The 576,716-nt window shown below is 38.8% G+C and overlaps 1 protein-coding gene, 2 long non-coding RNA genes and 1 pseudogene across 3 annotated transcripts; 1 reads left to right on the top strand and 3 right to left on the bottom strand.

Moving 5' to 3' along the window:
- Positions 1 to 315,892: 315,892 nt before the first annotated feature.
- LOC134473582 (uncharacterized) lies at positions 315,893 to 478,894 on the bottom strand. Its single transcript, XR_010043880.1, has 3 exons — positions 467,144 to 478,894; positions 318,408 to 318,732; positions 315,893 to 316,450 (listed from the first exon to the last, which is right to left on the bottom strand). It is a non-coding gene; the product is annotated as an uncharacterized LOC134473582 (long non-coding RNA).
- On the bottom strand, positions 328,906 to 364,568 carry LOC134473581 (uncharacterized). Its single transcript, XR_010043879.1, has 3 exons — positions 364,281 to 364,568; positions 330,127 to 330,229; positions 328,906 to 329,261 (listed from the first exon to the last, which is right to left on the bottom strand). It is a non-coding gene; the product is annotated as an uncharacterized LOC134473581 (long non-coding RNA).
- Positions 478,895 to 483,917: 5,023 nt separating the features above from the next.
- On the top strand, positions 483,918 to 484,000 carry LOC134473640 (U4 spliceosomal RNA; annotated as a pseudogene).
- Positions 484,001 to 491,518: 7,518 nt separating this feature from the next.
- On the bottom strand, positions 491,519 to 560,209 carry Aebp2 (AE binding protein 2). The gene is made up of 9 exons (XM_005008408.4): positions 559,411 to 560,209; positions 537,572 to 537,779; positions 523,821 to 523,928; positions 514,508 to 514,694; positions 508,284 to 508,408; positions 499,492 to 499,559; positions 496,927 to 497,040; positions 494,605 to 494,631; positions 491,519 to 494,068 (listed from the first exon to the last, which is right to left on the bottom strand). Exons 1-9 carry the CDS (start codon positions 560,067 to 560,069, stop codon positions 494,023 to 494,025), a joined length of 1,542 nt encoding a protein of 513 aa, XP_005008465.2. The 5' UTR covers positions 560,070 to 560,209; the 3' UTR covers positions 491,519 to 494,022.
- Between the last annotated feature and the right edge of the window lie 16,507 nt (positions 560,210 to 576,716).

Here is a 576,716-nt window from a genome sequence, read left to right as displayed (position 1 = left end):
TCATAAACAGAAGTGATATAAAATGTTTTCCACACTAAAATAACAAAAATTACAAACAAATGCCAAACAAGACAGTAGGAAAACAGGAAGGAAAATTGAGTCATGAAGACAAAACGTGGTTTTGAACAAAATACAGCTCCAATGCCTTAAAGAACTAATCAACAACTATGATTTTCCCTCACATAATGTCGTAGCTCAGAGCATGGGCTCAGCCACTTTGTGCTTGGGTCACTGTAAGCAAATTAGTTCTCTCTCCTGGAGGTACTTATTTGTTTTTTATTCTAGCCATCTTCATCAATGTTGTTTGCATTGATACTTGTAGAGCCCCTAGAATATCGCCTCACACATAAAAACATCTTACTATATAACTGCCAAATACAGTAATACCTCCATTTACAAGCTTAATTTGTTCAATCATTTTGGAAAAGATGGCCACATTTGCATTTGCATGAGGAAGATGGCTGTGGTCATGTTTGTTACTCAATGCAAAGTTTGCAAACAAAAACAGAATTTTGCCAGATGCTTATGTTGGATAATCAAGTGGTTTACAAACAAAAGTGTTTGTAAACTGAGGTGCCGCTATAAATGGCACTACTTTATTAATTGTCATAACTTGAATTTGAAAAGAAAAGCACATTTAAAAGCTATTTAACATACTTAATGCCATATTTTCTACCCATCTCATGTAATATGTGGGAGAGAGAAAAAGTTCTATACATCTGGGTTCCTGCTCTGTTTTTAAGTATTTATTCATCTTTGACTTCTTCATTTATATCAGAAGAATATTCTCAAAGTACATAGAGGATGGCAGTGTTAAATGTATGCCTGGTATATGCAAGGACTTGGGCTCAGATTCCGCCCTACCACCAAACACACACACACAATGGTAACAGAGTTATGAGCAGCAAGTTTAATTAGATCTTACATTTTGGGTGCAGGTTCTATCATTTTTAGCACTATATTTTTTTAATGTTTTACTTATATCAAATAAGCCATTGTATCAGAAATGATATTGGCTTCTTTGATCAAGTGCATGAGGGAAATATTAACGTGAAGAAGGAAAACAGTTGACTTAGCAGTCACTAGAATAACAATATCTGTCTATTGTTCCTTCAATGTGTGATCTAGAGTAATGATTTTTAGACTTTAGCATGTGTTAGAGTCACCTGGAGGTCTTTACTGACAGACTGCTGGTTACAATTTCTAGAATCCTCAATTCAACAGATCCAGGATGAGTCTATAATTTCATATGTCTAATATTTTCTCAGATGATATTAAGTTGGGGATCTCATTTTTAGGACCTCTCCTCTAGGTCTACATATTACTGTCAGATAGAGAGATTTTTAAAAATACTGGTGCCTAGGAGATAAGAATCTGAGTGCAGGCATCTGCGTTTTTAAAACATCTTTTCAGAAATGGTGATGGTAAGAGCCAGATTTAAGGATTCTTGATTTAGAGAAATGGTTGTAGGAAGAACAGATGCCAAGTTAAATTCACTTAGAAACCTTTTCTGTTGTGTTCTTTATTCCACCCACAAGATTAGATGATTCTCTGGGAAGGAGCTGAATTCAAAGTTCATTTTAGGAATCCTTTCACTCAAAATTACCTTTTATTTCTGATAAATGAATATCTCATACATCATACAGGATCTATGCAATTTCAAATGATTTACACAGCACATCTAAGTTTGAAAATTATTGGCATAGGAGCAAGAACAAATAGAATAATTCTTTCAAGTTAGGAGAAACCTCATAATTAATATACATTTGGTGGTTCGGTGTTGCATGGCTCAGCCCTAATAGTGGAAGGATGATCTCTCACACAGGAAGGCAGGAAGATGCACAGGGCTAGAGAAAGAAGTGCTTCTATTCATATTGTCCAAGATACAGCATCAGACAACGTATCCATTGACAGATAAACAGATCAAGAAAATATTATATATATATATGATGAATATTATTCATTCATTTAAAAACAATGAAACTCCATCATTTGAAGCAACTTGGATGGTCCTTGTGGATACTACATTAAGTAAAATAAACGAGACATAAAAGGTCAAATTCTGATGTTCTCCCTCATCTATAGAAGCTAAAAAAATTATTCTCAAACTGGAAGAGAGTGAAACAATTATGACTAGAGTCTGGGAAGGATGGAGGAGGGAAGATCTCTATAACACACCCAAACACAGTTACACAAGAGGAATAAATTCAATATCCATATGTAATATGGTGACCACAATCATATCAACCCTTTATATATTTTATGAATTACTACAAAAGATAGGATTGAAGACCCCAAACATAAATGATAGAAAAAGGAAATTAGGACTAAGGAGGGGAGGATATTTCTTTTTTTTTTTTTTTTTTTTTTTTTTATTTAAGAGGAAAAAGAGAAAAACACAAAACAAACCAAAGCGGCGTAAGGGTACACGCAATACAGAACTACAAAACAAAACAAAACAAAACAAAAAACCATAACAGTAAGAAATTACCTGCTAGTAGATTACACACTATTTTCTTGAAAATAGTTCCTCAAATCACAGTATCAAAGAACACAAGGTGGACATTCAAACAGGGAGACTGCAAACAGCTGTGTTCAATGTTCCAAAAACATTGATAAAGTCAGCTATTTAACACCCCCAAACACACTTGCTGTTATATCCGTTAGAGCTGAGGATATTTCTTATAACACCCTGATTTAATTAGTACACCTTGAGTACTAATGTGCTAAATTGAAATATACCACTCTACCTCATAGATCTGCACAATTATTGGATGTTAATTAGAAAAGAAGAAACATATTGAGAAAGAAAAAAGAATGCTGATGTAAACTCCTCTATCCTTACCTAACAAGTAGCCATCCATCTGGCTTCGTTAATCTGCCTTGGCACAAGACAGCATGTGTTCTGCTGATACACATTTCTAACGCACTCTGACAGCTGAGTTGATCGCTGTCTCAGTGCAGAAAAAGTGAACGTAAAAGAATTTTGCAGAGAAACATTTTTCTTTATGTCCCTGTCTACACACAGAAAGAAAAGATGGGATGTAAACATGATTATGTAAGGTATCAAAAGCTATGCTAAGTGAAATTTTTAAGAGGAAGAGTATTAAGGAAAGAACTTTGTAAGCCTGTTCATCTCACTAAGACCTTCTATTGAAAATCTAGCATCATAATACTTGTACATATTCTCACGCTATCAACAATAATTTCCATTATTATTTTCTGGACATTTCCAAAAAGACAAAAATGATTTAAGAAGCAATGTACCACTTTGGAAAAGTAGATTACCCAGTGACATTCTCAGTCACAGTCATTCTCTCCACTGTGTGTCAGAATGTGCTGCTTTGGCCCTAGATGCTTGGGCCCTAGACCCACGGGAACTCTGGTTCTGTTAGCGGGAGTTGAAGTGAATCTCTTGGAGGAGTTGGATCCCATCAGCTCACAGTTTGATTGTGCACTGGTGACACTGGGCAATGCTAGGATCAAGAAAAGACACAGCCACTGTTTTCACCTGGCCAAATCTGCCAACAGAATTTAACACCCAGCATGGGTTTCTTTGGAGATCCTCAAAGCACTAAGGACCTTCTAAGATGTATTATCTCACTTATTAATGTTACACAGTTCCAAGCATCTTTTCTCCATGTGTACTGTAAATGCTCCCCCTCACCTCCTTAGCAGTGGTTTCAAGATTGTTTAAGGAAAATGAGTACAGAACACTGAAAAGTTATCTAGGTATGTAAAGTCAAGTCTCTCTTTCTTTTTATCTTAATCAACCAGAGGGTTTTTATTGTCATTAACATCACATTTACAAAGATTGTTCTCATTTGTTATAAACTGTTTCTGGTATGACCACATTCCCAATGTTATGCTATTGTTTAGCATCGTAGAAATGACAGCTAGCCACCAACTTTAGCAACCTGTCAGCAGTCTGGAACATTTTGCCACTGTATTCTATAAGATACAGGGACATTTTTGGAAAGTATGAACAGATTTAGTTTATATATGTAGAAGTGATAATTTAAAAAAATAAAGATAGTGAACACTCATCCTTTGTTTAGGAACATAGAGCAGTTCACACATGTGTCAAGAAATGATAACATGCGAGTGTGGAATGGAAGTATGTTTTTATTAAATGTTGCATAGAGAATTTCTTTGTTTCATTGAGACAGATCATAGATCTGGACTGCCCTTGTCAGAATGGCAAAATATTTGTTGAACCTGCTGTCCATCATAAATATAATTACATGAAAGGTATACATTTTCGTTTAGATTCAAACACATTCTACCATTTCCTGGCATTAGCTCCTGATTTTAATAAGATGAAAAGAGTTTTAGTAATAACAAAACTTTACAACTGGAATAGCCAAACATTAAACATGACAAAGTAAACCGTAACTAAAATGAAAAGCAAAAGCACTCTAATTTCCAAAGCATAGTTCACATATAAATCACATGTTGTAAGACAAGAAAGTCATCCTATACTTTTTTTAAATGATGAAGTCACAACAGATACATTCATTTACCAGTTTCTTTTATGATGATATTTTTCCTGTATATTTTAGATCATTTACTGTCATATGAGGCATGTGATATGGTATTAAATATCACTATTATTAAAAATTAAAAATCACATTGTGCAAACTTATTATTGCAAATAGAAAAAATTGTGTGATTTCTTTCAGATCAAATGATATGAATTAGTAACTTACTTGTGTTTGTTTGTTGTTTTTAAGACAAGGTCTTGCTCTGTAGTTCAAGTTGGCCTTGAAGTTATGTAGCCTGGCTGATCTCCAACTCACAGTATACCTCCTGTCTCAGCTCCCCCCAAACTGAGATTACAGGCGTGTGTAATGCCTAGCTTAGTATTTTACTCTTAAGAGAGAATTTCTAACTAGTGGGAAGAGTCGGCATGTTACTCCGGGGGGAAGGGGACATTTTTTTAAAACATGATCCATGAGACCCATGAGTGGCCCAAACAACTTTCTAAAGGTTTGAAGAGTCAACATTATTTGCTTGTACCACAGTACTTACCTGTGCATTGTCAGTGCAAAAGCAAAGGTGGGCAAAGCTTCTGGTGCCTAACATTAATTAAGGGCGTGGCTCCAACCATCAATCACACATAGCCTCAGTTTTTGGAAGAATTGGTTTCAGTGAAGAATTTGAGGAAATGGACCATTTAGTCTATGTCTCTTCAACATTCTATGGCATAACAGGCAGGACACATAAAGCACTTTCACTGCATCCTGAATTGCAATGGTTTCCTCAAATTACAGCACATGTGTAACTTTTAGAATCACAGAAGTATATGGCAGCTTTTTTCTGTGGAGCATCATTTTTTACTTGAAAGAATGTGAAGCAAACTATTATTGCATAGATTTATCCATTCAACTGATAATTTCTTCAAAATGTAAGAAGTGAGCCAATTGTCTTAAGGAAAATAATTACCAGGCTTATTGCAAATTATAAAATTCACATTTTCAAACAAAAAATAGCATTTTGGAAGGCTTATGTTTGCCACCATGAATTTGATAACTGCTTAGAATTCAACAGCTTTTTCACCGAACTCAGTGGTTATTTTAAGGAGAGGAGCTTGTATCTCGTACAATGAAACACAGCAACATTTGGAAGAACGGCACTGACTCAATGAACCAAGAGTTTTCACATGACAAATAAATCATGTGACAAAAGAAGTTTGATAAAAAGGCAAGAAACCAATGGATCATACAGAGTACCTAAAGTTGATTAATACATTTTTAGACTCTACACTGTGTTAAACGTAGGAAGTTACCTCTTGTTTTGTTTTTGATATAATATTAAAGAATAATCACAAACATTTGAAAATGTTATTAAAACACTGTCATTTGCAAACCAGGTATGGGTATAAGAATGGATTCTTCCTACTTCAATAAAAACAACATATTTGAATATATTTGAAAAGACCACATACAAATCATAGTCAATCCCAGCACTCAGGAGGCTGAGGTAGGAAGATGATTGCGAGTTTGAGGCCAGTGTGAGCTACATAGAGAAACTGTCTCAAAAAAAGGACAAAAACCAAGCAAAAAACTAGAGATCAGATGTGAGAAAAATCAACTGACTTGCCTTCTGGAAAGTAAGTATTAAAACAATTCACAAAAACTCTAAAGAACATACAATTATAAAGGTATGTTATGTTATTACTTTTAATGAACCAGGATATTTTTAATTCTCAATTTTTACTCATAACTCAGTAAGGATAAACAGTTATAATCCACACTTAAGTTTCATAGGTTCTCAAATAATTTTTAGAAGTATAAAGTATCCCTAAAAAATAATTGAGGGCCATTATCTTACCCTAGGTGTTATGGCTTTGTCTAGATGTCCCCCAAAGACTCATGCTGGGGGGGGGGGCTTTTATAGAAGTAGTTGATTAGTGTGTGTGATGCTGGGATTGATTCATAGTGCAATGCTAGGAATGAGGGCACTAGCATTAAGGGCGTGAGTGTTACCTGCCCTAAATAGGCTAGATAAAATGTAAGGGAAAGAACAGGGGTGGTCCCTCATTGCTTTACTTCCTTCTGCCCACCATGAATTGTTTCTCCACTACAATACCTATCTGCCATGCCATCTTATCTTGGAGCCAGCCAATTATGGACTGGAAACTCCTACAAACATGAACTAAATAAACTTTTCCTCCTCTAACTTGTGGGTGTTGGATATTTTGTCTCAGCAAAGAGGAAAGTAACTGGTTATCACTTTCAGTGTTATCCTGTGAAAACATATTGATGGTGGAACACTAAAAAGCAATTTTGTAAGGGTTAGTATCCCAAAAAAACATGCAATATAGATGGTTATGGGGGAGCTGGAAGATTTAGACACATTCTGAATGGTACCAGTAGCCTGAGATTTGGGGATACTATGTTCTGAGATGATCTACAATGATATCATAACAGTAACTATGGCTGTCCCTGCTTCACAAATTGTTGCAAAAATTTAGGGAATATGTCTATATTTTAAGCATTTTAAGAATTAAAAATTGTTTGCACAAGAATGAAACAACAATGTAAGGAAAAAAACTACTTCAAGAGGATCTGTGATTAAAAGTCAGTGTAATGATTTGGTGACAGAAAGACTGAACCAAGAAATAGACCAGAAATGGACAAGCATAATGGTGCATGATTTAATGTCAGCTATTCAAGAGGCTGAGGCATGAGAATTCCCAGTCCAAAGCCAATTTTACAAGTACAGAGGGCTGGGGCATACATCTGTGGTGAGAGCTTGCCTAGTATGTGTGGCTGAAATGGTAGCTGCATCAGTGGTACCCGTATCTTCCAGAATCTGACCAGAAATTTGAAGTCATCCAGTTAGATGGACAGAGAATTTAATGAAAACCAGTGTGATGTATTTGTGGGAGTAGAAATTGCATGAGACTGCTGTTATCCTCCAAGTCTGAGAAACAAAAGAAAGAGACTATCCAACTTACAAGCTTGATAGAAGGTCCCTATGGAATGGAAGCCCTACCCCAGCAGGGAAGCTTCTACTTGGCTAGTCACATGGCCTCAGACAGCCAAGAAAGGGGCTGTCAGGAAACTGGCACCCAGACTGCACTGGGGAGACATTACCCACCTGGTGCTCAAATAAGCTGACCTCTGTGAAGAAGAATTGCTTCTGCAAAAGTTAGGCAGTCCTTGGGCTTTCATGCTCATGCTATCTTGAGATTCAGAATATTCTCAATAAAAGTAAAGTATAGACAAATGAAATGTGGATAAGATTACACATATACAAAACTCCAATAAAGCTTATGATAGAAACTAAGTGATAGAAAAATTAGTAAAATTCCATCTCCAGAAACTTAAAAATAACTGCAGAACAATCTAGCAACAAACATTTGAACAACTGATACAGAAGAAAACTATCTGATGAAGGTTTATGAAAATATAAAGTGTAGAGAGAGACATATAGTAAGCAAGGATGAATATACAATGTAACACTACTGAAATTGTTTCTGTATCTTCCCAAAAGAGTGAAAGACATCATATTACAGGGACACATGCATACTCATGTTCATAGCAGCACAATTTGCAAGAGCTAAATATGGGAGATGAATGGATAAAGAAAATGTGGTATTTCCATGTCAAAGGGTACTACTCTGCCATAAAGGAAGAAAAACTTGAGTCATTTGTAGAAAAATGGATTCAACTGGAGATGATAATGTTAAGTGAAATAAACCAGACACACAAACTTAAGTATCCCATTGTTTCTCCTACATGAGAAAAACAAATTATAAATAAAGGACAAAATAAAAGATAGAGATAGGAAGCAGAAAGATAGATCTTTTTCAAATGGGCAGGGGAATCAAAAGATGGAGGAAGGAGGTGAAGAAAGAGAGGGAAAGGAGATAAAAGGAAGGAATTATGAATTATTCTTTTGAATGATAACATTTGAGATAGCAGTTAATTACATACAGAAGGTTTATGTGAATGAACAACAGAAAAGTCATTATTCTTGTATTTTGTTACCACCTTCTGAACCAAGGTGGTACCCTTCAGTTCACCAAGTGGGGAACACACATTTTAAAAAAGGAACTAAAACATGATGAGATTAAACAAGAGTCAGATAATATCTAATTTAAATAAATCTCCTTCTCTGGACCTACCCACATTTCCTCCCAGAGATATGAAATCATGCACAGATGTTGACCATAGGATCAACATCTGGAATTTTTGAAGCTGAAGGATAGAAGAAGTGTCACACGTCAAACTAAAAAAACATTTCCCTGGTTACCTAAGAACAGAAAGGATGGAGTCCAGAAACCACAGTTCAGTGAGCTTGATAAGGAGGTTTGCAATTTCAGATCTTAAAAAAGATTGTCAGATTGGGGGACATCATTTGCATAGTGTGTGCAAGGTGCTAGGTTTCATTCCCAGCACCATAAAAAATGTGATGCTCGCATACGTTCTCAAGTAAAAGTTACAATAAAGAAAACTTATCAGCTTTTAAAAAAACAAAAAAAAGCTCACTGACTTCTGGGAGAACATGGCAGACAGATAACACAGCATCCACGGAGGCTCTCTGAGATTGCCAGCTTAGAACCCAGGAATGATGCTGTATGGGGAGTCCTAAGCAAGGGGAGATAGACCCTGTTGACCCAAGAACGAACTAAGCTGAAACCAACTGGAAATGCAATCTCGATGCTATAACAGGAACAGATAAAATCTCAGCACCAAAGCTGGAACCCGTGCTTCTGGAAGCAGCGATTTGAATTTCCTGTGGCCACTGCTGCATCCGAATTGGCACAGCAGGGAGAGAGACGCAAAACCTCTGAGAGTGGGAATCGGCCAACAGAGTTGAGAGCGGGACTGGCAGGAAGCCCTGCATCAACCTGCAGTGAGTGAGAGGAACGGGGACCCTTTAATAGGCTAGGAGGCTCCAACAGAGGACATTCTGGGACCGGGCATACTAGCCGGAACAAGACACTGAAGTGACTTTAGTCGCATATTCCCCTCTCAAGTAGGATTGGTGGGGAGCAGTTGGCCTGGTGACACTGTGGACTAAGATCCAGTAGGCTAGACCAAACCAAGTCCCAGCACCTGGCAGTGAACCCTAGCAGTGAAGTCTTCAGTAGGTTGACTTGGAGGGGCGGGCCCAGCAGAGGCTGCCCAGGTCTGTGTCTCCCTAGTACACTGCAGTGGGTGGGAACACCTAGCCCGCGGATTCAAACAAACTGTAACAGACAAAGAGAAAAAAAAAAAAAAAACTGGGTCTCCTATATATACTTGTATGGAAGGAACAAAAAGTATAGGAAGAGGGAGCAATAAGAAAGGGTCCTCAGTCCCCAATCCTGAGAACACTGATCCAGGAAAGGTAAATGCAAAGGAGAATGACAGAAAACATGCAATATCAGACATGGCACCAATAGACATAAAGCAATATCTCTGGAGCCTCATAGAGCAGTTCAAAAATGAACTATTTAATGAAATAAAGCAAGAAATAAGTAGAATAGTGAGAGAAATGTTAAGCACCACTGAAGAAAAAACAGATGGTGGAATGGAAGAACAGAAAAAAAGGGGAGAATTGTTTGATGGAGAAAATAGAGAAAACATAGAATACGTTAAGCAGGTTCAAAGGGATTACCAGGAAACTAAAAACTCTATCAAAAACTGGCAAAACAGCTTGAAAGAAACTAACGACATATTATCTGAATTGGAGGGCAGATTTGTAATATGGGAGCATGAAATGAAAAACTTCTTAAAAATAAAGAAACAAACAGCAACAATACAAAGACTAGAAGATGATAAGAGGATCTATAACTTAAGAATTAAGAACATAAAAGAAGAAGTAGGGACACAAACAAATGAACTACAAAAGCTACTCACAGAAATAATCCAGGAGAATTTCCCTAATTTAGCAAAAGGTAAAGATACTCAGATGTATGAGGCATACAGGACTCCAGCCACCTACAACCCAAACAGAGCTACACCCAAGCATATAATAATAAAAATTTCAGAAATCCAATATAAGAACAGAATATTAAAAGCTGTCAGAGACAAGAAACAGATCACTTACAAGGGAACACCCATCAAAATTACAGCAGACTTAAAACCATCAAATCACAAAGAGTGTGGGGGGAAATAATTCAAGCTTTGAAAGATAATAACCTTCAGCCAAGATTAATATATCCAGCACAACTGTCCCTAGAAATTGATGGAAAAACAAGGTGCTTCCAGGATAAAGAGGAACTAGGGGAATTTGCAACCACCAATTCAACTCTACAGAGAATACTGCAGGACATGCTAAAAAGAAAAATACCAAGAGTCCAGAAACAGTGGCAGAGAGGCCACAATGAAGGGAGCAGAAAGCAAAATGAAGAAGACAAACTGACAACTAATGACAGAAAAAGAACTCACCAGAAATGAGGCAGAAAATGTTGGATGGTAAGAACAGCTATTTTGGAGAAAACAAGACATCATAATAGGTAGTGCTGATTTAATATCATCTTTTTTTGAAGTCCCATCAAGCTTTTGTTCTTCTGTCTCCATTGGTCTTAACATGTTGTATCTTATTGGATTTTATTATATATGATAATATAAACGAAAACTTTTCAAGGAGATTATACAGAAACCATTGTTCATTTTCTGTTAGTTGATTCTAAATACCCTGTAATATTGTCATTTTCTTGAATGATTTTACATTGTCTTGATATGTTTGATGCTACAGTATACGAAGTTATAGTCAAAGATTTCAAGGAAAGAGACAATATGGTAACTACTTTTATGTCAGGATTATCTTGTGGTGAAACACTATTTTGCTTAAATGGTTATGTTTTGACCTGTGCTATTTTGTTGTTATGCCCTCTTTTATCTCAATCTCCTTTTTTTATTATTTACTTTTTCATTTTTATCCTTTTCATTAAGGGAAAAATAAATAAAAAATAGCAAGATGTATTATAGTAACTGACTTTGATTTTCTATTAACTTGATTTGAAACCCTGTATTTCTCTCACCATCTTCTTTTAACTGATTGTCCTCTATTCTGTTTTGATTGATAGTACCAAGTTCGAAAGTATAGGCAACAACTATGAAGACATTAAGATTCACCATGATGCCCATTCTGGTTTGACTATTATCTTCTTTTGAAGACCTGTAATGTCTCCAATGTTTTGGTTTTATTGGTTTTGTTCTTTACTGTTTTGTTCAATTTTATTATAACTGATGATATAGGCAATTCTTTTTAAGATAACAAGAGGCATTATGGTAACCATTGTTGATCACCTTGTATTATGTTTTTACACTATGTATTATGTCCATCCTTTTGATTTGACTGACTCTGTCCTGTTATGTCACATTTGGTTTTACTCTCTTCAAAAAAAAGTAATAACGGTGGGAGTAATAAAACACAAAATGTGTAATTGTCATTGTACAAAAGAGAGGAAAAGAAAGTGCTCTAAAGGACATAACTGCATGTATATTTAAGTGTATAAGATAGATAACCATATTAATGAGTTTTATTGGATCATTGAACAGAACTGTTTGCAGTTTCACTGTTTGAATATCCACTCTATATGCTCTAATTTTATAAGATGACAATATGTAATCTATTAACTAGTTATTTCCTACTGTTTATTTTTTCTGAAATTCTGTATAACTTGTACCCTTTTTCTGTTTTTTTTCTCCTTAAATAAAATTTAAAAACAACAAAAGAAACTTTAATGAAAAGTAAAAAAAAAAAGCTCACTAAAAAAGGGGGTGTGGAAATGTACTTTTAATTAAAGAGAGTGTGTGATAGAAACACCTGTTTTGAAGTGAAGAAATGTCAGTGATACTGGGCAAATTTATTGTACATAGGCTGGACCCACGAGCTGTTGGCTAACGTTATGCAGGAGGACAAGGAGGAAGGTTAAGGAGCAGATGGTACCTTGCCAGAAGGAATTGTGAACATACTGCATCTGGGATCAGAAAGATCTCCAATTAATGGGATGTTGGTGATGCAACCAAGAAATGCAGTTTATCATATGCTTTTCACTTTTATACAGCAAAACATGCTTTTCACGTTTATATTCCAGAATACAGTAATCCAGACTTGAAAATATTTACTCTGAATAAAGAGACCACACAGGTCAGTGGAATACAACAAAGTGATCAGGCTGTCACGGACACTAAAATGTACTTTCAGGATATCTGAACTGCCTTGAGCGTCTGAGATGCTTGTGGAAGGAGTTCACCCGCTGTCATTTCCAAGGGTCACCTGAGTGGAGAACAGTATGGATACACAGCTTGCAGAAAGATACCGACATAAACTTTACTCTTGACAGGTCTCATGGACTAATGAATGAGTAGGGATCATGGAGGGATACCCTACACAAGAAAAGAAGAATTTTAAAAGTGTATTCTGAGATTTCAAAACACTATACGAGGACCCCTCATAAGCAAGTTCAGAGAGTACCTTAGGTGAGCACTGGAAGAGCCTATACCTGGACAATCATCTTCTGGACAGCATCCATGTAAAGACACTTCCCAGCAGAAAAAGAAGACCAAGTTCATGTCCCAGAGAAGGATCTCTTCATCTGGTCAGGAATAGACCAGCTTTTGTGCTCAATTCTCTATCGTTTTGCATTTCCTTAGTTTCACAGAGTCAACAATAGCCTACTACCAGCTGTGTAGATGGTAACTTTGTACTACTCAGAGGTTTTTCTTTCCTATGATGTCCCAAAAAATTAGGAAAATGTGAGCTGAAATGTTTGGGCAGTAGCAGCTATGGAAACTCAGAAACAAATGCAGGGGGAGAAATAATTACAAATTCATAGTTATCCAAGTTAATTATAAATCCATGAATGGATCCAGCTATTACAGTAGTAAGATAAAAATAATATAACCCTTAAGGTGGCAAAACAAATGAAACATGTAATACGGTCTGTCAAAAATCTACTGTGTTAGAACAAAATTCTATTTGTGTCTTATATATCTGAGTCTCAAAATCCTACCATAATATGCAAAGAGGGAAAGCCTAGCTAAAACAGCAACTTCATTAGACTTCTATACTACTGGAATTGACCATGAAAGGGTTAGTGGAATGATGAGAGCCTGGAATTCATTAGCCCCAGCATGAACACATACTGTGAACACCCAGTCTACTACGTGCTTTCTTAAACTTAACTTTAAATACAAATTATTGTACATGAATTGCAGAAAATACTATGCTTACCTCGCAAATTTTGCAAGTGTCTATGCCCTCTTGAATTATTATTATTTATCTTAAAGTGGCTTTTCTTGAGCTTGCTCAATTGTACAGCCCTGCTCCATAACATAGGTGTCCTTTGTTTTCCACAATAAATATTCTGGTCCCACTGGTTCTATATGTATTTTTTCTCCTGTCCATCCCTATTCTCAGAATGATATAGTCTGTTCTCCTCATGGGAAAGGAAAGCTCTCAATTCTAAGCTATGCTAGGGACAAAAGGAGGTCTCCAATAGATCAACTCAGAGACTACCTGTATTTTTTGTGTTACTCATGAATTGCCTTCCTTGTAAATGTTGTTGGCTCAGTATTTTCTCTACCTACTCCTTCCATTCTATATACCACATGACTCTAGACATAAAACAGTATGAATAGACATTCGTGATAAAAATTTAAATTTGGGTCTATTGTTACTAGGTAATAAAGTCTTAAACATCTAATATATCAATTGACTACTAAGAATTTCATGTTTCACCAAAATTTCACACTTTCTTTGGCTTGAAAAATACTTACAAAAAATTCCACCAAATTTTGTAGTCATCCATAGTTAAAAACATCTTCTGTCCTCTCGCTAAGACTATGGCAGCCACGGCATGCTCAGTGCCTTTGATGAGTTTGGTGAAAGAGATACAGATTTAAGACATCCCAGCTTTGTGAGTAGATACAGCCCTTTTGCCTCAGTATCCTGTGACCCAGGATCTGTTTTTTCATATAATAAATAAAGTCAATTCGCCACACAGAACCTTTTGAGTTAAATACAGTTGAGGACACTGTCATAACAACCGAGGTCATATTTCCAATGAAATTCCCCTGGGTCAAAGCACATTTTATATTGCCAGATTACAAATAATCTTTTAATATGCATTTATAAACTGATGGGTTTTGTTACATATGTAATTTTAAAAATAATATGTACCATAAAAATTTTATGATATGCATTTTATATTCCTATGAGAGAGAACCTGGGAGTATTTTTGTTTGAGTCTTACCAACATCAAAATCTTTTCAATAAAACTGATTTCATTTGATTTAGGATGAAAACAATAGGGTATCACATATTGTGTACATGTTGCTTTGTTTCCTCAAGCATGTCTTGACTCATAAAAACAATTTTTACTTCTTGCTGAGAGGGCCACGTGCCAAAAACTAAGATAAAAATAGGTTTGATTGATGACTGCCTAGGCTCGGGGTACAGCTAATTTCCGGCCCTTGTGGAAAGGTGGGCAGGTGACCTATGGCTTCTCTGCAATCAGCTATCTGACCCAAAACATATCTGATTGCTAAAAAGGTGGTGATTTCCCTATTTGGAATGGGAAAATCAGCAGACTAAGACTCATGTCACAAAAACTTTTTGGAGCGCATACTTTTTTCTGAGGGAAAGCTATCTAAAGAGCATAACTTTGCATAAACCTCTTCTGTTTTCAACAGAGTTTTTTTTTATTTGATGTATTCAGTATTAAAAGTTGTTTTGTATGAAGCCAGAGATACTGCAAATTGTATTTATATCTTGGTTTGGACTCTTTGAAAAGAAAACAACCTGCTCTAAACATAGTTTAAGGAGAGTAAGAGAGGAGAATATAAAAAATGTGATCTTCCTTTAATCTGAGAGGTGAGCTCACAAAGCACGGAGTGCTGAAATAACTTATGTAAACTAGTAACAACTGCTGAATAAATTGCTTTCCTTGGGCTGGAAGAAGGAGTCTCTGTCTACATAGCTCTCCTCATTGGCAAGCTTACCTCGTGCCCAGTCAAAGGAAGTTCAACAATGTTATCTAAAACATACAAAGGGCATAAACTGATATACTGTTAATCAACTGTATAAATATTCTTAAGATATTATTTAAAAGCCAAATATTTTGCTTTGTCTTAACTATGAAATATGGAATTATGTAGCTTAGCTGTTTCCTTCCAAACTGTTTAGGATTCAAACTACTTTTATTTCCTGTTTTATTTCCTTCAAACATGAACTGCAGAAATATAAGCATCATTCTAAAGAAGAAGAAAAATAGACCCTGCTCTTAGTGTGTATTGTACTTTAGCCAAAATCAGGTATACGTGCAGAAAGCCAGCAGGAGGTTTCCATCTCGGGAAGAACATGGTGTTTATCTTTTTCTTTTTTAAACTCTGAATTACTTAACATAATAAAGAACTCCTTTTGCTAACTTTTTCTTGCAATTTCCTAACCATGTTCATTAGCCAGTGTTAACTACCGTTAGTTTCTATTCTTGTTTATTAAAGTATGGATGGTATCAAGAATTTAGTATTAAACTTTAATTTAGTATTATGCTCAGATATCCCTTGACAGAATTTTGGAAATAACTTGGTATGTTAAATTAAAATCCTATGTGTTATTAAAATTTAGTGGATATCTACACAGGAAAAAGAGATCTAGTGGTGATGAATATAGTGGTGTTAAGTAGAAATTCACTAGGAAATAAAAGGCACTAGTTTTTTTAAAGCCTGCAACTTCTGGGAGGTCATCCTTCTGAAAAGATAAGCTTAATTAAACTGTCTGTGGGAACACAGTCAGCTCAGGGAAATTTGCTTCTATTCACACATCACTGGGAGAGTTCACTTACACCATGTGCCAAGCAGTGGGAACCTACAAACACTGGTCTCACCATCCACACAGTGTTAATATGACACCACATCAAACTGGCCTAAATCCCAGATTTACTAACTAAACATAGCCATACAAGGCAGGCCTTCCTGAGTGGAGCTTGCAGATGTACACTTTTGTTTTCACCTGAGAACTGTGAGATAAATGGATAAAACATCTGACCAATAAGCAATCTTAAAACCAAGCCTTATTGGCAAGACAGTGGGGTTGGATGTCTATTGTCACATAAGTCAGGTATGCTGAGATGAATTCTAGAGCAGTACAGGGTAGTACAAAGGATATACAGACCTAGACACTAATTCTAGCATTACCTCTGCATAAATCCGGCAAGATATTCAGCTTCCCTGATACAATTTGTCTCATTAAAAAAATGGAACCAGGGGGCTAGGGATTTAGCTCAGTGGCATAAGCGCCTGCCTTGCAAGCAGGCAGTTGTGAGTTCGATCCCTGGGACCGATAAAAAAGAAAAAGACAAAAAAAAAAAAAAAAAAAAAAAAAAAGGAAGCAAATGACTCTAAGGTCCTTTGTTGTTTACATATTCTGCAAACTTCAGGGTAGGACAGTGCTTGCCAAACTTCAAAACAAACCTCTTTTAACTAGTTAATTGCTACAGACTATATGTTTATGTAATCATTCATCTCCCCATATTATAAACCAGAGATATACAGGCACATAATACCATACTGACTTTAAGACAAATTTGCTATTTAAGTTAGGTCACCCAGTCTTATCTAGAGCAAACATACTCTGCTTGTTAGCTTTGTGGGGAATGTTTCAGGTATGAACTTCCTAGGAAACTAGGTGTACTTGACTGGAAAGCATTGAGCAGAGGGAAATGTGCCATCTAAACATGCTAAGAGAATTTAGTAAACACTGTTCACTTTTTGACTGAGAGACCTAGAGAGAAACATTACCCTCTGCAGATTGCTTCCAAAAGCATACCTCAATGTTTGTTCATCTGATATCATTAGTGTTTTTGTTTTCATCTGAGAACTCTCGATAAGCAGTAACAATCTAGTCAGTGAAAAATCTTAAAACTGATCAATTCCAACAGGTAGGGGGATCGGAACTGGGAAGTCTACCATCACATTACTCATTTGAGTTAGAGACATTTTAGAGACTTCCAAGATGACTCATACTTTTCATTGGTATTTGTTCTTAAATGTTTCACCTATCAACTAGTGAGAAATATCTAGTGGCATATACATGTTTATAGCTCAGCCTAAGGTGGTTCTTCTGTAGGCTGAGGAAAGGTGTTAAGATACCACTCAAGTCTTCAAGGAATATTAACTCAAGAAAATCAGACAAAAAATGAACCAAGAAGTTATGCAGTGTAGGGAAAACAGTGTTCAGATGAGTCAACTGGACGCTTGAAAAAAAATGGGACCAATTCAGTTTCCACCTCTTCAACAGATGCATAAACAATAAGGATTTTAAATATTTTTAGTTCAATGAAATATTTAATTCAAGTAAATATTAAAGCACTTAAAAGGCAACTGCTCAGGTCAAAGGTAGGTTTATCACTGAAAATAGAACTGAGCTGAGCCTAAAATATACTTGTGGTTTGGATAGGAAGTGTTATGGTTTGATAACTAGTGGTCAACTTAACACCAGCTGGATTACATCAGCATGCATTGAGAGAAGATGCTCCACCTGAGAAGGGTTGCCAGGATAAATAGGTGGAGAAGAAGAGAGGGGTTGAGAGGGATTGAGGCGTTATGGAGGCATTGCTGGTTCTCCTACGAGTTGCTGTCTGAGCTGTTGGTTCTCCTGGAGAAGCTTTGGTCTTCACATCGAGCATTGCTTCCTGGCTCCAGAGGGGAAGACATGTGCTTCCTGGTCTCCAAGATGAACTCATCACGCTGCTTCCTGGCACATACCTGACTGTGCTTATCGTCGGAGGAGCTCGGGGCCTCCATGTTGCTGAGGACAGCTGTGGTTCCTTTCAGGACAGCCCCGCTCTTTGTTGTGAGTGTGACTTCTTGGCTCCAGTGTAGAACCCTCATCCCACTAGCACAGCTCCTTCATCCTGCTGGCATAGACTTTCTGGCTTCCACCGCTGACCCTTGGGTCTTCCTGGCACGAATCTGTAAAAGAGAATGGTGTGAGTCCTTCTTGTGGGCTCTGGACTTCCAGTTGGACTCGTGGAGGCATTGTTCTGAGCTCTGGGTTTTTATCTGGACTCATTTGGGACATTGTCATGGGGTTTAGACTCTTGACTAAATAATCTATGTCGTTGGTGTTGCGGATAGATTTCCTGCATTCTCCTGTGTTAACTTCCGGTGACCATTATAAAAATATTATAAACTCCATGTCCTGATCTGAATTGTTCTCTGTGTACAACCCCAGACTACAACAGTAAGTAAAAACCAAATGAGTAAAGACAGAGAGAGTTTTATATTGGAGATCAACGCATGTTCTGATAAAAATAATAATAATGCCTAATTGAGTACATAAAGTGGAATTACACACCTTTTCAGGTAATCATCAGGTGGATTGGAGTAATAAGGGATGGGAAAATAGGCTCAGGATGTCAAGAAAGCTCTCCAAACAAGAGACTTGGATTTACTTACTAATCTCTTTAGCATATGATTATGGAACACATGTTAAATGCATTGTTCTCAGGGATATAAGGTGTAACAAAAGTAACAGTATTTACTTCTTCACAACGATGTACAGTTGAACAGAGAAGGCAAGATTATGTACAAATAACTATATTTTAGAAGAGTCATTTCGCCTTCAAAAAGTCAAGTGATGTTGAAACAAATCCTCATGAAAACTGAAAAAGAAAACTTAGGGAGTGTTCCTTGCTGGGAAATTTCCATTGTGCCTAGATACTTTTTTTTTTTTTTTTTTTTTTTTGGTACCAGGAATCAAGCTCCACCTACTATCTGCCATGTATTGAAATAAATATGCCTATGTTTCCTTTCTTTGGACTCCCAAACATAACTTGCTCCATTTGGATGTGCTTTTCTGATTATCCCTTCCAAATCCACTTTGACTCTGCAATGCTGTTTGCCCTCTACCTATTCCCCTGTAGACTAAAGCTTGGGAGTCTGAAAGAAAGGTTCTGTTCAGTGATCTGCTATGCCCATCGATTTCTAGTTGGGTTTGGCCAATGGAAGGTTCTAGAAAGATCAGACAAGAAAGTAAAGCAAAGCAATTTGTTTCTCCAGTTGCTCTCTGATGGGTTGCTGCATATTGATGACATTTGCTTAGCTGGAGTTTCTATCAAGTGACCACATTTTCCATTCAACTAGAACTATTCTCTCTGGGTTCCTCTGGTAATTGCCTCCTCTCTAGAAACTTTTAAGGTTACATATTTGTACTACCCCATTTTGGTTTTCCAAACCAACTATACAATTCCTTTAAAAACTCTCCTCCATGACCAAAATATTTCCTGCCACTACCTTAATTATTACAATGAAGAATAGATGTTTCTTAAATATTCAAGACATAATAGCGTGTGTACCCTACAGCATACCATGCAACTTGAGGGTCAGGTAACTCTGTTCTTGAAACTATTTAAATAATTATCTTCCTTCCCATTTTAATTCCATCTTCATTTCTCTGATTAGGGCTTCAACTATTTATTATATTGTTAAGCCCTTTTCACTCCTATAAAGACATTTGTCTTTCCTTCCCTCTCTTTGTGTATATTTGCTTCAAACTTCAAGTCTCTATATATAGTGAAATCTTAATGTAACTATCTCTTGCCTTATCCTTGACTTGCTCTGAGGTGTGTCTACAACTGAAATCACTTCTTGGATGTTTCACTATCCAAAAGTAATTCTCATTCTTGCCTCTAGCTAATTTCCTTTTCTCTGGACTCTCAGCTATTACAGGAGTATAAGAATTTTCTCTCTGCCATTAGAAAGGCAGACATAATGAGACATGAAAAAAGAGTAAATTGACATCAGACTGTTTCTTCAAGAGGGTGGCGTTAAACCTATGTAAGTTTTGAGAGATAAACATGATATGGTCAAGTGGAATTAGGTAGGAAGACATTCAAAGCAAAGGTAAAAGAAAAAAGCAAATACACACAGTATAGAAAGTATGATTCATATGAGTAGTTCTGTTTGACTTACATGTGATGAAAGTGGTGGTTGAGAACACTACTTTGACAGTGGTATCCTGGGTGGATTTCTCAGAACAGAAAAACTCAACACAGGAAGATCAGGCTATTGTAACAGCTTATAAAGAATTGACTAAAGTTTATCCTACAACAGCAGTATTGTATAAGAAATAAAAGCACAACTAAAGAAGAATAAAAAAGGGGTTCAAAATTTAAAAAGAGGTTCTAAATTTGAAAATAGGCATAATATACTAAGATGAAAAGGAAATTTAGAATTTTTTTGAAGTTCTATACACATGTTCCTCAACTTACAGTGGAGTTGGGTCCTGATCAATTCATCATAAATTGAAAACATAGTAAGTTAGAAATGTATTTAATGCTTCTAACACACCAAATGCTACAGAGCAGAAACACAGTGCACTGCAGGGTATTAGGTGATTGCCCTCATCATGTGGCTGACTGTCCAGTATGGGAAACAATCAAAATTTAAAGTCGAATCATTATAAATTGGGAATAGGATCTGTGTGTGTGTGTGTGTGTGTGTGTGTGTTGTAGTTATCTGTTTTATATTGCTAATAACTCACTATCACAAACTGTATAAATTATTTTTGAAAACAGGTGCATTTTGACTCACAATTCTGAAGGTACAGGTTGAAGGACCACAACCGGTCATGGCCTTGTTGATGACAGTCCTGAACTAGCACGTGGCAAGAGACGTGTGTATACAGTTGGTCTCTTCCTCTTGTGATAAAGTCACCAAGATTTAATCATGACAGCTCTATCCTAGACAACCTTTCGAATTCTATACATCTGCCCAAGACCCTACCTCTAAACACCATAATCAGACAAGTTCCTAATACCTCACAATGGGATTAAATTTCAACACATAAAGCTTTGGGAGACACCCAACCCATAGCAGTATGTATACACATTTATGCATATATAAATATACATGTGTATTTGTATATAGAATAACTGACACATACAGCACTATTTCCCTATAGCATATTGACATATTATCCTTATAATATATTGGCACATTGATTTCTTTGTCTTTTTTTTTTTTTGGTACCAGGGATCAAACTTACAACCACATGCAGCAAGGCAGGCACTTACGCCATTGAACTAAATCCTCAGCTCCCATATTGGCACATTGAGACTGACATGACTTTTTTGATCATTCTGATAATAAAGCTTTTGATCAACTGGTAATAAAGCTTAAAATCAAAAATAATAGTTAAAGTCTTTTCTGCAAAGATTTTAGTATTCACATTACATATATTGTAGTATAAGTTTGAGTTTGCTAGTAGTTGGGTTAAGTTGAGCTTACAAACTGTACAATAATCCTTTCCTTCATCATGTGGTTGTGAGGCTGAGGGAAAAAAATCTCTCTTATTGGTTTGGTGTGGGAGTGCTGCATTTTAGACCTGTAATGTCTTCCCAAAGTCTCATGTGCTCAGAAGGTGACTAGATCACGTAAGCACTACATAACCAGTCATTTGATCCATTTATTAGCTCAGTAGTTCATGTGCTGTTAGAAGTAAGGCCAAGGTAGAAGTGAGTTACTTGAGATGTGACCCAGAAGGGTATATTCTTATCGCTGGCTGCTCCCTTCACTTTCTGATTCCTGCCTGCCATGTGATGAGCAGCTGTTCTTCTGCCAGACCCCTCTGACATGCCATTTCTGCCTGGTAGCCAGCTGACCATGGACTGAACCCACTGAAAACCACAAACCAAAAATAAACCTCTCCTCCTTTGGATGTGGGTGTTTGGTATTTACCCCAGTGATAGCTAAGGTGACTAATACATACATATAATTGAAGTCAACAGTAATACTGCATCAACTGTAAGTCCAGTACCATACCCACTATCACATAACACAGTATTTGCTTAATGTTTTTATTAACTGATTAATGGCTTGATGGGCAGATTAATTAATGGAGTTTCTAACCACCAATGTAATTCTAGCAACTCGTTTCTTATCTGACTCATTTCTAGTCTATGATTTCAAATTTGAATTAGTGTCTGTCTAGAATGCATCCAGTAGTAAATTTTAAAATAGATGGTAGCATTTTAAAATGAGAGGACAGCAACTCCAATACAGACACAGAATCTATGCATTTAATCACACTGCTAACTTTTAAAGACTGTTCATTAAGTAAAAAATCCACAGATTCAAAAGCACCACTCTTTTCTTCTGTCTAATCAGTTCTAAAACACTTTTGATGTGTTTGACTCTCCTATTCTATTTAGCTCCATAGTTCTTTTTTAAATGAAAAAGGGGAACAGGAAAGAAAGACTAGAATTCCTAATTACTGAGTTACTGAGTTTCACTTTTGCTCACAAACAATTTCAACCGAATTTTTAGTCACCAGGTAAACCTGAAAAAAAGTGTAAGTGGCATTTAGAAAAATATCAACATTAATTGAATGAAAAGTTCTCACATTTCCCTATAATTGACCAAAAACTAAGAGTAAATCAAAGACTTCAATAACTGAGTACAAAGAATAGTTCAAAGGTTTGTGATTTTATCACAGTGATTACTAAAATTCTCTTCTTATAATAACATTATATAGTCCAAAGAAAGTTTTCCGAAGGAAATATAAATGATTGCATTTGTTTGTCTGTTGGGTATTATTTCTTGTATGTTATTATTTCAATAATGTACTCGTGATCATAGTTCGATAAATTAGGAAACACCTTCCTATTTTCTACATTTCCCCTTTCACTCTGCTCATTCACATTGGTAGATAAAGTTTTCACTCCAGTCAAATGAGTCCATAGAGGGAGAAACATTAATTTGGACACACACATGGCAACATCACTGTAGAAAGGGAAAAAAGAGTGCCTATGCAGCTAAAAAGATAATATTACTCACCACAAATAGGACCTTACATTTGCATAATGCTGTTTCTACAGGGAAAAAAATCTTCATCTTTTATGGAAAACAACACTGAGAAATAAATTGAGGTTTTATTATTTTGGCATTTCAGCCTTTCAGTGAAATAGTAGGTCTTTTTCTCAACTATTAGTCTCTTTATCTTGAAAAGTCTAAGGCTTTGTTAGGTTTTTTGTCTGTTATTTCTCTTTTTTGCAGTACTACAGATTGAACCCAAGCCCTTCCCACTGAACTAAAACCCCTAAATCACTAAGTTTTCCAAATTGGGCTCAACTCCTGATCCTCCCACTTCATCCACTCAGAGTGCTGGCCTTACAGTCCTGTACTTCCAGGCCCTGCTAAGTCTTACAGAGAGGTTTTAAGACTGAAAATCTGAAATGTCATGAAGCAGTGCTTTTCCACATTTGTCCCCCTCTCCCCACTACCCGCGCAGCTGGCAATCCTGGGTGCACTCCTAACACTCAGGAATCTCTTTTGGTTTGTAGTCCTGTTGATGTTTTGTACAGGGAAGAAAAAGCAGCCTCCAAGTAGAGAAAACTGAAAGGGAAACCATCTGTTCAGAACAAGGAGCAATTTATTGGCTGTCTTAGAGCGCCATGATTATAGCTGAAATCTTCGGTCTGTTTCTGCAGGTCTCAGCAGAGCCCAAGGAAAGGAAGCTGACCCTTAAGGAAGCTCCCGCTGGAACATAACCAGATTACAATATAGACTATGTTTGTCATTTAGGAGTAGGAAATTTGAGAACAAAGGCAGCATTTCATAGTAAAAAGATATAGTTAAAAAGTAAATTACAAAAAAAAAGAGGAAAGAAAAAAATATCAGAAACCTCAAATCAGTATCACCAAGATAAACCCAACTTAAAATTTCTGCTGTGCGTTTATCCACTCAACCTTTATTAACAAGCAAAGAAGGCTTTGTTTTCTGTATAGAGTAATTTTTTTATGTTTGGCCTTTTAAAACTTGTTTTCAAATTTTCGTTAGTACTTGTTTGCAGGTACTAATAATGATTACATTCTTTGTGCTGATTTCTATACATAACACATCCATACAAAGGCCATTGCCTCATCCTTTTAAATATATGTTCACTGGGGGAGATGTAAAATATGCTATGATATATGAAGATCTAAAATTAGCTGCATGTACATGAAACTACCCTAGAAAAGGAAAGCCAGTAAGGAGTTGAAACATCATTAAAACCTAAGTTAAAGGTGAAGCACATACCCATTGTCAAAGCATCATATTAGATCTTAGAAATAGACCATTACAAGTAAAGCACTTGGGACTAATCTAGTAAAATCAATCAATAAATAAATAGACACACTAACTACCATTGTGCTGCTTCCACTATGCAGCTGAGGGCTGTCAGGTGTCATACATGTCAGCATAATTAAAATTAATTGCATTTCAAGCTGGATATCACTGACCATACAGTTTCAAGCTAATTAATGATTTTTACATTTTTTCATAAAGAGTGAGAAGAAAGGAAATTAGATGTGCTATGCAATAAACACACAATTGAGTCATTTGTAATATCTGCATATCAAGATGTTAAATAAAACCTAAACTAACTACTGTCAATAAAAGTTTTACTTGAACTTACAGATTTGTGACCATATGGACTGCTATGGAATGTCATTTGAAATTATTAAAGGAGAAAAGAAAACAATCCTATCTCTTTCATCTTAAAAAAAAAAAAACTCCAAAGAAACTTAGGCATGACTGAATTTAGAGCTTCAGTTTGTCAAATGACATCTTCCAACAAATGACTACATATATTCGAGTCCAGATTCATTCTGGATCCATGACCAGCAGTGTCTTTAAATAATTTATTTTTGGTTAATGATAACTTAGCTGGTGCAACAAATCCCTACTTGCCAATAAATGCTGGTCAGGAAGCCAGACTTCTGATGGTAAAGACTAGTGTTTGTTTAATACTGTTAAGTTTACAAAGTAGGATCAGAGTGGATGTCAGAGGAAGCAAAGATGGTGGATAGATAACAGCTGGCTACAGAGGCTCCCCAAGATAGTCAACTTAGAATTCAACATAATACAGCATGGGGAGCCCCGAACAGAGGGAGATGAATTCTCTTATCCCAAAAAGAAACTAAGGTGAGAAGAACCAAACAAGCATACAGTCCCGGTGCTATTATTAGAACAGCTAAAGGTTCAGTGCTCCCACCTCAGCAGGCGACTTGCCAAACAGTCTGAGGTCCGGCTGCTTGGATTCACTGGAGGCGCAGTCACACTGAGGTTGGGTCCGCCAGCCAAATGGAAAGCTGAGCTGGTGGGGAGTCTGCATCCACCTGTGGTGAGTGATGGGAGTGGAGCCATTCCACAGAAAGGGGGTCTCTGGCAGACGACATTCTGGGACCCGGCAAGACTGTAAAGTACAGGGGCAGCAGTGACTTCAGGCAGTGGTTCTCTTCCCGAATGGGATTGGTGGAATGAGTTAGAACTGGATCACGCAACCTGGCTGAGACCCAATAAGTTATCCAAAATCAATTTCCTACAGTGCCAGCGCACACTAACCCAGTGAAGCCTCAGAAGTTTGACTGACCCAGAGGGGAGGCAGCACACAGTAATACAGTGCAGACCACAGTAGCTTGACTAATCCAGAGAAGAGGGGCCAGCATACACTGCCCCTGTCTGCAACTCAGTAGCACACTGCAATGGGAAGGGTCACCTAGCCAGCGTGCTTCAGAAGAATTGTAACCAACAAAGAAACTGGGGCCTCCTGGAAGAAACAAAAAAAGATGGAAAGAGGAAGTAACAACAAAATGTCCCCAGGTCCCAACCCTGAGAACATTGACCCAGGACAGGTAAATACAAAAGAGAATGAGAACAGCAAACATGCAGTATCAGACATGGCACCAGTGGACATAAAGAGATATATTTGGGACCTCATAGATGAGCTCAAAAGTGAAATATTTAGCTAAGTAAAGCAAGATATAAGAAGATGAATAAAAGAGATGCTAAGCACCCCTCAAGCAGACACAGATGGAAGAAGAGAGGAACTCAAACAAAGGAGAGAACCATTTGATGAAGAATATAAAGAAAATACAGCATACATTAAGCAGAATCAAACAGATTATCAGTAAATTAAAAACTTTATGGAAAGATGGCAAATATACTTGAAAGAAACTAAGGATAGATAGATTATCCAAATTGGAGGACAGTTTTGCAATGTGGGATTATGTGGGAAAACTTTTTAAAAATAACAAGGAAACAAGCAGTAACAAAACAAATGTTAGAACATAACAAGAGGATCTATAACTTGGGAATAAAGAATGTGAATGAAGAAGCAGGGGTACAAACAAAGGAACTACAAAGGCTATTCACAGATAAAATTAAGGAAAACTTCCCAAACATAGAAAAAGGAAATGATATTCTGATATATGAGGCATACAGGATTCTAGCCACCTACAACCAAAACAGAGCTACACTCAGGCGTATAATAATCAAGATCCCAGAAACTGAATATAATAACAGAATATTAAAAGCTGTTAGAATCAAAAAACAGATCACCCATAAAGGAATGCCCATCAGCGTAACGGCAGACTTCTCAACACAAACCATCAAGTCAAGAAAAGCCTGGAGTGAAATATTCCAAGCTTTGAAAGAAAATAACCTCCATCCCAGATTGATGTACCTTGAAAAACTGTCTCTAGAAATTAATGAAGAAACAAGATGCTTCCAAGACAAAGAGGAACTTGGGAAATTTGCAACCACCAGTCCAACTCTACAGAGAATACTGCAGGGCATTCTAGAGAGAGAGAGAAAAGTACTAGGATTCCAGGAAAAGTGGCATAGAGGCCTCAATAAATGGAACAGAAAACAGAATGAAGAAGATAAGCAAACAACTGATGGCAAAAATAGAGCATAATTGAAATGAGGCAGAGAAGATTTTATTCAAAACTTATATGATTGATAGTATCAAGTCTGAAAGTATAGGCAACTACACTGAAGATGACAAGACTCTATGATACACATTCTGGCTTGATAATTGCCTGTTTTTGAAGTTTTATACTATATACAAAGTTGTGTTTTTATTAATACTGTTATGTACTGATATATTCAATTATACTATGTCTGATGATATAGCCAATTCTATTGAAGATAACAAAACACAGGAACTATGGTAGAATTCCTTGTACAATAGTCTTATATGTCTTTTTTGTTTCATGTGTTTATAGAAATATGTTTTGTTTTGTCTTGCTTTGTTTTGTTTCTCCCTCTAATATATAAAGGATAGAAATACATATTAAGACTCATGCATGTGTAGAATCTATGAACAGTTGATGAGAACTGATCTTATGACACATCATGAAATGAACAGATACTTTGAAGAAAAAGAGACACCAAAGTACCCAGTGCTGGCCCTGGAGTGTCATACTGTGAAATCCAGCAATAGAATTATTCTTTGTTCAGAATGATATTAGTCTGTTTAGGTTTGTTCAGTCTCAACATAATTGAAGATATGAATAACTGCATGTATGTTTAAGTATATAGGATTGATAACCATATTTCTAAGTTTTTGTTGGATAGTTGAACAGAACTAGTTGCAGTCTCACTGTTTGACTCCCCACTTTATATGCTCCTCTTTAATATCTTGAATAACTATTTGTAAGAGGACAATCTGTAATCATCAACTAGTGGTTTCTGTTTATTTTTTTCTTTGAAAGTACATATTATTTCTACCCATTTTCTGTTTTATTTAGTCTTTCTTTAAATAAATTTTTTAAAAAGACACTACAGTACCCAGTGCTGATCCCAGAGTATCATGATGTGAAATCCAGCAATACTATTATTCTTTGTTCAGAATGATTGTAGCCTGCTTTAGTTTGTTTAATCTCAACATAAATTAAGATATGGATAACTGCATGTATGTTAACTGCAACCATATTACTAAGTTTTTGTTGGATATTTGAACAGAACTGTTTGCAGTCTCACTGTTTGAATTCCTACTTTATATGTTCCGCTTTTGTATCTTGAACAGCTATTTGTAAAAGGACCGTATGTAAACATCAACTAATGATTTCTTACTGTTTATTTTTTCTCTGGATGTATGTATTTTTTCTACCCATTTTCTGTTTTGTTTAGTCTTTGTTTAAATAAATTTTTGTAAAAAGTTTACAAAGTAGGTTTTTTCACATGCAGTATGTTATTGAACTCTCCCTGCTACCTGACAATGTATTATCACCAGTCTCCCTAGACACGGGGAAGTAAAGAACAACAAAGTTATAAAATAGAACAGCAGCAACCTCCTTCAGAACCCCGGGACAACTCCAGTTACTGTGCTTTTTCCACAAGAGAGAGCCCAAAAGACAACCTGAACTACAGAAGTTAAAATAACTGAACAGATTTTGAGTTTGTAGTATTTGCAACAAATGATGATTCTAATATCCAAGCAATTTTCAGTAATGGGTCGCAGTTAATACCTTGAGATTTTTCAAGAGGACAGAAATAATAAACAGATATAGTAAAAATAAAGCATAGTATTCTGTTCTTCCCTAGGGCACTGTATTATCCTGTATTAATATTTTCTAGGGTTGCCATAACAAGGGACCACAGATAGAGTGCTTTGAATGCAGAAATTTATTTACTTCTGGTTCTGAAGGCCAGAAGTCAAACAGCAAACGGGCTGCTATCTTTTGAGCCCTCCCTCTTTGGCACATAGATGCCCACCTTCCTGCATCTTCATATTATTCTCCTCTGAATATGTCTGTGCCCAAATTTCCTATTTTTCTAATCATATTGGAGTACCCTAGTGATCCTTAGTGTTGCCCTGGAGCCAGCTGATTATGGAATGAAACCTCCACAAACAGTAAGCTAAATAAACCCTTCCTTACTTCACTTTGGGCATGAGGTATTTTGTCCCAGTAATGAGAGAAAAGAATTAAGACAAAGTAATATTAAAAATTTATACTCATTCTCTTTGCTAAAACATTTCTGGGAATTATATGTTCAATGATATATATTTAAATTAAAAATTAAATATTATAGAAATCAGTTATCTGGCAAAACTAACAACAGACCAATAAATGTTTTAGCAATATCATGAAATATATTCAAGTTAAAAGTAATCATAGTAATTTGCTATATAATTCCCTGATTGTAAGTGCATTTGTCTGTGTGCATGTGTGTTTGTAAAATGTCTTCAGCTTTATTCTAAATGTTATTCTTGCCACTGTGTTGGCTTTTTCATCTACAGTCAAACATGGACTATTATCTTTGGAAACAGTTAACAATTATCTTTTTGTTTTGTTTGAAATGGTGGCTCAGAACACATCAGCCACTAAGACCCAATGTGGACTGTATCTCACCAGTTATCTAACTTTCCATTACCCCTATAGGTAACTAAGGTAACATACAATGATAGTAATAAAACATCTTCTATTTGAAATACATTGCATAATTCTTGCCTCCTATTACAAACAGACATTGTCTAACAGAACAAGTGCTCTTTTTTATGTATATTTACATTTAACAGGCCTGAAATGACAAAATGGTTGTTAACCATAATTATTTTATTTGCTATAAATTTTTTTAACCACAGGTAACACCATCACAATGAAACAATGGCATTACATAAAAGGGAAAAAATCAGAATCACAACTTGACCAACTATTTTTATTGGACTTGAGTTGATATACTGTCAAAAAAATTATCATCAAGTTTATGATCCCTATTAATTTTTAACCAGGTGATTAATTGGTTTTCACTCTTTGGCGTGTCTTTAAGCTGCTTATTTTGTGCATTTGCACTCTTTTCTTTGTTTGTAGCTCTTACTCTTTTTTTCATTTAAAAAAAATCAGAGTATATTCTCTTCCATTTATCCCTACTCCTTTTGTAAACTTCAGTTTTTATTTACCACAATTCAATATATTTTCCATCTTAGCAATTATCAGGAGAAATACACCTCTCATATTTACATACACCTGTGCATATAAAGTATTAAAATAAAATCGACCTTTTAATATGTCTTGATGTATTTTATAATCAATATCCTATAATTATGAAGAGCAAAAGAATTGCCCAGGTAGAGGGTGAAGTCCACTACAGGAATGGCTTTATGGTGATCACTGATCAGAATAGCACTCTTGGAAAACAGGGGCAGAGATCAAAAGAATAACTGTAACTACCAATCTACTCAGTGTCCTTGAACAAATCAGCAAATTGATGGGTTTTTTTATCTTACAATTATTTTTTCTACCTGTTGGATTGGAATACTAAATTGGAAGAATGCTTCAATAATTTAGTTCACTAGTTAAAAATTTCTATGGTATGAATTTATGCTTAACTTTATAGTCCATACAGTGTATAACTACACAAATTATAGTTTTAAGTAAGACTACAGAATTTCAGAGTGTTAAGTTACTTAAATAGACAAACTGAGATCAAGCACTTTAAGTAGCAATTTGCATGTAAACATCATGATCACTAGGAATGATCTTTCAATAGTCTCTCCTGGAGACTTGTCAGGCACCATTTGTTAGGAGTCCTATAAGAGGAATATGAACTACTGTGCATTTGAAAATCCTACATTAACCTTCACTAGAATTTCTCCATGATTTCATGATGGAGCTTGAGTTTTAGCCTCAAGCTAAATCAGCTAAAATAATAACGGTTTTTAAGGTACAATTAACAAGTCTGAGTTATTGCAAGTCCTATGCATTTAGAGAATCCAGTGATGCTGTGTGGCATGGCTTTAAAAGCATCACATTTTGTCTCCAAATAGCATATTATATTTTCATTATTCTTTTAATGAAGTACATACAATCCTTCTTTATTTAAGTGATCTATTTCTCTTTTCTGTCAACAGCCTCTCATTTAATAACTTACTAAATCAGTTATTTTTCAACTCTCCAAATCACTCTTATAACTATTCATCTTTCTCAATAATCTTTGTATAGGAACATTTTGCCTTTTCCCCTAAATGCCCTTATTTTTGCCCTTTTCAAATAGACAAAAGAATTCAAGTATTAAAATAAAATTCACCAAACTTGATTGGTGTCCTGGAAGTCCTATTTAAAATAAAATCTCATCACTATGAGGCTAGCTGAAAAGAAACTGTCAAACAACTTCACCAAAATCAGGCTGTTTTTCTGGAGACAAACTGAGTTACTGTAACCCAACCACAAGAAAAGTCTAGGATATTTAGGTACTTCAGTTGGGCAACCCAGGTCCTGCTTCTAGGCTCAGTAACTTTGGGAGCTGCTCTCTCTTACTATGAGTTAGGTGTTTTTAGAGATATGTTAAATGGTGGCTACATGCACATTTCATAATCCCTTTCTTCAGAACATAAATGAATATAACAGGCTCAGGATAATCAAATAATCATCCTGTGCATGGTCTTCATAGAATAGTTTTGATCAGATAGTACATAATAACAGCATCATCTTCTCCTACCTATCAAGGTGACCAGCAGTTTACAATCTGAAATCCAAGAAATGTCAAAGATCTGTTTAACTTTGGGGTTGCAGTGTTCTTTTAATGTCTAACATTTTGCTATAAAAAGTGTCATCATTTTCTTATATCCACAAACAAATGTTTAATTTTAGAAAATTTCTCACAAAGATAACAAGGTAGGTTCCATATGGAGATGGAATGTTTATGTTACCTTACAGAAAATCACTGATGGTTTCATTAATTAATAAGAAAGGGGGAAAAGAAACTATACTGAATCCCAAGAAGTATAATGTAATCCATACGAGAATTGTTAGTTCTAAATTTTCAGTTCTTATGGGATAAAAAACACATTGCGCTAGTTTTCTTAGCAAAAATTATGTGACACTTTATTATATACACAATAAATATACCACCCAAGACCCAATCTAAGTGCTTCTATTCATAGTGATTGCAAACAAATGCCACCAATAAATAAATAACAATTAAGCATTTAAAATGGCTAACAATTGCCCCCAAGATCTTCTAGATTTCACTGGAAAGACTTTAGCTGCATTTTCAGCTTTCCCAAGAAGACATTTAGAAAGATGTATATGCATGTGCGTGTAGTTCACTGATAGGATCATGGTGCATGAAAATCTTTTTATTTTCATTTCTTTCAAAGTCAAGAAGTAATAATACTGAATCATTCTTGGTTTAAGACAAGCATTTTAAGATCGGTCAATTGAAAGTAATAGAAATCCACTGAAACCATGAAGTGATAGACAAATTTAGAAGAGGGAAGTAAGAAAGTTCATCTCAGAATTGAAAAGTACAAAAGAGGATTTAGGCCTTGGCCAAAAAATGAAAACTTCAAAAGCAGTTTTGTCCCCCACTGGATAAATTTGCTATATTTTTAGAACATCTAAAATAAGGTTACTTTTGTTTCAGAGCTTTCAGATAAGTTTAGTTTTCTGTCTTCTACCTATAAGTAACTCTGCTTACTTATAGGTAGAATGTGTGTTGGTATCTAGCTCAGTCTGGGGTTCAGAATTTAAATTATCAAGAGATTGAATCTGATTATCTAAATTGAGATCATATTCCATCTTGGTCCAGCAGATCCTGGAGGGCTGGGAGGAGATCCCTGATATGCAAATGCAGCCCGGCTGGGTGGCCTGGGATGAATGAAGAAAATGCTTTCTTTGCTCGCAACCAAGTAATCTTTTGGACAGTAGAAATCAATAATAAGGGGCTGGGGATTTAGCTCAGTGGCATAAGCGCCTGCCTTGCAAGCAGGTAGTCGTGAGTTCGATCCCTGGTACCGATAAAAACGAAAAAGACAAAAAAAAAAAAAAAAAAAGAAATCAATAATAAAACTTTTGCATTTAGAGAAAATTAATTTCTACACATTGTATAAACGTCCTACATACTCAAGACACAAAACCAATGATAATCATATTAATTTTTATTTGAGATATACTTTCTAATAAGGAAAGGTAATAATTCACTGTTACAGCTTCATACCATTTTTAATTAAATGAATGCAGAACGTGGTTGAAACACAAGCATAGAAATAATAATTGCTTTTTTTGAAATTTAAACTCTCACAATGTTAACAAAATTTTCATTTTGAAAACAAAATTTTATAACATCCATTCATATCATATATTTTACATTTCAAATAGTAGTTATAGTCAAATAATCAATTCATATATACTTTTACTCTTTCAGTTTAAAAAGAAAAAACAATAAAAACAATGATAGAGAATTTCAAAACAAGATAATAGAACATTAACAATGGTTAATACATTGCATATTGTCATCTTCAAAGTAGTTGCTCAAATTACAAGATAGGCACATGAAAAACTGATCAGACGATATAAGCACAAATCATTCCTTCCAATGAACTAATAGAAATTAGTATCTATCTTAGCTATTTTGTGTTTCTAACACTAGGAGACAACACAATTTACACATGCAAGTCTGATTTATTTCACTTATGACTATGGTCTCAAGTTACATCCATTTGCCTATAAAGGCCTTGAGACCATCTTCATAGCTGAGTAATACTCCATTGTATAAAAATACCACATCATTTTAATCCATCCCTCTGTTGATGAGCATTTGTGTTGTTTTCAAGATTTAGCTATTATAAGTTGTGCTACTATGGTTATGTCTTAAACATGGGTACACATATATCACTGTGGTATGATGTTTTTAATTCTTCTGGGAAGCTATCCAGAGGGGAATAGCTAGATCAAACAGGACCCCTAATACTAGTTTCTGAGGGATCTCCATACTGATTTCCACAGTGGTTGTACCAGTCCACACTCCCACCAACAATAAAGAAGGGTTCCTTTTTCCCCACTAACCCATCAGCATTTGTTATTGACTGATTTCTTGATGATAGCCCTTATTTCTGGGTGTGAAGGAATCTCAGTGTTGTTTTAATTTTCATTTCTCAAATGACCACCAGTGTCTAACATTTTTTCATAGATTTGTTTGTCATTTGTATTTCTTCATCTGAGAAGTGGATACTCATCTCATATACCCATTTTTTGATTGGGTGTTTGAATTTGGGTGACCTGATTTTTTCAATTCTTTATATGTTCTGGATAAAAATCCTTTGTCTGAGGGACAGTTTGTTAAAATTTTTCCCCATCTGTAGGTTTTCTTTGCACTCTATTGATTTCTTTTAATGTGCAAAACTTAACAAGATAATATCTCAGTTGTTGATTCTTTGAAGTACTTCCCATGCAGTTTGGGTTTTATTCATGAATCTCTGTATGCTCCTATGCCTTTAAGATTTCTACCTACTTTATATTCTGGTATATTAAGTGTTTCTCTTGTAATATTTAGATCTTTAATCCATTTTGACTTTAGTTCAGTGAATGGTGATAGACTTGGGTCTAGTTTTAGTTTTCAGCATTTGGAAAGTCAGTTTTCCCAGCATCATTTATTAAAGAGGTTTTCTTCCAGTGAGCATGTTTGGCTTCTCTGTCAAAGATTAGGTGACTGGGCATGTTTGTAGTTGTTTCTGCATCTTCTGATTTGTTCCACTGATCGTCAAGCCCGTGTAATTGCCAGTACCATGCTGATTTTTATCACAATAGCTTTGTAGTATAATTCCAAATCAGGGATTGTGATGCCTTCTCCCTTGTTGTCCAGGATTTCTTTTGCTATTGTAGGTCTCTTCTGTTTCCAAATAAATTTTAGGAATGTTTTCTCTCCATCTGTGAGGTATGCTAATGTATTTTGATTGAGATTGTATTAAATCTGTATAATAGTTTTGGGAGTTTCATTAATATCACACTGTTGATTTTCCCTATCTGTGAGCAAGGCATATCTTTCTATTTTCTGATATCTTCTCCCATTTCCTTTTTCATTGTATAAATGTATACATTTTCAATGTATAGATATTTTACTTGCTTTGTTGGATTGATTTTTAAGCATTTCATTTTGGGGGTATGCTACTGTGAAGGGTATTGTTTCCCTAATTTCCCTGTCAGTGAGTTGTTGCTTTTAAAAATTTAGGAAATCATAGAAACTGTATATCAGTTTACTAGCTTAAGTCATCATAATGTAATATATAAAGAATAACACCTTCCTTTACAGTTGGTAAGCTAGGCACCTTCAATATATTATCTCATAAATACACATTTTTACATGTGGGTACATTTTTAACCATTTGATCAATAATAAATTTGAAATTCAGCACCATTGTATTTTGTCCAAAACACACGACAAGCATGTAGCAGCAGTAGTATTCTTGAATATTAATCAGACAATATTTCAACTAATCCAAAAGTGTCTTTGCAAAAATTAAAAGAATCTGACACTTTCTCAAAACAATGTGCCAACATCTGCTAGGAAATTGGCATCACAAGCATAGAAAATCCATGATGACTACAAATGTGAACAGCTCCATTCCCGCACAGCTTAAAGTGCCAGGCTATTAACAAAACAATACAGATATTATATGGCAATCTTCCTTTTTACACGAAGTGCTATGCATTAATGTCCCTGCCTGTCCCATCCTCTGCTTTGTTCCCATCTTATCAGCTACATAAATGATTAAGGTCTGAAAATGTTTTAACCCAAGTGGCCCATTGATGTCCCAATGATAAAAGACCTTGAAAGGAATGTTAGACCACATTTTCAATAAATCGTTACATAAAAGTCAGAGAATAAAATATTATGTGATCCTAAAAGTTCATAGTTCATGGCACCTATTGCTCCTCTATGATTTCTTATTTTAAGACAATCTTCGTTCAATAGCAAGCAAGGGAACCCTTCTGCATCCACAGCTCCCATCTTGTTGCTCCCAGTTGGACAGTGACATCATACAGAAGAGCTGTTTGGAAAATTTAACCACATCCATTAACTACTTGCTTATTTCTCCCATGACTGCGAGGCCAACCTTTTTGCAGAATGATGGCTTTGCCACCTAGTCTTCCATTAGACCAGTGGTGCCAAAAAAGAGAAGAATGGTAATGAGTTGGGATCTCTGGGGAAGTTATGTGTCATAAGGAATAGCATGATGAATCAATGGGATTAGATAACATTACACTCAGAGGTGGAAAAAGGAATCTCTTATTTTTATGGTAAAGTGACAGAAAGTTAAAACATATACATTTATAGCAATTGACTAGACATCTTACTCTGAATTCACAAGTATACTTGAAATGAACAGCATCTCATCTGACTCCAACATTTCATTCACAACATAAGAGAAGAAGTGGAACTACAGTTACTATCTGACCTTGGCTTTAAACTCAATTATTTGGCAATTATCAAAGGTGCCTAAAATTTTGGCTCCCACACAGTATCAGATGTGTGCCGGAATATAACAGATGACCTATGGTAGTGGCCTCAAAATATATCTTCTGTAGAGTTTTTCCCAATAGTCTTACTTATATGATATTTCTAATAGCCATATGAATATCAATTTTAAATACTGCTTCTGTGTTAGTAAGCAAGACAAAAACCTCTTGGATGTTCATGTTGTAATAACTATTTACATGCCCATTACAGCAATTCTTACTCTGAAAGGTGTCAGCAAAGTTCAGGAGCACAATCTCTAGGACAGTTTGTGTGTGTGTGTGTGTGTACATCTTTCTAGAACATTCTTAAATGGCTATGCATGTCCATCACTTACAGTAATAGACTCAAGATAATACCTGAAATATTGGTTACACAAAGGAGGAAGACAGAACTCCTAGAGGTGCAACATATTCTAACATAGAATGCCATGATTTACCATACTGTTGATAATGCCAGTCCAAAACTAAAGAAGAGCACCTGAAACAGGTCTCCATGAATCTGTAGGAAGAGGGCCCATGTAGTGATATTCCATAGCACAGTCATCTAAGGCCAAAAGACTTCATTTCCTTGTTGGCATTTGGATCTGCCAGACATCCATTTATGAGGCACAAAATAATACTACTTAGGATTTCAAATAATAAACTTTTAAGCAAATCCACTAGGAAAAAAATCTTGCAAGTGCACCTAAATAGACCATAAATGGTGTTTTTTACTCCCTGCTAACCATTGGTACAGTATTGCTTTGTGGTAAAGATAATGTAAGGAGTAAGTAGAAGAGACATCTGCCTCAATTACTTTTTAAGATATTACATAGATTGAAGTTGTTTATGTTAAAGAATTATAAGAACACTCAAAACAAACAGGAAAATGAAACCAGCAGCTCCTAACATGGTAAAAGTTTCCATCAGTATCTAATAGGAACTAGAAATATTTTAGAAAATAGCTTAAGTGGATAATTATTTTATTGCAACTATCTCTTGCCTGATGGGTGAATTATTTGTTAAAATTTCCAATCATGTCTTTAGGTCCTTTTGTCAAGCTTTGGATTAAGGGATGAATACTTTTGTTTGGCAACTAAAACAAGGATTATATTTTATAATAAATTATATTTCATCGAATGGTCAAAGCTACATTTTTTCAATGTTCTGATATTCCTAAACAAATTTATATAACTCTTGTTCCTATACTACGTTCTAGAATTTTTAAAGGGTTACTTTGCATACACAGAATCTCATTAGTTCTGTATTCCCAGAGGCCCGTTGGCAGCCCTTCAGAACCGGTAAGCAATTGCCTTAGTAGGACAGCAGATTCATTCACTGTTGTCCACATTTGTGTTTCTTCAAATCTTGATCTCACAGAAGTTTGCCTACTGGAAATGATGAGATAATTCTGAAAAATCTCTATCACTCATTTAGAAAAGATTGCCTGGTTTAAGAACCTCCTCTTTTAAAAGTTAAAAACAATGCTCAGAAAAGCTGCTCAAAAGTTTCTTACAAAATTAAGCATACACTTGTGTTGCCAGCCAGTCACTCCATGTAAGGAGAAGGAAAATATGTCCAGATGAAGACCTGCATGTCAACGTCCAAAGCAGCTGTACCCATAACAGCCACAAATGGAAAAAACCAAAAGTTCATGAAGAGGAAAACATCGATACAATACACTAGCACTCAAAAAGGAAGGAGCTACTACTGGTGTTACTAGCCAGTAGGTTCGCATGCTCAGGTTCAGCACTGACAAAATCAAAGGAAGCCATTTATCTCAGTCAAATAAAAGGCAGATTTATCTCAAGCTAACAATGAGGATATGAAGGGTCCATTTGCTTCAAACCAGCTCCTCCCTCTTACAGGTGTGTTAAGGTCGAATACAAGGAGACAATAGACGCACGCAGGCTCTTTTTTCCCCTTCCTGGGCCCAGAACTTTCTGCTTTTCCCTGTGGAAATGAAACTGGACTCTGACCTCCTGAGCCAGCTCCTGCTGCTCCGTCCATCTAGGCTGAGGAGAGGTGGGGAGAGCTATTCTCACCCTAGGTCTGAGGAAGTCTGGACCTAGGAAAAAAAGCCTGACTTTCAAAGTTCCATCTCACAGTGCTAGTAGCAGTGATACATGCAAAAATACAGCTCAGACTTAAGTGTTCTGTTAAGCGGATGGGCAGGGGACAGGCAGAAAGGCTACAGTTGATGAGTCCACTTGTATAATAACAGCCAGGAAGTGGCAACATTGTAATGGCAGAGAGCAGAGGCAGAGGTGAGGGAGGGGACTGATTGCAGAGAGACATGAAGAAACTTGTCAGTGTCGCAAAAGTTCAGCATCCTATTTTGGTGGCAGTTGCATGTCTGTACACACTTGTCAAAACTCATTGAACAACACACTTCACATGTGTGAATTTTATTACTGCCCTGGTTTCACAAAATTACCAGAAACACCGCGAAAAAGTTTTCTGGGCTCACTGAAGGCATTCATTGACCCCAGGTTGCAATGCTTTTCTTTGGGGAACAGAACAGCTGGTGAAATTTAAATACTACTCAGATTGCTTACCTCAGTATCTAATCCTACACCAGTTGTGAGAGAGAAAAAGAGGTAATGGAGACTGAGAGGTAATTATCTTACTTAAATTGATGAAATGCCTTCAGAAAAGGATTTTTAAATGTTTGTTTGCTGCACACAGTGATTGCACTCAAGCTAGAATGTTGGTACATGCTTATAATTTTCCCTAATTCTTTTTACATCTCCTGGTCCTCCCTTGCCTTCCTCCTCCTTCCATCTCTAGAGCCTCTTCCTTCTTCTAAAACATCCATCCCCACATTTTATGCTATCTTTTATTTTGCTCTTCAGATTATTTGATATTTTAGGTTTCTCACACAAGAATTATGCTTTTGCAACTGAATTGTTTCACTTAACATTATGGTCTGAAGCTGGACCCATTTTCCCCACAAAGGACTCGAAGTTATCCTTCTTGATGACTGAGTAGTATTCCATTTCCTTAACCAGTCATCAGGTGGTAGACAGACAGGCTGACTCCATGACTTGCGCTGTTAACAGCATGGGTATGTATGTATGTATCATGACATGTGTTGTTATGATTAACATGGGTATGCACATATTGCTGTGATATATTGTCACTAACTCTTTCAGGAAGATAAATAGAAGGGGAATACTTGGGTGGAAGAGAAGTTCTATTTTAGTTTTCTGAAGAATCTTCATACTTATTTCCATAGTGGTTGAGAAGCCTGTTGGTGGTGCACACCATCATCCCAGCACTCTTGAAAGCTGAAACAAGATGACTTTGAGTTCGTTCTACCCCATTCTGGACAATTTAGCCACTTCATGAGAACATGTCTCAACGTAATAAAGAGCTACCACTCTGTACAAAGGCTCTGGATTCAATCCACAGTACAAAAAAAGAAAGAAAACAAGAAGGTGGCAAATATCATCCACTTACAAAGCTTCCAAGACTGAAGTTTGGCAACCATCACCATTCCATCGAGAATCGTCTCACAAAATATCATCACAAACAGTGAAGGCCTTCAGATGCCTTTGATCCTAATGAAACATAGAAACACAATTTTCCACTGATGAAAGCTAATAGTTTTAAAGTATATGTTGTTAAACTGACACATGCTAACTGTACATATTTATGAAGTATATGGTGATATTTTAATACATATGGCATCCACTGTCATATCTGTCACCTCAGACACGGACCGCTTCTTGTGTTGGAAACGTTCAACATTCTCTCTGCTCCCTACCTTGAATATCTAATGAATTGTTTGCTGACTACAGCCTACTGGGCTGCAGAGCGTTGAAAGTTACTCCTCCTGCTCAGCTGATGAGGCTCAGCCTATCTTACCACAGCCACCCTCTCTCCATGCCTCTCACCCTGACCCGCCCCTGGCTCTGGCAACATTATTCCATTGTTCTCTGTTTCTCAATTTGTTTAAGCTCAGTCTTGCCTGCAGTTTGTATGGAACACCTCAGGCCAACATGTCCTTTTTCTATGTATCAAAAAGATCATCAACTGCAGTCCTAGTCCTTTAGAGTGTTCGGACATTATAGAGTGTATTGTAATAAACTTGCAAGCAACTTTTCCATTAAAATGTCCATTAAAATTTCCATTAAAAATTTTACATATATAGGTATTTTAATCAGTTATTAATGTTTTATGTATTGTCCTATATATTACTGTTTTACCAAGGAAATTGATTAAAATATATATATATATATATATTTTTTTTTTTTTTGGACACAAGGTTTCACTATAAAACCCCGGCTGGCCTCAAACTCATGGCCATCCTCCTGCCTCAGCCTCCAAGTGCTGGGATTACAGGTGTGCACCACCACACTTGGCCTGATTGTCCTCTCAGTTCTTCTTTTGCCTATTATTTTCTAAAATACTAGCTCTCAAAAATTGAAGTAAGTAAAATAGTTTCATGTGATTCAGTTAGTTCTGATTTCCATGACTGTTGCAAGAGACTGACCTCTTTTAATTTCATTTCTATAAATATTGCATATGCTATAGTTTGGAGATATTGTTCTTCTAAGTCAATATTGACATTTTTCATAACAAGTAAAAATATTTATTTACTATAACAATGTGCATAGCAAAGAACACAAATGTTGGCAAAATATATTTTCAGTCACCCTCGGATAAAATATAAGCTAGTGATTATTTTAACTCTTCCACTCCATCTGTTATTTCCCTTTTTTTGTTAAAGAGATCTCAGATTTTTTTCTAGTTATAAAAGAAGAAAATTTAAATTCATTTTGTAGACTTGGCATCTTTTCCTCTCTCTCAAACTGTATTAGTTTTGTAAAACTAAATCACATTTTCAAGATCTAATTTTTCCTGACACACCATCTTTGCAACAGACAACTGAAATGGTGGAAACGACACGACACAAAACCGCAGGACTTAGACAAAGCTGGCTCCAAGGTGGTTTCTACAGATTCCCTAAGCCAGTTTAAACCTGAGTTGTGACAGTATCGTTTCTAATGAGGTTCTTCACGTGTCCTCGTGTTTTTCATTGACACCTTTATTCACTTACATTTTCACTTATTCAGTAAGAATTTAAAGCAAGGCATTTTGCAAATAATATTATGAGAGAAAAATCAAAAGAAATAGAACATCATCTACAAAGTCCACAGTAATCAAACCTCTAGGCCTGCAGGTGAGGAGGCCGATGAGCGCAGGGAAGGGCCAGTGATGCTGTGTGACATAATCACTCAGCTCTGGCAAGCAGAGCAGACTTGAGCCGAATGACACCAGTGATGCTGTGAAGTGTTTCAGAATATGCATCCAGCTCTTTGCTGGGCAGGAGGACACAAAGCAAGTGAGAAGCAGCACTTTTATTGAAGACCTAAAGCGTTTCTTACTCTCACATGGCAGATTGCTTTTAATCTTATGAATTATTCCACAGCAATTTGTTACCAATTATCTATATTTAAAAATAAGATTAAAAAATCAATATTAAAAACCCACAGCACTTATAGGCTGGAGATTTAGCTTGGCAGCACAAGTGCCTGTCTGGCAATAAGGTCATAAGTTTGATCCCCAGTATCAAAAGATAGCAATTAAAATCCATAGCATTTCTATATACCAATAATCCACTAGCAGCATAGAAATCAGGAAAATAATTCCATTCACAATAGCTTAAAAAATTAGTAAATATATCTAGAAATCAACCAAAGAGGCAAAAGACCTATTTAATGAAAATTACAGACCACTGAAGAAAGAAATTGAAAAAGATATTATAAGATAGGAGGAACTCCCACGTTCATGGGTAAACAAAATTAATATCATATAATGGCAATATGACCAAAATTGATATATAGATTCAATGCAATTCTCACCAAAAATTCCAACATTCTTCACAGAACTTTAAAAAATACTAAAATTCATATGGAAACACAAGAGGCCCAAAATAGTCAAAGAAATCCCAAGAGATAAGAGCAAGGCTAGAGGCATCACAATACCTGATTTCAAATTATACTGCAAAGCTACAGTAACAAGAACAGTATGATGCAAACACAAAAAATCTACACATAAATCAATGGAATAGAATAGAGGACAAAAGCCAAGTGTGGTGGTGCACACCTGTAATCCCAGCACTCAGAGGCTGAGGAAAGAGCATCACCATGAGTTTAAGGTCAATCTGGACTACATAAGCAAGTTCAAGGTCACTCAGCACTACATAGCAAGACTCTGTCTCAAAAAAAAAAGAAAGAAAACAGAATAGAGGACACAGAAACAAATCCACACCATCTGATGTGTGTGGAAAAAACCATCTGATTTTAGATAAAGAAAAGACATGTGCTTTAACAAATAGTACTGAAAACCTGGATATCCATTGGTAGAAGTTTTAAATTATCTCTCATCTTGTACAAAAGTCAAATCGAAATGGATGACAGACTTCAACTTTTAAGACATAAAACTTAAAAACTACTAGAAGAAAACATAAGGGAAACACTTGAAGCCATAAGCCTGGATAAAGACTTTCTGAATAGGACTCCAGTAGCATAGAAAATAATAGCGATAACACACAGATAGGGTTATAGTAAGTTAAAAAGTTTCTGTAAAGCAAGAAAAACAACCAACAGAGTGAAGAGATAACCTATAGAATGGGGGAAAATCTTTGCCAGCTACTCATCCAACAGAGGGTTAATACCTGGAATATGTAAAGAAATCAGAAACTCAGTCAATAAATGAACAAATGAATTGAAAAGACACTTCTCAAAACAAAAAGTGCAAATGGCCAATATACATATTAAAAAATGTTCAGTATCCTTAGCCATTAGGTAAATACAAGTTGAAAGCATGTTAAGATTCCATCTCAGCTCATTTAGAAGAGATATCATCAAGAATATGAAAGCTAGCTGGTGTAGTGGTGCACGTGTCTAATCTCAGCACTCGGGAGACTGAGGCAGGAGGGTTGCCATGAATTCAAGACCAGCCTGGACTACACACCAATACCTTGTCCTGAAAAACTAAACCAAAAGAAAACATACTAAAGTAACTAAATGCTTAAGATGACTCAGGAATTGCTGATAGAATTATAAATTAGTACCACCACTATGAAAATCATTCTGCCAAAAACCACAATTAGATATACCATATGACCCAATACTCACACTTATGAGTCTGGCTTATTTTACCTAACACATTACTTTCCAGTTACATCCATTTTCCTGCAAATGACACTTCATTCTTTACAGCTGAGTAATACTCCCCTGTGTATTTATACCACATTTTAAAATTCAGTTATCTACTGATGAGCACCTAGGCTGGTTCCCTATCTTGGCTATTGTGAGGTATAACACAATAAGTGTGGTGACTCAGACATCCCTGGAGCATGCTGATTTTCATTGCTTTAGGTGCATACTAAGGAAAAGCCCAGTTGCTCATCAGTAGATAACTAAATTTTACAATGTGATCTAAATACATGGTGGAGTATTTTATCCCTTCTTTTCCTTTTGATAAACGCATGCAATGAAACACGTGTTCACATAGCACCTAACAGAGAGTGGAAGCACATTTTGAGAGCAGCGTCAAGTGTTTGAACTGTTGAGTTAGATTTCAGGACTCACAAAGCCCAACCAGCTAACAATTTGAGTAAGAGCTCCTTTCATTTTGAAAGTAAGAACGGAAAACTGCCACATCTTCCCAAGGGATCTGTTGACTACTTGGTAATCAGAGTCCTCTGCTTTCCAGGAAAGTAGCCTCAGGAAATCTGACCTCTCTTTGTGGGTCAGTAGAATGGGATGCCCTGGGTCAGCAGGCCAAGTCAAGGGTGAGAGAGATGCCTTTGCCAGGGAGAAAAAGGACACTGTATAGGGAGAGGGCGAAGGCGAATGCTGGTCCTCAGGCACGGGAGTCTCAGATGTCTCATTAACTACAGCAGAATTGATTACTAACAGTTGAGAATCAGGGCGTTAACCCCCAGGTTCTCAGGTTGGTATAGACACTGGAAACATCAGCAGCCTTCTAGATGTATGGATATTCATATGAGAATTCCTCTTCCCCAGATGCTATGATGCATGCAGAAGCTCACAGGTAAAGGAGGACCGTGGCTAAGAAAGATTATGTTTCATAATTTTAGAAAACTGCATTCTATTGTTAATAATGTAAAGCCTGCAATACATACTTTATATACTTCTTATAATTCTGTTTCTATCAAAGTTTGTTATTAACTAGATGACGACTTCTTCTCCTCCTCTGCTTCTCCTCCTCCTCCTCCTCTTCATTCTTCTTCTTCTTCTTTTTGAAGACAAATTAGACAAGGTTAAACTTAATTCAGGCTGGTTTTGAACTTACTTTATAGCCCAGGCTGGCATCAGTCTCACAGTGATTCTCCTGCCTCAGCTTCCTGAGTGCTGGTATTGCAGGCATACACCTCTATGCTTAGCTAACCATACTTCCTAAAAGAATTTTGATAACCATATTTTATCAGTAAGAGGTAATCATACTTTGCAAAGAGTGAACTATTTCACATCTCAAATTTACAGAATTTAGCAGTTTTTAATGGGAGCATTCCAATCTTTGGAAAATATCTTTATCCTTTCAATGAAGCTTTCCAAGTTGATCCTGAGTGTAAAGAATTACATAAACTGGTATTCAATAAGCCAGTGTTAAGGTTCTATACTTGGTGACATGGGGGAAAAACAAAAGTAGGTCCTTCAGTGAGTGTAGGAGAGGAAAACATTCTTGAACCCACTAGGAACCACAAAAGGAATTAAGAATATCCCTGTGTACACACAAAGGCTTTCTCAGGAACAGGACACTACTAATTCAAGGAAAAATCAATGTCAAAAAATGCATAAAATCTTAATGACAATTTTCATTACTAATTGATTAACTTTCATCATTCCTATTAAATCCATCATTCACTTAGCAGAGATCCCTTGAGGGCTGCTATGTACCTAGCATAATACCACAGAACAACACTTACGCGTGTTGTGGTCGAGTGAAAGTCCAGCTACCACACTCAACATGCTCACAAGTCATTTAAACAAATATCTACAGTGCAAAGTTATAAACTTTATAAACACAATGGAATGTGTGTGTGTGTGTGTGTGTGTGTGTGTGTGTGTGTCTCACAGGACAAGATTTGTTTCTGGTTCACAACATGATCCGATTTAGAATTTATTTTGAAAGAAGAGTTGGCAGACTTTACTAAGAGTTTTCCCATTAAATATGAACAAAGGAAAACAGGTAAAGGTAACTCTAGACCCTAAAGGAATAAAGAACTGGAAAAGTAAAGGCCAAATTTAGTGACACGGTATATCAGTTAATAATTGCTACGTAGCGACGCACTCTAAAACTTGGTAGCTTAAAAGTGATTTATTCTACAGAAAGGTGGTTTCATTTACGTTAAGCTAGACGGCTCTTCTTGCTTTCACTTAGAGCCATCCAAGGCCGCTGACAGCTTGGGTGGGGCTGCATGGTGTAGGGCAGCCTCCCTGAAAGGTCTACCAGCTGGCCGGCTGGAGGCTGGAGCGTGTTAGTTCACTGTGCCTTCCCCAGGAAGCCAGGTCGGGCTGATTCATACAGAGGTTCCCAGATAGCAACCTTGGAAGCCTTGGGGCCTCCTGGGGTCTATATGAAGAACTCACACAAGGTCATTTCTGACTCAGTCAGTAATTAAAATGGGGATCAGGCAACTCTAGGTTCAAGATCAGGAAATAGCAAATGGACACGAGCATGCATTCTGCCTCTCCCTCTCTTACTGGGGAAGAAGTCAACTTTGCCTTCATTTGCACATTGATTGAAATATTTCTAACATGTCTGTTCTTTGGGTTCTTATTTTTCTCAGCATTTTAAAATGTACTTCGATTTTTGATAAAATACTGAAAATACAAAATCTACCAATTTTACACATTTACGTCAATATTAGATATTTTCTCAATGCTACACAATGATCACCATGATTCATATATAAATTCTTTTTATCTTGTAAAACTGAAACTCTGAACCCATTAAAAATAAATCTCTATTCCTCTCCCTCGAGCTGTGGCCTCTGATAGACATCATTCTCCTAGCTATCACTATGAATTTCGCTTAAGTACCTTATATATAAAATCGTCAAGTATTCATTCTTTTGTGAATTGATTGTGTTACTTAGCATATCTTCAGTATTCATCCATTTTCTAGCACATTACAGAATTTCCTTCTTTTAAGGCTAAATAATACTCCATCTCTATCTATCCATCTATCTACATACATACAGATACACAGCTATAGATAGATATAATGTTTTATTTATCCATTCACCCATTGTTAAACACTTCTACCTTCTGGCTATTTTGAATAATGTCATCCTGAACATAAGTATACAAATATCATTCAAGACTCTGATTTCAATTATCTTGTGTATAAACCCAGAAATAAAATTGATAAATAAGATACTAAATTTAATTTTGTGTATAAGTGTCAGACTGTTTTCCATTGCTACTTAATAAGTATTTCTTATAGCAAAATAATCCTATATTACAAGAAAAAACAGTAGTAAAGTCTCACTATGTCTTAATATTCACCTCCTTCAAGTGACTGTCTTTGTTAAAAGGTTCTTAAAGTGCTTTTATATTAATTGTGTAAGTACAATAAAACTTTGGATTGTGAGCAATTTGTTCTACAAGTATTCAGTAAGATGAACAAACATACCTAACAAATTTTAATTTGGAAATGAGAAATATCTAGCAATACAAGTAGTACAGGATGTTAAATGTCGCATGATCCCAACTGAGTCAATGGCTCTTCTCTATCTCACTGTGGGATTGTGGGAGATCATCTCCCTACAGCAAGAGGTTATGTAGGAGATATGGTCTAAGAAGAAGAGAGAAAAAGACAGACTTCAAATGAGATTAGGCAGGTAGGTAAATTGTGGTAAACAGTGCAAAATTTTGCAGAAAATCACCACCCAAATAAGGCTGTAGCAGTGTGAGTAATGAACCTGTTTAAGGACAATGCAAGGTCACATTTCTGTGAAATCCTTAAAAGAAAGGAAAAGCAAATGACATTGGATAGGTTCCTTGTTAAGGGTGCATGAAAAGAAAAAGATTCCATTGAGCCAATAGATAGCTGTGATTCTGTTCGTGATAATGAAATTGTCCTACACAATAACCTTCCTGTCTCATTTCCCTCACACCAGCCAGGAAGGTTTTCGGAAGTTGATTTTTTTTATTATTTAAAGAGAAAAACAAAACAAAACAAAGCAAGACAGTAAAAGGCTACAAGTGATACAGAATTTCAAGAGAAAAAATATACAGTAAGAATTAACTAGTTAATAGATTACATATTGTCATCTCAGAAACAGTTGTCCAGGTTACAAAATTGAAGCATACAAAGTAGACATTAATACAGTGAGATTGCAGACAGTTCTGTCCAATGATCCAACAAAAACTCAGTAATATGGTTCTCTACCCTACACACTTAAATACACTTGCAGTTATATCCTTTAGATCACTTTCTTTCCTCCCTTTTTTTACACTAACAATCACACATTGTGTGTTCCATTATTCCCACAGTTCTTATAAGTTTTTCTTTGAAGAGGAAAAGAAAAAAAAACATAAAACAAGAAACAAGACAAAACAAAAAACAAAACAAAACAAAAAAAACCCCAATGTGACAAAGCAAAACAGAGTCAGAACAGGAGGATGGACATAGTATATAATGCAAAAAGAGATTACTAGGAGATCAACAGTGGTTACTGTTAGGTCTGAGAAGGGGAGGAAGGGAAGGAGTGGAAGGAGTGGAGTGGACAGCGTGGCTGCAAAGATAAGAAATATAAAATATAAGTAACCTTTATTTCGGGAATGCAGGGAGAGACCCCCCGGCCCCCGGGGCGCAGCATCTCCACCCCGGGGCCGGCGAACTCTCTCTGAAACACACTCTTGAACACGTGGAGTGAGGCCCACAAGTAGCCTCTGTCTGGGGTGGACCCTAAGGGGTATTAGGTATTCACAGGTAGCCCATTGGCACACGTTTGGCGCCAGAGGTAGGTTACTAAGCGCAGGGGTATAGGGTTACAGGTAAATCTCTAAGGGGCAGGGGAGGCAGGAGCTCCTTAATTTGGCTGAGGCTTTTCCTGGTTAAAATGTCCAGTCTGGGCCAGCAACCCTTTCAGTTACCACTATGCCTCTTGTTATCCTAAAAAGAGGTGCCTATATCAGCTGGTATAAAAGAATTGAACAAAACAGTACAGAACAAGACCAATAAAACCCACATTCAAGACCTTACAGGGCTTCCAAAGAAGATAATAGTCAAACCATAATGGGCATCATAGACTATCTGGTTGCCTTCAAAGTGGTTGCTTATACCTTCAAATTTGATACTATTAAACAAAACAGAATATAATAAAATCAATCAGAACAAGATGTGGAGAACAATACAAGGGTTCAAGTCAGGTTAATAGGAAAACAAAAAAGTTACTATAATACATCCTGCTATTTTTAATTTAGTTTTCCCTTAATTAAAAGATACTAAGAAATAAATTAATTTTTTTAGAAAAAGGAGAGAGATTGAGATAAAAAAGAGTGTATCAACAGAATAACACAGGTCAGAACCGAACAATTTAAGCATTATTGTGTTTCACCACCAGATAGCCTGACATTAATAGTAGTTACCATAGTGTCTCTTTCCTTGAAATATTTGAGTCTAACTTCGTATACTATAGCATCAAATTTATCAAGACAGTGTGAAACCATTCAAGATAATGAAAGTATTGCAGGGTATTTAGAACCAGCTAACAGAAACCGAACAATGGTTTCTATGTTATCTCTTTGCCTATAAAAAATTTTGCTTATACTATTGCATACATTAAAGTATAATAAGATACAACATATTAAAACTAATGGAAACAGACAAACAACAACTTGATGGGGCTTCAAAACAGGATGATATTAGATCAGCACTAGCTATTATGCTGTCTTATTTTCTTCAAAATAGCTATTCGTAGTATCACAGACAATAATATAAAACAACCCAGATTAAAACCATTCCACTTAATGAGTGAAAATATTATATGGCTTCAAACCAGTGTGATTGGAAAACATGATTACCATGTACTTTTACCACATACCACGTACTTTTATGTACATAAAGGTATCATTACTTAAACTAGGGAAACAATTTGGTATTTATACATATGAGTTTGATTTATTTCACTTATGAGTATGGTCTCAAGCTGCGTCCATTTATTTATAAAGGTCTCAATGTGATCATTCTTTATAGCTGAGTAGTACTCCATTGTATAAAAATACCACAACTTTTTTATCCATTCCTCAGTTGATGGACACTTGGGTTGTTTCCAAGATCTGGCAATTACAAATTGTGCTGCTATAAACATGGGTGCACATATATCACTGTGGTATGATGCTTTCAGCTCTTCTGGGAATATGCCTAGAAGTGGAATAGCTGGGTCAAATGGGGCTTCCAGTCCCAGCTCTCTGAGAAATCTCCAGACTGACCTCCACAATGGCCGCACTAGTCTACACTCCCACCAACAGAAGCGCAGGTTGATTTAGTTCTCTTTATACTTTGTGTTTTCGTTACAATTTTGTACATTGCTGTATTATATTCATTTTATATGAACATTTTTGCGTTATGGAGTGAATCATCTGAATTTCCATTATTTCTCATAGGAAATTCACTTCAATATACAAGTACTTTGGATGACAAGCATGTTTATGGAATGAATTATGCTTACGAACCAAGTTTTTACTATCATTTTAAAAAGACTTTGCTGAATTTTCCTATTCTTGAAATTAAAGGTAAAATAAAAAATCTATGGTAGCAATGTCCATCTGTCTGCAACACAGTAGCTCTTTGACTGATAGAAAACAGCCAGACTAAGGAAAGGAGGCTACATAGGACTATTATTTATTGGGCTCTGATAACTTATTGTTGGTAAGCAGGTGAACCCTAGCTAAGCGATACAGAATTTAAAAAGAATTATGTTTGGTCTTCAATAAGTAAAATGAGGGGATGAGAGGAAGATGGTATAAAACAAAAAACAAATGTAATTAATTCATGGTCAGAACTCAGCAGTCCTGTAGAGAGCTCAGATTGTGTCCTGAGACTTTACATACATAAAAGCAGGCCTGGGACCAGCACTAATTACTAATGGGGGTTGAGTGACCATCTCACTGTGGGAGAGCAGATGACTATGTGTGCATTAGCATAAACAGCGCATTCCAGGGGTCAAAACTATGTAGCTTCCCACGAGGAATATCTGACCCTGCTGACCCTGAGGCTGAGTGAGCTGGTCCACAGAGCTTGCACAGACGCTAAAGGTGCAAAGAGCATAGTAACATTTCCTTCAGTGTAGTTCAGCTCAGCAAACACAAATTGAATACTTAATACTAAAAAATCACCACCACAGAAAAAGTTCACTGAGAATAATAAACTGGGTATTCTTCTGTCTCCCTATTTCTCTTTGTAATTATTGTACTTAGACTGGATTTTAAACTCAGAAAAAGGACTTGCTCACTACTATTTATGTACATAGGATGGGGAGAAATACAATATATGAATTTACTGAACATTTCAATCAAACATTATAACGACTTCTGAGTCTCTTCCAGTAATTGTGACTTTAACTATAACCACTGCCAGCCCCTCAAAGCACACCTGAGATCACTTTTTAATCTCAGGTGGCTAAATTTGAATGTCAGTCTGTTCCTGGCCCTCTCCTTTCCCATCTGTTCCCCTTGTCTCTCTCTGCTCTGTTCCTATTAGAATGTGCTTGCCAGAGATATTCCTCTGCTTGGCTGCGATGTAACATTATTCTCCTTTTACGATGACACTGCCAATTGTATGTATCCTTCCCTGTGTCCCTGTTCTCCTGAACTTGTTGGTTCTTACTCTGTGGGCTCCCTCTCTCTTGCTTCATGCTTTTCTTCTCTGTCTCTCTGTCTCTCTGTATGTCTCTCTGTCCCTCTGTGTCTCTTCCTCTATCTCTCCAGGCCTCCCTACCTCTCTCCCTCCTTTCTCTCCTTTTCTGTGTCTTCTCCTCTTTCTCTCCTCTCTCCTTCTTCTCTTCTTCCTGTCTCACTCCACTCTTCTTCCTCCCTCTCCCCTGGCTCCCTGCTCTCTTTCATTCTCCTTCTCCCTCCTCTTCTACATGAACTTCCTGGAGATACACAGATAGTACAGGATGTTAAATGTCACATGATCCCAACTGAGCCAATGGCTCTTCTCTATCTCACTGTGGGATTGTGGGTAATCATCTCCCATAATCCAGGCTCCCGTATCATGGAGCCTGGTGGATTTCTTCAAGACTGCCTTTTCACCACTGCTTGCTTCTCTGCTCCTCTCCTTCCAGAAGTCTGACAGTTAGGTCTGAAACAGACTGCCTCCATGAAACCTGTAGGAGGACAATCTCCCCGGGATGTGGGCTACTCTCTTCACTTTGCCTTCCAAAAAATACCACGTGAAACATCCCATTTCCAACTAGAACTATTAGCAACAGTTGTCACAAAAGTTTGGGGGCTTCTCACAAGACCTTATGATGTTAAGCAAGAAATTAAAACTTACACAGGCCCCAGGGACAAAGCAAGTCCAAAATAGCAGGCACACAACATACATGGTTACCAAGTTACGTGGCCCCATGATGGCAGAAAAGGAGACATTCCTTACAGATCTTTCCACCTTGAGCTGAAATCAAATTTACATTAGGACTTTTTCTTTTGTAAGCTTCTGAAATGATTGAGTTCCCCATCTAAAAAGACGGGGAGGACGTATTTCAAGCCCAAAGTAACCTTCAAGGAAGAAGTCAATATGCATTATAATCTCTGTAGTTCCCTCAACCTTAACATAACTCTTCCGTGTGTTAACTCCTGTGTGCCTGCCTGGCATCACCTGCCTTCTCACTTGAAAGTAGAAATCCCTACATCTGCTTCACAATAAACGCTCCCTTTACTTCTGTATGGTTGCCTATGCATTGTGACTGAATTCTTTCATCGCAAGCATAAGGAACAGAGCTAGTCCAAGGGCTGGTTCCTCAGGACCCGGTTTCCCGATGACATGAGGACTCATTTTGTAAGGGAGACATATGAGACTGTCAGACTGATTCTAATGCTGACCTCTATGCCTCTTTCCCACCCTGTCATTGTTACACTAATGACTGTTAAAATGTCCCCAAAGACTGGGGAATAGGCAAACAAAGACGAGAGCCAGAGGATCACAAATGTCCAGTGAGCAAATAGTGCACATACTTGAGAAAAACTGTATTGGGTTAGTTTATAAATATTTGAGCATTATGAAAATCTCCAGAGGAGGAAAAAGAGATAACCTTTGACCATAAGAATGAGATACTCCACTTATGACGTCATTTGCCACATATTACAACTCTTAAGATTAACACCTTCCTCTCTAGGTTAATTTTACTCAGCAGTAAACACAAATGTGTTTACTTATGAATGGAACAGAGGTCAGAAACATCAGATAGCATGAAGTTTAAAATCTAAACAAGTAAAACATTGTCAAACTCATTTTTAAAGAAGACAAAACATTCTGTCCATAGTTTTGTTCATTTTAAAAGTTGTCCTTGTTAACAAAGACGTGAATATATTCACTCATTTATAGGCATTCATATAAAAATCTAACCACTCACTAGCTTTATGATAACTAATGGTTATCATAACTACCAACTCCTAAGACACTAATTATCTCCACTTCTGCCCATTAAGCTGTTCATACTGGCTCGAATGGATGCAAGGTCTGGGTCAGGGGTCAGGAGTCAGATGCCTGCTTTTAGTGTATTTCCATCACCATCATCCTGAAACAAACACTCACTGATTTCTGCTGGGTGCTATAAAAATCTATCTCACTTAATTCTCCTAAGAATCTTATCAGCGAGGTACTATTATCTTTGACCCAAGGAACACTAGGTTTAACAAGATGAAGAAACTGGCCTAAAGGCTTCTATATAATAAGTTATAGAGCCAAGATTTAAAACTGGATGTTCCTGATCACAAATCAGATGACACTCTGTTGCCTTCATGATGGAAGAATGACAGCAAAACACTTTAAATGGGTCAAAATTAATAGCCTATAGGAAATCTTGAATGTAGGTTGAAAATGTGTGAATTTTATCAAGGATGTGGAAATACTGCCCATGTTTATATTGATGATCAGTGAACAAGGAAAAATATATTCCTCTTCATTTGAAGCTGTGATACTAAAGCTTTTAGAGTTTACAAAGACCTTCTCCATTTGAACTTAACCTAAGAAAGCAAGCCAAGCATTGCTATTCTCATTTTTCAAGAAAAGAAGTTGAGTCTCCAAAGGGATAGGTGGTTTGGCCAATGGCACCCAGTTAGGACACATGAAGCAAGAGCTGGACCTTGGGTCCTTCCAGTTCTGGTTATAGGCTCTTTCCAGTCCATGTTAAGGAAGTTCACGTTTATGAATAATGAAAGTATTTTGCTCCATGACTGCTTGGGAAAAAAAACACTATTAATCAACTTGAAATATCCACTGGGGGCTATTTCAGCAAGTTTAGCACAATGGTACTATCAGAAAGTGCCAGAAAATTATTCTTCTTCATGCAATGTGACACAACGTGACTATAAAAAGCATGAAACAAGAAGAGGAATTCAGAAGTAGTAAAAAAAATCCGTTTATAGGCAAAAGAACTTGATCAAAATTTGAACATGAACTTGTCTAAGCATTCTCAGGAGTCCCCTCTCATATGCCAACTTCTTTAGCATAAATTAGCTTCTATAATAATCTGTTTGTATCGCAAACATTTTTGTTACAAATCATAGATCAAATTCACTGAAACTCTTATGTATATTGTTGAGGTTTTGCAAATTCCAATTCATTTTTTAAATGGTTGAAGTAATCTATATAATTTAGGATATGGTTGATGTGAAACAAAATTTAAACAAAGGAAATAAGAATGTGAATCCATACATAAAAGAAAGATAACTAGTCTTACAAAGACAATGCACACCTACAATTAGTAGTTTTTCTTTTATTTTGCATGGATACTGGTTTAAAATCTCAATTATTAGGTCATAATCTTTTGTAAGCCAAGTCAATAAATGAAGGTGAGGAGATTTTATTTATTTATTTATTATATATTTTATACCCAACTCTTGGTTAAATACAGGAAGTACTGAAATAGAATGGAAAGAAAAAATTAAGGAAAATTATAAAAAGAGTGATAATTTTCAAAAAAACCAGATTGATTTGTTCTTCACACAAAGGAAGCTCTCTCAGGTTAGAAAGATATAATGAAGTATCTAATTGTTGAAATAAAAGCAAAAAGATATTCTGGGAGAAGTACTTTTGATGAGCATACTAGTGAAATCCTGTCTGCTTTATGACAGATACACTTCTGGTGACCCAATAAATCCTTACTAAAACTAAAAACATTACAACAGGCTTAACATGAACATTCTTTTCTGAATGCCACTGGAAGTTCCTCCAAAGCTGAAAAAGAATCAGCCCAGGAGGGAAAAGAAACAGCATACATGAAGATCATATTAAAAGTCTCTTAGTAACATGATAAATTTTGGAAGCAAGTGGATCCCAGTTGGAGAATCACGGCTTCCTGAGCAGCTTCGTGCACAGACAAAAACTGAAACTGGAGAAAAATAAAATGCTCCAGCTACAACCCCATGTGAGGTGTTATGAATGTGTCACCCTGCAAGCATCATCTATAGGTCTCAGCCAGACCCAGTATCAGAGGATATTCTGGAAATCTCATAGGCTTAATCTCAGACACTACATCAAGGTCAGTTGAAGAGCAATATTGAGAGCTGTGCATAGACAGTTTTGCTGTGTTTGGGGATTGAAAAAGTGTCAGAGCACCTACCAAAGAGAAGAATGGAGGACAAGTAAAAACATTAACTGAAAAATTAAATGACTGCAGTTGGGTTGAATAGGTTCAGAATTTTTCAAATGACTTACTTAGATTTTCACCAGCATTCAAGAAAACAATTATTCATCTTGTCATTAGATTAAAAATATGCCTATTAAAGAAGGAACCAAGACAATATAAAAATGAAAACAATTCGTCAACTGGCTTTAATAAAAAAAAATTATGAGTTACTTCATACCAGGAATCTGCCTCTGGTATTTGTACTTCATCAATAATTTTATATTATTTTTTCCAACTCTTGCATACTGATGTCTTTTTCTACATGTCTAACTTCTGGCACTTTCCCTTCAATATTGCTCTGTGTCAAGAATAGTTATAATTTTTATAAGATATTTAAATTTTTATGAGAAAAAAGAGAGAAGTATCAGCCAAACAGCCAATATTTTCATCTGATCATTGATTTCAAGGATAAAGAATCCTGACTAGGGGTGACTGGTTTCTAAATTGTAAAGTGAAAATTACACCAGGCATCACTAGATATCATATAGCCTCTAAATATCATTTGTGTCTAAAGCATGGATTTCCATATTGTTTATGATGTCTTAAATATAGCTAATTTTAAAGCTATTAAATAGTAAAGGAATCTTTTTCTAGCATTGCTAGAAAATCCATCTTTTGTTTCTTTCTGTGGACCTTGCACATGGTAGGCAAGTAGTCTACCATTGAGCTACATCCTCAGTCCTGAATTTATTTTAGGTTCTTTTTCCTTTCTTTATATCTGAAGCACTTTATTATTTTTACTCTACTCAAAATCAGTTGCATGAAACTCCCTTAAGAGAACTCAATTCCAATCATTTCCACAGTCTTTAACTTACCCAAATATTTGCTTATCCCAGATATAGCTATTAGGATACTATAGGGTATTATGAAAATATAGAATCAAAGTTGGGATTTAATAACTACACATGCCATCTACCTCTATTGGATGGAACTAAAAAATCAGCATTTGTGCCGACAGTGGTGTTTAAATAGTCAAATAACTTTGAGATATGGTCATTTAATTTTACATCTTACTTTCATTCTAATTTTGTCATGGAAGAAAAATGACACAAGTTATCAATTTAACTAACTTCGCTGCAAAATTGCTTTCTTCCATCCTGTACTGAGTGTGGCATATAAATTAACAGTAATTTCTTTCAAATTTTACTTATCAGACTAACTAGAATTATTCAAACCAAGGTTAAGGTAGAATTGTTTTAATAATTTGGAAGAATTGAAACTACTACAGGAAAAAAAAAGACCATTACTTCAAAGTCTTCATTTAGTCAAATTTTGAACAAGGAAGTTAGGTCCAGATATTCAGATATAGCCCTTCATGTCTTAAGAGATATGAATAATCTAGTAGAGGCTTTTGCATTAAATGATTCAAAAAGATCAATCAAAATAGAATTTATTCCTTCATGTGGTAAAATGTAGAACCAAAGTGTATATTCAACCCATGAAACGGACCTAAGAATCTGTAAGATGTTAGTTCATTAGCCTCTATTAGCTTCCATCTCCTGATATTTAAAATAGAGGTAATTATCAACACTTATTAGAGTTATTTGTAGGATTAAAAAATATAATGTATGAAAGTGCCTAGCAAAAAAGAAATCCTTAATAATTATGTTAGCTATTTTTACATAACACTAAACATGACCTTAAGGAAGTTACTAAAGATAAATTTTAATTATGGGGGTCAATGAAACAATGTATTTAAAGGTAAACTTTCATATCAGTAACTTAAGTAAAATGATTGGGACAATTATATGCTTGTCTTTCAGTCTGCTCCTTAATAACCAAAACTGACACTAAAACCTAAAATCTTGGGCAGATGAAGACTGAAAGGGTCTGAAGAGGACTGTAGATACTGTTTTTCATAATCTCTGTTTTGCTACCTATTAGAAAACCAATACTTTGAAGGGTGAAGGGACCATTAATAGTCACATGGCTAAGATCCAGCAAAAAATGTAACAGAACGTGGCTAAAAAGCCGAGGGCTCCAAATCGTAGTTTAGTACCGTTTCAAACCTCATGCTTTCTTCTGACATCAGAAGAGTTTCACGTCATTGTCTCTTGGTCAATTTGTGTGACAAATACATGTACACAAGATACACTGGAAATTATGATGGGAACAAAAGGTGTGTATGAACTAGTACATTTAGGATCTAGGAAACAGACTCAAAACAAATTGTGTGGTTCAAATAATGTGGGACATGCCACACTATGTCTCTTCAAATTACTTCCATATTATTATATTCTTAAACCCTACAATGTAGGAAAGGTACATCTTTTTTACCCCATTTGAGGAAGAAGCTGAGATACAGAGTACAATTCCTATGATCTGAGGAACAAGACAAAGCCCTCGTCTTAAGACTTGTGTTCAAAAGTTTTTCCCATTCCTCTTGTATTACGACAATGTCTTATGCCATGAAATTGATTCCCTTCACCCTCTATTAATAAATGTTAAATGCCCTAAAAGTAGAACCATCCAACTGAACTTATATTTTGATGTCCATAAAATTAAACATGCATCCTTAAATGGATATTATCCAATCTGACCTCAGAAAAAATTTCATCATTATTATTAGCCTTATGTTAACTGAGAATATAAATTGGTAAAACTTCTACTTCCTACAAAGCATGCTTCAAAGTGATTTTAAGGTTACCATCAAGTAGGGATAGAACGATTAAAAATCTGTTATTTAATACAGCATCGAATATTCAGCAATCGTCTTTTGAAACCTAAAACAGTCCTTCATATTGAAATGTAAGTTACAGAAGATACCTTACAAATAAATCATAAGATTTTGAGTCAAATTTTAATAAAGTCTTTGCTTTGAAGTGTCTCTTTAAAGATACACTGAAGTGTTGCTAAGTAGAGCAAAAAGACTCCTCCTGCCTGTACTTTAGCACTAGGATAGTGCCCTATTGATGTAAAAACATTATCTCTACCCACCCCGGGCAGATAATGCCTTTCCCAAGGTTCTAGGGCAATAAAGATTTACTTAAGCCCTGTTTCAAGACCATAAATCCTCTCTGAAAAGCAATTTACCACTTTTCCACCCATATTTCTAGGATTAGGCGTAAGCAAGGGACCTGAAGCACAGGGCAACTTCAGGGTTGGTGTTCAGGTCACTTTGAGCCATGGACAGTAGCACAGTGGGTTTCTCAAACTCCCACAGGAAGCTGGTTTGAGCTGCGCCAGGTATCTATTAAAAGGCAGGTGACATGATCACAGCAGGGAAAGGGAAGAGTGACAGAGGTTATGAGATCGATTAGATTAATTAGACTCCAGCTCAAGGCGTTAGGAGACAACTGGCACGATAAACGACATGTCATCTTAAAATTGGCACGTCAGAAGCTTCAATCTTCTCCCTCAATTTATTTACCACTGCCTGACTTTAAGCAAGTTATCTTCTCCACTTAAGCCTATTAAACACAACTTTAAGAAAGGTTATATTTTTGTCTCAATTTCCTCATCTCTGAAATGAGATAGCACCCTCAGGGTTGCTTTAAGTCAAAGGATTTAATATATAGAAAGCCTAGAGAATAGCACTGGCAGATAATAAGCCCTATTTAATGTTGTTTGGATATAGTAATATCTTTCTGAGCTTCAGTTTCTTCATCTGGGAGATGTGAATAACAGAACTTAGTTTTCTGGAGTTCTATGTAAAAACTGATACTTGCTCGGTGAACTCTGACTTTTTTGTTATAGTTATTACTCTGGTGGTTGTTTTCTCTGTGCATGTTAGTCATTTGTGTCTGAAAACAATGACCTTGGTTATTTCCCACATATACAATGGCAACCTATGAACTAAGCCTGGAGTTTAACCTCAAAGTTGCCTAAGTAACAAAAGACAGTCTTCCCAGATGAAGTAATCATTGGTATTAATTTAGGTTGAAAGGGTCCTTCACACAGGCAATAAAGTAAAATTATTAAATTGAATATAAAAAATACACTTCAGCACCAGGTATGATGGCACATGCCTGCAACCCTAGCACTGGGAAGGCTGAGAGGGAAGGAACACAGTTAGTTTAAGGCCAATCTTGGTTACACAGTGAGTTCAAAATCAGCCTGAACTGCATTTTGAGACACAGTCTCAAAAATTTGAATTATTCAGTTTAAGATCTCTAAGTATAAAATGAATTATGGAACACCTCTGGGTATTATACCTTCCTGCAGCATGCATTCATGATGAGCAGCTTGCCAGAGTCAAGGTTATACCCTCACTGCAGTTCCAGTTAAGGCGTGAAGATGTTCTTTGAGTTGGATAAAAGGAGGTGAAGAGTGACAGGTCTACAAATTTTGCTGCCCATGGTTCTACATGAGGCAGCTCAGCAGTCACTAACTCTTTTCTCATTGTCTTCTGACAGGTTCTTTTCCTTAATCCAGCCAGTGAGCCACAGCACCCCAGGTTAATCCCTGAACACAGTCCCCAGGAAAGTAGCTCTATGCAAACAGAAATTCCCACTCCCTCCGCACCCCATAAAGGATTGTGGGGACCTGTGTCTATCAGAGGAAAATGAGGCAGGAGATTAGGTAGGTAGTGGAAGGCCGACTGGGGAAGTTGTAGTGAACTATTAATTACAAAATCCCAGGACACACACACAGAACAGTTACCAAAGCCCTGCGCATGGACATCTCATGAGAACTCGAGCCATTTTGGATAGGGTGACCCAGACGCAACATCAGCCTGAGGCATGGGTGATACAAAAGGACAGTACTGGTCACTGAGCTCTGGGCTACAGTACTGCTCTCTCATGCTGTAAGGTGTACTCCTTTTCCTAATGTTACTTGGCATTATTTGCTCTGCAAAGCCTGTTTCTTTTCCTACCTTTAATAAATGTGAAATCTCGCTACATTTTGCACATAACTTGACCAATTCTTAGCTCAGGACAGAAGAAACCTGGAAACTACCTCCAGAAAGAGACTTCAGCACCCCAAAACCCAGTAACACCAATGTTACCAGCACTGGCGGTAATGATGTAGTCTGGTGGCAGAACTGAGCCAGCATTGGAGGACCAACACTGGGAGAGACAAATCAGATACTTTCTTTCCATGGGTTTGTGAGTTCCCGGGTGCCAGGATGATTGTATTTATCATTTGGCACAAGATATAAGTCAGATATCTTTGGAAATGTGATATTGTTAAATTAATTCAAAGTAACTCAAAGAATGATGTACAAGTACCATCTCCTTTTCTGGTATTCCATACAGAGAAAGTGACTTGCCTGAAGTTACCCAAGATAGAAGCACAGCTCTGTCACGTTCTAAGACCCCTTCCCTTTCCATCTACTTCTTCAACAGCTTCGCTATTGGGAGGATCACTAAGCATGTGGTTGTCCAAATACAAACTTAAATCAGGAGAAATTTTTATAGGTTCCAAAACATTGGTCTTTTTAAAGAGAATAAGAAAAACACTGTTCAGGACACAAAACATCGAAATTCCTTTCCACGAAAACTGTGGCAAGCGTTAAAAGTACCTTAGACAACTGAGCAACACAATTCCTGAAGACATATTAACTACACGATTTCTGATCAAAGGAAAAAATTTCACTTGCTATCAAAGCATTTAGGGAAGCTGCAAGACATCTGCTTCATTAATAATATCCTTGCCAGTAGAGCCAATTAAATTAAGACAGTCTCCTCTTTCTTGATAGATTTGGTTCCAAAAACATTATGCAAGTTATACTCAGAAAAGTTACTGCTAGGAAACCATTTATACTCATTAATTTTGGGTTGTTTTGTTGTTGTTGTTGTTGTTGTTGTTTGTGGGGGTTTTTGCACTTTGGTTCCTACAAAAGAAATTCCCCTTGTTGCCCTAAGTTAAGGGACACATTTGTTTGTACACCAAAAAACAAATTTTTCCTATTCATGCCTCTAGCCAAGGCAGCCAGTGCCAGCAACAGAATGAACAGGTGCAACTTCCAGCTCCTCTCAGTGCTGGCTGCAACATCAAGGGAAAAGCCTGCATAATCTCCAGGATGAACATCCCAGGCTTTCCCTGTGTGGCAATTGCCAACAGCCTAAAACTGCAATGTAGAGTTCAGGGAGAGATCCAGCATCCTGAGAGTCCATGCAAGGGTGCACATTATTCCTTAGGGTGTGTGAGGTTCCAGGAGAAAGTTTTCAGCTATTTCACCCAGTGGCCAACCCTCTTTTCTCCTAAGCCTCAACATTCCTCCTCTAATTGTTCCCTTCCTGGCTTAGACGCTGAGAACAACCAGGTCAAATGCCATCATGGCACAACTCCATGTCATTAATAAGAGGAACAAAATAAAATGAAACAACGTTTGTTCTAGGGAACTTCGTAGTAAAGATGTTAATGAACAATAGCATTCTATTTATCTATATGCAGCTCACTAAAATAAATTAACACATGATGGACCTAGACTTTCTAAAAATTTCTGCTTTTCAAAGAGTAATCAAGGTATGTAAATAATTTTTGTTCCAGTGAGCTGGCATTTCTCAATTTTGTTAATTACCAGCAATTTTAAAAAAAAACTTTTAAAGATAGAAGACCTGGGCTTTGGGATCGGGGATTTAGCTCAGTGGTGCAAGCGCCTGCCTGGCAAACATGAAGTCGTGAGTTCGATCTCCAGTGCAAAAAAAAAAAAAAAAAAAAGAATTCCTGGGTTTCCACTTGAATCTAATAAATCAGAATGTCTTAGAGAAGTGACTGAGAATGTGAGTTTTTACCAGGATGATGATGCTAGTTGGGTCAGTATAGGTGTAACTGAATTAGGCAAATCTGTGTTTGTGTTCCATTGCATGCATAGCTTTGTGTCGGATCCACGTCCAGTTGGATCAGCAATGAGCAGATAAAATGACACATGGCTTACATTCTGGAAGGATCTGAAATTTAGCAAGAAAAATCAGATAATAAAGAAGTTATACAACAAGCAAACTATAATGAATGTCAGAAGAGTTGGTTCATTAAAGTAGATGTTTGAGTTTAAAGAAAGGAGACATCAGAACTTGGAGGGAAGTAATGAAAAGCTCTTGAGATTATTTTTCTTCTGTGATGCACTTTCTAAAAGTGTAGCCTTGAAGAGAATCAGAAAAGGCAAAAGCACAGAGAGAAAAACCCACTGTAAGAATGAAAACCAATGAGTGACAGTGTTTGGCTACAGGACAAGGAACAGGCAAACCAAAGGCTGGAAACTCAGGCCAGTGCCCAATTCGTAGACCATTGAATGTTTGGCAGGGCAGTGTGTGTTCAAATTCATAAGAGATGAGATCAATGAACTGAGACATGGAGTCAGCTGGTGATTAGATGCTCAGAAACATTTGAGAAATCTGGCAGCGCTGCTCACAGCGGACTAAAGCAGCAAAGGAGTTTGGAGGTGTTTGCAATGTTCCGTGTGAAAAAGAATGAGCTCTTGTGTCTTGCAGTAGAAATGGAAAGGGAACTGTAAATGGAATAGACACTGCAAAAGTCACTTCCAAGGAACCTGGAACCTGGCCCCTGATATCACATGAATTGATAGAGTCAATCCAAAAGCAGAGGAGAGGCTTTGTGCACAGCAGGAAGTAGAGCTTTTAGGCTCATCCAATACTACATTTAACAAGCAGGAAAATGGTCTCCATTTAAACTCACAGCTGAAAAGGTACTGAGAAGCGAATATCTTCTGATTTTTTTCATCTGGTGAATTTTTAAAAATAAAACTAGAGACTTCTCAATAAGCATCATAAAAGGATTTTTAAACAAAATAAATTGCTTTTCTACCATGCCATTTTGGGAGAAAGGATTAGAAGATGTAAAAATTTTCCTCTGTGACCTCATCTCCTGTCCTGTTCCTCTGTGGCCACTCCAGTCACACTGGTTTGCTAGCTGTTTTCCCCAGGCCGGGCCCAATTCTGCCTCCTGGCCCAGTGTTAGTTCGGTCAGCCTAGAAATCTTTTCAGCCAGACAGTCATATGGACAGTATCTCCTATTCTTCAAGGATTTGCCCCAGTGTGGCTGTCTCAGGGAGGCATATCCAAACCATGCTATTGAAAACCACAACTCACCCTCTCACCCTGGCATTTTTACTTTGCATTATTTTGCACCTCACATTTATCATTCTCAAAAACATTAATGTTGTGTATTGGCCCTTATTTATTGCTTATCTCCCAGAACTGAGAGTGAAGTACTACAGGGTACAGATTTGGTCAGTTACAGTTCTGTTCACATATGCATTCTTTACCTACAACAGTGCCCAGCATGTAGGAAGTACTCTAAAAGACTGACCCAGGACTCCAGGGCAAAGAATCTGAGGGGAACATGGGGAACAAAGGGTCTAAGTAGAAAACACCAGGGAGACTTAGACCACAATGAAATGATTCTGTAATAAGGGAAAGAAGAACAAATCTAATGCAGAGAAATCACTGTGAATGGTTTTCTAATGTTGCTCCTTTTAAATATTTTTGAACTTTTTTTATTACTATGTGTTTGCAATATATAATGATTATATCCACTTGGAGATTAGATAAATGCACATATGGCCTCTTGATCATTTTTAATCCTTCTGCATCCCTTTTAGCTCTCTCTTTCCTACCCAGATGCCTTTCCCATCTCTCCTGAGACTTTAAATATTTTCATTTATATTTGGATAAGCTACAGTTTTTCTAATTTTGAGAAATAAAAGCTAATTTTAGAAGGAGATCTAGTCTTAATTTTGAATTTCAGCAACCATTTAATGGAAATACAGACTGAAAATGACTCAAATTCAATAGGAACTAAGAATAATGTCAGACAAGGTATTTTTTCCTTTGTGGGGCAGGGATTTTTAACATGGAAAATATTCATTTCATATTGTGCCTTTTTCATATTTCAAGAAAAAGTTAAAAGAATTTTTAATGCTAAATTATAATACCACAGCCATTCTCCACGTGAACAGAAAACATTCTGAAAGCGGTCAGGCTAGGAAACAGGTGATGTAAGGGAGACACAGCCTCTATGCAAAAGTTAACAAGCATCAAAATTACTCAGCTATTAAGATGAATAACACTTTAATTCAACATTTTGAGAAATCAGACTTATACAGAAAGTGTCCATGCTAACCAAACTATCAAAATTTCAAGAGAAGCTTTTGTTTATTTTAAAATCCTGCATTATTCTGGACAAAATTAGGCAATATAGAGTTTTAGATATAGTTGTTTTATTATAGAGTGTCTTCGTCACTTTTCTCATCACTGAGATAAAATACCTGACACCCACAACTTAAAGACGGAAGGATTTTTGTGTCTCACATTTCAGAGAAATGGCAGAGAGGCACACAGGAAAAGTTGCTCATATCATGGCAGCCAGGAAACAGAAAAAGGGAAGAAACAGGGAGGAAAATGTACCCTTTCAGGTCACATCCCAGGGACCAGCCTCTAACAACCCCACCTCCTAACAGCAAGTCACCCACAATGCCCCATAATCTAATCACCTTCCAAAAGCCCTGCCTGTGAGCTCTAAAGTTCTGAGAGACATTTACACGTAAACCATAGCATAGAGCTTTTATTAACTTCATTTTCTTACTTCAAAATCCTGGAAAATATACTAGTAAGCATAGACAGGTTCACATGATTTCTTTTATCTCCAGTTTCAATGTGAGACCCACAGCACTTGTAGCTACAGGCTTCTCAGAAAAAATAAAAGGAGCCCTCAGACACTTAATAAAACTAATTCTGATGTCTGACCCCTGAAAAATATCAGATACTCACCCTTAAAAGCAAACTCTTTATATTACTTAATTGATTTATTTCTTTGCTCTGATCTTGCTAATTTGCAATTTATTCACAAACAATAAAACTGCATGCAATTTTTAGTTATTGAGAAAGCTCAAGTACTGATCCAACTATTTGAGATTTGGTGCCTTAAACAACATAAACTCAATCTAAATAGCACCTCAAAGGAGGCTGTCGTGTTCACAAACAGATGCATCTAAATCCTTAGAAGTCAAACAAATAGATTTTGCCTTCCTTTGCTCACAGTAACATGCTTGAATAGAAATAAAACAACCTTTTCCAGGCATATCTGCAGCACAGAAAAATGACTGATCTTTTTTGCATGATATGTTTATGTAAATATTAATCAACAGCTTTTGATAAAGAAAAATATAGCATATGCTTAAGCAAACACAACACATATGTTTTTGAAAAAAATTTTAAATACAAGCAGCTTTGCGGAAATTCTCAAGAATTATTCCAAACGTTAGCAATTATATTCTCAAAGGGAAGATTGGCCTCTATAAATGAAATGAATGCAGGGATTTTTTTTAGTACTTGTGATTGTGCAACACAGATGTCAAGATATGTTTATACGAAGAGTTTGGAAAATAAGCACAACGCTGTGAACACAAGAGCTAAAGGAAATCAGAAAAAAAGAGGTTGGGGGAATCTTGTAGATTATTTTCTCTTCTCCTTTCTATGCCCATTCAATGTTATTTTTATCAAGGCATTGCATCCATTACAGCTTAAGGTTTGGACAGTTCTATACTGAAAGGCTGGGATGGGACCAAAGCAATAATATTTACCATTCGTTAATCATCTATTTTGTTCTGGAACATCTATAAGACACTTCACTCTTTTTTATCCCGAAGAGTTCTTAATATCTACAGACAGATCAAAGAAGTTATCTGAGTTTATAGAACTATTAGTAATAGTATCTATTTAATTGGACTACACTGAAGATTAAAAAGGCTAAAACATGAAAAGCATTAAAAGCAGTGCATCTCAAAGAGTAAATAAGTATACATCATGTTATCTTATGCTGCAACCAAGATGCATCTCACTTGCTTTAAAATATAATTTAATACACTAAAATGTGTCACTTTTCTATGTACTTGTCATTTTCCCGGTGACACTGAATCACAGAAGCACTGTTTCCTATATTGGCATTTCTCTGTAATTTTGTATTGATAAGCACCAAAATCTAAAGTTCAGTTGAAAGTCATTAAAGCAAAAGTAGGTGGAAGGAAGTCAGGCCTTGCTGAACTTTATTAATAAGCTAATTAAGTCACACAATAACACTTAAAAATTCAATCTGCTTTATTTGCACAGGGTACAGCATATGCCTGCCCGATCATACTGGTACACCTGTGATATTTCCATCTATACCTTTTTTTGTTTTTGTTTTTGTTTTTGTTTTTTTTGAGTAGCACCTTCACACTCAACTACATCTCTAGACAATTTTTGAATCTTATGTTCTATTTTGAAACAGGTCCTCACTGTCATGGTTTATGTCTGTGGCCTCCAGGCCTCATGTGCTTGCATTGTGCATTTATGATTGGTTCATTGTCTAGAGCTTGGAGTGACAGTGTCAGTGCTACACCCACCTAGGGGTGGAGCCAGCATACAATGTAATGGCAGAAAGAAGGCATATCTCTCTCTCTCTCTCTCTCTCTCTCTCTCTCTCTCTCTCTCTCTCTCCTCTCTCTGTCTCTCTGGTTTCTGCCTTGCTATTTGCAGCCACCATGAAATGTGGCCCCACCATGCCACCCTCCCTTGGAGCCAATTGAGTATGGACTGAAACCTCAAAAAAACTATAAGAAATAAACCTTTCCTTTCCCAACTTTGGGCATCAGGTATTTTGTCTCAGTGACGAGTAAAAAAATAACTAAGACACTCACTAACACACTAAGTTGACTAGGCTGAGCTCAAATTTGCCATTCTCCTGCCTCAGCCTCCCAGAGTGCTAGGCTTAAAGGTAAGGGCCACCACACTTGGCTTCCATGCCTGTTTAAATGTGTCACAGGCACAAAAGACTACACTATCTCCTCCCACATCAGAGGAAAACTCAGGTTTTAGAAAGCTTTAGCAAAATGGCCTCACTAAGTTTATCTGTATATTTTCAGAAAATATAATTGTCTTTAAAAATTTTCCATGTTAACATGCAGTGAGTTTATTATTATTATTTTGAAATAAATATGCATTCAAAGTTTTCTAATTTATTTCTAATATTTAATATCTCATATCAGTAGATATAGCCCATAGGAACAAGAGTAATCTCCAGAAATTCCAACGTAGTAAGTCTGAGAAACAACAATGTGGACACTTCTGTTATATTGTTTGTAGGTGAACTGAGGTTTGCCTTCATCCAGCCATGGGTGCTCCAGAGGTAATTAGTGTGGGAATAAGAGATATAGAAACAGCGACACAGAGAAAAAGAATGTGTTACATGTTCCACGCATGTCCATATGTGCATAGGTGTGAAGCATAGGCAGAAATCAGTCAAAGGACTTTTACTTTACATCCCCATTTGACACTCTCCTTACTTAAAGTACTATTGTTTTCTGCAGTTAGAAGATGAGGAAATTGAAACATAATGAAGAAAGGGGTATTCAGTAAGAAAAATATGAACAAAGAAACAATACAAAGTCTAATTTTAGAAGAGGAATCTTCCTATCTGAATGGAAAAATTAAGAAAAGGTAAAATGTTTGAAATAGACCAAAGCTCAGAGTAAACAATCAAACAAGCAACCATAACAACTCTGTTGATCTGATCTTGAGAAATGGCTTATCTCAGTCTGCCCATAGAAATGTTAATATTTCATCTACTTCATGTTTCTAAGAATCAAAACAAACACAGCACATACAAACTAGGAGGTTCAGAAGAAAAAATAACATCAGGCTGTACAGAGACAAAAAGCACTTTGCCTGGATATTTACCAGTCTCTTCAAGATGATGCAGCTTGGAAAGTCCTCTTGCTTATTAGTGTGAACATCTCTTATCATCAATGCAATCTTTTTGAGTAGTTTCCTTTTATTTACATTGAATTCATTGTCCAATGTCTGTAGTCTATGCATCTATAACAAAATATCTTAGCTGTTTAATGTATAAAGAATAGAGTTTTATTGTTCATAGTTCTGGAGACTAAAAAGTCCAAGATCAAAGGTATCAATAGGTTTGGTGTTTGATAAGGGATTTCTGCTTCATAAATGGTACCTGCAAAATATTGTCACAAGGTCAAAAGGCCAAACAAGCTTCCTTCAGCCTCCTTTATAAGAACACTATTCACATTCATGAGAACACCCTCTTGATCCAACTACTTCCTAAAGGCTTTAGCATCCCTTAATATTAGCATACTGAGTATTAGATTCCAACATCTGGAATTTGGAGAAACACCAAACTAATATCCAGTCAGTTTGTAATTTTGGTATATGTCAAGCTAATCATTGGCAGTGTTTTTGACGTTGCTCATTATTGGCACTTCCATGATTTTTTTTTTAACACAGCAAAACTTACATTCCATCATCCAGGAAATAATAAAGCTTTTTAGAAATAGTTTACAATCAGACAATTTGTAAGTGACTAGAGAAAATTTCAATCATAGAGCTTTTTTTTTCAGAAAAGTTGATTGTGATGAAACACTCTTATTGAGGTACCATAAAAGGAAGGCCAGGAAAAAACAAAAAGAATACTTCCAAATTTTCCTTGTAGTTTGTCGACTTGAGGATATTTTGAAGTAGAATTGGCTACAGTTTACTTTTCTTCTTACCACTGTGTGTGTGATGTATTTATCAAGCCAAGCACCAGCAATCTATTTGTAGACAGAATGTCACCAAGCCAACCTCGAGCCTTTACCAGAGCATTCATCATTATCATGTCTGATAACAACCACAGCCAAGGTGTCTGTGTTTACCAATCATGGCAGGGAACTGGCAGCAGAGTTAGTTTGAGACCTGCTCAAGTGAACTCCTGTTCTCTTTTAAGGCTGATACAAGTTTGGTTTAGCTTGAAAAGTCAAGAAGATTGAAGCCTTTTACATTTTTATTACTAGCTGGATAATCACAGGCAAATAATTGCTCTCTGTTCTTCTCCAAGATGTGATTAATAATAAAGTTTACTGACAAAAATGTCTATATGGGTCAGTGTCATCATAATAGAGAATTTTAATATGGGACACTTCCTTAAATACAGAATTTTCTTTCTCTGTAATAAGATCTCATGGTTTCCTTCCTCTGAAGGTTTTAGGAACATAGTCTCTGTATTAGTTACTTTTCTCTCATTGTTGAAACAAAATACCTGATGCCCAGCATGAGGCAAGGAAAGATTTATTTCTTACAATTCTTGGAGGTTTCAGTCCATACTCAGCTGGCCCCAAGACAAGGTGGCATGGAGGGGCAGCCATTCATGGTCACCACAAACAGTAAGCGCAAACAAAGCCAAAAAAAGGGAAAACTCACCTTCTTTCTGCCCTTACACTATATGCCAGCTCAGGATGGATGTAGCACTTAACACCACCAATCCCAGTGCTGGACAATGAACCTATCACAAATGCTAGATTCAGCTGTGTACATGATTGCACGAGGTTTGGCAGGGCCACCTAGACACAAACCATAATAGTCTCTTACTGTGAACTCTGAAACTCTAGATCCATTATTCTCTCATTTGAATTCATGCAGATTTTCATTCCTTAAATGAAAACACAAAAGTAATTTCTTGAACTAAAACAACATAAATAATGGCATTCAAAATAAATATTTTAAGGGAAATTATAAAAATTTCTATTTTAAAAAGAAAAAAAAAACATAAAATTTCCTCCAAAATAAGAAAGGTAAAAATACTTCAAAGTTATAACTGACATGGAAGACTTACTGAATAATTCTGGACACTGTTTCTTTAAGATTGTAAGAAATAACTATGCTTTAAAAAAAAAAAAAAAAATATATATATATATATATATATATATATATATAATAAATACCTAATGAAAACCTAATGCTTTTTACTTTAAGTTGGAGAAATGAATTGTGAAATTTCTACCCATTTTTGCTGCCTCACTTCAGAACTCCTGCCAGAAAACACTGATGTGGATTTCTGTAGGCACCAATGATAATAATACCAGACTGCATTCCACATGTCCCCACATGACTACTGTAGATTCTAAATACTGTATCTAACACTCTTAAACACACTCTGGAGAGAGCTTGACAAGAAGATGGCGGCTTGATAGGTAGCTGGGTGGAGAGCCTCTCCAGGAAAAACAGCTCAAACGCTGGAATTTCATAACATGGAGAGGGCCGGACAAAGGGAGAGTGATTCTCGTGACCCAAGAGGAAACTGAGGAAGAAGAAAAAGGGGAAGAGGAAGGGAAAATGCGGGTGGAGGGCTGGAGCTGGACACAGTCACTAGGATAGGTCCCACACGTGCTGGAGTCAGAGGATTCACAGTCATGCTAAAGCTGCCAAAAATGGGAGTTGGTGAGTCCTGTGCCCTTGGAGGGAGAACGTGGCACAGTGTGGAGTGGAGCCAAGGTGGAGAACTACATTAATTCGCGTTGAGTGCTGGAAATTGGGTCCCATGGTGGGTGTGGCTGGCTGGAAGACATATTGGAGTTAGGCAGGATAGGCCTTAGTCTGGTGCCACGGTGACTTCAGTCAGCCACCCCTGGCCCAAAGAGGACTGGTGGGACCTGCTTGGCTGAGTCACACCCCTGGTCAGGACCCAATAGCCAGGGATGGAACTGTCCCAAACTTGTGATATCTGCTGAAGGCACTCAGCAGTTGATTGGTTGAGAGGAGAGGGGCCAGCCCACATCATGCCTGAGTGTACCTCAGATAACAACAAACTGGAGAGAGTAGCAAGCCCCCAGCCAGCACGCTTCGGAAAAACCATAAACAATATGAAGAGGGCCTGAGACTCCCCACACACCTGTCTGAAATAAACCAGAAACATGACAAGAGAAAGAAACAAGAAATAACCTCAAGCCACTGACCCTGGGAAAATAAGTTCAGGAGAGGTAAATATAGAATCTTTTCTGTGCAACAACCATGCAATATTGGCCACAACATTAGCAAACATAAAAAAATACCTTTGTGACCTCATAGACGAACTTAAAACTGAAATTCTAATCTAAATGAGGCAAGATATAAAAAGATTAATAAAAGAAATGCTAAGACCCTCTGAAGAAGACACAGATAGAAGAATGGAGGAACCCAGAAAAGGAAGAGAAACATTTGGTAAAGAATGTAAACAAATCTAGAATACATGAAACAGATCCAAAGAGATTACCAGGAAATTAAAAACTCCATTGAAAGTTGGCAAAATGCCTTGACAAAAACTAAAGTTAGCCTTTTAATTTCAAGATAGATTTGCAATGTATGATCATGAAACAAAAGATCTTTTAAAAATAACAAGGAACCAGGAAGTAACAATTCAAAGGCTAGAAGATGACAAGAGGATGTATAACTTAAGAATAAAAACATGAAGAATAAAAACAAGCAGAGGTAACCACAAATGAATTTCAAAGGCTATTCACAGAAATAATAAAGGCAAACTTCCCAAGTATAGGAAAAAGAAATGATATCCAGATAAATGAGGCATACAGAACTCCAACCAACTACAACCAAAACAGATCTACACCCAGACATATAATAATCAAGATCCCAGAAATCCACCACGAGAACACAATATTAAAAGTGGTCAGAGAAAAGAAGCAGATCACCTAAAAGGAAAATCCATCAAAATAATGGTAGACTTCTTAACACAAACTATCAAATCATGAAGAGCCTAGATAGAAGTAGTCTAAGCCCTGAAAGAAAATAACCTCTGACCCAGATTGATGTACCCTGCAGAACTCTCTCTCAATTAATGGAGAAATAAGGTGTTTACAAGACAAGGAGGAACTGTGGGAGGTCATGGCCACCAATCCAACCCTACAAAAAATCCTGAAGGACATTCTAGAGAGACAGAGAACAAAAACACCAGGATTCCAGCAACAGTGGCAGAAAGGCCTCAATGAATGGGGCAGACAGTGAAATGAAGGAAAAAAGTGGACAAATAATAGCAGAAAAGCAGAACAGCAGAGATGAGGCAGAGACAGTGGGCTATAATCTCTAATATAGATAGTCTTGATACACTAATAAAAAGAAACACAGGCAGAGTAGATTAGGAGGCAGGACCCATCGAGATGTTCTGAACAGGAAATATACTCAATCTGAAAGAGGGTTAATAAACTGAAAGTCAAAATAAGAAAACGATGCTCTATGTGACAGGGAACCAGAGAGACATAAGGACAACTCATCCAGCCGCTGCAGACAGGTCGTAAAGTCATGACACTTTTGTGCAGTGGAGAGCTACTCAGCTATAAGGAAGGAAAAACCTTGTGGCTTTAGTAAGTAAAGGAATATAGCTCAAGATCAAGCTCAGGGGTAAAAAGGCTCAATACCAGATAGATAAATTATGGGTTGCCCCCTAATCTAAAAACTAAAGGAGTTAATGGGACCCAAAATATACAAAGCACCCTGAGAAAGGGAAAGGGGAGGAATTATCTAAAAAAAGAAGGCAGAGGACATTGTTAATAGTGTATCAGGATTTAAAAGCCACAATAGTCTTATCACTTATTTTAGTTTGATTTTATTTTGTTCCGATCTGTCTACTCATACTAAATTTGAGGGCACAGATAGCTATCTCAAAAATAGCAGGATATACTGCAATAAATATCCTTAATTTCCTGTAAACTTAAACTGAAGCCCTGTATTGCTTACATTATCTTACTATGACTGATCTTATTTGAAGCTGATTTGTTAGACTGTTGTTTTGTGTTGACTGATTTTATTCGAATTTGGTATGCTTGATAGTATCAAGTCTAAGAGTAGCGGTAACTACTCTGAAGATGACAAGATATAATAAGATACCCATTCTGGTTTGATTATTAACTGCTTTTGAAGTCCTAAAATGTCTCCAATGTTGTGTTTTTATTAATATTGCCATGTAATGCTATGTTCAATTATATTATGCTTGATGATGTAGACAATTCTATTGAAAACAAGAGACAGCATTGTAACTTCTGTAGATCACCTAGTATTGTGGTTTTATATATCTTTTTCATTTCATATTTTTCTAGGAATTTGTTTTGTAGTCTTATTGATCTGTTTTTCCCTAAAATACAGAAAGGGTGTAGAGATTCACACATGTGGAGAATTTCTAATCAGTTTACGGGAACAGATTATATAATGCATGATATAATAAACAGATACTCTGAAGAAGAAAAGACTCTAAGATACCCAGTGCTAAGTCTGTAGCATTATAATATAAAATCTAGCAATATTATTATTCACTGTTTAGAGTGATATTGGTCTAGTCTCTTATGTTTAATTTTAGCATATGTAAAGATATGGGACAACTACTTCAAAGAGAATGAGAGACATTATGGCAGCCATTGTTGACTTCCCTGATATCAGGTTGAAGACCGTTAGGTCTTTTTAAAGCCTTCATCATCCTATTCTGATTAGATTACTACTATAATGTTCAGTATGAATTCACTGTGTGTGAAGATGGGAACAACTAATTGGGAGAAAACTAGAGACAATATAATAGACACTGAAGCTCTCCAGTGGACTTGCTTTAAAATCTGTGTTTCTTAAAATTGTTTCCTTAGAATCTGTTTTGTTCTGTTTTGTTATATTTAATCTTACCCTCTTTAAAATTAAAAAAAATCATACTCTGGAGAAAAGATTAGTGAATAGATCTTGTAAATTTTACACGGTACCACACAAGATGGTTTCCCTATTGAAAAAAATTATACTAAGGCACATTATAATGATTTCACAAAACACATTCACGGAGAGTATTTATGTAGATTTATTCTGACCTTACTGATGTGCATCGTTTGATTCAGTCCCTTATCTGAGGGCTTACCTTTTATCAGGTACTGAATTAATCATGTGAATAAGACATCGGTAAATCAAATGTAGCTCTTTTTGTACTCATGGTATTATTAGGAGTGACAAACAGCTTCAAGACAAATGAAGAAAATCTTTATAGATTCAAGTCAAAAACACTATTGGGAGACAGAGATAGCAATTGCCATGTGACCTCTTCTTGGTGACAATGACCCCTTTTTACAACCTTGTAAAAATAGTACTTATTTTGGTACTTAATAAGAGATAACTAACACAACCCAATGAAGTAGCATATGCATTTGCATGGAACCGTGTGACAATATTTGGGATTTTCAGCATTACATGTGATTCAGAAAGCCTGGTGCACACAGCATGTGAAAGCAAGTGACAGGAAACAGACTCCAAAGGGAAGCAAAGTCAAATCATGTCATGTTAAAGAAATTCAGATTGTTTCCTGAAGGCACTGGGAAGGACCCAGTTGAATCTGTGATTTAAGTTGACAATTTATGGAAGCACCAAGTACAATACAGTTGAGTAAAGAAATCATTGCAATTTGATACTATATATGCTACAACTTGCTGGAAAAATAAGCAAGAAAGTTCTAAGGCTGACTCTGCTTAACTGTAACAGAAGCAGCCAGGTGCCTACACAATATCTCGCTTCCCTTTCATCCCTGCTTATAGGATCACAATTTTTCATGGGGTGGAAATGTGCCAAATTAAAACTTCACATGTGTCCCACAGATTCATTTAAAGCCAAAGACACATGACCAGAATTCTTTCCAATAAGAGGCAAAAGAAAGTCCACTAGGAAGACTTCTTGCAAAAGCTGGTCAGTTTTCCAATTAAAAAGGTAGATACAGAGTTAATGCATGCCTTTCTGTTCAACCCCCTTGATTTTGCCTGAAGCATGACAGAATGTCTAAAAGTAGAATTACTATGTCCTGAACCTCAGGACTAAGTTAATACATGAGAAATGAATTCTATTTGATAAGGCTCTGTAGTCTGATTTCTAAGACACAAAGCCAAAACTACAGGCTAGCTGACTCAGAAACAAAGTAAGTTTTACAGGTAAGAGTAAGGCAAATAAAATTTAACATTAAGGTTTAAATTTATATTTAATTTTTTAAAAAGACTAAGTAGTGAATTAGCAGAGAAAAAGAATCTAGTTCAAGATAGGGAATAAAGAAGAAAAATTACTAGACTTTTTATTATGGTTGATAGCTCTGAAAGCCCCACTTTGCTTTATCCAGCTCATCACATACTGGCTTTGTAGGAATTTAAACCCATGACCTAACCACTCCATTTCTCCCTTCCCCAACTCTGCTCTCCTCTTATTTCATTTCCCTGGATCTCTGCATGATTACAAGTCTTCTAAATACTAGCAAATAAACACTCAGTGTTTAGAGGTCCCCTGTGGAACCCTAAGCAAGAAGCATCCTCTTCTGTTGCTTGCTAAAAGAACACATCTCCCAGCAAATCATGCCAAAATATCTTTCTGTGCAAAGTTGGTTTTGATAAAAGATCCATTTGGAGCCATATTCACAAGATTTTGTTGTTTCTGCAGTTTGGGGATGAAACCCAGAGCCCACTACATGCCACGCAAGCACTCTAACACTGAGCTACACCCCCAGGTCCACAAGTTTGTTTTAAATGAAAGAAAGAATTGCTTATATGTCAGCATCATTCCAGATTGAGAAAAACAGAAATTACCATCAATACTTGAGTTACACTTGAGAGCGTGCTGGACACACCAAGTGAGACTTGGGAACCTGAATACAGAGGACAAGTCACATCTTTTTCAGTCGCTGTGTTCCCATTGGCATTTCTGGGAGCCTGGCCATTCATGGAGGCTAACATGTGGTTCCCAGTCATTCAGTTTCCCTGCACATAACAGGAACTGCTCTGATTATATGTGGGCTAATGCTGACACATTGTGTTGTTCCAATTAAGTAATTCCAAACATTCACATCTAAGCTGACCTACATTACCACTCTGGCTGCCAGATGTTCGTGTGAGGAATTGTCTCCTCCATAGCGTCATGATCCTTGATTAAAGTAGATGAAGGGCATATTTACTTCATTGCCCTTATGCGGAACAGTGTTCTGGCTATTGATTACAACTAGTCTGGTGTTGGAAAGAATAACCACTACTATATGAAACGTTCTAAAAGTTCAGTTGAGCAAATTTATAATACAATTTAACTGATTAATTTTAACTAATGGCCAGTCAGACTGACCTAAATGGACAAATTTCTTATGACAGTACCTGCTTTTATTATGGTCCAAGAGTCAGTAAAATCACTTCTGAGAAACTGGCTCTCTCTTGGACCAGCATGACAAATAACGAGTCATTTCTATATTATTGCAAAAGACGAGACTTAATGCATAACCGACTTTTACCTCTACCCAGTTGCAAGCTGGTCTGATTGGTTCCAGATGTTAGAAAAGGGAAAAGCAAAAAGCGAGCCACATAATATGTTTAAATAATCTTTTTATCTGTACCTCTGTAACCAACACCATGGTCAGAATACACATTGAAAAAGAAGATTCAGTATAAAAATTATTGGTCAAGATCTATCACAGTGCAACCTCTGGAGTGATTATAAAAAGCCTCAAGCTGAATCAGGATGGCATAATTTTCATGGATAGCATAAGAAGAAAAATGGAGAAAGAATAAAACCTAACAGTATTGATATCAAAAGCTGTGCAATCTAGAACTTTATAAACCGAAGCCTTATAAAATCAGACAGTTGACATCAGTATGGCCTTGACAACTGGAAAAATCAAATGTTCCTTTGGAAAACAGAGGTTTTTAGTGTACTCATTCTAGATCTGGTGGAGAAGAAAAAACCTGGAGCTCTAAAGTTCCATGACAAGCACACCTAGAGCTTTCAAGTATCAACTGCAACCAATGCTCAGTATTTAGAGGATCCACTGATGTTCTCAGTTCTCTTTGGGAACTGAGTCCAAAATCAGAAGGGAATGATGCTGTCACTGATAGGTAACAATGTCCCCAGATAAGAATGGGTGATCGTGTGCCAAGTGTGCGTTCTACCTGCAACATGAGTCCTGACAACCATACTAGCATATAAATATCATAGTTCTTTGTTTCTTGCCTAAAGTCACACAAAGTTTTAAGAGAATTCAAGTATTCTAGATTTTATTTTTATCATCTACTCTACCACAGATCCTACAGTTTTTCTTTTTCTTTTTTTTTTTTTTTTTTTTTTTTTTTTTTTTTTTTTTTTGGTTGTTTTGTTTTGTTTTTCACACCATCACATTTTTTTTTTTTTTTTTTTTTTTTTGTCTTTTTGAGACAGGGTCTCGCTATGCAGTTCAGACTGCCCTTGAGCTCACTTTGTAGCCCAGGCTGGTCTCGAACTCACAATGATCCCCCTGCCTCAGTCTCCCAAGTGCTAGGATTACAGGCATGAGCCAACCCACCCGCCTCAACACCATCACTTTCTATAGCATAGGAAGAAGCTATTTTTTGACAGTGATCCATGCTATATTTTCTAACTCTCTTGTTCTACTTAAAGTAAGAACCATAGGTTCTTTTATGGATTAATTAGGACATAAATCCCTAGAATGTCTGACAGATGAGGTAGAGGATAAGTATTAAAGAATACATAGGTATTCCTTTACTTATGATGGGGATATGCCCTGATAAGCCCATGGTAACTTGAAAATACAGTAAGTCAGCAAAGCATGTAATATACTTTCGATGAATATCACAGTCTAGCAGCACAAAACACATAGACTGTGGGCTTTGTGCTGCTCTGATCACATGGCTGAAGGGCAGCTGCACCGTGCTACCAGTGCTGAGCGTTCAGAGTATTGTGTCTAATACACCAACTTAAGGAAAACATCAAAATTCAAAAACCTAAAGTTTATTGCTTTTGTAACATCAAAAAATTGAAAAGCGAATGTAGGCAAATTACAGACCTCCTATAACTGAAATCCAGTAGCCAGTTAATTTCTTAAATGTTAACCTAAATTGTATCTAACATTACCTAATTTTCCATAGTGAGACAGATGAAAAGCAGCAATACTCTAGAACATATATCTGAGGTTTATTTCAATAAATACTGACCATTTATTGCTTTTCCATTAAGTGGTATTCTAGGCTTTACACAAGGTAAGAAAGTTATTGTATACAATGAATATGATTTTGTTTCTGTCTTCAAAAGGTTATGATCTGGTAGAAAAGATCAAATATTAAACAAATAGATTATACCACACAAAATTTGATAGACATAAACCAATAGTGTATATAGTTTGTGGCTAAAATAGAAAGTATAAAATTTCAGAAAACTATTTGTTTTTAACTTAAGCATATAACAGGAACATTCCAACTCCTTCAGCAAAATCAGTGAATCAAAAAAAGACTATCTTAAAACTGTTATCCCCTTAAAGCTGTTATCGTTTGCAGTTATTTATCCTTCATTAGGACACTCAAAAGAATTCTAAACCTTTTTCTCATCAAAAGAAAAATATCTGTGTGAGCAGCTTGGAGATTATATGAAATGTTCTTTTTCCATTCTGGTGTCATGATCTTCTCAGCTGCTCCAAGCAGCTAAATACTTAAGGTCTGTTTAGCAACTCAACATTGAATAAAAGAAAACAGAATCATTAGAAAAGTCTTCCAGATGACTATCATGACCGGGAATTATGGAAAAGTCCAAACTGAGTCAAGAGGATAACTCTAGAGGGAAACCAATTCACTGTTTCATCCACAGTTTACTGATACCTACTGCCTACGGGTCAATCTGTAGAAACTCTGAGTGAAAAATGGATGTAATTCCAGCTTGCATCCTCAGTCTCAACAGTCTTGCATCTGGCAAGAGAGAAAACAATTTGTAAGACAATAATTATAATGATTTGGAACTTTTTCCTTCCCGCTTTCTCTCTGCCTGTAATGCAGACCAATGTAACTGTCTTGTTTGGGTTCCTCCTTCCCCACATCTCATTTGTCAGGTACCTTGGGCACACTCCACCATCTTCCTCTGTGTTCCCTTCCCTCTGCACTGTAAAGGTATCATCCTGCTGCCATGTCCAAGAAGTAGGGCAGGCTCAGGAGAAGCTGCATGTAGGTGGAGACGGCAAGAGGGGCTGAGAAATTGGTTGTACCTCAACAGAGCAAACTGCTGAGGAAATGAGGGTCAAGTTGGCTTTACTGTTGAAAAATGCACTCACATGCACAGAAAAAAAGGAAATCTAGAAAGAACTCTGAAGTGCTCCTGAAACTACAGCAAGATTCTCTATTTATCCATTCAAAGGGATATAACAATTTCGTGTGTGTGTGTGTGTGTGTGTGTGTGTGTGAGTGTGTGTGTGTGTTTCCCAGCTACATGTGGAGCAGACTGAGAAGCAGTGATTTTCCACTAACAGTGACCACACTGAGAACCCACGTCTTGGATGAAAACTTCCTCCTGATTCCAGCATCCCTTCAAAGCAGGAAAAGTATCACCCAAGGAGTCACTTTGAAGAGAGCTTCTGCTGACCATATCTGGGACATATCTGAGTGTCAAACTGACAGTGATATAACGGATTTAAAAACCGATAACTGAAAATGAGAATCTGTGAGAGCATGCTGATTAAATTAAAAATAAATAAAGGAGAAGAGGAAGTTCTTTGCCAATGACTAAACGTAGCAGGTAAGAGAAAAATCAACATTTAGCAATCGTGATACTGGTGGTTAATGCAGGTAGGAGTTGGCAGTCAGAGGCAATCAAAGCTGAATGATAAGAAGATCCAGGCATAATCTTGGGCCAACTCCCAGCAAAATATGATGAAGAGTATTAGCACACAAAGAGAGAGGCAGAGGCTTCCCACAGTGGAGAAACCTAGCAGGCACCAAGAGGAGCAGGTTAATGTCACCCAGGAATGCACTTGAGTGTGAAGAGAACATCATTTCTGTAAGTGTTCTGGCCCAGAAAGTATATGCTGAGCCCATGCATCAGGAAACACTGGACAGATTCAGGCTAAGTGTCATCCTATAAACAGAATGTCAAGCCTATGTTATTTAAAATGATAACATGAGTGATGGGGGAGGGGAAATGCCTGGTCTTCAAACTGAAAGTAACTAAAGAGACACAAGGCAGGGCCGGGAAGGAAAGAGATTTGTTGAACTGCTGGAGAAATGTGATTAGAATCGGTGGATTAGATGCAAGTATTGCATCAGTAATTTCCTGATTTTGAGACTTGGCTAAGCATTGCACAAGACAGTGACCTTATTTAGGCAAACAAACTCTGTAGCACTGGAGAGGTTATAGAGATCATGTCTCAAACTTGCTTTCATATAGTTAAAAAAAAAGACTAATGATCATGGAGATATATTTAGGAAAAGTAGTGACAGGGAAAATGTGGTTAAATGTTGCCAGAAATTTCAATAAAGGGATACACAGGGGCGTCTTTGTAATGTATTTTTGATTTTTGTATAAATTTGAAATTATTTCAAAATAAACCCTTGAACTTTAAATAAAGGAATATGATAAAAGCTGTTATACAGAGAGGTAGCAGGAACAAACTTCAGATCACAAGCCCAGGTAATATAACTTTCTTCACTCTCCCCTTACTTAAATGAATCTCCAATCCAAGCTCTAGAGTTTGACAAGAATCACAGAAATTTAATATACATCCATCAAAGGACTCTCCATACACCAGTTTTCAGAGAATTGCACCTAAATTCTGAACTCTTAATTTCCAATATTGAAAAGTAAGGAGAAAAGAAGCCCTCAGTTTCACCAACCTTGAAGGGCTCCAGCCAGGACATCGTCTCCACCCCACCACACGCCAGCAGTATGTGCTGTTGTCCAAGGAAACTTTCCTCCTACGTTTCCACAAATCAACTTCAGGTCTGCCAGTCTTGCTGCCCCAAGGCACCGTGGTATTACTTAAACCTACCTTCTACCATAAACTACATTCATACAACCCAGGGTTAAGCATGCAGGGATTCCTGGGTAAACTCACGGAGATTAACTTTCTACCACCACAAGGAAGTAGGGCACGAATTTTAGAATTTAACTGAAATACAGAAAAGCTCATTTTCTTGCACACTGAAGTCTGATGTGTGGCAGAAAGGAGAGGAAGGAAGGAGTGGAAAGTTGCTGCCTGGCTTTTGAATCGCAAAATCCTAAGTCCTTGCAGTAAAGAAAGGAAGGGCTCAAGGCTGTGTTAAAATATTTTCGAGAAAAACATCATAAATAGTAGGGATCCTCCCTCTCCTCACCACCCCCTCCCTAAGATAAGAAACAGTCTCTTCAGAAGGAGGAGACAGAAAACAGCCAGAAGAGAAGGAGATTGCTAGGATTTACAGAAATGTGTCCTGTATTGTGAGCTGATCCGTAGTGATAGCAAAACCCCACATACCTCTATGGGCTCTGCGTCAAATCGAATCTCTACCTTGAGTCCCCAGCATGGTCTTGCGCAGGTGACCAAATGCCCCAAAAGCAATGGTTGCTTGGTATGTCTGGGCCAGGACTCTCATGGAAATCTTGTGAAACTGCATTAATCCTCAGGCCCTTACCCAAGCCAGGGCTCTGACTTCAGCAAATATCATAATTACCTGGCAGCTTTCTTTTAAAAACAGATTTCTGGATCCCAGCCACAGCATTTCTGACTCAGTACATCCAGAGTGTGACAAGGACTAGAGATTCAGATTCTCACTAGTCTGTTCCCTTTTCAATACCTCTCCCTCATGAGGCTGAACACTGGTTTTAGAACCCTACTCAGAGAGGTACTGCCCCAGTGTCAGTAGGTTTAGAGTTCCTCCAGTGGTGATTCTGTAAGCCAGGGTTGAGAAAGGCAACAGGTATAAGTGTAGAGAGTCTCAGGTGATCATCTCACCCTAACCCTGCAGGCAGAAACACAAAGAAACCCTACCCTTGGGACCATGAATCCTATAGTAGTAATGAGGATATTCTGTGACTCTAAAGCTACCATCACAGAAACAAGCATTTCCACCAAAGCCCAGGGCAATGACTGATCAAGAACTAGAAGAGAGACAGAAGGCTCACAAGGTGTCTCCATGGCTGGAGAACACCAAAGAGGAGAAAGCCCTTTCTTTGGGCTCAGTTCACTCCATCATTCCAACCCAGCCAACATAAGTCATGACCCAGAAAGAAAGAAAAGAGTGCATAGGAATCACCAATGGAGAGAACAGAGCTTTCATTTCTTAGGAAAGTGGGGATTCAAAATAGAAATTACAATGAAGTACAGAAAAATTTAAAAGCTAAGAACTATGGACTAATAACTTTTTTTAAAGTAAGAGACAAAGTTATTTTTCATGGCTGGGATTGAGGGAGTGGAAAGCAGAAAAGAAGAGAGAAGAGAGGTGTAGGTTTGAATGCTGGCTGAGGGGAAAGGCATAGGAATTGACCAGTGATCAGTTAAAGGATTACCCACCTGAGCTGCAGGGCCAGCCAAAACTGGAAGCCATAAACTTGCAATGGCATCAACGCACACAGTTGTGTGGTTTTTCTCACTATAGGGCAGCCTCCCCATGGAAACAGAAGGGATTATATATATATTGATCCAAAGGTGGAGGTTTGTAGCCAGGTATAACTAAAGGGCAATCAATGAAATAAACTAAAGATCTTGAAGGTTATTTGAGAAGGTTAACTATTAACTCACATTGAAAAAGACTGCCAGTCAATTAGGTTTGAAAACAGTAGAAAATGAGTAGCAGAGGACATAATAAAAATGTACTGCAAAAATGGGAAGCATATTCCAAGTCAGTTATCACTGTGCATCAAGTGTGGAAATAGGTGATGGGTGCAGAAAAGGAGAAACAGAAGATCACAGTTGGAGAACCTAATAATCAGACAGAGAACAAATTACTTAATTTGACTTGAAGGCAAATAATGAACTAATGTTGTATGAGAAAGATAATTTCTGTGTTAGTCAGCTTTTCCTTTGCTGGACACAATAAGTGACATCCACAAATTAAAAAGAAGTTTAGTTTGGCTCATGGTTTCAGGGGATTCCATCCAAGGCAGAATCATCACAGCAGAATCTGTGGTTCGTGACAGACAGGAAGCAGAGCAGAGAAATAGTGCCAGAGAGAAAAGGGTTAGGGACCAGGCATAGACCCCAAGACCACACCACCACCACCCAGCAGACACACCCAAGACTGTGGATCTCAAAGCCAATCAAGTTGATATTTCACCCTAACCACCACCAATTCCTTTCTGTAAGAGCAAAATGCAACCCACGTACAAGCATTATTTTTGCCAATTTTTAATAAGACTAAAAGATGAATGATTCTTGCATTATAAGAAAACCCTAAAAATTGACCAGGTGTGATATTACATGCCTCTAGACCCAGTACTCAGGAGGCTGAGGCAGGAGGATTACCAGGTGCCTGGGCTGCACAGTGAGTTCAAGGCCGGCCCAATTAGAGTGAGACCCTATCTCAAAAAAAAAAAAAAAAAAAAAAACCCAGTAAACTAAAAATCAATGTTTTTTAAATTATAATTTGAAAATTCAAATTATTTAAATTTATCCAAATTACTTAATATCATCTACTTAGTATATAAGGCATTTCCAGGATTATTATTTGGTGAAATTTTTTAGCTGCTTTTCAGTGATAAATAATTTTAGTGTACAAAATTAATGGGTCCAATTGCAAATGTTTTAAAATAACATTTTAAATTGCAAATATTTATGAGGTACCATGTAATGTTTTAATAGATGTATACATTGTATAATATTTAAATCAGGGTAAGTTTATGTGCCTCCTCAAATATTTATCATTTCTTTGTGGTGAAAACATTCACAATCTTTTCTTCTAACTCTTCTGAAATATAGAGAACATTATCATTATTTATATCATCAGGCTTCATTTTAATAATCTTTTTCTTAAAATGGAAAAAAAAATCCACTACACTGGAATTAAACCAAGAGTTCCTTGTTGTGAGTCTGAGAACACAGCACACATGTCTGCCAAAGGAGTTACATGACGATGCCAAATTACATAGAGTATTTATCATGAATTCTAGGAAAAATGGCACAAAAGTTTCTCTAGTTTGACCAGAGAAAATTCCTTTAAAAGGACCTAGTAATAAGATTCTGCAATTTATCTTAAATTAGGATTGCAGAAATGAGTGAGCATCCACCAAAATGCCTGCAAATCCTAAATGAAATCCCAAGGAGCTTGAGAATCTGGATCCAGATGGTGATCAGATAGTGCTTGAAATCCCACTGTCAGCATCACTGCGTGCATGACAGAGCTCGGAGGGGCTGCAGGTTTAAATCAGCCAAGCATCCATGACAGGGGGATTCTTTCAAACCTTGTCTGAATATGACTTGGGTGGGTGGTTATTTATCTTTTTTTTTAAATTGGTTTCAATTTCATATATTTTTATTTACAAGAAGATACTCAAGAAGTTGTATTCAATGGCTCTTTAAGTTATCTTTAAATCTATAAATGATTCCATCAATACATTTTTAAAACTCAGTGGATTGGACATATTGGTAAACAAATGTAGCCAATTATTTATTCATCAAATATTTCAAGTAGGCTCCTCCTCCCTCTGCTTGCTACTTTCCCTTTCACCATTTTCTTCTCCTTTTCCTGAATGTTTCCTTAATAAGGCTGCACAGGCCCTAAAGATCTTACAGTTTAATTGGAGGTAAAAAACAAACATGAATAAAGCAATACAAAATGATGGAAGAGCTGAATCACTAGGAACTGTGAATGGCAATGGGATGATGGAGGAGATGCTTCCATCTGTTTCTGAAACCGTGGTCATGGAAGGCTGATTGAAGAAGGTGATATCCAAAACAAACTGGTTCTAGGAATGATGGCCAAACAAAGGAACGAGTCTATTCGTGGAGCGTCACATATAAAAAAGATGGGTGTATCTGCAAAGTGAAGTTGGGGAGCTCAGTCAGAAGAGGAGGAATGGTACAGAAGGTGGAGTAGCAGGTTAAGGGCTGTCCAGTGAGGGCGCCTGCCAGCCATGGAAAGAGTTGAAACTCATTGTCAGTACAGCAGGTAGTCATGGCAGAAGGGGGGAACACACGATCAGAGCAGATTCCCAATTTGTGAAGCATCACTGGCTTTTGGTAGAGATTAGATGGGAGAAAGACAGAAGAAGCAAGGAGAATTAATGAGGAAACAAGTACTGTATTCTAAGCAAGAGGTCAAAGTGGCCTGAACTAAGACAGAGGTAATGCAGGCATCCCGCTCCATCTCCATCTTTGGAGATCCAATTCTGTTTTCATATTAGTAAAACAGCCCTGGAGTTTGTCCATCTTGTATCCATAGTTCTCAGTCTATATAAAAACACACAAAGTGCCTGTTGGGATGATTGCATATTGTTTTCATTTCATGCTAAGTGAATTTTTTAACCTTTCCCCAAAATGACATCTTTATTAAGAAGTGGATATGAGGGATTTAAAAGAATGATAAGGCACAGCCAACATTTATCTTCCCTTAATTGAAAGTAGTCAAATTGTTTCTTAAAGGGAGAGAATAATTGTCAGTTAGCTCATAAGAAAATACCCATGATATATTTATGCACTCTCTTGTCGTGTACTCTGGGAACTAGATATCCTTTTATACAAACAGACAAATGGCTCTAAGTCAACAGTATCAACTTGATCCAAATTTAAAAGTTAAACTGAAAACTGAAGTTGCTTCTCAAACAAATTTAAAGTTTGCTGAGTGCCATCTCTTTATCTTAAGGAAAATACCAGTGTTGATCTGCCCAAGTGGTTTGGAACTATGATAAAGTTCCCTGATATTTGCAAACAATCAGTTAAAGAAGCAAAACTGCCATTTGATGATTCCTTGAATATATAATTATAAGTGAAATTAATGTTCACGGTATGATACCATTCATTTTAGAATAATGTCCCTTGTTAGTGGATATGGTTGTCAATTTATGAAGGGTACTGTCTCATGGTTAGAATATTTTTCTTACTAGAAAATAAATTTTTATCCTAAAGTATCTGTTGTCAGATGTTCAGTAATTTTTTTGTTATCATAGTTGAGCATTTGCTGTTTACCTTGAGTCTACCTCTGGGAGAACCTTACTCCATAGTTAGCAACTTATAATGTGAACTCATGGATATATCAGTAAAAGAAAAAGATATAGGCCATAACCATAGTTAGCTGACTTTTTAATGAAGAAAAAAACAATCATTTTTCTATGGTGAAAAAAAATAAATTTTCTTTGGCTTTCCTGAGTAGCAGTGGGGCCGAGCTGAAATCAATTTGGGCTAAAGGCCAATCAATAACACTCCAGCACTCTAAACATGGCTCAAATCCATTCTATTAATCACCCTAGGGAGAAAGTCTCTAATTCCAAATTAGGTCTCTAAATCCCTTTTAATTCTTCAGTTTATCCCATCTGGTCTGGGGAGCTGTTCATGGTCAGCTCCTCCTTCCATTTTTGTTTTCTCTTGTGCTTCATGAGGCCATTCTCGTGATGAATATTTGAACATCTCTGCACTACTTACATAACCTTAAGTGCCAAACTTCTCAGGGGGAGTTGAGTCAGCCAGGCAGAACATGTCACGGGAGGGGGAGGAAGAAGTGGTACCATGGTGATTTGCCCAGGGGACTCACCCTACATGAATGTTGCATAAATTAAATTCCATTCATCATCCTGGTTGTCTTTGTCGAAGTTATGTCTCCTTTTCATAAAGAGCAGCAGGGTGAGTGGAGTACTAGAATATTAAGGAAATAAGAAACGGGGCACTTGTGTAGGGCATTCAGAAAATCACTTCCCTGTAGCATTTGTGGGGATAAAATATTGTACCAGATAGACCTGATCCATGGTATAAAAAAAAGATTTGCAACAGGGAGGATGGAAGGTGTAATGAAATTAACACAGATGGCATTAGCAAATGATGATTCCTGTAATAAATACCCTACTAAATGCTGTGTTCCTCTAGGTTTTATGAGGTGATGATATTACCTTCTCACTGTTTCCATTGGTCCATTTTATTCAGTACACTCTAAACAGTGTCCTGTGTAGCACCCTAATAACTAGTCAATAACAATGTACACTTTTGCCATTACATCAGTCAGCAGGTAGCTATCCAGAAGTCAGGTGACTAACTGTTGGCAACAAACATGAGGCTGTCCATGCTGTTTGCCAGGTAGGAGATACCGCTGTCCAATTGATTTCCTGGAGTTAGTATGGCTTTATCTGTGTATCTGCAAACTGCGTCACTAAAATCTGTGGGCTCCAGATCCATAAAAGATTAGCATTCCTGACAGAGAGCCAATCAATAACAATGAGAAACTTGTGCTGTTCTGCTTTCAATGGACACTATTTTCTTGTTTAGCCAATATTATTTATGTGTCACATTTATTGAATTTGTGCCATGCTTCACACAGGAGATTCAAAATAGTAGGAGGAAAACAACCTCTAAATTAAATACCTAATTAGTGTGCTCCAACTTGTAAAGGTTCTCTTTCCTTCACTAATTAAACTTCATTAAATCACAATCTTGGATTAACCTTTATGAAACTTTTTAGTTGCTCATTTTCTTACTTTTACCATTCAAATGGAAGACAAGGGCTACATTCAAAAGAAAATTCCCTTTGTGTACCTATATTTTTATAATGAAGCTAAAGCATTCTGAATAATTCCAGAACCATAAAAATGCAAAGCAGAATAAACGTAATTCAGCACCACCTCAAAGAAAAATTCCCTCCTTGCAAAACAGAAAAAAAAAACATATAGACAGAGGAACTCATATTCTGAACACCTAGTCTCTGGGTATAAAATAGTGATGACTCCACAAGAAATAGACAAATAAAAAAACAAAAATTCAAAATACAGTGTAAATACGTAAGTCTTGCCCTCAAGGCGTTTGCTACCTAGTAAAGAATGCATGCCCAACATAGAACTCATAAGATTCCTTGAAGCAATTCCTTCCCTGATGTGCTTCAATCTCAAAGGCAGCATCATCATCAATCCAGATCCATAAGCCACTTTAGTTATTTCCCTCGTACTTAATTTTCACATCTTACACAACACCAGTCCTGCCAGTTTTATCCTTTAAATGCATTTGCCATGGTTTCACCTTAGCCTAATACCTCCCAAATAAATAACACAAAACCTTGGTACCGTTCATTAGTTCATTCCAGAACTCATGATGAGCACCAAACCTGTTGAGATTTCTCATAAGAGTCTCATAATGAGACTTCTCATAAAAAATAATGCCATTGGGACTAATTCATGAAAACTTTAACAGCTTACTGAACCGATCTCAGTATCCACAATATAGGCAATCAGATTATTTCAAAAATATAAAATTTATACCTTCCTTAAAATTGTGTGCCACTGTTATCTGGGGTCACAAGGTGAGAATGACAGAGGCAACTAACTCAAAAATCAGAATTCATGGTCAGGGAGGCCATGTCTGTCAAGAAGGCATTTTCGATAAATCCTGTGATGTATTACCCCAAGCTCCAGCTATGCTTTTCCCAGAATATAATGCAGTGAGTCTTTGCTTCTCAAATAAGCTTTTCACACTTTATCTGATGAATTCAGATGTTTCCTTTAAAACTCTGTTGAATCCCCTTCCTTCTCTTACCCTTTTCCAGCTGTGCCAAGGTGGGAGTACCTGATCCTTCCTCCTGCTGTGTTTTTATGTGCCTTCTTTCTAACCAGACATGATGGGAAATAAGTCACGTTTGCCATGTTTCTCCTAGCTTCAATTCATACTTCATTTCTTTCGGGAACATTTCTCAAACACTTTCTTCAGCCCTTTCTTTGTCATTCCAAGGCAAACGCAGGTAACTTCTCCATAGCTGCATAACATTCAGTTGCAATTTAAAACCTTTCCAGAAAACTGTTTTTTCACTACCTTATAAGCTTTTGATGTTGTACATCTAGGTGACCCTGCCTGAAGAATGAATGAATGAGTGAAGAGCTTCAATGAAACGCAGTATCTGAAGGTGCATATGCCAATTAATTTTGAATTGAAGGAAATGGAAATGGTACTGGAGTTGAAAAATGAATAAAATGAAATGTCAAGAGTCCCAATAGGGACAGAGTCAAGAACCAGCAGGGCAGACAAAGGGCAACAGGACACAGCAGAGATGACAGTGCACATGCAGTGGTGAGGGGAGCATTTTCCACGAGGAAAACAGGGCACTTAGAGATGCTGCAAGAAAGTACCAGAAGGGAGTGTGGAGCCCCGTTTTGCAGGCTAACTAAGGCTGTCTGGGAAACTCTCATCATGGGGAGGATTTGAATGAGGTTTCAGGATGCAGCCTCTTAGGGAACATTAGCATCTGAGAAAGGCAAAATGCTCACACTGAACTTGATGGATAGATGGTGTGATCTTGATACTGAGCTGGTGACGTTATTCCAGGGACACAGGAGGCCCTGCAGGAGGATGGCCTGATCCCAGGAGTTTAAGGCCAAACACAGTGAGATTCTCTCTCAAAATAAAAAAGTGGAGCAGGGAGCTTTTAGGGGAATGTTTTACTGAATATTGAAGAAGACCAAGAATGCAGCATTTTACAATAGAACACAGGCAAAAGGAACAGCTCATTCTGAAAATTTAAAAAAGAAAAATATAAGGACAAGAAGTCAGTCAGTGAGAGGACTTGTAAGCAAGTTTAAGAAAAAGAGGTTAATCAATGGAAGCACTATCAAGAAACATGCAAAGGGTTAGCACAAAGGGAAAGGTACATATTCAAAAGAAAGACAATGGTTATTTTTTTCCTTTAAGGATAAAATTTGCAGCCTTCAAAGGGGCAATATGTTATCCCTCTTAAGGATTACCATAATATAGTGTATAAGGCATAGGTAAACATTAGCCTTTAAGTAGTACTTTAATTGTATTTTATGTATTGCTTAAGGCGATATTAGCTGACCAAAGTTCTCCAAATATTCCTGAAATCATAAATTTCTTTATCTAGAGCTCTTTTCAAAGTACAATTCCTATAGCTTTCAGGTCAGCAATATAAAAAAGGTTGCTCATTAGGCTAGTAGATGAATTTGGATTAACAACTCTAAAAAAGCCTTCCACAGAGATAAAAACACCACAGTTAAAAATTGTTTATTTTTCATTGCCCAAACCTCAATCAATGGCCAGCACACCACACAGGAAAGGTATTTAATGAACTTGCCACACAATTAAAACTTGATTTCGTCACTGTATACTTTTTATTCCTGAGAGAAATCAGCACAAAGATTATCCAGTACTCAAGGCATCATCATGAACAAAAGAAAAATCCTAATAAAATTTACCACAAAACATTAAGCTAATTGAGTATTTCTTAACATACTGACAATTTCTTAAAAAAATAATTCTTAGGAAACTAGAACAGTTACATGGTCTTCTAAATAATTTCTGCATACAGTAATATCTTAAACTAAAATCAAACTGCAATAAATCCTCATAACTACACCGTGATGATCACTGAGTAATTTTTACTCTCCAAAGTAGACCAACACAGTTACTTTCTGCTATGATTTGAATCTTAAGAGTCTGGGAAAGATCCATGTAGTAAAGATTTTCTTGCCAGTGTGGAGCACTACCAGGAAGCTGTGGAACCTTTAGGAGGTGGAACGTAGTGGGAGGAAGTTAGTATAGCGAGCACTTCCTTTGTAAGGAATCTTGAGATCCTGGGCTCTTCCTCTTTCTCTCTTTGCTTCCAGGATGCTGTAAGATGAATGACCTTCCCTACAGCAGTCTCCCCACCATGACATTCTGCCTTGTCACAAGTCAAAAGCAAAGGAATCAACCAACCATGGACTGAAACCTGGAGCTAAAATAACCCTTTCCTCTTTATAAGTTGCTTATCTTGGGCATTTCCTCACAGTGCTGGAAAGCACACTGACACATTGTCTATTATAAAAACTATCTAAAACTAGGCACAGTGAATTTTTAAAATATGATAAACCTAATTTTAATTATCTTCAGTTTCAGCTATTCCTCATCTGAAAATATCTAGCTTCTCTACTTCAAAACCCCCAGGTCATTTTTTTTTTTATTTATAGATACAGATACAGCACGAGCAGACCCAGCCTCATCATATGTGTTCTTTCAGATGTCTTCATGCACCCTTTAGAAGAAATATTTTTAACCTAGATCATGCCAAAAAAGAAAAGAAAAGATGGGAGAAAAGAAGAGGAGGAGGGAGGGAAAAACAGTCTGACCTAATGTTTTACAAAGCACGTGGTCTTCATTATCATAGTAGCGATGCCTCCTTTTAAAATGCTGCTTTTCTCTCTTCTCTTTCTTAAAGTATTTTATGGGAGACACACTCGAGAAATGGTGAAAAACCACTTAGTGCTGTGTAACTAGCCTTGCCAGCTTTCAAAGACCACAGTCCTGGGCCTGTCTTTCCATCTTGGCCAATTAGGGCTCGATGATGTAGTATCAGCTTTTGGCACCACTACAGGATTGCTACTGCTTCTTCTTCACGTCATTCCAAAGTTTACAGTGGTGATCTACTAGCCCTCCTACTCCACCAGCTTTACTGTTATTTGCAGAAGTCATTGATCAGGTTGACGTCAAGAAATCCTAGTAGTCTCTTGAGCAATGGGATAGGAGGTGGAAGGCTGATGGCCCAATAAAGGCAGCATCCAAATCATTCTTAGGGGCAACTATGAAATCCACTTTCTAACAACCATAAAATAAGTGGCTCTGAGTAAAATGAAAGGGAATGCCTTTTTTCTTCCTTTGCAAAATTGTGGAAAGAAATCCAATTACAAGCATAAAAGTATTTTTTCAAATTGCAACTGATTTATAGCACATTTAAAAGATAATAAATACTGTACCTTCAACAGAATGGAAAAGTATTTGAAGTAGCTCAAGAATTACATGCCTATGTGATAGGACAAGGAGTCTATTGGATATTTTTTAGGTGGGGATTGAATTGAGGGCCTTATACATGCTAGGCAAGTGCTCTACCCCTGAGTTATATCCTCAGCCCCAAGGAGCCTATTTTAGAAAATGAATCTAATGGTGTATTAAAGCAGTATCTCTAGTAGTTATGCCTGAAAACATAGGAATAATATAGAATGAACCTAATTGCCACCTAATGTCCTAAGAAGGTAATAATTCTATCTATTTTTATAAGTAAATTTAATATGAATGTGTAAATGTATGAAACTGTGAAAGAGAAACACAAGAGAGATACAAAATAGCTAAACTAAGAGACAGACAGGAACTATAATAAATTCTGTGATAGATTAGTCCCTGGCAAGTACATTTACATTCATTCAATGATTTAGAAACAAATGTTACAATACGTCTTCAATTTCAGGTTATATACTTCTTCAGGTAAGATTTGATTCAAATATCTTATTGAGTATTTTTAACAGAATTACAGTATGAATAATTTCATTTTTTAATAATTATATTAGTCTGAAAACATGTTTTCCTTTTTAAAAGTATATTAGATGGATAGTTTCAAGATAAAGAGTTAAAAATTTTTTAAGGTTTCTCTACTCTCAAAGAGGCACCTCAAAATATAACAGAAATAGAACTCTACTTTCAGTAAAAGGAGACATATGTAACATAAAGTACAAAAGTAAGTGTGGTGGGGGCTGGGGATTTAGCTCAGCGGCATAAACGCCTGCCTTGCAAGCAGGCAGTCATGAGTTCAATCCCCGGTACCGATAAAAAGGAAAAAGACAAAAAAAAAAAGTAAGTGTGGAAAAACATAAAAGAATGGTCAATGACTAAGTACCTACAAAGGTGGAAACCATTAAAAGCCACAACCTCAGAATAAGCATTATAGGTGAAAATACAGAATAGCTGAACAATCAGACACACAGAAAGTAAGAATAAGCAAATTATTCACAGAATATTTTTTCAAAACTATGTACAAGAAGCATTCAGCTCTGCCGCCAAAAATACAAAACTTCTAGAACAAAAGCAAGACATGTAAGATTTATTCTATGGACAACCAAACAACCTAATTCTCTTGCCTCAGGCACCTCACCCCTGAGAGATACATTGTAATGAAAGCAGGACTTTTGTTTGTTAAATGAAATAAACCAGACATAGAAAGGCAAATATCACATGTTCCCTCTTATATGCAGAAGTTTAAAAAATGTCTGAGAGTAGAATAGTGATTACTGGAGGATAGGAAGCATAGGGAGGAAAGGGGATAGCGGGAGAGTGGATTACGGGGACCAAGTCACAGTTAGGTAGAAGGATGGTTATAAAATTCCACAGCACAGTAGGGCAACTACAGTTCAGTTACCTGTTATGCATTTATGAAGCACTAGGAGAGGAGCTCCAAACACAAGGAGATGACAATGACATGGAAATGCTAATTACTCTGATGCAACTAATAGGCTGTATACACATATTGAAATATCACCCTGTACCCCATAAAGATGTAAAACTTTAAAAGAAAATAAAAGAAGGCCTTTGAATAAACTTGGTAACACACAGCAATACTTACTAGAAGCAGCCATGTCAGCAATCATAGGAACTATCCGTATAATTAAAGTTCCAGCCTTCTGTTCTCTTTGGCACTTTAACAACAAGCATTTTGCGTAAAAGTTTAATTAGCAGCAGAGATCTCAGTGGGAGGAGTCAGCTAATGTTGCACTTAGAGCCAGTAACAAAACCCATCTACATAAGGTAGATGACATTTTTAAACCAGGACAGAGGTGGCTCAGATCATGAGAATTTTAGGTGGCTATCTGGCAGTTCTAGCTAATCTACATGTCTTAAACACCATACATTTTTATCAACAAAAATCACTTATAACTTCATTTATGTTAATTTATACTCTCCAGCTGAACTTTGTTCAATCATCAGTGACTTAGCAACTATGTGAGTGTTGGAGACTGAATCACTTGGAGAAAGATTTTAAATTCCAACACTCAGGTCACACCCGAGACCAAAAGAATCAGAATTTCTGTGAGTGGGATCCTATCATCAATATTACACAACCTTTCTAAGTGATTCCAATTTGTAGGCCAAGTTGAGGACTGCTGGCATAGTTACAGCAAGGGCAAGACAGCATACATTATTATCACTCTGTTGTTTAAATACTTTTAAGTTAAAACAGTACTACAGTATGAAACATCCCATTTCCTGCGTGAGAGATCAGACAACAGGACAAGAGAAAGAGCAACCAAGACTATAATAACTGTAATGACCTCCCGGAAGGGAATTTGACCATTTCTGAGTAATGGATGTATTTAAAGATAGATGATAAAGACCTTAGAAATCGGGTCTCTAAGCAATTACATGCTGACAATTGTCTATGAGTAATGCTATGCACTGTAATCCAAGCAAGTGACTGTTCTCAGCTGGTCCATGTTGAAGAAAGATCAGCAAGAATAAACACAAGGAAAGAATAAACAAAATCTAGGTGACAAAAGAAGAAAACCTGAAACAGACCAGAGAGAACTCCCTAAACCCAGCTGCTGCTTAAGATTTTACAAGTTCCTAGTGATGAAAAATAACCATTTCATGTTATTTATTTGTGGTTTATAAATAACCACATGTGCACTGCTAAATAATATGCTTTCATATGTGGTGAGAATGTAGACATTTTCTTTTTATCTTTCTATTTTATTTAAAGTATAGGATAGCACAAACTTTGTGCAATCCCAGTCAGCTTTTTGCCTTGAAAGAGTCTCTCCCTTAAATAATTTAAGCCCAGACCTCAAGCCCTAAAAGTGTTTGCCTCTTGTGACTCCTCACTCAGGGATACAGCCACACTTGCCAGGATTGTGTTCAATTTTACTGCAGCAATTTATAATCATTTTACTTTTTCTTTGTTACGTAGTTAGCTGGGGAGATTTTAGTGATCTCAACAGCAACAACATAAAGAATGCCCCAACAAGACTGATTCTTTTTTTAATTTTTTATTAGCTTATGTTCACAGTACGGGATGTTTACATCCCTTGTGTGGGGTTGGCGCATGTAAACATCAAAATTTCCTCCCTGTTTTCATCCCCTGTCCTCCTGTCCTTCCCTTTCCTCTATCTCTTGACCCCTTTTCCATTTGAGAAAAATCTCTCCCTCTCTAAAACATAATAAAATATTACATTTTATTTTGTTCTTTATTTATAATTTGAGTTTCACATAAAAGAAAGCATGCAATATTTAATCTAGTCTGACATGTCACTTAACACTATGGTCTCAAGGTACAGCCCATTTCCTACAAATGACACAAATGTATCTTTCTTTGCGGCAGGATAGTACTCCATTGCGTGTAAATACCGCATTTTTAAAATGCATTCATCTGCTGATGGACATACAGGCTGCTTTCAAGATTTAGTTATTATGAATTGTGCTGGTATAAACAAAGCTATGAATATATCACTATATGTCTTTGACTTTTTGAGTAATGGCTAGGTGGAATAGAACTTCTGTTTTTAGTTTTTTGAGGAATCTCCTTACTGATTTCCACTATGGTATACTAGTTTACATCCCCACCAACAATGTAGAAGACTTTCTTTTCCCCACCACCTCACCACTAATTGTAATTTCTATTTTGTAAATGTCCTATAATATATGAACTCAGGGGAGAATAAAAAGAATTAAGCTGTGCTATGTACATGCACGAACTCCCCATGATGAATACACTCATTATACATAGCACACATGTGCTAATAAAGATAGAGAAATATTTAAATAATAAGCAGTGTACTAAAAAATATGTGGATTCAGTATATGTGTATTGATGGTAATTAAATAGAGACATTTATCAGTATAAAACTTCGATTTAAAAGTGTTGCAAAATATATTGTACCATCTTATTGGTTGGTCAGGAAGAGTCTGGAAGGCCCTTGAGGGAAAGTAAACACCTATCCAATCCAAATACAAGGTACTTCACAAGTGCAAAGCTCCCTAAAAGTTAATACGGGTAAATTCCTTTAGGTTTTACCTCCAAATGCTGTATTCACTCTCAGTGCCACTGACTATTATTGCTCTCCATCTGCTATCTCTTCTTGGAATCATCTTTCAAAATAGAGTTTAAATGAAATTTCCATGATGCTTTTGATGAGCTCTAACAATGTTTTCTTTTTAAATTATTATTCCCTCCTCTCGGCTACCTCTTTTGTGTTCGTCTTACAGTCTTTGTTTTGATTTCTTTCTTCACCCATTCTACATTAACATACTTGAGAATAGGAAACTGTATGTGGGTGTGTGTACACACATAATATACACATACACACATAATTTGCTCTACATATGGGTGTTTCAAAATCCACACTTTATATATAAATTTATTCATATAGATGTTCTATATACACAGTTGTTTTGAAATCCATGATTATATAAAAGTTCATTCAAACTTTAATTATATATATATATATATATATATATATATATATATATATTTGAGAGCATAATAATACACACATGGAATAAATGGTTGCACCAGAGCCTAAATATTTTTAACTATTTAACCAGAACTTTAAGTTCTGTGATTATTTTAATTACTAATCCTGTTTGCAAGCAGAAACCAATGATGTCCAAATGGCATGTTACTTTTTTTTACTTTTTTTTTTTTTTTTTTTTTTGGTACCAGGGATTGAACTCATGATGTCTCACTTGCTAGGTAGGCGTTTATGCCACTGGACTAAATGCCCAGCTGCTATGTTACTTTTGCACAAGAAAAAGACCATCTAAGATAGATACATGATAATCAAATGGTTGAGACATTAGCTGGAATACAGTAGTTGGAATAGGGTCAGCCAAAGAAAATCTAGAAAAATGCTAAAGCAAATGTCAACTATTTCAGGAACATTCTGAATTTTGTAGAGACCGTGTAGCTTTTGCATGTATTTTAGTGAAACCTGATATGCTATGTATACTATTCTAGAAATTTTACCTTGTTATGCTAAAGCACTTTCAATTTGAAAAAATATGAGTTAAGATTCTATCAGGTTAAAAAGTTGTATTTGCATAAGTATGCAAATGTGTGTGCATGTGTTTCTTATAGAAAAGAAAGTTATGGTGATTAGTCATGATTTTTTTTTTCAAGGATATGTTCTAGTCGTTTTATTCCCTCTTTTTAAAATGTGTGCATTCAGCAAGGAAGGAAGCAACTTTTCTCTCTTTACAGAGGGTCTGCGAAGTAAAATGACATATTTGGGTCACTAATAAAATCAATGTTAGAGTTGACATGAGTCGTGATCTCCTTAGCAATGCCCTTACCCTGTGAGAAGACAGTAGCTTTAGGATTCAAAATTCTGAGACTCAGCCAGAAATCCACAACTCATCAGTACAAAAATGGGCCATCATTTCATGGACCATTTCTGGACATTAGTTTACATCAGTTTCTCCTGCAATTAAATGGAGATAATGGTACCCACTTTCCAGAATTTACCCTGAGTGATATGTAAAAGTGAGAGAGGAGGTAGAGGACACAGCAAAACTTGGTCTGCTGTTATCAGATCATTTGATATTCAGCCACTGCTTAAAATGTGTACAGAGTACTCACCTTTAATGTATTTTGTTACTATAAGTACAGGTGGTGCACCGTTAAGAATATTCACAGATAAAACACTTCCACGACTCCCTTCTGTCTTAAGCTTGTTACCCGTGGAACTATTCCAAACAAAATAAGCTGTAAGATCTTCAAGGCACCTCTGTGTGGCTCTCACCTACCATTCATATGATTGAGCTCTCATCTCATTGCCATTTGGCTGCCCAGGGTATTTCTAACACTTCATTTGCTTACACCATTGCATTGTGCATATAACATTACAGTAAATGGTATGTATACTTCCTAGCTGTCCCACTGGACAGTAAGAAATGGTGTGTATTTTTACCCTTGCCCCAGACTATAAGCTCTTAGAAAGTTGGGAAAATGTAGTACCTAGGTAATTGTTATATTTCTAAGGCTTAAAAAAGGATTTGGCATCTAGTTGACTTTCAATAAATATTTATTGACTGCTTTATGATACTCATACTGTAGGAATACTTGCATACCTACGTTTATTGTGATATAATTCACAATAGCCCAGCTATGAAACCAGCCTACATGCCCATACACAGATTGATGGATTAAAAATAAAGTATATGTAAATAAGGAATTACTATTCAGAAATAAATAAAAACAAAATTATGTCATCAGCTGGGGAATGGATGGAACCAGAGATCATCTGGTGGGTTAAGTGAATTAAATTGGGCCTAGAAAGACAAGTATCCTATGTTTTCCCTAATATGTGGTAACTAAAAAAAAACTACAGATAAGTAGAAAAGATACTATTTATTACTAGATAAGAGGAAGAGAATATGAGGGTAGGAGTCTGGACGCATAAGGGAGGATAACAGGGTAATGGTTGGATAAACAAATGTTATAGACATTGTGGTGGCTTATTCCTAGGTGTCCCCCAAGCCTTTCATGGTCATAAATGAGGTTTTTTGGAGGTGGCTGGACCTAGGGTGTGTGAATGTGGATTAAGGATGTAACACTGGGACTTCTGGGAGAACATGGCGGACAGATAGCAGCAGCTACAGAGGCACTCTGAAAGACCCAGCTTAGAACTCAGGAATGGTGCAGAGTAAGGAGTCATAAGCAAGTGGAAATATGCCCTGCTGACCCAAGAACTAACTGGGCTGAGAGAAACCAACTGGGAATGCAATCCTGGTGCTATAACAGGAACAGAAAAACCTCAGTGTGGAAGCTGGAGCCAACGCCATTGGAAGCCGTGATTTGGGTTTCCCGCCACTGCTGCTGCGTCTACATCCACTCAGCAGGGAGAGAGACCAGCAAAAGCTCTGAGAACGGGAATCGGTGAATGGAGTTGAAAGCAGGACGGGCAGGGAGCCGTGCATTGACCGGCAGAGAGTGAGAGAAACTGGGACTCTTCCACGGTCTAGGAGAATCCCACAGAGGACATTCTGGGACCAGGCAGACTTGCGGGGAACAGGGCGCTACAGTGACTTCAGTCACGTATCCCCCTCTCAAGCAGGATTGGTGAGCAGTGCCTAGCCTACGTGACGCTGCTGGCTGAGACCCAGTAGGCTAGCACAACCCAGATCCCAGCGCCTGAAGGTGACCTGGAGGGGCGGGCCCCGCATAGGCTGCCTGGTCTGCAAATTCCTGGTTCACTGCAGTGGGCGGGAACACCTAGCCGGCACAATTCAATCAGACTGTAGCCCACAGGGAAGGAAGCTGGGTCTCCTATATACACTTGCATATACAAGGAATAAAGAATATGGGAAGAGGCAGCAATAAGAAAGGGTCCTCGGCCCCCAATCCTGAGAAAGAGGCAATAGCAGACACAGCACCAATAGATATAAAAAGCTATCTCCAGAGCCTCATAGACAAGTTCAGGAATGAAGTTATTAATGACCTGAAGCTAGATATAAGCAGAATAGTTAGAGAAATGCTAAGCACCACCCAAGAAAAAACAGATGGTGGAATGGAAAAACAGAAAAAGAGAGGAGAATTGTTTGATGGAGAAAATAGAGAAAGCATGGAATATGTGAAGCAGATTCAAAGAGATTGCCAGGAAACTGAAAACTCTATCGGAAACCGGCAAAACAGTTTGAAAGAAACTAACGACAGATTATCTGAACTGGAGGGAAGATTTGTAATATGGGAGCATGAAATGAAAAACTTCTTAAAAATAACAAAGAAACAAACAGCAACAACACAAAGACTAGAAGATGATAAGAGGATCTATAACTTAAGAATTAAGAACATAAAAGAAGAAGTAGGGACACAAACAAATGAACTACAAAAGCTACTCACAGAAATAATCCAGGAGAATTTTCCTAATTTAGCAAAAGGTAAAGATACTCACTTGTATGAAGCATTCAGGACCCCAGCCACCTACAACCCAAACAGAGCAACACCCAGGCATATAATAATTAAAATTCCAGAAATCTAATACAAGAACAGAATATTAAAAGCCATCAGAGACAAGAAACAGATCACTCACAAGGGAACACCCATCAGAATTACAGCAGATTTCTTGGCACAAACCATTGAATCACGAAGAACGTGGGGGGAAATACTTCAAGCTTTGAAAGATAATAATCTCCAGCCAAGATTGATATGTCCTTCACAACTATCCCTGGAAATTGATGGAAAAACAAGGTGCTTCCAGGATAAAGAGGAATTAGGAGAATATGTAACCACCAATTCAACTCTACAGAGAATACTGCAGGATATTCTAAAAAAGAAAAATAAGAAGAATCCAGAAATAGTGGCAGAGAGGCCACAATGAATGGAGCAGAAAACAAAATGAAGAAGACAAACTGACAACTAATGACAGAAAAAGAGCTCAGCAGAAATGAGGCAGAGAAGATTGGATGATAGGAACAGCTATTTTGGAGAAAAAGATGTCTTAATAGGTAATACTGATTTAGTATCATCTTGTTTGAAGTCTCATCAAGCTTTTGTTCTTCTGTCTCCATTGGTCTAAACAGGTTGTATCTTATTGGATTTTACTATGTATGATGGTATAAGCAAAAACTTTTATAGACAAAGAGATTATATAGAAACCATTATTCATTTTCTGTTAGTTGATTCTAAATACCCTGTAATACTGTCATTCCCTTGAATGGTTTTACATTGTTTTGATATATTTGATGCTACAGTATATGAAGTTATACTCAAAGGTTTCAAGGAAAGAGACAATATGGTAACTACTTTTATGTCGGGATTATCCTGTGGTGAAACACTATTTTGCTTAAATGGTTATGTTTTGATCTGTGCTGTTTTGCTGTTATGCCCTCTTTTATCTCAGTCTCCATTTTATTTACTTTTTTATTTTTATCCTTTTAATTAAGGGAAAAATAAATAAAAAATAGCAGGATATATTATAGTAACCCACTTTGACTTTCCATTATCTTGATTTGAAACCCTGTATTGCTCTCACCATCTTGTTTTGACTGATGTCCTTCTATTCTGTTTTGCTTGATAGTTCCAGGTTCGAAAGTTTAGGCAACAGCTGTGACGATAGTGGGATTCATTATGACGCCCATTCTGGTTGACTATTATCTACTTTTGAAGACCTGTAATGTCTCCAATGTTTTGGTTTTGCCGGTTTTGTTCTTTACTGTTTTGTTCAATTTTATTATAACTGATGATATAGGCAATTCTATTAGAGATAGCAGGAGGCATTATGGTAACCATTGTTGATCACCTTGTATTATGCTTTTACATTATCTATTATGTCCACCCTTTTGATTTGACTGACTCTGTTTTGTTATGTCACATCTGGTTCTACTCTCTTCCAAAAAAGTAATAAGAACTGTGGGAGCAACAAAACCCAAAATGTGTAATTGTCATTGTACAAAAGAGAGGAAAAGAAAGTGCTCTAAAGGATATAACTGCATGTATATTTAAATGTATAAGATAGATAATGATATTACTGAGTTTTGTTGGATCATTGAACAGAACTGTTTGCAGTCTGACTGTTTGAATGTCCACTTTATAAGCTTTAATTTTGTAACTTGAACAACTATTTCTAAGATGACAATATGTAATCCATTAACTAGTGATTTCCTACTGTTCATTTTTTTTTCTGTAAATCTGTATAACTTGTACCCTTTCTCTGCTTTTTTTCTTTTTCTCCTTAAATAAAATTTTTTAAAAAGACCAAAAAAAAAAAAAAAAAAGGATGTAACACTGGTATTAAGGGTTTGATGTGTAGGATTGGTCTACTATTCAGTTTATGTAGTTCCAGGTGTGGATAACAGGAAGACCCACCCCGAGTGTTGCTGGCACCACCCAAAAGGTTTGCAACCTAAATAGGAAAGGGAGGCTTGCTTCACTACTGCTGCTTGCTGTTCGTGCCTCCTGCCTACACTGCCATGGACTGCTTCTCCTCTGTGATGCTTCTCTGTCATGCCACCCTATCTTGGAACCAGCTGACTATAAGCTGAAATCTCTACAAACTATGAGCTGAAGTAAACCTTTTCTCCTTTAACTTTGGGTATCTAGTGTTCTGTCTCAGCAAAAGAAAGTAACTAAGACAGGTATGTATGAAAATAAAACACTGAAACACAGTATTTTGTAAAATTAATATAGATTATAAAAATCCATTTAAAAGAGTCCATTAATAATCATACTTTCTATCAGTCCCATAGCATTTGTTTTGAATAAACTTTTTGCCTCTGCCTCTCCTTGATATCTGTTTCTCAAATACCTGGCTATAAATTTAGTCAGGTCTTTGAGTCATTTATCACTCATTCGTTCACTTAATTTTACCAAGCTCCCAATCCAGTTTTTCAGTTTCAGCAAATATTTACCATCAACTTTATGAACACACCATACAGGTGTATATACATGGATAAGTTTGAAAATTACACAATCACTGCCTTCTCTATAACATACTCCAATAGAAATACGAGAGCCACAAAATGAAAGCCACATATGTAATTTTAAACTTTCTAATAGTTGTGTTAAAAAGTAAAAAAGGAATGGATAAAATTAATTTCAATGTCTATGTTAACCATGTATTTCAAAATTTTTACATTTTGACATATAATCAATGTAAAAGTTAGGAAGGAGCTATTTCACATTCCTTTTTACTTACTAAGTCTGGAGTACGTCTTGTGTTTTGGCTTACAGTGCATGCAATTTAGACTGTGTTCCAGGTGATAACTGACCACATGTAACTAGTAGCTACCATATTGTACAGCGCAGATCTATAAAATTCAACTTTCATTAAAGAAATTTATATAAAAGCCTAAAATGAAATAAGCTAGAATGAATGTGATCTTTAATAAAAACAATAAGGGAGCCAATGCAAGCTTAAGAAGTGGGATGGAACTAGACTCCTTTAGACTCTCACTTCCCTTTACCAACCCATGAGGGGGAAAGTTATTTCCTGTGCTGATTGCTGCAGATTGTGAATTAAGAGTTCTATCTTTAAACATACTTGCATCTATTTGCATACTCACTCAGAAATCATCTAGTTGAAACGACAGGGCCCAGCATAAAAGGTAACTTCGTCGTTTAAGAAAATCTATTCCATTCTTACATAATTATGACTCTATTTATTAATTTTATTAACATTTAGAAAACTGTGTGTAATAGTACAATGGCCTCCTCACATTGCACATGGTATACAAACATTCCAAGATTCCCAGTACAAGTCCAAAACCACTCACAGTACACAAATCTACACAGTATTTTTTGTACATGCATACCTATGATAGTTTCACTTATAAATTCAGCACAATAAAAGATTAACAACAGTAATAAGTAGAATAATTATAACATTATGGTTAGATATAAAGATTATGTGAAGGTGGTCCCACTCCTTCTCAAAATCATATTGTGTTTTCACTTTTCACCTAAAGGAAGCACTATAAAACTTTTTATTCTCTTTTTTGAAAGGCCATTATCACTACTTTTGTGCTTTGAGGCTATTATTTTGTGATATAAGGGCTAATTACACACAAGCACTAGACAACGCTACCATTAACCTGATAACAAAGAGGCTACCAAGTGACTAATGAGCAGGTATCGTAGACAGCCTGAATACTTTGGACGAAGGGATAATTCATGATTCAAGTGGGACAGAATAGGAAAGCGTAAGTTTCATCATGCTATTTGGGATAGCATGTAATTTAAGATTTAGGATTATTGCTGCAATTTTCATTTAATATTTTTAAATCACAGATGACTGTCAGTAAGTGAAGTCATGAAAAATAAAACAATGAATGAAGAAGGACTAATGCAGGACCCTCTACTTGCTTCCAGTTTTGTGTTCTTGGTGCACAGAACTCTCTGGTAGCCTGCTGTGGGCGGGCATATCTGTATCTAAAGAAATACAGTCTTTGAATGTAGCAGAATTATCTTGATGGCAGTCTTGTCTTTCTGTTTTAGAGTCTTTCTACTATTTTGCTGCAAATATATAATGTCCATGAGATTTGAAAGTAACTCCCAACAGTAGAATAAAATCTTTTCATCTGTCTAATTTGAATATTTTTTGAAGAAAACATTATTTTAACGATGATCCATAATGTAAATACCACCCTAGACATGTAGATAGAATTTGAATAAAACTTTAATTCATGAGTATGTGTGTCCTAACTTTCCTTCATAGCAGATATTGAGTGGTTAGAGTCATAAAAAATTCATTTGCTTTACTTAAGCAAATGATTTTTTCTCTGTCCTTCCTACCACTGACATATGAAGAACTAAAGCAACATTAGAGTAAAGAAACAAGTACAAATGGCTTTTTTGAGTTTTTCCTTCTTAGAACTGGTGAAAGAAGAGGTGACTTTTTCAAAAAATATTTTTACTCCAATTGGATATAGTAGAGTCACAGAAGTATAAAAGTTAGAGAATTAGCTAAAATGCCCTGTACCCACCAAGAGCATGTTGTCTTCCCTGTAAGAACAGCGTTCTCAATTTCCCTAGTCTGGCTACCTGCATAAGCAGGCACTCCCTCTTTTTAGAATAGGAAGCTTCTCCCTGTTAAATAAAAGCACCATCTACAAACATTTTATGTGAGCAAGAAACATACTTTGATTGTATTAAGCCATTGAGATATCACTCTTCACCTATCATAGCAACCATTAATAATTCATTGATACAGAAATTTAGTTCTGAAAAATTATGCAGGCCAGGAGGAAAACCAAGAAATCAACCCACCATCCCATGAGCCTGTGGCAGTCATAGGCTGGGAGGAGAATCAAGAAGCCAAACCACCGTCCCATGAGCCAGCAGCAGTCATAGTCCCGGAGGAGAACCAAGAAGCCACCCTCCTGTGAGCTAGCAGCAGTTACAGGCTGGGAGGAGAAACAAAAAGTGTGCGAGAAGAGAGACAAGAAGAGCACCGCTGGCACCCTCCCCTCTGGATAACCAACCCGTTGATTCAAAGAATGCAGGCTGAGATGATAGCAATCAAGGTTAAAAAGCAACTTGATGCTTGTGTTGTTTGATTGATTTTGCAGGCCTAAAGCCAGTAGTCTGAGCATCTATTCAGAAGATAATAATTTCCAATATAGTAACTATGGAAGATTTCCTACTGCCTTGTTTTTGAAATCCAATATTGTTCTCAGTTTTGTTCTCTTTTATTGTTTTGGTTTATTCCTTTTAAAATAAATTTTTTAAAAAAGAAAAAAATTCAGTACTTACCTTTAGAGAAATACCCCCAATTCTTATGCTTCCCAATTTCAGGTGAATTACACTTGTCTACCTATGACTACAAAATACTGAATTGTTGGTTCTGTTATCACGTATCTTAATGCTGCTGTGAGCTGACAGTGTTTCTCAGTTTGATTTCAAGGAAAATTCATCAAAGACTTCAGGCTTTAGTTCTAATCAGCCATGTGCTCTCCAGAATATTGCCAAGACCAGAGAAGAATCCCATGAGCCTTGGGGAAGTCCTCATGGAATTTTCAACCTAAAAAGGGAAACTGATACTCAGATTGGGGCTTACAGAACAGCCAAAGGTTAAAGGATCCCATGTTTTTGGTAACCACTGTAACAGTGGTTCCTTCTCTTTCTTTAAGTCTTATATGTGTTATTCCATAATAATCACTCCTAGAAGCTAACAGATATTAGACACGTCTTAAGTCTCAGACTCAGAGGTCAGCACTTATTCGATGGCTTTTGACTGTTTCAGGTTTTTGTTTGTTCTCTAAACAATTCTCTTAACTCTCTCTCTCTCTCTCTCTCTCTCTCTCTCTCACTCTTTCTCTCTCTCTCTCACTCTCTTTCTCTCTCTCTCTGTCTCTCTCTGTCTCTCTCTCTCTCTCTCTCTCTCTCTCTCTCTCTCTCTCTCTGTCTCTCTCTCTGTCACATGTGTGCACACATACACAGAGCTACCTACCTGGGAAGCTGCCAGCAAACTGTATATCTTTGCATGGTCCGTCTATCACATACTTCCATGTCTTCCCATATGCTGTAGTTGGGTTTCACCTATGCTATTCCATGATAATCACTCCAAAAATGACAGCAAAGAACAAGGGAGCCATAGCACCAAAGAGGTAAAAGCTAGAGTCCGGATCATATGAGCACTCCTACAGCCATGGAACCTACTGAACCGCACCAAATATGAAAATAATCCTATCCAGTTTTGCTGTTTTAAAATAGCATTTCAGCTGCAGCATGAAGAACAAGGTAAAGAGGGTTAATTAGAATGCTGTGCCGGTGATCCAGTCAAGAGATGTGTTGCCTAAATCAGAGCGTGGCAGAAGGGACAGAAAGACAACAGGCTTGTGAGAAGGACCAAAATGAGGACTGAAAAGAGATGCTCATGGAGATGCCTGGATGCCAATGGAAATTAGGTCTCTGTCTGTCTGTCTGTCTGTCTGTCTGTCTCTGTCTCTGTCTCTCTCTCTCTCTCTCTCTCTCTCTCTTTCTCTCTCTCTCTCTCTCTCTCTCTCTCTCTCTCTCTCTCTTTCTCTCTGTCTCTCTCTCTCTCTCTTTCTCTCTCTCCCTGTCATGTGTAACAGAGCTACCTACCTGAGAAGCTGGACACCTCTTACAAACTGTCTTGTGGCTAGCGCTGCTAAGCGGCTTTACTATTGCCACTTCCTCAGCAGGTAATTGTCCCCTGACATTCTCTTAGAGGCAGGGTTTCCTTTGCTTCTTTTCTTTCACATATCCTTAGGTTCCATTAACTCCCTCACTTCCACCAATTTCAGGAAGCACAGAATTTACTGTACTAACTCTCCCTCATAAGGACTGAACTATCCAAACCCACAGGCTGGCACCATCGACCCTCCTCTGTTCTTGGTCCTAAGGTAGCTTATTTCCTCCAGACTCAGGTCCTCTCAATTTCTCTCGGGAATCTCTACTACATAGCAGATGTAAACTGAGAGAGCAGAATAGCATTTTCCCCCTTGGATGTTTGCCTCAGATCAATCAATTTGCCATAGTTAACATTCAAGCTTTGTGCACATGCTAATGTATCAGTAAAATTCATGTGGCTCCTAACATCTTTGGGTTTTATTTCTTTTTCTATGCTTGGTAATTAATCTTGTAAATGATAAAACTGACAGTAATCACCAACAGAAATCTGCATTGTACACACGATTGAGAGAAAGGTAATTTCAAGTTTAAATATCTCTGTCATTTGTTGTACACTTTTTGGTCTTCAGTTGCTCAAATTTGTTTCTCTTTTTCCGTGTAGAATGCAGATGAACCTTACAATGCTTTCATATGCTATTGAGCATAATAATGAAATATGCTCCCCCAAATGCCTGAGGAGTCATGAAGAAGTTAGAGACATGGCCAGTCATGAGAGGCAAGCTCCCACATGACGCAAGACTGCCCTCTGTATATTGTTTCTGGAAGACTTGGACATTTGGTTCCTATTTGCACATTTCATATGTTCAGGGATTCACTATGAGTTAAATAATGCAGCTATTGATTCATTTTTATTTCCCAAATTTCTTTATTGAAATAATATAAATGTTTCTATCATCTCCACCTCTACGTTTACCAGAACACTGAAATAATCTCATTTCTACCTCGTGAATAATTATCTTTAATTCTTTGCACAAAATTGAGTCTCCACTAAGTCTTCTCTCCTCCAGACTGAATATGTGTAGTGACCCCAACTCTCCCTCATGGTTGGGACCTTAGCAACCTCTCCTACAGCAGTTACAACAGGTTCCCTGGGAGCCTCTCTCTTCATCTTACCTCATCTTATATCATCTCCTCCTCTTGCCTCATCCTACCTGATGTGCCCCAGATTAGAATGCTTTTGTAGTGCTCTAGCCCTACAAACGGCTAGAAGAGATGACCTGAAAGCCAGAAAGCCAAGTCCTCATAGAGTCTGCCTTGACCTGAACATAGTCTTTCAAGTGCTACCTTTTAAAAACATTATGGGCCTAGTGTTAAATTTATGGTTCACTAAAACCTAAAGGCATTTTTTCACATTTTTCTCCAAAGCTAAGATTTCTCCATCATATGCCTGTTACTTTTGGAATAAATGATGACTATGACACTTACTTTTACCATACTACATAGAATTGATTTCTGTCTAGCAAAAATTTGTATTACGTATATTTATATTTATATTTTTGCCAGTTGAAAATTCCCAGCTCTCAGCTAGCTCTTCTTTCATTTAAATCAACCATCAAAATACTAAAGAGAGGGCGCTGGGGATTTAGCTCAGCGGCATAAGCACCTTCTTTGCAAGCGTATGGTCGTGAGTTCGATCCCGGGTACCGATAAAAAAAAAAAAAGTTTGAAGAAAAATAAAATACTAAAGAGAAGAGAAAACAAAATTATCTGATGAAATTTAAACACAAGGAATGTATTTCACCCCTTACATATGAGATAGAACTTTTAATCTTAAATTGTGTAGTTCAACAATTAAAATTCCCTATGTACTTTGTGATGTAACTTTTGAGGTGAATTTGCTGCCTGCACATAAGAGGATAAAAGTATAATGAGATTAGACATATGCACTGTTGCCAACCTGAGAAAATTAATTTTAAAAGGACATTATTGGCTACAGAAGATTTGAAAGACAAGGATATGCTAACGTCCTTACAGAGAGCACTTCTATGCTCTGCAAGGGAATTGCAGATTATTATGAAAACCTTCCCAGCTAATAAGAGTACTTTGACTTCACCTGAATAGATGCCTAGACTAATGACAGTATACAACTAAATTGGGTATCAGGCTATTAACAGTCTCAATAGGTCCTGCAACTTTGAATATACGTAAGAAGATTTCTAGTCTATCTCTCAAACCTTCAAAATAATGACACAAAACTCAGGTCGGAAAATCATATCCACTTTTTTCAGCAATTTAATGTGTCTTTGGTTATGTGTTTCTCAAATCAGTGTGTGTGCATCTAATCTTGAGTTATATATAGAAAATTGCTTAACTGTTATGCCTTTAGCAGTAAATCCATGACCTAATTACTCCTATAAACTCATTACTGAAACCTCTCCTTTTCACGCACCAAGCAAAAATATAAACCTTCCACCGTTACAAATTCTAACCGCAGCCAAACACATCCAATTATAATCAGATGCAGTAAACTCTCACTTTGCCTTAGGCATAATTAACTGTGTGATAAATGATCAGTATATTAACATTTAATGTGCTGTGATAGCATTTATAAACTACTCCTGTGAGTTCCAGAAAACAGAATAAACTTCAATTCTAAACCATCAATGCTTTAACCCTTTTATGATTGAAATTTCATGCTTGTGCCTTATAAAATTTTATAACACCTACCCACAAATTGAAAATTGGATATGGCTAAGGATAACCTTATGATAATTTTTAAAAAGTTCTACTTTGATCAAAATATTATTTACTTTAATAAACTTTAATAGTTTAATACATTCCTAAAAATGTAGCCTCTTTCTCAATTTTTAAGCACTCCCGGAGTGGCTGAGCATTTTTGTGGTGTATTAGAGGGACACAGTAATTTTTAATTAATGTGTCTGCATTTTTTAAAATGTATTAAATCTGGCTCAATTTAATAATTCAATAAAATCTCAGCTATATCATTGTAAGAAATGAAATACATATTTACTCTATGGAAGAATTTTTTTATTCTAGCACATTTTTTATTAGCAACACTAGCATTGTCTATTTTATTTCTATGACATCAAGGTCAGTTAAGTATAATATGAAATAGTACTTCTAACCTTCATGCTCTTTGTTCAGCTTAGACTAATTTCACCATGTCATTAAATGATAACATAATAATAGTACCTATTAGAATTCCACACTTCTATTTTAGTAGTATGTATAAGATAATAAACCCTATTAATTGCTAAAATGAATTGATTATACTATAATTTTATTTGGAATTATAATCATGCTTAAAGATGGATTTAAGATAGGGCTTAGAATTTTTTCTTCTGGGCAGAAAGTATCATAATATTTACTCTAATGAACTTTGACCTATATTTTCATTATAAGCATAGTTATATATGTTGTATGCAATTGTTTCTCCTTTGTTTTCCCTATTTGTCCAATAAACCCTCTGAGTGACACACTCTCTGCCTCAATTTACTATTTGCATCTTAAAAAGCGACTCAAATGAAATCTTGATCAAAGTCACTAAGTGAATGCTCTCTTGTGTAATCTGTACAGTGATTTTGTGCTTAGCAACTCTAAATGGATAAAGAAGATGACAAGTGATGTTTGCAAAGTTAGAAAAGCAATCTACTGGGTGATTGGTAAACACTATTTAACCCTTTCAAAGGTTTTCCCATTGTTAACTGAATGATGAAAATTGTTACAAGAGAAATTCACAAGAGAAATTCAAGCTACCACAGCTTGGTCTATGGCGGGCTTTTGAAAAGAACTTGGAGAATAATCCATTCACATTTCCTCCCTGTTTTGCATGGGTAAGTACAAAAGTCAACAAGCCTCTCATAAAATTTCATCTGTTAATCTTGAACTCTGTCATTATACATTCTCCCACTGACTCTTCCACAGAATTAAGTAGAGCGTCATTTGAGTGATCTGTTATCCGTATTCAGAAAGGGCTACTGTGGGTCTAACTAAAAGATCCTACTTTTCTTCTTATTTTATTTGCTAGTGTTTATCAATTATGATGCTGACTTAAAAACAAAGGAAAAATAAATAAGGATACTACATAAAAAAGTACTAGTAAGAGATTTTTTTCTCTCAAAAAAAAAAAAATGAACATACGCTTCATGAATATTAGAATGAGGGTAGAAATAAAATATCCTGGAAAGGAGGCTCCATGTCTGCTATCTTTCCTGCAATCCACCTCCCTCCAAATCTTAATTTATGCCAGAAACATAAAAGCACAGGCCATTTGTTTACTGTGGACCACGCCCTGTGCCACAGGCATAAACATAAATGATGCATGGTCTCTGCTCTCACAAGACTCATATTTTAAATAGGGAAAGTGACCAAGTATATAAAAATATAACCCCAAAATGGTGACAATTGCTCTACCATGGAGGAAGCAAAGGTTAGGAGCTGAGACATTAAAACATAAAGTTCCTGAGACTGAGAGACAGCATAGGCAAACAGGGGAATGGCAGATAACTTCCTATGCCTGGTGTGGTGCAAGCCTGAGCCAATTGTGAGGACAGCAAAACTACAGGTGTTTCAGATTATAGCATCAGCGTGTCTCTGGGGCCAGAGCTGTGAAAAAAAAAAAACAAAAAATAAAAAAAATTTAACCCCCCCCCAGTTTGATCATTCCCTGCCATTTTTAAATGGGCCTTTATAACATCATCCAAACTGTTCTGTTTCCACTCCTGCCTCATCCCAAATAAACACACAGTTTATCCTCCTCTAAACTATCAGAGTAATCTCCTTAAAGGGTAAATCAATCTGTGCCATTCCTCTGCTGACAAAGTTAAACAAAGAACAAAACGCCATGATTGCTTCCTATTACAGTAGAATGAAACCGCAAACCTCCACTTCTCCATCTCTCTTTTCTCTTCACGCAAGTGGACACCAAATATCATCTCTTCAGTGAGCACTTCCCTCACTACTGCATCTAAATAGCTTCCTCTCCACCCTGCGACACTCGAGGCTTCACATGTGCTGTATTTTCCTTATGTCACCTAGTGTATTGTTTCCTGTATAGTGGTCTGATGTTATTCGAGTCTACCTCCCCATTAAAATGCAAGCTTAATGAGAGCAGACAATTTAACTTTCTCACTGCTGTAATTAAAGAACCTAGGCGAGTTCCTGGAACCTAATAAGCATTCGCCAAGTATTTACTGGATGTATTAAAGTAACTGCTTTCCAGCGTATGGTGGAATATGAATAATTACAGAGCTAAGGGAGCAGGTGAGGAGGAATTGATTACAGCGGCCACCATCAACAGCATCCTGTATGCGGTTTCCAAATTAATATCTGACTGCGATTTCTTCTTAGTATTCTAAGTGCACGCCAATGGCTAAAAGCATAGACTCTTCACATTACAGGATACATTTCAAGCCTATTTGCAAAGCATTCAAAGTTACCATCAGTCTGGTCAATCTGTGTCCTCCCCAATTTTAACTTTTTTATCTCTAATATTTAGGCTCAGTTTACAAACTTTTAGTCTCACTGTTGTATTGTGTCACCCATCTGAAATGTCCTCTTGAATCCATTGAATTCTCCCACAATGCTCTTTCTACATAGGTAATACAATTCACCCCAGTGGTTGACGATTGACTTTCTGCTGCTCCACTATGTGATCTCAGACATCCCCAGAATTCCTTCAGCCTTCTCCTTATAATCTGCATTATCCATTTAGCATTTGGCAAATTCTTTAGCCAATCATTTATGTTCCATGATATTTCTGCTCAATTAAATGTAGAACAGTTGGGGGGAGGATACATGCTTGTGGCTTTTGTCTCTTACAGTAGGTAACAAATTATTCCTCATTGACTAATAAATATGAGGGCACAAATTCTGTACATAAATTGTGCTATCTCTAGCTCTGATGGTATAATGGATAGTAAGTTCAACTACAGAGGGCTATTTCTAAGTCAAAATTATTTATATCTTAATTAACTTAGGAAGATTGGAATTTACATCTCTTGAAAGGAAGAGACTAAGACTCAAAGAATTTTTTACCCCAAATAAAGCCTTAAAATCTGTATTACGTAGAGCACATAGCAGAGGAAATAAAGAAGAGCATTTGTTCTCAGGCCTCTTTTACCAAAACACAGGAATGGAATTATAAACTTTTCTGGGAAGTTATTCACTAGGCTACAAAAACTTGCTCATTAATTCTTTTTATTTCTGTCTTTAATTTTTAGAATAAGCTCAGAACAGCAAGATGTTGATCCCGGGCCAGCAGGAAAATCTCCATTGCCGCCCTCTGCATGTCTGCTGCTTTCTGGTGAAGGCAGGGATCACTGCTTGGGTTTTGCAGGTAGAATGTCCCTACACAAGGTCTGCGGCGGCTCAAGTCCCACGCTGGGCTTTCCCAGGACAGCAAATGTGACACTCATATGTTTCCCTGATGTTCCTTCTCTTGAATTTGCTCCCATACATTCTTTTAACTCCTTTTAAAAGGAGACTAGTGCTCCTGGCTCACATTACTTTGATTTTGCATAAATTTGCATCATGCAGCATTAACTTAAAACAGGCATAAGAAAATCAAGTAAATTCATTAGCCGACCTACAGTAAGTATGTTCAAATTTAATTTGGGTGGCACTACACACAGAAAATGCCTGTAATTTTTAAGTTAGTCACAACCTCAATCAAGAGGAGGTAAGAATATTTCTGAAGAGCATTGCTTCTAACGCTGTGAGAAAGGCACAGAGCTATACTGGTTCTACCAAATTAAGCTACCAAGACTCACTAGGACCCTGTATTCCGGCCAGTGCTACTGGAAGTGAGCCTAGCTCAAACCAGACCCCTCCTGCGAAGACTTTCATTAATCTTTGTAGCCTTAGCCTTAGCATTGTTTTTACACGCAGTCAGGTGATCTTTTATTCAAAATTATTCAGTTTTTCTCTTTCTAGACCCATTTTCTAAAAGTATGATCTACTGATCTTCTTCATAGCATTTAGGATTTACAGTGAATTTTTAAGCAGGCTTCCTGGATATTTGATGAGAGATTTTGAGCACAAACACACACACATACACACACACACACACACACACACACACACACACACACACACACACACAGCAGAGAGAGACAGAGACAGAGACAGAGGTGCATGCATGCATACCAGCAAATATATTTCTAACTCTAAGAGAAAAACAGACAAAGCAGATGTCACAAAGTAGAGTTTTCTACCAGTCTTTTATATCAGTTGCTAAACAAGGATGATTATTCACATGGGCAAACCTATTTACCAGGTATATTACAAAAGAATGTTGTTCTGAAAATCAGCTTCACATTTGCCATTCACTGGGCATCAGAACCCATTGTGTTCTCTATAATCCTGCTGCATTCCCATCTGGAACTGTAACATATTTCAGCCACATGATTCTTTCAGACTTCAAGAGGATTACCATTTGGAGACGATTGAAAATACACAAAGAAGAAAATTCTGTAATGTCAAATATCTTAAGGTTGTAGAAATTAATAATGTACTAGAGCTTGCATTTTAACCAAATATGTACATTAAATGCATTAAAGGCACAGATATTTTTCTACTCCGGTCGTGGATGAATTTTTCAAGACCATCCTTCTTCTTCTGTTGCTGTTTTTCTTGTTTATAATAATCCTTCTTTTTTCTTTCTTTTATTGCTTTTCTGCACTACTAGAAATGGAACCCAGAGGCTTTGCACTGAGTTAAATCTCCAGCCCTAAAAAGCCCTTCTTGTTTTGAGAGAAGGTCTCACTAAGTCACTAAGTTGCCCAGGCTGGGTTCAAACTTGGAATCTTCCTGCCTGTGCTTATCATTCTGCTTGAGATTATAGACATGTGCCACCAGACCCAGATTACAGCCTTTCATTACAGACTTTTTTACAGTGGCGGGATGGCTGTGGGAAGCTGACCTGTGCAAGCCTGCCTCAGGTAAGTCATCTCTATGGACAGATGTCCCACCAGTCTTCTGCTTGCTTTGCCATCAGTCATTTAAGTATCTGGAATTTCTAGAAGGCTAATCAGCAATTAGTTGACAAATATCAAGCAATTAAATGATTAAAGCTCAAGCTAACTTGTAAAATAATAATAATAGTGTCCCCATTAAGTGGAACGCTATTATTACACCCACATAGACTTCGTTCTTAACAGCCCAGAAGTGTTTCTAACAATGCAAAAGCATTTACTGGGAGAAGAGCTCCAAATAATGAAATATAGACAGCTCTAATCAATGTCTTCTACCTTAGAAAGTAAAGATATCAAGTACATTCAAAGAAGTAGTCTACCTAAAGACTTCAGACCAGAAAGACGTCACCAGGTTGTATTCAATGAACTTTTTCTCAGAGAAAGAAAACTCTTTCATATTCAAAAGCAGTGCATATGTTGGCTATCCCTTTGTGCTCTCTGAGTTGTTTTTCCAGTAACTGTGATCAGTTCACACTGATTTATCCACACTCTTTCACTTGTGCCCTTCTTACTGAGGCATGGCCACATAGACTATTGCCAAGGTAACAGACAGACGGCATTGAGACTGAAGCAATGAATGCGTGTATTCCATGCCATCATCACTGTCATTGTTGTTAAATATTGAATGACAAGGAATAAGTGCATCAAGTATATCTTTTACAAGTAATTTCCAGTTGCTCAGTAATTGCAATAACAATAAGAATAATGGTTTGCATGTACTCAATACCACGAAATGCTCTAAGACTCAAAAAGTACCAATACCCATTTAATACCTATGAAAATTTTATTACTTAAATAATATTATCTTTCCATTTTAAAGAATAAAATCAAGGCCCAAAGAAGTTAAGTATTCTTTCCAAAGTCATATTGCTAGTAAGGAACAGAGTCATGATAAAAAATAGGCAGGCTAGATGCAAAGACCACACTTTTAGCTAAGTCTCACAGTGTAGCTATAAAGTAAATCCAACTAGTTCACATAAATGTGGACTCAGGACTACATTATTAGAACTCTAACTAAACAGCTGCATTTACTCATCAGAGGTAAGTCTTGCATTCATTACAGATACATGACCAAAGATCTTCAAAAAATAAAAGTGAAATCATTTTATGCAACATAAAATACGTCCCACAGAGGTGAATAAGTATAATTTATGAGACTGGTATGAAAGAAATACCACATTTGTTATCTAGTCAAAATCAGTTGCCAGGCAGTGGTAAAAGTCTATTACAGCAGTCCATGTAAATTTTAATATATATGAAAGCAAAAACAGTAGAGTGGAAGTATTAGATAAAAAAGGAATTTGAAGCCAGGCTTGGTGGTAGATGCTGGGATCTCAGCATTCTGAAAGGCTGAAGCAAAAGGATTGCAAGTTTGAGCCTAGTCCAAACAATTCAGCAATCTTGCAAGACCCTGTCTCAAAAAAAAAAAAAAAAAAAAAAAAAATATATATATATATATATATATATATATATATATATATATATATAAAAGCAGGGGACACAGCTTAGGTGCAAAGGCCCTGAGTTCAATTTCCAGTATTGTGAAAAAAAGAAAAAAGAAAATAATTTAATAGAGTACATAAATAGACCTTGTGGGTTGATTAGATATTAGGAGTAAGGGGTGCTTGGTAGTAATAATCTGTGATGTACAATGCAAAAAAGAAGATTGTTGTGTGAATCTCAGTCTAATAGGGAAACAGAATCGTGCAGTATTTAAACAGAAAAAGATGAATACATAAAACTAATGAAAAGAAAAAGAGGACTTTAAAAACCCCAGAAATAGCTGCAGATACCTTCAGATATAGCAAAAATCAAACCAAACAGAACAGAATAAAACCAGTTAAAAACAAAACAATGAATGCAGTGAAGAACTTCAAAACAAGACAATAGTAAATCCAAAATGGCTACCATAATATGTCTTATTATCTTTGAAATAGCTGCTCACGTCATCAGATACAATAACATTAAAACAAAAAATAAAACGCAACCCAACAAAACAATGAAAATGTTATGGGGGGACGTGTCTTCTTGTTTCCCAGCCCATGCACCAGAAAGGGTTGGCATCTGGCTCTCCCCTTAGCAGCCTGCACATGGTGCTGACTCACAGCGAGGGCTGGCTTCTGGTGACTTCTTGTTCTCTTCCCCCCAGTCCGCGAATCTCTTGCCACATATCATTCAAAGAAGAGTTCTGCTAAAACTTCATTTAAAATCCATGCATTAGTCCATCCTGCTCATTTTTCAGATAAAGAATATGGAGAATATAGAGGACAAGTAACTTGATCAAACTGTGAAGGTCACTGTATCACTAAGACATAAATCTTGGCTCATTACCAATAATAATCAAATTAATTTACCAATTTTCCAAAAAATGTATAGGTCTTGCCATTTCAACCCAAATAATCTTTACCACAGACCTCACCCATCTCCTGACATCGCGGTATCCATATTCCAGTGTGTGCCTGGCATGAAGGATGAAAACGATTACTTAGAGATGAGACTTAGTTCAGCCACTTCGAGAGCCAGAGGGGCTGCTCAGCAGCGAGCACCCTGAGTGAGGGAGACTTCTGGGGGGGGGGGAGCACCAAAACCAAGAGCTCTCAGGCTTTTGTTTAGAACATCAGCGTAAGAGAAACAAGCAGAGGAAAAGCAGTTTTATCAAGGCACTATCTCAGGGCTAGGCAGTTTTCTTGAGGAAAGTGAAAGGGCACCAACCAGGCACAACAGCTTAACCAACATAAACCTGTTTAACCACTCGCTCCTCACAGACTGTTGCTTTTGTCTCACAGTTTAACCATTCACTCTTTTGTCAAGTGCTACACAACATCTTACAACATAATTCAAGGAAAATCAAGAGGTCATTGGCCAGTGACATACGTTTAACAGAAATGCATTCAGAAATAACTATTCTAATGACGTTTTAGACTCATAGGCAAGAAACATCCCCCAAAGAATTAACGGTGGTCTTCTGCCACATCAATTTCTCAACTATTCTAGAAAATGAAGTAGAAATTCTTCTTGCAAGAAATAAGAAGTACATAATCTCTCTTGAGAAATAATCCTGTGTCAGCTCACTTCTACTACAAGCAAACAAAGGAAACAAAATAAAGCCTTTATAGTCTAGCCCTAGAATTTAGGAGAAACTACTGCAATTACCTCAGGGGAATTTTTTTTAATCTACTCTCTTAGTGTAGGCACAATATTCTGATAGGTTTTACAGTTGAGTAAGGAGAGCAGGAAAAGTGCCTAATAAACAGAAATTATAAACTTTAAAAATCTCTTCCAATGGCTGTTACGGTTTCCCAACAATTGAGCATCTTATTTCATAATTTTCTTCTTATTCTTCTAAAAACACAAAGAGAAGTTTTGTATATTATTGTTTGAAAGGATTCAAATTATCTAATTGAAAAATAAAAACATACAATGCACATGTTTTGCAATATAAATACACACAGTAATTGTTAATTAATGTATTGCTTCACATAGTTTCCATTTTTGTGGTAAGAACAATCAACACCTAATGTCTTAGCATTTTCAATGAATATAGTTTATCACTGCTAACTGTAGAAAACATGGTGTACAATACATGACTGAATTTATTTTTCTGAACTGTAATTTTGTATCTTTTAACAGACCTACACCTCCTTAGACTTATACCCTCTAACCACCCAGCCTTTAGTAACTACTATTCTATTTTCTGTTTTAATTAGCTCCGCTTTTCAGATTCCACATGCAGTGAGATCATGTGGTATTTGTCTTTCTGTGCCTGGCTTGTTTTATTTAACATATTTTCCAAGTTTATCTGTATTGTTACAAATGACAGGATTCCATTCTTTTAATAATATCCCATTGTGTATATACACACTACATTTTCTTTACCCATTTATCCACTAAGGCAGTTAGGTTTCATATCTTGGCTGTTTAAAATAACACTGCAATGAACACAGAGGTACGTATACCCCTCTAATATATTGATTTTGTTTCCCTTAATTATTTACCCAATGGTAGAATTACTTGATTATATGGTTATTTTATGTTTAACTTTTTTTTTTTATTTAAGAGGAAAAAGAGAAAAACACAAAACAAACCAAAGTGGTGTAAGGGTACACGTAATACAGAACTACAAAAAAAAAAAAAAAAAAAAAAAAACAAACAAACAAAAAAAAAACATAACAGTAAGAAATCACCTGTTAGTATATTACATATTATCATCTTGAAAATAGTTCCTCAAATCACAGTATCAAAGAATACAAGGTGGACATTCAAACAGGTAGACTGCAAACAGCTGTGTTCAATGATCCAAAAACATTGATACAGTCAGCTATTTAACACCCCTAAACACACTTGCTGTTATATCCGTTAGAGCTCTTTTTCTTTCTTTTTTTTTTCCCTCTCTTTTTTACAACAAAATTCACACACTTTGGATTTCATTACTCCTTAGTGCTTATTACTTTTTTTGGGGGGGGGGAGAATACAGTCAAATATGGCAAAACAAAGCTGTCAGTCAATACCAAGGATAGACATAGCACATGGTGTAGAACAGAGTACAAGTTTATCAACAATGGTTATCAACGTTGTCCCTTGTTTCCTTAAAAAGAATTGTCTATCTCATTAGATATTATAAAGTTGGACAAAACAGTAGAGAACAAGACCAATAAAACTTAGGCATTGTAAACATTACAGGACTTCCAAAGAAGACAATAGTTATGTTTAACTTTTTGAAGAGCCTCCATGCTGACTTAGATAATAGCTATATTAATTTACATTTTCATTAATAGTATACAGGGATTCTTTTTCTCCCCAATCTTACCATCACCTGTTGGCCATCTGTAGATCTTCTTGGAATAAATGTCTTCTGCCTATTTTTCCATTGACACTTTAATTTCTTAACAATTGCATGGATCCCTTGTATACTCTGAAAATTAACTCCTAATCAGAGATATGATTTGAAAATATTTTTTCCCATCCCATAGCTTGTCACTTCACTCTAATGATTAATGCCATTACCATAAACTTTCTGTTTGGCACAGTCACTTTTGTCTGTTTTAATCATCTGTGCTTTTGAGTTTATATATAAAAAGTCGTTTCTTGCACCAAAGTCATGAAGGGTTTTCTCTGTGCTTTCTTTTAGTAGGTTTATAGTTTCTGGTCATATCATTTTGAGTTGAGTTACATCTATTGTATGAAATAATGGTTCAATTTCATCCTTCTGTATGTTGATACCCAGATTTCCTAATGCCATTTATTGAAGGGACTTCCCCTTCCCTATTGTTTATCCTTGGTACTTTTGTTGAAAACCAGGTGGTTATATATGCATGGATTTATTTCTGGCCACTCTTCTTTTCTATTGGTGATGCATTTATTTTTATACCAATACCATGCTGTTTTGGTTACAATAGTTTTGTAGAATATAGATACTCTTCAATTTATGATGAGGTTTCACTCAAAGAAACTCATAAATTGAGAATATCATTTAGCCAAAAATACATTTAATACACTTAATTTACTAACCAACAAAGCGCACTGTACCCCATCGATCGTTTATCTCCAGGAGCATGTGGCTGGCTGGTGGCTCCAGTTCACTGTTGTTGCCCAGCAACATGAGAGCACATCATGGTGCATATTGATAACCTTAGAAGAGATCAAAATTGAAATCTGTACTAAGGTTTCTACTAAATATCACTTTTACATCATCATAAGACAAAAAAAAATCGTAAGTTGAACCATTATAAGTCAGGGACCATCTGTATTTTGCCTTCAGGTAGTTTCATACTATTGCTCATTATTTACTTATATGTATCACTAAGTAGTAGAACAATTTCAAAACATATTTATGATTAAAAAGGCAATGGGCTTAAAATTATCTAAGGCTGTTCTGCTCAGAACCCAGGCACCCTGGTTCTAATACGAGCAGATTTTATGAAAGTTTGGAAATACAAGTATTCTAGTTCATACTGGAATAAAAATGTTTGCTAACTGAAAGTTGTGTTGGAGGAGGAGTCGTTTTTAACTATTTTATTTTGTCAAGATCAGTATTTGCTATCGAGTGACACAGGCAGAAACACAGCTCACTAGTAAAAAGATTTCAGAGAACTGGAGAACCTTCAGACATTTCCAGAACCAATATCAAACCTGAGAATGTTCAGCTAAGTGACTTTAAATGCTGTGGATTTTGTAGTTGCTGTTTTTGTTGTTGTTGTTTTTACGTAGATATCTGCTTCTGGAGCCCTTGCCCAGGTTTGTGTTCCCAGGATACAAACTTTCTTGCTTCTTTCACGCCATTCCCATTCAATCGAACAACCTTCCTGCTAAACATGATGCCTGTACCAAAGTGAGATCAAAGAAAATGTAATACTAGCATAAGGAATCCGAGGGGTCCCAAGAGCAGTACTTAGGAAGACAGAGGCATGCTGGGATAAAGATGGTTGCTACAGAAATGCTATAATAGGAATTGGTGTGGAGTTAGCAGTCCTTGAGAAACTGATAAAGAACCTAAAGATTATTCACAGAGCTCAGAAAGACAGTATTATAAATTGTGTCTAAATTTTTAATTATTGTTTATTTTCACTTTTATATTTCCTGTATTTTTTACAGTTATCAATACATATTAATATACTGGTGCACATTAACACATACATACACACATAGGAAAGTTACAACTTTGTAAATTTGTACTAAAACTAAAACATAAAAAGAAAAATGTTTGAACACTACTGATTTAGGGCTTAAAATTCTAAATGCTTCCAGATTTCAATTTTTAATTTTCCAGAACAATATGATAATAAGCCATTTCCACAAAACATCACCATCTGTCACATAAAATTAATGCTTAAATCCATTGATATTGGTTTTGTGGACATTGTCACACTAAAATTAATAATAGTTTTGATGCCATAGTTGTATAGGAGCTATAAACTTAAGAAGTTTATATATAATGTTATCTTTCTAAATAAACACTATAATAAATATTTGTCATTATGTTTGGTCCATGAATAATTCTTTCCTGCAAAGGAGGTTGAAACTCTTTTTTTTTTTTAAATCGGTACCAGGGATCAAACTCGTGATTGCAGGCCTGGAAGGCAGGCACTTACACCACTGAGCCAAATCCCCAGCCCCTAAGGTTGAAACTTTTGCTAAATTTGAAAACAATTCTCCAACCACTTTGAAGTCAATAAGATTCAGTATGATGCCCAGTATGGTTTGACTATTATCTTCTTTTGAAATCCCGTAAGGTCTTCAGTGTAGGTTTTATTGGTCTTGTTCTGTACTGTTTTGATCAATTCTATTATCGCTGATGATATAGGCAACTCTTTTTAAAAATAGCAAGAGGCACAATGGTACCCATTTTTGATCACCTGATATTCTGTTTTTGCATCATGTACTATGCCCATCCTTCTGTTCTAACAGACTGTTTTGTTTAGTCACATTAGGTTTTATTCATTTCAAAAAAAAAAAAAAAGTAGTAAGAACTGTGGGAGTAAAAAAACCCAAAAGTGTAATTGTTATTAAAAAGAGAGGAAAGGAAGGTGGTCTAAGGGATATAACTGCATGTATGTTTGAGTGTGTAGGATGGAAATCCATATTACTGAGCTTTTGTTGGATCATTGAACGGCACTGTCTGCAATCTCATTGTATGAATGTCCACTTTATATGCTTTAATTTTACAACTTGAACAACTGTTTCTAAGATGACAATATGTAACCTATTAACTAGTGATATCTCACTGTATTTTTTTCTTGAAATTCTGTATTATTTGTACCCTTTTACTGCTTTGTTTTTTTATTTCCTTTTTTCTCTTTAAATAAAAAAAAAGAAGAAAACAATTCTCTAAATCTACACGAAGTTGATTTGGCCTTTCTAGTTTAAGAGAAAAATCAAAACTTCAATTTCAATGTAAAATTAACAGAAAGCAAACATTTTCAAAGGCATGACTTAGAAATTACAAGAACATGAATTTCACAAAAAAAAATTGAAGGCATCAAAAACAAAAAGCACGTAGACATATAAATAAGGATGGGATGCTAGGCGTGGTGGTACACTCCTGTAATGCCAGCCATTGGGAGACCTGAGGCAGGCAGATCATTGAAAATTCAAGACCAGCCTGGGCTACAAAGTGAGCCCAAGGTCCCACTACATAGTGAGACCCTGTCTCAAAAAGACAAAAGAAAAAAGAAGGATGGGAGTATGCTAAGGATACAATGTCCTAGGACCTTGGAGATTTAGCTCAGTGGCTCAAGAGCTTGCCTGGTAAGCAGGAAGTCACAAGTTTGATTCCTGGTACCCAAAACAAACATTCACTAGACAAGAATAAGCAATAACTTTTTAATATCAATAAATTTCTATTTTATACATCATACATGTAAAGTACTATGCTAGCGATATATCAGAATGGGAGAACTGGATTACTATTAAGTATATTAATTTGAATCAAAATTACCATCCTGTTTTTTCACTAAATAGTTAAAACTGTAACAAGTGCCCATTTTATACGGCAAGAATGACATTTTAATTTTTTATTTTAAAACCAAAAAAAAAAGAATAAAAGCAATGATACAGAATTCCAAAACAAAATAAGATTAACAATGGTTAATATATTACATACTGCTATCTTCAAAGTGGTTATTCAGATTATAAGATAGAAACATAAAAAATAAACAGATAATGAAAGCACAAACTGTTCTTGATGAACTAACAAAGATTAGTAGGATAGTTATCAAAAATCATATTTTAGCAGTTTTTGGAAATGCCTCTAGTATGTGGAAGAGGACCTGAGAAATGCACTTTATCAGTTCTTAGCCCAAGTATAAACAAGTCCAGTGGTTTTCAAAGTTTATTTCCTTTCTATTTTGCTGTTTCTTAACTTCTGTTCTCTGCTTAATCCTGTTTGCTCAATCTCTCTGTTTGTTTAATTGCCCTGAATCTGTATTGTTGCCTTTTCTGGCCATTTTGCAAGTTTGGCTCTGACTCTGATCTTTAGGAATACAATTTTACTCTCTATTTTGTAACACCTGTCATGTGAAGATCAAGGCTTATTCTTCTGACCGGTGAGAAATGATACTTTTTTTTTTAGTATCTTCTTTGTTATTTTTTTCTGTTTTGTTCCTTGATTGTTTCACTTTTTTTTAAATTTTATTTAAGGAGAAAAAGAAAAAAAAACAGAAAAAGGGTACAAGTTATACAGAATTTCAGAAAAAATAAACAGTGGGAAATCACTATTTAATAGATTACATATTGCCATTTTAGAAATAGTTGTTCAACTTACAAAATTAAAGCATATAAAGTGAACATTCAAACAGTGAGACTGCAAACAGTTCTGTTCAATGATCCAACAAAAACTCAGTAATATGGTTATCTATCTTATACATTTAGATATACATACAGTTATATCCTTTAGAGCACTTTCTTTTCCTCTCTTTTGTACAATGACAATTACACATTTTGGGTTTTATTACTCCCACAGTTCTTATTACTTTTTTTGAAGAGAATAAAACCAAATGTGACATAACAAAACAGAGTCAGTCAAATCAAAAGGAGGGAAATAATACATACTGTAAAAACAAAATACCAGGTGATCAACAATGGTTACCATAATGCCTCTTGCTATCTTAAAAAGAATTGCCTATATCATCAGTTATAATAAAATTGAACAAAACAGTAAAGAACAAAACCAATAAAACCAAAACATTGAAGATATTACAGGACTTCAAAAGAAGATAATAGTCAATCATAATGGGCATTATAATGAATCTTATTGTCTTCACAATTGTTGTCTATACTCTCGATCTTGGTAGTATCAAGCAAAGCAGAATAGAGGAAAATCAGTCAAAACAAGATGGTGAGAGCAATACAGGATTTCAAATCAAGTTAATAGGAAATTAAAGTGGGTTACTATAATATATCCTGCTATTTTTATTTATTTTTCCCTTAATTAAAAAGAAAAAAATTAAAAAGTAAATAATAAAAAAGGAGATTAAGATAAAAGAGGGCATAACAACAAAATAGCACAGGTCAAAACATAACCATTTAAGCAAAATAGTGTTTCACCACAAGATAATCCTGACATAAAAGTAGTTACCATAGTGTCTCTTTCCTTAAAATCTTTAAGTATAACTTCGTATACTGTAGCATCAAACATATCAAGACAATGTAAAACCATTCAAGAGAATGACAGTATTACAGGTTATTTAGAATCAACTAACAGAAAATGAACAATGGTTTCTGTATAATCTTGTCTATAAAAGTTTTTGTTTATATTATCACATATAATAAAATCCAATAAGATACAACATGTTAAGACTGATGGAGAGAGAAGAACAAAAGCTTGATGGGACTTCAAAACAAGATGATATTAAATCAGCACTAGCTATTATGATGTCTTGTTTTCTCAAAAATAGCTGTTCCTACCATCCAACCTTCTCTGCCTCATTTCTGGTGAGCTCTTTTTCTGTCATTAGTTGTCAGTTTGTCTTCTTCATTTTGCTTTCTGCTCCATTCATTGTGGCCTCTCTGCCACTGTTTCTGGAATCTTGGTATTTTTCTTTTTTAGAATATCCTGCAGTATTCTCTGTAGAGTTGAATTGGTGGTTGCAAATTCCCCTAGTTCCTCTTTATCCTGGAAGCACCTTGTTCTTCCATCAATTTCTAGGGACAGTTATACAGGATATATCAATCTTGGGTGGAGGTTATTATCTTTCAAATCTTGAATTATTTCCCCCCACGCTCTTCGTGATTTGGTGGTTTGTGCCGAGAAGTCTGCTGTAATTCTGATAGGTGTTCCCTTGTAAGTGATCTGTTTCTTGTCTCTGATGGCTCTCAATATTCTGTTCTTATATTGTATTTCTGGAATTTTGATTATTATATGCCTGGGTGTAGTTCTGTTTGGGTTGTAGGTGGCTGGGGTCCTTTATGCCTCATACATCTGAGTATCTTTACCTTTTGCTAAATTAGGGAAATTCTCCTGGATTATTTCTGTGAATAGCCTTTGTAGTTCATTTGTTTGTGTCCCTACTTCTTCTTTTACGTTCTTAATTCTTAAGTTATAGATCCTCTTATCATCTTTAAGCCTTTGTATTATTGCTGTTAGTTTCCTTGTTATTTTTAAGAAGTTTTTCATTTCATGCTCCCATATTACAAATCTGTCCTCTTATATTATATTTCTGGAATTTTCATTATTATATGCCAGATAATCTATCCTTAGTTTCTTTCAAGCTGCTATGCCAGCTTTCAATAGAGTTTTTAGTTTCCTGGTAATCTCTTTGAACCTGCTTCACATATTCTACATTTTCTCTGTTTTCTCCATCAAACAATTCTCCCCTTTTTTCTGTTCTTGCATTCCACCATCTGTTCTTTCTTGGTCAGTGCTTAGCATTTCTCTAACTATTCTACTTATATCTTGCTTTACTTCATTACATACTTCACTTTTGAACTCATGTATGAGGCTCCGGAGATATCGCTTTATGTCTATTGGTGCTGTGTCTGATATTGCATGTTTTCTGTCCTTATTCTCCTCTGCATTTACCTTTCCTGGATCAGTGTTCTCAGGATTGGGGGCTGAGGACCCCTTCTTGTTGCTCCCTCTTCCCATACTTTTTGTTCCTTCCATACAAGCATATATAAGAGGCCCAGTTTTTACTTTGTTGGTTACAGTTTGTTTGAATCTGCTGGCTAAGTGTTCCCACCCACTGCAGTGTACTAGGGAGATACAGACCTGGGCAGCCTCTGCTGGGCCCACCCCTCCAGGTCAACCTATTAAAGGCTTCACTGCAAGGGTGCACCACCAGGCACTGGGACCTGGTTTGGGCTAGCCTACTGAGTCTTAGTCCGTGGCATCACCCAGGCCAAGTGCTCCCCACCAATCCTGCTTGAGAGGGGAATATGTGACTAAAATCACTGCAGCGTCCTGTTCTGGCTAGTCTGCCTGGTCCCAGAATGTCCTCTGTTGGAGCCTCCTACTCTATGGAAGGGTCTCCGTTCCTCTCATTCACCGCAGGTCGATGCGGGGCTCCCCACCAGTCCTGCTCTCAACTCCATTCACCAATTCCCACTGTCAGAGGTTTTGCGTCTCTGTCCCTATTGTGCTGATTCTGATGCAGCAGTGGCAGCAGGAAATTCAAATCGTGGTTTCCAGAGGCACGGGTTCCAGCTTCCGCGCTGAGATTTTATCTGTTCTGGTTATAGCACTGGGATTGCATTTCCAGTTGGTTTCTCTCAGCTTAGTTCGTTCCTGGTCGGCAGGGTATATCTCCCCTTGCTTAGGACTCCCCAAACCACACTATTCCTGGATTCTAAGCTGGCTATCTCAAAGAGCTTCTGTACCTGTTGTTATCTATCCACCATGTTCTCTGGGAACGATTGTTTCACTTTTGCAGGATAAAAGATCAGGACTTTATTCTCAGTTAATGATAATAAAGGTAATGTATGTTTCTTCTCCACATTTTTTCATGAAAGTTCTACATATATTTGATTTTTTACAGAGAAGGAAGGTCCACAGCCTTGTTGGACAGTGCTGCATTAGGTGCTTCTACAAACTGGTACTTAAATAAATACACTCATAGCTACTCCATAAACAGCAGTAAAACTGATCCAAACTGACAGAAAAACCTGTATGTAGTTATTGGGGAAATTTCTAGTATAGCTTTAAATTTATAAGGTAATTACTCTCTCTTCTTGACCCAATCCTTAAATTCATGTAACACTTTGATATATTATTCTCACTAGCCCTTCAAAAGTCACAAAAAATATATTCTCTTTTTTTAAAATTAATATAGGTTTTAATAGTAATATAGGTTTCTAAAAATAGGATCAGTGAGAATATAAGAATATAACTTGATAGATCAATTATGCAAACAAATTGATTGAATTTTCTGGGGTTTCATACAGAAACTATCTTGTTATTCTGATATAATAAATCCCACCCATTTAAATGGTGGTTCATAATTTGTTTGTAGAACTACTGTCTACAAAGCTTTTCTAGGAACTTTGTCTGGCAGCTGTTCCATGGCTGAGAGGATTTCTACCAGTCAGTCGTAAGAAAAGTGAAATCCTGTCATTTGCAGGAAAATGATCAGAACTTGAGACCTGTATGTGACATGAAATGTCAGATACCAAATGTTAAATAATGCATGGCTTCTATTATATGAGAAACTTAAAACATAAATAAGAGGGTAAAATAGAGAAGAAATAGTATGAAACAAAAAGAAACCCTTTGGAGATGGGAAAGGCAGTAACAGGGCAGGTGCAGAGTACAGGGAAGGAAGAGACATTGAATATTGTCGAGCTGTCCTATACACGTGTACCAATCCCTCAAAATGAATGTAACTATGATGTGTGGTACCATACACTAATTTTTTTAAAAAGCTAGATAAATCTGGGGCTGGGGATTTAGCTCAGCGGCATAAGCGCCTGCCTTGCAAGCAGGCAGTCGTGAGTTCGATCCCTGGTACCGATAAAAAATGAAAAAGACAAAAAAAAAAAAAAAAAAAAAAAAAAAAAAGCTAGATAAATCTGTAACATGCTCACTTTTTAAATAGTCTAGAAATACCCAAGCCTGAGTTACATCAGGTATCAAAAGTCACTTTATTATTGTTAACTCAGGTAAAGTTTGAAACCCTGTGCAGAGTGCTATGAAATTGGGATTAAGGCTTCAGAGATTACTTTTCCTACGTAACCCCAAATCTAAACATTTTTTTAGGCAAGCCTAGTTCAAATGAAGAGAATAAGGCAGTCAAACTTGCCCTTTGGATCAGTTTTCCCCCACCTGGAAAAGAGAGGGGGGAAAATGGTTGCATTCATGGGTGACCTTTCAGCAAATATTCAGCTTTTGGTGAATGTGGCCTGATCAAGCATCTGAGATACACTCAATCAAATTAGCCACAAAATCCTTTCCAGTACAGTAGCAAGAAGGATTAGAGAGGGGCTAGTGAATCCCCTACATAGATAATGGTGCTGTACATTAGGGCAAGACTGACATGAACACATCTTGGGATAGGTTAGCATTTCCTTGGAGAAGCCAGACTTTGCACATTAAAAAATAACAGAAAAGATGTTCTAGGTTAAATCAAGGAAAGATCACTGGACTGGAGTATTTTCAGTGAACTTAATGGATAAAATAGACTTTGGGGATGTTGTTTGGTTGGTTGGTTTTGAGAAAAGAATGAGATGCAAGAATTTTAAAAAGGACTTTGAGGAAAACGACTATAGGACCTGTCCTGAGATACTAATTCTAATTCTTAAGAGTGGAGATATAGCAATACAGAGACTAATGTAAATAATATGCATTATGTAAGTCCAATATTTACAAGGATGGGGGAGAGGGGCCAGTTAGGGAAGCTGCCTGGAAGCCTTGAAGTGAGTTCTAATGCACACTGACAACATGCCTGCAGTACCCTGGGTCAGGGAAGGTCTGGCTCCTAGCAATCAGGACTTCACTCTCTGCAAGTGTCCCTGCCAGGCACCGGTGATGGGTGGCTCTCCAGACATGGCATTGCTTGAAGTTTAGCAAATCCGAAAGACCCTCCAGACATTGACATCGACTCCCCAAGTACTCACATGAATCTCCTAAAATATACTGGACTGGAAGAAAGAAAACAAAGAGATAAATGGGGAAAGGCACTTGTTTTTGGTCAGGGAGGAGAAAGAGTGGATGTCACAAGGTTTGAACCCCAGACTAGGCAAAGATTTCATCTTGGTCCTACGTGGGAGACACAGGAGCAGAAACAAAAAAGGCTGGTAGCCAGTCCCTGGCTATGCCACTGTCTGTGGTAAGACATTTAACTGTTATGAGTACTTTATTCCCACATGTGTAAAATGAGAGGATTCAATCAAGAGAAATGACGTCCTAGTTGCCATTCAAAAATAAGTTTTTAAACTCTAAATATTGTGAGTGCAAGAATTAAATAGAATAGGCTGAAATGATAGGAAAGAAGAGGGATTTAATTTTATATAAATAAATCAGCACCAATCAGGGATTTTTTTTACCACTCTATAATAACTTTAAGTTGTCTACTTTCTAATCAAACTATATTAGAGAATGAGACAATCACATTTGCAAGGCTGAAAGAGACAGAACAACCACAAACAAACAAAAGTGGTTTTTGTTTTATTAATGAGAGGCTGCCTCCTGCAGTACCAAGATCAACACAGCAATTGCACTGGAAAGTTCCTCATGGCAAAAACTAATATATTTTCTTTTATTATAATAGTATTGAAGGTTTTTGTTGTTAATAGCAGTGCTGTTTGTTTATTTGTTTGTTTGTTTGTTTTGAGTAGGGTAGTAAGAAGAAAGTAGGATTTTTTTTAAGGAGTGTAAGCCTTTGAAAGAAAATCTCCCAACTGTGGGAGTCTGGGAGACAGTTGCATCCCACATCCTCACATCCCTCAGAGCCTGGCTTTTTCTCTGTGCTTTGCCAGCTGGTTCGCAGCTGATGGGAGAATCACCCTCCCCACTTTGCACTGGTCCTGCTTGAAGAGTTCATAAGAAAACAGGGATACTAAATGTGGCAGGCTTTTGAGAAAGTGTAATTACACAGAAACAAACAGAGTCTGTGTTAGCCTCAATACGTCTGGAGTGATTTATTATTTTTGTTACAGTTCAATAAGTTTTGGTCTTTGATGTGGAGGTTTCAATAAGGAAATGTATGTTAGTAAATGTAAATTCTAACAGTAACATAAGCACTACAAAAACATTAACTCTGGATTCAGAGGCTGCCTGGATTGGAAACTCAGCTCAGGCTCTTATCAGTTATGTGACCTGACTTTGCTGGCTTTAGCTCTCTGCCTGCTTCCTTAGCTATGAGATAAAGATGACCATAGTACATACTTACTTTCCATGTATCAAATGGGTTAATATTTGAAAAGCCCTTAGAACAATGCCTGGCACATTGTCAAGGCTATGTAAGTAAATACTAGCATTCTACAAATGTTTGTTAAATCAATAAACTTGGGAGGGTGAAGAAAGACCTAAATCCTTGCTTTCCCATGTAATTTGCCTTTCATAACCACCACTCAAGTATCTTTTCTGTGTCTTCCTGCTCTGTAACAATTTTTGTCTTTTTTCTACCGCTCTTTCTTGAGGTCCTGAATTCTTTCTTGGGGTCCCATCAATATGAAGAAAATAAGAATCGAAGAACCATCAAGCAGGAAAGTAATTTCTAATGAAATGTAGTCCTTTACATGGTAAAGGACCTGAGATCCAGAGAGATTAGCTGACATGTTCTCTAGCTAAGAAATGGCCACTTCTTATCAAACATTTAGACACTCTTTCTCTTCCACAATACACTATTTCTGATGCAGAACTTCTGGTTATTTCCTACTCCTTGCTTCTCTCTGTTTCTTTCTGTGTATGTGTATCTCTGTCTCTGTCTCTGTCTGTGTCTCTGTCTCTGTCTCTGTCTCTGTCTCCCCTCCCCCAGCTCCTCCTTCTGTACCTCACTGTAGTATAGCATTGGGAACTTGTTCAATTAAGTTCTTGATGACTTTTCTAATCTGGTTGCTTGAACTGCCTTTTTCTGAATAACATGCACATATTTCTAAGCTAAAATGGAGGTGCAGAGCTGTTTGTTCATTTAGGGATATGTGAACTTATATACTGAATGGGTAAAGAAAGCATAAGAAATCATAGATTAATTTGTTTTTAGAGAATTAACTTCTTGAAGAACATAAGAGAATGAAATCAGCAATGCTCTAGAAGTGCGCCACCTGACATGTTCAGGAATTCATCTCACGTGACTAGAACTACACGCCCATTCAAGCCTCTGGAATCGTTCTGGTCCATATGCTGTGTTCTTTTATCATCTGGCTGCCAGACACACAGCCATTCAGGCATATAAACCTCAGGATTTAATGATAGCATTATTTATTAAATAATGACTCTTTGAAAAGAATTGGTAATACATAAAGCAAAACAAAATAAAAGCCTACTAACTGGCTTAAGAGTTTAGTGGGAAAACAGAATAGATGATTATATTAGTGCATTAGGGTTCTCTAGAGGAACAGAATTGATATAAAATACATGTACAATTATATAAGGGGATTTACTAGGTAGGCTTCCAGGGGTAGAGGCAGAAGAATCCACAATGGTCTTGTGTGGGCTGGAGACCCAGCAGATCCTCTGCTGAGCCCCAGAGGAAGGAAGCCACAGAAATAGAGAGATCAAGGATGTGGAGGCTCAAGGTAGAGCTGCTCGTGTGTGTGACTCCACCGTGGAAGACTGCAAACTAATGTCCAAAGGCCATGCTGAAGAGTAGAGCTCTTTCAAAACAAAAACATGTCCTCCCTCTCTGTTTTTACTCCACCCAGGTGACAGGCCCACATGCAGGGTGGGTCTTCCTCAGTCTGCTTGCCTACATGTCACCCACCCACAGAGGCACCCAGAATCGTGCTTTATTAATCTCCTAGCCTTTTCTTACTCAAGGCAAGGTGCTATATCACAACTAAGGATCACAATTAGTTTGTTAAGGATTCGTATGAAGGAAAATAAAAAAAGTATCCCTCAACCAGATGTCAATCAAGAGCCCAGTGTAAAACAAAGACAGCCTAGTCTCATCTACTGGGGATAGAAGTAATTAATAAAGCTAACTACCATTTAATATTACTACTACACAGGAAAAGATCAGGGTGCTATCACTGATGAGAAACAAAAAAATGACTAATTTATTTGAGGCACCTAAAAAGATTTCTCTACGAAGTCATTTGAGACTGAAAGCTGAACAAGAGCTGCAATAAAAAGAGCTCTAAGTGAGTTCTACATACAGAGCTCAGAGCTACTGCAGTAGAGGGCAAGAGAAGGCCTGTTTGGCCAGCTGGCTGTGAGTTATCAAGTGGTGCAGGATGAAGCTGGAGGGCGTGATTTTGGTTGTCAGTGGTTGGCAGGGGATAGAGAGATGTCAGAAAGGGTACAGAGTTTCAGTTGGAATGAATACGTTCTGAAGATTACTGTGTAAAAGCATAGCGATTACAGTAAATAATAATGGACCAAATTCTTGAACACTACTAAGAAACTAGAACATAAGTGTTCTTACCATAAAAAATGCTAAATGTATGAGTCAATGAATATATTAATCAGGTGATTTAATCATCTCACATTCATCAAGACATCACACACATTGTCAATACATGCAATCTTTGTCAACTATACCTTACTTTAAAAAGATAAAAAGAAGGTTTTAAAAAAAGAATATGAGGTTGAAGGAAAAAGCAGTGACTATAGCCCGCAATGTTTTGAAGGCAGTATTAAGGTTTATAGCTTACGCTGAGTACCATAAGAAACTCTGAAAGACAATAAAGAAGGAAATTACATGGTCTTATTTACCTTTTAAATAAATTTTTGTAATCATTGCTGTGAAGAATAAGTTGCAAGGGAAGAGACTAGAAGGAGGGAGATTAATTAGGAAGTTCTTCCACTGGTACAGAAGATAAATGATGATTGATTTTTAGTAAAGTAACAGGGTGGTAAAGATATGGGAGTGAAATCAATCAATTCAGATATACTTTCATTCAGTGCAATAAAGTGCAATAAACTAGAATGAGGGCAGCGCTTCTAGGTCTTCAGCCTGTTTTCTTTCTCCATATATCTCTGTAGATTCTTTCTTCAAAAACTTAAGTTTAAAAGACCTTAATTAGCTTTTATTTGCCATCCCAAAATTGGATAACACCTCATTCTGTGCAATACAGCCAGTGTGCTAGTGAGCTAAGCAGAGGAATTCAGCTTTTTCAGCAGAAAGCAGCTGAAGACAGCAGACACAGGCCACAAGCAGCAGACTGCTCACTTCAAAGTTACCTTCCACGTGAAAGTTAAGGGGAAAAGCATTCCTGTGTCATGTGAGCGAAAGCCTGCCTGTTTGGGGATTTGGGTAGTATACATTCATTAGCCTGATTTCTTAGAAAGTCAGATAAACAATTTACTTTGGTGGTGGTGGCTGTTATTGTTGTTTGTCATTGTTTGTGCTGGTTTGTGTATGGTTCTAAGGATCGGATGTAGGCTCTTATGCACTGCAAAACCAGTGCTCTATCACTGAACTACATTGCAGCCCAACAACTCTGGTTTTCTTGCAGGTGTGGAACTTCTGCCAAAGTAACGCCACTCTGGTTTGGTCAGCTGAGCCTAACGCAAGAGCTCAGTCCAAACCCACGGCCTCCTATAAATTTTATTTAACAAATGAAATAGGGTAGGTACAGAAAGACAAATACTACATGATCTCACATTTCTGTAGGCTCTCTGGAAAAAACCAAAGTCATTAAAGCAGAAGATAGAGTGGGGGTAACCAGAGGGAGGGTAACCAGAAAATCAAGTTGGAGAAGAACTGAAGAAATGTTAAAGGATATAAGATTTTAGTTAGGAAGAATACGTTTGGAACACCTACTGCACAATGTCTGACTGACTGTAGTTAATATAGATTTTTAAGTGTTTTTAACACAAATAAATAAGTATGTGGAGCATGACACATGTTTGTTAGTCTGATTTACCCATTCCACAAATACACACATTTTAAAACATTCTACATACAATATAAGTGTATACTCATACACACACAAAAAAGTTTGCAAACTTTAAGACTTCATAACGGAGAACAATAACGTGTACAAGCTCCATAGATATGTCTTCATGTAATTTCAATGTTGTGTGTGTGTGTGTGTGTGTGTGTGTGTGTGTGTGATTTCAATGTTGCAAGAAGAGTTCCATGTGCCAAGAAAATCCCTTCAATCTGTACCTTAAATTGCAGCAATAGAATCCACAGCATACAGCCTTGGCCAGCCTTTCAGTTCCCAGACACTTTCCATTGAAATGCAATTACCCAAAACCAGGTTAACAAAATCCATCCTTCATTCACCTCTAAAAGAAATATTTTAGCACATAGCTGGGAGGAAGCTGTTACCTGGGTGATCTCATAAGTTTGGGAAATGTAAATGCAAACATGACACATTGAAAGGAACAGCATTTTCAGAGTTTGGCAAGTAAGCAGGCTTGACTGTCACGGATTATAATGTGATCTTCCTGGGATTTGAGCATCGCATATTCATGTGGCTAATTCGTTGAATCAAAGTCAAATGGTACATCTAGAATAGTTTAGAATGCAGTGAACTTAAGGGTAAACCATGCTCTTATTTCAAACAAAACTGCAGCAGTATTATATGATATTCTTTTTTTTCTACACATTAGAAAAAAAGATTAAAACTATACTGGAAAAGCATGTCTAGCCAGAAATCTCTTTTAAAAAAGTGCTTGGTATAACCAAAACCAAAGCCTTCAAAGAAAGATAATAATTGTAACCTGAGTGAGAGAAGATCATAAAAGACAGAGATTTCAAAAAAAATCAGGACAAGATTAATCACAAATGTAGATCTTGACTTTTATGTGAATAAAGATGTAATTCAATAAAGGAGACTAAGAAAATGTAATTACAATCAATTATATTAAGAACATAATAAAATTCCAGTTATGTCATTTATTTGTTCATAATCCATAAAATCAATTTATTGGAAACTTGTAAGATAGATGACATATAACGTTTTTTTATTCATCTGTTTATTTCCTGATACAGTAACTAGTTATTAAGAACCAGTCAGAAGATTCTAAGCTGAGGGCCAAAAAATTTAATTCATAACTGGATATTCTGAGGTATTTTTAAAGGAATAATAGACAAAGAATAGCCTGCAAGGAGACGTTTGAAAAAATCCAGACAGCAGTTAATCAGAATCAGGATTTAGGTAGCAGTAATAGTCGTAGTAGTAATAGCAAGAATAATAACCCTAATGTATTGCACAACTGCTCTATTCCAGGCACTCCTTTAAGCAATTAACATGCATTAATTCACCCTATAAGACCCTATAAGACCTATTACTATCCCCACTTTATTAGATGAGCAAACTGATACAGAAAATAAAATAACTTTCCTGAAAGTAACACAGCAAGTAAACAATAGATGGGAGTAAGGATGGACAAAAGAAATTTGTTTAATATCTAGGAGAAAATGATCTCAAGAAACACTTAAAGAAAATTCTGGTACCATGATGCTAGTGAGAAATATTTCTTTTTCTAAAATATTGCCGACACGCTGTTGGATACTTGGCTATAGTGTTAACTGTGATTGGAACCAGCAGGTCAGTAGCCGGCAGGTCTACTGGGAGGTGGGTGAATTTGCTTTGAGATATTCAAAGCATTTGTGGAGTAACCAAAAGGAGCTAATGAACAGGACTTTGGAAAAATAAGTTTAAATTTCAACAGAGAGGTCTGGGACAGATATAAAATTCCAAGGCATTGACATATAAGCTGAAATAAAAACTAAGACGACCTTTCACATAAAAATTACACTTATTCATTGCATAAATACGAAAGGAGATTGTCAGGATTCAGTTGCCATCTGTGTGTTTCCCTAAGAGGCCAGCAGTTCTCACAGTTCTAGATGTTCTTAGGTCAGATGAAAAATTAAAAAAAAAAAAAAAAAAACTCAGAGGGCTTTATGGTCAGCTGATGAGGACAAGTTAAGTATTTTCACTGCTTGCAGTTTTTAAAGAAACTTCATCTTCAATCCAATATATAATTTAGAATGTTTCAAGTTGCAGAGTTTGCTGAAATGAATGATGCGATACTTATAGAATTATTTAAGACTAAATAGGTAGGTAAAATGTTATTTAAGGTGTAAAATATGTCAGGATCATTATTTTTTTCTAGAAACTACCAACCCTCCAGTCAAAAGCAATGAAGACTAAGTAATGATAAAAATAAAAAAAAAATAAGTAAATCTGCTTTAACTCACCATGCCACTGAAAACGTAAAATAAAGATTTTCATTGAGGGATTTTTTGCTATAACATACGACTTATTTTTTCTATAATATATGACTCAAGAAATTCTCTGCATGTTCAAAACTAATGTATAGACACATCCAGGTTAAGCAAGGGAAAAAACTAAGTCACAATAAAAAGTATCCTATTCTTGGTTGTGTTAGGACCAAACTGATCTCTCATTTTTTTTTTTTTATTTAAAGAGGAAAAAAAGAAAGGACATAAAAAAAAAAAACAAAGCAGTAAAAGGGTACAAATAATACAGTATTACAAGAAAAAAATATACAATAAGAAATCATCAGTTAATAGATTACATATTATCTTCCCAGGAACAGTTGTCCAAATTACAAAATTAAAGCGTATAAAGTGGACATTCATACAGTGAAATTGGAGACAGTTCCGTTCAGTGATCCAACCAAAGCTCAGTAATATGGTTTTCCATCCTACACACTCAAACATACATGCAGTTATATCCCTTAGACCACCTTCCTTTCCTCTCTTTTTTACAATAACAACTAGACTTTTTGGGTTTTATTACTCTCACGGTTCTTATTACTTTTTTTGAAGAGAATAAAACCAAATGTGACTAAGCAAAACAGAGTCAGTTAGAACAGAAGGGTGGGCATAGCATATAATGCAAAAATAGAATACCAGGTGATCAAAAGTGGTTACCATTGTGCCTCTTGCTATTTTTAAATTGAGTTGTCTATATCATCAGGTATAATAGAATTGGTCAAAACAGTACAGAACAAGACAATAAAACCTACACTGAAGACCTTGCAGGACTTCAAAAAAAGGATAATAGTCAAACCATAATGGGCATCTTAGTATATCTTATTGTCTTCAAAGTGGTTGCCTATACCCTCAAACTTGATACTATCAAACAAAATAGAATATAGATTAGACATCTTGTTCTGATTAGACAGAACAAGATGGGGAGAGCAATACTGGGGTTCAAATCAGGTTAATAGGAAAACCAAGAAAGTGACTATAATATGTCCCACTATTTTTAATTTAGTTTTCCCTTAATTAAAAAAATGAGAAAAAATAGATTAATTTTAAAAAGGGGGGGGGGAGATTGAGATAAGAGAGGACATTGTAACAGAATAACGCAGGGCAGAACCGAACCATTCAAGCATCATTGTGTTTCACCACCAGATAATCTAACATAATAGTTGCCATAGTGCCTCTTTCCTTGAATTATTTGAGTGTAACTTCGTATGCTATAACATCAAGCGTATCAAGACAATGTGAAGCCATTCAAGAGAATGCAAGAATTTCAGGGTATTTAGAACCAGCTAATAGAAAACGAACAATGGCTTCTTTATTATCTCTTTGCCTATAAAGAATTTTGTTTATACTATAGCATATAGTGAAATATGGTAAGATACAACATGTTAAAACCAGTGGAAACAGATGTACCACAGCTTGACGGGACTTCAAAACAAGATGATATTAAATCAGCACTAGCTTTTATGTTGTGTTGTTTTCTGAATAGTTTCCCTAGTGTAAGAAATGATAAGATTACATAAAAGTATGTGGTAATCATGATTCCCAACCATACTGGTTTGAAGCCATATAATGTTTTCACTCATTAACCGCAATGCTTTTAACCTGGGTTGTTCGATTTTAGTATCTATAATAGCACAAATAGCTATTTTGAATAAACTGATCTCTTAAATGTAATCACTACCTCTCCCCCAGAGGAAATACAAGACAAAAAAATCATAATGTCTTAGAATGCAATGAAACAAAATCTAGAAACTAATATTGAGTTTACCAAATCACTTTACAAAGGAAAATATACCTGAGGCTGCAAGATGCCTACAAATTGATATTCCATTACCAATCACCAATTATCAATACAAGAGTAAGAAGATAGATTTTCTTACTACACTATTTCTGTCCTTTTATTCAGGGCATACCTAGAGATAAGTAATGAATATGATATAGCTGCTTCCCTGGAGATACTCCTAGTCTAGTGGAAGGAACCAATTCAATTCTACTAATCTCTCATCTTGATGCCTACAACATCTCCTCTCTCCTTTTCCCTTCCTTCCTTTAAGAGAAAAAGAAAACTTTGAAGAACCTATATTGTGCCCAGCTCATTTTTATTTCGTTTTGCTTTTTTATTGTTTTGCTTTTATCTTTGTTTTGTCTTTTTGAGACAATGTTTCACTATGTAGGTCAGGCTGGACTTGAACTCATACTAATCCACTTGCTTCAACCTCCTGAGTGCTGGGATGATAGACATGTGCTATCACACCCAACATCATAGGCTTTCTTAACTTTATTTTGTTCTGTGTATTACTGTCTTGGTTACTCTTCTCTCATTGTTGAGACAAAATACTTGACACTCAGCATGAAGAAAGGAAAGGTTTTTTAGCTTGCAGTTTTTGGCAGTTTCAGTTCATAATCAGCTGACTCCAAGTTAGGGCGGCCTGGCTGAAGGGCAACGTGGCAGTGCAGCAGACACCAGAATCAACAAGAGCAAAAGGGCAAAAGGGAAAACAAGCAGCCTCCTTCCCTCCATATATTGTACACCAGTTACTCATCCATAGATAGGTAGCACTCACACCACCAAAGCGCTAGACAACAAACCAATCACAAACACTAGATTCAGCCACCTCCATGACAGCATCAGGCTTGGGGGGCCATACAAATCATAAACCATAACAATTACTAAGAATTAAGTGACATTTCCTTGATTAAATTCCCCACATTTATTGTTTAAGTAATATATGTGATTATTAAACATTCATAATACTATAATTACAGGATTGTATTACCATCTTTTTATGCCTATCAGATTTTATCACTGTAAATATGGTTTTATCTACTATACCCAATTGGTGTATAACTCTCTAAAGTCCATAATCTTGCTTTGTATTCACTCATGCACCTAGAAAATCACAATTAATTATTTACTTACTGATCAATCCAACTATTTTTTGATGGATCAACATATTGGTTTCAAGGGAAGACTCATTCATTCATTCAGTCAACCAAAACTTACTCAGTACCTATAATGTGTCAGCTGTCACACTGGAAATATATCAGTGATTCCATTCAAGACTGGCATCTCCCAGCTTTAGTAGTAAACAGGAAAGTAAATGATAACAGCAGTTAATATGCCAATAGATAGTACAATGTCAAATAGCATTACATGTTCTGCAAATTAATAAAACAAGCTAAGGAAATACAGAGTGATCAAAGTAGGGTCCCCTGAAAAGCTGGCAGATGGACAGAGGTTCACCGGCCCGGGTAAACCAAGCACTAAATACAAATACCTGGTAGTGGAATGGCCTTGCTGGGTGGAGACCAGTAAGAAGTATGAAAGGAAGTGTTTTAAGGGAAGATGGATGGGAGATTAAACTGATTCTAGAAACTCATTTCTTCAATTTGACTCTGTCCATAAGTAATCCTATGATTTAAGGTGATATTCTTCCTTATTATAACCTGTCTCTGTTTACAGGTCTGATAATTATGAAAGGAGAGAGCACATGGGAATGCATTCTGAACAATTACAAAGGCTCAACCTATCATTTTATATCCTCAACCTCTGTTTAAGATTTTCAGGAGAAGAACTGCAAAACAACTTCATTTTCTTTTCATCCCTAATTTTTCTATAATAATATGGCCTCAAATGGGACCTCAAAAATTTTAAGTGATAATTAATGAAACAAAGAAGTACAGCACAGATAAATCCACAAATGTAGTAGGAAATTTTAACATGCTTTTCTAAATAATTTACAGAACAAGCAGGCAAAAGAATAAAGATTTAAAACAATCAAACAAGGAGATTTACAAACTTGAGCTAATGGATATGTGAAATACTGCATCCACCTACTACAAAGTATACATTCTTTCCAATTCCACATGGAATACTTATTGACCATATATGGATTCATAAGGCAAGTATCAACAAATCTCAAAGAAATCATACACAAGCTTTATATACATGGGACAATTAATCTATAAATCAGTATTTTAAACACAGAACAGCACCATGGGTTAGATACATGTTTGGACTCAGAAAAGATTATATAAAGGCAATTAAAATAGACAATATCAAAATAAAACATTGGCTTATTTTAGAGAACTATAGTACATAAAATGATATATTGAAAAATTAGGAAAGCTAAAGTACAATAACTTAAACATTCATTTCAAAAATTTAGATATTAAATTAACCCCCCACAAGGAACAAGACTTAGCAGGAAAACTTGTATGAACTAGAAAGCACAAACACACCAGCGACAGTGCCTAAAGTTAGTTCTGTGAAAAAACTAATAAAACTGATAAACCACTGATGAACACATAAAAGAAAGCTCATACACAACCCATATTAGACGTGACAAAAGGAACATCTTGCAGACATTAAAGAGATTAAGAGAATATTACGAACAGCTTATGACAACAAATATAAATTTAGGACAAATGGACAAATTCCCAGAAAAATATAACTATGACTCAAGGAGAAAGAGGAAATATGAATAATCTTACAACCATGAAAGACACTGAATCAACAACGAAAAATCTTCCCATAACTGAACTTGAGGCACAAATGGCCCCATTGGCTGGTTATCCAAATATAATTTATGCTTGTTTCAAGAGGCTTGCATACATTTAATACCAAAACCCAAAGGAGCAGTAAGAGGAAGAAAGATTACGAATCAACTGAACTATAAACAAAGATGGAAAAATTCTCAACAAAACAGTAACAAGCTAAATCCAACAATATAAAAAAGAAGGATGGCACATTTTAAGTAAGTAGAGTTTATTTTAGGAATATAACTTCAAGTTACTATGAAAAAGACTGTTTAATTCACTCTATTGTTATATTAGCTGAATGTAAGAAATGAAAAAAGCCTTTGATAACGTCCAATATTTATTCATGGTTAAAAAAATATTTAGCAAAAATTAAAGAAAACATTCTAATTTGGTAAAGCAGTAGCTGGCAGGCTTTCTTGTAAAAAGCACCATCAAGACCCTCATCCTTGAAGCCATATGATCTGTACCAAGACACACAACTGTCCTACTGTGTGGTGAAACCAGCCACAAGGGAAGAATATATAAGTATGTATGTAAGGTGGGGTCCTGACAAAACTTCATTTACGAAAAAAAAAGCTAGCATACTACTTTTGGCCCATGGCAATACATAACTGCCAACTCTTGAGTGACATGGAATCTATAAAACATAACTTATTTGTGTAGTTAATGGAAAAATTATTTTTATCAATTAGAAACAAAATTTCCCACTATTACAGCTATGATTCATGATGTATGTGAGGTTCAGATCAGAACAATTAGATGAGAAGAAAATAGTTATAAGGATTAGAAGAAAAGAAATAGAATTTTCATTATTTACAAAAGAAGTAATTACTAATAGATATTCTTTGTCATTCCAAAAGAACCCACAGATAGTTTCTTAGTAAAGAGAATTTAATGTTTCATTGATATAAAAACTATATCCCAGTAAGTAGTTTAAAAATAAAATCAAAAGTGATGCTATTTGTAGTAATGCCAAAAATATAAAGTACCTAAGAATAAATTTGTAAAAATATATATAAGACAAAACTCTTTGGAAAACATACAAAAGGACTTAATAGAGAAACAGAATCCTGTGTTTATAGGTTGAAATCTCTATATTTTAGAGATGTCAAGTCTCCTATGCTGTATTCAGGATTCAACACAACTCATAGATTCAGCACAACTGCAAACAAAAATCTCAACTAGTATCTCCTAAGAATTTGCTGAGCTGATTCTAAACTATACTTTAAAATTCAAGAATCTAAAAGTAGCCAAAATACCATTAATGAGAAACAAAATAAACTGACTGACTCTAATAGATAATCCAGACTTATTTGATAGCGCAAGTAAATAATTATCTCAGTGGCAGAGAGCTCAGAATCAAGCCACAGTGGTATGGGGACCCCAAATCAGTAAATTCATGGCAGCTGTTTCATTAAATGCTTCTAGGAAAATTGAATATTCATGTGGTATAAAATAAAATCAGACCTTTATTCACAACTTATTCACAGATAAATGAAAGACTAAAATGAATAAAATTTTTTAAATTGTAAATATTTTTTAAATGAACATATTTCTGTCTTTTGGGTATAGAAAGATTTCTCAAATAAGATACAAAATTATTTATGAAGGAATTGATTGATAAATTTACATCTCCTTACTATAATGAACTGCAAAGAAAATGAATAAAACTAATCACAGAATAAATATATGTAATGCATAAAAAATAAACCAGTATAGTATCTAGAATCTAAAAGCCATTCAAAAGTAAATCTTTAAAATATACAGTAGGGAAATGAGTAAAAGTTTTCAGTAAGAAAGGTGGAAAACAATAGTCCTAATGGAAAATTATGCTCAGTTTCAACAGTAATGAGAAACATGCAAATGTCCATAACCACTGAATACCCATCAGACTAAGAGGAATTTTAAAAGTTTAACTATCATAAATGTTGGAAAGGATGTGGCAAAGGAATTTCAAAATCCTGCTTAAGAACTAGTTGATCTTATCTAGAAAGAAAATTTAAATTCCCTTCCACTCAACAATTTCTAAGTCTAGAATAATTTCTACATATTTACACCCAAAATGATGGTCATAGCTAGAAACAAGCCAGATGTCTTTTAACTCAGGACATGTAGAAATACATTAGATCCAAGGAGTATAGTACTTTACAGTCACAGAAGTGAATGTGTTTTACGCAGCTGTTGCATATAACACTATACGGACATGTCTTGGTATGCAATATTAAAACACAAAAAGCTAATAATGCCATTCAAATAGAGTTAAACTAAACTATAATTTTAGAAATGCATATGTAAGTATTAGTATCTCCTTTCATTTTTTTCATAAGAGCCATAGAATGGCTGTCTCCAAGTCAGGAAATGGGGCTTTAATTTCAGAGAACCTAGCTCCCTCAGAACTTCTGGGAACTGACTACATTCTTGATTTCTTGATCTCAGGGTGAGGGGTTTAGCTCAGTGGTACAAGTACCTGCCTGGCAAGCATGAGGTCTTAAATTCGATCCTGGGTACCAAAAAATACAAAAAACAATAAAAGATTACTGTTGGTCTGTCTTTTATTTTTTGATCTCAGTGGGGCCTACTTGGTGTTCACCATAGAACTATTTGTTCAGGTGACAAATATTTGTTTCACCAACTCTTCTATAAAGAAAAAAGCAAAAGAGTACTATATTTTCTGAAAGTGTCTAAGTTCTAGTTCATTGATATGAATTTCATTGTTTTATCAAATGGCTATTGTATACGTTTCTATGTCTTACATTTTTATGTATTTTAATATTTTATGTTATTGTATTTTCCCCACTTAAATACATTCCCCTGTATTATTAAACTTAATTCTCTGGAGAATATGAGATTTCTCACCATGTTTATCTATACTGTAGCAATACATTTATAGGTAACACAAAAATACAGTATTTCACAGTACATGCCCCTCAACATCTAAATTTCTATTTATTGAAATGAAAATCTGATCGACAATTACATGAATAGAAAAAGATATCCTCGAGCACGAGGTTGTGAGTTCAATCCCTGGTACCAAAAAAAAGGTCTTCTTTCATATTTTAACAGATAAAGATAGATAAAGGACAGTAACACACATGATTTATTCAGATATTAGGTAAATTGCAAGTAGCATTTTAAATTGCTGGTAGCATTTTAACAAAAACTGACCACTCAAAATATGTTACCCCTTTATACAGGTTTCCAAATTTACACCAAAACTATCCTTATAAAGAGAATTCTTTTAACATTTACTTTCATATTAGACATTTTAATTGACAGCTTTTTATCCATCTTTAAAATCAGCCCCACGCATCCTATAAAAAGAATACCATTCTATATTCTCCAACCTCACATGGCAGAAATTGAGAAATAAAAATGTCATTAATGGACATGTTACAAAATCACTTATACTAACACTTCTATTAGTCTGACATTCCTCTTTGCCTAGAGTCTGTTTCCTTGATTCTATTTTGAGACCGGGTCCTTTCTCTGGTGATAATACCAATAAATCTTCAGCTGCCATTAATCTCACTTCTATGAAAGAATAAATCATTCCCAAAAGCAATTACACAATAAACACATTAAAATAAGACTAATTAGAGCTAAGTCTAGACATTCACCATGTAGCTATATTATAGCCCTGTCACAATCATTTCAACTTTAACTGTAAGTTTCTCCAGTAATTCTTTCCAACAGGAGTAAGACTAAAGGCTTTTATGGGAGGACCCGGATTTAGCTGTTTAAAGTGAAATACTCCACCAGAAACTCCAGTTGTATGTCTGCAAATCTTCCCTGTACCACTAATTTGAATAACTAGGACTGGTCCTAACCTTTCATTTGCCAATAATCCATCATGCACAACATCCTCTGAGTCTTGTGACTGTGCCACCTCTCATATTTCCAAGCTTTTAATACACTGCCTTCCAAAAACAAAGAAAGCACACAGTCCATGGCCACAGGTGATATTATTTTCCTTTAACTGATTATGATTTTATAAGGATTATGATTTATGATTTCAGGGGGTTTTAATAATTTGGCCCTTTGTGGGAATTAAAAGTTCTGAATTAAAAGTTTTTGAGTTGTGCAGTGAATCTTCACAAATGCAGCAGTTACTATTTTATGTGTTACTTTGTCATACTAAGAGTCTATGAATAAATTTAGGTAAATTTCCATGAGCTGCACATAAAATCTTAAGCTAATATGTGAGAGTACTGTTGTTATTGCCCAGTTTCATATATATGTTATTTTCATTATAGCCCCCCCCCAAAAAAACACTCCCTAAGGAAATGGAGATATAATGTAGTTCCTTATTTAATGACTTATAGGCAACAGCAAATTCCAATTTCTTTCACTTGGTGACAGAGAAACAGCTTTTCTCTTTAAAGGAGGTAAAAGTTATAGACAGAACTCCAAGCCGGTTGGCTGGGAAAAGACATTAGGGTGGGGAACAGGGAGTCTGATGAGGTAAACAGAGCCCTCACAAAAAACCTAAGCAAACCCAAACAGGTCTGGGATAGTGAGGGAGTCCAGGAATTAAGAAATGTTTGTCTTGACCAACTGCCATTAATAAGTTGCTTTTCAAGAAAGGCGATTATGTTGAGGGAATCTTATGAGATTTTTCTCCTTATGCTTAGTAACAGTGAGGCAGAGAACAGAAAGAACAGTAGAGAAGAGAAACAGAAAAGAGATCCTTTAGTCAAGATTGAGACAAAATGCCAAAAAGGTGCCTAATATAAGTAAGCCCTAGTTCCATAAGAATTCATTTCCCTCTGATTACACAAGGTGTTAGTTACTTTCTCATCACTAGGACAAAACATCCAACACCCACAATTTAAGGAGGAGAGTTTACTTCATTTACAGTTTTAGTAGGTTTAGTCCATGGCTGATTGGTTTTAAGACAAAAATGGCATGAGCAAAGTATATGGCCTAGATGCTCAACTTATGTCAGTCAGGAAGGTGAGAGTGAAGGGACGAGGGACAAGAATATCCTTTCATGTCACACTCTTAGTGACCCACCTATTCTACCAGGTCCCAACATCTAGTAACATTTAGCTATGAACTCTTCAGTGGACTAATCCACTGATAAGGATACTGTCCCATGATCCAGTCACCTTCCAAAAGCTTGACATAAGACTTTAGGGATGGACATAAATTTAAAGCAATCATGTAAATAGTGAATGTATCATAAATGTCTAGATCCTTGAGTGGGCATTAGAAGGTACACAAACAACCTAACTAATAGGCGAAATATCCTGTTCGTGCACATATACAAAATACAACTTTCTAGGGAGATAATCCATTGAAATGTGTAAACATCTTAAAACATATATGAACTATCATACACAAAGTTTAACTCACATTTGAGCTCCATGTCTGGTTAGTTCCATGTCCCATTAGAATAATCCATTCCCATACAAACAGAAGAAAATATTTTTGCTAAGATTCTGTAACTAAATATTTCAAGGGCCTTTTCTTTTACTAAAAAAAGGTTGGATTTTTTTTCATCTAACTCTATCAAGCACTATAAACAGTATACTTTAAAAATAACTAAGGAAACTATGTCTTCTTAAATTGTGATTTTTGCCAACGTAAAGAAATAGCTCATATTTTCATCTATCATTACTGATGGTTACAGGAATTAGAAACAGGAATGTAATGATAGGATCATGAACTTACAACAATGGCCGAACTGTACTCTAGACCTGGTCCAAGTCTGCTGTTACCTACCCATGACAGTTTAAAATGTTCTGAGAGCAACATTTGAAGGATTAATTTAAGACAAAATTCATGTCTGTGTGTATATTTAGTAGGAAGATTGTGGGAGGTTAATAAATGTACATTTCTCATGGAATTAAAAAAAGGACAAATTATTCCAACCAAGGGAAAAACAGATAAGAAAAATGCATACATACATATATATATATATATATATATATATATATATATATATATAACATGAGTATAAATACTACTCAATCTACTCTTGAAAATCAGTTTAGTCCTGGTAAAACAAGCCCCAATAAAAATGAAGTCTGACTAACATATCTCAGCCCACAATCAGGGAGTCACTAAAATTGAAAATATAACCTGACACCCAAAGACTTTATTCCTCTCTGACTCTGGAAATGAAAATGCTGGAAAAAATGTGTGCAAAAATATTCTAAGTTCTGGGATTTTGCAACAATGTTACAAATGTACTGATGTCTGCACCTTATATTTTTTTAAATAACTAAGCCTCATTTATCATCACCAGAATTGACTAACATCTGTTTCCATCTTTTTTTTTTCTTCTTTTCTTTTGTTACTGGGGATCAAGCTCATGACCTCATGCTTGCCAGGCGTTTATGCTGCTGAGCTAAATACCAGGCCCTCCATCCATTTATAAAGATTTTTAACCCTTCTAGCTACTTATTACATAAATACTATACTTCCAACTTTGACCAACTTGCCCATGATTACTTTCTCTTACTCAGAATTAGTCATTTTTCCTGAACACTAGCGTGTGACAGTTGGTAGAGCTTACTCTTTGCAATCAGAAGCACTTGAGTTCTAGTATCATATCCACTAATTACTAATTGATCTTAAACAAGTAATTTAACTTGGTAACACAACTTTTTCTTTTTCTTTTCATGTGTGTGTGTGTGTGTGTGTGTGTGTGTGTGTGTGTTACTGGGAGTGACCCAGGACCTTCACACTAAGCAACATCCTCAGGCCATTTGTTATCTTCTACTTTGAGACAGGGTCTCCCTAAGTTGCTTCATTGCTTGGGGGAGACTCAAACTTAGGATCCTGCTGCCTGAGCCTCCCAGAGTTCTGGAATTACAGACATGTGCCACCACATCTGCCTCTCTTCTTTAGAAAAGACATAACGAGAGCTCCTTTGCAAAGAATAAGAAAGCTGCCCGATCAACACAAACACAATTTCCTAACTCATAATTATCTCTTATTTAATCTTACTCCAACTCCAATTTCAGATCATTTATGAAAAATACTTAGCAAGTGACCCACAGTGTCCCTTATTATATAGGAACAACTAACAGTTAATGTAACCAAGATCATAGTAGTTTTAACCTCCGCATAATATCTTTATGTTTCATCTTTTAAAATGTAAGTATCTTAGATATTATACCTGGAATCTTAAGAATTCAATTGAGTCTTTTCAAATGGATGAAATGACAGAATTATAGCTCAGTGTTAAACCACACCTACATTAACTTTGGATTTTATTCACTGCTTTGTATTACGATACCAATGGAAGTTTTGACTCAACATCTCTTGTTTGCAAATCACATCAACAAACATGGAAGCAATTTACAAGCAACCATGCTACATATTAAAATTTCACAACACCGTGTCATCTGTCCTTGTCAGCAAGCAGACTGCTTCCTTCACACTAACTTCTGTTTTGTGTTTAAATATTGACTACACCATCTTCTACCACATTAAGAAAAGAGCCCCTTTAAAACAGTTTGCTCTTAGTGGGATAATACAATGAAAGAGGCTTAATGTGTGGAACATTATTTCCTCTTAATTGTTGTTCTGAATGTTTTAATTGGTTTGACTACACAGTAATTATCAAAGCTTCAATCCTGTCTGTGCCAAAATTCTTTCATTATTCATGTATCCATTACAGTCACATCCTGTAAGGCCCTGCAAACAAATTATTGGAAAACTCTTAATAAAGAGCACACACACAAGAGTATTGAAAGCCTGTGTCTAAAAGGCAAATTAAAACAGTCTGGGAAAGAGATTTTATCCATTAACATTTGACATTTCCGTAGTTAATCTGATTCCTTAATACACAGAGAACTGGAAGTCATGTATGTGTTAACCTGGACTCTGAGACTGCAGAAGAAACCAGGCTAACTAATTAAAGAACAATCATCTGCTGTGGGTTACTATTTTACCTCTATCTGTTTTAATCTATGTGATCACTGGTAAGCAAGCTAAGCTTTTCCACCCTTGACCTCTATAAAAACTATCTTATGATACTGTTCAGAGTTCTGCTTTAATATAAGCAAATCACTGAGAAAATTACTTGTCATATAATAAATGTTTGATAAATGTTTTGAAAGAACAGAGATAAACCTAATTTCAGGAAAATCTAGAAAAAGAAAGATTCATCCCACCAGAATTCACTTATTTTTTTCCTTGTTTTCAGTCAACATTTTCAATGTTTCCCAACTCTAGACAGCTTAGCAACCAGGCTTAAATTTCTTTCCTCAAATCAGTATAAAAGAGTTCAAGCAGAAACTATTATTTGCCCAGTTCAGGTCTTGTATCCTTTGCAAGACTGCACGATTTTGACTACAGGCGAGGTTTCATGATTCGGATAGCCTCGGAATATCAGTGCTCCTTTCTACTCACTAAGGTTTACTGATTCCATGACATCGCCAACATCACATCCTTGCCAAAATGTTTAATCTGAAGCTAATTACAAGGAGCAATCAGAAAAATCCAGATTGTGGGACCTTATGGATGTTTCAAAAATGTCAGTGCCATAAAAGACTTTTTAAAAAACTGAAAGAGATCCAACGAAATGCATGATTTGAAGTAGGTGAGCACCCAAAAAAGAACATTTGGGGAACATTTGGGAGTAGTGGTTGTTCTGTACTATGTCTCTAAGATTTACGTGGTCAAGGATCTAGGGATAGGTGTCATCATGGCTACACTTTGCTTTCAAATAAATATTTATGGAGGAAGACAGATTCAGAGGGAATGACACAAAAAAAATGTTATATTGTTGACTATGACTAACTCAACAAATTTTATTCATTGTATCATTCTTTTGATGTTTGTGTCTGAAATATTTAAAAATAAAAAGTTGGGAGAAACTGACCTCACTGGTCTACTACAACCTTGTCTACAATTAGACCGTCTTGAATTGGTTGTCTAACCTTGAATAATTACCAATTATTACTTGGCAGAGAAGAAAAGTCACATAAAAAAGATAATCCCAGTCACAACAAGAATCTAAAAATGGGAAAGAACACCAGGCAAGAGGCACTGTACATCAGGAAGTCTCCAATTTCTGTACCATAACATGCAAATTATGTCTCATTATGAGGCCCTTATTTTGATTCCATTTATGAGAATGAATTAAGCCAAACCATTATCCTATCACCAAAGGAAATGCTTCATTTGTCTCAATTGCTTCCCTGAAATTAACATATCTTTCCCATATACCTAATGGTCAGGAAAACTTCACTAAAGAAAACAAGAATTCTTCCATTTAGGGTCCTAAAATCTGAGGCCCACTCAACCTGCAAACATATCCACAAAAATCTTGTATTGCTACTATTTCTCTACAGGCCCACTCTCAGAACCAAAGCCTCTCCGGACCTGCAGTTTCCTAAAACAAAATTGTTTCTTAATGCTCCATAAATGGTTGAAGAGTGCCCATAATTTTATATTTCATAATTTTGTGAGGCATTTGAAAGGTAAGGCCACAAAAAGAAATCTGAGTGTGAATTCCACCTCTAGCATCTAAAATGTCACTGTGATCAAGTTGCTTTACATAACTGAGCCTCAGCTCCATCATCTGTAAGAAACTAAGTTTACTACCGTTCCAGGGTTATTGGAAGGCTTGAAAACAAAGAAAGTGTATTAGAGGACTTTATAAATGGGAATGGTGACAGTCACAGTAGGAAAGCACACCTCCTGTCTTTGGAGAGCTCACAGTGTAGTAACCATCTCCTGCTCATTTTTCTGCAACCTCACTTTTCTCCAAAACAAACCAATGTCCCTTTAGATGAGCAAGTACCACACATATACGTTTCCTGATGTCAAAACAGTCTTAATTTCATAGCATCCTCTTTATTTCATTTGCATCTTTTTGTTTACTTTTTTAAACACAAATTTATGAGAAGGCATCGAGTTCTAAGTCATTTGTAGGATTTGGAGGGTAGCTCAATGGTAGAGTGTGTGCTCAGAACATACAAAGTCCAGGACTCAATTCACCAGCACCTAAACTAGCTGCCAAATAAGGCCTTGAAAGGTATTTTATACCATGATAAAGTTACTTGCCCTGTACAAAGTATCTACTCAGTTCTCCCCATCACTGGCAATATGTCAATGCTTTGGTGAACAGTAATGAGCTTGACACACAGTCATACATCATCAAGAAAACTAAAGACACCAGCCAGCACATTATTGATTGAAAATCCATTTTTGGGCACCAGAAATTTTGTGACCTAAGCCAACGTGCAAGGCTCAGAGTGGATGAAACAGGTATTTCTTTTTGTCACGTGGAAGGAAGGTAGCTATAAAAGAAGTCATTGGATAGAGAAACCCATAGTGTGTAGACCATCTTCACAGCAGGCAGAGCAATTTGAAAAATATCTAGAATCAGGAAACCAATGCCTTGAAAACTACCTGTGCCTAAGAACCTCTCAGATTGTCTTGTGAGGCTCCTTGGAGCATGTGTACCTCAGCCAGAAGACTGCTACAAGAGGCGACAATTGGCAGTTTCTGAGCAGGGATTACAATTGATAACAATGCTTTATAGAAATTAAGCTAGAAGCAGTATACAGATGGTGTTGGAAGAGGAAACTGCAAAGCCAGGAGACAAACGAAGGCCTCCTTCGAGATTTGGAGGTATTAAGGAAGGTGTGAGTTAGAATGTTAACCTGCGGGGCCAGGGATTTAGCTCAGTGGCATAAGCATCTGCCTGACAAGTGTAAGGTCATGAGTTTGATCCCCGGTACTATAAAAAAACATTAATTTTGGAGTAGAAAGGGTGAAAGATCTTACAGAATAAGAATCAAAATGGTTCTATCCTTTAGAAGGTATGTTAAACTTTTACCCTCTCATTCTTCTGACTACACACTATTCAATTACACTGCTTGTAATCTTGTTGAATCCAAACTTGGGCATGTTGTGTGACCCACAGTATGCTGCTATACAGTTCCTACTGTAGTTACAGGCCAGCATTTCAAGTTGTCCTTTTGTTTGTCACCTCGGAAAATTTTGCAACATAGTGTAATGCACAAGATTTGGGATAAGTCTTAACAGAATAATCAATCTGTGATTTTCCTACTTGAGAAATACACTGCACACTTATTGTCAAATACATGAAGGCCTAATTCTACCTCCCAGTTATTCAGTTCCCTCATAGCTTATCTCTCTTTCAATTTAATCTTTTGGCCAAGATTATTTCTCACTGACTCCTACACATCTGCACTTTCCTGAGTGTATTCCCCTTCCATGGGCCAATGATAACGAGCTTCATGCCCCCTTGCCCAGGCTTTTATCACCCCTCACACATACCCACACCTGAAGTATGAACTCCTTCCATTCAATGGTAGCTTCCCTTTGAGATCTCTTCAAGTTCCATCCACCACAGTGTTTCCTATTGTTCCTACCAGCAAATATGTCTTCTGTCTCAATTTCCACTTTATCTAATGTAATAAAATATTAACTAATAAACACTCAACTCCATCTCCACTTTGTGGATAATATAAGCATGTTGTTATTAACCATCTCTTTCAAAGGAACTTTCCTTCTCCCTCTATCAAATATTCCTTCGTTGAATATAAGGAGAAATTTTATTCTAGATATCACCTTTTAGGGACATGACACATACTCAAATTTTCCAATGCACCTCCAGAATGTAAACCATTAAAACATCATCTAGTTCACTACAGAATGGTCCTTGGTTTCTGGAACACTAGTTTGGGAAAGTCTTCCCTTCTATAGAACAAATGCAACCTCCCCCTTTTTCCCAGACCATAGATTTGAAAGAGCAGAGCATTCACAGGGAAAGAAAACAGAAAACACTGATATTTGAATCATTACAATCCTTATCAGCAAAAAGGCCCGACTTAGACTGAGATTAGAGAAAATACACACATACCATAAATAATCTACTTTGGAAAAAAATACTATTCTCAGCATTCCAAAATCATTTAAGTGAAAGAAATCATTTAAGAAAGAAAAAAAAGAAAACCCCTCTACTTATATTAACAAAACTTCTTTAAAATAGGACTTTTTTGATTTATTTGAACTAAAAATTTATACAAAATAATAAATTTTAAATAAAATTTAAATTAAATTTATATTAACTTTTTCCAATATATTGATGAAAATGAAGATTGATACTTCAAAGTCATTTTTGTATCACTTCTTGGCTGTTTGGCTGAGATCGAGTGCAAAGTTATTTCTGTGGGAGAAACTGCATGCATCAAGAAAATGGCTCTTCTATGTGACACAGTTGACCAAAGTATCATGTTTTAATAATCACGGCTGTTTTAGATTTATAATAAAAGCATAAGACAGGAGAGTCAGAAGGATAACAAAAAATCAGTCAAGCCAAACATCCAATCATTTCCTCATATAAAAAAATTTCCAACTAATTCTCACAATTAGAAACACTCTATTTTCTAAGTTAATCCGGTTTGTTAATGGTTGGCTTTGATTTTTCAAAACAGACTTCTTTAAATACAGTGAAAATCTGTCGCCTTTTTAAACTTTATTCACCAATTCTAACATTAGCATTTGGAAACATAAACAACTGGATATGTTTATTACTTCCTACTTTCCTTTAAATATTTGAAAATATTCCTATGTTTCTCCCTTATGTTTTCTCTTCTATGGTCTAAATATATCTAGTTCTTTCTACTGTACTTCAGATGACAGTTTAATTTTCTCATCTTTTTTTTTTATCTCTTGCCTACATGACTTCTTCAAGTATGAACTTTCCCAAAAATACAACTTTATACCTCTAACCTTAGCACATTCTCCTTGTCTTCCTGGGTGTCACACAACTCATTGACACTATGACAATGGAGACAAATGTCTAACAATATGACCATCTCATCAATAAAAATAATCAAAGAAAATGTCTTGATACTCTACCTTTGGCTTCCATTTTTATGTAGATTTGATACTCCGAAGTTTCTATCTTACAAAAAAGAGGAATTTTCACAATGCAGGTAGGATATTCACTATAGTACTAGAATTATCAATTTACAACTTTTATCATTCTGCTCAGAAATTGGAATCCTAAATTCTGTTACAAAGCATCATGTTCTGTTTAAAAAGCCAGCAGTTTTATTATCTGTATAGTCTGAAGCAAAAACATTTTCTTCCTTGCACAATTCATTTATTTACCTAAACTCCCAAGTGCTAATGAACATAATATGAAATTAGAGAGTGTTCCCTTCTCTGTGGGAAAACTTCAAGCAAAGAAGATAAAAGGAGAGATTATCTCCAAAACAGAAAACAAACAATGTTTTAAATCCAGACAAATGTTTACACCTTGAGGTGCGATTGGGCAATATTTCAAAAAGATGAAATGTTCAACAATAACAAAAAGTGGGGTTTTTTCTTTATTATTGGGAAACCAGTGAAACAGAAGTTGCTAAGTTCCTAGAAAAGCTGAATCATTAGTTAGAGCAGCCGTGGTGAGGTGTTAAACACTCTTGGATAGGTTTTAAAGGCATTCAACCCCAAAGCATGGGCTTAGTTTTTCTCACTGCAAAATGAAATGGTCAAGATGTTAAACATCGATGGAAGAATGCCTGGAAAAAGACTAAGAAGGGTCAAGTGTAAGTAAAGTCTGGAAGAATGATCTGGTTTCTAACATATTAAATGTTTTCATTCCTCAAATAAGTGAAATTTTCGTAAGGTTTAATATGACCTGTTTTCAGATCTTAAATAAGGGCCTTAAGTATCCATTACAAAATTTTCTCTACTCAAACCTTCTCAGTATCCAAAAATACACGGGTACTGACTTTATTAGTTCCTTGGGGGCAGGCAAAATTTGAAATCAGGATATTTCTATTATCCCTATACCTGCTATGTATTTAGAATTTGAGAAGAGTTGAAGTCCTTTCCAGTAAATAAGATAGTATTTAAGTATTTAGGCCCAACTCTTACTGCCAGCAAACTCTGTGTTGTATAATTTCAGAAGTAAATATTTTATCTGCTAATTAGATGGCATCTCCCATCGTAGTAACTGCTGCTAAATAATGCACCTTTTTAATTTTGAAGGGGAAAGGGGAAAATACAGCTGCCAAAATAATCAATGTCAATGGCCAAATAAACATACAGAAGTGGTAAATATTATTATGAGAAAATCAGAAAAGGTATTTCCATGAGCAAGCCTACTGGGTGTTGACGAACATGCTATATTTTGACATCAAAGGCATTTCCATGGAGGCGTCCTTAAGCAGAAATGGATCACATTGTACGCTTGTGCTGTGTGTACTTTGTAAGTCACATCTGAAGAGGAAAGGAAAAAATGTATCCATAAGTTGATCTCTCAGTAGCTCTAAAATTCACTTTTTGCTTATTTTGCTTTATTTGGAGTTCAGCCGTTTAGTTTTAATGGCTAAGCAGATACGGGTCTCCCGTGGCTTTATGTACCAACGGCACTGATGTTAAAACTCTAAAATGCTCTTGAGCAGAGATGCTCCTTCCTTTCTAATAAAAGCACAGAAAACCAGGGCCAACGCTTGACTCACAAGTAAGCAGAACACTCATCTTCATCGTTCTTTGGATTACACCAAATACCACTGTGCCTGGCCCAATCTCCTTTCCACTGGGCTGACGGAAGCCTAGAAATTACCACTCTTTGTCAGACTTTGGGCAAATGTATTGAAGTGTTTTGCTAAAATGCATTTTTTTCAGTTTTTTAAAGTTACCTAAAAGACCTTTGAAGTCGCACACAGAGTACATGTTTATTTTATGTGTTTAAAAATCCAGAGTACAACTAGTACTTGGGAAGGATAGGCCAAAATGCCCTATTAGGGTGCTGTTGGCCAGCAGAAGTGAGTAAAGTGTTGGGATGAGAGGGAGGACAGAAAACCATAGCTCAATTTCTTCCTGCCAATCACATGGAAGGATTGGGGGCGGGGGGGTAACCAGGAATTGAATTCAGGGCCTTGCACTTATCAGAAGGCCCTTATGCCACTGAGCTATATGCTTGGCCTATGGAGGATTTTTTAAAGCATTAACAATGTCCCCACCCATCCCTTTACTGCCATGGACACATGCTCAATTTGAGAGTACAAGAACCATGAAGAAAGGCAGGAGAAAGGGACCAAAACTAGCTTCCAAAAATCTTTCAGCCCCAATGCAGAAACCATCCCAGAAAAATGAACCAAGAAACCTGGCTTCAGTCCTAAATATGCCACAACCTAATGGTGCAGTTACTACTTCATTTGTCCCATTCACCATTTATTCATCTATAAAAGGAAGAAGTAGAGCAAAATGATATATAAGCCCAGAGATGCCAAGTGCTCCCGGTCTTGCTGAATTATAATACCTCCTACTGTCTACTGCGGGGTTCTATAATTTCTCAGTCAGAGAGAAGAAAAGTTTCCATTTGAAATAAAAGGTTCTCATTGTTTATTTTTATGTCTACCGTAGCAACATTCAAACATGTGGTATCACAGTTCTGGGTCTCTCCAGTGATCTCTCTCAGTGTCCTCCTGCGGGCACCTTTCCAAGCAAACAACCTGGGGACAATAGAGTGCAAAATCATGGGGAATTCCTTCATCTCCTCTAGGATAAAGCATTACTACAGGGATTTGAAATTGGCCACTGGGTTTTGGAAATTCTGAGTGACTCTCCCTGGGTGATATTCTTTGGATTTTACTGAAAGCATATATGCCCTTTACACTTAAAGTTATACTTTGTTCTATTTCAGAAGGCAAATCTTGCAACAGAGCTATAACTGCATAGCTGGCAAAGCCCCCAGCTTATAAAGGGGAGTTCTTTTCTGTATATTTCAAACTAATAGCTCAAGAAAAGCAACCATTAATGGGTTAGATTACCATCTGCCACATTAGAATAACATCAACGAGTCTGAGATGTATTTTATTGGTGACAGTAACATCCAATGACAGAGGATGCAGAAAGATGCAGATCTGTGGATGTGAAAGTCCCTGCCACATTATTTAGGACCTTGTGCTAGCGAGGATCAAGACTTCAGAGGCTGTAGTATCATGGACAGAATGAGCAGCACAACCCTATGTTATTTGGTAACCACTGCCCACAAGGGCCCACTGGCTATCCACTACCACCCTCACAAACACCTGTGTTGGAGTCCAGAGAGGTAGGTGAGGTAGTTATAACAGAAACAGTCTAAAATATAAAATAAGGATGCAGGTGTAGGAGCCAGGGGTAAGACTAAAGAGTGACCAGTTTCTTAATGTCCACTCTGTCATAACAAACATGTTCTGTGAAATCCTATCGGTTCCCACAGAGGGGAAAAAAAAAGAGGTACAGATATATTTCTGTTGGTGATGATTTCTGTTTAAGTTTTTATTTACCATTTTCATTTATGAATTCATAGTGAACATACAAAACCAAATTATACTACCCAGCACGCTCGCTAAAAATAAAAGCATAGCTTAATAATGAGCTTACTTTCAGCTATATATCACACTCATTTTTATAAACCCAGTACTAAACAACCCTGATTTTAAAATAAAAGTTCACTCTCCTTTTTATGTAATTTCTAAAAATAGTTTGCTTAGCTAAATATGTAGGTCCCACAGAATTGGCTAGATTTATGAAACATTCTTTAATAAACCAAACAATGACTATATAAAAAGCAGATGCAATACCTTTGTAATTCAATTTTATAGTTTAAAAATATTCTACATGGAAGTGCCAAATTCTGCCCTGCGGAGACACAGGGCTCCCGCTGACGTCAATAAGAGCCCTGCACTCACAAAGGAGGGCAAAACTATGCCCTGAGCACTTAAATTTAGTAATCCATTAGGCGCGGTGAGGAAGAAAAAGATCAGTGCAAATACCAGCTCATCAGCATTTAAATCTGCCAGTATTAAATGCTGGCTGCAGCTTGTTTAAACTTATAGAACTTCTAGAAGAGGAAGAAACACAGGAGCAGAGACAGTGCCATTTTTCTTACAGTGCAGTGGGAATGTTATGTACACTGCTATTCCCAAGGATAGCCATGCTTTCATTCTTTCTGAGACTTTCTGTTAGCCTTTTAAGATGGCTGAGGAGTCTGATTTCCTGAAATAAACTGTAAATCTTACAGTTGTATAATCCAGGGAAAACCTCTTCCTTAAATGAATAAATAGGATTTACATGTGAACGAATGACTCCCCGATGCAAGCCAGCAGATCTGAATTTGTTTGCATGGAATAAATAAACGGAAGACAGGGGAAGAGAAAACAATTGGGAGCTGCCAGTGAGGTTTCAAGGAAGCCACTGATTTCCTATGTCACTGTCACACCCACTCTTGGTATAAGTGACATATAGACAGCTGTCACCAAAACTCTATGCTCTTGAAATAAAATAGGATGCGGTCTCATACTAGGTGTAAAAACACTTTAAAAAACTAAATGTACCGTAGAAAAGTAATAATAACAGGACCATCGCCCACATTGTAGCCTTCATGTTTAAGCAATCCATTGTTCCTAATACTTCTTTGTTGGACTGTATCATTAACAGAAATTTCCACACTAGAGTTAATTCCCTGACTGCTTCATGAATTAAAAAAAAAATCTTAGCAACATACAGGTGAGTTCAATTTTAAATCTTGACAAGAGTGGACAATCTTTTCCTCTGCTAAACTTTGCCTCTTTCTAGTCTCTTCTTTTGTTCAGTGATACGTTCTGCTGTCAGAAAAAAAGACCCCGCTAAAGAATATTATTCTTGCTTTAAATGCTTTGGCTACCTGTCTATTTAACCAAAGGGAGGCCCAGCAGCCTTCTACTGACAATCCAGTTCTCTTTCACTTGGGCCTCACACCCTAGTGGCCAATGTGATTATTCACTGCGCCCAGTAGAGTACTCTATGTTCACCATTTTTGTGCTGTGCCATTTTGGTCCATCTCCCAGCAACTTGTCTCCATAGTCACCACTGAGAGACATTTCAAAGTCAAGTCTGCAAATCATTTCTTCAGCAATGTCCCTGACAATCCCCTGCTCCTGGCCAGCAGCACATATTTTGTTTACCAGCTAAACAACCTATAATAGTCTGGACCTCTGCCACCCAAATGCCTGACTTTCTCCATCCAGTAATAGTTACTGATACACGATTTATTTCTCCAATTAGCCCAAAAACACCTTATGGGCAAGTTGAATATTTCATTCATATCTTTTTATCATGAATTACCTAAACCAGCAATTCATTAGCATTGTAAGAGTCTAAAATGCTGGCTTGCACCTCAGAGAATTAATATACCTGTTATAGTTATTGGTTTGGAGACACTCATTATAGTGAAAGTCAAGATAGGTAAAATGCTGGCCCCGTCTCAAGAGTGATCTGTGAGCCAAGGAAGGCTATAAAATATTCTGGCTCAAGTGGCTTTTGTCTGGCAACTGCTTCCAGGGAAAATTTCCTCCCTAGGATCCTGTCTTTAATGTGAAAATATCATCTATTAATTGTTGGAGAAAGTCAAGAAAGAAGATGTTAAGGTGTCTTTTGTGCCCTCACCATCTAATCCTTACAACACATCTCAGTGCTGCTCTTGTTGCCTGGGAAGCTGGTAGATTTTTATAAAAAGCAGATTCATAATAATGCATTTGAAAAACTGTTCTACTTCTTTGCCCCAACATAAGCAAGTCTATCACATCTCTTGTCTCTGCTCTCTAGGTGGTTCAGAATCAAAGAATGGGTTGATAAATAAGACAAGGTGAAAAAAATGTAACAATGGCATCTTGACTAGATGGCTGCTGACTGGGCCGAAGGAAACAGTTCTGTCATGGTTTATGTCAGTGGCCCCCTAGCCTCATACAATTATGGCCTGGACAAAATCTAGCCTTTGGGATTGGCTCCTTGTCTAGTGCTTGGATTGGTGGTGTGAGTGCTATGTAGGGGTGGAGCCAGGATACAATGTAATGGCAGGAAGAAGGTGTGTCTTGCTCTTTGCTGGTTCCTGCTTGCTGTTTGCAGCCGCCATGAACTGCGGCCCAGCCATGCCCACCTGCCTTGGAGCCAACTGAATGCGGACTGAAACCTCTAAAAACTGTAAGAAATAAATCTTTCCTTTCCCAACTTTGGGCTTCAGGTATTTTGTCTCAGTCAGGAGTAAAAAGTAACTAAGACAACTTCTCAGGGAGTAAAATCAGTAAGATGAGATGCCAGTAGAGAACCCTTTGCCATTTCCAAAGGACTGATGTGGAGTGTGGTCAGCTGATTCCCCTGTGGCACTTCCAGAGCACACCAATGCTGAAAGCATCCTTACTCACTGATTTAGTGAGACTGGCAGAGAGATGGGGTATCCGTGTTCTTAAGGAGCTCCTGGGAAGAAGCACTCATCAGGGATGAAGATGAAAGTTCAGTTCAAAAGCTATTTTCCTGTTTTAATTTCAGCCCCACGATACAACAAAACTAGGTCATAATGTCAACAACTTATGTCCAGGCACTGCTAGTGGGCTCGTCAAAGCAAGGAAGTCAGGATAAACAGTAGATATACACCGGATGAGAAAACTATATTGAATGTCTTACTGACTAATTCACGATAATTGCCAGAAAAATTTGCAGTACAGGAAATGGTTATATAAATTCTGAGGAGGGCTTATTAATTCAAAATAAATCACTCTCTTTTACGCCACATAAGAGAATCACCTTTTTGGCTTTAATGCAATAGAATTTCACTACATTATCAAAAAATATTTTTAAAGACATAGTTTTCAGAAATAAAACAAGTCATAGATACTTATCAGCCCCCTTAGGGCATTTCATGCATCACATGGTTGCTAAATATGTTATTGTCTGCTTTATTTTATAGCAATGTGCAAGTAAAAGGGCATATAAATAGCTATTATTTTTCCCGGAAATTCTTTTTTTTCTCCTCTTACTCCCTCCTCCCACCTCCCTCCTCCCTCCTCCTTCCTCCCCCCCCTCCTCCTCCTCCTCTTCCTCCTCCTCCTCCTCCTCCTCCTCCTCCTCCTCCTCCTCCTCCTCCTCCTCCTCTTCTTCTTCTTCTTCTTCTTCTTCTTCTTCTTCTTCTTCTTCTTCTTCTTCTTCTATTTCTTTCTTTTCCCTGACTATTTGATGCAAGAACTAAAGTTTTTATAACTTAGATGCCGTTAGGATAAGAATTCACTCTGAGTTAGACATTTGAATCTGATCCAGCCAATCTGAAATCCCTAGGCTTCAAATGACTTGGCTGGAACTAGCATTCTCTCATGAGGTGTTCAGCAATTCCTACTGCATGTTTTCTGTCTGTCACATTATCTAAAAGTGAAGCAATGAAAGATAAGATAGTACAAGTTATTCATAATTTAGAAATTTGTCAGAGGCTAGGTTTCAGGTTTGCTAATTATCACGTTGATGATTTAGTAACTTTCTTCCCTATCCTTTGCATTGTATCACAGCTTTGCCACAGCTATAGAGAAATTTTCCACATAGAAAACTCTTTCCCCAACTATCAACAGTACTTTATGTCAAAACACAACGTTTTAAATTTACTTGAAAAACTTTCTCTACTTTGCTATATAGAGACCAGAATGATCCTAACCTTACAGTAAAAATAAGCAAAATGTAGTAATTACAGGAACATGAATACAAGTTACCCTTGCTTCAGCAAAAATAATCAATTTTCTTCTTCCTTAGTCTAAGTAAATATCAAAATATTGTGGGACAGAAACTACCATAAGCCAAAGGAAAATTAATATAAAAGAAAGAGCTAAGAAGAAAACACCACTCAGGAGACTCCAATTTGAACAGAAACTTCACTACTATGAGCCTTTCCAACTGCAGGTTCAGCCTGTCTGCACTCTCTCAGTCCATCCACAGCTCTGAGTCTGCTCTCCAAATGGCTTGGGACAGAATAAAACACTGCTTTACCAGGAGCTCTTCTAATCAACCCAAAGGCAAAACTCCTTCCTTAATTTCTCTTCCAAGTATTAACCTACCCGGAATCAAGGTCCCAAATGATGAGGCAGAAAAAGGTTACACCTAGTAAGCAAAACAGAGCACACTCAGGCCGTGAGAGGAAAGAGTCAAACAAAGGGAATGATCTTAAAAGAGTTCACGCACCGACTGAAAATGAGTAACAGGGCAAGCCAGTAGACCAGATTTATTTTACAGGCCAAGAGAAAAAAAAAACAGTTGTATCTTCATCTACTAGCTGAGCCTGACCTTTATCTGGTATTTATTTATTTCCTCTCCTTGACTTGAAGAGTAAGTATGCAAGTCAAACTCCAAGTATGCTGAGAATTTTCCATTTTCCTTTCCTTTAATACTTCCTATTGAAATGGCATAGAAAGCACATATGATTGTACATGTCTAAGCAGTCTCTTGAGGAATTTTTTATATATTTGGAGGGACAGGAAGAAGAAAAAGAAGGAATAAAATACAGTGCAATGTTTAAAAACTGGTCCTAGTATTACTAATTACATGGATTTATTATCTTACCACATTTCCATTAGACATAGGTACCCCTGTTACACATGCATTTTTGTGTCTGGGTGTGTGTGTGTCTATGTTTGTGTGTCTATGTCTACATGTTTGTTTCACAGTGTGGCTTCTCAGGACTTCTTTGACCAACTACAAAGGTGAACGTTTCCACTGATATGAAGTCACATCTAGAAGGTAAATTTTCTATAATACAAATCTCCAGTGAAATTCTTCTGTCCCTACTACCTATAGAACAGGATGCAAATATTTTTATCTGTCTATCACTTTTTTAATTTCATACTGATCTACAAGAAACAGCCTACTGGTGACTCTCTCTCAGATCTCTTTATCCTGCCCTCAGACAGACAGCCCCTTCATCTAGCCTTTTATCATTCAAGATAAGGATTTTTCCTCGAAGCCCTTCCTGGTTTTCTCTTTCCTCCACCCAGACTGGACAGCCCTTTCTTTGTGTATTCAGAATACAAGATCATTTGTTAACAAGATCTCAGTTCTGCCTGCCTACTGCTTACCAGATTTTAGCCTTCTTAATAATAGCAACTATATGGTATCATCTCTGTAGTTATAAAGCTTAATTATGCCTGGCATAAAGTAGATAATCAATAAACATTTATTAAATTACCAAATTAAATCTCATCTGATTCATTTAGAAACAACAATTTATAGGCCAAACAAAGGGCAAAAAGTACAGAAAACCAGGGAGACTGAAAACTACTTTATTATGATTACATGTGTGTTAAACTCCAAAAGTTTAACAAAATATACACACATAGATATTTCAAAATGTATTTGATAGCCTTTCTGAACATCAATACACTTTCAAATATTTCTGAAGACTATACTACCACTAAAATCATGATTTCACAGTACCCTTTTTCCAGCAAAAATTCTTTTTAAATATAAAACTATGTCTTCCTTCTTCATATGTCTATAAGTCCTAGGTCTATCCCTACTATAAAAGAACACTTGACAAATGGCTGGGAATTAATATTGCCCACTTATTCTTGATTTTTAAAATTTTTCAATATAATTTCTAAATTATCCTAAACCTCCATTAAATAGGACAGTAGCTTACAGAACAAAAATTTCTGCCCTCTTACCTGAAGAAAGGAACCAAATTGAGCATAAGCATTCTGATTTGAGACACCACCACCATCTTCTTAGTCTTTACAGTGTGTATACCTGAATATATGTTTACAATATCTTTCAAGGAGTTCCAGCTTATAACTAAAATGTTGTTAATGTCTTTAAATTTCAAAAGATACAAAGCAGATATTTCTTTAATCATTATGTAAGATAGAGATAATGTAACTTATTTTTCCACAATATATGCCAATATAAAATTTAAGCACAGTCCAGAATTTCGACTTAGAGCTAATAGCACTTTGCAATTTTGTTCCTGTCATTCTCTGTTATATCAGCAATGCTTGGGGTTGGATGATGATATTATATCTTTACACATACATTCATATATCAATCTAGATCCCATATATCCCAACTTTTTGTCCAAGTAAGCCTGAGTCAACACTGACTTCACCCAAGTATTCAATTATCTGCAACTCCAATGGCAATGTGCGAGGGCCAGGTGGCAGAGTCCTTGCATTCACTGGGTATGGGCAGGAGGAAGAGTGAGAGAAGGGGAAGAGGTACTGGACTCGAAGTCTTTTACAAGCAGCCTACCACAATTAGAACAATGATATGTTCTCTGCTTACTATGGCAGTTTCCTAAGATGGACTTCTTTTCAGAGAGTAGAATGATTGAGTACAGCTTTTCCCAATGTTAGAAACTTCTCAGAGTTTGGGTAGTTTTTCTTAAAGTCCCTATTCAGAATAAACTAAATCTCAGTTCTTACCCTGAAATTTTTCCAGAGTTTCTTTGCTAAAACCCACTTTCTCATACAGAGAAGCTTATTACCTGAAGGGGTTTGGGATGCAGCTCAGTGGTAGAGTTCTATCCTTGCATGCACAAGACCCTGGGTTCAATCCTCAAAAAAAGGAAAGAAAAAAAAATATATATATATATATGAAAATCACCACCTGATAGCTGTTATCATCACCCCATCAAATATGAAAAGATTGGTGTTCCAGAGTGTACAAAAGCAAGACCAAGAAATAAAAGGCAAACAGGCTAAAATGTAAAAAGTAAAAATGTGTCTACACAAGGATGATTATTTACAGAATCTAGAAGTAAACAAACACACATACTACAAAAAAACATGAACATAGCAAGACTGTATATACAAAATCAATAAACAAAAGTAACTTATGCTTTGATACCTTAGCAGCAAAATAGAAAAAATGAAAAATTAAATTTAAAATAAAGATGAAAATCAAACTTTGCAAAATGTATAGGAAAACCAACTGGGTGAGCCAGAGGCAGCCATGTGGGCCGAGAGGAGAACCAAAAACCCATAAGCTGCTAGCTGATTTGGAGGAACACAGGCTGTGGAGGAACACATAGTGAAAAAAATCAATGCTTGTATTGTTTGACTGACTTGCAGGACTAAAGCTGGTGGTAGTCTGAGCATCTACTTAGAGGACAACAATATGCAATATAGCAACCTTGGGGGATTTCCTTCTGTTTTGTTTTTGAAATCCACTATTGTTCTCACTGTATTGTTTTAGTTCCTTTAAAATACAAAAAGAAAACCAAATGACAGAAAGAAAAGTCTATCAATAAAACACAAAAGTCTCTAGTAAAGCTAATTATAAAAAATGAAGAAAACATACAAATTATTAATATAATATAAGTAAAAAAGTTATGATATAACCATCAATCTTATAGTCATCAAAAGGAGAATAAAGAAATTCCATGAACAATTCAATGCTCATGAATTTGGTAACTTAGATGATATGGACCAGTTCCCTGAAAGACACCAAAACTTGTACAAGAAGAAATAAATAATCATGGTAGGCTTTTATCGGTTTAAAAAATGGAATCAATATTTCATAACTTTCCAAACAGAAGGCACCAATCCTAGATGGGCTTACTAGTGAAATCTACCAGATATTTTACAAATTGTACCAATTTTCCACAATCTCTTTTATTTTTTTTTTCTGAGAAAAGGTCTCACTATGTAATTCAAGATAACTTCAAACTGACAGAAATCCTCCTACCTCAGCCCTCCAAGTGCTGTTGTCATCAGGCATGCACCACCACACGTGACTTACAATTTCTTTTAAAGGATAAAAGCGGGAGGGAGACTTCCTAACTTCCAGGAGAAAGGAGAACATTTTTCTTTTCTTTAAGAAATTTTTTTGATTTTCAAGTAGTGAATAGTTGCTAAAGAAATCACAAAAAAGTTAATTATAAAAGAAGTGTCCAATCAGTCTTTTCTATAAAGATATATTCTCCAATAGCTTTCCTTTCTCCTCAGACATTGTATGATACAATTATGCAAACTCAGAGGGACTTAATCAAATGACCTCTGTCTGCCAGAAGCTTTCTAAATCGCTAGCTAGAGGAACATTCCATTCTTTCCTACCGTCACTGTGTCACTACATGCTAGTGTGTCACACATAAGTCAGATCTAGAGCACATTTCAAAGAAAAGTAATTGAACTTTTATCACTAAACTTTAGACCACAATGACTACTTTGAGTTTTGAACAGGTTATTTTCAAGAGTAGATGACTTGTTTAGCCTGTTGCATGACGATAGTGATGCATTTGAAGAACTAATTTGAGAAGGCAGAGACACTAGAAAGGAAGCTGTGACTAAAATGATCACCAGAAGCATAACCATGCACCAACAGCTATAGACATAAAGGCAGTCACATTTAATTCCATCTCTTACATTGATGTCAGCAGCACTGCCAACACAGTATACATGCATGGCACTGGGACAGGTGCAAGAATAAGTTCACGTATCGTGTGATGGCTCTTCGGAAATGCTAGTGAACCCATTCCACACTGAAATTGTGCATCTGCTATATAACCAGCATTTCATTATGGAAAACATTTGCATTCATTTAACCCCTTAAGCAGTACATTCATTTTGCTGGGCTAAATATTTCATAAATATTCAGTAGTATACCTATTTACATAGTCCCCAAGCTATTACATTCTCCAACTGATGTTCTAAACCAGAACTCAGAATTAACCATCACCCATGAGCAATCACAGTACCATGATTGATGTTCATAATGACCTTAAAGTATTATGTGATTTTCGAGCTGCTGCTATACCAAAGGAAGTAAATTCATCTCCAAATTAAATCTCAATTGAAAATTAAAATGGTAATGGGATCACATCTCTGGTCTATTACACTGGCAATGATTAAGAGAAATGATCGAGGTATGGGGAGAGACTCCATAAATACTGCTTAAGGAAATATTAGCTAGTATAAACTTTTTTAGAGAGCAGTTTGTCAAGATATATTAAAAACTTCACAGATAATAATGGCCAATATTTACATGGTACATATTATACGTAGTATTCTAAATGTTTTGCATCTATTAACTAATTAATCTTTTAAAATTCCCCTGAAGAAATTGAATCTCTGAGAGATTAATTAGCCTGTCCAATGTCCCACAGTAGAATACTGGCAGAGTCAGGTTTTGAATACCAAAAAATCTGCCTTTTAGATTTTCACTATTTAAGAATCACATTATAATACACTATATTGCTTTCAAAATGTGCAGTTGCAAACTCCAATTCCTTTTTGGAATTCATTCTAAGTATGCAGTAAAAGATATGTATAAAAATGTATCTATAGGTATGTTCATTATAGCATTATTCATAATAATAAAGTTCCAAATGGCCTAAATACCTGTGTTCAATGATAAAAGTTTATGGCATCTCCATGGTGCAAACTGCTATTAAGCCGTTTTTACTTGTTACTTTTAACAAAACACAAAAAATTGTTTATGGTCAGAGCTTGTACTAGCATTTCACCATTTGCACTTCCCTACCCTAACCACCTGTCTTTGCCTTGCTCTGTGTTCTAAACGGCTGCTCACTTGGGTTTCCATCAAGGATGACTGGCTTCTACCAATAAGAAGACCAAGAAGAGACTAGAAGGACAGGGGGGAAATGCTGGTGATTTCTTTTTCAAGTCTTATCCTGGCTTGGCCGCAGTGGTTCAGTCCCTCTGGATCTTATATCCTGGGGAGATATCCCTCCTCCAGGATTGCAACATTCCAGAGACTCCAGTGCTGTAATTTCCCAGATTCCCTCAGGCTAGGTAAAGCACAGGTTCCCTCTGTCCTCTAAGCCCTTGGCTCATCAGCTCCTCCCTCACTGGCTCCTCCCTCACCGGTGCCTGTATCCCTTCTCACACTCAAGGGAGTTCTTTCCTTGAGACTTCTTTAGTGAACCATTGGAATGGAATTCTGTTGCATACCTAGGTTCTAACTGGGGAGATGGGAAATAAAAGTGAATATATATCATAGATTTGAAAAAAAATCTGCTAGTATATATAATAAGATTCTGTCAATGTTTATCTTTGAGTGGTGAGACTACATTTATTTTTATCTTTTCCACAGACTTTGAATGAGAGGACATTGTTCAAATCTTCATTCACAAACTTACTATGTTGATCACGTTGGACAAATGTCAAATAGTGATTCAAAAATAAAAGTAACTAGTCCATATAAAATTTTCAGTATACAAAGATGTCTGTGTGATGCCTTTTTATATAACTTTTTATCACTTGGCTATTTGTGTGGTGAAATAGCATGAAATATGATAAAAATATGTATAGGATGTATTCAAAAATGCTAAGAGTTATCGAAGGTCACGTAGGTGTATATTTTTAAAGTATACAATGAAAGAAAAAGCAATTTCCCTACCTAACAGCAGTGTTTTGAAATATTTTTAATAATTGACTGAAATGACATTCCATCTACCCCTTAAATCGTAACACAGAATATAGGGGCATAAAATAAAAAGAATAGACAGTCATTCTTAGTTTGCATAAATACCCAAGAACTAGCGCCATAGAAAAGTAAACAGAATTTTCTTCCAAGTATCCAACACATTTCTCAAAAACGAATATGCTCTTAAAGAGCATTAACTTGTAAGACTGTCACAAGGAAAGTAAAAATCACATTGCAGAACATTGCTGAGACACGAGCCCTCTTTCGCCAATAAATGCAACATTAACTTCTCTTTGGAGCAATTTACCATCTGAACTCCATTGTCTTCTTGGTCCTGGATCATGTGTGCCTTACTCATTCCAATCCTCCTTCTACTTCTCCAACCCCAGTCATTGCTGGGTGCCTTAGAGATTGGCATCATTTAACCCACAAAAGCCAACTCTGTGAATGCGTTTTCCACCAGTCTCTCCAAAAATGAGCAACTGGATCAAAAACTTGAAATTTTTTATAAGAAAAATAAAATAAAACTAAATTAATAAGAATTCCTCCAAGCTGAAGGTTTGAAAGGAACAAACCTGACAGAAGTGTCTGAAGCCAGACAGGGCCCAAGGGGTTGACAAGTCCATTATGGGAAGCTGAAGGGAATCTGGCCAGCCTGCCATTCTGTAGCTTTGCAAAACTAATGCATGTCCCCCTTGGAACATACCAAAGCTATTGAACTTCATTTCCTTTTTCAACATGTACTTTGCTATCCCCAATTGTTGATGGTTGAGGAAATGTTTTAACCCACAGGGCATTTTTGGTTTACTGACAAATACATTCACAAGCAGCAGACTCTCCCCAACAAACATGTATTGATGTGTAAGATATCAAGTAGATAGCTATTGAATAGGTCTTACTTCTGTTTATGCATTTTTCTGTTCAAGACTTCAGCCATCTTTCTATCCTATGACTTTCCTTCCTCGTTGGATAGCAATTGTGTGTGGCCTTCAATTCTAAGATTACTGTCTTGATCATCAGAATTAAGTCTCATTATTGCTCTCCTTGAAACTTTTCGTGTGATTGGTTTGATTCTGCAACCAGTGTTTTGTCCAACATCATGCAACTGGTTTGATACTGGCTTGAATTCACTCTGCAACCTTAATTCAGCATGGTAAGGACACCTGGTTCAGTACCCAAGACCTTCAAACTTGACTTAATTCACTGTCGTGGTAAAGTCCCATCTAAAAAATAAGTCATAAGTTGCTTCAGGGCTGATTCCAAGTAAATCTACAGGGAAAAAATAAAACTCAGTTCCCACTGTTATATCTGGCAATTAGAAAGGATAAACTACTTCAAAATTCCTAGGGTAAGATGGGAAACCTATACTCATTCTTCCTCTAAATTTTTAAAAATTCCCATGCATCTTGAAACATACAGCATAAGCCCCTATGAAAACACAATGATCAAGTGCATTGCAACACTTTCATTACAAGCTACTCTAGAGACAACATGTTTGAGTAGCTAGTGGTTCAACAGCCTATAAGGAAGTACTGTATCAGCTCAGTGGAACCATTCTCCAATTATCTTTTATGTGCTTTGGAAAATTAGGATAAAGAAGTTACTGGATAGAATATTAATATAATTAGATGAATTCTAATTCTTTTTCTAATGACTGATTGTTTGTCCTCAGGTCATGCAAGCTGGTTCACAGTTAGTTCCTGTTACTTCTAAACTGCATGTAGTATCATGGCCCATACTCCAACAGGAAGCCACGTATCTATCAACCAAGTGTGAGTACAAAAACACTCTAGTCCTAGGGGAAAAAATAATAAAAGGCATAGATGCTCATGCTCTGGCAGAAGTTTTTCTTTCTAAAAGTAGTAAACCGTAAAATATAAATTTAGCTTTCTTCAATTCCTAATGGAAAAGGTAATGCTAAAACTCCAAAGCACACTGATAAAAGGATTACCTTTCACCATCATTTCTCTCTCTCTCTGTAATGCTAGGCCGCAATAAGCCAAAAAGAAATATTGACTATTTGCTGCCCATTCACTCCTTCCTTTCTGTGATATTTGCTTAGATCATGCTCACATCCTGCCACCTTACTCTCCTTCTTGGCTGTTCAATCAAATACTAAATGACATGGAATTACATAGTACCATAGCCTCAGGGTGCTCACATAAGTGAGTGTGTGAACGAATGAATGAATGAATGAATGAACAAATGAATGAGTAAATTGGGTTTAAATTATTAAATATAGAAAAATTAGGGTGGCAATGATTTACTAGTTCATGTAAGTGATTCAAGCAACTGATTTCCTAGCTAAACATTGCTAGTGTCTGTGTCTGTCTGTCTCTCTCTCTCTCTCTCTCTCTCTCTCTCTCTCTCTCTCTCTCAATGGTTTGTACAATGTATGAGACCTGATCAAGTTTAGGAACATTCATCACACCACCATTTTCTATATTACATCCCTAAATTTTTTGCAACTGCTTTAGTCTAAGAGTTAAGCTGAAAAGAAGAAAAACTCTACTCAGTATTTTATCTACCTCTAATCTGCTTCTACAGGATCTTATATATTCACAGTGCTGAAAGCTTCCACCCACATAGACTTCAGGCTCACAGGGTAGCCAAGTGAGAAAGTGAATACATGAGACAGAAATTCCTGTTCTGAAAGCATTCATTGAGAAAAGCTTTCTAGAGTGCCATATGTCATTAAGGTTCTGTTTTTAACTTTAGATTGCATTTAAAGTCATCTAAAAAGGCTATCATTTTTTTCATCTTTTCTCTTACAAGCAAATATTAAATAGAGAGTCCATTGCTACAATGAAAAATGATATCAGGCTTCAAAATTTGAAACTAATCTTGAAGAACTAGTAACAAAGAACTAATAACAATCCTCCTCTCCTCTTGTGTCCTCTCCAGTAGGCTCTGCACAGACTGTTCCCTCATGTCTGACCACATTCGGTTACATATCCCAAGCATAGAGGGTAAGTGATCAGGGTCTCAAATGCCATTTATATTTACGCAAACTTCAATATAAATAGTTCCAAGTTTCAAAGCAGATCAGATCCAATTGGAGTCGAAACGAGTCCAGTCTTATGGCATTGAGAGTGTTTTTTCCCAGACCTAAAAGGTGGTATTTAGAAAGAGGTGTGTGTGTGTATGTGTGTGTGTGTGTGTGTGTGTGTGTGTGTGTGCATGAGCACATACATGCAGAAAATGCCTCATAAAAATCTATATAAGCAAAATGGTACTGATCCTGCAAAATATTTGAAAGAGATGGCATGATTAGTACCCATTTTGCAAATGACAGATAAAATGTTGAGTTTATAGAATTTTTCTTATAGATTCCTTATGAGCATGTACATTTTACCACGTGAATCAACATTCTCCCCACTCTGAAATATCCAAGGGCCCTAGAATTCTCAAAACTGACAGTTAACTTTGAGCAATGCACCTCTGCTTCTGCCAGAGGATTTACGATTATAAAGAACCTCTGTATTTATTCTCACATGTACTCTATCACAATTAAGCAATTTAAATCTATAAATGATGTGTGTAAATATGACAAACAGTCTTTTATGAAACAATGTCATCATTACTTTTCTCTCACTGCTGAGACAAAACATCCAACACCCAAAGTAAAAGGAGGAAGATTTATTTAGCTCATAGTTTGTAGAGGTTTCAGTCTGTAATTGGCTGGCTCAGGACAGGAGTGACACATGACAGACAGGCATCACAGAAAAAACAGTTTACGGCGGCAGAAGATAGCAAAGCAACAAGGGATAACCACACCTCTATCCCTTATATATTATCCAGGGTGGCTCTCGACTCTTGATCCTAGTGTCTTGCTCCTAGCATTGGACCATGAATCAATTCTAACATCCAGCCACCTCTGAAAAAGGCCCAACTACGATCACATGAGGCTTTGGGGGACATCTAGATACAAACCATAACAACTAGTGCTTTGAACCATATGAAACCTAGAAATCATTAATTATTTCTTATTGAGCTAGATATGAATACAACAATATTAAAAGTCTCAGAAGAATAAAATTTAGAAAAATCCTGAACTCATATTGCTCCAAAAAACGTCTTGAAAACCTCACTCTAAAGAAAACAGAATTAGAAACTATGGGCTATAAATAATGACCCACTCAAAAAATAGAACTCCAATCAATAGATGCTTAATGAGAAAGATGTTGAAGGTATAACAAAATATTGTGCAATAAAAAAGTACTCACACACTTGTGGATATGTGGGCGGAGTAAAATAAAATGAGAAATTTACTGTTGCTTTGGATAGATACGGTTTTTTTTCAATTAGTTCAACAACTCTGAGCTTTACTTTGATAAGAAGGAATATATATATATAATTTTTTGGTGATGGTAGTACCAGAGATTGAACCCAGTACCTTTACATTGAACTATATCCTCAGCATATTTTTTGAGACAGAGTTTCACTAAGTAACTAACTTGCCTGGGCTGGGCTCAAATTTACAATCCTCCCGTGTCAGCCTCCCCAATTTCTGGAATTACAGGTATGTGCCACAAAGTCCAACTTCTGTTGACTTTAATAGCTACTTTCTGTCCATTTCTTTCGATGAAGATTCCAGATATGTGATAAAATACTCCTCTAAAATTCTATTATGGCCCAACCCAATCCAGGATAGCCTTTTAATGATGGTTACAAGGAGCGGAGTTACCACCAAGTTACATGCCTATACTTTAATGGTACTCTTTTCTTTAAAATGCTTTCCTTCCAGAATTTTATGCATTCAAGACAAATCCCACTCTCACTCACCATCAGAGAAAGCCCTATATCTCCTACTCTCCTAACACCATGTTACCACTACATGCACAATACAAGAGAGAAAAAAAATTTTATATCTGTGAGTATCAAAGGTTGATAAGTATGACAAGCAAGTGGATTCGCATGCACAAGTGTGAGAACTTAAATTGGTACAATGATAGTGAAAAGCTGTTTGGCAGTATTTCTAAAAACACTGCTCATACATTTTATGATACAGAAATTCTACTCCTACAAAAATGTGCATGTGTGCTCACCAAAAGACAAGCACTATCTGCTATAACCCAGAACAGGAAATAACAGAAATAATACAAGGACTAAATAGGGTCAGAAATTAATGTTTCATTCATATGTATGGACTGGAAACTTGCAAAATTATGGACTGGAGACTTGCAAGAAGTAATTTGCTGACCCCTAAGCCTGGAGTATTAGAATATATTATGTGACTTCATGGATGAATATCATAACTGTAATGCTAAAAAAAAAGGCAAGAAACATGCAAAAGAAGCTTAGCCAGGGTACCGCCTATATACAGGAGCAACAGTTAAGAATGAAATGATTAAACTGGATTAATAAAACATACATCAGTTGATTGGCCAACAAATCACTGACTCTATCAAGCTATCTATCCACCCATCCATCTGTGTGATATTTTCAAGAAGAAATGTATATTTTCACTCTGTACTATCTATAACTTCTATTACCACTTGCTTCAATCTTGAATTCTTTGTTTTCAGTAAATATAAAGTAAAGAAGGCAATCTGTAGTTCTTTAGAGAAATGTCTTAGTTGCTTTCTCATTGCAAGGACAAAATACTCAACACTGACAAGATAAAGGCGGAAAGGTTTATTTTAGCTCACAGTCTGTAGAAGTTTCAGTCCATAGTCAGATGGCTCCAAGGCAAGGCAGCATTGGAGAGGAGAAAGAGTTCATAACATGGCAGGCAAGAAGCAGCAGCAAGATTCCTACTTCTTTCCCTTTTTATTTCATCCAGGCTACAAGCCTATTGGTTGATGTCACCCACACCCAAGGTGGGTCTTCCTTCTTTACTAAAACCATCATCCACACTCAGAACTATATAAAACCAATCAGTAGACTGACTTAGTATCACATAACCATGGTCCAGTCACTCCCAAAAGTCCTACATATGAGGACACAAGGCTTTGGGGCAGGGGGGCATCTAGATATAAATGATAGCAAAAAGAGTTTAGAAGGGCAACTAATTGAAAAGGGACCCAATTTGGCTTGTCTTGTAATGATATGTACTTAGCAATCCCCAGGTTTCATTTATGTAAATGTTTATTTGGGATGCTTGAAACCTATATTTGCAGATCAAGACTTGTGTTTCTGCTTAGAATGTTAGTGTTATAATTTTTATGTAGGTGTTCCCTCAAAGTCTCATGTGCTCATAAATTGGGCTTTTGGAGGTGATTTGATCATTGGGGCATGATATTCATCAGTGGATTAGTCCACTATGAGTTTATGGCTGACTGTGATTTGGGAGGTAATCCTGGTCAGAGGAGGTGATCTAGAACGGTCTATCTTCCTCCTGCCTTCTTTCATCTCCATCTGCTTCCCACTACTGTACCACGACTGTTTCTTCTTTGCCAAGACCCTTTGCTATGTCACCCTACCTTGGAACCAGCTCACTATATACTGACCTCTACAATTATGAGCAAAATAAACCTTTCTGACTTAATTTGCAAGTGTCAGGTATTGTGTCTTAGCAGCAAAAAAGTAACTAAGAAAGTGTGTTTGTTAAAGGATGGTTGGAAAAGGAATGGTAATGAATTGGGGAGGGCAAAAATCTCCCCCATCTAATAACTTTCCAGGCTCAACAGTTAAATTAATTTGTAATGTCATAATAATGTAACAGCTTTGTGAAAACAATGCCTTTATATTTTGGTTGCTAACAAAGTATCAAAGGTAGTAATAGCTATCTGCAAATATTTTGACCAATAGTTTTATTTATAAAATTATGCACATACATACACAAGTAGGTAAATAAACCATGAATTAAGCATGATATCCAGTGATTATACTTCATTTATATCCATTGTTTCTACTTGAAATATTATTATGGGGTCTGTAGCAATCTGTCAACATATCCACATGTAATCCCAGATACAATGAATGTCATTTTATACGTGTTCCAGATGTGATCAAGTTAAGGATCTTCAAAATGAGGGAATTTTGACTGCGGCCCTTCGAGGGGGAGAACCAGCAGCAGCTCCTGAGATCCAGGCCATGTTGGAACTTAGGACTCTGGGAAGCCAAGCAAGCACCTCCCCTCCCTGGTAAGAGGTGGTGGTCTGGCAGACTGTGGCCCTTCCAGGGGGAGAACCAGCAGCAGCTCCTAAGATCCATGCTGTGTTGGAACTTAGGACTCTGGGAAGCCAAGCAAGCACCTCCCCTCCCTGGTAAGAGGTGGTGGTCTGGCAGACTGCGGCCCTTCGAGGGGGAGAACCAGCAACAACTCCTGAGATCCGCACCATGTTGGAGCTTAGGACACTGTGAAACCAAACAACCAGCCTGCCTCCCTACTAAGCAAGAGTGAACCTACTGATGCACAGCCTAGAGTCAAATATCCCACTTTCCCCACCCCTCTTCTCCTGTTCCCCTCGTTAGCAAATGGGAACCAGAAATCTGAGTGTCTCCTGGGAGGCTGACATAGCAAATAAGGGGGACTTCCTTCTACCATCTCTTTGAAGGCAAATATTTTTATTACTGTTTTGCTCTTTTCTGATTAATGGTACTGATCTATTCAATATTCTTTGATAAGTTCTATAGTGTTCTATATTTCTTGTCATTTTGATATATGTGATTGAAAGAACAACCCTTATAAAGATAACAAAATATACTGTGATACCTATTACTGTTATCCCGGTAACCTGCTGTGAAGTTCTGTACCAATTTCACTGTACGATCTTAGTTGGCTTTATTCTGTCTTGTTCTGTTGTATACTTTCAAAATAAAATTTTTTAAAAATGAGGGAATTTTCCTAGGCTGTCTGGGAGGGTTTCAATGTAGGCACAGTGATCTCTATAAAACAGTCACAGAGAGTCAGAGAAGGTGCTTTGATGACAGAAGAAGAAATTATAGTGACACTCTTTGAAGATGGGAAAGGGGGACACTATTTACAGAATATAGATAGCCACAGAACACTGAATAAGACAAGGACCAGCTGCTCCTGTCAGAAAATCAAGAGGAGCTCATCCTGCTGGAACCTTGGTCTTAGCCTAATAAAACTCATTTTGAACTGCTGATCTCCAGAACAATAAGACAAAAAAAATCTGTGCTGTATTTAAGCCATTACATTTGTGGTAATTTCTTATAGCAGAAATTGGAAACTAATAGAGAAATGCAATGACAGAGCTATCAAACCTAGTACACATCATAATTTCCTGGGCAATTTAGTAGAAATACAGATCCCTGAATTCCATTCCTAACAATTCTGATTCCCTAGATCTGGGATGAGACACAGAAATCCAGTTTGTTTGTTTGTTTGTTTGTTTGTTTGTTTGTTTAATGTGCTTCTCAAATGACCATTGTGCTGCAAGCCAGAATGCACCCCAAAAGGAAGGAGTCTGGGAACAACTCTCTCCCTGACAAATTACCACAAACTTGAAACTTTTTTTTGTCTTTTTGAGACAAGGTCTTGCTATGCAGTTCAGGCTGGCCTTGAGTCACCTAGTAGCACAGGCTGGTCTTGAACTTGCAACAATCCTCCTGCCTCAGCCTCCCAATTGCTAGGGCTATAGGCATGTGCCACCATGCTTGGCACAAACTTAAAAATTTAAGACCACATAAATATACTTTATTACTGTCTTGTTTACTTTTTTCTCACTACTGGGACAAAATACCTAATACCCAAAATGAAGGAAGGAAAATTTACTTAGCTCATTGTTTTGGAACTTTCAGTCTATAGTCACCTGGCTTCAAGACAGGGTGGTGGAACGCTGGGGAAACACTTCAAGGCAGCATCCAGAGCAAAGAGCAGCATAGGAAAAGGATGAAAACAAGCCTCTTCCCCTCCCTACCCTATACCTTCAGAGAAGGTATAGCACTCACAAAATCTCCTTGCCCTCCTTTGCAAAGGTGGAGGATATTTACAAAGTAAGAACTGTGCTCCCTGCTCAGTCTCTCAGTTAAATTTCTAAACTTCTCAAGTTGACACAGTGTATCAACCATAACCATCCACCCCTTGTTAACTTGGCAACCAGATGTGTTTCTTTAAATCAGCCTCCGGATACAAAGGCATGCTTATTCTGAACATTTTGCAACTTCAACATTACAAACACAGCTTAACAATCCTTAAGAACCTGCCTTAAGGCTATCGACATCATATTACATTAGAAACATAACATTTTGTCCTTGGACCCCCAAATATTCATGCACATCCCTTTACGCTGAAGTCATTTAGTCCATCTGCAAGAATTGCCAAAGTCCTAACAGTTTCAGCATTGCTGAAAAGTTCAAGTCCCAAGTCTTCTCCAAGATTGAAGGCTAACTCTCAGCTGCCTACCTCCGTACAAATGAAAACAAAGTTAAACACTTCAAACCTGTAAGGGCACAAGATAAGCATTCCCCTTCCAAAAGTTACAAACAGGAGGGTACAAAGGATTGCACAAAAGCAAGTCCCAAATCCAGCAGGGCAAACATGAAGTCCTGTAGTTCCATGTGCACTATTTGAGGCAAAGGAAATTGTGAGCTCCAAAGGGTTTATGTGACTCCCCCCCCACACACACACACCATGGCATGTCTGGGTAATGCCATTGTTACTGATTCCATGGCTTCTGTCTTGGACTGGCTCTGTTCACTCATTGCAGCTTTCTTAGGTAATTCACATTCCTGACTTTTCCAAACTTCTGGGGTTTCCACGACACCTTTGGCTTTACACTCACAGCTTCATATATTGCCCTCTCAGGGGCACATTGCATGGCCTCCCAAGCTTTCTGAAATCTGGGGGGAATCTTTTTAAACCTCAGGATTCATGCATTCTGTATGCACCTAAAGCCAGCACCACATGGATGCTGCCAAAGTCTGTTGCCAGCTAGAGGAGTAGCCAGGCTTTCCTCCCTTTTGGCTGTGGGGATCCAGTGCCCGGTTCACTGAGCATTCTGAACCTGATTCTAAGGAACAGGTTCTCTATGCTGCTGCCATTCTGAAACCTCTTGGGGCCTCTGCCACCATTCTGGAACATGGTGCTCTGAAGCTTTCTCCTTCAAGTAAAATCTTTTACTTCTGCAGTTTTGGGGCTGCAAAGCATGGAGACCTTCTGCTTTCTGTGATCCCCACAGGCCATCTTTTTATTACTCTCTTCCTTCTCAGCAATCGAAGTCTCAGCTCTATCTTTACAATCCATAACTTTACCATAACTTCCTTTCTGGCCAGATTCACAACATTTTATATCATCCTGCTCCTCTTGATTCACAGCACAAATCTGGCTAACAGCCCTCAACAGTAGCTATGCCACAGCCTCAACATTTGACTGCCTTGAAACTTCGTCTGCCTGATACATTAGTCCATTGTCTGTAATCTTAGTCTCAGACAAAGTCTCTGGACACGAGCAAAATGCAGACAAACTTTCTGCCAAGCTGTAATACACATCATGTGGAGTCCAACCACCAATGCAGTCCTTTCCCCGAGCAGAAATCTCCACAGCCTAGTCTTTACCAGCAGGACCTCTGTCAGCCTTCTGGTCTTCTGATGTCTCACCAGAATCTCCCATACAGAACTGCCTAAGCTGTTCCAGGGCTATCTTTCAGGTGACATCTCTGAACCCTTGCAAACTCTTCCCATAAGCCACTCTCAAAGACTTTTAAACCATATGTTCAGATACAGTCAGCAACAACCCCATTCCTCTGGTACCAAATTCTGTCTTGGTTACTTTTTTCTCATTGCTGGGACAAAATACTCAACACCCAAAATGAAGAAGAAAAGATTTATTTAGCTCACTGTTGTGAAGGTTTCAGACTATAATCAGCTGGCTCCAAAGAAGGGTGATGGGGCACTGGGGCCACACTTCAAGGCAGCAGCCAGAGCAAAAGAATGAAAACAAGCCTCTTCTCCTTCATATATTGTACACTGGCCACCCACCCCACCTTCAGGGAGGGTATAGCACTCACAAAATCTCCTTGGCCTCCTTTGCACAGGAGGAGGATATTTATAAAGTATGAACCCAGGCTCCGTGATGAGTATCTCAGATTTGTAAATTCTCAAGTTGACACCCTGTATCAACCATAACCCTCAAAATTCAGAAGACCATGCACTCCAAATCAGTTTCCCTGCATCAAAGTCAAGGTTTGCTTGCACAGGGCCTCATTCCCTACAGAGTCTCTTGGAAGAATTCATTGCTATGTCGCTCCTAGTTTCTGGGGGCTGCCACATCCCTAAGTTTGTAGCCACATTGCCGTACTCTATCTACCTCGGTAGGCGTATCACCCCCTTCTCTTCCATGTGAATCAGAGCTGCCTCTCACTCTTTCATGAAGGCACCTGAGACTCGAATTAGAGAACATCCAGATAATCCAGGGAAAACCTCCCCATCTCAAAATTTTTAGGTGAGTCAAAATACTACAAAAACACTTTTCCCGATAACATAACATGTACAGGCCACAGAAATTATGGCTTCACTTCTCAGCTTGGCCATGATTCTGCCTCCTTTCCTGCCTGAGTGTCCTCAGAGATTACTTGAGGTTGAAGACCGGAGCGCTGAAACAAACTTTCCAAAACTCAAACACTAAAATCTCTTTGTATTCATATTTCTCTTGACCCTTTACAAATTACAATTATACTATTAAAAACAAGCAATCTCCCTGGACTGTTATGATTAATGAGGCTATGATAAGCAGGGAATTGGGGGATTATTGAAAGAAGCCGTTTCCTAGAATCCAGTAGTGTTTTATTATGAGGTTATATGCCCCCTTTTAAAAATTGGCTTCCCGGGAAGGTGCTACTGAACATAAAAGTATTGCCAACAAAGAAAGAACTTTATGAAAAGTTTCCATTATAGAGGCATCTGTTTCGTGTGATCACATTAACAGATTTCAAGAAATGTTGGTTAGATGGTTGCTTTTACAAAAACTTTATTTCTCATTTAAATAAATTTACCCTTACTTTTGCTTCTAGGCCATAAAGAAATTTGGATTACGTGGTTCATTTACAAAGTGTATCCTCCTCCTGTTTAGATTTTTAAGGCACTTGGGTACACAATCTAAAAAAAAAAAAGATGAGCTGGACGTCACACAGAATACACAACAGAATTCAGACAACACCCCAAGAAATGTGAATAATGTGGTGATAATTCACAGAAATACCAAGTGGATTCTAGGGTTTCTTGAATGTTCCTTTTTTTTTTAGAAAAGATAGATTTTTCTAATATCCCTTTCCAATGCAGCTTAAGTCCTTTCCCAAATATTGGTACCCTTCCCTCAAGCATACAGTTTTAGAGTCCATTCTCTATGAAAAAAAAATTTATAGTTCTACTTTCCTGTACTTCTTACTTCAAAATCTAAATAACTATTTTTTAAAATTAATCCATGGGATGGTCTCAACAATCTAATTTTCATTTAGCAGCCTATTATTCTACACATAATAACTTTACCAATAGAAGAAGGAGAAGAAAAAAAAAAGAAGAAGAAGAAGAAAAAGAAAAGCTTTCTAATTCACCCTCCCTCCCCAACCCTAGCCATACTTTTATTTCTGCCCCTTCAAAATTAAAGCATTCTACAGCAAACCTACAAAGTAGGATTCAGTCCAAATTGTGCTTGGCACTGATTTACTCTCCTAGTATGTCCTTTAAAATCCTGTCAGCAGTAGAGAATTGTATTGATTACAAACCACCTCATCAGAACCACCTAAGAAGCTTGCTAACATGCAGGCTCCATCCAGGTCCCCACATTAGACCAGTAAACATAATTTCTACAGAAATAGTTTGGAGGAACTGCACTTTTCACACACATCTCAAGCCATGGCTCTGCACACTAGACCCTAAAGTAATAATATATGACCAAAAAGGGCTGACACTTGGAAATATTCACCTCATGCATTTGCTTCTACTCATAAACACCCAGGTGTTCATGGCATATGGCACCATTCTGAAGAAATGAGGTAGTCTGGGTTAGCACAGTTAAGTACCCGCAAACCACTGCAAACATGATGCATCTGTACTGCGCCCTAAATGCTGACTTCTTTTTCAGTTACTTCAGTTCTTATTCAGTTTTATACATCCTTGTTCAAGTCTACATTTCTAAGTGAAATTCACCCTCATGCTTCATTATTTCAGTGCCCTGCCCCATTTTCTAGAGACTTCTCCATAATGTCTTTATTCTAGACTAGAAACTCCTTCCAGAAAGACCAGAGGGTAGCTCAGCACAAAAACATCAAACATTGACAGGATGTATTATTTGGAAAGTTTTTCTGACAAATGGAACTTGCAAAAGTAGCAATTTACCTGCTGTGAACATATTTTGGACCACAAAACTTACCAGCAGGACCTAATTTCCCCTTGGTTAGCATAATAGAGAAGACAAATTATAATGAGGTTATTCTTAGGGGAACAAAAATCTAGTTCTGTATTGTGTGATACAGGGAATCTCGCTCTTATCTGTGAAGATTTTTAGTCCATGTGGACAACTTGATCTTGTGTACAGAGAAAAAGCACATTTTTTCCAAGAGGAGTTTTAACTTGTCCATGACAGGCAATGACTTTACACCAAATGCCATTGACCAGACCAACTGTGATCCGTGCTCTGCACTCTGTGCCCCTTGGGCAGGATGATGAGAAAGAAAACACAGTGGTAACTGGGACAGACAACACATTTTGCCTTAACACAAAGTAAAACTCCCACATTCGGGCTGTCTTGGTAAAGTGCTTCATGGCAGAGTGTTGTTGGCCAATTTACATGGCATTTGGATTTGAAGTTATATGCCATTTGGGGAAGATTACTATAATTAGAAAAATGGCCTAATTACTTTTCTGGCAACAGTGAAGAAAGAGAACAGACTTTTCGGCTTATAGAGACAAATCCTTGAGAAACCTCAGAAGGTTTTGGGATCCTGTTTGACAGGCAAGAACATTTCATCTGAACCTCTTGGATCTGTTGAAAAACCCAGCCAGAAAGCCAAAACCACAAAAGGTGGAGAAAGAACAAGAAAGAGAAGAAAACTCCAGAAATTGGGAAAAATACTCCTTCCTGTTAAGTTTTGAAACAGAGATGACAGGAATGACCCTTCTTGTCACACACAAGCCTCATGCTCATGTCCTTATAAGCAGCACAAATAGAAAACAACAGCTTTAAGACTGGCTCATGCCCTGAGATTCGGCCATGGAGGGACTCAGGCAGCTTATTCACCCGCCCTCTTGGTTAGTGCCTGCAGCGTGGACCTGGAGGAGAACCATCACCTGTGAGCCTACTGCCATGCGGGCTGAAAATCAAGCACCCTTCCCCTGCCCACCTCTTCTCCCCATAGCTACTGGGGATAAATGTCTCAGCATCTCTTGGGAGGATGACTATATGTAGTATAGCAAATATGGGGGATTTCCTTCTATCTTCTCTTTGAAGGCATAGGTTGTTTTCACTGTTTTGTTATGTTTCTTTTGCTCTATTTAGTATTCTCAATTGGTTTTATAGTGGTCTATTTTTGGTTTGATTTTGCTATACCTAATTGACTGGACAACTATTGTGAAGTTAAAGAGATATACCATAGTACAGATTACTACTATCTCAGTATCTTACTGTGAAATCCTGTACCAATTTCACTGCATTGTCTTGATTGGCTTTGTTCTGTCTTGTGCTGTTGCATTTTTACTATTTTCAAAATAAAATTAAAAAAAAAACAAAAGACTGGTTCATGATGTCTTTTCTAATTGTACCTAACAAGACAATGCTATCATCCCAGAGAGAGAAAGAGCTGCTCCAAGTATTGAAGGTGTCCAGTTGACCTTTAAGGTCTAAGGTCATACAACGTTTTTCTTTTTCTGTGTTGATGCAAGGAGATGCTGCTGTATTGAATCAAACCCCCATCCTCCAGGCCCATCTTGCAGGACCCTTCTCTTTACCCCAAAGGACAGACAAACAGCAAGGGTTCTGCTAGAGAAAAATGACCCAGAGCTTTCACTATTTAGGTTCTATTTTCTGGACTTAGCAAGGGGAACACCTGCACTAGATCAAATCCATCGTCACAAAAACACAATTTAAAATGGTCATGAATTTTTAAAGGACAAAAGGGTAAAATGGGGATAGCATAGTGACTTCAAAATGTGCGGTGGAGTAGGGAGAAGGGTGGGAGGTGCCTGAGGAGAAGCAGAAAGAGTTATTAAATGATTGCTGCTTTCAAGTCATGAGCTGTCTAACGAAAATGTTCCTTTGGTAAATGTGGCTCTTGTTAGAATATCTCCTATCATTAGTGACTACTGAAGTATCCCCTCCCCTTCCTAGGCACTTTATCTAACCCAGAAAAGCCAAGCTGAACTTCAGGCTGTGTTAAAAGTGAAACAGAAGCCCTGTCCCTCCCCAAGCTTGGAGTCATCACACAAAGGCCCTTTTGATCTACAATCCTCACGTTTGTTTTTCATTCGACAGCTTGAATGGGAAATGTAAACACATAAAAATGATCCCCTCCAAAGAATATCCATGTGTGTATCTTCTTCCAGTTTCAATCTAGCCTTTAAAAACTTGTTTATTAAAGTATTTTCTACCTTGTACCAGCCAAGTTTGTATGACAATTCAAAAGCAGGCAAAGTGTTCCAACCAGATTTCATTAACTTTACTTCCTTTCCAGAAAAAAAAAAAAAGGTATTCAGCAGACAATATCAAAACACTGAAGCAAGTCTAATGCCCTTCTATGGCAATAATCAATTCTCTGAAAGAAAGGAGAAATCATCTACAATCTATAGACACTGGGCTAATCTTTCACATTTGTTATATCTATTAAATACTTGAAATATAGTACTTAATATAATTAAAAGACATCATGGTACATGAACTCTTTATAAACACTGTTAAGAATTATTCTCAGTGAGAAAAGTATAGGCCAATTTTATTGAGCCTCTGTCAACAGGTGAATTAAAGATGGGTTATCTTGAGTCAATAATTTTGCCAACAAATCGTTATGGTATGAATCATGTCCCCTCACAGTTTATAATTTGAAATCCCAAACCCGGCATCTCAGACTATGACTATATTTAAACATAGGACCCCGAAGGAGGAGATAAAGTTAAAGGAAGTCTGTTATACTGGGTCCTAATCCACTCCGACAGCCCTTATAAGAAGAGAAGACTCAGGCAGAGATAGCAGGTGTGATCGTGCGTAGTGTAAGACCACGTGAGACACCATAAGGAGCCCTCTGAAAGGCAAGAAGAGAGTCCTCAAGAGAAACCAACTCTGCCCACCCTGAGCCTGTCCTTCCAGCCTTCAGAACGATGAGAAAGAAAATTCATTTCTGTCATTTAAGTCAGTGGTCTGTTATCTGGAAGCAAGGCCCTCACACAAGGTTGGAGAAGATATTAGCAAGAGCATACAAGAAACCCTGCAAGGAGCGAGGTCAAGAATAGAAGACGAGAATCAGATGGTTGAGTCAAAAACAAAGATCAAAGAAATACACATCTTAACCTCTAACCTATGAAACAGCAGGGCAAAAGCCGTGGCTACTTCCTCCATCAGACCAGATTGCTGTTGAATGCGGTACTTACGTACATCAATTTCATCAGGTGAGAGAACATAAGAAAGTGGCCAGCCTGGATTTCAGGAGGTGTTTTGGGGTCAGATCTTTTGCTAATGCAAGAGACTAACAAAGGTGATATAGATTCCGTTTAAGGAGGAGAAGAAATGGCTCTATAGTTGCAGCAGAAATGGAGGCTGAGCGAACACAAGGAATAAAGAGAGAGAACAAGGGAAGAAAACCAAGAAGGTAAATGAAATAAAAACACATGTAGGCCGAGAAATGTATCCATTTCATGACCTGACTTGAAAGTTCCTACACTTCTTCCTCATCAGGAAAGAAATCATTCAGAAAGTCAGTTTGCTGTAGAAATCTGATCTAATGTTTTCTCACCCTGCAGTCTGAAACTGGGAAGTTGGTTCCTGAGTAGTCATGGGCATTACATACAGGGTTCACCTAGGAACACAAGTTGAATGAATGAAAGACTGTGGGAAGTCTAAGTCAGAAGCACAGAGCTGGCATCTTCGCCACTCCAAAACAAAGAAAAATGAACTTTTATGAGCTAACTTTATTTCTTATGTTATTTATGCATTATTTGACAAACAGTCCAATTCAATGAGAAGTGAAAGACAAAAAGTATCACAGTTAAAAATTTGATGCAGGACCTATGCACATCCCTGATACAATGGCTCTGCGAGTTGACTGCATGTGTATGTGTGGAGTAAATTAAGAATGTCTTTATGAAGACATAAAGTCATGTGGATGTCATTAGTAGCACTGAGACACATAAAACTAACCTTTGAGCTAGGTACAGTGGTGTACTTCTGTAATCCCAGCACTCAGGTTGGCTGAAGCAGGAGAATCACAAATTCAAATCCCACCTGGGCAACTTAGTGAGACTCTGTTTGAAATAAAAAACAAAAAGGGCTGGGAAAAATCTTAGTAGCAGAGGTCTCTGGATGTGAACACCAGTACCATACACAGACACACAAAAAAAATCTATGCAGAAACCCTCTCTTTCTCACATTTATCCCCATTTGGCCCCTCACCCTCAAAGAGTGAGCCCCAGTTCCTGTCATTCTAGTAGAGTCCCCTGGTGGTCTACACACCCCCTTTCAATCTTTTGGACCACCCTCCATACAGTCAGGTCTTGGGATTTTAATTGTTCTTAAATTGTGACACTTTGCATAGACTGCAGGAAAAAAAATGCCCCCAAGGATGCTATTTTATTTATCAGTTGGAAAGATTTATCATTATTCAAAGAATTGCACATTTTAAAAACATACATAAGAAAGAAGAAAAAGCATGTTAATGAAGAAAAAACAGAAAGCATTCATCACCCACATACAGCGTCAGGTGACTAATAACGCCAACTGGATTATTTAGAGTCTCTGCTTCTATGGCAGATGAAGAATTACTCCCTAACAACAGAATGCAAAATGCTGTACCGGGCAGTGGAATAGAGGAAGAGCAACAACATATGGTCTCTGACCTACAGGACTCACAACCTGGAGAGGAGACAGACGTAGATAGTGCTAATCCAATCAAAGGAAGGCAGACACTGCAGTCCAACCCAGTCAAATGCAGAGAGATTCTAAGAAGGCAGTGATGCTAAATGAAGAAGAAAAAGGAAATGGTACCCAAGTTTGAGACTTCTCCTCTGCCCCAAAGTTCAGTTCCCTGTAAAACTCTTTCCTACCAATAATCTGAAAGTCCTTTACCAGGCTGGTCAAAATCCCTTCAGCTGCAGAGAGAAAACAAAAGGGTCATATTCACTTATCTTGATGCCTAATTCATCTGAAATTAAAAACTGCAAGAGGCACATATATGAAGGTCTATTAAAAATAAAGCTTCAATGACTCATGAGAAGTTTCATTCCACTTATTTTTTGAAATCCAATGTTAACTGAAATATTACAAGATAAATATTAAGAGATTGCTTCAGGGCAGTTTGCCTCCAAAATTTGAAACTGCCACTCTCAATATATCAGATTCTGCCCACTGTAATTGCAAAGCAGCTGTTGACTCTTTCCTGTAACAATTATGCATTACACTGTCAGGTTGGTTGAGTGCGATGTGACACCTTGTGCATGTGTATAGGTATGTACATGTGTATATACCTGCATGTGTGCACATATGTATGTGTGAGTGCCTGCCCGGGCACAGATGCAAGACTGAATCTGAATGAGAAACAATGAATGAACTTTAAATAACAGTTTTAAGGAAAGATAACAAGCCTGACAGAGAATAATCTTATTTTCCTTGCTTTAGAAATATACCCTACTGTTATATTACATAGGCGTCCAGGGGAGTCAGCTCCTGAAACTAAATCCACCTATTTGGAATTGTTTTCAGTGGTCTCCATGACTACTCCTGGGGTTGCCTTGCCTGCTCGGAACCTTGTTTTCACACACATGAGTGAGACAACCACACCACCCACAGACCCAACATTTCCACCGGCTCCCCATTGTGTTATGGATCTTTCCTACATCGCCTTCTTTGTTATTTTGGATTTTCTCCCTGAACTTCTTCCAGTTCCCTGAGATGCCTCATCTCCATCAGTTCCTTGCTCATGCTGGGCCTTAAGCATCAACCCACGGGGACCTGGAGAGGCCCAGTTCCCTGTTCCACCAACAGATCCCCGTCCGTGGAGGCTGGTAAAGAGAGGCAATATTCTTTGGTGCTATTTTCCCCAGAACAGTTTTTCCCCTGTTTCTCTGCCAAATTACTTTCCTCTCAAAGGGCTTTTTATGACACCCTTGCTCCAAATCTATTCATAAGATTAAATTCAAATCCATCATGTAATAGATCCCTTTTCAAAAATCTGGCATCTAAACCTTTTCTGCTACAATTATTCTTGAGCCTTGATTCTAATGGTGTCGACGTTCTGTTCTTCACCCGACCATTAATTTCTTCATCTCTGTTCTTTGCTCACACTTTTCTTCCTTCCTGGAGTAGCCTTTCCAACTGCTTTTCATTCAAGGGTGGCTATTTCTTGTTGTTGGCAGTAATAATGTTTTATAGTTACTTTGAACACTGAATTAGTGAATGCAGAACCATGGATCTTAGATGAAATAACACGGCTTGATTCTTTCAAGTCTCTGATCACATTTGTGGTCCACTGATGAATAATATCCTGGTTTTGTGCATGTTTCCAATTAGACACACCTTACTGCTGGTTCCTCAATGCCAAACTTGCAACCAATATAACTCATGCCTGAATGAATGAAGCTTGCGTCATACATATCCTCTCCACAATGCATTTGTGCTGAGTAACTAATATTAGCCAGATCTGCAACACTATGCTTGGGGAAGGTTTTAAAATGGCAAAAGAGTCAAAAAGTGCAAGAATATGTCAATTAGCAGATTTCAAAATGGATGTTTGTTTATAGCCTCGGAGCAGACATAGAAGGCAGAGCATGGCCTTGTCCAGCTCACTGGGAATGTGCTTGTTGAGCGAAGGAACCCTTCACCCCTCAACACATGCCCACAAATGACTACAAATGTGCCACAAATGTTGATTTTAGTGTAACAAGTAGCTCTCAGCCAGTAGGTGAGTTCTCAAACATGCAGTCCTCAAATAATGAAGTCCAACTGTGCTACCCATTCATTAAGAAAGCCCTGGAGTGGCAGAACCAGTCTAGAGTTGAAGTAGAAAACAGAATGTGAGACCTCCTTACTACCTCTGTGAAAGTTAGCCAGTATTTCAGCTCTCTGGGTCACAGTTTTCTCTGGTTTAAATGGCAGTCAATCAAATTAAAAGATATTGCATGTGAAGTCTGTCTCAATAAAACTCTGCACGTGTGAGTGATGGCATGGAAGTCCCTTTCACTCCACAAAAGATGGCCCATTTCCTCCTATCCGATTTGTTACTTGTTTGAAAGCAAAGCATTTAATTAAAATGTCTGTCATCCAATGTAGTCATTGTCACGCCTCGCACATCCTCAATTCACACGGTTTGAAATTTGACTTCGCAACTGAAGGACAAGCTTCTTGAGAACAAGGAGCTGCCATTAACTTCTTTGCCTCATTCACGCACTCCTGGAGCAATTCTAGTCACAAGTGAATGCCTGGCTGCAAAGCCCTCCTCCCCCAGCCATCCCACCACTTCTCTTGGGAGCCACCACAAAGAGTCTCACACATAAACTGCATCCCTTACACTGCCAACTTAGGATTCTGGGCATCTGGCTGCCAGGCAGTCAGATCAGCCAGCTTCTGGAACCTGCTTGCTAAAACAGCTTATCACCCCCTGTAGATAAGCTATCTGGCATTAAACCAAAGCCAGTTATAGGAAAGTTAAGAAAGTTCAGTTGACTCTGATAGCTCTGTGCTTCCAGCTTTGGCGGGAGACCAGCTCAGACACATCAACAACAGAAGAGCTGAGCTTCTCAAAGCTCATGTTAGCCAGAAAAGCAAGTGAGATTCTGCCCCTCATGTAATTTCAATCCAGTTTTGTTTTTTCCTTCAGATACTCAGTGCTTATTAAACTGCTTCTGATTTAAACTAAAGTCTAAGTATTGATTAGGATCCAACGCCCAAATATTCTATGTTTCCCCTCTCCCTCATAGTTTAAGCTATTTCCATCCCTCTCTAATTCTCAGTCACAGAAACCTGGTTCATAGGACTCCATGATGGAAATAACTGGGGAGAGGAGACAGGAAAAGTGATATTCCAAGGAGAGCCACCTGTCTGGTGTTACAGGACAGACTCATGTCTCACGGATAACTTGTGATATGCTTTTGGCCGCTGGTCTCTCCTTATACTTTCTTAGTGATTTATTCAAGGGCTCTGCTTTGTTTCACTTGCAAACTATTTTAACTTTGCTGCGGGTAAACAGAGTGTCACCAGATTTCCCGTCTTTCCTGGGTCATTTTTCCTGGTTATATAAATGTTTGTCTTAATCCTACTTCTTCCTCTGCACTTTTGAAAAAAATTTTTTTATCCCTCTAGTCTGCACAGGGTCAGTGTGCTAATTACCCAGGGAGACGGAGATGAAAGTCTCCATATTCAGTGGCCAAATAGCTAGGCTGCAGTCCTCCAGCAACATCATTTTTTATAACATCTGTAGTTATCCACCCAGGCAGCCTTCACCTTTACATATTGTTTCCAATCATTAACTGACAGCTGCAGGTGGGCTCGGAGCAGAAAACTTCACGTTCAAAACTCAGTGAAGGCTTTCCACGGCAGTCAGGTATGCTGATTTATCTGTGTGTTTTCTCCAGCTTCCAATTTGCACATGAGAGGGAAAAAACCTAGGTTAAAAGTGAAGGCTGTACAGTTTTCCCACCATCCAAACTGTGTTGTGTTTGGCAAGTGGTTTTTCTGGAAAGGGAACAACACGTTAAGGTCTGGCCATGACACAGTTTGTGATAAGCTTAACTACATTCAAGAAGTAGCAATCTATGCCAACTGTTCTTACATGCTTACAATTTCTCATGCACCCAGAGAAGGAAAACAAATAAAAACATCTCAAACAAAGCTTGAGTATTTCAGTAGCCATTTGACATATAAACCATAGAAATTAATCTCGCTACTGTTAAAATCATAATAGTGTTTTTAAAACTATGAACCATCCCCTGGTCAGTTCTAGAAATATTTAGACTGAAATATTGAAATTAAAGTAGGATTAAAAGAATTTCATTAAGTTTTTTTGACATCCCAGTGAATAAAGAAATACTCTACATTTGTTATGATTCAACATAGGTAAAATCATAACAGACGTTGTTTTCTATCTTTTATAAGAGTGACTTATGTTTTTACAAGCTTTACCACCAGGACAACACATCTACTTAAAGTATTCCATTGGTAGAGACTAAAAGCTCTATAACCTAAAATCTAGCAGCTTTCAAATATTCCTCAACTAAACCCAGTATACATTTAGCTAAAGGAAAATTTTTAGCTGTTAAGGACATGATTCATTCATGAGCAACTGCCCTCCACATCCCTTTATCTATAGGATGACTGACAACTGAGCTGAAGTCTGGCATATGGTTAAAAGAAAAAATGCCCATAGAAACTTTTCAGGACTACAGCAAAAATATTTAACCACGACGACTAAAGTATCAAGAGAATAGCAGAAGTCAACCTATAAAAAACTGATTATTTCTTTTTGATTGTGCATAACAAAGAAACTTGCTTATATGTAGGCAAGCAATTACCAATTCAAGTAGGACTTAAGAAGTATGAAGAAAGTCTTCATTTTTCTTGTATCTCTTAGGATATCACAAGGGGAGGAGAAAAAGGGAAATAAATTTAAAAATGAAGATATATTCACATGCCTACTCCCTAAGATAAATGCAGATTTCATGTACAGCAAATATTTGCTAACAAAAAATATTTTTTAAAAAGAAAGAAAGCTCTTCACTTGTTCTTAGCCAACCTTAATACCCAACTAATATCTTGAGAACAATATGGACGGGGAGAGAATAAAGCAAGTCTGAGAGTGACTTTGAGAATGTGATAAAATTATGAACCTGTTGAGGGGCAGAGAAAATACATACAATTTGTCAAATATACAGGAGGATTCTGAGTTTTGTAGAACTCATCTGCAAATGCTAATAATTTATGGACTTCATAGCAAGAATTTCAGAATAAAGATATTTTCCCCTAGTAAAAAGCAAATCATGTTAAATGAAGTAATTTCAAATTTTTGAGTCATCTGCCAACACTGATTTATTCTCCATCAATAAATTCTGCCTAAGCACTTACTGCCACACAAAGCACTTTGGAAAATGCTATCTGTTCTTGGCATTCCCAGTTAGTAGAACTTCAATACTCATGAGCAGTGTTAAGCCAGGTATGCACATGAACCCTAGCACTTGAGAAGTTGAAGAAGGAGAATCTCTGTGAGTTCAAAGCCAGCCTGGGCTACACAAGGAGACCCTGTCTCAAAAAACAAACAACAACAACAAAAAAAAAAAAAAAAACATAAAGCAAACAATAAAAGAGCAGGTTTAGATAAAAGGCAGATCACTTTACACTGAAAATATTATTGAAACCACAGATTTCAGTGTTGTTTTTCTGCTTGTTTAACATGTTATACTTTTAAAATACAAATCTCTGCAAGCCCAGAATATATTAACTTTTGACTATGCAGTTGAGGGCAAGGGTTTTTTAAAAGCTCACCAAAGGAACATTATCATCAGTGGCACATTTGTATTAGGCAGGGTTCTCTAGGTAAATTGGCCTAGAACTAAATCTGTTATGAGGAACAGACTCCTATGATTGCAGAGGTTCAAATGCCCCTACAATCGGCCACCTGCAAGTGGAGGCCAGGAAAAGATGGGAGGGTAGCTTCCTTCTACCCAAACCTAAAAAGTAGAAAATGAGGACAGCCTCAGGTCTAAGTCCCAGTCTGAGTCACAAGGTCCAGGGACTAGAACTGCCAATGTCCCAGGACAAGTGGAGGACATCTCAGCTCAAGCAAAGAGCCTTTCTGTTCTGTTCTGCTTAGATTTTCAACAGAAGAGATGATTCCCACCAACGTGGACATGAGGACCATCGCCTTTACTCATCTCCTGATTCAAATGTTACTCTCACAGCCATACTCAAAAATAATGTTTTATCCACTCTCTCCATATCCCTGAGCTCAAATTCACAATAAAATGGGCTATCACACAGCAACTGCAAAAATTTCACTGACAGAGTCTGAGAAGCATCATTATCTGTTGCCCATTCCCAAGTCTAGGCTCAAATTTTACACTGTATCACCTCAAGCTGTGCAAGAATCGATGGGCATCATCAAGGAGAACTTCTAGAGTCCCTCTTGGCCCATACACCCCTCTTTTGGTGATGCAACAGAGACAGCCCCTGAAGAAGGGCCCTTAACTGAAGGGTCTGAAACAGATGTAGGATCCTACAGAGCGCAAAGCACTCTGCTAACAATCTGAAGACCTTTTAGCTGAGTACTTCCAAGACTCTTCAACTATTTACACTACCTTTGGATATTCAGTTAAAATATAACAAGTCATTTGCATGTAGGTGGGTTTGAATCCTGCCTCCACCCCCTACTTTTCGCTCTGTAACCCTGGGGAAGATAGCTTGCATGGAAGGATTTAATGTGGTCCCTGAGAAGAGAGGCTTCTACAAATGCACTTTTTTATTTCCCCCATTGATCTTCACAGCCTCTGAAAGATAGTGAATGACTCAGAAAATAATAAAACTTTCTCAAAATTACGTCCCTAATATGTCAAGGAAATAAAGTCTCCTTGTTTGCCAGCTACCTGATGAATATTACAAAGTTGCATATAAGCAAGTATTTGGGCGATAGATAGAACACAATGTTCCTGCAATAATAAGACAGGCCTTTTGTTTTCCAGATGAACAGAGTCCAGTGAAAGAAATGTTTGACAAATCCACTTTCATATAGATGAAGTGATTCTTCAGCTGGAAAATAAAGCTATGGGTTTCCAGAAATAAGTCATGCAAAGGGTTGGGTCAGTAGTGGTTTTTGACAAATATGACCCTTCATCTAGGTATCAAGATAAAAGAAAAACACTCAAAGTCAGAACACAAAGAGAGAATCGCTCTACCACTTTAAGAACAATGAATTTCGTAGGATATTCTAACTACAGTTTTTCTCATGTGGAAAATGAAAATAACAATATCTGCTTCGTAGAATTACTGTTGGGACTATTGACCCCTAAGGGAAACTGAGGCACAGATTAATTAAGAAACAGAGTGCTTATTCAGACTGATGAGATTTGCAACTTGGGAGACACAAATTTCAAGCAGGCTGAAATGTGCTCTGGGGCCTTACACATTTCAAACAAGTTTTAAAGGCAGAAACCACAAGTTGTACGGGAACAGGGGAGATTACATCAGTCTTGTGTCAAGAATTTAGATTGATGTGGGCAGGGTAGCAAGCCATCTTGCAAAAGAAGTCTGAGAAACTAAAGGAATATATAGAAAATAGATTTCAGAAAACAAATAGTGGAATAGCAAACACAAAGAAATTCTTGAAACAGGAAGGGAGCCTGGGGGTGAGATTAGCCCGGTGCTTACCTATAGAATTGAAATGTTCACTCTAATGAAAACTTAGCTAGTAGAACAGAAACTATAGATGTGGCAAGCTGCATAGGGTCAAAAGTTTACGTGGAGGAAACCGTGACTGAAGCTTGGTCTCCCGTGTTCCTGTTGGCTTAGCATTTTAGTGCACCTCTATCTGCCATTATCTATTTGATTTTAATTTTTATAGGGCCATAGTAATATTTGTAAAAGTCCTTATAATAAAATTCATCATTCAAACTGGGAGACTGTTGAGAGTATAAAAAGTACTATTAAAATTATACCAGGACTGGCCATGGAGCACACACCTGCAATCCAGTTACTTGGGAGGCTGAGATGGGGAATTGCAGGTTCAAGGGCAACCTGATAATGCAGAGAGATCCTTTCTCAAAACAAAATTTAAATGAGATCTGAAGATGGAGCTTAGTGGTAGATTGCTTGCCCAGCCTCACAAAGCCCTGAGTTCAATTCCCAAGTACCAAGGCAAGCCAGCATAAACCTACTGTTAGTCTCCTAGTACACAGTTCCCAGCACACTGACAACATTCAGTTGTGTACCAGGTCTTTTGTGGGTTCCATTGTTTTGAAGAATATATAGTAATTTCCCAGGCAGAGTAGAGAGATAAATAAAGGAACAGAGGCAACTCCAGAAATAAAAGCATATCCCTATGTAAAATGATGTAAAAAAATACATCTCACATATATGATCACATAATTATAAATGTTTTGGCTGAAAAGAACTGGCAGTCATTAAATCCAAATCCTTTATGTTATAGATGAAGAAAATTAATCTCAGCGTGGTTAAATGATAAGGATATTTAGTTTCAAAGCCAAGACCAGCACCTAGGTTTTCAGACTGCTCAGCCAGGGACCTCAATGCTACAAAATCCCTCATTTGTGAGAAAGATTTGCCCTAAATCAGATCTGTCACAGAAATGATAGGAAATCCTCCCTCCTCTCCCCTGCGAGATACTTTATCTCCCAGTTCTCACCTTCTTCCTGATTCAATCCAATCACCTGCAAATTCAACCATTAATTCCTCAGGAACTACACATACTTAGTCAAACAGGTAGAGTTGTTTCACCTGCTTAATGTTATTTATTGCTAATTTAAGATGGCACAAATAGCTTGGTCCTCATTTGCATACTCTGTATTTGAAGACATTTATAAAACAAGGAGTGAGCAAGAATATAGTGAACACTTTAATATTTATATTTGCTGAACTTTTTTTATTTGGCATTAGTACATGTTTACAGCACATAATGCTAACATTCCTTATATGGGGTTAGTCCATGTACATAACATTTGAATTCCTTTTTCTTATCCCCTTTCCCTTCCCTCTCTCCTTCTCTCCATGTCATCATTCTCTTCCAAACACATTGCCATTAATCCCACTCAAGTTACTCACTTTGAATACACTTATCCTACCATCCTTGCCATGTTCTGAAGTCCCCCTCCAACTTGGAGAAGATGCATCGCCCTATTTCTTATTATCTGTCCTTTATTTTGTTCTTTATATTTTAGGTTTCTTGCATGACAAAACTATGTGATATTTAAGTTTGTGTGCCTGATTTATTTAACATTATGTTCTTGAAGGGTATCTATTTTCCTACAAATGACTCAAGTTTATTCTTCTTTGTGGCAGAGTGGTTCTCCACTTTGTGTAACTACCACATTTTCTTCATTCAATCACCTGTTGACAGACATGTATGCCATTTCCATGACTTCCCTATTAATAATTATGCTGTTGTGTATGTGAGCATGCATGTACTACATAATATGATGTCTTTAACTCTTTTGGACAGATACCTAAAAAAGAAATATTTCAACTGAATGGAATTTCTACTTTTTAGTTTTTCGAGAAATTGCCATACTGATTTTCACAGTGGTAATACTAGCTCATATCTGACCAATAATAGAGACAGGTCCCTTTTTCCCCCACAATCTCACCAACATTTGGTATTATTTGATTTGTTGATGACAGCCATTCTTTCTAGAACCTGAAGATAGAATCTGTTTTGTTTTAATTCGCATTTCTCTGTTGACCAGGGGTGTTGAACATTTTTATGTTTATTTTTCTTTTTGTTTTTGGCAATTTGTACTTCTTCTGAGAAGTATCTATTCATTTCAGTTGCCTATTTTTTGTTTGGGTCATTTATTTGGGAAATTCTATTTATTTATTTTTTTTAGTTCTTTATATACTCTACATATTGGTTATCTGAACAAGGATTGGCAAGCAAAAAAAGTTTCCCATTCTGTAGGTTGTCCCTTCATTCTGTTGATTGTCTCTTTGGCTGTGCAGAAGCCTTTTAATTTAATATGACCTCATTAGTTGATTTGATGCTATTTCTTGTGCTATTGATGTTCTGTTTAGAAAGTCTTTTTCTAAGTGTTCATTGGGATCTGCATGTTGGTTTGGAAAGCATAGAAATTTTTATTGTATTGTTTCTGCCTATGCAGTAATAGGAGATATCTTTCCATTCTCTGTTGTCCTCTTAGAACTCCTTTGTAAAGCTCTTTCTCATCCTTGGTTAGGCTAGTTACTAATAGGTATTTTATCTTTTTCAATGCTACTATGAATGATATTGTTTTTCTAATTTCTCTCTCAGTGAGTTTATTATTGGTATATAAAAACACTGCTGATTTTTGTATGTTGACTTTATATCCTTTTCTAATTTTTCTTATTGCTAAGACAAAATAACCAACACCCAAGATTAAAAGAAGGAAGTATAATTTTAGTTGGTAATCTACAGAAGTTTCAGTCCATAGTCAACTGGATCCAAGGGAAGACAGCATGGCAGAGGCTCATGACTGAGGGGAAACAGTCCAAGGCAGGGCAAGCAGGAAACAGGAAGTCTGGCCTCTCTCTGCCCCTTTCTATTCAACCCAGGTTACAAGCCTATTAAGTGGTGTCACTCAGACCATCTTAGGATGGGGCTTCCCTTTTCAGTAAATCCATTCAGCCACACTTAGAACTATGCTAATCCAAGTAGGAGACTAATCAAGATATAACATACCCATAATCCATGTTCACACACCCTAGATCCAGTCACTTCCAAAAATCCCTACCTATCAGAGCATGAGGCCTTGGGAGGATATCTAGATACGTTATAGTAATCCTGGTACATTACTAAGTTTGATAATTAATTCTAGGAGTCTTTTCATGGAATTTTTGAGTCTTCTGCATACAGCATCTGGCCATCTACAGATAATGTAATCTAACTTTTTCTTTTCATATACATAACCCCTTTATTTCTCTTACCTGATTGCTTTGGTTAATGTTTAATTACTATCTTGAACAGGAGAAGTGATAGAGGGCATCCTTCTCTTGTTCCTAGACTTAAAGGAAAAACTTTCAGATTTTTCCCCGCTTAACATGATATTGGTAGTAGGATTATAAAAATGTATGATCTTTTTTTTTTTTTCATTTTTATTGGTACCGGGGATCGAACTCATGACTGCCTGCTTGCAAGGCAGGTGCTTATGCCGCTGAGCTAAATCCCCAGCCCCTATCTTTTTAAGTATTCATTGCATTCCATTTGCAAGTAACTTGTTGAGGATTTTTGTGTCTATATTGATTAATGACTGGCCTGTAATTCTCTTCTTTGGTTGTAAACTTGTTTGGTTTTGAAATCAGGATAAGGCAAGTAATCAGGAATGATTTTGTGAGTTCTCTTTTGTTTTCAATGTCATTATAGAGTTTGAGGAGTATTAGCATTGTATCTTCCCTGAAGTTCTCATAGAATTCCCCAGTGAATTCATTGGAAATTATACAAGTTAAATGCAATCCCAATCAAAATATCAAGAACATTTCTTATAGAATGGAAGAAAGCAATCTGAAAATTTATATATAACTTTATATAGGAGATAAGGTAAAGCAAATCTGGTTGATGACTAGCTGGTCATCAGCATCAGCCCTATCTTCTAGCTCTGGCACTTTGTCCTCACATTAGTCATTTCTGCTGCCCATACTTTTGATAGAATTTTTGGCTTCCTGAATTTCTTTTCAGTATCTTTTCATAAACTATAATTCTTTGCTAAACTGATCATTTATGTTATGGATTGTTTTGTTATGCTCAGCTAGCTTTTTATTAGTGTCTTCTGTAAACTCACTGCTTATTTTATTAGATCCATTAACTGTTTAGTTATATCTTCTTGGAACTCCCCAAGCACCATACTGATCTTCTTTAAAATCGCCTATGTTTTACTCTTAAATGATTTTGCTGTTGGCTTTTTATTCTCTCCCCTTAGTGCCTCACAGCCTTCATGCCTCAGGCATGGAGGAGTTAGGAGCTTCTGAAGGCATTTTGTTGCCCTGTCTTGTCATATTCCTGTCTTTGTTGTTGTTATTATTGTTGTTGTTTTGTGCTGAGATTTTTTCAAGTTAATATAGTATAAGACTTTTTTGCTAGTATGATGACCTCCTTACCTGGTGTCTACTTTTCAGTGATGCATTATGGGTGTGGCTAACTATAGGCTTTTGCCTCTGTCCCAAGATCCAATCACCTCTATTTATTTAGGAAGGGAAGCTATAGTTGATTGACTCAACACACATTTTTCCAGAAAGAGACTGCAGTATTATTAATGAAACAAAAGCAATCCAGATACTAGATCATACGGAGAAACTAATTATTTGTAGCAACTGTGTCACATTGGTAAGAGTAACAAAATCACCAAGAAAAATTATGTTAAAGATGAACTGGATAGTGACATAACCTAAAACATGTAATACATCATCTTTAACCATAGAAAAGAGATCTACACTTATAGTATAAACAAAAGATGAATACAATATTAATATGCAATAAACATTTACTAAATGTAACTGTAATTACACTAACAACAGAACAGTATTCAATAGTAGTAGCATAGAGTTAACTATCTAAATACTCCTAAAACTGGTAATTGTACTAGTGAATATAGAGGTAATCAGAAACCAGAGAATGAAAAAAGCAAAATTTGAAATGTCACTTAATGAAGTTGGCATGGTGGCACATGCCTATACTATCAGTACTCTGGAGACTGGGGCAGGAGGATTGCTGCAAGTCTGTGACTAGCCTGGGTTATAAAGTGAACTGCATAGTGAGACCCTATCCCAAAAAGACAGAAAAAGAGAAGGAAAGAAAGAAGATTAATGAAATATATCAGGATAGAAAATTGAGAAGTAAAAATAATAAAAGGGAATTGATAGTGTCAGACAAAAGTAACAGAAAAGAACAAGCAAGCAAAAGAAAAACAGAAGAATAAAGAAAGAAAAGAAGAAAAACAAAGACAGGAAAAACCTCAAATTCCTTCAAATAACGGATTAAGGAAGAAAACACAATTGAGTCTCATTTAAAAAACAAATTACTCTCTATTTCTGAATGAATGGTTCCTTTCCAAGATTTTTAGTTTTGGAATTCAGAGAGTCACAATTTCTTTGTCTAACTTTGCTGCCTGAAGGTTTGTTGGGGATGGAGGGACAGCCTTAGAGGCTGTCCATGCACCTCCGGACTATGGCCATGGTCCAAACCGAGGTGTGCCCTTGCTCACATTCCAGATGGGGAAAGCAATTGGACCATTGGTCTCTGCTGAAGCAGGGTAGGGTTTCAATTAGACTGCTGGACTTAATGCCAGCACTTTCAGATCCAGCTGCCTCTGACAGCCATTCTTCCTGGGCTTCTTAGTACAGAACGTGAGGCCCATGTTTTCATGGTCTGAGCTTAAACTTCCCAGAGGGTTTATGACCAACCTGTACCCTCTCAGCGGCTATCTCCTGTGGTGGTATCTCACCTACTCACCGGAGAGGGCAACACTGGAAACCCTGGAGTGGAATTTTCTGTGGTTACTCCGTGACCCAGACTTAATCATGTAGTCCCCAAAATGGTGTCTGCTGAAACACTCTCTGGTGATACAGCAGGCACTACACTGAGTTATTCCTCCAACGTTAGCTTGGGGGAAGGAGTCACTTTTGGAATAAAACCACTCACTGCTTTTGTAGTTTACAACAGTCACGAACTTGTCGTGGGGCTAGCACTGCTGGTCCAACTTGTTCTTTTTTCTGGGAGCAGCTGGTTCTCTAGGGTTTACCTTCACTCCCAAGGCACTGTCCTCATTCATAATCAGGTGATTGGTTAATCTGTACCCTGCTGCTTACAGATAAAGCAAAACACAGAGCCAGCTTGAAGTTAATGGGTAGCAGGGACCAGGGAAGGCATGGAATCCACAGGCATAGAGTTGGTCCGAGACTAAGGCATGGCTGCGTGGTCGGCACACAGTGCCCAGCTACCTCCGTTCACTGTATTCTTTATTACACTTCAAAAAACAACACTCACAAAACAGGGCTTCCAGAACTGCTTCCAAAAGTGGCAAGAAATGGGGTAGATTTATCTGAAGCAAAGGGGAATATTTTAAGTAAGGTTCATAGCAAAGTGTCTTTTACTATGATAACTTTTATTGAAACTAAACATTTACCATATATGTTGATCATACCACAAAAAGCTATTTTACAGAGTAAATAATTTAAGGATAGCATTTCATAGATAATGTATTTCATAAAAGCCACCTCTTCCATCTGACAAAATAACTCTCCAGAGCAAAAATGATCAATATTTTTCTGTACAGCATGAATGAACTGATACATATTTCATCATTAGCAGAGCTTCTCAAATTATTAAATTATTCCAGTACTTTTCTGCCATCTTCTCAACCTCTTTCCTACACACACACACACACACACACACACACACACACACACACACACAAACATATACCACCATTTTGCACAGCTTGGGAACAAGTGAAATACAAAATTCTGTAGTTTAAAAATAAGTGGGATATACAACAAGATTTTCATCTGTATTTCCTTGTATGGAAACTTTACTCAATACATTCTTCTCTAAAAGCATTAAAGCAACATACTAAATACAGAAGCTCAGTTCTCTGTGATCCTGAAGCATTTCTATTCACCCCCATCATCACCTTTAGTAACATTCTTTTACAGTAATTGCTCAGTTCTCTAAATAGACTGCTACCCACAGATATGAATTAGTTTGCTTTGCTGCTCTGTAAACAGGGTGGCACATAGTAGGAGCTCAAATAATCCCCCAATGAATGACTATTTGAGGTATCTATGGAACATACTAATGCAAAATAGTATCTAGAAAAGGTTTTAGGACAAAGGAGATGGCCCATGTAAAAACACTCTACGTTTGTTGGAAGAAAGGTATTGTAAACTACCAGGTACTGACTGTCCTTCTTCATTGCATGGAAAAATCTCTACAGAGCCTTCCTTAACTGGTACTTACTGGCCTGGAAACTTAATGTGTCTGCTTAAATGTCTGATGCCCAGAAAGTCACTTATATAACCAGGAGGACTTGAGCTATTTTATTAAGTGAAGTCATTTTGTAATTTAGAGTGCTTCACACAAGAATTTCTTATCATGCCTAGTTGATGATTTTTAACCTTAGAAAAATGATTTTTAAAAGGGACTAATGAAAGGGAGAGAGACAGAGACATAGAGAGAGAGAAGAAAGAAAGAGGAAGAGGGAGAGAGAGAGAGAGAGGGAGAGAGAGAACTAAAATCAGGAAAACAAAATGCTTCCGAGGCAGACTAGGAGTGGGGAACTCACAAATCAAGCCTTTTAAATGAACTATGTGTTTGTCAGATCATGTGAGAGTCCATGTTTTTGAAGAAAAATGTACCTAAATATACATATTGTCTTTCATAAGCATGTTTTCATGCTCTGGGACACATATTTGCAAGAAAACATGGGCAAATAAAGGAGTGTGATGCAGCCATAGAGTTTAAATTTCACCTCATGATTTTTCACAAAGTATAAAAGTTGTCAAAGTCAGTAAAACGATGCTAAAAGATTTTAAGCCCTTCAGCTATTTCACTTCTTTTATAGTCAAGTTACATGGAAATATTAATTCATCCCTTGGTCTACTGATGATTTTCTAAAATCTTTTGTAACTACTTTATGCAAAAGTAAAGAAAAATTGCTTCACAATATCAGTGGAGATTGAAACCCAATAATCTACTATTCAGAATACCTAAATGTGGTCCCTGACCTCACAAATCAATAAAAATATTTTAATGTACTTCTGTAACACGCCTAAACTCGCTAAAAGTTAAATATAAATAAAATAATTTTTAATCTGTTGGCTTTTCATTCACAAACATGTTAGTTGATCATCAAATGTGTTTCAATTTTTCAGTTTTAAGATTTGCAAAATGTATGTTTTAGAATGTTGACTGAATTATAAACACTTAAACCCTATAGCCATGTATTATTAATTAATTATTAAAGAGATATCTGGGTAGCTTTCCCATGCTGTCAATGGTTTCTTACCGCAGATATGGCCAGCAAGCATTTATTGAGCCCCCAAGGTCATTCCAATGACCTTGTATCTAATGTAGCTACCAGCTGCAGTAAGTAGCAGTAAAACTTGACTTTTGCTTCAAGGAGTTTTCATTGTGTTACACCATAAATAAAGAGCCAGATGCAGTGGTACACGCCTGTAATTCCAGCACTTGGGAGGCTGAGGCAGGATTGCCATGAGCTCCAAGCCAGCTTTGGCTACATAGTGGGTTCAAGGCCAGTCTGAACTACATAGTGACATTCTGTCTCAAAAACAGAAGCAGAAGCAAAAGCAGGAGCAGAGGCAGAGGCAGAGAGAGAGAGAGAGAGAGAGAGAGAGAGAGAGAGAGACGGAGAGAGAGAGAGAGAGAGAGAGAGAGAGAGAGAGAGAGAACAGACAAGGGATCAAAAGAGATAGCACATCCTAACCAGAATGAATCTTTTATTTTTTGTTAACGTATTTAAACATATAGTCAGCAACCCCACTAAAGACACTGACTTTGTTTCCCTGTTTTTGAAACTGTTAGTGAGCATCATATGACATTCCAATGACGTTTTACATCCATATTTCTGCTACACACAATGATGGACAGTGCAGGGAGCTCAGTATTGATATGAACATCTTCGGGCTGAAGCACATGGGTCATTTGTTCTGTTCTTTGGTGAGGTATTCTGCCATTCAAACTCTGAATCTTTATTTTTATTTTTTTTTTGCTTTTTTTTAAATTTTATTTAAGGAGAAAAAGAAAAAAAAAGCAGAGAAAGGGTACAAGTTATACAGATTTACAGAAAAAAATAAACAGTAGGAAATCACTAGTTAATGATTACATTTTGTCATCTTAGAAATAATTGCTCAAGTTACAAAATTAAAGCTTATAAAGTGGACATTCCAACAGTGAGACTGCAAACAGTTCTGTTCAATTATCCAACAAAACTCAGTAATATCATTATCTATCTTATACACTTAAATATACATGCAGTTATATCGTTTAGAGCACTTTCTTTTCCTCTCTTTTGTACAATGACAGTTACACATTTTGGGTTTTGTTGCTCCCACGGTTCTTAATACTTTTTTGGAAGAGAGCAGAACCAAAAGTGACATAACAGAACAGTCAGTCAAATCAAAAGGGTGGACATAATAGATAATGTAAAAGCATAATACTAGGTGATCAACAATGGTTACCATAATGCCTCCCACTATCTCTAATAGAATTGCCTATACCATTAGTTATAATAAAATTTGAACAAAACAGTAAAGAACAAAACCAACAAAACCAAAACATTGGAGACATTATAGGTCTTCAAAAGTAGATAATAGTCAACCAGAATGGACGTCATAATAAATCCCACTATCTTCACAGCTGTTGCCTAAACTTTCGAACCTGATAGTATCAAGCAAAACAGAATAGAGGAACATCAGTCAAAACAAGATGGTGAGAGCAATACAGGGCTTTAAATCAAGATAATGGAAAGTCAAAGTGGGTTACTATAATATATCCTGCTATTTTTTAATTTATTTTTCCCTTAATTAAAAGGATAAAAAAAGTAAATAATAAAATGGAGATCGAGATAAAAGAGGGCATAACAGCAAATCAGCGCAGATCAAAACATAACCATTTAAGCAAAATAGCGTTTCACCACAAGATTCTCCCAACATAAAAGTAGATACCATATTGTCTCTTTCCCTGAAATATTTGAACATAACTTCATATACTGTAGCACCAAATATATCAAAACAATGTAAAACCATTTAAGAGAATGACAGTATTACAGGGTATTTAGAATCAACTAACAGAAAATGAACAATGGTTTCTGTATAATCTCCTTGTCTATAAAAGGTTTTGCTTATACTATCATATATAATAAAATCCAGTAAGATACCACCTGTTTAGACCAATGGAGACAGAAGAACAAAAGCTTGATGAGACTTCAAAACAAGATGATACTAAATCAGTATTACCTCTTAAGACATCATTTTCTCCAAAATAGCTGTTCCTATCATCCAATCTTCTCTGCCTCATTTCTGCTGAGCTCTTTTTCTGTCATTAGTTGTCAGTTTGTCTTCTTCATTTTGTTTTCTGCTCCATCATTGTGGCCTCTCTGCTGCTACTTCTGGATTTTTCGTATTTTTCTTTTTTAGAATATCTTGCAGTATTCTCTGTAGAGTTGAATTGGTGGTTGCATATTCCCCTAGTTCCTCTTTATCCTGGAAGCACCTTGTTTTTCCATCAATTTCCAGGGACAATTGTGCAGGATATATCAATCTTGGCTGGAGATTATTATCTTTCAAAGCTTGAATTATTTCCCCCCACCCTCTTCGTGATTTGATGGTTTGTGCCGAGAAGTCTGCTGTAATTCTGATGGGTGTTCCCTTGTAAGTGATCTGTTTCTTGTCTCTGACGGCTTTTAGTATTCTGTTCTTGTACTGGATTTCTGGAATTTTAATTATTATATGCCTGGGTGTTGCTCTGTTTGGGTTGTAGGTGGCTGGGGTCCTGTATGCTTCATACAACTGAGTATCTTTACCTTTTGCTAAATTAGGAAAATTCTCCTGGATTATTTCTGTGAGTAGCTTTTGTAGTTCATTTGTTTGTGTCCCTACTTCTTCTATGTTCTTAATTCTTAAGTTATAGATCCTCTTATCATCTTCTAGTCTTTGTATTATTGCTGTTGGTTTCTTTGTTATTTTTAAGAAGTTTTTCATTTCATGCTCCCATATTACAAATCTGCCCTCCAGTTCAGATAATCTGTTGTTAGTTTCTTTCAAGCTGTTATGCCAGTTTTCGATAGACTTTTTAGTTTCCTGGTAGTCTCTTTGAACCTGCTTCACGTATTCTATGCTTTCCCTATTTTCTCCATTAAACAATTCTCCCCTCTTTTTCTGTTTTTCCATTCCACCATCTGTTTTTTCTTGTGTGGTGCTTAGCATTTCTCTAACTATTCTGCTTATGTCTAGCTTCAGGTCATTAATAACTTCATTTCTGAACTTGTCTATGAGGCTCTCGAGATAGCGCTTTATGTCTATTGGTGCTGTGTCTGCTGTTGTCTGTTTCTCAGGATTGGGGGCCGAGGAGCCTTTCTTGTTGCTGCCTCTTCCCATATTTTTTGTTCCTTATATATGCAAGCATATATAGGAGGCCCAGCTTCCTTCCCTGTCAGCCACAGTCTGATTGAATTGTGCAGGCTAGGTGTTCCCACCCACCCCAGTGCACCAGGAATTTGCAGACCAGGCAGCCTATGCGGGGCCCGCCATGCCAGGTCAATCTACCTTCAGGAGCTGGGACCTGGGCTGTGCTAGCCTACTGGGTCTCTGTCAGCAGTGTCACGTGGGCTAGGCACTGCTCACCAATCCCGCTTGAGAGGGGGATATATGACTGGAGTCACTGCAGCGCCCTGTTCCCGCAAGTCTGCCCGGTCCCAGAATGTCCTCTGTTGGAGTCTCCTGGACCATAGAAGAGTCCCAGTTTCCCTCACTCACTGGAGGTGGATGCACGACTCCCCGCCCATCCCGCTCTCAACTCCGTTCACTGATTCCCATTCTCAGAGCTTTCGCACTCGCATGTCTCTCTCCCTGCCAAGCCAATGCAGACGCAGTGGCGGCGGGAAACCCAAATCGCGGCTTCCAATGGCACGGGCTCCAGCTTCCACACTGAGGCTTTATCTGTTCCTGTTATAGCACCAGGATTGCATTCCCAGTTTGTTTCTCTCAGCCCAGTTCATTCTTGGGTCACTGGGACATATCTCCTCTTGCTTATGATTCCTTACTCTGCACCATTCCCTGAATTCTAAGCTGGGTGTTTCAGAGAGCCTCCATAGCTGCTGCTATCTGTCTGCCATGTTCTCCCAGAAGTCTGAATCTTTATTTTTAATGGAATGAATATTGCTGGGGGCCTCTGGTAGGCTCAGGTGTTAGTCATATTTCTCAGTCAGTGCTATTGGAAGGTGGAGGAAACTTGAAGAGGTGGGATATGGTAGACGGACTTCCACTCACTGGGATGCCCTTGAGATGGCCAGTGGGAGCCAAGCTTCTCTTGTCTCTCTTTTGTTCCTAGGTGAAAGGCTTTGGTCTGCCATGATGTATTACCACAGGCCCAGACCAACATGGTCAAATATTCATGGACTAAAACCTCCAAAATTAGGAATTAAAATAAGATTTTTCTTTCTAGATTGATTTATCTCAGGTGTTCATTGCATACCCATTATGCGACCAATATATTGTAGCAAGTACTACAGACTTTTAAAAATGGAGCAGGGGCATAGCTCGGTGGTAACAGATGTGCCTAACTATACCAGAAGCCTTGGGTTGTGTTTTCAGGGGAAAAAATGAGGGTGGGGGAAGGAGAGCAAAATGGCAGGGAAGGAATGGATGGAGGAGGGAATAAAGTGTGTTCTCTGTACTCAAGAAATGAAGTCTTCAGGAGGCTTATAAGTAATATCAGTTCTACAAGATTTTGCAAAGACTAAATTCCAGGAATTTCTATACTCTCTGTTTCTCAGAGAATACTCATTCACCTACCTAGTCATCTCAGGAGCCATTAGGAACCCATTCCCCTCCTTTAACATTACATGAGTGATAGTTGTACTGACTCCATCTTTTAAAGTCCTCTCATACCAATATCTTGTCTCCACATTGCTAATTCCTGTTCATCCTATGAAACTGCATTCAAGCATCATCTACTTCTCTGCACATCACTGCAGCTTCCTCATCTACAACACAAGAGCTGCCATCACCAACTTTCAGGAGAGTTGCTCCCAACCTCCATGTGCATCATGGCTGCTGAAAGCCTGTGTCTCTGATTTCAGGGGCCAACAAGGCTGACCAAAACCACAGACATGTGTCTCATGTCTTCTAGTCAGTTCTCTCTAATGATAAAATGTTACTTCTAAAATCTTAGCTTTACTATAACTTGAAAGTTCAGAAACTAAGACTTCCGGGAGAACATGGCGGACAGATAACAACAACTACCGGAGGCTCTCTGAAAGACTCGGCTCAGAAGCCAGGAATGGTGCAGATTAAGGAGACATAAGCAGGAGGAGATATGCTCTGCTGACTCAGGAACGAACTGGGCTGAGAGAAACCAACTTGGAATGCACTCCTGGTGCTAAAACAGGAACAGAAAAGCCTCGGTGTGGAGGCTGGAACCGCGCCATTGTAAGCCGCGATTTGGGTTTCCCGCCGCGCGGCGGCTGGCTGCCTCTACACTGGCTCGGCAAGGAGAGAGACGCGCAGAAGCTCTGAGAACGGCAATCTGCGAACGGCAGGGAGGCGTGCACTGACTTGTGGTGAGGTGAGTGAGAGAAACTGACATTCTACCACAGTTTGACTCCAGCGGAGGACTTTCTGGGCCCAAGCAATCCTGCGGGAGCAGGGCGCAGTGGCGACTCCAGCCACACATCCCCCTCTCGGGCGGGATTGGTGAAAAGTGCCTGGCCTGCGTGACGCTGCCGGAGGACCTGGTAGGCTGTCCCAACCCGGATCCCAGAGCCTGACGGTGGCCGGGAGGGGAGACGCGTAGGCTGCCTGGTCCGCAACTCCCTGGTGCGCAGCGGTGAACGGGAACACCTAACTGGCGCAATTCGATCAGGCTGTGGCTGACTGGGAGAGAAGCTGGGCCTCTTATATAAGCTTGCATATATAAGGAACAGACAAGAAGAGGCAGCATGGGAAGAGGCAGCAACAAGAAAGGCTCCTCGGCCCCCAATTCTGAGAAACAGGCAATAGCAGACACCACACCAATATACATAAGGCACCATATAGAGAGCCTCATAGACCAATTCAGGAATGAAGTTATCAACAACCTGAAGCTAGAAGTAGGCAGAATAGTTAGAGAAATGCTAAGTACCACCCAAGAAAAAACAGGTGGTGGAATGGAAGAACAGAAAAAAAGGGGAGAATTGTTTGATGGAGAAAACAGAGAAAGCATAGAATACGTGAAGCAGGTTCAAAGGGACTACCAAGATACTAAGAAGTCTATAGAAGACTGGCATAACAGCTTGAAAGAAACTAAGGACAGACTATCTGAACTGGAGGGCAGACTTGTAATATGGGAGAATGAAATGAAAAACTTCTTAAAAATAACAAAGAAACAAACAGCAATAATACAAAGACAAGAAGATGATAAGAGGATCCATAACTTAAGGATTAAGAACATAAAAGAAGAAGTAGGGACACAAACAAGTGAACTACAAAAGCTACTCACAGAAATAATCCAGGAGAATTTTCCTAATTTAGCAAAAGGTAAAGATACTCAGATGTATGAGGCATACAGGACCCCAGCTACCTACAACCCAAACAGAGCAACACCCAGGCATATAATAATAAAAATTCCAGAAATTCAATACAAGAACAGAATATTAAAAGCTGTAAGAGACAAGAAACAGACTACTTACAAGGGAACACCCATCAGAATTACAGCAGATTTCTCTGCACAAACCATCAAATCACGAAGAGCGTGGGGGGAAATAATTCAAGCTTTGAAAGATAATAATCTCCAGCCAAGATTGAGATATCCTGCACAATTGTCCCTGGAAATTGATGGAAAAACAAGGTGCTTCCAGGATAAAGAGGAACTGGGGGAATTTGCAACCACCAATTCAACTCTACAGAGAGTATTGCAGGATATTCTAAAAAAAGAAAAATACAAAGAATCCAGAAATAATGGCAGAGAGGCCACAACGAATGGAGCAGAGAACAAAATGAAGAAGACAAACTGACAGCTACTGACAGAAAAAGAGCTCAACAGAAATGAGGCAGAGAAGATTGGATGATAGGAACAGCTATGTTGGAGAAAATGACATCTTAATAGGTAATACTGATTTAGTATCATCTTGTTTTGAAGTCTCATCTAGCTTTTGTCCTTCTGTCTCCAATGGTCTAAATAGGCTGTATCTTATTGGATTTTATTATGTACGATAGTATAAGCAAAAACCTTTTAAAGACAAGGAGATTATACAGAAACCATTGTTCATTTTCTGTTAGTCGATTCTAAATACTCTGTAATGCTGTCATTCTCTTAAATGGTTTTACATTGTTTTGATATACTTAATGCTACAGTATACGAAGTTGTACTCAAGGATTTCAAAGAAAGAGACAATATGGTAACTACTTTTAGGTTAGGATTATCTGGTGGTGAAACACTATTCTGCTTAAATGGTTATGTTTTGATCTGCGCTGTTTCGTTGTTATGCCCTCTTTTATCTCAATCTCCACTCCATCATTTACTTTTTTATCTTTATCCTTTTAATTAAGGGAAAAAATAGCAGGATATATTATAGTAACCCACTATGACTTTTCATTACCTTGATTTAAAGCCCTGTGTTACTCTCACCATCTGGTTTTTAACTGATGTTCCCCTATTCTGTTTTGCTGGATAGTATCAGGTTCGAAAGTTTAGGCATCAGCTGTGAAGATAATGAGATTCATTATGACGCCCATTCTTGTTGACTTTTATCTACTTTTGAAGACCTACAATGTCTCCAATGTTTTGGTTTTGTCGGTTTTATTCTTTACTGTTTTGTTCAATTGTAATATAACTAACGATATAGGCAATTCTATTAGAGATAGCGGGAGGCATTATGGTAACCATTGTTGATCACCTTGTATTATGTTTTTACATTATCTATTATGTCCACCCTTTTGACTTGACCGATTCTGTTCTGTTATGTCACATTTGGTTTTGCTCTCTTCCAAAAAAGTAATAAGAACCGTGGGAGCAATGAAACCCAAAATGTGTAATAGTCGTGGTACAAAAGAGAGGAAAAGAAAGTGCTCCAAACTATATAACTGCATGTATATTTAAGTGTATAAGATAGAAAATGATATCACAGAGTTTTATTGGATCAATGAACAGAACTGTTTGCAGTATCATTGATGGAATGTCCACTTTACAAGCTTTAATTTTGTGACTTGAACAATTATTTCTAAGATGACAATATGTAATCCATTAACTAGTGATTTTCTACTGTTCATTTTTTTCTGTAAATCTGTATAACTTGTACCCTTTCCCTGCTTTTTTTTTCTTTTCTCCTTAAATAAAATTTAAAAAAAAAAAAAGCAAAAAAAAAAAAAAAGAAAGTTCAGAAACTAGGAAAAATTATGCATAAGATGAAGGAGAGAGTACAATAAATCAAATATTTAAATAATGGAAAGAGAAAAGGAAGCTGCAACCTGCTCAGAGTGAAAGATGATTGTGACAGCCCAAGCATCTCCATGACACCTTCTCCTGATCATATTCTAGCATCTGGAAATTCCCAAAAACCATTCGCTAGGCATCACCCTAAATTTCAGGTGTGATGGGAGAGGAGAGGCTAAACTAGGGTCATTCACTTACACCACAGCCCTGATTGTAATGTTTATTTAATACAATAATATATTTATAATAATATAAAATCTAGGTTCATGTTCATTTGATTCAAATCCCTGGCAGTATAATATATGGCCTTGGGTAGCTCACTTAAACTCCTAATATTTATCCATTAAGTTGTGGTAACAATTGTATCTCTCTCATAATGTTGACAGGAGAATTTAATAGCCTCAGACACAGAGAGGACTTAGAACAATCCTTAACCTGTAGAAAGTATTCAGTAAATGCTTTGACATGTCTTCTCCAGCCTTTTAATAGGACCACAAAGCAATAAAGGAAATTTTAGGAAGAAACAGAAGATTAGGAGGAAGACCCCATGCAAGAGTGGGCTGGTGAGCTGGCTGGTGGAGAAGGATAAACAATCCACACCAGGGTGCTCGGGTGCCCTCCCTGCAGCTGGAGTTGGCACTAATTGGAGCAAGCCGAAAAACAGAAGTCTGTATTATTTGTTTAGGTAAAACATTTCACTTTTGTGGTCTCTCTCAAGCAGGAAGTTCCTCTGGCCAACTCTGAAAGCAGGTTCTCATCACTACGTGTTCTACTGGTTTTCTGTGCTAGTGTCTGGCAGGTAAAGGAAGATTTTGGTGATATAACTTATAGGTGTTTTCTAATCTAGTGAAGGGAAAAAAATCTCTCCTGTTGCATGTGGTACCCTACTTAGAGGCCCTGCACAGAGGTGGAAGCATCATTTGAAGATGTCAAACGTTCTCAGTGACAGTTGGGAAAATAAAACCACTCAAGCTAGTGCGGGGCAAGGGGTCCTAAGGAGTTGGCTCATGAAACTGTGGGCCTATCAAGTCCAAAATTTATGGGATAAAAAATATCTACATGACAAACCACGAGCCTAGAACCTAGGGAAGAGTTGATACCACAAATAGAATACAAAGCTGTCTGCTGGCACATTCCCTTTTCCGTGAGGGATGTCAATCTTTTTCCTCTTAAGACCTTCAAATGATTGGATGAAGTTCATCTATACTATGAAGGGCAATGTGCTTTACTCAAAGTTATTGACTTACATTTTAATCATCATAGCAGTCCCAGAATAGTGTTTGACCAGATATCTGGGGACTAGCCAAGCCAACTTGCCATATAAAATTAATCATCAGTTATCAATTAGTCTTTTCCTTTCCCAGTTCCCCAGGAAAATCATCACTTTAACCAACCGTATACTACTTAGAGTCTCTCTCACACAATCAATTAATTAATAAATTAATTAGTGGCATTATAAATTTGGGGAATTTTTAAATTTCCTTGTTAAAAACAAGAACCTCAGCCTGAGATTCTAAGAAGTTCCACCATGTGGCCCAGAAAGAAGACAATCCATGCCGTCCTACAGGACAGCTAGAGCGCATGCTGAGAAATCAGAAGAGCATCCCACCACCACCTCCATGCTAAGGAACTGGCTGATTTGGAGGACACTGGGTGATTTAACAGCAACTGAGGTGAAAGGAATAGCTTGATGCTTGCATTCTTTGGTTGACTTTGCAGACCTGGGACTAGTGGGCTCGGCATCTATTTGGAGGATGGCAGTGTGCATTATGGCAGCTGTGGGGGATTTCCTCCTGTGTTATTTTTGAAATCCAACATTTTGTTCCATTTTCCTATTTTGTTTTATTCCTGTATCTAGTGGCCTGAGAAACTACTTTGAAGATAGCAATGTGCAGTATTACAACCATTGTTAAATTCCTATCATCTTGTTTTGAAAACCTATATACACGGTTTTGTTTTGTTTTGTTTTGTTTCGTTTTGCTTTTGTTGTTGTTTTTTAGGTTTATTTGACTCTTGATTTATGTTTTTCTTTTTTCTCTTTATAATAAGTAGATAAAGTCATAGTCAAGATATTAATATCAAAGTGAGCAATGCATTATATTTGCTTATCATTTATAGAGTCTTAGATGCCACCAAGACAAATTTAAAAATCACCTTTTCACAAACTCAGTTTTTATACTCATAGAACATTTGTTGTCAGTATCACCATAATAAGCCAAGTCTCTCAGCAGTGAAATTGCTTTTTACTGTGTGATGCATATGTGCCCTTTTACATGGAGTTTTAATCACCTTACAAATACAGGAAAAAAAACGTAGTTTATCATTCCAAGAAGTTAATAAACTGTTTATTCATCCACACATCTATGCATCTATTCATTCAACAAGCAATTATTGGATCATACTCTGCTGGGTACTATAACACTGATGGATACCATGCATTCTATAACCTCTTTTAGGGATAAAAGAGTCTTCTGGAGCTTTGGACTAACACAGAAAAAAAAGAAAGTAATTATAATTTAGTGTGCATTTATGGAAAAACTAAAGAAGAGCCATGATAGGAAGGTGAAGTGGAGAATCAGGCAATGTTCCCGTAAGAAAGTAGTGCATAGGCTGATAGAGAAGTTTGAGAAGTCTATAGGAACAACAAAAGGAAAAGAAGGAGCATTCTCAGGATAATGAATAGCAGAGCAAAGCCTTTACCTTGGAAGTAACAGGACAAGTGTGAGAGTAGCACAGAAACACAGCACATGTGTAGAGACAGACAAGGCTCACCACGCCTAACCTCACTGGCCCATGATAGCCAAGGCCCAAAAGAGCGGGGACATTTAACAAAGAGTTTTCACTTCATTAGTTTAGGTTATTGAAGTTACACAGGAAAAAACTATCTTGAAACATCAACAAATGGTATGCAACTTCTCTCCATTTATGTTAACATCTACAGATGCAGTCTGTTCCTATTTTTAATTTATTGAAAACATTATTTTTAAACTAAGTATTCTCTATAAACTAGATGTATAATGTATGCTTGTGGCTAGTGGCCCTAGCAAACCTTGGAGTAAGTAGAAGAAAAATAACTAGGAGTTAGGAGAAAAAGGAGGGAGAGGAGGAGGAGGAGGAAGAAGAAGAAGAAAATGAGGAGGAGAAGAAAGAGGAGGAGGAGGAGAAGAAGGAAGAGGAAGAAGAAATGCATTTTAACAAAATTCTAAATGTAGGCTAAAACAGAAGTAGAATACAAGATAGAAAAAATTATATAATGTCAGTCAGTTTACAGTGGATTTATTTTTTCCAGGATTCCTAAAAGCACATGTAAATTTAATGTAAAACAAAGAGCATCAATTTGTCTACTTACTACAGTTTATTAGTACAAAGAAGTGAATCTGCAGAGATAATCAAGTATAAAATATAAGTAAAATACTGAAAGAGTCACAAACCCCAGTATGAGTGAGAAAATGTGAGGAATGTTAGGGTCACCAAATGCCTGTATATCCAAGTATCTGAGTACAGCGCTTAAATCATAACCATTCTGAAGCACGTCAGTGCTGGAATAATTGTGAACTTAGTGATAAATCCTGAGAAGAAATATGATGCTCAACCCCTAAGTTGTCTCTCTAATTTTAAGTTTTAGTTTCTTCTTTCTTCCCTCTATCTTTTGGAATCCTGGAACCAGAGCACTATGTCTGAATATAAAAAATTAGTTGTTATTTATTCCTTTCTGTTGACTTGGATCTAAATATCTTCACTTTTCTGTGCCAGGACTGAGAATAAAAACTACAAGATGCACTGACATCCAGAAACTAGGAATGCAGTGAGGGTCAATTTCTCACCAAAAAATGACCTCTAAACTCTCTCTGAATTCTCAGATGCTTTGACATCCATTTGTGGAACATCTATCACAACCAAGGGCCAAGGTCAAGGCCCTTGCAATAGCAGAAGGCCCTGGTCTAGGTCAGACACCAAAATGATGAGAAAAGAATGTGCTCTCAACATTTTAACAGTTAGTAAAATTCAACATATGTCTTACAAGCAGATAAAAATGGAAAAAATACATTTTAAAACACAAAATGGAATAGGACAGAGCAGGGAGACTAAGAACCATAAATTAGTGTGGGGGGTTCCTTTATCATGAAAGGAAATTAGTCACATTTCCTTCAGAGAAGGAACAGATTTGAGCAGCCATAATTTGCCAGGATGAGGGGGGCACCTAAATTACCTAATAGGAACAGGGTCATTCTATGGGAGTAGTTGATATTGCACTAACTCAACATAATTCTCCAGCCAAAACAAATCAACTCCCAGAAACTTTCAATGGTCTTTATTCATAACAGTATTATTTGCCTTTAACATATGATTTCTTTAACACTGTAAAGTGTTGCTGAAGATTTTCTTCTTTTTTAAGTCTTTTTCCCAACATGCAAAAAGTAAACCAAACAACATAAGATATTCCATAAAAAAGATGTCTTCTGCAGCATTTTTTTTAAATGGGAGATATTTTAAAGACCTTGGGTAGTCTAAATTAAATTAATAGCAACAGTTTTGGAGAGGAAAAAATCAGCAAAATTCAGAGCAATAACTAATAAGAATCAAAAAATGTTTTAAATACTTGCTAAAACTAACCAAAAAAAAAACTGCACAGAGTTGCAGGGAACAAGATCAGCACTCAAAAACCAGTTATGCTTCAACAATGATAATGAACAATCCACAGCAAATATAAAAAATACACCCTCACTGACAAAGTAAAGATTAGTTCAAGATTCACAAACTACTTGATTTCAAATCCCAACCTTCACTATTAATTGTTTGATTTTCTGTAAATGCTCTAATAACTCTCTGTTTCAGTTGCCTTATCTGTAAAATTGGAGAAAAGCGACCACTTATTCCACAGGACTGTGAGTAAAATAAATAATGAACATAAATGGCTAAGAATAGTGATACATACGTTCTAGATGCATTCACCATATTAAAGAAATTTCAGAATGATCAAATACAGAGAGCAGTGATTAGAAAATCCCAAAGCCAACATTGTTCATCAATGCTTTTGGTGTTGGCTTTGTATGTTGGAGGATTTGTTTTGCTTTTGTTGTTTAACTATACTGCTAAATTCTTTACAGAGTGCACTGCTTTTTCTGAAATGTGCCTTTGTCTCAATCACTTACACATCTAATATTCTTCAAGTCCCTATGATTCTACCATCCAAACAGTTCTCCAGTATCCCTTTTCTAATTTTTCCCTGCATTGTCTACTCTGGTTCACACTCTGTCTCTCCTACAAGACAGCCACAGCCTTCAAATCCATCTCCTCTCCTCCACTCTTCCCCCTACATATTCAGCTTGGATGACGCATGGAACTACATCATTTCCTTGGCTACGAGTGTCAAGTCTCTTTACCATGGCGCCCCAAGCATTCTGTGCTAGACCTCTACCTTTACCTCCAGCTCCATCACAAAAGTGTTTCCAAGAAGCTATTTTCGCTACACTGCTCTCTTTTTCATCACTTTTGTCCTGTCTTCTCTTCCAAAGAATGTCCTCTCTCATACACTCACCCACTTTCACTGGCTAATACCTAATCGTTCTTTACAAGTTACATCTGGAACCACCTTCTCTAGAATAACTGACTTGAACCCACACCCCTCCATAATGTTATCTTAAATTTTATATAACTTCCAAATATCTCCAGCATTTCACTCTCACCTTACAATTTTCTTTTGTATTGTCTCTTCCACAGTGTTCTTCACTAGAAATAGAACTCATTTATATTTATACCCTCCATGCAGTGCATAGGACCTTCTACACAGTTGAAAGCAAAGACCCAACTATTCTGAATCATCATAGTATTTGCACTATAGGGATTATCACTCAATAAATATTGAAAAGGAGGCACCCATGAAAGGGAAACAGGGAGGAAAGAATTGCAGATCTGAGAAAATTTCCTGAAGAAATGCTTCTTCAATGGTCAGAAAACACTGAGTTAAATGTATCCAGATAATCCAAGAAACTCCATGAAATGCTGCAAATCCAAAATCATGGAGGTCAGCAACAGTGATTAATTTGAAAAACTGCAAATAGTCTGTCAGAGCTGGACACAATAGAAGTGTCACACAATAGAAGGTGACAAGTCTAGCTGGGTAGCCTAATATCCTATTATATCCCACATTGCACTTCAGTGTAATTATTTGATTAATACGGTCTTGTCCATAAGGCTATAAACTTTAAGACTAAGTACAGAGGTTATTTTATGTATCCTTAAATACAACTGGCATTCAAAAAATTCTGTTTTTACTTTTAGTTGGCATTTGTGGTCACATCGTTCTGACATGTTGCCAGTTGAGCGTCACTGAACTATTCCTACAAGAGATTGACAAGATCATGTTTAAAAAAGATCACACTGGGAGAATAGAAAAAGGATCAGACTGGCAGCAGTATCAAAAATAAAGAGGAGAGGGGCTGGACTGGAAGTTAGGATGACAATGAACTGTACCCACCCAAACATTTTCATTCTAGTAGTAATATTTCTTTTACCAAGTATTATAGATCTATAAATAATCTCAAAGAATGGAACATTTTTTAAAAGAAACCCTGTCTTCATTACTCCCTATCGTAACTAACATGTACAGCATCCAGGAAAATCACCTATTGCTTTCCTTAGCCTGACCTGTCTTCTTTTAGACACACAAAGAGAACTTCCTGAATAGTTACTTATTACCTATTAATCATAAGCAGTGTGGTAGGCTCCTATAACTTTTTAATTGTTTAAGAAGTCATAAGAAAATAAGTATGATATTAAAGGGTTACCAGTAGACAAAAAAGCAGTGGAACAGAATAAGTCTAAAAATAGTTACAAATACATACAGCATCCCACATCAGTGAAAAAGAGATAGTTTTTGATATACACAGTATTGTGACGATGAGTCACCCTCTGAAAGAAGATATAATTAGACCCAAGAGAATAACAAAACAAAATATTTTAGAAATAAAACCATAAAATTACTAGAAGAAAAGGGGGACAAATTCCTCTGACTTTGGGCAGGGGAAGGCCTTTGCAACAAGCTATCAAAATTTAGAAGCCATTAAAGAGAAAGCTGACAAATGTATTACATAAAATTTTTTTTATTTTAAAATGAAAAAAGAATAAAAATGGTGATGCAGAATTTCAAAACAAAATAATAGGAGATTAACAATGGTTAATGGATTGCATACTGTTATCTTCAAAGTAGTATATATACATGATAGATAATTATACTATTAATCTCTACTAGTTCATCAAAAAGAATAATTTGTGCTTTCACTGATCATTTTTTCATTTCATTTCATGAAAAATAATCAGACATCTACTTTGCAGATGAATTTTTTTAAAAACTTCTGGTAGATACTTTAAGTGGAGCCAAAAACATAAGAAACAAATTGGAAAAACACGTGATACATTATAAACAAAAAACTAATTCGCCCATTATATAGATATTCCTTTTAACTATCTGCTGGTTAATGACTGTTCAGATGTATGACCAAGGCACACTGTGCGGACTTGCAACCTACAACTTGGACTTGCAACCTGAATTTGGACTTAAAACACAGGAAAGTGAGCAGCAGAACTTCCTGCTCCTAATTTTAACTTAATAAAAATTGATCAACCTTCCCAATCCCCCACTACTCTCCATATCTCTGGAAATCCCCATTCTACTCTCAACTTTTATAAGGCCAGCTGTCAGACTCTACATTAGGGGTGAGATCACATGGTACTATTATTTCAGTGCCTGACTGATGTCACTTATAATTTTATATTTCCACTTCCACCCACGTTGCCACAAAGGATAAGATCTCCTTCTTTTTATGGATGAATAGTATTCCATTATGTAAATATATACATTTTCTTTATCCATTCATCCTGCATATATATACATATATATATATATATATATATATATATATATATATATATATATATATGGCAACTCTATTTTTAATTTTTTAAGGAACTTCCATACTGTTTTCATAATGGCTTAACTAATTTACATTCCCACAACAGTGTATAAAAGCTCCCTTTTTTCTACATCCTGCTCAGCACTTGTCTGTAGTCTTTTCTGATAATAGCTTTTCTTACTGAAGTGAGGTAATAGCTCTTAGTGATTTTGATTTGCACTTTCCTGATCATTAGTGATGCTGAGCACTTTTTACTGTACCTGCTGGTCATTTGGGTGTCTTCCTTTTTGGAATACATATTTAGAACTACTACCCAATTTTAATTGTGTTAGTTGGAATTTTTACTATTGAGTTGTGGGGATTTCTTATGTGCATCCTGCGTATCAACCATTTATCAGATGTTGCATATATCTTTCAAATTTTCGTTCCCATTCTGTAAGGTGTCTTCATACTCTACTGTTTCTTTTGCTGTGCAGAAGCACTTTAGTTTGTCTATTTTTGCTTTCATTCTCTTTGCTTTTGGGGTCTTTCCCAAAAATCTCTGCCCATTCCATGGCCTGAGGCATCTCTTGTATATGATCTTCTAGAAGTTTCAAAAGTCTTATGTTTTGGTCTTTAATCCATTCTTAATTGATTTTTGTATCTGAAAAAACATGATAAAAGTCTAATTTCATTCTTTTGTATATGAATATCCAATATTTACAGCTTCATTTATTGAAAAGACTGACTTCTGTTCAATGTTTTTTCTTAGCAACTATGTCAAATATAAGTTGGCTATAAGCATGTGGGTTTATTTTAGATTCTCTAGCCGTTTTCTGTTTCACTGGTCATCATTTTGTATTCTAGTACCATGCCATTTTTATCACAGATGCTTTTAGTATGTTTTGAAATCAGGTAGTATAATGCCACCTGCTTTTCAATATTGTTTCGACTATTTTAAGGGTTTTTTTGTTTGTTTGTTTGTGTGGTTCCATATAAATTTTAGAATTCTGTCTTCTACTTTTATGAAGAATGTCATTAGTATTTTGATAGGGATCCTATACATATGTAAATCCAGTATTTTCCTTCTAATATATGCATCATTATTATTTTTATCTAATTATTTATAGACCAACAATATACCTTATGCAAAAAAACACAAAATTTGTTGAATCAAGAAATTAAGAGCAGTCAGGAAAGTAGAGAGTAAAACTGTAACTATTTTAAGAAATGACGCATGCAGTAAATTTCAACAATATTAATGTGTCACGACTAATAGTTAAACCAAAGTTCATTTCCCCACAAAAGCCTTGGAAAGGTAGGAATTCTTTCTCCTTTAGAAAAATCTTTCCCACCAAACCACTCCAACAATGGCAATGAATACACCAAATCTGTCATGCTCAGAAATGAAAGACTAATATGGGAGACATTTAAAAGCAATCGAGCATTTGGGAAAAATAAAAAGTAATAAATGAATTGACCAACTTTAAAAGTAAAAAGTAGACAAATTTGAAAGTGAAATAAGAGAATAATATCACATATTGGGAAGGTTTTTATTGAGGGCATCTTAAGATACAAAATATTTTTCCAAAAGTATTATTCATATTCCAAAGGGATAATGGTGTATTGTCAAATATGTAGACCTGTTTGAATAAGGAAATAGATACCACCCATTTTAAAGAAAAATTGTGGCTTAGAAAAGTGACGTGCTTTGCCCACAATCACATAAATCAGTAAATGGTAAGGCCAAGATTCCCAGCATCTGTATTTTTGATCACTAAACACCACTAAAAAGTGACAGAAGTAGGCAACCAATAACGAGGAATAAAACCATAATGGGCACATGAAAAAAAATTTTTAACAACTAGGACCATTTTTAGGAGTGCAAAGTTTGCTATGTCACAGAGCACATGTAGAGTCTTATCCTTTTATATAACAACAGTAATTATAAAGCAACAAAAATTGCTGTGATCTAAAATGTACCCCCAAAAGTGTTTGGAAGGGGGTTGGATCATGGGGAGCTAGACTCATCAGTGGATGAATCTACTGATTAATTATTCTTTTAGGAAGAAACAAGCAGTAGGTGTGACCTGGAAGACTGTATCTCCCTCCTTCAAAATTCTCTTTACTCTTCACTTCCTGGCCGCCATGATATGAGGAGCTCCCCTCCGCCAGCCCCTTCCACCATACTCTTCCTGCCTTGAGGTCAGCCAACCATAGACCTGAAACATGAGCAAAATAAAACTCTCCTTCTCTAAATTGTAGGTGCCAAATGTTTTGTCCCAGTGATGAGAAAGTGACTAAGGCATTAATAGTGTAAGCCAAAAAGCTCCTTGCCTATACACTATTGCAAAACACAGGAGGATGAGAGACATTCTCATCCTCATTTTAAGATAAGGAAATTGGAACTAAGAAAAGTTAAATGACTTACCCATCGTTCACTTTCCAGGGGTAAAGCACAAACTGAGACTTGACTTCAACCTCATGCTTCTCTTAGAGACTATAAAGAGTAAAATCTGAGAAGATAGGCTGTGGCAATAAACTGCCAGAAACTGAATCCGCATATTCTCCTCTGAGTTGAACAACTCGAGACCAATTACTAAATTTTCTGCACTGATACCTCAGTTGCTTCATCTGTACCATAAAGAATGATTCTAGTACTTGTTCATAATGGTTTTATATGAATTAAATCAGTTAAGAGAAATAATTCCTAAAAGTATGTCTGCACACAATACAACATACATTCAGGAATATAAGTGATGTCAAGATGATGATGATTATGATGGTGATGACAATGATGGCTGTTTTTATTACTCCATGCTGTAGGCAATCATTCAATACCACAAAATAATGAAAGCTTATAAGATTTTCCTGAAGCATTACAAAAACTTTCATTTATTTTCAGTAAGCTTAACAATAAAAAAAGATTGCAGCATATTTTATAAAAGTTTCTACAAAAACATTTATGTGCCGCTGAATGATGTGTGCCTTAATTATTCCAAAGTCATTACAGGGAACAATGAAGTTAGATAAATAAGGTACCACTGTTTGTGAGAACATGATTTGACTCACAATAGCAAAGGCCACGCACCAACCTTTGATTACATTTTTCTAAAAGTTTGCAATTAATATTAGTTTTTTTTAAAAACTATAGTACCCAGGAGTGGAACATCTAAATTCTTTTAGAGTTTATCTTTGTTATTAAAGAAACCTTTCATGCTGATTTGAAAAATAAAACACTGTAATCATTGAATTTAGATGCAAAAGAAATTACTGTTGTGACCATCCATATGTATTATTTCCAACCCATAGCACAGTCTTATGCAAATTCTAAGCAAAACGGTAAATTCTTATCTTGAAAGTGGCACTATTTTTAAAGAAATATCCTATCATACCTTTACATAATCATTCAATGAAGAAAATTTTCTCTAATGTTAGATGAATATTAGAAATAAGATTTGCCTGTACCCAGATTGGCCTAATTTCTCAGCAGGACCATTTCTTCATATTTACATAGATCAATGTTTTTTAATTTAACTGTTTGCCTGACCTCAGATGGCACTTACATCTTCTGCACATAAAAATATTTTCTCTTTTCTTGGTGAATACGTGTCAAACACACTTGTCTGTTTCACCACGCTGGAAAATTAAATCAGAACACACATATTTCTAGAAACATGTAGAGACCACAAAGAAATATGAGAGGAAATCAATCTTATTGTCAATGAATGGTTAAGAAACACTCATCTGCAAAAAAACATACTCCCCTCAGGGAAAAAAACTAAGGCTTATTATTTGCCCATTGATTTTGTTATATTTGGGCAGAAAAATATAGTTTGGAGTCTCTGTTACGAATCTCTTTGTGACAATGCCTTTACGTTTGGCAACATAAGTCAATGTATGAGAAAGTTCTGGGAGAGCAGCAGTACATCTTACCCTTGCCTTGGGTTGTACTGTAGGCATCTCATCCATTCTGCGACTTCTGACCCCTGCTGTTCCTTGTGATGAAGCAACAGTGCCAAACGCACAGTAGCCGAGCTACTTAATATATAACATAAGGTGATACCCACCACCTTGAAAGGCTTCCTCATTCAATTGGTAAACTACAAAATTCAAAAACAAACAAAAATGAGGGCTGGCATACGTCCTGATCATTTTCTCATTGATGAGACAGTACCCCATACCCACAACTCTTAAAGGAGGAGAGATTTATTTCGGCTCACAGTTCCAGAAGTTTCAGTCCACAGTTGGCAAGCTTAAATGCAGGAACAGCATGGTAGAGGGGACTCACATTATGGCAGCCAAAAAGCAGAGAGAAAGAGATAGAGAGATAGGCAGAGAGAGACAAAGAGAGACAGACACAGAGAGAGAAGCTGATAAGGGAGACATACCCTTATCATCCAGATCATCCCCACACCTCTTCTGGCCAGGCCCCACCTCCTACTGGCACATTCAGCTACAACTCAACAGTGGACTAATGCAGTGATGAGCACAGCATCCTCATGATACCGTCACCTTCCAAAAATGCAGTCTCTGAACACAGGAAACTTTAGGAGGACCTTCTACAACTAACCCATAACACATAAAATGTGAAAAATATCGAAAAGAAAATAAAATATAACTAAATTTTATAACATACTAAATGACTAAAAGTATGTATAAAATAATATTGTGTTTTGTTCAAGAAGACTCAGCAAATAATTTATGACTACTATGTGCTTTGCTCTGTGCTACATAAGCAATAGAATATTTTTTTGTAAATTCGCAAAGCCATATTCTTCCCAGTTGCAAATTCATGTGAGAATTTAATGATTAAAGGAAAGAAACTGATGTATCTATAAAATGGTTGGGAACCGGAGAGGACAATGACAAATCATGTCAGACAGAAAAGATAGTGCAGTGGGCCAGACGCTGAGAAACAAAGCTTGTCCTAGGAGAAATGAGATTACAATCAGCATGTGTTGAAGCCTCAGACTGGTGAATATTGGGGGAAATACTAGAATTTCAGTAGATTTGTGTTTCAAGTATCACCTCTGGGGGCCGGGGATTTAGCTCAGTGGCATAAGCACCTGCCTTGCAAGCAGGCGGTTGTGAGTTTGATCCCCAGTATCAATAAAAAAAAAGTATTACCTCTAATATTTATATTATTAGAAACAAATCCTATAATAATTCCAGATGTAAATATGGCTTAAATGTGGGCAACAGGACTGGGAGTGTAGCTCAGTGGTAAAGAGCTTGCCCAGCATGCAGGAGGTATCACAAAAAGAGAGAAATGAACTGGCAATAATATCTCTCATCCTAATATTGATCTCATTATATTTTTGTTAGAGTTACATTAGGTAACATATATGAAAGATGCAAGGTTCTTCCCAGCACATGGTATATTCAACCAAACACATTGTTAAACTGGAGAATAATGGCATAAAAGAGAGAATTGTTGGAAAAGCAGGTTAGGATTAGGTAACAATTTACTCTAGCTACTTAGAAAGAAGAGCTAAAAAGAAATGTGTGAACATGTTCAGTTTCGCCAGTAATCACAGAAATGTATATTACAATCATAGTGAGGCACATACCATACCTTGATGGCCTAACGTAACGAACCTTTAATGCCTCTCATGATACACATGCATGGAACATCTGCTTCCTGGCTCTTTGTCCATACTTGCCCTTCCAGGATCCAGCCTGGAAGAGGACCCCTTGTCTGCTATTCTCCTAACAGAAAACAGAACCAAGAGGCAAGCTAAACCAAGCAATCAGATTTCGGACTCCTCAGGAGACACATCTGCACACATTCCACTGAGTGAGCCAGTTATATGCTCCCTGCTTGGAAGCAGGTGGGTGGGTGGGATGGCAGGATAATCCTCCTACAGTGTTACCCTACCACAAGGCAGCTAGAGTGAGTCAGTGAAAACTAAAGTCTGTCACTCTCCTACTCAAAACATTCCAACAGCTACCAAATATCATTCAGAGGGAAGCATCATCATAGTTTAAAAGCCTCTATATGGTTTGACTGCCTGCCACATTTAACTACCTCTGTGGTCACTCTTTCCTGCAGAGCTGCTCTTTTCCCTCACTTGCTTCTCACTTGTCTCAGGGACTTTGCACACACTGGACCCCCTTCCTGAAGTGCTTGACATATAGATATACCCTGCCCTAGGTTCTAATTCCTTTAGGTTTTATGCAAATGGTCGTTTAAAAGAATATAATTGGTAGTTACATGCATCTATACATGTGATAAAATTGCACAGATCTATATACACATAGTCAAGTGACTGCATCACCACTGGTGAAATCTACCCAGGTGTGAGGGTGTACACTTGTAAGAGGCTAAGGCAGAAAGATCATGAGTCCAGCCTGAGCAGCACAGCAACTAGCAAGACCTTGTATCAAATCTCAAAATAAAAAATGGCTGAGGATTCAGCTCAGAGTGGAGGTGCTAGATTCAACTCCCTGCACTATAAATAAGGAGAGAGACAGAAAGGAAGACAGACAGACAAGGACAGACAGAAAGTTCTGGTGACAGGTGAATTTCTTGGTTTCGTTACATACTATAATCATGTAAGATGCTACTATCAGGGGAGCAAGGTAAATTGCATGTGAAGCTCTGCTATTCTATGACTTTTGGTGAATCTATAATTATGTCAAAAGTTTTTTAAAAATTGAAATGGAACCCTTCCTACCGTCTATCCCTATATTCTGCCATGTTTGCATTCAACAAACCTTATCATGAACTGACAGATACAATATTTTTGAGATAGGCAATGCATTCACTTTATTACTGTCGATTTTCACAAGTTGGACAGCAGGGTTTGGTCTGTTTTGTTCATTGTTGATTTCTCAACACCAACACAATGACTGGTACATAGTAGACATTCATTAAAGATCCACTAAAGAAACTGAATGCAACCAATCCAGGTAAAACTTTAAGCTATCTAAACATCCATAAATAAAGAAATAATTAAATAAAATGTAATAGATAACCTAATACTATCATCTTAGTCACTTTCCTATCATTGAGACAAAATACTTAACATCCATACTTAAAGGAGGAGAGATTTATTTTGGCTCACAGTTTCAGTCCATGATTGGCTGACAGAGAAAAGCTGTTCAATCCATGGTGGGCAGGAAAGAGAGATCGATGAGAGGAGCCAGGGACAAGAATACACCCTTCCAGATCATTCACCCCACAACCCACCTCCAATCAGGCTCCGCCTCCTAACAATCATGTTCAGCTACTGAACTTGGCATTGGATGAATCCACTGGTGAGCACAGTACTCTTGTGACCTGAACATCTTCCACACACATGAGAATTGGAGGAGAGACGACTTCAACACTAAGCAATTTAAAGAATGAAGGAGATCATATATACTCACATGGGAGAGTATGTTGAGGGAAATTAATGACAAGAGGTCTTTTACTCTAACAATTTTTAAAAATCTAACCATTCATTTTATTTTAAATCAGTTTATTGGTACAATTTAGATATATTTAAAGATTATATTCATTAGAGAGAATTTGTACCTGTGTACACTATAGTTTGATTTCTTCATGTCCAATCCCCTCTTCAATATGTCCATGTCTCCCTGATGTAAGAAACTAGAAGAGTATATCATTTTATTTTTTGATCATACCTTTCTTTTCAAAGCAAAACTACACAGCCAGAATCTAAGTATAGATTATTTTAAATTGAATATACTAATGCTTGTGGATATTTAAGGGTTAATTACGTCTGCTTTACCTAAATTTATGGTGGAGTTCGCAAGGCCCTTGAGTCCACCTACAGCCCCAGCCATCTGCCTCAGGGCCCAGGGGCCTGTGATCCTAATTACTGAAGAATCTCCTGATGGGCTCTGCCGCCCAAGGTGTGCTGACAAGCAGGAGTCTAAGACATATACTTCTTTCTCTCTCTCTGATTTCTCCCCATTAGGGGCTCTATTAATTTGGGCCTTACAGTATGGAAAACTGTTTTCAATCCATAGAACTCTCCTAAGGACGCTTGTGCATGCTGGCTTCCAGCTGGCTGGTCAGAGGACCTCTTATTCTCTTCAGGTTATATTTTATCTTTCAAAAAACATCTCTATATATAAGCATCAGTTTAGCTAACTGCTCGGGCTCATGCCAGTTTACTTTTTCATTTTGTTAGTTTCTCATCCATTTCATTTTCAAGTTTCTTGCTTCTACTTGTTTTTCTTTATCATTTATTTTAAATTACACATTTTTAAGTTTAATCATCTTTGTTCCTTTTATCAGCCTTTTTCTTCTTTTTTTCCTATGAGGTTTACTTACCTTTATTTGTTTAAATATCAGGATATGGTAATTCCTTTTATCTTTATCTGATAATTTTAAAGTCTTTTATATGTTTTCTTTTCAAATTTCATAACATTTTTAGCTTTAGCTTTTATAAATTTTCTTTGACTTTTTAAAATTCTTATTTGTTTTCCATTTTTAAGGAGGATTTAATTATTTTCTTGTCTTCTCCTAAATTTTAATTAATCTCTGTGTCATGACTTGTCTGCATGCTATCAGGAAGCATGGACAAAGTGACAGTGACAGGGGACATCCATGCCAGCAGCAAAGTCCAGACACTTCATATATTTTAGCTAGTGCCCTATTCTACTACACTTACCCACTTAAGTAAAAGGTCTACTTTTATAATCGTTGTTTCCTAAATATCTTATTCTGGAGCAGTCATGACAGGGTATGCAGTGTCTTATCTCCTTATGAACAGATACAGACTTTTCTTAGTTAATAACCAATAAAAATGATAAACCCCTCCCCAATCTTATCAAAAAAGGAAAGAAAAACTCAAATTCATGTATTGAGGAATGAATGAATGAAATCACCACAGATCCTGGGGAAATTCAGATCATCAGTGCCTACTTATAAAATCTTTACACTGATAGGATAGAAAACACAGAAAAAAATGGACAGACTCCTAGATATGCATGAACTATCAAAGCTGAATCAAGATAATATAAAAATTCTGAATAACTCATTATGAGTTAATGAAATTAAAAACTTACCAACAAAGAAAAGCCCAGGTCCTGATGGATTTATGGCTGAATTCTATAAGAAATTTAGAAAAGATTTAACACCAATACTCCTCAAAGTTTTTAATGGATTTGAAAGAGAAGCAATTCTTCTGAACACATTCCTTGAGGCAAGAAATACCCTGAGATCAAAGACCCTGAGAAAGACTCGACCAAAAAAGAGAGCTACACTCCAGTCTCCCCTAATAAACATAGATTCCAAAATCCTCAAAAAGATACTAGCAAACAGAATACAGAAAATCATCAAGAAGATTATAAACCAAGTGGGATTCATCCTAGGCATATAGGGAAAGTTCAACATATGCAAATCAATAAATGTAATACACTATATCAACAGAGTCAAAGACAAAAATCACAGGATTATCTCAATAGATGCAGAAAAAGCTTTTGACAAAGCCCAACACTCATTCATGATTTTTAAAAAACCTACAGAAAATTGGAATAGATGGCCTTTACCTTAATCTCATAAAAGCAGTCTATGCCAAACCAATAGCCAACATACTGAATAGAAAAAAACTCCAAAATCAAGAACAAGACATAGATGTCCACTATCACCACTCCTACCCAATATAGTTCTGGAAACATTAGCCAGGACAACTAGAAAAGGGAGAGAAATAAAAGGAATAAGGATAGGGAAGGAAGAAGTTAAATCATCATTATTTGCAGATGACATGATACTCTATATAGAAGACCCTAGAGCCCCACCAAAAACTTCTAGATATAACAGCCAAATTCAGTAGTATAGCTGGATACAAAGTCAACACTCAAAATTCAATAGCATTCCTATACTCAAACAAACTCACTGAGAGAGAAATGAGGAAAACAATACTCTTCACAATAGCATCCAAAAAATGAAATACTTATGAATCAATCCGATAAAGGAATTAAAAGATCTATACATTAGAACCAGCAGTGTCTCCTGAGATCCACGCCATGTTGGAACTTAGGACTCTGGGAAGCCATGCAAGCACCTCCCCTCCCTGGTAATCAGTGGTGGTCTGGCTGACTGCAGCCCTTCCAGGGGGAGAACCAGCAGTGTCTCCTGAGATCCACGCCACGTTGGAACTTAGGACCCTGGGAAACCGAGCAAGCACCTCCCTCCCTGATAAGTGGTGGTGGTCTGGCAGACTGCAGCCCTTCCAGGGGGAGAACCAGCAGCAGCTCCTAAGATCCACGCCATGTTGGAACTGAGGACGCTGTGAAAACAAATGACCTCCTGCCTCCCTGCTTAGCAATAGTGAACGTACTGCTACATGGCCTAGAGTCAAATATCCCACTTCCCCTATCCTCCTTCTCCCCTCCCCCCCCCACCCATTAGCAAATGGGAACCAGAAATCTGAGCATCTCCTGGGAGGTTGACCAAAGCAAATAAGGGGGACTTCCTTCTACCATTTCTTTAAAGGCAAATATTTTTATTACTGTTTTGCTCTTTTCTGATTAATGGTACTGCTCTATTCAATATTCTATTTTGATAAATTCTATAGTATTCTATATTTCATCTCATTTTGATATATATGATTGAAAGAACAACTATTATAAAGATAACAAAATATACTGTGATACCTATTACTGTTATCCCAGTAACCTGCTGTGAAGTTCTGTACCAATTTCACTGTATGATCTTAGTTGGCTTTATTCTGACTTGTTCTGTTGTATACTTTCAAAATTTAAAAAAAAATCTATAGATTTAATGTTTCAGTACTCTGAAAAAGATTTTAAAAGATATCATAAAGCAGAAAGATATCCCTTAATCATGGATAGAAAGAAACAACATGAAAATGGCCATATTTCCAAAACTTTTATACAGATTTAATGAAATCCCAATCCCATTAGCATATCTCACAGAACCAGAGAAAACATACCTAAAATTCATTGGAAATGGAAGAGATGTATAATAGTAAAGGCAGTTCTGGGCAACAAAGGCAAAGCAGGAGGATTCACAATTCCTGACTTGAACTTATACTACAAAGCTACTGTGATAAAATCAGCATTGTATAGGCAAAAAAAAAAAACAGGTCTGAGGATCAGTAGGACAGATTAGAAGATGCAGACATATTCAGCCACCTTATTTTTAACAAAGTGGTCAAACATGTTCACTGGAAGAAGTTAACCTCGTTAATAAGTTGGGGCTGGAAAAATTGGCTATCTACATGCCAAAGACTAAAACTAGACACATGTTTATCACCATGCATTAAACTAGAGTCAAAATGAATCAAAGATCTAAATATTAAAACAGAAACACTATTATTTACTGTAAGACAAAGTTGGTAGAAATCTTGAAGGCCTAGGTGTAGGCAGAGACTTCGTAAACAAAACCTAAACTGCATGGGAAATACTTCAAAGAATCAACAACTGAGATCTGATTGTATAAAAAAACTTTTTCACATCAAAAGAAATCACCAACAGAGTGAAAAGACAACCCATACAATGGGAAAAATTTTTTAGCCAACTGTCCCTCAAGCAAATGAATTCATCTAGAATATATAAAAAACTGAAAAACATCAGATCCCCCAAATTCAAATATCCAATCCAAAACTGAGTATCTGAGATGAATATGCACTTCTCAGATGAATAAATACAAAGAGCAAATATATATATATATATATATATATATATATATATATATATGAAAACATTCAATATCATTGTTCATTTGGGAGATGACAATTAAAATAACACTGAGATCCCATCTTACTCCAGGAAAAAAATGGCTATCATCAAGAAATCAACCAATAACAAATGCTGACTGGGCTGTGGGTGAAAAGGAGCCCTTCTCCACAACTGGTGGGAATACAGACTGATGCAACCTCTGCTGAGATCATTTTGGAGAGTCCTCAAAAAAACTAGGATTAAAGGCCTTATTTGACCTAGCTATTCTCTTGCTGGTTATTTTCCCTTAAGTATGAGAAATATCATACCACAATGATACATGAGCACCCATGTTTATAGCAGCACAATTTATAGTAGCCAATTTGAAAACAATCCAAATGCCCATCACCTAAGGAACAGATAAAAAGGATGTGGTCTTTTTACACACTGTAGTACAACTGAGCCATAAAGAAGGATAAACTGAAGACTTTTATAGGTAAATGGATGCAACTAGAGACCATACTCACAAGTGAAATAAGTCAGACTGACATGTGTAAACATCATATTATCTCCCTGGGGTAAAAAGCTGAAAGACCAAATAAGATCCAAAATACACAATATAGATATAGGGAAACAGGAAGAAATTGTTCAAAAAGAAAGAATAACTGGGATCTGGGAAACGAGAAAAGAAAGAAGGAAAAAATAATTAAATAAATGATAGTTAAGATAGTTATACTATTATCTTTATTGGTTCATTGAAGATTTGTACTTATATTTTTTATCAATTTTTCATACTTATATCTTGCAATCTGAGCAACTACTTTGAAGATAATATGAAATGTATTAACCATTGGTACTCTCCTATTATCTTGTTTTGAAATTTTGTATCACTGTTTTTAATTTTTTCTCTTTAAAATTAAATAAATAAACTGAATTGATCTTCAATGGATAGGGGAGTAGACAAGTTCTTTTTTTGTCGTGTTGGCTCTGCTTCAACTAGATTCCATCATAAATGTATAGTAAAATCATAACTCATATGATTTATTTAGCTTATTAAAAATCAAATGAAAGGATAATGTTCCTTCAGCTGAAGTGATGTATATATTCCTCAGTGTTCTCAAGATAAAGGAAGATGGCTGAGTTGAGGTTTCTCGTTTCCCATTTCATTTCCCCAAAGAGAAACATAAAATTACCCTGAAAAAATAACCTAATTAGTTTTCTGGGCTTTTGCTAGACTGCTGATTATTCTAATTTCCTGCACTTTCTGCCTTTTTATTCTTTTTGGATACTCTCCTCCCTCTGGAACCAGCTGCTGTTGCACAATCCCTATTATTTTAATCCCTCAAGCTTACATTAGCCAAGTTTCCTAGGTAAAGGTCCTGTATTAGTCAGTTTCCTCCTCAATGGGACAAAATACCTGACACTTGCATTTTAAAGGAGGAAGGGACTCACAGTTTCAGAGGGTTCAGTCCATAGTCTGCTGGATCCAAAACAGAAATGGTGTGGTGATGGGCTGTGTCAGAGGAAGATTGCTCACACCATCAGCAGGAAGCAGAAAGAGGGGAGGAGCTGGAAATAACAATATACCCTTCTATGTCACATCTCCAGTGACCTACCCGCTCTGACCAGCCTCTATCTTCTAAGCACATTCAACTATAAATTCATCAGTGGACAACTCCCCTGATCATGATGTAATACTCTCACAATTAAAACACACTATACCTTTAGGGGATATTTTAAATCTAAACTATACCAGATTCCAATCTCAGCCCATTCCTATACACTACGCACACTCATCCCTGACAGCCCCCCTCATTCAGGAACCTCACCAACAAAGGTCCCTCAGAACTTGCGTCCTGTAAGTTCTGTCCATCTGTGCTACAACTGAATGATTTGTGTTTGATCTGTTTAATCAGCAACTGCAATTCTTGTTGATGCTAAATTACATAAAGGAGCCTGTGTGGTGTACATTTCATTATCATCAGGAATATCCCACTCCATGATTTTGAATTCCCAGGAAGGTAGTGACTGCAAAGAAACTCAACAGTAAAGACCTTTGACAGTGAGTTTTTCTATTCTCTTTTAACACTAGATATATGCTGTAAGACACCTGTGTATTATAAATTTGCTCATATTCAGTGCTGAGGACTTTCCCTCTTTTCCCTTCCTCTATAGAGAGAGGTTGGCAAAACCAAGGCTCCTCTGAAGTGGTCCACTTTAGAGGTCAACAGATGTGCAATTCCCTCTCCACAGATATGTTCATTCTCTTCATTGTCTCAGCTACCTGATCAGCTGCACACCACTGACTCATCTTATGACCGTAAAGACCACAGACTATGCCATTATCTTTCCCAGTATTTGTTTCACTTCATTTTAAACTATAAGAAGAAAGTACGTATTAAATAAAAGGCCTAGACTTATAGCAAAAAAGTATAAACATTCAACTAGGCTGTTAGACAAACTTCATTAAAAGAAAAAAGTCTAATCAGGTTTTCCGGAACAGACATTCATGAAGCCCCAAAATTTACCAAGTTGTTGAAATTCAGGGAAGTGATCGTGGTCTTGGATGACAAGGAGTGAAAATTGGTTAGCATGATTCTATGAGCCTCAGAAAGCTTTTTCCAAGATCCCAGAGTAGAAATAAATATATCTCTTGCTGCCAAACCTTGAAAATAAAACACTAAATGATAAATGTATTCCACTGAAAATAAGCTTAGACACCGAAACTAGCTATAATCAAAAGGATGAATTTGAAGATCTCTTCCAGGGTCAGAATAAATGCCACTTATGCTGTATGACCAATATGAAATAACATCTGCATGTAATACAAAAATTTTATTTCTGGGAAAGAGAATCAGTAACTCCTACTGTTGTTCATGAAGTAATTACTACTTCTCAAGCAAATACAATATCTAATGTATAAGGGAAGAAATATACATGCCTACAGATATCCTTTTCAGCATTAATTATAATATTTTCATCTTAAACCCCTGAATGACCCAAAATTATGAAATGTTTAATTCTTTTTTTAAATGATTAATTCCAAAGTGAAATGCTAAATATCAAATCCACAATGCAAGGATTTTCTGTGATTTTTTTTGGCAATACAGGGGATTGAACCCAGGACCTTCACACTGAGCTACATTCCCAGGCCTTTTAATTTTTTACTTTAAGAGAGGTTCTTGCTAAATCACAAAGTTTCCCAGGCTAGTCTCAAATTTGCATTGCTCCTACATCAATCTCCCAAAGTGCTGGGATTATAGGTCAGTACCTAGAAGTCCAGCATGAAAATCCTTTCATAAATAGTTTGTATTAGCATGAGAAAATGTTTTTTTTACAATAATTTTAATTTAAAAGGAGAGGATAAAAAGTTGAACAAAATGACATATGAAATTACAAAGATTTTAAAAGAAGGTTTTAAATTAAAAATATCCACAGCCAGGTGTGAAAACAAGTGACATTTCATGTCTTCTCAATGAAATATGATGTGCCGTGCCGTTGTTTCCCATTGCCTGTAAATTAACAAAAGAACCTAAAATGGAGGAAAAACATGCTAAATAAGTAAGGAAAATAACCAAAGGAAGTCAAAAATAATGAAAACCAAATACCACCTCAGGGTTGAGGAAATAGCCACTAAGCTGGTTCTGCCACACAGTTCTTCACCCACCACTACCTAATTTGACCAAATTAGCAAACAATGAAAAGAAAGGGAAAGGAATGGAAGAGGTGGCCTGATTAGAAGGAGGGAATTGCTCAAAGTCAGTGAGGTTTCTGCTGCCTGAAGACACGGAAGGCAGAACTCCTGAGAATCACTTGTCTGTGGGACAGGATGTTACCATCTCATGCCCTGCTGAGTGCTTTGTGTGGCTACAGAACCTGGGGCCCCACATTGATCCTACCATTGCACACATGGTATGTGTTTAAGGACATAGGTGAATTTACCTTTGGTCCTGTTCTGGATGAGATATTTCCAAAGAAAAAAGGCATTTTGGAACACTATGCCCACAAAGCAAAAAGGGATATGGTCCAGTGTGTCTGATTCAGGACAGACAGCAACTTTACACCCAGTCTTTCCCACCCCCGATGGCAGCAGAGACTTCCACGAGACCCTGTGAAGAAGGACAGAGGTAAAGACAAGAGCTGGGGCCCTATCACCTTCTCCACTGAGAAAAGTGGCTGGCACCACAATTCACCACAGAACCCAAAGATTCCTCAAATTTAAAAACCAAATATTCACTAAGAAAATCAAACTTATCATCACTGCAGAGTGGAAGCCACTGTCAGAATCAGACTGAACCAAGACTGAGCCAAGGCAAGCAACAGGCTGGTCCTCCCAACACCAAACAGGCAACCAGTTACATAAAACAAGGATGCAATTTCTCCTGTTTTTCCTTTCAGCTCACGCCACACATCTGCGGCCCTGGCCAGAAACCCAAAAAAGGGGTGGTGACCCAGTGCTAGTGATGGTGACCTGGTGACAAACCACAGCCCTGCATACCCTGCCATCTCTAATCTCAACTGAGAAAAAGGAAAAGCATTCTGGAGCCTCAGCCTTGCTAGAGCTGGAGAAAAGAGAAAGCTATCTGTGGAATTGGATATAATATTGATGCTTCACACTGAGCCAAGCCAAGTATTTAAAAATTAAAAGTGACTGGAAAATATGGAGTAGGTACAAGGTAATTATTTCAACAGCTTGATGAAGAAATGCACCATGACACAGAAGTCAATGAAGTCACAACAACCAATCAACTACTCATGTATTTCTAACATGTTTTCTACCATAGGTATGGGGAGATTTTTGTATTTCTTTCTGATTTGTTGTTTTTTCAAACTTTATGCCTAATCACTTTTAACTTGGTCATATCAAATGTTTTTGAAAAATTCAGCATACAAATTACTAAGCCTCAGGAACTTTTATCTAGTCTCTTTTAGGGCCTCAAGTATTTTGTGAATACATCAAATTTTTCCTGTTGAATCATAAGCTCTAGAGCACAGTTTTTAATTTGATGAATCTTTTTATCCCTAAGGACCAAGGCTATACCTTGCATACATACAGTGCTCAATAAATATTAATAGAATGCATTAATTTATTCATTGATTTTACTGTTTTTAAAAGTCAGTGCAAAAATGCTGCTCACTCATGTGTTAACGAAGAGTGTTCAGAGTAATGGATCATTTAGTTCAGAAAGTATAATATGGAGATCTATACACAGTCTGCCAATGTGATACACCAGTGGTGGTCTGGTTTGGTTGTGTTAAATAGCTGCTATTCATTCTAGAACTTACGCCTTCTAACTCACTCTGAGTTGAGAAAAATACCCTCAATTTATTTTAAATCAGGAAAACCTTGGAGTTCAAGGCAATTTTCCATCAAGTTCTCTAAAATCTAATTTACTTGATTCTAGAATTTGAGTCATTCATCCTCAGTTATTCCTTAATTCCTAATGATCAGCAAGAGAAAGTGTCCCACTTTATAGATTGTCATTCTTATTACATTTGTCAAAATTAAATAAAAACTTAAGGGAAACAAGGTTCACTCCCTAATCTGTTAGGTAGCAAATCACATTTACTCACTGTGATCAGGAAGAGTTAGCCAGGTAGCCATGGGGAATGGGAGGAGAACCAAGAAGCTAAAACATGCCTTCCTGTGAGCCAGCCAGTACAGGGGCTGGGACACAAGAAGAGCAAATCTCGCAACCCTTCCCCTCACCCATAACCAACTAGCTGACTTGGAGGAACTCAGGGCTGAGATGACAGCAACTGAAGTAAAAATAAATAACTTAATGTGTGTATTGTTTGATTGACTGCAGGCCTAAAGCTGGTAGTTTGAGCATCTATTTGAAGGATAATAATATGAATTACAGCAACTGTGGGGAATTTTTTTCTGTCTTGATTTTGAACTCCAATGTTTTGTATCATTTTATTATTTTGTTTTATTCCTGTATCTGGTAACCTAAGTAACTATTTTGAACATAACAATATGCAATATAACAACCATTATTAAGTTTCTATCATCTTGCTTTGAAAACTTGAATCACTTTTGTTGTTATTGTTGTGGTTTGTTTGCTTCTTGATTTTTCTGGGTATTTTTCCCTTTATAATAAAAAAGAAGAAGAGTTAGCCAAGTATAGTCAGCCTAAAGATCATATTATATAATCTTTCATTGCTTTTTATGAAGGAAAATTATACAAGTACTGGAACTAAGATCAAATTGGCATCTTAAATGCTTAAGTAGCTATTTTGAAATTCCATTATTTTAACAAGAAAAGCTATTCAAGGTTAGAGTCAGAGAAAATTTTTGTGCAAAAAAAAAACTCTGTAAGGAAAATTACTATACAAAGGATTCATTTTTTCCTCACAATTATGTTTTCTCTTAATTGAACTTTAAATATTAACTTTTTTATCAGTTTTCTCCTCAAAACATATTACTAGCTCCCTCTCAAAGACATATAAAGTATCTTATATGGTTTAAAATGTTATTATATGTATGAAGAGATAAACGACGTAAAGGAATATGCTTTGGTAGTTAGTTATTTATACTGTTTGTTTTCAAAAATATACATTTGATCATCAAATAAGTGATGACTAAAACATGTTAATAATGAAAAGTTTATAGAAAAATAATATATGAAAATTTCATTGATATGTATTAGCTGACTTTGAGATAGTCTACCAGAATGCTAAAGAATTCTGATTATAGTATAGCCTAAAATAAAAATAAATGCTTTTACTACTTTTTTTAAAAAAAGATAATTCGGTGGCTAATTTGGGTTAAAAATTTTGCTGTAAGCTTCCTGCTACCTAAGAGACAGTGGAAAATTCAAGCGTCTATTACCTAATCTCACCAATAGAATGATCACAGTACTTCCTTCAAAGGGACATCATCAGAATGCCCTGAGAAAATGTAGATGAAGTGTGTGGCATATCCTCTGACACACAGGAGGTGTTTAAGGATATTATCCAGTGCTACCACATAAAAGAAAAAAACAAGTGATGTTGCTCAAGGAAGTCGTGATTAATGCTAATACCAAATTCTAAGAAAAATTTCCCACATGGATCCCTGTACTAGAGTCATTTTATTAAACTTGACTGCAATAAGTATAAACTACAAAGATCATTTTCTCTTTTACTGCTTTGTATTATGTTGGTGCCAGGCACAGTGCCTTCCTTGCACATAATAAATCATAATGTTTAATTGATCTTTTTACAAAGTAATCCTCTTTAGTAAGTGTTCCTGGTTTGTAATACATGATAATTACATTTCTTTTAGAAAATACATATTGCACCTGGATCATTTTTTACTCCCCTTTCTCCCTTAGTCTTCCCTCTCGTCCATGTCCAGATCCACTCCCTTCTACCTTCTTTAAGCCACTATTTATTGGAACTATCTACAGCTTAAGGTAACATCTAGTCCTGACCAACCCCAGGATATGAAATGGAGAATCTCTTGCATGAGCAGTTCAATAGATAGATGGTAATTCTGTCAGTAAGACAAGAAACAGAAAGTATGATGGAGGCTTCAATTGTGGAAATATGGAGCATAAGTCTAAATATGGCAAAGATAGTTATAGGTAAGGTTGAGAGTGTAAGCCACAAGCTACAATTTAAAGGAAACTCCCTAGGAGTACAGACAAGAGGAAAAAATTCTGGATATATACAACATCCAAATGGTATACAATCTCAATTATGATAAGTTCATCCAGAGAACACACACACAGTAGATGGGCAGCCATGGTAGGAATTTAAAACACTATATCAAGCCTAAATATTTTTGTCATTTCGCATATTATGGCTTTCATTCTCAAAGTCAATGAGTATATACAGTATGCTCACTGAGCCAATCTCATATCAGATGTGACCCTGCCCTTCAGGAATAACCAGTGGAAAACATTGTTCTACAAAGTCAGTGGAAACTTCCAAGATTGGTCCAAGTCTTATCCCTACTATGTATAGTCCAAGAACCAGAACTAGAACATTTAGAGTAAAGTGGGCTTTTCTGGATAACTCCTATCATTTTGTCATTTAAAAAAAGGTATAAAGTCTCAGGATAGAAAAGGCCTTCAGAGTCTTCTAAAGTGACAAATGTCACTACTCAAGATTACACATCATGAATTTAACAAGAATCCCAAATGGATAAAGTTAAGGTCTATTCCTACAGTGCATTTGGAAAGAACAAGAAAAAATGCTGTCAGAAATCACAGCAAATGCAAAAGTGTTGTTGCAAGTTATTTCTCATGTAGTCTTAGCATGAATCCTTCCCATCTTAAATATGCATAGAAACACACTCACCGGTGATATTCTGACATCAGTAAGCAGGTTTAATTATTAGGAACCACCTTTCAACTACGAGGTCACTCAAACATTGCTAGAGTTTACCAAAGGAGTTTATGGAATCTCCCTCAGTGGTTTTTAAGAAGCAGACATTCATTTAAAGGAATTAGTTTAAGATAACTTGAATGTACTTCTTTGGCAGCAGGGAGTCTAACCACAAGATTGTTTTTCTATGACACTATTTCCTGGCTGGAAATTGAAGGTGGGAAAAGAAAATAACAGTGAGTTTGAAGTTTGGGGTTTTATTATTTAAATCATTTCCTCATATTTAATGAGCTGCAAATTTCACCATTTATGGCATTTAAATATATTCAAGACTCTGGGATATTTGTTACGCTCTTGCCAAATGGGATTTGTTTAATTTCTGACTATACTTCTGGTTTCTCTGAAGCAGGCATAAGGTCTTGGTTCTGGCTCCAGCTTTATAACTTCCAGTCAAGTCAGAGAACCACAAGATTGAGCTACCACATAAACTGACCTCTATTGTTCAAGGACATCTTGCCTAGCCTTTGATCTCTGAAACTAGTATTTGAAGTCATATGGAGAAGCTACCTCTATGGTTTGGAAGCAGTTAATTTTTCCAACAAAAATAATTACAGTCAGTTCTTGATTAATGCACTAATGAGGTAGAGAAAAGCAATGATTGAATTCCAAATCGCAGATGAATCAGAACTGCAATTTAGCAAAGTTACTCCACCTGAAAGTCATGGCCTCAACATTCAAAGGTAAAAGAATATAAAGCTTTAAGGGGAAACTGAGTCAAAGAAGATTCAGGATGTAGCTTTAGCCATCAGCACTATCCAGCACAGATGTTACAGGAAAGTGTTGGACTATGTGTTTCACAGCCTATTTTTTGTTCCTTAGAAAAAATGTAGATATAGAATTTGCTTTTTTTTTTTTTCTTTTTGGGGGCAGGGTCTCACTATGCAGTTCAGCCTGACCTTAGGCTCACTTTGTAGCACAGCCTGGTTTCAAACTTGCAATGATCTTCCTGCCTCAGCCTCTCAAGTACTGGGATTATAAGACTGCACCACCAACCCAGCTCTAGAATTTGTTCTTAATGAGTACAGGGAAACAAAGTCACATTAAATCTCTCATTTTTCAAAAATACTACAATTAATCAATAAAGACTTCATTAAAAAGTTATTAAATGGCTGGAACAGCACATTATTAATGACCACTATAAATAACATTTTAAAATTCACAAAATGCTAGATGAGTGATTTATCTATCTCTGAATTTCTCTTCTAGAATCAGAAGTTTTGAATAGCTATCAATTTCATCTCCAGGGCTTTTCTCAAACACTGCAGTCCAACACTACAGGACCTGGGAAAGGTCGGGGTCCTTTGAATAGAGATGCCCAGCTGCTGCTTGGGGTAAAGTAGAGGGGCAATATGGCCAGCGTATTGTTGCCCTCAGTGCTTTCTGAAAAGTTCTTGCCCTAGTATAAATTACTGTACAATTATGGCAGTGGTCTAACACAGCAGAACATGAAAGCAGGAACACTTACAACTTCCTCCTTCCTTTCCCCATGTGCATGAAGAAAATTCTAATCAGGTCCTTGAAAATCATAATTGCTCATCTAAGCGCCACATCCAGCCAAAGACCACATATACCCCACCACCACCCCTCTATATCCAGTCAAAGGAGACACCCAACCACCACAGATTATGTGCTCCTCCTTCCCACGTCAATAAACCATTCTTTTCTTTTTTTACTTTTTGCTTCTCTATTGCACCAGAAAACTCTAATACTTTCCATCTGAAAATATCTCAGAAGTAAATGCAAAGATGAAAAGAGAAAAGAACTACACACAGTCCTCTTTCCTGAAGAAGGCATTCAAGAAATTCCTTTGGACACAACCAGCAGTGGATACATTGGCCTTGATATCTGTATACCTATAATCAAGTCTGCAGGTGTTCTGTCCCCTGATTGGATGCCCCTGGGCAACTCTTTTATTAACCCTAAGGCTCAATTTTCTCAATGAAAAGAAAAAGGAAATAGGAGAGAAAAAAGAGAAAGGGAGAAGAAAAAAAGAGAAGTCTGTATGCTATTCACTGTGACAGACTGTTGGGAGGGTAAAAAAAGGTGTGTCACAGTTCCTTGCAAAGTACATAATTTTACAGAAGACAAAGAATCCCCATGCTTATCATTTGATAGTCTTAACTTAATCAATTTGATGTCTTCTTAAGAATCAGCTTTGTCCCAAAATTCACTTGGAAGTTGGGAGTAGTTGAGTGCTTTATCATGCACAGTAAAGATGCACTACTTAAAAGATAAAATGAGCTGCATGTTCACAATGAAGAGGGACTTATGGGTGTAGTGGTCCATTTCCTGAGGTATGAAGGAGCCAGAGAAAATAATTTAGAAAAAAAAATTATTTATTAAAGCACAGGCCTGGCGACACAGCCTCCAGTAGCCAATATGGAAGACTGCGCACCTAACAGCTAAAGGGCAGGTTTTTATCCTGTAAAACCACAAACAGCTGCTGGTCTCACAATGCAGGGGGTTTTCACAGCACACTACAGAACAGGAACACTGCGGTTACATTTCTCAAAAAGAGCAAGGATCAGGTAAGGATTGGGCTAACAAGCAAGTTTAGATTAGGCAAACATCCTCTGGGGAAGGCACATCCGGCAAACAAGCAAGTTATCTATCCTGCAAACAAGCAAATTTAGATTAGGAAGACATCCTGTTCTAATCTTAGAGTTACCTTTGATCTTTCTCTTGCCTCCAGAGAGACTTATGAGGGTTTTTTTTTTTATAGGTTACAGCATTCCCCACTGATTTTATGTCTTCTTCTCCAAATGTTTGGGGAAGTCTTGAGAACTAATCTTGATGGTGAACCGGTAACATTTATAACCTTGGTGGCATAACATTATCAGCCTCACATCTTGTACTGCTGCCTAATAAAGGTAGTTAGCCTATTGACTATACAGGGGCCTATTAAAACCAAGAGTAGCAATCCTAGCAACGGTCCAAGCAAGGGCAGAAGATAAGGCAGGATTCCATTCCAGACACTCCAAAGGGGGGTTTCAAACAGCTCTCTTCTTCTTTTTACCAGGTCTTCCTGCAATCTCTTGATTTTATCTCAAACAGTGCCAGACTTGTTTACATAAAAGCAGCATCATTCTTGCAATGCCACACAGATCCCTCCTTGTTCTGTGGTCAGGAGGTCTAGCCCTCTTGTATTTTGAAGGACCACTTCAGCTAACGAATCTACCTGATCCTGAATGTCCTGAATGGTACTAGATAATTCCTGTACATCTTTAATGATCTGGTTGGAAAGCTGAACAGAGACCCTCACTCCTGCTCCCCCTATACTCAGGGCTCCTGATATTCCCAGACCTACCAATAAAGGAATAAATTGAACTGCCCTTTTGGAGTGGCCTGTAATGTAATCTAGTCTAGGAATGGGACAGGCTCATCGCTGGGTAAAACTCCTATGTCAGGCAACAGGACAGCTGTAACACATATTCCTGACCAGTTAGTTGGGAGGAAAGTATGGGCCAGATTGCCTCCACAATCTGTCTGATGAGTATATGTCCATAATTTGGTATTCATTGTCTGTGTAGCCTGAGAATTTTTTGTGTTTCCCACGATATGTACAAACAAGTCACTGTTGGTGTTAGTAGTACTACGAGTATAGCCTCCTGCACAATCACCAGGGCTACCATTACAAAGATTTTAACAGCTGTTCTTTGCTTACAGGAGGTCCAAACCTGCTGTGTGAGGTCGGTAACAGCACTATTAAAGTCCCTAGTAGTGGGATAGAAGGGGCAAAATCAAGCAAGCTAAAGCAGCACATGCCTGATACAATTTAACTATGCTTAGTTAATTTTATCTTTAAGGGGTTACCACCTGGCTGCACAGTCCATTTGTCCTGGGAAGGTTGATCTCCTTGGGTGTCCAGAATCTTCACGTGAGAGTGGTGGATCCAAGGCATTTTTCCAGCCACCTTTACTGCAATGGGAGAGCTGAGCGCCACGGTGTAGGGTCCCTCCCAGCGCGGCTCAAGGGTATCTCATTGGTGACGCTTGACTAGGACCAGAGTACCGAGTCCCACCAGCGGGCTGGACTCAGAGTGAGAGTCTACCAGAGGATGCTTCAGCCTGAATAACCAATGTATAGAGGTCAAGATGGGCTGAAGAGCCTGCAGGGACTTAACGAGATCTTGGCTAGTCAATTCTGCCAATTTTTCCTCAGAGAGTTTTGGAATGAGAGGAGGGGGCCTCTAGTACATTGCTTCAAAAGGGGATATACCAGAAACATAAGGAGTACATTGGGTCTGCAGGAGGGCAAAAGGAAGGAGACTTACCCAATTATCGCCAGTTTCCAGAAACAGCTTTGTAATCATATTTTTTAATGTCTGATTTATCCTCTCTGCTTGCCCTGAGCTTTGAGGGTGATATGCGCAATGAAGTTTCCAATCAATCTGTAAGGCCTGGGTTAGTTTTTGAGTTATCTGGGCTATGAAAGCTGGCCATTGTCAGACCCCATAGATAAGGGTAGGCCAAAATGAGGAATGATCTCGTATAATAACTTTTTAACCACTGTGAGAGCTGATTCTGACCTGGTGGGAAATGCCTCTAATGAAGGTATCGACCATCACTAGCAGGTATTTGTGTCCCTGGAGATCCGGCTTCTTCATTTCAGTAAAGTCTATTTCTCAGTGTTCTCCTGGAGAAGTTCCCCAAAAATGAGTAGTTTCCATGTGGAGCTGTCGTTTTGGATTAACCAATTGACACTGAGGACATCTTGAACTGGCAGCTGCTGTCAATTTGGACAGCTGGGGTATAAAGAATCAGTCCTGAAAGAACTTGACTAGTTTTGATCCTCCCAAATGAGTGGGCTGATGAGCTTGCTGAATGAGCTCCCATCCGAGGACTACGGGCAGGAAGATTCTCTTATCTGGTAACTGATACCAGCCTCCTGGAATGTCAGGCTTCACCTGGAGCTGGGTGACCAAGTGGAGGTCCTTTTGTGTGCACACAGGTTCTGATAATGTTGGAGGCATCAGCAAGAGGGTAGGAGTGGTTTCCTCTATGTCTCCTTCTTCAGACCCCACTGATTCTATGGCAGCTTCTTTGACTGCCATATCAGCCAAATTGTTTCCCCTGATAATGGGATCATCTTCTTTTTGGTGGGCTTTGCAATGTATGATGGCCACTTTCTCAGGTAACCAAATCACTGCCAGCATGTCTAATATTTGGGGGACATTTTTTATTTTATCTCCTGCTGAGATCAATAGTCCTCTCTCCTGATAAACTGCCCCATGTACATGAGCGGTAGCAAAAGCATATCTGCTATCGGTGTAGATGTTAATCTGCTTACCTTCAGTTTCAAGGCTTTTGTCAAAGCAATGAGTTCAGCTCACTGAGCAGAAGTGCCAGAGTCCAGCCTCTGTGCCCACAAAATCTGGGTCTCAGAGGTCACAGCCGCCCCTGCAACTCGTTTACCTTGGTACATGTAGCTGCTACCGTCTGAGAAGTATGATAGTTCCCCTTCTAGGGTTTGTTGGTCAGGTCAGATCGAAGGCTCTGGTAGCTGTCAATCAAGGTGGAGCATTTATGGTTTGGGGCTGATGGATCCTCATCAGGCAGCAGTGTGGCTGGATTCAGGGCTGCCGAGGACTTGAAAACAACAGAGTCAGGATCTAAAAGCAGTGCTTGGTAATGCATTATCCTTGCATTCGATAGCCACTGATCTGGAGGGGCCCAGATAAGAGTCTCAAGCGAGTGAGAGGTTATCACAGTGACCTTCTGGCCAAAAGCGAGCTTTTTAGTTTCCTTTATCAACATAGCCACCGCAGCAATGATCCTTAAGCATGGTGGCCAACTGATGGCCACTGCATCCAGCTTCTTAGAGAGATAGGCTATTGGTCTCTCCCAGGGCCCCAGTTACTGGGTTATTACTCACTTTTCAATCCCTCTCAGCTCGTCCACATACAAGAAAAATGGCTTGTTTATGTTAGGAAGTCCTAGGGTAGGGGCATCCACTAGGGCCTGCCTCAACTATTGGTAGGCTGTCTCTTGTATGTCTGTCCATTCCAGTGGGCCCTGCATTTGCCCTTTTAAAGAGTTATATAGTGGCTGGATATTTCAGGAAAGTTTAATATCCAGAGTCTACAATATCCAACTGTACCAAGAAACTCACGGACTTACTTTTTGGTTTTTGGTGCCAGTATCTGTAGGATGGCTTGAACCCTTTTATTTCAAAGGGTCCTTTTTCCACCTTGTAATTGATATCCCAGGTAAGACAATGTCTGCTGGCATATCTGTGCCTTTTTTGCTGAAATCTTGTATCCCAAATCATTTAAAGTCATTAACAGGGCCTTGGTTGCGTCCTTGCAATCCTCAAAGGTTATAGCAGCCACTAATAGGTCATCAACATATTGCAAAAGTATGAGCTCTGGGTGATCTTCTCAATACCTCATCAGGTCCCTAGCTAAGCCCTCATCAAATAAAGTGAGAGCATTTTTAAAACCTTGTGGTAAATGCGTCCAAGTCAACTGTTCAGTTGACTATTAAACTACTCCAGTCTCTGGATCAGTCCATTCAATAGCAAAAATGGGTTGACTTACCAGAGCCAGTAGGAGGGTGCAGAAAGCATCTTTTAGGTCCACAACTGAGTACTAGACATACTCTGGGCTCAAAAGGCTCAGCAGGGTGTAGGGATTAGGAACAGTAGGATGCAAAGTAACCACTCACCTGTTGACTTCCCAGAGGTCTTGCACTGGCCAGTAATCTTGGGTCCCTGGCTTCTGGACTGGGAGCAATGGTGTATTCCAGGGAGAGATGCAAGGTACAAGAATCTTATTATCTTTTAATCTAGTGATATGTTTTGCAATTCCTTGATGGGACTGTAAATTTATTGGATATTGTCTAAGGCGGGTGGCAGACACCTGGAGCAATAACTCTATTACCAGAGGAACTTGATTTATCACCAGACCAGGGGGTTATTTTCAGCCCATACTCCTGGCATCTCTGCTTGCCAAGCCTGCAGGAGATCTCTGTCAGTCTCAGGAGTAAGATCATCTCCCAGCAGGAGATGATTTTCCCCTTCAGGAAAGAAGGCAAGTACCTTGATTTGTTCCCCAGGTGTTGTTCCCAGAATCAGTTGTGGGGTCTCCACCTGAAAACTCAATTGGACTTTTAACTTATGAAGAAGGTCTCTTCCTAGCAGTGGATTGGGGCATTCTGGAGCCCATAGAAATTCATGCATAGTGGTCTTTGGCCCAGGGCAAGTTAACTGGGCCACCACCTTCGGGTATGATTTTCACCCTCTGGTGGCACTGACTTTGTTATCAGTCAGAGTTCCCAATGGTTGAGTTAGAACAGAATAAGTTGCACCTGTGTCCACCAGGAAATTTACTGGTTTTCCCCCAAATTGCAAGGTTATCCGGGGCTGGCCGGTGGAAGATCTGAGGCCTGACACTCTCATTGTTGGCTCAACAGTCTTAGCTTCCCTTTCCATTTTGTCTTTAACTTGGGGCAGTCCTTTCGCCAGTGCCCTATTTCTTTACAATAGGTGCATTGGTTCTTTTTGAGTGGGGGCCACTTTTTGTCTTTCTCATTCGTCTTTTCTTTCTGTTTCTGCTTAGCTTGTTTTTTGCATAACAGCTCTAACACCTTTGCAACCTTCTTATTGTTTGCCTCTTGCCAGCTCTCTCTATTGTCGAACACTCTATGTGCTATCTCTATTAACTGACTTAGGGGCATCCCCTCAAATCCCTCCAGTTTCTGTAATTTTTTTCTAATATCTGGGGCTGACTGAGATACAAAGGCACTATTAATAGCCCTTGCATTCTCATGTGCGACTGGATCAATTGGAGTATAGAGTACTATAGGCCTCTAGGAGGTGCTCCAGGAATGCAGAAGGGGACTTATCAGCTAATTGTCTTACCTCTAACACCTTGGAAAGATTTGTGGGCTTCTCAGCTGCTCTGCGGGAAACAGTTGGTGATATTGGGTCAGAGCCTCCCTACCTCCAGATGTGTTGGGATTCCAGTTGGGACGGGATAAAGGAAACGAGCGCTCTAGTCATTCTGGATCAGCCGTGGGGGTTCCATCCAGGTCCAAGATGCCGTTTCACCCTAGAGCGTGGATGCCAGTTTGCTCTTCAGAGGTGAAGAGAACTGCTGACAGTTAAAATCTACTGACAGTCGTCTCAGGTGGGACAATGGGTAAAAAAAATAGATTCAATTAGACTAATAAGGTTTTCAGGATCCTTGGAGAATGGGGGGTTTGGGCCCTTCCAATTATATAGGTCAGAAGTGGCAAAGGGAGTGTAGACAAATATCGAGTCCTCTGGTTCCCGGGGATTGGGAACCTCCTGAAGGGAGCAGAGTGCTGACACCTCCATGGTGGAGTCAGGCGAATTTGGCCACGGTCTGCTTTGGGTCCGGATCAGACTGGGAGGGCAGGGGAGGTGTCAGGTGAGGAGTCTCTAGGAGGGGTATATGGGGCAGGGAGGAGAACATCTTTCAGGGGGTCCCCCACTGATGGTAAAACTGGTATGGAGGGTTGGGAGTTGGGCGCAGGCGATTTTGGTTTCGTTTTCAATGGTGCCACCCTCTCCACCCACAGAACAATGAATACATGGTGGAGAATCATGGATGAGATCTATCCAAATCTAAATGTAAACAATTTGGTCTGGGTGAGAAGGGGGCCCAAACACATACCAGCAGACAGCCTGGGCAGTGCCCATGTCAAAGGATCCAGTCGGGGGCCAGACACCATTTGTCCCTATCGGCCACTCCTGAGAAGCAAAAACCATTAGTCTTCCTTTGAAAACAGGCTCCCCGTAACCCTCAGCCCACCTCTCAAATTCTTTAAAGTGATATAAGACAAGACTAAGGGGCGTGGGAGCAGTTTTCACACCTGGCTGACCCATTGTTGCTTGCTGTGGTTCTCTGTGAGAGGAGGAAGTCAAGAGAATAGAAGTCAAGAAATACAAGAGACAGAACAATATGGAGAGAATCACAAAACCTAGGATTTTCTTTGTCTGGTCCAAGGGTCACCTGGGGTTTAAAAGAAAACCATCAGCACGCTCAGAGTGACCCAAATAGATGGCAGTTGGTCCAAGGGCACATGTGACCTCTCAGGGCCAAGTGTCCTGGAGGGAAAAGTTAGAACAAAAGACACGAAACAAGGCAGGACTACACGAAAACACAAAACAAAACAAAACCACCAGTACTGGTAAAAATTAAAACAATCTTTCTCTGGCAAAATAAATGAATTTAGGCTGGAGGCTTCCCTTCAAATTCTAATATCAAATTGGAGGGCAGCACTGCTGGGGTCCAAGATCCAGATGAGTCAAGAGACTCCAAAACAAATGATCTAGGATTCCCAACAAGGATCCGACCTCCCAAGGAAGAGGACGTCCCCTCATAAATAAATTAAGACTTCATGGTACAACTTTAAATCAAACAGGAGCCTCTAGTACTTACTCTTAGCAAATCAGTCCTCAGGAATTGAGTTGGTGGGCTGTTACTCCATGCTAGATGAGCCCCCAGATATGGTGGTCCGTTTCCTGAGGTATGAAGGAGCCAGAGAAAATAATTTGGAAAGAATAAATTATTTATTAAAGCACAGGCCTGGCGACACAGCCTCTAGTAGCCAATATGGAAGACTACGCACCTAACAGCTAAAGGGCAGGGTTTTTATCCTGTAAAACCGCAAACATCTGCTGGTCTCACAGTGCAGGGGGGTTTTCACAGCACACTACAGAACAGGAACACGGCAGTTACATTTCTCGAAAAGAGCAAGGTTCAGGTAAGGGTTGGGCTAACAAGCAAGTTTAGATTAGGCACACATCCTCTGGGGAAGGCACATCCTACAAACAAGCAAGTTATCCTGCAAACAAGCAAGTTTAGATTAGGAAGACAACCTGTTCTGCTCTTAGGGTTACCTTTGATCTTTCTTTTGCCTCCAGGGACACTTATAAGAATTTTTTTAATAGGTTACAACAATGGGTATGAATGAAATATACAATGAATGCTTAAATTAAAATTAAATGACAGAAACACAGCACTATTAACCTCCCTCAGAATATTTCCCCTTGCTTCAGAAACACTGCTCTTGTCTCTTTCTGAAGCAGATCTGGAAGTCCTCTTTCTTAAGTGTCTCTCCAAGGTATGATCAAAATATGATGAATGCTGGTTATCTTGAGAGATGTGGGGAATGCTGAGAATTTTAGATGCAGCTCTGGGTTTATGGCATGCTTTGCTTGTCATGTTTTATTTATTTCTACATTAAAAGTATAAGCTTAACAGGTAATACTTTTGTGAAATTGAACCAAATACATATCTGGGGAAATGTCTCCTCTTTTGGTATACTCTGTGCAGTCTGTTTCTGATTCTATGCTAGTGTTTTATCACTTTGTTGGCTGGTTCCCATGCTCCACCCTCCAGTACTAAAGACCAGATCCTACATGGAATGACAGGCCCTGTCCTTCTTTTTATTTCTATTTTTAAAATTTGACACAGGATCTTGCTAAATTGCCCACAATCCTTTCACCTCAGCCTTTCTTGTAGCTGCGATTACAGGTGTGTGCCACTGAACCCAGCTTTGTGATTGTTCATTTGACTGACTGAATGATTTTTTGGTTTCTTGAAACAGGGTCTTGCTATGGTTTGTGTGTGTGTTTTTGTTTGTTGATACTGGGAATCGAACTCAGGAGCAGTATAACTGAAGAAGTTTATATAATATTACCTGTTAACTGATGGCTTGCTTCCTTATAACACATTTTGCTTAGTGTCAGGCTGTCAGTTTTCACAATTAACCATGGTTTAATAGGCATGTTTGGGGTCAGGGATATAGCTGGCAGCACAATGCCTGTCTGGCAAGTGTGAGGCTGTGAGTTCGATTCCTAGTACCAGAAAAAAGAAAAATTGGCATTTTTCTGAAATTTGTTTGAAATAAATACTATTTTTACAATATAATAAAAATAATATGATGACTGCTGCTGCTGAATACTATTCAACAGAAATGCAATAATAAAAATATTATTGTGTGTCCTTCTCCACCCTACTCACCAGAGGTGACACTGTATGACTCCTGCGCCTGCCCGAAAGTTAAAACACCAGTTTGAATCAATTCAGGACATCAAGACAGTCAGACCAGCACAACTAAAAATGCTCATGAAAGAGAATTTCCAGAACTGCTTCCAAAAATGGCATAAACAATAGGATAAGGGTGTTTGAAGCCGAGTATTTTTCAGTGGGACTAATAGCAATGCATCTTTTACTATAAGAAATTTAATTAAACATTTACAGTAGTTTTGAGTCACACCCCATACCTGCAATATGTGCTAAATATCAAGCCAAGCATGAAACACACTATCTAGTATATATATACATTATCACATGCCTCATCTAGAATTTGCTCAATGCTTTCTATGTAAAAGTGAAATTTTGCATGTAAACGAGACACCCATTGGTTATATGTTAATATCTCCTAAAATATCTTCTTTTAGGATATGAATCAACTGTTTTTCCTTTCCTACACTATAAAGCATAGGTGTTCAAACTTTTGGCTTGCACAAGCCTCACTGAGTGAAGAATTCTTTTGGGCTTCATATAAAGTGATCATTTAGTTAATGTATATAAAAAACAAAGCTTTTTTTTTTTTTTTTGAGATACGGTCTAGCTATATAGTTCAGGCTGGTCTTGAACTCACTAGGAAGCCCAGGCTGGCTTTGAACTCATAGCAATATTTCTGTCTCACTCTTGAGTGCTAGGATTACAGGCATGAGCCACCATGCCCAGCCAGATTTCTTTATTTTTTATATTTTAACTTATTAAGGTATCTTATGATTAGAAATTAAATACAAAACCAGTTTAAGATTAGAAATTAAATACAAAACTCACATGTCTGCTTACTAACAAAAAGCACCTGTCTTCACAGGTACAAACATATGTAAGGAGGCTGGAATTTTATTATTGGTAATTGTTGTGATTCACTTGCCCAATTGCATTAGCACAAGGAACATCTGGTACACATGGTGTGTCAATAAAGGACTGACATGGATCAGCAGACTGAGCAGGAAAGATTCCCCAGATGTAGATGGCACCACCAATAGGCTTGTAACACCGACAGAATAAAAGGGGTAGGAAGAAGGATGTGGCTCCCGTTGTGGAGGCACTCTGGCCTTCACCATTGCCTTGGGACATCAGTCTCCAGGTTTTTCAAGTTTCCAGTGTAGACTCTGCAGTCTCCCAGGGCAGACTTTCATCAGTAACTCCACAGTGAGCTTCCAAGGCTGCAGCCTTCAACTGATTCCGGTTCCTCCAGCTCTCCTTCAAGCAGGTGGCCATTTTGGATTCTTCTGCCCCAACCCCACAGGCAACCATTGCGACTCTCCTGCTTCCAATCCTAGAAGTCTACCAAATAATTATATTTTATAAGCCTACCTACTACATATATTTTATGTTGATTCTATTTCTTTCAAGAGCCCTAATACACCTAATAATGCAAAAAAAGAGTATTTGTATAACATATAAACTATATTCTTGACCCTCAGTAAAACATCACTTCCAAGAGAACACTAGCTACCCCCTTTTACTTAATTGCATGCCATACTTTTAATTTGTAGCTGTCTTCCTGCCTCATGATATCATAAGCTAAGCTAAAAAAAAGGTAGATATTACCTGTTTTATTGCCTACTCTATTCTCAGGCTTTTTCACAGAGTTTGATACACAGGCATGGAAAGCATTTTTTTAAAAACTCATATACTAAACATCTGTAGCATGAATGAATGAATTACACGATCTGGTCATAGTAGCCAATCCATGGTAGAGTGATTTGATTAGTGTTTCTTACAGGGACACCAACTCTTAATGGATTGTAAGTAGAAACAAAAAAACACCTGGCTTTAATATTTTTAAAATGTTATTGCACATTTTTTTGTCTTATCAGAATGTTTCCTGCAGCGTCTGTGCCTGGAAAATGATTAAAGCCAAACTCTCCAAACTGATCTGATCCAAGAAATAAGAGAACGGCCTGCCATCACACCTGCACCAAACCACTCTGCTCACTTCCAGAGCCACATTCCCCGTCCAAGACAAGCTCTTCCCTTGCAGTCTCAGGATTGTTTCCCAAATTTATTTCCCAACAAGCAGTTATGTCTGCCTGGTACTATCATCTGCAGTTGTTAACTACGAATATTCCAAATGCACTCACCTGCAAACTGGTTTTTTAAAAAAGTATCCTGGGGCAAGGAATATGAAAAGTACACAATGTTCCCTTTCCTCATTTGAATATAGGGGAAAGGGGGGGGGGGAAGGAAGGAAGAGACAAAAGAAAAAGAGAATAGAAGGAAAAAAATGAAAATAAAGTTTTTATAAATAAGGAGAGGAAGTGTGGTTGAAGGGGAGGGAGAGGAATGGGAAAAAATAGTTCCATGCTCCAAACTTACTTTAAATCTTCTTTTCTTTATGATGCCAGCCTACCTCTGGTGTTATGTTACAGCAACAGAAACAAGACTAAACTGGGCATGCTGGGACGTTCCTGTGATTCTAGCACTCTGGGAGGCTGAGGCAGAAAGACTGCAAGTTCTAGCCCAGCCTGGGCATTTTAATGATTTAGTGAGACCCTGTCTCAAAATTGAAAAAACATAAACATAAGGGTGGGTGATGCAGCTCAGGACAAAAGTTCTGGTTCAATTCTCAGTACTAAGAAAAATAAAATAAGGAGAGGGGAGGCCGCAGGCCAGTAGGTTTTGGAAAGAAGCTTGGGTATTCAGGATTTGTGGACCCAATTATGGCAAAGTACAGTGGTAACTGACGTCCCCTCCTCCTGACCAGAGGACAGATGGTTACACACCGATGTCTGCATCCCTGGACACACCGAAGCTTCACCGTGTGTTTGGCAGCTGCTTCTCTTCAAAGTGATGTTGCTTTGGTTGTGGCTCAAAGCTCCGAAGCACCACACCTACCTCCTTTCTTTAGTGAAACTCAAACCACTCAAACTGAGCACATTTCATAAATACTAGTTAGGCCAAGACGTGTTTGCTTTCCTTCAGTCATCTTTGAATAAAGCCAGGGTTTTCTTTTTCTCAGTGTTTTTGTTTTTGTTTTTGTTTTGTTTTGTTTTGAGACAAGGTCTCACTGTGTAGCCCAGGCTGGCCTTGATTGTGCAAAAATCCTCCTGCCTCGGCCATCCAAGTGCTAGAACTATAGGAGTGTGCCACCACACCCAGTTCATTGTGTGGTGTACCTTGTACCTGGTTTATAAGTACTAGTGATGGGCTGCATCAGAGAGCTGTTTTCAATGCTGTTTCTCTTCCTGGGTGATATTTGAGCAGCTATTAAAAAAAAAAGATGTGTACCACCACAACAGTGACAGAAAAAAAAAAGTACACAATGTGAACAGGAGAGATTAAGCCTTCTCCAGAATATGATTTTCACAAATCGCTCTTGGTAGTGAGGCACCATCTGACACTTCCGCTCCTTGATGATTAGCATTATTCTATTATAAAAATTTCCAACTGTTATAGAGGCAGGTTTTTAAATTAGGTTCATTAGTCCATACTCACAGCTACGTATGGAAATTCAGGTTTCTATTTCTGAAATGCTCATTTTTCACCTCCTTGTCTTTGTTACCAATTATACAAGACTGTCTTCTCTCAAATTTCTTTCCACAGAGCTGGCAGCATACCCTCTCCATGCAGACTTTTCAGAATAAACCATTCCTGAAATGACCATGTCCTTTTCCGTGAGCTTCCTTCTACTGATGAACAGGGTAATAACTCATTCAGGAGCGTTTGCCCATTGAGATTTACTGCCTCTGTTTAAAATGGCAACACACACTATTTTTACTTGCATGGATAGAAAAATTAATGTTCTGTGAAGCATATTTTTATACAAACTGAAGATATAAAAGTGAATAGCCCTTTTGTGTAATCTTCACCTCATCACTCTGAAAAGTTTCCTCAATGTATTTTGATAAGATATACTCAACAAGAATTCTCCTTTCTTGAGAATTTTCTTCTGATATTTTTGGATTTCTTTTCTCTTCAGTAATACTGGCAAATCTTATTGTGAAGAAGAAATATTCTCACTGGAAATTTCAAAGATTTGAAATTTAAAATTGACAAAATACTAATTTACCAATTGGTACCAAAGTACCAATTTCCAAATTCAAATTTCTCTTCTTTTTTAGTGAAGTAAATTGATGTTATGATTACTACAACTTCTATTCTTTAGTAATAACCATGAAAACTTAATATACTCTTCTCTTTTACACTTTTGTCATGAAACACATCATCTGTGTAAAAGAATATATTCATTGTTTACATTTCAGAGAGAAATAATAAAATCACCACCTTTAAACTCACCAACCTCCTTAAGAAACAGAACTTTGCTGGTAACTGTAGGTGCCTACAGCCAACGGTATTGGCTACAGTTCTCGGTATAAAACACATGTATTATTATATAGGAAAGTATTAGGTAGGCTTACAGGAACTGAAGCATAAGAGTCAAAATGGTCTTTTGCAAGGTTGGCAACAGAAGAATACAAAATGGTCATCTGCATGCTGGAGACTTGGAATATCCAATAGCAGTGAAATTTCAAGGTTGAGAATCTCACAGTCAGTGGCGCGAGGTTGTGTAAGAAGGCTAAAGAAACTGGAAGACCAGTGTCTAAGGCAATGGCAAACATGGGAGCTCTTCCAAAAATGGTAAGGCTTCTTTCTTCTTTCCCTTTTTATTCCATCCAAACTACAAGCCTATTGGTTGATACCCCCCACACCTGATGTGGAGTGCATTTCCTCCTCCTAATTGGCTGGCCTTCATGTCAATCACATACAGACACACCCAGACTTCACTAATCTGGATGATTCTTGATCAAGTCAATTGACGTATTAAGACAATTACCACAGCCTGTGGACACCTCCCAAACTACTTTCCTCTCCCACCTCCACCCCCAGTAACTACTACCCTAAATTTTATGTTATTTATTTCTTTGTTTTCTTTATAGGTCTGCCAACTATTTATGAACCTATTAAAAATGTCTCCCCTGAAATGTCACATTAATGAGATCATACTTTATGGATTCTTCTGTGATTTGTCCATTTTTTTCCACCTACAGTTTTGAGATCCAGGCATTCTAATTTATGTAGCTGAATTGATTAATTTCAATTGCTATATAATATTCTACATATTATTTCATGGATAGAAAAATTAAGTCTGTAATTTATTTATTCAGATTTTTAATGCTCGCCAATTTCACCAGAGAAAGTACCTCAATTACTACCATTTCCCTGGTCATTAATGAGTTTGAATATCTTTTCGTATTGCCCATCTGATTGCTGGATGGTCAGGGGATTTAGTGGCAGAAAATAACCAAAGACCTGGAAGTTCTCCATAAAACATTTCCTCTTCTGCAAAATTAGTGGTTTGGTTTTTTTCTTTAATGTTTGTTTTGTTTGTGTTGGTTTGGTTGTGATTTTTGTTTTGGGATTTTTGCTTGTTTGACCCCAAAATTGGGGATTAAATGCAGGGCCTTCACAGTGAGTTACATCCCCAGCCCTTTTTTTTCTTTTTAAATAGAGTCTCACTAAATGTCCCAGGAAGGGACCAGACTTGTAATTCTCCTGCCTCACACTCGCAGAGTGCCAAGATTATAGGCATGTGCCATGATGCTCAACTCAAGTAAGACCATTTCTCTCATTAGATTATTTACTATCCAGTCAGTGTTCAAACTTTCCTAATTTCCTGGTTGTGATGTCATATATCCATACCCCAGCTACTGGGGAGGCTGAGGGAAGAGGATCACTTGACCCCACAAGTTGGAGACCAGCCTGTGCAACATAATAAAACCCTTTGTCTTAAAAACAAAACAAGCACAGTGGTGCAAGCCTATTATCTTAGCACCTGGCTTGCAAAAATCCTTTTGTAGAAACTTTTTGTTCTAATCTCATTTTTTCATTGATTTGTTCTCATATCTACCCTCACATATCTCTCTTCATTAATACTGTGCCTTTTTTCAGTAAGTAAGAATTCTTGATTTTAGTGTACAGTTATAAATCTTTTTCCATAGTTTATATGTGTTATATCTTGTTTAAAAATCCACTCTTGGAGATCTTAGTATTGTTCTCCTGTACCATGTTTCTAAAAGCTTTATCCTTTCACCTTTCACATTTAGTTCTTCAATCCATTAACCACTGTTTACCTGTGAGACGAGGAGTCTTTTTTATCATTAAACATTTAGGCACCCACAATTTACAAAACTCACCATTTCCTCGTGGATTTGCAATACACTACACCCACCACATATCGAGTATGCATGTAAACACTGGTCTCTTCCCATGTCTGAGTACAACAATGCCACACTGTACCACAACTACATTGTCAGGCTTTTTATGGTTCAGTTATTACAAAAGCTTCAATTTCAGGTGGGGATATTTCAAATTTGGGAGTTTTATTACCTTTCTATTAAATTTATTGATAAATGTGAATTTGTCATTTTTTGCAATATTGAATTGTGCTCTCTGTAGTTTTAATGTCTTTAAAGAAAGTTCATGATTTTTTTCATACAGAGCCCATAGATCTTGTGTTACATTTGTTCTTAGGCATGTAACTTCTGGTAATACTCTAAATAGTAAATGTATATAAATGATCTTATTTAGAAATGCAGTAAGATTCTAAAAAATTAAATTTCTGATGAAGTGTAACACACTCAGAGAAAAATACATGAAGCATAACTGTATGCTCTCTTGAATTATCACAAAGTAGATCTGTCCATATGACCACCACCTATATAAAAAATAAGCCCATATTAGCACCCAAAAAACCTTTCTCCTTGAAGACAGAAGCACTTGCTATCATCAATTTCCACCAGCATTACATTACATCACATCATGTATTATCTCCTTTCTCTCAACCATTATGTGAGTCACTCATGTTATTTAACATTACATAATTTATCATTTATTTCTTATACTACTACACTGTGTGAATGCATAAATACAATGTGCTTATCCATTCCCCTTATACTGCATATCTACGATAGTAGGTACCACTTCCAGTTTTGCATTATAAACAATAAAACTTCTTTGACCATCCTTGTATACGTCTTTTGGTGGCAATATGTGTGTATATTTGTTTTGGCTGTTACAAATAGAGCTGCTATGAGCACTCGTATGTTATTTGGTGAACATTTGTACCCAGGAGCAGAGCTGCTAAGTTGGAATATGTTCATGTTCACCTCCAGTGAACACTTCCAGTCTTCCATGACAAGTGCAAAAATTTACACTTTCACTACCTGTGCAAGAGAATTCACTTGCTGCACATCCTTTTCAACCCTTGTTATTATCAGTCTCTTTTAATTATCCTGCTGGATACTTTAATGTATCCTACTGCAAATTTTCAACTTGCATTTCCCTGGCCACTAATAAATTAGAACCTTTTTATATTTATAAACTGCATAATAAGGAACCATAGTTTTCAAGGTGTCTGTTCAAGTCAGTTACCCATTTTCCTATTCAGATGTCCATTTTTATCACTGATCTGTAGGGTTCTCAGTGTTCTAGCTTGGTGCACTTCAGTTGTATGTATTGCTGGTACCATTTCCACCCTGCAGCAGGCCTCTTTATTAAATAATATCTTTTGATTAACAGAATCCCTTAATTTTAATGACAGCAATGTATTCAAAGCAGGAAGTCATCACCTATCCTCCAGGTTGTGACTATAGTCTCCAGTGTTATCTACTAGAAACTTTATTGTTTTGCCCTTCACGCACAGAATTAAATTTCATTTCAAAGTGATTTGTGGATGTCTTGAAAGTAAGGCTTTAAATTTTTTTCCTATGTGACTATCTAATCAAATCAGAACCATTATTTAGAAGATTATCACTTTCACGCCATTCTGCCAAATTTGCATACATTAGAAGGCAGTCAGCGTATGGAGCTTGTGTTTTTTTCCACTGATATATTTTCTTAATTTTATATAAGCAGTTTATCATATTAACTTTATATTAAAATCAATCATGGTATCGATAGACTAAGCCTTCTTAGTTGCTAGTTTTCAAGATTATCTCACATTTCTATCTAATTTTTATAAACAAGTTACCAATTTATACATTACATACTATTTTGTGAAAATTTTGATTAAGATTGCATTAAATTCATAGATTCATTTGGATAGAATTACTCAGAGTCTGCTACAGTATGAATTTGTTACATTTTTCTCTAAGTATTTTTACATATTTCATAGATATCATGCAAAAAATCTACGTCTCTTTCATTATATTTACCCTTAGGTATTTGGCTTGTTGTTAAAAATATCCAAAACAATTTATAGATAAGTTATCAGAATGAACCAGTGAATTAACAAGGCCATTTAAACAAGGCCATCATAAAATTAATGTGTTTCTGAATACCAACAATTATAAAATGTGGAGTTTTAAAAGTCTGTTTTCTGAGGTATCTCCAAACCAATTTCCCAGTCCATGCTCCCACCAACATTAAAGAAGCGTTCATTTTTCCTCATAGCCCTGCTGGCATTTATTATTGGTTGATTTCTTGATAATAGCCATTATTTCTGGAGATTGAATTTCAGTATCATTTTAATTTACGACTTTCAAATGGCCAGTGATGTTGAACATATTTTATATATTTATTTGCCATTTCTACTTCTTCATCTGAACAATGTATCATTTCAGATGCCCATTTTTGGATTGAGTCTTTAAATTTGAGGAGTCTGATTTGAATTCTTTTTATTCTCAGATATTAGTCTTTTGCCTGAGAAATAGCTGGCAAACTTTTTTCCTACTCTGTGGGTTGTCTCTTCCCTGTGTTGGTGGTTTCTTTTGTTGTGCAAAAGCTTTTTAAAAAGACCCCAATAGTTAATTCTTTGTAATAATATTTCCTGTGCAATCAGGGTTTTGTTCCTAAAGTCTTCTCCTTATCTGTATCTTCAAGAGTTCTACCTAATACATCTTCCACCTGATTTAGTGTTTAATATTTCAATCTTTGAAAAAAATTTCAATCTTTGATCTATTCTGATTTTTGTTTAGTATGTAGTGAAAGAGATGAGTCTAAGTTTAATCTCCAGCATATGGAAAGCCAATTATCCAAGCACCATTTACTGAAGAGGCTGCCTTCCAGTAAGTGTGTTTGAACTCTTTGTCAAAAGTAAGGTGGCTGTGTTTGAAGTTATTTCCACATCCTCAGGTCTATATTGCCTACCATGCTATTTTTATCACAGTAGTTTTGCAGTATTACTTCAAGTTGTAGATTGTGCTGCTCCCTGCCTTCCCCTTGCTGTCCAGAATTGCTTTTGCTATTCTAGGTCTCTCCTGGGTCCATACGATTTCAGGATTGTCTTCTCTAGTTCTGTGAGGTGTGCTGTTGGTATTTTGACTTGGATTGCATTAAATCTGTATAATAATTGTAGAAGTATGGTCATTTTCACTTTATTGGTTCTGCTTCTCCAATGACAGGGAATATCTTTCCATTTTCTAATATCCTCTTTGATCTCTGTTTCAGAGTACTAGAGTTTTCAGTGTAAAGATCTTTCATTTCCTTTGTTAGACTGGGTATTTCATTTTTCTTGATGCTATTGTGTAAGTTGTTTTTGTAATTTCCCTCTCAGTGAGTTTGTTACATGTGTACAGAAATGCTATTATTTTGAGTGTTGACTCATCCTGCTATGCTGCCAAATTTGGTTATTAAGTCCAGGAGTCTTCTAGCGGCATTTTGGGATCTTTTATGTAGAGTATCATGTTATCTGTAAATAATAATTCACTCTTTCCTTTCTTATCTGTAATCTTTTTGTTTCTTTCTCCTAATTCCTCTAGCTAATCTTCCCAGACGTATATGAAACAGGAGTAGAGATAGTAGACATCCTTTTCTTGTTCCTGACTTTAGAGTGAAAGCTTTCAGTTTTTGACCATTTAGTATGATGTTGGTTGTTGATTTGTCAGATGGCTTTTAACAGATTCAGATACTCTATTATAATTTCTATAGGGCTTTTATCACAAATGGGTATTGGAGCATGTCAAATGCTTTTGTACACTATTGAGATGATTATGTGGTTTTTGTCCTTGATTCTGTTAATATGGTATATAATATTTGTTGATTTGCATACATTGGACCATCCCTGAATCCTTGGGATGAATTCTCCTTGGTTGTGTATAGTCTTTTTGAAGATTTGCTACATTCTGCTTGTCAGTGTTTTATTGGGGATTTTTATATCTGTGCTCATTGAGAATATTGACCTGTACTTTTCAGGGGGGGTAAAGGATTGGGACTTTCTCTGGTTTGAGTATCACAGAAGTTATTGAAGAAATGAGTTCAGGAATATGCTTCCCTTTTGATTTCATTAAAGAGTTTGAGGAAGAGTGGCACCTGGAGCTTCTCTAAAGTCCTTGTAGAATTCAGCATTGAATCCATTAGGACCTAGTCTTTTTCTTTGCTGATAGTTTTCCTATTACCTCTTCAATTTAATTGACTTATATTATTTAAAATTTTTATATCTTTTCCTATTAAGCTTTGGTAATTTATATATAACTAGGAATTTGTCCATTTCTTCTAAATTGTCCATCTTATTAGAGTTTCTCATATTAGGTACTGATAACCTTTTACATTTCTGCATGATCCATTGTGATCTTGTCCTTTTCATATCTAATTGCATGGATTTGGATCTTTTCTTTACTATCTTCATGAGGTTAGTGTGGCAGATTAATGTTCAACTGGTAACACCCAGCTGAAAGGAATCAGCGTAGTTCTTGGTACAGAAGGCCCACTGAGGAGCATTACAAAAGCATAAAGGCAGTCCTGGAGGGGAATATGGTATGCTGTTGTTCATCCTGGAGGATCTTGTCATGCTGGCTTTCCTCATATGAATTCAGCTATTCACATTGTTGGAAGAGCTCAGGCCCATGCTATCACTATAGGGATGGCTGTGGTTCCCTTCAGGGGAGCTCTGGTCCTTACTGTGAGCATTGCTTCCTGGCTCCAGTGAAGACCCCTCAGCCTGCCTGCACAGATACTTCCTCCTGCAGGTACAGACTTTCTAATTTCCACCACTGACTGCTGAGTCTTCCCTGTGCAGATATTTTATTTGCATGACTCATTGTCGTGGACTCTGGGCCTCCAGTTGGACTCATGAAGGACATTGCCATTGTTGCCAGTTCTTTATTCAGACTCGCGCAGGACATTGCCATGGGATCCAGGCCCTCAGCTGAATTTTTTGGGTTTCTGGTGCATGGACAGATCAATTGCACTCTTCTGCATTTGACTCTTTGGGTGAATATTATAAAATAATCCTGTAAATTATGTGTCCATTAAATTAAGTCCCTTAGAAATGCTGACTATGACAGCTAATTGAAGGTTTGTCTATTTTGTTTAACCTTCTAGACAACCAATTATTCAGTTTATTAATTCTTTGTATTTTTCCCTAGTCTCAATTGCATTGATTTCTTCTCTGATCTTTATAATATCTTTCTTTATATGTGCTTTGGTTTTAACTTGCTCTTCTTTTTTCTAGAACCTTGAAATTCAACCTTAGGCTATTTATTTAAGCTTGCTTTGTTTTCCTAATTTGGGAATTAACCACTGTTATGGTCATAGCTGATGCTTTTTCAGAGATGGCTGGATCTAGTGTGACATTGGAATGGATTCATGGTGCAATACTAGCATCAAGGGCATTAGGATTAGGGGTGTGAGTACTACCCACCCGAGGTAAGAGATAAGGGATAGAAAAGGCTGAGGTTGACCCTTTCTTACTTTGCTATCTTCCGCCTGCCATGAACTATTTCTCCTCTGCAATGCCTATTTACCATGCCACCATACCTTGGAACCAACCCATCATAGACTGAAACCTCTACAAACTATGAACCAAATAAACTTTCCTCCCTTAATTTGTGGTTATTGAGTATTTTGTTTCAGCAATGAGAAAAATAACTAAGACAACTGCTGTAAATTTCCCTTATAGGACTGCTTTCTTTGCATCCTATAAGTTCTGGTATAATATATTTGTATTATCATTCAATTGTAGAAACTAATTTATTCTTTAATTTTATATGTGACTCATTGGTTGTTCAGGAGATTATTATTTAATTTCCATGTGTTTATGTAGTTTTGTGGTTTCTTTTGACATTTATTTCCAATTTGATTTCACTATGATCTGATAATATGCATGGTATAATTTCATTTCTTTTGCATTTACTTAAGCAAGTTCTATGAGCTAGTACGTGGTTATTTTGGAGAAAGTCTTGTGTGCTGTTGAGAAGAACGTGCATTCTGTTGTTTTTGAGTGGAACACTCTGTAGATATCTACTAAGTATATTTGTTCAAAAGTTTGATTCAACTCTGGTATTTGCTGTTTTGCCTTATTGGTCTCTTTATAACAGTGGGGTATTATGGTTCCACAGTACTAGTGTTTACCTGATTTTTGATATCCATTTCTGTTTGTTTATACATAGTTCTGAATGATGGTATTTGGTGCATATATATTTATGATTTATCTCTTCCTCTTGAATTATTCCATTAACAAGTGTATAGTAACATTTTTTGTGTCTTCTGATCAGTCTTGCCTGGAAATCCCCTTATCGGCAAATAAACTTACCCCTGCTTTTTTCTGAATTCCTGTTAAATGGAGAGTTGTTTTCCATCCTTTGACTTTCAGTCTATGAATTTCTTTTTGAGTTAAATGTGTTGCTTCTATGAAGCATATTGTTGGATCTTGCTTCTTCATCCATTCTGTCAATTTGATTCTTTTGATTAGTAAATTGAGGCATTCACATTGATGTTCATAACAGATAGGTATTGACTTATCCTTTCAATTGTACTTTTTTCCTGTTGTTGATTATTTTTCTTTCCCTTATATTTAGTTGTTTGTCTTGACAGATGAATTCATTCTGTAGGATTCCTGGAATTGCATTTGCTAGAATATCCTTCAGAACATTTTGGAGTGCTAGTTTGGTGGTGATGAATTTCACCAAATATTCTTTATTGTGAAAGCATCTTACTAATTTTTCAGGTTACATCAATCTGTACTGGAAGTTCTTTTTTCTCTCAGGGCTTAAAATACTTTACTCCAGGCTCTCCTTGATTTAACTGTGTTGAGAAGTCTGCTGTCATTCTGAGGGGTTTTCCTTTATAGGTGATTTGTTTCTTCTAACAACTTTTAAAATTCTGTTCTTATATTGAACTTCAGAAATCTTGACTATCATATGCCTCGATGAAGCTTTTTTTCTGATCATAACTATTTGGAATTCTATATGCTTCACTGAACTGTATGTCAGATTCTTTTTTGATGCTTGGAGAGTTTTCTATACTTCTGTGAGTAGATTTTTTAAGCCCTTTATTCTACCTTTTGATTCTTCATTGATACCAGTTAATCTTCTGTTAGTTTTCCTTGTATCAACTAGCAGCTGTTGTATTGATTTTTTTGTGGTCCCTTGCTATTTTTAAGAAGTATTTAATTTGGGGAACTCAGAAACTCAGCTGGCGGCTAGAGTGAGTCTGCTCCCCATCCAGAGCCCAGGAGACTGCATTAAGATCATAACTCCCAGAGCTCAAGAGTCCTCCCAGAGCCCAGCCACAATAGGCTGTGCTCACCTGGCAGGTTTCAGGCCTGCCCAGGACATACCCAGCAACCTTCTCTGGAACTGGGATCCTGGAAACTCACCTGGCGGCTGGGGTGAGTCTGCTCCTCACTCAAAGTCCGGGAGACTGTGTTAAGATCATCGCTCTCAGAGCTCAAGGACTTTCCCAGAGCCCAGCCACACTAGGCTAAGCTTGCCTGGCAGGTTTCAGGCCTGCCCAGGACACACCCAGCGACCTTCTCTGGAACCCGGATCCTGGAAAGTCAGCTGGTGGCTGGGGTGAGTTCGCGTGCCATCCCGAGCCAGGGACGTTGTTTTAAGATCATTGCTCCCAGAACTCAAGGGCCCACCCAGAGCCCAGCCACAATAGACTCGCCTTGGGAGGTTTTGAAGCCTGAGTAGATAACCCCCAGCGACCTTCTTCAATTATGGGAGTGGAGAGCGGGTGAAGTGAGTTTCAGGGCATTGGTCTTTGCCCGGGGAGAGCTTTAGCCCATCACCCACAGTGGGTAGGTGCCTGCCCAGCTACTTGGAACACTGAAGGTAGCATGAGAGAGCCTGAGGGCCTGACTGGACCATGCTCAGCAATGTCCATTCAGTCCCAGGAGCCTAGGGCATAGGAGATGATTTCCAATACATCCAGGGGGAGCCTTAGAAAAACACTTGAAACACAGAAATATAGGAAAATGACAAAATGAAAGACCCAAATGCAATCTCAAACCTCCAGCCCATTCCAAGACACCCTAGGAGCCATATACATAGAAGAAAATATATGCCATACACCTGAAATACCTGTAATAATAGCAACTGAAATACAGAAGCAACTCTAGGAAGCTTTAAAGGAATTCAAACTAGAAATAATATCCCAGGTAAAAGAAGAAATGATAAAAGAAATGAAAGCGATGCTTAACACATCTAAAGAAGACACAGTTAAAAAATTAGAGGAACAAAACAAAAAGATAGAATCCCTGGATGAACAATTTAAGAAACAAACAGAATACATAAAGCAGATTCAAAGAGATATATAGGAAATCAAAATTTCCATCGAAAGTTGTCAAAACCGACTCAAAAGAAAGTGAAGATAGAATTTCAGACCTCGAAGACAAGATTGCAGCTAGTGAACAGGAAAGGAAAGATTTTTTGTAAATAATAAGGAATCAGGAAATAACAATCCAACAGCTGCAAGATAATGCAAACAAAAACAACAAGATTAATAGGGATAAATGAAAAAGAAGGGAACAGCACAAATGATATCAAAAGGCTATTCATAGAAGTCAAAGCTGAAAATTTCCCAAATATGAGAATAGACACTGACATTAGGATTAGTGAAGCACACAGAGCTCCAAATAGCCATGACCAAAATAAAACTAGACCCAGGCATATAATCACCATCCCAGAAATCCAACATAAGAATAGAATACTAAAAGTGGTCAGAGACAAAAGACAGATCACCTATAAAGGAAAGCCTATCAGAATCACAACAGACTTCTCAACACAAAGAATATTGAAAGACAGTTTAGACACACATAGAAAAAAACCACTAAGCATAGCAGACAATTAAACAGAATGGAAAGATAAAGATTCAACAGCAGAAAGATAACAAGCCAATGATAAACTGACATATAACAGTTACAACCATTAATGTAAATGGTTTCAGTGCACCAATTAAAAGAAACAGAATGGATCAAAAAACAAAATCTGACCACATGCTGTCTACAAGAAAGCCATCTAACCAAAAAGGATACCCACAGACTGGAAAACAATACTTTATGCAACAAGAAAAAAAAGCAGGAGTAGCCATTCTGTATGCAGACAATGTGAACTTTAAACCAATAATGATCAGAAGAGATAAAGAAGGTCACTACATACTGGTTAAGGGAAAACTTCAAGAAGAAGAGATAACTATCTTAAATATATATGCACCAAATTCCAGAGCAACCAGTTATATAAAACAAGTATTAACAGAAATGAATAATCAAATTATCAGTAACACAATTATAACAGGAGACCTTAACATACCATTGACACCAAGGGACAGATTGACCAGACAGAAAATCAGCAAAGAAATAACAAAACTGAACCAAACCTGTGAACAAATGGACTTGAGAGACATATACAGAGTGTTCCACCCAACAACATCAGAATACACATTTTTCTCAGCAGTACATGGGTCATTCTCTAAAGCAGACCGTATATTAGCTCACAGAACATATTTAAATAAATGCAAAAGAGTTGAAATTATCCCTTGAATGTTATTGGATCATAGCACTCTGAAATTAGAAATTAATGATAAATGATACTGCAAAAATCCCACAAACACATGGAAACTGAATAACAACCTCTTGAGTAATCAGTGGGTCACAGGGGAAATTAAAGAGAAAATTAAACAATACATACAAGAAAAATGAAAATACAAATACAACTTACCAGAATGTGTGGGATGCAATGAAAGCCATCCTCAGAGGAATATTGATTGCACTGAGTTCCCACATCAGGAAAACAGAATGAATACAAATAAATAACCTGATGCTATACCTCAAACATCTAGAAAAAGAAGAGAAAGTCAAGCCCAAAGTGAAAAGAAGAGAGGAAATTATGAAAATCAGAGCAGAAATCAATGCAACAGAGACTAAGAAAACAATCCAAAGAATCAATGAATCAAAGAGTTGGTTCTTTGAAAGAATAAATAAAATTCATAATCCCCTAGCCAACTTTATTTTAGAAAGGGAAGAAAAAGCTCAAATTCATGCAATAAGAAATGAAAAAAGGTGAAATCACTACAGATTCTATAGAAATACAGAAGATCATCAACACCTATTTTGAAAACCTCTACTCTCAAAGGTTTGATAACAGAAAAAATAGAGAGATTCCTAGAAACATATGAAGTACCAAAGCTAGGTCAAGAAGATGTACAACTGCTGAATAACCCAATTTCTTCTACTAATGAAATTGAAAATGTAATTAAGTCCTTACCTACAAAGAAGAGCCCAGGCCAAGATGGATTCACTTCAGAATTCTACAAGAAGTACAAAGAAGACTTAATGTCAACACTCCTCAAGCTCTTCAATGAAATTGAAAGAGAAGCAATGCTTCCTAAGTCATTCCTGGAAGCAAGTATTACTCTAGTATCAAAACCTGAAAAAGACCCAACTGAAAAAGAGAACTATAGACCAATCTCCCTAATGAACACAGATGCAAAAATCCTCAATAAAATATTGGCAAATAGAATGCAGCAAATCATCAAGAAGATTAGACACCATGACCAAGTGGGATTCATCCTAGGCATGCAGGGATGGTTCAACATAAATAAATCAATAAATGTAACCCACTATATCAGTAAAACCAAAAGTAAGAATCACATGATCATTTCTATAGATGCAGAAAAAGCTTTTGATAAAGTCCAACACTCATTTATAATAAGAACCATACAGAAAATTGAAATAGATGGCCTCTACCTCAATATGATAAAGGCCATCTATGACAAACCAACAGCCAGTATCATACTAACTGGCAAAAAACTGAAGGCTTTTACCTTAAAATCAGGCACAAGACAAGGATGTCCCTTATCACCACTCCTATTTAATAAAGTACTGGAAATACTAGCCAGAGCAATTAGACAAGAGAGAGAAATAAAAGGGGTAAAGATAGGAAAAGAAGTTAATTATCATTGTTTGCAGATGACATGATACACTACATAGAAGACCACAAAAACTCCATTGAAAGACTCTTAGATATAATAAATTCAGTAATGTAGCTGGATACAAAATCAATATTCAAAAATCAATAGCATCCCTATACACACTAACAATAAAATCACAGAGAGAGAAATAAGAGAAGCCATACCCTTCACACTAGCAATCAAAAAAATGAAATATTTAGGAATTACTCTCATGAAAGAAGTGAAAGACCTATACAGGGAAAATTATAATATACTGAAAAAAAGAAATTGAAGATGATCTCAGAAAATGGAAGAACATCCCTTGCTCATGGATAGGAAGAATAAGTATTGTGAAAATGGCCATTTTCCCAAAACTGTTATACAAATTCAATGCAATCCCAATAAAAATATCATCAACATCCCTCATAGATCTAGAGAAATAACTCCTAAAATTCATCTGGAGCAAGAAGAGACCTAGAATAGTAAACACAGTTCTAAGCAACAAAGGCAAGGCAGGAGGCATCACAATCCCTGACTTGAAGTTATACTACAAAGCAACTGTAGTAAAATCAACATGGTACTGGAATCAAAACAGAGCCAAAGATCAATGAAATAGATTGGAAGATACAACCACAACTACAAACACACTCAACCACCTTATCTTTGATAAAGGAGCCAAACAGATTCACTGGAAGACCAAGTCTCTTTAATAAATGGTGTTGGAAAAACTGGCTCTCCAAATGCTGAAAACTAAAACGAGGCCCATGCCTATCACCATGTACTAAACTCAAATCTAAATGGATTAAAGACCTGAATATTAAAACAGAAACACTAAATGTATTGAAAGACTAGTTGGGTTAAAAACCTTGAAGACATAGAGGTAGGTAGAGAATTCAAGAACAGGATTCAAACCGCACGGGTAATACTTCCCAATATCAATAACTGGGGTCACCCCTTATTAAAAAGTTTCTGCATGTCAAAAGAAATCTCCAGCATAGTGAAAAGAAAACCCACAAACTGGGAAAAAATCTTAGTGAACTGTGCCTCAGACAAAGGAGTTCTGTCTAAAACATATGAAGAATTTTAAAAAATCAGACCTCAAAATTCAAAGATCCAGTCCAAAAATGGGCATCTGACACACTTCTCAGAGGAAGAAATACAAATAGCAAATAAATACATGAAAAAATGTTCCTCATCATTAGTCATTAGAGAAATGCAAATTAAAACCACACTGAGATTTCATCTCACTCCTGAAAGAATGGCCAGGATCAAGAAACCCATCAACAACAAATGTTGGAGAGGCTGTGGGGAAAAATGAACTCTCTTGCACTGTTGGTGAGAGTGTAGACTGGTGCAACCACTGTGGAGGTCATTCTGGAGATTTCTCAAAAAGCTGGGATTGGAAGTCCCATTTGTTCCAGCTATCCCACTTCTAGGCATATTCCCAGAAGAACTAAAAGCATCATACCATAGTGATAGATGTGCACCCATGTTTATAGCAGCACAATTTGTAATCACCAGATCTTGGAAACAACCCAAGTGTCCATCAACTGAGGAATGGATAAAAAAGTTGTGGTATTTTTATACAATGGAGTACTACTCAGCTATAAAGAATTATCACATTTAGATATTTATAAATAAATGGGCACAGCTTCAGACCATACTCCTAAGTGAAATAAATCAAGCCAACATGTATAAATACCAAATAGTTTCCCTAGTGTAAGAAATGATAACAATACATAAAAGTATGTGGTAATCATGATTCCCTATTATGTTGCTTGAAGTCTTATAATGATTTCATTCATTAATTGTAATGGTTTTATTCTGGGCTGTTTGATTTTATTGTCTGTGATAGTATGAACAGGTATTTTGAAGAAAACAAGACATCATAATAGCTACTGCTGATTTAATATCATCTTGTTTTGAAGTCTCATCAAGCATTTGTTCTGTCTCCATCAGTCTTAACATGATGTATCTTATTGGATTTTATTATATGTGATAGTATAAACAAAAACTTTTATAGATAAGGAGATAATAGAGTAACCATTGTTCATTTTCTGTTAGTTGGTTTTAAATATCCTGTAATATTTTCATTCTCTTGAATGATTTTACATTGTCTTGATAAGTTTGATACTACAGTATACGAAGTTATACTCAAATATTTCAAGGAAGTAGATATTATGGTAACTACTGTTATGTTGGGATATCTTGTAGTGAAACACTATATTGTTTAAATTGTTATGTTCTGACCTGTGCTGTTGTGTTATGTCATCTTTTATCTCAATCTCCTTTTTTATTATTTATTTTTTTATCTTTTTAATTAAAGGAAAAAAAATAAAAATAGCAGGATACATTATAGTAATCCACTTTGATTTCCTATTAACTTGATTTGAAACTCTGTATTGCTCTCACCATCTTGTCTTGACTGATTTTACTCTATTCTGTTTTGCGTGATAGTATCAAGTTTGTGGGTATAGGTAACTATTTTGAAGACAAGAAGATTCACTATGATACCCACTCTGGTTTGACTATTATCTTCTTTTGAAGTCCTGTAATGTCTCCAATGTTTCAGTTTTATTGGTTTTGTTCTTTACTGTTTTGTTCAATTTTATTATAACTGATGATATAGGCAATTCTTTTCAAGATAGGAAGGGGTTTTATGGTAACCACTGTTGATCACCTTGCATTCTGTTTTTACATCATGTACTATGTCCATCCTTTTGATTTGACTGACTCTGTTTTGTTATGTCACATTTGGTTTTATTCTCTTCAAAAAAAATAATAAGAACTGTGGGAGTAATAAAATCCAAAATATATAATTGTCATTGTACAAAAGACAGGAAAAGAAAGTGCTCTAAATGATATAACTGCATGTATATTTAAGTGTATAAGGTAGATAACCATATTACTGAGGTTTTTTTTGCATCATTGAACAGAACTATTTGCAGTCTCACTGTTGAATGTTCACTTTGTATGCTATAATTTTGTAACTTGGACAACTATTTCTAAGATGATAATATGTAATCTATTAACTAGTGATTTCCTACTGTTTATTTTTTTTGAAATTCTGTATTACTTATACCCTTTTTCTGTTTTTTTTTTCTTTTTCTCCTTAAATAAAATTTTAAAAAAGAAGTATTTAATTTGATGATTGACAAGCACAATCCTGTCTTTTAGATCTGATATTCTATCCTCACATTGGTTGATTTTGCTGTGTATATTTTTGTTAGAATATTTTTATTTAAAGAAAGACTAAAAATAGAAAATGGGTAGAAATAGTACACACATTCAGAGAAAAAAATAAACAGTAAAAACTCATAAGTTAATGTTTACATACTGTCCTTTTACAAATAGCTGTTCAAGATACAAAAATGGAACATATAAGGGGAAATTCAAACAGTGAGACTGCAACCAGTTTTGTTCAACTATCCAAGAAAAACTTAGTAATATGGTTGTCGATCCTATACACTACACTTAAACATACATGCAGTTATCCATATTTTCATTTATGTTGAGATTGAACAAACTAAAGCAGGCTAAAATCATTCTGAGCAAAGAATAATAGTATTGCTGGATTTCACATCATGACACTACGGGATCAGCTGGGTCTGTAGTAATTTTTTTTAATTTTATTTAAAGAAAGACTAAACAAAACAAAATGGTTAGAAAGATTACACTTTCCAAGAAAAAAATAAACAGTAAGAAATAACTAGTTGATGATTACAGATTGCTCTCTTACAAATAGTTATTCAAGATACTAAAGTAGAGCATATAAAGTGGGGATTCAAACAATAAGACTGCAACCAGTTCTGCTCAACTACCCAACAAAAACTTAGAAAAATGGTTATCAATTCTACACACTTAAACACACATGCAGTTATCCATCTCTTCAAATATGATGAGATTGAACAAACCCAAGCAGTCTAATATCACTCTGAACAAAGAATAATATCATCGCTGGGTATATGACACTCCAGGATCAGCACTAGGTACGTTAGTGTCTCTTTTTCTTCAAAGTATCTGTTCATTTCATCATGTGTCATAAGATCAGTTCTCATAAACTGTCTATAGATTCTACACATGCATGAATCTTAACATGTATTTCTATCCTTTCTATATTGGAGAGAGAAACAAAACAAAGCAAGACAAAACACATTCCTATAAACACATGAAATGAAAAAGACATATAAAACTGTTGTACAAGGAGTTCTATCATAGTTCCTGTGTTGTCTCTTGCTATCTTCAATAGAATTAGCTATATCATCAGACATAGTATAATTGAATATACCTGTACACAATAGTATTAATAAAAACACAACTTTGTATAGAACTTCAAAAGCAAGTAGTTATCAAACCAGAATGAGTATCATAGAGTCTTGTCACCTTCAGTGTAGTTGCCTATACTCTCAGACTTGATACTATCAATCATATCAGTTTTGATTTGATATGGTTTTTTTAGCAGTCAAACAAACCAGATTTAACTAAGATCAGTCATGATAAAACAGTATGAGTCATACAGGGCTCCAGATTAAGATAATAGGAAATTAAAGATGATTACTGTGCTATATCTTGATGTTTTTGGGATAGCTGTCTGTGCCCTCAAATCTAATTCAAGTAGACAAACTGGGACATAATAGAATCTATCAAAAAAAGAAAAAAAATCTATCTAAGCAGAGTGGTGTGAGTAATGTGAATTTTAAATCCTGATACTCTATTAACAATGTCTTCTGCCATCTTTTTTAAGACTCTCCCTCCCTTTTCACTTCCCCAGGGTACACTGTATTTTTGGGTCTGATCAAGACTCTTGGTTTTAAACTGTGGTGGGGAGGGGGCAACCTGCTATTTGCCTAAGTGGTTCCGAACCTTCTCTCTCCTGGACTTGATCTCTAATTGCATTCCTTTACCTATTAAAGCCTGTCTTTCCAACCTGTCCACAAATACTGGTCTAGTTGCCCCTATTAATCTCTGGTTCTGTGTCACACAGAGAGCATTGTTTTCTCATATTTGATTTTCAGTCCATGCACTCTTTTACATGTTAATTATATTTCCTATAAATAGCATTTCAATGGACCCTGCCTCCTGATCTATTCCAGATGTGGTTCTTTTTTTCATTAGTGTATCAAGGCCATCTATATTAAAGATTATAACCAACCTTCTCTGCTTCATTATTGCTATGCTCTTTTTTTGCTATCAGTTGTCTGCTTGTCTTCTTCATTCTCTTTTCTGCCCCATTCACTGAGGCTTCTCTGCCACTTTTCCTAAAATCCTAGTACTTTTCTCTCTCTAGAATGCCCTGCAGTATTCTCTGTAGAGTTGGATTGGTGGTTGCAAATTTCCCAAGTTCCTCTTTGTCTTGGAAGCATCTTGTTTCTTCATTAATTTCTAGAAACAGTTTAGCAGGGTGTATCAACCTGGGCTGGAGGTTATTTTCTTTCAGGGCTTGGAATATTTTGCTCCATGCTTTTTGACTTGATGGTTTGTGTTGAGAAGTCTGCCATTATTCTGATGGGCCATCTTATATAGGTTATCTGTTTCTTGTCTCTAATAGCTTTTTTTTTTTTTTTTTTTTTTTTTTTTTGCAGTCCCAGGGATTGAACTCACAACTTTGTGCTTGCCTGACAAGCGCTTCTGTCATTGAGCTAAATTCCCAGCCCATCTTTAACAGCTTTTAATATTCTGTTCTTATATTGAATTTCTGGGACCTTAATTATTATATGCCTGAGTGTAGCTCTGTTTTGTTTGTAGGTGGTTGGAGTTCTGTATGCTTCATAGTTATGAATATCATTTCCTTTTCCTATGTTTGGGAAGTTTTCCTTAATTATTTCTGTGAATAGCCTTTGTAGTTCCTTTGTTTATACCCCCTGCTTCTTCATTCACATTCTTTATTCTCAAGCTGTAGATCCTCTTATTGTCTTCTAGCCTTTGTATTGTTATTGCTTGTTTCCTTGTTATTTTTAAAAAGTTTTTCCTTTCATAATCCCACATTGCAAAACTACCCTCCAGTTTGCATAATCTATCCTTAGTTTCTTTCAAGCAGATTTGCCATCTTTCCATAGAGTTTTTAATTTCCTGGTAATCTCTTTGAATCTGCTTCATGTATTCTATATTTTCTTTATATTCTTCATCAAATGGTTCTTTCTTTTATTTGAGTTCCTCCCTTGTTGCATCTGTGTCTGCTTGAGGGGTATCTTAGCATCTTATCTTATCTACTTAGCACCTCTTTTATTAATCTTCTTATATCTTGCTTTACTTGGCTAAATATTTCCCTTTGGACTCATCTATGAGGTCCTGAAATACCTCTTTATGTTCACTGGTGCCGTGTCTGATATTGTGTGCTTGCTGTTCTCATTCTCCTTTGTTTTTACCTGTTCTGGGTCAATGTTCTCAGGGTTGGAACTTTTTCTTGTTGCTTCCTCTCCCAATCTTTTTTGCTTCTTCCAGGAGGCCCCAGTTTCTTTCTTTCCTGATTACAATTCTTCTGAAGCACACTGGCTAAGTGACCCTTCCCACTGCAGTGTGCTAGTGAGTTGCAAACAGGGGCAGCATATGCTGGCCTCTCCCCTCTGGATCAGTCAAGTTGCTGAGGCCTGCACTGTATTACTATGTGCTGCCTCCCCTCCTGGTTAGTCAAACTTCTGAGGCTTCCCTGTGTTAGTGTGTGCTGCTACCATAGGGAATTGATTTCAGATAACCTATTGGGTCTCAGCCAGGTCACGTGACCCAGGTCTAGCTCACTCCACCAATCCCATTTGGGAAGGGACCAACTGACTGAAGTCACTGCTGCCCCTTGTACTTGCCAGTCTTGCCTGGTCCCAGAATGTCATCCACCGGAGCCCCCCTTTTGTGGAATGGCTCCACTCCCATCACTCACCACAAGTTGATGCAGGTTCCGCACTAGCTCAGCTCTCCATTTGGCTTGCCGACCTCAACCTCAGTGTGACTGCGCCTCCAGTCAGCTGAAGTAGCAGGACCTCCAAAGGCTTGGAATGTCGCCTGCTGTGGCAAGAGCACTGAACCTTTAGCTGTTCCAATAGTAGCACCAGGACTATATGTTTGGTTGGTTCTTCTCACTTTAGTTTCTTCTTGGGATGAGAGAATTCATCTCCCTCTGTTGGGGGCTCCTCATGCTGTATTATGTTGAATTCTAACCAGCTGTTATCTATCGGCCATCTTTGCTCCGCCTTCTTTTGTTAGAATTTTTAATCTCCTGAATTTCTATCTGAATCTGTTTAATGGAATCCAGTTCTATGTTGGGCATTCATGGTTTGGTTTGTGTATCTTTGCTAAGATTGTCTATTTTTTTCACATATGTCTACACTAGATTCACAAACCATTTCATTCATTATAGTCACCGTCTCTTTAATTGTCTGTGTAATTCTCTTTTGGTTTTATCGAAAGTCTTATATGTATTTTGCTACTTCACGGCTACCATTTCAGAAAATTTAGCTGAGTGCCTTTTATTTCTCCCACATCAATGTCCCCTGAACTTGCCTCAGGAGAAAGGGAATTGGAGGTTTCATCTTGCATCTGTGTTTTCTCATTTTCTTTTTGTTTTTGTTTTTTGGGTTTTTTTCTTGGCTCTTATTTTTATGCATTGAGGCTTACAAACAGCTTACTTTTAGTCTTGATGCCTTTTGAGGAAATGAATGTTTTTTTCAGAGATGACTTCTAGGTATTGCTAGCTTTTGGTCTTTGAGTCCTTCCCAGGATCCTGCCTCTTGTGCTTATTAGAGATGAAAGGTTACAGCTTGTTTGCTTACCACCAGTTCTTACAGGACTATAGCATTCTTTAGGACCCCAAGACAAACCAGGTATTGGCATAAATGGACAATCAATTGATCACAACAACCATGTCACTTTGGCTAAAATAGTACAATCAGTAGTAACAGTAGCATCCAATACAGACTAGAAAATGACAAACTATGATAATCTGCCACCTTTACTAACAAGCACAAGATTTATAGTTATACAACAAAATCTAAGACAAACCACAAAATTATGTACAGTAAATATCCACTCAAATCCTTCCTGGATTCCAAGGACCCACTTCCCCCTCCTCTTCTTCATTGCTATGCTCCAACATCTGGACCCCAAATCTTGGAGGGACTGTTTCTCTGCTGCTCACCACTCTACCATCTTCCTGGAAGTCAGTATCTACTCAATAGAGCAATTATATGCTAAGGGAAGAAAACAGAAAAATGCAGAAATGAAGGAAGAAAATAGAAGCCAGGACAAAGGAAGACTGATTACCCAATCCTGATTACCCAAATTAGTGAAGAAAACACAAGGGAAGGAAAGAAGGAAAAAAGAATAAAACTAAATGTTCATACTCATGCAAAAAAAACTGAAAAAAAATTAAAAACAACAGAAATTTTTTTTAAAGGAAAGAAAGAAAGAAACTTTCCTATGATTTCACATCTGTGGATGGGGCCTATAGTTTTGCAACAGTGTCCATTTCAAGGTGTGACCCTGCTCTCATTGGTAAACAAAAGAACCAGTCAGAGCCCAGATCTGTGCTGCATAAGCACCAGCAAATGAGCATTAGGATTAGGGCAGGGTGCCAGTTCTGGGACCTTCAAATCCACAGAAATTCAGGCGGAACCTGGCCTTTGGTCATGGGGATAGGGCCTGTATCATTTAGCTTATAACATTCTGGGTGCCTCTTGCTGGCTTGACCATGGCTCCCTGACCATAAGTGTCATCCATGATTGTCCCTCACCCATCAGTGTGGGAGTTTAACACTGGGAGCCTTGAGATGAAGACAACCTGTGGCTGCTGAGTCCCCACATCAGCTGGCCTCTACCTAGAACAGTATCTGATCAAGCAATCTCTCCAAGAGATACAGCAATACTTGGACTGGAGTCACTCACCAGCTGTTGTAGTGAAAGTTCATAACTTGGATGTTTGTAAATTGAGGACTTGAAGTACTGAGACACAAATTTAAAAAAATACAAATTATGAACAAAACATCTAAGAACTCTGGGACATGATTAAAGGAATAAAGTTATAGATTTTTTTGGTGTAAAAGAGGGTCCTAAGTTTCAGTCGATGGCATAGAAAAAGCTATTCAAAGAAATTATAATTTAAAACTTCCCAAATCTGAGAAAAGATATAGCCATCCACGTACAGGAAGCATTTAGAACCCTAAACCAGTAAGAGCAGAAAAGAAATTCTCCAATTGAGACTGTTCTGGACCCCCCAGGCTTCTGGGTGCAGGGAAGTGGAGCAGTGGGTTAGAGGCCACTACATCCGCCTCCCCATCCTGGCTATACTTGGAGGTCTGCTGAGCTCCTGACGGGTGGGCGGGCCTACACTATCCCCCAAGCCCAGCCGCGCCTAGCCATCGGTGTGCAGAGGAGGAGCTGGGCAGATCTGGAGTGCCTGCAGAAGCCCCTTCCTTTGTCTGGAGGACTAAATATCTCTGCAAGCAGGGAGGGATCACAGGTTCCTGAGGCACCTCGGCCTGTGGTGAGTGCCCAGCACACTCTGCCCAAATCTCAGATTGTTCCGGACCCCCCAGGCTTCTGGGTGCAGTGAAGTGGAGCAGTGGGTTAGAGGCCACTACATCCGCCTCCCCATCCCGGCTACACTTGGAGGTCTGCTGAGATCCCGACGGGTGGGCGGGCCTACACTATCCCCCAAGCCCAGCCGTGCCTAGCCATCGGTGTGCAGAGGAGGAGCTGGGTGGATCTGGAGTGCCTGCAGAAGCCCCTTCCTTTGTCTGGAGGACTGTGGATATCTCTGCAAGCAGGGAGGGATCACAGGCTCCAGAGGCACTGCGGCCTGTGGTGAGTACCCTAACCCGGCTGCGATTGAAGAGCTGTGGAGCTTCCAAGGGGCAGGTGGGCGCACAGTGTCCCTGAGGCCCAGCTTGTCTGGAACTGCGGAGTTCTGAACAAGCAGAGGAGGGCCATTGGTTCTGCAGGCCCAATGGCTTGGGGTAGCGTGGTGCCAGAGTCTCAGTAGCTGCAAACATAGAAGGGGATTTTCAACAGATCCTGAGGAAGCTTTCAAATAACACTTGAAACACAGAAATATAGGAAAATGACAAAACGAAAGACCAAATTACAACCTCAAACCTCCAGCCCATCTCAGGAAACCCTAGGAGGAATGTATTTAGAAGAAAATATATCCCATCCACCTCATATATCAGACACAATAGCTACTGAAGTTGACAAGCAACGCCAGGAAGCTTTAAAGAAATTCAAACTCGAAATAATTTCCCAGATAAAAGAAGAAATGATAAAAGAAATGAAAGAGATTCTAAATATATCTAAAGAAAACACAAATAAAAAATTGGAGGAACTAAACAAATAGAATCCCTAGACGAGCAATATAAGAAACAAACAGAATACATAATGCAGATGCACAGAGATATACAGGAAATAAAAAACTCCACTGAAAGTTGTAAAAACCGCCTTAATGAAAGTGAAGATAGAATTTCAGACCTTGAAGACAGGATTGCAGCTAGTGAACAGGAAAGGAAAGATCTTTTAAAAATAACAAGGAATCAGGAAACAACAATTCAACAACTGCAAGATGATGCAAAGAAGAATAACATAAGAATGATAGGGATTAATGAAAAAGAAGAAGACAACATAAAGGATATCAAGAGGATATTTAGAGAAGTAATAGCTGAAAATTTCCCAAGCATGAGATCAGAAACTGACATCAGGATCAGTGAAGCATATAGAACTCCAAATAGTCATAACCAAAATAAAACTACACCCAGACATATAATAATCACCATCCCAGAAATCCAACACAAGAATAGATTATTAAAAGCTGTCAGAGAGAAAAGACAGATCACTTATAAAGGAAAATCTATCAGAATCACAGCAGACTTCTCATCACAAACAATAAAGTCAAGAAGAGCATGGAGTGAAGTATTCCAGATCCCAAAGCAAAATGATTTCCAACCTAGACTGATATATCCTGCAAAACTATCATTCAAAATAGATGGTGAAATATGATACTTCCATGACAAAGAACAGCTGAAGAACTTCATGAACACCAAACCAACCCTGCAAAAAATATTGAAAGACAGTTTAGATACACAAAGGAAAAAACCACTAAGCAAAGCAAATAATTAAACAGAACAGAAAGATAAAGATGCAACAGCAGAGAGATAAGATTCCTACAATTAACCAACATTTAACAGTAATAACCATTAATGTAAATGGTCTCAATGCACCAATCAAAAGAAACAGACTAGCAGAATGGATCAAGAAACAAAATCCAACCATATGCTGTTTACAGGAAACCCATCTAACCCAGAAGGATACTCACAGACTGAAAGTCAAAGGATGGAAAACAATTCTTCATGCAGCAGGAATCCAAAAAAAGGCAGGAGTAGCCATTCTGTTTGCAGACAATGTGAACTTTAAACCAACAATGACCATAAAGGATAAAGAAGGTCACTACATACTCGTAAGGGGAAAACTCCAAGAGGAAGAGATAACTATATTAAATATATACCCACCAAACTCCAGAGCACCCAGTTATATAAAACAATTATTAACAGAAATGAAAAGTCAAATTATCAGTAACACAATTGTAACAGGAGACCTTAATACGCCATTGACACCAAGGGACAGATCAAACAGACAGAAAATCAGCAAAGAAATAACAGAACTGAATCATACCTGTGAACAAATGGGTTTGATAGACATATACAGAATGTTCCACCCAACAACATCAGAATACACATTCTTCTCAGCAGTACGTGGATCATTTTCTAACATAGACCATATATTAGCTCACAGAACATATTTAAACAAGTGCAAAAGAGCTGAAATCATCCCTTGCATGTTATCGGATCATAGCGCTCTGAAATTAGAAATTAATGATAAATGATACTGCAAAAATCCCACAAACACATGAAAACTGAATAACATACTCTTGAGTAATCAGTGGGTCACAGAAGAAATTAAAGAAGAAATTAAACAATACCTAAAAGAAAATGAAAATGCAGATACAACTCACTGGAATCTGTGGGATGCAATGAAAGCCATCCTCAGAGGAAAATTTATTGCACTGAGTTCCCACATCAGGAAAACAGAACGAATACAAATAAATAACTTGATGCTACACCTCAAACAGCTAGAAAAAGAAGAGCAAGTCAAGCCCAAAGCTAAAAGAAGAGAGGAAATTATAAAAATCAGAGCAGAAATCAATGCAATAGAGATTAAGAAAACAATCCAAAGAATCAATGAATCAAAGAGTTGGTTCTTTGAAAGAATAAATAAAATCGATAAGCCTCTAGCCAACTTTATTTTAGAAAGGGAAGAAAAAGCTCAAATTCATGCAATAAGAAATGAAAAAGGAGAAATCACTACAGACCCAATAGAAATACAGAATATCATCAACACCTATTTCGAAAACCTCTACTCTCGAAAGTTTGATAACACAGAAGAAATAGACAGATTCTTAGAAGCATATGAAGTGCCAAACCTAGATCAAGAGGATGTAAAACTGTTGAATAACCCAATCTCTGTTACTGAAATTGAAAATATAATTAAGTCCTTACCCACCAAGAAGAGCCCAGGCCCAGATGGATTCACTGCAGAATTCTACAAGAAATACAAAGAAGACCTAATGCCGACACTCCTCAAACTATTCAATGAAATTGAAAGGGAAGCAATCCTTCCTAAGTCATTCCTGGAAGCAAATATTACTCTAGTACCAAAACCTGAGAAAGACCCAACTAAAAAAGAGAACTATAGACCGATCTCCCTAATGAACACAGATGCAAAAATCCTCAATAAAATATTGGCAAATAGGATCCAGCAAATCATCAAGAAGATTATACACCATGACCAAGTGGGATTCATCCCAGGAATGCAAGGATGGTTCAACATATGCAAATCAATAAATGTAATCCACCATATCAATAAAGCCAAAAATAAGAATCACATGATCATTTCTATAGATGCAGAAAAAGCCTTCGATAAGGTCCAACATTTATTCATGATAAACTTTACAGAAAATTGGAATAGATGGTCTTTACCTCAATATAATAAAGGCCATTTATGACAAACCAACAGCCAGCATCATACTAAATGGCCAAAAATTGAAAGCCTTTACTTTAAAATCAGGCACAAGACAAGGATGTCCTTTATCACCACTCCTATTTAATATAGTACTGGAAGTACTAGCCAGAGCAATTAGGCAAGAAAGAGAAATAAAAGGGGTAAAGATAGGAAAAGAAGAAGTTAAGTTATCATTGTTTGCAGATGACATGATACTCTACATAGAAGACCCCCTAAACTCCATTGAAAGACTCTTAGATACAATAAATAAATTCAGTAATGTGGCTGGATACAAAATCAATACTCAGAAGTCAATAGCATTCCTATACACAAACAACAAAATCACAGAGAGGGAAATAAGAGAAACTGGACTATTCACATTAGCAAGCAAAAAAATGAAATATTTAGGAATTACTCTTACGAAAGAAGTGAAAGACTTATACAGTGAAAACTATAATACACTGAAAAAGGAAATTGAAGATGATCTCAGAAAATGGAAAGACATCCCTTGCTCATGGATAGGAAGAACAAACATTGTGAAGATGGCCATTCTCCCAAAACTCTTATACAGATTCAATGCAATCCCAATAGAAATACCATCAACATACCTTATAGATCTAGAGAAATCACTCCTAAATTTCATCTGGAACCAGAAGAGACCTAGAATCGCAAAGGCAATTCTAAGCAGCAAAGACAAAGCAGGAGGCATCACAATCCCTGACTTGAAGTTATACTACAAAGCAACAGTAGTAAAATCAACATGGTATTGGAATCAAAACAGAGCTGAAGATCAATGGAATAGATTAGAAGATACAACCACAACTACAAAAACACTCAACCACTTTATCTTTGATAAAGGAGCCAAACAGGTTCACTGGGAGAACGACGGTCTCTTTAATAAATGGTGCTGGAAAAACTGGCTCTCCATTTGCCAAAAACTAAAGCTAGACCCATGTCTATCACCATGTACTAAATTAAAATCTAAATGGGTCAAAGATCTGAATATTAAAACAGAAACACTAAATCTATTGGAAGACAAATTGGGTAGAAACCTTGGAGACATAGGAGTAGGTAGAGAATTCATGAACAGGACTCAAACCGCACGGGAAATACTTCCCAGAATCAATAACTGGGACCACTTCTTATTAAAAAGTTTCTGCATGTCAAAAGAAATCTCCAGCATAGTGAAAAGAAAACCCACAAACTGGGAAAAGATTTTAGTGAACTCTCTCCCAGACAAGGGACTCTTGTCTAAAACATATAAAGAATTTAAAAAAAACTCAGACCTCCAAAATTCAAAGATCCAATCCAAAAATGGGCATCTGAGATGAATATGCAATTCTCAGAGGAAGAAATGCAAATGGCAAATAAATACATGAAAAAATGCTCATCATCATTGGTCATTAGAGAAATGCAAATTAAAACCACACTGAGATACCATCTCACTCCTGAAAGAATGGCAAGGATCAAGAAAACCAACAACAAATGCTGGAGAGGCTGTGGGGAAAAAGGAACTCTCCTGCACTGTTGGTGGGAGTGTAGACTGGTACAGCCTTTGTGGAGGTCTGTCTGGAGATTTCTCAAAAAGTTGGGATTGGAAATCCCATTTATTCCAGCTATTCCACTTCTAGGCATATTCCCAGAAGAACTGAAAGCATCATACCACAGTGATATATGTGCACCTATGTTTATAGCAGCACAATTTGTAATCGCCAGATCTTGGAAACAACCCAAGTGTCCATCAACTGAGGAATGGATAAAAAAGCTGTGGTATTTCTACACAATGGAGTATATTCAGCTATAAAGAAGGATCACATTGAGATATTTATCAATAAATGGGCGCAGCTTGAGACCATACTCATAAGTGAAATAAATCAATCTCACATGTATGAATACCGAATAGTTTCCCTAATGTAAGTAATGATTCAAATATATAAAAATATGTGGTAATCATGATTCCCCATTATGTGGCCTTGAAGCCTTATAAAATTTTCACTTATTAATTAGAAAGGCTTTATTCTGGGCTTCTTGATATGGAAATATTTGAAGCTATAGTATATGAAGTTTTATCCAAATATTTCAAGGAAAAAGACAGACACTATGGTAACTACTATTCTTTAAAAAAATTATTTAGTTATTTCTTATGTTTATTTTAATTAAGGGAAAAATTTTTTAAATTAGGATATATAATAGTTGTTGGGAGCCGCCGACACCGGTCGCCTTACTTGGCGGACGTAGGGCCTGTGGGTGGGAGCGGAGCCTGAGCTAGATTGCCCCTCCCATCGAGTGAGTCAAGTTGGCGCCTGCTTCCTGCCCCCTGATTGTGCTGGCGACTTAAACAACCCGCTCTGTAAGATAGTCTGCCTAGCAACAGCTGATGTTAGCCAGTCAGCCCGCATCGCGCGCTTTGAACTGATTGGCTACTGTTGCCCTATAAAAGTGAATGCCTCTCCCGCCACGAGACAGGAAGCACAGAGAGAGATAGAGAAAGTCCACCGGCGAGAAAGGGCTGGTGGCAGAGAGGAGGCCTCGCGGGGCCCACGCGGAGACAAATAAAGGCAAGGTTGCACACCGCCAGACTTTGTCGTGTGTCTTTCCTGCCGGCCGGGAGCGACCCCGACATTTGGTGACCCGCACGGGGACTGATCAACCCCGAGACACGGCGGTGGTGTGCAACGCTCCAGCGTGGTGCTGCCGGACAGGTGAGTTGGGGATAAGCCTGGGCTCTGGGTGGCGCGCATCTACAGGGCTTTTAGACTCCCCTCAGGCTCACGCGTAGGTGACGGGTTCTTTAAGTCACACGCGGTGAGTAACAGCCCTTAGAGGTTAAAAATGGGTAATTTACCGAGCGCAGAGGTGCGGCCCTTGGTAAAGGCCCTTAGAAAGCTTTTAAAAGCTAGAGACCTCAGGGTAGGTCAAAAAACACTGGAACTATTCATAGCAGAGATAGATAGGGTGGCTCCCTGGTTTTTACCCACAGGGCATTTAAACCTGCCATCATGGGAGAAGTTAGGCGGGGACCTCGCCTCGGCGGAATTGGGAGGCGATATTTCGCCGGCTATTCGCCCCCTGTGGGAAATGATACATGCGTGCCTTGACTCCTATGCCGAGTTGCGCTGCGAATTGTGTGCGTGCGCCGCTCGAAAAAAGCAGAGAGAGGAAAAAGGGCCCCCGAGCGCTCTCTGGCGGGGAGGAGATAGAGAGCCATCCGCTCCGCCCTGGAGCTCTTCTCCAGAAGCGGCTCCCCGCCAAGAGGCCGCTACAGGAAACCCTCCCTTCTCTCAGCCGGCACAGGAAGTGACGCCCCGTTCCACTCTGTCGCGACCGCCGTCCTATGACGTTGCGCCGCGGGGCGGACGGTATTTTCATGGGCGGCTACTCTGCCGAGCAGGCTGAGAAAAACGCCGGTCGAGGAAACGGGGGCTGGGGATTTAGCTCAGCGGCATAAGCGCCTGCCTTGTAAGCAGGCAATCGCGAGTTCGATCCCTGGCACCGATAAAAAAAAAAAAAAAAAAAAAAAAAAAACGAAAAAGACCAAAAATAAAAAAAAATAAAAAATAAAAAATAAAAAACAAAAAGGGGGAGTAAGCCAAGGCCTGCCTCCAAAGGCGCGGTTATCTATGGCATGACAATGGATGGGCCCGGATCCGGTGGTTAGCTGGAACCGAGGCGCGGTTTGTGTTTTTCTGCAGGAATCGGGATGAAAACCACTGTGGGTCCCAGAGAGGTTGACGCGACAAGTCCCTCGACTAAAGATCAGGCCTGTTCCACCAGAGGCCAACTGCAGACCCAACAACAAGATGAGCCCTAAAAAAACTGCAGGACAGTCCCTTTTTGGGGAGCCTGGAATGGCTTGCTCCCCTATGTTTTACCATTGTTAGGTCCCCTGTGCTCCTTGCTTCTGTTCTTACTTGTAGGACCATTCTTGCTCCGATGGGTCACATCATTTATTAATGGGCGCCTTGCGGCGGCCCGGCGTCAAGTACGCCTGGTTGCCCATGCAGCCCTGGCAGCAGCCCGTGATGGGCACAATGACCCCCAGGCCTACGCATGGCTCGCTCGACTGGCCTACGACCGGGTCTAGGTGTGGCGGGTCTTCCGCACTCCTTCCCTATTGACACCACACAGCAGGGTGGGTGAGTCAATGACGGGTAAGAGCGTGCCTCCCCAGCATGACTCGACCTAAGCCAGGCCCCACCCCACACCGCACGAAAGCCGCTGGATTACTAGAATCTGCCCAGATCTAGATGCCTCTCCGAGGGGATCACACGGAGGGGCATGAGTGCATGCCTATGTGCATCCAGGTTCCGTCCAGTTCACTCCTGGCCCTGGAAAAAGGACGAGGGTCTCAAGGCCTTGGCAGACCCGGGGGCGGCCGACCAGGGTCCAAGCCAAGGGCCTACGGTGGGCCTCAACACAGGGCATAAGCCTCTGCACTCGATCCAGGGCGGGCTGCGATGCATACATTCATTCAAAGTAAATAAAATAGGGGGAGATGTTGGGAGCCGCCGACACCGGTCGCCTTACTTGGCGGACGTAGGGCCTGTGGGTGGGAGCGGAGCCTGAGCTAGATTGCCCCTCCCATCGAGTGAGTCAAGTTGGCGCCTGCTTCCTGCCCCCTGATTGTGCTGGCGACTTAAACAACCCGCTCTGTAAGATAGTCTGCCTAGCAACAGCTGATGTTAGCCAGTCAGCCCGCATCGCGCGCTTTGAACTGATTGGCTACTGTTGCCCTATAAAAGTGAATGCCTCTCCCGCCACGAGACAGGAAGCACAGAGAGAGATAGAGAAAGTCCACCGGCGAGAAAGGGCTGGTGGCAGAGAGGAGGCTTCGCGGGGCCCACGCGGAGACAAATAAAGGCAAGGTTGCACACTGCCAGACTTTGTCGTGTGTCTTTCCTGCCGGCCGGGAGCGACATCGACAAATAGTAACTCTTTTTGATTTCCTATTAACTTGTTTTGAAGTCCTGTAATACTCCCACAATCTTGTTTTGACTGATTAGACTCTGTTCCATTCTGTGCGATATTATCAAGTTTGAGGGTATAGGCAACTACTTTGAAGGCAATAAGATTCACTAAGATGCCCATTCTGGTTTGACTATTGTCTCCTTTGGAAGTCCTGTAATGTTTACAATGCCTAAGTTTTATTGGTCTTGTTCTCTACTGTTGTGTCCAACTTTATAATATCTAATGAGATAGACAATTCTTTTTAAGGAAACAAGAGACAACGTTGATAACCATTGTTAATAACCTTGTACTCTGTTCTACATCATGTGCTATGTCTATCCTTGGTTTTGACTGACAGCTTTGTTTTGCCATATTTGACTTTATTCTCTCCCCCCCCCAAAAAAAGTAATAAGAACTAAGGAGTAATAAAATCCAAAATGTGTAAATTTTGTTGTATAAAAGAGAGGGAGGAAAAAAAAAAGAGCTCTAACGGATATAACAGCAAGTGTGTTTAGGGGTGTTAAATAGCTGACTATATTACTGTTTTTGGATCATTGAACACAGCTGTTTGCAGTCTCTCTGAATGTCTACTTTGTATTCTTTGATACTGTGATTTGAGCAACTATTTCCAAGATGATAATATGTAATCTATTAACAGGTGATTTCTTACTGTTATGTTTATTTTTGTAGTTCTGTATTATGTGTAACCTTACACTGCTTTGTTTTGTTTTGTGTTTTTCTCTTTTTCCTCTTAAATAAAATAAAAACAAAGAAAGAAATTCTCCAATCACATTATGTTAAAATGGCAGACGTACAAAACACGGAAAGAATATTGAAAGCTATAAATGAGAAATACCAAGTGACTTATAGAAGCAAAATTATCTGAATAACTACAGGCTTCTCTGCAGAAACCTCATGGGCAAGGAGGGCATAAATGAACAAGCCAATAACATACACTGGAGAAAACATAGTCTCTCTAACAAATGATGATGGGGAAAATGGGTATCTATTCGTAGAAGATAAACTAAATACCTATCTCTCACCTTGTACTAAACCCAATGCAAAATGGATCAAAGATCTAGATATAAGTCTTAAAAGTTTGAAATTGCTGAAAGAAACAGGGAAACACTTGAATCCACAGGCATAGAGAAAGATTTCCTTAACAGCACTCCAATAGCACAGGAAATAATATCAAGAAATATATCATATTTAAAAGAAGAAAATGGAAATAACTGACAAAGTATACAGACAGCCTCCAGAATGAGAGAAAACTTTTGTCTGCTATTCTTCCAATGGAGAATTACTATCATATACATATATATATTTGAGTATATATTACCCCCATGTAAAGGTATGGGGGTAATAGGACAGGTGGATATGAAAAAAATATATTGTACACATTGAAACTCAGTATTTTGTAAAATTAATGGGCACTGATAATAAAAAGAAAATAAATACCGGTTTTCCATTCCCATTTTTGTGGTACTTGATCATACAGGTGATTCAGAAATAAAATCAAGGCAAAATTGGAACTCGGCAAACAACAGATGCTTAATTTGTTCTTATTCTGTTATGAAGCCACAAAATATAGTAAAAATATATTTATAAGTCTACTGTAATACAAAAGAAGTTGTGGTTAAAAAAAAAAACACAAAAAGTCCCTTTTCATCTTCCCTTTTCACCACTTCTACTTAAAGAGTCCATCCACTAGACCACTCACTTTAGTAACTCCCTCTGTGCAATTTAGAGGTCCCTACTTCTTCAGTCTTCTGCTTCATCAATCTGCAAGATCCATGAAATAAGACATTATCATTTACATATCCTGGCTTTTTTTGACAAACAGTAAATTCAAGGACAAATAAACATGAAATAAATACTCCAGACTTAATTCGCTTTTTTAGTTGACATGAACACTAATTTTAGAGGTCACGTATCTAAGCAGTGTGTTATCAGTCTCCCCTCGCTCTACCATAGCAGCCCTGACACATGGTTTATGGTGATACCTGCTACTTTGTTTACTTATCAGGGATGTAAGGCTGCTTAAGTCTTCACTTAGACTGTTCAATGGGTAACATCAGAACTCTACCCCGTGATCCTGCTAACACTGTGCTATGGGGATTTTGTTACACTGCACAGATCACTGATTACTTTGCTTTTCCTTGCCTCCAATCACCTGTCCTGGTACTTTAAGATACCCTATTTCTTTATTCCATGAATATCCTTAACCTCTATCCTCAGTAAAATGAATTTCAGACTTGCTGTCCCATCTCCACATTTGGCCATTGTATGAATAAACTCTCTCTTCACTGATTCACAAACTCTCTGACAGGCCAAATGGACCTGGTTCTGTAACAACAGCACTGGGCTGGTTCCCATATGGTGAATGCTTGTACAAACCAATGTTCAAGTAGCATTATTAGTTCTAATATCCTGTGGTCTTTTTTGTAATATAAAAAGTGTGGCTCTCCTCCATAAGAAAAATAAGGAAAACTTTCAAAGTAAATATTTGCTGAATAAAGGCTATTAGAAAAACGTGCATGTTCTTGTGAATGCATATACAAATACATTTATCCATCTAGAGTTCAAGGAAAAATATGAAAAAAGAAAGCCAAGTAGAAAGTTTTGTATCACTCAAGAATAAAATTTGCTGGGGATTTAGCTCAGCGGCACAAGCACCTGCCTGGCAGGTAGGTGTAAGGTTGCCAGCTTGATACCCAGTTCCAAAAATAAAATTCATTTTAGGTATGCTTAAATATATCTGAAGAGGAATAAGAGTACATGCCAATCTATTCTTTACATGAATTCTTTAAGATGTTTCAAAATAAGGAAATTTCTTTATATGTCCCTCGAGTTCTCTTTTTTTTTTTTTTTTTTTTTTTTTGCCAAAATTCCATTAAGGAGAAGATCTATTTGTGGCATCTACAATTTTTCCTTTGCTATATGAATAGATTTCTAGTATAAGTTATATTAAAGTAACAAATACACAGCAAGTAACATTTTTTAAAAGATGAAGCTTTATTTGAGGCTCTGTTGAATCCTGTTTGAGTCAATTTGAAAAAGTTGTGAACTCTGCTTTTTTCAATTATGATATCATGATCTTGCCACCTATCTCAAGAAATTGTGCAATTTAATGCAATAAAATAATTTTAAGTCCTTCAAAATAGGTATTCTAAAAATAAGTAAAATTGTTTCTCATGCTTCCATTAACTTTGGATCATCTTATTGGTAGAAGATCATAAGAAAAAAGTAAAAGACAAACGGTTCATATTCTGAATATTTATCCTTAAGAAACTGCATGTCTTTGCATTAAAAGCGATTTCTGCCATTTCTTGAGAAAGTGTTAAAGAATTATAAAATGTATGTCCTTTGACCCCATAAATGTACCCTCATGTATATCATCAATATAGGTAAAAATATTTTTAAACAATTTTATACACAAATATGTTTAATATAACCTTAAGAGCACAGGAATAAAACAAACGATTCACTAATGGCAGAACATTATAATGTAATATAATACATAAGAACATTATAATTCAGCCACATGATCAAATATCGTGTAAATGTTAAAATACACGCTTTTAAAAGGGATTTTATAAGAGCTTGTCTTGTCAAGTGTAATAAGACACTATCATTTACATATCCTGACTTAAGCTAATCCAAAATGATTAGATGAGAAAGGTTAACAATATTTTTTAGAATGGATAAGTTATAAGGAATGGTACTGACCTTTTTTAATATTTCCAATTATATATAGTAAATTTTTATTATGCTTAAAATGAAAAAAATCAAAAATTAGTTTAGGGTAAAAAATATTTTCCGGATACATTTTCAGTGCAAATGGATTAAGTTTACCAGAAAATTGAAGCAAAGTAATACAAGAAACTGGTTCCAATACTTGTGCATTACTACCAGACTGATCCCCACTCTAAATATTAGAAATAGAATTAACTCCTAGGTTTCAGTACTATGAGATCTATGTTGTAGAACCACAAAAAAAAATGAAAATCAGCATCACATTAGTCAATAAGCTCCAGCACCACTATTCACTTAATAGTATCTACTCATTTATTCAATATTTATTGCATAAACACTTTCTCTGCAGCCTGCATTGTACAGGCACAGACCAGGCATGTGATTCACTTAGAGCACAAGTTATGTGACCCTAAACTGGCTTGATGGAGAACTTTCTTCCCAATTCCATAACAAGGAACTGAATTACTCTACCATTCTAAAATTAACAAACAACTTATTTTGCAGGATACATTCTGTCCACCAACTGCAGTGGCCAAGTAAGTTTCTGAGGACAACATACTCTCCTTTTTCCCCTCTTCATCTCTGTGTTTAGGACAGGTATAGCTTTGCCCATTCCCAAAGTTGTGAACCTCCCACAGAATTCCCTGCAATTCCATGAAAGCTCTCTCCTCCAGTCCTGAGATCTCCCTACAAGTGCTCACACACAGAGGACTGGAAGCTGCATGGACAAAGACTGCACCTTCTCTTCATACTTGGTGGTAGCCCTCAGGTTGCATCCATGCTCTCATGAAGAGAATATTCTTACAAGAAAAAGCATGGCTGTGGAGTCAAAGAAATCTGGGTACCAATCTTGGCACATCCATTGGTTTATCCTGCAATCTTGATAACTTAATCTCTAGAGTCTTAGTGTCTTTGTTTACAAATAGGTGTAATAATTCTTGACCTTGTTGAGTTTGCTGAAGTGCTTTCTTGAAATGATGTAGGTAGAGGTTTAATATAGTATTAGTTGGGAATATCCACTAGATTGTACTTAAAATAAATGTACAAGCATTGAGATGAAAGTTTCCATTGAAAATCTTTCTAAAACGAGGCAGAACAAGGTGTAAAATTATTGAAAGACTCCAAGAACCAGAGAGAAAACCCCTACCTACAAGTAGAGAAAGGTAGAGAGCCGGAGATTGGAAGGTATTTTTTGAATTGTTTTAGTGATATTTTCACTAGTTTTTCCTTAATTTGAATTACTGAGTCTAACACAGAGAAAAGTTACAAAACGTAAATGTAAAGCACAATGAATTAACACACCTCCTATAAAACACACACCTATAGCTCTCATTCTGGTCAAGAAACAGCACTGGTAGCACCACAGAAATGCAGAGGGGATTATTTTCTGCAGAAAACTATCCTGTCTTTCGCCTTAAGTCAGGAAATGGGTATTTAATACGAAGGCAAGGTCCCCTCCTATTGAGAATAGAGGAGCAGAAGTTTCCTGTATAACCTATGCAGGAAAAAACCATTTCTGGGAATTTCTCAGGGCAAAGAATGCATGAGCACAGAGCCCAACTGTTTCTCTTGGACCAAACAGAGTCTCATGTGGGAGAAAGAACTGTATGGGAACCTTAGAAACCATAAGTGCTTGCTGGAAAAATGACCAAGAATCAACCAAAAGAAGTGAGAGCATTTATTATTTGAGGCTATGAAAGAAGGGAGCAACTAGAATAAGCAGGAATGCATTTGCCACTGTGTGAGGAGCAGCCAGGTGGGCTCTCATCTCTGAAGAGCCTCTGTGTGTGCCTGTCTTGACCTGTTTTCTATGACTACAGCAGAGGACAAGGCTGGCAGTGCATTTGAAATGAAGGTTATAGCTCATGTTCTGCAGGCTCAGGGCAGAACTGGCATCACCTCTGCTGTGGTGCCAGCATCATGACAAATAGCATCACGGTGGGAATGCATTTGGCAGCAAGAGAACACATGGTGAGATAGGAAGCCACTGGGAGGAGATGAGCTTGGGTCGTTCTTCTTATAACAAGGCTCTTGAAGTCACTCGTGATGCCTTAATCCCTTTTGAAGACAAATATACCAATGAACTCTCACTCGGCTTCACCTTGTGAGTCTCACCACCTGCAGCATCACCATCCTGGAGACCAAACTCCCCACATATCAGCCCCTGGTTCACTCAGATAACAGCTCTCCTGCAACATCTGCATGTCCAGAGTTTTGTTGATGGTGCAAAGCCCATGTTCAGTCAATGATCAGCCATCTTTCTCAGGACATGGGGCTCCAGCCTGAAGCCAGCGTGGATGGCCGTGGGAATGGCTGTTCAGCTATAAATCGAGTCTCATCTTTGGGTGAAGATGACCATTCGAACACAGAGCTAAACTTAGAGGATTTAGACTGTGTTACTTAACACCTCCAAACATTCATTAGACCACACATATTTTCAGTGGCAAAGAAAGACACAATTTCCTTGAATATCTGATCTATTGAACAGTGAAACCATAAGTTACTTTCTGACTAACCTGTCTATGTGCATTCCCCTGGGTGTATCATGATAAACTGAGCACATCACTATTTGCACTGTCAAAGTAGGTTTCAAGTTAGGCACAGGAAAAAGCCACACCCTGCCCACTCTGGCAGCCCTATTTGGGAATGTGGACCTCCAGGTCCACCGGCAGAATCTACACATGCATGAGAGTATCTGCCTCGGTAAAGCAGCTGTCCTGGAAGATAATTTTTAAATGTTATTTTAAAAGCATTACCTATTTCAGTGTGGCAAGTAGGAAAACATCCTCATGCTTCCCTGTCACTTACCAAAACACCAGAAGACATGTAGGTATAATGAGGAAGGCCACAGTGGCAGAGCTCCTCATTGCTGTGCAGACAAAAGCACATGCCACGCTGCACTGTGAAGCTTCAGCAGAGCACACAGCAAAAAATTCCACCCAAGAAAGTGTCTTTCCTAGGCTCTGCACTTGTCAGAGTGGTCCGCAGAGCACTGCACTGTATCAAGAAAAAGCAGGATTGTTCACGTAAATGAAAAGTCACTCAAAAATAATCAAAAACATAACTTTCTTCCTTTGTTTATAGCCTGCAACATACAATTTGAAACTTGGTGACTATAAAAGAAGAGAAAAATATTAAACACCAGAAACACCCTGTCAATGAACTCCCGCAAGCAGAAGTAGATTAAAATAGGTTCTTAAATACCAAAATGGTACTCAGCTTATATTTCTTAGAACTCACCTTTCCTCCTGGACCTAGAATAAGGGAGCACCTTCTTGCAAAATGGTGCCCGTCACAGTATCAGGGAAAAGAAGAGGACATGGAAAGCCACAGGTGGACTTTTCCACTCATGTGTCATTGGTCACATGGCCAAGCCCAAAGCCAATGAGGATGGAGATATATGGTCTGTACTCAGGTGGGTAACAGAATATTTTTTAATAATCTATCTTAATACCTTACAACCTTATTAGGGCTTGTGCAATCTTTTATCCTTATTTTCAGTCAAAATCTACACTGTAATTTTTAATAGTCAGTCCTACATCTGTCCTCCCATTTGATGCTTAAAAGTTAAGTTTTCTTCCCATCATTAGATTCATGCAACATAACTGAGTGTTATGTGAGTGCCTGACACCATCTTAGAAGGATATAAAGATAAGCCAAGCATGGTGGCATACACCTATAATCTCAGCACTCCGGGGGCTGAGGCAGGAGGACTTGCATGAATTTGAGGTCAGCCTAAGCAGCATGGTGAGCTCAAGGTCAGCCTGAACTAAACAAGGAGAACTTGTCTCAAAAAATAAAAAAGATAACTACAAATAATGTCCCCTGACTTGAATGCATACAACCTTTTATATGAACAAAATTACATTTACCAAAAAGCCTAAAGGAAACAAAAGTGAAGTGATTACACTAGGGGTGGGTACAAGGTCTCCAAGCCAAATTCCTTTTATTCTCTCAACTATTACACTTACGTCATAATTTCCAAACCCTTTTATTTATCTAGTCAATAACCTTCTTATAGAAAGTCACCTAGAGGCTGGCGGTGGTGGCACATGCCTGTCATCCCAGCACTTGGGAGCTGAGGACATTCAAATTTATACCTGCAAAATGTGAGCCACAGACCTTTCTCCTCACCCTGTGGGACCAAGGAAAAAGGACCAGGGTAACTGAAAGAGTAATTCACGCCTTCGTCACGTGCCAACAGGACCGTGTTCGTTACAAGAAAAGGAGGAATGTGGGGCTTTCAAAGCACTAAAAGCCACCCCAACTGGAACCACAGCCCTGGGTATAAGGGGAAGGATCCACCTTCTGGGGGATACGTAAGGATGACTTAGGACAGCATCAGTGCCAATCACACCCTCAGAAGCTGTGATTCAGATGTCACAACTCCAAACATTGAAATCCTGAAAGATTGAAAGTCATTAATGTTAAAAATATATATATTGAAAATTACAATCCTGAAAGATTAAATTGCTGAGTGTTGAAATCCTGAAAGTCAAAAGTCCCAAAACTGCAGTCCCCATGGGAAAATCTATGTAAGAGGAGTAGAAAGCTGAATTGGGGGTGAAGGGTGGAGAATTGGCCACATGGCACAACAACAATAAAACTTCAGTTTTAAAAACACCCCATTCATCAGCAGCGGCATTCCTCCTAGCTAATGAATTCCCAGAAGCTTTCAATGAATTAAAATCACATTTGCCTGAAGAAGCCAGCAAAGCTGTTGACTGGTTGGAGAATAATTATGTACACAGTCGGACAAAAGACGCCTGTACCACAGTGCTGCGCTCAGTCACGAGGACTATCGCTCGCAATCTGTGTGTGAGTGCATGTGGAATGCATCTCCACATCCTCAGAACAACATGGGACACGGCACAGAGGATGAGATCATCTGATAGGGAATGCTCATGTTGGTGTAAGACTCAATCACTTTCCTGTCACTGGTACATAATACCCAACAGCCACAACTTAAAGGAGAGGATTAGTTTGGCTCACTGTTTTTGACCATAACTCCAAAGCAAAAGCAATGGTGGAAAGACCTGTGCAAAGGTAGCCAGAGGGAGAGGCCAGAGATGCCTCAGACCATCCCAGGTCACACCCGCAAGTGGCTCACCTCTTCCCAGCACAGCCACCTCGTTTATCTCTGCACTTATCAGTGGATTCATGACTAAAGCCCCTCACCCCAAACTAATCGCCTTTCAAATGCCTCACTTCTGAACACAGCCCTTTGGGGGACACTCTAGATCCAAACCATAACCATCAAATTACAGAATTCCAAAAACAGCAGCACCACAAAGGAAAGAAATGTGCATGTATTCTCCAAGAGTCATGACCTAAGAGAAAATGAAGCGCCAATGTATCATAACGCAGGACTTCAAAATACAGCCTATGTTCATGAAAGCCAGCCAGCTACTATGGATGCCTCCATGCTGTAGCCTATAATCCATCCTTGTAATGCAGTTTTTCACGTGCTGGATTTTCTTTTTGATTTTTTTGAGGGAGGGGTCTTTTATCTTTTCTTTCTTTCTTTCTTGTACCAGCCCCAACCCCAATCCTGCCTTGTTACTGTAAACCCTATTATCTTATTTAGAATTTTCTGTGCTACCTGTTTCATCTTTCATTATTTTAATACCAGAGATGTAAGTTGTATAAGGGCTTTTAGAGAGTTCTAATTCATTTTATGCATTTTTGCAAGTTTTACTATGCAAAACTGTGTTATCACAATGTTGACCTTTATAAGAATCAGTGCATGTAAAAATGTTAAAACTTCCTCAACAATTTGAGGTGGCCTTTTTGTACACATCATTTGTTAGAGCTAAAACTTTTTGAGATCTTTTCTCTTTGAGAAATTTCATATGCATTGCTGACCCCTCACAGTTTTTGGTCAATCTCATAAAAGACTTAGATTGTCCATCAGAGTTTTTCAGATGACTACAATTATAAAGCTGGATATATACAATTAGCAACTATAATGATATACATTTGTACATTTCACTCTTGACCTATTCTTTTACATTTTACCTGCTCATAACTGTTATATGTAAATGTTGTTAGTACAACTGTTTATGCTTACACAAATGTTTGCTATTATTTTCTGCTTTACTGTATGAAATGGTCTATGAAGTGTTCTTTTTGGGTTTTGGGTTATATAGGTCTCAAATCTTCATTTAAAAATTTAAATCAATACCTTTTAAATTTCTTTTCCCACAATTGTATTTTCAGGATTTTTCTCAGACAGGATTTTAAGACTTCAGGAATTTTAATCTTTTGGGATTTCAACATTCAAGACTATGACATTCAGGATTTTGTTTTTTAGGATTATGGCCCAAACCTAGATCAGTGATTTGGCTGTTCTAGGCTCATTTGCCCACTCACACTTAGGTTTGGATGCTATCTATATTAGTCAGCTTTCCCACTGCTGGTACAAAATACCAGATACCCACAATTTAAAGAGAAGGTTTATTTGGCTCACAGTTTCAAAGGGTTCAGTCCAACAGCAGGCTGGTTCCAGTGCAGAAATGGTATGGCATTAGGGAGTGGTAGAAGAAGGCTCCTCAACTCATGGCAGCTGGAAAGCATAGAGAGAAAGAGCCAGAGCTTGAGAGGTATGTCCTCTGAAGACAGCCCCTCACAGGTCCATCTCATTCCACCAGCCAGCCCACTACCTAACAGCCAGCACCACCTAACAAATACCACACTCCGCTATGAATTCATCAATGGGTTAAGCCAGTGGAGAATACAGTGCCATGACCCAATCACCTGCCCAAAGTCCCCTCTCTGAACATATGAGAATTTGGGGGGACACTTTAGACATAAATCATAACACTTTCACTCTAAACCTGAGGTTTAAAACTTACTGAACTTTCTCCAAATCCTACTGTATTGTGTCTTTCACAAGTGCATGCTTATTCTTATCATATGATACAATTCACCAGTTTATGGTGAACAATTCAGTGGAGTATTTTTGCAGAATTTTTTAACAATCACCCAAGTTAATTTTAGAACATTTCATTACCCAAAAAGAAGCCAACTGCCTGTGGCTATCAGTCCCTCAATTCTTTCCTCTACACCAGCTCCAAGCAAAGAATCTACTTTATTTCTTGTCTATTCTAGATATTTCATATAAATGGAAACTGTATGAGACATTGGTTACTGCTTTCTTCCATACAGCATGTTTTCAAGGTACAACCATATCATGGTATATAGCAATACTTCATTTTTTTAATAGTTGACTACATATATAGTATATATACATATATAGTAAAATATATATATATATATATATATATATATATATATATATCCTGTTGCAATACTATTCATTTTATTTATCCATTCTTATACTGATAAATATTTGAGTTGTTTCCATCTTTGGGCTATAATTAATAATGCTACTAAAAAATATTCAATTATAAGTGTTTGTGTCAATACATGTTTTTATTTCTCTTGGGCATACAACCAAAAGTGGATTTACTAAGTCATATGATAACTCAAGAACTACCAGATTTTTTTAAAATTGGCTATATCACCTCACATCCCTATCAGAGTTCTGATTTCTGCATATCCTCTCCAACACTTGTTATCTGACTTTTTAATTCTATATGCTTATCTTTAATGATCACTTTTTCAGTCACACATGATGGTGCATGTCTGTAATCTCAGCACTTGGGAGACTGAGGCAGGAGGATCACCACAAGTTTGAAGCCAGCCTAGGCTATATAGTGAATTCAAGCCCACTTGAACTATATACAATGAGACTGTGTCTCAGAAAAACCAAAGTAAATAAATGAATAAACAAAATAAATGATCATGTTTTTCCTTAAAACAGCTTACAAACTTCATTCAATATTTTCAAGATTTTTCAGACATACAAGATTAAATGTCATGTTTTTTCTTTTATGAAAAACCCAAAGTACAAATAATTTATCAAATAAAAACCATATAGTAGGAAACAGGGAGATGGGTCTTTTACAAATAGTAAAAGGGCCAAAGAAATAGAGGAAAAAGGAAAGAGGGTTGACGACAGGGAAGTAAAAAGGTGTGTTATGTACTTTATTCCCACAATGAAAGTAATCATCAGGTGCTACAAACATCTGCCAATAATAACACTTTTAAAGCTCAGTAAATCACATTTTAAATAGTAATAATCAATTAGATTTCTACCTTATGAACATTCTGTGTGTTTATCTATAAATAGCCGACAATAGAAGAATGGTTTCTAAAATGGATATTTTCAAGATTTTGCCCAGATTTATTTTCAAATTCTCCACTTTTTCAGTTACAAAAATTTCCTCGCTATTTTTAAGAAACAGTGCAATAACTGCTTTTTAGTACCTTGCAAGCACTCTCAGTCTCCAACATGCTTTTCCCACAAATCACCATTTCTTGAAGATCACTTTGATTAAACCAGTGTGAAAGATGAGCTGCCCACACTGAGAAAAATACTTGCATAAATGCTTTGGGGTGGTAAATTTATTTTGGTTATTTTTTATTAACTCATTTGTATTTCCCTATATTATTCTTATGATAGATGGTAAGTGATGACATGAAATACTACATCAACATTATATAAGATTATATAATTGTGAAGTATATTCATAGATAAATGAATGCTGATGTTACTTTATAAATGCAGGAGCTAACCTTTTTGAACTAACTGATCCATCTATTCTAATTAAAGTTCTTTCCCCAAATACCATAATCAGATTCAGATTTTAAATAGAAAGGTCATTAACATTGTATTTTTCACCCAAGTTTATTGAATGATTCTAATCATTTCAAAACAATGTCTAATGAATTTATTTCATTATTATTCTCACACAGTTTAATGACTCCATGCAATCTAAAACTGATCAATAGACAATTTGAGTCAAAACATCCGATTACTTCTTGACTTTTCAAGTAAACTGACAACTAAAAATTAGCAGACTGAAGAAGAAATGTACTCAAAGTCATCGTATCACACCGAACTGGAAGCTAATGTGGTCAACTTTTTACAAAAGGAAAATCAAGAAAATTCATGAGATAAGCTGCACAAGAAATCCCAACCGCTCCAGTTCTTCCGGAAATTGATACTACCTGTATGGAGTCTATTATTGAAATTTTCATTAATTTCCAGAATACCAAATACTTTTATATTCAAAATACAAATACAAAAATACTTTATTACCAAATATGATTTTTAATTATCTGCCTGTTTGACTATCTAATTAAAAGCCAAGCCAGTCCTTGTTTTAGCATGTTTAAATTAAAGCCTTCTGTAAATCTAAACCACACGTATAATGTTTCTCACCTTTGTAGTCTGAGCTGTTAACAGATATACATATTTGGGTCAATGCTGAAGCCTAACTGAACTTGCTTTTAGCTACATTCAAGTCCTTTGCAGTCCTCAAATCAAACCTCCAGAAAGGAGGAGAACGCATCGGTCAGTACCAGGCTGGTAACAGACAGCTAACAGACTTTGGGAGTAGCGAGTAACACGTAAGATCTTTCTGTTTCCAATGAAACTTCTGAGATACAAGAGGCGTCTCTAAAGGGACATCTAGTGGCAATCAGGGATCCGTGCAGCTATTGAATCTTGACATCCTTCCAATGTACGCTGGAACCTCACCTTCAGGGTTACCAGAGTGAAGAAGAAATTCTGAACTGTAGATAACACCCATCTACAATATTTATACTAGGAACTGATCAAAAAAGTCACATGAAAAGGCAAAATACTTAATCTTTTTTCATAATAACAAAACATAGGCTTAGAGCCAAGACACATTCACGCCCACCAGTTTTCTGTGTTTTGACCCCATGAAGATATAACAGCAGTTTTACGAAAATTAAATATTTCTAGAAACATCAAAAGTTACAAGAAACCCCAATTATCCTTTATGTTGTAGAACATTAGCTTTAATAGCCTTACTTTGCAAAGCAATACGACCGTAATAAAAAATAACTAATAGAAAACTAATGATCTATGTCACAATTGAAATCATTAAAATGAAATCACAGTAAATTTTAGTTAAAATATTAGTATCCTTCAGATATTTTCTAATGTGACTTTTGTAAAGATCGTTTTGCTTCTTTCCATGAAAAATAAGATGAAAATGAAGTAAAAACTTAGGTCAGTGCCAGTACTGGTTTCATACTCATTATCTTTTGCACTGGAGCAGTGATTGTTTTTGAGGTATTTGGGTATATTCTGGAGAGCCGGGAGCAGAGGGCAGGATAAGGGTGAGCACTTAAACTGTGGTCTGAAAAGGCTGCCTGATTAAGAGTTACAATGTTCTGATTTTAAATTAATTACCTTAGTTATTTCAACAGACCCACAAGTGAGCTTCATCAAGGCTGACCTCCAGAATGTCCACTTGGTAGGTGACGGATTTTGTGTCTATCTCACCTTCAAGGCATGAATTCTCCTTCTATGTCAGGACACTGGCCTGCAGTACTGTATGGCTTTTCCTGTTCTTTTTTATAAAAATACTGGGTCTTTTTTCCAAGAGCGACTCTTCATCATATTTTTTCACTTTTACTGATAACAAAGATGGCCTGGGCCATTCAAAGACCAGGGGTAGAGAAAACAAAGGACACAGTGGCAAGTAAACCCAGGTAAGTAAACCCAGCCTGGGAGCCAGCACCAGGTGCGGACTCCCGCTGGACTGGAACAGCCAGACCCTAGCCTCTCCCCGTGACTCAGTGCCATTTGCAGACCAGGGGTAGAGAGAAGAAAGGACACATCGAGCAAGCCCAGTCTGGAAACCAGCGCCATGTGACAGTCACCAGCAGACTGGAACAGCCAGACCTCAGCCCCTTTCTGGCATACAGGCTGGCAAACAAGAGGTACCAACTCCCCACCATAAGTGATGGGTTTTATCCAGAGAAACACAAGCTGTGATGATAGCTATGGAGGTGAAATGCAGTTGGATGCCTGGGGTGCTTTGGTGCTACACTAACGTTGCAGGTATAGGGCTAGTGGTTTAATCATAGGTTCAGAGGATATTGGTATGCAGAGTGACATCTAGGGGAATCTCCTTCTCAGAGTTGTAGCCATTGCTGATTCCCTATGGTCTTATTTTGGAAGTCCTATATCGTTAACATTGTTTTTGTTGGGTTGTGTTTTACTCTCTTTTGTTTTATTTATGTCAAATCCAATGGCAGGAACAGATATTTCAAAGATAGCAGGAGATATTATGGTAGCAATTTTGGATTTACTATTGACTTGTTTTGAAATCCTTTATTGCATTCTTTGTTTTGTTTTTATTGCTTCTATTCTATTCTGTTGTTTGATTTTTACCGTGTCTGAAGTTATCTGCAGCTATTTTGAAGACATCAAAAGGCATTATGGTAACTATTGTTGATTTTGTCATGTTTTGAGGTCCTGAATCTCTTACACTGTTTCTTTAATTGATTTTATTCTGTTTTATCCTCTTTAAAATAATCAGCCTAAATAAATAAATAAAATTGCCCCATCTGCCAACAATTTTTCTCAGATTCCAGTGGACATATTATCAATCATAAATAGATTTTTTACTTGTATTCTAAGATACACTAAGGCTGACACAGTTAACAGCATACGAACTCACCAAAGGGCATGGTAGGATATGGCGAGAAAAGACAAGATTCCATTTGTGTGTGTGTGTTACTCAAAACCGAACTCAAGGCCTTCCCACTGAACTAAATCACCAGCTCTTTCTTAAGCTCGGTTTTGAGATAGGATCTCATTAAATTGGTAAATTTCCCATTGTCTTGGTTACTTTTCTCTCATTGATGAGAAAAAATACCCAACACCCAAAATGAAGGAAAGAGAGGTTTATTTAGCTTACAATTTGCAGAGGTGTCAGTCCTTAGCTGGCTCCAGAGCAGGGTGGTATGGCTAACTATTCAAGGAAGCTGCAAATGACAAGAATGAAAGGGCAAAAAGAAAAAGCATGCCTCCTTTCCTCCCTTATATTATATGCTGGTTATTAACCTCTGGGAAGGTGCAGCACTCACACCACCAATCCCAGCACTAGACAATTTATCAATCACAAAACCCTAGATTCAGCCACCTCTATAACTGCCTGAGGCTTTAGGGGTACATCCAAACACAAACCATAACATTCCACCCCTGGCCTCTACAAAGATTCATACAAAGCCTTTATGAAAAAGGCATTTAGTCCATCTCCCGGATTTGCAGAAGTCCTAACAGTTTCACCATTGCTGAAAAGTCCAAGTCCCAAGTCTCCTCCAAGATTTAAGGTAAACTCTTAGCTGCCAGCTCCTGTACAAATGAATACAAAGCTAAACACTGTTAACATACTTTGGTACAGGATAAACATTACAATTTAAAAGGTACAAATGGGAATACAAAAATTTGGAACCACAACAACTTCAAACTCAAGCAAAGCAAACATTAAGTCCTGGAGTTCCATGTGGAACATCTGAAGCAATCTGGTTGTGAGCACCAAAGGCTTGAGTGACTCCACCCTTAATAGCAGTTCTGGTGGTTGTAGATCCCACTGATTTTTTCCTGGGCTGACTTTCCTCCTTCCTTGCTGGATTTCTTAGACAATCCACACTCCTTGCTTTCCCAAACTTCTGGGTTCTCCATTTCATCTTTGGCTGCACACTTATAGCTTCACATACTGCCCTCTCAGGAGCACACTGCCTGGCCTCTCAGGCCTTCTGAAGTAGCAGTGGAAGCCTTTTTAACCCAGAACTCTTGTATTCTGTATACACCTAAAACCAATGTCACATGGATGATGCTGAGGTCTGTGGCCAGGTAGAGCAATAGCCAGACTTTCTTCTCTTTTGGTCATAGGAGTCAAGTGCACAGATTGCTGAACACTCTGAACTTGATTCTGAGGAACAAATTCTCTCTGTCACCTCCACTCTGGAACCTGGTGTGGCCGCCATCATTTGGAACCTCGTGCTTTCACCACTGTCATTCTGGAACCTCATGTGACCACCTCCATCCTGGAACATGATGCTCTGCAGCTTTCTCCTCAAAGAAAAGTCGTTCATTTCTGAAGTTTTGAGGCTGAAAAGGGTGGAGACCTGCCACCCCATCCTGTGATGCTCCTAGCTTTTTTATTCTTTCATTTCTTCTCAGCAATCAAGATCTTGGCTCTCTATTTACAGTCCACGGCTCTACTAGAGCTTCCTTTTTGGCTGAACTCTCAACATTTTATATCATCCTGTTGGCCTCTTTGTTCTTGATTCACAACATAAAGCAGGCTTAAAAAAAAATATCCATGCCACCACCTCAACATTTGACTGCCTTGAAATTTCTTTTGTCAGGTTAATTAATTTGCTCCCCTTAATCTCAGTCTCAGGAAAAGTCTCTGGACATGAGCAAAATGCAGACAAAATTTCTGCAAAGCCGTAATACATACCATGTGGAGTCCAAGGATCAATGCAGTCCTTCCCAAACCTGAGTTACTGAGTTTCTCATCTTCTTAACCCTGACCAGAATCTCCCACACAGAACAGCCTAAGGTATTCCCACTCTATACCTTCAAGCAACAACTCTGAACCTTTCCAAATTCTTCCCACAAGCCATTTCCTAAGGCTCTTGAACCACATGTCCAGGTACAGTCACAAGCAATGACCCCATTCCACTGGTACCAAATTCTCTCTTGGTTACTTTTCTCTTATTGCTGAGACAAAATACCCAATACCCAAAATGAAGGAAAGAAAGGCTTATTTAGCTTACAGTGTGTAGAAGTTTCAGTCCATACTCAGCTGGCTCCAAGCCAGGGTGGCATAGCTAATGGGCAACCATTCATGGCAGTTACAAGAACCAAGTGAAAGGGCAAAAAGGGAAAAGCATGCCTTCTTCCCTCCCTTATATTCTACCCCAGCTAGCCACCCCTGGGTAAGTGCAGCATTCACACTAACAGTCCCACCACTAGACAATGAGCCAGTCAAAAAACACTAGATTCAGCCACCTCCATGTCTACATGAGACTTTGAGGCTATCTCAGTACAACTATAACACCCATGTTGGATTCGAACTTGAAATCTTCCTACCTTTGCCTCCCAGAGTGTTGAGATTATAGGCATGTGAACTTCAGGTTTTTAGTGGACAGATTGATACATACAGATAAGTATGCATATATAGAAATAAGTATAGCTATGAATATATGTGTTATTTTTGTTCCTTACGTCTGTTGATTGAGGGCCTTGAGAACAATGATACCTCAAAAATGATGAGCACACTTAGTGACCAGATCGTGACTTCTCATTACCATTCTCCAGTAAACAGAACTAATCTGAGAAGAAATGGCCACCTGCCATTTGAAGTAAGGAACAGCAAGCCTAGGGCTTGTTGTAAAAGAGCTCAAGGTCATACACAAAGAATGATAGAGCTATATTAAAACAACATAGAATCCATATTTCACTGGTTAAACTTGGAGCAATTTGACCATCAAGTCAAATACAGTCATTACTAGATTATCACCGAGTATATTAAACAGGAAATGAACATATTCAAATAAATGGAGAATGCTGGGTCAGTGACACACAGGTACAATCCCAGTACTCTGGAAGGCTGAAGCCAAAGAACTGCAACTTTGAGGTCAACCAGGGAAACTCAGCAAGACTGTGTCTCAAAAGTAAAAAGGGTTAGAGAAGTAGCTTCCTGCAAAGCTGAGGGTTCACTCCCTAGTACAAAAGTTGGAGTGGGGAGTAAAATGAAAAAGAAATATTTTGAATAATATTAAAATGCTACCCCACAAGATACATTTTACAAAAGGAAACAGTCACTGTACAGTGAAGTCTGGAGGCTATTAGCTTAATTAAGAGAACTAAGAAAATATCATCCAGCAACAAGACAGATCAAGATCTCCTCCTGACTACATAGAGAGTTTAGGCTGCCACCAGAAGAGGGTAGGAATTTTCACTCCTACATTGCCATCAGACTCATAATTGAATGCAGTCTTGAGACATCAGACAACACAAATGAATTAACATTCTTCAAAACACTTGGCGTTTCATTGTCTCAGAAGCATCAAGGTCCTAAAAGTCAAGGTAAAACTGAAGAACTGTTCCAAAAGAAAAGGAACTAAAGAGAGAAAACCACTAAATACAGAAAGTGATTCTACTGGGTGCTTGATTATCGGTGGCCTTTTGGACTCAGATGGAACTTTAACTGATCCTGAGGAATACACCTCAGTGATGTATCCAGGTAAATTCCCTGCTTTGGTGGTTAAGTGTGTACCTGGAGAATAATGTTCTTGTTAATAGGAAATACACATGAAACTATTCAAGAGTGAGCAACATACTACCAAATGCTTTGGGGTTGGGGATATCCCAATACTATATTTCCAATTTTTCTACAAGCTTATGCTATTCCAGAATTTTAAAAACTATATAGGAAAGTCTATGCATTTCAGGAAAATTGTTTTCAAAATAGTCACATAAAACAAACTCATAGCTGGGTTTCCTTATTTGTTCAATGAATTTTCTTTTTGCTTGGAAAACTGATCACCCTGTAACTATTTAGAAAGAAAGAGAGAGCAAAATGGCAGAGTGTTAAGTGCTGGCAACTCAGCTTCTCCAAGACCCAGTGTCAGGAGTCTGGAAAACAACAGTCCAAGGAGGAATGAAAGCGAGTGGAGGGTCCATGGGAACCATGAGGGAACTGACAGCAGAGAAGAAAAAAGTAGGATTCATTGCTACAGAAGAAATCACTTATCACCGCAGCCAGGAAAGTGCACAGCACAAGAGTGGCTGTGTAGCCAACCCTGTGGGAAGGCAGCCAAAACTACTATGCTACTCACTGAGAAACCAAGGCCTGACCTGGACCAGAAGAATCCTATGCAGTCAGTGGCAGCAGTGAAAACACGAGACACTGTTTCCCAAGCAGCCCCCCAAGAATCAGTGAATGGTGAGTGAGGTAGAGCAGAGCCCTGGCACCCGGAGGAGCAGCAGTGGGCAGACAGAGTCATCGTTTTATTTCAAAGGGCTCTGGGTTCGAAATCCACCAGCAGATCATCCCAGCACTTCACTGCCAATGTTTTGGAGTGGAATGAGGGAAGGGCCAGCCAGTCACAGTAGACTGCCAGCAGTTGGACAGCAGACTGGGGAGAATTCTTTTAAGAAGTAGGACTGGGACCACCCAGACTCCACTCTGGGGCCACCAAAAACCAATTTTAGCCCTGGCTACAAAGGACTGGAAGCATCCCCTGCCCTGTGCCCAGTGACACAAGCAAGCAACTGTCCTTGGCCTGTGGCAGAGAAAGGACACACCCCTGCCCAGTGACCAGTGGCCAAGCAGGCAAGCAGCCTTGGCTGGCAGTGGAACAAGGTCACTCATGCTGCCTTATGACCTGCATATGATCAGCCCCGCACCCAGCCGTATTCCTACCAGAGACTTGGCGGAGTTATTTAGAATGTATTCTGTGCTGACTGAGACACTAACACAGAACTGCGGGCACCAGAGGAATATCTCCCTTTCCACTTTTTTCTCTTTATTAGATTTCAGTTTTTTCTGTTGCTTTTTCTTCTTTTTTGAGGGGAGGAGGGGAGGTGTGTTAAGATTTTGACTTTTATTATCAGGTTATTTTATCTCTGGTTTCTCTCTTTCCTTAACTATTTCTCTTGATTGTTTGATATTTTCATGTGAAGGAACACTGTCTCTAGTCTTTCTGGTTCACCTCACCAGTCTTTTGCTTTCTCCTTCATTCTTTCGTTCCTACCTCTTCTCCAGCTTTCCGAAGCTTCGGTGATGATCCTTTGTGTTTTGGCCTTTGCTTCTGTTATACTTCTCTTCAGTTATTGCTATTTTTCCCTTTATCCCTGTTAAATTTCCCTTCCCCACAGGATAAAAATCACTCTCCAAGGAGAAACTCACTGCATAAAAGTTCCTGATGTTACTTGGATACGGTTGTATAACTAAAGATCTTGCTCCTATGGTTAGAGATATCAAATTAGCAATTACTATTTGTCAGTTTCTTTCTTTATTTTATTTTAAAAAGAGAAAAGTCAGAAAAGAAAAACAGAAAGCAAAAGACATAAACAGCAGCAAATTCAAAACAATGATAATATAGGTTTTCAAAACAGAATGAAAGAAATTTAACAGTGGTTGTTATACTGCATATTGTTCTCTTTTTTAAAAGAAAAGGAAATTAAAGAAAATAGAAAAACAGAAAAGAAGGGTGGAACAATACCAAATTCAAATAAAATTAACATCATAGAATCACTAGTTGTTACATTTCTCATTGTCATCTTAAAAATAGTTGCCAAAGTCACAAAATCAAAGCATAAATAGTGGCTAGACACTCAGACATTGACAGTTCAAATCCTCCTGTTCAATGTTCCAAAAGAAATTCAGTAATATGCTCATTTATCTTACACACTATACATACCGTTATACCCTTTAGAGCACTTTCCTTCCCTTTCATTTTTATGATATCTATTATACTTTTTGGATTCCATTACTCTGTAAGTTTTTATTATTTTTTACAAGAGAGAGACAATATGATATTTACTAATGTGAGTCTTATTTATTTCACTGATGAGGATATTTTCAAGTTGCCTCCATTTACCTATAAAGGGCTCAAGATCATCCTTTTTATAGCTGAATAGTATTCCATAAAAATACCACTTTTTTTTCATCCACCCTGCAGTTGATGGGCACTTTGGTTGTTTCCAAGATTTAGGTATCACAAATTGTGATGCTGTAAACATGGGTGTACACATATCTCTATGACACGACCTTTTCAATTTTTCTGGGAAAATACCCAGGTCGGGAATAGTTGGATTGAATGGAACTTCCAATCCCTAGTTTTTGAGGAATCTGCATACTGATTTCCACAGTGGTTGCACCAGTATGCACTCCCACCAAGAGTGGAGAACTGTTCCTTTTTCCCCGCATCCTCACCAACATTTGTTATCAGTTGCTTTCTTGATGGCAACCATTCTTCCCAGAATGAGATGAAATCTCAATGCTGTTTTAATTTGCATTTCTTGAATGACCAGTGATGGTGAACATTTCTTCATGCATTTATTTGTCATTTGTGTATCTTCAGCTGAGAACTGTGTGTTCATCTCAGATGCCCATTTGGAGAAGTTCTTTAAATTTGGGGAGCTTGATGTTTTTCATTTCTTTATACATTTTGGATATAGGTCCTTTGTCTGAGGGGTTGTTGGCTAAAATTCTTTTCCATTCTGTGGTTTTTTTTTTTCATTTTGTTGGTGATTTCTTTTGAAGTGCAGAAACTTTTTAGGAACATGACATCCCAGTTGTTGATTCTTTGAAGTATTTCCTATGCAGTTTGCATTTTATTCATAAATTCTCTCAGGGAGAGAATTTAAGACCCCTATGTCTTCAAGATGTTTACCTATTTTGTCTTCCAATAGATTTAGTGTTTGTGTTCTAATATTTAGATCCTTGATCCATTTTAACTTTAGTTTAGTGTGTGGTGATAGGTATGAGTCTATTTTCAGTCTTTAGCATGTGGAAAGCCAATTTTCCAACTCCATTTATTAAAGGGGCTATCTTTTTTTCCAGTGAATGTGTTTAGCCCCTTTGTCAAATATAAGGTAGCTGAGTGTCTTTGTAGTAGTGTTTGTATCTTTTAATCTGTTCCATTGATCCTCAGGTCTATTATTTTGCCAACATCATGCTTATTTTATCACTGTGGCTTTGTAATATAGTTTCAAGTCAAGAATTGAGATACCACCTGCCTTGCCTTTGTTGCCCAGAATTGCCTTTGCTTTTCTAGGTTTCTTCTGTTTCCAAATGAATTTTAGGATCATTTTCTCTAGATCTGTGAGGTATGTTAATGGTATTTTGAGTGGGATTGCATTGAATCTGTATAAGAGTTTTGAGAATATGTAGTAATTTCCTTCTTTTCAGTCCTTATTGCATGGATTTGAGTTTTTTCTTTCCTTTTCTTGATAAAGTTGGCCAGAGGTTTATCAATTTTGTTTATCCTCTCAAAAAACCAGCTTTTTGATTCATTAATTCTTTGTATTTTTTTTGTTTCAATTGCATTGATTTCTGTTTTAATCTTCACAATTTTTTCTCGTCTATGAGCTTTGGGTTTGACTTGCTCTTCCTTTCCTAGGAGCTTGAGATATAGTGTTAGGTTATTTATCTGTGCTTGTTCCATTTTCTTGATGTGACTATTTGTTGCTATATGTTTTCCTCATAGGACTGCTTTCATTGCATCCCATAGGTTACAGTATGTTGTGTCTGCATTTTCATTGTATTGTAGGTATTGTTTTATTTCTTCTTTAATTTCATCTGTAACCCACTGGTTGTTCAGAATGCTGTTACTTAATTTTCATGTATTTATGCAGGTTTTGTAGGGTTTTTGCCATTGATTTTCAATTTTAGTGCACTATGGTCAGTTATTATGCATGTGACAATTTCACTCCCTTTGCATTTACTTAAGAATGTTTTATTAATATATGGTCTATTTTGGAGAATGTCCCATGTGCAGCTCAGAAAAATGTAATTTTGATGTGGTTGGGTGGAACACTCTGTAATCATCCACTAAGTCCATTTACTCACAGGTATGATTCAATTCTGTTATTTCTTTGCTGACTTTTTGTCTGGTTGATCTATTTCTTTGTGACAGTGTGGTGTTAAGGTCTCCTATCATAATTGTGTTTTTCATGTCCATTAGTGTTTGTCTTATATAGTTGGGTGTTGCTGTATTTGGTGCATATATATTTATAATTGTTAGTTCTTCATCTTGTAATTTTCCACTTACAAGTATGTAGTGGCCTTCTTTATCTCTTTTAATCATTTTAAGTTTGAAGTTCACTTTGTCTGCAAACAAATAGCTACCACTGCTTTTTTCTGGGTTTCTGTTGCATGGAATACTGTTTTCCATCCTTTGACTTTTAGTTTATGAGTTCCTTTTTGAGTTAGATGTATTTCTTATATACAGCATATTGTGAGGTCCTGTTTCTTGATCCATTCTGTCAACCTGCTTCTTTTGACAGGTGAATTGAGCCTGTTTACATTTATGAATATCACTGATATGTACTAGCTTGACTTTGCCATATTATGTTCCTATTGTTGGTTTCCCACTTTCCTCTCTTGTTTACTTTTCTTTTCCAGCCTGGTGGTTTCTTTCTGTTATTCTGGAGATTGTGATCATTTTTATCTCTTTCTAGTATGTCTTTCAATACTCTTTCTAGGTTTGGTTTGGTGGAAATGAATTGATTCAGTTGTTCATTGTCATGGAAGTATCTTGTTTCTCCATTAAATTTGAATGAAAGTTTTTCTGGGTACATCAGTCTGGGTTAAAAGCTGTTTTCTTTCAGGGCTTGAATATCTACTCCAAGCACATCTTGACTTGAGGGTTTGTGCTGAAAAGTCTGCTGTGATTCTAATGGGCTGTCCTTAATAGGTGAGTTGTACCTTTTCTATAAGAGCTTTTAGTATTCTGTTTTTATGCTGTATGTCTGAGATCTTAATTATTATATGTCTGGGTGTAGCTTTATGTTGGTTATGACTGTTTGGCATTCTATATGCCTCACTTATTTGTATGTAAGATTTTTTTCCCATGTTTTGGAAATTTTCTGCTATTACTTCTGTGAACAGCTTAGTTATGCCCTTTGCATTGTCTCCTGCATCCTCACTAATGCCTATTAGTCTTACATTGGTTCTCTTGATACCATCTTGAAGCTGCTGGATTGTCATTTCATGCTGCTTTGTTATTTTTAGAAGTTCTAGCCTTTTATGATCACTAATTGTGATCCTGTCCTCAAGGTCTGAAATTCTATCCTCAGCTTCATTTAAACAGTTTTGCCAGCTTTCAATAGAATTTTTTGTTTCTTGGATATCTCTTTGAATTTGTTTCATGGATTCTGCTTGTTTTCTACATTGTTCATTCAAAGGTTCAATCAATTTCCCATGCTCCTGTATTTTTTTTATGTTTCTTTCCTAGTTATGTTGAACAAATTCTTTATTAAGGTTGTTATTTCTGTCTTTATGTAAGACATTTCTTATAATTTGATTTCCTCTATAGCCTCACGGATTTGTTTCTTTACTTCATTTGCTACCTTTTCAGAGATTTCTGGTCTATGACTTTTAAAGTCCTCCATTTCCCTGTTGCCTGCTCTTGCACCTGATGGACTAGATGTTTGAGATTGCATTTCGGTTTGTCATTTTGTCATTTTTACCTTCTATGCCAATCAATATCTGTTTATTTAATCCCAATAGTCACAACTGTTGGCAGGGTATCTCCTAGGGTCCTACTGTGTGGTTGATGTCCACCTGATTGTTAGATACATAGTGACCGGAACCTGCTAGGGGTCCTCTGTCTGGCCAAGGGGCCACCAAGTCTCCCATAAAACCAGCACTGCCAGTCTACTACAGTTCAAGATTCTGGGAGGGAGAGTGGGAGCCAAATGTTCACAGCAGTGCTTGTTCTAAGAGATGGGGAGGGTAGCCAAGGACAGCAGGTAGAGCCAGGGTGTGTGAAGCAGTCCTCTGGGTCAGCATATGAGAGGAGCATGCTGGGTTGCAGGCACAGCTCAGCAGCCTGAGCTGGGAAGGAGCACAGCGGTCATACTCTGAGTGGGAGGGTGCCAATGCATGCAGACTCAGCTGCCTGAGCAGGGGCAGTGCTTGGTGGTCTTCCTCCATGTGGGAGGTAGTGGGGGGGGTGCTTATTTGTCAGTTTCTAGGCTGTGCTTGATGATATTGTTATTACTATTTGTACTATTTTAGCCAGGATGTCATACAGGTTGTAATCAGTTACTCAACCTTGTGTGACAACACTGCAATTGTCTGGGGTCTTAGCCATCCCTATAGGCTAGTACTAAAGGACTGGGTACTGAAACAAAGATCAATTTCTCATCCCTATTAAAGTAGGAAGGTAGGATCATGAGACAGGCACAAAGACCAACAGCCAGCTACACCCAGAAGACATTATAAGGAATAGACATTTCCTAGGGGGGCCTTGATACCAGTGATAAAGCTATATCACATAAGAAAATAAGCAACAACACAGAAAACAAGTTAAAATTTTAAAAATAGAAAATGATAAGATGCAGAAACAAAATGCAATCCCAGACCTCCAGCCAACCCACGACAAATCAGGGAATGAAATACAGAAAGGAAATCAGAAGCCAACTGTATTTTCTAAAATGATAACAGCAGAAGAAGGAAAAATAGATTAATGAGATATAGAGAAAATATAATCAGGAATAATCTTTCAGGTAAAAAAGAGAGACATAACAACCATAATGAAGGACTTACTCAACAAATCTACAGTAGAAATAAATTTTTTAAAAAAATACAAGAGCATAAGAAAAGAATGGAAATTTTTCATGCCCAACACTGGAAATAAATGTAATCCATGAGAGATTCAAGCAGATATCAAGGAAATTTAAAACTCTATTGAAAGTTTACAAAATCGAATGAACAATACTGAAGACAGAATAACAGACCTAGAAGACAAGATCACAGTAGTGATCAAAACAGAAAGATCTCTTAAACATAGCAAGGGATCTTGAAAATATAACAATCCAACAGCTTCAAGATGATGCAAAAAAGAACAATGTAAGTGACCTGAATAAATGAAAAAGCAAGATCAGTACAAATGACATTTTTTTTAAAAATCTGCTCACATAAGTAACAGCAGAAAATTATCAAAGTCTTATTCATGACCAAAATAAATCTACACCACGGCATTTAGTTATCAAGATTTTAAAAATTCAGCACAAGAACAAAATATTAAAAGCTGTTAAAGAAAAGAAACAAATCACCTACAAAAAAAGCCCATCAGAATCACAGTAGACTTCTCAGGGTAAACCCTTAAGACAAGAAGAGCTTTGAATGAAGTATTTCAAGTCCTAGAAGAAGACAACTTCCAACCACAATTGATGTACCCTGCATAATTATTTTTTAGAATAATGGAGAAATAAAATACTTCCATGACAAAAAACTGAAGAAATTCATGACCACCAAACCAGCTTTATGAAGAGTTCTGAAAGACTCTAGAAAGAGATAACAAAGACCACAATAGAAAGAAGCCACCAGGAAGGGTGAATAATTAAACAGAGAAATGACAGAACAAACAGAAGGAAAATAATGACAAAGATAAGCCAATACAAATCAGTTATAACTGTCAATGTAAATTATCTCAATTCACCAATCAAAAGTAACAGACTAGCAGGAAACAAGTCTCAAGAAGCAAGATCCAAGAATACTTTGCATAAAACAAACACACTTAACTCAAAAATAAATTCATAAACTAAAAGTCAAAGGATGGAAAATAATACTCCATGTAACAGGAACCCAGAAAAAAAGCAAGGGTAGCTATTCTATTTCTAGACAAGGTGAACTTCAAGCCAAGACTGATCAAAAGAGATAAAGAAGGTCAACTTGCCAAAGGAAAACTCCAAGAAAAAGATAAAAATCATAAATATTTGTACCAAATACAAGTGTACCTAACTATATAAAACAATATTAATGAACATGAAAAATCAAATAAATACTAACACAATTGTAATGGGGGACCTTACTATCCCACTGTCAGAAATAGAACAACTAGACAAAAAAAAGTCAACAAAGAAATATCAGAACTGAACCAAACCTGTGAATAGATGGACTTAGTGGATGTCTACAGAGTGGCCCACCCCAACACTTCAGAATATCCACTCCTCTCAGCTAGGAATGGAATGTTCTCCAAAACAGATCACATATGAGCCTCTAAAACATGCTGAAATAAATGCAAAAAAAATATGAATTATCTCATGCATATTATCTGACCATAGAGCAATACAATTGAAAATCAATGACAAAAGAAACCACAAAAACCACATAAACATATGGAAGTTAAATTACACCCTACTGAAAGCCGTGTCACAGATGAAATTAATTATGCATGCTTATATCTTATAATATGAACAACTGCTTTGAAGATAATAATAATGCAATATATTAACCATTGTTAATTTCCTATTATTTTGTTTTTAAATTCTGTACCATTGGTTTTTATTGGGGTTTTTTCTCCTTAAAATAAAAAAGTAAAAAACAAAAAAAGAAGAAAGTAAACAGTATCTATAATTAAATGATAATGCCAAACAACATACCAGAATTTATGTGACACAATGAAAGCAATCCTAAGAGAGAAATTTATAGCGGTGATTTCTCATAGAAGGAAAACAGAACAAGCTCAAATAAACAACCTAGTGTTGAACTTCAAACTTCTAAAAAAAGAATAAATGAAGCTCAAACTTGTCCAAGAGAGGAAATTATAAAGATCAGACCAGAAATTAAAGCTCAGTTAGACTAAGATAAACAATGCAAAGAATTAAAGAATCAAAGAATTGGTGAGTTTGTTTGTTTGTCTTTTTGAGTCAAGGTTTCACTATGCAGTTCAGGCTGGCCTTAAGCTCACTGTTTAGGCCAGGCTAGCCGCAAGCTTGCAGCAGTCCTCCTGTTTTAGCCTCCCAAGTACTGGGTTTACAAGCATGTGCCACCACACCTGGCTAAGGAGTTGGTTCTTTGAAAGGGTAAATAAATTGATAAACTCTTACTCAACCTTATCAAAAGAGGAAAGAAAAGACTCAAATTCATGCAGTTAAGAATGAAAAGGGTGAAATCACAATGGATCCTAAGGAAATCCAGAATATCAATACCTACTTCAAGAACCTGTACTCCAGTAAGATGGAAAACACAGAAGAAATGGGAAGATTGCTATATACATATGATTGAATTAAAGAGATATAAAACTTCTAAATAACTCAATATCAGTCCAGGAAATCAAAAGTATAATTAAAACTTACCAACAAAGAAAAGCCCAGGTCCTGATGGATTCTCTGCTGAGCTCTACAAGAAATTTAGAGAAGATCTAATGCCAATACTTCTCAAACTCTTTAATGGAATTGAAAGGAAAACAATAAACTCAGACTCAATCCTTGAAGCATTACCCCAATACCAAAACTAGAGAGGAACCCAGCTAAGAAAGAAAACCACAAGCCAGTGAACTACAAGCCTAATGAACACATGCAAAATTCATCAATATGATACTGGCAAACAATATAGTGAATCATGAAGATTATACACCATGACCAAGTAGGATTCATCTCAATATGCAGAATGGTTCAACATACATAAGTCAATAAATATAACAGATCACATTAACAGAGCCAAGAAAAAATCACATGATCCTCTCATTAGATACAGAAAAAGCATTTGATAAAATCTAACACCCATTCATTTTAAAAACCCTAAAGAAATTTGAAATAGATGGTCATTATCTCAATTTGATAAAAGCCACCTATGACAAACCAACAGCCAACATCATACTAAATGGACAAAAACAAAGTTTTCACTCTAAAATCAGGAACAAGAGGGGGAGAACCAGCAGTGTCTCCTGAGATCCACGCCATGTTGGAACTCAGGACTCTGGGAAGCCAAGCAAGCACCTCCCCTCCCTGGTAAGCGGAGGCAGGGTGGCAGACTGCAGCCCTTCCAGGGGGAGAACCAGCAGTGTCTCCTGAGATCCACGCCATGTTGGAACTCAGGACTCTGGGAAGCCAAGCAAGCACCTCCCCTCCCTGGTAAGTGGAGGCAGGGTGGCAGACTGCAGCCCTTCCAGGGGGAGAACCAGCAGTGTCTCCTGAGATCCACATCATGTTGGAACTCAGGACTCTGGGAAGCCAAGTAAGCACCTCCCCTCCCTGGTAAGCAGAGGCAGGGTGGCAGACTGCAGCCCTTCCAGGGGGAGAACCAGCAGCAACTCCTGAGATCCGCGCCATGTTGGAACTGAGGATGCTGTGAAAACAAATGACCATCCTGCCTCCCTGCTTAGCACTACTGAACGTACTGCTACATGGCCTAGAGTCTAATATCCCACTTCCCTTATCCTCATTCCCCCCCCCCCGCCCATTAGCAAATGGGAACCAGAAATCTGAGCATCTCCTGGGTAGTTGACCATAGCAAATAAGGGGGACTTCCTTCTACCATTTCTTTGAAGGCAAATATTTTTATTACTGTTTCGCTCTTTTCTGATTAATAGTACTGCTCTATTCAATATTCTGTTTTGATAAGTTCTATAGTGTTCTATATTTCATCTCATTTTGATATACATGATTGAAAGAACAACTATATAAAGATAACAAAATATACTGTGATACCTATTACTGTTATCCCGTTAACTTACTGTGAAGTTCTGTACCAATTTCACTGTACGATCTTAGTTGGCTTTATTCTGACTTGTCCTGTTGTATACTTTCAAAATAAAATAAAATAAAATCAGGAACAAGACAAAGATGTCCATTATCACTCCTCTGATTCAATATAGCTGTGGAAATATTAACCAGAGCAATTAGACAAGAGAAAGAGATAAAAGGAATAACGATAGGAAAGGGAAAAGTTATCATTATTCATTTATGACATGATATTCTACATAGAAGACCCCAAAACTCCACAAAAGACTTCTAGATTTAATAATAGAAGTCAGTTGTGAGGCTGGATATAAATTTGACATTCAAATATCAATAGCCTTCTTGTATACAAATAACAAACTCACTGAGAAAGAAATCAAGGAAACAACGCTTTTCATAATAGCATCCAAAATAAGTTAAATAGTTAGGAATCAGTAAGTAAAAGATAGCTGCATTGAAAAACTACAGTACACTAAGAAGGATACCAAAGAGAATATCAGTAAATGGAAAGCTATCCCTTGCCTGTGAGCAGGAAGAACCAGCATAGTGAAAATGGCCAACTTCCAAAATTGTTAAATAAGTTTATGAAATCCCAATCAAAATTCTGTTAACATACCTCATGGAACTAGAAAAACAATCCTAAAATTCATTTGAACCCAGAAGAGAACTAGAATAGCTAAAACAATTCTGGGCAGCAAGCACAAGAAAGGGCACATCACAATGCCAGACTTGAAATTATACTACAAAGCTCCTGAGATTTAAAAAACAAAAAAACAAAAAACAGCACAGTAGTGGCAAAAAAAAAAAAAAAAGAAAGAAAAAAACAGACCTGAGGATCAATGGAACAGATTACAAGATACAGTCACAACTAGAAACAAACTCAGCCACCTTATCTTTGAAAAAGGGACCAAACACTGGAAAAAAAGGTAGTCTCTTTAATGAATGGTTCTGGGAAAACTGGTTTCCCATGTGCCAAAGATTAAACCTAGACCCATTTTTCTCACTATACATTAAACTAAAATTGAAATAGTTTAATGGCTGAAATATTAAAACAGAAATACTAAATCTGCTGAAAGAGATAACAGGTAGAACTCTTGAAGATATAGGTTCAGACAAAGACTTTATTTTAAAAACCCCACTTGCATGAGAAATATTACAAAGAATCAACTGGGGTCTTATCTTATTAAAAAGTTTTTGTACAGCAAAAGAAATCACCAACAGAGTGAAGAAACAACCCACAGGGGGTGGGGGGGACTAATATCTAGACCATATAAAGAACTAAAAAAAATAAGACCCCAAATTTAAAGACCCAATCCAAAAATGGGCATCTGAGATAAATACATAGTTCTCAGATAAAGTAATATAAACAGCAAATAAATATATGGAAAAATGTTCAACACCACTAGTTATTCAAGAGATGCAAATTAAAACAACACTGAGATTCCTTCTCACCCTGGAAAGAATGGTTATCATAAAAAAAAAAATCAACCAATAATAAACCCTGGCAGAGCTGAGGAGTAAAAGGAGCCCTTCTCCACTTTTGGTGGGAGTGTAGGCTGGAGCAACCACTGTGGAGAGTCTTCACAGAACTAGGACTGGAGGTACCATTTGACCCATCTGTTCTCCTTCTGGGTATCCTTCCAAAAGAACTAAAAGCATCATATACCACAGAAATGCATAAACATTCATGTTTATAGCAGCACGGTTTGTAATAACTAAATCTTGGAACAACCCAAATGCCCATCAATCAATGAATGGATAAAAAAGATGTGGGTTTTTGTTAGACAATGGAGCACTGCTCAGATACAAAGAAAGATAAACTTGAGACATTTATGGCTATGGATGGACCTTGAGACCATACTTCTAAGTGAAAAAATAGGACAAATGTGTAAATATTTCTTTGTCTCTCTGGTGTGGAAAACAAAGTATAAATGAGAACCAAAATGTGTAATGGAAATTGTAAAATATTTAAAAAATTATTCAAAAGAAAGGAAGAGTAAGTGAGGGAAAGATAAGAAAGAAAAAATGAGAAAAGGATAAAATGGAAACAAAGGTTTGTAAATAAGAAAAGGAAGAGGGGTTGAAGGAAGTGGAAAGGAATGGGGAAAAAAGAGGAATCAAGATAAGGTACAAATTCCCCATGATGAAAATGGTCATGTGTATCTTAACTGTGCCAGCAGACTGAATAAAAAGTAAATACATGAATAAAATAGAAAGCAGTGCGATTTTTTTTATTTGATGCAACCCATTTGACAAACAGTTAAGTATGCATTGGGGGAGGGAGCAAGATCCCCAGAGGGAATCAGGGAGAAGATGCGTCTCTCAGACCGGCTTTCAGTTCTGCTGAGATCAGCATGGGCAGGTAAGGTAATTTCAGATTGTGATTGGAGAAAAAGAAAATAAAACCAAGAAATGTGAGATTCAATGGATTGGGTGGAAGGGGGTGACTTGGAGGACTTCCCTGGGGAAATGATATTCAAATAATGAAAACAGCAGGATAAATACGGCTCGGGTAAAGGAACCAGGTACAGTGTCCTGGGCAAGAGTTTGGCGTCTTACAGGAAATGAAGGGCAGCTATTGCAGCTGGAACGAATGGGCCAGGGGACAAGACAAGCCCTGAGGTCCACATCAAGCAGCAAGGGAAAACTCATAATTGGCCTGGCATGGAGGCACACATACAGTCCCAGCAGTCAGGGGGCTGAGGCAGGAAGATTGCTGCCAGTCTGAGACCAGCCTGGGGCTACATGGTGAGTTCAAGGCCAGTCTGCACTACAATGTGAGACCCTGTCAAAAAAAAAACACAGAAGTTAGGGTTAGGGGGCAGTATTACAGTACAAATTAAAACATTTTGGCAAAACAATAATAAAAAAAAAGATAACAATTGAGACAGAAAAAAAGCAGAAAGACAGTATAATTTGGTCTTGATAATGCTAACAATATCCCTTTATAAGATAAATGAGTTGAGCAAATTCAACATACTTAAATTTTTGGCCTATTTGAGTGTTTCACTTTCTAATGTTGGCAGATATAAAGGAGGAGCCTGTGGTCCTAGTTTAGGCCAAACACAGAACAAATCTCAGGCACAGTGCAAGAGGAAGACTGAAGGACTCCTCCGGATGTGTCCTTCAGGAAGAAGGACGGTCCCTTTATCCTGGCAGAAGAAGTGCTAGTGGTCCTGGTTTTTCCTCAAAAAAAATGTCAGCTGGTATAACACGAGCACAACTTGGTCAGAAGCAAGGAGAGAAAATGCCTTTCTGATTCTTAAAAATAGGGAATGAGATGTCAGGAAATACAATAATCCTGGAGGTTTCCTGGTGAGTTGGAACAGAAATAGGAATCACAAAGAAATCGGAATCCCAGCCCTGCACTCTGGAAAGTCAGTCAACAGAACAGCTACCTCAGCAGCGTGGAGGAGGATGTGTTGAGATCCGGCTTGATCAAAACCTGAAGCAATAGTAATAACAACTGTGGGAGTAATAAAACCCAAAAAGTGTAATTGTTATTGTAAAAAAGAGAGGAAAGGAAGGTGGACTAAGGGATATAACTGCATGTATGTTTGAGTGTGTTGGATGGAAAACCATATTACTGAGCTTTTGTTGGATCATTGAACTGAACTGTCTGCAATCTCACTGTATGAATGTCCACTTTGTATGCTTTAATTTTATAATTTGGACAACTATTTCTAAGATGACAATATGTAACATATTAACTAGTGATTTCTTACTGTATATTTTTTCTTGAAATTCTGTATTACTTGTACCCTTTTACTGCTTTTTTTTATTTCCTTTCTTTTTTCTCTTTAAATAATAAAAAAAAAAAAAACCTAAAGCAATACATGTCTGAGCCCACTCTCCCCCACCAAAAAGCTTTGTGATGGGACACGTACCACCCAGACTCATCTCCCCTCATGACAGCACTGTTCTCTGAAAATGAAAGGGTTCAGAATTGGAAAGATTTTTTTTTCCATGAATATGTCTTATCTGTCAATAGTAGATGTTGCCAAAAGGGTTGAACTATCCTAACCCTGCTTGTCAGAAGTTCCACAACCAGGAGAGAATGATGCCAAAAACCAGAGGAAAGAAGGCAGAGCCCAGGCTGGAAAAGTCTCCTGACAAACACTGTCTCAAAAATATCTTTTTTCTCCTCCACTCTGCTAAGAGCACACTTTTCCTTTCCAAAATGTCATTTGTTTTCCGAAAAGTGCCATCCTCCTCCTGTCTGAAGGTGATGTAATAAGCCCCCAATTCCAACCACCTATTTGAGTTACATTTGTCTGTGAATTCAACCTGTATGTGAATGAAAATCTGTCTTCTCTCTTGCTTTTCTTTCAACTGACAACAACAACAGGATGTTGTCAGTTTAACTCACAGGTCCCCAGTTACTAAACCTGAGAGGGGTAGAGAAAAAGCTTTTATTCTCTGTCAGAAAGAAGAAAATGAATTTCTTTTATAAAAAAGAATATGGCTTCATAAGTTAGTCCAAAATAAAGAACAAAACATTTTCTTAAATCCTACAAAGGACTTTAAGGAAAAATGAAAATGCAAGGTATAAAATAATAAAATTTCATGAATAATTTGTTTCAGGTCACAGGGCCCTAATAAGTGGGTTTTCTCTTTCACGTAGTCAAAAGGTAAAGAAAATCATGGTTTATTTTTGTTGTTAAAAAACAGAGAAAAAGAGGTAGCCATACCTCACAGAAGGTAAAATATTTATCACCTGGAGCTACAAGGGAATTTCTCACCTGGAACTCTGCTAATGGGGCACTGACTCATGAGAGGAGATGTCTTGGGCACATCCTACTGACAGCATAGGGTCAGATTCCACGGGGAAGATTCTGTAGCATTCCTCCAAGAAATGCAAGAACAACAGGTCAGTGGAGGCCAGACATCCACCAGAGCCCAGGTGGGGTAACCAGTTCCTTCGCACCCTATTTGCCAGGCATTCTTTTCCCATCTTGCTGATGTGACTTGGCCACAGGCTTCGTGGTGACAGTGATGAGAAGCTATAGGAGCCAGAGCACAAGCACCTCAGCTCCTAAGGACACGGCAGGTCATAGATGTAGCACACTGTCAAAAAATATACAGGTTAAACACCTTCAGTCTAGAAATCTGAAACCTAAAATGCTCTAAAAATCAAAACTTTTTGAATATATCATGTAATTGAAAGTTCTACACCTAGTCTCAGATAAAAGGTCTCCACCAACATATATCTAAAATATCATACATGATTACTTCCAGACTGTGCACATAAATGAGTTCTGTCCCATCCCCAAGATATTTCTTTACATATACATAAAGATTCCAAAATCAAAAAACAAAAAATCTGAAACATTTCTAGTCTTAAGCATCTCAAGATAAGGGATACATAAACTCAGGACATAAACAATGAAGAAGAACATTTCAGAACACATGCTATTTTGTTGTTATTTTGCTTTATTGGTATCCATAGTAATTAAAGTACAATTAAGAGAAATTAAGCCGGTAGAGATACAGGCTAAGAAAGTGACTCATCTCTTGCCCTCCAAATATGTGAATTTTGAAAATCTATTCACCTTCTGTGCCTCCATTGCTAAAATAAGCTGTGGAAAAGTTACACAAAGCATTGTCTAGAACTAGGGGAAATGCATTCCTGTCATTATAGATAGCACTAGTGTATTACTTGTTTCCTAAAGAAGACCAAAGCTGAATTCCTAACACAACCATTCACATGCATAATAACCAATTCATTTGAGAGTCCATCCCTTCCTAGAGAGTTACAAGTATGAACCGGAAAAAAAAAAGGAATGAATTTGTCCTTGACATCAAAGAATTATTTCCTAGAAGGAAATGGAAAGTCAAAATTATCAAATATGGAAAGTCTAACAGTTGGTTCTGATTTTCCTTACCCACGGGGTAAAAGTGTTTCCATAATCAAGAACTGAAAGGAAAGTAATAAACAATTTTGTCCACATGTTTAAAATAGAGCTGCAACACTTACTTCTCTTTCTCTAATTGCTTCCAGGAAGTGATTTCTCTTGATATGCTTTTTGATGGTGAAGTACAACAAAGCGTGTCACTGTTATTTGAAGACTGGTCAGCCAGTTAATCATGGACCAGTTAGTCAACTAATTAGTGGACAGAGGCAGAAAGAAGACATTTATGGAAAATGCAGTGAATGATTTCTTGCTATTAGAGGATAGTATTAAAGTATTATGGCTAAGAGTAGGACTCTGGAGTCAAAATGCTTCAATATAAGTACTGGCTTGCCAAAGAGCAGCTTAAATGCCTCTCTATATTTCTATTTCCTTTTGTGCAAAATGATGGTAACTATAAGCAGACCATTGGGTTGTCTCTAGGTTTAAATAACACAACTATTGTAATGTGTTTGGTATATATTCTACTTAAAGCCAGTACTCAGAAAAGCTCATTGCAAAGCAGAGTGACTTGTGCTTGCTCTCGTAGGCACCTATCATGGGGTGGGCCCATTAGGTAACCGCTGGGAACCAGCAGGGGCAAAGCTGTGGTGACATATTCTTTTCAATCATTTCTATTCCCGAAGAATGTTTTTATGTTAAATACATTTTCTCCTCCAAAAAATTGTTTTGCCCTTACAAACGGCATTTCCACATTTCAAATGCCACTTACATTTACCTTAACTAGCTAAAGAACATTCCATACTATAGAAACACATTTAGAAATAATGAAAAGAAACAATGAGATTCCATATGGAGACAGAAGACAATGAAAATGTGTTCATGATCTGAACTTCATAAATTATAACTGGAATGTTTGTACAGCTGTGCTATTTAATTAGTTTACTATCTGCACAGAATTATGAGCAATGTGAGAGAAAAACTGCAGACTGTTCTTTTTATCTGGTGGGAAGCTGACACAAAATTTGTTGCAAAAGCAATTTGGTTTGCAGATGGAAATAATTGGCTTACCTTGATTTCATCACATTGGGGAAAAGATCAGAAAGTGCCACAGTAAAGGATAGGAAGGTTTATATTTTGCATATGTCAAACACATTTGGGGGTTGATGATATAGCTCAGTGGTAGAGAACTTGCCCAGCAGGACCAAGCTGCAATCTCCAGCTTCATACACACACAAGATAGGATTATCACATCTAAGAGAATCCAACAGAAGCTTTGAAGATCAAATGATAGAAGAATAGGGATAAAACAGGAATAGGCCTCCTGCTGCCACAAGTGAACCCCATCCTAATTATGGCTAATACTGAACCATTTAACCCAGATTAAGTCCTCCTGAGAGCACTTACACTCTAATCTCCTAAAATAAAATCTCCCTCCCTTGAACACAATTTTCAAAAACTTTATCCACCTTACCAATCTAAAAATAAAAGTTCACAGCTCCCCACATCAATAAGACTGGCAACTATGCCTCGTTGCTCCTGAGGGCAGTACAGCATAACCCTCAGCCCTGTGCCTCTCGGTCTAGGCAAGGAGGCAGCGAGGAAATTCCAAAATCACAAGATTTTGAGTCTATTTGGGTTCAACTTCTAGTTGTTACCAACTTGATCATCTTGGACAAATAAGAAAGCCTCACTAATCCTTCATCTCCCTTGCTGAAAAGGAGGACTAACAAAACAGTTCCTTGAGAGGACAAGAGACCATGGATATTAAAAGCCTTTGTAAAGTAACCTGCTGTCAGAGTTTAGTCATCATAAAGACTGTTTGACAAAGTTTCCAAGAACTGATTCATCTTCCTCAAAAAACTGTGACTTTCTTGGGAACAAATATTGTTTTCTTATTTTTTGAATACCTGTTAATTTTTAAGAAGTTTTTTGTTTTTTGTACTGGGGATCAAACTCACAGCCTTGTGCTTGCCAGGCAGTGCTTGTGCCACTGAGCTAAACCCCAGCTCTTCACAGAGTACACAGAAAAAACACTGCACTCTGTAACTTGGGTTTGACTTTCTTCCATGATCATTTAATCTCCATGATCCCACTTTCCTCTGCTCAGAAATTTATTTTCTCATGCAACAGGAAGCCCACAGGTAGTAAAGTATTTAGAGCTAATTAATTCTATGGCTTGATGATGTCCTCAGAGATCACTTCCTCTGCTCTATTGTCCAGAGTGTCACCCTCACGCTGTAATCTGTCAGGTGATGACAGCAGCAGTACCTGGGGCCACATTTCCTTGTTCACAGTGCTCCAGGAGTGTGAAGATACATCCTAGCTTTCAGAAGGGGACCAGCCACAGCCACCAGTACAAGCTCCCCAGCACACTGACTGGCCCAGGATGATGGTCCTGCGTGGCTATGCTACTTTAGAATCACCTGGGTACTGTTTAAAACATCTGGTTCCCACAACTCAGGTGCCCTGATATGATAATCGTAGGTGGATCTAGGGCATCTTAATTTAAGAAAAACAAACAAAAAGGAAAGGTCTGCAAATAACTTAAGGATACTGCCAAGGATGAGACACTTTAAAATAATTAGGGTACCTTTAAAGCCAGTGGTGGGGGTATTTACAAAATAACCAAGAAGCAGATACTGAGGTGGCTCAGGCTTACTGTATACACATCCCCTTAAACATTCAAAGTGTATATTTGAATCTTAGATGTTTGACAGTGAAGAAAATCAATGCCTTCTCACTTTTTTTTTTTTTTCTCAAAGAGAGATTGTGGTCAACAGAATAAATGAATTAGACATAGATGAGCAACACCACGAACAAATGGGGTCCCAAAAAGGACCCCATTAAAGGACATATGGCTCAGAGACCAAAGTAAAATAGTGATTCAGAAATCTAAACAGATAAGAAAATCGATATCAGAGCTCAGGGGATCATGATGATCTCAGGCAAAAACTACTTCCATTAGGAAAGCAACCAATTCCAGAAGGCAGACAGCTCAATCCCAGAGAATACAACCATGGTGGAAAGGAAATGAGCTAGAACTGGTATACGGAGAAACAGCAATCACATGTACCCTTTCAGGTAAGTGGTCATCTTCATTTTATAGAAGCACAAGAGTAAGAACACTCTTCCCAGAATATATGAGGCAAAAAGTGGGTACATTAGACCTCTGAAAGGCAGTATTACTCATTATTGGGCCTCTAGAATTTTCCTTGCTGAGGTACAAGTTTCAAGACATGGGACATCAAACATTGGGTTTGTAGCCAAAAGGAATTAAAAGTTCACAACATTAATAACTTCAAAACTAGGTAAAGAGGCGGCGAGGAAATTCCAAGATCACAAGATTTTGAGTCTGTTTGGGCTCAACTTGTAGCTGTTACCAACTTGATCATCTTGGACAATTAAGGAAGCCTCACTAAGCCTTAATCTCCCTGGCTATAAAAGAGGACTGAGGAAACAGAGTTCCTTGAGAGGATAAGAGACCACGGAAGTCAAAAGCCTTCGTAAGGTAACAGGATTAAATGAAAAACATAGGGAAACGTAAGATAGTCCAGTATGCTAGAAGTACAAGACATGAAAGCAGAAGTGATGGAAACATTTTATCAAAACGGCATTAATGAGGTCATTCGTGATGTTAGAATGTGACAACATAAGTCTCAAGTACAGAAGCAGAATTACACAGAACAAGGTTCTGGCAAAGTCACAAACAGGAAGCACTTGTGCGAACTCCATGTGACAACATCCCTTTGGGAAGAGCATTAATATGATGAGAAAGAGTACAATATGGTCCAGTCTAAAGAAGCATTTAGCTCATTCCTGACCTCTGCTTGTACTCGTTTAACAGTTGGAGACTCAAATCAGCAGATACTATGGAAGGGTGACTCTCTCACACATCACTTAAACACAAATGTGAATCAGGATGCCCTTCTGTCTAAATTCAACTCCTAATCTTTTAAGAGGATCCCATCTTGCTGGGGATTTAGCTCAGTGGCATAAGTGCCTACCTGGCAAGTGCAAGGTCATGAATTCGATCCCCAGTATCAAAAAAATAAAAGAGGATCCCATCTCTTTGTCTTAGATTTCCATCTGCCACAAGTCTTGGAAAGATTATCAGTCATGTATCCTACTTTCTCATTAAGAGCTCCATATTACACCTTTTTCATCTCTGCAAGGGCAGAAGTAGAGGGAGTTTGGAATGAGAAAGTCCAATTAATAAAAAATAATGTGGTTTTGAAAAAAACAGAGACTGGAGGGCAAAAAAATGAGACTATTGTCATCGTAATTAATTCAACCAGCATCTGTAGGAGCCTATGCTAAGCCAGATGTCACAATAAGGAGTAAGATCACAAAGATGTTCTGTTGATCAACAGCAAAATTGATGAACCAAAACTTCAAAAGGTGATTTGAGCAGGAATAATAGTTCATAAAAGCTCTCAGTGGTGTTTTAATGGACAGGAGAGATAAAGAATGGGAAGCTGTACCATAAATTTAAGTTTATACATGGAATATTTGCTTCTTCCAAACTTTAAGTGATTTTCAAATTGGCAAATCTATGTACTTCCAAGTTGTTAACACATTCTATGGCATTAAGCCATAGAACCATATGTCAAAATTTGGCTCCAAATTTATTTCTTTGAGAAGTTTCCACTCCTCAGTTCACTCTGCCGTTCTGGTGTTCATGATACTATTTTGCATGATGTGATAGCTGTATGGGGGGTGACCCCAAATCTTCTCAATGAATAATCCCTTGATAGTTTTTGTCACAGTTCATAGCATAGGAAAGCAGCCAATTTGGTTTAGTAATTGTTATGTCCAGCTTCTTCATTACTTTAAATTTTTCTTCCTGTCATATACACATACTTGGTCTCAAGAATATCTACTGAACAATTTCCTTCAAACATAAACTCCAGTGCATGAAAACACAATGACTGAACTTTAACTTCCAAATGGTTCAATGTCACCAATTCAGAATATTTATCCATACAGTCAGAAGTTGTAAACAAGTTCCTCTTACTATTTGGGTTAGTAAACTTAAAATAGGTTGCCTTTACCTAACAGACTAAATGTGTGAACTTTCAAGATCTGACATGCTGATGCACAAAGGAAAATCAGTCAGTTAGGTGAATCTTGCCCTCAAACATTCACAAATTTCTTCCAGGAAGACAGAAGAAGCAAGAACATAAACATTTTAGGGTGGAAGACACAAGAATAGACAACAATGAAATAGTAACATGATTGATTTCTGATTCCCTGGCCAGACCGACTCTTCCCCAAAGGGATGGGAAAGGAGATTGTACATCATCTGCAGAGACATGCGCTTAATCAGCACATGCAGGGTAGCAGGTCCTTCTCTGATGCTGAGGTTCAGAGCTGCTATCTTCCTAAGAGCCCCACTGGATCCCAAGACATCTGAACAAAGCTAACATGAGATACTCCTACAGCTAGAAGACTGTACGAGTGACTTCTTCAGGATGAGTTTGGAAAATTTTCTTGGTGAATCCACAGCTAGGTGACTAATAGTCCTGAAAGAATGTACGTCAGCAATGATGGCATCTTCCATGTCTTAGGAATGGTCTCCGATTCTTCCCATCATTTTCCTTAAAATTCCACAAAGGTCTTTTGGTTGCTGTTGGTGGTATGGTGGTGGTGGTGGTGTTTGTCACAAGCAATAAAATGTGATACCTAAGCTTCCTAGAAGCTTAATAGAATTGCCAGCTTAAAATATATAAAGGTTAAGCCACCCTGCTTCAAAAACATGATCATAATACCCAAAAAAATCTCTTTGTTTTTGGCCTTTCATCATGGTTATAATGAAAATAAGGACCCTGGATGCAGATATAATGCTCCCAAGTCAAGCACATGGCCTTTCTGTTTATGAAGGTGGTGATTCTGGGAAGAAAGGCTTTTTCTTCAACACCACACTATTTTGCAGTCACTAATTCATTGCTTCGTTTAATCCCCTGGCCTCCCTGAGGCTTAGCAGGGTATCTCTTAAAATATGTGATAATTGTCAAAGTAATTTAGATTTAACAGGATTTATCTCTAACAGAGCTAAGGGAGAAAAAGCAATGAGTGTCAGGGTACAAACAACTCTTTCTAAAAATAGCAGAGACAGAATTCAAATGCTAACCTTTATTATCTCTCCACACACCTTCTTCAAACATTGACTCAGAAGACTTTCTCGCTTCTTTCCTTTTCTTTTGAGAGCAAAATTGTTGCTTGCTATAAAGATACGTTATCGTTGGTAAACAGGAAATTAATTCTCATTAACAAGGGTAATGGTGGCATTTTTAAATTATTATTAATTTATGCTGGATAATGAGTAGTCATTCCAGTTATGAATCACCAAAGCTTTCCCTACACCATCTTTTCATAAGAAGTTGAAATGACAGAGTCTTAGGTCTTTGCAGTTATTTTTTTAAATTATTTAATAAGCTGCCAAGCAGGATGGTGCATGACTGTAATCACAGTACTCTAGGAGGCTGATGCAAGACGTTCACAAATTCAAGCCCAGCCTGGGCAATGTAGCAATTTAGGGAGATCCTGTCTCAAATTTTTTAAAAAGGGATGGGGAATGTAGCTAAATGCAAAGATGTTAGGTTCAAACCACAGTTTAAAAAAAAAAACTAATAAGCTAGTTTAAAGGCAGTCACACACTAGCAAATGTTTATTAACCCACCAACGTTTGTAGACTTTGCTTTCCTGGTGTCAATACTCCAACATGATCAGTCTCTGGCATCCACCAGAATGCCCCAGGCACAGATTTGGCAAAGAAAGATCTAAAATCTGCCCCCACAGTTTGGTGGGAGGACAGAGGCAGAAGATGAAACACAACTCCGAACTCCAGCTGTTTTGTCAATACCGGGGAAGCCAGAAAGTAGGCAGCGTGTGATGGCACTTTCCCCTGCCTCACAAAACCCCTGCAAGCCTGCTTCCTGGGAATGTTTTCTAGGAGTTCGTATTTATCTCAAACGGAGTGTAGGAGGGAGACACATTGGGAACAGGTAAAATGCAGGAGGCAGGGGGGACATTCTGTTGTCTGGGTGATGTCTTAATAACCCTCATTAGTATGATTGTTGACTAGAACAAAGCACTCAGCATAAATTAACCCAGGGAATTCTCGGGATCCCCAAGGAGTAAGCAGACAGGAACCCTGAATTCTGGCTGATGGGAAGCTAAGGGTTTCTGAGAAGATGAGAAATCAGGTTCTGCAATAGAGCATTAAGTAGCAATAAACATTTTCAGCTGCTGGAGAAGAGGCTCACTCCCCTGGGAAAACCACCATGATCATCATCATCATCACCACCACCACCACCACCACCACCACCTCCTCCTCCTCCTCCTCCTCCTCCTCCTCCTCCTCCTCCTCCCCCTCCCCACACACAGCAGCCTTAAACTCAATCTATTTGTCATTCAGCAGGAGCTCGGGGACCTGGTTAATATAAATAACTAGAGGCAGCAGCCTCTGTGAATTTGGCTTTTCCCTTCGCCTCTTCCCCTCCTGTCCCCCACCCTACAACTTTATGAATAGAACAAAATGTGGCCTTAGGAAATGGACCATATTCTTGAGACATTAACATTTGCCTTACCCTTCTTGCCGAGAACTTGTTGGCCAAAATGATTACAGATTTCTCTTAACCTCCCCTGCTCCTGAGACAGGCATGCTTTTGTGTCCTACATTCCCCTGGGAGGCGTGTCATCATGTGTAGTGGCAGAGCCATTGGAAGAGGGCCAGTTTGTGGTCCCCAAGGCAAGTTTTTGCACGTCTGGCTGCTTAGGAGAACTGGATTTCCAGCAGCTGGCAGTGGGGGTGATGGGCTCTGGTGTTGGGGCTCTGGGTGGGGGACCTGGGCTCTGTCACACTGAGGCAGCAGACGCCTGCATACTCAGCACCTACAAAGCAGCAGAGCTCCCACAGCAGAGCTCACAAACAGGGTCGACACTGCAGAGGCCACGAGAGCCACCTTCCAGGGCGACCATGTGCGTGTCAACAACATGTAACAGAGGACAAATGGATCTTTAAACATTAGATTTTTTTTTTCTTGAGACATAAGCTGTTTCTCCACCTTCCGGGCACTGAGACCATAAACTACTTTCCAATCCCTGCCACTAAGGAGTCAGCATTTCTGGCTGACTCCACATAAGCACATTTCTTGGCTTTTGTTTGACACCGTCTATAAACCGGGCTACTTCTGTGCACTCGGAGATAGACTAGCTGCCCTCCCCAGTTAGCCAAATGGGGAATATATTCACTTTTCCATTTTCATGGCTTTTCTTGTGCTCTCGATGGCCGGTAGACAAACAAATACAGATAGCCGTGGCTCCAATCCAGGCCTTCGGTTCAGTCCCCTTGCATCAAAGGGATATTTCAGCAACTATCCACAAGGTCAGAGAGTGAGAGGCCTGGTTCATTTTAACCCCCTGGCTCTCTGTCAGGAAGATAGAGAAGGTGTGAAAGAGCAAGTCCCCTCTCAATGTCCTGCTAGCCAGGCGAACCAAGTCACAGTAAATGTGTAACAGTGAAGCACTGAGACGCTTTCTGTACGTGAAGGTCATAATGGACATCTCAGCTCCTCGGATGCAGCAAGGGTACTTGAATCTCTCTTGCTTTCAAACAGACACACTAATAATCCTACACTTCTGTGAATGTTTTGCAACTCTACTAGTATATCCACTGTGGAGGAGCTACCTGCCATGAAGTCAAGTCAAGCAGCTTGGGGCTGTGACATTTTATATTCGCAACATGTGATTATGGACCTTCATATATTCCCCTTTGATTAAATCCAATTCAATTAAAGATGTGTATATCCCTCTTTAAATTAATAACTACTATGGAGACTGTTCTTACCACACCTTTTTGGGCTCAGTTTGCATATTTAGATATACATATCTGAGGTACAGTTTTAAAACTTTAGCTAGCTGCCTTGTGCAGAAATTTTATAAAATAAAGCAGAAGCTAAAAAATCAGGAAGAAGGGATTAATCTCCACCAGCAAGTCAAAGGGCCAAAGTACCCCTCCTGCCACCATCAGAGAAACAAACAAATACAAAAATACAAAATTAAGCATTGTGACAGCTCTGTCCCGAAATAGCCCCATTTTCTGCTTTTCTCTGAGAGCAGGTGTCTCCCCAGTGAGACGCTGCTTAGCTTCTTTGGGCCTCAGTTTCTTCATCCTGAAGTTCGCATGTTCACCTACGTGATTTCCAAGATTCCTTACAGAAATCAAATTCTAGTTGTAATACTACAAAAAGTCTCAAAAACAAAGGAAAAAGAAGCATTGTTTTCACTCCATTGCCCACCCAGCTGGATTTATCAGATTAAGATTCCTAGTTTATAAAGAAGAGAGAAAAGGCACCAATACAATACAGGGTTTGGATTTGCAGGAAGAGAAGTTTTTATTCATATGGATCTTTATTTCACATAGTAACAAACCATTGAATGGACATCTATAGAAACGGTTTTTTCTACTCATCCACTTTTGCTAAACACAGTAAAAATGGTTTTGTTGCTTTGTTATAAAACTGCGTTTGAATAAAAACAGGGAAACCGTTCCTGAGGCCCAGCCCAAGCACCCCTTAAAGATGCACAAAGGTAAGAGCGCCATCTGCTGACGAAATGATATAAACCCAAAAAAGCATTTCTCCAAGAATAACTTCTAAAACTTGAGTGTAGGTCTTCTTGCTTTGGTGAAAATTTTGAGCTTTCCGATCACTTCATGTGGTTTAAATTCTTTTTAAAATTCTAGGAATGTTGAAAATACACACACATGAGTACATCAAAGTATTGCTCTTTGAATTCTATCCTGCACTATTTGCCACATCAGAAAGCGAGAGGCCTACTACAGTTCTGTGTCCGAGAGTAAGTAGACAGCGTCTCTCCTCTTTAATAGCTTATGTGGAGTGTTTGTACTATAAGAAAGAGTGGCAATCTACAAGTTTCCTGTTTGACTCCACCAGCTGAGCTGAATTAAGAAAGAAAGAAAATGGAGTTCACATGAAAAGTCCTACACCAGACTTCCCCATAACTTCCTGCTGCACACTGCAAAGCCAGCCTGAACCAGCACTGTCACTGTCCTCTGTGGATGCTATGACGTAAACACTGGGGCTGCCAAGATCACTTATTTGTCCTGGTGTCTGCCTCCTTGAAATCTCCACCAGAGATTTGCCTCACTATAGGAAGATCCCCACAGCTGGGGAGTATTTCACATAAAAACAAAACACTTCAGGTAATTAGTCCAGTAAGTCCGAGATGATCCCAGGAAAACTTACTGCATTGCCTAAAATGTTAGCTGAAAGACATCTAAGGAGGCATGTGAGAAAACTAGAAACTTTTGCTTTAAATTTTTGAAATTTCCTACGTAGAAAGTGTCTAGCTAAAAAATCATTCTAAAGAGTTGAGTTTCAAAGTACCAAGAAGCCAGTGCTTACAGGTTCTTGGCATTCCTGTTAAATTTTCTGTCTTTCTGGTTATAAAGATATTATTCTACCAATTGTTTGATCTTTTATACCTAAAGTTCTTTTATTTTCTCACAGTGTTATGCTGTGAGGCTGTACAGGAAAACCAATCATTAAAATATTAAATTAGAGATAGCCGTGATGGTGCACACCTGTAATCCCAGCTCTCAGGAGGCTGAGGCAGAAGGATAGAGTTCAAGACCAGCTCGGAATACACAGTGAATTCAGGGCTAGTCTAGACTACGTAGCGAGACTCTGAAAGACAAAACAAAACAAAATAAAACAAAATGTTATGTTATTGTGGGGTGCAGTCTAATTGAATTTTGGCCCTGGCAAAGACACGTGTATGGAAAATAAAAACATAAAATGGCTTGTTCTTCAGTTCGAAGATGGTATTATAATGCTCTCTCCTGCACATTAATGTGAATGTGTAGTGAGCAAAGAGCCCTCGAGGGATTTCCCAATCAATGGGCTGTTTGTACCAATGGTGTATTTCCACACTGCTTTCACTCAAGCACTCACCTGTGTCTTACACAACCCTTGAGACTCTGGGAGTCTCTGGGAGAAGGACTTCAGGTCACTCTGTGATGCCAGCCCTGCCAAAGTGCTACTGATAGAGCTCCGCAGCCACAGGCATGAGACTGCAGGAGACAGTCATCGGTTTACACCAAGGCAGTGACCACCGACAAGACAGAAAAAACTAGTTCGTGTAAACCACACCACACCTCATTCTTAACACTGAAACCCTCCCAGACACACCTCCATGACAGCATTCAGAGCAGCAAGAGTAGCTCACATTCGGGCCACATTTCACTGTAAAACAGCTTCCCATGTATTCCTGAGACAGGAAGATCATTTTACAAATCACTTACGATCGTTCACTTGGGTTTTCACAGATTGAAGACAGTTCCCAAGTCCTCCACTTCAGCAACATTTACCACATTACTGAAAACTAAGAAAGGCTTGCCAGGGAGATACCAGCAAACGCCCAACCACAGCTGCAGGTTATGTCCATGACCCAATGAAGCTCACAGCTCACATTCGCTAGAACTGGCATCTGTTATGTAGATGAGATTCATCCAAATAGCAGCTAGCCACAGGATAGGATGCAGACCTTTCCCCTATACCGAGGAAGCCATAAGGAGTTAAAACATAGTGATGTGATTGGTCTTGCTTTTTAATATACCAAACTGAAACCAGTACCAAAATTCAGTTCAGATTATCTCAATTTAAAAAAATAATAGTAAGTAGCCCCACTCTGCATTTGATCAAGAGTCTACAGTCCACAGCAGAATTAAGACCAAAAATTAGAGTTGCACACTGTAGTAATTTAAAAGAATACAAGATAGTTGAACAAAATGGTATATGTTAAAATATATGTGGCTAATAAATTAGCCAAAAATTAATTTACATAATCATTAGGCACTATAATTCACCAGAATTCTAGTGAAGAATTATTGAGAGCATTTGAAAAAAGGCTATTCACAAAGCAGGAGTAGGAAAGTAAAATGATCTAACATTTAGATACATAGATGCAAATATAGATATGGGTATAGACACTTGATACAGATGTGCAGATACTGATATTTGGAGACAGTTATATCTTTAAAAAAATATACTTATCAGAGGAGTAAAGATGGCGGATAGATAACAGCAGGCTACAGAGGCTCCCTGAGATAGTTAACTTAGAATTCAACATAATACAGCATGGGGAGTCCAAACAGAGGGAGATGAATTCTCTCATCCCAAGAAGAAACTAAGGTGAGAAGAACCAATCAAACATACAGTCCCAGTGCTAGTATTGGAACAGCCAAAGGTTCAGTGCTCCCACCACAGCACCCGAACCTGAGTGGTGGCGACTTACCAAAATCCTACTGCTTTAACTCACTGGAAACGCAGTCACACTGAGGTCGGGAGGGTTAGTGAGTGGAACAGAGAGCTGAGCTAGCAGGGAACCTGTGGTGAGTGATGGGAATAAAACCATTCCACAGAGAAAGGGACTCCAACAGACGACATTCTGAGACCCTGTAGGACTGGCAGGAACAAGGGGCAGCAGTGACTTCAGTCAGTTGTTCCCTTCCCAAATGGGATTGGTGGAGTGAGCTTGGCCTGGGCCACACGACCCGGCTATGACTCAATAGGTTATCTGAAATCAATTCCCTATGCTGGCAGCGCACACTAACACAGTGAATGTCTCAAGCAGGTTGACTGATCCGGAGGGGAGGAGCCAGCATACGCTGCCCCTGTTTGCAACTCACTAGCACACTGCAGTGGGAAAGGTCACCTAGGCAGCGTGCTTCAGAAGAATTGTAACCAACAAAGAAAGAAACTAGGGCCTCCTGGAAGAAACCAAAAACAATGGGAAGAGGAAGCAGCAACAACAAAAAAAAAATCCCCCAAGTCCAAACCCTGAGAACATTGACCTAGGACAGGTAAATATAAAGGAGAATAAGGCAGCAAACATGCAATATATCAGACACGGCACCAGTGATATAAAGCAATATCTTCAGGACCTCATAGAGTAGTTCAAAAGAGAAATATTTAGCCAAGTAAAGCAAGATATAAGAAGATTAATAAAAGAGATGCTAAGCACCCCACAAGAAGACACAGACAGAAGAATGGAGGAACTCAAACAAAGGAGAGAACCATTTGATGAAGAATATAAAGAAAATATAGAATACATGAAGCAGATTCAAAGGGATTACCAGGAAATTAAAAACTCTATGGAAAGATGGCAAAACTTCTTTAAAGAAACTAAGGATAGGTTATCCAAACTGGAGGACAGGTTTGTAATGTGGGATTAGGAAAGGAAAAACTTTTTTAAAATAACCAGGAAACAAGCAGTAACAATACAAAGGCTAGAAGACAACAAGAAGATCTACAACTTGAGAATAAAGAATGTGAATGAAGAAGCAGGGGTACAAACAAAGGAACTACAAAGGCTATTCACAGAAATAATTAAGGACAACTTCCCAAACATAGAAAAAGGAAATGATATTCTGATATATGAGGCATACAGAACTCCAGCCACCTACAACCAAAAAAGAGCTACACCCAGGCATACAATAATCAAGATCCCAGAAATTCAATATAGGAACAGAATATTAAAAGCTGTTAGAGACAAGAAACAGATCACCTATAATGGAAGACCCATCAGAATCACGGCAGACTTCTCAACACAAACCATCAAGTCAAGAAAAGCCTAGAGTGAAATATTCCAAGCCCTGAAAGAAAATAACCTCCAGCCCAGATTGATATACCCTGAAAACATGTCTGTAGAAATTAATGGAGAAACAAGATGCTTCCAAGACAAAGAGGAACTTGGGAAATTTGCGACCACCAATCCAACTCTATAGAGAATACTGCAGGGCATTCAAGAGAGAGAGAAAAGTATTAGGATTCAAGGAACAGTGGCAGAGAGGCCTCAATGCATGGAGCAGAAAACAGAATGAAGAAGATAAGCAGACCACTGATGGCAAAAAAAGAGCATAACATAAGAAATGAGACAGAAGGTTGGTTATAATCTCTAATATAGATGGCCTTGATATACTAAATTAAAGGAAAAGAACCACACGTGGAGTAGATCAGGAGATAGGGTCCATCAAGATGCTATTTTTAGGAAATATAATTAACATGAAAAAGACTACATGAACTGAAAATCAAATATGAGAAAACAATGCTCTGTATGACAGAGAACCAGAGAGTAATCAGGGTATCTAGACCAGTATTTGTAGATAGGTTGGAAAGACAGGATTTAATAGGTAAAGGAATACAATTAGAGATCAAGTCCAGGAGAGAGAAGGTTCAGAACCACTTAGGTAAATAGCAGGTTGCCCCTCTCCATTGAAAACCAAGAGTCTTGGTCAGACCCAAAAATATAGTGTACCCTGGGGAAGTGAAAGGGGAGGGAGAGTCTTAAAAAAGATGGCAGAAGATATTGTTAATAGTGTATCAGGATTTAAAACCTACATTACTCAAACCACTCTGCTTAGATAGATTTTATTCTGTCCCAGTTTGTCTACTTGCATTAGATTTGAGGGCACAGACAGCTATCCCAAAAACTTCAGGATAAAGCACAGTAATCACCTTTAATTTCCTATTAACTTAATCTGGAGCCCTGTCTTATACTGTTTTATCATAGCTGATCTTAGTTAAATCTGGTTTGTTTGATTGCTGTTTGGTATCCACAGATTTTATTCAACACTGATATGATTGATAGTATCAAGTCTGAGAGTATAGGTAACTACACTGACAATGACAAGACTCACTACGATACACATTCTGGTTTGATTACTGCCTGGTTTTGAAATTTTATACTATATACAAAGTTGTGTTTTTATTAATGCTGTTATGTACCAATATATTCAATTATACTATGACTGATGATATAGCCAATTATATTGGAGATAACAAGAGACAACACAGGAACTATGGCAGAACTCCTTATACAACAGTCTTATATGTCTTTTTTATTTCACATGTTTATAGGAATATGCTTTGTTTTGTCTTACTTTGTTTTGTTTCTCCCTCTAATATAGAAAGGATAGAAATACATGTTAAAACTCATGCATGTGTAGAGGCTACAAAGAGTTTATGAAAACTGATCTTATGACACATGATGAAATGAACAAAGAAGAAAAAGAGACACTAACATACCCAGCGCTGATACTGGAGTGTCATACTGTGAAACCCAGCAATAGTATTATTCTTTGTTCAGAGTGATATTAGCCTGCTTGGGTTTGTTCAATCTCAACATAATTGAAGATATGGATAACTGCATGTATGTTAAAGTGTATAGGATTGATAACCATATTTCTAAGTTTTTGTTGGATAGTTGAACAGAACTGGTTGCAGTCTCACTGTTTGAATCCCCACTTCATATGCTCCACTTTAGTATCTTGAATAACTATTTGTAAAAGGACAATCTGTAACATCAACTAGTGATTTCTTACTGTTTTTTTGAAAGTATGTATTATTTCTACCCATTTTCTGTTTTGTTTAGTCTTTCTTCAAATAAAATTTTATATATATATATATATATATATATACTTATCCATACTGTTTCATCCATAATGCTATTTCTATGATGAATAAAGAATATTATATAATAAAAATACTATTTATCTCAGTTACTTAGATAAATAATGGAAACAATACAAACCCTACCTATACTGAAGGGATTAAAAAGAAGTCTTCTCTCATTATAATAGCCAACAAAGAAAATTATGTTTCAAAATAACCATTTGTGAGTTAAGAAAATGCTTAAGTCAGTATTTGTGAATAAGCATATTTACCAAATATTTTAATTGCTTACCATGTTTTGGCACTAGGCCCTATGCAAAACACATTAGAGACAGATGTAGAAGGAAATGTGTGGGATAAATGCTACCACAGTGCTATGTACATGCATCATTGAAAAGCAAAGGAAAAAACCCAAATTCATCAAAGAGCAATCAGTTCACTACTGTAAACCATGCATTCATCAGTGGCCTTTAAAGACCCTGAAAACATTCTAACACTGAGATGTGAGAACCAAGTTAATAATCCAGCCAATCCTCTAGCTTTTCCACTCTCAGCACTTTTCATGTAATCCAAAATACAGAACAAATACTCAGTGATGGTTATTTTATTATATTTAGATAACACAAAATAGCATTAACTTAATGATTAGTATACAAAGTTGGTAACACCCATGTTTATGCCATGAAACTCTCACGTCTTGGCATATGGGGAATATTTGTCCATGTGTGTGGCAAGCCAGCATCTTTTAACCATTCTCCTTATGTCTGAACACTTTCACATATTCTGTATCCCGTGTCTTCACTATAGAACCCAGAACTCCAGTCTCATTGCGGCTGGGGACAGCCTGTTTTGTACCCACACCCCTGAGAGCAGTCCACAAGTGAACGACCGGACACAGCTGATGTGTGCTCAGCTCTCCCTCGGCAAGCACAGCTGCAGAGACACCCTGGCTTTTCGGGATCAGCAAGCCCAGAACTTCTGGGATCCAGGCCTCTGCGCCATCTGTGGAAGCTTCAGGGCCCAGAACACATGTAGTTGGCACAAAGTAACATATTTGCTGCAGTAACCACCAAGGTCTAGTTCAGGCTGAGCCAGACACCTACAGGCCCTGGGAGACTCTGTGAGTCTTTGTGACTCTTCCTGTAGTCAGATACATTTTTCTCAACATAGCAGCTTGCTATCCTATGTTCTCCAACTGTAAAACCCCCTTGGTAAACACTGGGGCAGGTTTTAGAAGGCAGGCTGCATATCTTCACCCATGGCCATAACCAGCTTTCCTCTAAATCTGAGCTCTCCACAGGAATAACATTCTTCCCCTCAAGAACTGTTTATTTTTCCTGCTTTATCTTCTGCCCTAAGCTTGTTCCCTCTACAGGGCAAAACATTTTTCTATCACCATGCCATGTCCCAAAATATTCTCAGGGTTTTGAGAAGTCTTAGTGACTTTCCCTGTACCCTTTTTTAAAATATATTTTTATTTAAAGAAAAAAAACAGAAAAAGGGTAGAAATAACACATAATTTCAAAAAATAAACAGTAAGAAATCACTAGTTGATAATTACATATTGTCCGCTTACAATAGGTGTTCAAGTTACAAAAGTGAAGCATACAAAGTTGGACATTCAAACAGCAAGACTGCAAAAAGTTCTCTTGAGATATCCAACAAAAACTTAGTAATCTGGTTATCAATCCTATACACTCAAACATTCATGCAGTTATATCCTTTAGAGCACTTTCTTTTTCTCTCTTTTTTACAATAGCAATTATACATTTTGGGTTTTACTACTCCTACATTTTTGTTGCTTTTTACACTAGAGACACAATGTGGTATTTATGATTCTTACTTATTTCACTAATGAGGATGGCCTCAAGTTGTCTCCATTTGCTATGAAGGCCTCAAGATCATTCTTTTTATGGCTGAGTAATATTCCATTGTATAAAAATACCACATCTTTTCATCCACTCTGTGGTTGATGGGCATCTTGGTGGTTTACAAGATTTAGCTGTTACAAATTGTGCTACTATGAACATGGATGCACATGTATCATCACTGTGATATGACTTTTTCAGTTTTTCTGGGAAAATGCTCAGGAGGGGAATAGTTGGGTTGAATGGAACTTCCAATCCTAGTCTTCTGAAAATTCTCCATACTGATTTCCCTAGTGGTTGCAGAGTCTACACTCCCACCAACAGTGGAGAAGGGTTCCTTTTTCCCCACAACCTCGCCAACATGTTATCAATTGATTTCTTGATGGTGGCCATTCTTTCTGGAGATGAAATCTCAACGCTGTTTTAATTTGCATTTCTCAAATGACCAGTGATGGTGAACATTTCTTCATGCATTTATTTATCATTTGTGTATCTTCAGCTGAGAACTGTGTGTTCATCTCAGAGGCCCATTTGGAGAAGGTCTTTAAATTTGGGGATGTTTTTGATGTTTTTAATTCTTTATACATTCTGGACCTAAGTCCTTTGTCTGAGGGGTTGCTGGCTATAATTCTTTCCCATTCTGTGAGATTTCTATTCACTATATTGGTGATTTCTTTTGAAGTACAGAAACTTTTCAACAATATGAGATCCTAGTTGTTGATTCTTTGAAGTGTTTCCTGTGCAGTTTGCATTTTGTTCATGAATTCTCTGCCTACCCCTGCATCTCCAAGACTTCTACCTACCTTGCCTTCCAGTAGATTTAGTGTTTCTGTTTTAATATTTAGGTCTTTGGTCCATTTAGACTTTAGTTTTGTGCATGGTGATAGGCATAGATCTAATTTCAGTCTTCCGTATATGGAGAGTCAATTTTTCCAGCACCATTTATTAAAGAGGTTATCCTTCTTCCAGTGAACATGTTTAGCCCCTTTGTCAAATATCAGGTGGCTGAATGTCTTTGTAGTTCTGTTTGCATCTTCTAATCTGTTCCTTTGATCCTCAGGTCTATTTCTTTGCCAATACCATGCTGATTTTATCACTGTGGCTTTGTAGTATAGTTTCAAGTCAGGAATTGAGATGCCTTCTGCCTTGCCTTTGTTGCCCAGAATTGCCTTTACTATTCTAGGTTTCTTCTGTTTCCAAATGAATTTTAGGAGTGTTATCTAGTTCTATAAGGTATGTTAATGGTATTTTGATATGGATTGCATTAAATCTGTAATGGAGTATGGCCATTTTCAAAATGTTGGTTCTTCCTAGCCAAGAGCAAGGAATATCCTATTTTCTAATATCCTCTTCAATCTTTTAGCATACCATAATTTTCAGCATATAGTTCTTTTACATTCTTAGTTAGGTTGATTCCTAAGTATTTCATTTTTTTAAATGCTACTGTGAAGGGTGATATTTCCATAATTTCTCTCTCAGTGAGTTTTTTGTTTGGTTCAGGAATGCTACGATTTTTGAGTGTTGACTTTACATCTAGCTACACTGCTGAATTTATTACTTCTAGTAGTCTTTTAATGGAGTTTTTTAGATCTTCTATATAGAGTATCATGTCCTCTGCAAATAGTGATAATTTAACTTCTTCCTTTCCTATCTTTATTCCTTTTATTTCTCTGATTTCCCTGGCTAGTGTTTCCAGAACTATACTGAATAGGAGTGGTGAGAGTGGGCATCCTTGTATTGTTCCTGATTTTAGTGTGAAAGCTTTCTGTCCATTTAGTATAATGTTGGCTGTTGGTTTGTCATAAGTTTGGTTTATAACATTGAGGTAGACACTGTGTATTCCAAGTTTCTGAAGGATTTTTATCATGAATGTGTGCTGGACTTTACTGAAAGCTTTTTCTGCATCCACTGAGATGACCATGTGACTTTTATTTTTGGTGTATTACATTTACTGATTTGTGTATGTTAAACAATCCCTGCATTCCTGGGATGAATCCCACTTGATCACAATGTATAATCATCTTGATGATTTGTTGCATGCTATTTGCCAGTATTTTATTGAGAATCTTTGTATCAATGTTCATTAGTGAGATTGGTCCACAGTTCTCCTTTTTGGTTGGGTCTTTGTCTGGTTTTGGTATCAGAGTAATACTTGCCTCCAGAAATGATATAGGGAGGATTGATTCCCTTTCAATTTAAGTGAAGAGTTTAAAGAGTATTGGCATCAAATCTTCTCTAAATTTCTTATAGAATTCAGCCATGAATCCATCAGGACCTGGGCTTGTTTTGTTTTGTTTTGTTTTTTGTTTTTGTTTTTGTTTTTGTTTTTGGTAAGTTTTTAATTGCTTTTACTTTTGGCTCTGTTTTGGCTCAATTTCAATAGCTGGTATTGGGTTAGTCAAAATTGCTGTATCTTCTTGGTTAAGCTTTAGTAGTTCATACGTTTCTTGAAATCTGTCCATTTCCTATGTGTTTTCCACTATGTAAGTAGAGATTTTCAAAGTAGGTATTTATGATCTTTTGAATTTCCATGGGATCTATCTTAATTCCCCCTTTTCAGTCCTTATTGCATGAATTTGGATTTTTTTCTTTCTTTTTATTTTTTTTGACAGTAATCATTTTTTTATTTAAGGAGAAAAAGGAAAAAAACAGAAAAACAGTACAAGTAATACAAAATTTAAAAAAACAGTAAGAAATCACTAGTTAATAGATTACATATTCTCATCTTAGAAATAGTTGTTCAAGTTACAAAATTGAAGCATATAAAGTGGACTTTCAAACAGTGACAGTGCAAACAGTTTTGTTCAATGATCCAAAAAACACTCAGTAATATAGTTATCTATCTTATACACTTAAACATATATGCAGTTATAACCTTTAGAGCACTTTTTCTTTTGTACAATGACAATTACACATTTTGGGTTTTATTACTCCCACAGTTCTTATTACTTTTTTTGAAGAGAGTAAAACCAAATGCAACATACCAGAACAGAGTCAAATCAAAAGGATGGACATAATAATGTAAAAATAAAATATAAGGTGATCAACAATGGTTATCATACTGCCTCTTGCTATTTTAAAAGAATTGGCAGTTATAATAAAATTGAACAAAACAGTAAAGAATAAAACCAAAGCATTGGAGACATTACAGGATTTTAAAAGAAAATAATAGTCAACTGGAATGGGTGTCATAATGATTCTTATTGTCTTCACAGTTATGCCTATACTTTCAAACTTGGTACTATCAAGCAAAGCAGAATAGAGGAAAATCAGTCAAAACAAGATGGTGAGGGCAATACAGGATTTCAAATCAAGTTAATAGAAAATCAAAGTAGGTTACTATAATGTATCCTGCTATTTTTTATTTATTTTTCCCTTAATTAAAAAAAGAAAAAGAAAAAAGTAAATAATTTTTAAAAAGGGGATTGAGAGAAAAGAGGGCATAACAACAGAACAGTGGAGGTCAAATAAGAACCATTTAAGCAAAATAGTGTTTCACCACAAGATATTCTGACATAAAAATAGTTACCATAGTGTCTCTTTCCTTGAAATCTTTGAGTATAACTTCTTATACTGTAGCACCAAACATATCAAGACACTATAAAATCATTCAACAGAATGACATTATTACAGGGTATTTAGAACCAATTGACAGAAAATGAACAATGATTTCTATATAAACTCTTTGTCTGTAAAAGTTTTTGCTTATCTTATCATATAAAAATCCAATAAGATACAACCTTTTAAGACCAATGGAGACAGAAGAATACATGTTTGATGGGACTTCAAAACAAGATGATACTGAATCAGCACTAGCTATTATGATGCCTTGTTTTCTCCAAAATTGTTGTTCCTACCTTCCAATCTTCTCTGCCTCGTTTCTGTTGAGCTCTTTTTCTGTCATTTGTTGTCAGTTTGTCTTCTTCATTTCGTTTTCTGCTCCATTCATTGTGGCCTCTCTGCCACTATTTCTGGAATCTTGGTATTTTCCTTTTTTAGACTATCATGCAGTATTCTCTGTAGAGTTGAATTAGTGGTTGCAAATTCCCCTAGTTTCTCTTTATCCTGGAAGCACCTTGTTTTTCCATCAATTTCTTGGGACAGTTGTGCAGGATACATCAATCTTGGCTGGAGGTTATTATCTTCCAAAGCTTGAATTATTTCCCCCCTCACTCTTCATGATTTGATGGTTTGTGCTGAGAAGTCTGCTGTAATTCTGATGGGTGTTCCCTTGTAAGTGATCTGTTTCTTGTCTCTGACGGCTTTTAATATTCCGTTCTTATATTGGATTTCTGGTATTTTGATTATTATATGCCTGAGTGTAGCTCTGTTTGGGTTGTAGGTGGCTGGAGTCCTGTATGCCTCATACATCTGAGTATCTTTATGTTTTGCTAAATTAGGGAAATTCTCTTGGGTTATTTCTGTGAATAGCTTTTGTAGTCCATTTGCTTGTGTCCCCATTTCTTCTCTTATGTTCTTAATTCTTAAATTATAGATTCTCTTATCATCTTCTAGTTTTTGTATTATTGCTGCTTGGTTTTTTTTGTTGTTGTTATTTTTAAGAAGTTGTTCATTTCATGCTCCCATATTACAAATCTGTCCTCCAGTTCAGATAATCTGTCCTTAGTTTCTTTCAAGCTGTTATGCCAGTTTTTGATAGAGTTTTTAGTTTCCTAGTAATGTCTTTGAACCTGCTTCATGTATTCTATGCTTTCTCTATTTTCTCCATCAAACAATTCTCCCCTCTTTTTCTGTTCTTCCATTCCACCATCTGTTTTTTCTTGGGCAGTGCTTAGCATTTCTCTAACTATTCTGCTTATGTCTTGCTTCAGGTCATTGATAACTTCATTCCTGAACTCGTCTATGAGGCTCTGGAGACAGTGCTTTATGTCTGTTGGTGCCGTGTCTGCTATTGCCTGTTTCTCAGGGTTGGGGGCCGAGGGGCCTTTCTTGTTGCTCCCTCTTCCCATATTCTTTGTTCCTTATATTTAAGCATGTATAGGAGGCCCAGCTTCCTTCCCTGTTAGCCACAGTCTGTTTGAATTGCGCCAGCTAGGTGTTCCCGCCCACTGCAGCGGCACCAGGGAGACACAGACCTGGGCAGCCTCTGCTGGGCCCACCCCTGCAGGTCAACCTACCAAAGGCTTCACCACTAGGGTGCACCTCCAGGCGCTGGGACCTGAGTTGGGCTAGCCTATTGGATCTCAGCCAGCAGTGTCTCACAGGCCAGGCACTCCCCACCAATCCCGCTTGAGAGGGGGATATGTGACTGAAGTCACTGCAGCTTATCGTTCCGGGAAGTCTGCCCGGTCCGAGTATGTCCTCCGCTGAAGCCTCCTTCTCTATGGAAGGGTCCTGATTCGCTCACTCACCATGGGTTGATGCAGGGCACCTGGCCAGTCATGCTCCCAACTCCTTTCAATGCTTCCCACTCTTTGAGTTTTCACGCCTGTCTCCCTGCTGTGCCAACCGGGAGGCAACAGCAGCTGCAGGTAATTCAAATCGCAGTTTCCAGTGGTGCAGGTCTGGCTTCCATGCTGAGACCTTATCTGTGCCTGCTGTATCACCAGGATTGCATTTCTAGATGGTTTCTCTTAATTTAGTTCATTCTTGGATCAGCAAAGAATATCCCCCCTTGCCTAGGACTTCCTGCACAGAACCATTCCTAGATTTCAAGTGTGGTTTCTCAGAGAGCCTCCAAGACTGCTGCTATCTATCTGCCCACCATGTTCTTCCAGACTCCTTTCTTTTTCTTTATAAGGTTAGCTAGAAGTTTGTCATTTTTGTTCATTCTCTCAAAAAAACAGCTCTTTGATTCATTAATTCTTTGTATTTTTAGTTTCAATTGTATTGCTTTCTGCTCTAATCTTTACAATTTCCTCTCTTCTATGAGCTTTGGGTTTAACTTGCTCTTCTTTTTCTAGAAGCTGGAGATGAAGCATTAGGTTGTTTATTTGTGCTCATTCTATTTTACTGATATGACAATTTATTGCTATATATTTCCCTCTTAAGGCCACTTTCATTGCATCCCACAAATTGCAGTAAGTTGTTTCTGCATTTTCATTGAATTGTAGGCATTGCTTTATTTCTTCTTTAATTCCATCTGTAGCCCACTGATTGTTCAAAAGGTTGCAATCAAATTCCATGTACTCATGCAGGTTTTGCAATTTCTTTTGCCATTAATTTCCAATTTCGGTGCACTATGGTCAGATATGCACGGGATAATTTCAATACCTTTGCAGTTACTTAAGAATGTTTCATGGGATAATATATGGTCTATTTTGGAAAATGTCCCATGCACAGCTGACAAGAATGTGTATTCCAATGTGGTTGGTTGGAACATTCTGTAAACATCTACCAAGTCCAATTGCTCACAGGTATGATTCAGTTCTATTGTTTCTTTGCTGACTTTTTGATCTATCTCTTTGTGACAATGGGCTGTTAAGGTCCCGTTAGAATTGTGTTCTTGTGTATTTGGTTTTTCATGTCCATTAGTATCTTATATGGTTAGATTCTCTTGTATTTGGTGCATATATATTTATAATTATTAGATCTTCCTCTTGAGTTTTCCCACTAACGAGTATGTAGTGACCTTCTTTATCACTTTTAACCATTTTAGGTTTGAAGTTCATGTGTCTGAAAATAGAATAGTTACCCCTGATTTTTCCAGGTTCCTATTGCATGGAATACTGTTTTCCATCCTTTGACTTTTAATGTATGAGTTTCCTTTTGGGTCACATGTATTCCTTGTATGCAGCATATTGTGGGATTTTGTTTCTTGATTCATTCAACTTATTTCTTTTGATAGGTGAATTGAAGCCACTTACATTTATGGATATCACTGATATGTACTGGCTTAACTTTGCCATGTTATGCTCCAGTTGTTTGCTTTCTGCTTTTCCCCATTGTTTAATGGCTTGTCCTACCTTATGGTTTGTTTCTGTTGTTGTTCTGGAGATTGTGATCATTTTTGTCTATCTAGTATGTCTTTCAATACTCTTTCTAGGGTTGGTTTGGTGGACATGAATTTTTATTCAGTTGTTCATTGTCATGGAACTATCTTGTTTCTCCATTAAATTTGAATGAAAGTTTTTCTGGGTACATCAGTCTGGGTTGAAAGCTGTTTTCTTGCTCCGGGAGTACATGGCGGACAGACAACAGCAACTACTGGAGGCTCTCTGAAAGGCTCGGCTCAGAGGCCAGGAATGATGCGGACTAAGGAGACATGAACCGGTAGAGATATGCTCTGCTGACTCAGGAACGAACTGGGCTGAGAGAAACCAACTTAGAATACAGTCCTGGCACTAAAATAGGAACAGAAAAGACTCGGTGTGGAGGCTCGACCCCGCACCATTGGAAACTGCGATTTGGGTTTCCCGCCGCCCAGCGGCTGGCTGCCTCCACAGCGGCTCAGCAAGGAGAGACACGCAGAAGCTCTGGGAACGGGAGTCTGCGAACGGAGTCAAAAACAGGACGGACAAGGAGGCATACACGAAAACTGACTGGTGGCGAGGTGAGTGAGAAACTAACCCCCTACCACAGTTTGACTCCAGCGGAGGACTTTTTGGGCTCGGGCAGTCCTGTAAGAGCAGGGCGCGGTGGCAACTCCAGCCACACATTCCCCTCTCGGACGGGATTGGTGAAAAGTGCCTGGCCTGTGTGACGCTGCTGGCGGACTCCCTAGGCTGGCCTAATCCAGATTCCAGAGCCTGATGGTGGCCCGGAGGAGCGACTGACTCCCGCGTATGCTGCCTCCTCCGCAACTCCCTGGAGCGCAGCGGTGGGCGGGAACACCTAGCCAGCGCAATTTGATCAGGCTGTGGCTGACAGGCAGGGAAGCCAGGCCTCCTACGTAAGCTTGCATTTTATAAGGAACAGAAAATATGGGGAAGGGAAGCAACAAAAAAGGCTCCTCGGCCCCCAATCCTGAGAAACAGGCAATAGTGGACACCGCACCAATATACATTAAGCGTCATATAGAGAGCCTCATAGACCAATTCAGGAATGAAGTTATCAACGACCTGAAGCTAGAAGTATGCAGAATAGTTAGAGAAATGCTAAGCACCACCCAGGAAAAAACAGATGGTGGAATGGAAGAACAGAAAAAGAGGGGAGAATTGCTTGATGGAGAAAACAGAGAAAGCATTGAGTATGTGAAGCAGGTTCAAAGGGACTATCAAGAAATTAAGAAGTCTATCCAAGACTGGCATAACAGCTTGAAAGAAATTAAGGACAGACTATCTGAACTGGAGGGCAGACTTGTAATATGGGAGAATGAAATGAAAAACTTCTTAAAAATAACAAAGAAACAAACAGCAATAATACAAAGACAAGAAGATGATAAGAGGAGCCATAACTTAAGGATTAAGAACATAAAAGAAGAAGTAGGGACACAAACAAGTGAACTACAAAAGCTACTCACAGAAATAATCCAGGAGAATTTTCCTAATTTAGCAAAAGGTAAAGATACTCAGATGTATGAAGCATACAGGACCCCAGCTACCTACAACCCTAACAGAGAAACACCCAGGCATATAATAATAAAAATTCCAGAAATTCAATACAAGAACAGAATATTAAAAGCTGTAAGAGACAAGAAACAGACTACTTACAAGGGAACACCCATCAGAATTACAGCAGACTTCTCGGCACAAACCATCAAATCACGAAGAGCGAGGGGGGAAATAATTCAAGCTTTGAAAGATAATAATCTCCAGCCAAGATTGAGATATCCTGCACAACTGTCCCTGGAAATTGATGGAAAAACGAGGTGCTTCCAGGATAAAGAGGAACTGGGGGAATTTGCAACCACCAATTCAACCCTACAGAAAGTATTGCAGGATATTCTAAAAAAAGAAAAATACAAAGAACCCAGAAATAGTGGCGGGGAGGCTACAACGAATGGAGCAGAGAACAAAATGAAGAAGACAAACTGACAGCTACTGACAGAAAAAGAGCTCAACAGAAATGAGACAGAGAAGATTGGATGATAGGAACAGCTATTTTGGAGAAAATGACATCTTAATAGGTAATACTGATTTAGTACCATCTTGTTTTGAAATCTCATCTAGCTTTTGTTCTTCTGTCTCCAATGGTCTAAACAGGTTGTATCTTATTGGATTTTATTATGTAGGATAGTATAAGCAAAAACCTTTTAAAGACAAGGAGATTATACAGAAACCATTGTTCATTTTCTGTTAGTCGATTCTAAATACTCTATAATGCTGTCATTCTCTTAAATGGTTTTACATTGTTTTGATATACTTAATGCTACAGTATACGAATTTGTACTCAAGGACTTCAAGGAAAGAGTCAATATGGTAACTACTTTTGGGTCGGAAATATCTGGTGGTGAAACACTATTCTGCTTAAATGGTTATGTTTTGATCTGCCCTGTTTCGCTGTTATGCCCTCTTTTTTCTCAATCTCCACTCCATTATTTACTTTTTTATTTTTATTCGTTTAATTAAAGGGAAAAAAATAGCAGGATATAATATAGTAACCCACTTTGACTTTCTATTATCTCGATTTGAAGCCCTGTATTACTCTCACCATCTTGTTTTTGACTGAGGTTCCTCTATTCTGTTTTGCTGGATAGTATCAGGTTCGAAAGTTTAGGCATCAGCTGAGAAGATAATGAGATTCATTATAACGCCCATTCTCATTGACTTTTATCTACTTTTGAAGACCTACAATATCTCCAATGTTTTGGTTTTGTCGGTTTTATTCTTTACTGTTTTGTTCAATTGTATTACAACTAATGATATAGGCAATTCTATTAGAAATAGCGGGAGGCATTATGGTAACCATTGTTGATCACCTTGTATTATGTTTTTATGTTATCTATTATATCCACCCTTTTGACTTGACTGATTCTGTTCTGTTATGTCACATTTGGTTTTACTCTCTTCCAAAAAAGCAATAAGAACTGTGGGAGCAATGAAACCCAAAATGTGTAATAGTCACTGTACAAAAGAGAGGAAAAGAAAGTGCTCTAAACTATATAACTGTATGTATATTTAAGTGTATAAGATAGAAAATGATATCACAGAGTTTTATTGGATCATTGAACAGAACTGTTTGCAGTATCATTGTTGGAATGTCCACTCTACAAGCTTTAATTTTGTGACTTGAACAATTATTTCTAAGATGGCAATATGTAATCCATTAACTAGTGATTTCCTACTGCACATTTTTTTCTTCTGTAAATCTGTATAAGTTGTACCCCTTCACTGTTTTTTTTTTTTTCTTTTCTTTTCTCCTTAAATAAAAAAAAAAGCTGTTTTCTTTCAGGGCTTGAAATATCTCACTCCAAGCTCATCTTGACTTGAGGGTTTGTGCTGAAAAGTCTGTTGTGGTTCAAATGGGCTTTCCTTTGTAGGTGAATTGTGTCTTTTGTCTAACAGCTTTTAGTATTCTGTTTTCATGCTGTATGTCTGAGATCTTAATTATTATACGTCTGGGTGTAGATTTATGTTGGTTGTGACTGTCTGGCATTCTATATTCCTCACTTATCTACATCAGATTTTTTTCCCCCATGTTTGGGAAATTTTCTGCTATTACTTCTGTGAATATTTAGGTATGTAATTTTCACTGACTCCTGCTTCTTCATTGATGCCTATTAATCTTATATTGTTGCTCTTGGCATCATCTTGAAGGTGCTGGATTGTCATTTCATGCTGCTTTGTTATTTTTAAAAGTCCTATCCTTTCATGATCACTAATTGTGATCCTGTCCTCAAGGTTCAAAATCTTATCCTCAGCTTCATTTAAATTTTGCCAGCTCTGAGTAGAATTTTTTGTTTCTTGAATGTTTCTTTGAGTTTGTTTCATGAATTCTGCTTGTTTTCTATATTGTTCATTCAAGGTTTCAATCAGTTTCCCATGCTCCTGTACTTTTTTCTCTATTTCTTCTTTAGCTGTGCTCAGCAACTCATTTATTAAGGTTATCTATCTTTACATCGGAGAGTACTTTTAATTTGATTTCCGCTATAGCCTTATGGAGTTATTTTATTTCATTTGCTATCTTTTCAGAGATTTCCAGTCCTCTATTTCAATGTCTGCTGTACTTGCTCCTGGTAGACTAGATGTTTGAGATTGCATTTTGCTTTTTCATTTTGTCATTTTCCTGTTTCAAGTTAATATTTGGTCCTTCAATCCCACTAGTGCCCCTGTTGGTAGTGTGTATCTTGGGGTCCTACTGTAAGGTTGATGTTTGTCCAATTGCGAAGTCCTTCAATGAAGAGGTGGGCCAGTCACCTGATTTCCCACTGCATGCCTGTTGTGTGTGTCCTATATTCTTCCTGGGCTGACAAGCCTAGTAGTATTGATGTAGGTCAACTTTTACTTCCTGCTGTTACTTCCCATCTATAGTATTTGTGTCAGCTGAGGCCTACTGTGTCCCTATTGTGTGCCTGTGTGTCTCATGAGCCCTTTTGATTTTCTCCAAGTTGGGAGAGTCCTTATTGGCACACTCCTTACCCTGCCTGATGTTTTGTGCAGGAAGGGATCACTCACACTCTTTCCAGGCCCACCAAGTTCTTACAGTTAGTTAGAGGGAGCTTTATCCACTGTACACCTCTATTTTAGGGACACACTCATCACACTGCCTGTATTCTGCTGAGATCTTCTGTTTGGGTGAGGCAGTTACAGAATCTCCTTTCAAGCTAGCACAGTTAATCTGCTGTAGTCCAGGGTTCTGGGAGAAAGGGTGGGAGCTGAAGATCAATAGCAGCATTAGGTCCAGGAGATATGGAGTGTCCCCAAGGAGCCAGCATATGTCCTGGGTCCGGGCATCTGCTGGGCACTGGCCAAGGTCCCAGGGTAGCATGGCTCTCCTCAGTGCTGGCTGGAGTTGCCCCTATTTCCTGGTTTTGAGCAATGTTTCAAAGCTTTCTCAGTGCACTGGGAATCACCTGGCCCACTTTTGGCTCCTGGGGCAGACTGCTGGCAACTGCTTGCCACTTGGAGCTCTCTGCGTATGGGTCAGTTGGGCCTGCAGTAACTCTGTGTGTCCTTTGGTGATTTCAGACACAGAGCATGGTCTTACTGCCTGGGAGTGAAGTTCTAAGGCTCCCCCCAGCACTGGAATTCAACCTGCACATGGTCAGGGCCAGGGACTGGATTCTGGGCCCGGCTTGCTGCTTGGAGGTGGCTGGGCGTGGCCTGGTTAGGCCCACCAGTACCTCCCATGGGTCTTAGGGTGATTTCAGATGCAAGGCGTGGTCTTACTGCCTGAGAGTAAAATTCCAAATTTTCCCAGTGCACTGAAATTCAACCTAAGCACAGGTCACAGCCTGGCACTCTCTCTGTTACCGTTTAACAGACCTTAATCTCATGGAGAAAATTTCACATAGAGAAATCAAGTTACATTTTTTCTCATACAGTCACCTTGTTAGTATTTGTTCATGGAGCCTCATACAGATTCTACCAGTCTGTCTGACAGCCACCCAGAATGCCTGCTTTAGTGGCTTGCTTTTAGATGCATATGTAAGATAATAATACTACAGGAGTTTCATCTACAAACAGGAAGCCATTGTAAGTTGTCAGTGCAGACTTTCAACAAACTGAGGCCTGCATGTGCAGCCCTTATGTGTACTAATTTGTACTTGGAAGTCATGGAGCCTCTCAAAATTCATCAACATAGGACTGAAATTTTCTTTCCTATACAATATATGAAAGGAGGTACCTGAGCAAAGTACAGTAAAAATGAAAAGGAAGCAGGAGTTATACTAAGCAACACAACCAGTTTTTCTCAAGAACTTGAGTAACCTCTATTTATGAACAAAATACTATGTATTTACTATATAGAATTAAATCCTACAAAAGCCAGTGACATAGAAGACCATGTCAAGAGCTTGAGTAAGATTGGAAGAACTCACTTGGATATTCTGTGTTAGAATTTATGATTTAGCAACCAGTTTTCAGATGTGTGATTCTAAAATCCTTGTGGGTTAACGAACCAAAAATTCTCTGTTCTCTTGAGGTCATGACATGTTTATACTTAGAGACCGTAACCTAGGGAAAAAATCAAAGTGGCATAAGAATTAAACAAGACACTCAAGAAAGGACAAACTCATTCATGGGCCATAGACACTCACTTTCTTCAGTGATTCCCGCTGTATGAGGGCACAGGGAATCAAGACTCGGCATCATTTGTGGGAAAAGGATATTTGACCAAAGCCTAGAAGAGAAAAATTGCCTTAGGATGTGTGAGAATTTCTGTAAGAATTTTGCAAATGTTATCACTTAATCCTACAACACTAAGACATACCGTCATAGTGCCCTTGAGTTCACACAATTAATAACACTGAAGTTGGGCCTCAAACTTAGAGACCCTGAGCTCAGAGCCTGTGTGTTATCTGGCTTTACTATATTTTTCTCCCTATTTTCTGTTCTGCATCCTTAAAATCATTTGATAGTCTATATATTGTAGATTTCTAAGTATGTTATTGAAGGTGTGAGGGGGAAAGAAGAAGAAAGGAAAATGTTGGGAAATCTCTAACATAAATAAATGTTCCTCCTCAGTGACTTTAATGATGCTATTATCCTAAATTTAAAAACAAATTGTGAACCAATTACATGCAACTACTGATAAAACATATCCTAGCAAAATATGCTTCTAGCTGTTTGAGCTAATGGTTTTACTTTTTTGTGGGGGAGGGACTGGATTTTTCAGAGCATTTGTGATTTTTAGCAGTGTTTTCCATTTGCATCACCAACATAGTTTAAACAAGAGGCCATTGCTTTAATAATTAATTAACCACCACTTGCCGCAATATAAAATGTATTTCATCTGCAGTGTACACAACTGAAAATTCCAAAAAATTGGGTTTCCAAGGCTCATCAAGCTGCCTGAGCTGCAATCCGGACCCTGAATGTGCATTTGACTTTCTAGGGTACCCACGCCTGCTCAGAAGATTGATTCCCGATCCCCAGAGTTACAGAGTAGCTGCCACTAGAAAGAAACACCTTGGTAAAAGAAACTCGTTTGAGACCACAATGTTAAGTGAAATAAACCAGACATGTCATATGTGAAACCCAAAAGATAAATAAAGAGCAAAATAAAAGAGACAATGGCAAAGAGGAAGATAGGTTAAAAGGAACCAACAGATGAAGTGAAGGGAGAGAAAGAGGGGATGAAAAGAGAATTAAAATGTGTTGCAGCCAGGCATGATGGCACATGCCTGTAATCCCAGCACTTGGGAGGATGAGGCAGGAGGACCCCCGAGAGTTTGAGGACAGCCTGGCTACATAAAGGGTTCAAGGTCAGCCTGAACTGCATAGTGAGATTCTCTCTCAGAAAACAAAAATGTGGTGTATACACATACCAACTCCCCATGAAGTCTGTAATCATTGTGTACTGCAAACGGGTATAATAAAAAATGAAACTTAAAAACAGGCTTCCTAGCGTGAGGAAAGCAGATCACTTCTGGGAGGGAGTTCCCTGCGGTCACTGATTTAACAAGCAGGGATGAAAGGCGTATTTGTAGTACAGGCAATGGAAATACGGCATGAATAAGGAAAACTGCCTTCCAACACCTTATAAAATAGACAAGAAAGTGAAATATTATGATAGTGTAATAAACATTATAATTAAGAAGGCAAAAGGCATTACCAAAGCCCAGAGGAGGCTGTCATACCCTCCAGAGAGAAAGAGTCAAATGGAAGAGGCTTCTACAATAAAGGACACTTGGACAAAATTTTAAAGAGAAGGTGGATCACTGTTTTATGTATTAATTATTCTGTTTCAGTGAAGGTAAAGGGAATTCCAAACTCAGAGAACATAGAAAATTGTGTCCAAATCAGGCGTGGAGGCATACACTTATAATCCCATAACTGTTAGAGGCTGAGACTGGAGGATTAGAAATTCAAATCCAAAGCCAGGGATTTAGCTCAGTGGCTTAAGCACATGCCTGGCAAGCGCAAGGTTGTGAGTTCGATCCCAAGTAGGAAAACAAAAAAAAAGTTCAAATCCAGCCTGAGACTTCAGGAGACTCTGCCTCAAAATTAAAAAACAAAAAAATTAAAAGAACTGGGATGTGGGAATATGGCTCAGTGCAAAGGCCCTTGGTTTAAATCTCTAATGCTCCCAGAAAAAAAATATTGTGTTCAAACTGTAAACTACGAGCAAGTTGATGACCCAAAGACAGTGTATTTGTGGAGAAGTGGGAAGTGATGGATGGAGCCACAAAACCACTTGCCCTAAAAAAATAAAAAGCAGATGTTGTGTTGTTCACTCATAGTCTCTAGCACTTGCACATCCCTTCAGTGAAAGACAAATGAAAATATACCAAAGAGCATAATTAGAAAACCACTACACAAGTTTTGATCAAATGTGGTAATCTGAACAAATAGGAAGTTGGATGAATGAAATCCCACTCTTCTAAATGCACTAAAAGGGAATAATAAAAACAGTGAGCCACAGGACCATAGGAATACAGAGAAATACCACAGTGAATGAGAGGTGTTAACAAAATTTCAGAAGACAGAAAGCAAATGGGTGGGTGGTAGAAGACAGAATAGGTGAGAGAAAGCAAGTGCATTCTAAGGAAAAAGGCACACATGCCCCACGCCCAGTTCCGTGCCCAGGGAAGACACCATGAAGCTATCTTGCCTTCTATGATGTTGAACAAAATAAAACAACCAAGGACCAGGCCAGGGGAGCGGTTTTCCAACACCTTTCAAACCATGTGCTTCCTGCACAGGTGCTGGTGTGAGTATAAATGTGCATCTGGCATAAGCACCATGAACTTATTTTAAACAAATGAAGGGATCCCATGAAAAGCTACATGCTGAATGATGATAGCCCTGGTTTACAGAATTTTGGCAGTCACAGCAAGAAGACGAACCGCACCTTCCCATGACCCAGCTGGTTCGTGGGCTGGGAAACAAAAGAGCATCCCTCCACCTCCCTCCAGGAAGCAACTGGCTGATTCAGAGGACTCAGGGTGACATGCTAGCAACTGAGGTGAAAGGAAAGCTTGATGCTTGTATTGTTTGGTTGACTCTGCAGGCCTGGGCTGATGGTCGGGGCACCTACCTGGAGGATGGCAGCGTGCATTGTGCCAGCTGTGGGGAATCTCTTTCTGTCTTGTTTTTGAAATCCAGTGTTTTGTTCCATTTTACTGTTTTCTTTCATTCCAGTATCTGGTAATCTGGGCAACTATTTTGAAGATAACAATATGCAGTATAACAACCATTATTAGATTCCTATCATCTTGTTTTGAAAACCTATATAGCCGTTGTTTGGGGTTTTGTTTTGTGTTATATTGCTTTTGTTGTTGTTTTTTAGGTTTGCTAGCTTCTTGATTTTTCCAGGGTTTTTTCTTTTTTCTATTTGAAATAATAAAAACATATTTAAAATTCTGGAAGTCAGACTTAGAGACCCAGTCAGGAATTAAAGGACTCCTTTCTGGGAAAATTAACTGGACCAAGAAAAATGCTCTGCTATTTAAAGTGATAATTAAGAGACTGATTTAAGTTGAGTAACAAGAGCAGAACATCCCAGGCAGAAGCCTATGTGGATATACAGTCCAGGTAAAGAATGGCGGAGTTCAGTACATTTGGCAAATGCAGAGCATGAGCTGGAATGGTGAACAATCGACCTGTGGAGAAGTTAAACAGTCACCTGTTGAAGGCCTTGTAGGCCAAGAAGAAGGCCCAGCATACAAGGGAGTGTCACGGCAGAGTGACACAGTCAGACTTAGCAAGACAACCAGGATTGTCTTTGTATATACAATAACCAGACTGTTACATACAGCACAACCAGAATTGAGGGAGAATTTGACAACAGAGAAGGCAGCCAGGAGAACGTCACTTTCTTATCTCCAAGACAGAAAGGAGAAACTGAACCCAACGTGAAGACGACCAGAAAAAGAGGAGAGTCATGATTCTCAATTTATAAAGTAGGATTAAAAGAATGTTTTCATAGAATGGATAAAAACAAGAAAGGTTAGATAGAGAAGTCAGCAATGAATTTTATACTTCTAGTTCAGGAACCAGGAATGGTGATGCCATTAACTAAATAGGGGATGTTGCAAAAATAATCACTTAGCCAATGGAAAAGAATGTGTTGATTTTGAAGCCTATCAGGTGGGAGGTGAATACAGAGCAATGGTGGCAAGCCAATGGCACGCAGGAGCTTTGTTGTTCCTCTACAACTTTTGCTACCACTGCTAGAGACCACCTAAAAAGAGATCTCACTAAATTGCTAAGTTTCCCAGGGCAGGCTCAAAACTTGGTATCTTCCTATCTCAAGGTGCTGGGATTACAGAAGTGCACCACCATGCCCAGCTACAACCTTCTCTAGTTAATTCGTCTTTATCCCTTAAATCTCAGCTCTGATGCCACTTCCTGGGCCTCCATGAGTCCCGGGTATCATGATAGTACCACATAGTTTTCCTGGATCACACTTAACCAACATTGTGCTTTTGCACATCCAAGTGTCTGTTATTTTAATAACTGTCTCTTCCCCACATAGTAAACTCTATGAGCTTAGAAAAAAATAGTCTTTGTTTTTGTCTTCCTGGCATCATGTATGACAAATTTGGTGGACTTTGTATTTTCACTCCTAGAAATACGCCTCTATGAATTATGAAGAGCTTACTTTCATCATAAAGTAATTTAATATGATTGAACAGACAAGAAATAACACTTGGCAAACAGCATGACATATATGTCAATAGCCATTTTAGCTTCAGATTTATTTCATCATTTCCCAGGAAATTTGCAGAGCATTATTGCATAAATGGTCACATCACTTCCTGAAATTACATGCAGCTGGAAATCCTGCCGGCTCCAAAAATAAGAAAATGAGAGATCTTTTCTCCCCTTGAATTGGATTTCAGACTGCACTTCAAAAATATTACAATCCTTATTGTCATCAGCATTGTTCCAGGAGTCATTAACGGTCACATTCTCATTTGGCTAGCTGTGTGGAGCCACTTATTTCTCACCTCTAAGTACCCCTTCTCTATATTAGGTTTCAAATTAAGACCACAAAGCTACTCTGACTGCTTAGATGAAGCAACAACAGCCATGCTCCAGCGTTTGCACCTCTTCTTCCTTTCCTTTACTTCAGTGAGAGAAGGGTGCCATGCAGAAGTGAGCACTTCCATGACAGTGAGGGTCGGAAGCATCCTCCGGGTCATGAATAATGTACAGTTCTGGTTTCCTAATAGGTTGTTGGTGCCACCTACATAGGAATCATTCTAGTCTTCACACTCAAATCCAAAGAGAAATCAAGCTTCACTGGTTTGCTTGCTACAGGGGAGGAGGTGTTTGCTCACTTATTGTATTTACGAATGACAACCCTTTAACACGAGTTGTATCTTGGGAAAAGCTTTGACACTCACACAAATAAGACCTGAAGCACCTTAGCATCTTACACCTTCATGTTCATTTCTAGCCCCACCGTCCCAGGCCTTCTGATTTACTCTAGTTACTTATATCATACCCTGATCCCCTAACAGAAAAACAAAATCCACCTTATTCAGACCTGGGTTTTACTTTGTTAGTATCTTCTTGAACCTGTGTCCCTCTATTTGCTTCCCTGGGAAACTATTTGCATTGACATACCAATGACAGTTTCTGAAATTATACGTTCCATTTGAAGCTTATTAAAGGAAACTAGAAGTTGGAGAGCATTTAGCTAAATGACCACTGATGGGAACTTTAATGGAGGGAAATCACTGTGGGGAAGTCAGCTTAGGAAGCACTACTTGATCTGTTCCTCCCACGTATATTCAGCCACCTTTTCAAACATCCAGGAAGGTGGAGACAACAGATGAGTGATAAGGGTATATTCTAACTGCCAGACTTCCACTCCAGAGAGTAGTTCAATAGATATAGTCTCTGGACATGGTTCTCACTGTCAGACATCTCAAGGCCTGGATAATATATGTCAGTCTTCAAGTAAAGTTCCATTAAGTTAGACTCTACAAGAGGGCAAGTACCTCTTTCTGGAAGTTACAAACAGCATCTTACACAGGTTTTTTTCTTTAAGATAATAAAATGCAACAAAAGAGAACAAAGCCAATCAAAACAAAGCAGTAAAACTGGTACAGAAAAGCAGAATACTAAGAAAACACAATAGCTACCATAGTGTTATCTTGTTATCTTCACATTAGCTGTCCATTCAATCAGGTATACAAAATCAAACCAAAACAAAACAGTAAAACCAATCAAAACAGAACATTGAGTAAAGCAAAATAATTGGAATAAAGCAAAACATTGAGAACAATATTGGACAGACAGAAGGAGATCTGCCATATTTGCTATATTGCATACGGTCATCCTCCCAATAGATGCTCAGACCACTGGCTCCAGGCCTGCAAAGTCAACCAAACAATCCAAATACTTACTTGCTTTTTGTACCTCAGTTGCTATCAACTCAGTCTGTCCTTAACCAATAGGTTGCTTGCGGGGAGGCTGTTGGTTCACACGAGTAGGCTCATGGTAGGTGCTGACCTTTCTCTCTCTGGACCCCACGGGGCCTGCGTGGCTTACCAGCAAGGCTAGCTAGTTGGCTTCTTGTTCAGCTCCTCCCAGTCCCAGCATGGCCAATTCTTATGAGTCTTACAGAGAGTTTAATAAATATTTGTTAAGTTAATAAATACTGGGAATACAGTCTTCCAGATCTTTCTTAGATCATTTAAAAATTTAAATTCCTCATAAAATTTATGGGGACTAAATTAGATAATATGTCCAGAAGCTGCTAACAAATCTCTCAAAAATAGTAAGCAATCCCCCTTTTTTATTAGGAAGACTGTAGTAACTGTGATGACACAAACAAATGATAGAACAGAGGGAAAATATGGCCAACCTTTAAGCATTCATAAGAGAGGTCGGTTTGCATGACAAAAATAGCTTGCAACACATAATTTAGAAATAATACAACAGTATACATACAAGGAAAGGACAATGGTGAAATAGCCAGCTTGAAACAATCCACTTTGCAATAAATAGGAATCAATTGTGCTCTCACTAAATAGCTAAGCAGGGAGGTAGAAAGAAAGAAGCAGGAGGGACAGGGAGAAGAAGAAAAGAAAGAGGAGGAGGAGGAAAAAGAGGAAGAGGAGAGAAAATAAAGAACTTAATTAAGAAATCCCACCATGATTCCAACATGGTGAACTAGCATTGTGTGTGTTATTTGATCACTAAAACAAACACAATAACACAATATTGCTGAGACTCCAGAACATTCTGTTTTGTCCTAGCTCTCACAATGCCAACAAACAACTAATTCTCTGTCCCATCTATCTTTAAAATGGTTCTAACCAATTACAGAGTTATTTAAGACTAGTAAATGCAGAACATGGAAACTAGAAACAAGATAAAAATAGTATCCAGGACTTTGCCTAACTTCGTAATATGTCTTTATTTCTACTATACAGCGTTGAGTATCCTGCCACAAAAATAGCTAAGCAAGTAAGATTTTATCTTTCAAGGCAATTTAATAGTGATTTATTGAATATTTTACTGTATTATTCACTAAAATAATCACTAAATCATTACTATGACATACTAACATATAACCACTAAATGAAATGCAACAGTATTTACTGTAATCACTACTATGCTATCTTTGTTTGAGTCATTGTCTTATACAATCTAGCTCTTTACACCAGGCCTGCCATTCAATATGCAAATACTTTAAATTATTTGTCCAATAAGAGTATCAAGATGTATTGAATTATTACCTTCTTTCAGCTAGGCCACTTTGGGAATGTGTGAAATAGCCAACACATGGCACAATCAGGGCTCCCAGGGCTTCCTCCTGAATGGCAGGAGATTTTCACAAGAAAAACAACTCATTAGCACCAGACTTGAAGCTTGAGATAGGTACCATGTGCAAGATTAGTGACAATGAACCTGTCACCAGCTCCAGTCTTGAAAACTAAGGACTGGCTTTGGCATGGGCCCTACTGTTTGACCTTCCATTCTTCCTTCTAGTTCTTCAGTGACAGCACATGAATCATGGTAAACAAATCATTAAGGATCTACTTTGTCATTTGGCTATCTGCTTCATCATTAAACTACATCCTTCCTCGTAAAATATATCCATTTGATTACCCAACATGCATCAGTCAAGCTCTTATGTCCAGGATCTCATCTGCTACAAAGAAGAATACGATCTTGAGAGGTAGACATGGGAACAATTGCTCTTGTAGTATACTAACTGTGACCATCACAGAATGAAGTGGAAGGAAATGTAAGGAGGCAGTGAGGTCAGCCAAAGCACCATGAAAATGGTGACAATAAAACTGAATATTAAAGAATCAACGGAATGCTTTTTCAGACACACAGGTGGTCGCAAGAAGGTATTCCAGACAGGAAAAAAATTGTCAGTGATATGGATGGAAATAACCAAACTAATTTGGAAAACAGTGAGTCACCTGTTGAGGCAGACAGATGAGAGCTAGAGGACATGGTGAGAAGAGGCAACTAAAAGGCTAGATTAAGGTCAACTCATGAATGTCTTTTAATCATTCATAAACATCATAAGCACCTGTTCATGCTAGAAATCATCCTACAAGCTTAAAGCACACCAGTGAGCATAGCCAATGAGATCTGTGCCTTAGATTCTAGGAGCTTCCAGGCTGAAGAATTAGCCCCTTCATCTGAGAACAGCAGAGTTCAGCAGAGAAAGCAACACATGGAGATGGAGAAAGATAGCTCTTGTCCATATGAAGAATGGACTATTAACAGGAGAAACCTGACATGCCATAATGAGTCCTGCTTCTGCTGTCTTCTGTGAAATATTATATCTTCTTATACATGTGCCTTTGTCAGGAATTTGTGGAAATTTTCCTTCCAAAATATCATTTTTTACATGACAAATGAACACTCACCAAATACATGAGCTTTTCCAACTTTAACAAATTTCTGCACTGTTGAAGTCAAGGCTTACAAGGGAAAAGATTTAATACATGATGCAAATCTATAGAATGCTTTTATAATATTCATCCAAAAACTGAAATGCAAAAGAATGTAGAAGATCTATCCACACACTAGAAAGTCAAAGAATCCAGCTGAGAACCTGAATCCCATGTCAATGACCTTCATGAATCCACCTGGAGACACAGAGCCCATGACAGTGTCTCACAGAAGTCTGGGGCAAGGATCAGCACTAGGAAGGCCCAAAGGCCACCGTAGAAGCTAAAAAATCTGCACCAGCGGGATAAAATACCTGTGCCAGCAGGCTGAGACACCTGCACTGGAGCCAGGAAGCAATGCTCAAGGTAATGAATGACCAGCGCTCCCCCCAAAACAATCGCAGCCATCCTCAGTGACAGCAAAGACCCATGCTCCTCCACCATGAGAACAGCTGAGTTCATATCAGGAAAGCCAGCATGACAAGCTTCTCCAGGAGGATCAACAGCGCACTCTCTTCCCCCTACTTGTCCTTTAATGCTGTTGGCAACCATCCCCAGGTGGACCTTCCACGCCCAGAACCACACTCATTCAGTTCAGCTGGGTGTCACAAGGTGCCCATTAGTTAATCCACCACATAAACCAAGAACATATTTTTGTTGGATCCACATCATGTTGCACCACTAGCATGTTAATCATCCTGACTCATTTCCTGAACTTTTACTTGCTTTGAAGAAAACCCATTTTACTCATGATTTGAGGCAGGACCATACAGAGCTAAAGCCACCTATAAAAGAACACTGAATACTCAAATTCAAGGATCTCGAAAACAAGAACAAAACTTATTTTCCTCCACCATCCTTATTCATATCTCTGAGTCCCAAGAATTGTCCAAAGCCTCAGAATTCATATTACAGGGACCAAGAAATGCATTTTTATAAGAAATTTCACACATCTACATCTACTATTTTATGTGCTCCTGTACCAAAGGAATAAGACAAATCAGACCCATTTTAAAGATGGAAACACTAAAACCAAGATGGGTTAAGAATCTGAGCCAAAGGCACACCGGACTAAATAACACAGTCAAAACAAGCATCCGGGGAATGTCAGACTCTCAGCGCATGCGCTTTGCTCTACCTCTTCAGCTGTCAATCACTGTCTCCCGCTGTGTTACACAGCGCATAGCAACCTTTCTGTATTCTTATTCAGCCAGGCCTTTGTAAAGCAATTAGTCTTCCGTTTAGAGCTCAGACAAAGCTGCCCCTGTTGCAGACAATTAAAATCTCTTCTTTTCTTTAGTTGTCCTTTTCATCCTCTCTACCAAGCCACCTCAAAGTTTCAGAGAAGTTGAACCCTGGGTCTGCTCGCAATGACCTCAGTATGATCTAGGCTATTTTTAGCTCAAGTCTGACTGACAGAGGCAGCAAAGAGAGCCAGTGAGACGCCAAACTCAGCATCCACCCTGGAAATGAACAAAAATGGGAAGCAAGTTGGCTGGCTCCATCCATGTCCCTTTGGATTTATAATAAATTGTCTTAGAGAACTTGGTGAATTAGTAATGACTCCATGCCAGGAATGCTTTGCCTCAGCCAATCCTGGAACGTACTCTGCTAAACCTAGGCCACCTGAGGTTTCTTAAAACTGTTACTTTCACATGAAGTTTGTATAACTTAGCCATGACTGCCAAGAACAAGGCCTCAAGGGCACGTTGGTGAGATGTTCTGGTCCACTGCAGTCCCATGAGGTGAGAGGGAGCATATGAAACAGAAAGTCTCTTGACAGGGTTAGAAATCCTGGTTCCTTACTACCTAGGAGCCATGTGACATTGGAGAAAGTCACTAGGAAGATCTTAGGCCCGGCCTTAAGACTATGAGGTCTTTGCTGTCAGGCCTTCAGAGACTTCTTTGGCCTTCCCAACTTTCATCCAAAGGCATCCTCCAGGGGCATCCCATATCCATTGACTGACCAAGTGAAACAGAACTGGAAATGCAAGATGTCTCTGGCAGGCCTGTTCTTCTTCTAGCCCTGCATGGAGTCCATTGAGGCTGCAGGCTGGGCATGCATTACTGTTGAATGCCTCCCCTAACCAATTCCTGCTTCTTCACCTCTCTTCCAAGGTTCGATATCCAGGGAACTCCCCAGTGCATATCCTGACCAATAAACACTATCTCAGGGTGTGCATCCTGGAGAAACAAACATACAACACCAATAAAAAAAAATCAAAAGGATTGACACCATTAGTGAACTCCAATAAAATGATATCTCAAGTAGGAAACCCTTGTAAATAAGATTCTTTTATTTAGGTTATGAAATCTTCACAAACATGTAAAGTTACCCTAGTGTTATAGGGCTAGCCCTCTGCTAAGCTCCTAAAGGACAAAAACAGCAACAATAATAGAAATAAAATATAGCCTTCTGCTTTGCATTGCTTCACAAAAGCAATGAGCAAAAAGTTCATGCAATTATGAAATCAGAGAATGGTTTCTTCTTCCTCTGCAATTTTACCTTTCTGTGCAATCGCATCAGACGTGATCTCATGTTACCTTCAATCCTAATGTCTTCCTGCCCTCTAATTCCCTCTTTCACAGAAATAGAAGATAACTGATGCTGTTGTTCACCAACACTTTATTACAATGGTTTCTGTGATAAGTACCCAGATCCTCCTTTAGGACTCAAGGGCTTGCTCCCCTGAGACCGGCAGTGCTGTTGCAAGACAATTCTCAGTCTCAGCCCTCTCCGGGAATTGCCCTCTGCCAGAAATATGTGTCACTCATGAACAGAGCCCTATAAAATAACTGATCAGTGGGGAAGTTGGTGAATAGTCTCATCCCTACGCAGGACCACTCTGAAGGATCATCCCAGCTCCTTCCTTCTCCACTAAGTTGCCTAAAGTGGAGATTATACAAAAGCCTAGCCACTTCCCCTCTCAATTTTCCTTTCTCTCTTTGCACAGGAAATTTTGGCCCCCAAATTTATTAAGTTTCCTGCATGCTAGATCCATCCTAGAGTCTTTGGAAAATGCAGACAATAGGATGGGATTTTGGTTGGACATTCTCTGGCTGGCAACAAAGAAGAGTTCATTGCTGACAGTGGATCCCCAAAAGTTCCAGACCCTTCTCTAATTAACATGTACGAAAAAGATTCAAAAGCACGTAAGTGAAACAGGACTGGGAGGAAGTTGGGTCAGAGTGGATACTACAATCATTTTTTCATCAGTCTTGAACTGGTATAAGGTATCGGTGGAAAGAAATGCATCAGACCTTTGAAAATTTTAGGGAAATATAAATTCAACAGAAAATAGAATTAGATGGAATTTTCTAGAGATGATTAATGTTCCAGAGAAAAAGATAATGAAAATCTGATGATTATAAATCATCAACTAAAAACTAAGTGTGTGGAGAGCTGATATTCACACATATATAAAGTTTCAGTTGTGCATGATTAAATTATATAGTTCTGTTGTACAACACTGTGCCTATAATGATATCATATTAAATATTAAAATTTTATTAAGAGACTGGCTCTAATGTTAAAGTGTTCTTACTACAATTTTTTTAAAAATTCTATGGAGGATTCAGACTAACAGTGCACACCTGTGATCACAGATTGTGGTAAGTTTGGGGTCAGTTTGGGTAACATAGCAAGACCCTGTATCCAAAAATAAAGGAAAAAAAAAAGAAAAGTGCCATGGAGGAAAAAGTTAACCAAAAAAGTTAGAGGACCTACACTTCTCAATTTAAAAAGTTATTACAAAAATAAAGTAATGAGTATAGAAGTCAAATAGACATATAATCAAGACTCCAGAAATAAACCCATGACTTTATTGATAACTGACTTCTGTGTTGTTTGTTTTTTGAGACAGAGTCTTGCCATGTAGTCCAGGCTGACCTCAAACTTACTACTTAACCCAGGATGGCCTCGAACTTGCAGATGTCCTCCCACCTCAGCCTCCCAAGAACTGGGATTATAGGTGTGTGCCACAACTCCCAGCAATAATTTTTTTTTAAATTTTTATTTAAAGAAAGACTAAACAAAACAATCCCGCTGCGACTTGCCCAGCCATCCAAGGTCCCGCCGCTTCGACCCACTGGAGGCACTGTTACTTTGAGTTTGGGGGTCAGCCAACAGAACGGAGGGCTGAGTTGGCAAGGTGTCTACGTCGTCCTGTGGGAGTGGAGCCATTCCATAAATAGGGGGCTCCAGCAGACGACATTCTGGGACCGGGCAGGACTGGCAAGTACAAGGGGCAGCAGTGACTTCAGCCCATTGTTCCCTTCCCAAACAGGAAGAATGGACTGTACCAAATGGCTTGGCTTATTGGTAAAATCACTGGTAGGAAAAAATGTAGGATCAGGGACTGTGTAAGTCAGGAAAAAAGGTGTGTTGACATATTCACATGAAGCATAAACATTAATGCCCTCCAGAGAGCATCCAACATAGGAGAGAGAATTCAACCCAAGACAGAGAAGAACCAGCTGCTATATGTATCAGTGTCTGTCACTGGCCAGCCCAATGCTGAATTATGGGCACGTGAATAAGGGGAAGAAACCATGAGGATCCCAATAGGAAAACTCTACCAAGGCTGGCCACTGCCCCTGCAGCATATACAACCTCCCACCGGAACCGAATCCCACTCCTCAAAGAAACCAACCAGGCTGGTGATTGCAAATTTACTACATTAAACTCCATCACCTTTGGAAGGAACAACAACTCATATTAACTGAAACCAACACACACTGTAAGTCTGGGTTTGACTTCTCTGCCTCCAAGGCATCAGTCAGTACTACCATATGAAGCTTTTCAGTGGACCTAGTTCCCCAGAACACAGTCCCCCAGAACTCACAGCAGATCGAGAGACTCGTGCTATAGTAAAGGCGGTTCTGAAGTGGGAGAGTGGGGAGTGGTTCTGAGGTGGGAGCCAGCATCCCACCACAAGCAAAATTACTCAGAAGGCTACCGCTTAATGGAGCAAACAACCAGGCTGTTAAAGCCACACCTGAGTTTTTCAGAGGCTGCGCCCTGAGATACAGCACCATCTGTGAGGCTGCACTGTATACTCCAAGTCACTGAGCATTATTACATCATAGAACAATGGGATCGCTCTACTCCTGCCCACTTCCCATGACCCACTCGTGGAACTGCTGCTTCCTAGCCTCCCAACTAGAATGCATTCTACATTTACAGGTTCCTGGCTTCCAAAGGAGACCCAGAAATTTTCAATCTACAGCTGGGCACTTTGGTATTCTTGAGCCAAGGAAGAAGTATGCAAAATGAACAATCACCATCCCGTCAAGAGGAGATACAACAGGAAGAATATATTTAACCTTCAGTTATTCATTCAAGTATCTCTGAGTATTTTGGCCCACATTTGAAGGTAAACTGATGATGCACTTGCTAAATCCTGATGATAAGTGTAGATACCTCAGAAATAAAGGCCGGGGAACTCAAAGGTAAGCCATTTAGATCAGAAAAGGTGGAAGCTCAGGTTGAGAGGAAATAATAACAAGCCAAGATGAGGAACACACCCAACTAACTTACCTCTTATAATATTCCGCCATGGAAGGTGGATCAGCACGATTCCCAAGAATCTGTCTGGTCCCTGAAAGTAGGTTTAAGCAGCGCAAGGAGTGCTTGGAAGCCCAAGGTGCTTGGGCTGAGGTGGGAAGACTTACCCCTCTTAGTGCTGACGTGCTGCCAGCTTTCTGCACTCAGCTCTCGGTCTTTCTAAAAATTGTCCTCAGCTGAAAAGAGTTCCTCAGCTGAGGTCACACGCTCTTACCAGGAGGACCTTACATCGGTGATAGATTAGCATGTCCTTAGAGTAGCTTGCCCCTCTCCTCAATAGGAAAGAAATCAGCAGAGCAGGCACCTTTGTGACATTTGTCAAGATCGCATCACAAACTAAGAGCTCTTTCTCCCCAGGCCTACTTTGCCCTCTTCTCCAACCTGTCAGTCCTAGAGGTACTCCCCAAAAAACCTCCTTGCTTGCAGATTTCCCTGTCAGTGATATTTAGGAGACTTGGCGTGCAATATTTATAATTATACCAAAATAGAAACAAACTCCAGTCGACCTTGCATTATGTTTCTTATCTATAAATGAATGTTATTTCGACTCATCTCTTAATTCTGCTAAATTATCTTTCAACCATCTCTGATTAACTTATTATCAAACATCCTCTTGGAAAACTGGAGAACTTTTCCTATGATTTTCAAGTCTCCAGAAGCCTACTTGTTCTATCTTTAGGCTCAATAAATGACCTCACCTCCCAGAAATCAAGGATGAGCATTATTTCCCTGAACTTCCTCCCGCTCCTCAGTTTCTTTGTGTGCTCATACTTTTCTCTTTTCTTCCTTTCTCAGATAATAAAGTTTCCCTTTTCATAAAGGTTAATTCTTGCAGCTTAGTTCATTACCCTGATTTCCTGATGTCTCCAAAACAGTATTTCATCAGTCTTTAATCTTTCCATCTGAAAGTTTCCTTCCTTCAGGCTTATTAATATTTAAAACATTATTTCATCAAAATCTTTAATCTCTGCAAGCAAGTTTCTTTCCTTTCGGTCTATAAATACCGTTGCCTGTTATAAAAAAGAAATGCACACACACACCAAAAAAAAGGAAAAACCTTAAGATCTATTTTCCCCTTAATGTGTATCTCTTTCTCTCCTTTGTCACTAAACAGGAAAGAAAAATCAATAATCACTGTATCTCCTTCATTTTGAGTCCAAAACTCAGTCAACTACAGTTTGGATTCCATCCACAGCTGTCTATTAAAATGTCTCTCTGAGGAATCATTGACTTCCTACTCATGAAGCCCAAAGGCCTTTCTTTAGTCCTTTTCTTCCTCAAAAAACTCTGTATTTAAAAGAGGAAGAAGCGTCTCGAAAGGAAAGAACAACTGGGATTATGGGAAAGGAAAAAATAAGAAAAGAAAAAGAAAAATTTATATATATATATAATAGCTGAGATAATTATATGACTAATTTCTATTAGTTCATTGAAATAAACTGTTTGTGCTCATAATTTTGATCAATTTTCCATGCCTATATCTTGCAATCTGAGCAACTACTTTGAGGATAACAAAATGCACTACATGAACTATTATTAGTACCCTATTTGCGTATTTTGAAATTCTGTATCATTGTTTTTTTCCCTTTAAAAAAACTATTTTACATCATCTAGCTTTGTACTATTAATTTTTTACACTGTTTTCGGGGGGGGGTGTTGTTTTGTTTTAATGCTTGATTCTGTTCTGTTTTTAACGAGTTCTTTCAAAACCAGGTCATGCACATCCCATGCTGATCTGGCATGATCCTTAGGCTGTAGGGGTGGAGGTGCCACAAGGGGAGGGGAGGGGAGGGGAGGGGAGGGGTGGAAAGGGGCTGACATCTGCCTGGGCTTCGGCTCAACTAGGAGGTTCGGCCGCAGTTCCTGTGCTCCTGGGCAAGACACTTCCCTTTGGGTAGAAGTTCACTGATAGCAGCTAGACTGGCCAGAAGGATTTCCTTAATGTGCTCCATTTTCTGAATCAGCTTTTCCTCCACCATCCCCGTTGAAGTTATTACTCTTCTCCAAATCCTTGTGAAGGACTTGGGGCTCATATTTTCTCTATCAGTTGCTACAGCACCTAGGCTTCCTGTCTGTCTGCTTTTTTCCACAGCCTCCAGGGTTTTTTCTGGACCTCCTTGTCATGGTTTATGTCTGTGGCCCCCAGGACTCATGCATTTGCACTGTGCATTTGTGATGGTTCATTGTCTAGTGCTTGAATTGATGGTGTCAGTGCTCCACCCACATAGAGGTGGAGCCTGGATGTGATGTAATGGCAGGAAGAAGGTGTGTCTTGCTCTTTGCCGGTTCCTGTTTGCTGTTTGCAGCCACCATGAGCTGCGGCCCAGCCATGCCTGCCTGCCTTGGAGCCGAGTGTGGACTGAAACCTCCAAAAACTGTAAGAAATAAACCTTTCCTTTCCCAACTTGGGCTTCAGGTATTTTGTCTCAGCGAGGAGTAAAAAGTAACTAAGACACTCCTCCAGGAATGAGGCTTTCTTCTTTGAAGAAGCTAAAGAGCACAGGGCTTCTGAGATAGAACACAGTGGCTCTAGGGTCAGCTCATTTGGACCAAGTAATAGAGTAAGCAATCTAGGCAATGAAAGAATCTAGGCAATTACAGTAATAGCTACGAAGATGCACTGCATAGTCAAAATGGACCTTCATGAGAAAATTGCATGGGATTCCTTTTTATTGATAGTCTATATTTGCATTGTGGTCTTGACTGTATCCATTCTTGAGATTGAGGCCTTGCAAGAAGAACAAGAGGAAAATGTAAAAATTATAAAAAGGTAAAATTTATGTTTCTGGATAATTGTGTACTTAGAAAATCTATCCCAAAATCACTTTAAAAATAAAACTAATAGAAGTTGCGAAAACGTAGATAAAATATTTGCACTGAGGTGTTGAGAATGTAGCTCAGTGGTACTGAGTGTACTTAGCACATGTCAGTTCGATTCCCAGCACACACAAAAAAATGCATCCATTAAAATGTTTATAGAGATACCAAATTATGTGACACAAATTTTAATATTAATTGTTTATAAAGATACCAAATTATGGGTATGGCAAACTGCGGCCCTTCCAGGGGGAGAACCTGCAGCTCCTGAGATCCACGCCATGTTGGAACTTAGAACACTGGGAAGACAAGCAAGCACCTCCCCTCCCTGGTAAGCGGTGGTGGTCGGCAAATAGCAGCCCTTCAAGGGGGAGAACCAGCAGCAGCTCCTGAGATCCCTGCCATGTTGGAACTTAGGATACTGGGAAGCCAAGCAAGCACCTCCCCTCCCTGGTAAGAGGTGGCAGTGTAGCAGACTGCAACCTTTCCAGCGGGAGAAACATCGGCAGCTCCTGAATTCCACGCCATGTTGGAACTTACGGCACTGGAAAACCAAGCAAGGACCCCTCTACCTGATAAGCGGTGGTAGTCTGGCACACTGCAGCCCTTCCAGGGGGAGAACCAGCAGCAACTCCTGAGATCCATGCCATGTTGGAACTTACAACACTGGGAAGCCAACCAAGCAGTTCCCCTCCCTGGTAAGTGGTGGCAGTGTGGCAGACTGTGCCCTTTCCAGCAGGAGAACTATCGGCAGCAGCTGAGATCAACATCATGTTGGAATTTAAGGCACTGGGAAGCCAAGCAAGCACCCCCTCTTCCTGGTAAGCTGTGGCAATCTGGCAAACTGCGGCCCTTCCAGGGAGATAACCAGCAGCAGCTCCTGAGATCCACGCCATGTTGGAATGTAGGACACTGGGAAGCCAAGCAAACACCTCCCCTCCCTGGTAAGCAGTGGTGGTCTGGCAAACTGCGGCCCTTCCAGGGGGAGAACCAGCAGCAGCTCCTGAAATCCACACCATGTTGAAACTTAGGATGCTGTGAAACCAAACACCCAGCCTGCCTCCTTGCTAAGCAATAGTGAACCTACTGATGCTGATGCACGGCCTAGAGCCAAATATCCCATTCCCCTAGCCTCCTTCTCTCCCCCTCCCCCATCCTGCCTCCCGTTAGCAAATGGAAACCAGAAATCTGAGTGTCTCCTGGGAGGCTGACATAGCAAATAAGGGACACTTCCTTCTACTATCTCTTTGAAAGCAAATATTTTTATTACTGTTTTGCTCTTTTCTGATTAATGGTACTGCTCTATTCAATATTCTGTTAATAAGTTCTATAGTGTTCTATATTTCATCTCATTTTGATATACATGATTGAAAGAACAACTATTATAAAAATAACAAAGTATACTGTGATAGTTATTACTGTTATCCCGATAACCTGCTGTGAAGTTCTGTACCAATTTCACTGTACGATCTTAGTTGGCTTTGTCTTGTTCTGTTGTATACTTTCAGAATAAAAATTTTTTTTAAAAATGGGGCTGGGGATTTAGCTCAGTGGCATAAGTGCCTGCCTTGCAAGCAGGCAGTCATGAGTTCGATCCCTGGTACTGATAAAAAGGAAAAAGACCAAAAAAAATTTTTAAAATAAAGATACCAAATTATGAAACACAAGCTTATAATACTAATAGATAAATACAGAGCTGTAAATTGTACCTACCAAGTGATTTAATCTGCTTTGGGGTTCTTTTTGTTTTTGTCTTTATTTTTGTTTTTGTTTTGTTTTTGGTATCAGGGATTGAACTCATGACCTTGTGCTTGCCAGGCAGGCACTTACACTGCTGAGCTAAATTCCCAGTCCCCTTTAATCTGTTTTTTAAAAACAAATATGGGATAAATATTTTTAAAAGCATACTAAAATGTTAAGAGTTAACACTTACTGTATTTGAAGGTAGAATTCTTTCCAATTTCCTAAGCTTTGTTTTAAATGTATAAGTTAGTTTTATAATGAAAATTTTTAAATAAAAACTATTTTATATTTTCACATAAATGAAATAAAACTTTTCCATGATCAGAGAAGTTCCACTAAATTTTAAATAAGGCCTTCAAAAAGGAACCTTAACTACAATTTTGCCTTAGTAATAACCACCAATATAACTGAATTGTCCGTTTAGGAATATTCAGTGTATATGCCTAGAAAACACCTAAATTTATTGTCACTATAGTTGACAAAACCAAATAATGCATTTTGGGAAAAATACATCTGTAGAAATTTATAAACAATCTTCAAATAACATTTATTGTGTATTGTGTATGTAATACCTGGACAACATATTAATTATTTTAAATGATTATTTCACTTTAATCTTCAGAATAACTCCATTAGTATACATAAGATTGTGATAGTGTTTAATATCATGGACACATAGTTTTTTTTAATCAACATGTAGTTGAACTAAGAAAGCACACTTACCAATGAGTGCTAAACTAAGTTGTCAGATACAAGAGAAAGAGCTCTTCTTAAAGGTCAGCTATCTCGGTGTGCAACAGAGGAGGAAATTCCAATACTCAGGGAAAACAGAGCCTCCCTGATGATCATGCAAGTTCATGGGAATGACATCAATTTAGAAGTACCGTTTCATTATCCTTCAACTCTGTAGTTTGTTTTCTCATCAGTGAGCTCAAAGCAAAATGACTGAATATTTGCCTTCGAAAACCTCCCTGAGAGTCCATTCCTCCCCAATTTCTTATTCAAACACGTGCTTAAACAGTTGTCATATCTGTTGCTATAACTGAACCCTAGGTCTTCAAGGGTAACACCTTGAGGCTCGACACTGCTGGAACATCTGCTTTTTGAGAACAACTACATAATAAACACTTGAGTAAGCAGCACAGCTTTCAATATATAAATTCCCTATTAAAATGTGTATGAAGCAATTCTTTTGTTGCTACTAAATGAAAACTATATCGCCTATTAAAATTTCATTAAGGAATGCCATTCATAAAAAGTCAATTAAGTACATAAAACTTATCCTATTGTGACTTGCATGAAGTTATTCTCCAAGACAATATAATCCTGTTTTTGTTCTGAGCTCCTCTCTGGAGCAAAAATGACTGAACTTCACTAAGAAAAACAGCTCTTTTCTTCCAATTTGAGTCCCAGATGAACTGAACCAAGCGAACTATCCAGAACATAAGGGTGGGAAAGAGACCACTGAGGGCTTTCTCTCTCTCTCTCTCTCTCTCTCTCTCTCTCTCTCTCTCTCTCTCCCTCTCTCACACACACAGAGCCTTCCTATATTACTCTTTCCATTTGAGATTAGCCAGAGTTAACATTTTTTAGCAATACCAGCATTCATTTTTGACAAGATGCCTAGAAAAGGTCATGCCCTGATCCAAGGTTAGTGGGTAAAAATCATAGCTAAAAGCTCTCAAGTCTTACTTACTTAAGCATTTCCCCCTGAAATTTTCCTCTCCCCACTCTGAAGATACAGCTCCCCATCCATCTTTTGCATCATAGATTCCTGAAAACTATCTACTGAAATGCCTTTCTCCATGCAGACAATGCCATTGCAGGAACTATAGTCCCCATATTTTACCTAAATGGCCTCAAATGACACGAAACTCATGAGTGTTTCTGGGGCAATCTGCTTGGAAGGCAACTCCAGTAGGAATTTTTCCCTGTATGGCCCTGGACTCTGGTAAGGTTTGCCCAACTGTCCCATCGACATGTCTACTGCCTCAGATGAGGGATCACTAACCTTAAGAAGATGCTAGGCTTGTTCCCTTGTTCCCTCCGTTTACCCCTGTCTTCATGATTGTACAACCTTGACCTTCAATATGCATTAAAAATGCATAGGATAAAAATTACAGCATAAGCATTTGGGGGTTATAATTTTTTATCTAAAAACATTTTTTTCTTGCTTAGTCATTTTTAGGAACTGATCTATACACTGGTTTCATCCAGAATTTCCAGGAAAAAAATTTTTTTAATGTTAAATCCTGCCATAAAGAAGGATAAACTTGAGACATTTATAGCTAAATGAATGGACCTTGAGATCATACTCGTAGTGAAATAAATCAGACACGTGAATATCACATGATTTCTCTAATATGAGAAACCAACAGAGTAAATAAGAACCAAAATATGTAAGAGATGTTGGAAAATGGGAAGAAAATGTACAAATGAGAAGGGGAACAAGAGAGGAGGGAAGGAAAGAAGGAACTAGAAAAAATGATAAAACTTTTATAAATAAGGATGGGAAGAGGGATTGAAGGTAGGGGAGGGGAATGGGGAAAAAAAGAAGATAATCATTTACAAGTACAAATCCATGTGAGATTAAGTTCCTCAATCTGTGCAGGCACCTGGGTGTACTTTACAATACGCCCGTCATCTACCTTCACAGGAAAAAAAAGATGCCAGGAATGAACCTTGCACATTTCTCAAAGGAACCAGCACTTTGAACTCACCATGAAAAGCACACTGCTATCTGTTACTTCCTTCCATTTTGAGCGCTAAATGTTTAAGGAATGATTCACCACGATGATAAAGCATGAATTTCTATGTGGAATTATTTCTAAATAATTTCTTGTTATTTATATATTATTTCTTATTAAATATTTCTAAATAATTTCTTATTAATTATAATTATTCCTAAATAATTTCTTAAATAGCATGCCTTGGTGTCTCTTGTGTCTACAGTTTTGATTAATTCGAATAAATTGCCTCAAAACAACTGATGATTTGTCAAAAATATTCATAATTGGCATATATATCTATATATATATCCCTTCATCATGTCTTCTTTGGAATGAGAAAAAAAAATTCCTGATGCTTAAAACAATCATACTGTGTAGCCCTTTCATGGGGCAGCGTGAATAAGGAATCATCACTGCAATTTTTCAGGAGCCAGGAAATAAGCTAGCATTCTCCCTAACTTACCTGATTTTGCAGGTATAACAGACAAACAGAGTAGGTGAGACCATATCCTGGCACCTCCACATCAGAGGGAGCTTTGACTGCCTAAAGAGATCTTATCTAGTGACAGTCTTGTGACAAGACAGGATTGGGGCTGTAGACTGCATATCCTACAGCACACTTGGAGCCAAATGTCACTGGCCTACATTGTCCTGTTGCAGCTCTCAGCTTCTGATGTTTAGTATCTCCTCATGTGTCACAGTCCCGTTTCCTTGACTTGTAAAGTAGGAGTGATAGCATCTTCATCACAAAGAAGGACATCTCGCCTTGCACACTGAAGCCAGCCTGGGCTGCAGAGTGAGATCCCGACTCAGGGAAGCAAAGCAAACAACGTCTCCCAACCGAAACAAGCAAGAGTTGTAAATATAGAAATGGAGCTCAAATCTGTGAACTATCGGGTACAGGAAAATAATCTCTACTTCATCAAAAAGGAAAAGAAGACACAAATGTGGCCAGTCAGTCAGGTCCTTTTGCTCCATTCAGATAGAAGCAGGAATTCATGAGGGGCGACCTTCGTGAGGGGTCCTGACACCCATCCACCCCAGCTAACCTGGGTGTCAGTGGTTGACACTGCTGGCTGCTAGGCTACACCGCGGCCACGGCCACTGTCTGACGCTGGCATGGACCAGATGCCTTCAGGAGGCTCTGCCCGCTGCTGCTGCTGCTCTTTGTCATTGATACTTGTTGGCGAAGCTCTCTGCAGATCCTCAGGCCTAATGACCTTTAATGTTTTTTTGCTCTTTTGAAGCAACTGCTCTGTCCACACTACTCAAGAGAGAATTCTGAGTAGGTTTACAGGAACTTTTGAAATCACAGGCAGATTTACAAAACACCAGCGTGAGGCCTTTAACAAGACTTGAGCAGCAGCCTGGGGAAGCTCTTGGCCAGCAGGAGCCCTGAGAGATTGACCCCCCAAATGTGAGTGAGGTGCTGCTTATGCAGCAGCTGCAGGCCTGTGGTTGGCTGGTCCAAATGGAGCCCTGCGGCTGATTCAAATTTAGGCCTGTGGACCATGTAGGGGATAGAGGTCCAGGAAAGCCACAGCAGCTCACTGAATTCAAGGACAGAGTGGTGCAAGGTGAGCTGTTTGATTGACAGAAAAATGAAGTGGCCAAACCCCAGGAATCTTGCTGGAGGGCAGGGGCGCCAGCTGTGATCATTACAGCAGATTCTGATTTGGGAAGACTGGGGGTGTTAATAGTGGGTTCAGAGCCCTCCCTCCCTTCTTGATCTTAGCCACTTTAGGTGGGTGTCCCCTGGCTTCTTCCCAGAGGCCAGGGCAGCTCTGAGTGGGGAAAGGGCACCATAGTGGACAGCAGGGCTGGTCTCCAGTCAGAGAGGCCCGGAGAGCAACAGCAAAGCAACTTAACAGGTAGCAGATGGACACTGAGGCAAGATGTAAGTCGTTCTAGTCCACAGCAGGGAGGGGTGGTAAATGGGAGCAAAGGAGGGGGGGAGGGGTGTGCTAGCCATTGGTCAAACCCACCATTACCACCACCGTCCCAGTGGCTGCCATAAGAAAAAGGGAGAGTCAGGAATTTTCCCTCTGTCTCACAAAAAGGTTCTAATTAGCTACCAAGAGCTGGTCACTGATGCTCAGTAGGTAGCCAAAAGTCCATTTGTATTTAACAGGCATCGACTGAAAGTTGCAGCAATTTTTAAAAGAACTGGGAAATCATGCACGTGTCAATGATCTTTACCATTAGAGACCTCTGGAAAGAGGGGTTTGTAACCTGTTTCTGTTCAGTGCAGATTAAGAACAATCATCAGGCAAAGACTGAAGACAGATGGGAATTTTAGGTGTTGTTCTAATTCTTAACTTGTGGATGTGTAGTATGTCATTAATAGTATCCTATATAACATGTCATCTTTACTAAAGTCCTACTATTCCAGAAAAAGGATGACTATATAATATACTATTGTATATACCACCAGAAAACAAATAGCATTTTATAACCTTTGACTACTTAGAAATAAATTTGAGTAATGTATCACATCTCTACTCTAAAATGTACAAAATCACACTGGGAAATACAGAGTATATTCATGGACTAGAAGACTCAAAGTGGTAGAAATATCAATTCATTTCAAATTGATCTATAGATTCAAGGCAATCCCGATCCAAAGCCCAGATGGGTGCTTGTTAAGGAACTTGACACATATTTATAACAAAGGAATCTTAGAAAAGCAAAACTGTAGCATAGGTCCTGCAATTCTAGGTATCAAAACTTAAAAGAAAAGCTCAGTCAATTTATGACAAAAGCAACACACAGAGAACTAGAAAAGGACTTTTTAGTCATTAGTGTTGACTAATACTCAATTCATATCTAAAAGATTTGAACGTTAAACCCTGTCTCACACCATGTGCAATATCACTGCCAGAAGTATTATTGATCTAATTGTGAAAGTCAAAACAATAGGGCTTCTAAAAGAAATCACTTAAAAACATTTTTATGATCTTTAGATAGGTTATCTTTTTTATTTTTGCTCTGTTTTGTTTGTGCTGGGGATCAAATCTCAAGTCTTATGGGTTTAGGCATGTATTCTACCACTGAGCTATACCAACAGGCAAATATTTCTTAAAGAGAATATACACCAAGCCTGGTGGCCCATACCTGTAATAATCCCAGTACTCAGAAGACTGAGGCAGGAGGATTGCTGTGAGTCTGAGGTCAGCCTGGATTACAAAGTGAATTCAGGCCAGCCTGAACTATATAGCAAACCCATCTCAAAAAGACAAGAGAGACAGACACAGAGAGAATATAAAAAGCACTAAGCATAAAAGATATGAAATTGATAAAGTACAATACATTAAAATTTACAAAGTCTATTCATCAAAGTTATCATTAAGAAGTAAAAAAATCAAGCCCCCAAGTAGAACATGTTTGCAGTACATCTCACTGACAAAAGGCTCAGAACCCCAACCCAAGAAAACTCCCAAAACTGATAAGAAAAAGACAGACAATCCAGTAGAAAAATTGAGCAAGAAACTTCAACAGGCAGTCTGCAAAGGGAGGATATTCAAATGCTCAGAAACAATCAGAAGTCACTGGAACAGTGCTGGGAACAGCACTCTGCAGCACAGGTATGCAGAACCAGCTGCTCAGGAGGCTGAGCCAGGAGGATGGCTTGAACAGAGGAGCTGGGGAACAGCCTGGGGAGCAGAGTGGCACTCATCTCCACCCCACCCCACTCTGGAAACACTCCTCTGCGATTGATTATCACATGTCTCAGAAATCCCAGTTCTAGGTTGACACCCAAAGAAATGTGTGACTGTTTTTCCTCAAAAACACACAGAAGAATGTTCTTACCAAAGTTATTAGTGTAACAAAAAAAACACAGACTTTTTGTGCAACAGCATACTGCAGAGCACTGAGAAGGAATAAAGAATGGTTACATATGACATCCAGGATAAATCTCATAAACATGACTTTCACCAAACAGAATAGAACAAAACAAACAAAAAATATTGAGTCTGCCAAAAGATGTAGTCGCATTTCAAGCAAAGAACTTGTATAAGTATTATAATATTGAATTTATTGAGACATCTATGAGATTAATATTAAATACCTCGGGCCTTTACAATTACAAAAGTTGCTCAGAGTGGCGGCCATTAGCTTCTAGATATGTATTAGTATGGTGAACTGCTGCTTGGGTAAACTTGGTCACTGAGACTGCTGCACAAGCATTTTTAATTTCTTCTCCAAGTGCCGGCAGTGTAGTGAATTTTCTGTGATGCACGGCATCCTCTAGGGTCCTCATTATGAGGGGAGCAGCATCTGTTGAAAAGCCATCATACTAGCTTTCTTTTCCTCATGTGTGTATATCTTTTTTTTTTTTTGGCAAACTGTATATATAACCTGTATAATTACATTTATGTAAATTTTGGAAAAAGACAACTACTCATTGGCTTAAAAGTTAAGATTATGATTATATTTGGGACTGAAAGCTAATACCAGGATAGAATCTGGGGTTTTAATAATTATTATTGTCATACAAGTAATTTCACTTTGTGGAAATTTCTTGAGCTATGAACTATAGTCTGATATTTTCTTCTCCTTTTTCTCCTTCCTCTTCGTTCTCCTTCTCCTTCTCATTCACCTTGTCTTTCTCCTCCTTCAGTCCTAGAGACTGAACCCAAGGCCTGTTGTTTATTTTTTTTAATTTTAAAACCAAGTGTAAAAGTCGTTCTTTGCCCACACTGGGCTCAAGTTTGTGATCCTCCTGCCTCCACACTCCTGAGCCCTGGGATTACAGGTATGCAACACGACACCTGGCTTGTATTTTTGGTCTTATACTTCAACAAACATTTATTTTTTTAATTCCTGCATAAATCCATTTTCTCATCCCTAGAACAAAACACCAACTTAGACTTGTTTGACTGGTGGTTTCAGAATTTTAAATCCATGGTTGACTGGCTCCAGTACAAAAACATAACTGTATGGGGGTGCAAAGCTGCTCAGCTCCTGTCTGTGCTCTGAGAGCATACGGGAAGAACGACCCGTGCACCAAAGGCACTCGCAGGGACGCTCCTCCACACCGCAGGTCCCACTGAGAAGGGTAGCACCGCCACTATCCAGTCCCCTTTGCAAGAGTCTCAATCCAGTCAAGTTGGCTGTGAACAGGAACTGGCACAATCTTCTTCTTATACTTCAACAAACATTTTTTTTTCTAATGTCCAAATATTTCACAAAGGAAAAAATACTGATTTTTTTTCTTTGCTCAAAACAAATGAAGGAACACAGGTATGAGGTCAACTAACCCTGTTCACTAGGGACAGATGTCTTGCACTGTAGTTTTCCTAAGGTTGGGTTTTTTCCCAAGGTTCAGTTGCATCCCTTCTGAGTATGTTTGCTGAGGTTTTTCTTCTGCCATCCTCTTCCATCTGTATTTTGTTTCCTTGCTATACATGGTTCTCATGCTGATGAAAGCGCACTTCACTGGATCTCATCAGAAGTTCATTTTCCAATTCTCAATTGCAATGGTAGGCCTAACACAACTGCAGAAAGGCAACTTGCCATCAAATATTAGAATAACAAAGAAAACACCATTGACATGATAATACAGCTGCATTTCTTTAAAATATTGACCATGGTTTTACTTTGATCCCTCCATTCTCATTTTAAATTCCCATTGAATTTCACTGTCTGATTTTAGCGTCTCTCAAAGGAACAAATTTTTGTGAATTCCTACTGCAAATTGGAATGATTGATATTTATCTCTTTATTCTTGATACTTCATTTTTGGAGGTCAAAATAACAGTAATTGAATTTCACATTTGATTATATCTTACACTGACATTCTAAATTCCCCTTGGCCCCAACTCTAATTCTTTCCTACTTTTGATTTGCTGCTTCTTCAGAATCACAACAACCACAACAGCCCCAGGAGAAAGAATTAGACTTTAGTTATTAATTTTTCCAAAGGGTATGGTTATGCATATATAAAATAATCAGGTAGTACAAAATAAGCAGCCCAAATGACTTCCCATTGGGATTTTAAACTTTTATGATTAAACTATAATAAACAGCACCATCTAGCAATTATAATTTCCAGTAAAGAAACTGGCCTAAACAATTTTTAAATTACTTTAATTGCATTCGGTCTTTAGTCCCTGTTTTTGATGGTTAATACAATTAATCTATAAATGCAATTTGAGACATTTTCCTTTAAATCCCATGAATTTTTGAGACTAAACACTCTGTTATATCGAGGTGAAAATCTACCTAAGAAGAACAAAACCTGATAAGCCACATTTACCCTTTCATACAGAAAAATGAAAAAGAACATTCCGACTTAAAACAGTGGTGAGTTTCCTTCCACTACCTAAAAAATATCAATGAAAATATACGTATTTATAATGTTTTCAGAATATAAAAAAGCACTGTGCAATCATAGGTAATTTTTTAAATATTTACATGCTGACAACTGTTTTTCTTTACTGACAATTGGTAGAGAATAAAATCTTGCAAGTCTCACCATTTCTTTGGAAATTACTGTGACCATAAAGGCACATTTTTCTTCCTCTAAGTGTTAATTATTTCTATGGCAACTCTCCATCTGGTTTCCACTATTTTCACAGGCGTTTTAAATTAAGCTTATATATGTCGATGTTCCAAGATTATCATTGCGTTTGCACAAACCATATGGCTCTTTGACAGCCTTGATTATGCCGGTAACATTAGGGAAATATTTAAATGTCACGTCTGTTATGTAAGAAAAAATTGATGCAAAATGGAAATGAAGTTGGAATGGGAAACACTATTTCCACAAATCTGTTCAGAGTACTATAAACCTTTAAGTCAATGACTACAGATTTCGCCTTTTTCTTCTTTTTTAATACAGTACTTGGAATTGAACTCAGGGCTTTACACTGGGCTACTTCCCCAGTTCTTTTTTATTTTCTTTTTTCCTTTGGCTCTATTTTAAGACAGGGTCTTACTAACTTGCACATCCTGGCTACAAACTTGTGATTTTCCTGTCTCAGCTTCCCGAAGTGCTGGGATTACAGGGATGTGCCATCATGCCCAGCCATCTCTGTTACTTCTAAACATAAAGTGACTTAAATTCCATGAAGAAAGTACTTTGTACAGAATATACTTGGGATTTATCCCACATGTAAAACTACAGGAACTACACCAGGTTCTCAGTATAACTACATATACGCTGTTTTCTTTATGAGTATTATACTAGTTTTAATAAGGATCATGGAAAAGGACAAAGCATCACTTTTAAAAAACAAAACTGACTAAAAGGCAAAGAGGAGCTCTCAGTCGAACAAAAGCAGTACTTTTCACACTACCAAATCCTTATCCTGTGACTAGAAAACTTCAAAAACAATTAGGTCCATGAGAAGTGTCCTCAAGTTTTAAAAAATGAAGAAACCAGGAAAAAATGCAAAGCTCTCGTAAATAAGGAGAGAAAAAGAGGTTTAAGGGAGGCCAGGGAAATGGGGAAAAAAATAATTAAATCAAGTCATGCGCAGGTACACAATCCCTGTGATGGATATGACCATATATGCCTAAAATGTACCAGTGAAAAATCATTTTCTTTGGAACCAATAAACAACAGCAAAAAAAAATTTTTTTAAAAAAAGGATTTAAACTTCCAGCCATGAATTATTCTTCCATCATACGTGACAGAAACCTCCAGCCCCAGGATCTCACAGACAGGAAAAACCAACATAACCCTTAACCTTTAACCACAGAGACTTTGATCCAAAGCAAATATATTAATGGCTGCATTTCCTATTTTTAACAAGCCTCCATTTTAAAGAGACTTTCTTGAAGACACAGAAAATAATTCTGGATGATGTTGCTACAGGGGTTTGTTTCCTTTCTCCTCCTCTGTCCCCAAGTAGGCTGATGGGGCTTGCACGGGTCTTGCTTGTGTGTGTCCTGTCACCCGGGAGGGCTGAGAGAAGCCTGTCATTATCCACTTCCTCCCCTCTGCCTTGACCTTGAGCCCAGACACCCACGGTTCACTTCCATCAGTGCAGGTCACTGACATTCCCAGCAGAAACGCTCGCAGCTGCAGAAGACAAGCTGTGACCCCGGGACTCCATGCATTCTCATCTCCCTAGCAGGCAGTGGGGCTCTGAGAAAATGGGTCAGTGTGTTTTCATGGGGGATCCTCCTGACAAAAAGCAGACTGCATAGGAAACATTTTAACCCTTTGCCTGGGAGACGGTGTCATGAGCATACCAATGATCCAGAGCAGGAACAATCACAAAAGACAGAAGGAAATTTAATTTATCTTGACTTTGGGTTACACCTGCCCTAACACAGTAATTCCTTCCTCATTGCCTGCTACAACTTTGTTGATGAAATTCAAATGTACAGAGTTCTTCTCCAAGTTTTTCTTAAACTATGGCTATAATGTAATGGATGCTCTAGCACAGAATAGGATTTCCTTCTTTTTATGGCTAAATAATGAACATCCCACAGTCTGTGGACACCAAATTTGCCTTACCCATTCACACATCGATGGGCTTTTGGGCTGCTTCCATGTCTCATCTATTTGTAAATAATACTGCAATGGACACAGGAGTGGAAATGTCTCTTCTAGATCTCGATTTCAATACTTATACATAAGTACCTAGAGGTCAGATTTCTGGACTGTAGTTCTTCTTTTAATTATTGGAATAACTTCTACACTATTTTCCACAACAGGACACACTGCATTAAGTCAAATACGCCAGACACAGAAGGACAAATACTGCCTGACTTCACTTACTTGAGGTTTCAACATGGTCAAACTACAGAACCAGAAACTAGCACAGTGTCTGTAGGGAACTCAGGGGAGGAGAAGAGGAGAATTTCTGTTCAGTGGATTTGGAGTTTCAATCACACAAGATGAAAACCTCCTAGAGAGCTGCTCTACAATACTGCATATAGTTGACAATGCTGCACTTTAAGAAATTACTAAGAGCCAGGCGGTACACGCCTATGAACTCAGCACTCTGGGAGGCGGAGGCAGGAGGATCAAAAGTTCAAGACCAGTCCAGGCAACCTAGTGACTAAGAGGAAGAAAAAAAACATTATTGAGATGATAGATTGTGTGTTTATTAACACATTTATGAAGTGCCCCTAAAATACGTCCATTAATTTCACCAAATTCAGGTCCCAGGCTGAGTCTCTGATACAAATAACCCAGAACCTGAGCAGGTCCTCTGACCTTTGGCGACACAGGAAAACATTGCCACCTAAAGAGACAGGAGCTCTCTAGAAAAGGCGGTGGAACCCACCCACCAGGGTAACCAACAGGATTTCACGTCTGAACGTATGAGAACAGGTAACACTATTGTATTCTTCTACTCTTGTTTGTCTGTTTGTCACTGTGTTTTTGCTTTTGTTTTTTGCCACACGAGGGCTGAACCCAGAGCTTCGCACATGCCAGGCAAGTGCTCTCCTGCTGTGTTCCATCTTCAGCCCCTGTATCTTTTGGTAACGAAACAAACATTTGTGCAGTTTTGTCACTCATCAACTTCCATTCTGCCTGCTGCATTATAAGATAGAAGGTTATCTGTATCAACTCCTTAGAATCATCTAACGCAACTGTGATTTCAAACATAACATGCTATTACTCTGTCTAACATGAAAGAGATTTTTAAAAGTGAAAAAGAGAAGGGAAAAAGGTTATCTTAGTAGTGAAGCTGCTCTATCTGTAATAGACAGGCTTGTATACACTAAAAATACACATATTGTGTGCAATGCCTATTTTAATGAAGAATGTATAAATGGAAAAACCATTATTCAAGTATTTCCTAGACAAAACCACTTCTGAAGCCAATTAGCCATGAACATTATACAAATGGACATAAAGGTTCAAGGAAATGGAAACCAAATCAACATTTTCTGCAAGTCTACTCATTTTGAAACTGTGGGAATGGTATTCAAAAATTCTTCATGTGCTTAAAATAAACATCTCTCCATACCATATAATTCCATGTGGAATAATCAAACAGTCCCAATGTTACCATGCAGATAACTCGTATGGGAAATCTACAAATAAACCCAAAGAAAGTGTCCTATATTTCCATACAAATCATGCACATTTTATTTATTTCTTTATCTATTTGAGATAAATCTTCTTAAGCTTGAACTTGTCATGCTGCCACAGTAACTGTACTTACAGTACATGCCACCACACCTTCCAAAATATGCATGCTTTTCTTGAAGACAGGCTCTTCCAGCCACCTACCCAGGCCATCCTGGTTTTCCTTTGTGAAACCCATTTCCAATCTTGCCATCAGAGAACATCCTGCATTAACTCCCTACTGTGCATTCTCTTTGACATGATCCCCTGGCACTGTTGGCAGAGCCATTATCTGAAGCATATCTCACATTCTGAGGTCCTTGCATTCCCCTGTACAGGATGACTCAGAATACTCACAGAACTCCTACAGATAGTCTGGAGCACTTCAGTTGTGGTGTATGAGACGCTACTGTATCATTTTAAAGTGTCTGCTAGAGATGTATCTGAGTGAGAAGGCCCTGGGTTCAATTCCCAGTACTGCAAAACAGTAAGAATAAGAATAATAAATAGGGGCCAGGGATATAGCTCAGTGATATAGTGCCAGCCCGGCAAGCGGAAGGTCCTGAGTGCAATTTTTGGGACCCGTCCCCCTAAAAAGAATAATAAATATTGCATTTCTTTGAAAAGAAAGAAGTACTCCCAATACATTCCTGGAAGCAAGCATTACCCTGATACAAAAATCAAAGAAGGACCCAACTAAGAAAGATACAGGCCAATCTTCCTAATGAACATAGACAGGTATAAAAATTCTCAGTAAGGTACTGGCAAACAGCATACAGTGAATGATCAAGAATCTTATACACCATGACCAAGTGGGATTCATTCCAGGCATGCAGGATGGCTTAACATACATAAATCAATAAGTGTGATCCACCATATTAACAGAGCCAAGGACAAAAATCACATGATCCTCTCAAGAGATACAAAAAAAGCTTTTGATAATGTCTAGCACCCATTTATTAAAAAAAAAAAAAAAACCCTACAGAATATTGGAACAGATACTTCACACATACTAATCCCATCATGTCTGCCACTTCCTGAAGTTCTGGAAGTGCCCTTTCCGGGGTGATTTTAGTTGTCTTATCACGGCTGCCTTGAGGTCTTGAATCAATTACGTATGTTCGCCTCTCATGGTCATTTTGACCTGGGGGAAAGCGCCACAAGTCACTGACGCCAGACTCGGTGATAAGGTGTTTGAGGACACACGGAGATTCTTACCAGCCTGCCTTTCTGTGGATGGCATTTGGCAGCAGCATTCACCATATCTGGGGTCACACTGTGTAAAAAAATACAAAAGAGGACTTCTGGGCTGCTCCAGAAACGGGACGATGAGACAAGTCAGTTCGAGATGAAGACAACTGCTGGCAATGTGTCTTTTACTGTAATAAATTCTTTTAAATTAAACGTTCAAGCTAAGCATGGAGGTGCAGGCCTATAATCCCAACACTTGAGAGGCTGAGGCAAGAGGATCGCTGCTCATTCAAAGCCAGCCTGGAATACACTGCAAGACCTTGTCTCAAAAATTCACCTTGTTTCTCAATTAGCCATTGTGTAAGACACTCGGATTTTAGTGTCTGAGCAGATCCTGGAACCAGTATCTCCAATCACCCAGAACGCCTGTATCTGGGAAATGCAACGAGACAGCCAAGAAGAAAGCGTGACCAGGGGCAGTCAGTGTAGGAGGGGAGCAGACTGGGAGCGAGGGGGGAGCGGGGAGCCAGGCTGTGGAAGGGGCACGTGTGTGGAAGGAAGCAACATGAGGCACAGCACAGAGGATCACGGGAGGAAGGTCTGGTCCCCCAACGTGATGAAGGCAGACAAGGCGCTGAGCAGAGAAGCGGGCAGTGCAATAGCCTGCTTCCGAGGGGACTCGGCCTGACAATCAGGGGTATGCTGATGTTTTTTACACCATTCTTTTAACACCTGCCTCTCCATTAATAACTATAATCTTCACAGCCCAAGTTGTTAACGCACAGGTACAAATCAGCACTCTGCTAAATATTTTACATTGCTTCATTTACATTTATTATTCTGATTTTATGAATAAGGCACTAAGTCTCAAAGATATGAAGTAACCTTATTAACCTCATCTTAAAACACTTCAAGTTCCTTTACCTAAAATCACATTGCAGTTTTAGTCTGAATGGAGTTTGACACCTTCTCTTCCTCCTCCTTCTCCTCCTCTTCTTCCTCCTCCTCTTCTCTTTCTTCCTCTTCCTCTTCTTCTTCCTGTACTGTGGGTTGAATCCAGGCTCTTTTCACTGAGCAGCATCCCCAGTCCCTTATGAACAGAGTCTCACTAAGTTGCCAAATGGCCCAGGCTGAGCTCAAACTTGCAGTCCTCCTCCCTTGGCCTGCCGGTGACACACTCAGCTGGTGACAGTAATTTTCATGTTTGTATCTCTCCTCACACATGGCAAATCCCAGGCACACTTTAAAGCGGTCCCCTTGGAGGAGTTTTCTAACATCCCTGTAACTTGGGTTCCACATGTTCACAATCCAAGTAATAGCGTACTTGCCTCGATAAAACTGTTACGAAACTAATTTATCAAAATACACAGAAATTATAGAAAGTATACTCAATATTCAGTAATGGTTAGTTCATATTATTATGATTAGTGCTGAGTCAAAAAAAATCCTACTTATTCTAAAATTAGCATTCTAAACCAATACTCCTTAAAAACTATGGATTACTTTTAGTTCTGACATTCATAGATTTAGTATCCCTGGTTTTAACCATATGTGAGAAATACTAGAGTTTTATGGCATCAATAATGTCTAGTCATGGAAAGGAAGAATTAAAGGTAAGGCTTTAGTAAGTGGAGCAGGATGGTGACCCTGTGTGTAATTCACAAGGCTGCATTCAGTGAAACCACTGAGTTATTCTTATTAAGTATTAAAACTGCCTTTGATTTCTATGAAAAATGCCCTCCTAACCCACCCCAACACTGTTGGCTGATGATTTGAGAAAAGACTAAGTAAATAAACTGGAGAAAGAAATGGTTGGAAGCAAGAAGATATACATTTTGGATAAATTAAAGAGAAAAATACTGAATTCAGCAAAAGCTGGGATATACGATTTAAAGTTCACTATATGCTCCTTATCAAAACAAGAAAAAGCAGTTTTTAAACTGTTTCCAGATCATGTCAATCTAGTGCAAAAACATGCTTATATATAAGAAATCAAGCCATAATAAAAATAAAAGGGGGCCAACAGGAAATTAAAAGATGCATCATAAAAAACAGATCATTCAGAGGTAAATGCGATTAGCGGAAAAAGCCAAAAGCTTTTAAAAGTCCAAAAAAAAAAAAAATTCCAGAGAGAGTCGGAGTTGGACTTGAGAGTCGGAGCACTAGAGAGTCGGAGTCGGACTTAACCTTTGCTGTAAATAAAAGTAGAATTAACAACACATTATCCCCCAGAATATGCAGAAAACATGAGCTATAGCATTAATTTAGTGTGTTGCTATAGCAGCATTTGTGCAGCACTGAAGAGCACACTGCAGTCTATATTGCAAAAATCTCACAGCACAGACCAAAGGAAGAATCACAATCATTCAGTCAATTGTATTCATTGCATAGAAGGAGTCAGCGTTAGACTTTATATTTTAACGCCACTAAAACAATGGACTTTACTTTGCGGGGAGATGGGTGTTTTAAATCCTAAAATCTTCCTCTTGCATTTTGTTTTTTCTTCTTTTAACACAGAGTTTTAAGTTGAGGATATAGAATTGCGCTAGGAGATGTAAGGTAGAGAAGATACAGGTTACCTGTCACAAGGCAGTTTTTCCTGTGCATAAAAATTAAATAAAAGCTCAAATAGAAGCCACAGATGAGGCAATATGTTGCCTGGGACCCCAAGAAAGAGGTTAAGGTTTGCATATCATCCTTCTGGGCCACAATCTGATAGAAATCTGCCACCACCACCCCAAAAAATTCCCCAGATCACAATGCCTGCCTTACAGATGAGCCGCAGACAGCACACCCTGCTCTCAGGCCCTTGCGCACAGTGTGAAGTTCACATATGCTCCTGTGGGAAGCCAGGAAACTGAGAACGACCCACTCGGTGAAAGGTAATTTCACTTTATTTTTTAAAGAGGGTGCAGTAATGACTGCCCTATAAATATAAACTGAATGCCTGTCAAAGATTGTATTTAATTCATTTTTTAAATGAGGCAACCAGTAAAGTGTTTCAATTGCTTCAAGTGAGAATTCACATTTTATATGTGTGTGTGTATATACATATATGTGAATGCTTCAATAAATTTACAAATAGATGTCAAGTGGATCTGAGCAAATGACTGCAACCCACTGGGTACAATTAATTTGCATTAGATAAGTAATAGGAAGTGGAGAGATGGATCTTTTGCAAAAAGGACCAAGAGATGGAGGCAGGAGAGAGGGAGAAGAAGGAAGAGGAAGCAAAAAGAATTACCATGTGTTGTGTCCATGTACAAGCTCAGCACGAGGATGTAATAATTAGGTACTAGATACATGGACCAATAAAAATACAACTTAACAGACAATTTGCATTCCTGTGAATGTGAGTCATTTGCATCATTAGGTGTTTTGTTTTAACAATTTAAAGGATTATAAAGTAACTCAAAGACAATGCACGAAATCAGATAGCCACAGTGATGGATTACAATAGGACTTATTTTCCACTGAAGACACACAATAATCTTTTCACCCAGTTCAGTCTGGCGCAATGATTGGAAAAGAACTAAGATTCAGAGAAAAAGCTCTGAGCCTGCTAGCCCCCAGCTGAGGGCTGAGATCAAGGGAATCAAGGTAATGAATGACCAGCAGCAGGCTCCAGCCGGCTCTGCTCTCTGTGGTGCTTGGTCACCAAAGAGAGACAGCAGCTCAGCCAAGGCCCTCCCGCCTCTCACCCAGATCCTCAGCTTCCGATGAACCCAGACACTCCCCCATGTCTCCACGACAGTACTCTGCGCGTCCAGATCAAAGACTGGCAAAAGGGATCGGAGCCGAGTAAAACCAGCTGTGGCACTCTGGCTTGGGGATCTGCCCCCGGGACTGTGGAGCACACTTCTGGGTGTGTCAGGACGGGTCGCGGAGGCATGGCCCTGGGGTCTACGCCTGGTCCCTTGTCCCTTCCATTCTGCCACTCTTCCCCGGCTCTGCTTCCAGCCACCGGCCACGTGAACTAGGCCGCTTTGCTCCCCCTTCCCCTCCCACCATGATGGCTGTTGGAGCCAGCTGACCACGGAGGAAATCACAAGCAAATCAAACTCCCCGTTGAGTCACGGGTGTTAGCTGTTGTGTCTTGGCAACAAGAAAGATGACTCATACAACAGTATTACCTAAATTCTGCCTGATTAACCTTTTGAAACTATGATTTAACATTTCAAAATAAGTCTTCTTGTGGTTAGTTCAGAAGGAAAAAAACAGGAACTATTGGCTAAATGGAAGACAACAAGAACACCCCCAAATTATTTCTCAGTCCTTCGATTATTTATATATTCATTCAACACTTATTGAAAATATATTCTGTTTAAGAATTCTGTGCAATGAGTAAGAGTGAGAAAGAAGAATCCAGTTTCAGTTTCTGAGCAAGGTATAACAGGTATAAAAAGCAACAGCACACAAGTTCAGCATAAATGCTAGCACAAGCTGGGTATGCTGGAGCACGCCTGTAATCCCAGCCCTTGGGAGGCTGAGGCAGGAAGATCACTGTGAGTTCAAGGCCATCCTGAACTACAGAGCAAGACCCTGTCTCAAAAAACTAAAACAAAACATAAACGCTAACGCAGGTAAGGGCTGATGGGGAACTAGATGGAAGGGCACTTGCTTAGGAAGTGAGGCCCTGGGTTTGAGCCCCAGCACAGAAAAAAAATAATAAAACAAGTAAGTACAAGAACAAGCATTTCCCCAACCAATGTGGGAGAGGCAAAGGAGATCACAGAAACCTTCCAGAACAGCATCTATCCATGGTGGCCCTAGTGACCGCTATATCTTATATCGATATATCTTATCAATAATCTCAACACTTTGGGAGGCTGAGGCAGGAGGATCACAATTCCAAGCCCAGCCTGGGCAATTTCGTGACTCACTCTCAATAATAAAAATTAAAAAGGGTTGGGATGTGTGGACGCAGCTCAGTGGAAAAGCTCTATGTTCAATCCCTGGTACTGAAAAAAAAGAGAAGAGAACTTTGACCTGAACAAAGGTATAGCCTGCAAAGTGTCTGATGCAGAAACAGTGTCATACCAGCAAATGGCATTGCCAGATTTAGGAGCCAAATTAAAGCAGGCCCCAAATTTAACCATTCCAAGAAGCTGAGTGTCGTCTCTTATCTACTAATCTAAAATTAAATTTCCCGTCCAGCTTTGACATAGAGACTATTTATAGAAATTCTACAGAACACGAAGAAAAGCAAAAGGCTTAAACCTAAGTGGTGGCTCCTAAAAACCTAAGCAGTGAGGAGAAAGCGACATCTAATGGTTGGTTTACTTCAAAACACCCCAGCGCCCCCCTAAAACTCAGGAGATGAGAAAGGAGACTTTGCCATAAACCATCAAAGACAGCCTCGAAAGTCATGCTAAAAAGTCAGAAACGTCAGCCAGTACTCTGGAAAAATATTCCGATGCCTTCAAACTAATGTGCTGGGCTGAAGAGACTTTTGGTAAGAAAGCATAATGAAGACTTCCAAAGACTGACCATAACCAGATTAAATGCTTCTTAGCCTCAGCAGAAGATTTTCTTTTTTTACTGTTGGGGGAAAAAAATAAACATTTACAAGGGACAGGTGTGGGCCAGACACTGTTTTTAAGTACCTCATCCATTAACCCATTTAAAGATACTATTTCACAAACCACAGTACTGATGCAAATGAATAAACAATAAATTCTATTAAAACTGCTAGAGCTAAAGAAGAAATGAATTAACATAAAAAGACAAGAATAATGTTACGTTAATTTAGTTACTTCTTAGAATAGAGAAACTTAAGGGGTCATATTTAGGTTTTTTCTTGTTGTTATTTTGTTTTGTTTTGTTTTTTTGTACCAGGGTTCGAACTCACAACCTTGCACTTGGCAGGCAAGCGCTTAAACCACTGAGCTAAATCCCCTGCCTCCATATTTCTTTTTTTTTTTTTTTCCGTCTTTTTCCTTTTTATCGGTACCAGGGATCGAACTCACGACTGCCTGCTTGTAAGGCAGGCGCTTATGCCACTGAGCTAAATCCCCAGCCTCCATATTTCATTTTGTTCCTCTGGAGTTGCTGAAAACTATTTCATGAGAGGAAATGCACTGTGTTTACTTATTCCTTAATTCTATCTTACTCTTTACTCTCTGGTCCTTCTTATCTGTAAAAAGTTCTTTATTCCACAACTGAATTCTGGTGCTACTTTCTAGGTCTTATCAGCAAACTCCTGAGGTTTAACTTTTTCCAAACATCCCCCTCTCTGATTCTGCAAAGCTACTTCTGGTCTAAGCTTATTGGGTCAAGCGTCCGGGCCAATAGCAGGAATGGGGATCTGAATGGCAGTGTGTGTCTCTTCTACAGCAAACACGTGAAATAAAATCAGATTATAAACCTTAATCTGTATTGTCTATCACAAACCAATATTTTTAATATTATATGTTAATCACCTTAACCAGTTAACTGCTAACCAATATAAATGGCTCCTAAATTTTTTTATTTTTATTTTTTATAAAGATTCTAGAAATCCTATTTGTTCCCATGGTTTTGTGTGTTCGTTCGTTTGTTTTTGCTCCTACAGTTTTATCAGTCAGTGAATTACATGTGGTCACTGGTGTTTTTAATCTCTTTTATTATTGTAATAGTACATATTTGTGTGAGAGTATAATGATTTTACAGGTGTAGGTAATGTATAACGAACCAACTGAGGTAGTTGACATTTTTGTGTCCTTAAGCAATTTTAATTCTAATTTATTTTAACTGGTACATAAAAACATTCAAAATGAACATAATTACAAAATGTACATACACTGCATGTGTTATGTAATGTTTAAATTGGATTAAAGAGATCTGTCTCCTCGTGCACTTAGCATTTCTGTACAGTGAGAACACTCACAATCCCTTTCCCAGCCTTTTGAAACGCTGAGTACATAATTGTTACGCTGGGCACCCAATGGGCAACAGCACACCAGAGCACTTACTCAGTGTAACTATTTGTTTTGATAAGAAACATTCCTCAACTAGCCAGAGATACTAATTTATCACTTATGGCCTCCCAGTTCATGTTAATACATCTTTGGTAGTCATCCACACCCTCTTCATCCTTGAGGGCAGGCAGGGTACAGTCAGAGTATTCCCCTGTCTTCAGAGTACAGGGCTGTCCCACACAGAAATCGTCTCCTCCTTTCTGACTGTAAAAATCAGAATAGAATATGTGGACTGCATGATCGGCAGGATGCATAAAACCCTTTGCCAGTGTTTCTCCAGTCAAGAAGCAGCTCTATTAGGAAACAATTTTCTACATGGTTTAATCATCTTTCCTTAAAAATCTGAATTTTTTAAATTTTATTTTAAAGAGAATAAAACCAAGCAAAATAAAACAGAACAAAGCCAATGAAAACAAACTAATGTAAATGACACAGGACTTCAAAATAATATAAAATTCAAAATAGCTGCAGATAGCTTCAGACATAGAAAAATCAAATAAAACAGAACAGAATAGAACCAATAAAAACAAAACAATGAATACAGTAAAGGACTTCAAAACAAGACAATAGTAAATCCACAATGGCTACCATAATATGTCTTGCTATCTTTGAAATAGCTGCCCATGCCATCGAATATAACAAAATCAAACAAAACAAAACACAACCTAACAAAACGATGAAAATGACCCAGAACTTCAAAACAAGATGGTAGAGAATTAACAGTGGCTACCACCTTCAGAAGGAGACCCCTGCTACATGCCACACTGTGTACAGTGATCCTCTGAATAGACGTCAGACCACCAGCCCTAGACCTGCAAGGTCAGTGAAAACACCAAACACCACAAGCATCAAATTGCATTGCACCCTGATATCTATCACTGCAGCCTGTGTTTCTCCAGATCACCCAGTGGCCTGGCAGGGCCTGAGGTCTGGCTGTCCCCCTCGGCGGTGTCAGCCCACGCATGGTGCTGCTTTGCAGGGAAAATCTGAATATTTTAACTCATGCTATATGCATATACCAATGTATCAAAATGAATCTCATGCCAATGTGCAGTTTTTAAAAACACATTATCACCTACACATATTATAACCAAGGATACTGTGGGAAGAAAATGTCTAATTTCTGATCTTATTCATGTTTTGTTGTTTCCACTATTCTTTCAACATGGTAATAAGCTAAATCTTTAAGTTTACATTTTTAACAGTATCTTGTACATAACGCATGTGGCAGAGACTATATTAACATTACCCATTAACTAATCCTGTAATCTCCAGCTCCTTTCAGATCTCTGAGTTGATCATTCCCTCCTCCTCAGAACAAAAGGAGCTCACATTTGAGACACAGAACTCAGAACAAGCGTAGAGGGTTCATCGGTCTCCTGCTGAATGAACAAATTCCCTGGCCCACTTAATTTACTAGTGACTTCCAGAGGCAGGGACTGTGAGAATTTTATTATTATTATTTATTGTTATTATTATTATCTCTATCAAAGAGGAAAAACTGTAAAAGAAAATCTATTCCTTTTATCTGCTTGGAAAATGAAGTCTTTCAGTCAAGTTTCTGATTTGGGAAGAAATGTAGTACTGATCAAAAATATTAAAAGTACAAAGATGAACCCCACAAAGTTCTGTCTCCCATCATCCTCAAACTCCTGTACACCCCAGGCCCTGGAATGTGACTGTCAGTTTCTCCCCAAAGATATTCTAAGCCTTTCTCAGGAATCCTCCCCTTGCAGCCCCATCCCTGCCTTATTCCAGGGCATAAGAGGTCTGGCACACTTTAGGCTCTCTATAAATGTCTCTTAAATTGCTAACTAGTTAACCATAGCCTGGACCTACTTGGAAACTTATTTCCAACACGTCCATAGGACCGTTCCTCTGGCCACAGTCAGCCTGTGAATACAGTAGTTTTGATCTCACAGTTGTATATCTTAAGAGGTGGTAGACAATAATGTTAAACCAAACTAACAACCACGACAGGTCTTGGGACAGGGCGACGGTGGGTGACAGTGGCCAAGATATTTCTCCCAAGACACTTGGTAGTGAGGTCAGAAGATTTAAATAAACAAAGCAGTAATTTTCCTGCTCATTCAAGGCCTTGGTTCTCAAATCTGTGACACAAAATCCTCGGTCTAGACAACTCCTGAAACACTGGCGTAATTTTGTCACCACGTTTGGACTAAAACAAGAAAGTGACTGCAGAAGCCAGCAAGTTTTATGGTGGAGTCAAGAGGGAAATCTAATTCACCAAAACTTCAGAGCGGAGAATGCTTCTCATGAGAAAAGAATGAGAGACAAATTCCCAGGGATTTTCCCTTCACGCAGCATGCCATAGAGAGAGGAAGATAAATGGAGAAATGTGGCAGGAAGAAAATTGTGTATGTGAGAAAAAAAGAATAAAAAAACGATAGAGAACTTTTTAGTGGCTGCAAAGTGGTTAATTTTCAGATAAGAGATACTTTTCAAACTGTGATAAGTGACCAGTTTTGCTTATTTTCTATCTGGCAGCAAACTGGTCTTTGTGAAGGTAGAGAGAGACGTTGTGACATGGCACTCTTCATGTACAAAAACAGTTATCCTCAGTGCAAAAATGACAGTGTTGTTTGGCAGTGGTCTCGTACGTTTTGAAGGAAATTTTGCAGAACTGCGTTAACAATGAACACACTGTGAAGGGCCTGCTTGCAATCTAATGAGCTATGCCTGCTCCAGTTTTATGGATACTGGTAGAAGCCATGAAGCTCCTGGATCACAGACAAAGGATAGGTTATTACATGCTACAACAGTAGGAGCCAGAGTAGCAGCATTTGAGCCCCGAAACCCACAAGGGGAGGCAAAGAACGCTAGATGATGCTGCATTCAAAGGAGCTGTATTCTAGCAGGGAAAAGTTAAAGACCTCATCACTGGAAATCAGCATACCTGCCTGATGCACTACGTACGCTTGTTCTCTGTCCTAGAGAGAGACATCGCCTCTCTCTGCAAGGGTGTGTGTTTCTCATTTTCGCTGTGACAAACCATCGAAGACTTAGCAGTTTAACCAATACAAACATATTAAGTTCTAGAGGCCAGAACTTTCTACCTCAATGCCAGGGCTGCATCACTCTGGGGCATCCAGAGGAAAATCCATTTCCTGGACTTTTCAAGGAAGATGTGCACATATGTGCACGCACACATACATACACACTGCCTGGCAGAACCTCCATCACAAGTTATCTTGATTTATAAGGGTTGAAATGGCAAAATAATTCCATATATCCCTGGGAAGAGAAATCATCCTAAATTTTTTTAGCAAAAATTCCCAGCCTCGATCAGAGACCAAGTGCATAATACACTGGCAGGGAACGATGAACACTTCCAGGAAAGAAAGGGAAAATGATCTAACAAGGTCGATCTGAGGAATGAGTCCTTTGATATTTCAGTCTAGTGTTCGAGACTCGTCTATGTCAGGAAATGCTTCATGCTTGATCTTACGTCTTACTCTCTGCTTTAACCCATCTCCTCTTAATCTACCCATCAGGCCATCCTTTCCACAAGATCCTCTGTGTCTGCCAGAGGGGATAAAAGATAAAAAGTCTCTCATGATGTCTCCACTCATAAGTAGTGCAGAAAGGAAATCTTCCCAATGTTGTTCTCATACTAAATCCATAAAGAAAAAACAAAGGTGACTTGGTAAGTATGGGCTTTCCAATGACAATAACGTCTATCTATGTTAAGCTATCGTCATTGGATCAAGCTGAAAGGTGTTTACCACCTCTGGGGAAACATCTGCAATTTATACTTTACTCAAAATAAGACGTTAAAATAGAAGTTACAGCAAAGTGCCAAGCACCTAAGGTAAGATAGATGATAACAGTGGTGTTGAGACCCAATGCAGAATTTACCAAAGATCTAGCCCAAAATCCCTTAATCCCTCTTGAAATCCTTCAGGCACATCAAGGTTGAGAAAGATCAGATTATCAGACACCGGTAAAGATTTGTGGAAAGAATTTATTTGGGGTCAGCTGGTGCTCCTCGCTCAGTCCCGCTGCTCCAACCTCTCCAGGAGGCTTGGGGAGAATATGGACACCTCACAGCAAAATAACTGCTCTGGGGTTACCCATCTTCCTAACTTGGTGAAAGCAGGTTAAAGGGGAGTCGCCAGGCATGGTGTACACGTTGTGTGCTATCAAGGGTACAGTATCTAATGTTGAAAAGAAAGAGTCGAGCTTTATTCATGCAGTACTCACGATAGGTTTGTGTGCTTATTTTTTGGTAGATGGCAATAGAGAGTCTTGCCCATTAGGGCTTCCCCGTTAGTAGGAACAGAGTGTCTGAAGAATGGGCACCTTCTTCTAGTCAACACAGAGCAGCACATGGACACTCAGGGGTTCACGTACTAGAGAGAGAAGGGACCAGCACCGGGGTTGTCATGAGGCCCTCCAAATAAGGTCACCTGGAAAGATGAGGGATGCTCAGCAAACAGATGTGGGCCACCAGACTGCATGAGTCTGCGGATGCAGTGAGCTAGAGCATTCTGTAGGAACAAGGGAATTACGGGTAAGGAACCCCCAACCCTGAGATGGAAGGCAGACGCAGTTACAAATGCAGCCCCAGCACGTTTCCTTCATGGGGACTTGGGCTGGGGATTTAGCTCAGTGGCATAAGCACCTGCCTTGCAAGCAGGCAGTTGTGAGTTCGATCCCCGGTACCGGTAAATAAAAAAAAATCCTTCATAGGGACTCCCCTCCGCCGAGCTTAGATGACTTCAGCCCCAAAACCCATTTCACCCACACACGCAGAGTAATTAGGTTATCTAATGTTCCTTCAAGAACTAACCTTTTGGTAAATTTTAATGTCAGTTGTTACGGTCCAATCTTTACTAGCAGTTAGAGAATTGTGAAATGGGAATGTAAAACCCAAGAAGGAAATGTAAAAAGCCACTGAGCTTAAAAGAGGGAAAGCAACCCGAAAGGTACCTAGGAATACAGCAGGATAAATGGAAACAGATTGAAGCAGACAAGGGGACCAGATTTCCAAGCAGGATAGCATTGCGTTTTTTTAACTTAATTGGTACCTCATGATTGAGTCAATAAAAACAAGATGGCCAGCAGGTGGGTTCCCGGCACGGATCCCAGCCGCCACCTAGTGTCCCAGAAGTGATGTTAAGCGACTAAATCCAAGAGCAAGCTGCCCAGTTAGCAAACAGGGAAGCCTGGAGAACTCCTGGATGGCAGCCTTAGGAGGACCACGAGAAGGAGACTCCAGACCTGGGCCAGATCTTAAGCCCAAAATCACAACCAAACAATGTGCCTGAGTTAACAGACACCAGAAAACAAGCAAGAACCAGAGGTCTGCCGGTTCATTAGGTCCAAACTGGGTCAGGAATGAGGCTATTCGAGAGAAACAAAGTAACTGTGAAACCTAAAAAAATAAGCCTCAATTTGTCTTCCTGGACGCCTGGATTTGCGCAAAGGTTTTGGAACAGGCCCATTGCCCCGGGGTTAAGGATGTCAGTCTAAACCTTCTGTGCCCAGGTCACTTTCACTGTAACTGGTAACAGCTGACTAACACTGTCCTCTCTCACACTAACCTTCCCTCCAATTACAAAGAAAGGTCCACCTCCTACTCAGGTCAAATATCAAAATGCTTCCGGGACCAGAAACAATTCATAAAATTCCTTCAAGTCAAGTCACCAAGTATATACCCCCCACTGCGTGTAGTTTAAGAGCTGCAATTCCTACACATATTTTACTTCAAATAATTATCAGTGTTGTAATAGCTTTGTATGTTTTTGAGCAGTTGCAGACTACTAATTACAGCGATAATGTCAGCAATATTTTACCACAAATAAGCTTATCACAAAAAAGTGTGTAATTTATCTTCAAATTTACATTTGGGTTGATGCCGTTAAGCTTAGGAGGGAGTTGTGTATCAGTCAGGATGAGAAAGGAAGAATTTAAGGAATGGGTTCATATGGCTGTGGACCTGGCAAGACCAACTTTGTTAAAATAATGATGTGGGAGACCATTAGACAGAGATGGTCCCACCACTGTGTGCTCTTTGTAAGCAAGCTGGGAAATCCAAGTGTAAATGTTCATACCCTAAGCCAGTAGGGGGAAACACATGGTTATTTGGTATCACTGAAGCTCTAAAAGACTCGCCATCACTGCTTGGTCAATCAGAAACCACCATCGGAGCCGGGCCTGGTGGCTCATACCTACGATGCCAGCACTTAGGAGGGTGAGGCAGGAGGATCTCTGCGAGTTTTAGGCCAGCCTGAATATAGACTATATACTACATGAACTATATACTATAATATATGCTATATGGAAAGACCTTTCCTACAAGAAAAAAGAAAGAAAGAAAAGAAAATGATCAACTATCCTCTAACCAAACATTTTCCACTGGAATGATTTCTTTACCTTGTACATTCACTCTATAAAAGCTTTATCCTTCTGCCTCTTTGAGAGAGCCCCAACCATCTTCTAGTCTGGAGCTGGTCAATTCTGAATCACTGTACACTCAAATAAACTATAAAATTTAATGTGCCTTAGCTTATCTTCTTTTTTTATTTTTTTTTTTTTTTTGGTCTTTTTCATTTTTATCGGTACCAGGGATCGAACTCACGACTGCCTGCTTGCAAGGCAGGAGCTTATGCCGCTGAGCTAAATCCCCAGCCCCTAGCTTATCTTCTAACAGATCTAGAGGGCAGCCTAGAAATTCAGGCAGGGGCTTACGTTTCAGTCCTGGAGGGAAAAAAAATGTTCTACAGAAAAACTCCATTAGTTGTTGCTCTGAAAGACCTCATCTGATTGGATGAATCACCAACTACATTATTAAAGGAAATCTCTTTCATCTAAAGTCAACTAATTGCAGATGCTCACCACTGATAAAAATGCTTTCCCAACAGCTCTGCAGTGTTGGTGTTGATTGACTAGGTAAGTACTTCAGCCTCGCCAAGTTGACACAGAAATTAACCCACACAGTGAACAACAGTGAAAGTTACAAAAATACGTCACATGAAGATAAAATCCCTAACAGAGCTAGGCACAGGGGTGCATGCCTGTAATTGTAGCTACTCAGGAGGCTGAGACAGGAGCACTTTAAGGTCAAGGCTAGCCATGACAATTTAGGAAGTCTCAAAATAAAACAAGCTAAGAGGAGACATCTCCTCGGAGCCTGCCCTACAAGAAATGCTGAAAGAAACTCATTGAAGTGCAAGAAAGAGAACCTTAATGAATAAAAAGAATATACAGTGGGGGTACACATCTCTAATCCTAGCACTCTCAGTGGCTGAGACTGGACGATCACAAATTCAAGCCTGGTGGAGGCAACCTAGCAACTTAGAGAAACCCTGTCTCAAAGTTTACAATTTTAGAAAACAGATGGAGATTTAGCTCAGTGGGAAGGCTATGGTTTCAATCCCCACTACCCTAACACTGCAAAATTAGTTAATTAATATATCGGGAGGTATAAAGCTTACTGGTAAGAGTAACTACACTAAAAAATTCAAAATACTTTAATATTGTAAACATGGTGCATCAGTTATTCATATCTTTAGTATCAAGACAAAAAATTTAAACATAATAACTACAAGGAGGAAGTTATGGCACACACCTGTAATCCCAGCACTCAGGAAGCTGAGACAGGAGGATCATTGCAAATTCGAGATCAGCCTGGGCTACAAAGTGAGCCCAAGGACAGCTTGAACTGCATATTGAGATCCTGTCTCAAAAAGACAAAATAATAATAATAATAACTACATCAGTATATCAAGAGATAGACATTATAAAAAGATATAAAACAAGACATCAAAAATTCAAGATGTTTCAACATTGCTGTCTTCTCTTAAAAAAAAAAATTCAAGATGTAGGCCATGGATATAACTCAGTGGCACAGTAGCTGCATGGCAAGCACAAGGTCATGAGTTCCATCCCCAGTACCAAAAAAAATAAAATAAAATAAAAAAGAATTCAAGATGTAGAGAGGCATGGAAACTAGCTGGAAAAATTTTCTTAATAGTATCTTTAGAGGGTTTTGGAGGCGGTTTTTTGTTTGTTTGTTTTGGGTTTCTTGCCTTATTTTTACAATCATGTTATGTGTTACCCTAATACCAAAGCCACAGAAGGACACAACAAAAAAGCAAGATACAGGCTACGGTGAATTGACAGCTGGTGGGCAGCTTGTAACCCCCAGCTGAACTGAATCAGCAGGGTGCAGGGTGTGGAGGGCCCACAGGAGGATTGTTGCCAACAGCATGAAAAGGAGAACTGGAGAGGAAGAAGCAGTGTGATTGTTTCTCCTGTTGCCGTTGGTTCTCCCGGAGGAGCTGCCGAGCTTCTTTCCTGATATGAACTTGGCTGTTTGCATCTCAGAGGAGCTCAGGACTTGGATGTCACTGAGATGGCTGTGGCTCACTTTGGGGGTGCTCTGGTCCTTACTTTGCACAGGGCTTCCTGGTTCCAGTGCAGACCCTTCTGCCTGCTGGCACAGATTCTTCATCCTCCTGGCCCAGACTCTGTAGCTTCCGCCTCTAACCTCTGGGCAATCCCAACGCAGATCTGTGAAACAGACTTGCATGAGGCATTGTCATGGGCTCGAGGTCTTCAGCTGGACTCATGCAGGACATTGCCATGGGATCTGGGCCCTCAGCTGGATTCTTTGGGTCTTTAGTGTGTGGACAGATTTCCTGCACTTTTTTTTTTACATCTGACTCTTTGGGTGACTATTATAAAATAATTCTATAAATTATGTGTCCTGTATTTTTCTTCCAAACCCTGACTACAACACAGACCAAAATCCTTGATAAACATAGATGCAAAAATCCTCGGTAAAATATTATCAAACCAAACCAATAACGAGTTTAAAAGATAAGTCACTATGATCAAGGGGGACTTATCCGAGAAATGCAAGAATGGTTCAACATATGCAAATCAATTAACATAATACAACAGATCAGTAGAACAAAGGACAAATTTGTATGATCATCTCAATAGATGCAGAAGAGACGTTTAATAAAATTCAACATCCCTTCATGATAAAAAAATATAAACTCTGAACACATTGGAATGGAAGAAACATAACCTCAATATAATATGCCAACAGCTAACAACATTGAATGGAAAAAAACTAAAAGTTTTCTAAATTGTAAAAGAAGACAAGGGTGTTCACTTTCATCACTTAGAGTACTGGAAATCCTATCAAGAGGAAGCAAACCAGAGAAACACACAAACTGCATCCAAATTGGAAAAAAAGTCAAATTGTCACTGCATGCAAATGACACAAGTTGACATATAGAAAACCCCCAAAGACATGAAAAAACTGTTAGAACCAATAAATGAATTCAGCAAAATTGCAGGATATAAAATCAACCCAAAAATCAGTAGCTTTTTCATATACTAGTTATTATTTGATCTAGTTATAAAGTAACCCCATTTATAATAGCCATTAAAATCTATATAAAAAGAAGTAGAAAAAGGAAGTACAGAATGTCTATAAGGAAGACTTTACAAAACATTAGTGAAATAAATTGGCGAGGACACAAAAAATACAAAGACAGTCTGTGTTCACAGACTGGAAGAATCAGTATTACTAAAATATTGACATTACACAAAGTAAGTATGGGTTCAACACAATCCCCATCATAATTCTTATACCTGACTTTCACACACGCTATCATGCTACAGTAATCCAAACAGCACAGTGTTAACAGAGCCTAGCAACAAGCCTAGATGTCCACAACCAACTGGTTTTTGACAAAAGTGCTGTGACCATGCATTGAAGCAAAAATGACGGTCTTTTCAGTAAGTGGTGCCTGTCTCTCACCATAGACAAAACTCCACTCAAAATGGTCAAACACTTCACTGGGAAACCTAAACTGTGAAACTACTAGAAGAAAATATGAGAAAACTGCTTCAGGACCTTGGCATAGGGAAGGAATTTTTAGACAAGACCCCAAAATCATAAGAAACAAAAGCAAAACCAGACATCTTGTATTACATCAAATTAAAAAGCTTCTGGAAAACAAGAGAAATAATCATCAGAGTGAAGAGATGTCCTACCCAATAGTAGAAAATATTTCCCAACTATCTCCTGACAAGGGATTAATACCCAGAAAATATATTTTTAAAAAACTCAGTAGCACATGTGTAGAAATGTCACAGCAAACCCCGGTATGTGATGCAACTAATCATTTACCAGACCAACTAATGAAATACAGATGATCAAAATTTTCAACTCTTCATTAATTTTATAAGATAACAAAATATAACAATGACAATTTTATCCAATGTATTCAGTGCAAGAATTGACTGGCTGAAGTGACACCTGCCTGCCTGAGTGACGCTCAGGAAAGCCAGCATGTGAACAATCACACTGCCCAAGTGACACTCAGGGTAAACTCTTAACTACCTACCAGGTGTGAATTATAATTTTAAATGATTTCCAAACATGGTTTTTGTGATGATTTCCAAATATGAAAATAAAAATTTTAAACAGCAAAAAGCAACCCAGTTAAAATCGACATTAGCTCTAAATAAACATCTATGGCCAGGGAAAAAGGCTTGACATCTCCACTCATCAGGGAAATGTAAATCAAAATGATACAATGAGGTATCACCTCATCCCAGGACGGATGTCTTATCAAAAAAAGACAAAAGATAATGGCTAGGAAAGAATGTGGAAGAAAAAGAACCTCCTTGCACATTACCAATGGGAATGTAAATTAGTGGGCCATTGTGGAAGACATTATGGAGGTCCCTCCAAAAATTTAAAACAAGAACAACTATAAGATCCAGAAATCTCGCATATACCCAATGATTACTTATAGACACAAAGGAAATTAAATCATATGTCAAAGAGACCTCTGTCAGTTCAAGAGATGGAGACACAGTCTGCTATGCATACAAAATAGAATATTATTCAGTCACACGCACACAAAATGAAACCAGTTGTGCAAGGTGACACGTGCCTGTGATCCCAGCACTCAGGAGGCTGAAGCAGAAGGATCCCCATGAGCTCAAGGCCAGCGTGGGCTATAATTGAGTTCAAAACCAGCCTAAAAAAAAAAATGAGAGCTGTCATTTGTGACAACATGAATGGAAATGGAGATAATTATGAAGTTAAATAAGCCAGGCACAGAAAGTCACAGGCCATGTAAACTCACTGACGTGTAAAATACAAAAGGTAAACCACATAAAAGTTGACAGGGGAATAGTGATTACCATAGGCAAGGGAAAGTGGAGAGGGAGGAAGGGCTGGGAAGAGTTGATCCATATGTGTTAATAATTGCACAGCAGGGGCTGGGGATTTAGCTCAGCGGCATAAGCGCCTGCCTTGCAAGCAGGCAGTCGTGAGTTCGATCTCCGGTACCGATAAAAAGGAAAAAGACAAAAAACAAAACCAAAAAAAAAAAAAAATTGCACAGTAGAGTGACAAGAGAGAAAACAGTTATACCCTGTATACGTCAAAGAACTAGGTGGGACTTTGAATGTTTTCACTATAAATAAGTGTTTGAGAAAACAAATATGCTCTGTGGAGGGCCCCTGGATGACTCTCCTTGAAAAAGAGCAGCGATCTCCACTTTGGCTAAACCTGACTCTGTCTCCATGCAGTGACATGTACAGAGCTGGCCAGGCCATTTTCTTATCCTTTTAATTTTCTCTAACCAATTTTAATTTTCTCTAACCAATGTCAATCAGTCCGGCCTCACTGAGGTCCAGGAAGGGATCTGTATATGCATAACCTGATGTAAGACTGAACAAAACACACGTGTAGCAAAACATTATAAATGTGCCATAAGGACTTCCGGGAGAACATGGCGGACAGATAACAGCAACTACCGGAGGCTCTCTGAAAACTAGGCTCAGAAGCCAGGTATGGTGCGGACTAAAGAGACATAAGCAGGTGGAGTTATGCTCTGCTGACTCAGGAACGAACTCGGCTGAGAGAAACCAACTTGGAATGCAGTCCTGGTGCTACAACAGGAAGAGAAAAGTCTCGGTGTGGAGGCTGGACCCCACGCCATTGGAAGCTGCGATTTGGGTTTCCCGCCGCGCGGTGGCTGGCTGCCTCTACATCGGCTCGGCAAGGAGAGAGACGCACGGAAACTCTGAGAACGGGAGTCTGCGAATGGAGTCGAAAACAGGACGGGCAGGGAGGCATGTTCTGACTTGTGGCGAGGTGAGTGAGAGAAACTGACACTCCACCACAGTTTGACTCCAGCGGACTTTCTGGGCCCGGGCAGTCCTGCGGGAGCAGGGCGCGGTGGCGACTCCAGCCACACATCCCCCTCTCGGGCGGGATTGGTGAAAAGTGCCTGGCCTGCGTGACGCTGCCAGCGAACCCCGTAGGCTGGCCCAACCCAGATCCCAGAGCCCGACGGAGGCCGGGAGGGGCGGGCCCCACGTAGGCTGCCTGGTGTGCAGTGGTGAGTGGGAACACCTAACTGGCGCAATTTGATCAGGCTGTGGCTGACAGGGAGAGAAGCTGGGCCTCTCATATAAGCTTGCATATATAAGGAACAGAGAATATGGGAAGAGGCAGCAACAAGAAAGGCTCCTCGGCCCCCAATTCTGAGAAACAGGCAATAGCAGACACCGCACCATTACACATAAGGCGCCATATAGAGAGCCTCATAGACCAATTCAGGAATGAAGTTATCAACGACCTGAAGCTAGAAGTATGCAAAATAGTTAGAGAAATGCTAAGCACCACCCAAGAAAAAACAGATGGTGGAATGGAAGAACAGAAAAAGAGGGGAGAATTGTTTGATGGAGAAAACAGGGAAAGCATAGAATACGTGAAGCAGGTTCAAAGGGACTACCAAGAAACTAAGAAGTCTATCGAAGACTGGCATAACAGCTTGAAAGAAACTAAGGACAGACTATCTGAACTGGAGGGCAGAATTGTAATATGGGAGAATGAAATGAAAAACTTCTTAAAAATAACAAAGAAACAAACAGCAATAATACAAAGACAAGAAGATGATAAGAGGATCCATAACTTAAGGATTAAGAACATAAAAGAAGAAGTAGGGACACAAACAAATGAACTACAAAAGCTACTCACAGAAATAATCCAGGAGAATTTTCCTAATTTAGCAAAAGGTAAAGATACTCAGATGTATGAGGCATACAGGACCCCAGCTATCTACAACCCAAACAGAGCAACACCCAGGCATATAATAATAAAAATTCCAGAAATTCAATACAAGAACAGAATATTAAAAGCTGTCAGAGACAAGAAACAGACCACTTACAAGGGAGCACCCATCAGAATTACAGCAGATTTCTCTGCACAAACCATCAAATCACGAAGAGCGTGGGGGGAAATAATTCAAGCTTTGAAAGATAATAATCTCCAGCCAGATTGAGATATCCTGCACAACTGTCCCTGGAAATTGATGGCAAAACAAGGTGCTTCCAGGATAAAGAGGAACTGGGGGAATTTGCAACCACCAATTCAACTCTACAGAGAGTATTGCAGGATATTCTAAAAAAAGAAAAATACAAAGAACCCAGAAATAGTGGCGGGGAGGCCACAACGAATGGAGCAGAGAACAAAGTGAAGAAGACACACTGACAGCTACTGACAGAAAAAGAGCTCAACAGAAATGAGGCAGAGAAGATTGGATGATAGGAACAGCTATTTTGGAGAAAATGACATCTTAATAGGTAATACTGATTTAGTATCATCTTGTTTTGAAGTCTCATCTAGCTTTTGTTCTTCTGTCTCCAATGGCCTAAACAGGTTGTATCTTATTGGATTTTATTATGTATGATAGTACAAGCAAAAACCTTTTAAAGACAAGGAGATTATACAGAAACCATTGTTCATTTTCTGTTAGTCGATTCTAAATACTCTGTAATGCTGTCTTTCTCTTAAATGATTTTACATTGTTTTGATATACTTAATGCTACAGTATACAAAATTGTACTCAAGGACTTCAAGGAAAGATTCAATATGGTAACTACTTTTGGGTCGGAATTATCTGGTGGTGAAACACTATTCTGCTTGGTTATGTTTTGTTTTGATCTGCACTGTTTTGTTTTGTTATGTTTTGTTTGTTTGTTATGTTTTGTTTTGATCTGATCTTGGTTATGGTTATGTTTTGATCTGCACTGTTTCGTTGTTATGCCCTCTTTTATCTCAATCTCCACTCCATTATTTACTTTTTTATTTTTATCCTTTTAATTAAAGGAAAAAAATAGCAGGATATATTATAGTAACCCACTTTGACTTTCCATTACCTCGATTTAAAGCCCTGTATTACTCTCACCATCTGGTTTTTAACTGATGTTCCCCTATTCTGTTTTGCTGGATAGTATCAGGTTCGAAAATTTAGGCATCAGCTGTGAAGATAATGAGATTCATTATAACGCCCATTCTCGTTGACTTTTATCTATTTTTGAAGACCTACAATGTCTCCAATGTTTTGGTTTTGTCGGTTTTATTCTTTACTGTTTTGTTCAATTGTATTGTAACTAACGATATAGGCAATTCTATTAGAGATAGCGGGAGGCATTATGGTAACCATTGTTGATCACCTTGTATTATGTTTTCACATTATCTATTATGTCCACCCTTTTGACTTGACCGATTCTGTTCTGTTATATCACATTTGGTTTTACTCTCTTCCAAAAAAGTAATAAGAACCATGGGAGCAATGAAACCCAAAATGTGTAATAGTCATTGTACAAAAGAGAGGAAAAGAAAGTGCTCTATACTATATAACTGCATGTATATTTAAGTGTATAAGATAGAAAATGATATCACAGAGTTTTATTGGATCATTGAACAGAACTGTTTGCAGTATCATTGATGGAATGTCCACTTTACAAGCTTTAATTTTGTGACTTGAACAATTATTTCTAAGATGACAATATGTAATCCATTAACTAGTGATTTCCTACTGTTCATTTTTTTTCTGCAAATCTGTATAACTTGTACCCTTTCTCTGCTTTTTTTTCTTTTCTCCTTAAATAAAATTAAAAAAAAAAGATAAATATGCCATAAATATATACAATTCAAATTGCTGGGCATTTAGCTCAGCAGCATGAGCACCTGCCTGGCAAGCGCAAGATTGCATTCCATCCCCAGTAAAAAAAATAATAATAATATACACAATTTTATGTTTTTATATATGTTAAAATTAAATTTAGGACAGGTGTGGTGGCGCAAGCCTAGAATTCCAGCACTCCTGAGGCTGAGGCAGGAGGGTCACTGTGAGTTCAAGGCCAGTCTGGGTAACAAAGTGAGTTCAAAGCCAGCCTGAACAGTGAAACTCTGTCTCAAAAATAAATAAATAAATATTTAAATAAATTTAAAGGGAAATAATGGACTATTTTAATATGCAAGAATCAAACCTTGTACATGCTTTATAAAACACACTGCATACCTTTTACAAATGTTTAACATATGAAAAATTAGAGGTAAGGGTATAAAAGCATTGTTTGTCAAAATTCCTTTCAGGGTTATGCAAAAAGATGGACAAGGTCCATTTAGGGTCTAGGACAAGGTCTAGCCGGTGTCACAGAACATGGTCACTAACCTTGTGCACTCAGACTGCATTACACACACACACCACAGCAGTCATATGAATGTGGAACGTAAGTCACACAAGGTTCCTTAGTTTGCAGTTTTAAAATTACATGAGTAGAATTTGTTTGATCAAGTCTGGGAGATCATCCAGGATAGCATTTGCGATGCACGTACCCCAGCCAGGTTGTTTGGAAACCCTTGGACTGGAGACAGCCTCAGAATTCCCTCTGCTGATACACACAACTATGTCTCGTAGTTTAAAAAGCAATTCTTCCCCCCACCCGTGTGATTTTGTTGGCCGAGAGAAGCTGAGGCAGTAAACCGTCAGGGTGCCTGGGCTGTGGCCCTTGTGGATGGGCACATTCGCTGCGGTGATTTGCTTTGTCAGCTTTGCTTTGGTTCTGGAGACCTCCTGCCCCTCACGCACAGGGTGCTGCCGAGGTCCTCTCCTGTTGCAAGCCCAGTTTTGTTACCTGCAGAACTCCACACAGTGGAACTGTTCATTCATTCATTCATTCATTCATTGGCTCACTCATTCAGCGCCCGTGCTGGCCTCCCCACTGTGCACCACACACAGCAGGGCTGTGCACACACTGGGCTCGAGCTGCCATGAAGAGGACAGAGCGCCTGGGACACCTAGGTGAGGGAGCACAGCAGTGTCTCGGGGCCTGAGCTCAGGGATCCTCATCTCCATGAAGGCCCTGCAGCCGCTCGTCCCTCTCAGGGCAAAGAGCCCCTCCAAAGGCTTCTGCCCAAAGAAACTGGAACTGACTGAACGTCCAAGGTCTTCACTTTGGAATTTTGCCTATTTGTTCTAAGGCAAGGTTTTAACCAAGTGAATTATTTCCCCGTATATAAGCCTTTGTGTTTTGTTTTGTTTTGTTTTGTTTTGTTTTGTTTTGTTTTGTTTTGTTTTAGTTGAGCCTAGGAAATGGGCCTCTAAAGAAACAAAATACACTTCAACATAATAGACTTTGAATTTGATCAACAATCTTCCAGGGCCTGGGTTTTCTCGAACAACATTCCTCCCTTCCTTCATTGAAGAAGAAGGATCAGGCTGCATCAGAATCAGTTCCCCAGCCGTGAATGTATTCACTATGTGTTTCAAACACTAATCTTAAAAACTGAGAAGAAAAAAATTAAAATAAATTTAAATATTAAGTTTTTAAAAAATCCCTTGACCACTTTGAAGACATTTCAGAAATAGAACAACCAGGGAGGTTTACATCCCCCAACAACCACCAACTGTTGACTTTTCTTTTAATCTTTTCTCTGAGGAAAAACAAATCCAAACTGCTCACCTTAGACACAGTCATGCACCCCACTGCAAATAAAGCAGAGGAGACCAGGCGGATTCAGACGTGATTTGCTGCCTCTAACGCTTGTGTGTGCTGGTCAGCCACCAACCTCCATTTCCCCGTCACCAGGAGGACCCAGGCTCTGGCAGGACGGCTTCCTGCTAAGGAAACCCCCAGTCTGGCCTCTCGCGCTGCCGAGCAGCCAGGCCTCCTACCCGATCTGCCCTTTAGATGGCAGCATGAGCTCTACCACTCTGCTGTCCTTCCCCCAAGCCATGCAGCTCTCACAATCCAGGGGGGAAAGTAAAAGTCGAATTATTTAAGGGAATGCTGAGAGGTTAGAAAGACTGGGAAGAGAAGGGAAGTGCGGAAAACAACACAGCCAGAAGCCATGTGTGAGATCTAAACGTGCCAGCCTGCACTTCTGTGCCAAGACAGAGCACCCAGGGGTTGGTTCATGGGCCAGCATACTCGCTGCTACCTGCAGAACTCCACACAGTGGAACTGTTCATTCATTCATTCATTCATTCATTCATTCATTGGTTCACTCATTCAGCACCCGTGCTGGCCTCCCCACTGTGCACCACACACAGCAGGACTGTGCACACACTGGGCTCGAGCTGCCATGAGGAGGACAGTGCGCCTGGGACACCTAGGTGAGGGAGCACAGCAGTGTCTCGGGGCCTGAGCTCAGGGATCCTCATCTAATGCCACAGTAGAACATTAGAAAGAAAGGAGCACAGAACATGCACCTGGGTGGTGACGCAGGGCGAGAAGGGGGTGAGGGGTGTCCATGTTCAGCAGGATTGTCAAGAAAGGTTCTCTTGGGAGGTGCTGTTTGATGATGAGGCTCCAGAGGGAGCGAGCCACTGTCTGGGAGAAAGTGTGGCAGATGTGGCTTCTGCGTGTGCATGTGTGTACCTGTGTGTGTATACATGTGCACGCAATACTAGAATATTAGGAATTGGTCCTGGGGCCTCTTTTTCCTTTTTTAATTTTGATGGTGGGCTAGGCTAGGCTCAAACTTGTGGTTCTCCCTCCTTGGCCTCCCAGAATGCTGGGATTACAGGTGTGGGCCACCAGGCTCATCCGGGGCTTCTCTCAGGAATAGGAGGAAGCTGGTGTGGCCAGAGTGAGGCACACAGAGCGGGAGCGGACACAGAAAGTAAGTCAGAGATGACGTGATGGAGGGCCTCATAGTCCAGAGCTATGGGAGGGCTTCGAACAGATGGAGGTCTGATTCCTCACTTACAGCAACTGCTCTGGCCAGTGCAGAGTCCATGTGGGGAGGCAGCAGTGGAGATAGAGGCCTGTGTACTAATACTGGTGGCCTGAGGAGGAGGAGGGAACACGGAGGGCCAGTAGTCAAGAGGATCTGGTGTGCTGAGAGGGCTGGGAAGTGGTATGGAAATGAGGGTCCATGGCTTCTATCTTGGACACTTGGGGTTGCATATCTACTCGTCATTCAACTATAGGCAAATGGATACACAAATCTAAGCTCAAAAGGAAGGTCAGAGAAGGAAGAAACTTGAGAGTCCAGTGTACACGATACACATCACTGGATCAAATCACCCAGGGACCAAGTGTGGAAAGAAATATCCCAGCACTCAGCCCTGTGTCACCCCTGCATTTAGAGGAGTTAGCAAAAATGACCCAGAAGAAAGGGCAAGTTGGGAAAAAACCATGCTGCTAGGTGTTCCAGGGTTGGTATTTCAGTGAGAGAAGGATCGAGTATGTCCAAAGGTTCTAAGAGCTCAAGTCAGAAAGCATTAAGACCTGACCAGTGGGTTACATAAGGTGAAAGTCACAGCTGATGCTCATGAGGGGGGCCCTCAGCAGACTTCAAGGACTATTTAGAGCGCTAGGTAAAAACCAAGAGGGAGGAATCCTGCCGAGGAGTTTTGCTGTAAGGAGGAAGAGAAAGGTAAATGAAATCTAAAGGGGGGGGGGGGGTGACAGTTCTAAAAGAACTTTCAAAAATGAGAGATGCTTCTAGAAAGTTCTAGAAAGAATTTTCTATGATGTATGATGCCACTGCTCATTTATGTGCTGTCCAAGAGAAGGGGAAAAGGATGATGCAGGAGAAGGAGAAAATATAATTGCAGGAACAGAACCGGATGAGGAAATCTGGCCACCAGGTACATGTAGTAGGGGGAGGATAAGGTAGTTTTCTTCCAACTGCTCCATTTCCTCGGTGGCAGAAGACCCAAGATCCCCAGCCAAGAGTAAGGAGAAGGGAAAAGAACTAGACCAGAAATGGTAAAAATGTTTCTCATGGAGGCGGGGTAGTAACTCACTAGGGGGCCTTCAGGAAGAGTTCCAGGGAGCCACTGGCTCACTTGAAGTTCAGATCATGAGTTTAAAATGATGCCTGTCAGCATGTGTCTGGCTTTTAACTCCAGCCATATACTGATGCCAGGAAGGGAGACAGACCATGAGGACTCCCGCCTCTCCCTCCTCTGGCTTCTTCCTGTGTCAGATTTCTCACCCCTCCCTCCTAATGCTGGGGCCAAAATATGCTGTGGGAAGCTCTTTCTCTGCTGCCTTCTCCTGTCTGTCCGCTCCCCAGAGCTCATCCTCTCCAGAGCTTCACCCTCGGCCTGCAAACCCTGAGTTTCGTCTCCAGCTGCTTGCCCACTGGCAATCAGGGGATGGTTTCACTCACTCTCCTCTATCCAACCCCCAAGGCAAGAGGGAAGTACCTTCAATGCATTCATTCCTCTTTAGATTTCTTTGTTCTGCTGTCTCCAAGCAGTCACCGAGAATTATCATCAATTCTTCCCCCGTATGGTCTTTACATCTACCATTGGAATCACTAAGGTGCTTGTTTATGGTGCTGTTTCTTCTTAACTCTATTTCCCTAAAGTAACTATGTTTGCTTCAAGACGGACCCAGCCATCTGCAATTGCAGCCCTCTAGGAGCCTGAGGCAGGAGGATTGTGAGTTCGAGCCCAGCTAGGCAACTTAGTAACTTGGACATCCCCAAATATACAGATTTTAATTTTTATTAGCATATATTTGCAGTACATAATGGTTATGTTCATTGTGGGAAGTAGTATATGAACACAAACCATTTCAATTCTTGAGAGTTCCGGCCATGGAGGGATTTAGGCAGCTTATTCACCTGCCCTCTTGGTAAGCACCTGCAGCGTGGGCCTGGAGGAGAACCATTACCTGTGAGCCTACTGCCACACGACCTGAAAATCAATCACCCTTCTCCCACCTGCCCCCTCCCCCCTTAGCTACTGGGGATAGATATTTCAACATCTTTTGGGAGGATGACCATATGCAGTATAGCAAATATGGGGGATTTCCTTCTATCTTCTGTTTGAAGGCATAGGTAGTTTTCACTTTTTGTTATATTTCTTTTGCTCTATTCAGTATTCTCAATTGGTTTTACAATGTTCTATTTTTGGTTTGATTTTACAATACGTAATTGACTGGATAGCTATTGTTAAATTAAAGAGATATACCATAGTACTTAGTAGTACTATCCTAGTATTCTACTGTGAAATCCAGTACCAATTTCACTGCATTGTCTCGATTGGCTTTATTCTGTCTTGCGCTGTTGCATATTTGCTACTTTCAAAATTAAAAAAAAAATACATCTTAAGACCCATGCATGTGTAGAATCTATAAAGAGTTTATGAGAACTGATCTTATGACAATTGATGAAATGAACAGATACTTTGAGGAAAAGGAGACACTAAAATACCCAGTGCTGATCCTGGAGTGTCATAATGTGAAATTCAGCAATAGTATTATTCTTTGTTCAGAGTGATATTAGCCTGCTTGGATTTATTGAAAGTCAACATAATTGAAGATATGGATAACTGCATGTATGTTTAAGTGTATAGGATTGATAACCATATTTCTAAGTTTTTGTTGGACAGTTGAACAGAACTGTTTGCAGTCTCGCTGTTTGAATTCCCACTTTACATGTTCCATTTTTGTATCTTGAACAACTATTTGTAAAACAACATCAACTAGTGATTTCTTACTCTTTTTTTCTCTGAATGTATGTACTATTTCTACTTATTTTCTGTTTTGTTTAATCTTTAAATAAAAAAAATTTCAATTTTTTTCTCCTTCCTTTCAATCCCCATTTTCAATTTTTTTCCATATCAGATATATTCATTTATTTTTATTTTTTAAGTCCCTCAAGCAAATTATTGTAAACACAGATCAACAGCCAGCCAGACTAATAGGCCAAAAAGCATAATAGAGGCACAAACCAATTTATGACATCAAGATATACTTTTAGATACATTGGCCATGCTGGATTACAACTTTTTCTCCTTCTAAAATTAAAAAAAAAAAAAAAAAAAAAAAAAGCTAGGCATTGTGGTACACACCTGTAATCCCAGCACTCAGGAAGCTGAGGCAAGAGAATCACCATGAGTTTGATGCCAGCCTGGGCTACATAGTGAGTTCAAACTCAGCCTGGACTACACAACAAGACCCTGTCAAGAAAAAAAAAAAAAAAAAAAAAAACTTGTAATAAAATTTTTTTAAAAATTAAGGGCCTACGATGTAGCTTAATGAGAAGGCCATAGGTTCAATCCACAGTACTGAAAAAAAAAAAGGGAAAAAAGTCTGGTTGATGTAAGTCCCTGCACAAAAAAGTTAGTGTATTAAACCAGTTTAAACTTTTAAACCTAGAATTAATTTCAGTTCTTCTTGAAATTACTGTAGCTTTTTTTTTCCCCAGGTTTAAGAATTGAACTCAGAAACTGGGCATGGTGGTGCATGCCTGTAATCCCAGCACTTGGGAAGCTGAGGGAAGAGGATCACTACAAGTCTGAGACCAGCCAGAGCCACAAAGTGAGGTCAAGGCCAGCCTGAACTGCACAGTGAGACTCAGTCTCAAAAAGAAAAAAAAATAATTGAACTCAAGGCCTTCACTCTGAGCCACAGCCCTGGCCCTTCTTAGTCATCTTGATACAGGTTCCCACTAAGGCCCTAAATTGCCCAGGTTGGACTCGAATTCACAATCCCCATACCTCAGTCTCTCAGAGTGCTGCAATTACTGGAGTATGCACCACGCCCAGCTTGATTTTTCGCCAGCTCTTGCTTTTCCTCCCTTCCGTGCTTGCGTATGATCCCAGACTGAGCGCTCTCCTCTTGCCTTCCCACCATGGCGGCGCTGTGGCCCTCACCCACACCCACCAGAGCATCGACACTCCCCAGTCCCCTCTGCAGTGGGAAAGGACCAGGGGGCTCTCTCATGAAATGCATTCTTCTAGACTGGGGCAGCTGACAGTCAACCCCACTTCTCTGCCGCCCTGGCCACTTCCCTTGGGGGACTCGTGTTCCAAATGACATAGCCACTACGTGTTCCACATCAGAGTTCAGGAAGTGGAAGACAGGCATAACTTCCTTCCACCCCTGGGAACTGGGATTTGCCTAAAGAAGCAGCTTTTGTCTCTTATCCTATTCTTATGTCTTTGCTAAAGTGATTTCTCTTATTTCCATTCCTGACCTCTCCACATGAAGAGCCTCTTGCCCTTAAAAATAATATGTCCCAAATTCAGACATAGACTGCAAGGTCCATGTTGAAACTGTACCTTACGTTAAAGGACAAAAAGAAAAATGGAAATATAGTAAGCTTTCCTTCTTGCAAATGTATTGGATTTAAAGCACTGGCCTTGGGCTAAGGTATGTTTTTCTGTATTGAAGAGTTTGCTTTTATAAAATTAAGAGTAACATTAGACAGCAGGAGGAATTTCCCCCTTTATTTGACAAAATAAAGCTTGGTATCTATATTTTGTTTCCATTTTTTTTCTATATTTGATCCCTTTATATTCCCAAGTCTGCAACAAATGCTAACAGCATTTGGTCACGGAGGCTTCTATCATATTACCGACAAAAGTGACTTCTGATGTATTGTAATTTGCTGGGAGCCCATGCACCTGGGTTTTTTTGTTTTTGTTTTTATTTTTGTTTTTCTCTTTCCTAGACAGAAAGTTCTTTCAAGCAATTATTTTTTGTTCACCTTCAGAAAAATCTATTCTTACATAAATGAGAAAACTAAGCCCTGGAAAAATTAAATTCTTGTGCTGACTTCTCAGCACAAACCCTCAAGTCAAAAAGAGCTTGGAATGAAGTATTTCAAGTTTTAAAGGAAAATAACTTTCAACCCAGATTGATGTTTCCTGAAAACTACCTTTCAAAACTGAAGAAGAAATGATACTTCCATGACAAAGAACATCTGAGAAAATTGGTGATCACCAAACCAGCTCTCCAAAATGTTTTGAAGGCCATTCTATAAAGAAATAACAAGGACTACAAGGCCATGAGCTCCAACAGAAGGAATCCACTAGGCAAGGCAAGCACTTAAACAGAGGGAGGAGGAAAAATTCCAACAACAGGAAAATAGCAGGACAAGGAAAAGTCTACATATCAGTTACAGCCATCATTATTGGTCTCAATTTACCAGTTAAGCGACACAGACTGGCAGACAAGCAGCAAGATACAAAAATATGTTGTATACAAGAAACATGTTTAATTCAAAAAGAAATTCACAGACTGAAAGTTAAAGGATGAAAAACAATGCTTTGTGTGGCAGGAACCCAGAAAAAAACAGAGGTCGCTATTCTATTCGGAGACAAACCAAATTTCAAGGCAACACTGATTTAGAGAGTTAAGAAGGTCACTGCATTCTTATAAAGGGAAGAATCCAGGAGGAAAAATAATAAACATACATATATATGCAACAAATACCAATTCACCCAACTATCTAACAATTATTAAAGGGCATGAAAAATGGAATAAGCACTAATACAGCTGCATTGTTGGATCTCAGTACCCCCACTGCTATAAAAAGACAGATCAACTAGACAAAAAAATCAACAATGAAATATGAGAACTGAACCAGACTTTTGCACAGATGTCTATAGAGTGTTCTGCCCCACAACATCAGAGTACACATTCTTTTGAGCTGCATATGGGACATTCTCCAAAACAGACCACACACTACCTCACAGAACATGCTTAAGTAAATGCAAAGAAATTAAAATTATCCCATGCATATTATCAGACCACAATGCAATGAAGTTGGAAATCAATGGCCAAAGAAACCACAAGAATTTATAAACACATGGAAATTAAATAGCACCCTCCTGAACAACCGATGGGTCACAGATGAAATTAAAGAAGAAATTAGACAGTTTTTACAGTTGAATGATAATGACAGTACAACATACTGGAACTTGTGGGACACAATGAAAGCAGTCCTAAGAGGGAAATTTACAGCAGTAAAGGCCCATGTCAGGAAAAAAGAGCAAGCACATATAAACAATTTAATGATGAACCTCAAACTTCTAGAAAAAAAAAAGAGCAGGCTAAGCAAAAAGCTCATATGAGGGAGGAAATTACAATGATCAGAACAGGAATAAATACATTGGAGACTAAATAAACAATACAAAGAATCAATGAATCGAAGTCTTGGTTCTTTGAAAGATTTTAAAAAATTGACAAACCCTTATCCAACTTTATCAAAAAAGGGAAAGACAAAACTTAAATCCACACAATTAGGAATGAAAAGACAGAAAGCACAATGATTTCTGCAGAAATCACAAAGATCATCTATACCTACTTTGAAAATTTGTATTCTAATAAGATGGAAGATGCAGGGCTGGGGGTTTAGCTCAGCAGCATAAGCGCCTGCCTTGCAAGCAGTGCAGTTATGAGTTCGATTCCCTGGTACCAAAAAAAGAAAGACATGCAGAAGAAATGGACAAACACCTTAATTACTAAAGCTCAATAAAGAGAATATAAAAATCCTAAATAAACTAATTTCTATAAATGACATTGAAGAGGTAATTAAAAACCTACCAGCAAAGAAAAGCCCAGGCCCCGACAGATTCACCGCTGAGTTTTAAGACAAATTTAGAGAAGAACTAATACCGCTAGTTCTCAAACTTGTTAATGAAACTGGAAGGCAGACAATACTCCCGAATTTATTTCTGGAAGCAAGCATTACCCTGATACCAAAATGAGAGAAGGACTCAACTTTGAAAAAGAATTACAGGCCAATCTACCCAATGAATATAAATGCAAAAATTCTCAGTAACATACTGGCAAACAGAATGAAGCAAATCATCAAGAAGATTTTGCACTATGACAAAGTAGTTTTGATCTCAGGGATGCATGAATGGTTCAGCACACATAAATCAATAAATGCAATACACCACATTAACAGAGCCAAAGACAAAAATTATACAATCATCTCAATAAATGCAGAAAAAGCTTTTGACAAAGTCCAGCACCCATTCATCATTTAAAAAAAAAAATCTTACAGAAAGTTGGAATAGATGGTCTTTATCTCAATCTGATAAATCAACAGCCAGCACCATAGTAAATGGCCAAAAACTCAATGCTTTCACTCTAAAATCAGGAACAAGACAAAGACATCTACTAGTTACACTATTATTCAACATACTCCTGAAAACTTTAGCTGAAGCAATTAGACAAGAAAGAGAAATAAAAGAAATAAGAATAACAAAAGAAGAAGCTAAACTATCATTATTCACAAATGACATGATATTCTACATAGAAGACCCCAAAAACACTACCAAAAGATTTCTAGAATTAATAAACAAATTTAGTAATATAGCTGGATACAAAGTCAACACTCAAAAATCAATAGCCTTCCTATACAAACATAACAAACTCACAGAGAGAGACATTACAAAAACACCTTTCACAATAGTATCCCCAAAACTGAAATACCTAGGAATCAATCTAATGAAGCATGTAAAAGACCTCTACACTGAAAACAACAGCACTCTGAAAAAGAATATTAAAGAGGACATCAGAAAGTATAAAGACATCCCTCACTCTTGGGTGGGAAAAACCAATATAGTAAAAATGGCAAAAAAGAAAGAAACAAAGAAAATAGCTATATTTCCAAAACTGGTATACAGATTTAATGCAATTCTGATCAAAATTCCATCATATCTCACAGCATTAGAGAAAACAATCACAAAATTCATCTGGAACCAGAAGAGGCCTACCATACTAAAGCATTCTGGGCAACAAAGGCAAGGCAGAGGATCACAATCCAGACTTGAAATTATACTATGAAGTTACTATGATAAAAACAGCATGGAATTGGTGAGGAAAAAAAACAGATCCAAAGATCAATGGAACAGATTAGAAAATGCAGGAACAATTGTAGACATACTCAGATACCTAACCTTTGACAAAAGTGCCCAACATATTCACTGAGAGAAAAAGAGGCTCTTGGATAAATGGTACCAGAAAAACTGGCTTTGCACATGCTGAAGATTAAAATTGGACTAATATCTTTCACAATGCATTAAACTAAATTCAAAATGGATCAAAGCTCTAACTATTAAAACAGAAATATTAAATCTACTGGATGACAGAGTAGGTAAAACTCTTGAAGACATAGGTATAGGCAAAGATTTTATGAACAAAACTATGATTGCAAGGAACTATCACAAAGAATCAACAATCAAGACCTCACCCTGTTGAAAAGGTTTTGCACAGCAAAAGAAAACCACAACAGAGTGAAGAGACATCACACAACATGAGAGAAAATGTTTGCCAGCTATACCTAGACAAAGGATTAGTATTGAGAACATATAAAGAACTCAAAAAAATGAGACCGCCCAAATTTAAAGACCCAATCTGAAAATGGACATCTGAGATGAATACACATTTCTCAGATGAATAAATACACACAGCAAATAAATATATGAAAAAATGTTCAATATTATTGTTCATTCAAGAGATACAAATTAAAACAATACTGGGATTCCATCTCACTCCAGAAATAATTAGTTTTATCAAGAAATCAACCAATAACAAACACTGGAGGAGCCATGGAGAAAAAGGAACACTTTTCCAGTGTTAGTGGGAGTCAGATTGGTACAACCACGATGGAAATCAGTGTAGAGATTCCTCAGAAAACTGTAACTAGAGGTTCTTTTCCACCCAGATATTCCCCTTCATGGTATCTTCCCAAACTTTGAAAATCTTTACTCACATAAAATAGAAAACACAGAAGAAATGGACAGATTTCCTAGAAACATATGAATTACCAAAACTGAATAAAAATATGAAACTACTGAAAAACCCCATATCAGTTAATGAAGTTGAAAATGTAATTTAAAACTTACCAACAAAGAAAAGCCCAGGTCCTGATGGATACATTACTGAATTCTGTAAGAAATTTAGAGAAGTTTTAACACAAATACTTCTCAAACTCTGATGAAATGGAAAAAAAGCAATTCTCCCTAACTCATTCCTGGAGGCAAGTATTACTCTGATACCAAAACCAGAAAAAGAACCAACCGAAAAAGAGAACTACAGACCAATCTCCCTAATGAACGTAGATGCAAAATTCCTCACACAGAATCCAGCAAATCATCAAAAAGATTACACACCATGACCAAGTGGGATTCATCCTAGGAGTGAAGCAATGGTCCAGCATATGTAAATGAATGTAATCCATCATATCAACAAAGCCAAAAACAAAAATCACATGATCATCTCAATAGATGCAAAAAAAGCTTCTGATAAATTCCAACACTTATTCATGGTAAAACCCTACAGGAAATTGAAACAGATGGTCTTTATCTCAAATCTGACAAAAGCCATCTATGAAAAACCAATAGCCACCATCATACTAAGTGGACAAAAATTGAAAGCCTTCACTCTAAAATCAGGAACAAGACAAAGAATGTCCACTGTCATCACTCCTATTCAATACAATCCTGGAAAAGTTAGCCAGAGCAATTATACAAGAAAGGGAAATAAAAGGAATAAGGATAAGAAAAGAAGAAGTTAAATTATCATTATTTGCACATGACATGATACTGCACATAGAAGACCCCCAAAACACCACCAAAATCTCATAGATTTAATAACCAAATTCAGTAGTGTAGTGGGATACAAAGTCAACATTCTAAAAACCATAGCATTCCTGTAGTCAGACAAATCAAAATAACACTGAGATGCCATCTCACTCTAGAAAGAATAGCTATCATCCAGAAATCAACCAACGACAAATGGTGAAGGGTCTGTGAAGAAAAAGGAATAGTTCTCTGATGTTGGTGGAGTGCAGACTGGTAATCAGTGTGGAAACTCCAATCAGATTTGTGGTACCATTCAATCTAGCTATTACCCTCCAGAGTATTTTCCCAGAAGACTTAAAAACATATTTACCACAGCTAAATATATGTGCACCCGTTTATAACAGCACAGTTTTTAATAGCTTAATCTTGGAAACAACCCAAATGTCCATCAACCATTTAATGGATAAAAAAGATGTGAGGCTGGGCATGGGGGTGAATGCCTGTAATCCCAGCATTCTTGAGGCTGAGGCAGAAGGTATATTGTAAGTTCAAGACCAGCGTGGGCTACAAAGTGAGCTCAAGATCAGCCTGAACTGCACAGTGAGACCCCGTCTCAAAAAGACAAAACAAAACAACAACAACAAGATGTGGAATTTTTATACAATGGAGAACTACTCGGCTATGAGGAAGGACCAACATAATGCTTTTATAGGTAAATGGATGCAACTTGAGACCATATTCTTAGATGTAGCATATGTAAACATCATATTATCACCTTAGTATAAAAGACTGAAAGAGTAAATAAAACCAAAAATGTACAATAGATATCGTGAAAATGAAAGAGAAAGAAACTCCTCAAAAAGAAAGAACAACTGGTATGGGAGAAAGGAGAAAAGAAAGAAGGGAAAAGACTATCACCAATAATTATACTGATCTCTTTAGTTCATCAAAAAGAAGTTTGTGCTTTCATTGTTTGATTTTTTTATGCCCATATCTTGTAATCTGAGCAACTATATTGAAGATAATAATATGCAATATATTAGGCATTGTTAACCTCCTATTATGTTGATTTGAAATTCTGTACCATTGTTTTTAGTCTTTTCTTATTTTAAATTTTTTTTAAAAGAGTTATACTAAATTTCTCTTAGTTTATTCAAAAGAAAAGTTTGTGCTAATATTGGTTGGACAATTAAATGCCAATATCTTGTACTCTGAGTAACTAATTTAAAGATAATAGTACACAATTTATTAAGAATTAGTATCCTCTTATTATCTTGTTTTGAATGTATTTCTCTTTAAAATAAAATTTTTGATTAAAGGTATGGGCCACCACACCGGTAATCCCAGCACTCAGGAGGCTGAAGCAGGAGGATCCTTGCAAGTCTGAGACCAGCCTGGACTACAAAGTGAGCTCAAGGCCAGCTTAAACTGCATAGCAAGACCCTGCCTCAAAAAGACAAAAATAAAATAGAGTAAAGTAAAATTTTAAGTAGAAGATTTTATTAGAAGGAATGTCAGCAAATGTTTGTAGCAGGCCAAAAGTCACCTAGGTGTACACCCTTTCCCAAAGTCGATGTGGTAAATAGCCCGATCCTACCATATCAATGACAGATCCAGGTGATGACACTGCCACATCCCAGGGCACCCCCTACTCTGCCATATATTCCTGCCCAAAAGCCTGCCTCTCTCCGTGGGAATGCATGGGGACCCTCATGCAGCACTGATGATTGGAGGCGATGCCCTGCCCTGTCCAGAGGATGGTTCATAGCAGCTGAGCATTAACCTCCACACTGGAACAAGCCTCTCCTTCAGATCTTTTAGGCTTTGTTAAGTTCTCCCCTGCTTATTATCACTAGATCACACACTTTTTAATCCAATCTAAATAACAAATGTCCATATCAGATTAAACCTAAGCACAAAAGTTTTCTTTGGGTCTTCTTTACGAAAAACTGTCACCAAAACAAATATCAAATAAAAGTGTTATTACGGTCTCTTGTTGACCTGAGTGTCAGCCATGAACCTTGCTCTGGGTGAAGAAAAGATACTACTTTTTCCTTCCTACATACCCATCACAACTCAGAGCTCAAGCCCATGTGACAAAGACATGTTAACAAGAATAAGCCATGGGATTTTATTTAATAAACTTTTATATATCATGAGAACCTTCAAAAGGATCTGAAGACTTAAAAGACATAGTGAACCAGTGTTATTAATAGGTTTGATGAAAAATAATAGAATAAAGAGTAAAAGTGAGCTGTGGGAAACTTAGCAAGACCTGTTCATACAGATTCCTCTTCCTGCCTCTTAGTCCCTCTTCCTGTTCACAGATTCCTGGGCTTTCAGAGACAAGGATTCCCCAGTCCTCCAGCTGTAGGAGGACATGTCTTAGTCCCTTTGCTCATTGCTGGGACAAAATACCCAAGGCCCACAACTTAAAGGAGGAGATATTTACGGTGGCTCACATAATACAACTTTCAGTCCTTGTAGGTCAGTGGCATGGTGGAAGGGTCTGTCTGGGCAGGGGAAATCTGCGCATCTCATGGCAGACAGGAAGCAGAGCAGAAAGGGAGGAAGAAGGAAAGAGATAGACCCCTACCAGGTCATGCTCCAGCAACCGCCTCTTGCAACCATGCCCACTCCTAACATCACAGTTTTAGCTATAGTGCCCCCATCGAATGCCCAGCCTCTGAGTGCATGAAGCTTTGGGGGACAATCAGACATAAACCATAACAGGGCACCTCTCCCGTGAAGGTCTTATGACATGCTCCAGGGGGCCTCCCTTGATTTTATGACCTGCTCATTCAAACCCTTCAGTTTAAAATACTCCACATGCCAAGGAGCTGTCTTTTGCAGTAAGAGGTCCTCAGTTCCATCATCACCACAGTCGGCCACAGACCTGGCCATGGGTTCATTATTTCTGCTAATATTAGCTTAGTTTCCATAGAAATCTCAAACGTCTGAGCCTTTAGGAAAAAAATTTTTTTAAAAACCTGTGGGAGACACATTATTACAGACCTAAAGACACATCCAAGACGAGACGAAAATATAAAATCAGACCTTGTGGTAAGTGCTAATACAAACTTATAGAAGTATGTATTTAAAGTGTGTGTTTAAAAGAGATGATGAATCCCCATGTCGGGTAACTTCATACTAATTCAAACCATTTTCCTCAAACAGCATTTAAGATCAAGAAAACTGCAGATTCTCCTCCAACTTATTCTACAATTAATTTCCCCCAAAGCATGTACTTCTAAGAGCAAAGAATCTCTTTAGGCTGTTAATTAAAGCTGACCCACAAAAATGAAGAACAGGACAGACAGCTAATCATTTTAAAATATCCTCCCATATACCTCCTTAAAGCCTAAATTCTAGCATTTGTAAATGATGAATCTAGACAGAATCGACTGAACTACAGAAGCATTCCTTCTCCTTACTTTGAGCAAGTCTCTAGTATTAAAAGTAAGACTCTCAAAAGAACCACGATGCACTGAAAAAGGAGAAAATAAAACTCTACAGTTTAAGGGTCAAATAAAATTATTTCATGGCCACTTTAAAATCCAGACATTTTTAACAGGCCAAGAAATTATTTTCTGTAAAGAGAAGCATATGTTCTCCATACAAGTCTTTTCATTAAACCCCCAGTCTTGTCCATTTGCTGGTTATAAATTCCTGCATATGGAAAGAAGGTGTAAAGCCACCACACTTGAAACTCGGTGTATGTACTCACAGACGTATGCACATAATTTCCTGAGTATGTAACTCTAAGCAGTATGTAAAAGCCTGGGTAGTTCATGTTCTATTTTACTTTTTCCAGTGTTAAGTGATCCCGAGTTTCAGAGCAACAGTTTCTGCCCAGGCTTATACTTTTAACAGGATTTCTTATTTTCTCTGACCACACACAGTAGGAAGAAATCTAATTTGGCCTTCAGAGTGGAGGTATGAGGACCTAGTGGTTTTCCTTACCTCTCATGTAAGCTGCACCACCAAAATTTAATCAACGGTCAGTCACTCTGCGGGAAGGGACTGGGCCTCTTCACAGACTAAGTGGGAGAAGGGAAAGAGCCGCAGGATATGGTATCCGTAGCTCTACCACTCAGGAAGCAGCTTTGTGATTTGAATCCTGATGGGGTACTGCTACCAGCATGGAATAAAGATTCCTCACCTCTCTACCTTGGGGCAGAAACACAAAAATGAGTGCAGAACACCCAGAGAGCCCAGCACTGAGGAAGCCACATTTGAAAGCCAGGACCCTGCCTTGAACGCTCTAAGCAGCCTCCCAGCCTGGGATGCAAATGGACATTGTCATCCTAAACCATGCCCCCGCCCCAGTCAAGTGGAATGGAACTGCCCCCACTGTCAGGGTGTCCGATGTACAGTGGGGATCACTTTCTGTTCCTCCATCTGACAGATTTTCTGTAGAAACTGCCAAGGTGCAGAACACTGCCTACTTCTGTCTGCCACCCTGCCCAGGCAGCTTCCTGACTCACAGTTAGCTTGTTAACACAACTGGGTAGGTTTTGTTTTTCTTTTTCCTTTCTGTTTTTTGTTTGCTTGTTTCTTTGTCTGTCTGTCCATCTATTTTAAATGAAATCACTATTTTTATTTGGGTATACAGTTAAAATACTATAATTTTTATTTTTTAACTCTTCATTGTGGAGATTCCCAAACATATAAAGAAGTAGATCAAACAGATTGATGACCCCCACACACAGCTGTCACAGGGCTCCAAACAACACAGCTCCTTGTGTGGCTGTGACCGTCCCCTTCCTTGTGCCCTTCTCCTACTGTAACATAAACTCAAGATGGTTTTTCACAATACCTCAATATTCTTCTCCATAATACAATTGTATTTATCTCTAAATGGTAACGGTCAAGTTAAAAAAATCACAATTATGTTAGTAAACCTAAATCTCTTCAAAATTATAAATGCCAACAGTTCCTCTTTTTCCCTATATTTTTTTTAAGAAAGGGTCTTTGTCCAGCCTGGTCTCCAACTCCTGGGTTCAAGTGATCCTCCTACCTCAGCCTCCTGTACAGCTGGAACTACAGTTGTGTGCTATCACACTTGACTTTTTCCCTACTTTATTTTTCTCTGTTTCCTCATTTTCTTCTGGTTTACTATTTTACTTATTTGTTCATGGTCTCTTTTACCCACTGGGCTCCAAACCCCTTGAAAGTAAGTATTTTCATCTTTTTGTTCCCTGCTCTCTCCTCATTATCTAAAGTTGTGCAAAAACCTTGAAAGCACTCAACACCCTGTTTCTGAGCAAACAAATCCTTACAAGTCAAAAGAACAAATGAAATCCATATGAGGAAGTGACGGCAAGACTCTGGCCATAAACCTCTCTTTTTTCTCAGCCAAGTTTTTGATCAGAGTTCAGATAACAAACAAACTTCATCTTTACTCTTTCCAAGAAAACTTAGTCTTGGTTGGATTCCTAGATAATTGCTTAAAAGTCTATTCAGTGATAAGATGGAAACTTTGAAATAAATAAATAAAAAGGAACCTAGTAATTACTACCACCTTAACAAAAAGCCATTTTATTTCCATAGAGAAATCGTTGGTCCATGGGAACTGGAAAAGCAGAGCAGATCCACATAGCCTGAGCCTGCACTTCCTGGTTTTAATAGTCTACACTAGCCAGCACCAACCTTTTTTGGCATCAGGGACCAGTTTCATGGAAGACAGTTTTTACTACTTGCAGGTGATAAGGGGGTCTCCAGTGAATCACAGGGTCACATGGTCTTGATCTCTCCAATGCACAGTTCCCAATGGGGTTTGCACTCCCATGAGAATCTAATGCTGAGCCGATCTGACAAGAGGTGCAGCTCAAATGATGATGCAAGCAATGGGACATGGCTGTGAGGTCCAATTCCTAACAGACCACTGACCCATAGGGTCCCTGAGTCTGGGGAGGGCCTAGAAACCTTCACAAGCTAAAGGAAAAATTTTCTTCTCTCTTGTATTAACATAACAATAATAGCCAATCTATAAAGAACCTTTAGTATGTATAAAACAGTCTTCATTCTAAGCATTTTCACTTTTTTTTTTTAATTTTGAAAGTAGTAAAATACAACAGAACAAGACAGAATAAAGCCAAATGAGACCGTGTAGTGAAATTGGTACAGAACTTCACAGCAGATTGCCGGGATAACAGTAATAGGTATCACAGTATATTTTGTTATCTTTATAATAGTTGTTCTTTAAATCACATATATCAAAATAAAATGAAATACAGAACATTATAGAACTTATCGAAACAGAATATTGAATAGAGCAGTAACTCAATCAGAATAAAGCAAAACAGTAATAAGAATATTTGCCTTCAAAGAGATGGTAGAAGGAAATCCCCCTTATTTGCTATGGTCAACCTCCCAAGAGATGCTCAGATTTCTGGTTCCCATTTGCTAACAGGGGGAACAGGGGAAAGGGGGTAGGGGAAGTGGGATGTTTGACTCTAGGCCATTCACCAGTAGGTTCACTATTGCTCAGCAGGGAGGCAAGCTGCTTGCTTGGTTTCCCAGTGTCCTAAGTTCACATTTTCACTTTTTCATTTTCACTGTACTAGGTGGCTATAGTTATTACCACCAATTTATGGACAAGGCTAAATGAGGCACAAACTGAAAGCGCTCCACAGTGGGACAGTTCCAGAACATTCTCCAACCACCCATAATCCCCAGTTGGGGGATAAGAAGCAGGGTCATAACTTGACCTCAGGTGAGTACAGGGTTGGAAGACGCAATAAAGGCAGAGAGATAATTAAACCACCAGGTGGTCAAAAATTTTGGTGAATTATTTTTTTAAATTTATTATGGTGAAAGATATATTGCCGATAAACTCCCTCCAAGTTTTCCTCTTGCTTCAACCATACATATCCCATCAGTCTTGGCAATGTATGTTTTACTGTGACAAATTTCTAAAAATTTAAACATTCACCATTGTGGGGAAGCACTCAGACTTCCTCAAAGCTCAGGGACTTCTAAGGACACCTTAAGATGTGGCCCTGCTGTCCAGCACACGATGGGATATAATCATGAAACTATGACTTTGCAGTGAACAACTACACATGTGCCAATGAAACCAGCATGTAAGAATGCAAATATGAGATAAAAACCTATATAGGAATTATATAGTAAAAATGTAGGTGGCTCTAGTGCCCATGTATTGTGCTCTGCTCCATGCTACCTGCTGTTGTTTATGATGTTTTGCACATGTCCATTCTTTAACCTACAAACCTTACCCACAAAAATCTCCCTTGGGCCCCCCAAGTGGGCCAACAACCATATTTTCTCATCATCCCTTGTATAGTTCTAAAATACAATCAGTGTTACTCAAGGTTATATTTTTACTTCCTAAGACTGTCCTCCTCCAGCTCCTTCATACCCAAATCCCTTACAGATGCCTTAAATCCAATAAACTGTGTTGGTTGCTTTTCTCTCATTACTGAGACAAAATACACAATGCCCAAAATTAAGGAAGAAAAGGTTTATTTACGTCACAGTTTGTGGAGGTTTCAGTCCACAATCAGCTGGCTCCAAGACAAGATGGCATGGTGGAAGACAACAAAGACACCAAGAGCAAAAAGGGAAGGGGTGAGCAGACAAGACTCTTTCTGCCCCTTGTATGTAGGCTACACACCCAAGGGTGAGTGTAGCATTCACACCCATAATCCAGCATTGGACCATGAATCAATCAAAATTCTAGAAGTCTGCTCTCATGACTATATGAGGTTTTGGGGGGATGTCTAGACAAACCATAACACTAACCTAGTTGATAAAGCAAAGGACAGCAACCTGACCTTACAGTGAAGCAATAGAGTCAAGTGTTCAAAGAATGCTTTAGGTTCTTGTATCAGATCATCCATTTTAGACCGCACCTCGGGTCACATGTGCATGCCCAACCCCAGGCCATAGTGTGTCCCTCTCTCAAGTCCCGCACTCTTTTTCTCTGAGTGTGTCCTTCCACTGTGCCTAATAAATCTGCCCAGGCCTCTTGCTGACAGGTCTTTAAACTTTTCCTGTTGTCACAGTCAAAAACCCACTATATGGAAGAGGGGAAGTTGAGGTCTTATCTCTTCTTGTGAAACCATCTCAGACACTGTCTGCTGACCAACTGGTTCTGGAATCTGAACCTCTGCATGCTGTTAAAAATATCACATATTTGCACCCTCTTCAAGGAAATCAGAAAGGAGCAGCCAGAAGCCAACCCTGGGAATTGATCCCACCTTGGTGGGTAACCCTGTTCTGCCACTCTCTGCTGATGTGACCTTCAATAGATTAACCTCTCTGAAAGTCACTTCTCCATTACAAAATAGAGATTATGAAAGCAAATGCCTCATATAGTCATGAAAAAGATTAAATGAGCAAATCCACAAAACCATTTGGCACAATTTCCAGAACTTAATGATCAATGCAACACAAAGATTAATGGACAGTGTGGCCAGATGCAGTGTACTCATCTGTAATCCCACCTACCCCAAGGGATGAGGCAGGAAGATCACAAGTTCAAGTCCATTCTGGGCAACTTAGCATGACTTCATCCCAAAATAAAAAAAGACTGGAAATACAGCTCAAAGGCAGAGTGCCCCTAGGTTCCCATCTCCAATACCAAAAAGCAAGAAAAAATCATGGGCTGTGGGGTGACACTGCCATGGCAGGATCCCAGGTTCCTCATTCAACGCTGTGATCTTGGGCAAGGTACTTAACCTCTCAGTATTTCTATTTCCTCATCTATAAAATGGGGAAAACCTTGGGACTAACCTTCTAGATTCATAACAATTTCATGCACTATTCTCAGCAACACGCTTAGGTCATCACCTCATGTTATAATAGTCAGGAAATGCTATTTCATTTTAACTACGCCATTCCTTCCTTTTCCCAGCATATATCCAAGTCAGCTTTTCATACTCTACATACCATATTGTTATACACTTAACATGACATTACGATTAACATGCCCACAAGATCCCAAGAAAGAGCAGATGTAAACCTGGTTTCCAAACTCCTGGCACCCCAGCTCCTCTCCACTACCACCCACAAGATCTCACAAAAGGACTGGGTTGGGGGTAGAAAATCTGTGCCAGGACTTCTTTGGAACCCGATCACACTTCAGGCTACTTCCTCCTGTGCCTGCTTTGATATTTAAAAGTATCCATGCCAGGTGTGGTATAATCTCAGTACTCCTGAGCTTGAGGAAAGAGGATCACCATTTAAGCCCAGCCTGGGGAGGTGACCAGGATGATTGGAAATGTCCTGTGCGTCCCTGGGGCTTGGGTGTCACTGATATCGTAGGAGCAACAGGATGCAGGCGGCTGCTCTGAGGTGGGAGGAGCCAGCATGCCCAGAGTTCATCAAAGTGAGGCTTCCGGGGACACCTGTGGGACAAAGGCTGGAGGAGGGTCACCTTCATTCCCAGCCAAGCAGCCACCTAGGAGGGAAAGGGCTTACAACAGGGAGAGTCTGTGAGGACTGGGACACCATGAAGACCAGCAGGGAAAAGAAGGGGTGAGGTCAGTAAGGCAAAAGAGAGGGGTCCACCTCCAGGATGCTGCAGTATGCCTCCCGCCCTCCATGCCTTGAGGAAGAGAGCCAGAGAGGGATGCCATCACAGTTCAGAAAGTCCTCATCCTCTATCAACAGGGTAAAAACACACACAGACAGTGGGGACAAAGGGAACAACTTAGTCCTACCCTGGAGAGACCACAGGCACCCTCCCACTGCTGCAGGGAGGGGCTCACAAGTGCCCTGGACACACTGTGGACACTCCCTGAGAGAAGACTGAAGTGTTAGCTAATAGATTAACCGGACATTTGCTCCCCACCGGTACTGATGATTGAAACCAGGGCCCTCACATTGGGCTACATCCCCAACCCTATCTATCTCATTTTTGTCGGGGTCCTAGTTAAGTCCCTAAATTGCCCAGGCTGAGATTGAATTTGCAACCTTCTGCCTCAGCCACCAGACTGCCGGGATTACAGAGGTACCTTGGTTCAGAAACTTAATTCATTCCACAATTCTGGTCTTGAACTGAACTGATGGAGAATCAAATCAAATTTCCCACTAAGTTTCAATGTAAATAAGGTTAATTCATTCTGAACCACATATATGGTTGAAGTGACTTCTGGAGTAGAGAACAGGAAGTGAGTGGGGAGGTTATTATTTGGAGGGAGAGTCCCCCTCCATCAAGACATTAGGGAGGTTTCCAGTGGGGGTTTCCTCTCTTTTTTGTCTCTTAGCTACAGAGTCAGTGTTGACAAAAATTTGTCTAAGGTTACTTGTTTTTCTCCTACACTGCAATTTCCTGGCTTTTTCATAGATTACAGCTTTGGTAGCACATGTGTGCTTGAAGCCAGCACTTGGGAGGTTGAAGCAGATGGATCACATGAGTTCAAGGCCATCCTGGGCTCCATAGTGAGTTCAAAACCAGCCTGAACTGCATAGAGAGACCTTGTCTCAAAAAAGAAAAAAAAAATAAAAACATAGATCATTCTCCTTCAACCACACTAACAAAAGTTTTTCCATCTCTTGTGCCCTCTGCTTGGTTAACATCATTACTCCTTCGCCAGATCACCTCCTTTGGTGGCATCTTTATTCTTCAAAATAGTCGAGATAGTTGACTTCATCGTCTTGCGCTCCAAGGTCAGATCAGTCACATGAATACCATGGTCACGCTCTTCTACGATTTCTGTCTTCTGTTCAGTGGTTATTTTCTTCAAAATCCCCTTCTCACCACTCCTGCTCTGCACTTTCTTTTTACCACCATGATTGCTCTGTACTCTTTGGACCCATGCTGCATTGAATAATACCACACAGTACTAGACTGCTAAAGGCTTCACGGCAAGTGTGCACCAGTCCGTTGATCTCCGCTATAGGAAGCCATGACCGTCAGGGAAGATAGCTGCCGTCATGTTCATCATCCAATATGGAGTTTTCCAATGGAAGCAAAATTTTGCTGAACATTTCTGTTCATGAACTCAATTGTCCTGAAACAGAAGCATGTGTGAACCTAATGTACTCCTGTATAAGCGTGCCCCACCATGCCTGGCTTGGATGCTTTTAAAAAACCAAATCAAGTCAGGTGTGCAGGGCACAGGTCTATCGTCTCAGTTACTGAGAAGGCTGAGACAGGGAGATCACTTGAGCTCACAAATTTGTGATCAATCTGGGCAATTTAGCAAAACTTCTAAAAAATTAGTTTAACTGTAATATAATTTAATTTTAAAATACTAAGTTAAGTTCATGTGTATGCAATCAAAAACCAAATAGCAATTCACTGAGAGGAAACAATAAAAGTTATGAGCCTTGTGAGTGATCTGATTTGGAGGCTGAGGGATTTTATCCCACTGAATCAATAATGCAGCATCTGCAGGAAATAAAAAACGATTTGCTTTTTATCAGCATTTTACTTATCAACATACAGTATAAGCAATGTAGAGGTCACTTGCCTCCTACACTCGTGCTCCACCCTTAGCCCACCTCCATCCCAGACCACCATATGTCACCTCCACATAATGCTCCACCACCCAAAGATCACCACTGGTCCAGCCCAAGTCCCCCGGGCAACACATCTCCATCCCTCTGGGCTTGCTGTCCTTTCCCATCATGCACCTGGTCAAAATGGCACCATCCTGAGGCAGCAAGGACTGATTCTGAGGAAGACAATATCTCCATGAACAGAGGAACAGCGTTTGGAATGGTCTGAGCATGTTACACGTATCGTACACTTTGTTTCTGTTATTTTACACTGTACACTTTATTTCTATTACTATGACATTAGAAGCTCTCAAGGAGCAGGCAGCCTAAACCCTGAGTCCACAGTTCCCAGCAGGGCTTGAGCTCCTCTGAGAATCCAACCCGTTGACTGACAGGAGGTGGAGCTGAGGCGGCAACGCTAGTGATGAGGAAGGTGGGGCAGCTGTAGCTACAGGTGAAGTTTCCCTCACTCACCCACCACTCAGCTCCTGCAGTGCAGGCTGGCTCCTAACAGGGCCAGGACTGGTACTGGTCAGGATCCCTGCCCTGAGGGATGCTTTTCCAGCCTTCTCCAGAGACATTAGCTCCCACCTCTCCTGTCTTCCAGTGCCCCACTTAGATGCCTCCCTTCCAAGACTTTTTATACTAGACTGAGTCATAAGATCCCTTCTCTGGAATGACTTTGCTTTAGGGCGAGATTCTATTCCACTATTCATTCCCTAGCACCAAAGCCCCAATCTATGTTTATTGAAATCAATTCAAAAAGTGGATTGGTTTTCTTTGTAATGTTTCAATTATTTTCATTTATTTTTTTAAGACAGATGTTTGCTATGTAATTCAAGGATGGCCTCCAACTCAGTATGAAGTCTAGGCTGGTCTTAAACTCTTAGTGATCCTCCCGACTCAGCCTCCCAAGTGCTAGGATTGCAGGCATGTGTCATCACATCTGGCTATTTTTATGATCTCTCTAGCTAATTTGCCATCTTTCAAATTTTGCATTTGATATAAATCAAATATTTCCAAGTACAAATCCATTATAGTTGATTTCTAGATGGAACACAAAGTGAACATCCCAGTAGGAGAATGCCAGTTCAGAAGACTGTGTTGTCTGCTTCCCTGGTCACAGCTGGCAAGGCACAGGGGTACCCGCGAGGAGAACCCCTTCCAACCAGAGTCTAACGACCTGTCCCTTTGGAAGGCAGCGCGTGCTTCCCTTCCCACTCTAACACTTTCTGGAGCAACAAGCCTTTCTCTGGTTCCCTACACAGGCTTCCTTTCATCTGTCTTCACAGCATTTTCTCGTCTGCCCTTTAAAACCTCTGGAGAAACTTCACAAGACTCAGGCAGATGAAGGCAAGGTCAGCGCATTCCACACTGATTGAAGGAAGAGAACAGATGATGTGCACATTTTTTTTCAAGAGGATATGTACCTTTGTCTGTTTAAGAGGTCACCAGCTAGCGAAAGTTGGGCCCTTCTTAAAAGCAGTTTTCATTAGTTTGCAGATAATCAACTGATTAACTCCTACTTTGAAAGGAACTCAAAGCAGTGCTATCCACATGACATTCACACTAATTTTGCCACTGTGGGAGGGGGGAAAATAGGTAACCACTAAAGGTAATTTACTGGAGGAAAAAAAATACTGCAACAGAATATTTCATACAACTAAGCAATTTCTGTATCCTGAGCGTGGCATAATGTTTTATGTTTCCCATCTGGTCCTATCAATTCCATGGGAAGCACATTCCCCGTGCTGATCACACAGTTAAGTAGCTAAAGTCACTTCTTTACTGCTCCACGGTCTCATTATGCAAGTGGTGTCTGATTGCACCATAGGCAAAGACCTGGGCTTGGAGACAGAAGACAAAGTTGGGGGAAGGAGATTACTCCTCACTATTTGCTAAACAGTGAATCTTTTTGGACAGGACACCAGCTCCCTCAGGAGTGAAAATCCATGGCAAGTTGGTTGTGTGACAAATTCTAAGGGGCAGCTGGCATTTTTTTAGGAATCCAGCAAATCTACGTACCATTTCTTTTGCACCTAGCTATTTGCTTCCTTACCCCTAACCATCCTTATTAGCTCCAGGTAGCTACGGTCATCCCTGGTTTATCTCAAATTTCCTAGAGCTTTAAGTAATACACACACTCCCCACACACTGCAAAGCAGAGCCTCAATCCCTCTCTCTTAGAGAATGCCCTGTCCAGCGTATGCTCACCAATGTGCTGCTACAGACAAAGTAATGTTTCAAAAGATGCCTGACATGTAGCATCAATGTGATGCCACTGGTGTATTCTAGGAGATCATTTAGAAATTCCTTAAGATAAATACCTTTATATTCTTCAAATCAGGAACTCTTACATTTCTTTTTAAGGAACTGGATTGATTTTATTTAACAGACACTCTGCACAGTGTATCTGATTAAATTTCCACCTTTGCATCTTGATTTGATAAAAAGCATAAATCTTCAAGAGAAAGAGGACAAAAAATACAGACTGGGAGAAAATATTTGCAACCAGCATATCTATTATTCAGGTGGGGCATGGTGCCACACACCTGCAGTCCCAGCACTCTGGAAAGTTAAAGCAGGAAGACTGCAGTTTGAGCCCAGCCTGGATAACTTAGTGAGATGCTTCTTTTTAAACACTGTTTTAAAGGGCAAAATAGGGGAAGGAGGCTAGGGCTGTGCAAAGGCCCAGAATTCAATCCCCAATATCACGCCCAAAAAATGGGATGATAAATACATCAAAATATACAATGAACTCGCTTAGCAAGAGTATGTCAGTAGCCCCTGGCACTTAAGGGACTGAGGCAAAAAGATAATTTAAGCCCAGGAGTTTGAGGCCAGAAAAAAAATGGATGAGGAGGAAGAAAAGAAAAGAATTCTTAGGATTTAGCTCAGTGGCTCAAGCACCTGCCTCGCAAGCGCAAGGTCATGAGTTTAATCCCCAGAACCAAAAAAAAAAAAAAAAGGAAAGGAAAGAATTCTTAGAATTCACTGATTAGAAAATAGGCAACATGATTTTAAAATGGGCAAAAAACCAAAACAGGCATTCCACTAAACAAGACAGACAGATGGCAAGTAGGCATATAAAAAGGTGTTCAATATTCTATGTCATTAGGGGAAAACAAGTTAAAGCCATAAGGAGGTAGTTGTACACATGAGTTAGAATAACCAAAATCCAGAGCACTGACAACACCAAGTGCTGGCAAAGATGTGGAACAGCAGGAATTCACGTTTACTTCTGGTGGGAATGCAAATAGGACAGCCACTTTGGAAGACTGTGGAAAACCAGTATGTACCCTTCATTATCATTTAGCAATCATAATACTTCACAATATTTACTTAAATGAATTGAAAATATATGCACAAAAACCTGCATGTTTGGGGGTGTTTGTTTGTGTTTGGTTTTTTTTGTTTTTTTTTTTTTTGTTTTTTTTTTTTTTGTACTGGGGATCAAACTCACAACCTTGCACTTGCCAAGCAGGCACTTATGCCACTGAGCTAAATCCCTGGACCCTGAATGTGCATTTTATATCACCTTTATGCATAGGTGCTCGGCAAGCACACACTGAGCTACATACACAGCCCAATATGTACTTTCTTTAATGATGCCAAGAAAACTAAATAAAAAGTGGGGTACATCAAAAATTCTGAACTAAACAGCAAAGAAAGCCCTAACTCAGTACATTAGACATTTTGCCATCATCAAGACAAAATATCTGACAACCATGACTTCAAGAAAGAGAAGTTTACTTTGACTCACAGTTTCAGTGGGTCTATTGACCCACTGGGTCATCTAGGGGGAAGGCAATAATGCAGAATGGCATGGCAAGAGAAAACTGCTCATAGCATGGTGGTCAGAAAGCAGGGAGAGAAGGGAGGAACTGCATCCTTTCAACCCACACTCCAGTGACCCACTCCTCCAGCCAGGCCCCACTTCTATATGCTTTCAGGGCATATTTTAGATCTAAACCATAATATCCCCCACCTGGCCCCCAAAGACTCATGTCCATTCCATTATGTAAAATGTATTTAGTCTATCTCTAAGCCTCACCAAAGTCTTTACACTTCTAGTTTTGCTGGTAAGTCCAAGTCCACAGTCTCCTCTGAGACTCAAGGCAAATGCTTAGCTGTATGCCCCTATAAAGATCAAAAATAAATTGAACACTTCTAACACAATGCCACAGGCTAAATATTTCCATTTCAAAAGAGAATAATAGGGCAAATGGAGATCAGACCAAAGCAGTTTTCCCAGAGGGCAAACATTACCTCCTGTAGTTGCATGTCTAGCATCCAGAACAAGTTGTGGTGAGATGCGAGCTCTAATGGACTTGAGGAACTCCATTCCTGTGACTTTTCGGGTTGCAGTCCACATGTCCTCTCTTTTGGGCTGGCTCCACCAGATACTACCTGTGGCTTTCCTCAGCAGACAGTCCAAGTTCCTGGATGCTTCAGCGTCCTGGAGTCTCCACATACCATCAGCTCTACCCTCACAATTTTACACACTGCCTTCTCTCAAGGGGTCCTGGCAGGAACTATAGCCCTGTGACATATTTTTGTGTGGATTTCCAGGCCTTCTTCTGAAACATGGGTGAAAGTATCCCTGATTCCACAATTCTTGCATTCTGCATGAACTAAAACTAATACCAGGCAGATGATGCAAAATGTTTGCCACCAGCTGGAGCAAGAGCTGAGTTCTTTTTTCTTTAATTTTTTTAAAGAGGGTAAAATTAAACATAACAAAACAGATCATAAGAAAACAATTTAAGAAACAGATTTCAAAGCAAGACCAACAAAGATCTTCACTTTCTATCATATTGTCTCTTGCTTTCTTCCAAATAGTTGTCCATATCTTCACACACAGTGAATACATACTGAATATTGTAGTACTAAAACTGATCAGAACAGGATGATGAAGGCAATTTAGGTCTTCAAGACCAGACAATAAGGAAATCAACAATGGCTGCCATAATGTCTCTCATTCTCCCCTAAATAGCTCTCCATATATTTACATATGTTGAAAATAAACAAAAGAAAATAGACTAATATCACTGTGAACAGAGAATAATAGTATTCCTAGATTTTATGTCATAGTACTACAGAATTAGCACTGGGTTTCTTAGTGTCTCTTCTTCTTTAGAGTATCTGTTCATTACATCATGCATTATATAATCTATTCTCATACACTGTTTAGAAGTTCTACACATGTGTGAATCTCTACATGTATACCTATCCTTTCTGTATTACAGGGAAAAACAGATCAAAACAAGACAACAAAATAAATTCCTAGAAAAACATGAAATGAAAAAGACATATAAAACCACAATACTAAGTGATCTACAATAGTTACTGTGATGTCTCTTGTTATTTTCAATAGAATTGTCTATATCATCAGGCATAATATAATTGAACATAGCACTACATAGCAACATTAATAAAAACATTAGAGACATTGTAGGACTTCAAAAGCAGTTAATAATCAAACCAGAATGGGTATCCTATTGCATCTTATCATCTTCAGAGTAGTTGCCTCTACTCTTAGACTTGATACTATCAAGCATACCAAATTTGAATAAAATCAGTCAACACAAAACCATGATTTAACAAACCAGATTCAAATAAGATCAGTCATAGTAAGACAATGTAAATAATATTGGGCTTCAGTTTAAGTTAATAGGAAATTAAGGATAGTTACCATAGTATATCCTGCTATTTTGGGGACAGCTGTCTGTGTCCTCAAATCTAGTATGAGTAGACAGACTGAAACAGAATAAAATCAAACTAAACAGAGTGATAAGACTAATGTGGCTTTTAAATCCTGATACACTATTAACAATATCCTCTGCCTTCTTTTTTTAGATAATTCCTCCCCTTTCCCTTTCTCAGGCTATTTTGTACATTTGGTCCTACTAACCCTTTAGTTTTCAGATTAGGAGGGCAACCCGTTATCTACCTAACTAGTGCTGAACCTTTTTACCCCTGAGCTTGATCTTGAGCTGTATTCCATTACCTACTAAAGCCTCAATGTTTTCCTTCCTTATAGCTGAGTAGTTCTCCACTGCACAAAAGTGTGATGACTTTCCAATCTATCTGCAGCTGCTGGATGAGCTGTCCCTATTTCTCTCTGGTTCTCTACCACATAGAGCATTGTTTTCTCATCTTTGACCTTCAGTTTATTAACCCTCTTTTAGGTTGAGTATATCTCCTATTCAGAGCATATCAATGGACCCTATCTCCTGATCTTCTCTGCCTGTGTTTCTTTTTGTTAGTGTATCAAGACCATCTGTGTTAGAGATTATAGCCAACCTTCTCTGCCTTATCTCTGCTATGCTATTTTTTTGCTGTTGTCCACTTTTCTCCTTCATTCCACTCTCTACCCTATTCATTGAGGCCTCTCTGCCACTGGTGTTGGAATCCTGGTATTTTTTTTCTCACTCTCTAGAATGTTCATTAGTATTTTTTATAGGGTTGGATTGGTGGTCATGAACTCCCACAGTTCCTCTTTGTCATGGAAACATCTTGTTTCTCTTAATTTTGAGAGACAGTTTTTCAGGGTACATTAATCTGGGTTGGAGGTTATTTTCTTTCAGGGCTTGGAATACTTTGCTCCAAGTTCTTCTTGATTTGATAGTTTGTGTCGAGAAGTCTGTCATAATTTTGATGGGTTTTCCTTTATAAGTGATCTGTTTCTTTTCTCTGGCCACTTTTTTTTCCCCTCTGGACACTTTTTTTTTTTTTTTTTGTCTTTTTCCTTTTTATCGGTACCGGGGATCGAACTCACGACTGCCTGCTTGCAAGGCAGGCGTTTATGCCACTGAGCTAAATCCCCAGCCCCTCCTCTGGACACTTGTAATATTCTGTTCTTGTGGTGAATTTCTGGGATCTTAATTATTTTATGTCTGGGTGTAGAGCTGTTTTGGTTGTAGCTGGCTGGAGTCCTGTATGCCTCATTTATCTGGATATCATTTCCTTTTCCCATGCCTGGGAACTTTCCCTTAATTATTTCTGTGAATAGCCTTTATAATCCATTTGTGGTTACTCCTGCTTCTTCATCCACATTTTTTATTCTTATATAGATTCTCTTGTCATCTTCTAGCCTTTGTATTGTTACTTCCTGGCTCCTTGTTATGTTTAAGAGATCTTTCCTTTCATGATCACACACTGCAAATCTATCATCAAGTTTTGAAAGTCTAACTTTAGTTTCTGTCAAGGAATTCTGCCAGCTTTCCATGCAGTTTTTAATTTCCTAGTAATCTCCTTGCATCTGTTTCATGTGTTCTACATTTTGTTTATATCAAAGGTTTCTCTCCTTTTTCTGGGTTCCTCCATTTTTCCATTTGTGTCTTCTTGAGAGGTGTTTAGCATTCATTTTATTAATCTTTTTATATCTTGCCTCACTTGAATTAGAATTTCAGTTTTAATTTCATCTATGAGGTCACGAAAGTATTTCTTTATTTCCACTGATGCTGTGTCTGATATTGCATGATTGCTGCCCTCAATCTCTTCTGTATTTACTTCTCCTGGACTTATTTTCCCTGGGTCAGCAGCTGGAGGCTTTTTCTTGTTTCTTTCTCCTGTCATGTTTCTGGTTTCATTCAGACAGGTGTATGGTGGAGGTCTCAGGCCCTTTCTGCATGGTTTATGGTTTTTCTGAAGCATCCTGGCTAGAAGATTGCTGCCTTCTCCAGTTTACTGTTGATGTGAGGTACACACAGCAATGATGTGGGCTGGCCCCTCTCCTCTGAGTCAGGCAACTGGTGAGTGTCTTCAGCACGTTAGTCTGTGCCATTCAGACATCACAGGTTCGGAACAGTTTTGTCCCTGGCTATTGGGTCCCAACCAGGCATGACCCAGCCCAAGCAGATTCCACCAGTCCTCTTTGGGCCAGGGACTGATGCCACTGTGATTCTGGGTTCAAGCCTGTCCTGCCCAACTCCAATATGTTGTCCAGCCAGTTACCCACTCTGTGGGACCCAATTCCTAGCACTCACCATGGATTAATGCAGCTTTCTACATTGGTTCCACTCTCCATTTTGCCGCATCTTCCTGCTAAGGGCCCTGGGCCCACCAACTCCTGATTTCGGTGGCCAAAACTTCTGCACAACCATGAATTGTCTGACTCCAAGGCATGCCCAGCACAGCACAGGCCCAGTGAAAACATCTGGTTCCAGCCTTTTGTCCATGTTTTTCCTTTCTTCCTTTTTCCTCAGTTTCTTCCTGGGTCATGAGAATCCCTCTCCTTTCATCTGGTCTTCTCCATGGTGTTAAATTCTAATGTCTGAGTTGCTTTTCTCAGAGAGGCCTTCTACCCTGCTAGCTATCAAGCCGCCATCTTCAGACTGGATCCAAGAGCTGAGTTCTTTACCATCTCTCTGGTAGTTGCAGAGGTCTCTGAGTGCCTGGGTGGCCAAGCATTGAGAACCAGATCCTGGAGAATCAATTACCATTCCTCAGGCTGCCACCATTCTGGATCCCAGTCCCTTGCAACTTCTTCTGAAGCAAAATTTTCCACTTTTCCACCATTGAGTCTTCAAAAGATAAGGACTTTTGAATTCCTCTCATGTCCTGAAGGTATCTTTTGTATTGTCCAGATCCAAGTACTTGACTTCTTTTTAAGCCTAATCCTTTAATCTCTCCAATGCTCCATCTTTATAGGCCCCAACTTTATTAGAACTATCTTTCTTACCAAACTCCCAGTACCCCACTCCCAGTACTAAAAATTTAGTTACCTTTTTGTTTTGGGGGACAAAATATTCAACACCTTCAAGTTTAAAGAGGAAAGGTTTATTTTGGCTCACAGTTTGCAGAATTTTCAGCCCATAGTCAGGGAGCTCACAGGCAAGGCAAAAGAAACATTGGCATGTCAGTCAGGAAGCAGAGAGAGCAATCAAGGGAGCTGCAGAAAAGACATAGACCCAGGCCACATCCCAAGTGATTTACCTCCCACTATAACATTTAGCTGCAAATTCATCAGTGGATTAATCCATGGTGAGTATCATGCCCACATGATCCAACCATTCCCCAAAATCCCCACCAATGAGCTTATGAGGCTTCATGGGGGACATCTAATATAAACCATAACAAGCTGCTATGAAGTTTCCTCTGCCAGATTCATCAGTCTGCCATCATAATCTCATTTGCCCACAAAATCTCGGGACATGCACAAAATATAGACAAATTTTCTGCCAGAGAATAACACACACAGATCCTGATCCAATGGCCAATGTAGTCCTTGTTCCCAACAGAAATCTCCTAAGCTTGGCCTTTCCAGTCCACATTCCTACTGCATTCTGGTCTTTTTAGGCCTGACCAATACTGTACTTCAAACCCTAGTCACAACATTCTAGGTCTTCTTTAGCCAGCACCTCCAACCCTTTCCAAACTCCTCTCAGAAACCAACTCCAAAGGCTTCCGAATCACACAGATACAGGAACAGCAACAACCCCACTTCTGACACTATTTTCTGTATTAATCACTTCCATATCACTGAGACAAAATATCCAATACCCACAACCTAAAAGAGAGCTTTATTTTGGCTCGCAATTTTAGAAGTTTTAGTTTATGGTTAGCAGACTTAAAGGCAGAACTGATACAATGAAAGGGTGTGATGGAGGACAGTTTTTCATGCCAGGGAAGTTAAGACGCAGGGAGAGAAGGGAGGCACTGGTTCCAAGTGTGGTCACAAATTGTTGTTAACTTAGAGAACTCTCCAGTATCCTTTAATCTACAGCAGTTCTGTGGTCTGTCTCTCATCATCTCCATAGGCCAGTTGTTATGTAGAATGTTGCTTGATTTGTTTGTCTGTTAGGCTAATCATGATTTTTCTTATAATTAGATTTAGGATACACATTTCTTGCATGAATTCCATGGAAATTATATTGGCACTTCTCAGAGCATTTTGCTAGAGGAATATACTTTTTGTCCCAGTACTGGTGATGTTAACTTTGATCCTGGTGAAGTTTCTCAGATTTCTCCACCATAATACTACTTCTTTGTCCTTTGTAGTAAATAACTAATGTATATGGAGATTATGTAAATAGCCAGTGTCTCATCAAACATTATCATTGCTCAAATAATCTTGCCTGAACCAATTACTGCAATGATGGCTGCCATCCTTCTGCTTTTATTAGTTAGAAATCTGTAATAAAGCCTTATCCTTTTTTCCCATTTGTGTATTTATATCAGTATAACTCACATAGTCTTATTTTATTGAATGGGTTATATCTGTAATTATCATTATTTATTTGATGTTCCAGTTGTAACTAATGGAGTGATACGAACTGGATTCTAAGTTTATTCCTATCCTTTTCTTGGGCATTTTTCCTTTTTGCCACAACACAATCTTCTAGCTCCACTTGTATTTTCTCTGCTCCAGTCTTGTAACCAATCATTCATTTTTCCAAAGTAGTTACACACCTTTTAGTGGAGAACAGTATTTAGTGCCCACGATCTGGCCAAATATTGTTATTGGGATATCAGTTTTAAATAGACCATCTCATACTGTACAGTTTCTCTTCAGATCAGATAGACCATCTCAGCATACAGTGCAGATGCAAACATCTGGATGCACAAATATGTTTATATGTATACCTATTTGCAGAGAAGTATAAAATGGGTTTACATTGACATCTCAAATTCCAAACCAACATCATAGAGTTCACCATAGTCACTCCTTTCTCTATTTGTTAGTATTTTTTCTAATGGTTAAAAAAAATAATAACCTTAACCGGGCATGGTGGCTCATGCCTATAATCCCAGCACTCAGGAGGCTGAAGTGGGAGGATTGTTGTGAGTTCGAGACCAGCCTGAGCTACAAAGTGAGCTCAAGGCCAGCCTGAACTGAATAGTGAGACTCCGTCTCAAAAAAAAAAAAAAAAGACAAAAAAAATAATAATCTGGTTCTCATCATATCTTTTATTTACGGTAAGGAAATCATCTTTTTACATATTCAGAATCACATATGTTGTGTGTATGTGTCTGTGTGTGTTTGAACAGCCTTTCAATGCCCTTTACCCAATTTTCTCTTGAGTTTTAGTATTTTTCCTTCAATTCTGAGGATTTTTATGTCTGAGGAATATGAGCCTTTTCTCTGGAAACCTTTACAAATATTTTTTTCTCATGTTATCCTTTGTCTTTTGACTGTGCTTGTGCTGTGGTTTCTGCCATACAAACTTTTTTTCTATGTAATCGCATTAATCAATCATTTACTTTATTGCATTTGGAACATAGGCCCAGATTACAGATAATTCCATCCAGGTTTTCTTCTGGTAATCATATGGTTTTATTTCTGTCCCTACATGAAAGGTTTATTTCTGTCTGAATCATTTTAAGTTTATTCTCATATAGGTGAAGCTCTAATTTATTTTCTTTCTTCAAACACAATTTAATTGACCCAGTACCATTTAATAAAAGCCCTTCTCTACCCTCATTTTGAGATGCCACATGTACTTGAGCCTTTATTCTACTAGGAACTTTTTTTTTTAAGACTAGAATGCTGGAGATCAAACCCAAGATTTGATCAGGCGAGCATTCTACCATTAAGCCACATCCCCAGCTTTTCCATTATGCACTTTTTATTCTATTCTATTAGCTGTCAAATAGCACATTGATTGTGCACCATTTTAATTTCAGAGGCTTTGTAATATGTTTAATAGATGATAGGGCCAGTGCCTCCATATGATATATCACTTTATTTTGCGTTACAATGCACACAATAATTACTATGTTTCTTCTATGTGTTTTCTTCCTTTTGTATTTTCTGAAATAGGATCCTCATCTGTACCCTTGACAGAATTCTCTCTGCCTCAATCTCCAAAGTACTGGGATTACAAATGTGCCACACCTAACTAAATTTCCCTTAATATTTAAAAAAGTTTATATTTTATCCTATTTACTTTTATGCATTTTGTTGTTTTTGAGGGTTGTCGGTTTTGTTTTGTTTCTGTCTTTGGTACTGGGATTAAAATTAGGCCCTTTGCACTGAGCTACATCCCCAAACATTTTATATTTTTTTATTTTTTAAATTTTGAGACAAAGTGTTACTAAGTCACTAAATTACCCAGTTGGGCTCAAACTTGGGATCCTCCTGCCTCAACTCCCCAAAATGCTGGAATTCCAGATATATGCCAACACACTCAGTTTACTTTTTTTAAAGTTGAGAAAACATACTTCGTTTCTTTAAGGAAAATGGAATACTTAATATGTTTCAACTTATGCACTATTCTCAAACAGCACAGGAATAAAGACATTTAATTTACTTTTACTATCTAGTCTGTTAAGGATTTTTAAAATTTGTTTTGTTTTTATTTTGAGATATGGCTTCATTAAATTGTCCAGGTGGGTCTTGAACTTGCAATCTTCCTCCCTCAGCCTCCTGAGTAGCTGGAATTACAAGCATAAACCATTGTACTCAATACAGTTCATCAGTCCTTGGCAGTTTCTTTGGCTTCCATTGGCTGCCCTATATATTGGATATATATATATATATATATATATATATATATATACATATATATACAATGGATATGTTTGTTTTCCTTTCTCTTCTCTTCAAATCAAATCATAAATGCATTTCCATATCATTGCAATATTTACTTAAAATATTTATATAATATTTTACCAAATTTATCTCTTTCTGTTTTTTCTAATTGTTTACTGTTTTCTCAATCTTTCTGCCAAAGTTTTTCTTGTGATATTTTCCTTGGATGAAAGGTTCTGGGTTCAATGTCCAATACCCCTCATTACACACACACACACACACACACACACACATACACACACACACACACAAAATGTAGAGTTTGGAGATGTTTATGTCAGTCTGGAATGCTAATTTTTTGTTTCATTGCTATTGGTTTTCCAACTCATTTTCAGTTTGTCTGTTGCCATTTAGGTGAAATTTATTTTTCTGGAAGTGACTTTTTTAAAATGGAAAGCCAGTCTAGGGACTCACACTTGCCAGGCTCTTCCCCTGTTCTCTCATCTAGGCTGTGTTCATAGACCTTTCTCCCAACCCCACATCTATAATTCTTCAAAGGATCTTCAGAAAAAGCTCTGCTGGAGATGGTTATTCATTCTTACACTCTCAAGTTACCTGAAATTTGTGAGTTCTTTCTATCTTTGAATAATATACCCATGAGATTTGTGTGGATTTATGTTTTCTCATTAATTTTCATTGGTTTTCGGAGACTCTGCAGAAATATCAATTTAGACTGTCAGCATTGCTGTAGTTATTCAGAGACTCCATCAATACATGATTTTGAATGCATAAATACATTCAATGACATAACTTTATTTAGATGTAGAAAGTTCAAATTTTTCAACATGTAATACATATTCAGATTTCTCAAGACCTAATACAAGAATTATAGGAACGGCCATATATCAGTTGCAAATTATAAAAATACAAGTTGGTTTATTAAAAATAATAATTCTCTCAAAAATAGAATACTAGATTCAAAATATTATTAAGGCTTATTAGGTCACCTTCAGCTCTAACATGAATATTGTAATCTCACTGTCACCCTAAACTTAAAGTAGGCTTCAGAGTTTTCTATCTTTTGCCAGCTTCCTGAAGATTAAAAAAAAAGGAGGGGATCACTTTTAGCAGCTAAATAGAGCAAATTTTAAATAAACCTGTATCAGTTTCATTTTGACCCCACATTTGCTGAGCAATTGTATGAGAGTTCAATGCTGTGATGCCTAGGACTCTACGCCATGCTCGTAACTACAAGGACCAGCCGTATTTATAAACTCACTGGTGCATGGCCTTCAATCCAGATGTGCTGCAAGTCTTCTCTCCATTGCAGACCAGATGGAGAATGCCCTAGTATCTGGCAGCTGTTTTCTTGTGGCGTTCACAAGCCTTGAGTGAAAACCCACAGCCTGCCATGGGGCCCTGGAGAAGTAAGAGGCTTAGAAATCAGGTTTCTCTGTTTCTCCTTCTAAAATGTTCTTAAAACATTAATGAATCCCGGTGATAAAACAACTAAGAAATACTGGGAAATCCCACCCAAATGTGGCTTTGTATTTATGCAAGAGGTAATTTCATCTCTCTACACAGTGTTCTCACAAATGTTTTACTAGGTAGTTTGTACACAAATAGAAATTAAAGAACAATGAATTGCCCTCCTATGTAAATTAATGCTCAGTAGACAACCATCATAAACAAATAAGCAAAAAATAAAAATTTTTTGAATTTTGGAAAAGCAACTAAACCGTACTCATCAGAAACACCTACAAATGGTTCGCCTATTTTTCCTGTGCACTAAATCAGGGTCTTAAGCAGAAATAGGTGGAGAAACTCAATTTAATGTTCTCATTACAGAAGATAAATGGTAAAACAGATGGTAGTATATAAAGCAATTCCAGCTCTTTAACATTTGGGTCTCCCAGAATTAAACATTTAGACCACAATGATTTTAAAATATATCCATGGAAAAGCAGGAAAGCAGAAAAAGCATGCAGATTTTCCTGGAATTTAAGCCACAGTCATGGAGATGGAATTAGTCTGGGCCTCAATAAAACTAGAAAGTGTGAAGATTGATCTTTTAATACAAAATTAACATGTGACCCAGAGCTCTCTGGTGCTTTCTGTTTGGCGAATGGAAACTATTTTTGCAAGTAAGGTCTTTCTTTAAGGCTGACTGAACTCTCAGCTGGATGGCAATCTTTTATTCACATCATATACTGGGCCAATTTTTTAAATGCTCATTTTGATAGTAGGAGCCAAGAGCAGCTGTAGATTAAACAGATCAGATTCAATTTCACTGTGAAATTTCACTATGAAATGTAGTCAGAGATCCATCTGCAGAAAGACATTAACCAGTATGACTCCAGCTTCAGCATAAAGACTCAACAAGAGTCATGAAAAGGAGCACAAAGGAGGAAGGAATGAGTGAGAGAAGGCAGAAGTGCAAAGAAAAATAGCGATTTAGAGTCCCTTAAATCGCTGCTATGAATGAGCCCGGTAACAGTCACAGGAAGAAGAGAAGTATACTGTAAATACATCCTTATGAGAATTCCTACACAGTTACTACTGCAGCATAATCAACAGGGTATTAAACTATTGCTTTCCTTTAAAAGAACATCAAGTGTTTACAAAGGTGAACTGATTGTAAATAAAACAGAAAATATCTTCATAGAAATTTGGTTTTGAGGTCTTATGATGTTGAGGACCATAAAAGTCAGGCATAATCACAGCAGCAAACTTAAGCCCTACATCCTGACACGATCATTTATAAAGGGGCTTTTCTGAAGTGGCTTTAGGCAATAAAGAATAGCATTTCCTCACCTAGTTGCAGTGCTGTACACCAGTGACCCCAGCACTCTAGCAAGGCTGAAGCAAGAGAATCTAGCCCAGCCTGGACAATTTGGGTGACCTGTCTTGAAATAAAAAAGGGCTGGGGATGTAGCTCAGTGTGACAGTCCTGGTCCAATCCTCAGTACTGGAGAGAGGGAGGCAGGAAATGAATGAATCCCATCAAAAGCCATAACCAGACTCAGAAGTTCTACAACTGGAGAAAGGATAGAAATTCCAAGAGAAGCTAACTTTTAGGCAATTGGAGCACCATTCCTCCAGAGATTCAGGGGGAAAAAGAACAGGATATACAGACAGGAAGTAAAGGCTTAATTTTCACTGCTCACTTAGAGACAAGCTAAGATGAATTATGGAATAAGAAAGGCTTATCTTCAGGGACCTGATACTTACGTTTTCCTTTTCACTTTTTTTCCTCCTTTTTTTTTTTTTTTTTAACAAAACAAAATAGTGAGATGCTTGGGAAGGAAGCTGAGTGCTGAATCTAGAGGCAGACACTTACCTCTGCCACTTCTTTACCATACAACATCGTTCACTAAGCTTCCTGGTCTCCTCACTACGTCACTAATGCAGTTATGATCCAAAAAAGGAGATGAAGCTCTTTTTTTAACCAGTGATGTCCTAGACCAGTGATAGCAAATATCTTTGAGACCAAGCACCCAAACTTCAACCCTAAACCCACTTACTTAACACAAAGTGCCAGCACTGCAATGAAGCCTGAATCCTGAGGTTTGGGTTTAGAAAAAAACAGCTGTCCCCCACTGCTCAGCTGCTGGGCCCCTTGGTTCATATGCTGACAGAGAGGGCTTTATATGCCCACTGCAGCACGCAAGCCGTAGATTGACCACCACTGTCCCAGACTGTGAATCCAAGTACTCAAACCTACTCTTACACTCATTATTGAATATAAATCAATGCTCATGTGCATGTCTGAAACAGATATGTTTTTCAACAGAACCAGGCAGCCACTACACAGCAGTACAGAAGATGATGTGAAAAGCAAACAGTATGCTTCATAGTAAAATGTTCAGAATTCAGGCCTCACAGAAGATACATTTTGGATGGGCAGAGCTGAGTTCCAAGTTGGAAAACAGTCCCTTTTGTCTCCAGAGGCCTTTCCATGTCAGCTGGCTACCAATTCTCCTCCCGTAGTTGAGAGCAAAGTTTCAAGTGTTCCACCCGTTATTAATGCAGATATAATCAAAGAGTTAAAAAGATCACTCATAATATCTAAAATGCTCTTACATCTCAAAAAAAAGAAATCTGTAATTGTAAAATTTTAGAAAATATTACACATCCTTGGGAGCTTGGCGGTTAGAGACTGGGCCCAGGAGTGGGGTGCGTGTGTGTTTGTGGGTGTGTGTGTGTGTGTTTGTGTGTGTGTTTTCATCATATCTCTCATTCCATGGTGGTAGTGACATAATTTTACTAGTCGTAAGACTGACCCTTCAGGAACCTGACAATTTTCAAAGCAGTAAAGATGTTCACTAGACAGCTGTTTATTTTTTCCTTTGCTCATATCAAGTTTGCCTAAATTATAAATTGCTTCTGCGAAGTCTAACATAGTGCCTTGCACATGTTTATGATTTATGTGCTTAATCAAAATTCATCATCTTGTGTTTAGTCATAGGAAGCAATTTTTCTTCTCACTAATAACGGGAAGTATGAGGCATTGTGGATGAAACCCTCAGCTCTTATAGAGTGCCCCCAAATTTTCTGAAAGTGTAATTTTCGAAAACATATCTTAGTCACTTTCTTGTCACTGAGAGACAATACCCAACACCCACAACTTAAAGAAGGAAGCTTCATTTTAGCTCACGTTTTCAGAGGTTGACTCAGTCCACGCATGGTCAGCAAGCTGGAAGGCAGAAATGGCATGGTGGAAGAGTCTGGCAGGGAAGAGTTGCTCACATCATGGAAACCAGGAAAAAGCAAGCAAGGGAAGCAGACAGGGTGGGAAACATCACCTCTCCATTTACACCTCAGTGACCCCCCTGCAATCATGTCCCACCTCCTAACAGCAAGTTAGCTATGAACGCCTCATCAGGGGGTGAATCCACTGATCCATAAGGCATGCTCATGAGCCAACCGCTTTCCAAGTGCATGATTCTTTCGGAATGCACTCCAGATCTAAACCATAACAGTAGTTAATAGTAGCTCAAACATTGCTGTTAGTGCCCTGGGATTCTGGCTCCATAGAACGTGAACCACCCTCGATGCCCAAAGGAGGTAGCTCTATCACAATGGATTCAGTGAGACTTTGGACTTACATGGAGCTGCATGTGAATCCCAACTCTCATATAATATTATATTACCTTGGACAAGTTTTCTACTTTTGCTTAAACATCAGTTCTTCTATCTATAAAATAGAACTAAGATCCCCTCATATTTTAGGTCCACGCTAAGCTTTTCTTTGCTTACCACACACAATGTTCGTGTTATTAGAATCTACTAAAGCCACTATGGACAACATCTCATTGATGTATGTATCTAGAAACTTAGAAAAGAAAGCAATGTTAGACTAATGTAGAAGATTCAGTAATTACAGAAGCTCACTTTGTATGTACAATCTCCAAAGAGCAGCGCTTACCAAAGGACATAGCCAACTTGAAATGACGGTCAGAGATTCATCCTTGAATTTCTCTCAAGGCTCAGCTCTGAACTATCTGGCTCAGGAAACTCCAAACTCCAAATGGCCTCAAGGTAATGTCACCTAGAAAAGGTGGTATTTGTGCCAGAACCTAAACTTTACACTACATCTGGTCAGGCAGAACAATTCTTCTCTATACAGAGGAAACAGCCCCCTGGCTCTCCGAGGCAAACCCAAATAGGCAAAGATGTGTTTTCCTGAAGTAGGCTTCATAATGAGAATTGTGGCTTTGAAGCATTCCAGATGCTCAGTCTTTGTATGCACTGCAGCCGCCAAGTGTAGACTTTCTGCAGTCAAGCTGGATGATCCAAGAAGAAAGACAAAAACATCCAACTCCAAACTGGTGTTTCTCAGATGGAGGTGTCATTTCGAGACCACAGCAGTGCTGGGGATCAGTACTAGCTGCTTTTAGGGCCAGTCTTTTTCGCTGGACAGGAGAGAGTCAGAAGAACCACCACCATCCTTCAGTTATGCAATTACATTGCAGAATGCTTTGTATTCTAAGAAAGTGACCACATGGGGTAGGGATGTAGCTCTTGTAGCACGCACAGGGCCCTGAACTTCAAAAAAAAAAACCCACAGCACTGAAAATAGTTTTTTTTTAATTTCCAGATTTCACAAGGTATGATGGCATATACCTGTAATTCCAGCACTCAAGAGGCTGAGGCAGGAGAACTCCCAAGATCCGGCCATGGAGGGACTCGGGCAGCTTATTCACCTGCCCTCTTGGTAAGCACCTGCAGCGTGGGCCTGCAGGAGAACCATTACCTGTGAGCCTACTGCCACGCGGGCTGAAAATCAAGCACCCTTCCCCCGCCTGCACCCTCCCCCTTAGCTACTGGGGATAGATGTTTCAGCATCTCTTGGGAGGATGAGCATATGCAGTATAGCAAATATGGGGGATTTCCTTCTATCTTCTGTTTGAAGGCACAGGTTGCTTTCACTGTTTTGTTATGTTTCTTTTGCTCTGTTCAGTATTCTCAATTGGTTTTATAATGTTCTATTTTTGGTTTGATTTTACTATACCTGATTGACTGGACAACTATTGTGAAGTTAAAGAAATATACCATAATACATATTACTACTATCCCAGTATCTACTGTGAAATCCTGTACCAATTTCACTGCATTGTCTCAATTGGCTTTGTTCTGTCTTGTGCTGTTGCATTTTTACTACTTTCGAAATAAATTTTAAAAAAAAGAGGCTGAGGCAGAAGGATTGCCATGAGTTCAAGGCCAGCCTGGGATGCATAACTGACTTCAAGGTCAGCCTGTAGTCCACAATGAAACCCTGTCTCAAAAACAAAAACAAAAAAATTCCAAATCTCATCTTCCTCGCCTCTATAATAATAAACAATAAAGCAATCTGAAGACCTGCCCAAGCTTCTGATACCACAGCCTAAGAGTTTCCGAGCCCAAATTGGAAATAATAAAAGCCATGCACTATTGCAAAGTCATTTCTGATTGTCTACATTTGTCTGAGTAAGGTAATGTTTACACAGATTTCTTTACGATGCATTAGAAATTCTGGGTGTGCTAAGCTCAGAGTTCCTCAGCAGGAGTACAAGCCCACTACATGCACAGTCTTCAGATCACTCTGGGACTTGGAAGAGCAAATGAAACCATACAAACACGAAGCTCATGCTGCTTCTTGTGCGGTGATGAATGAAGTCCTTTGTCTCTGGCCCAGGAATTTCATATCTTCTGCCATCTATGGCAGCCTACCAGTTAACCTGCAAGCAGCAGTTCTTGACATGTTGGCTTCTCATTTATCATTTCTTCTGGAAAACAATGGAGATGACTGAACAAAATCTGAAATATTGTCAGTTTCAGAAAATACAAACTCCAAGATGACTGTTTAGACAGAAAAAGAAAGCAAGCATGAAAATCATGTTAAACAAAGTGGCATCTAGTGTATTTTGGGGTTCACTGTCCAGATTTCCAGCTCAACACTAAAACAGTCACTCTCCAGGTTGCCAGGAATCTTGGATGCTGTAACTCACAGCTGTAACATTTCCTAGAAACTGGTCTTAGTAAAAGAGCAATGGATCCTCCCAGGTGCAACCTACAACCAGGAAGACAAAACCTGAGCTTGTTCCTCAAGTCAGTTTACCGCCCCATGTCCAGCCTAAACTTGTTCTCAGTGGCTCACAAAGGTCACTGTGAAACTAGCTATTGACCTTCTGCTGCTCTATCCTGTTTCCCACGTTTCCAAGAAGGTGGTGTTTATAAGAGCATCATCCAGTAAACCTTCTGCATGGACATCCGAGTCTCAGTCTGTTCTCAGGAACCCGACCCTAGAAGGGGATGTCTCTGCTTCTGTATATCTATAGGATTCTCACTTTATGACCAAACCTAGACCTCAGAGGACCCTCTGCCACTAACAGCTTCCCTCCTCTCTTCACTCTCACCTGTGCTCAAATTTCAGACTAACCCACTAATAATCAAACACTGTTAAAATTTTTTAATCAAGGACATCCAAATAGTTACTTAAGACTAGGGTCTTGAAAGGTCTCTGGGATGGAGATGGAACCACACAGGATATGAAACTCCCGGCAGAATAAGGAAAGATTCTGTGAGAGTGTACCTCTCCTGAACTATGTACAGTTTCTAAAACAGCGGTCTGCTCCTAAGAGAACAAAATAAAACCTGCTGGGGCATTGCAAACAAGGAAGAGAGCTGTTGGGCAACGACCTGAACAGCATAGCCAGAATAAACAGCCCTGTAGTTAGGACTTTGATTCTTTTTTGTTTCCGGTTATGAAACAGTGTTCTGGGGGTAGATGTAGAGTTTCTTTGCCTAAAATCTCTGAATGCTGGGGATCTGATTTTTAACTTAAAACTATCAATTACAACAGTATTTTTTTAAACTCCAAAAACTCTATGCATGGGTTTTTTAAAACTTCAGAGTACTTTTAAAACCTCCAAAAACTATTCAAGGGCATTTTGAAATGAGTATAAAAACAGTTCTTTGTCACTGTTCATTTACTGAAGAAATGGGCTTTAATAAAATAGGACTTGAAGCCGGGCATGGTGGCTCACACCTGTAATCCCAGCACTCGGGAGGCAGAGGCAGGAGGATCATTGCAAGCTTGAGACCAGTCTAGGCTACAAGTGAGCTCAAGGCCAGCCTGAACTGCACAGCAAGACCCTGTCTCAAAAAGACAAAAAAAAAAAAAAATGGACTTTAGCTTCTACCCTTTTACTAACAGCTAACAGAGTCAGAGAATCAAAAGGCACTAGGGTAATTATTGTCCCTAAAAATCAAAAGTAAAAGCACCCAGTGTTCAACCTCAGAACAAAAAAAAAAAAAAAAAAAAAAAGTCTGCTTACTATCAAAGGCAAAAGTTCACTGAAAGGTAAATCAGAATTTTTAGACAATAAAAAGAACAAATGCTTAAGTCACTGACTTTATTACAGTGCAGTATTTATAAAACATTTAATGCAATGCTTCCTTGCCAATTTAAAAGTGAATGTAGGATTTACCTTTCAGTTTTAATATCTTTGCCTGGCTCTCATACTAGTAGTATGAGCCAAAGGGATTAAGGAAACCTTTTGCATATATACATCTACAAAACTATGTTCACTGGAAACTATCTTCAGGGTGAAAGGAAATGGTATTAAAGCCCTAAAACAGGGATTGGTTGGATTTCCTTTAGATATAATTGGTACAATTTGAAATGTATTTGTATTTGCAATGCCAAAATCTGATTATCTGGCATTGTAGAGATTCTGTGAGCACCCTAATACTCTTTAATAAAGCTCTTTCTGTTATAACTAGCAAAAGAGGACTCAAGCAAGTAACAGATGCCAAAGATTTTGCAGTTAATAAGCCCACAGAGGAATTAGAACCTTTGGTCTTTTTCCTCCATTGAGTCTAAAGGCAACGAAGATCCTATTACCTTTACAAGACTGGTAGTCTATTTTATGTGGGGAAAATTTATTTGCCTGATCACTTGTAGGAACATGAAATGAAGCACCTACTGTTGGCAAAACCAAGTCTCCTGTGAGTCTACATAATAAAAGTTTCAAGAAAGAAAATTACCAAGTTCAATATTCAAGGCACAAGGCACAATCACAGTGTAAAGCGTTGCTATGATTAGCCATTAAAAGATCTATACTTGCAATCACACCACCATGATCACAGAAAGTCAAACATACAACAGGATCTGGTTTTGCTCAACTAGAATGTAGGCTGATTTCACAGCTCTGTGAAGCACAAATTCAGACACTGATTGAGGAAAACGTAGAAAGTCAACTGGTACTGCTGAACATTTAAAACCAGATGAAATAGTTCCTCTTCTGAGTCTGCTCCTAACTTTGTAGAAGAGCCTTCCTCCTATACCTTCCAATATGCTGGGAACGTAGTCCAAGGCTTTGCGCAAGTCAGGCAAATACCAACCACCACCAAGCCCACACAAAAGCCTTGCTGTAAATGCTGCACTTAAGGTAACTGCTTCTTAAGCTGGTCAGCTCTCCCCTGTCCCAGTCCTCTTGCTTGTGTATCTAACAGAGACACAACCCACGACAAAGCATGCCCTTTGACGTACACTATAAGGTCGGACCACAGGGTGTACAAGAAAGAAATTATAAGGATTGACTAACTTATACCATCAGAAACTTGAAGAATAATTGCAAAAAATGGCTTTTGAGGATGCTAGATCAGAACATAATTTTGGGTTGACTAAACTTACAAAATGAAAGCACATGTCAAAAATTCTGGATCCAATATACCAGTTCTAGGTAACCCAGGTTGCTTCCAAGTATTTCCTCCACTGCTTAATGAACTCAAATCTGGACTCGATGGCCTATGCTAAATGAGGCAGAGATACCAGCTGGTGTGATGTGTTGCAAAAATATGCAAAGATCTAAGAAGCAAGAATAACAGACCCCAATTACCATAGGCAACTTATTTATCAGTCCCTGACTATGTCTCCCAAGAAGGTGCAAGATTTTTACCAAGGCATTGAGGAGGATATATCACCAGTTCCAATGAAAAGCACCACAGTGCTTGAACTCTGTGGGTTAAGATAAGACAGAAAAAGCTACTTTTGCAAATGGGTTGCAATACATCAGTAAAGATTAAGGGACCCTTAAAACTCTGGGGCCAATGTGAGGGAGCCAATTAAATCATTAAAGATAAAATTTTAAATTCAATCAAAAAACAATCATAATAAAGAATATTTAAAACAGAAAGCTGTCTCCTGCAGATAGTTTTTAAAATTAATAAAGCCCTTGACAAACTGGATTATGAGAGGCAAAAAATACAACCTCATGATATAAAAACTGGTAATAACCAATGATGCTGGTGGGGGTAATGATGATGGTTTGCAATAGAGGAGAATAAAAACAGGGCCTTTGTATTAAGCTACATCCCCAGCACCCACCTCCCCTTTCTTTTTGACAGTCTGGCTAACTCCCCAGGCTGAACCAGAATTAAGATTCTCCTATCTTAGCCTCCATAGTGCTGGGAATACAGGCACCCGCCATTAAACCAGCTTGAAATTTATTTTTAATTATGATAAATCACAGATTTTTAATATGATTTAAACCATAAAAGAATGTACATGTAAATCTAGTGAAACTAGACCACTTCATGGATTTCCCCAGATCCTCAAAACTTCACCTGTCCCACGAAGCCGTGTCTCGAGGTGAAACCCAGCTCTGGAAACACTGCCTCCTGACCCCTGCCCAATGTGCCAGAGCTGCAGGAGTTCAGGGCCCACAGCCTGACTCAGACCTACCTAGCTCTGATTCCTCCCTCTACTTCAGACTCCGGGATGACTGAACAATTGGTGTTGCTCAGGGGTGGAATCTGGCTCGACCCACAGCTCTGTTACCTGCCCTAGGAGCCAGGTAACACACCTGCAAGTGCAGGGCATGAACTTCTAGAGGGGCAAACACTAGCCAGTGGGAGAAACACGAGTCCACCTCTTTCCTGGCTCCAGCACTATTTTCTATAGGTGTGGCCTGTCCAATGATGTCCCGTCTCAATGAGTGTCACACTCAGCTGGCTTGGTGGTGCATGCCTGTGGTCCCAGTATTGGGAGGCTGTGGCAGGAGGATCAAATGGTCAAGGCCAGCCTGGGCAGTTCAGTGAGTGAATGAGAGCCTGTCTCAAAACATGAGTTGGAAGAGGCATTATGGTAGCCACTGTGGATTTCCTATTATCTTGTTTTGAAGTACTATATAGCTTTCATTGTTTGGTTTGGTTTTATTCTGTTTTATTTTCTTTGATTTCATCTCTTTAAAATAAAAAAGTAAAAGCACAAGTTGGGCTGGATAGGTAGCTCAGTGCTTACACCCTGGGTTCAATCCCTAGCACCTTGAAAACAAAAATAGTGTCACATTTCACATTTCCTGACACACAGTAGCTAGCTTGGTTCCATGCCAGCTGGCATTTATTTTCCATCATTTCCTGTCTTGTTCCCCACCTCCCTCTCTCTGATGCATTAGTCAGCTTTTCATCTCCGTGACAAAATACCTGAAAGCAAAGGTGTGTTTTAGCTCAAAGATTCTGCTCCTGGTCCCTGACTCTATCACATCTAGACCTGAAGCAAGGCAGAAACACGGCACAACATGTGACCGCCAGGAAGCAGAAAGAGATGGAAAGAGCCAGTGAGAAAGGGATCTGGGTCAAAATGTGCCTGGCAAGCTGGATATGCAGGGTAATTTTAACCTTTCGGAGGCTAAGACAGGAGGATCACTGTAAATTCAAAGCCAGCCTGTGATACATTGTGAGACTCTGTCTCAAAACAACAGATAGAGGATAGATAGATGATAGATAGATAGATAGATAGATAGATAGATAGATAGATCGCAAGGCCACACCCCCAGTGACCTGTTTCATCTAATCAAATCCCATATCCTAATAAGCCCACTGAGCTAGGAACTCATCAGTGGATTAATCAGCTCGATGAAGTCAGAGCCCTCATGATCCAATCACTTCCCCAAATCCCATCAGCTCTGCACCCTGCAGCATTAGAGACCAAGCCTCCTGCACATGAGCCTTGGGTGACATATTATACCCAAACCATAAGACTCAGCCTCCTCCATTTTCACTTCCCAATGCAGCATGACCACCCGTCTTAGTCACTTTTCTTGTCACTGAGTCACAATAGCCAACACACACAACTTAAAGGATGAGATACAACTTAAAGGAAACTCACAGTTTTGCAAGTTTAAGTACATGGGTGGTAGGCTCAAAAAAAATTGGTTGATGGTAGTCAGGAAGCAGAGAGAGAAGGAGGAGCCAGGGAAGGAGACATCACTTCCCAGGTCACAGCACTTCTTCAGACCAGTCTCATCTCCTAAGAGCACAGCTATGGTGCCCCATAACCCAGTCACCCTCCAAACACATGAGGCTTTGGGGCTGTATTAGGCCAAACCATCCAAGCCTTGTTCCAGCATCTGTTTTCCAAGAAACCCAAGCTAAAAGAGTAATGAATTTGAAAATTCAGAGAAAATGATTGTTTTTCCACCAAAATAAATGTGGTTAACTATACTTAACTGAATAAGAGGCAGAAAAGCTGAACAGAGTAATAATCACAGAAGATGCTAGAAATCAAAGTCTATGCAGGCAATTTTAGATGGTTAAGCCAGTGATTTAATTTCCACGTGGTGCTGTTGATCCCATCAGCATGGGAGCAACAGAATCTCCACAAAACCAAAACCCAACAATATATCACGACCTACCAGGTCCAGATATTCACCAGTCACTGAAGCTACAATTTGCTCCTTATTTTCATTATAGAAATCATTATAGACATAGGCTCTGGAAAGAGACGGACACAAATCTATACCCATTCTCCACTTTGGAGTATGTTAATTAACTCTTCTAACTTTAGTTTTCCTCATAAAATGAGACAGGCAGTATTGTAGGATTATTGTGTTAATTAAAAGAGACAATGCTTGTAAGATGCTTAGCACAGTGGGAACATATACTCAATGTATATTAGCTGTTTTCATCTTCGCCAAACATGATCCTTTCATATACTTCTACAGATAGGTTTCCAAATTAATTTTTAACTCTGTTTAGTTAACTCATTTTAAATATTCCCTTTATATATTTTAAAGAGCTTGAGTACAACACAGTCTAGTATGATAAGAAACACACAATTGATTTCTTGAAAAAGCTAGGGCTCCATGGCTGTCTTTAACCATAAATTAAAGGCTATGAATGCTGACAAGGGAACAGAAGGGATGACTGTGCAGGTCAGCTTCCTGTTGCTGTGACAAAATACCTGACATAAACAAAGGAAGAAAATGCCTATCTCGGTTTCAGAGGTTTCGGTCCATGGTCTGCAGTCACCACTGCATTAGGCCTGCGCTGAGATAGAAACATCACGGCAGAAGCATATGATGGAAGAAAGTTGATCATTAAATGGAAACTAAGGAGCAGAAAGCAAAAGCTGAAGAGAAAGAGACCAGGTGTCCTGTATCATCCCAATCTCCTGTCTCTATGATCCATGCCTTCCAACCAGACTCCACTGCTGGCTTCCATCACCTCCAATAATCTGCTCAACTGATCTCATGAAAGGATGGATGCACTGATGAGGTCGGAGCCCTCATGATCTAATGGTCTCTGGAAACACTCAAAGACACATGTAGAGGTATACTTTACTAATTTCCTAGGCATTTCTCAGTCCAGGCAGGGGAAAACCAAGATTAACCATCATAATCACCACAAAGAGCCCATCACATAGTACATACTCAACAGGTAGTAAGTGGTAAAGTGATGGGCATGGTGGCATACATCTGTACTCCTGGCACTTGGGAGGCTGAGAAAGATCACTGCAAGCTCAAGGCCAGCCTGGACTGTCTATCAAGATCCTGTCTCAAAAATAAATACATAAATATTTTTTAAAAATCTTAAAATGTTGAAGTGTGTAATCCTTAGAAAAAGACTCTTCTTTGTGTTTTAAATTAATTAAATTTCCAATAGTTACAACTACCCTAAAAAGGTATACCATGGCAACAGAGATGCCACCCCAGTTTTCAGATCCACCAGTGTGATCAGTCCACTGCCATCAACACTGAGGTGAGACCCACAACCAAGCAGGTTCAGATGATCACTAACATCAACAAACTTTTTCATTATGGTATACACGTTATTAAGCAAACACTACTGCACAATTAATACACTACTATGCAGTATAAATATAATGTTTATATGCATTAGTAAACAAAAAATTGTATGATTCATTTGATACCCATATTTGCTTTATTGCAATGGTCTGGAACTGAACCCACAATATGTCCAAGGTATGCCTGTCTACACGAAGGAAATGAAATCAGTGTGCTCAAAAGACTCCCCCACTGCCATGTTTATTGTGGTATTATTCATAACGGTCAATTTTTAGAATCAACTTAAGTGCCCAGCACTAGATGAGCTGCGTAAAGAAAATGTGGTCTATACACCCACTCTCTGAATCTGTGCAGTCAGTCTCCATCCATAAATTCAATCTGCTTCAGATGGAAAATATTCATGAAAAAAGTACATCTGCACTGATATTTTCTTGTCATTACTCCCTAAATAACACAGTATAAGTAACTATTATATTGTACTATTATAAATAATTCAGAAATGATTTTTAAAATATAAGAGAATGCCCAAGTTATATATCCAAACACTATACAATTTTACCTAAGAGATGAGCATTCACAATTTTGGTATCTGAGGGAAACTCTGAAATCAATGCACTGCAGATATTGACAGCTGACTATATATACACAATGAAATACTTTTCAGCCACAAAAAAAGATGGCTAAAAAGGTTTCATATCATCTGCAACAACACAAATGAAGGTAAAGAACATATCATGTTAAATAAAATAAACCAGGCACAGAAAGACAAATGAACTCACTCATATGGGAATATAAAAAGGTTACTCTCACAGAAGTAAATAGCAGAATGGTGGTTACTACAGGCTGGAGTGGTGAGGGGATAGAGGAGGATGAGAAGTTATAAAATGACAGTTAGGTTAAATAAAAAGAGTATGTTCAAGAGCTCTGTTATATAGCACAGAACACAACAGTTAATAGTGATGTACTGTTTTCTTGAAAAATGCAGAGAATGGATGTTTAGTATTCTCAACACAAAATTAGCTCTTGTTATAGCTTGTATCTAGATGTCCCCCCACCAGAGCCTCGTGTGCTCACAGATGGGGCTTTGGGGAGATGGTTGGATCACAGGTGTGTGATGCTGAAGTACCGTGTGATAACTAAGTTAGACCACTGATTGGCTTACCATAGTTTTGGATGTGGCTAATGGGAAGGCCTACTCTGGTGTGAATGGCATCACCTAAAAGGCTTGTAGCCTACCTAGATGGGATAAAAGGGAAGGGAGGCTTGCTTCACTGCTTGCTGCTTCCTGCCTGTTCTTCCATGGACTGTTTCTCCCCTGTGATGCCCCTCTGCCATGCTGCTCTGCCTTGAAGCCCGCCAACTGTGAACTGAAAACCCTACAAACCATGAGCTGAAATAAACCTTTCCTCCTTTAACTTGTGAGTGTCAGGCATTGTGTCTTAGTAATGAGAAGTCATTAAGACAGATACAAATTAATACAGTTGTTAATTACTCAGATTTAATCATTCCATAGCATGCACATATGTCAGAATATCAGGTTAGAGATGATAAATATAACTTTGTTGATTTAAAATTTAAAGAAACTAATAACTGGCTTACAGTGAGCAATTTGTAGTTATTATTTTAAAATGGATGCTCATAGTAAGAAAACAGGAGTGGAATGTGGAAAGGGAAAAAAAAACAGGAGAGAAAGGTAAGGAGTAGCAGCAAGCTTCAACAATGTTAAGAGCCTCAACTGCAACAGATATGACTTTTCTTGAAGATTATACCCAACTTAAAAGGCTGTCTAAAGGAAATGGTCACCATCCTCACCTCTTTTCTCAAAATGCTTGAATTGTTGGGTTGATTATGCTGACCTGAGACCAGAGGTCTGAGCATCTCTGGGGAGGATCACAGTATGCAATATAGCAAGTATGGGGGATTGCTCCTAAATTCTCTTTGAAGGTAAATATTGTTTGCACTGTTTTGCTTTGTTCTCATCAATTGTCTTGCTCCATTCACTATTCTGTTTTGACAGGTTTTATAATGTTCTGGTTTTGGTTTTATTTTGCTCTACCTGATTGAATGGACAACTATTGTAAAGATAATGAGATATAGTATAGAACCTGTTACTGTTATCCTGGCATCCTGCCCTGAAGTTCTGTACCAATTTCACTGAATTGTTTTGATTGGCTTTGTTCTGTCTTGTTTTGTTGTATTTTACTACCTTCAAACTAAAAAAGAAATTTAAGAAATAATCTTAATTAGTTCCAACCCTGAAGCTTAAAATCGGAAGTTTTTACTGGACAAATAGCACAGTGGTAACATGCTTGTCTTATATTTGCAAGGTCCTGGGTTCAAATCCTCTGTACTGAAAATAAAATGAAACAAAATGGATGTTATTAAAATCCAAAGTCTCACCTGAGTAGCCTCTAAAACTGGAAATGGGTGAGGCTCAGAATATGACTCATTCTGTGGCACATTCCTCTTCACCTGTGAACCTGTCAACCCACATGAGTTATGTGCTTGCAAAATACAACCACGGGAAAGACATAAAATAGACACTCCCACTATGAAGAGAAGAAATCAGAAAAAATAAAGAAAATAGAGTGACAAGTCCCATGTAAATATGAAACCCAACCCAACAGGATAAATCATGTTAAACCTTAGGGCTCAGGAACAAAACCAGACCTCCAGCCCCCCTGGGACACAGATCCTACTTTTGGACATACTGGGCCTGAATCTCGCCTTCCAGACTCACTGGGCCAGCAATGCTGCCTCTGCAAAGTTCCCAGGCAGGGGTTTGGCCCAGAGCTCAGGGAGCTCTACCTTGCAGCAGCTCTCTGCCTCTCAAAACTCCTGAGGCTGGGGTGGGCGGTCCATGACATTCCTGGGAGGTCCAGCCTTTGAAGTCTTATGGGGGCAGCCCTAACTGCACACTTCTGCTGGAAACACCCCATGCCACATTGGGTGCCAAGGAGCCTAGGCTGAAGTGTGAGGAGACAGCAAACACCAACAGGCCCTACTTTGAAACCATTCTTCCTCCTTCCGTCCTCCAACCTTTGCTTTTTTTGTCTTTTTTGAGACAGGGTCTTGCTATGCAGTTCAGACTGACCTTGAGCTCACTTTGTAGCCCAGGCTGGTCTCGAACTCGCAACGATCCTCCCACCTCAGCCTCCCGAGTGCTGGGATTACAGGCATGAGCCACCATGCCCGGCTAACCTTTGCATTCTGTACCTGTAATGAATGGCAAAGACCACGCCAGTGATCTCTGCATTGCTGTCCAGTGTCGTTCTCCCATGGTCACAGTTGAAAGCTTCTATCTTCTGCTGAGAAGGCTGTCCACTGCCCATCAGCCACGCCATAGTATTCTCTCCCACACAGGGTTTCTTACTCAGTACAAGAGTTTGAAATTTTTTATAACTTTAAGTTCTGCAACCCTGTTGATTAACAATTCCATCTTTACTTCTTTTTGCAAAAACATGCCGCTCCTTCAACGTTTGTTAACAAATTTCTTCAGCCAATATCCAATTTTATTGTCCACAAATTCTGCCTACCTACCACAAAACACTAGGCCACAAATTCAATCAAATTCTGTGTTACCTTATAAGAAAAATCACCTGTCCTCTACTCACCATTAGCACATGCCTCTTTTCTGGGATCTCATCAGAGTGGTGCTTATAGCCATATTCCTTCTGATATTGTTAGAAATTATCTCTAAGAACATTGAGTTCTCTCAATCATTCTCTTATTCAATGAGCCCTCATTGAACCTTTAAAAGGTTCTCTCTAGTCATGTAGGCTTTTCCTAGCATAGATGTCAAAACTCTTCTAGCCCCTGCCTATCAACCAATGCCAAAGTGGTTATACAACTATATACAACTAGTTACTTGTTATAGGAACACTTCTTCCTCGTGGTATCAATTTCTGTTTTAGACCATTCAGACTGCCATAACAAAGTATCATAAACTTGGTGGCTGTTAAAAAATTATTTCACGCAGTTTGGGAAACCAGAAAAGCTACATTCAAGGCAGCGGTTAATCCAGTGTCCTTTGAGAGCTTGGCTCAGAGGAGGTCATTTTCTTGCTATGCTCTCATATGACAGAAGTAACAAGAGAGGTTTCTGGATTTTAGAAGGGCACTAATCCCATTCATGAGACTCCACCCTCCAGAACTAATCACTCCCCTCAAGTTCTGTGTCTTATATCAGATTGGGGATTAGGTTTCAGTATATGATGTTGGAGGAACATATACATTCACTCATTGTAATCTGTAACTGTTGATATACAATCTCATACTATATGTTTCATATTATAGCACTTAACAATTATTGGTTAATATTAATAGCTTTAATCTTTTCAAGCTACTTTATTGCACCAATTCTCCCATCAGAATGAGACATGCCCAAAGGCTCTAATTCTGAATGTGTGTACTAGGAAATCAGTGTTTGGTTCAGATGAAAGAAACTGAGTCACAAAAACAGATGATAAGATTCCCATATGTTCTTGATAAACACAGTCTGCTATCAGCATTTTCTTAATTTTCCAGGAGGGTTTTGTAGTCAAGTTTTACAAGGAAAAAGATTTAATACAGGGCACATAATTTATAGACTATTTTATAATATTTACCCAAACAGTCAAAGGTAAAAGAGTGCAAGAGATCTGTCCACACAATAGAGACCCAAAAAATCCAGCTGAAGGCCTGGATCTCATGACAATGGCCCACACATGTCCAGCTGAAAACCTAAAGCCCATGGCAATGTCCTCTACAAGTCCATCTGGAGGCCCAGAGCCCATGACAATACCTCATGCAAGACTGTATCAAAGATCTGCACTAGGAAGGCCCAAAGGTCAGGAGTGGAAGGTAGAAAGTCTGCACCAATGGGATGAAGGATCTGTGCCTACAGGCTGAGTGATCCACACTGGAGCCAAGAGTGATGCTCGAAGACTAAAGCTCCCCCACAAAGAACCACAGCCATCCTCAGCAAAAGCAAGGTCCTGAGCTCCTCTGATGATGAGAACAGCTGCATTCCTCAGGAAAGCCAGCATGACAAGCTTCTCCAGGAGGATCAACAGTGCACCAGCTTTCCTCCTGTTCTGCTTTTGTGCTGTTGGCAACAGTCCTCAGGTGGGCCCTCCATACCCAGCACCATGCTGGTTCAGTTCAGCTGGGGTTACAAGTTGACCATTACTTAATCCAACACAAAGGGTAATTTCTAATGTGGATTGTACATCAAGTAAATCAAATATTGGAGACACAACACATGAGAAATACTAATATCTTTTACCTCATTCTTTTGGAATTTTCATTTTTGTGGGTAGCACTAATACAGAATTATCTTTGTACAATGTGTATTTAAAAGTTAGAAATACTGCTTTCCAAAGAAGTTTTTGCTTCTTTACCCATAAAATGAAGGTACCATAATAGTAATAACCAATTTATAGCATTAAAAGAATTTAAAATACAGAAAAAGAGCCATTGGGCTGGGGATTTAGCTCAGCGGCATAAGCGCCTGCCTTGCAAGCAGGCAGTCGTGAGTTCGATCCCTGGTACCGATAAAAACGAAAAAGACCAAAAAAAATAAATAAATAAAAAAGAAAAAGAGCCATTGCATTCACTGGGCAAATAAAGCAAATATTCTTCAAATCTGAAGTCATGATTTTCTTGATTAATAATGGCAAAAATATTTTCTATCAAGAGTGCTCATGAGAATCGGGAAGACAAAGTAGTCACGTTTCTAACCTACCAGTCAGAGAAGTGCTAGGTAAAACACTGGGGTCTCACACTTTTGTAAGGAAGAGAATGTACTTCTCAGAGATTATCAGAATCACTTGACTAAAAGGTCCAAGGTTGCATACCTAAGAAATGATAGTTACGGCTGGAGCCCTCATCTTCTCATTCCCAAATCAGTTGTTTCCGTTGTTACTAATACTGCTGTTAAATTTTGTGACAGTTGCATCTTTTCGAAGCTGGAGGCTTGCATTTTAATTCCACTTCCATGACTTATAGCTGATTGACTTTGAAAGATCCTGTTCTCTTTGAGCTTCAGTTTCCTCATCCTACAAGAGGAGAAAGTAATCCCTGCCATGCCTACTCAGAGAGTTTTCAAGATACCATAATAAACAATATATTCTCACAGTCTGTTTGGCCTGCTATAACGATGTACCCTGAACCAGGAACAGAAATTTATTACCGGGGCTGGGGATTTAGCTCAGCGGCATAAGTGCCTGCCTTGCAAGCAAGCAGTCGTGAGTTCGATCCCTGGTACCGATAAAAACGAAAAAGACAAAAATAAAAAATAAAAAAAAAAGAAATTTATTACCAACAAAATGTACCTGTTGGGCTGGGGACACAGCTCAGTGATAAAGGTGGTGCCCAGCACAAAAGGAGAAATTTCGCTCTCACAATTCTGACAGCTGGGAAGTAAGGCCAGATGAGGGCACCAGCAGATGGGGTGACAGGTCAGAGTCCGCTGCTGGTTTATAGGGGTGCCTTGCAGCTGTCTTCTCACACTGTGGACAAGTAGGAGTCGCTCCTAGACCTCATTCATAAAGACACAAGTCTCAGCCAAGACCGAATCAATTCCCAAAGCCCCGCCTTCTGACACTGTCATCATGGGGATTTGATTTTTAACATGAGTGGGTAGAGGGACTAACGCATTAGGATTATTGCATGTGTCGTGTATCTTACAAATTATAAAGCATTTACAAAAGTTGGGCAGTGTTTTCATGAATGTGCATGCAGAGATGTTGCTTTGGGGAAAGGCAGATCTGACAGAGTCCTAGATATTTCCTGCTTACAGTGTGGAAACCACCGGATCCTCAGCTCTACCGGGTTTTGACACCATTTGTTGTGAAAAGCAATGAAAGCCGCACCTTTGCTGACCTGCTGCAGAAGAGTGAGTCTCTCTTCAAATTAGTCTTAAGATTAATCCAAGCAATGCATTTAAAAGTGTGATCAAGGAGAGAGTCATTGTCCCTCTGGAGTTATGGATGGCAAAGTATGGCATGCTTGAATACTATGGGGAAAAAAGGGACAGATTTGTTCAGTTTTGATATTCTTAGAGATGTGAATACACACAATTTAAAAAGAAAATTGATGCCTCCTTTCTAAAACAGACATCTTCTGGAAGGAAATATGGGCCCATGTTGCTTCTTTCTAGCAAAACTCAGAAAGCAGTTCATTCTTTTCTGTAGGAAGTTGGCGCAACGAAAAATTATTGAATCCAGGTATGGTGGTGCATGCCTGTAACCCCAGCACTTGAGAAGCTGAGACAAGAGATTGTTACTAGTTTGAGACTAGTTTGGGCTACAAAGTAAGCTCAAAACCAGCCTTAACTGTATAACGAGATCCTGTCTCAAAAAAAAAAAAAAAGAAAGAAAGAATATTGAGTAATTACTTTCCTTAGAATCACTTAATTCTGGAATATAGATGGACATTTTTTGTTTTGTGTTTTAGGTCTTTATGAGACAAGGTCTCACAAGCCTGTATAGTTCAGGATAGCCTTGAATTTACTTTGTGGCTCAGGCTGGCCAGGAACTCACAGTGATCCTCCTGCCTCAGCCTCCCATGTGCTAGGATTATAGGCATGCACCATCATGCCCAGATGGAAATTTTAATAGCCATGTGAAAATATTTAATACTTCAATTTTTCCCTAGCTATGTTTCCAACTAATGGTTTGCTATTCAGAAGAGTGGGAAAATATGACCAATAATATTGACAGTCAAGAAAAGGAAAACTTTATCCATTGTTCCTCTCCCTAACCTGTTATTGCTCATATAGAGTGGTCTCTAAAGTTTAATAGCTAAGGAATTAATTAGAAATGCCTTTGTGATAGAAGTTGCTATTATTGAAGTAGTTTTTTTTTCTGACACAGGTTTTAAAAGGAAAATTATCATCAGGTAGTGAAATACTTTCTCAGCAGATCCTTTTTCATATTTCTCTTAAATTACCTGCAGTTTCTGAGAGTTTTGGACACTTTTCCATTATGTTAAGTAGATGAATGATCCAAAGGTGTTCCTAGTGTTTCTGAAAGTCCTGCCAAGTCATTCTTCTCAAACCTAAGACCACACACTAAAACAGATATTAAGATTTCTTGGTCTCAAGGTGAAGACAAATGATAAATAAGTCAAATAAAAGAAGATGGGGATAACTGATTCAGGCCAGTTCCTTGTCTAAAATGTTTTCTGAATGCAATCACCAAAAAGCTGTTTAATGCTCCCTAGACAGTGACCTGGCCTTTCTTGTAAGAAAAAAATTGTTTCAGAGTGACAGGCATAGGGAAAAGCATATGCAGGCCAAGAAATCAATGAACATAAAGAGAAAGTCAATGCCAACAGACACAGTGACACAGGAAACTAACAATTTAAACCTTAATGAAGTCTTTCCCAAAAAAGCCCATCACTGGACTCAGTCTCTTTAGAATCAATACGACTGACACAAATTAGACATCTGATAAAAAAATAGAAGGTGTAGGATGAAGTTTAGCCAATTTGAGGATTAGGGGTTATCTAGCAACTTAATTTTCAATTCTTATTTTGAAGGATAGAGAAAGCAGGCACATTCCTGAAGACCAGCATAAATGGCAAGCACAGACTAGAACTGGCAAAGCCTGATGAGAAGTACATCCATTTACATGGCTTTGACTCACAGCAGAGTAACCTGAGCATCTACAATTTAAATTTGGCTGAAGGTATAACTCACCGGTAAAATGCTTGCCTGGTATGTGCAAGACCTTGGGTTTGATTCCTAGGATCACAAAAACGATGAACAAAATAAAAAGCAAATTTCAATGTTGTTAAAATATCTCAGACATTAAGAAATGTAATATAGATGTGCTTTGAAAAATACCATTTTCAGGGCCTGGGGTTTAGTTCAGCGGCATAAATGTCTGCTCGGCAAACACAAGATTGTGAGTTCGATCTCCGGTACCAAAACAAAACAAAACCTACTTTCAGATCTCTAGTTACCGATACAAACCTGGAAAAATGTCAAGCAACAAGTTATATGCTTTGTTCATTTGCATACCATCAGCATGTAAAGCTGAGAACTAGATGGTTAATACCCATGACATTTTTTATAAATCAAAATGAAATTACACAATAATTTGTTTGCTTTTTCTTTTTCAAAACAAGCTCACACCCCATTTCCAAAGCATGTTATTCTGTTGCATGTGTGCTACTAATACTGCTGCGTGTGCATTCCAGGTGATAAACTTCATATCCAACACTGTCATTACATTCATTACAAAAAGTACATGGAGGAAGACAGAATTCCAAAGCAGTGCTATGCTAAGGGGATAGTACATAGGAAGAATGAAGCCAGGATAATATTTCTTGCTTGAATCATAGTGGGCAGTTTTTACTCATAACAAAATATACCCAGTGAAATAGCCATGGTGGTGCACACCTGTAATCCCAACATTCTAAGAGCTGTGGCCAGAGGATTAGAAGTTCAAGTCTAGCTGGGGCAACTTGGCAAGACCCTGTCTCTAAATTAAAATTAAAATTAAAATTAAAAAGGCTGGGAATGTAGCTCAGCATGAACGTCCTGGGCCAACTGCCCAGTACCACAAAAAGGTGAAGAAAAAGAAGGTGGAGGAGAGAGAAGAAGGAGAGATGAGAAGAAAAGAAAAAAATTTCAAGATCAACACTGAAATCTTCATACTCCTGGATATTTATTGCTACCCTATCCCTGCACCTAAACTTACCAGATAACCATCTTTTCCTGCCCCAGCCCAAGTACATTCTTACCACAGTCACACCTTGAGTGAGCAATTGCTCTCATGTGCTTTGGTTTAAGAGGCAGTAATTAATTTGGCCCAAGATTAAGGCTAAAACAATAACTAGAAATCCTTCTATATAACTACTATTCTGAAGTCTATGTTAATAGACAGCTGAGTTTATTAGAAATATTATAGGCAGTCAGACAGGTCTTCAAAGGAGCCAAAGCAGAAGACTAGATATGTTGCACCTCTGGAGGAGACAGACACCTCTGCTGAGGGCCAGATCCCAAAAGATAAAACAAATGCACCCACACCCTAAGTATAAACATCTGCGATATTACAAAGCATCAGTCATCTTGAGGAAGCCAGAAGGAGCCACTAACCCAATTTCCTATAGGAAAAGGCTCTATTTTGTATTCATGCCCACTTGCTACTTGACTCACTTCCCCATTCGATCCAGATTTAATCAATTTCACCTGAGCAATTACACATGCAATGTCATTGGTTAACCATAATTCTGTCCTACCTCATACCCATCTGCCTTGGGAGTTCCTGATTTTCCCTCACCTTGGGCCTGCTTCAGATCCTGGTTTTGCTTTACAGAAATTCCTAGAAAGGTGGGGTCCTCAGCAACCTACTGGTGACCTTTTTTCTCTCAAAAAATATATTCTACTTTTAATCTCCATGGTTCCTAAAAATCATTCTTTGATTTCAGAGAACACAAACTAGTACCAGACATCTAGTAGGTTGTGAATTTCTTTCCCCTATATCATTTGCACGGGTTAATTCATATAATCCTCATTGTATACCTAAGACACTGTTGTTCACGTTTTTCTAAATGATGTTAAGTCATAGAGAGGTTAGGCACCCAGCTCAAGAACACACGGCTAGAAACTGTGGCCGCTGAAATCGGAACCCAGGCAGTTTTAGCTCTTGTTCTCCCGTTTTAGAGGCCTCTATAAAAAAGGAAACAAAAACTGCTAGATGACAAATGATCTCTTAAAAATCCCCTATTTTACACTATTTTTAGAAATTTTTGGTCCCTTCCAGTTGGGTGTCTGCTGTTAAGAAGACACACAAACAGAAGATGGGCACGGAAGGCCTTCAGCGTGCTGCCAATCGCTAAGAATGTGTCCAAAAACCACGAGCCAGGGATTCACCAGTGCCCTGTTCACTGCGGTCTCTCCAATTACACACCTCACTTCCGGTTAGGCCTCACTTCCGGTTAGGCCTCACTTCCGGTTACCTTCCCCTGCTTTGTACACGTTTCCTGCGGATGACTTCTGGCCTCTCTTTTTTTACTGCATTAAAAACCCTTTATAGTTATTTTGTGTGGGTCAGAAATTACAGAAATTAGGCAGAAAAAGCCAACGGACAAATAGAAACAAACAACACAGCATTCCCCAAAAGTTCCCTGCCCTGAGGTGGTGGGGGGGACCTGGGCCTAAGACACCACCATGGCCTGCCATCTGCTGCACCACAGCTGCATCTTACCATCATCCGGAGGCCCCACGTAGCCTCTCAGATCCTGGACCCCAGGACTTGTGACTTGAGGCGAGAATCAATTCCCGCGGCCTTCTTCAGCGCCTCCTCCATGGCTTCGGAGTGCGAATCTTCTCCAACGTGGCCTCCACGTGTGTGTTCTCCTTGAGGTCACCTGCAGGGTCCCCCTCGCCTGCAGGACCTTCAGACACTTCGCATCCAGGTGGCCACCTCAGTGTGAACGTGACCTCGCTGTCTGATGACCAGCTTGACTCTTGCCTACTCCTCCACTTTTTTTAAAAATTAAGTTTATTGGTGCAATTTAGATATACATGCTGACTATGTTCATCATAGGGAATTTGTACCTGTATAGACACATCTTGGTACCTTTTTACCCAATGCCCCTCCCCTCCAGCCTCTCTCCCTCTCCATATTTATAAGACTTTGCTCCCATTATATCCTTTTCTTATTTTTTCTCATCCCTTTTCCTTCCTTTCCCCTCCTCCCTTCTGGCTCCCCAGACCTTTTGAACAATTTCTTCCTATTTCACAATATTTGTTATATATTTCTGTTCTCCTTTATAGTTTCATTTTCTCACACAAGAGAGACTGCAGTATTTACACAGCTATTTTATGGTAGCTATTTCCTGATTCTTTTTATCACATCACCTCTGAATGCTTATATAGCATTGTGTCACTTTTGAATAGATTCAGTCTCTTTCCCAGAAACCTTATGTCTTGCTTGAGAAGGTCAAGATCCCAGCTCAGGAAATGAGGCTTTGCCTCTGCTATTTGGTTCAGTGTGGCTTTTCAACAGGTCACTTCTAAATGTTCCTAACAAAGCAGAATGCAATGCCATTATCTTCTGTTAGCTGACAGTTTCCACTATTTTCTTCCTTCATTTTTGTCTTCTTTTCAACTATAGGACACACCAGGCTTGTCCCCGTAGCAAGCAGACCTAATTCACAGTCCACACTGCATGCTTCCAGCCAGGTCTGCCCTGTTTTTGTCTCAGGATCATTTTGCAGATGTCAGAAACTGGCATTCCTGGCTCATGAAAATGCTGGCACCTCTTGTTAATAAACACACATATCAAGCAACTCTCCCAAGGTTTTGGAACTTTCTTTGGGCTTCTCTTGAACTTCAAAAGCGATCCATTAACTTCATTCCATTTTTTTACATTTTCTCTGCTTCTTTACAATATCAACCAGGGTCTTTTTCTTTACATCTTTATAGGGGATGGTTATAGACACTTCTGGAATTTATAAAAATAATTTCCTTTGCATTAAGGCAAAATCCTTTGCTTGCCAACTCGTTAGAAACAAAAGTTATGATTCTAATTCTGTTTTTCTCTCTTCTCTTTCCAATCTTTACCTCATGCTCCTTTTATCTCACCTTTTCAATTTCTAAGCGTCAAGACCAATTTTCTGTGTTCCAGTCCTTGCCACCCTTTAATTCCACACATGCTCATGGCAGACTCAGCCCTCTCTACTGCTGTCAGGCACTGACTCTTGCTGAACAGGGCTTTCCTTTCCCTGATTGTGAAGAATTACACAGTACCAACACCTTTATCCATTCGAGGACATAACCTCCATGTTGATCTAATCAGATATGTTTTGTTTTGTGCTGTGGTATTATTAAACCCAGAGTCTTCTCATTGAGCTACATCCCTGGACCTTTTTTTTTTTTTTTTTAATTTTGAGACAAGGTCTGGGTAAATCACTAAGTGGCCAAGGCCAGACTTGAACTTACAGTCCTCCTGCCTCAGCCTCTGGAATTACAGGTTTGTGCCACTACGCCCAGCAGATCTGTAAAAACTATGCAGATCAGGCTGACCTTGAGCTCACTTTGGAGCCCAGGCTGTCTCCAACTCACAATGATTCTCCTGCCTCAGTCTCCCAAGTGCTGAGATTACAGGTGTGCACCACCACAAACCGGCTTACATCTGCTAAATTTGTAAAATCATGCTAGTAATCAACTTAAGGATAAAATAGCAGTTAAGAGACCAACTAGAAGGTAACAGTAGTGGTCAACAGAAAATGTAATCAGGGTCTAATGAGGCAACAGAAAGGCAATCTAGGAGATAAGATAGAATTAAGAGACCCTAAGACAGTGATGGTGAAGCTTTTAAGAGCTTTCACTGATAACAGCCCCCTGCAGCACACTGCCTAAGCAAGCAAAATGGCAAAATCCAGTGAGTGAAATGTATGGGATTGAGGGAGAAAAAGCCATATTGAATAACTCCCACATTGGGCTTTGGTGGCTGGACAATGTTGTCCTTTATGGAGAAAGAAAACAAATTTGGATGCAAACATGATTCAGTTTGGTAAACAGCCTTCATATAGAAAATAGCACTACCCCCAGTTTAATTCAGTTCAAAGTTAGCATGAATTATTCTGAGGCTTTAGAAGAGGAATTTGTTAATTTTCTGTTTGTCTGTGATACTCCCATGAGACAGTTGAAAAGGGACAATTGACAGAAATACAAATCTGGAGGCTGGTTCTGGGGCTCAGCATAAGTTTAGCATGTCCGAGGCCGTAGGTTTATTTCCCAACATTATAAAAAACAAAAAAGTCTAGACTTGTCATTGCAAAAAAAAGTCTGAAACACTGAAGAAAGATCTTGCCTATAAATATAGATTTATGTATATTAGATGCTTTGTGTCTTTCTTTTCTACCATCACTCAACTCCAAATTCACAATTCTGTACTGTGCTCTGTCAGGCTGGGACAAGGACCCTGTAACTAAGCTTGCCAGACTCTTTTGACAGCTGGCTTCCTGTTAAGTGTCACAGAGAACTCAGAAGCCAGGAGAACACACAGCCATCTTGTTCCTTCTTTTCTTTTGTCTAGTGTTCCTCTGGGCCCTTAGCCCAGATGCTACAGCTGGCTCCTACTTGGGCATTTCTGGCCCCCATCACCAATGACATCTCTGTCTGAGAGATGCCAGCTACCAGTCATAGCCATTCCTCCAAAGCTAAGCCCAGCCCATCCTCTAAGTTTCTAGTTTTTGACAACCTCAAAATCTCTTTTGTTTGACAATCACTTTTGTTCTCTTAGGACTATGAGTTGCCTCTGCTTTCTTAGTAATACCCTTCTGATCTGCTCAGGGTCCTCTTTTCATTCTATCTTCCAGTGCCTGTGCAAACAACTCCCTATATTAAATTCCTTCTGTTGAAAAACAGAGGTGCTGTTGTTGTGACTAGACACTGGCTACTATGTCCAAGAACCCTCCCTATTCTTAACAGCACTCACCCACTAGTTACAAGATGAAAATAAGCAAGCCAAGGTACCAGTTTCTCTTCAAAATCATGAACTATGCGCCTTTCTTTCCTCTCACACTCAAGACCACAATAAAAGGAAAGTATGGAAATTAAAAGACATAAACAATAACAGAATGAGACAAGTAAACAGCAGAGAATTTTAACAAATTTCTAGGAAATAGAAGATGAGAGACATATTGCTGATGGTGTAAGGCAGAAGAAACTGCGGCAGGAGATTAGGGCATGGAAAACCGGCAGGGTAATTGGCCTGACCTATCAGACATGGAGGTCTGTCCATGGCGGCCGGGGTGCAGGTGCAGAGCAGCTTTAGCTCTACATGGGACCCCCCGAGCTGATGTCAAAGGAGGATACAGAAGATGTGCACTGGCCTTGTGACCACTGTCTCCTTGCTCTTGCAGTGGCCTGCTCTACATGCAGGATGCACGTTTGTCTTCTTTACATCATCTTCTTCAGGGCACTTCTTTTTTGCTTTTCCTTCTTCTTTTAAACTTTAACAGTTTTTAGTTGTCTGTCCACTTCTTTGAACAGGAAAACAGCCTGGAAAGGACCATTGGTCACCCCAATAAAGTACAGCCTGGATTAGACCTAGAGAGGCTACAGGTCAGGACAGAGATCAAGTTCCCAGCAGAGTCCCAGGAAGCCTACAGAAACACCAAGGGCCATGCAGGACAAGACAGGGGGCCAGGCTTGCTATGGTTTAAATGTGATCCCTAAAGTTCCTATGTTGGAATCTTATTCCACAAAGAGTACTCTTGAGTTGTGGGATCTTTAAGAAGTGACTGATATGAGAGCCCTGCCCTTGAGAATGGATCAAGAGGCCACTATCACAGAAGTAGGCTCCTGATGAAAGGGTGAGTTCGGCCCTCTTCCTTCTTTGGCTACGTGATGTCTTCTCCCGGGTCTGAAATAGTGGTATGAAGATCAGTAGAAGAGCTAAGTGTCGAGCCTTTTAAAAAGTTGTGATGGGATATTTTAGCAAGCACAGCCTGTCTGCTTCTTAGGAGTGGAGCCGTCAAGACAAGCACAGTGAACATAGGAAAGCCAGCAACAAACTCATCTCCAAGCCAGTCTTTTGGAAAGAATCAAATGAAGCCCAGAATTTACAGAGGAAATGAGTCTGAGCCGCCAACGCCAAGCAGAGAGTGAATAGAGCTCTGCCTTCCCCATGAGACCGACCAGCTGCATTCCCCAAGGCTGGTGACTAGAATCACTTCCCTCCCTGGCAGTGAGGTCAGGTGAGGTCCACAGCAGAAGCTAGAAAAGCCCCAGCAATTCTGCAAGCTGGAGGGTGCAGGCATTCGAGCAAGAAGGCATTGAGAGAATAGTTTAAAGTCAATTGGATTTCACAAACACCTTCGAAATAATGGCTTTGGGAAACCAAGGTGGATCCCTGGGCCAGGCTGGTATCCAGTATGCACACTGGTTGGGAGCCCATTCCTGGTCTGTCTCCATTCTAGAAAGAGATGATCCCAGGAGCTTGTCATGTTTTACCACCCTCCTACAGCTACCAGCTCACTTCTACAGACACCCAGAGACAGACCCGAGAGGGAAGAAAGCCAGAGACGCATGGCTGAGGCCTTGAGGGCAGACAGGCTCACCAGGGTTGCAATAAGGGTAAAGAGCCAGAAGGAAAGCTATGAGAACAAGAGCAGAAACTGCTGAAGCCGAGATGTGACGCCTCTGGAGAGAAGTTCACCACGAAAGAGGATTCCAACTTCCCTGTGTGTCCTTAACCCCAATCCTGCCCTTATCAACGACCTTCTAATAGCCAAACTAGTCTTTGTTAAACTCTTTGTGTGGAACAAAAAAACTGTGTTAATTTTGATATTTTATAAGCATGAGAGATGGATTAGCAAACACACTTCCGGGTATGTCTGCTGGGTTACAGCAGCATGACCTTAGGGACTATATGCGGCCCCTGGGCCTTTGCCCTCTGGCTCTTCCCCTTCTCTGTGTCTCCAGATGCCATGAGTCCAGTCGCTTCTGCCATGAAACCAGCTAGCCATGGGCTGAAACCTCTGAAACTGTGAGCCAAAATAAATATTTCCTCCTTTAAGTTGTGGCTGTCAGGAGTTTTGTCCCAGCAATGGAAAGCTGGCCACTATGCAGTTCTCCCTTATGCTTTAAATGATTTCTTGAGCACTTACAATACAACGTAAATGTTATGTAAATGATCCTTTGATAGATTTGACATTTTAATTTTTTTTTTTTTTTGAGGCATGGTGTAGTTCAGGCAGACCTTGAACTCACCTGTGGCCTGAAACTTGTGGTGATCCTCCTGCTTCAGCCTCCCAAGTGGTAGAATTATAGGCATGTGCCACTAGGCCTGGCTTTAAATCTCATACTGTATTGTTGAGGGAATGAAGTCTCCATCGGTTCAATACAATTTTGTTTAGTGTTTTCTATTCACAGTTGTTTGAATGCATGGATTTGGACTCCACAGACAGAGAGTCATTGGTGAATCTTGATGATTTTAATTCTTTATGGAGATTTGTGGGACCGTGGAGGAAGACCACATTACACCCAACTGCTAAATCTATTTTTTCCTAAACCTAACTTTTAAATAATTTATTAAAGTATTACACTTTTTTTTTGGTGCTGGGGACAGAATGCAGAGCCTTTTACACAAGAGCCAACTGCTCTCTACCAGAGCTCCATCCCTCACTCTTGCATTCAGTTTATTAAAACTCACAAACCCCAAGAAGCTGGAGGCATTGCTTAGTGTAAAGTGTTTGCCTGCTATGCACAGGGTCCTGAGTTCACTTCTCAGCACTGCGGAAAACAACAAATCCTGTGCTTGTCCTCCTTTCCATTTCTATTCATTGTCCAGGGTCAATCTCCTTCAATGTTTTCAGTTTTCAACTAAAAACTGGCCTGGAATCTGGGCTCAAGTGATCCTCCTGCTTCTGCCTCCTGAGCAGCTGGGACTACAGGCTTAACACCAAGCCCAGTCTTCTTGGTAGTTTTTACTTGACACCCCTGGGTTAAAACGTCTCTGCTCTTTTCAAGTCTCTTCTGTGTTCTTAATGTTAGTCCCTAGCCGCACCCACCAGACTCCCATCTACCCCTCCTCATAGAGACCCACTGCTGTGAGGGCCCTCTGCTCTTTGAGGGCTGCAGCTCTGCAGCTCTGGAGCTCAGCGTCAGCCCTGAGCACGCTAGCAAGCCCACTCCACAAGCTCTTTACACCTGCAGCTCCTAAAAGGAAGAAGTTTCTCCTTATCCTACACCAAGGAGTAAGATACAGAGTAATATAATCAGTAAGAGGAGTGTATTCCGTGTTGGGGGATGGTGGGGGCAGCAGGGAAGAATGATTAAGGAAACCAGGAAACACTTTCAGAAAAAAGAAATAGCTTGGTACATGGAGAAGGCTTTTCAGACAGATAGAAAGGCCTGGAGATGGTAAAATCAGTTCCTTCTAGGAAATGCTTTCGGAATATAAAGTTCAAGAGGAGAGAATGTGACATATGAACCTTAACAAGGCTGGGAAAAGTCAGATGTTTCTTGTATACAAGGCTAAGTGCCTGGACTGCAGCCCAGAGTCCAACAGTTGAAATCTTAATGCCTTTACATACCAGACGGATCATACAAATGAGATCATATAAATGAGGAACAAAGGCAGGAGGTATAGGGCACTGTGGGAAACTAGGAAAATCATGTCCTTCCACATGGAGTGATTGGATTATTCTTATGCAAAAATGTAAGTCTACCATTACCAGAGCTCCAAGTTTTGTTTTGTTTTGTCTGTCTTTAACAGCAGCAGAAAACAGATTTTTCTATCAAACTACAGTTTTTAAATGTCTGCAACTATGCTCACAAGGTACAAACACACACGTGTGTGCATTTCAAAGCTGGTCTCAGTCAACAGCAAGTTTTTACTTCTTGAAATGAGGGAGTGACCTTTATAACATGGTAAGACAGAGGGGAGCCATGGTCAGAACTGCAGTTTTAAAGATCCCTCTGGTGGCAGGATGTGGGGTGGGCTGATTAGGAAATGGGGAGCTTGGACGTAGAGGGATGTGTTGCAAAGCTTTTGCAATCAATCATTGGTAGCAGATATACTGAAAGTCCCAACCAATGTACGACACTTGCATAATCGATCATCAGTATTCAGTGCAAAGGTCTCGCACATTTCTTACCAGAATTCTATCCCAAAGGACCACCACGAACACTCTTATTTGTGTAAATCTTGGATGTCCATTCTTTCAGAGATAGAATGAATTTATCTCTTCCACAACTTCCTTTTTCCCCTCTCTCATTAACACACTTGTCAGTAGTAATAAAAGGCGAGATTGCACAACTGGCTTTGGAAAGGCAGCTTGCTGGACCTCTACCCTCTGCTTCTGTGTTGCGTCGGGTGTAGAAATCATCAGAGAGATTTTCTGCAAATGGTTCCCACGTGCCCACATCGCTGAATGCAAAATAAACAGTGCAGGCCATGAAAACAGATTGCTTTCAGCAGAGCACTCCAGCAGGAAAATTGCCTACACATGAGCCTTATGTATACAGTCTTTAATCCATTAAATTAATTTTTTTAAAGGAGAAAATGGGGAAAGAGTGGGGCTATCCATCTGTTTTTCCATAACACCTAATACTCCATTCCTGTGAGTGTACACACAGTCATGCGTTGCTTACCCACAGGGATACTTTCTGGGAAACGCATCATTAGGCGACTCCATCCTTGTGAGAACATCAAAGAAGGTGCTTGTGCAAACCTACATGAGATAGGCCAGTTCCTTAGCATCCCCTGATGCAATCAGGATGCGTAGTAAACACAGACAAATGAGGCTGACTGCAGCGTAACATAGCAAACTGTTTACAGTAAACATGTCTCCTAAGTAGTTCCCTAATGTAATGATAAAAAGTATAGTAACTACATAAGCCAGTAGCAGAGTCATTTATTCCCATCACCACACGCTGTAGACTTTCATGTGCCTGGCAGAGCAATGGTTTTGTTTGCATCATCGGCACCACGTGCACATAAGTAATGCGCTACACTGTGACACTGGACAGCTCAGTGTCACTGGGTGGGAGTTTTTCAGCTGTATGATGAAATGTTAGGGAAATACCATTGTCTGTCATTGATTAAAATATTGCTCTACAGTGTGTGCTCTGTATATATGTGTATAAATATATAATCAAAGTATGAATATTTAAATTTAAAAATTAAAAAAATTAATTCCTCTTGTTACTGTTTATTTCCAGGTGCTTCTCCCCCACCCACCATGCTGGCTTCGGCAGCACCTGTACTAAAATTAGACGTCCCCTCAAGGCCTCGAAAAGGTAGAGCTTGTAGGAATAACTGGAAGAAGGGGCCACAGCTAACTTGCTGTTAGGAGGCAGGGGTCAGAAGAGATGGGGACCGGGGACACGGCCTGGGAGGGCACATCTCCTCCCTGTCTTCCCTCCTCTTTCTGCTCCTCCGTCACTGCGGAGGGCCTTACAGGGTGTGGTCGCAAGTATGATGACTGCTTCTGCCAAGTGCCATCTGTCAGAAAAGCAGGCTGGTAAAAACACGACAGTGTGTCTCCACCCACCTATGCACTGCATCTGGCACTGTGCGACTTGCGGCTCTTCCCCGGAGTCAAAATAACCATGAAAGGTAAATATTCCGAATTAATTCAGGATACAGAAGCAGCCAGCAGCACAACTAAATCTGCTTGTGAATGAATCCCAAGCTGCTTCAGAATGGGCATGAACAATGGGCTTAATGTGTTTGAGGCAAATGGGAGTATTTTGAGGCAATGCATCTTTTACTGAAATAAATTTTTTAAATATAAACATTCACTGTAGTTTTCATCACTCATATTTCTAGCATGAAATTATTAATTACATGATATAATTACATGAATTATTGCATGTAGACAATAGATGCAGAAACAATTTTGACCACTTTTAATATATTTCTAGCATCTTTCTGAAGCAAGTCCATGCAAGACAAACTAAATACTATCTTCATGTCATGTTTTTTGCTTTTGTTTGTTTTGTCATTTTTGAGACAGGGAGGGTCTCACAATGCAGTTCAGGATGGCCGTGATGGCCGTGAACTCAGTTTGTAGTTCAGGATGGTCTCAAACTTGCAACAACCCTCCTGCCTCAGCCTCCCCCATGCACTATGTGACACAGATGTAACATCTCGTTTCCTTTTCATTCTAGGCACAAGTGACACTGACACCTGGCATATCTGAGTACCTTAGCAGTGAACCAGGGCCAAGCTGGACTGACCCCTCTCAGGTCCCGTCTGTGCGGGGAGGGGGCATTATTTCTCACTGCTTTAATTGGTTAGAATGCAAGATGAAGGAGCTGGGCACGATGGCACATGCCTGTAATACAAGCATTCAGGAAGCTGAGGCAGGAGGATCACTGTGAGTTCAATGCCAGCCTGGGCTACATAGTGAGACCTTGTCTTTAAAAAACAAATCAGCACTCCCACCCAGCATGCATTTTGGGTAGACTTATTCCTACTTCTGTCTGTGGTGCTTCAGCTTGAAGAGGGTAGAGTTCCTGTCTCTGAGATTAGATAGAAAATGAAATGCCTATGAATCCTCCTGAAATTCCGATAAAAAGTATATGCTCCAGACAGCCTGAGTTGAAAGCTAGAATACATTTTCTCATAGAAATAATCACCAGCTTCCCGGGGAAATTCATATAATCCTACTTCATCATAGCATTCTCAGTATAGTCCAGAAATTTCTTCATAATCCATCTACTCTGTTGTCATCTTTTTCATAGCTGGGTTTTTTCTTTTTTTGCCTATCAGATAAGGATGGATATGAGTCTGCTCTTCTTTCATGTTCTCTGACCTTCTCCACTCGAATCTACAAAATCCCATAAATGCAATCCATAGGAATGAAACCCAGTTAAGTGCGGCCAGGGGTTTAGCTCAGTGGCACAAGCAAAGTGCCTGCCTGGCAAACATGAGGTTATGAGTTTGATCCTTGATAGCAAAATTACAAAAAAACAAACAGCAGCAGCAACAGCAACCAAAAAAACACTGTTAACGGAGCTAGCAATTTAGCTCAGTGGCATAAGCACAAAGAAAGGAAGGAAGGAAGGAAGAAAGGAAGGAAGGAAGGAAGGAAGGAAGGAAGGAAACCCAATTAAGCCCAGCTGGTGAGTGCCTACGTGCCTCACCTCAGGGTGATGACATGGTGTGGGTATGTTCCGCGTCCCTTTCTTTTTCTTCTGGGCTCATGAATTTCAGATTCCATGCAAAGTGTGTAAAAGCCAGAGGCCTCTTATGCAGTGATGATCTACCACAGATGGACTCATTTATACATGAGAATTTTATTTGGAATGTTCAATTGACTAATGAGAAAAGAATCAATTGTTTATTAGGGAGGGATAAAGAACCCCAAATAGCCACATTCAGAAAAGAACCTCTGTAACAAATTACAGTCAAAATCCCAGAAGTCCAACACAAGGACTGCATCTTAAATGCTGTTAGAGAAAAAGAATAAATCACGCATAAAGGTAAATCCATTAAAATTATAGCAGGTCTCAATATAAACCGTAAAGACCAAAAGCACTTGGAGTAAAGGGTTTTTCAAGCCCTAAAAGAAAATAACTTCTGAGACATCAGAATTGAAAAAGAAATAAGGTAGTTCTACAACAAAGAGCACCTTAAAAATTCATGATCAAACCAATGCTTCCAAAAATTCTCAGTGATATCCAAAGACGAGAATGGTGCTAACAGTACCAAAGATCTAACAGAAGAAACACACCTGGCAGGGAGAGCAGGAAGTCAGAAGGGCGTGGGAGTCGGCAACAGAAAAAATGCAGTGACAGGATTAAGTCAGTAACTTCAGCAATAACTGTGGGTGGGAATGGTCTCAATTCTGCACTCAAAAGACACAGATTGAAAAGCCAGATCAAGAAACAAAATCCAACAATATGTTGTATACAAGAAACACATGTGAGCCAAAAAAAATTCATAGACTAAAACTCAAAACATGAAAAACAATATTCTATACAATGAGAATTCCCCTAAAAAAGCAGGAGTAGCTACCCTATTTTCAGACAAAGTGGACGTCAAGCCAAAACTGGTCATAAAAGGAAAAAACAAACAGACAAAAAAACCCACTATATATTGGTTAAGGAAACAATTCAATAGAGATACTGATTATAAACATACATGCCCCATCACAGGCATGCCCAACTTCATAAAATAAACACTACAGGACAGAAACATTGTGCGAGAAGAAATAAAAGAATACATAGGCACTCACAAATCACAAATCCTGATTATAACGAAGTAAGGAGAGGAGTGTCAACCAAGTATAAAAAGTTAGGCTGGGGATTTAGCTCAGTGGCATAAGCACCTGCCTGGCCAGCACATGGTCATGAGTTCAATCCCTGGTACAAAGAAAAAAAAAAAGTTATTTCTAAGGGTGTCTTTTCATACGAAGGTGAGAAATTTTTAAAGCTTCTGGGGGTAGACTACGGAAAAAGAATTGGTCATGTAGCAAGAACAACCCTGGCTTTTCCTGGTTGCTTTCAATTGTGTGTGTGTGTGGCTGTGTGCATGTGTGTGTGTGCCTGTGTGCACAGCATGGAAATTAAATCAGAGTTTCGTGTATGGCTGGCAAATGCTCAGCCACTCACTTTCCATTTCCTGTCATCTCCACAACTCCTCCAGCAGCTCAGAAATGCTTTCACAGGAGGGATTTAGGAGCGGCATCATGACTGGGGAGTGGTGGAAAAAGTTATCCTGGGCTGACTTTGCATTAACAACCACACAATTTGTACTTAGATTTTAGGTTACAGTAAACTAAAATAAAGCCTCTGAAAATTGTCTTCGATTTGTACTTTGAGAAAATGTCTTACATCCCCAGCACCACTTGACAAAACCAAGTCCATTGCTCTTGTCACATATATTTGTTTATTTGAGGAAAAAAAAATTTTTTTTTTGTCTTTTTGAAACAGGGTATTGCTGTACAGTTCAGACTGGGCTTGGGCTCACTTTGTAGCCCAGGATGGTCTCGAACTCAACAATCCTCATGCCTCAGCCTCCTGAGTGCTGTGATCAAGGCGTGTGCCACCACACCCGGCTGATACATGTTTATTTAAAGAGGTTCTGAAGATGTAGAAGACTCTGAAGAGGTCATTCCCCCTTCACCCTCATCTTTGACCTCAGCAGAGGGTCTCAGTTGCAATCTCCAAGAAAAAAGTGGATCCGCTGATCAGGAATTTCACTTTCCTCATCTGTGAAGTGGAGATAGTATTACCCAGGAGGCACAGTTCTTGTGAGGATTAAATGAGTTTTAACTCATAAAGCACTTAGATCAGCCAGTGGCACGTGGTAAAGCCCCAGACAGCACCTGTGATTATTTATTATCCCTGACTTCTCCCAGCAAATATTTAAATCTACCTACATTTGTACCCACCAATTTTCCTTTCTTCTTGCTGTTACAAATATCATGTCCTCTTGCAGTCTAAGCCACTTGTGCTTTGAGGATCTCAGCTTTCTCAGATTATGGTATTATTTCCCCTCACCTCTGTGTCTTTGCCATTTCCTTTCCATTGACCCACATCAGAAGTTACAAAACTAACCACCAGGCTCATCTGCTTCTCTACAATAATAAACTCATATTTTCAATAAACGTTTTTCACTTTCTTGACAGAGACGGTTCTTTCCTACTAGGTACAAGATCTTTGCATCTCCCCATGTTACTCAAGATTCCACATCATTCGGTGTTCAGAGACTAATCTTTCTTCATAACAAAGCCCCAACTCCCAACATCTGTCATGAAATTACTTTTTCTTGTACAGTAGAAAAGCCTTGGCTAGTGTTAAGGTCTGGATCTTAAACGTCCCCCAAAAGCTCATGTGTTAAAGATTTCTTCCCCAGCTGCTGGGGCTGCTGGATTATGATGGAAATTTTAGAGCAGGACCCAGCTGGAGGAAGTAGGCTGTTGGGCCTGTGGCTTTAACTACTGGGACCCAGCCCTCTCCTCTCTCTGCTTCCTGGCGAGGTGACCTTCAGCCATAACACAACCAATGGGCCATTCACAATGGACTGAACCTTCTAGAAGAAATCATAAGCAAAAAAATATCTTTCCTTTTTCTTTCTTTCTTTCTGTTTTAAAGGCAGAGTCTCACCCTGAGGTTTGGGCTGGCCTTGAAACTCACTATGTGTCCCTGGCTGGCCTTGAACTCACAGCAATCCTCCTGCCTCAGACCCACAAGTGCTGAGATTATTATAGCTCTTTGCCACCACACCAGCCCTAAACCTTTCCTTCTTTTAAACTGTTTATCTCAGGTGCTTTGCCACAGCAACAGAAAGCTGACTAAACTGCATGGCAACTGGGAGGTCTTGGATTTAATCCCCAGCACTGCAAGAGAAAAAAAGGATTATTTCCTACTCAAATTCATGAAACTCCAAACTCTGTCTGCTCCATGTCACCCCAGTCAGGGGCCTAGCCTTGCAGAGGAGCTTTGCCACTTGGAATCATGCTGGCCAGAGCGACGGTGGGAAGGAGACAGGCTGAGAAAAAGGAAAACTCTGCTCTGTCGCTTAAATGTTTCCCTCTGAAAATACACATCACTTCCCTGCCACGGGCCCAGAGCAAAGCCGTTCACCTGGGCTACCTACCTTCAAGGGGCTGGAGGAGCAGAAGCCTCGGCAGAAGGAGGGAACAGCAAACAATGCCAGGTGGAACGCACGGCATCACCTTGGCACGCTGACATTAGGATGAAAAGGCTGCTCTGTTCTCCTGTCAATCTTTATTAATACGTTTTCTGACAAATTATCTATCTATACAGTTTGCAAAACATCCAATGCTTGCAAAGCTCAGGGTGGTGGTGCAAGCATGTAACCTCAGCATTTAGTAGCCCGAGGCAGGAGGACTGCTGGGGATCTGAGGCCTGCCTGGGCTACACAGTGAGTTCAAGCCAGTCAGAACTACAGGGTAAGACACTATCACCAAAAAAAAAAAAAAAATTGTACGAAACAAAGTGCTTGCAAAAAATTTCAGAGCTATACCCAGAAATTTTGCCTACTATAATGTAATACATGTTTAGGAAAAAAAAAACTATTCTCTGCCCCTGCTACTGTGGATCATGACTTCTACCTCAAGGGAGATAAAGGTGTCAAATCCTCCCTGTATTTTGTAAAGAAGCATATACAGAAATCAAAATGTTTGTTACCAAGGGAGATCATGCTAGACTAGGGCTTTCTAGAGAGTCTGAACTTGCAACGTAATTTTTAAAGATTAAAACAAGAACTAAGAAATCTGTTACATACAGGCAATGAATGAAAAAGACATGAAAAAAATAATTGGAATAAATCAAACTGCTCAGACTTTTTTAAATATACTTTTGACTTTTGAATATAAGTTTTCAAAATAATAAAATCAACTGGGTTCAGTGGCACATGCCTATAACCCCATTACTTAGAGGCTGAGGCAGGAGGATCACCATGAGTTTGAACCCAGCCTAGGCTACAAGTGAGATCTTTCTCAAAATAATAATTAAATCAGCCAGTGTAGTAGCACACACCTGTGATTCCAGCTTCTCAGGGAACTGAACCAAGATGATCACAAGTTCAACCACAGCCGGGCAACTTGGTGAGTTTGTGAGACCCTTTCTCAAAAACAGGGTTGGGAATATAGATCAACACAAGAAAGGGCTGGGGATTTAGCTCAGCAGCACAAGCACCTGCCTGGCAAGTGTGAGGTTGTGAGATCAAGCCCCAGTACCAGAAATAAATACATTAAATTGAATAAAAATTCCTTAAGTAGCCATATAGATTCCCTCCCCACTTCACCCCCTCAGTTGGGGACAGAACTCAAGCCCTTGAATAGGTGAGTGCCCTACCACTGAGATACATCCCTACTCCTATTTTTTTGTTTTGTTTTGCTTTGCTTTTTGAGACAGGGTCTCATTATGTAGTTCAGGCTGGCCTTGAACTCACCATGTAGCCTTAGGCTGGCCTCAAATTCATGGCAATCCTCCTGCCTCAGCTGGATTTTACAAGGAGGTGCCACTACAACCAGCATCTCAATATTTTTAAAATAGGATTGAAAATCAAAACTCCATGAAATACTTAAGGATTAATTAAAATAAATATATTTACTATGTACATCTTCCAAAAATATAGTAGGAGAAATTTCAAAAGTCTAAATAAATGCAGGGGTATGTTTTATGCATAGATTAGAAGCCAACATTAACTGACAGTTTTCTCCAAATTGATTTAAAGACAACTCCAATCAAAATCTCAGTATCTATGTGTATAAAACGACAAACTGATTCTAAAACATATAAGGAAACAAAAGAATAAGAAAAATCAAAAACAATCTTGCAAAGCCTAAAGAGTTGGAGAATTTAAATCATCAGGTTTCAGGCTTAAAGTTACTGTAATCAACACAATGGAGCACTGCAATCAATATATGCATGCAGACTAATGGAACGCATTGGACAATTGGGGAACAGAGACACAAAAAGCCAGGGATGCCAGTGCATACCTGTAACCCCAGCTATTAGGGAGGCTGAGGCAGGAGGAGGGCCACTTAGAGCTGAGCCCAGGCAAGTTAGTGAGACCTTGTCTCAAAATAGAAAGGGCTGAGGATGTAGCTCAGTGGTAGAGCACTTGTCTAGGATGTGCAAGGCCCTGTGTTCAATCTTCAGCATTGCCCCCCACAAAAAGACCCACTTTTATACAGTAAACATGTTGTTTAAAAAAGGATTATGGGGAAAGGGTAGTCTTCTCAACAAATGGTGATAGAACTAGATGAACAGAACAAACTCCAAAACTTATCTTATACCATACCTAAATGTACAATCTAAAACTTCGTAAGACAACATAGAATGGAGTTATATGACACAAAGGCCAAATTTTTTTAAATAGTACACAAAAAATACAAACCATTACATAAAGGCTAGTAAATTAGACTTCAAGTGAATCAAAGATTTCTGTTCAAGATATGGTAAAGAAAATGAGAAGGTAAAATATAACATGTATTTTGAAACAGAATATACCGTAAGCTCTTACAGTTTTTAAACAGTGAATTTTAAAATGAACGACATCTTCCATAAGCCATGCTAATGACCAATAAACACACAAAAAGATGCTCACTATCACTAGTCACTGGGGAAATACAAAAGAAAGTCCGAATACAGTAACAGGACACATCTGTTAGGGGGGTTAAAATTAAAATTCGGACAACACTCAGTGTTGAGAAAGAAAGGACAACAGGACACTTGCATACTGATGGTGGAGATGGTGCAGGCACTTTAGAGAACAGTTTAACAGTTTCTTATGAAATCAGACACATGCACACTCACTGTATCACAAAGCTAGGCATTTCTCCTAGAGCAATGACTACATGTCCCCACAAAGAGTCACACTCAAATGTTCCCAGCAACCTGATTTGTAACAGCTGGGAACAATCCAAATGTCCACTACACGAAGTGTGGTTTGCACATGCAGATAGAGGCATACAATAACTCAAAAGGGAGGAACTGCTGATAAACACAATGCAGATGAACACTGAAACACACTGCACAGCTTTGCGCAGGGGCACTGTCATAGCCAATGAGGGTTATCCAAGGCACAGTTATTGCTAATTGAAACTCATTGAACAAAAGAAGCCTAAGGCAAAAGGTACACTCACAACTCATATCACATAAAGTCTAGATACGAGCTTCCTTTTACTCTGTGGTGACAGGCATTGAGTGGACGTGTGGAGCTGCAGAAAGGGATAGGCTGGAGTGTGACATAGAAAACACTTTATATGACAGAAATGTCTTCACCAGTCCGAGAGCCTGGTGTCCAGACTCTTCTTCCTTAAAAAGAAGCTAAGACTCCTCCGAAAAATGGTCAAGAACAAAATGAGCAGGGCAAGTATAATGTAAGACTAGAATAACGTGTGTCCAAGGAAGTGTTCAGAAAACACATGGGCACGTGTGGAAAAGCAAAGGGCGAGCTGGGGTACGCTCAGGGGCAGCATGCTTCCCTGGCACGCACGAGGCCCCGGGACTTGTGAGGAAAAGAGTAGAGGGAGGGGAGAGAGCACTGCTGAAATGCCAGAAACCAAGCTAGCATTTTATACCACCGAAGAAACGGCTGATTCAAGCTGAACTGTCAAGAGATGCTAGAAGACTCATGGAAACAAAGGTACAGGGAAATGCTGGCAGATAATAGCTTACCAAAGGGTCACATTTAACACCAACAATAATTATTTGTTGAAAATAAGAACCAAGAGCTGGGCGTGGTGGTGCACACCTGTAATCCCAGCACTCTGGAGGCCAAGGCAGGAAGGCAGCCTGGGCTATAAGTGAGCTCGAGGCCAGCCTGAACTTCATAGTGAGAGCCTGTCTCAAAAAGACAAAATAAATAAAAGAAAGAAAGAAAGAGAGAGAGAGACAGAGCGAGAGAGAAAGCCAGCCAGCTGTAGCGGTATAGGTCTGTAATCCCAGTACTCTGGGATGCTAAGGCAGGATACTCACAAATCTGAGCACAACCTGGGTAACTTAGTAGCTTAGCAAATCCCTGTCTCAAAATAAAAATTTTAAAAAAGCACTAGGCATGCAGCTCAGTGCAAATGCCCTAGGTTTAATCCCCAGTGTCACAACTAGTCAATCAATCAATAAAATTAAAATGGGAAAGGGCTGAGCACATAGCCCACTGAGTACCTAGGAGAGAAGGGAAGGAGAGGGGGAGGGAAGGTGCAAGACAGCGCTGCCTGAAGGAGAGGAAGAGGAAAGGGGTGAGGGAGAGGAAGCGGGGAGCCAGGCAATACTGAAACTGAAGTCAAAACCACACTCCGGTACTTTATGTAGGGGTCCACCTACACACAACGGCACGTGAGGAACGGCAAATGCTTTTTTCTAGTCATTTTTTTTCTCTTTTTAAAATTCTTTGGGGGGGGGGGCAATTACTTCTTAAAAGATTATTTGTAGAAAGTTTTTTTATACACCTAAGAACAATTTAGTGAAAATCTACTAAAATATAAACATTATAAAAAATAGAAAGACAATAGAAAAATAGACAAACGTAAGATGGCACACAAAAGTCTGTTAAACCAACTGAAAAGTGTGATTTTTTAATTTGATGATGATAGCTCTGTGTCCCTAAAGAATAGTTAATGAATTCATTAAACTGATAACAGAAATGAGTAACACTCAAAAGCACTGTGGAAACCAGTACAGAATAGGAACTACTCTCCTCCTAAGTTTATGACAACGAGTCAGGTGCTTCTCCAGGGCTGTCCGAAACACTCCATTGCCTTTTCTTGTTGTAGTCTTCCAGGTCAGTATCTTTCACGTCCGTATCCCTCACTCTGAGCGGACTGGAACACACCCAAATGCTCACTTGCTTAGATGGTTAATAAGCATCTAAAACTTTACCTGCTCATTTTCTCCACCAGAGCTCATTCTGGCGAAGTCTTCTCCAAACTAGAAACGCGTGCCCTTGCACTCAGATGGTCTCATTACTTCAGTCACTCTCAGCTGCCCCAGCCAGACACACACTGGTCACCTCCCACGCATGGACTATTCCTTACCTTCTTTGCCTCCGTTCAAGCCATATGCTGTCCCCCTAACTACTGTACAAAACCCTCAAGAGCCTTCCCTGTCTCCAGACGTGTGAATTCTACTTCCCACAAAATCACCAATATATAATCCCTTCTAAAACGAATCGTTCATTTGCAGGAAAATGGATAGACACGATGGGAAGCAAAATAAGCCAGAAATAGAAAGGCAAGAATCACGTGTTTACTCTCAGATACAGAAATCTGAAGGAAAAAAAAATGTCCGGAAAAAGGGACTATCAGAGACTGAGCAAGGGGTCAGGAGAGAGAAAAAGAAGGGAAAGAGAAAAAGGATAGCTATAATGGTCAATACATGATCCACACAGATATGAAAATGTCAGTAAAACTCATTAAATACGATTGTTACAAGAAAATATAAAATAAACCCCACCACTTCACTCACCTGCTCGCAGTTCTGCAGGGACTCTGATCATGCTTAGAAGAAAATGCACCATGTCAGCCGGAAGCTAAGGCCACATGCCAACCCTGGCCTGCTGCCACTGCTTCCAAGTTTTACTAGAACGCAGCTATGTCCATGCAGCAGGTGGGTAGCTTTCCTACTGCCATGAGATGTGGAAGCGACACAGCCCCCGAACGTCGCCTTTACAGAGCTTGCAGTGCCCTGGCCTTCCCCGCAGGCCCAGCCCCAGTGCCTTCACTCAGGCCTCCGATGACACCAATCTCGAGGACGGCCCTGACTGTGACTGACCTGGTGCCAGCCCTCACCAGAGCCCTGTTACCGCCTTCATGCATTTACCGGTTTACAGTCTTGTCCCTTGCACCCCCAAGAAGTTTGATGGCAATGGGGACCTGTCTCATTCACCGCCTTCTCCAGCAAACTGCACAATGTAGGAAGTAGTGAATGGACTTCCCTGATCTTCAGTGGTGATGGGCTATTTGTTCTCCACCAAAGCCATGCACGAACATTCCTCATACAATGCATAAGTGTTCTACTTAGAGCTTTCACTGTACTGTGGTTTCAGTGGAGACCTTATAACAAATGCACAATTCTGATTTCTTCTGGGCCTGCAACATGCCCAGAAGGATAACCCCAGGCCATATAGAGTGCCAGGCATGGAATGGAGGATGGGCAACTCTACTCTGTAGCTGCCAAGCTGCAGCACTGGCAGGTCAAGCAGGGGCATCAGTGTAACCGCTCCCTCTACAATGCTTTCAGTTTATCCAGACTTAACCAGGATGCAGGCATGTCTTTAGCCCAGGAGATCAGCACCTAACTGAGATAGATGTATGTTACTTCAGAGGGCAGGGGTTTGGGGGGGGGGGGTCTCCACAGGGTGGCAGTGTGTGACAAGACTTCTGGCCCAGCACATCTGTAGGCCAGGGCCACCACTGGGGAGTGTCTGGAAGGCAGGGCCCTGAGCCAGAGTGGGTCACCGGGGAGCCCAGGTCGGTGCACGGTGGCCTCCCCCAGGACCCGTCAGCCCTTTCTTTTTCCCCACTATTTTCAGGAGGGCTACCCTTGCCTGACTCACCACTGTATTTTTAGAGCACATAACCTGTTGGATGTCACAGGCTCACAGCTAGGGATACTTTGGCCTTAGGATGAGCCCTGCTCGTATCTGATACAAGTATTCAGATGACACCCCAAACCTGAGACTTTTGTGGATATTGGAGCAAGGTAAAATAGGGTTTTGAGGGATACTCATTTTGAACACAAGCGGAACATGAACTGGAAGGGGGGCGAGTACAGAATGTTACAGATGGAAGCTTATGTCCCCCAACTTCATGTTGGAAACCTAACCCATAACCTGAACACTGGGGAGGCTGTGCCACGTGGGGAAGCTGTTGTGCTTCTGAATGTGCACACACCCGTCCCAACTGTGACAGGACTAAGGCCAGTGGTCTGTGTCTACGAGAGGCCCCCTCACAGCCCCATGGCCAGGCACCAAGCTCACAGTTCAGCCTACCTAACTGGGAGAAATAAACCTCGGCTGTGTGTCATCACCTTGTCTATCACTTTGTTTTACCCTAAAATGTTACTTTCAATTTTCTTGGTTCCTTTTTGTTTTTGTTATTTTTAAGAGACAGTTTTATAAAGTAGTCCAAGTAAGCCCTGAACTCACTGCATAGCCCAGCATGGCCTCAAATTCATGATCCCCTGTCTCCAAAGTGCTGGGATCACAGGTGTGCACCAGCACACCTGGCAAATTTCTGTTTCTTTTGTCCCTGTGTTTTGAATACAGTAACATAGTGGGGGAGGGGAGCATCCTTAAATGACAAGAACGGAAAGACTGTGATTTTGCATGAGAATAATTAACCTGATGTAAGTCTGGAAATATCACTGACCCTTGTGTATGTTTGGTCCTCGTTTACACCTATGAAACTATAGCAACAGGTGGCAGCAGTTACCACTTACTTTTAAAGGTCTGACCTTCTAGTGTCTGGGCAGCCCCAGTCCTCCTCACCAAGTAAAATGAAAATTCAGGTCACAGAGCAATAACTTCTCCCCAGACTGGAGAGAAGTTAACACAGAGAGTCACCTGACCAAGGCAGAAAGCCAGGACAGAAACTTCCAACGGAACCAGGATCCAGACAGGAAAACCTTATCTGTACACAACAGACAAACTGCCGGAGGCTCATGTGAACCAGTCTAGGCTAAAAACTCAAAGCAGAGACACGCATGGTGGTGCGCTGCCTATTACCACCACCACTCAGGAAGCCGAGGCAGGAGATTACAGTGCATTTGAGACCAGCTTGACCTGCATTTCTCACGCATAGAAAGAAAAAAAAAAGACCTCCACTCTAAGCCATACTACTTTAAAAATGGGTATTAATGAAGCTTAAACTGCCTAAAATATCTTTAAGCTGGCTAACCACACCACAGAACATGAACTTTATTTTTATTGTCTTTTCTCAGTAAATGTTAAAATCAATCTGAAGACAGACAAGTTCAGATTTTTTCTTGTTCCCCAATACTTAGTTACTTTCAACTATAAACAGCTGAAAGAGACAAAAGAGAGAGACAGAGACAGAAAAGAAAAAGGAAAGAAACCTAAGCTGTTCATGGTGGCAATACATCTGTAATCCCAGCACTTGGGAGGCTGAGGCAAGATGACAGACATGAGGATGTGAGTTCAAGGCCAGCCGAAACTACACAGTGCAATCCTATCTGAGAAAACAAAATCCTAAAATAAGTCTGATCCTTCAGGTGATTTAGGGAGGGATATGCACGGAAAAAGAAGCTAACTAAGAGACTGACATTTACTATGCAAGCATTTTTTAAAAACCTGCGGCTTTATTTAAACACAAGAGGAGACAAGCGAGGAAAACTTGTGGCCCATTCTCCTGTAATACTGAAGGGTGTCTGTACTAAACTTGCACTGGGCTCAGCTATCAAGCATAATGCTGGGGGTAACTCAGCGCAGCACCTGCCCAGGTGTGCGAGCTCCTGGGTTTGAACCCCTCTACAGCCCTCCCCGTGCTCCAAACAGCAAACTCGTGTCTTAGCATCTATTCTTTTCCTCTAACTGCACAGCCTCCTGCCAGAAATGTATGATTCTTCCAAAAGTACCTTCCCAAATGCCAGCAGGCATGCAAATACAAATGAATTTTATGAAACAAATACACAGACCCATGACAATTTAATAAGCTGGTAAGATTTAGAGAAACCCTAACTTTTCTTCAGCAGAAGGCCAGAAAAAACACTGCAAAGGCAGAAGACTTGGTGGGGCCACTGCTCTTCAGAACCCTAACAAAAGACTCAAAAACTAAATACTGTGTGCATCCTATAACAGAGTTATTTCAGTATTATTCATATCATAATCAGCGCTTTTTAAAAAAAATGAACTTTGCCACTTGGAAGGCTGAGGCAGAACAATCATTGAGAGGTCAAGGCCAGGTAGGGCTACATAGTGAGTTTAAGGCCAGCATGGACCACAAATGAAGAACACGTGTCAGAATAAGTGGGGAGAAAAACAAACAGGACCTAGGATTTAGCTCAGTGGCAAAGCACCTGCCTGGCAAGCACAAAGTCCTAAATTCAATCTCTGGTACCAAAAAACAAAAACACCAACCAAAAAAACCCTCTGCTAAAACTAAGTATTTTTAATGAAATTAAATAAGCCAAATTAATTACAATGGAGATGTAAAACCTAACCAAATAATCTTTTTGTTGAGAACATTTACACAGATAGACACATGGCTTTGTTAGGGGTCACGTGAAAAGATAAGTGACAATTATCACACACTATGACTTAAACCAGATTACTTCAACCTTGTCCTTGTTTTATTCCTGAAATTCTCCATATCATCTTACCCTACACCAAGTACTCATCTCTCATCCTAATTCAACAAGTAGGTTAAGACACTGGATTACTTCACTTTCTACGGTGGCCGTGATGGGACCACACGAGGTCACAGCACAATGTGTCAGCAAGCAGCTTTAGAAAGTGTAAAGAACACTGACCTAGAAAAACATCTGAGTTACAATTCCTGCTCTAATCCGCTCACAATCCTTTCTAATTTTCAGATTAACAATATATTAAATAAAATAAATTTCAGATTTGTGCTATGCAAACCTGATATGAGAAATAAATCGGGCTAGAAATTTAAAACTTTGATGGTAAAAAAAAAAAAGACTACAAACTTCATTCTTATATCTTAAGAGGTTTAAAACCATTCAAAACTGACAAAATACGTAATTTTTAAAAACTCTATAAAGTGTTTTATTAAAGCTGTAGTGCTAGAATTTCAGAATGCCATATACCAGGTAACAATCTTTAACAAAAATACGAATGCAGGAAATTTTTCTAAAAACGTTTTATCCTTTTATGAAATATTTTTTAAGAAAACTTTTAAATTAGAAAACTCAAAATGTATTACTTTTCAAAAGATGTATGACTTATTTTTTTACAGAACCTTTTTTTATAATTATCTCCTTGTACGTTCACAATCTCAGTCTTAATAAATGTGTATCAGGTTTTACATGAAGAATTTACATGAACTAAAAATTTGTTTGGTGCAATGTTATAAGGCCATGACTAAACAGAAAGATCCTCTTTCCATGTACTACTTAAAATACTGCAATCCTATTTATCTATTTTTATATTTAAAAATCTAGGGCCGGGGACTTAACTCAGCGACTCAAGCACTTGCTTGGTAAGTGCGAGGTCATGAGTTCAATCCCAGGTACCAAAATAAAATTAAATTAAATTAAACTTTATTCTTTAAAAAAACAAAAACAAAACAAACGGAGACATAGCTCAGTGGCACAAGTGCCTGTCTGGCAAGCATAAGGTCTTAAGTTTGACTTCCGGTACAAAGAAAAAGAAAAAGCTGTTTAAAAAAAAAAAAAACCTACAATTTTGTTCACCACATATTTGGAAAAAAAAAAAAAGTAATAAACAACAGAATATGCTTTTAACAACTGTGGCAAATTCTGTATTTTTAAATGCATATTTATAATATTTTATTAATATGTGAAAGAGAAAAGAAACTTATAGCCAAGGGTGTACTGATAAGATTATCAATACTTCCAATGAATAATCTGAAATTATATCTCATTATTGTCCATCTTAGTTTCTTTCATCTGAAATTCAGAAGTAATGTGTGGCCACTTTAGGGAAAATTTATGTACTGAAAAGTTTATTAGAAAAATAAACAACTTTAAACTTTACAATATCTTCTACTTCAAAATGCTTTTAAATAAAGCAGATGTGCCTTAAGGTTCAAACATAATCTGATATACAAAATCTCATTTGCTTCTTATTTTGTTAAACAAAATACAAAAATACAAATGGTAAAATGATGAATTATTAACAAATCCAATGTAAACGTTTCCCAAAACCATTTGTTGCAGGTGCCTAATATGACAACATTTACTGTAAAGTATTATTAAACAACTTTCACTAAAACTGAATGTACTGCCTTATTACCCAAATCAACATTATTATATGAAAAGCCAAGATGGACGGTTTAAGTTTATTCTTCTAAAAGTTCTATCACCTGACAAGGGATCAGCCAACTTTTCTTAAAGACCAGAAAGTAAGTATGTCAGGCTTGTAGGCCCTAAGGTCCTGCTGCTCGCCTCGCCGGTGCAGGGGGAAGCAGTCAAGATACCGTGTACGAGCGGCTGTGTGTGTAGGCTGTAGGTGCCAGTGCTAGACTGCACGTGGATTCCGAGTGAGAGATCATTTCGGGCATATTACAAAAGTCATTTCTGGGAACAGAAAAAACAATACAGACAGGTAGCAAGAACCCTACAGATGAGTAGATATCAATAAATGAACAATATAGGTTAAAATTTCAGTTATTTTCCAGTCATACTTGAATGTTTGTGTGTGTACATATATATACACATACACATGTATACATACAAGTTACTAAATTAGCTCATTTTAATTCCATATTCTTTTTGGTGTGTTAATAGTATCAAACCAAAGTTAGATAAGCAGCAAAAAGGATGTGTGACTGAGTATTCTGAGGCTAATCAATAACCATGAATTTTGGCTTTGACATCTAAGCACTTCTACACAATGAAAACACTAATTTACTCACTGTGCCCCTAAAGAAAATGTTGGATGTGTATATTCAGGTGTCATTTTAAAATTTAATTGAACTGTTACAATTTGAAGCTAAATGTGATTTGCTTTGTTTTATTAGAAAAAATACTCAAGCAAAGTCTACAATCATCGGTCAATTAAGAATGACTTACAAGAACATGAAGCAATAAAATAAAATACAGGTACAAACTATATATCTGAAACACTTCTATTTGGCAATTTTATAACAAATCAAAATTTAAAAACAAAGGAGATTGCAGATTACTTTTCAGATACAGAGTAAAGCAATTGATGAAGTGCTTAAGCAAAGAAAAAATAGTAAGAAAGCACACTGCTTTTCTTTTAAAAAATAAAATCACATTTGCTACAGATCAATTGGATAATACCCTTATTAAACAACCATTCCAGAATGTCTTATAGTAGCAGTGCTTTTATTTGCACTTCGTTTAATTTTCTGACTCATTTCATGTATATACCTCTTTACCCCGCTGTTAATGAATAAAGTCTCCCATCATTTCTATTATGTTTTAAAGCAAATGAGAAATGATTTATGCATCATGGAATCTTTCCCACTTTGGAACCAAAGATTTAATTCTATACTTTTGTCTATTATTTATTTTAAAAATTTAGTGTAAAAACTGCTGGTTTTATATCACTGTAGTAAAGAGAAAACTCCTCAATCAGGAGTATTTTGTGCAGTTTGACTGCATATAACCACATACTTTACAATATGTCCTTCCAACAGTAAGGAAAAAACTTGACTTCACGGTCACTATCAGAAATGAGTGCCATAATTCTATTATGGGTACAGGTCCTCCCTCAAAGACTTTCTGGAAGGATGTTCAACATGTTTTGTTCTTATAGATATTAACAGTAGTACATAGTCCCTTAGGTCTGCAAAAGACATTTATTGTTAAAGAAGGTGCTTTATTAACAATTCCTCTGGCAGCACTAGTGAATTACAATATCCTTCAATATTATTTCTACCATAATATATACATTTAACTTTCATGCCTCTAGAAAAACATCTACAGTACATTTCATAATATAAAAATATATTACAAATCTGCTGGATTATTTACAAGCAATGTTCTATTAACTCTATGGAACATTTGTTTGATACAATACTAACAAGTTACACATATTTCCATTTCTGTAAGTTAAAAAAAATTCCATATGGCTTCTTGCTTACCAAGCAAGAAAGTGATTTTTATTCTCCTTTTCAAAACCAACTTTGGTGCATAAAAGATTCAGTTTGAAGATACTTTAAAAAAAATACAATTTTTCTTACATTATGAAAAAAGAATTCAAAAACCAAATGCTTTCCTCAGAAAAAAATTAGAGTCATATAGCTTAAATTAAATACAAAGATTATTCCAATTTGAAAGAGGTTTTTCAAAAACCGTTTACAAATTGAGTTATCCAGGTAAATACCAACATACTGCACTCCATGAGAAAGCCCTAGTCCTGAAAGGGAGCCACCAGACACTGCAACGCTCTTTAACAGAGACTTTCAGCCCTAATTTGATAGACGAATTTTAGTTGATTGCAAATGCCGTTCACTGTTTGCTTAAATACAAATTGAACACTTTTCTTATCAGAGTTCTGCAAAAGAACACAAATGGCAACCAATCACATCTACTTATCATGGCTGAAAAGTTAATTACTCTTGAGAATTTTCACTAAATATTGCCTAAAATGACTTCAAATCGATAGACACTGTTGAGACAAATATCCTCACAGTGCTTTTGGTATTTGTAAGGACACATGTTGTGATTGTTTTGTTTTTTCCAATTAAACTACTGTCATCACTAAAGGGAAGAAAAAAAGCAGCTTAAAGCAGCACGCATGCAAAGCCTTCGAGACGCTGTCCCTAAGTTGCCACAGAGTGTCTGCTCGGGCTCCCACAGTACTGTTCCGTGACAGTGTGGAGCACAGTGTTGTATTAATAACACTCCACGCAGAGCTACGCCATTCACAGAATGTTTCCACTACGCATAAATATTACTCTAAATACTGGACAGAAAACAGAAAGAGGAAGGGGTTGATTCTAATGTGCAACTTTTCCTAAACCCATTGTCAGTGACTAAGACTGCAGGTGTCCCCGCTTGTTTGCTTTTATGTATTTATTTATTTTTTACCTCTTCAACCTCTTCTGCGGCATTGTTCTAGAAAAAGAGAAAAAGGAATTTTCTTTTATTCAACTGAATCAAAACACAATGAGCAGTTCAAAAGAGACATTACTAATATAAAGATACAGGCAAAATGATGACTACAGTTCATCATTAAAAGTCATTTCCACATGGTGGTGCCTGCCTGCAGTCCCAGCTATTTGGGAGGCTGAAACAGGGTGATCACTTGAGCCCAGGAATTCAAAGCTACCTGGGCAATACAGCAAAACCCTGTCACAAAAAAAAACCTTAAAAGGCAAAAGTTATTCCCTCCATATCTGCATATAATGATGATAATTAAGTTAGGTAACAAGAGCTTTTCACTGAATCTTCCATGCAGCCTGCTGATGTGTTCCTAAGAAAGAATTTCACATCTAACACAGTCTAACCAACTACTACTTCAAAACTGATGTTCAAACCCCAAATAAATGCCTTTTAGTCTCACTTTGAAGTTAAACATATTTTTGGAAAGTCTACTATAGTTTTATTCACACATATGTAAGTGTGAATTTATTTCTCTTAAAACACAAGTTAGAAGCCTTTCCCCCATTTACTTAATTTCACAGGTTTCCTAGTCCCTATCCAGAAAATCCAGGCAACAATGCTGTACCGCGGCAAATGAAGGGGTTTCTGTAACTACACTATTCTACTTTTCAGCTTGGTCTTTCAAAATAGTAGAAGCAGAAAGCTTCAGAATTCAAATCAAATGAGGGGTGGGAGGGCACGGTTAAGAAAAGCACCTAATATCTCAAGAGTGTCCTCATTTCCCAAGAAGGAAGTCAGTAACTGCTGGATCAAATACTTTGAGAACATCGGTATCATTCCAACATACTTCTGAACATCAGTTCTAAGCCCAAAGAGGACTTTGTTAAACCACCTGCACTAAAACATCCAAACTGCTTTTTACAGAATACAAGAGCAATATAAACAAGCCATTCCAGGGAGACAGGACAGGACGGGAGGGAGGGCGAGGCTCCTCTTTAACCTCATGCCTGCCCCTCCTCCCCAAAAGCAGCCTGTGCTTCTGAAAGCAAATGAACCTTTTACAGGGCTGGTTTAACCTTTCCCCTCAAAATGAAGCAAATTCTAATATCTTGATAAACAGGGGGACACTGTGACTTTTCCATATTCTTGGCAGTGAATCTCCCTCAGTGCTTTCCTTGATAATCTATCTCACCTTTACCAATAAATGCCTAAGGAAATTTCGACAGTAAGAAAATTAGTCTTGCTGTTTCTACAAAACAAGGCCCATTCTGTTAGAAATTCATTCTGAAGCTGGTTGAGATGGCACACAGCTGTACTCGCAGCTTGATTACTAAAAAAATCAGCTAGCTTTATCAAAGTTAAAATATCCCTCAATTATTTTGGTGTGATAGGAAGCTGAGGCAGGAGGATTGCTGGCTGAAGTAGACAGCAAGACCCTAGATAAAAAACAAAAACCTTAATTATCTGTCATCTTATTCTCACTTCAACCTATCCCTATGTAAAACATACTAAAATAATATTTTTTGTATTTAAAGCTGTTTCACTAGCCTTTAGAAACTGTTTTATGCATTTTCAGCCTTTTTAAATCATACTTGGACAGAAGAGGTATGGAGTTGAGCGTGCACTGTCACGCAACCTCGTGCAGATGACGCCGGGTGACCTCGGGTCTGCGATCCCATCAGGTAAGGGGTGGGGCGGACTGGCACTGGGGAACTCGGCAGGCTCAGAAGGCTGCTCACCTCTCAGGACACACAAAACTGTATTTATTTAACTTTCTTTGGGAAAGTCTTAGAAGGATATAGATTTTTTTAAAGGCCACCAGTTAATGGTATTTAGGACATGTGTGATAAATTTCCAGGTCCTCAAAGCTGATAAAACACAAAGAACTGCATATTTAAACTAAGTCACTTATTTTCAGCTAAATCTGGCATTGGCCAGGCATGTGAGCTTTACCAAAATGATTTTATTGTTTATAGCTCTGTGACATGATTTCCACATAATAAACTCATGAGTCTGCACAGTGCTAATACTTGGCAGAGGCTACCATCTCACATTCAAATTCAAAATGCTCTGAAATCTAAAGTTTTTGAACAATTACAGATTTTCATACTGATGATGTTCCACTGGGTAATGTCTGTGCAAATGTTCCAAATTTTTTTAAAAACCTGAAACATTTCTGGTCCCAAGTACTTTACATAAAGGACATTCAAACTGTACTCAAAAATAAATAAATCCTAACTTAATTGAAATTTAGAGACTAGAGATTAAAATTCAAAAAGTAAAGGATAAAGTCACGAAATAAATTACCTGTATATGTTTGGGTCCAAAAGCAAGGCAGTATCTTTGGGCAGCTTTGATAAATGAACTACTTTAGTTTTTAGTTGATGTCGTTCACTCTCATTCACCCACACATCTGGCAGACTGTGAATTTGAAAAAGGGGTGGGGGCAACGAGAAACACACTCATTTTAGATTTCTCCTTCGTCCTCCTTCCCACGCCCCAGGCTGCTACGGAGGCTGCTGAGGCCTGCTGCTAACACTGGTACGTTTCTCAGAGACCAGGGAAGCTCGGGCATAAACTCAGCAACACCACACAGACCTTCGCACAAGAAAAGGCAGTGGCATGTGGTGGAGAGGAACTATAATCTCAGCATTCTGGGAGGCTGAGGCAGGAAGTTTGAGCCCAGCCTGGGCACTCTGGCAATTTAGCAAGACCTTGTCTCAAAATTAAAAAAAAAAATTTTTTTTTAAAAGTATGATTAAGTTTAAATTACTCAAATTCCAAAATACTACACACTTAGTTTTGACATTTTTAAAAGAATTTAATGCTTATAACTTTAAAGAAATCTTAAATATCAGTATGAAGCAAATGAAAATTCATCAGAGGAAAAACAAAAAAGGCAAAAACAAAACAAAACAAAACCAAGAGTAGTTTTGCCAGGCATGATGGTACATGCTTATAATGCCAGCACTAGGGAGACTGAGGCAGGAAGATCATCACAAGTTGGAGACCACCCTGGGCTACATAGTGAGTTAAGGCCAGGTTGAACTTGCACAGGGAAACTATCTCAAAAAACAAAAACTAAAGAACAGGTTTTTTAATTACTTTTTTTGTTTTTCGGTACTAGGGATCAAACTCATGACCTCACGATTGCCAGGCAGGTGCTTGTGCTGCTGAGCTAAATCCCCACGCTAAAAAAATTGATTTACTTGTTGTAATAACAGAACTTAAAATGTTGACAGAGGATGACAAGAGGCAATACTGAGAGTTAGGGGCATGGCTTAGAGCGTGTGCTTTGTACCTGCAAGATACTGGGTTCAATGCCCAGCACTCCAAAAATAGAAGCCAATACTGATAAAAAGCCAGAGAGATAAATTCACAATGGAGTAGATAGGCCTACAAACTGGCAGCAATGTTAGGGAGGCAGCACTTAAGAAGGCAGATAAATAAAGCATGTCCACAAAACCAGTCTAACTGACGGAGTGGTGCTCTAACCTGTAGGCACACAAGTGTGCAGAGCATGATAACGCCGGGGGAGAGCTGCGGGAAATGTGTCTGTATAACCAAGTTCTTATGTTATAGACTTCCTCAGTAGAATAATGTGTTGTTAATTCCCAAATTCATTCAAGAACTTAATAATCAACATCACACTTGGTAACAGCTTAGAAATGAGTTGGGAAAACAGTATGGGGTAGGGGTACACAAGTGTTAGCCATATATTGTCAATTTTTGAAGTATACACAAAATCTCGTTCATGTATATTCATTTGATTCTTGGTGCTTACCAGTTTTGCATAAAATCTTATGATACGTTTTCATTACCTTTTTAAGGTAAAAGGGAAATTAAGCATAAAATATTTGAACTGAGATGAATTTAGGAAAAAGTACTCTAAAAGGATACTAAAATACAAAAATGGTATAGCTGCTAGAAACCCAGGCAACCACTTTTTTTTTCACTTTTCTTTAAAATACCATTCCCTTTTGAAGCAAATTACAAGTGGAAAGAAAAAAAAAAAATACCATTCCCTGTGTGCTAGAAAACACCAGTCTAAATAAAAAATTTCTAAAAAGTCATGGCAATGTATTATGTGGAGGTCATTAAAAATCAAAAAAAACAGCTGGGTATAGTAGCATATTACACTCAGGAAGCTGAGGCAGGCTTGCAGGCTAGAAGCCAGCTCAGGTTATACAAATTTTGAGGTTACTCTTCTCTATACAGTCAGAGCATGTCTCAAAAGACCACCCCTGCCCAACAAAATGAAATCCTAAAAAGCATCGCATCCTGACCATGACTTCAAAATTGTCACAGCTGTACATGGTGGCACACGCCACCTCTAAGTTCAACTATTCTTGAATGTTTTTAAAGACAAGGTCTCACTAAGCAGTTCAGGCATCCCTGAACTCACTATGTAGCAGAGGTGGCTTGGAACTCATGGTGATCCTCCTGCCTTAGCTGCTCAGAGTACTGGAACTATAGGTATGTACCACCTGACCTGGCTCTTACTCCTGAAATTGTGGCAGGAGGATTTCAAATTCTAGGCCACTCAAGGCCACTTAAAACAGATCCTGCCTCAAAATCTTAAGGCTGGGGATTCAACTCATTTGGTGAATCAGTTGCCTAAGGCCACACAGTCAGTCCCCAGTAGTCCCCTTAAAAAAGAAAAAATGTAATTATTTTTACTAAAAACAATAGAGAGATCTGAAGTTTTTAACTTGAGCCCAGGTACTTTCAATGTTTTTAGAGTCTCAATTCAGACAACCTCAAAGCACCACTATACTTTCCCTAAATCTTTTAAATTTAATTAATTTTTGTGCTTAAGTTTTAATAAAAATAAGACACAGGTATATTAGGCACAGTATTCCAAATACTTACATGTCTTCAGGCATCCAATGTAGCAAAAGTTTTATCTTCCCAGAATCCTCTTTTCTCTTAGCTATTACCTAGCAAAGATAAAGAAAACAATAATTTCTAAGGCATCACTTTTGCTATGGTTTGTGTCTAGATGCTCCCCACAAAGCCTCACATAGACATGGGGGAGAAAGGCCAAGCTTTTTTTGTTCAGAGGTGACTGAATCTAGAGTTTGTGATTGAGTCAAGGTCCAGGGCTGGGATTAAGGGTCTGAGTTACACCAATCCTAAGGCTAGTAGCCTGCATACAATTTAAGGGACAGAAAGAGGCTTGTCTCATTCTTTGATCGCTTTTGCTGTCTTCTGTAGCCATGAAGAGCTGCCCCTTTGTCATGTGACACCCTGTCTTGGAGCCAGATTACAGACTAAAATCTCTATAAACCGTGAGCTAAATGAACCTTTCCCTCTTTAACTTTAGGTGTTGAGGATTTTGTCTCAGCAATAAGAAAATTAACTAAGACAATTTTCATGTACTGTTAAAAGTACCAACTGCCCTTAATAAGAACTTTTAAGTATTCATACCTTAAATGTAGACTTTACCACCACAACGTAATACTTTTCCTGCTTTGTAGCAGGTAAACTTCTTACCTTTTCCACAAAGCTTAAAAAAAAAAAATCACTGTACATTAAGAATCTTATCATCTACACTTCTATGTAACCATCTACAGAAGTTTTTAGTAAAAGCAAGTTCACTCAACTTTTGGAAGTCTAAAGAAACAAACTTGAATTCAGGAAAAGGGACTTTCGTGATACAGTGAAAACTTCTGAGCCTCTCTGACCGGGGGTGGAGGTGGAAGCTGTGCGTGTGATCCGAGCACTATGACCCAGTGGTTTCACATTGCTTACTATATAGCATTATTTCCACCCAAGCTGCCAAAAGCCAAATTCAAGTCTCCAATCTTCAGACTTTGAGGCCCCAAAACTGCTCTCCAATCAGTGCCCAGAGTTTTTATTCCAAAGCGCAAACTGGACAGTGCTCCTAGCCTAGTGAGCTTCTCAGTCCCCCTGAGCACTGGTAAAGCCACTCTTAATAGGCATACAACTGCTTACAGTATCTGGCTTGCCTCCCCACTTCCAGAGGCCTTGGGATTCCTTCAGCTTCATCCTGAGGACAGCAAGGCAAAGAAACCTCATTTGACTTCTAATGCCCCAGAAGCAGCTCCACCAGCTGTTTCTGTGCCAGCAGCAGCATTTCATAGAGCAAACAGCTGCCACAGACCAGGTACCCGTCTAGGTCTGAGCACATGATGGCAAATCTAATACATTCCTCCATAATAAAACTTGATTTTATGAAAACAAATTCACGCCTTTTCATAGAATTGAAGTTTCTAAAAAATAAGGATGTAGAGCTAGACATGTAGTGCAAGTCTGTGATCCCAGCACTCGGGAAGCTGAGGCAGGACAATCACTGTGAGGTAGGGGCCACAGAGTGAGTTCAATGCCAGCCTGAACTGCTCAGTAAAACCATCGCAAAAAGACCACCCAAAAAAAAAAAAAAAAAAAGATGTGCTGCTTAACAACAGGAAAAGAGTAAAGTTCATCTTAAACATCCACACATCTGGATATCTCTGTGGTTTTTCTATTAGGTAAGTTTACACAGTGTAAGCATATCTTATTCAAGAGAGAGATGACTGAAGGTTCCAACTAGCTCATCAATGTCCCAGAGGATGATTTTGGCTCTATAGAAAGTAAATTGCTAAGTCTTATTATACACACACACACACTCACTCTCTCTCTCTCTAATGCTTTATTAATGTTCTAGTTTTGAGACAAGTTCTCCCCAAGCTTCCCTGGAATTCCTGGGCGCCTGAAGGCAGTCCTCCTGCTCAGCCTCCAAAGGAGCCACAGTCCAGGTGTGCACCACAGAACTGCCTCACACAGCATCTGATTACTTAACTACTACAGGTCTCGGTTAAGTCAAATAAAATTGAGTACTACTTGCCGATCACTACCCTATCTGAAATGTGCATCTGCCTGTACTCATACACAACCATGCGTGCATGTGTTTGTATCTCTTCTCCCAGTATCATCTCTTTGTCTTCTAACCCCAGTAAGGGATTAAGGACCTCTAGCATGTGCCCCCAAAATGCTAAGTGCTTATTCTACACTCCAGCATAATGCTGACTTGACTATCCCATCACACAGCAGGGCCCAGTCCCATCAAGGAGTACAAACTGCCCAAGGAGACAGGCATGCATGTACCCCGGCTGCTCAACCTGGTAGGAATATGTTAATCCGAAGGAATCTACCTAATTTAAGGGGCAAATAAAACTGAACAAAAAGAACTGAAGTATAGGGGGCTGGGGATTTAGCTCAGCGGCATAAGTGCCTACCTTGCAAGCAGGGAGTCGTGAGTTTGATCCCCAGTACCAATAAAAAAGGAAAAAGACAAAAAAAAAAAAAAAAAAAAGAAAAGAAAAGAAAAGAATTGAAGTATAATAAAGGCTGATATAGTGGTGCGTGCCTATAGTCCCAACATTTGGAAGGCTGATTCAGAATGACTATGGTGAACTCAAGGCCAGTCTGAGCCACATACTGAGTTTAAGGCAAGCCTAAAGTACACAGCAAGACCATGTTTTTTTTTTAAAAAAAAAAGTGTCTGTGGGGGTGGGGTGTATAATAGAAACAATACACTGCTGTGCATGTGGTTAAGTGGTAGACTGCTTGTCTAGCATGTGTGTGGGTGGCCTGGGATTTGATGTCCATACCTACCCCACCCCAAAAAGATAACTGTCATAAATTATCAGATTGTCATACTCTTAAATTTTCCATAGTACTTGTGTTACTTGCCTCACTCTCAACATTTTTTATTAAGTATATGTTTTAAACATCCCCCACTCAATTAGTTCATCCTAAAAACACAGACTGAGTAAAAACAGATCTAGAAACAAAAGCAATCAATTTATTATTTTTAAAAGTCTTGTTGTTAAATAAAAACTAATTCTAGAAGTGACAGTAAAATTAATAAAAATCCAAAGGATAGACCAAAGGTGCTAAAACAAAATATCACTCCAATGAAAAAGGACAGAAAAAAACAACGCAGACCAACTGAACACAGTAAGTCCACTAACTACAATTCTGCTGACCTCTTCTGGACAATACTAGAAGATATTTCAATTTAAAAAATAAGACAAATTAAAATTAGGCAAAGAATGCAATCTAGGAGGGGGAGACCTTTTCATTATTGGTACGATAATTTCGTATAAAAAATTTTTTTTTTAAAAATTTTTTGGTGCCAGAGATCGAACTCATAACCTTGCGCTTGCTAGGCAAGCACTTTAAGCCACTGAACTAAATCTCTTCTATCTCGTATAAAAAACACGGTCATTTCTCTCTCATATAAAAATAGTTTAAAACAAGTAACTATGGTAACAAGGAAACTTAACTTTGCTACTAGCAGTTAACATTTCTGACCACACAAAGTGATGCGCAGGTGGCTGACACACTTGAAACCCAACTACTTGGGATCCAAAGCGTCCCCACCCCCACCCCAAGGTGTTTTTGAAGCCAGCGCGGCATCTTACTGAGACCTTGTCTCAGACTCTTTTTTTGAAGGTCTTGGTTGGGGTTCAGTACTGTCTGAGTCGATTCTCAGTACCAACCCTCTAAAACATAGATCAATGTTTAACACACACATCTTCCACCAAAACCTTCCCAGCTTGAATCTGCAGAGAACTTGCTCTGACTTAAGCTCACTGTGGAATATCTCTGCATCCTTCTGTCCATTTAAAATGCGACTTCCCAGATGATCCTGTTACGACTCCCCCAGTCCCTCTGCTTCTTCACCATCATCATAGCTCACTGCTTAGTCTAATTCACTGCTAAATCCTCCCACATTTTCCGCACCTTCAACAGGTGGAAAACTTTTTATCCTCAGATTATTTTGATCCCAAGCAATTTTCTGAGTTTCTTCCTAGATTCCTAATAGTATCACCATTGTCCTTTGTGCTTTCATTTTTCTTGGTATTTTTTAAGGAGCAATGGGGAGACATCTCTATGCTTCCATGGCAAACCTAAGGAGTTCACCAAAAGGACTACTTTGAAGGAAGCATATGCCAGCTGGTACCTTTTTTCTTTTTAGTTACTTCCTCTATTTTGTCCTTGCTTTTGAAGCACTGGGGATTGACCCCAGGGTGTTGCACATACGAGGCAAGCACAGCTGCGCTCCTTCTCAGAACTGTGTTGTCATCCCTGCCACTCCCTTAACACAGAGACAGGGTCATTCTTGGAAACTGAGTAGAGTGGTAGCATGGGTCTGGTTCATACTGGGGGGAGAGGGGCATGTCCATGACTGCACCACCATTTCATCAGATCTACCACCCACTGTATCATTAAATGCTTGATGATATCAGTCTTTACCCCGCTTTCTCTTCTTTACTTATACTTAAGTTTCTAGGTGACAGAATCCTGCCTGACACCTATAAAGAAACACCTCTGGCATGCCAAAACTCCCCATGCTTGCATCTTTGCAGTTCTATCCTCTGAGCTCTAAACTGGTGTACCCATCTATCTCTGCATGACACAGCTGTGTGACTAAAGCCTACAGACCGGACATGTATCCAGAGGAGACCCTGATTCCCTCGTCACTCTCAACCTACTAGTACCACAGCCTATATTCAATGGCAATTCCATCAGGACTGCCAGATGTCCTGGCCAAAAGGTCTGGATTCCTCCCTTCCTCTCATTCTCAAACCTGGCATCTGTAAGTCTTGTCAGTATTGACTTCAAAAGATACCCAGGGTCTGGTCCTGGACCAGTCTCCTATCGGCCTCACCCCTGGGACTAAAAAGATGATTCTCCCTTTTGCCACCCATGACCTCCTACAATGTGTTCTCAATGCAGAAACAAAGTGAACAAAGTGTCTTACACACCAGCAGGCTCTCTATGGCAGAAGGCAGAGACCAAGAAGAACTGCAAAGCTACACCTGAAAACCTGGATGTAATGAGAATTTTCTGCACCTGAACTATCAAAGCAGTTCCACAGAAAAGTGCAACTGTCAAAATTTAGAGTTATAAACTTTAAATGGGTCCAATTTCTTATGAACTACATCTCAATAATTACTCTTAAAACCTGCACAGATGACGCCCAGTTACAATGCCCCAGTGACTTGCCACCCCATGGGGAATGGAAGCCTGGGCTTGCTTTCTTACTGCAGTCCTATCCTCATTCTCTCCAGCTATACTACTTCTGGATGTTAAGGTTCAAATGTACCTAGTGCATTTCCAGCCACAGGTCTTTCCTTTGATTTTCCCCTCTTGCTAAAACATTCATCTCCTTAATGACTCAATGGCTCCTGCCCACACTTCTTTTCCAGTGTTTACAATTTTACTATTTATCTTGTTTATCACATCTCTTCCACTAGGAGTGGCCTTTTATTTTTTGAGGAGATACAAAAATCAAAGGGTACTTCACTAACCTATCCCCTACACATACCATATGTACAATACCTGAGATTCACACCAAGTCCTCAGCATTTAAGTGAATGAATAAATCAGGCCCCATGTCACACTCTGGGTTTCATGGCCACATTTTACTGATTTTTTAAAAGGAAAATTTCTGAGGGCTGGAGATGCAGCTCAGTGGTAGTGTGCTTGCCCAGAAATGCACAAAGCCTTGCATTCAATTCCTGCCACAACAACAACCAAAACCAGCAAAAACAGTATCAGATCTACTGTATCATAAACCTATGCAAGAGGCCATTTAGGATAGTTTGACTTTTCCATAAATTACACAAAACAGGCGGAACCCAGGAAGAGAGAAGCCAGACCGCCTTCCTCTAAGTGGACCAGTGTGCAGGCTGACAAGACACACACCCACACACACACCCATCCACCCAAGCAACCAGCTGGTTCAAGGGACCTGCTGAGTTGATAGCAACCGAGGTACAAGAACAACTAAATATTTGTATTGTTTGATAAGACTTTGTAGGACTAAGGCCAGTAGTCTGAATATCTATCAGGAGAATGACTGCATGCAATACAGCAAATATGGGGGGATTTCCTTCTGTCTTGTTTTTGAAATCCAGTATTACTGATTTTTTGTTGATTTATTGTTTTGTTTTATTCAATGCTGTTTTGATTGGTTTTGCTGTTTTTTTATTTGATTTTACTGTGTCTGAGGAAATGGACTATTGTGAAGGTAACAAACTATATTATAGTAGCCACTGTTGTTGACCTAGTGTCTTGTTTTGAAGTTATGTACCACTTTCACTGCTTTGTATTGACTGGCTTTATTCTGTTTCATATTTTGGGGTTTTATTCTCCTTAAAATAAAAAAATAAAATAAACCTATGCTCATGAACTTCAAAAAGTAACTTCAACTATTAGTGTTAGGCAAGCTGCTGCTCTGGGCATCCCAACAAAAATCCCAGCCCATTCATTCTTGTCTCCAAACACTAACATTTCCCCTCCAACTCACTCTCTCTCATTCTCCTTACCAAACTGTATTTTCTGTATGTTCTTTGGAAAATCACTAAGTATAACATTCCAAACTCAAGTTCAAACTCACACGACCTCATGCCTCCCAAAGTAAGACAACCTTCCCTTTCCTGTTTCCAACCTCCCGCTTCCTTGCCTTTCACTCCATGTCTTCAATTCTTCACGCTCTCATTTCCTTGCCTCATGCCCACAACTGTACCTCTTCTTAAAACCTTACCCAGTGCTTACTGATACCCAGATACTGTTCAATTTTCTATTTTCCTATTAACACTACACATTTTATTTTAAATTCCACAAGGTGTGCACCCTGGAATCCATAAATGGGGCTTGAACAGAAACCCATAGCCCTAAGAAATGATAATATACAACTATGCTCTGGAAAAAGCATACAGTATTTCTAGTCTCTAGTTTCAACATTTGAAAAATTTAAGTTAGGGAATGACAGTGATGGTGTGGTGACTAAAACACTCAGAATTTTTAAAGACACACTTCATACCTTTACTTAGATCAAGCCTACCTCTATTTACATTTAATCCACTGTTGGTTACCTTCTCAGTGCCCTCAATCTGAACAGATCTTAGTAAATTATATTTCCTATAAACCACTCTAATCTAGACTGAGATTGTGTCACATAAAAATGAAACACCAAAAGATCTTCTTTCTTTAGCAAATAGCTAAGTAATATTTTTATTCTTATAGTGATAATTCACAAAAAGACTGCAACATGTCCTTTGGTCTTTTCTTTTTTTAATTTTTAAATTTTTTTTTTTAACTTTTGCTTTTAGAAACAGGGTCTCGCTTACATAGTCCACCATGTATGTAGCCCATGATGACCTTAAACTCATTGCAATTTTTCTCCCTTGTGGGCCTGAGTGCTGGAATCATTTCTTTTTTTAAGGGCAGAAGGTATGCGGCACACATGGCGGTTAAGTAAGCATGGCAGATGAAAACTAAGGTAGCAAGGAGAACGATGAAGGTGAGTACTACAGGACAGACCTGAAGTGTCCCCTACAGGGTTCGTGTGTTCAGAGGCAGAGCTCTGGAGGTGGCTGAATGGCAAAGCACTCACTTCATCACTGGGCTGATCTGTTGATGAAATCATAACCTGACATATTCTTGGGAGGGGATGGAAACAAGAGGTAGGGCTAGTCCAAGAATGGTTCAGAGGCGCAACCCTGTGGACATTAGCAAGCCCCTGGTCCCCTCATATCTATCTGCTCTTTCATCCTGTTTTCTGGTTGACATGAAACAAGCGCAGCTCCACACTTTCAACTATGATGCTCTGCTTGCCCCTCAGATCACTGCCAGAGGCCAGGTGACCAAAGACTAAAACTTCCAAAATCCAACTTTTCTCCACTCAGTTGTTTATGTCAGGGATTTTGTGACACAGAAGAGAAGCCAACATAATGGGCATGTGCATTGAAAAAATAAGTAGGCAGAAACAACAGAAATGCCAAATAATTGGGAAATAACATATACAGATGAAAAGTAAAAATACAAAATACCATTTTAAGACTGAAAAACAGAGGCTTAAATTTAACAACCTACCAACACCACTAATAACTATATATCAATTCTTATGATAAAAACTGGTTTTACTGCATTTTCAAACTTGGTGTTTTTTCCTTTCTCTACTGCTGAAAAGCTAATTCACTCAGCAAATACACAGTGTACAGTGTGCTAGTCACAAATCTAGGCAGATGGGATATATCATGGGATAAAACTGATTTAGAATCCACTCTTCTCATGAAACTTTACTGTGGTAGCCAGAGTTATTTTTTTATTTAGCATGAGCTAGATGTGTGAGTAAATAAAGTACATGCAACTTACAGGGTATAAATGACCTAACAGGATTCCACTGCTGTAATTATACAAATAATAAAACCAGAAATCAGAAAAAATTTTACTTTACTTGAGGAAAAAGATCAGTCTAATTATAGCACTGTATGACTTGCCACCCTAATAATCCTTGATAGATAAACACTGTTTAATCACAAATACAGAATTATAAAGATCCAGGCATGCCTACAGTCCCACTACTTGGGGAGATTCAGGAACACGGATTGCCATGAATTAGAGGCCAGCCTAGGCTTCATCTGAGTTCAAAGTCAGCTTGAACTATTTCAAGACCTGTTTCAAAAAACTAAAACATACAGAATTACAGAATCTGCTTTATAACTAGCAAAAGAGGTCATTTCTTAAATATTCAAAAGGTATTTTCTTAGAGTTTGGATAATTTAGAAATATTATAGCAAAAGTCAAAATACATTTTGGCAAATCTATATAAATGATTTCCAAGGAGGGGGGGAGATACTTACAGTACTATGAAAAACAACACTGTGTCCCTTCCCTAAACTTTCTATATGCGCTGAGAGGTTAAAGCATATGGCTCGATGTCTTATCGCATCCAGTGTTTGTGCATCGAAGAAGTCATGTGGTCGTGCTAAAAAGTCAACACAAAGAATGAAAAAAATACTTAGAAAAGCAGCCAAATACTTTTGTTTCCCACAAAGACAATACCAGAAACACTGTACCTATCATTGTAAATAAGTAATTAACAAGCACTTATCTAGTTCAGTGCAAGGTAATTTTACTTTCAATATGAGGACTGTTTGGGACGATAAAGATGTACCAAAGCACAATGCCACTGAGCACCACAGGCTAACTCTCCCCCTTACAGTGTGAGGGGTTCGGTCTCAGACTGTATGACCCCACGCTTCAGTTTTTTTTTTTTTTCCCAAAAAAAATTTTTTATCACTTAATGGCATCTTTCTTCCATATCAGTTCTGCATTTTCAATAATGTGATGAACTTTTCTGTTTATGGCAAACACCAGGGTCAAACTCACCAAGGACAAAAATAAACAATAAACCTTATGAAAATGCTATTTTCATATGGAATTAAGTAGTGTTCAAATGTGACAACCTACTAATATTGACGTTTTTGGTTAAGTATTTTCCTGACTGAAAACAATTTTTCTAAGAATTTAAGAAAACTCTAAATACTTTCCCCCTTGAGATGGGTTCTGACTATGATGCCAAGACTGTCCTCAGACTCCCAGGTTCAAGTCACCTCTTGTCTCAGCCTGTCTCATAGCAGGAGCTAGTCATGAGCCACTGCACCCATCCAAATATGTCATTTAACTTATCTGTGTTTCACTAAGACTAAATCCATCCCCATTAAAACTCCCTCCTGCCTCCAGATTCCAAAGACTGAAACCAGGACTTTCATACTGCACCATATTCAAGCCCTTTTCATTTTTTGTGGGGTGGGGTTGGTTTTTTTTTTTTTTTTTTTTTTTTGGGGGGGGGGGTCCTCTCACTGAGTCACTAAATTGCTCAGCGGTACTGGAACTCCTGCCTGAGCCTCTGGGGATGCTGGATCACAGGCCTGCACCCACCAAGTCTGGCTCCCCATCAGTATTTTTTGAGTGACAATCAGGCCAAAAAAGTTCAGTTCCATCATTTAGCAGCTATATGGCTAGGTGGCTGCAGATTAACTAAAACAACTGCTTGTGAAAATGCCTTTGTAAAGGCTGAGGATTTAGCTCAGTGGCATAAGTGCCTGCCTTGCAAGCACATGCTCGTGAGTTCGATCCCTGGTACCAGTTTAAAAAAGAAAAAAAGAAAAAAGAAAGAAAGTAAATGCCTTGTAAAGCACAAAGCAGTTTACATCAATAAATGTATGAGACATTTTTAAAATAAACTTTCACCTTCAGTAGGAAATGCTATGCACTCACACAGACAATGATGTTTTCTTTTAATTTTCTAGCTTCATTCCATTAAACTATTGTTATAAATTCTGCTATTCTTGCCCAAGTCTAACCTTCTAATTTTATAAAATGAAGAGTAGTTGGTAATTTTACATCTGTGGGGCTAATTCAATTTTACTAACAAAAAAAAAAAAAAAAAAAAAAAAAAAGAAAAAGCCTCATTTCCAGGTAGTATTTCCCAATTATATAGTTTACAACATGCAACTAAGGCTCTTTATAGAGTTGTCAGGACACCTACCTGATACACCAAGCTTTTGTGGGTGGCAACTTCACTAGCTAACATGTTCAAAAGAAAACACCAAACCAGCTCTTAGTCACTGGGTTTTTCCTTACAACAAATAAGTAAAAAACACTACCCACTAAGGAACCAACACAATCCATAAGATTAAGAATGCAATTATAATGGGAAATCAGAAAGAAAAATATGTTTGAAATTTGGAGGGGAGCACTGATTCTTTTTGCCCAATGCTGAAAAACTTTTCTTTTGTAGTTATAGGAAAAAATGTATAGCATTTCCATACTTTCCAAATACATGCTTTTTCTTCTTAAAAATATATGCTTAGAGGAAATAATTGATCCCTTTAGACTACTCACATCAATCAACCCTCATCAAAAGTAAAACACTGAGGGGCTAGGGATTTAGCTCAGCGGCATAAGCGCCTGCCTTGCAAGCAGGCAGTCGTGAGTTCGATCCCTGGTACCGATAAAAACGAAAAAGCCAAAAAAAAAAAAAAAAAAAAAAAAAAGTAAAACACTGAAGCCATCATTTAATTTCACAGTAAGAAAACGAACCTGCAAGATGTACACTTGTAAACCCCATGCTCTGGGAAGCTGAGGAACCAGGATCCCAAGCTGGATAACCAGCCAGGACAAGCAACTCAGCAAGATCCTTCCTCAAAATTTAAAGAAAAATACCCAAGGAGGGTGGGGAACAGGGAGTGGGTGGAACTGAACTTTGTAGCTGTGTAAAGGTTTTGGGTTCAATCTCCAGTACTACCCAGCCAAAAAGAAGTCATTAATCCTCAGAGTCTATGCATCCAGACTATGTCAGGTAATTAACCTCCACTTGTAAGGAGGGAGGGAGTGTGTGAGAATGTGTGAGAGTGACGTGTGTGTGTGTGTGTGTGTGTGTGTGTGTGTGTGTGTGTGTCTGTGTCTCAGTGGGGCTGAGAACATATTCAACATGGTGCATGCCCTAATTCCCAGCATGCGCACACACACACACAAAAATCAAACTAGAAACTGCATGCGGTGGCACATCCCTGTAATTTCAGTACTTGGGAGGCTCAGGCAGGAAGATCACTGCAGGTTCAAGACCAGCCCGAACTATACAGTGAAACCCTGTCTCAGAAAGCCAAAAAAAAACCCACCCTAGAAAAGTAATCTTTAAAGCCGGTACATACTGTGATCCATAAGAGTAAAAGAAGCAGCCAGGTGAAGTGGTACACATGCCTGCAATCAGTTGAGGTAGGAGAATCACTGTGAAACCAGCCAGGTCAACACAGTGAGCTCAAGGCCAGTCTGCACTACAGAGCCATGCCCTATTTCCAAAACAAGGTCCCCGGGATTGTTTTTCATTTCATCATTTTTCAACTATGAAGTTACTTCAAAATGTAAGTTGACATCACTTGTGTACAATGAATATATTATGTATGTTAAAAGTGTAGGGGCTGGGGATTTAGCTCAGCGTCATATGCACCTGCCTTGCAAGCAGGTGGTCGTGAGTTCGATCCCTAGTACTGATAAAAAGTTTAAAAAAAAAAAAAAAGAGCATTTTTTTAACTGAGAAAATACATAACCAAAACCCCCCTGGAAATCACAAGAGAGACCTTTCCTGTAGTTATGTATAAAAATAGTGATATGGCTTTGTAAAAGAATATTCTTAGGAGATGCATTAAGTATTTTTAGCTCATGGCTAAACACTCGAGACTAAGTGGAAAGCATTCTATGCTATTCTTCCCACATGCCTGAAACCCTAGCCACTCAGGATGAGATGAGAGGGTGCTGAATTCAAGGCCTGCCTGGGCAACACAGGACCCCACAACAAAAAGAATTACCTACATTTTAAAAATGTTAATGAACACAAAATTACTTATGTGGTAGTTCTATTTGTAATGTATTAAGTAAAAATGACCGGGGCTGGGGATTTAGCTCAGTGGCATAAGCACCTGCCTTGCAAGCAGGCAGTCGTGAGTTTGATCCCTGGTACCGATAAAAAGGAAAAAGACAAAAGAAAAAAAAAAAAAAGTAAAAATGACCTTCTTGAGTTACATAAGGTATTAGCAAAATGGTTTTTCACCCCAGCACCGTGGACTGAACATAAGACAGTGCAGAGCTACAACTCTAGTCCTTTTCTTTTTCTTTCCTTTCTGGAGACGCGGTTTTGCTGTGCAGTTCAAGCTGGCCTTGAACTCACTTTGTAGCCCAGGCTCACCTCAAACTTGCAGCAATCCCCCTGCCTCAGCCTTTGAGTGCTGGGATTATAGGCATGTGCCAATATGTCAGTTTCCTTTTTATTTTTGAGGCACGGTCACACAAATTGCCCAAGATGGCCTCAAACTTGCTGTCCTTGGGCCTTAGTCCTCCGCTAAGCAGCTGGGATTACAGGAGTGTGGCACTGTGCCTAGCAAATGGTCTGAGTACCCTACAACAAATAAAGGAGGGCCGGGGATTTAGCTCAGCAGCCATAAGTGCCTGCCTGGCAAGTGCCAGGTCTTGAGTTTGATCCCCGGTACCAAAAAAATAAACACATAAAAAATAAGTGATATGGGGCTGGGGATTTAGCTCAGCGGCATAAGCGCCTGCCTTGCAAGCAGGCGGTCATGAGTTCGATTCCCAGTACCGATAAAAAGCTAAAAATAAATAAATAAATAAGTGGTACAAAATCATGTGGTTATGCAGCTACAAGACCAATTCAATAGTACTTTTGCTCCCCAAAGGAAAGGCTTAAAACTCAGGAAGTAATCTACTCAATCAAACAGTGTACCTAAAAGGGTTTTTACCAGCATCTCCATCCTGGACATCCCCTACCTTTCCTGTCTCGCTGCTGTAGTTAAAACTGGGGAAACACCACGACTGAAAGCAACATACACAGCATATGCTTAAGCAGGGACATACGCCCATTTCTAAGCAGAACTGGGTATTTAACTGAACCTATTCCTTTTGCAAGAACAGAGTAGCGAATTGTGTCAGCGTTGCCAAGTGAACATGAACAGATGAGTAAAGTTAAATTACTGTGCATACACGGAGACAAAAGCTAGAAAGGAGCTAGACAACAGGTGTGATGCTGCCCTTACATATTTAGCATCTTTCCTATGTGCAACTGCAAGTACTCAACTGTCAAATAAAATGACCAGTAAAACAAGGTCAAAAGGGAAATAGATTCTGCGCCTGACTCACTAGCTAACTGTGAGGAAAAAGTAAATGTCCACAAGAAGAAACATGGCATTTTAGAAAAGCTCATTTTTCACTTGTTGTTCATTTGTCCACAGTAGCTCTGTAGTGTCTAAAACATAAATGAGACCAGCTTTGGATCCTGGATTAGCATCCAGATTCTCATTTATACTTCAGTCAAATTCCAAGAAAACAGGTGAAGGTGCTGATATGATCTATATCTAGATTGCTCTCCTCCCCCCGCCACAAACCCTCATGCAGTTACAGGTGGGTTTTTTGGGGGTGGCTGAATCTGGGGTATGTGGTGCTGGGATCACATATGATGCTGGAGGTGGGCATGGTGGTGCACACCTGTAACGCCAGGCTGAGGCAGGAGGGTCGTCATGCATTCAAGGCCAGTTTGGGCTACATGAGTTTAAGACCACCTGAACTACATTCCAAGACCCGTCTCAAAACAAACACAAAAAAACAAAAACAGATCTGATGTTGAACTTGATTCATGGGGCAATGCTAGGATTAAGGCTGCCCCACCCAGGGTGTAAGCACTACCTGCCCTAACAGTGGATCGATCATCTGGACCCGAAATATACGGGACAGAAAGAGGGTCACTGTTTGTAGCTTGCTGGTGACTCCTCTGCTGCCTTCTGCCTGCCATGAACTCTTTCCACATGAATGCCACGCGGCTTTGGAGTCAGCCAACTACAGACTGAAACCTCTACAAACTAAGCTACAACAAATCTTTCGTCCTTTAAAAGGAAAAAGTTTTAAAAAGAGAGAAAGAGAGAGACAGAAAGGAAAACATGTAAACAAAGTTTTGTAATTGGTGAAAGTAGGGGAATGGGGAAAAACAGCGTTATGGCACGTACGCTATGATGATTGTTATGTATATCTAAAATGTACCAAATCTAATATAAAAAATGAATAAATGTTTCTTCTATTAACTCTGGTGTTGGTATTTTATCTTAGCAAGGAGATAAGTAACTAAGGCCATGTCTATTTGACCTGTACAGAAGACTTTCCTGGTAACTTCATTCATTTATTCACCCCCTCATTCACACTTCTTTACTGAGGACATACAGGATTAGCAGATGATACAAAGAACCAGTAGGCTCTGAGATTAACACCAAACTTGCTGTGATTTAAATTTTCTTAGCTTAAAACTTTAGTACTGTTCAAAATCTAATTCTACGGAGTTGAAGATCACATATACTTCCTAAGCTACTACACATAACGATGAATGCTCAGTGATGGGTATCCTTTGATTACTCTGAATGAAACAGATAAGCCAAGCTGAACAACATTAAAAACTGGATTTGCCTGAGAGCTAATGATATAAAAACCTTCTAATACATTCAGATTTTCCAAATGCAGCACTTACGTAATGAGCGTCGTCTTTTGTTCTTTAACTTCCTCCTTTTGTTCATTCCAGCTTTAGAAGGAGATTCTTCTTTGGCCTTTGGCTGGCTCGAAACCTTTGAGGAGTTTTGCTGACTGAAGTGCGTGGGTACGTGGCGAGCTAGCCCTCCCTGAGATGCAAAGCTGGCGTTGCAGCCACCAACAACACACTGCATGACAGTGAGACAGAGAAGGAGAGAGAGAGAGAATAAAAGGACATCAGGGGTAAGGCACATGCAGGATTGGGGTGAGTACTCCATACTTCCAAAGTAGAATCAGTAGCGCAATAGAACCAATTCTAGAAAGCAAACGTTGAGGGACTTCTTTCAGAAAAGCAGCTCATCATACAAATAAATCAAGCTGTCCAAAGTAACACACATTTACCAGTGGTACAGCTGGTAAATGAGTCTCAATACTCACCAGTTTACTCCTTCTTCCACTACATGTAAGGATAAAAACAGTGGGACTTTCTTAGCAGAAAGATCTGGTTTTAAATGAAGCACTTTTGTAATGAGAGCAGTATGTTATTTTGATAGTCTATCATTTTGCTTTCTAGATTTGAAGAATATTTTTACTCTAGGAACACATATTGCTACTTCAAAATCTGTAGCAGCTACTCTATTATTCAACATTGTTTTTAACATGTAAGAGAAAAATTAGTATTAACTTTCAAAGGATTCAATGAATTTGTTAAACTGTTACAGATGTGCTCAATATTGCTCACGTGTGGTGCGCCTCGAGACTGAACTGCCTGGGCCCTCTTTACACTGCAGAGTGTCCCCACACTGAGGTGTACTGTGTATTTTGAGATGGGCTTGCTAAACTGCACAATGGGGTTTGAACTTATGATCACCCTGCTTTGACCTCCCAGGGTCTTGGAGTTACATGTGTGCACCATTGGGTTCAGCCCACAGGCCTCTATAATAAATTCCAATAAACGCTGTCTCACTAACTTTCTGTACTTCTAGTTAAAAACTTCAAAAGATCAGCTAAGGTCACTGGTGTACACTTGTTAATCCTTCGCTACTGTGGAGACCAAGGCAGGAGGATCACACATTCAAGTTCAGTGCAGGTACTTTTAGTGAGACCTTTTATCAAAATAAGCAGCAATAGGGCCGGGGATTTAGCTCAGTGGCTTACGCGCCTGCCTGGCAAGCCTGAGGTTGTGAATTGTGAGTTCAATTCCCAGTACCAAAAAAAAAGGCAGCAAGTAAAAGGGCTAGGGATGTAGCTCAGACAGGAAAGGGGTCTACGGGTTCAATCCCCACTCCACACACAAGGGAGCAGGGACCAATTACTTAATCTGGCAGACTCACTATTCCAACAATGAAAAACACTCAGGTATCATCAAAATGACAGTACACAAATTAGCTTCTGTCCAATACCTGATTTCTAGTCAGTTTTGTACATCTTCTCTAACAAATGATTCTCCATAATCAAAACATTTCCCAAAATGATCCTCCAAACACTAAAATCTATAGGTACTGACTTTTCTATTAGTAATTTAGCTTTTAACTTGAAAACCAAACTCATAATAAGTACGTCAAGTTTTATATTCAACACCAAACACGTCAAGCACATTATTCCCACACAGCTCAACTTGTACTACCATTGCTCGGCATGGGGAACCCACAGCCTCGCAACTGAACTCCACCCCCAACCTTCTCTTCTTTATTTTGAGACAATGCCTCACTAAGATGCTAAGCTGTAATGCCTGGACTCAAACTTGAGACCCTCCTACCTCAGTTTCCCTAAGTGCTGGGCATAAAGGCAGGCACAACAGTGCCAGGCTGAGTAATGCTTTCTAAGGCCACCATCTTCTACAGATTACCACATGGCAATAAAACCATACTTTCTGCTACAGAAGCCCCTACTCAAATATTGCTGGGAAGGACTTTATAGCCAGGATAACTCAGAAACTGAATTTTTAAATTTTATTACATTTAATTTGTTGCAATACTTTTTTAAAGTGTATCATTTTGCAACAGACCTACTGCAACACAGTGCCAACGAACACCATGCCTGTACTCATAGCACTCATTTTCAAGTCTTATTTACAGGCATAGTAATCAAGATAGTGTGGTAGTAAACAAGGACAGACATAAATCAATGAAATGTAGCACACAAGTATAACTGGCTGGGATTTTGTTGTTGTTGTTGCTGTTTGTTCACAGTACTGGGGATTAAATCAGGGAGCTCTGAGCTTATGCTCCTGGTCTTCTTTTTTCTTAATTATGAAACAAGGTCTTCATAAATTGCCCTTAAACTTGGAATCCTGTTGAACAGCCTTCTGTGTGGCTGGATTACAGGTATGTCATCGTACCTGGCAAATTAAGTCATCTGTGGCAAAGGCAAAAGCTGTTACTTTACAGGGACTGTCTTTTTCAAGAATCTTATACACAGAAATAAGGTCCAAGGCAAGGCTGGCCTCTAACTTGTGATCTTCTTACCTTGGTGCCCCAAGAAACAGATGCAATTTTGGTTTTTATTAGTTATGTGGGGGTAAGCTTTATCATACCTGAGTGGAATTAACCCTTAGCAAGACTAGAAAAACTGACTTAAGAAAATAAAAGTTAGTAACATATATAACATGACAGGGCTGGCAATGTAATTCTGTGGTAAAGTGCTTGCCTGAATTTAATCACCAGCAAGAAGAAAAAAAAATCCAAATAATAATACAAAACTAAGTGAATCTATTTTGCAGGTGGATACTTGGATGAGAGCGGACAGACAAGCTAGTTTCTCAAATTTAAAGCAAGTCTGACTGGTTGGTGTGGTGCACACCTATAATCCTGGCACTCAGGAGCCCAAGGCAGGAGGAAGATTGTGAATTCAAGTCCATCCTGGGTTGAAGGCCAACCTAGACCATATAAGCAAGATCCTGTCTCCAAAAACAGCAACAGCCAGCCATGGTGGTGCACGCTTCTAATCTTAGCACTTGGGGAGCTGAGGCAGGAGGCTAAGTTTTGAGGCCAATACTGGGTACACAGTAAATTCAAAGCCAGCCCGGGCAATGCGGCAAGACCTTATCTCCTCCTCTCTACCAAAAACACCATTAACGATCTCCCAAAAATGTTTTAAAAATACTTTGTAATCACCATAGCAGCAGTAACAGTTTTGCCTTTTCTTCCAAGGCTAGAGACCAAACCCAGGGCCCCACTCATGCTCACTCTACCGCCGGGCTCTGCCCAGCCCTCACTGCAGTGAGGCGCTGAGGCAGGAGTCAGCAGCAGGCATCAGCACTGCTCTGATGGGGACAGCAGCTAAGTGAGCAGGAACTATAACAGCCAGAGACTACGGCGACACACAGCAGTGGAGGGCCCACCCAACCTGAACCACACAGGGCCAGGTTACTTCATCTGTGATGGCACCAGCTGTCACCAGCGCCTTGATGTCATACAAAAACATACAAACAGAACCTAAACTGATGCACTAGCAAGACAGCCTAAGCTGAAGGGACATGATATGAACCCAATAAATACTTTAGACTCTTCAAAAACAGCAGAGCTATGAACAGCAAGGAAAGACAAGGTGTTATGAAAACCAAATGCGGCAAATTAGGCAATTAACATAAATTGGTAAATAAACAATATAAAATGATGCCCAACATAGAAATGAACCAGACTACACATGTGCAAAATGATTCAAAATAGTTCTTTAACGTATATAAATTCACATTAATAAGTTAAATTTACAGCATACTGAAGAACAGCAGCTCTCAAAAGAAGGCAGATTATAGTTTTCTTGTGATTTTAATCAGATTTTAATAACAACTATTCCTTTTATAAGGGAGCTATGTCCATGTGACAGCAAGGAGGAAGAACAGCAAGAGACAGCCAGAAGTTAAGGGAGAGGTTTGCCGGCTAAACTCCAAGGCCTGCCGCTACCAGCCAACTTCCTTTCCCTCTTCAACGTGAATAAAATGTTTTCAATAAGGACCGTGCACTTTCTAAAGAATTCTTCAGTATGATTTTATCGATTATCCCACATACAAAGAACTCAACAGCACAGCAACTACACAATTTTCTAAGATATGAGGAAAACTGAATGCTTTAAGGAAAACTTGAGGTTTATCATACTTAATAAAAAAGAAACACTAGAAAAACAAGTCAAATGAATCACAACGAGGGCCTAACAGATGTAAGAAAAGATAGAGAGTAAAGGACAAGATATAATACGCTTATTGCACAGGAAGTGTTCTGCAGTATTATTTACTGAGAGGCATAACATGGTGAGCAGTCAAGAACACGATCCCATATACAGCTCTTCCTCTGAAACCCTGCACCTGTCACTGTTGTCACTGACTATCCAAAAAAAAAAAATCCCTTTTCCCATCTCAGTTTCCTCATCTTCAAAATGAAAGTAACAGTAAATTCAAAGCCATAAGGATTAGTTTAGCTGAAATATGTAATGTGACATGAAAGGCACGAAGGATCATCATTTTTGCCGCCCCCCCCCCCACTTCATCTGACTCATTGCACAGTATCATTGAGAAAATCTGCATCAACGAACTGCTTTTACATTTAATTTCTGGACAGCCCAAGCTCCTTAGTCAGAATTACTGGATCTCTGCTGGACCAGGTGGTGGGCAACTCCATGTGAGCTACTTGGCAGGCTGCGGCCATACTTCAAGCGGGACGGCAGACGAGGCAACTCAGCAAGACCCTGTCTCAAAACACAAAGCGCTGGGGTGTAACTCCACAGCAGAGCACTCACCTAGCATTTGAGGCCCTGGGTTCAATTTCTACTATCACAAAAACAGGAATGTAAAATGGCCACCATAAGGTATCACATGTAAGAAGCTACATTCTATTCCCTAAATAGTATACTTTTTTATGCTTTCTTTTCTCTCTCAAAATCACATGTACTTCCGTGGTTACACAGAGGTGATGACTGCATGATCCTGTGAATGTTAAGTTTCATCATGAGTACATGTGTGTACACATATGTAACCCTCCATTAGAAAAGATAAAAAGCTGGGGATTTAGCTCAGTGGCATAAGCATCTGCCTTGCATGTGTGCGGTCATGAGTTCGATTCCTGCTACTGATAAAAAAAGACAAAAAAAGAAAGAAAGAAAGAAAACACAAAAAGGATATCCCAAGAAGGTTGGCAGTATTTGCAATACTTGTATCTGACAAGGAAGTTAGACCTAAAACATATGAAGCATTGCTATGACTCAGTAATTAAAAAAAAAAAAAGAAAAAAGGAATTAAAAAAAATAGTCAAACTTAAATAGGCCCTTTCTCTAAAGCAGAATATTCAGATAACCACAGCACATAAAAATGTACTCAATTAAAAAAAAATTAAGAAGTACTCACTGAGGTAGGAGGACTGCTGCCAAGTTAGAGGCCAGCCTAGACCTGGACTACAATGAGTTCAAGGTCAGCCTAGACCACACAGTGAGGTCTTGCCTCAAAAAAAGGATGGGGGTGAGGTAGGGGAGGGGGTGGTGTGTGTGTGCTCAGCTCAGTATTACTCATCAAGGAAATGAAAATCATATCCACAGTGAGACATCACTGCTCATTAGCCATGAGGGCCAAAATCAAAATTAAAAGAGCTGGGTAACAATGTGTTAGAGAGCCAAGAAGGACAAACACATAAGCACAATCAGGACAGACTGAGGAATGTCTGGTTTATTAATAGTAGCCAAAGACTGCAAACAGTGCAAACTACCATTAATGAAAAGAAAAACGTGGTTTGTCTTTGCCATGAAATACTACATAGCAATGAATAAAGTGACTGTACACAGACCAATTTGGATCAATCTAACTAATAATTTAGTAAGTAAAAAAAGTATAACACTTCATACAACTAAAGGAGACTGACAGAAGTCAGATAAGACGTGGGAGAAAGGTCGGAGGACAGGAAAGAGATATTAGAAAATCGTGTTTCAGTGAAAATGTTTTTTATTTCAATGTATTATTTATTTTTTATTTCAATATTTATATAAAGCAAATTATTAAATTCCTAAACATGTATGTGTACTTAGACCCTCGGTTGTGCCCAAAATAGTCAATCCAAACATCAACACTTATGTACACGTTGCACCGACTATTAACAAGGCCCCAATAATATGCACAACACACTAAGCCAAAAAAAAAAAAAAAAATTAAAATTAATGGTGATGTCTGTGACTCACAAAACTATACCCTAAGACATTCCCCTTAGAACTTTTTTTTTGTTCTCTGGTTTTATTTTTGTTTGTTTTTGCAGTACTGTGGAATACAGGACCTTCACCACTGAACTAAATTGCCAGCCATTTGTTAAAAGTTGTTTGTTTTCTGAGGTGAGATATTGCAAAGCTGCTAAGTTAGTTACCTAAGGCTGGGCTGAAATTAATCAGGTTTATTCCTCAGCCTCCCCAAATGCTAGGGTCACAGGTGTGCATCACCAGGCCTGGCTTTTTTAGAGCCAGGTGCAAGTGCAGCGGTATGCATCTGCAATCAGACACTCACTATAAACTGGAGTGTGGGATACAACCCAATAGTTAGAACTCATGTGTAAGATATAGGTTAAATTCCAAAAAAGGTAAAAGAAAAAAGGAAGAGAACCTATTTATATTTTTGAGAGAGGATCTTGCTACGTAGTTTAGGCTGGTCGCTAACTCCCAGTGATTCTCCTGCCTCAGCTTCCCACGTGCAGGGCCTGCAGGCATGCCCCACCATCCCAGGACATTTTTTTTCTTTAAAGACAAGTTTTTTGCTAGACAAAGTAGCACATGGCTGTAATCTGAGCACTCTTGAGGTGAGGCAGCAGTAGGATTATAAACCAAACACAGCCTAGGCAATTAATGAAACTGTTAAAAGAAAAAAGGCTTTTAGGACATAGTTCAGCACAAAGACCCTGAGTTTAACTAGGAGTACCAGAAAAAATAGACAGCTTTGGGCTGGTAATACAGCTCAGCAGCACAGCATCTGCCTGGCAAGCACAAGGCCCTGAATTCCATTTCTGGCATTATTTAAAAAGAGGAAAAAAAAAAAAAAAAAGTTAAAAGAAAAAAAAAAGTTTCTTTCCTTTTCCATGGGAATTTTCTATTGCTTCTCAGAGGAACTGGGGGAAAACACCATATGCACAGGGTTTGAAATCAGTCTAAACATAATAATGAATTAAGCACAGAAGGCTGCCTTACAAATTATATATGGAAATACACGAGTAAATTATTCTTTTACATTAACAAAAATAGTGTATTTATTGAGCACACAGTGCACATCAACTCCACAGATGTCATATTATTGACTATATGAGGCTGGGGATTTAGCTCAGCAGCATAAGCACCTGCCTTGCAAGCACGCAGTTGTGAGTTCGATCCCTGGTACCAATTAAAAAAAAAAAAAATTATTGGCAATAAGCTGAGGTTCAAGTCCAAGGTCTCACAGGTGCTACACACTCACTGAGCTTCAGCCCCATGCCTGTAGCTCCATCTGGGGGAGGGAGCTGAACAAGTAATTCCTACCAAGTGCAGTGATGCACCTTTGCAATTCCAGCACCCCAAAGGCTGAGACAAGAGGATCATGGAGAATTCAAAATCAGCCTGGCGTCCATAGTGAGTTCAAACCCAGCCTGCAGCTGGTGTGGTGGCAAACACCTGTAATCCCAGCATTTGAGAGGCTGAGGCAGGAGTAACACTGAGCTTCAGGCCAGACTGGGATACACAACTGAGTTCGAGACCACCCTGCGCTACATAGCGGGACCCTGTGTTCGAAACACCAAAAAACAAACAAAAGCACCTAGCCTGAACTTTTCCTAAACTACACAGCCATACCCTGTCTCATTAAAAAAAAAAGAAGCATTTCCTATCGAGGCATGGTGGCACATGTCTGTTAATCCCAGCACACTGGGAGGCTGAAACAGAATCATCAGCAGTTCAAGCTCAACCTAGGCAGCTCAGTGAGACCCTGTTTCAACATACTTAACATAAAACTATTCTTAAAGTGGGGGTGAGAGTAGGGTGGGAGTACAGCTCAGTGTGAGGTCCAGGTGGAGACTGAGGCAGGAAGACCAAAAACTGGAAGCCCGTTTGGGATGCATGATAGGTTTTAAGGCTGACATGGACTACGAAGCAAGATTGGCTCAAAAATAACAAAACCAAACCAAGCCAAACTAAGCCAACCCAAGGCAAAGTAAGGTGCTGCGATGTAAGATACTAATAATGGGAGAAACTCGGTACAGGAAAAGGAGAACTCTTACTCTGTGAGGTATCTGCATATTTAACACTGCTCTAGGAAGCAGAAGCACATGTCTACAGTCCAGCATGTGGCAGGCTGTGGAGAAGAACCACATACAAATCCAAGCCCAGTCTGAACAACATAGCAATACCCTGTCTCCAAAAAGAAAGGGGGGGAAATGTGTCCTAATAAATGTATTCCACTAAAATACACACACACACCAGCATATGGATTATAGTCCAATACATTTCCATGCTGTAGCTCCTCAGAGAAAGACCAGAGGAACTAACAGCCGTGAGCGTGCGGGCAGGCAGGCAGGCAGGCAGGCAGGCAGGCAAAGGCGGTGTGCGCAGGAGTAAGGGTGGGGGCTCTAGACATGAACAAAGCCTCAGCCTCCAGGTCTCAGCGCCACTGCCCCAGGATGCCAATGCTGGTAATTTTCTTAACTTGTTAATGGCTGCCTTTTCCAAAACATTAAGTGAGTTCCAAAAGCAACTCCATAAGAATTACCTCATCCTCCAATGAAACCCAAGGGAAGTTTCTGGCACAGTATTCACATTCCAGTAGATATTATGGCTTTCACAACTATTAAACTTTAAACACAACTTTTAATCTGTATATGCTTTCCATAATTAGAAACCAAAATATTATGTTTAATTTTTAATGAGGATAAATGGAAAAAAAACGATTTTTACAGAAACTTGCTCTGTATAAACATTTCTAGAACACATCTATTTCACAGAAGAATTTATCGCCCTCAGCAGCATGACCTCTTAAACTAAATGAGAAATCAAATCCCTAATGTTCTATAATCTTTTTATTTCATATGGTGTGCTCTGATAACAGTGCTGAAACCTGATAATGAGAAAACATAATCAGGCCACAAGTATCAACAGCAAACTGGCAGCAAACCACCCCAATATGGTTCTGAAGACCCTCACTTAACAGCGCATTTTTTTTCCTGTTCTTCAAACTGAAAAAAAAAAAAACAGGATTAAATCACCTCCATCTACTTTTGAAATGCAAATAGCTACAGAGAAATGTTAGAACAAACAGTTCTTTTAGAAAACTTTAGAAAGGCAAAGGCAGTGGTAACAAGGTTGCATAACAAGCCCCTCCACATACATACCTTGAAAGGCTTGTCTCCACTGTGTGTCAGCATGTGTCTCTGTAACCAACTCTGACTGGTAGAGGGAGTGTTATACACTTTACAGCCTTTCCATAAGCAAACAAACACCTGTTAAAAGAAAGCCATCATTTCCATCATTTATCTCAACAGAGTTCAACTCATGGTAAGTTCAAATAAACACGAAGTCTTCAACTAACAAAATGCCATAGTAATGTTATGTACCCAGCAATCAAAATGTTTTAATATATTCAACTTTCTGAACTTTCCCATTTGAGGCACATTTTTTCTTCCTTTTTTATTTTTTTGGGAACAGAGTCTGGCAATCCTCGAACGCCAACAATCATCCCATCTTAGCCCAGTGCTAAGATCACAGGTGTGTACCACCATGGCCAGCAATAGAGTTTTAACTCCATTCCTTAAGGCTGCTGCCTACTCCCCCTGAATAGAGTGAACACATCAGTCATGAAGTGCCATTTGGAAGGAAACACATAAAACATGGACACTGCATCTCAAAGGCAAGATCCTGAGTTCACGTTCCAATACTTCCCCCACTCCCAAAAAAAAACAACACTGCATCTCTAGGAATTAGGACAAACAGGCTATTATTTACATTTCTATTTACTACATAGGGAATAGGCATCTATTAACTAAATATATCACTAAAATGTGAAGGCATGTGTCACCACCACCTCGTCCACTGTAAATGCTGCTGCAAACACAAGCAGATCATTGCTGGATGGTGGCACAAAAGTGTTTTACTCCTTACTGTCTTGTGAAGGTGTGAAGTTAACATATCTTCTACTCTTTGTTGTTTGGGTTTTGTTGTTATTATTTTATGAGACAGGGTTTCACATCTTTTACAGGCTGGCCTTGACCTCACTTATGTAGCCCAGGTTGGCCTCAAACTCATGGTGATCCTCCTGCTTCAGCCTCCCAAGTGCTGGGATTACAAGCATGTGCATATATGCCCATCATACTCTCTGTTGTTTGAAAAGACCAGTAATCTTAGCTTCTTTCCTATATCACTCTGAGACCTAACTATTTTTCTGTGTCTTTGAGACAGGGTCTCGCTATGTAGTTCAGGCTGGCCTTGAGCTCACTGTGTAGCCTAGGCTGGTCTCCAACTTGCCACAATCCTGCTGCTTCGGCCCCTCAAATGTTCGGATTACAGGTGTGAGCCACCAGGCACAGCTCAGAACCTAATGTTTTTGTGTAAGCCTTTATAATTGGTGAATTGTCTTTTGTGATCCAAATCAACTTGTTACCACATTGTCTGTGGTGGTTCTCAAATAGAAATATTACAAATTGGGGTATTTTTAACCAAATGAAAAAAAGTCAACAAATGTTAAACTCTCAGGTTCTCAACCTGAGAGAAATGCCTGCAATTCCAGTGCTCAGGAAGCTGAGGCAGGAAGATTACTGTGAGCTCAAGATCAGCCTGAACCACACAGTGAAACCCTGCCCCCCCCAAAAAAAAAAAAACCACTTGAAAGAACTCAGTAAAGCTGACAGCTCAGTAGCACAGCACCTACCTGGCAATTGCAAGGTTATGAGTTCGAATCCTGATACAAAAAAACACAACTGAATAAAAATTAAGTACAGGCACTGGGGATAGAGCTCAGCTGTGCAGTGCCTTCCTGGCAAGCACAAGGTCCTGAGCTCAATTCCCAATAACAAAACAAAAAAAATGTCTGGCCAGTATGACTTTGGAAGGGACCAACACTAACATTCTATTCTTTTTTAGTTTCTATCAGTGAGATCATCAATTTCCTAATTGATGATACAGCCCTCAAACTTAACACTGAAAACTGCTTCCCAACCACTGTAACCATTACCTTCAAAGAAACATTTTTAGGCTTTTTGTCCTATCATAAGAACTACAGAAAGAATCATGCTAGCATGAATACTGCAGAGTACAACATACCAAGCCATCAAAGATACAAGTGGAGCCGAAGAAACAGAATGTAGGGGGTACAGTGTAGCTGAGTCCTTGCCTATCACTTTTCAAGTCCTGAGTTCAAACTCCAGTATGACCAGAAAAAAAAACGCATTGTACTTTAGAATATTCCAGTCTGAAATAAAAAAAATTTAAGATGGGAGAGTTGGGGGAGGAAATTCCTAAGAATGAATGGCTGAGGTCAATTTTGATCTGAAAACAAAAATATTCCATCAAATAGGTCTAGGCAAGACCACTAACTGCCATTTGACACAACTGTTTAGCTGGTGTTATTGCTATATTTAAAAGTAAATCTAGGGGCTGGGGATTAGCTCAGTGGCATAAGTGTCTGCCTTGCAAGCATGCAGTCATGAGTTTGATCCCTGGTACCAATTTAAAAAAAAAAAAGTAAACCTAGGGAAAAAAAACATTATATGCTGTGTTGATTAATTCAGCAGTCTGACCATCACATGTAGATGACGAGTACTACATCTATCAATTCTCGATTCCAAAAATACTAGATTCAGTCGATTTTAAATTTTTAATTCAAATAATAAACACAAAGGAGTTTTTTTTTAAATTCTCTCAAGTCATTCACATAAACAAAAGAAGTGCCTTAAAAATCAAGTATTTGGAGACAGAACTGCATACTGTTTTTGCAACAGTGAACCATTTTACTATTATAACTCTTAAGTGACACCTGTTCTCATGATTTTCAAACCAAAAAAGAGAAAAGGTAGGGTTCTCAAACGTCTATGGCAGGAGGGCTAAGACTGAGCCAGCCTAGAAAAATGAGAGAGAGAGGAGAGGGGGAAAGGGAGACAGGGAGAAAAAGAGGGGAGGAAGAGGATGAGGGAAGGCAGGAGAAGAGGAAGAGACAGAGGAAGGTACTAGCTCCTTTCAGTCTCTAACATAACCTGACTCCCATCACTATCCTGGGAAGGAACCACCTCGGACTTGTAACCCCCACACACACTGGAGCAAAGATGACTACTGTGGCAATGGCTCCCCTCTAAGGTTATCAGCTCTAGGCTTCATTAGTGAGCAGATACAGTCCAGACTCCAGATGAAAGAATGTCTAGAAACACTATTAAAGCAATACCTTCAATCATTTTTACAGAATAAAGAGACCAAATTTAACTGTGTTAAGTTACAATTTGGGTAAAATATTGGGGAGGGGAATGCTTCGCTTCCACAAAGATACTCAGTCTTAAGTCCACAAAAACAGTATCATACATAAAAAGAACATTAAAAATCATGAAAGACGCACTAAAACCCTTCCTAACCTGCATTAGAAGGATCCTTTGATTAAAAAAAAAAAAAACAGATCAAAATCTGACAAAAGGATTTTCATCAAACCTGAAATTCTGGAAGAGGAAGGGCAGGGTGTCACTAATGGAATGGAGCCCAGGATGGCCTGGAACTCGAGATCCTCCTCTGCCTCAGGCTGCTGGTATTACAGGTATCCCACCATGCCCAGATGTCACTTAGAACTTTTCAGATGCAGGAGAAACATTTGCACATCCTGTATTTGAGCAACGTTCCCATTGTAAAAATTAACCTGAATGTATGATGTACCAGAAGCAGGGCAACACCCTACTCTCTGAACTTTTATAGTGTCCATTAAACTTGAACTAGAGAAAACAAACCTGACAAACCAAATACCATAGGTTCAGGTTCACTCCAAATGTGCAGAGGGAATGCAGTTCAGGACTATAATCTGTCACTGTTCACTTGATTAAAATGAATCAAGGAAGCGGGCATGGTGGCACATGCCTGCAATCCCAGCACTCGGGAGGCTGGGACAGGAGGATCGTTGGGAGTTTGATAGCAGTCTAGACTACAAAAGGAGCAAAGTCTGGTTATTTTAATTAGAATATTTAGACACAAAGGTCCACTGACAAGAGATTTAGGTTGCATCAGGGTACAAAAAGTAAATTACTTCAATTCTATTAGTTCTTTCACTTCACAATATTTAATCTTGGAAGAACAACTAACCTAAGCCTCGTTTCCCTTTCATCAAAAAAATGCTGTAAGTACCTACCTGGCAACTCCAAAAACACTACAGAAATGTAAAATAATATGCCCTCCCAGAAAAATTAATCAACAGAAAAAGTGGATTTATATTAAACACTGGATGTTACCTCTCAAAAAAATTGCATCAGACTTTTCTCCACACGATGTAGGAGAAACACAACAGAAACAAAAGCTATATAATCACCAGAAGAGCATTTTCCAACTGTCAAAGAGCCTTTGGCTCAACAACGACTTGAGCAGTAGATGCAGCTCTGCACAACCTGCTGAGCGCATGAGGAATCGACTTGCTAGTTCTGTGGAATGGGCCAGATGACCATGCAGGGATCTCCAGAACGCTCATGAGGAAGAGGCTGGTTATAAACCAGGGATCTACACCATCTCACTGCTCAGCATCCCTGAGAAACATCAAGTGCACTGACTTGAACACAGGTCTTCCAATGTCTTTAAGCCTGCAGGACCGTGCACCTAAATGTTTCTTCTGCTCACTAAAACACAGACCTCAGTGCATCAAGGTGTCCTTCACCTTTATCTGTAAGTAAACCAACTGTAAGTAAACCAAAACACACTCCAAAAGAATACAACATAACCTGAGAAAAATCTATGTACCTATAATGTAATTCTTTTGTTCTAAATCTAGAGCAGGTAAGTATTACTAATTTACATGCCAAAATAAGGAAAAAAGTTCTAATTATACTACTGAGTAACTAGATAAACCATGACAATGACAAAAGGATTTTATATAGAGAATACTATCAAACCTGAAAGATTTAATAGGCTCTTCAAAGCTCTAATATTCGTAAGGAAAAACAGTCAGCTGTCTTGTACAACATGTAAATATACAAACAAGAACTGCAATTTTTTGATCCAATTACTGTCACAGTTTAATCTTTCAAAATGCAAAACTGCTAAATACAGTATTCAAAAATTAACATTTTCTAGAGATACCCCATGCTCCTGGGTAGGAAGAACCAATATAATGAGCATGGCCATACTGTGAAACTGTTATACAAATTCAATACATATTCAATGCAATTCCAATCATAATTCCAATAGTATGTCTCACAGAATTAGAGAAAACATTCATAAAATTAATCTGGAAACAACAGACCTAGAACAGCAAAGGCAATCCTGGACAACAAAAACAAGGTAGAGGGACTGGGGATTTAGCTCAGCAGCATAAGCACCTGCCTTACAAGCAGGCAGTCCTGCGTTCAATCCCTGGTACCGATAAAAACGAAAAAAAAAAAAAAAAAAAAGACAAAAATAAAAAAATAAGGGGCTGGGGACTTAGCACAGCGGCATAAGCGCCTGCCTTGCAAACAGGCAGTCCTGAGTTCGATCCCCGGCACCGATAAAAAGACCAAAAAAATAAAAAATAAAAAAATTAACAAAACAAGGTAGGGAGCATCACAACCCCTGACTTGAAATTATACTATAAAGCTACTATGATAAAATCAGCACGGTACTGGCTAAGAACAAAACAAAACAAAACCAGACCTGAAGATCAATGGAACAAGTCAGAAGATGAAGAAACAACTCTACCTTATCTTTGACAAAGGTGCCAAACACATTGACTAGAAGAAAGATTACCTCTTTAATAAATGGTGCTGGAAAAACTGGCTCTACATATGCCAAAGATTTAAAATGGATCTGTATCTTTCACCATGTGCCAAGCTAAAATCAAGAATGCATCAAAGCTCTTAATATTAAAACAAAAACATTAAATCTTCTGGAAGACAGAACTGGTAAAACTCTTGAAGATATTGGTATAGGCAAAGATTTTATGAACAAAGCCCTAGCTGCACAGGAACTATCACAAAGAAACAACTATTTGTATCTTACCCTATTGAAAAGCTTTTGCACAGCAAGGGAAACCACCAACAGACTCAAGAGATACACACAACATGGGAGAAAATGTTTGCCAGTTGTACCTCAGACAAAGGATTACTATTGAGAACATATAAAGAACTTTTAAAAAAAAAAAAAAATCAGTCCTCTCAAATTTAAAGACCCAGTCCAAAAATTTGCAGCTGAGATGAACATATACCTCTCAAATGAAGAGATATAAACAGCAAATAAATGTGAAAAAATGTTCAACATACAACAATCCTGAGATTCTACCTCCCTAGGAAACAATGGCTACTATCAAGAAATCAACCAATAACAAATGCTGGAGGGGCTGGAGAGAAAAGGAACCCTTCTCCACTGATGGCACGAGGGTAGAGTGGTGCAATCACTGTAGAAATCAATGTGTAGAAATCTCCTCAGAAAAACAGGACTAGAAGTCCTATTCGACCCTGCTATTCCCCTTCTGGGTATCTTCCTAAGAATTAAAAACATCATACCACAGTGATAGATGTGCACTCGTGTTTATAGGAGCAGAGTTTGTAAGAGCTACATCTTGGAAACAACCTAAATGCCCATGGACTGAGGAACAGATAAGAAAATGTGGTGTTTTTACAAAACTGAGTACTACTCAGCCATAAAGAAGGATAAACGAGACTTTTACAGGTAAATGGGTGCAACTTGGAAGCCTTATTTATAAGTCAGACACATGTATAAACACAGTATTGTCTCACTAGTATGAAAAGCTGAAAGAAACAACATCTATGTGTGTGTATACACATGCATATAAAAAATAGTTAAGATAGTAATACTACTGATTTCTGAGCTCACTTAAGATTAAGATACGTGCCAGTATTGTTCGGACAATTAAATGCAAATGCCTTGTGCTCTAAGTGAATGCATTAGGGATGACAGTATGAACCATTGTTGACCCCTCACTGATGTGTTTTGAAATTTTGAGTTTCTCTTTTAAATAAAATAGATTGGGGCGGGGGGCACTTTGCACAGGTGGCATACACTTAAAATGCCAGAACTCAGGAGGCTGAGGCTTAGACAGGACGATCAGGAGAACCACTGATTTGAGGCCATCCTGGACTACACAGTAAATTCAAACCCAGCCTGAACTAAGGAGTGAAATCCTGTACCCCAATATATACACCCCGTAAACAAAAAGGGGAAGAAAGAAGACAGACAATTCACATCTCCAATGTTCTCTCTTCAAACACCTGGCTCCTTTCAGCTCAGTTAGTAGAGCATTTGTCAGCATGCAGTTGGCCGTGGGTTTCACCCCTAGCAAAGCAAAAAGAAATCGGAGCAGGGAGGAACATGTAGGGTGGACTGTGACATTAGCCCAGCAAACACAAGGTCCTGGATTTGATCCATAGCACAGCAACAACGAAAACAATGCATAACAAATCAAAGAACAAAAATATCTAATAAGAGCTGAGTGTGGTAGCCAGGAGGAATGTGAGGAGGAGGCTGACTTGGGTACACAGCCAAGTTCAAAGCTAGCATGAGCCACATAATGAAGCCCTGCCTCAAAAAAATAAAATATTCTAATCATACACTAAAGTAGTTCTCATTTCTCACAAAAGCTATAATCAGTTTTGCACTGTTAGGCCATACCAGGCAGGTCATCAAAAGTCAAAGCGAGCAGGCGAGGGATGCAGTTCAGTGATAAAGAGCACTGTGTAACACACACAGAACGGAGGAGCCTGCTTCAAGTCCAATCTTATATTCCTCCAATGCTCCACTGCAACCTACAAATTGTGTGTGTGTGTGTGTGTGTGTGTGTGTGTACAAACATACACATACATGCATTTTTATGAAGTCCACCAATACTCTAGCATCCCACTCCACTAAAACTCTCTTCCCTTGGCCACCAACAAAATCGTATCAAACAATACATATGAAGGTAAACTTAAAATACACAAAACCTACAAGAAAACTGGTTTCTTTCTGGCAGTTGCTGGATTTGTTTTTATTGGAACTGTCTGCTTTTAAATTCAGCATATGCTGAGCAGGTTGGTGCACACCTGTTATCCTAGCACTTGGGAAACTGAGGCAGGAGGATCACAAGTTCAAGGCAAGTTTGGACTGTCTTTCAAACAGCAAACACACTGAAAGCCATCATTAACACAAATACATTTGCATCTTCTCTGCACACTTACTATGCAATGACCACTTGTAATTCAGTTTGAGAATAATTTGTTAGACCTTGTCATATACCAAAGGTAGGTTACCAAAGGTGGGTGACTATGAGAGCCCACATTAAAAACTAATCATTTAAACTGGGTTTGGTGGTATATAGCTATAATCCCAGCACTTGGGAGGCTTGAAGGAGGATCACTGTGAGTTTAGGCCTGCCTAAACCATATAGTTTAGTCTACACAGACCTTGCACCCACCCACCCCCAGCCCTCCAAAAAGTTTAAGCAGCAAATTATAAATGTACTTTTAAAAAAAATTTATGAGCCTGTTTTGCACAATTAAAAATCAGGAGATTTAGCTCAGTGGCACAGTGCCTGCCTGACAAGCGAAAGGTGTTGAGTTCAGTTACTGTGATCCACAAAAAAAAAATAATAATAATAATAATGATAATAATAATAGTAATTCAGGCTGAGGTCAGCCTTTGGCTGTCTAGTGAGTTCAAGACCACTCTGGGCCACATAGCCAGATTGTATCTTAACCAAAAACAAACCAAGCTGAGACAGGAGGATCACAAGTTTCAGCCCACCGTATCTCTGTCATTTCCAAGACCCTGTGTCAATAAACACATACATACAATCAAAAAATTTTTAAATGTAGCTCATCATAAAGGGTTCTTTTTAAGTTCAATAGCATAAGAAAAGAACTGGTTTGGGTCCCCACCCCCACTTTTTTTTGAGACAAGGTCTCCCTATATAGATAGTGCTTATAATCTTCCAACTAATAATCTTCCTGCTTCAACTTCCCTTTGGGACAAGTGTCTCACCATGCCTGGACTCACAATTGTTTCTAATGTGAGAAATAAAACAGAAAGAATAAGATATAAGGGCCTGGCATGGTGGCACCAAGACTGGAATCCCACCCCTCTGAGATAGAAGGATCAAATTCAAGGCCAGCCTAAATCCCATAGTGAAACCCGTCTCAAAAAGACCAAAAAAAGAATGAACGAACAAATGAACGACCACACATGATGTTAATGGACCTTATATTGAACCACAAAAGTTCTTTAAATTCCCACACATGAAGTTTAAATATCTATGGTTTCTCTAAGTAATTTAAAGACCAAAACAGAAATCAGGTAATAGAAAAGAGGGACTGAATCTTTTACAAATGTCAAGGTGGCCAGGCATGGTGGCGCACATGCCTGTAATCCCAGATGTGGGAGGCTGAGGGAGGAGGAGTGATCCAAGTTTGTAGCCAGTGTGGGCTACATAGTGAGCTTGAGGCCAGTCTGCACTACATAGTGAAACGTGCTTCACAAAAAGAAAAAAAGTGAAGGGGACCAAACAATGAAAAGAAGAGGAGGAGAAGGTGGGAAGGGGGCAGATCACATTCCTTCCAGCTTGAACCATTAGTAGTATATACAATGATTGTTCCATCAGATGATTTTTTATAAATTAGTAAAAAGATCAATTAAAGTGATTAGATTTGCTTGTATTACCAGTGATACAAGCTGCCAGATGGACAGTCATGCACAGAGCAGCAGGGGTTCAAGCCAGGGGAGACGTTAACATGTTCGTTTCAGAGCTGCCTGGCACTGAGGAATTATGGTCCAATATGAACATGTTAAAATGTGTTAAGTAGCTGTTCCAGCTCCCCACGATGAATGTCACCACTATGTACTGCAAACAGGTTCTAATAAAAAAAATGTTTAGGGCCAGGGGTTTAGCTCAGTCACACAAGTGCCTGTTTGGCAAACACGAGGTCGTGAGTCGATCCCAGCACCAGAAAAAAAAAAATGTTTATATGTTTCAAAAAAAAAAAAAAATGAAGTTCCTTACACATCATGGCTTAGATACATATTAAGAACACACTGTGATTTGATTATTTGATTCCTAATAGAGCCGAGAGTCTAGATTAGGGAGCGCAGTAATACACAGGACAGCACCAAATATACAATTCTATTATACTTAACACAAAGGCTGGTTTCCGTGTTTTATTTTAGTTTACTAGGGATTGAACCCTGGGCCTCCAGCACACTAGCCAAAAGCACTACCATCGAAATACATGGCCACTTTTATTTTCAGGCAGGTTCTTGCCAGGCTGGTCAGGCTAGCAGCGAACATGTGACTCTCCTACTGCCTGTCCCCTCATCCTGCACCTAGGATTACTGGTGCATCCCATACACGCAGCTGTGCTCACTCCCTGGGGAACACGTTGTGGGGACTGAACCCAGGGCTTTTACCCTGCATCACACCTTCAGATTCTGTCTTCTGAGACAGCATGTCAGAAAGTCACAAAGAGGCTCAGTCTGGGCAGAAACTTATCCTGCCCTCGCTTGTTCACGCTTTTTTTTTCCCTCCCCCCTCCCTTTATTCATGCTTTTTAATCATAGAAAACGGTCTCCTGAAGATTTTTAAAATACATTCATAAGTTGGTTCTTACATGGTTAATTTTTAATGTAGATGCTATATCCACCCACCTTTGATGTATGACAGGGTCAGGAAAATCTAAACTGCGTTTGACTTCAGCTTCCAAATATAGTACAAGTCCACAAGAATACAGCAACATAAGTAGCTGCCGAGTAAGGAATCCTAACCTACTGAATGACTGCTTTGAGTTACAATGGAGAGATAAACAGGAATATAGTATTTAGATCTTGCTAACCTGCTGCTCTAGCAATGCTGTCACCTTTTAATAATTAGAAACACAGACTCTTCTGCGGTTACCATTTTTTTTTTCTCATGCTTTCTGTTCTGTCATGACAGTTTTGGTACTTAGAAGAAAAAAATCTTAAAAATAATTAAACCTTCATGTTCAGATGTTTTCTACTTATATGAGCTAAGAATAATCCAGTTATAGAGAAACTAGAATAGTGTTCAGCAGGGCAGGTGGGAGAAAACAATGAATTTGTTTAATAGATACAGACTTCAGCTTGAGGCAGTGATTAAAAAATTCTGGAGATGGGCCTAGAGATGGCTGCACAATGTGAACGTTCTTAGAACTAGTGAACGTTCTTAGAACTAGGCAGGCTGTCGTAGCATACAACTATAATCCCAGCATTCTGGGAGGCTGTGGCAGGAAAATCACAAATTTAAGCCCAGCCTAGGCAATTCAGAAAGACCTTGTCTCAAAACTAAGTTTTTGGGCTGAAGATGTGGTTTAGTGGTGGATCACTTGTCTACTATGTACAAGGTCCAATTCAATCCCTAGCAGCACACTCAAAAAAACAAACCAAAACAAACAACAAACAAAAAACACTGAAAAGTTTAAGAAGCCAAGGATGGTGTCACACACCTATAATCCCAGAAACCAGGGAGGTTGAGACAGGACAATCTGGGGGATCATGAGTTTAAGACCAGCTGGAGCTAGGTGAGTTCAAAGCCAGACTCGACTACATAAGTAAGACCCATCTCAAAAAAACAAGAACAAAGAATTAATATAGTTAATCTACCAGTGACTGGTACAAAGAAAAATGTTGGTGTATATTTTCTACATTTCTTTGGAGTCATTATATTAATATAGTAGTTTAGCAATTACTACCCTTTAAAGATCAGGACTCTGACCAAAAACAATTACTCTTTAAAATTTGAGGCAAGGTCTCGCTACACAGTCCAAGCTGGTCTTAAACTCACTATATAGCCTAGAACAGCCTCAAACTCATGGTAAACCTCCTGCCTCAGTTTCCCAGAGTGCTGGAATTACAAGCATGTGCTGCCACACCCATCCAGCTAGAGATTATCATTTGTAATAAGGTAATACTTTTTAATGAGGTCTCAAAAAAAGTGACAATGGATTCTCATTTTAACAAAATCATGCTTATGAGCCATGCATAATGACCCGGCCCCTGTCTGTAATCACAGCTACTCTACAGGATGAGGCAAGAGGACTCCAAGTTCAAGAGCAGACTGGATAACTTAGTAGGACCTAAACTCAAGATAAAACAATGAAGGGTATATCTCACCATTCCCTGGATTCAGTCCCTAGTTCATAATTGTGCACATGTGTGTGCACATGCATGCCATGCATGTGAGCACGCGCGCGCATGTGCACACACACAGAGAGACACACACACACTCACTCTCTCTCTCTCTCTCTCTCTCAACTTAAAACAAAAACACCAGTATTTCATGACTGGCCTATATCACTGAGGTCCATGTAACTGCAGTAATTACATGGCAAGTTATCCAAGAAAACTCAGTCTGTAACTATTTTTCCTACAAATCTGCAAACAGTAAAAACACTTTCCTAAGGCTCTGTGCCAACTCAATCTGTAAGAGCCAAGACTTAAAAATGTGAAATTCTCCCACACCTAGTAAGAGACACACAGTGATCTTTCTACATACTCATGATCCTATAGTTTGTAATTAAGCCAAGTGGCAAGAAAATTGCTAAGTCAAGTGAAAAAAAAGCATATGTCATGACTCAGAAGTGGTATATACTAAGCAATATCAAGCACTAGCTCACAAAAGCCAGATCTGCACCAGCCAGAAAATCAACTTGGTAAGATGGTTCATATGAAGTAGCTTGGGGCGAGGCCAGGGTTTATGGTGGAAAATGAACTAAAATGAGCACAGTTCATTAACCCACCATGTGTAAGGACAACATCTGACCATTTGGCCAGGCGTAGTGGTACATGCCTGTCATCCCAGGGCTCAGGAGGGTGAGGCAGGAAGATCACTGAGAATCTGAAGCAAAACTGGGCTACAACAGTACATTCAAGGCCAGCCTGACCTCGTCTCAAAAAAAAAAAAAAAAAAAAAAAAAGACTGGTTATTCAGACATGCTGAATTCATTAAGAACACAAACGTTTACTTCTCAAATTTGAGTAAGCAAGACAGACAGGGATGAGTATTGCCTAACAGAAATTTAAAGCTGACACTACCGATTAAAACGTTCAAGATGTTTTACTTACATATTTGTGTGCTTTTGCTTTATTTTGCAGTACTAGGGCTCAGGCCCAGAGCCTCATATATGCTATATCCTCAGCCCCAGATGCTCATTTTAAAAAAGATTAATACTATAATCTAAAATACCAATACACTTTTGGAAACAGTTCAGTTACCCACTCAGTTAACTGTGATTTTAACCATTTTAGCATCAGTGTACCTGAGGGATGGCTGGCTGATGATGCACAGCCTAATAAATTATCTGTACATACAGTAACAATGTCTTGAAAAGTATGGTAACTATTTAAGACAAACTTACACAAAGCTGAAAGTGATTATAAATTAATATCTTGGTCCATTACACTAATTTGCTGAGCTCTTTATTCACTACCCATTACATGAAATTACATGAACTAACAAAATTAAAGGGTATATAGTTCAATAGTGACTAGTCAGAACTTTTTATCTAAATGAACTCCGACAAAACTGGGGAAAGATGATCAATTCTTTCTCACAAATAGTGAATTCAGACTGTCACTTAATAGTACTATATTCACTAAACCGTGATAAGGTACAACCAGAACAAGCCTAAAGGCTAGAGTTTTCAATTCAAAACATTACAACCTTGGAATATACTATATATTTACGCATATTTTAAAAAATCTAGTATCTTCAAAATAACATATCTAAAAGCAAACAAAAAAATCCAATATAACATATCCTATTTTTACTTAATTCTATCAAATAGGTACAGAATAAATTAAAAGGAAAAAAAGTATCTGAAAAACCCATGTAAAAATAACTCCAAATTACATTCAGAGGAGGAAAAAGCCTAGCTAGCAGTTATAAATTAATGAAAACAGGGAATGAAAAAAAAAAAGAAATGACAAAACCAACCCCTCCTCGCTGACCATCTACATGTATGGAACGGATGTGATCTGCCAGATCTGGGCTAGAGTTGAAGCAAGCCTGGCACTGGTCCCAACAACAATTATAGGCAATATTTTTGCTTGAAGAAGTAGTGCTTCCTTGTCCATTCATCATGGCTGGAGTTGAACGCCCACTGGAAATTGTGCTGTCTACATCCATTATAGTACTGCTTATGCTACAAAAGAAGAAAAAAGGCTGTGTTATTCCTACAAATTCACTAACATGAATATGATCTAAGAAATACTTAGTTAAGATTTACCATGACATCCTACACTACACAAATAAAGCATACCAACCACATACTCTATTAGAAAACAGCAATACTGAGAAACTTGTCATTATTTACTTGGTAATGAAGTGCAAACCAAGGCAGAAACACCATAGTACCTGGAAACCAGATATGGGATTATTTAAGCAATTTCCTGGCAGATGAGAACTGCCCACCACCCAATAGTATGACCTACAGAAAACAAACCCCCAAGCCATCTCCCCACAGTTTATCACATCCAATCTCATAGTTCTAAGAAGCCCAAGAAAGTAACACCTTCCAGTCATAAATAATTCAGAATCAAAGCATGATCTTAACAGTTCTGGAAATCACTTGTTGACCTCAAATCTTTTCTTCTATTAATCTGAGGACAGAACTGCTATGCTGTCCTATTTCTTTCCAGCTCATGAAAAATCAAAAACTTTTGTACTGTTTTCCACTCTAAACAAAAGGCTAGGGACTGAGAGTGCAGCTTAGCACTAAAGTGTTTACCTCCTATGTGTGCAAGGCCCCAATACAGTAAGTCTTTAACTTTACCAAAATCCAAGTATTTTCTGGTCTTCACTGTTTTCCCACTGACTGGGACTAAAACCCAGAGTGCTATACACATCCACAGCTTTTTTTTTTTTTTTTTTTTTTTTGGGGGGGGGGGCCATGTTGCTAAGTTGCCCAGGCTGATATTGAGCATAAGATCCTGTCTCAGCCAGTCAAGTAGTTGGAATGACAGGCATGCATCATTATATCCAAGGTTTTTGTTTTTTGATTTTTTTGGTGCGGAGGTTACTTGGAATTGGACTCAAAGGTGTTTAGCCACTGAGCTATTTGCCCTGCTCTTTCTTATAATTATTTTGAGATGGTCTCACTAAATTGTCCAGTGGGACTTGAACTTAAAATCCACCTGCCTCAGCCTTTCTCAACGCCAAGAGTATAGATAGTATGTACCAGCAAATGCAGGGGGGGGGGGAGATATTATTAACTAATCCCTCCAACAAAAACATTGTTTAGTAAAAAGTTTTTTAAAGTAGCATTTTCTAAGTATTACATACCAGTAATTCTTTTACTTATTAAGAAATTACATACTAAGAATGACCAAAACACTCAAAATTTCACACCTTAGGTACTATACTTTTTTGTCTTTTTTTGTTTGTTTGTTTGTCTAACAGATAAACTATATAAAAGCAGTTCAATGACACAAGAGTCCAACAAAATGTCTTCAGACCAAGACCACTGAAGCTATTATGCATCTGCTTGCAACTAAAACATCAGTAATTAAGCCACACATAGTTGTACACAGCTGTAATCCTACCTGTTCCACAGGCTGAGGCACAAAACTAAGTCTGAGGCCAGTCTGGGTAACTTGTAACCTGTTTTACAATAAAAATAAAGAAGGGCTGATCTGGGTATGGTGACATTCAGGAGGCAGAGGCAGGAGGACTGCTGTGAGATCAAGATTAGCCTGGGCTACAAAGTGAACTCAAGGCCAGCTCTAACAGCATAGTGAGACCCTGTCTCAAAAATAAACATACTAAATATACTAAACATACTAAACATACTAAAAAAAAAAACAAACTAATCTGTTAATTAAAAATAGCTGGTATTTAGCTCAGTGGCATAAGCGCCTACCTGGCAAGCTCAAGGTACTGAGTTCAATTCCAGGTGCCAAAAACAACAAAAATTTAATTAGTTAGTTAAAAAAATAAAGAAGGTCTAAAGGGAAGAGAAAAACCAAAACCAGAAAGGTGGGGGAGGGGTCATTGGCTGTTTTGTTTTGTCACCCAGGCTGGCCTCAAGTGATCTATTCTCCCACCTCAGCCTCCAGTGCTGGGACTATAATACACGGTTTATGTTAACAAAATAAGGGACACACCCGCCCCAATTTTTTATTATAGAAAACTCCAAAGAGATAGCGTGTATTTAAATCTTAATGTTCTTGCCCTATTTGCTACATACAATCTGCTTTTCTGAAAATGGAAGTTGCAAGCATTGTAATACTTTGCCCACAATTATTTTCAGCACATGCTCTGTAGAAATAAAACATTCACCTATATACCAATGCAATTTTATTCATTCACACCTAAGAAAATAACATAAATTTTGATAGCTTATTAAGGTTTATGATGATTTGGATCTAATGCTGAATGGGCCTACTTTTTAAATTTAAAAAACTCTTTTAGTAGAATGTTTCAGATAAGAAAAAAGGCCTTGGGGCTGGGGATTTAGCTCAATGGCATAAGCACCTGCCTTGCAAGCAGACGGTCGTGAGTTCGATCCCCAGTACCGATTAAAAAAAAAAAGGCCTTAAGTGTCCACTGAAAAGACAGTCTAGTACAGTTTTTAAATTCAAATGGCTGGGGCTGGGGATTTAGCTCAGCGGCATAAGCACCTGCCTTGCAAGCAGGCGGTCGTGAGTTCGATCCTGGTACCGATAAAAATGAAAAAGACAAAAAAAATTTCAAATGGCTAACTAGTCAATATAGATTCTAAACTGAACTCCTTGACTTCAGTCTGAAACTGTGATCACTTGGGGTTGGGGGCTTAGCTCAAGGACATAAGCACCTGCCTTGAAAGCAGGCAGTCGTGTACTGATAAAAAGGAAAAAGACAAAAACAAACAAAAAAACAAAAAAACCAACTGTAATCACTACAAAAACCTCCAATGTGAATCTGCTCTGCAATATGTAATATTCATACACTGTTACTGCACAAATAAATTGTAAGTATGGTGATTTTTCTATAATGAAATACAAATTTTTATTTAATCTCTAGAAATCTCAAGTTTCAGGAGACCCTGAGCTCTGAAACTGCTGCCTCTTTCCCTTATCATCTGCTCTCTATATGTAAAACATTCAGCTCTAAAGCACATGCAACAGTTACATAAGCCACACTAATGTCACCCCAAAAGCAAATATTAATAGTTTCAAGTAAACAATCAATCATGCCCAAATTATAACCAACTTCAGGAAAAGTAGTAAACCTCACCCAAAGAACTGTTGTGGAACAATCTCCAAACTCCAAAGTGTAATTAGATTAACGCAGGCACACACAGAAGTGTGGGGTGGGAATGTTTCGATCTGCACACCCGAGAGGGATATTAGACACAAAGCTACCCTCCGAAGTCTCAGTGGACATCTGCCAGTTGGAAGGGAAGCCAAAAATAGGAAACATCTTTTACCATATCTACATTGTAACCACATATTCACATTACTTGAAAACAAAACCTAAGTTTTTTTAAATTGGACAAAGTAAAGTAAGATCAAGAGACTCACACACCGGAGACAGCCATCAATATCTACGTGGTATTTTAACATTCTTTTATTAACATGGAAGAAGGACTTCACAAAAACAACCCAAGTAATTGAGACTACTAAGCACGGTCTGACCAGTCCAAGTGCAGCATCTTCACTGGAAAGTGTACTCTCCAAGGGAGCATAACCTGACACACCAACTTTCTCTCACCCCGGAGGTTAAACTGCAGAGCTGGAGCAGGGGTAACCAGTGGTCCTGCACTGCAGAATACCCAAGACACCCCACACAATTGGGACCCCCTGACATCCTCCTCCAGCCTCCTAGGACTAACTGAAGTCCTGCTTCAGAGCCTCTTCAATCTTTACCAATATCCAATACTGAATGAACCTCCAGGGTCCCTTTGGACCACAGACCCTGATGCAATCACCATTTCTTCACTCCTCAGACTACCGAAGGCAACCATTCTGATGCAACCTCGGGGAACAGGAGACAAATCACAGGTAACTTCATTTAGTTTTTCTTCTCTTCTTTTCTGAGATAGGATACTGCTATGTAACCCAGTCCTTCCCTGAACTCTCCAGGTAGCCCACTCAGGCCTCACGCTTAGAATCCTATCCTACCTCAGCCTCCCAAGTGTGGGACTAGTCTTCTGCTACCACTCCTAGAACATTCCAGGTCATTTCTAATTCTAACAAGACCTTGAGTTAGACTCAGATTTCAAAAAAAAAATACTCTTGTTTAGACCAACTTGATGACCACCAAGACAATTCACCTGATGTTACAATACTTCTAGGACCAAATATTAAAATTTCTCACTTGGTTAATTCTTTTCAATGAACATGAAGCAGATTCCATGAAATGTGAACACCTAAGCAGCCTGGTATTGGAAGATATTCTATACTGGACAAAGCACTTAAAACACACAGAAAGGTTCAGTAATGAAAGGCAGTTTTTCTTTTTTTAAATATTTTAATGTGTGTACCTACCTGGGATCTTACTAACTGCAGACTCTGAATCAGCAGATTTGGATGAGCCCTGGGCCAGCACATTTTTAACAAGTACCCAGTTGCTAAGGACACTATGACATTTTGTGTAGCAATGATGGAAACAGCATGTCCAACTCATGGGCAGCTAGTGATACATACATAAACCACATAATTAGAAACTCTGAACATTACTCGCTGGTTTTCAGCCGCATTTTTCATGGCTCCACTGCACAGTGCTGAGGGTGTGTGGAGCTGGCAGACATCTGTGTGCTGGGGTGGAGAGGGACAGCACTGACTCTGCTGCCTGCCCTGCCCTACAGGCCAGGCATGGTGACACTGCCCACACTGGAGGCCAAGGCGGAGGGACAGAGAACTTAGGGCAGGCTTGGACAGCACAAGACCCTGCCTGGGGCAAGGGGCCTGTTTCATCAGTTTTGTAGCTTGACAAGTAAAACCCAGTGAGTACCAATTATAATCTTCAACCTGCCTACACCTGCATGTGCCTGTGGAAACAGGACTTTATTAAGCTACAACTCCTGTTCACTCAGTGCAGCCAAGCAAGCCAAAAGGCTGGACACCCATGACTTAAAATCTCTTTCCTTAGAATTATCAGCAAACAGAAACTGATCACACTAAGCAACTGCCCTAGCAGAACAGTAAAATAAAATACACCCACACATATACAAAGGTGCCTGCACAGACACCCACAGACAAAATCCATAACTGTAAATCTCTTAAAAGAGTTAAAAAAAAAACAGAACAACTAAAAAACAGCCACAGGGTGTGGTGGAGCACGCCTGTAATTCCAGCACTTGGGAGGAAGTAGGAAGTAGGACCACTGCAAATTTAAAGCCAACAAACATACTGAGACCCTCACTCAAAATGCCTTTCTCCCTTCAAAACATACCATTTAGCTTTCAATGCAGTATTTAGGGAGAGATGCCAGATAATTTTCAACTTATTCCCCTTTCCCCTGGCTCTTGAAAGGAGGCTACCCGATACACGAGATACTACTCAAACTACATGATTTCATAAACATGGATTTTTGGAGAGTCATGAGCCAATTCCTGATATCCAAGAACAGTAGCATCTCTGATGACCCAAATTCCTTCCAGACGAACACCTCCTTGGTGGCCATCCCCATGTGATTAGAGTTGCCAGCACTGAGAAAACACACATCAGCTCCCAAATGACACAGGGCCAGCACACAAGTACTGGGGGATGCTGCTGAAGGCTACAATTACGTGACTGTAGCTAGGTTGGGAAAGATCACTGACTGATTTTAGACCTCCAGTAGCAATCTTTAAGAAACTACTTGGAGGTGGGGGGACTATGCATGAAGCTGTAAACTAGCCTGAAAAACCCTAGATTTAACACTCGACAGCACCCCACACACACACCAAAGTAATGAGCTGGGTGTGATGGTACATAGAGTGCTATAATCTCAGCACTCTTTAAAAAAAACCAAAATCCTACCACACTGGGAGACTGAAGCAGGAGAATGACCACAATGTGAGCCCAGTCTGGACATTTTAACAGCAAGATCCTATCTCCAAAAGGGGGCAGGAATGTTGCGTTGGCATGTGGTACATGCCTGTAATACTAACAGTTGGGAGACTGAGGCAAAGGATGCCACTAGTTTGAGGCCTTCCTGAGATACGTAGTGAGTTCAAGGCCAGTGGGAACTACATAGTGAGTCCCTGTCTCAAAAACCCAAAGGGTGGAAGGGGAGGACTGCAGATATGCTCATCGTGAAGGCCCTGGGTTCAATCCCTAGAACCAAAAGGGAAGGGGAGCACGTTATTAAAATTCTTCTGAGGCAGGTGAAACTCAGGCAAGAAGACTGAGGGTTCAAGGCCCCATTGGGACTAAATAGCAAGTCTGTAGAGTAAGACCCTGCCTCAACCAATAAAAAAACCCCTTAGAGGCTGGGCATGGTGGCACTTGCCTATAATTCCAATGATCCTAGCACTCTAGTGGCTGAGGCGGGAAGATAACCGAGGATTCAAGGCCAGCCTAAGCTACCATGAGTGTAAAGCCAGCGACCCTGTCTCAAAAATAAATACATAAATAAATAAAACCTCCAACTTGAGGCTGGCCTGGTGGCATGTCCCTTTGTTTCAAAATGCAAAAACAAAAGCAAAAATTCCAAAAATAATCTCAGGCCTGCTTAGATTTAAGGGGTGGTAGGTAGACACCATTTATTGAAGCAACATTCATTGTAAAAAGAGGAGCCAGATGGGATAAGTTGGTATGAGAATCTCTGGAAAATACAGTGTGACACAAACACTTAAAACAACGCAGGAAACACAGTAAATAGTGGCCGTACAATGAGTATATGCAGAGCACTTCATAAGTGTTAGTAATTAGGAAAAGTAGAAAATCAGATTTACAGTGGCTTTCTGTAATACACAATTTTCTATAATACAAATTACAATACGTTACAGTAGCCTTTTTTATTAAGAGAAATTTGTAATGTGAGGAGGAGTACACAGACTTTGCTTTCTTATATCAATTTCTTTTTCAACTCTTCAGGTTTATCTCTTAATCTGTTAGTTAAGCCTCCATTAAGTAGCAGCAGGTCACATAATTACAGTCTGTTCTAACAAACAAATGAGGAATGGGGCAGATAATTCAAGTAGAGTTTTCACCTAAAATTGTGTAATCAGCTAAACAACTTCCCTTACACCGAGGTACAAGTGACTCTGAAGTGCTTTGAACTCATCTGAATTTTTAATTTTAAATATGGGAGAAGTGTGAGATAATATTTTAGTAATGTGTGGTAGTTTTATTATAGGTGAGTGGAACATCACCAGTGGCCAAATAATAATTTACCTTGTTAGGGCTGGGGATTTAGCTCAGCGGCATAAGCACCTGCCTTGCAAGCAAGCAGTCGTGAGTTCAATCCCCAGTACCGATAAAAATGAAAAAGACAAAAAAAAAAAAAATTTGCCTTGTTACGTTAGGAACCCTATATATAGTTCTGATGTTGTTTATCTATAATTTTAACAGATACACTTTGAAAAATTACATATATGCTTTTGTGTGTGTGTTACTAGGGATTAAACCCAGGGCCTTTGAACCAAACTGTATCTCCAGCCCATTTTTTTAGTCTGTGTGTTGCTAACTTGAGTAACCCTGTCTACCTTTTTGTTTCCAAGTGCTGAGGCGGTGTCTCTAAATTGCACAGACTGAGCTTGAATTTGCATCTTTTTGCCTCAGCCTCCCAGAATGCTGGGATTACAGATGTGTACCACCATGCCTGGCTCATAGTATGTTTTTAGTGAAAAATACCTTCCAATTTAAAAAAAATCAAAGGGGGCCTGGGATTTAGCTTGGCGGTATAAGCACCTGCCTGGTAAGCACAGGGTCATGAGTTTGATCCCTAGTACCAAAAAAAATAAAATAAAATAAAAAAAAATCAAAGAGGGCATTGCCTTGCATTTGATGTGTTTAATATCTAGGCTAATAGAAGACAGATTCTCCTATCTTCTGTGTTCAGTCTGCTGCAAAGTGTTTGTAACTGAACTATACATATAAGCTGCCAGCCACATGGGAGGCTGAGGCAGGAAGACTGCAAGTTGGAAGCTAGCCTACGCAATTTTTCCTGTTCCTATCTTAGAATTAAAAAACAAACAAATAAATAAAATTAAAAAGGTCTAGAATGTAGTTGAAGTTGAGACCCTGGGTTTAATCCTCAATACTACAGAATTAAAAAAGAAAAATATTTGGCTTCACAAATAGTGGGAGGGCTGACTTTGAACTCACTCTGACCCCCAGACTGGCCTTAAACTCATGGTGATCCTCCTGCCTCAGCCTTAAGTGCTGGGGCTACAGGTGTAGGCCATCATGCCCAGGTTAGCCCTGAGATTACTGCAGAAGAGACAATACCAGGCCAGAAGCAGTGATGCTATTCCGTAATCCCAGCACTGAGGAAGCTGAGGCAGGAAGACCACCAGGAGCTTGAGGCCAGCCTGAGATGCATAGCATGTTTAAGGCCAAACATGCACTCAACAGAGTGAGATCTTATCTTAAACAAGTGATAATGCCAGACTTTCAAGGTCTTTAAAGGCAACACAGTTTTTTAACTCGGCTCTCTCCTAAGCTATCAAGTAAATAACACAGTTTCCCTAACACTGCCACACAGAAGAGATCCTGTGAAGACCAAAGGGCCAGTCAGGTGCCAGAGACACCCACTGCCTCCGTCCACAGCCTCCTGAGTCTCCCTAGCCTGGGCACCAGACAGCATGCCAGTGCACTTTCTGACAACCCCAGTGCCCAGCCTTTTACCACTCCACAAGCTGATGCTGTGCACAGCAGAAATAAACTAATCCTGCTGAACCCTGTCCAGAGTATGGGCACAAAACAAGGGAATGGCTGCTCTAAGTGGCTCTACACTACTCAACTTTAGGGTCGGAATGCAGCTCTGACAGTGTGACAATGCTGTGCACATTAGTTCCCTTCACGTTTATAGTTACCATCTTATTGTGTGCTGTTAGTATCCAGATAAAGGTGAATCAAGCAAGTGCAAAGTAATAATACCAAAAACTTAACTACTACACATATTCAAAAGAAAAACCTAACTTTACTGACTTAAGAAATGATTTGAAATAAATACAACCTATAAAATATATCAAAATAACTGATGGTCTGTTTCAACCAGCGTCACAACAAAAACAAAAGTCTCTTTGGGACCAAGTATAATGGAGTCTGCCTGCAATTCCAGCACTGTAGAGACTAAGGCAGGAGGATCACCACTGAGTTCAAGGCCATCCTGAAATATACAAATTGAGATCTTGTCTCAAAAAAAAAAAAAAATCCTTTGGTTTTGTGCATCCTTCTCCAAAGCACACACATGCACACAAGTACATACTTAACTCAAGAGACTTTTACTAATACAATAATCATTAGATTTAGTTCCCACAAGTTAATTATGTTCATAAAAAGTTCAAAGTAACTCAGAGAACACTGTCCTCTGGTAGATTTTGTCCCAAATTTAGAAATTATGCCACTGAAACAACTATGAGCCTCACAATATAAACATAAATTCCAGTTTGTATCAGGCATGGTGGTGTAGCCATGCAATAATCCCAGCACTCAGGAGGCTGAGGTAGAAAGAACACCACAAATTCCACACCAGCCAGGACTACAGAAGCAGTCAGTCTAAGGTCAGCCTGAACTACACAGCAAAACCCTGTGTCCGAAAAAAACCAAAACAAAACAAAACAACACCCTCCAACTCCAGCCAGGCCTGGTGGCACACCCCTATAATCTCAGCTTCTTGGGAGGCTGAGGTGGGAGGATCACAAATCCAGGACTAGCCTACGCAACACAGTAATACTGTCTCACTGACTGTTTAGGACTATGTGCCATAGCTCAGTGTGAGATGGACGGGGTGGGAAGCAAGAAAGAACCAATCCTAATATTCATTCCAAGCACTGAAGTGTAAGCACTTTTTTTTTAAAATCAAAAACAAACAGGAACTGATCTTGAACAGGATTTAAGACATGTAGACCGCACTGGATTTTTGTAAAGCCAGCTGGACTTGCTTTCCAAACTGCTGTGGTGCGGTAAGCTTTCAGGTCCCTAAAGTGAAGGCAGAAGGAAAGCACAGAGAAGTGCCTATGTTACTGTATGTGTTATAAGTGTCAGATTTCCCAAAGGTCTTCCTGCTCACCTAAAGTGGAAGGAATTCTGCTCTTTTATGATTCAATTAATCTGTACTGTGAATCAAATACAAAACTCTCATTTAGAGCAAATGCTAGAAAACCAAGTTAATGCCCTGCACAATGAACAGTCCTCTCCTGTTTTATTTGGTGCAGCACCAGAGATGGAACCCAGATTAGACTCAAACTTGCAGCCCTACTTACTGCCTCAGCCTCCCAAAGTGCTGGGATAACAGGCATGTGCCATCAGGCCCTGGGTGCTCGCAGTTTTTAGTGAAGAATTTAAGTAGGATTGTTAAGGTAAGTGAAATACATGGCTCTGTCACACTGAGATAATAATAAAAAATTAGAAACACACTAGAAATTATTAGCCAAAAACAAGGTATTATTACTATTATTACTGTAATTATAAGCTATCATCATTGTAATTTAAAAGCTAAAACAGATTTTTCTAATCAAGAAAAAGACTACTGTATATCTCCATAATTATGCTCTAGATAAAGATGAAATCTTTCTCTCCCCAAAACCAAGCATCACTCACTAAATTAGCCAAAAGGGACTTTCTGCAATAATGATGAAACCCAGGCTGTGGGAAGCACGCAGCTGCCCGCCTGCCTGTCTGCCCCACCACTGTGCCCCGAACATGTTATTTACAGTTGCTCCTCATCTAGGTTTTATCATTCTTTTTAAGATTACTCCACCTACATTTTTCATATAGTTTAAGAGACCAGCAATTATTCAAAAAAACTGTAATAGTAGAAATAACCTACTTCAATTAATGTGATCTTTCACTTTCTTTAAAAAGATCTCAAGAAAAAAATGCATATACCAAGGGGGCATTATTTTTACAAATCTGCTATAAAGCCAGACATAGTGGCACACACCTATAACCCCAGCCTAAAAGAAAGAAAACCGTCCAGTACCACCAAAAAAAAACAAACCTCATTATGAAAGACAATACTCATTTTATAAGGAAGCAATTACATTTACTTGAAAGTTTTGGGGGGGTTTGTTTTGTTTTGTTTCGTGGTGAGACAAGGTCCCATTGCTATTTTTGAACTCACTATGTAGCCTAGGCTGGCCTTTAACAAGCAGTGATCCTCCTGCCTCAACCTCCTGAGTGCTGGGATTACAGGTGTTTGTCACCACACCAGACTACTACAAAGTTTTTAAAAGGTCCGTATTAAATTTTAAAAATGGTTTTCTTTAGCCAGGCAGTGTGGTACATGCCTGTAATTCCAGCTATCTCAGAAGCTGAAGTAGGAGGATAGCTAATTTTTTTTTTTTAATTTTTTTGGTCTTTTTCATTTTTATCGGTACCGGGGATCGAGCTCACGAATGCCTGCTTGCAAGGCAAGGTGCTTATGCCACTGAGCTAAATCCCCAGTCCGAGGATAGCTAATTTTAACGCCAGTCTGAGAATTTTAATCACTTTCCAGTCCAATTATTTAAATACAGAATGACCAAAACCTGTTATTTTTTCCCACTGGTTTTTATAAAATAATACAACAGAAAATACAAAAAAAGCAACTTTATCAAATTTATTCAATACAGGAATTAACAAGCTGAAATGACACCTGCCCAAGCAACAATCAGGATAGTCGATGTAAAGAAATGCCCTACCCTTTAGGATAAACTGCTGAGTAGATAGTAAGATTTTGTTTCAAAACAAAATTTAGAAGTGGATGAGGGGGGAAACTCGGCAATAAAGCTCTTGCCAGGTATGTGCAAGGCCCTGGATTTGAACCCCAGAAACACAAGAAAAATTTTATTGGATGTATCAGAATGTATGTTTCTGACAAGAACAAAGCCAGCAGTGCTTAGTGCTTCAAAAGCCATCTACAAACTGGGGATTGTAGTATTCACCTATAAGGAAAGCACTCAGGAGGCTACGGCAGGAGGATAACCACAAGTTCAAGGGCAGCCTGGGCTGTGTAGTGAGTTCAAGCACTGAACTATATAGGGAGACCCTGTCTCAAAAAACAAACAGAGGGGAGGGCTGGGGATTTAGCTCAGCACCACAAGTGCCTGTCTCCAAGTGCATGCGAGGTCATGAGTTTAATTGCTGGTACAAAAACAAAAACAAACAAACTAAAGGCAGGGGAGACATCTTTAAGTGACTGATTTCCAAGACAAATCTGGAAGATTAAATACTTCATAAAAAGCAATAAAAACTTTATGAATTGCAAATGAACTACTGAATATTTTTGCTGAAAACTACCAAGATGCTTCTGAACAGTTCGGCATTTTCTTGAACTGATAACACTTTTTTTTAGGAAAATAAAAATAAAAACCAAGAACTTTAAAAAGTACTGAAATTAAAGACACAAATGGCAATAAAAAAGACTTCTCTGTCTGCCTGGTACAGGAGGACACACTCATAATCAAGCTAACTTGGCAGGCCTGATTAACCTAGTAGTAACTTAGCAAAACCCTGAACTCAACACAAAAATAAACACAGTCCAGCACAGTAGCACATCCCTGTAATCTCAGCACTCTGGCATCCCAGAGCAGGAGGATCTCTGAATGTCCAGGGCCAGCCTGAACTCTTTCCAAAAACAACAACAACAAAAGATAAAAGAAAAAGACAGGACATGACAGGACAGGACAGGGAACGTAGCTCAATGTGAAGGCCTTAGAGTCAATCTCAGGTCAATCTGCAGAGAAAAAAAAAAGAGCAACCCAAGTGCCCAGTAAAGGATGAATGGAGAAACAAAATATGCCACATACAGCAAAGTGCTACCCAGCATTAACAAAGAAATTCTGTATATGTCTATAATCTTAGAACTTTGGGAGGCTGACACAAACAGGTCGCTGTGAGTTTGAGGCCAGCCTGGGCTACACATACCTGAGTTCAAGTCCAGCCTGCATTATATAGCAATACCCTATTTCCAAAAAACCAAAGGGAAATTAAGAAAGAGAGAGGAGAGGAGAGGAGAGGAGAGAAGAGGAGAGGAGAGGAGAGGACAAGGCAAGAAATTAATTTTTACATATACTGCAACACAATGAAGGCAGTACACTAAATGAAAATCAGCCAGGCTCAAAAACACACTTCACAGTTCAACTTCCAGGAGGCACTTAATACTAACTACAGTTCTGTTTTTGCTTCATGTGACTATGCTAGTAACAGTGATAAAAGAAATATAAACAGGTCCTTTCACATCCAATTCACTTCAACCAATCACTGAGTTACTAAACAAACAGCTTGTTCAGTAACAGGTTAAATTCTAGATATATGGAGAGAAGACCTGGACAGGTGATGTGACACACACCAAGTTCTTTGGAAAATGGTGGGAGGTGGATTGAGCCGGCCTGAACAACATAGCAAAAAATGCAACACCTCTAAAACATAAAAGCTAAGTGTGAGGGGCTGGGGACTTAGCACAGAGGCATAAGCGCCCGCCTTGCAAGCTGACAGCCGTGAGTTCGATCCCTGGTACTAATAAAAAGGAAAAAGAAAAAAAAAAATGAAAAGCTAGGTGTGGTGGCACACACCAATAATCCTAGCTCAGGTTGAGGCAGGAGAATCTCAAAATTCTAGGCCAGCTTAGACAACAGAAATAAGTAAAAAGAGCTAGACATGTACTTTAATGCTTCCTGGACTCAAATGTCCAGTACTGCATGCATATGGATATATATGCCACCAGACGTGGTGGCACATGCCTATAATTCCAGCTCTCAGGGAGCTGACGCAGGAGGATCACCAGCAGTTCCAGGCCAGCTTGGGCTGCTCAGTGAATTCAAAGTCAGCCTGGACTACATAGTGAAAAGCCATCTTAAAAAAAAAATTATACCAAGTCAAGGAAATAGGTCAATAGTAAAGTGCTTGCCCCAAATGATGAGGTCCTAAATTCAAACATGGCATAATAATAATAATCCAAATAACAGCCTGGAGACAAGCACAAATGAATAATACAACACTATAAATATGAAATAGACATATGGTGACTTTTGAACCCAGAACCACCTCTCTAAAATAATCTTGAGATCCCATTATATAACTCAAATGTCTTATGTTCCAAACAGTTCTACTTTTAACTCTCTCCCAGTTCCCAAACTTTCCTACATATCGATTTTCCTGAAATACCTGGGAGCCACCACATCCAGCTGCAAAAGACGTCAAAGAGTGGAGATACATTTCAGAAGGGAGGTGCTTCCTATCTGTTTTTGGAAGGTGGGGTATAAGAGATTGAACCCAAGGTCTTCACACTGAGCTACATTCATTGTGTTTTTGTTTGTTTTTACTTTTAAGAAAGGGTTTCCTCAGCTGGGCTTGGTGGCTTATGCCTGTAATCCCAGCACTCCGGAGGCTGAGACAGAAGGATCCTTGAGAGTTGGGAGACCAGCCTGGGCTACAAAATGAGCTCAAGACCAGCCTGAACTGCATAGTGAGACCCTGTCTCAAAAAGACAAAAAAAAAAAAAAAAAGGTGGGGGGTTCCTGACAGGAGTGGCAGCGCACTCCTGTAATCCCGGCAGTTGGAAGGCTGAGGCAGGAGAATCCATACTGAGTTCAAGGCCACACTAGGCTACATAGTGAGTTAGAGTCCAGCCTCAACTATTTACTGAGATGATCTCAAAACAAAGTAAAAAGAAAAAGAGTCTCCCCGAGTCACTAACTTGCCCAGGGTGAGCTCAAACTTGAGATCTTCCTGCCTCAACCTTCCAGAGTACTGAAATTACAGCCAGGCACCAACCAACAGCTCCTTGACTAGCATTCTTGAGTTCAATTCTATTGCAAAAAAAAAAAAGGTATATTTTGTATGCACATGTATGTATGTGTGTGCATTCAAACACATATTACATATATATATATATATAATATGTATGTCTTCAGACACACTCATTTGCAGATACTTGCCATACATTTAACTTGGTAAAGTAACTTTTTGATCTGTTTTACAGTATATACAACTATAAACCCAGCACTCTGGGATGCTGGAACAACAGACCACAAATTCAAGCCCAGCCTGAGCAAATTAGCAATTTAGGACATCCTGTCTCAAAAGAAAGGCAAAGAAAGAAAAAAGAAAAAGCGGGGCATGCTACAGGTGTGTAATCTCAGTACTCAGGAGGCTTAGGCAAGATATTCACTGCAAGTTCTGGCCAGTTTGGGCTACACAGAGTTCAAGGCCCACCTAAACTGCCCAGTGAAATCCTATTTAAAAAAACACACCCCTTTCCCCCAAAAAAGAGGGCCAGTGATGTGGCTTAGACACGCAGCACCTGCCTGGCAAGCACAAGGTCCTGAGTTCAATTTCCAGGACTAAAAAGAAAGAAAAGAACAGAAAAGAGAAGAGGACTGGGTTAGGGATACAGCTCAGTGTGAAGGCCCTGGGTTCAATCCCTGTACTGGGAACACATTTGTACATGGCCTGTCATGTGACACACATCTATAACCCCAGCACCCAGAAAGTAAAGACAGGAGGATTGCAATTGTTTCTTAAATAATCTGCTTCATAACAATAATGGGCAATCAACAGTTTGTGCTACACTCAGAAGATCAGGGCCTTGTTTTACTCTGAGCTGTAACCCGAACAACTGGAGCAGTACCTGGCACACAACGAAGATACATCCTTTACATCTGGAGAAATGCCTGCCACATATGGAGTATACACTCGAGAACACACTTCACACGGAACCCAGAACCACCTTATGGGATAAGAATCATTACTGGCCCTCTATGGTAAACAAGAAACCTAAAGTAGTAAGACGTTGAATAAATCTTATTTTGGCACCTCAGTTCACTGCTAATTCATTATTGAGGTCTCATGATACCCATGTTGGGTGGTACTACAAAGATCTAAATAAGCAATATATATGACCTCAAAAATGCCATTCTACAATAGCAAAGACAAAAAATTCAAATAACATGGTTCTTCAAAACAGTTCACAGGATTTTTTAGCAGTAAATATTTCATTTGGACCCTCATGGTAACACCTAACCCTGTTTTGCAGCTAAGAAACTAAGGCTACAAGACATTACTCAGTATCACGACATACTACTGTCTGAATTATCCCTAGTTCCAGATTTTACCCTACAGTGGTCTATATCGCTTCACCTATGAAAGAGTCAAAAGGGAAATACACAAAATAGGAATTACAGGGACAAAACAAGCCAGGAGAGCATTCACTGTGGCATTGGGCAGAGTTACAAAAGTAACACAAATATGAAGCAACTGAAAGTATCAAAAACTGTAAAGAAAATCAAGAGTGTATAAAGGGGCTGGAGATTTAGCTCAGCGGCATAAGCACCTGCCTTGCAAGCAGGCAGTTGTGAGTTCGATCCCCGGTACCGATAAAAAGGAAAAAGACAAAAAAAAAAAAAAAAAAAAAAGAGTGTATAAAAGAAAATCAAAGTGGTAGCACGTGCCTGTAAAGCCAGCACTGCGGAGGTGCAAGTTTCAGGCCTGGGCTATGTAGCCTGGGCTACCCAATGAGCTCAAGGCCAGCCTAACTGCAGAGCAAGACCCTGCCCCAAAAAGACAGGGAAAAAAAAAAAAAAAAACAGGAAACACTTATCTGCTAACCAAAGTTATAAAGAAACATAAGTAGGTATAATCTGGGTCCTAAAAAAGCAGCGTGGCTTCCTCCTGCTGTCACCAGCAACAAGAAAGAGTAGCTGCACTATGGTGTGGACAACTAGCAGGAGCTGCTGAGGGAGCCTTGCAGATAGATGAGTGGCCCTGAAGGGCTCTTCTGCAGTGCCACCAACACCCTGGTGGCAACACCTCCCCAAACCCTGAGCCATTCATTTGCTAGATTATGGGGAAATCTGTTATCTAGCAATAAATAACCAATGTCATGGGCAAAAGTATGAAGACTGATATCGATTAGCTCTTTTCCCTAAATTTAATCAAAATCAAAGAGCAGCAAGAAAGGGTTCTTGGAGCCAGGCGTCGCGGCAAACTCCTACAATCCCAGCACTTGGGAGGCTGGGACAAGAGAATCGTTTGCAAATTTGAGACCAGCCTGGGCTACAAAGTGAGCCCAAGGCCAGCCTGAACTGCATGGTGACACCTTGTCTCAAAAGAAAAAAAAGAAAGAAAACGGTTCTGAATCTACTATAGGCAACTGCTTTAGAGAGCTGGAAGGCATCCCTGTAAGACACCTCTAGCTCAAAGCAGGAATATTATTGTGCGTAAAAACACTGCATTGCCTCCATCATATAATCCTTAGCAAATCTCACTGATAACCCCAACATATGTTGTGGTTGAAAAGTTTAGCCTCTGTACTGTACTAGAAAGATCTTCCTCATCACATTTCTGCCACAGTAAGCTATAAGCCACTTTCCCTAATGTTGAAGCAGATAAGCAACCGGGAGGCTCCCAGGACTTTGGAGGCTGAGGCAGGAGGCCCTGGGCTCGAGGCCAGCATGGGATACACAGTAAGTTCAAGGCCAGCTTGAACTGCGTAACAAGATCCTGGATCAAAAAACGCAAAAACAAAACCTAAGTTATACCTCAAAATCTGTGACACAGGGCTGGAATTTCAAACTCTGACCCACAAAATGGTAAGGGCCATGGCCTCTGCTGACCATTAACTCCCATACTCTCTGCTCTTGGAATCAACCCCAAAGTTCACGCAGGCACTTTTCACTTGACCACTGGGTACACCCAGAAGCGCTGGTAAAAGTGGTTAAAGGTGATCTTAGCTTTTTCAAAGTAAATCATACCTTATAATCTAGTTGGAGGGGAAAAAAACGACCTAATATAAAAATAAAGACAAAAAGAACAAAAAATAAGGGGGCTGGTGATTAGCTCAGAGGCATAAGCGCCTGCTTTGCAAGTGCATGGTCGTTGAGTTTGATCTCCCGTATCGATTTAAAAAAACAAAAAAACAAAAAATAAAGACAACCACAAAACACAGGCTATTGCCAATAAACTTAGTAAGTAGTTAAGGATAATATTTTACTCTGCAATCCAATTAATAGACTAATATTTTGTAAGCTAGAATAACTCATTTTGTGCATGTGTGTTGGGTTTTCAAGGCAGGGTCTCGCTATGCAGCTCAGGGTGGCTTCTAACTCATAGTGATCCTCCTGCCTCACGCTGCCAAACGCTGAGACTACAGGTGTGCACCACTACACCTGGCTACTGCTTGAAATTTTCCAGCATCAATAAATGTTCATTATAAGGGTGGCATTTAATTACTATTGGAACGACGTTTTTTCAAAAAATAGTTATTAAACTACTCTTTCTCACAGTTCTTTTATATTATTATATTAGAGGTGGCCAGGGACATAGCTCAGCAGCACAAGTGTCTGTCTGGCAAGTGTGAGGTCATTAGTTTGATCCCTAGTACCATACTCACACACACAAAAAAGACGAAATGATGTATAAAAAATAAATTTTTTTAAAAAGTTCAGCTAGTGGCTGGGGATTTAGCTCAGCGGCATAAGCGCCTGCCTTGCAAGTGTGCAATGTGAGTTCGATCCCCAGTACCGATTAAAAAAAAAAGTTCAGCTCAAGCACAAAAAAATTCACCTCAAATTAATGTAAGATGTTAATCCTATTAAAAGTACTTAGTTCAAAGTAAAAGACAAGCTAGTTTTTAGTGTTATTCTGTTTTAGCTGGTCATGGTGGCACAGGACTGTAATCACAGCACTCGGAATGCTGAGGCATGGGAATCACTACAGTACAAGATTAATGGATCCTTTCGCAATATAAAATAGCCCTAGGTTCCATGTAGGCCTATAAGCCAACATACAGTGCTTGGGAGATTGACACAATTGCAAATTGAAGGACAGCCTGGGCAACTTATTGAGACACTGCTTAAAATGAGGGGCTGAATGTGTAGATGCCAGTTCATAAAGCCCTAATATCGTAAAAATAAAACTCAGGCCAGCACTTGGCAGGCAGAGGCAGGAACAATGCTGCACGTTTGAGGCCAGCTAGGGATACAAAGTGAGTTCAAAGTCAGCCTGAACTGCATAACGAAATTATTTCAAAAAGACAAAAAAAAGGTAACTCTCAAAATAACACAACAAAAACTTCAGTGCCAACAAGGGAATATTTTAGATTATCAAAACAAACCAGTTCATTCACGTTTTCTTATACAAGTGACAACTTCAATATCCTGAAATGGAAAAAATACACTAGTCTCTAATGATCTAAGGGAAAAAAACCAAGTATACTCAGATATTAAGTGTAAGCCTTATGTGGACTTGTGACACCATCTCTTACTCCTTACTCTGAGGTATGTTACTGTTCAAATAATGTATGTCAAATGAAAACAAAAGCTCCACTTGCTGAAATATGACTTAATTGGTAATTTGTTGTCTCTGGAAGGAATGTAATGAACAGTTGTTAAACAATCCTTAACACATTCCACTTTTTTTTTTTTTTTTTTTTTTTTTTTTTGATATAGGATCTCACTATGCAGTTCAGACTGGCCTTAAACTTACTTTGTAACCCTGGCTGCTCTCAAACTCAAAACAATCTTCCTGCCTCAGCTTCCCGAGTGAAGGGATTACTGGCATGCACCACCACTTTGAGAAAGTGGAAATGCAGGAGTCAGAAGTCTTTACTCAGATTTAGCTCTACCATTTCCATGTCAAACTTAAAGAGTTTTGTTTTGTTTTTTTCTTTTTTACAGAACTGGGGACTGAACTCAAGTCCTCTCATGATATGAACAAGTTCCCACCACTCAGCTACATGCCCTTTTTTGAGAGAGAGAGAGAGAGAGAGAGAGAGAGAGAGAGAAATTGATTCCTAAATTGCCAGATTGGCCTCTAACTTTCATCCTCCTATCTCGGCCTCCTAAATAGCTGAGATTAGAGGTCTGCACCACTGCACCCAGCTCCACACTGTTCTGAATAAGCCTCTCAATTTGCTTCTCTATCTGCTAAATAAATGGAAGGCAAAAAAATACCTATCTTGAAGCCCAGCTTTGAGAACTGAGATGGAGACATTTGAACTGCGCAGTGCAGAGTGAGTGTGTATGACCACTAATTAAAGGAAAAACTGGTAGATGATTATGAACTAAAGTCAACTTTCAAATACAGCATCAATGTAGGATAGAGCAAAATGATACATACCACATGCGTCATTGTGCAGATCACACCAACTTTAAATTTTTGGAAAGATATTCTCCTACCCATGCCCACAGTTCAGCAACTGTTTTAATGTTTCAACAGTTTATTCTACACTCATTTAAGATACATTTTTGAGGGGTTTTTTTTGGTACCGGGGATTGTACTCATGACCTCGTGCTTGCCAGGCAAGCGCTTATGCCATTGAGCTAAATCCCTGGCCCCAAGATACATATTTTAACGAGGCGTAAAAGTGTCAAAGAAAATTGTTAGATTTTCAAATTAGACTTCTGTACTCCTTGTATCATTAACTGTAAAATGTTCGTTCATATCAGGTAACAATCAGAATTTCTAGAACTTTAGACCTTCTACATCAAATCAAAATTGAAATCAAAAGCTTAAAATCGAAATCACTGACTGTTGAAAATTCTAATGCTAATCAAATAATCGGATGGTCAAAGCTAATATACTTTAAAAATACGTATGACGTGATTCTAACCTAAAATCTACATTGAAAATCAACTACAGGGGCTGGGGATTTAGCTCAGCGGCATAAGAACCTGCCTTGCAAGCAGGCGGTCATGAGTTCGATCCCTGGTACCGATAAAAATGAAAAAGACAAAAAAAAAAAAAAAAAAGAAAATCAACTACAAATACGAAGTTTTCCAAAGAAAGCAAAAGTAACAATATTGAAAACTGAAATGTATCACAACGTTACAATTTCTTAAGTGTCCTGAAAAACACAGGGTGCAATTTTCTTCATTGTCCACTTTACTACAACAAGCTTTAGAAACACACTAATTCCTTCTGAGGCCTCCCAAGATAGATGACTTAAAAGCATTTTCAACTAAAACCATAACTCTCACGTTAAAACACAACTGTAATAGAAGACTTCATGCAATGTTTTAGCCTCAAGACTATTTTGTTAAAGGTTCCAAGTCTTTCGTTTTGCAGTTTTTTAAAAAACACCCATTCACTATTCTTTTCCACTGATTTTTTTATATTTTAAACTTTGCCCCAGATTTGATCACAAAAACAGTAAGAGATTAAAGATCACGATGAAGACCGCATCGCTGACTCTAAATAAGGGTTTTTAGAAAGCAAAGATAAAATATAACACAATAGTCATTTTTTTTCTAGGTCAAGGAAAGTGGTACAGTTTGGGGTCTCCTCCCCACACAAGGAAGTTGTGCTCAATCCGGGCGAGACCAGCCATATTGGAAACACTTGTCAATTATAGTTCTGACAAGTGTTCGCGAACACCCTCGGGAAAGCTAACCTTGTGCACCGAGGTGTACACCGAGGCCCTCTCCAGCTCCGCCAGGGGGTCGGGGCCTGCGTGGGGACTGTCCCCGAGCCCGAGCTGACCGCCCTCAGATCCGCGAGGAGTGCAGAGCCGCGGGGCAAGGAAAGGGGGCGGGGAAAGGAGAGTTGGGGGAGAGGGCTCGGAGTTGGAAGCCGCAATCCGCGGCGAAGGGCGCGGCAGCGGTCCAGGACCTCGGAGTTGAGCCTGGGGGAGGGGCCAGCATTTGGGGAGCTGAAGGGGGTCTCGCGGAGAGCTCCCCAGGAGGAGACACGGGAGAGATGCACGGCGGGGCACTGACTGACCTGTCCTCCGAGTCCATGCGGCTTAGGGGCTCCCCGTCCGACGACATCTCCAGGCTGCCGCGCCGGCCCCCGGAGGTCGCGCTGCTTCCGCCTCCCCCGGTCCCATAGCCCTCATCGCCGCCGCTGGAGACGACGCTACTGCTACTGCTGCCGCCGCCCTGGCCGCCCGGGCCGCCCCGCGGTCCCTTGGGCTCCTCCAGGCCCTCCTTGCCGTCCCCATCCCCGCTGCTGCTGCTGGCGGCGCCGGGGCTAAGCGAGCGCGTCTCGTCGCTGCTGCTCCCGCCGCTGCTGCCCACCAGGCTCTCGGCGCTGCTCTCTTCGCCCGCACCGCTGCTGCTGCTCTCGTCCTCCTCCTCCTCTTCCTCCTCCTCGTCATCCTCCTCATCGTCCTCGTCCTCCCCGGCCTGGCTGGCGCTCTCGGGGCTCGGCTCCGACATCGTCTCCGCCTCGCCGCCCCCCGCGCCACCGCCGCCGCCCCCGCCGTTCAGGAGCAGCGCCGCCACCGTCGCGGCCTCCGCCTCCTCTTCCTCCTCCTCCTCGTCCTCCTCCTCGGGGGGCTCAGGCCGGCCCCGCGCCGCCGGGCCCGGGCTGCCGGGGGGCAGAGGGCTCAGGCGGGAGAGCTCCTCCAGGTCGGCCATGTCGGTGATAGCGGCGGCCATGGCGGCGCCTGCTCCTCCTCCTGCTCCCCACCGCCGCCTCCCTCCCTCGACTTGGACTCCCTCGCCCCCTCCCAAACGCCCCAAACTCGGCCGCCGCCGCAAAGCAGGAGGGGGGCCCGCGGGCTGCGTCAGCCTGCACACGCGCTACGGAGCCCGCGCGGGGACAGGCGGCCGCGGCGCGCACTCCGGAGAGGGCTGCGCGCCTGCGCAGCGGCGCGAGGCGGTGCCTCCCCCTCCCGAGGCGGGCCCCGGGCCCCGCCCCGCAGCGAGCTTGGAGTTTCCTGGGGGCTTCCCACGCCTTCGCCTTTGCAGCGGCCGCCCAACTACCGAGAGCCGCCCGCACAGTGAAGTCAGCATCCGTCCCAGGATGTCTGGGGAGTGTCCCCGGGTGCAGGCGCTGAGCCAGAAAGAGGGCAAGTTCTTAGCCTCGTGAGACTTTAGTCCACGAGGCACAGGGTGAAGACTTGAAAAATGAAAAGCCAGATGGGGTGGTGCGTACCTGTGACCCCAGCACTCTGGCAGGACCATTGCAAGGTGGAGCCCTGCCTGGAGAATTTAAGACTTAGGAAGACCCTGTCAGTACATAAGTAAGTAAAAATCTTAATACGAGGTGGGACGGTAACTCCATGTGAAGACACTGGGTTCAGTCATTCCCTATTGCCAAAAATAAGTAAATGACCAAAAATAAATAAATGCAAAGTATCAAATCCCACAGGTTTTTATCTATCTGGTTTTTTTGTATCGCGAGGGAGGTGAGATTACAGACTGTCAGCAAACATCTCTTTAGTTCAAGTCTGAAAACTTTTTAGTTCTTGAGTGCCATAAAAATTCTGTAAGGCTGTGTATGTACACCCTTATAGAGTTTAAAGTTACATCTGCGTTTTTCTAGCTTGTCATACATAATTTATCGGTTGCATTTCTCTACGGGTAGCCAACAGAGTTTAAATGCTATAGGAATTAACCAGGGACTGTGGCACAGGCCTGTAAGGCCAGAACTAGGGATGCTGAGACAGTGACACCCTAACCTTAACCCAGCAATAGCTATGATGGGGGTGAGACAGGGTCTCACTTTGTAATTTAGGCTGGCCTCAAACTCACCAAGATCCTCCTGCCTCAGCTTCCTGAGTGCTGGGATTACAGACCTGTGCCACCATACCTAGCTTTCCACTTCTTCATACTTGGATAATTTCCACTTTTTCTTTAATGTTTTTGAAACTTACAGTTGGAATATAAATTTACATTTTATCTCTCTTACAGAATTTTATCCTAATAATTCATTTTATACTTCAACTTTTCTTTTGATCATTGTTACTCACTTCTCTGTAATAAAGAAGTGTTTCTACACACCTAAAACTCTGTAGGCTGAGGTCAGGGAAAGGCAGATTTGAGGCCAACCTGGGCATCTGAGGAAGACCCTGCCTCAAAAACAAGTGCTGGCGCCCAGGATTTAGCACAATGGCTTAAGTGCCTGCTTGGCAAAATGCAAGGTTGAGTTCGATCCCCAATACAAACAAAGTTCTGAGATGTAGCTCAGGCTCCACTGCCCTTGGATTCCATCCCAAGTAAGGCAAATAATAATTTTAGCTGGGGGTTTTGGCGCCTGCCTGTAATCCCAGCACTTAGGGAGGCTGAGACAATACATACCATTGCCATGAGTTCAAGGCCAGCCTGAATTGTGCAGCCCGGCCATCAAAAAAAGGGGGGCAGGGATTTCTTGGGAAATGTGAGGTTGTGTGTTTAATCTCCAGTACCAATATATATATAAAATTTTAAAAAGCTAGGATTGTAGCTTGGCACTCCTGAGTTCAGTCCCCACTAAGTATACACATTTAAATCTGTAGTTGGTTTTGGGTATTTCTCATGAAGATAAATCTCTTAGAAGTCTCTTCTTATTTGTAGATCAGTAATGAACCCAAAAGTAAAATCTCATTGGAAATGAACCTTTCAGAGATGGATTTGGCTGGGGATTTAGCTCAGTGGCATAAGTGCCTGCCTGGCAAGCTCGAGGTGACGAATTCAATCTCTGGTACAAAAAAAAAAAATCTCCAAGATAGATTTGGGTGGATTTTCCCCCCACTAGCTTTATAGTGTTACTGGAATGAGACAGAGTTAGGATCGATTCCATTCAAGATTTTCCATTCTATGAATCTAAGCACCAAGAAAATGTGTTTTCAGAAATTAGCAGATGACAATGAATAGAATTCTGATACCCAGTTCCTTGAGCTCCTTCCAAAGGATAAGCCAAAAAATTACATGAAGATCAGTCACAGAAAAAGCACTTTTATCGGACAACTCTAAGTTCGTTAAACTGCAAGTAATAAGGCAAACCTGTGATCCCAGTACTCAGGAGACCGAGGCAGGAGGATCGCAGGGAATTTAAGACTAAAATTCAAAGCCAGTCTATAGGATGAGAACTTGTCTGAAAACAACTACCACAAAAAGGTTCTTCAGCTTCCTGGAAAGCAGCCAGGCCAACCAGTCCTGCTGGTAAAAGGAAGTTAGTTCTCTTCACCATGACTCCCTTTCTTTGGAGTCCTCTGAGGTTTTGCATACAGTGGATCCAGTGGCCCTACACCTTAGGAAGCCTAGGAAAGCTGCCCTGTGTTTTGTGAAGCAGAGGAGGAGCGGCAGGGCTGAGGAAGGCTGGAGTGGACCCCACCTTACATCCCACATCAGAGCAGCCATCAGGCAGCTGAGCTGGAAGGAGGATTGCCCAAAAGAAGGAGAACTCACAGTTGCCTACCCCAGAATACTTGGCTTGCAGTAGGGCACAACAACACACTGAGTGTTTTTCTGGCATGCATGAGGCGCCAGGTTGGATTCCAAACACCACCAAAACCAAAAATAAAAAAAGGCATGGTATGATACTGCATGCCTGTAATCCCAGTATGGGGCAGGCTGAGGCAGGAGGATCACAGAGCTTCAGGCCAGCCTGGGCTACACAGTGAGTTCAAGGACGGCCTGCAGTACAAACCAAGACCCTGTCTCAAAAAAAAAAAAAGAAAAGAAAAATCAGCATCAGTGCACCAACACGTCTGTCCTACATTCACCGCAAATACCTGAGTCATAGCTTCTGCCGCAGGCATTGGTATGACAGTCACATGGAATGCCTCAAGCAAAAGCTTCAAAACTTAAACTAGTGACTAATCCAGAGACATTGCAGTTCTCAGAGACCTTCACAGTCACCTCCCATGCAAGGAATGCATCATCAGCACTGTGGCCCTCGGGACCATCCCTTCTGGCCAAGGGGCACAGGACTTAACCAAAGTGCAAAAGCCAGGGCAGGGTGCGCCACCACCAGCTCAGCAAGGGCGGTAGGGTTTACTTCCGGCAGCACTAACCTGGCACTTGTGGGACTCGGACTCCGGGACGCTAAGACAGTCACCGCAGCCAGCGTCATGATCTCCAACTAGATGCTGAGAAAGTATCAGCAGAATTCCAGGGAGTGAAAGCTCAGGGAGGAATAGTACTTTAAAACAGATAAACACAAGTTTAATCTTGACATGGCACTGAACCAGCAGAAATCACAGCTAGGCAGCAAAGATGAGATCAAATTGAGCACTGAGCCTGTAACCCCAGCTCCCAGGGAAGCTGAGGCAAAGGGATCGGAAGTTGGAGGGCAGACTGGGTGGATTTTGTGAGACCCTGTCTCAAAAGCAAACAGTTGGCTGGGCGTGGTGGCTCATTCCTATAATCCCAGCACTCAGGAGGCTGAGGCAGGAGGATCGTTTCGAATTCGAGACCAGCCTGGGCTACAAAGTGAGCTCAAGGCCAGCCTGACCTGCATAGTGAGACCCTGTCTCAAAAACACACACAACCACAAAAAGAGCAAACAGTTGGTAAAAGGGCTGGGAATGTGGCTCAGTGCGAAAGCCCTGCGTTCAGTCCCCTGTTCAAGGAAAGACCAAGAAAAATAGAAGCCAGGTGCAGTACATAAACCTATAATCCCTGCACTCAGCAGACGGATAGGAGAATAATCCGGAGTTAGAGGCCAGTCTGGGCTACAGACAAGAGTTCAGGGCCGCCAGCCTGGCCTATAAATAAAAAAAGAAGCATTAAGAAAAGTCAGTAAGTAAAGATAATCTCAGCTATTTCAAAGGCTGCTGGCAGAAGGAGCATCAAAAATTCAAGGATAACCTGGGCAATGTAGCAAGACCCTGACTCAAAAAAAACTTTTTTTTTCTACTTTTTGGGAGCAGGGTCTCACTACGTAACCCAGGCTGGCCTTGAACTCTCAGGAATCCTCCCAAGTGCTGGGATTACAAACATGCACTACCACACCCAGCAACCCTGTCTCAAATTTAATAAAAAATTTTAAAGGGCTAGGAATGTATTTCGGCAAGCCTTGGGTTCAATCTTCAGTAATAGGAAGAAAGGAAGAGGAGAAAAAAGGAGGGAGGAAAACGGGAATTTGGATAAAGATGGGGTGGGGTTAGAAATGTATGTGTCTGGCCAGGGGTTTAGCTCAACGGCATAGTGCTTTCCTGGCAAGGGTAAAGTTATGAGTTCGATCCCTGGTAGCAAAAAAAAAGAAAGAAAAGAAAAAAGGCCTCTCTCTGCCTCTGCCGCATAGAACAGTTGGTGGTAGGCAGGGGATAAAGCTTGGCCGCATAGCGCCTAAGCACAAGGTCATGAGTTCGATTCCCAGTACCCAAAAAAAGAACAAAAACGTTGGTGGAAAGTGAGTAGAGTCCGCACCCCAGAAAATGACAGCACCAAAGCCGCAAATACTCGAGATACTTTACACCCAAAGACGGCAGCGAGCAACCTTGGAACTGACTCTTAGAGGTAAACCTAAACCGTGAGTTGCCCATCCCAGAAGCCTGCACACTGCCAATAAATCTGAAAACATGAGGACTGAGGAGTTGGGGGGCAAAGCCGCGCCCCTACCTGAGTCCCGGGGTTCCCTCCGCCGGCCGCAGTGAGCTGCGTCTGCCTCTGTCCCGAGCTAGGCCCGTCCCGTCCCTAGGGACACGGTCCCAGGAGGCGGGGCCTCCGCGGAGGTGAGGCTGGGCGGGGCCGCACGGGTGGGCTGCGGGACCCTGAGGCCTCCCACGGCTCCGCTGCAGTCTGCAGCCGAGCTGAAGTTAACTTTGTTCTCTTTTGTTTTGTTTTCAGACAGGGGCTCGCTATGCAGTGCAGGCTGGCCTTGAACTCGCGATGTATCCCAAGCTGGTTTTGAATTCATGGTGATCCTCCTGCCTCAACCTGCTGCGAACAGGGTTCACCAGCAGGCACCACTTGATTAAAATTAACTTTTAGAACTTTTTTGTTGGGAATTCGAATCCAGGGCTTCATTCATGCATGCTAGGCAAACTATTACCCTAAATCCCCAGCCCTAGACGGATTTCCATGCCAATGTCTGCCTGAGATTATCCTATAAAAACTATAGGGGCTGGGGATATAGCTCAGCTACACAGCACCTGCTTGACTGCTTGTCAAGGTCCTGAGTTCGATTTTGAACACAAAAATAAAAGGATTTAAAAACTGTAACTCATCAGTTGTTTATTATTCTAGTAATTTACTTTTATAGTATTTTCCTGGTTTTTTTTTTTTTTTCCAATTTGTGGCATGGTGAGTGAATCCAGAACCTTCCCACTGAGCTAGCCCTAACCCTTATTTTGTTTTTTTAATTCTGGGATAGGGTCTCCCTAAGTCACCAGGTTATACAGGTTGTACTGGAACTTTCCTCCTCTTGTTTTTTGTTGTTTTTTTTCAATCTGGTTATCGAACTCATGACCTCGTGATATGCCCTGAACTATATCCCCTGCCCTGTTTTAGGACTTTCAATCCTCCTTCCTCAACCTCTCAGAAAGCTGAGATTAAAGGCGTGCACCACCACACCCTGCTACTGTCTTTTACAAAAGCATCAATGTCTTGGAAACTGGAAGACACACAAGGTCAGGACTTAAGGGCAGAGTACTTCTCTGGCTTTCTGGAGGCCTGGGTTTGAGTCCCAGCACCAAAACAAACAAAAATAAAAACAAAACAACAAGAAAAACAGCTGATCCTTCACAAATTGAGAATCTCTGTTGTACAAGTACTTCTTTCGGGCCCAGACTGCAATCTCACACCCCTAATTAGCAAGTGTGTAAAAACACACGTGGCGTAAGGTGCAGCATCACACTGATGGATCACAGTGCTAATGGGATGACGCAGTTAGCAACAATGCCATGGGTTTGGCTGCTTCTACTTGGAGTGTGCAGGCAGGCACTGCCAGCTTGGTTGCAGAAGGAGTGGCAGGGTGCTGATATGCCTATGGGGACAGCTCAGAGCTCCGTGCCCCCCCCACACACACACCCAGACTTGCTGTCCCAGAGCAGTGTGAGTCCTCTGTGCCCCACAGCTAGGGCTCTTGGGGCTGCAACTCAGTCCTCTTTCACTTGCTGTGGGCTCTGCTCTAGGAAGCAGCCTCAGCCCTGGAAGGCACCCCTGATCTTGCTTGTACCCCAGCAACAGCCCAGGTGTCTACCATACTTTGAGCCAGGGGCTTCCTAACATCCCCCTCCTCACTGACATGGCACCTTGGCTTGAGGGAACTCTTCAGTTTCTGAGTGTTAAAGCAACCAGCTGAGGGGAGCCAGACTAGCATTAGCACCAGCGGGACCCCGCCCCGGGATCTGGAGCTGAAAGAGAACACAGAATGAGTGGAGAGAGAAACCACAGAAGACTGGAGATGCCGCGGCCTCAAAGCTGGAAAGAGGGAGGGGTTGGAGGCCAGCTTTCCTTCCCCAGCCAAGACACAACCCCATAACAGTTAAGGGAGGTTTGGTTTGTTTTTGTTTATTTAGTTAGTTATGTAGATTTTTGAGACAAGGTTTTGCTATGTCATTCAAATTGGCCTCAAATTCACTTTCCCCTCCGGGCTGGCCTCAAGCACACCTTGATCCTCCTGCTTCAGCCTCCCATATGCTGGGATTGAAGATAGGCATGTACCGCCTTGCCCTTTGTTTTGTTTTTTGGAGGCACTGGGGATTGATCCCAGGGCCTGACACTTGCTAGAGAAGCACTGTTCCCAGTTCACCTTCTCCCTTTTCACCTGTACTGGGAGTTGAACCCAGCAACCTTCAGCTACATTCCCAGCTCTTCTTATTTTTTATTTTGAGACAGGGTTAAGCTACCTGGGCTGGCCTCAGACTTGAGCTCCCCCAGCCTAGGGCTCCCTACTGGAAGGCACCACTGCTCCCAGGTCTTTTCTGTGTGTGTTAAATACGTAGTAACACTTGGTCGGGGGCCCATGCCTACTTGTCAGGGAGAAGGCAGACACTGAATGTCTGCCGGACACCAGGTCCCCCACACCTTGTCCTTGACCTCCTGTGTCTCCCTCAGCTACAGGTGTCCAGGAAGCACAGCAGCCAGGTGCAGGGCCTGTGTCACCCTGACTTTCTGATTCGGCTGCAGCCAGTGTAGTTAGGCCAGACTGCTACATAGCAGAGAAACATACTTCTTGTTTGTTCCTTTGTTTTTTCTTTATCTTTGTTTTTTTTTTTTTTTTTTCTTTTAGTTTGCTGAGACAGGATCTCACTGCATAGTTCAGGCAGGTCTTGAACTCACTACGTACTTGGAATTTTTATTGATTACCCGGTCTCAACCTCCTGAGTGGTGAAATCTCAGGTGTGCGCCACCACACTTGGCATAAATACATTTCTTAAACTACTAACTTTAGCTGGGAGTGTTGGTGACTGAGGCACCCGGTGGCTGAGGCAAGAGGATTGCCTGTGAGTTCAAGGCCAGCCTGAACTACAAAGCAAGACCCTGTCTCCAGAAGAAAGAGAGAAGAGACCACTAGGCTTTACACACAACTTTTTTTGTTTTTTGAGATAAGGTCTTGCTGTATATCCCAGGCTGGCCTACCACTTACTATGTATTCCAGCTTGGCCTCAAACTGGTGGTGATCTACCTGCCTCAGCCTCCTGAGTGAAGGGGATCACAGATGTGCCTTACCATTCTCAGCTCTACCCTCTTTTTTTTTTTTTTTTTTTTTAGCAATAATGCATTGTAAACCGACCTCAGCAAGCCTGGCCCTTCAGCAAGTCATGTTCTTTTTTTTGGTCTTTTTTTGAGACAGAGTCTCACTGGGCAGCAGATCAGGCTGGCCTGGAGCTCACTTTGTAGCCCAGGCTGGTCTCAAGCTCACAATGATCCTCTGCCTCAGCCTCATGAGTGCTGGGATTACAGATGTGCACCACCACACCCAGCTAACAGTCTTGTTCAAATATCAATAGCAATCAGGTGTAGTTTCTTGTGTCTATAATCCCAGCCCTCCGGGAGGCTGAGGAAAAAGGATCACAAATTTGAACCCAGGCTGGGCAATTTAGAATCTTAATGAGATCCTGTCTCAATATAAAAAAAAATTTAAGAGTGAGGGTGTAGCTCAGTGTGAAATCAACCTCCCATACTACAAAAGAAAAAAAAAAAAAAAAGAATACCATCCATTGATTCGCACAGGTGAAAATTAAACATACGTTGCATACAATTTTGACATCACATATTAGATTACAGTACACACCAGATGTGGTCTAGATTCTTCCATATGTATGAAATTGTATTAGCAAGGGGGCAAAAAAAAAAAAAAAAAAAGCCAGACAACACATAAGTGTAGCTGAGGTGGCTGCAGGCATAGCCAGCTGGAGCATCAGTGAGCCATTCCTCCCTGTCTCAGCTGAACCTGCAGCAAGAGACCCTGGGTGTGAGGAGAGGTCTTTTCTGTGTGTGTTAAATACGTTGTAACACTTGGTCGGGGGCCCATGTGCATGTACAACACAGGTCCGTACAGAATCTAGACTGTGGAGGGCTGCCAGGAGGGAAATGCATGGCTAATGTCAGAATAAAACCCTTTTTAGAGTAATGACACCTCTACTAGTCCCCTTCAAAATGCTCCCCATGCGTGACCCCTATTTGTCCCATCGTAGCTGCTTTCTGAAGCAGTTCTAGAAGTGCTCTTTCGTGAATGTCTTTATGAGCCACGATGAAAAATACAGTAAATCCTGCTGCCAAGTGCCACCCAGGAGAAAGGCAGACTCCTGAAAACACCGCAGTGCGTCCTTCTCCACCTATTCCCTGGATCTGGTACTATGCAACTTATGGCTCTTCCCCCAAATCAAAATGACCGTGAATGGTGCTTTGAATCCATTCAGGACATTGAAGCACCCAGGACAGCGCAACTGAAGATGCTCATGAAAGAGGACTTTCAGATCTGCTTTAGAAGTCGCCACACAGGTTGGGGGAGTGTGTTCAAGGAAGTGATTGTATTTTGAGGTGGACTAACAGAAATGTCTTTTACTGCAATACATTTTTAATAAATTTTTCATGTAAACAACTGGTTTTTGTTTTTCTCATTTAATATAGTAGCAAGCACCTCGTGGCTATGGACAAAGGTAATAAATGTCCCTACTCTTGTGAAACCTCCACTGTGTTCTGCTGTGCTCATGTCTATGCAACTCTCAATCCTGCAACTCCAGCGATTTGGGAGGCTGAGAATCACAGGAGAACGATAGGGCTGTGAAATCTTTCCAGCCACCAGGCATTGGGGCCACCCTTCATCTCATCTGTGCAAAGGCATCCCTATTGTCCTGTCTGCTAATTAATGAACCTTCTAGTATAAATTTCACTAAAGTCCTTGAGCTGTTCAAATAGCTACCTGGGAGCTTGCTGCTGAGGGCACTTCAGACCCACTGACAATGGCCCCCTCCGGTAATGACTCACCTGGCCTGGATGACTAAAGTTCATTCGTATGCAAGTGCATTCCACAGTTTGGAAGGAAGTATTTGAGAGCACATTGCAACAGAGGCCTTTAACCGCCTGGTGGCCAGCAGTGTCCCCCACCATTTTCTAAACACTTGTCCAGGGAGGTAGCTGCTGGCTCAGATGGTATCCACCTGATGCCTGCTTACCTTCCTTAAGCCCCAGGGCCTCCCATAACTGCCCTAGGGCCTCCCATAACTATAGGCACCAACAGCCCATCCATGGACCCGGCATGCCTATATTATTAGGATGGTTTGTACCATCCTAATGGGCAATGCCTATATTATTCTCATCATCGGATTATAGGTTCACTGATGAATTGCAATACTGGGGATTGAAGTGGTGCTGAGCCAAGTTGCCAGCCATTTTTTTTTTTTTTTTTTTTTTTTGCTGGGCTCCAGCTTGGACTATACACACATTGTGACTTTGCTGTGTAAATCACCCCTGACAAGGCCCTCCATGGCCACCTACTTCTGGGACCTTTCTTTCTCTCAGGAGCTATCTCCCAATAAATCTTTCGTACTCTTCACCTCCTCTGTCCTTTGGAATTGATTCTTTGATTTTAGGGGCCACAAACTCAGCACACCTGACATCTAGCAGGTTGGGGTTGTATTTTCTTATATATCGAAACAAGCTGGTGGTGTAAGCAGGACTGTTAACTGAAGACAAAAGCTTGCAAGCTGCGAGGAAAGGAGAATAAAAAGCTACACATCCTGGTGCAGTCCTGCAACTCCAGCAACTTGAGAGGCTGAGAAAAGAGGATGACAAGTTCAATAGCAGGCCGGGCAACTTAGGGAGTCTGTATCTCAAATTAAACAAAAAGGACAGAGAATGAAGCTGAGGGGTAGAGTACTGCTGGATTTGGTCTCCAGCACTGCACAAAAGAAAGAAAACATTTCTTCCCATTGCAGGGATCAAACTCAGGGCCCCCTGCACTAGATGAGAGCTCTGCCCCTGAGCTGCACCCCAGTCGGAAAGTAGCACTTTATGAAATCATTCGCAGTAGAGAATTTTATTTTTACTACAGGTTCTGACCAGCTCATTTAAATACCTGACAGTATCGGTATCTGCAGAGGATTCCACAGTGTAAACAACCCCTAACCCTCCGCCAGCTGCTGCTTTGGCAAAGATGTTTTCCACAAGGAAACTGAAACATGTGTCTGCAATGCTTCTGATATTTGTGTCCCTCAAAACTCACAGACTGAAACCCAGTCCCCAAAGGTTAGTGTGAAGAGGTGGGTCTTGGGCAGGTGATCGGGTCAGGAGGGAGGAGCCCCTATGGAGGCCTGAGGGAGCTTGTATGCCTTTGTGACAGGATCATGCAGTCAGGCTGTGTAGCCCTTGGGTCTCCTTGCAATCCTCCTGCCTCAGCCTCCTGAGTGCTGGGATTACAGGCACAGACTGTCCTGCCACAAGCAGCAACTTCTAAGGAGTACAGAGAATAACACTTATAGGGGATAATGGTGTTTGTTGATATCCAATGTATGTCTAACATTTCAGCAAAAGAAAAGTTACTGGGCGGTGTGGCACAAGGAAGAATCAACAGAAAGGGGGGTACCACAGACATTAAGGAGATGGGTACTGTGCAAGATGGAGTGCCACACAAATGTGGCAGAACGGGAAGGGCCTGGCTGTTACCCAGCATGCTGTTGGCATCATTGCAAATAAGCAAGCAAAGGGTAAGATCCTTGAGAATGTGGTTCCTGTGTGTTTTGAGCGTATGAGATGCTCGGGGTTGGGACAGCCTCCTGCGCAGCCGCCATGTGGAGAAAAACGACCTGGAAAGGGAGGAAGCCAGAGAGAAGGAGACCTGGGTTCCCCGGAAGTGCTACCCTGCCCTGCCTGGAGACAGAGTCAGGGAAGGCACCCACGTGGCCACAGCCTGCTCCCCATGGACTCATGGCGCAAGCTGGGGACACAGCACTGCCACTAAGTGTTGTAGATCCTGCTTGAAAATAAAAAATCACAGCCAGGTATGGTGGCACATGCCTGTCATCCCAGCGTGCGGCAGGCTGAGTCAGGAGGACTGCAGGAAGTACAAGGCCAGCCTGGGAGCTGAGAGAGTGCTCAAGATCAGCCTGGAATACCTAGCAAGACTTGTCTCAACAAGAGCAAAACCACAATGACAACCACAAAAAAGTAAAAAAAATAAAAAGGACTGGGATATAGTTCAGGAGTACAGCCGTTGGTTAGCCTGCATGAAACGCTGTTACTGAAAAAAGAAAAAAACATTTTTCAAGTAGTGGTTTTGTTTCGTTTTGAGACAGGGTCTTGCTATGCAGTTCAGGCTGAACTTGAACTCACTATGTAGCCCAGGCTGACCTCAAACTTGCCGAGAGGCTTCTGCCTCTGCCTCCCGCTGCTGTGTAAGAGTCATACGCCACCATATCTGACTCAAGTAGTGATTTTTTTTTTTCCGACAGGGGGTTTCACTGTGCAGTTCAGGCTGGACTTGAACTCACTTTGTACAGGCTGACCTTGAACTTGCAATGAACCTCCTGCCTCAGCCTCCCAAGTGTGCTGGGATTACAGCTATGTGCCACCACACTCTGTTTAATTCATTTTTTTGAGACAGTCTCCCTCTGCCCTTTTTTTTAAAGAGGAAAAAAAAAAAAATTCCTAGCCAGATAATTAGAGGGTAACAATGCTTAATACATTACATATTGTTATCTTTTTTATTTTTTAAACTTTTATTTTTTAATCTTTTTAAGATAGGATCTCGCTATGTACTTCAGGCTAATTTTGAGCTCACTTTGTAGCTCAGGTTGGTCTTGAACTTACAAAGATTCGGAGCTACAAAGTGAGGTCAATGCGAGCCTGAACTGCATAATGACACTTTGTCTTAAAAACACGTACACAGGGATCAGGGGCTTAGTTCAGTGGTATAAGCGCTTGCCTGTCAAGTGTGAGGTCATGAGTTTCATTCCTGGTACCAAAAAAAAAAAGAAAATAAAACCAAGAACATGTACACACAAAATTGTCTGAACAATATTAGCACAAACTTTTCAGTGAAATAAGAGAAATTAGTAGTATGACTACCTTAAGTATCTTTTATGTACATATGTTTTTCTTTCAGCTTCTCATACTAGTGAGACAATACTATGTTTACACATGCAAGTCTGATTTATTTCACTTGTGAGTATGGTTTAAAGTTGCATCTATTTACCTGTAGGCTGGGGATTTAGCTCAGCGGCATAAGTGCCTGTCTTGCAAGCAGGCAGTTGTGAGTTCGATCCCCGGTACCAGAAAAAAAAAAAAAAAATACCTGTAAAAGTCTCCAGTTTATCCTTCTTTATGGCTGAGTAGGATTTCATTATATAAAAATACCACCTTTGGTTGATGGGCATTTAGGTTGTTTCCAAGATGCAGCTATTACCAATTGTGCTGCTATAAACATGGGTGCACATATTTTGTGGTGGTATGATGTTTTTAATTCTTCTGGGAAGATACTAAGAAGGGGCATAACTGAGTCAAATGGGACCTCCAATCCAATTTTTTGAGGAATCTCCATATTGATTGCACCAGTCTACACTCCCACCAACAGTGGAGAAGGGTCCCTTTATCTTCCACAGCCCTGCCAACATTTGTTATTGGTTGATTTTTTTTTGTCTTTTTCCTTTTTATCGGTACCGGGGATCGAATTCACGACTGCCTGCTTGCAAGGCAGGCACTTATGCCACTGAGCTAAATCCCCAGCCCCTACCTAGCCTGTCTTTCACCAGATTTAATGTTTCTGTTTTAGTATTTCTAGGTCTTTGTCTATTCTGAATTTAGCTTAGTGCGTGGTGAGAGATGCACTAATCTTTGGCATCCATGGTCACTCTGCAGTCCTTGAACTCAGCTCTCACCGGCCCTGAATGCTCAATCCTCTTGCTGGAGAGCTGGGTTTAAAGGCCAGCACCCCACGCCTAGCTCTCCACTTGTGATTTCTAATTAGTCTACTTAACTTTGCAATACCACAGTGAATTTTTCCTCATATCACTTAATCTACTTATATTAGTATTTCCATAGCAGTTGGCTGCAAAATCATATTAGTTCAATTATGGAACTTTGCATTCTAAGAAGCATAACCATTTCCTTTGGGTCTTAACTTAATAAGGTTTGAGTCAACTTTCTGCCTTTGACATTTGTGCGCTGAAAAAAAATTCTCCAGTGCACGATTTTCCATGGCCTTAGGAAGCTACAGCCAGAGAAAGAGGTGTCTTCTCTCAAAGGGTTAAAACTTCAGAAATTTTTTTTTCAAACTCCTTGGAAAATGACCTCCCCATCCTGAAGACTGGGAAGAAAAACTGAAATCGTTTTGCAGGAATGTGGAGAAGAGCCCACTCCTTGCCACCAGGCTGTCAAGCACTGTCTGACTTCGAGTTTTCAGCTCTGGTCTTAACGGAAATGAAAATTGCATTTGGGGGTCAGGTTCTCAAGATGGATTTAAGTTACACAGCATCTGACCAAATCCATCAGACCAGGCTTAGGGGAGCGCTTTTTTCATTATCCTGTTGTGAGCTTTGCACTGAAATCATCTGAATTGCAGAAAGTCAGTTTGGCAAGCACGGTGTCCAGTTTCGGTTTTTGAACCTAATTACCTTTGGACTGCATTTTCCATTTCCTTCAGAGCAATAATGACCTCGTCTCCCCTCCAACTTACTTTGTGAATGACTGTCTCACGTAATCTTCTAAAATCTACACTTGCCTGAGATGCACTGGTGGTTAAAGGATTGGATTCCAGCCGGTAGTGTGCACATGTGTGTGTACGTGTGTGTGTTAGTCGCAAGTGTGCAAGAGGAACCGACTTGAGGGCCAGAAACCAGAGCAAACCGAACTCCGGAAAGAGATGGTCCCTCTCTGATCCTAAGCCAGGCATTAGTGTCCTCACCGCACCCACCGCGCAGGGCTTTCATTTCTCCTACCATACTTGAGGTCAGAAAGTGCAGGCGAATAACTTCCTCGATGTAACAAGCACCTGCGTCCCAGGAGGCACATGCACCGCGGGCCCCCTGACATCAGGAAGCAACCCCAGCCACTGTCCCTCCCCAGGCAGGAGAGTGGCTGAGGGCCCCGAGGGCCGACGCCTCCCTTATGGGGAGCTGCCTGGCCATTAGATCCATCGTGTAGGGCCTTCCCACCTGCCGTGGCCAATGCTGTCAGTGAAAGGGCCTGCACCTTCTGGACAGACCCTGTACCATGTCTGGTCATTTCCAGAGGTTCGAGTTACCCAGGAAAGCCAGTCTCGCTTTCCTCTCACCCAAGCCACGTCACTCACCTATAAACTGCTGTTCCTGCTTTTTTTGCTTTATGTCCCTCCTTCCCCAAACAAAAGAGATTTCTGTGTTCTTTACCAAGACTCTATGAATTCTGGCACTTCGTGGGCATTTAATAGATATTTGCTGATAAAAATGCCAAATCATAACCACAAAGCCAGACCTGGTGGTGCCATGCCTGAGTCCGGCACTGGGGAGGCTGAGGCAGGAGGATCCTTGCAAGTTCGAGACCAGCCTGGGTTACAACGTGAGCTCTAGGCCAGCCTGAACTGCATAGAGAGACCCTGTCACAAAAAAAGAAAAAGGAAGAAAGAAAGAAAGAAAGAAAGAAAGAAAGAAAGAAAACCCGGAAGGGTGAAAAACCAGGGATGTAGCTCAGGCCAGAGGAGCAGGGATTCAATCCCAGTACTGCAGGGGGTGTGGGTCCTGAGAAAGTGTAGGACACAGCCCTAAAGGGAGAAGTTGAGATCCATCAGTGATATGCTAACACCTTGTAAGCAGCTCCATTGAACGGGGTGGGGATTTAGCTCAGAGGCATAAAGGAGAGGTCGAGTTCCAGCATCAGTACCAAAAACAAAACAAAACAAACAAACAAACAAACAAACAAACAAAACCCCAGCAGCTCCATTGCTCCATTGAAGGCTTGTCTTGCTTTACAAGTGCTAAAATCAGTATTTTGTTTTGAACAAAATAATTTTTGTTGCTTAACCTCCATTTCCATGTCAAAACCAGAGCCATTGATGACAGCAACAATTAAATTCACTGGATGCTGGTAGGACTGTCAACCAGAAGTGAAACAGGACCTGTTTACCGCAGAGTAAGTTGAAGAACCAACATTGCTTTTAGCCAGCAAAGAGAAATCAGTTTTCCAGGATGTAGCTGGGGACACACTCAGGCCTGGGTCCGACCCCCAGCACCACAAAACAAGAAAAAAGAAAGAAAAGAGAGGAATGTGGTATTGTTCACTTAGAGTGTTAACAGTACAATTTGACATTTTTGTAATTCTTTTCAAACGTGGCTCCCAGAGAAGCCTGAGGCATGGGGACCTCCTTCTCAAAGCAGCCTGTACCCTGACTACCACAGGAGTTCCAGGTTAGCCTGACGGGGGTGGAGGCTGCCTCCTCTTCCCCAGCCAGAGGGGCCTCAGGACTTTCTAGCCAGTGCCTTTTTACATCTCTAAAAGGGAAATCTATAAATCCCTCCCTCCTAGGCCCGGGAGGATTAGATCATTTGATCCATGTGAAATCCTTGAGCTGTACCTGGCACAAGTAAAGACTTACACCATATCCCCTTCCATCGCCATCACTGGCACGGCTGAGGTCCGCCCGCTGCTGGTCATGTCCAAGTGGAAATGCTCATTAAACTTTCCACTCAGTCCTTCTGGGAAACGTATTTAATGAGCACCAACTATGCTCCAGGAAGAAAGCACTTTATATCTGTGAATTCACTGGCTCCTAATCAGAACTCCCAAGACCTCCGGGACGAGGGGATGGGCTCAGCCAGACCAGGAAAGGTGAAGGCCGAATTCCCTGGCTCGAACTTGTCTGATGCCAAGGCTGGTCCTTCTCATATGGCACCCATGTAGAGGCTCCAATCACAAGATCTCTGTCCCTAGGCACTGGCCGCATCAGCAAAACTGAACTCA

The sequence above is a fragment of the Cavia porcellus genome, unplaced genomic scaffold (assembly GCF_034190915.1).
Source record: "Cavia porcellus strain 051 isolate PalLab524CR breed Dunkin Hartley unplaced genomic scaffold, mCavPor4.1 scaffold_27, whole genome shotgun sequence".
Taxonomy (NCBI): domain Eukaryota; kingdom Metazoa; phylum Chordata; class Mammalia; order Rodentia; family Caviidae; genus Cavia; species Cavia porcellus.
The sequence above is the reverse complement of the archived record's forward strand: the minus strand, read 5'-3'. Positions and strand labels throughout refer to the sequence as shown.

Coding starts and splice junctions, on each gene's coding strand:
- Aebp2 (XM_005008408.4), bottom strand. CDS start 560,069: ATGGCCGCCGCTATCACCGACATGGCCGACCTGGAGGAGCTCTCCCGC. Junction 523,929..537,571: donor TAGATGGTCAGCGAGGAGGG/GTTGGTTTTGTC, acceptor TTCTTTTAACAG/GTGTTTGTTTGCTTATGGAA. Junction 494,632..496,926: donor TTGGACCCAAACATATACAG/GTAATTTATTTC, acceptor CTCTTTTTCTAG/AACAATGCCGCAGAAGAGGT.